The sequence below is a fragment of the Rhipicephalus microplus genome, chromosome 2, assembly GCF_043290135.1.
Source record: "Rhipicephalus microplus isolate Deutch F79 chromosome 2, USDA_Rmic, whole genome shotgun sequence".
Classification (NCBI taxonomy): domain Eukaryota; kingdom Metazoa; phylum Arthropoda; class Arachnida; order Ixodida; family Ixodidae; genus Rhipicephalus; species Rhipicephalus microplus.
Window position 1 is genome coordinate 22,695,936 of NC_134701.1, and position 576,716 is coordinate 23,272,651.

At 46.8% G+C, this 576,716-nt stretch overlaps 4 protein-coding genes across 6 annotated transcripts; 2 read left to right on the forward strand and 2 right to left on the reverse strand.

Moving 5' to 3' along the window:
* Positions 1 to 6,401: 6,401 nt before the first annotated feature.
* On the reverse strand, positions 6,402 to 205,971 carry LOC119169175 (spliceosome-associated protein CWC27 homolog). 2 transcript variants are annotated; one of them, XM_075886293.1, is made up of 12 exons: positions 205,306 to 205,971; positions 199,502 to 199,711; positions 159,847 to 159,990; positions 152,270 to 152,368; positions 147,182 to 147,285; positions 111,092 to 111,164; positions 63,530 to 63,786; positions 62,808 to 62,896; positions 44,008 to 44,135; positions 39,600 to 39,709; positions 35,449 to 35,511; positions 6,402 to 7,016 (listed from the first exon to the last, which is right to left on the reverse strand). In XM_075886293.1, the coding sequence occupies exons 1-12, from the start codon at positions 205,345 to 205,347 to the stop codon at positions 6,839 to 6,841; spliced, it is 1,497 nt and encodes a 498-aa protein (XP_075742408.1). In that variant the 5' UTR covers positions 205,348 to 205,971; the 3' UTR covers positions 6,402 to 6,838. The 2 variants fall into 2 exon arrangements, with proteins under 2 accessions (XP_075742408.1, XP_037276181.2); XM_037420284.2 differs by lacking the exon at positions 35,449 to 35,511 and having other exon boundaries at positions 205,306 to 205,752.
* Positions 205,972 to 208,741: 2,770 nt separating this feature from the next.
* LOC142796179 (uncharacterized) lies at positions 208,742 to 212,498 on the reverse strand. The gene is made up of 9 exons (XM_075886287.1): positions 212,309 to 212,498; positions 211,480 to 211,625; positions 211,287 to 211,403; positions 211,050 to 211,215; positions 209,715 to 209,858; positions 209,414 to 209,557; positions 209,276 to 209,325; positions 208,994 to 209,216; positions 208,742 to 208,911 (listed from the first exon to the last, which is right to left on the reverse strand). Exons 1-9 carry the CDS (start codon positions 212,496 to 212,498, stop codon positions 208,790 to 208,792), a joined length of 1,302 nt encoding a protein of 433 aa, XP_075742402.1. The 3' UTR covers positions 208,742 to 208,789.
* Positions 212,499 to 213,097: 599 nt separating this feature from the next.
* LOC142796178 (uncharacterized) lies at positions 213,098 to 216,991 on the forward strand. Of its 2 annotated transcripts, XM_075886285.1 has the most exons (3): positions 213,098 to 214,210; positions 214,320 to 214,437; positions 214,540 to 216,991. In XM_075886285.1, the coding sequence occupies exons 1-3, from the start codon at positions 213,098 to 213,100 to the stop codon at positions 215,787 to 215,789; spliced, it is 2,481 nt and encodes an 826-aa protein (XP_075742400.1). In that variant the 3' UTR covers positions 215,790 to 216,991. The 2 variants fall into 2 exon arrangements, with proteins under 2 accessions (XP_075742400.1, XP_075742401.1); XM_075886286.1 differs by having other exon boundaries at positions 213,098 to 214,437; positions 214,540 to 214,879.
* Positions 216,992 to 226,879: 9,888 nt separating this feature from the next.
* Positions 226,880 to 310,652, forward strand: ZnT63C (solute carrier family 30 member 1). Its single transcript, XM_037420283.2, has 7 exons — positions 226,880 to 227,148; positions 258,975 to 259,186; positions 278,124 to 278,346; positions 280,812 to 281,097; positions 299,066 to 299,109; positions 301,452 to 301,738; positions 310,170 to 310,652. The coding sequence occupies exons 2-7, from the start codon at positions 258,992 to 258,994 to the stop codon at positions 310,341 to 310,343; spliced, it is 1,209 nt and encodes a 402-aa protein (XP_037276180.1). The 5' UTR covers positions 226,880 to 227,148; positions 258,975 to 258,991; the 3' UTR covers positions 310,344 to 310,652.
* The last annotated feature ends 266,064 nt before the right edge of the window (positions 310,653 to 576,716 follow it).

Genomic DNA, 576,716 nt, shown 5'->3' on the forward strand with positions numbered 1-576,716 from the left:
CAATACTGATGTAAAAGTCAAAACTGCCATGTTGGTTCAGGTAGGAAGTGATCAGTCTGACATTTTGGCGGGGCAGCACAGCCACAGGTTACTGACCCCTGCTTTATTGCATTTCCGCCTGCATTGTATAGCAAAGAGCAGCTGTGACCACACATGATACGTCGCATTATTCACTGTGATGCAAAGAAAGATATGGCAGGCACATCGACACTTAAGTCATCTTAGTGGTGTACTTAAAATGGGCTGCATACCTTGCGAGTTCACACGAGTCCTATTGATTGCACATTCATGAAGACGAACTTTGCAGCTACATTTTTCCTAATGTGGCAACCAAATGGTTGAGAAAAGCTTTGCTGTGTTTTAATGCAGTAACGGACGGCCCCATTGCAATTCCTAGATTCACATCTACTGAATAGGAACTTTTCTGGCGAAATGTTTTTTTTTCTTTGGTGCTAAGCATAACTAAAAAGGTTTGGCATTCTGCTGTACCAATTTCTAATTCATTTAATTATGAATGGTGAAATAGTAAATAACCTACTGAATATTGCAGATTCACTCCATGAATATTTTCACCCTGTCATGCAAGCCCATGTATAAATATCCAATTTTTAATGATTCAGAGTATTGCATTCCCACTGTCACAGTTAGTGCTTATGGTCCCGTTAATACGATTCTTAAGTTCGACATTAAAAAAATTCACTAGCTGAGGTGATATTCTATACTACCTTTTACTGCTTTATTAGCAATGGGCCTCTCATTACCTTACTGCATTATTCAACAAATCTCTTAACAGAAACCTTTATTTCGTCCTGGAAGATGGCTAAAGTAAAAATAAACACTCATCTCCGCGGAAGGAATCATGATGAGTGGGTGAAGCTCTGTGGGGTATCCTGAAGATGAAGAGACTGAAGAAAACTGCTGGAGTGGAGCATATGTCTCAAAAGTGAATCCACGCCATTTCGGTAATTTCTTAGGACCTATAGTTCTGGATGTCTGCCTTTATATTACAGGCTTTCTTGAGAAGCTTCGTCAACTAGGCATATTCTCATCAATACTCTTCTCAATAGGTTATTGTTGCCAGGAACTGTTACCTGATAATAAGACTATCCACGTTGAAGTCTATTTTAAAACCTGCTTTTGTGTCTCGCATGTTTGGACTACTGCAATGTCTACCATGATCACAACGGAAGACGAGGCTAGGGCTTGAGGAGTTTCACCCTTTAAAAAAAGAATGAGTGTACTTCGGACTAGAGGCACAACGCTAAAGAGAGAGCGGAGCTCATGGGCACTTAGGTCGTGCTAGCTGTTGCCGCTTTGCACATTTCTTTTTTTCTTTCTCTTAGAGCTTTACTGGCCTGCATGTGCACACTTGATGATGATGATATGTGAGGTTTAACGCCCCAAAGCTACCATATGATTATGAGAGACATCGTAGTAGAGGGCTTTGGAAATTTCGACCACATGGGGTTCTTTAACGTATACCCAAATCAGAGCACGCAGGCCTACAGCATTTCCGCCTCTATCGAAAATGCAGCCGTCGTAGCCGGGATTCGATCCCACGACCTGTGGGTCAGCAGCTGAGTACCTTAGCCACTAGACCACCACGGCGGGGGCGTCTCTCTTAATTATATGGTGGTTTTGGGACGTTAAACCCTTCATATCAATCAATCAATCAATACCTGCATGCACGTGGCATGCTTTGTGTGCGTAACCGTCGGAGAATAGAAAAAGCGTGTCCTTCCCAACCACATGCAGCGGCAGGTCATTCTTGAGACAGGTGCAATTTGCGGATAGACACAGATGCGAATCCTTCAGAGAACCAGCATTCACAAGCGCAACAAAGTGGCACGTGTGATACCGACAAAGCACCTTCAAATGAATGACTGGCGTGAACATGCGCTGCAGCTGGGCACACACGAATAGAAACAGCAGCAACTACTTGGGCCAGTTTAAAAATTTTAAAGATAATAAAATTCAGGATCCCATGCCCTTCTGTATGTCCACATATATTTATCGCTTGAGTCATTGTCGAGGCCCTCTCCCAGCCTTGTACACAGTGTTTAATACTCCCCAAACTGCACCGTAACCAGCGAAACCGCAGGGACGCGCTTCACACACACAGCAAGAGAAGTTTACAGGAGAAACGGATGGCAGCGACCCTGGCGGGCGCCCAATCTGTCGACGTGGGGAGGGCCATGGAGGTGCAGCGCAGAGATAGGGCAGTGAGCCCACTGCCTTAGTGCACTGAAATATTAACTCTATGAATGGAAAGTAGCAATGGCCAATGTGGCCACATTTCTCGCTGAAGTTAGCGCGACTGAGAAAATTTTGAGGCTGGTCGGGTACATTGGCGCAGTAATTTCATGGTTTTTTGCACAGCTCGGCGCAAAAATGGGGAACTGTATTAAATTGGCGCAGCTGTTGCATCCCTGTAAGTTTAGCGGATAAGTAACAAAGTAGCTGACAGTGGGCCTTCAGATTCCTGGGCCATCAAAAATGTTCCCGCTTGTTACAACTGTGCATACTAAATTAAATGTGGCAGACCTTACCAAACGAGAAATTTTTACTGATTCGCTAGCATTTTAAAAAAGCTAGAAAGAACTTCTGCATTCACAAGCTCAGACAGCTTTTAAAATAGATATTTAGCGTAGGCACGGACACTGCAAGCAGGAGACACCTGCAGATATGCCTGTACAAGGAAGGGAAAAACAGTGCTTGAGGATGACCAATTACAAAAAAGGAGAAAGGATACGTAAGGATCATTATAATGAGCATGTTCCCACTGTCAACATGCTCTTATACTGGTGCAACACAATATGTTTGATGTCATGTATTTATTACTTTTTAGAGATATTTTTTGGCTATGTCCATAAGCAAAAGTGAAAGACATTCTAGCATCCCAGAAGTATTAGTGCATATTGAATTAATTACATAACCGTGCTGCACTTGAAACAAGCTACCAGCAGCGTTTACAGAAATTATGTCAGCCCATGAATCGCCACCACTCTAATGACACAAGGTGCCCTTGACGTGCATTTTTGCAAAGGGTGCATTTTTTGTAAAGCCAACTTGTACAAGAGAAGTTGTATTGACGATGTGCATGGTACTGTGACTTAATCCGGGTGCATGCATGAGAACCATTTAGTTTCCTGAATTATTAGTCAATGCTTGTAATCCGGTAAACAAAATTTTTTGCCGCTGACATCTTCAGCCAAAGTGATCAATTAGGTGCCGAGATTGGTAGATGTAACTTTCATTTTGGACAGAAACTAGCAGAAAATAATGAATTTAGTATGCTTTTCACAAACTGCCACATCCGATGGACATGCCATGAACAGAGAAGGCGACATTAACACCACTGGAAACGGGTGCGTCAACAATGCCAACCGCGTGTCTCAGCTCGCCCCACCCTCACTACAGTTCCTGGAGCCAGTGTAAATCGCACTGGCAGTGAACAGTGCTCGCAGGTACTGTAAAGCCACTAAAGAGTGGGGAAGCCTTTGTGAAAAGGGTGGTGGGGTGTAAAGGAGAGGTGGAGAAAAGGACAGGAACACGCCTGCATGACGGTTCACACAGGCGTGCAGTCTGCTGGCTACATTCAAACAATATATCCAATGTGACAATACTGATAGTTGGCCTAGTTGGTGCTTGCTTACTGACATGCTTTGGCCGCAAAATAACACACACAAAGTAAAGAAACACTAGACGACAAGCACAAGCGGCACTTCCTACTAAAGTAGACTGGGTGCAAATCCAGACTTATGTAACAACATACAGACATGCGCAGTCTTCACACAGCCTTACGCTGTCCAGCTATCGAACAATCTTCTACGATAAGTACAACGTCACTGACGGTTCGCTGATACAACTTTCTTTTTAATGTAATATGCTTCCATTAACTCGCGCAGTTTTATGCCTACTTCTACGTAGAATCTTAACCTCGTTAAAACGTGGTGCACACCCGCAGGCTTTACAATGCATAGGCAAATGCGCCAACCATCTTTCATTAAATTTAATTCATGCTTCCTAACCCGTTCATTAATGCAGCGTCCGGTAGTCCCGATGTACGAGTTGCCACAAGAAAAGGGAATCTCATAAACAACGCCTTTGGCACATTTTCCGTACATCGTGCCATGTTTCTTGCTGCATCCCTGACGGCTCGCCTCCACCCCCCCGAGCATTTCTTGGGCACAGCTGAGCCAGTGTTCCTGTCACCTTTTCCACGCCCGTAAAACTGGGTCAGTTGTGCCCGAAAACTGCCCGGGGGTTGGAGGCGAGCCGTCTGGGATGCGGCAAGAAACATGGTACGATGTACGGAAAATGTGCCAAGGGCGTTGTTTATGAGATTCCCTTTTCTTGTGGCAACTCGTACATTGGGACTACCAGGGGCTGCATCAATGAATGGGTTAGGGAGCATGAATTAAATTTAATGAAAGATGGCTTGGCGCATTTGCCTATGCATTGTAAAGACTGCAAGTGTGCACCACGTTTTAACGAGGTTAAGATTCCACGTAGAAGTAGGCATAAAACTGCACGTGAGTTAATGGAAGCAGATTACATTAAGAAGAAAGGTGAAAGTTGTATCAGCGAATCGTCGGTGACGCTGCACTTATCGGAGAAGAGATTGTGCGATAGCTGGATAGCGTAAGGCTGTGTGAAGACTGTGCATGTCTCTATGTTGTTACTTAAGTCTGGATTTGCACCCAGTCTACTTTAGTAAGTGCTGATTGTGCTTGTCGTTTAGTGTTTCTTTACTTTGTGTGTGTTATTTTGCGCCCAAAGCATGTCAGTAAATATATCCAATCATGTAGAATTTCGTTTTTTTTGTCATTTTTTTACAATTTCAGTTCAGCATCTAATTAAGATAAGATGTGGTTATACTTGTTTTGATGCACTACAGGTGTAGTAGTTGGTATAACTGCATCAGGGACTGTTTGAAGCAGTTTGGCTGATTTTATGCCGCTTTTATCATGATGACACAGTAAATACCATGCGGTGCAATTTGGTGCAGGAGTGGAAACACTGCGTAGTACCTGGCTGTGGTCATTCATTCGAGCCCGTTGAGTGACTCCGACAGTGCACCAGGCCCATAGCCAGAAATGTCCTTAAGAGGGGGGGGGGGGGGGGGGATTTTCTTTCTAAAGACTGACTATTTTAGAAAAACACAAGTTTACTTATTTTTGGTAAAACACCACTACATTAGCATTTCATGGGGATGGGGGTGAGGCAGAGCCCCTAGGGCACCACCACCCCCTCGTTATGGGCCTGCAGTGCGCTTGTTCAAAGCAAGTGTGTAATTAAAATTCAATATTGTTAATATTGTAAGGGCTTTTGTGTTTCATTTACCGTACTTTCATTTTTGTTGTTTTTGTTACATTCAACATTGTATACAGTGGAATCCCCTTATAATGATCTATCGGTTATAATGATTATATTTAGGTGCATTTACAATTTTCCTATCGAAACTGCGTTCACATATACTGTAAATTCTTTAAAGCCTTCTACTTTTTCAACGAACACTTTTGCCACGGTCGCGGTAAAAAAATGGCAGGTACAAAGTGACAAAGTTAAAACAGGCATTCTAAAGCATGTGAGAGGCACGCACTTGCGCACGTCCTGCTGCAGTTCACTCATAATGAAGATATATGGTAGACCGTGGCGAATACCGCATGCGCAAACCTTTCTGTTTTCCGTTCTCTGCATCTATCGTCGACACTGGCCCGAACAATGCCTTCAAACACAAGACGCCATGAATGGCAGAACAAACAACTTTTTGTCGCATAAAACTTCACTGCGATGTTCAACTCACCGATGCCACAATATGCCACAAAAGATCTCCCACATGTGCTTTTCGATAACGGCAGAGACTGGTCAATCTATGATAATGGCTTCCCTGTGATTGTGATGGTGCCTTAATGGTTAAGCATGAAAAAAGAGCGAAGGCGAGGTCGTGATGAATGTATCACTAGGCTCTTCTCCGACAACCTTACCACAGTTATCTGCAGACATCTACTTGGCTGCACATGTTTAAACTGTGTGGAGCGACAGCGATACGAGCGCGTCATGTTCGTAAGTTCATCGCCACCATGTCGTGCAAGGCCACTTGCGTGCTGCTTGCAAAATGCATGTCTTGTTCCTTTTGAATGAACTGACTACTTGCTGCATTCGAACACAATCCAAAGTGAAGAATGCATAAAGAACGTGCTTATGTGTTAGACTGCATACGGCCTGGTATGCGAGGGCGAGAGCCATGCTACAGGCAAGTAGCCAGGGATGATTGGCTCCACGCGGCGGTTCCGCACTACAATTGGACGGTGTGAGCTCACCGCAGACGTCAGTAGCGAGTACACCGCAAGCATCACTTAACACACAATTTTAAGGGTGAATCTATAACCAACAACTACTGATGTAACTACCATTTATTGCTGCACTTTGTTATACAAGGGTCCCACAATAATCCTACTTCTTTAAGGCTAAAGTATGCACAAACAAACAAAAGATACGATTCACTTCAGTGCCTGTCAACACAAAAGCAGAATTTAAAACTAGTTGGTGATCACAGGACAATGTAAGGTGACACAGATGGGACAAGCATGTCCTATCAGCACCATCTGAAAAGGAGTGTGGCTCACCAGCTAAGCATACAAAAATGCTCCTCAAGGTTCTACAACATGGCAAAGCATCACTACAAGTGGCATGAAGTCACAGAACCGCCTTCACAGAAGATGCTGCAGTAAGCTGTATTTTCGTCACGCTGGTATCATGATTATCAACCAGTTAACGGTGGTCATTGGAGGAGATGACCACTGCATAGGAGGATGAGTACTAAACAAAGAGTCTATCTGTGTCGTTTGTGGTGTCTACTGCCACTGTGTTCGTGATGTGGCCGCTTTCGGCGCCTCTCATTCATGGCATTACGAGGGTCGTCAAGGCTGTACGCTTCCTCGGCATCCACCACGTTGGCATCTCTTGCCAGCACTGGCCCTTGCTCAGCGAAACAAAGCTGGTGTGACAACCTGCATTGTGAACACGACACACAGCGTTTGTTGGCATGCTAGTGCAAAACAAAATACTGTGTCCATACTAATATGAAGCAAGACCAACAATACCCACACACAGCATGCGCCATGACACAAGTTTTTGGTTTCACTACCCAGAAAAGCTATAACCTATCTTATTCTAGGATTCTTAACAGACAAATGCCGAGAGAGACAAAGTCAACTTGAAGGATTCAATTGACTTGGCAAAGTGTGCTATGAGGACATATTTCTGAAGACCTTTAAGATTGCCTGCTAGACCTGCAGTGTTGTTACTTTTAGCTTGCTTGGTGCTACAGTCAAAGCCGATTATTTAAAACTCTGACAAATCAAATAATCTTATATACCAGCCATTTTCAAACATCATGATGCTTTTGTTGCAATGCAGAGGAAAACTTACAGCTGTATTGAACAGAAATGCCCCAATAAGTTGTTGTCTTTTCGTCTTCTACCCCGCATGTGTTTGTGTGACTCACAGCTTCGACTTAGTTTGTGCAGGCTACATGCATTTCCACATCATTCCTCGCAGTCGCCATTTACTTCTCTGAAATTTTCAATTCTCCAATGTTAATGTGACAATTAACACAAAATGCAACAAGAACCTGTTGCTCTCCGTAAAGCTGGTGATAAACAAACGCAGTCAAATAAGACGAACAAAATCATGATGTCACCATTGTGTACAGCAGTGAAACATGCTAAGTAGTATGGTATTTTTACTGTTTTCTCTCTTCTCTTAACGCATCCGCTAGAGAAATGGGTCACTGAATGGAAATGTCTGTTGATTTAACACCCCGCTGACCATGCGGGGCACCAGGCTCTTGTGTTGCTCGAAAATGTGCATATTTAATACTCGAACCATCACCACTGCCTCTGAGATTATTTTTTTAATGATTTATATTTATTCAATACAGTAATACAATACAACACAAAAGAAAAAATCCGAATAATACAGAAGGAGGTCCCAAAGTGGAAACTGTCAGGGGGACCTCCTGTTGAAACAAGCACAAATAACGTAAACAAGCATTGACAACTAAAGAAAAAAAGAAATTATTTCAAAATAACAAACTAGCACTTCTTTAAATATTTATCAAGGAATATACATACATAGTGAGCATATACACATACATAAATATAAATATATATAAACCAATACACATATAAATGCACAAATACTATCAGGTGATGAGTGTGGTTAGTAAAAATTGTTTGAGTTGACGCCGGAAATAATGCGATGAAGGGCTTTATTTAATAGTTGATGGAAGTGAATTCCAAAATGAAGTTACAGTAAACAATGTTGTCATTTTACCGTAGCTTGTGTTTACTTTTGGAAACAGGAGGTTAATATTTTCAGAAAAGCGTGTGTTATTTTATGAAGATGTGTTAGGGAAAGTATGTCAATTAGAATGTCACCTGTTCTACTCCTGAATTATACAACACCAAGTTTGAGCTGAAAAGTGTATGTGATAAGTAAAATTTCAAGAGCGCTAAAGATGGGTGCTGCTGATGCAGTGTATGAACTATGAGTGATGATACGGACTGCTCTTTTCTGAAAGTGAATGATGGATGCCAGATGAGTGGTGTACGCGTTGGCCCAGGATGAAATGCAGTAATCAAGGCGACTGTGAATAAATGCATAGTACAGTGATTTGAGAATGTGTTGCTGATAAGAATGTCTAGAGCAAATGAGTATGCGAATGCCAAAGCAGTCTTCTTGATGACAGAGTTTATATGAAAGTTAAATTTAACGTGAGGATCTAATGTTACACCTAGAAAAGTAATGAACTTTGATGGTGTAATGATGCAGTTACCTACGTATATTTCCGGATTTATTGTCACGCTTTTTTTTATGAGAGTGAAATAACACTAAAGCTGTTTTAATAGCGTTGATTTTCAATAAGTTGTTATTGCACCAGTTATTGCACCATGAAACAAGATTACCAACATCTGTGTTTAATATTGATAGGAGATTGGGGAGATCTTTGTCACTGGAAAATATTGTAGTATCGTCAGCATAAAGGATGCAGTCAGAAAAGGTGAGCAATAATTGTAAGTCATTAATGTAGATGAGAAACAAAAGAGGTCCCAAAATTGAGCCTTGTGGCGCTCCCTGGTTAGTTGTTATTGGAGAGGATAAAACGCCGCAGCAGTTCACAACATGGGTCCTGTTAGCGAGGTAGTTTTGTAGAAGAGCTAAAGTAGGCCCATAAATTCCCATGGATTCAAGTTCGGCGAGCAAGATTGAGTGGTTAATGGTATCAAACGCCCTAGTAAAGTCAATAAATACTGCTCCTGCCCATACACCTTTATCGATAAACTGTACTATGCTTTCAGTTAGTTTTATCAGTGATAATTCGGTAGACAGCTTAGCACGAACACCAAACTGCTTACGTGACAGAAGATTTAATTTTGTTAGGTAGTCCATACGGCGATCAACAATGAGCTTCTCAATAACCTTGCTAAAAATGGGAGGATTGTTATTGGGCGATAATTATAGAAAACTTTTCGGTCTCCCTTTTTAAATACAAAGGTTACCTTTCCTTGTTTTAAGGATAGTAGGAAAAACGCCAGAGCGAAATGCTGTGTTAATAAGCTCTGAAAGCACAGATTATAAATCGGGGGAAATAAGTTTGATTTTGGAAAGGTAATACTGGCACGATGACCGCCATAGCTGTTTGGTGGTGCCACCCTCCCAGGAGCAGGAAAATTTCCTCGATGTCCACTGCATCGGGTCAAAATCACCTGTGATTACCTTGGTGTTGACAACCCACAAATCTAGCCGCTATTGGTGAACACTGTTTGAGTTTGTTTCTGTTTCTTAGCCTGGCCTTTGTCAGGCCAATTGCTAGCGTTAGGGTGGAATCTATCAGGAGCACTTCTTACAGTTGTGTGTCTTCAAGCTCGACAACAAATTTGTTGCAAATAGATGCTCCCGGTATTCTGCAAATTCATAGCAGCTGCCAGCAAGCTCATGCAGGGCTGTCATAATGTTCTCCACACTTTGTATGGGTTTTTGCTTCGAGCAATGGAAATTTGCGCTTCCACATACTATAGTTTTTGCGGCCACAAAATGGGCATCAGACCTTTTCTTCCCTATCTCATAGCCTTGAGTCTGCTCTTCAGAGAGGCCGAACAACTAACAAATTTTTCTGGCCTGCGATACAGCAGAGTTTTCGTTTGTTGAGTTCCAATATCATAAAATGACAGGTAAGGATTAAGTTGAATACCGTCAGTGGCTGCTGCTGGAGGGGCCACCATTGTGCAGAGCGAAGGCTAAGAGGAAGAGGAGGCCTATCCCACTTCTGAACCACTCCTGGTCAAGGAGTGAATGCGAGCAAAAGACTGGCACCATTCTGACATAGCCATGTTAACCAAACGTGTTTATGATTGCCATGACATACAGGTGTTAGGAAAGCCGTTTAACTGATAGTCCATTGATTTATATGTGACTTTTAACATCCCGAAACCTCCATATGATTATAACAGATGTCGTAGTGGGGGACACCGGAAATTTCGACCACCTGGGGTTCTTTAACAGGCACACTGAGAGTCCATTGACTCAAAGGTCAAACCTGAAGCACATCGCAATATTTTATTTATTTCAAGCAAACATGTGTTGAGTTGCTGTGACCATCAACAGTATCGAGCGTGGCAGCACTGCGTGCTATCATAGAGTAAAAACACATGCTTCTCTCCAGCTATTTCAGTATCCTGAGCATGACATAACAGGTAAACCTGGCTATGCCAGCGGCAGAAAGAACCTACTTGATTTGCCTGCACTCCCCGCTTATCTTGCTCGCGAGAAGAAACACTCGGCCAGAAAGAGGGACGAACAATAAGACACGATGAAAGCTAGTGTGAAAGAATAGTGGCACAATACCACACCCTTTGGTGCTTAGCACCATCTCATGGGCAAGTAAACGAGCTTTTGCGACACTTCAGCAGCCCAGCGATGCGCTTGCTGCCAGAGGTAACGGTCCGCCTGGCCGAAGTATGTCACTCACCAAGCCGTTCTGCTTTTTGCAGGTTTGTTCTAGCTCTTCTACGTTTACTAGCGACTGTCGTTTCTTGCTAGTTCTGCCGTGCCCACGACAGTGTTGTGAAATTTGTTAAGTGTTTTTGTGCACTAAAACTGTTACTTAGTAGTGATGTTGAAGAAAATCCGGGACCCACTAACGCTGAATTATTGCACAAAATTCTTGATAATCAGAATCTGCTACAAAATGAATTAGTCCACTTGAAAACTAAAACAGAAAATATGATAGCTGAGACGAGAGAGTTGTTTAAGCAGCTTCAGGTTTACGTCTCGGACCTGAAATCTAATATAGCTGGCTTAGGTTGTCTTGAAAACTCAGTAAAAACGTTTCAGGAGTCTGTGAAAAATCACGCTAGCCAACTCATCAATATCGAAGACAGAAGTAGGCGCTCAAACGTAGTTATTCATGGTATCCTTGAAGAGCCAAACAAGACAGAAACTGATCTGAAGCGTAAAATTATTACTGAAACACTCAAAAATAGGCTAGGTGTTAAGTGCATCTCTATTGGCCGTATTCACAGACTTGGAAGGACTGGATCTAAACGACCAGTAATCATGTTTCTACAGGATTATAATGAGAAAGTAGCGATTTTTAAGAATGTTTCAAAGCTGAAGGGATCAAACATTTTTGTTCAGAATGACTATTCCCAAATCACTCGGAAAGAAAGTTTCAGTTCAGCACGATAAGCTACAGATTGATAATGATGTATTCATCTGGAGTGAAACAACAAACCAACGTGAGATAACTTCTGGTTTTCGTGCCAATGTACATTCTACTTGACAAGTCAAGGAAAGGCTTGTCAGATTACTGAACATTAACGCACGTAGTATAGTGAATAAAACTAATCAATTAGAATCGGTTCTTTTGACGCACTCCCCACATGTTATTGTTTTAACGGAAACCTGGCTACACGATGAAGTTAGTGACAAAGACAATCCCACCTGGTTACAAAATAATTCGAAGAGATAGAACCTCTAGGGGTGGTGGTGTGACCATTGTTGCGAAGTCGTCTGTTCAGGTAATTTCGTTGATCGAATCGAAGGACACCGAAATCCTCTGCGTTAAACTAAACATTTATGCTCATGTCTTCGTTTTATGTGCCGTTTACAGGCCACCTGACTCAGCCCCTGATTACTTATTAAAAATTAGTGACCACATTTCACAATTCAATAAAAGTAAACTGCTGATGGTTGGTGGTTTTAACCTACCAGGCATTGACTGGGATCGTATCAAATCGGGTGCCGGTTCTGTGCGTGACGCAAACGTTCTTTTTGATTTGATGCTTGTACACAATCTTGTACAACTAGTTCGCGAGCCTACTAGACATGCAACCGGTATCGACTCGCTCTTTGATCTCGCCTTTCTTGATCGTTCCTTTTCTAGTTACCATGTATCTGTCGAGCCTGGCCTATCTGACCATGATATTGTTGCTGTATACTTTTCGTTGAATGTTAAACATACGCCTGACACGCGTGCACCTGTGATTGTGAAAGATTTTGCACGGGCTGACGATATCAGTGTAATGAAATATCTTGCTTTTGTGAATTTCGCGCAAGTGACATCCTTGAGCTTTGGACCAAGTTTAAAGCCATGTGCTTACTCTGCATAGATCAGTTCATACCGAACAAACGTGTAAAATTAACTAAGCACACACCTTGGATGAACAGGCGTACCATTCAGTTAAAACGTATGGTGACCCCGCTCGTAACTGCAGCGGGCGATCACTGCGGGTTCAGGCTTAGCGAGCCACAGGGCCGATACTCCGTTCACTCGCGTGTAGCGCACCGCTCCGCGGGCGCTCAACTGATAAGGCGTTTAGCGCGGTGCAGCAAACAGACAGTGTTCTAATGCAAAACCCAACACTTTATTGCCACTGGCGGCACCCCGAACAACAGTACAACGTCCGCTCCCGGGACGCGGGTAGCAAAGGCACCCGCACGCGGACGTTCACAATAAGGGGAAAACCGCGAGCACGTCGCAGCTGGCAATGGCGAGCTTTGACACGCCGGTCGGGAAAAGGTCCCTCGCGGCTATGCTGCGCACTCTCAGGATGGCCACGGCCTGGTCGCGAGTGTTAGGGCAAACCTCGTACGCGTAGGCCTACGGCAAGTGCGGCTCGTTGTGGTACGACCACTTCAAGCACTAGGCACCGCTGTGGGCTTAGCGTACGCTATCGAAGCTAGCACTCAAGTAAACACGCCTGCCGAGGTGCCCAAGGCCACCCCAGGCAGGCTACAGTCCGGCGATTCCCAAAGGGGACGCGGACGAGGGAAAACACGTGCTTACCCGGCGCCGACCAACGGAGAAGAGACCGCTCCATCGGCGCGCGCAGTGGCACGCGCCGTGCCCGCACGTGGCGCCATCTATCGCCACGTGGTGTTAACAGAGCAGGAAAGCGAAACGGTGTGGCCGTGTGGCGGAATGCCCGCGAAAAGGTCGCAGGCGCGCCTCAGATCCCCACATCCTTCTCTCCTTAATTCGCCCTATATACCGGTCTGCAAAGGCAGCCGGTCGTCGCCCATGCATGCAAAAGCGTCATGTAAATGGGCAACAGCTAGCCTCAGCCTCGCTCTGCAACTGCTGCTGAAGGGGAAAAAAAGTAAAACAACACAGAATACACATGAGAAAGACAAAAAACATATATTTTGCCTGCTGCAGCGTTCCTAGGGGGGGGGGGAAAGCTTCACTGTGCCTTACAGTTCCAAAAGACGGTCGACGTCCATAATGGCGACGCCGTCCATGGTGGCGACGCCGTCCATAGGTGGTCCGTCGGTGGCTACGAGTGGTGGCAGCCCTGACAGTAGTGCCGCGAAATGGGGGTCCTCCCCCATTCGCTGTCGGCACAGGGCCGCCAGGTCCGCGTCCGAGCGCTGGCTCAGCGGTGCTGGATCCAGCGTCTTCCTGTCGGTGGCCCTCCCCTCGGCGGCCGCCTTTGTCCGCGCCACGTGCATGGCACCCTTGTAATGGCACTTGAAGTGCACGGTTACGCGGCACGTGGCGCAGAACCCCACCGCTGCATCGGTGGGTAGCTGGGCGCCTCCGGCTGCTTTCTCGCTCTCCGCCAGCGTGCAGCCACGGAATGGCCACGGGACACGGTCCAGCGGCAGGTCGCGCCGAACACGCCGCTGTGTTTTCCACGGCGCGTCGCTGATGAAGTAGCGCGGGACCTCCTGCCCCTCCTGCCGCGCCCACGTGGCCACGCTCCGCCCTGGTGTTTTGGAGACCGGTGGCGGTGGCGATGTTGTTGGTCCCCGCCGCCAAGACGCCCGCCTGGTAGACTTGGGTCGCGCCGAGGTGCCCGGGGCGGAAGGTTCTGGCCGCCGAGGCGCCCGCCGTGTGGGTTTCTGGCTGGAGGGCATGTCGCTGAAGGCTTGCGACCACGACGACCGGCACCCGAACAAGAACGCGATTGTGATGCTCAAGGGGGGCACTGGCCTTGTTCTCGAGCAATGCAGTATCTGCTAAAAGCGTCAGCGGACAGAACTCGCGCGGAGCAGACATAACGCAGGCAAACGCGGCGAGCCTGATTCGCAAAGGCGGGCCGACTCGGCTAAGACTAATCAAAGGCTTAATGAGCCTTTGATACCACGTTGGGCGCCAGTATGGTGACCCCGCTCGTAACTGCAGCGGGCGATCACCGCGGGTTCAGGCTTAGCGAGCCACAGGGCCGATACTCCGTTCACTCGCGTGTAGCGCACCGCTCCGCGGCCGCTCAACTGATAAGGCGTTTAGCGCGGCGCGGCAAACAGACAGTGTTCTAATGCAAAACCCAACACTTTATTGCCACTGGCGGCACCCCGAACAACAGTACAACGTCCGCTCACGGGACGCGGGTAGCAAAGGCACCCGCACGCGGACGTTCACAATAAGGGGAAAACCGCGAGCGCGTCGCAGCTGGCAATGGCGAGCTTTGACACGCCGGTCGGGAAAAGGTCCCTCGCGGCTATGCTGCGCACTCTCACAATGGCCACTGGGCCTGGTCGCGAGTGTTAGGGCAAACCTCGTACGCGTAGGCCTACGGCAAGTGCGGCTCGTGGTACGACCACTTCAAGCACTAGGCACCGCTGTGGGCTTAGCGTACGCTATCGAAGCTAGCACTCAAGTAAACACGCCTGCCGAGGTGCCCAAGGCCACCCCAGGCAGGCTACAGTCCGGCGATTCCCAAAGGGGACGCGGACGAGGGAAAACACGTGCTTACCCGGCGCCGACCAACGAAGAAGAGACCGCTCCATCGGCACGCGCAGTGGCACGCGCCGTGCCCGCACGTGGCGCCATCTATCGCCACGTGGTGTTAACAGAGCAGGAAAGCGAAAGGGTGTGGCCGTGTGGCGGAATGCCCGTGAAAGGGTCGCAGGCGCGCCTCAGATCCCCACAAACGTAAAGCCAAACAATTACGAAAAAAAGGAGCTGCTGCCGTTAATTTAACCACTGTTCGTACAGCTCTGTCAGAATCTATTACAGAAGCAAAGAAGTTTTATTTCAGCAACACTTTACCTAACTTTATAAGGGAAGATCCGCAGAAGTTCTGGAACTTTATTAAGGAGCAAAAAAAAATTGATAATGAGCATTACCCACGTCGGTACTGCAATAACTGACCCCAAAAGCATTGTTAACCTTTTAAATGCCCACTTTCACAGTGTCTTCTCCCGTCTACTCACTCTTGTTTTCAAATTTCACAGTCCTCCGATGGCATTCCCAACTCCTTCCTCCGGCGTTACGCTGAACCACTAAGCAAATTTCTCGTCGCAATCTTTCAGGTCTCTCTAGAATCCGCGATACTTCCACCCGACTGGAAAATTGCGCGCATTGTACCAATTTTAAAAAAGGGCGACCCATCTTCAGTCTTAAATTATCGTCCGATTTACATTTTATCATCTTCTTGCAAAATGATTGAGCATATCGTTTCAGATTATGTTAATAACTTCTTAAATGAGCATGACATTCTAACTCCTTTTGAACATGGCTTTAGGAGCGGTCTTTCGACAATCACCCAATTAAGTACGGTCATACATTATTTTGCTTCTGTCCTTGACAGAGGTGGACAAACGAACGTATCTTTCTAGATTTTCAAAAGGCTTTTGATGTAGTTCCTCATGACAAATTAATCTGCAAATTACAGTTCTTTGGTTTTCCTGGCTTCAACCTATATGGTTATCTGCTTATTTAATGCATTGGAAACAGTGTGTTATCATTTACGGACAACAATCTGACTCTTTCCCGGTAACCTCAGGGGCCCCTCAGGAAAGTGTACTTGGCCCACTATTATTCCTTATTTATTGCAAGGACATAACAGATGTCATACAAGCCCCAGTAAATATTCGTCTTTTCGCAGATGACTGCATTATTTTTAACGAAATCAATACAGTTGACGACCAATTCTTGCTTAGTGCAGCTTTAAACAGTTCTTTTTAAAGTGGAGCAATAAATGGGGCATGAAACTAAATTCTTCTAAGTCTGTGCTCCTGCGTATAACTAAAGAAACAGTACCCCTGAGGTTTTCATACTCCATTGGCCAAAACCCATTGATTGAAGTTAAGGAGTACAAATATCTTGGAGTTACCATTACTAACAACCTCAACTGGAGCTCCCACATTTCTAACACCACCTCTTACGCTTTCAGAAAATTATGTCTACTTCGACACAAGCTTAAACATACATCCCATGACGTGAAAACTTTAGCCTAACAACTTTTCTCAGACCCAAGTTAGAATACGCCTCCATTATTTGGGATCCTTTTACCAATACCAATATTAATTGTCTTGAAAGAATACAGAGAAAAGCCATGCGATTCATTTTTTTCTAAATACAGCCGTGAGGATTCTGTAACGGATCTTATACGTTTCACACACTTCAAATGAGGCGAAAAATATCCCGACTGAAGTTCCTCCATTCTTTGTTAAATCGTACATTTTTTATTGATCCCAGTCCTTACATAACCCTTTCTGGGACTAGGAAAACCCGTCATTCCCATCCCCTCACACTCTCCCCTTATGTTGCCAGATCTAAACTGTTTAAATATTCTTTTTTTCCCCGCACCATAGAAGAATGCAACCTAATACCTATTTGGTGCAGAAGACTGAGGCGCAAAAAACGTATCGTGAAGCAGGAAGAGCAGAAGAGAAGAAAGAACAGCGCCAACTACCAACTGTTTAATGACCGTCTGGGAAACGCACAGGAAAAAAGACGAAACCGCGCATGCGTGCACAGCCAAACAAACATCGCACAGCGTCATGATCAAGGCACAAAGTTATCCAAAAACTGCATTTCTGTTGAGTACAACACAATAGATGTATCACTGGTACAATCGGGCCCTTTCTTTTTGATAAAATAGGCTTCCAAGAGCTCTCTAGCTGTTTGTTTTTTGCTCCTACCAAGAGTAGGAGCTGTTTGTTTTTGCTCCTACCAAAAAAGACCGCACTGAGAGGCTAAGAATTATAGGGGATACTAAAGTTGATGATAATATAGTATATCTCCTCAATAAGGGTCCTAAATATGGCCTAGAGCCTAAAGTTGCGGCACAGGACCTTCTTGCGTGGAATCGGCAATTAGCAAGGAAGGCACCACAAGAACGTGAACGCTGCCTGCTGGAAGGCGTTGACAGTCTGCACAAGGCTGCCCCAAAAGCTGATTCTGGGCGACAAGTGTGTGTGTTGCAACGTGTAGTGACATATTTTAGAGACAATGAACTCTGTCTAATGCTTTCAGATAAGGAAGGTGGGTTTGTGGCTTTATCCAGGAACTCCTATAATGAAAAAGCAAGAGAAGCTATCAACAAGAACTAGATTGTTTCCTAGATGGTCATTAAACAGTTGGTAGTTGGCACTGTTCTTTCTCCTCTTCTGCTCTTCCTGCTTCACGATATGTTTTCTGCACCTCAGTCTTCTGCAACAAGTATGCACCAAATAACCCGAAAACAAGTCCTTTTCTAATACCTATTGATCATCTGGACTCGACTGAATCAATACAGAATTACTTCTTCACTATTTCGTAATTATATTTTATTTAGAGTTGTTTTTTATTGTTACCTGACTTGTTTATGATATTCAACTGTGCTTTGTAGATGTATTTATGTTGTACCCTGCCCATCCTGCATGGGCCACATGGCCTGCAGTATTTTGTAAAATAAAAAAAAAATTTATATCAATGACTATTGCTCACTCCTTCAAGATGCTACTCGAAACAGGTTTTTTTTTTTTATTTCTTGACCCAGCTTTTTGAAGTTTAAAATGTTGGTAAAGCTTGCAGTGCTGATTTCATGAATGTATTATTTTCTGATCGTAATAGTAGTTCCAGAGTTACTATTACTTTGATAACAATATATAGGGTTTTTAGAGCACATTTTAAAGTTAACTAAAAATGTTCACACAGAATCGCAGGCTGGCTCATTTTGCTACAATTGAGCGGTACAATACAAAAAAGTACTTCAAAAAGGATTAACTAGCTACATCTAAAAAAAATCAAGGGTACTAAATGTACATTTTACATCTCCTTATCAGCATATCAATTTGTGGAATAAAAGTCTGTGATGTATGTTACAATATTAGGTAGATACTTGTATTCTAAAGTGGCTGCCGAAGATCTGTGCAAAATTTCATCAAGATAGGACTATTTTATGTGTAAGAGAGGTTGTGCACAAGATGCCAGAATTACCTCAAATGGAAATTGAAAAAAAAAAATGCATTTGAAAGTTACATGTTTCTCATGAGTACACATTGCGATTTGCATGAAACTTTGTGAGAGCATAGAAGTGACACAGCTAGAGCACTTAAAATCATCCTGCTTCATATGTCTTTCCTTCTCACTGCTGGAGAAGGGAGCCATCGAGGCGTGCTTTTTTTTTTGCATTGGGTGACAATGAGTTCTTGCCTCGGCTGTTTTAGACGGGGACATTTTTTGGATTCTTCTCTGGTCGCGGTATTGGCCCATGTTGATCAGTTGATCTGGTGGCACTACATCAAGCTCTTGTAGCACGTGTTCGAAGCTTAAATGTCTTTTATTAAACCACAGGATGGATATAGAAAGCCAAAGCAACGCATGGTAGCGCTGCGACTCTGGACAGGTAGCATTATATTTGGTAGAAAAGTAGAAATCGGGAATGTATATCGTGCGTTTTCTTTTCTCTTCGATGCGCTGCCGCTTGCTTACATGCTTGTGCAGAGGGCGCGTGCTGCGTTTGAGTCGCCTCACAATGTACCGCCTGCAGTGCTGCTTCATAAAGATGTCTGAGCTGGACAAAGAATTCCGAGAAGCGAATCGAACAGATGGAGGAAAGCTCGTTAGTCAAGTGTATGATGTGGAGCAGACGACGGAAAACGAGGACGCCCAAGTCACTGCGAAATGCATTTTTCGGGTCCTCCGTGATAATACCGTGTATGACGTATGCCTCGAGGTAAGTCTTATTCTGCCGACATGAAGCAGCTTACGCTATCGATGTGCTGTGTTGATGTTTATGGAAACCATATAATAGTTGTTTTGATGTGATATCTAGCAGTAGCAGCCGTATACTGTCATGTGCAAACGTTTGCGGCGTGCTAAAAAAAAATAAAAACTGAAATGATATGGTCATGGCATTAAACTGTCCGAGAAGTTTCAGAGTCATGTCCTCCGTGCTGTGGGCGCATGACCCGCTGACGTCACCGCAAAGCAGAAAGCTGAAGTTAACCACAGCGAGTCAAATTGAAGTGCTCGCCTCGTTTTTTTTGTTTTTTTTTTTTTTGTTTTGGCTTTCGTGTTATGCTTGCTCCATCTTTCACGAACGTGGCTGTGTTCGCCAGCTGTGACTTGCTGACAAACTGACACAGCTACACGTGGAGAGCATCTCTTGATGTTGTTTGCATTGTTGTGGCAGCCCAACACAACAATACTTGGCCGACGCTTTCATGGGGCCGCTTCTTCCATTGAGGAAAGGCAACTTTGCACAGCGAGCATCTCGTTTTAGCACGCGAAGCTGACGGCACAGCGCCCAAGTTCGTCGCGCCGACTGCAGAATGCACTGCGCGCGTGTAGCACGCGCTCCAACTTCGGCATAACACACTGACTTGCCTGCGACGTTTCTCGCGTCTCTCCTCAAATTTTCCGGAGCTCGCCGCCAGGAAAAAGTGCGGCGTTGTTGTCGCTCCCCACACTAGAGCTTTGGTTCTTTATTGCGGCTGCAGTTTCCACTGTTGTCCGCAAGGCAAACTTAGTTTTCTGACACAAGAGTAAGATTTTGTTGTTCAAGGATTCTGCAATGTTTTGGGTCTTTCGTTCAAGGTCGTTCGAGCTACTTTTCATCTGTGAGGCTCTTGTCAATGGGAAGCACAGCCAATCCCTGAGTCTTGGTCGTATGCTACAGTTCACAGAAATAAAGACCTGGAACACACTCCCAACGGTAGTCATTAATTTGGCGAGCTTCCCTAATGCCCTATTTATTTATTTATTTATGATACCTTACAAGCTCAATGAGAGCATTGAGTAAGGGGGGTACAAACTTCAAAGAGTAATAGGGCGGTCATCAATAACATGTAATACACAGAAAATAACACAACATCGTGACAAAGCGTGTCTAGTCACTGACACTCAAACAAATGTAATACGCGAATGTTTCCCGATATGCAGAAAGCTTGAATAACAAGAAATTCAAGGTACATGAACGAAACACAATAAAGAAATTCGGAGGGCGTCGGTATAGAATTCAAGTGAGCAGCAACGGCGGTGCAACTGAGCAACAAAAACTGGGAGAATAACAAGAACTGGGAGAACAATGGCAATAAAACAACATACACACGCATTTTCCAAACACATATACTGCCAGCCGTACAAAGGCGTTCACCAATATAAATTGCAAGACAACGGTGGGTACAGCAAAAATTAAAGAGAACCAAAGAGAAGTGTGAAACTAGGTGAGTGGTACAGCTGCAGCTACAAACATCAGTGAAGTTAGAGCGATTAGTGTGATGAAAAATGATTACACACATGTTCGCGAAAAGAATCTGGATCGGTGATGGAGGCGATGCAGTCGGGAAGGACATTCCATAATGATATGGCCTTAGGAAGCGCTGATAAGTTGAATGCCTTCGTTTTGCCGTAAACGCGAGTGAAACTAAGGTGATTGTGCAGGCGTCTGGACATGCACAATGGTGCTGCTAAGGTTAGCGTAGAACGTCTTGTGCTGTGAATATATTTATGCAGCAAACATAACAGTGCAACCGAGCGACGAACGTGCAATGGCGAAATAGAATGCTCTTGTTTTAATGTTGTTACGCTGCAATGAGTGCTATAATTGCGAGATATAAACCGGGCTGCTCTGTTTTGTATGGACTCTAGCAATGTGGTTAGGTAATCTTGGAAAGGGGACCAAGACTGAAGATGCAAATTCCAGCTGGGGGCGTACATAAGTGAAATAGGCCAGTTTACGGATGCTTGTTGGAGACTTTCGCAGATTACGACGGAGATAACCTAATGTTTTTGAGGCTTTCGCGCAAATAACACTAATGTGTGCCGACCATGAAAGATTGGGTCAATATTTCATGGCCTGAAACAATATTTTCTTTTTTTTTGTTACAGACAGAGTCAATTATAGCACCTTTGTTAGTACTGTACAAGGTTGTGAATTATATACATATATGGTTAGTGCTCTTTCTGTGCACTTACTGACACAGGATATAGGGTTGAGTTATTGGGTAACATATCGTCATATTTCTGTAGTTCTCATATAGTACATATTTTTCAGGTCACCTACAGTCATTTAATTGCCTACTAACTGAAATATATTAGATTTTTGTATTTAATAGCTTCTTGATCAATGGCACCCTATCTTTTCATTGCATCTATATGTAGCCCGTATACTTTACTCTATTGTATGATGCTTGTTGGTTGATATGATTATTTACTATTGATTTGATCAAATCTTGAATTTTTTGTGTATTTGAAATATTACCATATTATTTTTTTATTTTTTTTCACTGATGTGCTAGGATATCCCTATAGGTATTCTTTTTTCAGACCTTCAACTAGCCTTTGGCTATAGGTCCGACAAGTGTTGGTTATCTGCAAATATGTAGAGTATGAAATAAAGGCTCATTCAAACAAAGATTGGTGTGTGGTCGGGTGGGGCCTCATCAAGGGCTTCGGCTCGCCTATGCTTGCACCAGGAAGTCAACCCCTCTGAACAGTATCGGTGGCTGCCTGCAGCGTTGCTTGATGACGAGTGGAAATACGAGGCCCAGATGACGGAGCGGTACATTTTCAGAATATCACCCCTGTTGTTTGTGATTGCAATACGGTAATAGTTCCACAGCTCCTGTATTGTGCCATTTGTCAGCTTTTCTCCTCGTGGAAGTCGTGTTGGCAGTTTCCCAAGAGCAGTGCTAAGATGCTTGAAGACATGGTTAGTGCACTCCTCTTTGTCCACGACAACTTCACCGTATGCCTCAGCAACAGCGGTGTAACCTTTGCTGTCCTGATCACTGAGGAACTTGGTAAAGCGCAATGATGTTGTGTATGAGGGTTTCCTGCCCCATATGCGGAAAACTGCCTCAGTTTCCATGGCATGAAAGGGGCACTTCATATTTTTTTTTGCAGACAGGTCTATGGAATGCTTGCCATATTTCTTCCTCAGCCAGCAAGTGCTGCTGCCGGCTTCAGGCCAGGCTGTAATTCGACAGCACCTCAAAATCTAGGCACAAACCAGGGTCCACAGACACAGCAGTGTCTATGCCATTGTGGCTCTTGTGCCCTCTCTTTTGCCATGTGCCATTATACATGATAGCAACATCAGCACCATCCACTTTCTCTTTAGTTATCATCTTCGCCTTTGCCAGGTTTTCTTGCACAGTTTTGGTAGCTGCAGCATGGACTGTTTTGCCGATTACAATAAAAGTCTTGTGATGCATGGGCGTTGGTTGTGCAAGAATAGTGCAAAAACGTGACAGCTGTTCATGCCCGATGTCTATTGCATGCACAGTCACAACTAGCTTCACATTGATGGCAAATCTGTCGCGCGAGCTACTGCGTTGGTAGCTCCAGTTTTTACCGGCATCGATGGGCTCTCCTTCCGGCACAACACGTCGCGAACTATGCGTGGCAGAAGCCACCGACTCAGGACATTCACTGTTATCGCAGTACAGCTTGAGGAACGAAGAGAGGTGCTTGGGTTTACTTGCGGTGTTGCGGACGCGGGTACCATAAGGAAGCGGGCACGAGCAAAAGGCCAAAGTACTTCTCGCTCAGTTTCACCCACCCGCGAGTGCCAGTGGGGACCTGAACAGATTGAAGATGGCGGTCCCTAACCAGAAGACAACAAACACGCTCTCAGCTCTACGCATTTGGCAGTGGAACTGTTGTTCCTACCGTCCACGTTTTGCTACTTCGCAAAAATTTGTCAAGCAAGACCCACCGGACCTCATAGCACTGCAAGAAACAAATACACATAATGTGCGGCTACAAAGGGTACAACGCCCATGTCCGAACAAAGCGTTCAGCAATCCTCACAAGGAAGAATCTCATGGTACAGGAATTAGAACCAGTCAACACGCTTATCGAGCACACCGTAATAGAAGCAATACCGGAAAGGAAATCTTAAAAGAGACTCGTTGCAAGTGTGTACAGCCCGCCAGAAGACCAACTACCAGAATTCGACCTTATGGTTCGAGAACTGAAGAAACGCGCCGATGTCCATCAAGTTGTTATAATGGGAGAATTTAATGCCCTTCACACGGCTTGGGGCTACCATACCACAACAAAGAAAGGTGCTCAAGAACACGACACTGTTCAGCAGCACAGACTGTCTTTGTGGAACGATCCACTCCAGAAAAGAGTAGGGAATAGTGTTGCCAGAGACACAAACCCCAATCTCACGTTCACGTTAAATGTGTCTTGAGCAGAGTAAAGCTGTCTCCCAGAAACCTTGGGAAGCGACCACCACATCATCCAATTAACCGTAGCCCACACTCAGAAGCACAGGAGGATCGGCACGGCCCAAATAACAGAGTGGGGTTCATTTCGAGATGCTCTAAATGTTGAGACCACCATCGATGACGTAGATAATTGGGTGAGGAAGGTCCTCGACATTGCGGACCAACGCCAAAAGAATACAGCTGAATGAGGACACACCAGCCGTTGACACGCACCTCCTTCATCTCTGGGAAGAAAGATCTCTTCTCAAAAGATGGAAGGGGCAGAAGCTAAATAAGAAACTCAAGAAGAGAATTGAACACTCACTCACTGCATATTTCTGTGCTCACTGAAGAAGCACAGAAATATGCAGAGAGGTTAGGAAGACAAAACTGGTCTGAATTTTGCGACGCACTACAGGGAACTCTAAGCATTAAGAAAACGTGGCACATTCTTTACGATCTTCTCGACAACAGCTCTACAAGGACGGACCTTTGTAGGCTTATACACAACTACGCCGGATCAAAGAGGACCGGTACGATTGAATGTCGGCACGAAAATCTACACATACCCTGTATCATTGTAGTCATAAATATTGTAGAAACAAGGTTCAAAGTGTTACATTAAACATTTTTACTCCTTTATCTTTTTTTTTTTCTCATGTGACACGCTGGTATGATTTCGTGATAGTATTTGTGTTAGTATTTTTTTCTTCATGTATGTAACACGTTAGTTGTTTTTTGATAGCATTATCACATCCTTGAGTGTCTCTACTGTATGCCTTGTATATGGGGGCTTGGGCTTTCCTCAAGCTAATTGTTTCGCTTTTTGCTCAAGCTTACCCACACCTTCAGGATGTAAATCAAACTGATTTGATATGATTTGTTTTGACACCCTTTTGAGAGCTCTAGAAGAAGCTGTGTGGAGACGCAGCCATAATTATGACGGCACACGACAAAGCCTACAATAAAAAACCAAACCCCGAACTTGATAAACCATTTACGCTGGCTGAACTAGGTGCAGCGCTAGCTACACTCACTGAAAACACCAGGCCAGGGAAGGATCGCATAATGGACAAGCCTCTTCGCAACCTTCCGCAGCAGACCACCGAAGCCCTACTCCAGTATCTCAATGGTTGCTGGGAGAGTGGGGAAATACCGGCTACCTGGAAACATTCAGAGATTACTATGATCCCGAAGTCCAACAAGCCCCTCAGCATCAAGAACCTGCGCCCCATTTCTCTTAACTTGTGTGTAGGGAAACTATTTGAGCGCATGGTACACAACCGGCTAACCCTGTACCTCGAAGAGAAGGGATATTTTCCGAACACAATGTTCAGATTCAGGCAACACATATCAACGCAAGGCATCTTCCTTTTGCTTAAGGAAGACCTCATTGATCACCTGAGCACCAGAAGCAAATATTCAGTCGTAGCCATTGATATAAAGGGAGCTCTCGACCACGTCAGCCCCGACACTATCCTCTGCAACCTTGAACAACTAGACTGCAGGCCTCGGTTATAAGATTACGTGAAAAATTTCCTCATGCACCGCGTGGCCACAGTGGGAATTCACAACCTTCGCAACGACACTTGCCGACTACCGAGCAGAGGTACTCTGCAGGGTTCGGTCATTTCGCCGTTGTTTTTCAACACTGCATTGATCAAGTTACCCAGCCTCCTCGACGTTATACAAGACCTGTGACATGCCTTTTATGAAGACGACATTACGTTATGGACAAGAACCTCAAGTACTGGAACGCAAGAAATGTGCTTACAAGAAGCAATAGATATCATCGGGAGGTGCTTGAAAAAATGTGGTCTCGAATGTGCTCCCGAAAAGTCGAAACACCTCATCCTGAAGTGTAAAACGAGAGGGCGTTCAGCCACCTATATTGAACCTGATCCCAGCGTCACCCTCAACGGAAAGCCCATCAAGAAAGTGGTAACATTAGGAGTACTGGGGCTCCACATCCACAAAAATGGGTCAGGTGCGACCGCACTCCCTCAACTACAGCGCACGCCATCTCAACTCACGCATCTCGTCAGGCGAATCACGAACCATAGAAGTGGCCTTAAAAAGCAAGACAAGCTGCGCGTGAGGCAAGCTCTCCTCAGCAGTCGAATAACCTATGGCACTCCCTACTTCGCTCTGAAGAATGCAGAGGTAAAGAAGCTGAACATTATAATTCATAAAGCCACAAAAATCGCTTTAGTGCTCCCATTCGCGGCTGCCACTGTGAAACTACTGAAGATGGGCGTGCACAATACTTGGCAGGAACTAGCCGAAGAACACAGGGCTAGCCAGCTAGAATGGCTAATGCTCTCGCCCACTGGAAGATCAGTGCTACAATGGCTGAACTATAGGGAAACCTTTATAGGCCACACAGACACGGACCGAAAAGAACGGATTCCGCCAAACATGCGGGAATCTTTCTGTATTGCACGAATCCTGCGTAATATGCACCCCAAACATCACAAGGGAAAAAGGCAGGCACGAGTGAATGCTCTACGACGAAATCACAGCCAAGATCCGGACGCCAGATATACAGACGCAGCCAAGTATTCTGGTAGAGATGCCTACGCTTTGAGCCTCATTTATTCTCGGGGCATAGAGTTCGCATCTGCCACAGTCATCATCATCATGAGCCCAGAAATTGCAGAGGAGGCGGCGATTGCCGTAGCTACCACAACGTTCCTGGATGTAGCTGGGGTAGTTACAGATTCTCAAGCAGCCATGCAAAACTACAGCAAAGGTCATTTGTCTATCCAAGCTATCCAGATATTGAAGCGCCTAAGCACTCCAATGTTGTTCACCTTTGTGACATGGGAACGAAGCGGCTCACGCCGCGGCACGCGATTACGCCTACCAGGCTACCCCTTCTCGCTTCCTAGACGCCAGGACTGCGTCCGCGAACGCCTAGTCTGTACCTAGCACTTACTCTGCAATACTGCAACACCATAGGATGGCACGCAGATAGTATCCACCACCAAACTCGAAGCTCAACAAAGAGCACAGCCCCATACTGAGAAGACTGCAGAGCAGCACATACACACACGGCATACTAATGCACCGATTGTACCCAACGTTACATGAATATGTTTGCCCGATTTGCACCGTACCTGACACATTGGCCCACCTGATCCTCGAGTGTCCATGCAATATACATACAGACCTCTCGCCTCCGCCGAATACTTGCGATGCTGTTCAAGAAAACGAACACCTTCACAAAACGAGGAAGGCCAAGCTCGCCTTGGAGAATCTGGACCAACAACGACATCTCATCGCCAGGGCTAAGGAGACAGCGAAAGCCAGAGGGCTCCTGGAATGAGGAGACCTCCCATCTATGGTGGACGCAGAACCTACACCGCTACACCGTTTTGAAAAATAAACGTTTATTCCTCCTCCTCCCTCTTCTTGACAATGCTGGGAGAAACCAGGTCGCACGATATGGCAATACCAAATGACCCAAGCTTATGCACACTATTGAAGAGATCTTCTAAGCAGGGAACTTGTATTAGCAAGAAAGCACTCTTTTCTTCAGCTTCTTCTTGTGACGAGTGTAGTGCAACAGTGCGGCGGTGTTGGTGTGGTGTTCTCGGTGCAGTGTTGTGATAGTGTTGCTAGTGGTGCTAACTCGGTGATGTGATGCGACAATGGCACCACACAACGGACACGTGCACCACGAAAAGGACAATATTGGTGGGGCACAGCACATGGTGAGCGGACTAGGAAAATCGGACGAAAACTGTGAAGCTGGCACAGAGACACGGGAAAAGAAAGATTACGACGGGCTGGAAGCTGAGAAAGGGAGACCCAGAGAAGGCATAGGGTCACAACGCTGGTGTCAGGGTCCGTGCTCCCTGCTTTCATAGTCGAGCCCTGACGGCGTCGGAGGGTCTTCGGAGCCAGCCATTTGTGGTTCCTGTTGCCGCTTGCTTCACCCGTCCTGACCAAGAGCCTGCTGCCAGCCTCTGTGTGACATATGTGGGCAAGGAGGCCGCCAGGCGTCCGTGCCTAAAGACACCTTAGTCAGCAATGCCTTCCTGCCTCCTCGTCTGCTCCACGAGTGGCTGTGCCTCTGACTCGATGTGTAAGCAACGACTGCGCCATCTTAGCCAACATAACAACCGGTGGTGACTGTTTTTTTTTTTTTTTTTTAAATAAGTCTTGTGGTGCCAGTTGCAGCAGCATCGTTGTAGACTTAGCTTGTGGTGCATTCGATTGGGCATTTTCGAGCGCTCTGACAAGTGGCTGCACCTTTGGATGGTAGAATTCGAGCGCTCAGGCTACCTTCGGTAGGTTCTTTCAGAGCGTCGGCCTCTGACTAGGAGTGCTTCTGACCACTCTGACTTCGAAGTAAGAGCGCAGCGTGATCTGACCAGGAGGACCGATCATGTGACCCAAGCCGGCCAATCCCGTAGCTGCAGGCAGGTGAACCAGGTAAGGAGCGCGAGCGTGCATTTCGAAAGGGGGCATCGCCAGGTGCGTAATACTTAGTGCACGTGCATTAACAGTGACGTTTTTGAGTGTGTGTGGGAAAAATTCACATCTATGAAGCCACAAATGCACCATGTCAATAACGAGCTGGCTAGCAATGGCTGAGGAAATGTCAATGCTGCTGTTACAGCAGCTCGCAAACAGCCTTGCGATTTGCCTTGAAGATAGCAGCTCAAATGACGATGAATGCAAGATTTATGTACTGAGCTCAGAAGGCTGTTGCTACATCTAGACATGTCAGAGAGAGCGGGAAAGAATATAAATAAGGTCAGACATGTGAGAGATGTTTACTGAACTGATCGGCACCATTTCTTGACACGGCGCAGCAATGTTTACCTGGCAGCTTCCAGCGCTGGCTGCACGGTGGCGCAAGTGTCCTGCTCCGAGCGCTCCGAGATCGGCGATATATTCGATTGGTGCGCTGCCTCTCGCACTAATGTTGTGAGCTGCCTTGGCATTTGGCAACTCCGAGCCAGAGGACCGGAGTAGCCAATCAAATATGCCGTTATTTACTACATTTTCTGGTTGCTTGTATTTTTTCTATCTCTTTTTCCTGTGTGTGACAAAGTTATATTTTTTGTGCGTTGTTTGAAAATGGCTAAGTTTTTTTCGTCCAAAGCCTTAACTCTATTAAAATGATCTACAGAACATTAAATCTGCATAACACTCCTGTATAGAATGTCACACCTCGAGGAACTTCGTGCTGGAGTGCTTGGTGGTGGCACGGTTGCCGTTTTGTTTGGCAAACTTTGCAACAGTGAGCTTAAATTTCGTGGCTCATCACAAGGGAACAATAAAAGCGCAACTATAGATGTATGGCAAAGCCTACACTTATGAAATCAACCAAGAGTGCATTGCAGCCATTCGAGCGTGGACGCAGACAAACAGGAGATAAGTCAAGGAGCTTTTTTTTTTAAATAGGTCAGATACAATACCGATACTAGCTCAAATAGCGCTCTGTTGGTACATATATACTTTAATATTTCTTGTGAAAACATTACTAATAAATAATTATTATTAAGTCTTACGAGTACTTGACACCCTGCCGGCCTAGATTCATTATGTCGCCAAGTTTGGCAGGCAACCTTGGATGTGCTTAGATTATAAACACTCACGAGCGCTGCTCAGCAGTCAGTAGTGGTTACTCTGCCAAGCGTGTGGTGTCGTCCTTGCTAGAGAACGGCGCCTCGGCCCTCCCTCTCGTCCACGGTCTTCAGGGCAGATCGTGACACTGGCGACGAGTTCAGTCGACGAGTTGACCCACACCATCGAGAGCGGCAAAACATCACTCCCCGCAACCGATACCGTGCCGCTGTATGGAAGGCTTGAGCTGTTCGAGGGGGACAGGTCTGTCTGGCCCATCAATGAGGAGCAAGTTCACTCGTTTTTCCACACTAATGACACGCCCGAGGAGAAACAATGGGACATTTTCCTGGCAAGTTGCGGAACCCAAGTCATTAGTCTTCTGCTCTACCTTTTAAAATTGGCTACACCATATACCAAGACGCTCAGCGAGTCGATTACTACACTGCGCTCGCACTTCAGCCAGCATCGTCCTTGCTAATGGGGCATTTCCGCTTCAACAACCGGAGCCCCCGGGAAGAAGAGAGCCTCGGGCAGTTCGTCACTGCGCTACGAGGTTTGGCGAGTACCTGCAATTTCGGGGACCAGCTGGGCTCACTTCAACGAGACTGTTTCGTCAGCGGTATAAACAACTATAAAGACTCATCTCCTGGAACTTCCCGACCCCTTGCTGGACGACGTGGTGAAAGCAGCACTGGCAATGGACGTGGCGACAAAAGACGCTGGCGAGTCAACAGGAGCAGCAGTCGACTTTGCGCGTGGAACGTCATCAGAAGCAGCGGTCAACAAGATGGTGGCAAGGGGCAGTAGATGCAGTCGCTGCGGTGACGCCCATTCCCCCTCACAGTGCCAGTTCGTACATTAGCAGCGCTTCATGTGCGGAGGTGCCTCTTGACGGGAAGAGTACCAGAGTCTTGGAAGAATGCTAACATCATCTTAATTCATGAGAAAGGAGATGACAAGGACTTGAAGAATTACAGGCCGATGAGCTTGCTCTCCGTAGTATACAAGCTGTTTACAAAGATAATTGCTAATAGAGTAAAGAAAACATTAGAATTTGATCAACCAAAGGAACAAGCAGGATTTCGAACAGGCTATTCAACAATCGACCACATTCATACTATCAAACAGGTAATAGAGAAATGGTCACAATATAGCCAACCACTATACATAGCCTTCATAGATTACGAGAAGGCGTTTGATTCAGTAGAAAAATCAGCAGTCATGCAGACACTGCGGAATCAGGGCATTGATGAAGTATATATAAACATCCTGCAAGAAATATACAGAGGATCAACTGCTACCATATTGCTTCATAAAGAAAGCAACAGGATACCAATCAAAAAGGGTGTAAGACAGGGGGATACAATCTCCCCAATGCTAATTACCACTTGCTTACAGGAGGTTTTCAGAGGCCTAGAATGGGAACAGTTAAGCATAAGTGTTAATGGAGAGTACCTTAGTAACTTGCGCTTCGCCGAAGACATTGCATTGCTGAGTAATTCAGGGGACGAATTGCAACTCATGATTACGGAGTTAGACAAAGAGAGCAGAAAGGTGGGTTTTAAAATTAATCTGCAGAAAATGAAAGTAATGTACAACAACCTCGGAAGAGAGCAGCACTTCGAGATAGGTAATAGTGCACTTCAAGATGTAAAAGACTATGTCTACTTAGAGCAGGTAATAACCGTAGAGCCGAGCCACGAGATTAAAGTAACTAGAAGAATAAGAATGGAGTGGAGCACATTTGGCAAGCACTCTCAAATCATGACAGGTAGATTGCCATTACCCCTCAAGAGGAAGGTATATAACAGCTGCATCTTGCCGGTACTTTGCTATGGAGCAGAAACCTGGAGACTTACAAAGAGGGTTCAGCTTAGATTGAGAACGACGCAGTGAGCAATGGAAAAAAAAATGGTAGGTGTAAACTTAAAAGACAAGAAGAGAGCTGAGTGGATTAGGGAACAAACAGGGGTTAAGGATATCATAGTTGAAATCAAGAAGAGGAAAAGGACATGGGCCGAGCATGTAGCGCGTAGACAGGGCAACCGCTGGTCATTAAGGGTAACTGACTGGATTCCCGTAGAAGGCAAGCGGGTTAGGGGGAGACAGAAGGTTAGGTGGGCAGATGAGATTAAGAAGTTTGCGGGTATGAATTGGCAGCAGCAAGTACAGGATCGAATTGACTGGCGGAACATGGGAGAGGCCTTTGTCCTACAGTGGACGTAGTCAGGCTGATGATGATGATGATGATGATGATGTGCAGAGAAACTGGGCACCTTGCACGAGTATGCCGAATGGGGAAGCAGAACAGCGGACTACAGCAGCAGCCTGGATCAAGCCCAGGTTCCACACCAGCCCGCGGTCAGGGTAGGCACCGCAACTGGCGGCGGGGAAAGTCTGGCAGCAGGCTCGGGTTCCTCCGCAGCCAGGCTCAACGTCGCAACAGAGGACCTGCCTATTTTCGACATGTGGCACCCAAGCCTTGACCCGTCGTCTGTGCCGCCATACGTACTAACCGTAGAAATTTGCGGGCGCCCCATTTCTATGGAACTGGACACGTGGGCCAGTGTGTCGGTCATGGCTGGCAAACTTTTCAGAAGGAAGCTCCTCAGAGTGGCCGTCGAGGCTTCAGGCGTCATGCTGAGGAGTTACTCGGGAGAGCTTTCGCAGGTCCAAGGCCAGGCCCAGATCAGCGTTCATTTTGGCAACAGGGACGCAACCCTTCCTCTGTATTTGATCACGGGTTCGTCACCGATGCTGCTCGACAGGAATTAAATTTGCACACTGTGTCTTCGGCTGCCAGAAGGCCAGGATGCAGCCCTACATGGTGTACAAGAAAACCCGAGCCTTCTAACAGTTCGAATCACTCTTCAAGCCAGGGATGGGCACATCCGCCAGTATGACTGCTGGAATCCATGCACCCGAGGGATTGCGGCCTCAGTTTTTCAAGCCTCGCCCGCTGCCGTTCGCATTTAAGGACGGGGTCACCCAGGAGCTGCAACTGTTAGAACGAGAAGGCATCCTGGTACCAGTCAAGACTGTGGAGTGAGCCACTACCATCGTTCCAGTTCCCAAGCAAGACGGCAATGTCAGAATCTGTGGGGATTTCAAGGTTACAATCAACCCTGTCGCTACCGTGGAGAAGTACCCCCTGCCTCGGATTGAAGATTTCTGGTAGGCTATGTCTGGTGGCCAGAATTTCATTAAGCTCAACCTCAGAGACGCGTACCAGTAGTTGGTGCTCCAGGAGGCCTCACAGAAGTACGTCACGATATCAACAACTATGAAGCTTTTTCAATATATGCGTTTACCATTAGGCCTGGCCTTGGCACCAGCCATCTTTTAGAGAGAGATGGACAACATCTTCAGGGGCCAGTGTACTTGGACGATATCCTCGTCACCGGTATTGACGATGGAGACCACATGCAGAATCTGCACAACGTTCTGGCCCGACTTCAGGATGCAGGTCTCAAGCTCAAGCGGGAAAAGTGCATGTTCATGGTTCCCAGTGTAGAATACCTGGGACACCTCATCTCCCAGGCCGGCCTGACTCCGCCCCCCTCCCCCCCAAAAGTTGGGGCTGTTCTGAAGGTGCCGAAGCCCCGAAACAAGAAATAGCTGCAAAGCTACCTTGGCCTCATCAATTTCTACAGGAGGTTCCTGTCCAACCTATCTGTGCATCTGTAGTCACTGCACATTCTGCTTCGAGATGGCCAGCATTGGGCGTGAAAGGAGCAGGATGTGGCCTTTGAGCACAGTAAACAGCTAATCACCAAGGCACTGGTGCTAGTGCACTTCGATCCAGCCAAGCCTATTGCCCTTACTGTAGATGCATCTCCATACAGTGTAGGAGCCGTCCTAGCGCACAAAGATAAGGATGGCCAAGAACGCCCGGTGTCGTTTGCTTCTCGTCATCTTCACATGGCAGAGCAACATTACAGCGAGCTTTTTTCACCAGTACCTGTGGGGCCGAAAGTTCGAGGCAGTCACGGACCACCACTTCTGGGGCTATTGGGGCCAGACAAGGCGGTCTCAGTGCAGGCATCACCTTGAGTAGTATGATGGGCCTTGAAGCTGGCGACCTACAGCTACCAGTTGGTGTATCGTTCAGGAAAAGACCTGGGGCCTGCTGATGCCCTAAGCCAGTTGCTGCTGCCAGAGATGCCTGCTGCTGTTACAGAGCCAGCTGAAGTGCAGTAGTTGGTGCAGCAACCCTACAGCCACTAGGCCGCTGAGCTGAGCCTGGAGCAGGGCTGCCTACCTTTGGGTTCCAGGGTGGTGATCCCACAAAGTCTCCAGTCCAGGGTCCTGCAGTTGCTGAACGCGGGGCATTCTGGCGTGGAAAAGACAATGATGGTGGCCAGGTCCCTCATTTGGTGGCCTGGACTGGACCAGGACATCGCTCACCTGATGCAGAGCTGCCAAGTCTGCCAGGAACATCAACGGGCTTCGCATCATGTGGAGATCACCGCATGGCCATTCCCACAAAGGTCCTGATCCCACCTTCACGTGAATTTTGGGGTCCCCTTCAAGGGCCACTACTTCCTGGTGATGGTCGACGCATTTTTAAAGTGGGTGGAGGTTATACCTGTCACCACTTTATCAGCAGGTGCGACCATTGCATCACTGCGGCAGATCTTTACAGCCCAGGGGCTGCCGGGCATCATAGTCTTCGATAACGAGCCCGATCTCACCAGCGCAGTATATCTGGCCTGGCTGACAAAGAACAGAATCTGCCGAATGATGGTTCCTCCTAACCACCTTGCTTCAAACGGTGCCGCTGAGCGGGTGGTGCAGACTACACTCAAACCTCGTTATAACTAAGTTGAAGGGGAGCCACAATTATTTTGTTATATCTATCTATTATTTCAGTATATCGATTATCAGTTTCATGTCAATGTATGCTCAGATGGGCGCACACCTATAAGCACGCAAAGAAGGAAACGGCCTCGCAGCCCGATCTACCGCTACACGACCATGCGTGCGACGGAAAATAAACAGTCGAATCTCATTAATTCGAACATGCTTAATTCGAACTCACGCTGTGGTCTGTCAAAGCTATGTGTATTGCAATGGGCGAAAACGCCCTGTAATTCGAACGCGCAAGCACTTACGACGGTTAATTCGAACATACCGTGCTCCGAAAATGTTCTCAGCACCACGCTCAATCCCGTCGTGGCACCTCTCAATGCTGCGCCCAAAGAAGAAAAAGAATAAAAGGAAAGCAAAGACTGTGGTGGATTGTTTGCTCTCTCAAATGTCGGTCTGCAACACGCCTGTGTCACACTTCTCGCTTTTCCGTCTTTGCATGCAGAGATCCTTCTTATTTCAAGGCCGCGCCCGGAGAGAGGGGAAAAAATAATAAATCTGATGCAGAGAGTTGGCTCTCTCTCTCATGCCGATCTGCTTCTCTCCGCATGGAGACGCTCCTCTTTTCTCGGTGCAGAGGGTAGCAGTGGAGACGTAGTCGTTGCCGTTATCTTTAGAAAGCATTGGTGCTGGACTTAACCACGCGCTACTATGCTTTACAAACTGCGTGCAAAATTGATTGACTCGCTGCAAGGCAAACGTGTGCAGACATGCATCACCGATTACTTTAATTAATGATGGATGTCCTTTGATTTGTGAATAAATGTAAGTCTTTTGAAGCTTCCCCGTCATGTTTTCTCAAGTGGTAGAGAAATCGCTTTGCATCATGGCGCCACTTCTCGGTCATGTGACCTGCTGAGTGCTTCCTCGAAAATATTAAAAAATAAAAACAAGACTGTTATCGTAAAATAATATTGTCGCCGAGCTAGCAAATAGGTGCTACAACACACAGGAATGAAGATACAAAACTCCGTGCAAAATGGCTAACACCACAGCAAACAACTTCATTGTCTTTATTCAAGAGGCTGGCCACTATAGTTGCTAGCATACCTCGCCTCATTTCCACCGGCAGGAGCGACCATCCCGGTCGATTGACTCAGGTGCCAGAGATGGCTATGGAAAAAGACGGCAGTGTGAAGTAAGAAAAATAACAACCGTAACATTGCACATAATGAAGAGGAGTTTAAAGTATCTATTATCACACGTATGCATGATATGGTTTCATCCGTACTACCGTATTTACTCGCATAATCCTCGCACTTTTTTTGCCGGAAAACTGATGCAAAGTGGGGGAGTGCGAGAATTACGCGGGAAAAACTTTCGCCGGAAACATAGAGAGCGAGAAAGAAATCGAAGTGGCCGCAAATCGGGTTTCTCACACTAGCAACTTACAGCAAGCTTTAAGAAGTACTAATTAGAACTTACCTCAACAATAAAAACAGAGGTTCAACACAAAACAAGATTTATTTGAGACACAAAAAGTGGAAGCAAACAGTCGAGAATTAGAATACTACACACAAAGCTTGCTGGCGTTGCGGGCGTAGCGGTAGCATTCGTCGCTCAACAGAAGCCCTCAAAAGGTAAGCGTAGGACGTCAGTATTGGGCTGATGGCTATTTAACAGAATCGTCCGCAGTTTCCTTCTGAAGAAATAAAGTTTACCATCAATCTCTGTTTTAGGCACATGGCAGGCCCAACGCGTCTTGGTGGCTTTCAGCTGCCGTCACCAGTAGCGAACACAAAACTCGTAGACCCCGAAGGGCCTACCGGCGGCCCTGTTGCTGTTGTTTAGTGCATGATCTATCACTTGCAACTTGAAGCAGCCGTGTAGCTTCAGTATCGCCCCATAACCTGCCAAGATTACTCACACAACAAACAAAACACGCCGCAACGCACACTGACCACTTCGGCTTGGCTTGGATTGGATCGAATCTCCGTGCAATAGTACGCTTGATGTTGAAGAGATGGCGCCAGATGGCGTGCGCTATCATCATCAGTGGCTGGAACGAGCAGACGACATTATTGCGGCAGTTTTCGGGGGTGCGATAATTACTCGAGGAAAAAAAATTGTATTTTTCTTGGGCGATGTGGGGGGAGCGAGAATTATGAGAGTGCGAGGATTACGCAAGTAAATACGGTATATGGACAAACGTGGCATGGGCATGTCATGTAGTTGGCTCAAACAGATATCCGAGCTTTGGGGCACCACCTTGTAATTCACGTCACTGAGGCAGTGCACAGCTTTGTAAGGGCCAAAGTAGCCCAAGATGCCACAAATTGGGAAAAGGTGAAATGTTGATGCTTGAGTTGAGTTAATTTGTAGAGTGTTCCCATGCAGAGATATTCTTTCTCAATGCAGGTAGTTGTATTTTTCAACATCTGCATCACGAGTTTTAAGGAAGGCCCAAAACGTCTCGGACTGTCCGATTCACACGCACCGTCACTGATTGGCCACATCTCTGTGCGGCTGCCACACCGCATCACCAGAAAGGGTCCCACATCGAACGAAAAATCAAGCTTTACGTGTGCAAACAAAACTGTTCGCAAACAGCCGTTCATGAACAGCGAACTATTACCGTAGCTGCACCATCATTCAAACGACACTGCATCTGCACTCTAATGTGGCTATGCACACTTAAGGAAAAATGAGACAAAGTAGGCAACATGGTGGCAAAGACAATATCTACTGCTTTTGGCACACATAGATAGTGGGACTTGTGCAAGAACAATGTAGTGGTATGTAATGCAGCTTAGATTAGAACTTTTGAGCACATTTTGCAGCATGCCGACCTCGCACCAGCAGAAAACATGTGGAGCAATGCCCTCTCAATTTTCGTTGTTGCAGGATTGCTAATTAGCAGCATTTACAAGTCAAGAAAGGTGAAACACATTATAGGCATTTGACGGGCCAGAGTTTGCTTTGTTCTTGCGATAATTGTGTTACTGCAAGATTTTGTTATTGCCGGTTTTCAATGTGCACAGTTCTCGTCTGGCTGTCCTTCTTTCTTCCTTGAAATAAAATAGCTTCAATAAATGTTCTACTTCCGAAGCAATTTGAAATGCTCAAACGTCTGTCCTTCATTTATGTCGAGAATGGGACCTTCAGCAGTGAAACATCTGAGTTTTTACAAACAACAATGGTGACGCATTTCTATTCAGAGGACAATGAAATGTAGCAACAAGGAATAAACTTGATTTAAGATCTGTGCCAGAAATGGCTGATTGTCGACACATCCACGATAGAGAGAGCATTCGTTATTGGAAAATTATGTCAGTGACCAGCATACCTATATGGGCCACATTTTTGTACGCTGTTGCGAAGCTGCCACCACTGTTGCGACGCGCACCTCCGACGACGTTACGAAGGGCGCTACGAATCTCACCGCTGCAAGCTGCAACCACTGTTTCGAAGCGCGCCTCCGACGACGTTACGAAGGGCGCCTCGAATCTCCCCGCTGCAACCAGGTTACGAAAGACGGCGACGCCAACACGGTCCCGAAGGTGCCACTGCTTCGAACTCCGCCGGGAAGGTCACCAGCCGTTTGGTAGCGTAGGTATCTCAGCTCGCGACTGCTTCTGCGCAGAGCTGATAGACGAGCGGACGAGACGACGGTGAGTTTAAACAAGGTTTATGTACAGCATATATACAGAGGCGTTACAAATTCGGCACTGGGGCCGACAGAGACTCGAAGAGCCGAGCTCTCCTCTCTAACACATAGGTCTGCTCTTAAATGGGTCCGCTATAAAAAGGGGTCTCTCTCGACGCGCCGCAGGGCTTCTTTTATATGCCCCGGGTCCAACCCAAATGTCCAACCCGAAGCGCCACTGGTCGCGAGGTCAGAATCCTCCAATGAGGGCGCCGCTGGGCCGCGTCCTTCTTTCTCATCGAACCTGGAGAGGCTGCGCTGCAGGTGGCTGCACCCAAGGACGAGTGACGTCGCCGCGCATTGCGTCACCCCCCCAGACAGGAAGACGCCGGTTGTTTACTCGACGGACTCGCTGGCTGCACTGACTCACTGCACGTGGGCGACAGAAAGGCGCCGCGCGTGTTTACGCCGTTGAGTTGTTCGCGTCAGGCAGGCTGGCCTTGACACAGATTGCCTTTTTCAGAGGCACGGACGTCCGCTGTGGACTCGCAGGCATAACAAAAACTCATTGGCACTGGGTTTTTCGTGCATGACAACTCTGTGAGTCATAACAAGCTTTGCTTGAAAGCTGACAGCCTATGCCAGCAAAAAAAAAGAAAGCTGATCCCTCTTTTTGGGAATCGGTATAACATGAAAGTGAAATGTGTCTTCACTGAGGTAGTTCAGCATTTCTTTTCATTGTTTCACCACAACAGCGAAAAAATGAATGCTACAGCAACAAATTGCATTTTTACGCAAAAATTGGCAAGCAACTTGAAACTTACAGTGCACACCTCATGCAGAAAGCACACACAAAATGAGCATGTGCAGGAAAAGCACGAAGAAACAACTGTCTCAGCTCGACACCTAAAGCACGCTGCTCAAACAAAAAGCAGGGCACTCGAAACAAACCCACCACTATACACAGGACGAGCATGAACAACATTCTTACTTCATCGTATGTGAGCACCGTGATCCTTTCATAGATGAGGCCACGGCAGCAAGCGAAGTCACTTTCATGCTCTCCTGAATCACGAGTCTGATCTGATAAGCGCACACGCAATCCAAGAGTTCATAACCCATTAAGGCGTGCGTCCAAAGAAACACAAGAGACGCCCAACGCAAGCCTATTGTGAAATTTTGCTACTGATGACGAAAACGCGATGAAGCTGAGGAGCTCTGAAGACTGCCAACTGTATATGGTGTATATAAGTGACTTTATGTTAGCCAACTTGACAGCGTACACTTCGTGGCTTAGTGGCCTGTGTCACGTGCTGCCAAGTGAGAAGTTGCTGGTTCAATGCCCCGCTACGGAACTTTTTCTTCTAATTTTTTTCTCTTTGCAATCTCTTACTATATATTTTACTACGTCATATCCGCGATGAAAATTTGTCAGTACAGCCATGGCGGACTCTAGCATGACACTTTTTTGCCTTAAAACATGGGAAAACCACAACGAGGAGAAAAGGTAGACTTAACCGCACACAACTTTTTGCACTGCTTCTTTTGATACACAATGGGTGCCAAGCAACACATGCTCTACTTTGAACCTGCAGTGAGCAGATGAGAGACTCACCACCGATCTGACTTGTCATCGTCTGGACTGTCTTCCCCTTGGTCATCCTCATCTTCCATTGACAAGCGCTCAGTCATTTTAGCTTGGAAACGGGCAAGGGCTTCCAGTGTCTGCAAAAACAGGAGCATCCACAATGCCTCACTCCATGACTATTGTTCATTGATACTGCTGTTATTTTAATTCTTTTTCGCAGCTCAGGCAGATGGATACTAGTGGAGCAACACTGCATACTGTCAATAGAGGAACGGCCACTTGACCTTCAGCCCTCGGTATTGGCAAAAGCAACAAGTAGATTAGGTGCTGAGGTAAGCACTTTCAGTGCAGTGTTGAACACCGATTGGCTCTAATCTGTGCATTATCATTAAATAAAAACGTGCACAATTATAGTAGAAGCTGGGACTGCTAGCTAATTATTGACAGAGTGTGCATGATGCATATAAAGCCATGCACATTCACTGTGCTATGAGCAAAGAAAAATAAGTAAAAGATGGCAGAACGTGTGAGAATGCACTTTAGAGCATGACACTGGAGATATCCAAATGATTCTATATTTCTATTTTGCAATTATCTCCCCACACAACAGTACTTAGGTCATATAAAAGTTGTTAAGGTATCTTGGCATTGGATTTGGACCTAAAACTGTTTGCCTTGTGTCTGCCTTAGCAAGAACAGTTAAAAAAAACACTTCAAGTGAACTGAGCAAAAGAAAAACTGAAATTATTAACAATAATCAAAATTACCCAAAATATACATTCGCACCGGCAGTCGTAATTATCAATTCTACAGCATGAAAAGAAAATAGCTTGGCAGCACTACAGTTGTGCATGCAGACAATAATAGCTCAAAAACTGAAAATATCTAATTTGGTGAAGCTGCATTTCAATTTGAACACAAAAGCTTATTCATAATTTTCAATTATCCTTTTGTAGGGGTCTCAAACATGCGGCCCGCGAGCCTCTAGGTTGCCGCCTGATCATAGCTGCCTTCGCCCCACATTTTTTTTATTCTCTGAAGAATATTTGTGAGCTACACAGGCATGACTGGTTCAAGGCATTGTCTTCATGAAGCATCCCACGTGTTCACCTTGTTTGGAAACCAGATTGTACAACGAAATTGTGTTTCAGAACCGGCATCCAGATTTGAGTAGTTTTGGGAGGCTGGTAACAACATAATTCTAGAATCCTGGCACCAAGCCTTCTTCAGAAATTGCCTACATACGAGATATGGGACAGTTTCCTTTCAAATGGCAAAGTGTGCTGGCAAATTGTTCAAACTCCTCCTCCCCTCCTACCTCCTCCACTGCCCTAGCACTTGCAGCAAAACTAAATTGCGTAAGTGCGGCACACTGGCTGAGGTTAGTTTTAGGAACAGGCTAATGTCTAATCAAGAAGATGAAAAATTTTGCTGGAAAATGTTGATTAATTTAAAAGATGCAACCTTTTGCGCGGTGAACAACTTAAAATCAAGTTTTGAGAAAAACAGGAAATAAAATTTCCACATCTGTCATTCCTGATCTAAAGGAGGTCACAAAAAACATTATGCAAGTACAGTACACCGAGGTCCAAAAATTTTATTGAAGAGAAATATGCACACTTTTGGTAGGTGAACATGCTGCCACAAGAATTTCATGAACATGCGCTATAATAAGGAAGTTGCAGGGGTTAGAGCATCCGTTTCAGCAGGTTTTAAATTGTCTTGTGGCCGCTCTCCACCCTCCTGCGCGAAGAAGTATCCCGTCGTCGTGACTGCCCATTTCGACAACGCGACACAACGTCCGTGATACATCACCGGTGCGCAACCAATGACCAAGCCCTGCGCGGGCCGGAAACCCCACACAGTATGGTAGTGAGACGCCTCCTCATCTTAGAGGCTTTTGTTCTGGCAGTACTGCTTCTCCCAGAGTCTCAGGATCTACAAAACAGCAGAGGGCAGCACAGAAAAATGATGATGGGGACTGCGCGGTTGAAGCTGCATTGCCACAAGGCCAAGGCGATGTTTTGTAGTGCACAGAACCGATCGACGAGCTCAGTAGTGCACAACGTTGCGCAAGCTTTCGTCCCACTGCGTGGGTGTACAAAGGGTATCGGTCAGCCAAAACAATAAGCGTAAGATTTTTTTTTTTTTTTTTTTAAGGATCTGCACGGCACGCAGTGCTGAAATATTCGGCAAATGTGATCACCGCAGTCTAGAGTACGAATTGAAAATCTTGTATAGGGGGTGTAAAAAAAACGTCGGAGCCTATTTACTCAAAACACATATATGCGTAATGTTTTCTGCATAGAAGTTCTGAGTGCCTGCACATTCTTAAAATGTCAAAAATAAAGATCTCCAATCAAAGCAAAACTTTCTTGTATTTACTTTGCTTGAGTCCAACAGATAAAAAAAAAGTAGCCAGACGAAGTAAGTAAGCACGGTTCTTCCTATCCCTTTTTCCTATATCACGTCATGTATGCATCGAAGTTGAGTATTTTAACTAGTCCAGCAGGCTGCTGAAAATACACAGCAGCTTTTCAAACTAAGTAATCCCTGTACCTTATTGATCAAAGCAAGCGAGGAAGGTGCAGAGCAGCAGAACATTAAATCCCCTTGCCCAAAGCCGTAGCCACCCCCTGTCTACACTCCAATTTTGATGCTCCCGCTTTAGTTGGGAAACCCTACCCTCACGTGTTTGGCCACTACGAGCCGCAACGACAACCTTTCAGCTTCCGGGGATGCTGTGACACCCCCCCCCCCCCCCCCCCCCCGTTTTTTGCGATGGTTTTTTTGTTTCCTTTTGGTTTAAAAAAATGAGGACAAATAAATTGGCATGACCCCCCCCCCCATCTTCTGTTGCGGCAATCTCCCGGATTCAGAATCCTTGAACGTGGCAGGTATGCCAAAAGCAGGATTTCAGGTCTTTGATCATTACCTGATCACACTTTTAAAAGTTCAAGTGCTGACCGACCATTTCAACTTCTCTTATTCATACTGCACAAGATGAAATTAAAATGAAATAGCCTCTCTTGGTCAATTTTTCTAGTAACGTGGGTTAATATGCATTCAAGGACTACACCTACAACAACACAGACGTTCAGGGGAATACGGAGGAGGCTTGAAGTAAAGTTGAGAGTGAACACTGACATGCAGCAGCCCGCTCAAATAGTGCAGGGCTAGTTACCTCAGTGTGGCCCATTCAATGTGGCGGTCACATGATCTGTGGCCGGGAGGCTAAGGCATTTGAAGGGCACATCTCTCGACAGGGTAGATTTTTGAGGTAACGTGAACCACAGCTCACGTGATCGAGCATAAGAAAGTCCTTGTGGCCACACACCGTGATTAAGATTGTATGCACACTTTGTAAAAGAAGAGAAAATGGTGGTCTTTCCCATAAATAATTTTCTTCACAGCGAAAACTGTTATGAGAGCACAACAACAGCATTTTGGAGGCGTAGTTGTCCGCCACTACTGTTGCCAGTATTTGTGACAGCTATTGCACACAGTAAAGCAACTCTCCCTCACTAACACGGAGTGTTTGGAACGAGGACAAACACAAAGGCTGTGTTAGAAGACCGGACAACTTGCGCAGCTTTCTTCGATGCATTTGAGTAGATAAATGATGATTCACTATAATGAATGAAAGTCTTCACCGACAAAGCAAGTAATGCCCCCCCCCCCCCCCCCCCATGAAAAGATGAGTGCTGCTTTTTTTAGCCTGACTAAGTTTCCACTGTGTACATCGATTTTGAGAGCTTTTCTGCCTTCACCTAGGAAGCATGCAAGAGACCCACTGTGGCGACAAGACTTGGCAGCTACAGTGATGTTGCTGCGAGCAACTACACAGGGATCAGCTAATAAAAATGTGCAATGAAAAATGCCTTCACTTCTGGGGATCCTAATCCTTCTCAAAAGCACTGCACCTTCCCACATTGTGAAAAATGAAAAATGCAAGAAGAAAAAACAGGACATATAAACATATGACCCGCACTCACTGTTGATAAATAAAGTGTTTCCGGTTTGTGTGTGTTGTTGGCTCCATAGAGTTTTCTGAAATTTTCTAGAGGGAACTCTAGTACTGCGACCATGGGAATGATGGGTAGTATGCAGTCTTCATGCTTGTGGGCTTCGAACTCACTTGTGCCTTTGTTTATTGCTGTGTTTTGGTTTTGTTTCACAAAAAACAACAAATCCTGAAACTTTGTGAGTCGATTTATATTAGCCTAAAAAGGCCAAGGTGATCAAGTGCAACTGCTGCTGAATCTTTGCTGAACTTCGTCTCGCAACAAAGTGAATTCAGGCCCCAGGAAGCCAAACGGAGCGAGAAGAGCAAAAACTAGGCAAATCCGTGTACTATCCATCGTTCCCATGCTGCATCGAGCGCTCTGTGGGTGCTGGCTCTACCAAGATGCTGCACGATGAGTGGAAAGAGTACCTTCTGCTCCCTCTGCGACCCTTTGGGCAGCATCTGCTGCTTCTTCTTGGTGTAGGCACGCTGCTCCTGTCTGTAGGCACGCATCAGCTTGTTTGGCTCATCCCCTTCCTCCTCCTTCTCGTCATTCTCTAGAAACGGACAACAAGATGCTAAAAGAAACTTTATCAACATATTTAGTTCTTATCTTGCTTTTTTCGATGTAATAAGGACGAGTGATCCGGAATGTATTTTTGTGAGTCACAGGAAAGCCGCGCTTGTGTTTTCAGGGCTCCTCTGTCTGTATCCCGACATGCAGGAGGCGGGCACACGAGAGCCCTTACAAATGAAAACTGGTGGTGTAGAGCAGATAGTTTTCTACACGTCAACCATTTTGGCTCACATCATATGACATATCTAGTGCAAATGAGATTAAATTAGTATTTAAGTGAAAATATGGGAAAACTGTAGCGTTTTGCTAGTGCTCCTAGACCTAATTATTGGATTGTGGGGGTAGAAGAAAGAGCAAAAGAGTGGCTACTCGGGCTGGTTGGTATTGCATTTTTTAAAGAAATATACTTTCTCAGTGAGCAGGGACCGTTTCAGAAGGAAGATAGAGCATAGAGATGAGACAAAGCGCACACTTACAACCAAGTTTATTGCACAGATGGCGGGAATATACATTCCCGCCATTGCACAGGAATATATATTCCCACCATTGCACAGATTATATTATATGTATATATTGCACATATATATATTCCCGCCATCTGTGCAATAAAATTGGTTGTAAGTGTGCACTCTGTCCTATCTCTCTGCTCTATATTCTTTCTGAAACGATCCCTGTGCACCACGGAAGTATATTTCTTTCAAAAAAGAAAAAAGAGGGTGCAAAAACTCGGGTTGGCATTTGTGTCTTCATAGAAAACTAATATTTAGTTGCTGTAGGACTACTTGGACATGATCCTTCATCATCATCATCATCATCATTTATTATACCCTTAAGGGCCTCTCTCGGGGCATTACATAAGGGGGGGAAACAATCCAAGTACAAATTTCAATGAAAATGCAGTTCATGGTTACAGTTTTTGAATTACTAAAACATACAGGTAGCAACAAAAAACAAAAAAGAAAACAGAGCATGTCAAACGAAATATTCAACAGTCAATTCGCGGTCCAAAATATACAGGCGGCAGAGAACAAACAACAAAGAAAGACAAACAGCGATTAAGAGTCAAGGGTAGCTAGTAATAAACCTCTAAATTTAACAGCAACTTGTTCGCTGACAATAGCATCCGTCAAACCGTTCCACTCATCAATAGCTGTAGGAAGAAATGATTTATTAAAAGCATTAGTAGAGCCAAACAGACGTTGGATACTCAGGGAATTAAATAGGCGACGGGATGTTCGGACAGGCGGAAGTAAAAGTGAGCCATGTAGGTGAGGAAAGCTGTAGTAAAGTTTGTGAAAAAGACAGAGGCGTGAAATTTTGCGTCGAGCTGACAAAACAGGGAGACCGAGGGATGATTTGATTTGACTGATGCTTGCTCGTTTGTCGTAATTTGCGGAGATGAATCTTCGAATAAAATTCTACAGAAAAATCTTCCTATACCTTATTAATCATGAAAGCCTTCGCATTGTCATGTTCAATGGCATACTAACCCCGATTTCCTTCTGTAAAACAACAAATGGTTTAGCGACAAAAGTTGGTTCCAATAGTGAACAGAGGCCTTCAACATTACCGTTGCATGGGATTACAAGGAATGCCACTGTGGCACTAGTAACTATTAACCAAATCAGTTCTTAAATGGGCAGCTGCTCTATCGCTCGCAAAAGTTAGTTTCAAGTAAATTGGAGCATAATCTTCAATGTAATCCTTGATTGTTCTCACAGCCAAGCAAGCATGTGCAGAATCATGGCAAATGTTATTGACCTGGTCACGTCTGTGCAGCATTAAAAAAGACTGAAACGTTTATCTGCGGCATTGCTCTTGGACGTGAAAGGCGCATATGATAATGTATCGCATGAAGCCATTCTAGATGTCAGGGAAAATGTTGGATTAGGGGGTCGAGTTTACCAATGAATCGACAGCTATTTGAAGGGCAGAACTTTCTTTGTACAGACGGAGAATGGCACAACAATGCATCATTGCATCCATCGTGGCGTGCCTCAAGGTGCTGTTCTTAGCCCCACACTTTTCAATCTAGCACTCCTCAACCTGGTTGATGCACTTCCAGAATCAGTCTATCTATCAATATATTCAGACGACATCTGCATCTGAGCGTCAACCCTAACACATTTTCATTTGCATGCCCGGCTTCAGAGAGCTGCTACACTACCGACAAAGTACCTTGAATAACGGACACTAGAGCTGTCATCAGAGAAGTGGTTGCTTACAGCATTCACACATAAGATGATGGGTCCATATGTTATTAAAATCAACGAACAGATGATCAACTTCGTGAAGGCCCACCGATTCCTCGGAGCCATAGTTGATCGCGACCTCTTCTAGAGCCCTCACATCGCCCACATGAAAACGAAACTCACCATGATCACCTACGTGCTCAGGTATCTTGCTGAAAAAACGTGGGGTGCATTGGTACTAGCAATGCTTCAACTCTACACTGTTCTGTTCCTCGGTTATATGCGCTACAGTTTACCCGTGCTTTGCGGGATTCGAAAGACAAACTCGCGCGTCCTCCAGTTGATCCAAGCCCAAGCACTGCGAATATTGGTCTTCTGAGATGCCCATCTACAGCAGCGACAGTCATTGCACGTGATTGTCCAGTCAGCACATACATTCGCGTAGACGCTTCTAGAATGCACCTAAGACATTTCGCACGAATTCCATCACATCACCTCGCCTCACTTTGAACTTCTACGCCCCACTCAGCATTCAGCACAAGTGTAGCTCAGAATTGTGCAGTTCTTCCATTGCACTCCATGCATGCAGCAGGGTTGCCGTTACCATTGTGGTGCCTACACCCACTCAAAGCCCTTCTTACGATTCCTGGCATCCAAAGTAAGAAAACGTCGCATTTAGCCCTCAAGCAGGCCACATTACTCTTCCTGCAAGAGAAGCACAACGGACGCATTTACATTTACACGGATGACTCTGCATCTTCAGTAAGCTCAGCAGGGGCTGTGGTTATTCCCACGAGGCACATCACAATTAAATTCATGACATCGCATTTGACTTCGTCGACAACTGCAGAACTCGCCACCATATGTGCAGCTCTGGAGTTTATAGTTGAAGAACCTTTGGGAACTTGGTCTATCTTCTCGGACTCGAAGGCAGCTCTTCAATGTCTCATGTCAACCTTTCGCCATGGACCTAATGAGCAGTTAGTAGCTGAAATAAGGCTTCTTGATCACCAAGCAACCGAGAAACAACACAGCATAGTGTATCAGTGGATACCAGGTCATTGCGGTATATATGGCAATGACCGTGCAGATGAGGCCGACGAGACGGTACTCAGTACAAAGCCATCCCGTTCTCAAGTACCGACGCAGCTACAATACATCGTTCGCTTGCAATTGATCTCACACTAGTAAGGCAAAACTCGACAGAATTAAAAAAACGCGTGCCTGCATAACTTGGATCCCGATCTCGTGCTTCGTATTTCCTCAAGAATATCTAGAGCTGAGGAGGCTCTTTTATATCGCCTGTGGCTTGGAGTGGGCTTCACGAACGCATACTCCTGTGTTATTGGAATGGCCAGGTCTTCTACATGCACTTACTGCAGCTGCGAAAAAGCCATCTCGCACATTCTATGTGAGTGCACCTATTTCAACAGGCCAAGACAAGAACTTACTAGGTTCTTGTCTTGGTTAATAGACTAGGTGATCGGCCTTTGTCGCAACAAAGAATTCTGGGTCATTGGCCGAGCCCATCCTCATCCCAGAAGGCACTTCGAGACAGACAACCCTTGCGCCTTATTAGTCCTTGTTCATCTTTAAAAACTTCCCTACCACAACGAAACATTCTTGTTGTCTTAGTCGTATTGCTCTTGCGCATAATATGTTCCAGTACCTTCCGTTGCTCCAATTTTATTATCACCGTCACTGCATTCTTTAGTTCTTCAAAACTCAGATCACCGATTATCCGCTTCTTTCTTTAATCTGTATGTATCCGAGAGCCCAAGCTGTTACTCTGAGCAATCTTATCATGGTTCCATACTTCTCTGGATCGATCACGACCGCAATTGACGTGTATGTGTTAGTTGCATAACATTCACTACTCTCAGTGTCTTCTTCCGTTTCTGTCTGAGCTGTGGTCTTGTTTTCTGTAACAAACCACTTTGGACCATGCCACCATAGGTCCGACTGTATCAAAGCCTTTGGGCGTAGACCACTGGTCATTAGATCAGCTGGGTTCTCTTCACTTGCAATGTATGTCCACTCTGATAGCTTTGTTTTCTCTTTTATCTCCTTTACCTTATTCTCTACAAAGATGTTTCATTTTTTCTTTCCCCGTAGCCAACTATAAGAACAATAGTCGAGTTCGTTCAGTATCTTGTAGCATTTATATTCCTTACAAATCCGCTTCTGATGTATTTAGAAATGCGAGCAGACAGCAACGCAGCCATCAACTCAAGCCTTGGCAATGAGATTTGCTTCATTGACACTATTCTTCGTTTTGCAATTAGTATTTCAGCCTCCTTTTCCTTCTCATAGCGATTTATCAAATAGGCCGCCGTTCCATATGCATATGAACTTGAATGTAAACATTCAACAGAAGTCTGTATGAAACTGGGAGATGATTTAGACTCTAACCAAAAGTTTTGAGCAAACTTGGCATTTCGAAACTGACTTCGCTCTTTCCTCAGGGGTGACAGCGGGGCTACGTAGCAGCGGCGTCTTCAAAGCACTCGCGGGGCGGATAATGACCCTCACTCTCTCTCTCGTTTTGCCATGGAGTGCAGTCCATGTGTATAGTTTCAGTTTTTTATTGAGCATTTTCTTCACAGAGTTGCAAAAAAGAAAACGCAACGATAAGAGCAAAAAGCTGTTATGTTAGCAGCTTGACGAGACTCCTACCCCTTTTCACTTAGCCGACACTGGGGGAAGGGTTCCGAGAGAACGGCTGATAATATGGGCTGTCCTCTGTATGTGCCACGACTCGAGTAATAACCTTCCCCTCCAGTTCGGCTCGCTTTCAAGGATGGCCGTCGCTTCGAAATTTATCCGGTGATCCAACGTCTCAGCATGTTCGGCGACTGCGCTGCGCTCTTCGTAGAACTTCCGCACATCGTTGACGTGTTGCTTCAGTCGTTCCGGTAGGTGTTTCGTCTCGCCAATATACGACGAGGGGGACTCGGCGCAAGGAATTTCGTAAACGACACCGGCGCTCCTGTCCATTGTTGGCCGGTCTTTCTGGCGGGCGAGGAGGCGGCCCAGCGTACACGAAGGCACGTGCGCGATGCGAACCCCTTCCTCCTTGAAGATCTGCGCCAACATCTCGCTGGTTCCCTGAACGTATGGGACCTGTAGGTGTTTCGGGCGGCTGCCAATTAGTGTTGATTGGGGTTTTTCTATCCTCTCTTGCTCTGCGCGGCGGGCGGCAGTTCGAATGAAGCTTTTGGGCATCCGTTTTTTCTGAGGTCTGCAATCACGCGGGCCTCTTCTTTCTTTCGCTCCGTGTCATTGGAGCATAAGTTCTTAGCTCTCTGGAGTAGCCTGGTCACAACCGAGGCCTTGTGGCAGGCGGGGTGGGAAGAATCAAATTGAAGGCAGTGGCCATTGTGCGTTGGCTTCCTGTGAACGAAGAACTCCAGGCCGTTGCGCTATCTTGCCACCCGGACGTCGAGAAAGGGCAGGCAGTGGTCGTTTTCGCACTCAGTCGTGAATTGTACAGCTGGGTGCACGGAATTTAGAAGCTGTCTGAAGTTTTCGATTTCAGACGTCTTCATGGCACAAAAGCAATCGTCCATATAACGGAAGAAAAGCTTGGGTCATGGCGAGAAGGAGCTGAGTGCTTTTTCTTCTATGTACTCCTTGGTCAGGTTTGTGTTCTGAGATTCGGGTAATGCTTGAATATTTCCGCAAGCAGCTTGTTTAGCTGTGTCTGGGTTTGCTTCGTCGGAACCCTTCCCGCAGTGTATACACATGGACTGCGCTCCACGGCAAAACAAGAGAGAGAGAGAGAGAGGGGGGTCAATTATCCACCCTGCGAGTGCTTTGAAGACCCCGCTGCTACGTAGCTCCGCAGTCACCCCTGAGGAAGGAACCAAGTCGGTTTCGAAACGTCAAGTTTCTCAAAACTTTTGGTTGTAGTCTAAATCATCTCCCAGTTTCATACCCAACCAGACAGACTTCTGTCGAATGTTTACATTCAAGTCAATCAGCCAAGACATCGGACATGATACCATGTAGCTCGTCAAGCGCTACATGCGCATTATGGAAAGGATCTCAGTCTTCAAGACTGATCTCGACTTCAGCCGCACCTGCAAAGAAAGGAAAGTCGTTCCTCAAAGCCTGCACCTAAAATGACCTGTCTCGACCTCAGAAGGCTTGGAGGTCGTCACGAGAGCCGAACACCGACTGATCAACGCCCGCCTTCACGAAATTAATGCCTCTCTACAGCAAAAAGAATTGGACCTGTTCTTCGTCAAGCCTCAACTTGAGCACCGCATCCCTGAGTTGAGGTCTGCGGTCCACGCGTTCGCGAACTCTGTTGCGGCATCGACGGCAAAAAAGCATCGGACCACTCAGGATAAGAAACTCTCCAACCTGTTGGATTGGAGTTCCACCCAAAGCATCAAAAATTCCAGGTTTGTCACCAATATTTCATCTCGTCCACTCACTGATCGGGAAACCTCTGTTCTGGCAAAGGGACAGAGCTATAACATGTCAACGACGCCACGTTTACCGAAACTTGTCGCGGCTGTAGAAGAAGCCGTCCAGAGCGTGAGGCCAGGTGCCAGAGAAGAAATTAGGCTGAATTGGGATCCCTTCAAAATTACCGTTACAAAGGAAAAAGAACTTGACCACAGAGGAGAACCAGGCACTTAGGGAACTTGGACGGGATCGGAGCATTGTCATCTTGCCAACCGACAAGGGCAATTCAACGGTGGGATTAAATAGCGGGGACTACAATACAGAATGTTTCAGCTCTTTTAGAAGGGGACGCATACACACAGCTAGTATAGCACCTAGCGAAGCAAGCCCATACGCAGCTAAACAAGCCACTCGCGGAAATTTTCAAGCATTACCCGGATCTCAGAACACTTTACTTGCGACTAATCCGCCGTAACGGATCCGCATAGAGTTTCTATGGTCTACCAAAAATTCACAAGCCTGACATCCACCTCCGACCGATTGTGACCGATATGGACGATTGCTTTTGCATCATGAAGACGTTTGAAATTGAAAACTTCAGACAGAACCTTGATTCCGTGCACCCAGCCATACAATTCACGACCGAGTGCGAAAATGACCACTGCCTGCCCTTTCTCGACGTCCGGGTGGCAAGAAAGCGCAAAGGCCTAGAGTTCTCCGTTGACAGGAAGCCAACGCACACTGGCCTTTACCTTCAATTTGATTTTTCACTCATCCAGCACTAGTTTTGCACAGCAGTCAGCCTACTACTAGGATGTCTATGTGGCAGCACAACCTGTCACTTCATTGCATTTGTTTCCTTCTGCTGCAGTACTAGAACATTGTTTTGTGGAAATCACGGATAAATGCACTTCGCTATATATTCAGGTTGAAAATACATGGTGCTTTATGAATGGAAAGTTGTGAGAAGTAAACCTCCCAGTAAACTCTCAGTAAATGAAAAAACTCTTAAATGGAACAACTGCTTCTAATGTGATTCATTTCAGGCTTGTATTCTGCACCCCTGTTGCCCTCTTAATAAGCAGAACTCCCATTGAATGGAACACATTGTCCTGCTCCCTTGAGGTTCCGTTTAATGAGAGTCTACTGTACTTAATTAAAGAAAAAATTTCATTATACTAATGTCCACTATACAAGGTCAAACTGTAAATCGTTCCTTGCAATACTTAGATATTGCCACGTTCCATTTCCCAAGTTCTGTTATCGTCCCAAAGCACTACACAATTCTCAGCGCAAACCACGTCTGCAGTTTTCGAGAAGCTTCCGGACTGTAGTAGATCATTTCGATAAGATTACGCCTACTCTGCGAACTGTACAGATTATTCTAGAACCTACGCCACCACCAGCGATAACACTAGAACATTCGACCGCAAGAGTATAAATTCCGACGCGCTTCGCAGCTTGTCAGTAGTTAATCGACAGCCGACGCTCCGTTCACTGCTATCTGTGCAAGACTGTTACTGTAATCAGACTTTCCGTTTGCGGGGCACAGGTTCGCCCAAATAAACTGTTAAATCCCAACACAAAGTATCCTGTCTTCGGCCGCGTCACGACCCCGTGACATCTGGTGGAGGTGCTGCTTCGTTCATGTATCGGACGCCCCCGTCAAGCCGTCAACCCTGCCCACATCGCGGAGAAGACACCGACGCCAACCAAGAGCAGCGAACAAGCCGCTGACAGCAAAGTCTCCCACCGGAGTACGGGCTTCTACAAGACAAGGCGCGGAAGGCCAAGGCCATGACCTCGATTGCAGCGACAATGACAACCGCAGCGTCCCAGCCCGCGATGTCATTCATCAACCCAGGGAACCACCAACGTTCCATGGGTCATCGTGTGAAGACCCGAAAACCTGGCTAGAAACATACGACCATGTGGCCGCCCTCAACCACTGGGACAACAAAGAAAAGCTCCGTCGTGTGTACTTCTACCTGGAAGACACCGCAAAGACCTGGCTCGAGAATCGGGAGTCCACGCTCCGAACATGGTATGTCTTCTGCGGGGCATTCCTGGAAACGTTCGCGAGCGTCGCTCGCAAACAGAGGGCCGCTGCTCTACTAGAGACCCGGGTTCAGCTACCAAATGAAAAGGTTGCAATTTTCACAGAGGAGATGACCCGCCTATTCCGTCACGCTGACTCAGACATGCCTGAGGAGAATAAAGTTCGTATCCTCATGCGAGGGGTCAAACAGGAGCTCTTCGCGGGACTAATGAGGAATCTACCGAACACTGTCTAAGAATTTGTATTCGAGGCGACCACTATCGAAAAAACCCTGGACATGCGCACCAGGCAGTATAATCGTCGCCTTACTCCAGAATGCGCTGCTGCTCAAGCCAGTGACTCCGATGACTTGCGTGAAACGATCCGAGCGATCGTGCGGGAAGAGCTGCGCAAGCTGTTGCCTTCGGCGCAGCCTCCAGTGGATTCGATCTCCGACATTATGAGAGAAGAAGTTCGGCAATCGCTTCGAATTCCTCAAACACCGCTGCCCGAGCCAGAAACTATGAGCTATGCCGCTGCAGTGCGCCACAACACTCCTCCCCGTCTACGCCAAAACACCGCCCCGTAGCACTTTCGTCGCCAAACGCCACCCCCGCAACCACCCCCACCGACGTCCTACCGTTCGCCAGCGGGCCAGCGCAGTGCGCCGAGGAAAACGGACGTTTGGCGTGCACCTGACAACCGCCCGCTCTGCTACCACTGCGGCGAGGCCGGGCACAGATACCGCCGTTGCCAATACCGACAGATGGGACTGCGTGGCTTCACCGTCAATGCACCGCGTCCGCAGCCAGGATAACGGCCACGTGACATCGCCGACTACCTGACAGGAACTCAATGGACAACACGAAGTCCTTCCCGTTCGCCGTCGCCCAGCCGCCGCACGTCCCCGCACCCCCGGCAGTACTCTGGCCCAACGCGGGGCCGGTCTCCTAGCCCGTACCCGGGAAACTAAGGGCAGCAACCGATGGAGGTGCGGTTGCTGTGCGACGAACTACCGAAGATCCTCCTCCGACGCCGACGCCGCGACATAGCTTTCCGCACACAACGCCAACCAGGCAAAGCCCTGACGGCGAAACCTCACTTACCGAAGGTGACCTGACGACGCAACATGGAAGCAGCGGAACAAGCCGACGCAGCCGTGACCCGACGCCACGCCCTAACTGTAATGCGAGACGGCGAACTAGCGACCTCGACGTTCTTATCGACGGCCACAGTGTGACCACTCTCGTTGATACTGGAGCCGACTACTCCGTCATCAGTGGGTCGTCCACCGCGAAGTTAAAAGAAAGTTAGGACAGCTTGAGAAGGCCCTGAAATCAGCACAGCCAGAGGTCATCTTATAACGCCTGCAGGAATCTGCACAGCGAGAGTCACCATTAACGGCCGTATTTATCCTACAGACTTCGTAGTCCTACAACGTCGCTCGAGAGACGTCATCCTTGGCATGGACTTCTTATGCCTCCATGGTGCTGTCATCAACCTAAAAACAAAGTTGATAACGTTATCCACAGAAGAAGCACTACCGCCGCGCACACCATCAAGAAACCATGCCTTGAATGAACTGGAAGAACAAGTCACCATTCCGCCTCGCTCAAGCGTCATTATTTCAGTCGGCACTCCTAAATCCCCTGACTTGGAAGGCGTTGTTGAAGGCAGTCGGCCTCTGTTGGTCACCCGAAATATTTGCGTCGCAAAAGGAATTGCAGAGCTGCAGGGAGGCAAAGCAACGGTTATGCTTACGAATTTCAGCAATGAGTACAAACATGTGAACAAAGGAACAACGGTCGCATACATCGAAGAAATTGTCGAAGCCACCAGTGCTTTCGCCCTTGCCGATTCTGCGGAACCTGCACAGAGGAACCAAGCCCCTCCCATAGCTTTCGATGTAAATCCCAGACTTCCGAACCATAAGCAAGAACAGCTCAAGGCCCTGCTCCTGCAATACGAAGATTGCTTTTCGTCGTCATCGAAAATTCGGCAGACCCCAATCACGAAACATCGCATCATAACCGAAGAAAATGCCAGACCACTCCGTCAGAGTCCGTACAGGGTTCCGACGCGAGAACGTGAGGCCATGAAGAGACAAGTTGATGAAATGCTGCGGGATGACATTATCCAGCCGTCCAAGAGTCCATGGGCATCCCCCGTAGTGTTAGTGAAGAAAAAGGATGGGACCCTACGTTTCTGCGTCGATTATCGCCGCCTAAACAAAATCACAAGAAAGGACGTGTATCCTATCCCACGAATAGACGACGCACTTATCGGCTCCATAACGCCAAGTACTTTTCGTCAATGGACCTCAAGACTGGCTATTGGAAAATCGAAGTCGACGAAAGAGACCGAGAGAAGACGGCGTTTATAACACCGGACGGCCTCTTCGAGTTTAAGGTGATGCCCTTCGGTCTTTGCTCAGCGCCTGCAACTTTTCAACGCGTTATGGATACAGTACTGGCAGGATTGAAGTGGCAGACTTGACTTGTGTACTTGGACGACGTCGTCGTGTTTTCCTCGAGATTCGACGAGCATTTTCGGCACCTTGAACTGTACTTCAAGCCATCAAGACGTCCGGACTCACACTGAAGCCAGAAAAGTGCAGATTTGCGGACGAGGAGCTCTTGTTTCTGGGGCACGTTATTAGCAAGTCTGGAGTTCGTCTCGATTCACGGAAAACAGCCGCCATCGCCGACTTCCCGCCGCCCACTGACAAGAAGGCGGTGCGCCGATTTCTGGGCCTGTGCGCCTATTATAGGCGGTTCGTGAAAAACTTCGTCCGCATCGCTGATCCTCTCACTAACCTTACCAAGGCCGACGTGGAGTTCAAGTGGGAAACACCGCAGGAACACGCTTTCCAGGAGCTTAAACATCGCCTACAGACGCCTCCGTTACTTGCCCATTTCGACGAATTCGCCAAGACAGAAATACACACTGACGCAAGCAGCGTAGGCCTTGGCGCTGTTCTTGTGCAGAGAGCTCATGGACTTGAAAGGGTAATTAGTTATGCCCGCCGACCGCTGTTCAAAGCAGAAGCCAATTATTCCACAACAGAAAAGGAGTGCCTCGCCATCATCTGGGCTACGTCGAGAGCATGCTATAGCTGTGCCTTACCTTTCTCGACGTATTTTCGTATTGTAGCGCTTGAACAAGAAAACAGGGCCCTCAAGAAGGAGCTTGAAGAGCTCCGGGCCTCAATAGCTAGAATAGAGAGCTGCCACGGAATTAATCTGTCGAGCTCACCGGCACCACCGACAACGCGCTCACAACAAACGATCCACAACACACACAAATGCAAAGCCGTAGACAGTGACAGCGACACGACGGAGGAAATCGAGATGGTCTCGATAGAAAAGGAAGCCCCACTAACAAATATCAAGTCCACGACAACTAAGCTCAACGACAAAATTGATACGTTGGCAAACACGCCTGCAGTTTGTGGAAACCTTTAAGACTTACACTGACAAAGCTGACCAGAGGCTCGTGAGCCTGGAGAAGATGGTAGCCAACCCACCTGTGGCAGGTGCTCCTCAGAACCTAAGCGCGGACAAAACAGCGGTTACGGCAAGCGTGCCGAGCATAACTTCTAGAGCTAAAGTCCGACCAGTCAAAGCACGCACTCTCGCGGAAATAACGAGCCGCGACGCACACAAGCTACCAAGCCAAAATGACTGCTGACCGTAACGAGATTAAGATCTCGCAGTGGAACTGTAACTCGCTTCAGAAACGCAAAGCAGCACTAACACAACTATTGCTAGCCTGTAAAAAAAAGCCGCATATAATATTGCTACAGGAATGTGGAGAAAGCAAAACTGCTAAAAGCATTGGCATACAGGGGTACAGGGTAGCCAGGCCGACCCTGCACCCCGAGCAGAAATTGACGCGAGGAGTGGCTACCTTCACCCGGAAGGACATAATGTTCGCCGAAAGGGACGCCCCCGTATACAAAAAAAGGCCTAGAAACGGTCCTGGTGGAAATCTTACCACACAGGACTGTTAAAAGAAGCATCTTTGTGCTCAATGTTTACAGTCCTCCATCAGATATGAAAAGAGATTTCAACAGACTGCTTACCTCGGCGGTAAAAATGGCGGGTGACAATCCGCTCATAGTAGCAGGCGATTTTAACGCCAGGAGTACCGAATGGGGATACATAAAAAGCGAAGGCAAAGGCACCAATTTAGCAGAAAGCGCGAATGCGCTGGACCTGCAGCTGATAAACAACCTTGCCCTCCCTTTAAGAAGAGGTAATTCGATACAGCGGGACACAATGCCGGACTTAACCTTCACCAAGAACGTCAGAGCTACCTGGGATAACCTCGCCGAAGACCTAGGTAGCGACCACTGCATCCAGGAAATTACCATTGAGAACGAGGCGAAAGCGCCAAGAAAATTCAAAATCACAGACTGGGACCAGTTCCGTAAAATACGGGAGCAGAAGGGCAAGACATAACTATCATATGAAGCCCTCTTAAATGAATTAAAAATGGCAGCGAACGAGGCCACCAAAGAAGTCGAGACTGATGAATCCATCCAGGTAATGGACTCTCACCTGGCCAGTTTGCTGCAGAAAAAGCATGATCTAAAAGAAGCGTGGCGTAAAAACAAGCTCAACAGACACTTACGCACAAAAATCGCGGACCTTGGCCACGAAATCGAATCTCACGCCAAAACGCTCTGCGCCCAGCAGTGGAACAACACATGTGACGAAGCAGGTGGCAAAATGAGGAGGGGAAGCAAATGGGGGCTGCTCAAACACCTTATGGCGGACAGCGACAAACCCACTAGAGGCGGCACCCAGCTGCAAATTGAACGATTGGTGCACAAGCGCGCCCAGAATATTGGTGGATCCCAAGCTCTCCTCAAAACGCTAGGCCAAAAATATCTCCCACTGGAAAGCAAAGCAGTAGCCTGGGAAAACAAAAATCCCTCATATGGAGGTCGACCGCAAGAAAAGCTAGACGAATCATTCAGCAAAGCTGAAATACGGTACGCTCTACAACAACTCAATGGCACATCGGCGCCAAGGCCAGATGAAATCGACAATAAACTGCTACGGAGTCTAGACGATAAAGCAATTGTAATCATTACTAAGAAGATAAATGAGGCATAGTAAACGGGTACCGTGCCTAAAGAATGGCGTAGTGCCAAGGTTTTGCTCATCCCGAAACCTGGAAAACCGCTGAGCATCAATAACTTAAGGCTCATATCACTCACATCTTGCGTTGGAAAAATAGCTGAGTACGCAATACTCAACCATATCACGGACCACATTGAGAGCAATGGGCTCTTTCGACACAACATTATTGGCTTCCGCAGGGCACTGTCCACACAGGACGTCATGTTGATGTTAAGAGAACACATATGTTACGGCCTTCTCCACACGCCCAAAGCCATATTAGCCCTGGACCTCGCCAAGGCCTTTGACACCGTAAAACATGAACAAATACTGGGTGAAATATCGCACATAAACCTAGGCGAGAAATTATACAACTACATTAAAGGCTTTCTGGCGAATCGAACCGCCACCATACGCATAGGAGAGCAATGCGGCAAACCCGAACGACTCGGAAATATCGGCACCCCACAAGGGTCAGTGCTCTCGCCATTGATCTTTAATGTGGCGATGCACAGGTTGTCGGAGAAGCTCGCTCAAATCCCATCCGTGCCCCACGCCATATACGCGGATGATATTACCATATGGGTCCCATGTGCCCACTCATATGGTGCCTTGGAAGGAATCCTTCAACAAGCACTGACTACAACTGAAGAATTTCTTAAGCCAACTGGACTCGCACTGTCCCCCACTAAATCTACTCTAACGCTATTGCACCCTCGACGGAATTCGGGCGAAGACGAGCCGCAAGTAGTGCTCAAAGCTCAGAATAACCAAACGATACCGCAAGTATATACGGTCAAAGTACTAGGGCTAACGTTAAGCGCCAAGGAGGGCCACAACAAAGAAGCACTCAAGCGCCTTGAAAAAAGCACGAACAATTTTTCAAGAGGCATTGCTAGAATAGCCCACAAGAGAGCAGGCCTCCTAGAAGACAACATCATGAAGGCGTATCACGCCTTTCTTGTAAGTCACGTAGCATACGCGTTCCCGTTTCTGAAACTTACGAAGGCTGAAATCAAAAAGGTCGACTCCATGCTCCGCAAGGGACTGAAAACGGCACTCGGCTTGCCCAATAGCACGAGCAACGAGAAACTCGAGCAACTTGGTCTGCACAACACAGCCGAAGAATTTTTCGAGGCTCAGAGAGTGGCACAGATCACACGCCTGTCGTTGACGCAGGCAGGCCATCTCATCCTACGAGACGCAGGCATTTGCCCAATTTTTCAACCAGAGAAAAAAACACAACTTGGTAATGACGTGAGGAAACACATTAGGGTTGAGCCAATCCCCGGCAACGTTCACCCAACGTTCAACAAAGGGCGAAGGAAAGACAGAGCGAGGGCGCTCATAAACAAGGCAAAAAAAAAACACAACAGCACGCACAATGCACCAACAAGCCCAAATGCACCAACAATGCCCAAATGCACCAACAAGCCCAAATTTCGACAGTGTTGAACGCACGCGCTATTCGTAGATGCCGCCCGCTACTATGGCAGGGAGGCGTTTGCCATAGCGGTCGTTGATATAGACGGAAACCTCATAAACGCGGCAACCGTCCAAACAAGCCATGTCCACGAAGCAGGGGAAATGGCGATCACGCTAGCCTTGCAAAGCTGCCAAGCCTACTCCACAATATACACAGACTCTAAGACGGCGGCACGAACGTTCGCGGCTGGCCTAGTAGCTAGAAGCACGAGAAAACTTACCGTTAACGCAATAAGAGAGTACGAGAGCGAAAAAACCCTTGTTAAAGAAGAGAACGCTCAAATCTACGTATCCTGGTTCCCAGCCCACATGGGACAGTTACCGGGACTCGACCACTGCAATCCCAACGAAGAGGTCAACCGCCTGGCGCATGAGCTCACACGCCGCGCCGCAGACAACGACTCCTCGATGGGTGAGCGGTACGAAATTCTCTACAACCAGGACAAAGCACTCACATACCACGAGATCACTTCACATTAACGTGCATTCCCAGCACTGCACCCAAAACTTAACAAAGCACAAGCTCTAACTCTAAGAAGATTGCAATCACGTACGTACATAACACCATACACCTTACACAGAGTCGACCCCGACACACCATCCACATGCTCGCTTTGCAACCATCCCTATTGCAATTTCGAACATATGCTCTGGCTGTGCCCTACCCACAGCGCAGCACAACTGAATACCCAAGAGGCTTGGCAGGAAGCCCTCAAGAGCAATGAATACAAGCAGCAACTACAGGCGGTCCAGAGGGCCCGGGACATCGCTACAAGCCTTCGGCTGCCAGTGCCATCCTGGGCGGAGCCTCCAGGTTGATTTAAGGGTCGGAATGGCCCTTTCTCAGCCTCCTCAGGATATGTTTTAAATAAAGTCAATCTCTCTCTCTCTCTCTGGGCTACGTCGAAATTTCGCCCCTACCTCTACGGCCGGCCCTTCAAAGTTGTGAACGACCACTTCGCCTTGTGTTGGCTAGCCACCTTGAAAGACCCTTCAGGTCGCCTCGCACGATGGAGCCTGAGGCTTCAAGAATATGACATTACTGTCATTTACAAGTCCGGCAAGAAACACTCCGACGCGGACTGTCTCTCTCGTGCGCCTGTCGACCAACCACCACCCGACAACCCGGATGACGACTACTTCTTGGGAACGATAACTACCGACGACTTCGCTGAACGACAGCGGGCCGACCCGGAACTTAAGGCCCTAATAGAATACCTCGAACCCCGAACCGCCGAAGGTATTCAAGCACGCACTTGCGTCGTTCTTCCTGCGAAACGGTTTTCTCCAAAAGAAAAACTTTTCACCGCTCCGAGCCAAGTACCTCCTTGTGGTGCCTTCTGCTCTGCGACCAGAACTCCTGCAGGCCCTGCACGACGATCCGACGGCAGGGTGCCTCGGTGCTTCTCGCACGCTCGCAAGGATACAAGAAAGGTACTACTGGCCACCTCTTACCAGCGACGTCACTCGTTATGTGAGGACATGTCGAGACTGTCAGCGACGCAAGACACTGTTGACAAGGCCAGCGGGACTTCTGCAGCCAATTGAACCACCTTGCTGACCTTCCCAGCAGATTGGTATGGACCTACTGGGGCCGTTCCCGACGTCGTCTTTCGGAAACAAGTGGATCGTGGTAGCTACCGACTACCTCACCCGCTACGCCGAGACAAAAGCCCTGCCAAAAGGCAGTGCATCCGAGGTAGCTAAGTTCTTCGTCGAAAATATCGTACTACGTCACGGCGCCCCGGAGGTCCTTATCACCGACAGAGGAACTGCATTTACTGCCGACCTAACTCAAGCGATCTTGGCATACAGCCAGACAAACCACCGCCAGACGACAGCGTACCACCCACAGACCAACGGCCTCACCGAGAGGCTAAACAAGACCATCGCCGACATGCTGACAATTTACGTGGATGTCAAACACAAGACGTGGGACGCCATTCTTCCGTACGTGATCTTCGCATACAACACAGCAGCGCAGCAGACGACGCAGATACCTCCATACAAATCGGTCTATAAAAGGAGCCCGGCAACGACGCTCGATGCCATGTTACCCAACGTCACCAATGAAGAAAACCTCGATGTGAGTGAGTACCTTCAACGCGCCGAAGAAGCCCGACAACTCGCGCATCTCCGTATCAAGAATCAACAGACGACCGACAGCCGCCGTTACAATCTTCGACGACGCTTCGTGGAATACCAGCCCGGTGAACGTGTTTGGGTGTGGACACCGATACGCCGACGTGGACTAAGTGAAAAGCTTCTGCGACGGTACTTCGGACCGTACAGGGTGGTTCGACGTCTCGGCCCCCGTGATTACGAGGTTGTCCCCGACAGCGTCACGAACTCTCAACGACGCCGATCGCGACCTGAAGTCATCTATGTCGCGCGCCTCAAGCCGTTGCATGCGCGTTGACAAACTGAAACAGTGTTTTTTTTTATTATTATTGTATCGTAACTTATTCATTGTACTTTCTTGCATTATTGTTGTACCTTCATCTTTAGTTAAAGCATCGGGACGATGCCTTTTTCAGAAGGGGGCAATGCCATGTTCCATTTCCCAAGTTTTGTTATCATCTCAAAATACTACACAATTCTCAGCGCAAACCGCGCCTGCAGTTTTCGAGAAGCTTCCGGACTGTAGTAGATCATTTCGATAAGATCCCGCCTACTCTGCGTACTGTACAGATTATTCTGGAACCTACGCCACCGCCAGCGATAACGCTAGAACATTCGACGGCAAGAGTATAAATGCCGACGCGCTTCGCCGCTTGTCAGTAGTTGATCGACGGCCGACGCTCCGTTCACTGCTATCTGTGCAAGACTGCTACTGTAATCGGACTTTCCGTTTGCCGGGCACAGGTTCGCCCAAATAAACTGTTAAGTCTCAACAAAAAGTATCCTGTCTTCAGCCACGTCACGACCCCGTGACAATATGGTGATAAGTTCGCTCAATTGTTCTTCCTTTTTTTGTGTGAGCTTGTGTGCCTTGCGGCTCCATTTGCACATGTATTTTTGCAACTGCATAGTTTCCAACCTGCATTGTCTGCTGTGACCACAGTGCATGATAAATAGAATAATAATTGTATCACCACTTTGAAGAGAAGCAGTTTTAAAAGCCTTTAAATGAAAAAATTAAGATATTTATTAGGTATGAAAGAATATATGTCTATGTGTATTTCCTGCCAAGTTTTCAGATGCAAGGCCATGGCGATAAAAAGAATTGCTTGCTATGTCCCACTCGTTGTCGACCTTTATTGACATTATCGAAGCAGCCAATCTTCTATTGCAGCGAATTTACTGCATATTAAGCTTTGCACTTTTTTAATTGCTTCTCAAAGATTTTAATGTTGCTCCTCACGCATAACTTTGTGGAAAGGTCACGGTACCTGATGGTCGCTTGTCTGACTGCAGCTTGGCTTGTTCCTCGGCTCGCATTTGACGCCTCAACTCTTTGAATTCTTTGCGGATTTCACCACTGCGAGAGAGAAGAAAACTCCAAGTCATAACGTTTATTGCAATTAAAACATGTATCTGTTGCATTTTGTGTCAGTATCCTTTTACCACTGTGTGAATACAGCATTTATAGTGTAGAGCCTGAAGCAGTAGATGCAGCTGCATAACAGCACATGGATGCTTCTTTATAGATGTTGATACGCAGCAGAACTGCTGAGATGATGACCATAAGAAGAAAGATGCCCAAGGTGCTGCTTGTGAGCACCTAGTTCATCTTCTATCAAACATGCAGCTGATAAACAGAGCCTTGTTCGGAAGTAACATCGTGGCTCGCCATGTGTCACCAGCTTGCCAAAGTTTTCATGTTACTTCATTATGCATTATTACAATGCCACATCAACAGCGATGGCTTTCAATTACCAAGGACAACAAAATTGATGTAGCGGCCATGCTTTCTGGGTTAATGGGAGCTCCTCTTCCTCTTCTTCGATCAATCTCAATATGTTTTAATGAGGGAATGTACAAAAGCAAAGCAGCACAAAAGGGGCAAAGGCAGTACAGAAGAGCTGCTCCCCAAGGCAAGCTTGAGAGTCTGCAAGCCACGGCAAATCTGCAGAGGGTGTCACATACTGAGCGAAAGTGAAATGATGCTCACATGCGCTGTGCAGAGGCCTTTTGGCGCTCTTCCTCAAAGTAGTTCCTCTCGTCTGATGACACTGATGATGATGATGGTTGTGGTGATGATGATGATGATGCAGCCGGGGCTGCCTGGCGTGTGCGCTTCTTCTCTGCTACGTGGTCAGCTGCATCGTCACGTCCAGCCGGGTGTTTGAACTCGCTCACTGCAGGCACCGAGCTCAAGCTGGCATCGTCGGTCAGGTCATGGCTGCTCTTGCTGCGGCTTTTGCTGTCCTGCACAGGAGGGCCTCTTTCAGAAAGGTCTTTTATGCACACACCGAATGCTTATTCTCACAATCGTTGTCACACGGCTAGCCTGTATGAGGCCACTTACGAGTCACCAAATATAGGTAAAAGCTCGTTAATTCAAACCGCAAGAGGAAGCTGCCTCAGTTCGAATTAACGAAAGTTCGTACTAACGAAAGTGAAAAACAACAATAGTACACTGCGAGTAGAGCATAATAATTTATTTTTAAAAAAAAAATCTGTGATCACGGTCTGCATTCTTTTCTTGAAGGCGATAGCCAGCACTTTTTGCTCCAACGAGGGAATTTGGTGGAAGGCCTCTTCTGCGCCTTCTTCAAAACTTAAGAAAAGATGGGCGGCATTCAATCCGGCCATGACTTTCGCAGCAGAGGGCCGCACTGGTGCTTTGTCCTCCTTCTCATCATCCTCACTGGCAGCGACAGGTTCTGCACTTCTCACCTGACATATTATGTCGCCATCCGTGAGTGCACCACACACCACTGCACCTGAGTCTACATCGACGTAATCCGCAAAGCAGACGTCTTCCAAAGCGTCCGCCATGGGGGCGGTGACGCCGTGTTCGAGCACTGGTGGCTCCTCAGCTTGCAGAGCTTCGGTGCTGAAGCCACAGTGGCGAAAGCAATTTGCTATCGTAAGCGCTGTCACTTGCTCCCAAGCACGCACAAGCATGTGTAGTGCACTTAGGAGCGTCACTTGGTAGTTATTACACAAAATAATTGGTTCCAACATATGACGCCGATAAAATGATTTTAAATTTCTCATTGTACCCTGGTCCATGGGCTGCAGTACCGCTGTAGTGTTTGCCGGAAGGAAGGCCAGCTCAATGGGGTTCGTCTCAACGTTGACTTTATGAGCCGAACAGTTGTCCTCAAGAAGCAAGACTTTGTAGCCACAGCGTTCGAACTTCTTGTCAAGCTTCCCCAGCCACTGTGCGAACAAGTCCTCCGTCATCCAGGCCTTTTTGTTGGCAGCGTAGTCTGATGGGAAGGACTGGATGTTCTTGAAGCAACGAGGACTTCTCGATTTGCCTATCACAAACAGAGGCAACTTTTTGGTCCCGGTCATGTTCGCAGCAACCATCACAGTTATCCGTTCCTTAGTTTTCTTCTCTCCCGTGCACTTGTCGCCATTATACGTGATAGTTTTGATGGGCAGCAATTTGAAAAATAAGGCAGTTTCAATCGCATTAAATATGTCCTGCAGAGAATACTTCTTCATGTAGCCTTCAAGCACTTGGGAGCGCCAACCTTCACACGTTTCGATGTTGCAGCGTTCATTTCACCCGACACAGCACGGAAAATGAGGTCGTAGCGCTCGCGAAAACGGTGCAACCACCTATCTGAAGCAGCGAAGTCGTCGTAGTCTAGCTGCAGGGCGAAGTCCGCTGCTTTTGCCAGTATGACTGGGCCACTCAGTGGTATGTCCTGCGAACGCATTTCTTTTATCCAAATGAGACGCGCTTTCTCGAGGTCAGGATACTTTGCGGGCCGTAACATCCTCCTTTTGCTCGCAACTTCTGCCTCTAAGGCGTCTTCAATAGTGCCTCCCATTTTTTATATACGTAGATAGCGTCGTTTTCGGTATCCCATGCTTTTTCGGGATATCTTGCTTAGGCAAGAGCCGGGCGTCCACTTCCCGCAGGATATTAGCTTTCTCCTGAAGTGTTTTGGCACGGTATTTGCCGCGGGCACACGGCATCAAGTCAGAGCAGCAGAATCGCAACAGACGGGAAGCTACTACCGACGCTACCATAACAAACATTAACCGAGGCCTAACACCAGCACAAAGAATCACGACAGTCGGAAGCTACTCCCAGCACCATCAACCGAGGTGTATGACGCACCCCCGAGACAGAGACTGCAGAGAAGGCTGGGCGAAGCTACAACACATGGATGGATCAATTGACGTGGCTGTACCCTTTAGATCGGGCGGCGGCTAACGCCACCTAGCAGTAATACTTAGTGAACCCCCAAATAGACTTTTTTTTTTCCTTTAAATAGTGAAGTATAAGACTGGTACTTTGCAGTGAATGGTTTAATTTTCACTCGTGCCTTGACTTTAGCCACCAATCAGATAACCTCCTTCTAGTTAATTCTACCCGCTTAAAGTCAATTTTGCCTTCCTGTCTCTAAACCCCAGTGCTTTGAAAAACTCTGCACCATCATCCTGAACTATAGGGTGAAGCCTTTTACAGAGCATTATCAAGTGTTCGGCAGTTTCCTCCTCCTCTCTGCATACACTGCATACCGTGTCTACCCCTTCCTATTTGGCCAGATATGTATTGAAAATGAAAATAAAAATGAACAAATTTTATTTCTGGAGAGATACAGAAAAACGAAGCGAAGCTAAAGGCCATTCCGCCTGACGTGGCTTCGCTACGCGAAATGATAAAAGTTCAGCAAACAGTGCTACATTGAACAATAATTATCACAATACAAGAAGCAGCAAAATAACAGAACACAGAAATAGCATAAGAGCAAAAATAGGTGACATATAAATACAAAAAACAGGCTGCATAGACAAACACAATCAGACATCGAGGCTCTTTTCATTACATATCCAAAAAGAACATACATACTGATATATTCATATAATACACTCATATATTCATACTGTTAAGCGGTTTATTGACGGACACTCAGCGATGATTCACGACAGCGACAGTCAATGCGGGGATCAACTCTCTGCACGATCTGCTCTTCTTCTTAAGAAAAAGGGCGACCCACTAGAAGGCGCTGAAGAGGATGACCCACTGTTCAAAGGCTTTACCACAACTACCCCGGGTACGAAAAGGGAGCCGCCTGGCGACCTAACAGCTGGTTACAATGAGCGGGTCATGGTAGGCCTTGAGGCGCTCCACGTTAACAATGTCGCGTCCTCGACGACGCATGTCCGAAGATTGTTCGATGGGTTCAATCAAGTAGTTGACTGGGGAAGTGCATTTGACGACACGGTAGGGGCCTTCGTATTTAGGCAATAGTTTTGAAGATAGGCCAGTTGCAGTAGTAGGGATCGAGAGCCAGACGAGCGCTCCAGGGAGGAATGTGGGTGCAGTAGTACTGGCGTCAGCGCGAATGCTTTTTTGCCGCTCTTGATCATGCGCAGTAAAGGTCTTTGCAAGCTCTCGACATTCTTCAGCAAGCTTGGCTGTAGCAGAAATAGGTGCCCACTCAGACGGATCTGGCCTGTACGGAAGTATCGTGTCGATGGTGTGTGACGGGTGCCTTCCATATAATAAAAAGAAAGGTGAAAAGCCAGTAGTGCTCTGAGGGGCGGTATTATATGCGTAGGTGACGAAGGGTAGAATGGAATCCCAATTTGTGTGATCGGCGGTGACGTATTTGGAGAGCATGTCGCCCAGCGTACGGTTGAAGCGTTCTGTGAGGCCATTCGTCTGCGGGTGGTAAGCAGCAGTTTTGCGGTGAACAACGTTGCACTCTTTGAGAATGGCTTGAACGACTTCAGACAGGAAGACACGGCCTCGGTCACTGAGCAGTTCCTGGGGTGGGCCGTGTCGCAGGATGAATCGTTGGAGCAGAAAGGAAGCCACATCGCTCGCTGTAGCCGCGGAAAGAGCGGCCGTTTCGGCGTATCGCGTGAGGTGGTCCACAGCAACAATGGCCCAGCGGTTACCAGCCGACGTTAGTGGAAGTGGCCCATACAAATCGATGCCAACGCGCCCAAACGGCCTGGCAGAGCAAGGTAGAGGTTGCAGACCTACCGGCGACAGGTGCGTTGAAGTTTTGCGGCGCTGACATTCTATGCAGGAGCGAACGAATTTCTGCACGTAGCGGTACATGCCGCGCCAAAAGTACCGTTGGCGAATGCGGTGGTAAGTCTTCGATACCCCGGAGTGCGCACACTGCGGATCAGAATGAAATAATTCGCATATGTCAGAGCGCAGACTGCGAGGTATGACTAGTAGCCACTGGCGGCCGTCACCGTTGTAATTGCGTCGATGGAGGAGGTCGTCGCGAACGGCGAAATGGTGGGCTTGACGACGCAACGCGCGAGTGGATGGAGTGGATGGATCAGTCATCAAGTCTATCAGTGAGGCAATCCATTGATCCTTGCGCTGTTCAGTAGCAATAGCATGAATGCTAATCGAAGAAATGGCAAGGTGAGACACTGAGTTGTTGGCATTGTCGTCAGGCAAGGGAGAGCGCGACAGGGCGTCGGCGTCAGCATGTTGCCTTCCATTGCGGTACAGCACGCGGATGTCATAGTCTTGCAGGCGAAGTGCCCACCGGGCGAGACGGCCTGAGGGATCTTTCAATGACGACAACCAGCATAGTGCGTGGTGGTCGGTGACGACATCAAATGGGCGACCATACAAATAAGGTCGGAACTTTGCAAGGGCCCAGACGATTGCCAAACATTCTTTCTCGGTGACTGTGTAATTAGTCTCGGCTTTAGTAAGCGTACGGCTCGCGTACGCCACGACATATTCCGGGAACCCTGGTTTGCGCTGCGCAAGGACAGCGCCGAGGCCGACACCACTGGCATCCGTGTGTACCTCTGTAGGGGCCGTAGGGTCGTAGTGGCGGAGTATGGGAGGCGACGTCAACAAACGACGAAGTGTTCTGAAAGCGTCGTCGCACTGTGATGACCACGAATGGAGAGGCCCGTTACTTCCGAGAAGCTTCGTCAGCGGCGATATGATAGTCGCGAAGTTTCGAATGAAGCGCCGAAAGTAGGAACACAGTCCTACGAAACTGCGCAGTTCCTTCACGGATGTCGGCTTGGGGAACTCGGTCACGGCCCGAAGCTTGGTTGGATCAGGGAGAATTCCGTCCTTGGACACGACGTAGCCGAGTATTGTCAGCTGCCGAGCTGCAAATTGGCACTTCTTTAGGTTCAGTTGCAGACTGGCGTTTCTCAGACGCGTTAAAACATGCCAAAGGCGTTGAAGGTGCGTCGAGAAGTCAGGAGCGAAAACGACGACGTCATCGAGGTAGCACAGGCACGTGTGCCATTTCAGGTCACGCAGAACTGTATCCATCATGCGCTCAAAGGTGGCGGGCGCATTGCACAGCCCAAACGGCATAACGTTAAACTCGTACAAGCCGTCGGGGGTGACAAAAGCGGTCTTTGGTCGAGCGTCCTCAGCCATAGGTACTTGCCAGTACCCTGAGCGCAAATCGAGGGATGAAAAGAATTCTGCTCCTTGCAGGCTGTCGATCGCGTCATCTACCCGCGGTAGTGGATACACGTCCTTACGAGTGATCTTGTTGAGGCGTCGGTAGTCCACACAGAACCGCACAGAACCGTCCTTCTTCGTGACGAGAACGACAGGAGATGCCCAGGGGCTGCTAGAGGGGCGAATAACATCGCGGCGAAGCATGTCGTCGACTTGCTCGTTGATTACACGGCGTTCTGTGGGAGATACGCGATATGGACGTTGCCGCAGCGGTGGCTGTGTGCCTGTGTCGATGCGATGCGTAACGGTGGATGTGCGGCCGAGAGAAGGTTGAGCGACATCGAAAGAAGAGCGGAATTCTTCCAACAGGCCCAAAAGCAGGGAACGCTGGCCCTGCGTAAGGTCGTCGGGTATGCAGGGACCGAATATATCATCGGATGATGAAGCAGATGTCGAAACAGCACCAAGCGTATAGGAACTTGGGTAGTGCATGTCATCGGGTTGATCCATAACTTGCGCGTCTTCGATGGGTTCCACGCTGCCGAGACATTCTCCTCGCACCAACGTAACGCTGTACGGAGATGGGTTCACAACAAAAATAGTGGTGCTGCCGTGAGTGAGTTGGACGGTCGCGAAAGGAACCAGCAAGCTTTTTCTAATGAAAACTCGATGAGATGGCGAGAGGAGTGCAGCGGTGTCAGAAAGGCTTGCGCAGTAGAGCGACACCGCAACGGACGAGTTTGCAGGCACTTGAGTGTCGTCTCTGACGAGTAACTTGCTTGCAGCGGATGGACTGTCAGCCGGCGTCAAAGAAGAGAATGGCGCGAGTTCTATTTCTGCTGGTGCGCAATGAATGACGGCGTCGTGGCGGGAGAGAAAATCCCATCCTAGGATGACGTCGTGAGAGCATGAAAAAATTATGATGAATTCGACCGCATACATCACGTCCTGAATCATAAGGCGGGCCGTGCACATCGCTGTAGGGAGAATTCTTTGGGCGCTGGCTGTACGGAGGGAGAGCCCGCAAAGCGGCGTGGTCACTTTGCGCAGTAATCGGCAAAGTTTTTCGTCCATCACGGATATGGCGGCTCCAGTATCTACATGGGCAGATGCACGAACGCCATCCACAAGCACGTCTATCACGTTCGACGGGCTTTCCTGAGGGCTTCCGCAGTTCGACAGCGTCGCAGCCCTTGCCTCGTGGACTGCGACGACTAGTTTTCCTGGTCGCCCTCGAGTGGACGTGGCCGCATCGGTGACAGTGAGCGACGTCGTGGAGATGGTGAACGGCGGGTAGACGGAACGGGGCGGGACGACGGTGACATAGGCGGCGGTTGGTCATAAGAGCGTCTTGACTGGCTGGGAAAGTTGGAGGCGACCTGCGGTTGCTGCACACGATTGCAATATCGTGCCACATGACCGACGCAACCGCAAGCAAAACAGATGGGGCGATTATCAGCAGTGCGCCATTGGTTTGCTGGTCGCATCCATGTCGCAGAACGCGATTGGCGAGCCGGCTGCTGATATGAGTGCATGGTAGGCGGCACTCGGGGCACGTGGGTGACGCCGGCGTATGTAGGCGAGACAGGTTCTCCAAAGGCCTGGGGCCTCGCGACGGTTTCGGTGTAATTTAGCGGAACAGTGACAGAAATCGGTGGGGGCGGCCTGGCAACAACTTGCGCGTAGCTGAGTGGCACAGATGCAGGAGGTGGCTGGTGGTATTCAGGGACGACCTCCGCGATTTCCTGCTGAATGGCTCGGCGGAGCGGAGGTAGAAGTGTACTTGATGGCTGTTGAGCTTGTTGTGGGGAAGCAAAAGCCAGTAGAGAGACCTGGCGGGCAACTTCCTCACGCACGAACGACTTGATTTCAGTGAGCAAGGTTGCGTGGTCTGGAACTGCTGACAAGGCCGAGAGATCAGCATCACGTGGTGGCGGACGACGGGTCATCAAGCGCTGCCGCCGCAGCTCGTCGTAACTTTGGCATAACATGATGACTTCTGCCACAGTGCGGGGGTTCTTTGCCAGGAGCATGGTGAAGGCATCGTCGGCGATGCCTTTTAGAACATGCGTGATTTTGTCAGCCTCTGACATGTTCGGGTCGACTTTCTTGCACAAGTCAAGGATGTCCTCGATGTAACTTGTGAAGGACTCACCGGTCTGCTGGGCTCGTTCACGTAAACGCTGTTCAGCTTGCAGCTTACGAACAGCAGGGCGGCCGAACACGTCGACGACAGCGGTTTTAAAAGCGGACCAAGTCGGGAAATCAGATGCGTGGTTATTGTACCACATTCCGGCCACACCCGCAAGGTAGAAGAACAGGTTACCTAGTTTAGCTGCCTCATCCCAATGATTGGGGACGCTCACACGTTCGTACATGGAAAGCCAGTCCTCGACGTCGGTGCCATCCGCGCCGGTGAAGACAGGAGGGTCGCGGATGCGGGGGACACCGGGACATGGCGGCGACGTAGGAGGAAGGGTTTGCTGGGCGGCGTCTTGGTACATGGTTGGAGGCACGGTACGGGATCGAAGCTCCAAGGGCATCGAATGCTGACCGAAGGTGTTTGAAGGGCACAGCACTCTCAGCACTCTCCACCAAATTGTTAAGCGGTTTATTGACGGACACTCAGCGATGATTCACGACAGCGACAGTCAATGCGGGGATCAACTCTCTGCACGAGCTGCTCTTCTTCTTAAGAAAAAGGGCGACCCACTAGAAGGCGCTGAAGAGGATGACCCACTGTTCAAAGGCTTTACCACAATACATACATCTGCCCATACGTACGTACATACTACTGTATATACACGCGTTTTGTACCTAAAGGTGAGAGTATATGTGGAACCTAGCCAGAAGTTTATTGGAAACATGATGTTTACCTTACTCAATTAATGAGGAGATATTTTATGTGATATTTGAATTGCGTTAATGAGAGGTTAAAATTTAATTGTTCACCTAAATGATTTATAAGCTGTGGGGCGCGGTATGCAATTACGGCTCTACCATATCCAGTCCTAGTAGCAGGAACGCGAGTTTGTTGCCTACAGGCGAGTATTTGAGTGCACCTTCCTCAGCCGTAATAGTGTGGAGTTTGTTTTTATAAATGTAAAGTAATAGCTTATATTCATACACCTGTCTTGCTTTGAGCATACTATGTTTTATAAATAATGGACTGCTAGGCATCTCCCTTGGGTTGCCATAATAATCATCGAATAGGCGGAGAACTTTTTTCTGTAAAATTTCTAGTTTATTTAAATTCTTCTTACTTTTAGTACCCCATACTAGCATACTATAATTCAAACGCGAATAAAGAAGAGCGTAGTATATCTTTTTTTTTTTTTTTTAGCCAAATTGGTATGAGTGGATTTATTTTAAAAATATACCCAACAGTCTTACTTAGTTTGGATGCGAGACTATCAACATGGGTATTCCAAGACAAATTTTCTAGGAACCACACCCCAAGGAATTTTTGTAATTCAACCTGCCCCTGCCTTTGCTTTTTGAAAAAGATGTTAATGTCGTCCTCGTCGGGCTTGTTGATAGGCTGGAATACTATGTACTTACTTTTAGATATATTAAGCATGAGCTTATTTTGATGAAGCCGTTTTTCTAATTTGAGTAAGTAATCATTTACTTCAGTTTCAAGGTACATGAGTATTCTAGCTGTAAAAAATACGTTGGTGTCGTCAGCGTAAATAATTAATTTTGGGGATCTTGGAATGTCATACATTAATATATGTTATAAATAGTAACGGTCCAAGGATTGAACCCTGCGGTACACCATTTTTTACAGTTTTCATTGGGGAAACAAGGTTACACCTCTTAACATATTGTTTTCTTTCGGTAAGATATCTCTTTATTAGTTTAGCTGCCACGCCCCTTACACCACAATCATGCAACTTAGATACCAGAATATCATGTTTGACTGTGTCAAAGACCTTCTTCAAGTCAATGAAAAGACCTATGGTGTAGGTTCTGTTTTCCATGTTTTTTAATATCTCCTCTTTCGTGGGCTTCGCGGCTGTGCCAATTCACAGACCGCTAATCCGTTCATTCCGATCATGCAGGTTTTTGCCCGCATCATCACCAACCTGCTCGTGTCTGCCTTTCTGACAGCCTCGTCTGCCACTCCGGGAAACTTCGGGCCTGCTGGCAACGGAAGTGAACCTTGCGTTTTCCTCCTGCCTGTCACCCATGCTGCAGGACCTTCAGCTGCGCCCCCAATCTTGCTGTAGATCATTGAAAGGAATCTAGCTGCCCTATCGCCGTCGACAACATCTTATGCGCAGACTATAAAGCAGCAACCACCGTCCACGGCGCACTGTGGGCTTCGCGGCTGTGCCAATTCACAGACCGCTAATCCGTTCATCCTGATCATGCAGGTTTTTGCTCGCATCATCACCGACCTGCTCGTGTCTGCCTTTCTGACAGCCTCGTCTGCCACTCCGGGAAACTTCGGGCCTGCTGGCAACGGAAGTGAACCTTGCGTTTTCCTCCTGCCTGTCATCCATGCTGCAGGACCTTCAGCAGCGCCCCCAATCCGGCTGTGGATCATCGAAAGGAATCTAGCTACCCTACCGTTGTCGACAACATCTTATGTGCAGACTATAAAGCAGCAACCACCGTCCACCGCGCACTGTGGGCTTCGCGGCTGTGCCGATTCACAGACCGCTAATCCATTCATCCTGATCATGCAGGTTAGTAGCTCGTATCAAGCACTTACTAAAAATCAAGTGATTACTTTTTGGTGCAGTTGCCAAGCCCACAGTGCTGCCTTTTACTTGTTTCTGAATGTATTGATGTCATACGTGCCTTGCTACTGCTGTTGGGGGATGTAGAGACAAACCCCGATCCTGACAAAATCGTCCTCGAAGAACTGAGAAAGTTGTTTGCCGGCCAGGCCACTTTAATAACCGAGATGCAAAGCCTCGAAACCCAGCTAACAAGTACAAACAACTCTATCACTAATCTAAGCACCCGTCTCGCAGACTTAGAAAAGCATCACCAAAGTCTTCTAGCTCTCCGAACAGAAGTCGACGCCCTTAATTCTAAGACCGGTCAACTAACCCATCGTATGTGTGACATTGAAGAGCGCGTTGACGACCTTGAGAACCGTTCCCGACGCAACAACTTAATATTTTACGGGTTTCCCGACACCAACCCGAAGGAAACATACACTCAATCGGAACAAATAATCATTAACCACTGCCTCGAAAGCTTTGGCATTACAGTCGAGACTAAAGATATAGAGCGTTCACATCGTCTAGGGCGTTACAACACTAACCGGAAATGACCCATTATTGTTAATCTTTCATCCTTCAAAACTTAAAGAATCTATTCTTTCGAGCGGCCCAAAACTAAAAGGCACTAATTTCAGCATTGGCGAAGATTTCACGCGTCCAGTTCGAACTGCACGAAAACAGCTTGTAACCTTTGCTAGAAGCAAGTCCGTACCATTTTCATTACGCTTCAAAACCATGCACATCGGAGCGCAGCGATATATCTTTGACAATGCAGCAGGAATTGTCAGAGACGTATCGTAGGGATCATGTCGGCGTCAGCAAGCACGCCATCAGCCCCGTACAAACGCAAGAGCAAACCTGTCATTTTCTGTACTTTATACTAACATACGTAGTCTTCTTCCCAAGCGCGTGCCCCTGTCTAATCTAGTACAATCATCCGGCAGTAGTGCACTGATACTAACAGACACATGGCTCAGTGACGACATTTCAGATACAGAGGTACTGGCCGACTTGCCAAACTTTAACGTCTTTCGTCACGATCGTAAAAATGCACGTGGCGGAGGCGTACTCATCGCCACTAAAAAAGAACTATCATGCTATCTAATCAACACATCTTCACAACTAGAATCATTATGGGTAAATAGGCCGTGCCCCTGCCGAAGCAATAATACTTGGCGTATGCTATAGGCCCCCTCGAACTGACCCAGACTTCCCCCGCAAGCTTAATAAAATCTTATCCCAGCTAACTAATGAACACCCTAACGCACGTATTCTGCTTTGTGGGGATTTCAACTTTCCCTCCATTAATTGGCTCAATCAGGTTTCACCAACCTCGGGAAATACTGAAGCAAGAGAAATTGCCGATGTTTGCCTCAGCTTTAACCTCATCCAACAGGTAACGGAACCAACGCGCGTCACTAGTGAATCCTCAAGCATTTTAGACCTGGTACTAACAAATAGCCCCGAAAGCTTCAAATCTATTGAATATTACATGAAATCAGCGATCACAAAGTCATTCATACCATATTTAACTTCATACCAAAAATACGCCCCATTTTCCGCAAAACGATTCACTTGTATGATAAGGGTAATTATGAATTAATTAATTGTGAACTACGAGATTTCCTACCATACTTCAAACTCAATCTCGGTTCCTGTTCTCTAAATGACAGCTGGCTAATGCTTAAGGACAAGATAACTGACTTGACTAATAAACTCATCTCCACAGTGAGCTTTACTGCCAATAAAAATAAACCATGGTTTTCCAAAAGTTTGAAAACACTTGAAAATAAAAAAAAAGCGCCTCTTCCGAGCTGCGAAGCTTAATGGTAATGCGTGCGCATGGGGCAAGTACTATGCTGCGGAAGATGCTTATTATGCTGAAATTAGAAAAGCGAAACAGACATTCTATCACAATGATGTATCTAAAATTCTGAAATCTAACCCTGGAAAATTCTGGGAAATCATAAACCCGCAACTAACACGAGACATCACGCTTACAAACGATAAAAATGAAGACGTAAGCGACACTGTATGTGCCAATATATTTAACACCGCGTTCTCATCAGTGTTCACTAAAGAAGCCAACGTACCGTTTCCTATGCCACCTACTACAACATTACCAGTGATGGCCCCTGTTGTGTTATCCGTTAGTGGCATTTCATCACTCATTGACAAATTAAAGCTTTCATCATCGGCTGGCGTAGACAATATTAACTCTCAATTGTTAAAAAATACTAAGGAAAATATTGCAGTGTACTTTTCGATGATGTTCTCATTGTCACTTGAAACAGGAATTTTACCAGACGACTGGAAGGAGGGAAACGTCATTCCAGTCCACAAATCAGGTAACAGACAGTCCCCCCTAAATTATCGACCCATCTCTCTAACTAGCGTCCCCTGCAAAATCATGGAACAGGTCATATATTCACACATCATGCACTTTCTTGACACCAACAATTTTTTTCATTCTTCCCAGCACGGATTTTGTAAATCATTATCCTGTGAAACCCAACTTGCTATATTTATTCATGATAAACACTCTTCTCTCGACCGTCACTTTCAGACCGATGCAATCTTTCTCGACTTCGCAAATGCCTTTGATAAGGTACCGCACAAACGCCTACTGTTAAAACTTTCCCAGCTGAACCTGCACCCCAACATTCTTGCATGGATCACACAATTTCTTACTAACTGCTCTCAGTTCATCTCCATTAAAAATACCCGTTCTAGCTCCCTCCCAGTAACATCCAGCGTCCCCCAAGGATCTGTACTCGCACCCCTCTTGTTCCTAATATATATCAATGATCTTTCTGTTCATGTATCTTCCCATACCCGTTTATTTGCTGACGACTGTGTCATCTATCGCACAATTACTAACATTTCTGATCAAACTACACTCCAGCAGGATCTTGATCTCGTGCAACAGTGGTGTGATCTTTGTTAATGAAGCTTAACCCCACTAAATGCAAACTCGTCTCATTTCAACGCCAGCGTAATCCTTTATCATTCTCATACCTAATCTCTAATTCCGCTATCGAACACGTTCAGTCATATAAATACCTAGACGTCACCTTAACATCTGAGCTTCCCTGGAACACACACATCAACAACATCATATCATCCGCGAACAGATCCCTCGGTTTCCTAAAGCGTCATTTGTGTCACGCACCACTAGACATAAAACTTCTGGCTTACAAATCGCTCATCAGACCTAAACTAGAATATGCAGCGCCCATCTTGAGCCTGCACCAGATACACTTGATAAACGAAATAGAATCTGTACAAAATCGTGCCACTAGGTTCATTCACTCTTCATATTCATACGACATAAGCATATCAACCCTAAAACGTGACATTGATATTGCCACGTTCCATTTCCTAAGTTTTTGTTATCGTTCCGAAACACCACACGATTCTCGGCGCAAACCACGCCTGCAGGTTTCTAGAATGTTCCGGACTGTAGTAGATCATTTCGATAAGATCACGCCCACTGTGCGAATGGTACAGATTGTTCTGGAACGTACGCCGCCACCAGCGATAGCGCTAGAACATTCGACGGCGGGAGTATAAATGCCGACGCGCTTCGCCGCTTGTCAGTAGTTGATCGAAGGCCGACGCTCTGTTCGCCGCTATCAGTCTGAGACTGCTATCTGTGCGAGACTGCTGCTGTAATTGGACTTTCTGTTTACCGGGCACAGATTCGCCCAAATAAACAGTTAAATCCCAACAAGAAGTCTTCTGTTTTCGGCCACGTCACGACCCCGTGACATTTGGTGGAAGTGCTGCTTCGTTCATGTACCGGACGCCCCCGTCAAGCCGTGAACCCAGCCCACGTCGCGGAGAAGACACCGACGCCAACCAGGAGCAGCGAACAAGCCGCCGACAGCAAGGGCTACCACCGGAGTACGGGCTTCTACACGACAAGCCGCGGAAGACCAAGGCCATGACCGCGACTGCAGCGACAATGACAACCGCAGCGTCCCAGCCCACGATGGTCATGCATCAACCCAGGGAACCACCAATTTTCCATGGGTCATCGTTCGAAGACCCGGAGTCCTGGCTAGAGACATACGACCGTGTGGCCGCCCTCAACCACTGGGACCATGACGAAAAGCTGCGTCGTGTGTTCTTCTATTTAGAAGACACCGCAAGGACCTGGCTCGAAAATCGGGAGTCCACGCTCCGAACGTGGGATGTTTTCTGCGGCGCATTCCTGCAAACGTTCGCGAGCGTCGCTCGAAAAGAGAGGGCCGTTGCTTTATTAGAGACCCGGGTTCAGCTACCAAATGAAAATGTCGCCATTTTCACAGAAGAAATGACCCGACTATTCCGTCACGCTGACCCAGACATGCCTGAGGAGAAAAAAGTTCGTTTCCTCATGCGAGGGGTCAAACAAGAGCTCTTCGCGGGGCTGATGAGAAACCCACCGAAAACCGTCCAAGAATTTGTAACCGAAGCGACCACTATTGAAAAGACCCTGGACATGCGCACCAGACAGTATAATCGTCGCCTGACTGCAGACTGCGCTGCTGCTCAAGCCAGTAACTCCGGAGATCTGCGTGAAACGATCCGAGCCATCGTGCGGGAAGAGCTGCGCAAGCTGTTGCCTTCGGCGCAGCCTCAAGTGGATTCAATCGCCGACATTGTGCGAGAAGAAGTTCGGCAATCGCTTCAAATTCCCCACGCACCGCTGCCCGAGCCGGAAGCTATGAGCTACGCCGCTGCACTGCGCCACAACGCTCCTCCCCGTCCACGCCAAAACGCCGCCCCACCGCACTTCCGTCGACAGACGCCACCACCGCCACCACCCCCACCGACGTCATACCGTTCGCCAGCGGCCCAGCGCAGTGCACCGAGGAAGACTGATGTCTGGCGCACCCCTGATCATCGCCCGCTCTGCTACCACTGCGGCGAGGCCGGACACACATACCGCCGTTGCAAGTACCGACAGATGGGACTGCGTGGCTTCGCCGTCAATGCACCGCGCCCACAGCCAGGAGAACGACCACGTGACATCGCCGACTACCTGACAGGAACTCGGTGGACACCACGAAGCCCTTCGCGTTCACCGTTGCCCAGCAGCCGCACGTCACCGCACCACCGACAGTACTCTGGCCCAACGCGGGGCCGGTCTCCTAGCCCGTATCCGGGAAACTAAGGGCAGCAACCGGTGGAGGTGCGGTTGCTGTGCGACGAACTACCGAAGATCCTCCGACGACGACGACGCCGCGACCGAGCTTTCCGAACACAACGCCAACCAGGCAAAGCCCTGACGGCGAAAGCTCACTTACCGAAGGTGGCCTGACGACGCAACATGGAAACAGCGGAACAAGACGACGCAGCCGTGACCCGACGCCACCCCCTAACTGTAATGCGAGACGGCGAACTAGCGACCTCGACGTTCTTATCGACGGCCACAGTGTGACCGCTCTCGTCGATACTGGAGCCGACTACTCTGTCATCAGTGGGTCGTTCGCCGCGAAGTTAAAGAAAGTTAAGACAGCTTGGAAAGGCCCTGAAATCCGCACAGCCGGAGGTCATCTCGTAACGCCTGCAGGAATCTGCACAGCGAGAGTCACCATTAACGGCAGTATTTATCCTACAGACTTCGTAGTCCTACAGCGTTGCTCGAGAGATGTCATCCTTGGCATGGACTTCTTATGCCTCCATGGTGCTGTCATCAACCTAAAAACAAAGTCGATAACGTTATCCACAGAAGAAGCACTACCGCCGCGCACGCCGTCTGGACACCATGCCTTGAATGTGCTGGAAGAACAAGTCACCATTCCGCATCGCTCAAGCGTCATTATTTCAGTCGGCGCTCCTGAATCACCTGACTTCGAAGGTGTCGTTGAAGGCAGTCAGCATCTGTTGGTCACCCGAAATATTTGCGTCGCAAGAGGAATTGCAGAGTTGCGGGGAGGCAAAGCAACGGTTATGCTCACAAATTTCAGCAATGAGTACAAACATGTGAACAAAGGAACAACGGTCGCATACATCGAAGAAATTGTCGAAGCCACCAGTGCTTTCACCCTCGCCGATTCTGCGGAACCTGCTCAGAGGAACCAAGCCCCTCCCATAGCTTTCGACGTCAATCCCAGACTTCCGAACGATAAGCAAGAACAGCTCAAGGCCCTGCTCCTGCAATACGAAGATTGCTTTTCGTCGTCATCGAAAATTCGGCAGACCCCAATCACGAAACATCGCATCATAACCGAAGAAAATGCCAGACCACTCCGTCAGAGTCCGTACAGGGTTTCGACGCGAGAACGTGAGGCCATCAAGAGACAAGTTGATGAAATGCTGCGGGACGATATTATCCAGCCGTCCAAGAGCCCATGGGCATCCCCCGTGGTGTTAGTGAAGAAAAAGGATGGGACCCTACGTTTCTGCGTCGATTATCGCCGCCTGAACAAAATCACAAGAAAGGACGTGTATCCTCTCCCACGAATAGACGACGCACTTGATCGGCTCCATAACGCCAAGTATTTTTCGTCAATGGACCTCAAGACTGGCTATTGGCAAATCGAAGTCGACGAAAGAGACCGAGAGAAGACGACGTTTATAACACCGGACGGCCTCTTCGAGTTTAAGGTCATGCCCTTCGGCCTTTGCTCAGCGCCTGCAACTTTTCAACGCGTTATGGATACAGTACTGGCAGGATTGAAGTGGCAGACTTGCCTTGTGTACTTGGACGACGTCGTCGTGTTTTCCTCGAGTTTTGACGAGCATCTTCGGCGCCTTGAAGCTGTACTTCAAGCCATCAAGACTTCCGGACTCACACTGAAGCCAGAAAAGTGCAGATTTGCATATGAAGAGCTCTTGTTTCTGGGGCACGTTATCAGCAAGTCTGGAGTTCGTCCTGATCCACGGAAAACAGCCGCCATCGCCGAATTCCCGCCGCCCACTGACAAGAAAGCCGTGCGCCGATTTCTGGGCCTGTGCGCCTATTATAGGCGGTTCGTGAAAAACTTCGCCCGCATCGCCGATCCTCTCACTAACCTTACCAAGGCCGACGTGGAGTTCAAGTGGGAAACGCCACAGGAACACGCTTTCCAGGAGCTTAAACATCGCCTCCAGATGCCTCCGTTACTTGCCCATTTCGACGAATTCGCCGAGACAGAAATACATACTGACGCAAGCAGCGTAGGTCTTGGCGCCGTCCTTGTGCAGAGGGCTGACGGACTTGAAAGGGTTATTAGTTACGCCAGCCGATCGCTATCCAAAGCAGAAGCAAATTATTCCACAACAGAAAAGGAGTGCCTCGCCATCATCTGGGCTACGTCGAAATTTCGCCCATACCTCTACGGCAGGCCCTTCAAAGTTGTGAGCGACCACCACGCCTTGTGTTGGCTAGCCACTTTGAAGGACCCTTCAGGTCGCCTCGCACGATGGAGCCTGAGACTACAAGAATATGACATTACTGTTATTTACAAGTCCGGCAAAAAACACTCCGACGCCGACTGTCTCTCTCGTGCGCCTGTCGACCAACCGCTACCCGACGACCCGGATGACGACTACTTCTTGGGAACGATAACTACCGACGACTTCGCTGAACGACAGCGGGCCGACCCGGAACTTAAGGCCCTAATAGAATACCTCGAAGGCAGGACCGCCGAAGTCCCGAAGGTATTCAAGCGCGCACTTGCGTCGTTTTTTCTACGAAACGGTCTTCTACAAAAGAAAAACTTTTCACCGCTTCGGGCTAAGTATCTCCTTGTGGTGCCTTCAGCTCTGCGACCAGAACTCCTGCAAGCCCAGCACGACGATCCGACGGCAGGGCACCTCGGTGTTTCTCGCACGCTCGCGAGGATACAAGAAAGGTACTACTGGCCGCGTCTTACAACCGACGTCACTCGTTATGTGAGGACATGCCGGGACTGTCAGCGACGCAAGACCCCGCCAACAAGGCCAGCGGGACTTCTGCAGCCAATTGATCCACCTTGCCGACCTTTCCAGCAGATTGGTATGGACCTACTGGGGCCGTTCCCGACGTCGGCTTTCGGAAACAAGTGGATCGTGGTAGCTACCGACTACCTCACCCGCTACGCCGAGACAAAAGCCCTGCCAAAAGGCAGTGCATCCGAGGTAGCTAAGTTCTTCGTCGAAAATATCGTCCTACGTCACGGCGCCCCGGAGGTCCTTATCACCGACAGAGGAACGGCATTCACTGCCGACTTAACTCAAGCGATCTTGGCATACAGCCAAACAAACCACCGCCGGACGACAGCGTACCACCCACAGACCAACGGCCTCACCGAGCGGCTTAACAAGACGATCGCCGACATGCTGTCAATGTACGTCGATGTCGAACACAAGACGTGGGATGCCATTCTTCCGTATGTGACCTTCGCATACAACACGGCGGTGCAGGAGACGACGCAGATATCTCCATACAAATTGGTCTACGGAAGGAGCCCGGCAACGACGCTCGATGCCATGTTACCCAACGTCACCGACGAAGAAAACCTCGATGTGAGCGAGTACCTTCATCGCGCCGAAGAAGCCCGACAACTTGCGCGGCTCCGTATCAAGAATCAACAGACGACCGATAGCCACCGTTACAACCTTCGACGACGCTTCGTGGAATACCAGCCCGGTGAACGTGTTTGGGTGTGGACGCCGATACGCCGACGTGGACTAAGTGAAAAGCTTCTGCGACGGTACTTCGGACCGTACAGGGTGGTTCGACGTCTCGGCCCACTTGATTACGAGGTTGTCCCCGACGGCATCACGAACTCTCAACGACGCCGATCGCGACCTGAAGTCGTCCATGTCGCGCGCCTCAAGCCGTTTCATGCACGTTAACAAACTGAAACAGTGTTTTTTTTTGTATTATTGTTGTATTGTAATTTATTCATTGTACTTTCTTGCATTATTATTGTACCTTCATCTTTAGTTAAAGCATCGGGACGATGCCTTTTTTCAGAGGGGGGCAATGCCACGTTCCATTTCCTAAGTTTTTGTTATCGTTCCGAAACACCACACGATTCTCGGCGCAAACCACGCCTGCAGGTTTCTAGAATGTTCCGGGCTGTAGTAGATCATTTCGATAAGATCACGCCCACTGTGCGAATGGTACAGATTGTTCTGGAACGTACGCCGCCACCAGCGATAGCGCTAGAACATTCGACGGCGGGAGTATAAATGCCGACGCGCTTCGCCGCTTGTCAGTAGTTGATCGAAGGCCGACGCTCTGTTCGCCGCTATCAGTCTGAGACTGCTATCTGTGCGAGACTGCTGCTGTAATTGGACTTTCTGTTTACCGGGCACAGATTCGCCCAAATAAACAGTTAAATCCCAACAAGAAGTCTTCTGTTTTCGGCCACGTCACGACCCCGTGACAATATTGCTAATCTTTCTGTGCGCTGCCGCATCGCCAGCCTCTGTTTGATTCACAAGTTTTTTTTACAGTTCCCTCAATCAAGCACCTTACATCATCCCACCAACGCGCATATCTCGCCGCACAACCCTTCATTATTAAATCACACGTGCACGCACTCGCACTACTACTTTTGCTGCCTCATTTTTTCTTCGCACAGCAGTGGACTGGAATGGCCTTCCCCGTGACATTGCAGCCATCACGTGTTCATCAACGTTTGAGCAGAACATAAATACATATTGTTTGTCAGAAGATCACTCTCTGTAACCTCCATTTGTTAACCCACCCCTTATGTAATACCCCTCACCGGAGTCTTTAAGGTAATAAAGTGAAGTGAAGTGAAGCATCTAATAGCGCCGACTCCGTAGACTTACCCTTTTGAAACGCATACTGTGCTTTATTGATTATCAGATGCTTAGTGAAAAAGCATTCAAGTCTGGAGTGTATTATTCCTTCAAAAACTTTGGCGAGTATTAGTAGAACGGATATCGGGCGGTAGTTCGATAATACATTTTTGGCACCCCCTTTATGAATAGGACAAACACAGGCTATTTTTAGTTCTGAAGGAAAAATGCCGGTTTCTAACATAGTGTTCATGATGTATGAAAGAGGGTGTGAAATTAGTGATGCTATATATTTGATTCGGCTGGCTACTATTTCGTCAATACCTGCAGCAACATTGTCACGTATTTTACATATTAATTTTTCAACTTCACAAGGTATCACTGGAGTAAGAAAGAGTGAGTGTGATAGACGCTTTCTATCTGCTACAGGCGGATCTGTTGCCCCACAAGATGAGTCTGTGTAGTCGCCAACGTTAACAAAATACTCATTCAATACAAAATACATTGGTTTGCAATACTCCTACCATGGCCTCAAACAGTAACGAACTACCCGTAGTATTATCGTAGATCCTTTCCTTGGTCATTTCCTGCTTAAAAGTTCCGATACGTCCCTGGTGCGGACTTCTTAATCATGCCAATTCTCCACATGTCAGTCTCTTTTTCCTTCACCTTCTTCTTAACTGATAGTTCTTTTTCGTTTGGCCCCCTGCTGTTTTCTAAATATTTACACGTCAATTTTCTGGTTCGCTTCCTCCATTTTGTATCGACAATCTTCATGTACGAGTAGCTCAAAAACCTTCATAGCCCAATGCTCCTCCCCCATTTCTCTCAATCGCTTCTCAAATTTTATCTTGCTGCTAGCTTCCCTGCCCTCAAATTATGTCCATCCCATATCACCTTGTACTTCCTGATTTGGTGTATTCCCGTGAGCTCCTAAAGCAAGCCTACCTATTCCACATTGCTTAATTTCTAATCTTGCTTGAACTTCTGATCTCATGCACAAGACCGCATTGCCGAATGTCAGACCCGGAACCATGACCCCTTTCCATATTCCTCTCACAACATCATACCTATTGTAATTCCACAGTGCCCTATTTTTCATCACTGCTGCATTCTTGTAACCTTTAGTCGTTACATATATTTCGTGTTCCCTTAGATACTCGGTCCCATTGCTTATCTATACGCACAGATATTTGTATTTATCTGTTATCTCTAGCATGAACTCCTGTATCCTAAGCTCACTACCTTCATTATTATTAAAAATCATGTGATGATTTTTCCTTACTAAATCTGAAATCTAACCTATCTCCCCCTTACTGCAGATGTCCATCAATCTTTGCAAATCTTCCTTGTTGTCGGCCATTAGCACTATATCATCTGCGTACATCAATGCTGGTAATGCCTGTTCAATGAGTTTTTCGTGTTTGACGAAAGAGAGGTTGAAGCCAAGTCCACTCCCCTTTAATTTGGCCTCTAATCCTTGTAGGTACATCATGAATAACAAGGGTTACAGAGGACACCCCTGCCTAAGCCCCCGTTTTACCTCTGTGAGCTTGGATACCTGTTTTTCCCACTTCATAACTAACTTGTTACCTTTATAGACATCCTTTAAAAGATTAGCAACTACATCTTCCACGCCTAGTGTGTCCAGTATTCCCCATAAGTCCTCTTGAACCACGCTATCGAACGCTCCCTTGATATCCAAAAATGCTAGCCACAGGGGCCTGTGTTCCTTTTCTGCTATTTCGATGCACTGGGTCAGTGAGAACAGATTGTCTTCCAACCTCCTGTGTTTTCGAAATCCATTCTGCAGTTCCCCCAGCACCCCCTCATCCTCTATCCATGCCTGCAGTCTTTCCTTCATAATCTGCATCGTCAGCCTGTAGACCACTGATGTCACTGTTATAGGACAGTAGTTGCTTATGTCAGCTTTGTCTCCCTTTCCTTTTTAGATCATGCTCATCCTGCTAAGTTTCCATCCATCGGCTACTTCACCATCAATTATTGTTTCGCTCACGGCCTCTCTCAAGGTCTGCTTAGACTTCGGACCCAATGTCTTTATCAGCATAATTGGAATGCCATCTGAGCCTGTTGATGTACTACTAGAAACCCTCTTCTCAGCCCTTTCCCACTCTCGTTGTGAAAATGGGGCCATTGCGCCACTTGATTCATCCTTGTCTATTGTGGTGCGTAAGGCACTTATTTGTTGAATTTTTTCTGTCAACCTTGTTCTTATATATTCAATAGCTTCATCCCCTTTTAGCCTAGCACCTTGAGCTGTAGTTATAAATCTCTGCTCTAGGCTCGTCTCATTTCTTAGGGAGTTTAGATAGTTCCAAAATTTCGCAGCTGCCTTTCTATCTTTTTTATGTACTGCCAGCCACTGAGCACCCTTTCTTCTAATCCTTTCATTGATCAGAAGGGATGCATCCCTTCGACAGCTTAGAAAGATTTCCCATTTTCTTTCAACATCATCTGTCAGTTCACACTGCTGCTTAGCATATCTGTGTTCCCTAGAGGTTTCCTGACGTTTTGCTATGGCTCTCTTAACTTTCTCATCCCACCAACTTTTGGGTTTGTGTCTTCTTTACCGGGGTAAATTGTCCCGTGCCTTAGCAAGCTCTAGCTTAAACAGTCTAATTAGATTCGTGTATGTCCACACTATTTTATTATCCTCAGTGATTACTTTCTCAATTTGTTTAGTGGCTATTTCAATTTGCCTTTCTGAATAAAAATTTTCCTATAGTTGCTCATCTTGTCTCCTTCCCACTTTCACTGCTCTTCCAAAACTTAGCTTGATACGTTTGTGGTCACTACCCAGACTTCTGGAGCCACATTCATCTATGTGCATTCTCCTGAGGCTATCATACATCCTATGTGACATCAGTGCGTAATGTATCGTTGACTGCCGCCTTCCTACCTCCCATGTTATGTGCCCTTCACACTTCTCGGTACTGTTGCAAATAATCAAATCATGCCTTTCACACATATCCATGATCATTTTGCTTGTCGGGTCGGTATACCCATCTATATCTTCTATGTGTGCAATCAACTAGTATAATTATCTCCTAGTATAATTATCTCGCACTCTCCTCCTAATTCCTCAATGTCCTTTGATATACACTCCACCATTGCCTAGTTTTTCTCTCTGGCCTTGCTGCCGGCCACAAGTACACCAAACCAAGGAGTGTCATCTGCCCGGCTACTTTCCCTCTTAACCATAAATGTTCAATGCATCCCTGCTTGACTCTTTGCCAACCCATACTTTTATGTATGAATGCACCAGTTCCACCCCTCTTTTTGCTGCCTTCTGTTCTATTGCAATATTTCCATACGTAGTCCGCATTGCAAGGTGGTTGCTCCATGCCTCGAAGATGTGTCTCCACAACCCCATATACCATCAGCTCCTCCTGCCTCAACTGCTCTTCTGTCTCTTCCAACTTTAACCTATTCCTGCCACCCTGCATGTTAATATAGCCTACGTCTGACTTAGCTCGGCCCTAGTGCTTACGTCCATTTATTCTCTCTCGGACTCCGTGTGACTTGAATATTTGTGCCCTTTTAGAACCGTCTTTGGCTACACTGTTGGCCTCAGGGCTCTGGGTGCCCTAAAAAAGCTGTGGCTTGACGACCCATCATATTACCAACCCTCCTGCCCGTTGCACCACTGTAGTGAATGCCATCCTGTGCAAAGGGGCAAGCGCCGGGCTCGTACACGTCTTGGTTCACTTTCGCACCCTCACTTCCGCACCCGTGTGCTGATTATGCCATCTGTCATCTAACAGCGACAACTACGCAGGATTTTCAAAGGCTCCGAGATTGGCGACATCTAACAGCGACAACTACGCAGGATTTTCAAAGGCTCCGAGATTGGCAATTAAAAAAAAAAGCAAATCTTGGAGGTTACGTAGGACGGAGAGCAGACAGCCGCCAAGAGAGAGAGATTGTGGGGAGAGGGGGGTGAAGAGTAAGTGGCGCTATTTTCTGCACCCTGGCCTCCTTGCAGGGCACCCACTAGGTCCTAAATCATCAGAATTTTTGTGTTGCGGGGAGGCATTCACTATCTCCTCCTTTGTCATTCTTCGGAGAAGCGTGATACACCGTGCCAGTTTCTCCGTTTTTCTCTCTGCTCCCTGTCCACGCCGCCTCGTAACTCGGCAGCAGTCCTATTGAGCGACTAGCCAAGCCGCCGGCGCGGTGGCGTGTAGTTCGAATTATCCGTGGCGGAACCTACAAGCGTTCGAATCAACAGGCTTTTTTATTCATAGGCTTGTATGGAGCTTGGCCAGACCATAACTTACAGTTCGATTTATCCATAAATTCGAATTATTAAAGTTCGAATTAACGAGCTTTCATCGTATAGAATATAAAAATAATGCAAATACAAAAACCCACTGACATAGCAAAAATTGGCCTAACCTGGCCCCTCTTTCATGTTAATCTCCTTGCTATGATCTAGTAATAAAACTTTTGAATATGTAGTGGTTTAACAAGTGACTAGCTGTTAGAAAGAAATGACACAATTAGAGCCCCAACATGTAGCGTTCTCAAAAAATAATCAATGATAACCCAGCTCATCGAGACGCTACAGGCCCTTGCAGCACCAATCGATACACGAATTCCAAGTATACGATACCATCACAACCCAAAGAAGCCTTCGCCAGTGCAAGCCACCAGGTATTACTGCTTCAATTCCCTCAAATTCTGCGTAATAATGCATTACTTGTTGAGATATCTTTCCATGAGAAGCCAGTGTGTAACCCAAGCTCTGTCCACATGCAACACCACAAGGTACTTTTTGTTGTTTTTCCCTTTATTTATCAACATCAACATGCTAAATTGATCCGTAAAAATAACTGTCAGCCAACAATCCTGCATTTATGAAATGCATATACAGCGGTCTCCTTACATGCTTCATTAGCCACCTCGAAAATGCATTGATGGCCAACCGCTTTCATAGGCTCCAGAAATATGACATATATTTAGGGATTACACACATCCTACCTAACATGGTATGAGCATGCCAAATACACTGAAACGTTCATATAACGAACTTGGATACAACAAAATATTCATTGTAACAAAGTAAATAAAAAATTGCCTTTCCATAGATAGTCTTAAGAATTTACCTTTAGAACGAATTTTCGGAAATAACTTATTTTCATCTAAGATGCAATTTCATTACAATGAGGTTTGAGTGTACTTCAGAAAATAAAAAGGCAACAAAAAAGTTTGGTTACCCAAGGTGGAGGATTGAAAATGCCGTATGCAGGGGTGCGACAGCCAAAATAGAATTTGGAGCAATTTTTGGAGCACCAGAATCTTACTTTTGGAACACTAAAATGCAAATTTAGAGCAGGTTATAAGAAATGAAACATCTATATCTTATCATGAAAGACCATATTTGGAGCAAAGAAGGTTTACATTCAGAAAAAAAAAAGGGATGTGCAAGCCATTCAACATCACTTAAATCATGCAGACTAAACATGAGCACTGATGTTGCAATAGAACTGGTACTTTGATCTACCCCATTGAGCAAACAATGATAAAATTCACATTAGCACTTGCCCCGTCTGTCAAATCCTTTGACAGAATTCGTGAATTAAAATGTAGATCTGCCAAGCTGGCGACCAAGAAATTCAAGTGATTCGTGAAACTAAGTAAGGGTGGCGACAAATTAAAAAAAAAAAGGTTGTGCAGTTTTCTTGTTTTTTGTTGTTTCTTTAGGGCGGCAGAAGTGTCATACACTGCTCCAACTGATTGCCGGTTACTTTTTCAGACGTCAACTAAATTCGCTCTCCGATGAGTAGTGCTAGCAACTCCTGCCAAATCATAATACGCTTTTTCGCAGTGCACCGGTGTATTGCGGCAAAGGTGATTTAAGCGGCGTTTTGCACAGGTTAGAACACAGCTAAGTTTTCTAACACCGCCGCACCCCCTCTTCTCCTTCTTCTTTCTTTTACGATGTGGGTTAGGTTTAGGACATAACATCTCGGCTTTCTTACAAGGTGCATTCTAGCAGATAAAGTAACAGCGGTGCACGCCCGTTGGTTCAGCGACAGCACCGGAGATCTATCGGCGGGAAGACGCAGCTAATATAACTTTAAGACAGAAAAATGTTTTATGTGCCATTGCTATGGTGACCAACGTGGTCGCTGGCAACGCCGGCGTAAGCAGCATGTTTACTCTGTATGCGCGCGGAAAACGTGGTATGCACTCCCAGCTCTAGTTGCTAACATGCCATAGCTGCTTTTGATGACTGGGAAGTTCGTATTTCTTGCGAAGCGCTCGTGGCTACGGCAATGCATTTTTGTCTTCAAGTTGGGTCGCCCCACTGAGAGGCATCTGTTGTGGTCAGCGCACAGGTCGATCGCGTCTCCCACGTGCCCTGACCTAATGGGATTATAGTTAGTGTAGTTAGGTTACCGTGGTTTAAGGTTAGATTCTGTGTGCTTGGGTTGATTGATGACTCAAACTGCAGGTGGGCATTGTAGCCTCTATTTCTCACTGATATTAGCACAACTGATAAAATTTTGAAGCTGGTCGGGCATTTTGGCACAGCAGCATAATTTCAGCAAATTTCATGGTTTTGGCGCAACTTGGCACAAAAGTGGCGAATTGTATCAAATTAGCACAATTGGCGCAGCTGTTGCACCCCTGCGTAGGAAACACTTAACTTTCACCAAACAAGATATTGTCAACTGGGCTTGTGGCTGCGATGGTTGGTTCATACCTAAGGAAAAAAAAAACATCAGGCCTGCGCCCAACGTGCAGCACAGTCACAGCGAAAGCTGGAACAGTGACCTTTCAGAGCTTTTTTAAACACTGTTTCGTTAACTGCTTCAAGCACACTTGCAGGGCAGCCACTACGTCATAAATCATCATAATTTTTGTGTAGCGGGGAGGCATTCACTATCTCCTCCTTTGTCATTCTTCGGAGAAGCGTGATACCCGCTACACTATTGCAAAAAATTTTGTCCAATTTTTTGATGCTGTCGCCAAAGACGATGAATAATTATGCCTGAAGCTTTAGTAATGGGTTGGAGCATTGGGCAACCCACTCGTTATGCAATTCACATTGTGTGATGCCCGATTGTCCCTTGGCTGTTATAAAACCCTTTATTACTCTTACTAACGCAATTTGTTTTCCAACATAAAGCCGAACTAGGGTCAGTTAGCGACGGTGTTTTAAGTGTCGGCGTGGCTCAGTGTAGAACGCTGGGCTGGCAAGCAGGGGACCAGGGTCCAAATCCCATCATATGCTTGGTGGTTTTATTCACTTAGTTTTTTGGGTGATAGCGTTTGAGTGATATTGGGTGATAGCGTTTACGAACACAAACACGGTGTACAAGATCCTTGTTGTGATCTCGTAACAACTTTTACTGTAAAGAAAGAAGGGCACGACACGGCTCAAGCAGCTAGGATGGCTAAACCGCTGCTGCTACCTGTGCAAGCATTTTCTTGAATTTTCGCCATGATCACGACTTGCAACGTGCGCGAGCAGCCACGAATCCTGCTGCATGACTACGTAAACGATACATCGGAAATCCTATCGGACAATCTTCGATGGACAACGGTGACACCAGCGGCCACAGGCGTACTTAAGTACGGACGCGGCGATGGCCACATCAGAGGGCACAGCACGGCTCAAGCAGCTAGGATGGCTAAACGGCTGCTGCTACCTTTGCAGGTTCGTGTTCAACCTTATGCAGCTTGTTATAAAAGTGACAATAGATTCTTAATTGTTGTGCCGTCCCTTTGGCAATGTTGGTGTACTATTGTGGACTGTTGGTTGTTGACTACTTTTGTTGACTTCAGAGGATGGTGAAGAAAATCCAGGTCCCAAGACTGTTGAATTGTTGCAACAAATTTTAGATAACCAGAAAGAATGTGATGAGAAGATAAACACTATTAGAGAAGAAGTTGCCGAACTTAATAAAAAGTCAGAAAGAATAAACCATCTTATTGCCATGCAGGGTATGCAAAAAAATTGAAAGGTTAGAAAAAATAGTTCAGCAATAAAGCTGAACGACTAGTGGATTATGAAAACAGAAGCTCAAGAAATAATCTACTGATTTTTGAGGTTCCTGAAGCCGGGAACGAGGCTGAGGATGATTTGCGATATGCAGTTGTCAATAAAATTGGCAGAAGTAAGTTAGGAGTAGAAATTAATTCGGTAGAAAGATTTCATCGTGTCGGTAAACAAAGACAAGGATAAGTAAGACCAGTAATCATGAAATTCATAGATTACCGTGCAAAAGAGAATGTATTGCGCAATTGCAAGAAACTAAAGGCCACTTCTTTTAGTGTCAGTAACGACTACTCGAACGAGACAGTCGAACTAAGAAGGAAATTGCAAAATAACAAAAACGCCAACCAAGGTGAAATACACAAAACTTAAAAAGACGTTTTGGCTCCCCACACGGGAGTCTTGTCCACAGACTGTGAACAAGGCTCCTGTGTGGGGAGCCAAAACGTCTTTTTAAGTTTTGTGTATTTCACCTTGGTCGGCGTTTTTGTTATTTTGCATTATGTTCGTCTTCGACCAGACGGGATTCTGTCGGACTCTTGACTACAAGAAAGAAATTATGGGAAAGTTTGGTGCCAGACCGAGCTATAGGGGCGAGAGTCTCAATAGTGCACGATAAATTGAAGGTAAACGGACGCATGTTTGTCTGGGACTATCAAAAAAATGAGTGCCGTCTTTTTAAATACCGGAGTGACAAAAAGAATAACAAAGTTAAAGCGACGCCAGTGGCAAGTGCGCATGACCAACATGACTTCTTTGACTCGGACAGCTCTGCTGGTAGTTCAAAAAATCAATCGCACTCATAGCTAAGAATTCGTGTCCAAAATGCTCGTAGCATCGTTAATAAAGTTACGGAATAAGAATATCCGTTAATGGCACATAGTCCCCATGCAGTATTACTGACAGAAACGTGGTTGCATGATGAAATACGTAGTGATTGCACTGTTCCTCCAGGGTATAAGCTTTTCAGATGGGACAGAGATACCTGAGGTGGTGGTGCTGCTATCATTGTTAAAAGTTTCATACCAGCTGCCACGATTTAATGTCATGTTTGTGAAACTGGGTGGTGTAAGATTACTTTCAACGGTATAGTGTGCACTATTGGCTCAGTATATAGACCACCCGCGTTTATGCCTCAGTTTCTAGATCAGCTGCCACGATTTAATGTCATGTTTGTGAAACTGGGTGGTGTAAGATTACTTTCAACGGTATAGTGTGCACTATTGGCTCAGTATATAGACCACCCGCGTTTATGCCTCAGTTTCTAGATTCGCTAAGTCATTTTTCGAGTAACCACGTTAACGGGAACACGAGTTTGATAATGGCCAGAGACTTTAACTTGCCACACACTGACTAGCAAAATTTTATGCCTGGCGAGACTGAAACAATCAATTCTGAAAAACTTCTGGAAATTAATTTCTGCCATGGCATGGAACAAATTGTGCGTGAGCCAACTAGGGTTACAGGTTCGTCAACGTCATTATTAGACCTCGTTTTCTTGTCGCAGATTATAACAGACTACGTTCTAGACACTTTATATGGCATATCCCATCACAAACTGTTGTCTTTGGTCATAAAGACTAGTGCATGCCGTTTAAAAAGACCGTTCCTTCCAGTAAAAGTCTTTAATAAGGTCAATGACACTTCCATCTTGAATTTTTTTAGAACAGCAGCTTTATGACTTCGAGCGAGCATCTGACTTTGAATCTGTAGAACAATTGGGGCAGAGATTTAAGGGGAGACACTGATCTTTAAAACATTTTTTTGAGTATTTAGAGCTGAAAATTTTATGTGATATGCATTTCTCACAGCTAAATACAAATATGCAATCCGTTTTCAGCTGTCACTTCCAGATTCTAAAATATTGACTGTTCCATAAACTTACATTCTGCCCACTGTTTAGATAGCTTTCTCATAAAAGATTGCTGCAAATTAGATATGGCAGTGTTCTGTAAAGAACAGAGTGTGCAAGGAAACCATAGTTTTATTTTTAGCTTCATTGGTTCAAGAGTTATGGCCTTAACAAGTAGACTCGTCAGAAATCTGAAACTGTTGCTTAATTATTATCATCATCATCATCATCAGCCTGACTACGCCCACTGCAGGACAAAGGCCTCTCCCATATTCTGCCAGTCCACTCAGTCCTTTGCTTGCTGCTGCCAATCTATACCTGCAAACTTCTTAATCTCATCTGCCCACCTAACCTGCTTGCTCTCTCTGCGAATCCAGTTAGTTACCCTTAATGACCAGCGGTTATTCTGTCTACGCGCTACATGCCCGACCCATGTCCACTTCCTCTTCTGATTCCAACTATGATATCCTTAACTCCCGTTTGTACCCATTTAATCCACTCTGCTCTCTTCTTGTCTCTTAAGGTTACACCTACCATTTTTATTTCCATTGCTCGCTGCATCGTCCTCAATTTAAGCTGAACCCTCTTTGTAAGTCTCCAGGCTTCTGCTCCGTAGCTAAGTACCGGCAAGCTACAGCTGCTGTATACCTTACTCTTGAGGGATAGTGGCAATCTACCTGTCATAATTTGAGAGTGCTTGCCTAATGTGCTCCACCCCATTCTTATTCTTCCAGTTACTTCAATCTCGTGGTTCGGCTCTGCGGTTATTACGTGCCCTAAGTACACATACTCTTTTACAACTTGAAGGGCATTATTACCTATCTCGAAGCGCTGCTCTCTTCCAATGTTGTACATTACTTTCGTTTTCTGTAGATTGATTAATTATAGACAAGGCAACGCCCACATTTGCGAGGACTGCCTGAAGTGCCGACGGCTTAAAAGGGCCAGTGCAACAAGAATTCGACACAGTTCGGCAGCGGTGCGCGCCTGAGCAGCACCTAAATATTGCGCTTGCCTTTAAAGGTAGGTGGCGTTCTTGAAAAATCCTGTTATGCTTTAGAAGTGTGCCCTGCTGCCGAACAATTTGTCACTTGTTTTGTTTGCATAGTAGTTGCTGTTGGCTTCCTGTTTGTTTTACTGTTGGTTTGCTGTTGCAATGGCTAAAGAAATGACAAAGGCCTTCGAAGATTTCAAGCGTGAGCTTAGGCTAGAAATCAGAGGCTTAAAAGAAAAATTTGAGGGCATTGGAGAAATCACGAAGCAGTTACAGGAAGTATTGAAAGAAAACAGAGAGCTTCGTGCCCAAAATATGAAACTGACAAACAAACTAGAAGAGCTGGAACAATATCAGCGTTCCAACAATGTCCAGATTAGGGGCATTCCGCTTGAAGGTGAACCAGTCACTATAATTAAACAAATTGGTGTAGTCATACAGGAGCAAGTAACGGAAGCTGACATTGATGTTTGTCGTGTGCCTACTCCTCGGCACGACGAATCAAACATAATAGTCCGGTTCATCCGTAGAACAAAGAAAAATGCTTTCCTCACCAAAGCGAAGAAATCAAAATTAGATGCAAAGCAACTTGGATTCCAATCCCCTTCCAGAGTTTATATGAATGAACGCCTGACCCGCTATGGCAAGCAACATCTCGGTGCCACAGTACAAAGAAAGAAGGAACTATGATGGAAATTCGTGTGGACTGCAGGAGGCAAAGTGTTTGCAAGGAAAGATGAAAACTCACCAGTGTTGAGGATTGCATGCATTGGCAACAATGAAAAGATGAACGAAAGAACGTAGTGCGCGGTCTTCTGGGTGTACTTGTAGAGTGCCACATACATAATGGACAGTTCTGAAGCACGTAGCTATTACGATGTTGTTACTTTTAACGAAACTTTCTCATGTGATTCTAAACCGTTTAAAATCCTACACCTAAACACGCGTAGTATTAGAAATAAAGAGCAACAACTTAGTGACTTGTATGCCTCGATCACCCACAGCTTTGATATTCTGATGAACACTGAAACCTGGCTAACAGAAACGGAAAAACCGCCAGATTTCCTTGGTAACTCATATAATGGTTTCGTGCAGTCAAGTGGTAGAGGTGGTGGCATAGCAATTTATGTTAAAACGTCTTTAAGACATGCAATTATTTCTGAGTGTTCAGTAATAAACGGCAGCATTGAATGTATGTCGGTTCGTTTATAGAAATTAATAGTTGTAATAATATATCGACCACCAATGGGCAACAAAATAGACTTTTTTGAGTATTTGGAGTGTATGCTTTCTTTCTATGTCAATTTTCGATGCCTTTTGTAATAATCGGGGACGTCAACATAGATATGTTATCGTGTAACACTGCAGCTAGAAAGTTTATTGAAATCATACACTCCTTTGCATGCACCAATCTTATTATGGAAGCCACAAGATTAACAGAAAAAAGTGCAACTTCACTCGATATATGTGTAACAAACATTCATTCCCGAGACTGTTTTTCTGGACTGTTAACAGCTGATGTAAGTGACCATTTACCAATTTTTTGCTTACTGCCAATTTTTTGCTTACTGCCAAATATGCAAGTCAAACGCGAAACCACAGTGAAAGCCTTACAAACGCGAAACCACAGTGAAAGCCTTATCTCGCAGAATTAGTGCTGCAGGCTTGGAAGTGTTTCGCTCACATATTCAATAAGTCGATTGGACATGCGTGTTTGAGAAAAGAAACCCAAATGCAGCAAACAAGGCAATTTTTGAAAAACTTAGACTATGTTATAATCAAGCATTTCCAATGACCTTGCAAAAACCAAAACCCAAACGTGCAAGGAAGCCATAGATTGATGAAAAGGTATTGAAAATGATTAAAACGAAAAATAAAATGTACGACACATTTGTTCGGTCATGGAACATGGAGGCGTTGTCAGAGTTTAAAAAATACCGAAATAGGTTGAACACCGACTTAAAGCGTGCGAGGGAAACATATTATGAAAAGTTATTTACGAAAATAAAAAATGACTCTAGGAAGGTGTGGGACGAGGTTAAGAATCTAATGTCAGAGAAAAAAGAGCCACCACCGCTATGTTTTCATACTAATGCAGGTACCTTATCTGATAGTGACGCAGCGAATAAGATGAATGATTACTTTGTCACCAGTGCAGAATACAAAAACGATAGCAATATAGCTCCGCATGTTACATTAAAAGAGTGTGGGCTTATAAACTCCGTGTCACTATCCCCAGTGACATCAGAGAAAGCAATACAATTAATAAACCAGATTAAAAATAACGTAGCCGCTGGCTTTGATGAGATCAAGGCAACTCCGCTAAAATACGTAGCTGATATTATAGCTCCATAGATTGTTTATATAAAAAATAGAATGTTCGAAACTGGCATTTTCCCAGACAGCCTAAAAATAGCAAGAGTATGCCCAGTCTTCAAGGGTGGTGATAAACGGCTATTCACAAACTACAGGCCAAGAACCGTTCTTCCTGTTTTATCTAAGGTATTTGAGAATGCAAGAAATGTACGCGTGTACAAATTTTTTGACAAGTATAATGTGATCAGTGAGGCTCAGTATGGTTTTCAAAAAAATAAATCTTATGAAGCAGCTTTGCTTAATATTAAACATGAACTGATCACAAACATCGAACATAGACTGTACTCACTAGGTTTGTTCATAGACTTTAGAAAGGCATTTGATTCGGTATGTCATGAAGTACTAACGGCTAAACTTAGCAAGTATGGTGTACGTGGTGTGGTTCTTGAGGTAATGAAAGACTATCTAACAAACCGCCATCAATATGTTTGCATAAACAAAAGTGCATCCACTTACTTAAACATAACAAGAGAAGTACCACGAGGGTCAATTCTTGGTCCTCTATTGTTCATAATTTATATAAACAACCTGTGCGATATCCAATGTTCTCCCAAATTAATAATGTATGCAGATGACACTAACATATTCTTTAGCGGCAAATCCATTATAGAGCTTGAACACCAGGTTAATAACTACCTACGAAAGTTGTCCGCGTATCTTAGTTTGAAGAAACTGCAACTAAATGTTAGTAAAACGAAATACATTGTCTTTGCCCCACCTAATAAGCCGCGTAACTATAGTTCAACTGTTTTATTTGAGGGCAAAGAGATAGAGCAAGTCACCAGCCAGAAGTTTCTAGGTGTACGGTTTTCTGAAGGCTTGACATGGAACACAGATATAGAGAACTAGCGGTAGAACTCAGTAAAACCGTTGGATGTTTATATAAGCTCAGCTCAGTCTTACCAAAATGGTTGCAAATAGAATTATATTATGCCCATTTCTACTCTAAAATGACATACGGTATCTTGGTATGGGGTACTACTGCACAAACAATCAAATATTACTAGTTCTTCAAAAAAGAGTTTAGCGAGCATTCGAGCAATACCATGGTATTATCAGGGACTTGAAAACCAAACCACTCTTTGAAAAATACGCATTACTAACGGTAACAAAACTGTATCATTTCAAACTTCTGCAGTGGATTAAACAAAACAAGCCACAGTGTCTTCAGAACCCGCCTGACAACACTCATTATACCCTGCGTCAGCAACGCCGGAAAATCCCAGCAATAAGGACGAGTTAAGGCAAGTAACAGGTTCAGTATCAAATATCCACAATGCTAAATCGTTTACGCGGTCTCATAGATTTCAATTCCATACCTTCTAACACCATTATCAAGTCCATCCTAATGAACCATGATATTGAGTATGCTTATTAAAGTTTCTGTACTTGATTTGTTACATCCTATCTATCAATTTGAGTTATGTGTTGTAGTTTCTTTTTTTATGCTTTATTTTACATTCTGTATAGATGAAGTTTTTTTTCAGATGACGCTTTAGTGATGAAGTGATTTTCTAATGTTTTCCCTGAAATTGTGTAACAAGACCATGCTAAATTTTGTTGTGTTATGGTTTATTTGTTGTGTTATTTATTGTGTTTTATATTTATTTCTGAAAACATATGCGACATATTGAGCGGCCTGCGTGCCAAACTGTATTTAGGAGCAGAGGCCCCATGTCAGGCTATATAGCCTTTAGCCTCTGCTTCCGATCCTGTAAGAATTTCAGGACAAATAACCTTCAATTCAATTCAATATCACCAATCAAATCACTCTTCTTAATAGAATTATCATAATGTTTCGGTCTTGTTACATTCATCGATGTATAAGCTTTCAAATGCTGCAAAAATTATCAAAATTCAACCACTAGATCAAAAGATATTGTGGGCAATGGCCTCGGACTTGATAAAAAATGTTGTTTTGAGAAAACGAAAAAAGCTTAGGGACATGGTGAGCATGTATATTCAACACGTAATGGTGTAAATCAGTGCAGTAATGATGCTTTAAGACACCAGAAGTGTAGTCATCATTCTTTGAGGGCTTTCTTTTCATTGCATGCCAAATGTTTCCATAGTTCAGACCGGCATACAGCGTTTTGACGGTGCTTGCGCAGTCGTCAGTAACGTGTGTGGCAGCCTTCTATGAAACAGGAATCATTCCCTCTTTCACATAATCTTTATATGTCTTTGCATCTCTGTGAATCATTCAGGGTGAAAAAAAAATGCATATCATCGCAGTTTGTCCATTTACTGTGCCGCGCGAACCGCGAGCACGTTGATCTCGAACGAGCCGCGCACCGCATCTCCCCCCTGCTCTCGGCCAGCTCTGTACAAATTTCAGTTCCCCCCACTCATCACACATCAGCGCAAGTTTCATGGCGATGCCATATTCCCGATCTTTCTTGCAAATGATCTTTCTCACACACCGCACTTCTTACACTGAAGCAGCTTACGACAGTGAATGGCGTTCCAGTAGTTGCGGTCGCTTCCGAGTCTCAAAAAACAGACCGCTCGCGTTGTGAGGCTGGCGTCAACGAAAGGTCCCTTTGAATGTCAATCGCACGACACGCAAGGGCCACTTTTTCAGCTTCGGAAACAAGGGGAGTGCCAACGCGCAGATCTCGCATGTGATCGTAGGCCCCGGCTATTGCGTCTGTGATCGCGGGAGCCACGTTCCTGATAGCATTGGCACAGCCAGCTCTTTCCATGGTCTCGGCGGCAGAGGGTTTTGCTGATAAGACGCTGCATGCTCTCGGACACCGTTTTCGCTTCTTTTCGAACGTATAAGCATATGAAACTTTCGATGACCGCCTGCCATCGCACTGATCGCACAGCTGTCGATCAGGCCTCGTCATAAAATGGCGGATTGCGTACCGCTGTCTAGCAGACGAATCCCTTGACATCTAATAGGAAACAAAAACTACCCCACGTGACAGAAACGCACCAATGATGTACGAGTATTTGGTTTTTTTTTTATTTGCAAAAGCTGCGTTGTTGCAAGACGAAAAGCATTCTTCTGCTAGGAATAGACAAGAGAAGAATAAGCTTTCAAATGAGACCAAAATGGCCGCGCTACTTGGTGTGGTTCTCAGACACCGCTGCGTCGAATATGATAGTTTTTGAGGTGGTTTCGCGAGGGGAAATGGTCACTAAACCGACTTTGGAACCGAATTACCTGACAAATACGCAATAGCATGGCAATAGCATTTTAGGAACACCTTCTGCAGGTCCTATATATTATTAAAAAATACTTCAAACAATCAATTTTTCAGAAATTTTTCGGTCTTCAAGACCCGTGTTTCCCCTTAAAAGCCATGTGGTGACTTGCGTTGTTCGCTATGTTCCTACTCGCATTAAAAAAATGCGTAAACGAAATCCTTGGGTAACACGCAGTATTATTCATATGAAACGGCAAATTAAACTCAGAAAAAGGAAAGATAGAGCAACGGAAGTGGCTATAAAAGTCAAGTTGAAAGAAGCCCTGGGGAATTCAAAACAGAAGTTTTTTGCTGAAATGCTTGTTCTGGCGTTACTTCAGTGAAAGAAAGGAAGGAATTGAGCAGATTGATCATGAGGGGCATATTCTGACAAAAGTTGAAGACTTAGGCGATACTTTTAATCGTTTTTTTCAGTCGGTTTTCACAATAGACCAGGAAGAAAAGATTCAGGTATCCGTCAGCACTGACGTAACAACCGCAATAGAGCCCTTTATTATGAATCGTGAAGGTGTTTCAGTCACTGCTTGAGCTAGACGTGAAGAAAGGAAGCAGTCCGGATAATCTACCAACAGAATTTCCCAAGAGATATGCTGAATGGGTGTCATTTTATTTAGAAATATTATTTGTAAAATCGGTCAAGACGCGATCACTTCCACAAGGCTGGCGCAATACAATTGTAATACCGATTTTTAAAAGTGGTAACCGTGCATTAGTAAACAATTACCGGCCCGTTTCCTTGACGTCGGTTTGCTGTAAAGTTCTAGAACATGTAACTGCAAAACACATTTTTAGTTTTCTTGAGTTTAACCAGTTGCTTTGTTCTGACCAACATGGGTTTCGCCACGGTCTTTAAACGGTCACACAATTAGCAGAAACGCTCCACAATTTCTATAAAAACGTCGATGCTCACATGCAGACTGATGTAATTTGTGTGGATTTCAGGAAAGCCTTCGATAAGGTTTCCTACCCTAAGTTAGTTTTTAAGCTTGAAATATTAGGTATAAGCAAAGAAGTTTTAAAATGTATAGGAGCTTATTTATCAATGCGTCAACAGGCTGTGACTATTGAAAACTATACTTCAATACAGCTACGCGTGTACTCAGGCGTTTGCCAAAGGGCTGTTTTAAAACCAATTCTCTTTCTGACTTTTGTTAATTATACGTGTTCAATAGTTAAGGCACCTATTAAAATGAAACAGTTTGCAGATGGCTGCTTAATTTATTCCCAAGTGACTTGTGAAAGCAAGCAAATTAATCTGAACAGACACTTGCAGAAATTAGATGAGTGGTGCAAAAAGTGGGACAAAGAAATGATTGATTGATTTGTGGGGTTTAACGTCCCAAAACCACCATATGGTGGGACAAAGAAATAAACTATGGCAAGACAACATTCTCGCATATTCACTCAGGTGGGCAGGAACTGTCTTTCATGTACCGCATCGGAAATCAACTTTAAATAATGCCGCTTGTTTCAAATACCTAGGAGTTAGTATCATGTGCACATTACAGTGGCACACTCATATAGATAACATCTGTTCTAAGGCGAGTAAAAAACTTTATTTCCTCAAGAAAAAGCTGGAACATTGCACACCGAATGTGAAACTAAGTGCTTACAAAACATTCATAAGACCAGTCTTAGAGTGCGCTAGTATTGTCTGGTCACCTCCCCAGAAGGTTTTGAAGACTGAAATTGAGAGAATACAAAAATTAGCAGTCCGTTTCGCATGTGGTAAATACCGATGCACACACTCCAACACGGCCTTGTTAAAGTCCTGTGAGCTTGAGTCTTTAGGATATCCTAGATGCAACCAAAGCCTCCAACTTCTTTTTAAGATTATAAGCGGGCAAATAAAAATAAACAAGAATTTATATCTACAGCCACCTTGAAGGCGATGTGATGTCTTAATAATAGCAGAGCTATTCAACACTATTTCGCACGCACAAATGCTTTCCGCCACTCCTTTTTTCCAGACGCAATAGAAATGTGGAATAGTTTACCTGATTTGGTTGTGCAACAAACGACGCCAGTCAACTTTAAAGATGCGTTAGACAATTTTCTCTGCAGTGATAATCGTTACCTTTTGTTGCCAGCATTCGTTTCGCAATTTTCAATCGGCATAGTCACTGCTGTTTGTTTATTTTTTCCTGGTGATGATTATTCATCTGTTATTTCTATGTACTATTGAATACTGCTTTATTGTGTGAATACTATGTATTATGTGCCACCCTCCCGGTAATGACTCCAAGCACGGGGTCGGCAGTATCAAATAAACAAATAAAGAGCAAACACGGCGCCAAGAGTACAGGATGAAGTGAAGAAACGAACTGATAGACATGGGCACCAACCACGCCGATTAGTAAATGCTCTCAAACAAGGTAATCTCATATCACAGGTTTACCCAATAAAATTTCATTCTAAACAGCCTGACCGTTGCCTTCTTCACCATCATGAACATGTGACTGCTGGAGGAGGTGCTAGTTCATTCGCCTTCTGAACACGGACGGCATTGTCTGCACCTGCCCCCAAGGATGCCTGTACCTGTGTGTGCCTGGACAAGCCACCCTGTGCAATGGGTGGCTTATCAACGCCACCATTACTTTTTCAATACACGAGCCGAGCCAAGTCACCAAAAATGTCACTCTACCTATGCACAGTTGAGCTGAGTACCAGCGTGTGTAATTTCTGAGACTAAGCATGGGTAGAAAAACTTCGTCACTCCAAAATCTTGGTGACCTGAGAACTGTATGCACGGTTCCATGAGCGCCCTGAAAAGTTGCTCAAAACGTGCTGACAAGCATGGAATCATTGCGTCACACGAAGGCAGCGCCACTCTAATGCATATACAAATGCAGGCTTATGAGCCTCCCAACCTCGGCCAGGGAGCTCTGCGCCGCGCGCGTTTCACCGCCTTTCTAGCAAAAGCCGGTCGCTCGGTACCCCGTTCCCGCCTTCTGCCTGCGCTATCTCAGCACATTCACGCACTCTGAACACGCCCTTATCTGGTTGCCCTTTACGTGCAGCATCACCTGTGACTTGCTCCGAAAGTTTAAAAAAATCATAAAAATGTTTTCATGGTGTGAATCTTATCAGAACCTAGAGCAATTCATTGACAACCTTTGCGGGACCAAGCAAGTCAAACACGATGTCGTTGAGCGAGTGCTATGTACATGTCGATAGTGAACAACCGCCTTTCGATGACATTAAAAGTGAGCTGACGGTGCGAATTCTACATGTATGTTAACGGTGAACTTGCTGTGCATTTGCTGCGACATTCGCGTCTTCTCGGAGCTGTCGGCAAACTACCAGCACGCTTTCGCGTGCATTTGTATATAGTGTTCGGATTTCTATTGCTTGAATGCCAAGTTTGCCACACGGTTTTCAATTTATTAGAAGGTCAGCGTGAAGAGACTGAACTTACGTCTACCCTGTTCAGTCCCTGGCACCATTTCAATGCGGTGTGTTTCGTTTCATAAGAGTTTCACTTTAGCCGAGGTTTTCATGGGATGTTAACAAGGGAGTATCGTAAGTTGAATGACACCTTTGATTTTTTGCAGCTGCTTTCAAAGTATAATGATGAGCATAAAGAAAGTATTTTATGCCCACTTCAACCATGTGTGTTTCTTGCAGCGCATGTTTCATTTCGGATAATATCTGCGTCTTATCGCGCAGCATGTTCACTGATTCGAATGTTGATTAGGTTGTTTTGACAGTTCGCTTGGTCGTTGTCATATCACACAATACCTACTAAGATCGAGCACGTTTTTAGTTACGCCGACATTTACCCCTGATAACACCAGCACGCCGTCTGTCATTCTTGCAACAAAATTTGAGTGCACTGTCACTGCGTTTCGCTCCCGTGGAAATGCAACTGGCGCATGTGGCAATCAAAATCAGGACTTTGATTCTAGCATCACAACACCTCACCAAGCTACCTCATTGGTGGGTGTTGCTTGCAAGGCATGTACATTTAAACGCTCAGCGCGAACCCGCAGCACAAATCTGTTTACACTGAGCGGCGACGAGAAGTCTACAGCCATCAGCTGAAAAAAAAAAAAACACTTGCAGGGCTCACAGTACGGTATTTTAAGTATACTAAGTTAGCGAGCTCCACCGCTTTCGCACTACATAGGATTGTCTGAGAAAGCTAGTGCCCAATTGCGAAATGTACAGCGGTTGTCTGTTTGCTGTTTTTTCAGTTTACAAACACGCTTTCTTTTATTATGAGTCCGGTCATCGCGTTTCTTTCAATCAATTAATAGTTTGTAGTATTGTGCCTGACAAAAAATTTTTAAAGTAACGAGACCGCGGAGCATTGACGAACTCCTGACTCCTTCGCTTCTCGCACTGCTTGCATTGGAAACGATAGATCTTGACGGGCAGTTTTCGGGTCTTCGTCATGTTTAAACTTTTCTAGCAGTTCACGATGCAGCAGTAGTATGTGCCTGCTTTCCACAATGACGAAAGAGCACTGCCAATATCGTGCAAAAGTGACATAAGCGCTCCAAAGAACACGTTTTTAGTGCGCACAATGGGAAAACCCAGCAAGTACGGCACGTTCGAGCGACCGGAGCTTTGCCCTCTATCCGCTAGGGCGGTAAATGGCGTTGCACAAACTTGAGCCTGTCTTCCCTATATGTACAGGGGGGTTCCCAGGCCACAATCTCATGTATTCCCATAAGGGAGCGTGGCCAGGGAACTTTTGACTCCCCTAAACATTCTCATAGAGTAATATATTTTATTATAAAGGAACCTACAATATTTTAGTACTAACAAGAAAATCGACGACCACGTACAGCAATCAATGGTCAGCTACATCATATTGTTCATGTTTTTTCCACCAGAGGTAGCACAGATAATTTTTCGCGACTTTCATTGAAGAAATAAAAATATGAATCTACCTCTCATGAAAGAAGCAGGGTTTGTTTGAGTCGATGCGACGGACAATCGTTCCATCAATCAAGTCATCTCATTTCATTTTCAGGGCAGTTGTTGGTCCCTTTAATAGTTTGTGTTTCTTGCATCCCATATGGCAATCCCGTTTTCATGCAACTTTTGTTCCGTGATCTGTGCAGCACACTTCAATTAGTACAATGTCACGTGGTCATGAAGGCAGCGTGTGCAAGACGGAACTCTTCGTTGGCCCAAACTTGTGGCCAAGAAAAGATTGCAGCAAAACACACTGTACGATGAACAGAGCATCAGCCATCAATAATCTGGTCATCTTTGGGTCACATCATCTTTTATACATTACGCATAGAACTTTTCTGTCTCGTCACTGGTGATCGCACAAGCTCTGGAATAATCTTAACTGTTCGTGTCCTGCACGCAACATTAACGAAAATGATTTACCACAAACGCGAAGCGTCTCGAATACTGAGGCGTAATCTGCGATGAGCATTGCTCACAGTCTTTATAGATTTAAACAGATTACGGCAAAAGTTAGATAAGAAACACGCCTGGCAATAACGTTGAGAACGAATTTCCCTGTACCTTAGCAACCAAGTTCTCCAGCAGATCCATCAAGGTAACACAAGTACAGCCACAACTTTCCCAGAAAGAAAACGTCTGGTCTGGGCTTGTACCCTGCCACGGTTTGGTTTCTGAAAAACTCGCTTTGCCATCATGCTATCTGGTAATGCCACTGCCATGGGGGCAACGACACCTCACAATTACTTTGGAAAGAGTGGGGGCACACTAATTGCATTAACTATCATGGCATATCAAGCAATCTTCTTGAAAATGACATGTGCACAGCAGAGGTCTGACAGTGCAGCCAACTAACTGCATTCTGGCATAACATGCCAAAATGCAGTTACTTGACACTTAGTGAATACGACCCACACACTCACTTTTCTGAATGTTTTTCTTTTATGCTCAGCTGTATGAGGCACAGGTCGGTCGGTCGGTCGGTCGGTCGGTCGGTCGGTCGGTCGGTCGGTCGGTCGGTCGGTCGGTCGGTCGGTCGGTCGGTCGGTCGGTCGGTCGGTCGGTCGGTCGGTCGGTCGGTCGGTCGGTCGGTCGGTCGGTCGGTCGGTCGGTCGGTCGGTCGGTCGGTCGGTCGGTCGGTCGGTCGGTCGGTCGGTCGGTCGGTCGGTCGGTCGGTCGGTCGGTCGGTCGGTCGGTCGGTCGGTCGGTCGGTCGGTCGGTCGGTCGGTCGGTCGGTCGGTCGGTCGGTCGGTCGGTCGGTCGGTCGGTCGGTCGGTCGGTCGGTCGGTCGGTCGGTCGGTCGGTCGGTCGGTCGGTCGGTCGGTCGGTCGGTCGGTCGGTCGGTCGGTCGGTCGGTCGGTCGGTCGGTCGGTCGGTCGGTCGGTCGGTCGGTCGGTCGGTCGGTCGGTCGGTCGGTCGGTCGGTCGGTCGGTCGGTCGGTCGGTCGGTCGGTCGGTCGGTCGGTCGGTCGGTCGGTCGGTCGGTCGGTCGGTCGGTCGGTCGGTCGGTCGGTCGGTCGGTCGGTCGGTCGGTCGGTCGGTCGGTCGGTCGGTCGGTCGGTCGGTCGGTCGGTCGGTCGGTCGGTCGGTCGGTCGGTCGGTCGGTCGGTCGGTCGGTCGGTCGGTCGGTCGGTCGGTCGGTCGGTCGGTCGGTCGGTCGGTCGGTCGGTCGGTCGGTCGGTCGGTCGGTCGGTCGGTCGGTCGGTCGGTCGGTCGGTCGGTCGGTCGGTCGGTCGGTCGGTCGGTCGGTCGGTCGGTCGGTCGGTCGGTCGGTCGGTCGGTCGGTCGGTCGGTCGGTCGGTCGGTCGGTCGGTCGGTCGGTCGGTCGGTCGGTCGGTCGGTCGGTCGGTCGGTCGGTCGGTCGGTCGGTCGGTCGGTCGGTCGGTCGGTCGGTCGGTCGGTCGGTCGGTCGGTCGGTCGGTCGGTCGGTCGGTCGGTCGGTCGGTCGGTCGGTCGGTCGGTCGGTCGGTCGGTCGGTCGGTCGGTCGGTCGGTCGGTCGGTCGGTCGGTCGGTCGGTCGGTCGGTACCCCGTTCCCGCCTTCTGCCTGCGCTATCTCAGCACATTCACGCACTCTGAACACGCCCTTATCTGGTTGCCCTTTACGTGCAGCATCACCTGTGACTTGCTCCGAAAGTTTAAAAAAATCATAAAAATGTTTTCATGGTGTGAATCTTATCAGAACCTAGAGCAATTCATTGACAACCTTTGCGGGACCAAGCAAGTCAAACACGATGTCGTTGAGCGAGTGCTATGTACATGTCGATAGTGAACAACCGCCTTTCGATGACATTAAAAGTGAGCTGACGGTGCGAATTCTACATGTATGTTAACGGTGAACTTGCTGTGCATTTGCTGCGACATTCGCGTCTTCTCGGAGCTGTCGGCAAACTACCAGCACGCTTTCGCGTGCATTTGTATATAGTGTTCGGATTTCTATTGCTTGAATGCCAAGTTTGCCACACGGTTTTCAATTTATTAGAAGGTCAGCGTGAAGAGACTGAACTTACGTCTACCCTGTTCAGTCCCTGGCACCATTTCAATGCGGTGTGTTTCGTTTCATAAGAGTTTCACTTTAGCCGAGGTTTTCATGGGATGTTAACAAGGGAGTATCGTAAGTTGAATGACACCTTTGATTTTTTGCAGCTGCTTTCAAAGTATAATGATGAGCATAAAGAAAGTATTTTATGCCCACTTCAACCATGTGTGTTTCTTGCAGCGCATGTTTCATTTCGGATAATATCTGCGTCTTATCGCGCAGCATGTTCACTGATTCGAATGTTGATTAGGTTGTTTTGACAGTTCGCTTGGTCGTTGTCATATCACACAATACCTACTAAGATCGAGCACGTTTTTAGTTACGCCGACATTTACCCCTGATAACACCAGCACGCCGTCTGTCATTCTTGCAACAAAATTTGAGTGCACTGTCACTGCGTTTCGCTCCCGTGGAAATGCAACTGGCGCATGTGGCAATCAAAATCAGGACTTTGATTCTAGCATCACAACACCTCACCAAGCTACCTCATTGGTGGGTGTTGCTTGCAAGGCATGTACATTTAAACGCTCAGCGCGAACCCGCAGCACAAATCTGTTTACACTGAGCGGCGACGAGAAGTCTACAGCCATCAGCTGAAAAAAAAAAAAACACTTGCAGGGCTCACAGTACGGTATTTTAAGTATACTAAGTTAGCGAGCTCCACCGCTTTCGCACTACATAGGATTGTCTGAGAAAGCTAGTGCCCAATTGCGAAATGTACAGCGGTTGTCTGTTTGCTGTTTTTTCAGTTTACAAACACGCTTTCTTTTATTATGAGTCCGGTCATCGCGTTTCTTTCAATCAATTAATAGTTTGTAGTATTGTGCCTGACAAAAAATTTTTAAAGTAACGAGACCGCGGAGCATTGACGAACTCCTGACTCCTTCGCTTCTCGCACTGCTTGCATTGGAAACGATAGATCTTGACGGGCAGTTTTCGGGTCTTCGTCATGTTTAAACTTTTCTAGCAGTTCACGATGCAGCAGTAGTATGTGCCTGCTTTCCACAATGACGAAAGAGCACTGCCAATATCGTGCAAAAGTGACATAAGCGCTCCAAAGAACACGTTTTTAGTGCGCACAATGGGAAAACCCAGCAAGTACGGCACGTTCGAGCGACCGGAGCTTTGCCCTCTATCCGCTAGGGCGGTAAATGGCGTTGCACAAACTTGAGCCTGTCTTCCCTATATGTACAGGGGGGTTCCCAGGCCACAATCTCATGTATTCCCATAAGGGAGCGTGGCCAGGGAACTTTTGACTCCCCTAAACATTCTCATAGAGTAATATATTTTATTATAAAGGAACCTACAATATTTTAGTACTAACAAGAAAATCGACGACCACGTACAGCAATCAATGGTCAGCTACATCATATTGTTCATGTTTTTTCCACCAGAGGTAGCACAGATAATTTTTCGCGACTTTCATTGAAGAAATAAAAATATGAATCTACCTCTCATGAAAGAAGCAGGGTTTGTTTGAGTCGATGCGACGGACAATCGTTCCATCAATCAAGTCATCTCATTTCATTTTCAGGGCAGTTGTTGGTCCCTTTAATAGTTTGCCGTGATCTGTGCAGCACACTTCAATTAGTACAATGTCACGTGGTCATGAAGGCAGCGTGTGCAAGACGGAACTCTTCGTTGGCCCAAACTTGTGGCCAAGAAAAGATTACAGCAAAACACACTGTACGATGAACAGAGCATCAGCCATCAATAATCTGGTCATCTTTGGGTCACATCATCTTTTATACATTACGCATAGAACTTTTCTGTCTCGTCACTGGTGATCGCACAAGCTCTGGAATAATCTTAACTGTTCGTGTCCTGCACGCAACATTAACGAAAATGATTTACCACAAACGCGAAGCGTCTCGAATACTGAGGCGTAATCTGCGATGAGCATTGCTCACAGTCTTTATAGATTTAAACAGATTACGGCAAAAGTTAGATAAGAAACACGCCTGGCAATAACGTTGAGAACGAATTTCCCTGTACCTTAGCAACCAAGTTCTCCAGCAGATCCATCAAGGTAACACAAGTACAGCCACAACTTTCCCAGAAAGAAAACGTCTGGTCTGGGCTTGTACCCTGCCACGGTTTGGTTTCTGAAAAACTCGCTTTGCCATCATGCTATCTGGTAATGCCACTGCCATGGGGGCAACGACACCTCACAATTACTTTGGAAAGAGTGGGGGCACACTAATTGCATTAACTATCATGGCATATCAAGCAATCTTCTTGAAAATGACATGTGCACAGCAGAGGTCTGACAGTGCAGCCAACTAACTGCATTCTGGCATAACATGCCAAAATGCAGTTACTTGACACTTAGTGAATACGACCCACACACTCACTTTTCTGAATGTTTTTCTTTTATGCTCAGCTGTATGAGGCACAGGTCGGTCGGTCGGTCGGTCGGTCGGTCGGTCGGTCGGTCGGTCGGTCGGTCGGTCGGTCGGTCGGTCGGTCGGTCGGTCGGTCGGTCGGTCGGTCGGTCGGTCGGTCGGTCGGTCGGTCGGTCGGTCGGTCGGTCGGTCGGTCGGTCGGTCGGTCGGTCGGTCGGTCGGTCGGTCGGTCGGTCGGTCGGTCGGTCGGTCGGTCGGTCGGTCGGTCGGTCGGTCGGTCGGTCGGTCGGTCGGTCGGTCGGTCGGTCGGTCGGTCGGTCGGTCGGTCGGTCGGTCGGTCGGTCGGTCGGTCGGTCGGTCGGTCGGTCGGTCGGTCGGTCGGTCGGTCGGTCGGTCGGTCGGTCGGTCGGTCGGTCGGTCGGTCGGTCGGTCGGTCGGTCGGTCGGTCGGTCGGTCGGTCGGTCGGTCGGTCGGTCGGTCGGTCGGTCGGTCGGTCGGTCGGTCGGTCGGTCGGTCGGTCGGTCGGTCGGTCGGTCGGTCGGTCGGTCGGTCGGTCGGTCGGTCGGTCGGTCGGTCGGTCGGTCGGTCGGTCGGTCGGTCGGTCGGTCGGTCGGTCGGTCGGTCGGTCGGTCGGTCGGTCGGTCGGTCGGTCGGTCGGTCGGTCGGTCGGTCGGTCGGTCGGTCGGTCGGTCGGTCGGTCGGTCGGTCGGTCGGTCGGTCGGTCGGTCGGTCGGTCGGTCGGTCGGTCGGTCGGTCGGTCGGTCGGTCGGTCGGTCGGTCGGTCGGTCGGTCGGTCGGTCGGTCGGTCGGTCGGTCGGTCGGTCGGTCGGTCGGTCGGTCGGTCGGTCGGTCGGTCGGTCGGTCGGTCGGTCGGTCGGTCGGTCGGTCGGTCGGTCGGTCGGTCGGTCGGTCGGTCGGTCGGTCGGTCGGTCGGTCGGTCGGTCGGTCGGTCGGTCGGTCGGTCGGTCGGTCGGTCGGTCGGTCGGTCGGTCGGTCGGTCGGTCGGTCGGTCGGTCGGTCGGTCGGTCGGTCGGTCGGTCGGTCGGTCGGTCGGTCGGTCGGTCGGTCGGTCGGTCGGTCGGTCGGTTGATTGAGCCTTATTAACCTGGTCCAATATACTCTGGGGAATTGACCATGAAACGATCAGTGCCTTGGTATATAAATGAATTTCTTTATAATCTCAAGATGTTTAGAAATAGACTTTTGAAATTAATCGTTAGTTTAATTAGCAAGTTGTTGAAGAATAAGCTTAATTTCTATAACCTTCGCATTCCATGCATTTTGTCTCGCGTAGGAGATCCCATACAGCCTTGCTAACAATCCTGTGGCGAAAACTCAGTACCGTATCCCCCCAAAAAAAGAAACACCAGAAGTAATAAAGAGGGCTCACCTTAGACACAACAGCCATAAGCTCTTCCTCCTCTTCTTCAGCTTGATCCCCAAAGGAAAGAAGCTTGTAGTTCCTGCACATTGTCACCAACCTCTCATCTCCTACGTCACCACAGAACAGACTCCAATCAACTATCTCTGCGTCAACTTATTCTGTTTTCTGCCTGCAACTTTCATCATTTTATCACCACATGTCCCTGCCCTAGACTCCCATGCTATCGATTGCATGCCATCAATCTTTCTGAAGATCAGTCACCTGTCCTGGGCGTTACTTTGTTGGAACACAAATACCCATCGAGTACATATACTGCTTGGATCTCAGCATCCTGAACATCTGATTCAGCGTATGCGTACAGAAAACAACCATGTGGCATCATGCCCATGAAGGTCCATTTTGCATCTCTTAGAGGATTTTTTTTCTTGACTGCCTGCCATCATGTTGTGGCGACAGCCTCTACAACTAGTGTGAAAGCTTAAAAGGCCGCTCACCAGGTTTGACAATTTTGAGCTGAGAAGCGCAATGTGTAGACGAGGCGCTTGATCACGTCTGCCAAAATTTGCAATGCTACGTGCCGCAGAAATGGGACAAATTTCAAGATGAACGCTGCTCCTTCTCCCTTCTGCCCGCACGCGCCCAAACAATTAGGGCATGACGGGTGCGTATAAATGGCCCTACGTACATGGCAATGCAGTAACGTTGGTCTTCTATGTAGATGACTCTGCTCTGAACGTTGCAAACAGTGGCACGTGAGATGACGAAAATTAATTAGCATGGCATGCGGACGCAACAAAAAAATGTGAGTGTCTTCTTTCCATTTTTCTCCCGTGAATTGCAGAGATGTGGGGCTAATGTGTCGGTGTTTCGCATGCGTTCGCGTCCCCGCGGTCACCGCATCGAGCAGACGACCGCCGTGGAACCCTCCTACATGTTCACGCACCGATTGTGTTCATCTATTCTACCGCGCCTAAGCCAGCGTTTCCAAACCATCCCACAAAAACAGGCAGAAGACCACAAAATAATGCTGGTCAACAAAACAACGCCACTCGCGTGCTCGGGGGTTTGGCTTGTTTGGGCACGTCATGCGCACGTGACCTCTTGGTCAGATGCCGGAGGGGGTGGGGAAAACATCTGGCTTGCGAATGCTATGCGGAGCAGTGGCAAGGGTTTCAAGCTCGCCTCCTCTCATCCTTGTTTCACGCCGCTTCAAAAAACCTGTTTTCTCCGCTCGTGATGAACAGATTAAAAAAATTGTTGAGGCAAAATGTTCCTCATCGGACACCCAACAACTTCCACAGTCTAACTAAAATTTGGTATGGGGCCTGGTGAGTGGCCCTTTAACAAACGGTGGCTATATCTGAAGCATGCTTGTAGAAGTAAGCTAAAAACTACTCAAAGAAACAAAAAATTCTCTGTGCTACCAACAGAAAAAACAGGTTGACTTCAGCAAAGCAGTGGTTATACTATACTCACACAGCATCTCGCAACACATCAAAAAGATAGGTGAAAGACATAATGTCACAGGTTTCCTGCCCACACTGTACATGCTCAAGGAACTATCCATAGCAGTTTAGCATGTGCGAACAGTAAACTTAATGCTTGAAACTAATTTGAAGTAAATAGTTATTTGTTCAAATAGTTTAAAAGCACACCCAAGGTGGTGTGAAGTGGGCGGTGTGAAGCAATCCTTCACACCGCCCTCTGTAGTGAAAGATAATATGAGCGGTATTGGAGGGAGAGGGTGCTTGCTCAGCGCCAGACCAGTCATTTCAGATCTCCTGAAAAAAAAAGTGGGGGGAAGGGAGGGAGGGCTGTTCGGAATTTCACATGAGCATATTTGTGATAATTCAACTAACCTGTGTGGCATTTCTTTGTAATTGAAACAAAGCATGTGCAAACATCATCCTTTTTGCTTCGAAGGAAGTGGAAGCAACATTGAATGGCGCAGGATTGAATAGAGCAGGATTTCTCCATCTCGTTTTTGCGCTGTTTCCCTCAGTATCAGAGGATAATATGTTCACTTAACTTTCAAATAGGGCTTTGCAGCAAAACGGATTTCTCATAGATGGGTGTATTCACAGTAGAGCACCACTCCACTGCAGTGAAACCACCTTTACACCTGTGCCACATGGGCACAAAAAAATGACAATAACTTCCTAATGCCTTACAGGACCCCTAAACCACCCAGAGATCGAAATTCAGTATTAAAGAAAAAGTTGTGCACAAGCATACAACGAAAATGGAGTCAGGAGAATTTTTCGAAACGGTGTTGTAATAGCGGAGTTTGATTATCGAAATGCGGCCATCACTTTTTTCGCTACACTTCGTTGGTATCCCCTGCCAAAGCCGCCTTGCCCTCTCGTCGAGCGCCTCTCCGAGTCTTGCACGGCGTACATCATCGCCAACGCACTGCACGAAACACCATCTACTACCAGTTGCCGCGATTCTGTCCCTCTGTCAACTCAGTCAACTATGGACTTGTTGGCAAACTGCTGCTGCAGTGCTGGCCTGTACTTATAAGAATCGTGCTGGTATGAACCGTGTGTTGCACACACACCTTCAAAGCATCATGAACATGATGGATTCGTGCAGTGACACGCCATGCCAGAGCGCCTCTGCACGAGATGAGGAGCCACTGCCTTCTTCAGTTTGCAGCAACAATATAGGTTGGTAAGTACGTTCTGCAAAGTTTGCCCACTCGCTGTTACCTGTATCGCGCAAATAGCAATATTAAAGCAGGTAGAACATGACAAACAATAACACAGCAGCGAGAACTGTTGTTTGCAGACTAACCGGAAGTCATAGGATCTTGCTTGACCAACCACAGCATCAATGTGCTCCCTGTAACGTCTCGTGGAAGCAGGAAAGTCTCGGAGAGGAGGAGAAACTGTTTCTTGGAATTTGTGGAGTGCCGGCGACTCATAGCACTGCCATGTGTAGTATCGCTGATTGTGACAGCATTTGGCACATGCTGCACGTTTTATCTAAAATGCTTGAAAAATGTCAAAGGTGGTTTAGAGGCCAATGTCAAAGGTGGTTTAGAGGCCCTTTAATATTTCATGCCACTTGCACGGTGGCACCAGGGTTATCAAATGGTATTCAACTAGATAACATTCGTCATGTAATGCCTTCACTAGAAATCGTTCGACTGAGAAGTGCCAACTCTCGGTGCCAAAGCTAGTTCAGTGTAGTAAATATAAAACATTTACACTATCATTTATCGTGTAAAAAGTAAATGACAGTACATGGCTTGAGCAAATATTTGAGCACTTCGAGTATTCAAACGGGAATTACAGCATTCGAACTCACTTCGATCATTGGGAACTTCGAAAGGTTCAAAATGAACAAATGGGTGTATATTACCACGCCCACTGTGGCATGATTTTTGTTGGTTTGGTTTTAGGTACAAAGTGACCTACGCTATTTCACACGCTATTTCTGATTTCTTGTGGGTGGACCGCAACCACGAATGGCGACTCGCGTTACGACCAGGTGCATGCAGTGCGCTATTCTAAAACTCCCTAAAGATATAAATTATCCTAAAACCGCTTTGGTGTTTCTGTCCAAAGATTCTAGTAATGTTCCTGTCGATCTGGGTACCTCGGCTATACTTTGGCGTAGAAGTGTGGCAGCTTGGGCTAGTTGGTATGGCATGACGATAGTTATAGTGCGAGAACAAAACAACGACACAGAGACAAGAAGGAAGGTCCTTTCGTGTCCTTCTTGTCTCTGTGTCGTCGTTTTGTTCTCGCGCTATTACTATCGTTATACTTTGGCATTAAGTTTTCAGCTGTCCTTGAGCGAAGCTTCGACCCACGCTTTCTCGGCAGTGGCTACACCGTCACATCCGTTCACGTGTTCCCAGGAAGACATATATGCGAGCTCTTTTGACAGAAACAGATTTTGCTAGTTGTTTTGATGATGCGAAATTTTGAGAGATACAAGTATGTTCGCCCCCCTTCGAGACTCACACCTTTTACTATATTTAAGCAACCATACCCTCGGGTGTTCGGTCACTCCGAGTCGGTATGAGGCCGCACAATGCCTAGTTTACTGTCGTTTGGTGAGAAAAAGCGGGGCAAATTAATAAGCGCCACATCCCTGCCCCCCTTTTCATTGTGGAAAATTCCCAGATTCAGAATCCTTGAACTCGGCAGGTATGGATCGGCATCGATCTGACAAACTCCCCATTTCAGAAACAGCAATTTGGCGCGAGTTGATATAGTTCCGTTTTTCCAAACTGCATGGGGAATAGTTTTACTGCATCAACAAGCAAACGAAGTGCGAGACTCGTAATTCTCTTCCGTGCTGGCTCATTCCCTATTATGAAAATAGTGAAGCTAAAGTGCAGATTAGACATGCTTGTTATAATTGCAATATGCATGTACTATAAATGTGCAATAAAAATTAGTCAATTTAATTTAGAGAGTAAAAAATTTTCAACATTGCATCGCACTTTTAGTCCTTGAAAAACCTGTGACAGGTCCTAGAAAGTCCTTGAATATCCTTGAATTCTTGCTTTGAAACACTGTACGAACACTGAGAGTCGTTAAAATGCATATTTATATTACATTATTACCCTACATCTGCTCATTTCAAACTCAACTGTTATTCACACCACAAGTTCAAATGCCATTAAATTTACCCGTGCGGCAGCTCGGTCGCAAACAATGTTACTTAGGAACTTAATTCCCTTGCTACTGATTATAATTCCTTGTGGCCGTAAAGCAAGAGTGCTAATTCTATCGCGAGTGCTGACAAATCACCAGATGAAGAAGGTGAAGTACGAACAAGCACGAGAGAAGAAACAGGGACATCATAGTAGTAGCAGGGTCTGGATGGCCTCATACATACGTGCAAATAAAAGTCTTTTTTAACTACCTTGACAGAATAGAGTCCTTCCAAGGCTGCTTCACGCCATATCCCACACAAGAGTATTAAAGGAGGTCTCATATGATTCATATATGACTACTCGTTCATTTTGAATACTTGAAGTAATTTAAATTCATGTCGAAGTGAATTTGACTACTGTAATACTCGAATATTTGCACATGCCTAATAGCAGTAAACATAAACCAGACAGGGAAGAAACAGTGTACACAGCAAAGCGCAAGGATAGTGCTGTGCGATTTTTCTGAGCGGGTTGCATGCAGTATCCTTTCGATATGTGGCAAACAATACATAGAGCAGACCAAATGCTACACCAATGAACATCTTTTCAAACACTGCTACGGCAGACAATAACTGCATGGAGCAGGTCATCTTGCACTCTTTAAACAATTCTCTCTCTCTCTCTCTAACACACACGCACACTAATGTACTGTGACATGACGTTGCCTGCATGCCACGGTAAAGAAGATGTCAGGGAGCCCCATTCATCCCAAAGGAAAAGAAATAGAGGGGGGGGGGGGGGGGGAACAGATGCATTTGCACATTTTAGGGGCAAAGCTCCTTAAGGCGTGGGTCGTGCATCTCCTGTATGTAGTAGCCACGTTTTAGTCCTTGGAATGTCCGCTGGATGGCAGTACTTGTATATGATAAATATATGATGATTCAATGATGAAAAAATGCGAGATGGCGGTACTTGGAGTGTTCACTAAATGGACAGATGGACTGATGAACGAACAGACATACAGACAGACGGGCATGCGAACAGACGGACAGTAGACAGACGGACACAGCCAGCAGATGATTTATGGTTTGCCGATAAAACCCTTCAAAGCTTCGCCCCACTCATCATCATTCACTTCGTGAATATGTTGTGACTTTTTTTACTACAGCTAGCCAGGTGCACATGAATATTCAAAAACTTGAAATGACAAACTCAGTGGCGTTCTATTCAATTTGCTGCTGGAATCAAATAGCACATGTCTGAAAAAACAAAAATGTTTAGAGTACTATTCAAATAATCAGCGCCGACAGAAGAGCGTCGAAGGAATAAAATGTTGGAAGAACAACGGGCCATTTTCCTTGCTTTAATAATTCAAACAACAAGACGCATAAGGCTTTCACAAGACTATCGACAAAATGCAAATCAACAAATAAAGGTATTATTAAAAATGCACTTGTAGGGGCCCTGCAACACTTTTCCCAAGTAACCATAACAGACAGACAGACACAAAGCTTTATTGGGTCCTGAGAAACGCTACTCTTTTAGAGCAATGTTGCGGGCCGCTCCCACGTAGGAACGGGGAGGCCTAGCCTCACCGCATCATCATGGGCTTTCTGGGCAGCCCATAGGTGTGATAGTAACTCTGCACTTCATAAGGCAGAGTCCCAATTCTCGTCTGTGAGCCAACTTTGGTCACGTAACGAGGGGCGCCACCAGAGCATATGTTCGAAGCCACTAACCTCACCAGAATCAGGGCAAGTAGAGTCAATAGCCTCCGAGGAGACCATGCTGAGGAAAGATGGACTTGTATAGGACCTGATCTGGAGCATTCTAAATGTGGCCTGAGGTCTAGACAACTTGCCGTGTGGAGAAAATGACCGCCTACTCAACTGGTAGTGTTTAGCTACTTCACTGAATGTAAGTAAAGGGTCCCTAGACACCCCACTGCCAACCTGCAGACGTACGTCCTCCCCAGAGCGGAGGGTTAGCGCGCACCCTTGGGAGTGAACAGTGTCATTCAGGTTTACAAGAGAGTCCAGCAGGGGTTCAAGATGGGCAGGAAATCAGGTAATGGTATGTAGAGAAAGTGTCCTATTTTCATCTGTGCTGAAGTAACCATGAAATGGATTCAGTAAAGGAGCTTTTGGCCTCATCATTAGACATGTTTAGAATTCATCCAGAAAGAGAAGAGTTGCCAAGATTTGTCGCATGCTGCAATTGCTTTCTCTCTTCTCTCACCTCGACAGAAGTGCTGGAAGCTAAGCAGAGACCTGTCCTAATAACACCTAGGCTTGAGCGAGTTGGTTCATACTCCAATCAATGCAGGGTGATTTAGACAAACACACACAGACGAGCGCCGACTTACAACTCGGTCGTAAGTCGGCACTCATCTGAGTTGTATGTGTTGTCAGACTAAGCAGGGAGAGATGGCACGAGGAAAGAAAACATGTCCCGCACACCTCTTGACATTGACCACCTTTTCTCCTTTTTTTTCTCTTTGAACACAAGGCCTTTAAGTGCAAACGCACACACATGCGGACAGGTTGCGACTTTCTGCGGCGGTCTCTGTAACTCTCAAGTGTCATGCTCAAATCAGCCAATGGTGTTATACCTGGGTCGTTAACATAATTATATTTGAGCATATAATATAGCATCATTTTCGAGAGAAGAGAAAGCAATTTTTAGCTGACTAAGAATTTATTCTGAATTCCAAGCCATGTGCTGCGTTATAGTATTTGGCTCGCGTGTTCTTGTGAGCCTCGTCTACTGATTGGCAGCGTTTTCTGACCATGCTCAAAAAGCACTCTACGTGTGTGTACTCTCTCTTCGTCCATGTCATAGTTGCACTTTACACTTCAATTATGTAAAACCAACAACCCAATTCTGCCATTCTTACATGCTAAAAAAGCGTTGCAGGGCCCTTTAATTCAGTAGTACCATCGTCATCATAGGATTGATGATAACACTGATTCATGAAAGGTTGTTTAGTTTTTAGATCTAGGTTTCACTTGAAAAGTGATGACAAATTATTACTTTGCCGTACTAAACCAACTTCTGTATTTCACACAGCAGTCAGAAATTATTTCAGAAGCTCTAGTTGCTGCTGTATGTGATCCTACCTCAGTTCACATAAGAGTGGCACTTTCAGTCAGTTAAAAACATAGTTCAAGCTCATTACAGCGAAAGAGCATAGGGAAGTTTGTTATATGCAATATTCTTTGTGACAGCAGAGATAAAAATTAGTTATAACAAATCTGCCATATAGCTCACGCACAAATACTAGGTACAAAAACGTGTGCGTGACATAAAAAGTAGTTTTCCAACGTGTCTCTGCACAAAAAGGCCTTTTCTACTTCAGCAGTTTACTCGTCAAGTTCCTAGGGAAAAGAGGCTTCTCATCTCCTCGCCATGTTCACATCTTTTTAAACCACATTACAAATGACTTTTGTTTTCACATAGACAGTCTACACAAAACTGGCACCAGGAATTTTCCCAATCCTCGTTTTGATTTTTACGCAACCTTACGAGTGTTGTAGCCTTGTGAAAACCAAATGCGTAATCCTTTGTGGAGGTCAATAATCGTGGCATCTCTCACATTTTCCATTTTGTTATAAAAAGAATAAATAACACAGGGATCAAGCATGACCAACCCATTTTCATATTTAGTTTGCTATAACCAATAATACGGAATAACATGGTTTCACAGTAGTCATGATGTTCTTTTGTCTTTGAACACAGCAGAATCCAGATTATGCAGCTCTGAGGGGACACTTAAAACCATTGCATAATCTGGCATCGTTTAATCAGACTAATAATATGGGAAGTGACGCTCTGCCTTGCGCAAAAAACAGGTACCGACTGCCTGAAAGAGCCCACAGAACGACCCTGCACTTTTGCAAGAAAGGTAGATTACATTACTTTTAAAAATGACAGCTAAGAATTTAATTAGGGAACATGTGAATGAATATTTTCAGCTTTAATAAAAAAAATGTAATGTGATGCGCATCTTCTTTTCGTTAAAATGTGCCTGAATATTGCCTATGTGAAAATGAAACCGAAGCAATCTAAGCAACAGTCTCCCATCAGAATAGTCAGGTACAGACAGTGTCATTGTCCCTGTGTAATGGTGATAAAGCACGTTTTGTCGCAAGTGCGAGTAGGACAATTTTGTGTGCAGCCGAGCTGTGCACGTCCCATTTCTTCCCATGCGAATAATGACGTGCCATTGTGGTATTATAAGCACCCTCATCAAGGGAAAGTTATTTTGCATGCTGAAGATCACTGCGTCGCATCTTTTTGTGTGCTCGGGGCTAGTGACTCATGACCTCTACTATAAATTGACAATCTGCCTGCACTGAACTTGTCTCGCCTGCCAAAGCCTTGGTTTTGTCAGCTTGGACTGCTATTGGTGGCGCCACCATCGCATCGCATGTGAAGCTGTTCGGTTGTTGTCATGCGCTGTGTCTGCCAGTCTTCATATTTTCAACAGCAAAGCTGTTGTAGCTTGGCGTAATGTCGTGAGCCAAAAACTATCATTGCCATGAACTAGAGCTGTGCAAATAGAAAAATTTTGGGTGGGAAACAAATTCAAACAATAACGTGTAAATGCAAATCGAGTCGAATATACCGTATTTACTCGCATAATAGGCGCACTTTTTTTTTCAGAAAATCCGGCTCGAAGTTAGGGGTGCGCCAATTACGCGGGGTAAAATTTTTGAAAATTTTTTCAACTCGGTTCTCGCGCTTTAAATCTGCACACTTGTCAAGTAAAAGGCGACTTTATCGTTTACCAATTAATTCAGCATAAAACAAACATACCTACGTACCTTTTAATGAACAAGCGAGAGCCGTCAACTGCACACACACACGTAAAATTTATTTACACAAAAGTCGTAGCTGTTCCTCCTTTTCCCTATTCGGAGTCCGAGTCGGAGATCACACATTCATCCTCGCCGAGCGGGGATTCATTTTCGGTGTCCGAATCATCCGCACCCCACAACATGTCATCCTCACTCGCATCCAGTGCGTTCGAGATACCCGTCTTTTTGAAGCTTTTCCTGACGACTTCGTCGGAGATCGCCTGCCACGCTTCCACGATCCAAGTGCACAGCATTCCCGCAGGCGGCCTCTTAATCTTACCACCTGTAGTCAGCTGATGTTGTCCTCCAGCCATCCAGGTGGTGTACAGCCTTCGAACATTGTCCTTGAAAGGTTTATTCAGCAAGGTTCCTTTTGGCGTTGCATAAATTTGTTGCCAGACTGGGGTGGTTGTTGCCAGACTGCCGCTAAATTTGGCTGCTGAAAATTTTTTTTTTGTAGTTGTGGCTTCTCCGTAAGAGTTTGGTGCTATCCGCGGTGCATTTCGCGAGTCCAGGCGTACATAGCTGTAGCATATCCGACATACCCCAATTAACCAGCGCTCCGACCAGTCCAGGCGGTCGTAGCGCGCGGTCCACGATCAGCTGAGAGGAAAAAAAAGAAAAGTAAGGGGGAGGGGGGCAGCGCATCACCTCCTGCGACTCTATTCAGTTTTCCCGTCATCCCTAATACTGAGACGCGATATCTTAATCGCACAGCTGCGCACACAGCAAAGAGAACGCGCCTCGACTTCTGTAATGGACGGTTCATTCCGTTAATTAAAACGGCCTCTTAATTGCGCAGCAGCGCCGCGCTCAACTTCTGCTAGGCGCGGTTCATTCCGTTAATTAAAACTGCCTCTTAATTACATGGCAGCGCCACGCTCGACTTCTGCTAGGCTCGGTTCATTCCGTTAATTAAAAGGGCCAGCGTCGCTCATGCACTCGCAAAATGCACCGCGGATAGCACCTAACTCTTACGGAGAAGCCACAACTACAAAAAATTTTTTCAGCCAAATTCAGCGACAGTTTGGCAACAACCACCCTTCCAGTCTGGCAACCACTTATGCAAGGCCAAAAGGAACCTTGCCGTTTATTCAAGGACACGTCCAAAGGCTGCAGTATCGATGTGAGGCCGCCCGGAATCACTGCCAGATCTGTGCGCAGCTCCTTTAGCTCATCTCGTACGCGGTCTACTAGGTGCCCACGAAAACTGTCCAGGACAAGCATGGACGGCAACAACAGACCACCCGGCCGCTGACCCCAGACTGTTTTCGCCCAATCCACCATGAGTTCCGCGCTCATCCAGCCTTTTTCCTGGACTCTGACGTAGATGCCTTGAGGGAATTTTGCCTTTGGGAGCGTCTTACGTTTAAAAATAACGTAAGGCGGTAGCTTACGCCCATCCGCTGTCACCGCCAGCATTACGGTGCATCGTTGTTTATCAGCGCCAGACGTTCTGACGATGACGCTCCGTGCACCTTTCTCCTCCACTGTCGTGTTCCACGGCATATCAAAGCAAAGGGGGGTCTGATCAGCGTTGCCGATCTGGGACAAAATGAAGTCTTTCTGCTGTCGGAGCTTTATAATAAAACTGTGGAAGTCCACCACTTTGTCCTCATATGCTGCGGGCAAGCGCTGGCACAAGGTGGTCCGCCTTCGCAGTGCGAGGCCATGGCGCCGCATGAAACGAGTTGTCCATCTGGAGCTGGCTTTGAACTCTTTTGCTTCGATGCCCTGCGCTCGGGCTATTCTGCGCGCCTCAGTCTGCACAATATCCAACGACACAGCCCAGCCGTCTTGTGGTAGCTCCCGTATATGCCGGACCAGTTGCTCTTCGACGTTCGGATACCTGCCGGTCTTGGCACCGCGAAAAAGCCTGTCGTGTCTTTTTCGTCGCCTTAAGTTTTTCTTCTTGGTCCCTCCAGTACCGAATACTGGTTTCTCCAACGCCGAAATGCCTGCTTGCAGCCCGGTTGCCGTGCTCCAGCGCGTACTGCACTGCCTTCAGTTTAAACCCAGCCGTGTAGCTTGCGTACTTCCCCATGGTGGAACCAAAGTTCAATACACGACCACAACATACGCACACCGCTTGCAAAATGGCGTTTCTTTCTTTTTCTTTGATGGTGGTGATGGCGATCGAGCCCCCGGCGTTGTACACGTGACCTCCAAAAAGCGCGGCGATTTGGGGGGTATTAGTAATTGATGGAACATCCGTTTTTTTTTTGTTTTTTTTTTCGCTCATGGACACTTCTTTTTTTTTTTTTTTCAAGTTTTACTTCGACAAACACGTTGGTTAGGTCGTTGCACTTCGAATTTTTTTTATTTGCTCGTCGATTTGCCTTCTTTTTTTCTTCAGGGTACGGGGACCGCGTTCCAACTGTACCGCTGGGGGGTAGAATCGTTTCTGATCACGGCCAAGTTCGGGGTGCGCCTATTATGCGCGAAATTAAAAAAAATCGAATTTTCCGCGACCAAACTAGGGGTGCGCCGATTATGCGAGTAAATACGGTATTTTGAATACAGTCGACTCTCGTTAATTCAAACTCGAAGGGACCTCCGATTTTCGTTTGAATTATCAGGAGTTCTCGGATAGATGACTCCGGGTGAAGTGATATCACACATCACGATTAGGCATTCATTTTGTCGCATTTAAAAATTTTTTAAGTGTTTTTAAGCCCTAACTGCACGCAGAGAACAGAAAGTAGAAGTGTAAAGTCCACAAGTTTATTGGCCACTTACTGCTGATCAGACATTTTAAAGAATAGTGAATAGCCAACTGTTTCTTTGTTATAGCTATGTGCCTTCAGCACAAAGCTCTCTATAACAGTTGAGAAGCATCACGATTTATCATCGGTGTGCTTCGTTTCAAACATTTGCTTACTTGCAAAGCCTTTTTTCTTGGAAGCCGCAAGTGCTTATTTATTTTTCGACTATTAGGATTGCATAAACACAAATTTTTAAATAGTAGTGGGAAAGCAGCTAATATTTTTCATATGGACCTGGAAAAAGTATAAACAAACCAAATGATCGAGTTTGAATTAAGAAGCTTTTAAACACATAGAAGGAATAGAGGGCCAGCCAAAAAATTGAATTTTGTTTGATTTAACCAAAAGTATGAATTATGAGAGTTAGAATTTTGGCAGCAGAGGGTCATTTTGGCAGCAGAGGCAGCCACGGGAACAGAGAATTTACCCCACGTTGTTTATTCTGCAGATACCGACGCTCAGAGACTTTCAAGAAAGCGGTGGGCCATTGCATCACGAGTGCAACTGTACCGACGCACTAAGGGGCGTCATTCCCTGCATCGGAGCTGCATCGCTGCACTCCCTGCCTGAGTTGTCTGCGACTGATTGTGGGACCCACGTGGATCCACGTCACATCGGCTGTTCTGCAGGCCCTTTATAAGGAGCACCGTCTGTCCTTCGCCATCATTTTGGCAGCAGAGGCAGCCACGGGAACAGAGAATTTACCCCACGTTTATTCTGCAGGTTGGATATTACTTTTCATTATTTCTTGTTACATAAACCTGATTTGCTGCCCTGCTGCCAATTGTTGATTAAGGTGTATCTCTTTTGAGGTGTTTGCTGTGTGGTGTGTGTTTTTTTCCTGCTGTTCAGAATGGGAAATGATGTGGCTGAACTTAAGCGGGAAATAGCGGATTTGAAACGTGAATTTCGTAAAGAACTGCGAGAACTCAAGCAAAGTGTGGAATTTACTGGTGAGCAGTATGAGGCACTGAAAAAAGAATGTGAAGCACTTAAGCAGCAAAATGCCGAGATAAAAGTAGCCCAAGAGCCTCTTTTGCAAGAACTCGAAAAATTAAAGAAACAAGTGTCTCAGAACTCACTAAAGATAGTGACACAAGATCAATATTCCAGAAACAAGAATATTGAGGTGAAGGGTGTTCCTTGCTCGCAAAATGAGAGCCTTGGGAATATTCTGGAAAAAGTAGGTGAAGTGCTTGGTGTGCCGATAACGAAACACGATATCGATGTTTGCCATCGCGTCCCCGTACGGAACTCTGGTACTGATAAGAACATTGTCGTGTCTTTCAACCGTCGCTCTAAGCGCGACACTGTAATTCAAAAAGCACGAAAGGCTAGAATCATGGCAGAAGACATTGGATTTCCTTCAAAGCAGTCAGTGTTTGTGAATGAACACTTATGCCCTCTACTGAAGCAACTACTTGGTATGACAGTTGCAGAGAAGAAAGAAATGAAATGGCGATTTGTATGGGTGAGGGACGGGAAAGTGTTTGCACAGAAAAATGAAGAATCTGACGTTGATTGATTGATTTGATTGATTGATTTGTGGGGTTTAACATCCCAAAACCACTATATAATTATGAGAGACCCCGTAATGGAGGGCTCCAGAAATTTCGACCACCTGGGGTTCTTTAACGTGCACCCAAATCTGAGTACATGGGCCTACAACATTTCCGCCTCCATCGGAAATGCAGCCGCCACAGCCGGGATTTGATCCCGCAACCTGCGTGTCAGCAGCCGAGTACCTTAGCCACTAGACCACCGTGGCGGGGCAACCTGACGTTAAGATCACGTGCGAAGCAGATCTATCTAAAATATGCTAGTGATTATTACCAACAGCAAATATTATTGCTTCTTAAATGATGGTTCGACCACGTAAACTTGTTCATCCTGGCTATGCGGACTCTCTTACGTTGTTGCATTTCAATGCTCAGTCGGCCCGTAATAAACACGACCAGATAGAAGCATTTCTTAGTGACTTTCCATTCCAGTTTGATATCGTAATGATAACTGAGACATGGTACTCTGCGGAAGATGATAATCTTCGTTTGCCAAGTGATCAAAACTTCGTTTTAAGTAGACCAAGCCGTCGTGATGGAGGAGTCATGCAGATAGTGTCAGAAAAACTTTCATGTAACTTGGTTGCAAATCTTTCCAAAACGACACCCGACTATGAAGTGCTAACTATACAATGTGGATGCAATGTTTTCACTTTTTTGTATTGACTGCCTGATGGAAATTGCGAAAGTTTTTTCACCTTCCTAGAGGAGCTACTATGTTATGCATATCAAAATAAACTGTGCATAAACATAGGTGGTGATTTCAATATTAATCTGCTGCAACCGAATTCAGTTACTCAAGCTTTAACCTTACTCCTTGACTCTTTAGGTTGTGCGAACGTAATAAAAGCACCCACTCGCGTCACATGCCTTACTGAATCTCTTATCGACTTATTTATTACAAATAGCCCAGAGCCAAGTATCAGTGCTGGTAACACTGTTGCTGATTTAGGTGATCATTTGCCGATATACATGTTTTCTAAACGAAACAACATTCTTGCAGCAAGACGACGTGAATGTAAATCTTTCATAATTCAGGAGATAAGTTCAAGAACAATGAATGATTTTCGAGATCAGCTTGAAGCCGTTGACTGGGCACCGGTATTCAACTGTAGCGAAGCTAACACAGCTTATGATACACTAATGCGCATGATAAAAAACACCTACACTAGTTGTTGTAAGTTAACAATGATAAAGACATCAAAAAAGCTACGTAAACCTTGGTTAACAAATGAATGTCAAGCTAATTCGTAAGAAAAAGGACTCGTATAGCCACTTCGTGCGCTCGAGAAGCCCGGATGATCTTTCTGCTTTTAAAAAATACCATAATTTTGTAACTAAGTTTCTTTGAGATGCAAAAAGGTATACATGGAAAAACTGTTTAGTGATACATACTCCAAGGGTGATTTAGTTTGGCGGGCACGTAATAAACTTCTAAATCAAAGCAAAAGCAATGAAGAGCTCGAAGCTAGCGAGGATGGGAAGCAGCTAAAGGGTGTTGAATGAGCAAACCGCTTCAATCAACACTTTACAAGTTTAGAATTTAGCGCTGACAGTACAGACGCTCTCAATTACATGGGAGCGCCCAATCTACACACGGCATTTTTTGAGCCCACAACACCTGAAGAAGTTTACTCTGCTTTCATATCTTTAAAGAACAGTAAGGCAAGGGACATTGATGATCTGCAGATTAAACCAATTAAATTTGCACTATATTTTCTAGTAGATGCACTTGAGCACGTATTCAATATTTGCATGTCTACTAGTGTGTTCCCGAAAAAAATGGAACAAGCAAAGGTAACTGCTTTGTTCAAATCAGGTGACCGAAATGATATGTCGAATTATCGGCCGGTGTCAGTGCTCCCTGTCATTTAAAAAGGTTTGGAAAAGATTATTTGTAAAAGAGTTGTGTCATTTCGTGAAAAATATCGGCTATTAACTCCATACCAATTTGGGTTCCGTAAGGGCCTATCGCCGGAATCGGCTCTATTAACACAGAAGGATTTAATTTTGAATGGCTTTGAAGAGAAAACATTAACATTAGGTGTATTTGTTAATTTTTCCAAAGCCTTTGACAGGATTAACCATGTTACTTTACTAGAAAAGTTAGAACATTATGGATTCCGTGGATTACCACTGGATCTTCTCAGGTCTTACCTGATGGACAGAAAACAATGCGTTTGCATTTCGGGTGAATACTCAGACCCGCTGAAGCTGGTGTTCCTCAAGGAAGCATATTAAGACCTGTACTGTTTAACATCTATATAAATGATTTAGTGAACATTACTTACCACATTATATAATGTACGCAGATGACACCAGCTTTTTCTTCCAGTCGCGTAGTACTGATTATTTATCCCAACAAGCTAACTCTGTTCTCGAAACGCTGTATTTGTGGAGCAAAGCAAATTCTCTGCAGGTTAATTCTAAAAAAACAAAAGCTCTTCTTTTTGCACCAACCCAAAAACACGTAAATCGTAATCTAAACATATTCTATCTATCAGAACGAATTGAAGTCACGGCTGACGTTAAAACGCTAGGTGTAATCTTTGATCAGCACTTATTGTGGGACAAACACATCGAACCCGTTGCAATACGTATGGCGAAAGCATGCGGGGCACTGTGTAGGCTTGGGGATGTTCTTCCATCAAAAATACGGCTACTGTTGTATAATACAATATTTATCTCTCATGCTAATTATTGTAATTTAGTATGGGGAACTACGTCAAAGAAGAATTGCAGGACATTATTTATGCTACAAAAAAAAAACATTACGGCATGTTGCATGTGTTCCTTATGACAGCCATACAAGTTCATTATTTGCTCAGTTTAATGTTCTCCCCTTTCGTTACCATTATGAGTTTAACCTTGCCATGAAGTATAAAGAAAGCGTTAAACGAGACCATGGTGCATTTATTCATCTTTGTAAGTTAAACCATATCAACTCAATTATGACATCAAGGAGCGTGAAACTTGGGCTGTCCCCTTTTCAAGAACCAATCATGGAAGAGACCGGCTACCGTATCGTATATCATTACTTCTTAACGATCTTGAGGGGGGAAAACATTAATTTAAATACTACTTCACGTCGAATGTTAAAGCAGTATTTTCTTAGCTGTGCGGCTTTATGCGAGTAATTTTATGCCACATATGTGCTTGCTTTGCCTTTCTTGTTTCTTAGGTATGGTATATCTTTTATTTTTGTGGTGTGTGTGAAAGCCTTCCTACATGCTCTTATGTACTTGAAAATCTGTGTGGTTTCACCATGATGCATATTTTCTACGACTGTGTTTGTAAACGTTGTGAACTGTTCTTTAAAAAAAAAGTGTCTTCTGCGTAAGGAAAAAAGGAAACTTTTTGTTGTGCTGTCAATTTGCAACACACATTTCAGTGTTTTATTAGTTTGATTTTTTTTTTTTTTCTTGAAAGATAATCTGTATATCGATGCATTTCAGTTTTTGAGTACGTGTGTTGTCTCCTGCCAAATTTTGTAGGGGCAGGGGCCTTCGTCAAGCCGCTATGATAGTGGCTTCTTGCTCCTGTCCTAGCATTTGTTGTAAATGAATGCTGAAATAAAGAATCAGAATTATCGCGAATCTGCTGTACTTCTAAAATATTTTTCAAATACTTCAAAGTGAAACTGCAGAAAGAAAGTTGGAGAGGACTCTAAAGCATATTATCATGACATAGCAACACAAAAGTGCTTTTTTTTTTTGCTTGGATGATAAATCACTGGCGAGGAGGTGTTTTACAGTTGTCTTATCAAGGACAAAGGCTGAATTATACATAATTTGGGGCAATCAAAGTGTTGCCAACAACACTTTACATGTGGAAAAATGCTAGTATTTCTTTAACCTCTCCCCCTCTTTCCAACTGACGTAAAAAACGAGGGTAGGCTCCCTTCAAATCCAGAGTTCCATATCTGCCTAGCAGACATCAATATGTAAAGACATCTGAAATTTGGGATGCTAAAATATTTAACGTATAATTTTTCAGAAAGCAATTGGAAAGACTTGTGAAATTTGGGATGCTAAAATATTTGACGTACAATTTTTCAGAAAGCAAGCTAAAAGACTGGGCGAGGTTGTGTAGATTCATAATGGCTAACGGCGTAAAAAACACCGACGCAAACGAGAAGTGGACACGACACAGCACTGTGCCATGTCTCGTTCGAACTTTCTGCTTTCTGAATGCTTGCCCAAACTTCATGTCCAAAACAGCAATAATTGAGCCCCCATTTCTGCCACATTTATCATTTCCATGTTGCAACTACCGCTTTTTTGAGTCAATACATTCGAGACCATAACAGAGCCTGAAAAGCAGCTTTGCCGCAGTACAGAAATGTAAAGAGGTGAAGCAGACTAAAATGAAGGTCGTTTTGATTGAACGTTGACTTAAAAAAGGTCAGTGTATTTGCACGTTTTCTGTACTTGTTTTCGAAAAATTCAACCAAGGCAGAGCTTTAAAGGCAGCTTTGCTGCAATACGAAAGTGTAATAGGGTGAAGCACATTAAAAATCTGAAGGGGTTGCTTGTCTTTGTACATTGACTGTATTTGTCTTTAGTGAAATTCCAGTGTGAATCGAATCAAACTGCATTCACTATCTGAAAAACATTCAAAATCGTGAACATTCTCACATCCCTATCATGAACAAGTATGTGCTGCAAAAATTGAGAGCTGACAGATAGAGAGAAAAAAAAGAGAGACAAAAAGAGAGAAAAATCAAAAATCTTGGTGGAAGAAAACTCTCACTTGGTGGTGAGATTCAAACTTGCGTAGCCCACAATCCGAATGTGGGCGTCATAACCCTTCGGCTACCCGAGCACACTGACAAAACATGGTATTGACAGACAGCCCTGCATAGTATTGACAGCAAGGATAAGAATGGGAAGCAAGGGTGAGGAAAAAAGAAAAGCATATAAAGAATTAGACAGAATCAGAAGAAGCAAAGAAACAAACAGATAAAAAAGAATCACAGCCAAGGTGGTCAATCTTCAAGCAAAACCTAGTACAACATATCAAAGCCAGGCACAACATAGCAGTAAACTACAAAAGCCACAAAACACCGAAATAGGGAAAAGCAGAGCAGTAAAAAGAGAGATAGAGAGTAGTGACGTTGCACCAACAACTGACGTTTATTTTGGGAAGAACTTTCCTCCTTGAATTGTTCACGAGCCTACTGTCTGATAAACTTGGTCTTGAATGTACCGACATCAAACGATGGCACAGACTTGGAGTGTGTAGAAGGGAAAAGCTCCGCCCTGCTATATTTAAATTTTTGGATTACAGATCTAAACTTGCTGTTTTAAAGAATGCCAGAAAGTTGAAAGGAAAACAAATATATGTAAACGAGGACTTCTCAGAGCGCGTTAGAAAGGTACGCAGCGCCCTTTGGAAACTTTCAGCAAACCAAAGAAAAAATGCCACCTCCTCTCGTCTGCAGTACGATTCCTTGCTGATAGATAATGCACGTTATGTGTTAAGCGAAGCGGGTGACTCTATCATTCAAGCCAAGAAGCAATCTTCTCAGCCTCCTGGAACCTGACTCTGCTCTGATAACTTTTCTTTAGCCAATCTTAATGCCCGTAGCATTCTTAACAAGATTCACGACTTTCATCACTTCGTTGCATGCTACCATCCTTCTGTAATATGCGTAACAGAAACTTGGCTTAATGAACATATCATGGACTCAGAAATTTTACCACCAGGCTACAATGTTCTGAGAAAAGATAGATGTGGCCGTCGTGGTGGTGGCGTTGCGCTCTTTTTGAAAAAAGACATTGAATTCACTGTGCTCCCCGATGTAACCAACTGTGAACCCTATTTGGTGTAAAATTAGGATTTGTGGTCTCACGCTGGCTATTGGAGCTGTCTATCGTCCACCTGATGCGGATTTTGGTATCTTTTCTGATCTCATGGATTATATAGTCAAACAAAAATTAAATGGTTGTAAAATGTTAATCAGTGGGGACTTCAATACCCCCGCCATAGACTGGAAAACTCTATCAGCACATGGCCAACACAAGCTCACCTGTGACTATTTTATTGACTTAACTATTTCTTTAGGCCTGACGCAAATTGTTTCTTCTGCAACCCATAAAAATGCAATTCTTGATTTTGTTTTCATTAATGAGCATATTAAAGAATATGGCTATCATTGTGAGATTGTCGAAGGCCTGTCGGATCACAAGGGTGTCGTAGTTGATTTTAACTTAACGACTGTACCTAACCTTCCTTTACACCAGACTGTTGTGAACTACGAGCATGCTGATGATAACTCCATAATAGGGATACTTGCATCCTCTTTTGATGAGTTTTTAAATAGCGCCAGCCATTAACATGTCGATGTACTAGTGAACCGCTTTAATGAAATTGTTGGCCAACGTATTGCTAATTACATTCCAACAAAGTGTATAAAATGCAATCCCAAGCATCCTTGGTACACTCGTGACATTATACATCTGATTCGCCGTATCAGGCGTCTTCGTAAACATTCCAAATCTGGCAATCCAATGAAATCATCTGTGTTACCTAAACTGAAAAGTGATTTAAAATCTGCTATGTCAAGTACGAAAAGCTTCTATTTTGATAATACTTTGTCGTCGTTCATGAAAGACAAGCCGTCAAAGTTTTGGAAAGCCATCAATCCCCCAAGTCAGAGCTGTCCTTCCTCATTTATTATTTCTGATAAACCATGCTCTGACAATCTTAGCATTTCTGAAGCATTTAATGACTATTTTAAATCAGTGTTCACACGTAATGATGGGCGTAGTCCCACATTTTTTTACTAACTCATCTCCACAACCTTTCCCAAGCATGCTAATTACTACTGCGGGCGTTCGTAACCTTGTACTCAAAATTGATACAACGAAAAGCGCCAGGCCAGATGGTATACCTAATATGTTTTTGAAACGTTATTCTGAATGGACCTCTCAGTATTTATCAGTCATTTTTTCAAAGTCTGTTGAGTCATCTATTGTCCCATTACTCTGGAAGTGCGCCAAGGTCGTTCCCACACATAAGGATGGCAATGAACAGGTGGTGTGCAACTATAGGCCAATTTCATTAATATCAACGTCCTATAAATTACTGGAACACATCATCTATAAATTTATCATCGAGTACTTGTCTGAACAGAATATTCTCTCACATGCTCAACATAGCTTTCGTTCTGACTTTTCGACGGTGACACAATTATTAGAATTCTCCCACGATATTGCATCCACACTTAATGCCAGAGAACAGCTTGATGCCATCTTCATTGACTATAGGAAAGCCTTTGATACAGTATGCCATAATAAGCTTCTCATTAAAATCAAGGAACGAATTCATGACACTAAACTTACAGACTGGATACAGGACAATCTGAGCTCAAGAACACAATTTGTTGCATTTAATCGTGCTCACTCATCTCAGGTCAGTGTCACATCCGGTGTACCACAAGGATCGGTACTGGGTCCATTACTCTTCAACATCTATATAAACGACGTCGTTAAAGTAACTACTGGGACTTCTGTGAAATTGAGACTTTATGTCGATGACTGTGTCATATATTCTGATGTGACTGGTACTCAAGATCAGTTCGGTGTACCACAAGGATCGGTACTGGGTCCATTACTCTTCATCATCTATATAAACAACGTCGTTAAAGTAACTACTGGGACTTCTGTGAAATTGAGACTTTATGCCGATGACTGTGTCATATATTCTGATGTGACTGGCACTCAAGATCAGTTGCAGTTAAATAAAGTTTTTGACAGTTTTTGCGAGTGGAGTAAGACATGGCAGATGTCACTGAACTTCAAAAAAACAGTCTCAATGACTTCTCAATAAAAAACATCCGTTAAATTTTTCATATTTTAGTTGTAACCACAAGCTCGAAAGTGTAGACACTTTCAAATACCTCGGTGTTACTTTCACCCAGGACTTGAAATGGCATGCCCACATTCTGAATATATCAAATAAGGCCTCAAGAAAGCTGGGTTACCTAAAGAGAAACCTTCGAGATGCAACTAGGGAATGTAAACTAGTAGTATACAGATCTTTAATAAGGCCTCTCCTAGAGTATGCGTCTGACGTATGGGCACCGCATCATGCCAATGACATATATGTGCTTGATTCAATTCAGACAAAAATGCATCAGATTTATATGCAAGCGTTATGATCGTTATTTTTCACCTACAATATATGCTAATGAATTACAGCTAAAAAGTTTGGCTCTCCAACGCACTTGTGACCGTCTTGTCCTGTTGCATAAGATCGCTCATGGGGAAACATTTATTGAGGCACCCATTACCTTCACTAACCCTTCTTCTCAAATCACAAGGAGAAGTCACCACCTTAACATAGCTCCTTTGAAGTCATCCATTGATTGCTTCAAGTTTTCTTTTTTTCCTCACACTATTGATACCTGGAATGGTCTCCCGGGCTCCCTGCGCGAGCTGTCAAACGATGAATTCGTTGAACAATTGCCAAACTTCCTTCACTGATCAGCTGTGTATACTTTCCTGATGTTCTGCCCATTCAGTGTTAATACTTCAGTGTGTATACTCAATGTGTATACTTTATTTGTGTTATATTTAATGCAACTAAATGTGATTTAGTGTGACTTAATGTATTCTATTTTATCTTGTGTTGTACTCACTCCTGCAATATCTTGCTGTGCAAGATGCAGTATTTGTAAATAAAAAAGAAAGTCCGTACAACACATGCACAGATACCAAACAAAGAAAATCAAAACACCAAGCAAGCTAATCTAAGCAAATCACCTCTGTGCTAAAAACAAACATTCTTTCTTGGTGAGATGAACTGAAGCTGCACTAACACATTTGTCAGGACCCAGTTCCCAGTTATGAAATGCCTCAATATTCTCCCGTTCACGTTCCGTGTAGCCTTACCTAAAATTGTCACCTTATCAAAGAGAGGGGTACAACCACACGACTTGCAGTGCAACGGCAAGTTAACACGAGTGCCCGAGGGTTGAAGATTTTTATGCTCTCTCAGCCGAACATTGACACGACCGGATTGCCCAACGTAAAACCTGCCACAACTTAGCGGGATGCCATACACCATACATGTGTTACAAGCGCAGCATTTCATCACACCGCTTTATGTCACACATACTGCTTATCGTGTCAAGCTGCAAAACCTTCTTGCATAGACCCGCAAGTTTGCTAGGTGCACCACACACTAGTTGGACATCAATACTGGCCACAACCTTCTTCAATTTGTGTGAAATACCATGGACATATGGCATAACCACAAAGTTCTTTATTCTACTGCCCTGCTCTTTCTGATTTTGGCATTTTGTGGCTTTTGTAGTTTTTAAGTATGTACCAACTTGCCCAACAAGCAACTCTCCTGAACAACATAGCAGCAAGTGGCATTGGTCCTGAGAATCACACAGCTTCACTGTGCCAAGAGTTGTGTGACTTGATGCAAACTTCCTCTGTCTGTCCTTGATCGCTTTATGCTTTCTGACGTATTGAGATTGTTTGCTAACACCAGTACATAAAAAGATAGCACAACTGCTCCATCAGTATCACAACAATGAGCTATTTAGCGATGGTTTACTGCTGCGTTCCGTTATGCAAATCAAGTGGGTAGACATCAATCAATCGGCATATCTAATTTCACAAATTTACTGCTACTTATGTGCACCTACCGTATAAACCCGACTATAGGTCGAGTGGGAATATAGGTCGACCCCCCAAGTTCAGATTACCGAAAAAGAAAAAAAAGGAAAACAACCCAAAACGGCCGAACCACATTTATTTGCGAATTGGGCGCACCCCATCCCGATCGTCGGAGCTCCCCTCTACCACCATCGCAACTGTAAAGATGATGATATATGGTGTTTTTTGCGCAAGGGCCATTTGATGGCCAAAGAGCGCCAGTCCATGAGACAAGAGATGTGGACAATGATTGTGATTAGCGGCTGTATAAGGGCCATAAAATTCCTCGCGGTAAGGCGGGTAAAAACATACAAGTAATAAAATCATGACCATGCCGTGAAAGGTGTGTGTGGTGTGAATAGGTGAACAAAGTTGGTGATAACAAAAGACGATGGTGGATATGTATGGCATTAGCACAAGTGCCTCACTCGTTCATACCCTTGCGTCCAAGGGCTGTGAAGCAAGTGCTTTCTTGTGTAGCCACCGCAGCGAAAACCTCTCAGGAGAGGTCGTGCTACGGAATGCCCGAGTATATGATATGAAAACTATGAATTTCTTTTCAAAACGCTAGCAATGATTTATAACTAAAAAGCGGTTCCCTACCGACGAACATTGCAGGGGGTAAAGATATATGTTGTCGGTAGGGTAATGAAAAGTGTTGTTTTCTTATAGTGTCCAATTGTTTGCACTGAATTAAAATGTGAAGAACTGTTAGTGCTTCACCACATCTGTCACACAATGGTGGGTCGCCACCGGACAAAAGATATGAGTGTGTCGTGTATGTGTGTCCTATCCTGAGTCTCGTTAGTATTACCTCTGTATGACGCGATTTTGATACTGGCAGCCAATGACCAATGTGTGGCTTAATAATGTGTAGTTTGTTTTGTGTGTGTGTATCCCACTTGCTCTGCCAGTAATCCCCGAGATTTCGTTTGAGAGAGGGCTCAAGATCAAGGGCCGGGATTAATATGGGTGTAGGGGCAGTGCTTTGGTAGACGGATGCAGCGAGCTGATCCGCCCTCACATTGCCTTCAATCTCACGGTGCCCTGGCACCCAGCACACAACAACATGTCTGTTGAGTGTGTAGAGGGTGCATAAAATGGAGTAAAGTGAAACGAGGACAGGGTTTTTTTGTTTTTTAAGACTGTGCAGAGCCGTTACCACATTGAGGGAGTCTGTATAAATTACTGCTTTTTGTATTTGTAATTGTTTGATGTGTTTAGCTGCCACAAGTATCGCGTAAGCTTCTGCTGTGAAGATACTTGTGCCTGGATGTAGAGGGCCAGCATCCGAAAAGGATGGGCCGACAGCAGCATAGGACACAGAGGAGTTGGACTTGGAGGCATCTCTAAAGAAATCAGGACGTGTGTATTTGTGTTGAAGTTCCAGGAAGTATGTTTGGATATGGGCAATAGGCGCATGTTTTGTAACTTCAAGAAAGGACACATCACAGTCTATAATCTGCCATTGCCACGGTGGCGGATATGCTACAGGAGCCATTAAACTGTGTTCAAGTGAGACTCCAGTTTCCTCAGCTAGACTTTTCAGGCGAACTGAGAAGGGCTGCCTCATCGAAGGCCTGTTTTGAAACAGAATTGAGCTCGACAAATCATTAAAAGTAGAGTATGAGGGGTGCTTCTTATCCGCTTTCACCTTAAGGAAATAAACAAAGGACATGTAAGTTCTCTGCAGATGAAGCGACCACTCATTTGACTCAACATAAAGGCTTTCTATGGGGATGGTGCGAAAAGCACCCGTAGAAAGGCGGATGCCCAAATGGTGCACGGGGTCCAGCATCTTCAAAGCACTTTGAGTCGCTGACTGATAAATAATGGCCCCATAATCTAAGCGGGTGTGAACGAGGCTTCGATACAGATTCATGAGGCATTGCCTGTCACTACCCCAAGTAGTATGTGACAACACTTTTATAACATTCATGGCTTTTAAACATTTTGTTTTTATATACTTTATGTGTGGTACGAAGGTCAACTTGTTGTCCAAGATTAAGCCTAAGAATTTATGCTCGGCTTTGACGGACAGACGTTGCCCGTTCAGTCGAATGTCAGGTTCCGAGTGCATGCCTCTCTTTCGAGAGAACAAGACACACGTGCTTTTTTGTGGGTTAAGTCGAAATCCGTTTTCATCTGCCCATTTGGTGACCTTGTTTAAGCCTAACTGAACCTGCCGCTCACACATTGCCAGATTGCAAGATCTAAAGCCAAGCTGGACGTCATCGACATATGTACAATAAAACATATTGCGAGGAATGGACAAGCGCAAGGAATTCATTTTGATGAGAAAAAGTGTGCAGCTAAGTACACCACCTTGTGGCACGCCTGTTTCCTGGACAAATGTTTGGGAAAGAACCGTGCCCACTCTGACACGGAATGTCCGATTTGACAGGTAACTTTCGATTATGTGAAACATTCTTCCGCACACGCCAAGGTGGGACAGGTATCTTAGAATTCCAAAACGCCATGTTGTTTCATAAGCCTCTTCAATATCGAGGAATACAGAGAGAAAATATTGTTTATGGACGAAGGCGTCTCTGATCTGTGCCTCGATACGAACAAGGTGGTCTGTGGTGGATCTACTTTCTCGAAACCCGCAATGAAATGGGTCGAGCAAATTGTTTGTTTCAAGGATATGTACAAGTCGGCAGTTTATCATTTTTTCGAAGACTTTGCACAAGCAGCTTGTAAGTGCAATAGGCCTATAACTTGAAGCTAAAGAAGGGTCCTTGCCCTCTTTCAAAATGGGAATAATAATAGCCTCTTTCCAGGAAGTAGGGATAGTGCCAGAAAACCAGATAGCATTGTACAAACAAAGTAAGGTTTTTCGTGTTTCGGCTGGTAGGTTTTTTAACATTTCATACACCACACGGTCAGAACCTGGGGCAGAAGTACTGCAGGAGTTTAGAGATGTTCGGAGCTCAGCTAGACTGAAAGCTTGGTTATATGCCTCGTATCTAGTGGATTTGTGTTCTAGTTTCTGCTTTTCTATTCTTGTTCTGTATTTTTGGAAAGTGTCAGTATAGTGGGACGAGCTGGATACCCGTTCAAAGTGTGCACCGAGGAAGTTTGCCTGGTCTTCCAAGGTATCACCCTGAGTGTTTACGAGTGGAAGTGTGTGTACTTGTTTTCCTGCTATCCTACCGACCATGTTCCAGACTTTAGCCTCCTGTGTGTATGAATTGATCCCTGACAAAAACTTCTGCCAGCTTTCTCTTCTGGCCTGCCGACGGGTTCTCCTGCCTTGAGACTTTATTTTCTTGAAGGTGTCAAGATTTTCGGCTGTTGGAGAGTTCCGAAGCAACCTCCATGCCCTGTTCTGTTCCTTTCGCGCATTACGACACTCTGTGTTCCACCACGGGACGTGACGTTTGCCGGGCATTCCAGATGTTTGCGGTATGCACTTGGCTGCTGCGTCAGTTAGAAAAGCTGTGAAATACTGCACAGCTTCATCTATGTTTAACCTACATAAGTCTGTGCAACTCAAACGTGTAGTGTTATGGAACTGTTCCCAGTCTGCTTTGTTTATCAGCCATTTGGGAACGTGTAGAGAACATTCATATGTAGTTTGTGAACTCAACACTACAGGAAAATGGTCACTACCATATAGATTATTTATGATTTTCCATTTGAGTAGGGGTAGGAGTGAAGGTGATACGATGCTGAGGTCGATAGACGAGTAAGTTTTGTTGGCAACGTTATAGTATGTTGGCTCTTTCCTATTCAACAAACAGGCACCGGAAGAGAAGAGAAATCGTTCAATGAGACGACCTCGTGCATCACAGCGAGAATCGCCCCACAGTCCACTATGTGCATTTAGGTCCCCAAGAAGCAAATAAGGTTCTGGCAGTTCGTCTATTAAAGACTGAAATTCACGTCTTTCAAGACGGTGGTGGGGAGGTACATACAAAGAGCAGATGGTGACGAGTTTGTTTATAAGTAACGCTCGAACAGCCACCGCCTCAAGAGATGTCTGGAGTGGTAAATGTGTGCACGCTACTCCTTGGTTAATAATAATGGCTACGCCACCGGATGACGCCACAGCATCATCTCGGTCCTTTCGGTATATGACGTAAGCACGTAAAAAATTTGTATTGGAGGATTTTAGGTGTGTTTTCTGTACACACAGCACTTGAGGTGAGTGTTTGTATAAAAGCTCTTGTACCTCGTCGAGGTTCTTAAGCAGTCCTCTGACGTTCCAATGTATAATTTGTGTGTCTATATTGGAAGTAAAGTAGTGCTGTGTGTACGTTAAGGGAGTGACTTGTTTAAGCTGAAAAGTCGATCTCAAGTAACAGGGCCATTATCAGGCCCTGTTATGAGCTTTTTAGTTCTCTTGGCGCGCTCCAGGGCGCATTCTTTTGGCACCAGGGGTGCCGCCGTATCCATTGCCTCCTCGGAGGCACTGGATGCCCGCTCATGCGAGCTGGTTTTTTAAAGCTTGGGCCTCTCCTGGCGAGGTGAGGCCTTGAGACCCGAGGACTCTGGAGTCTCTGGTCTCTGTTCAATAGTAGGCGGAGTAGACTCAGCTACTGCCGCCTTGGGGGTAGACGCCACAGCCAATGGCTCGCTCTGCGCAGGCCGAAGGAGTGGCAAGGGCTGGTGCGACACTGCCCCCTGGCGCGCCGCATCAGCATATGTGGGGCCATAAAATGGCGAGACTCTTTTTCTTGCTTCTTTAAATGTAATGTTTTCTTTTATCTTTAAAGTAATGATCTCTTTTTCTTTTTTCCAGAAAGAACAGGAACGTGAGTACGCGGCATGATTATTACCACAGTTCACAGTGTGAAGGTGCTTCGCAGTTGTCGGACGCATGGCCCACGACTCCACACAGACCACAAGTTTTCCGGCCACGACAGCTTTGCGAGCCGTGGCCATATCTCTGACATTGGAAGCAACGGCGGGGGTTGGGAATATATGGCCTCACGGATGTCTTTGTATACCCAGTCTGAATGGTTTCCGGCAAATCGCTCGAAGCAAAGGTCAGTACTAAGTGTTTGGTTGGTATTTCTTTTTGATCTCTTCTTATCTTAATACGCTGTACGTTTGTCACGTTCTGGCTTTTCCATCCTTCCAGAAGTTCAGCTTCGGTCAGGTCAAGCAAATCTGCGTCCGATACGACCCTTTGTCACGTATCTCAAGGAGTAGATCTCCGCTGGCCATTTTGGTAACCTTGTACCCGGCACCGAGAGTTTCGGTTAAGCATCTAGCCACTACGAAGGGGGATACAGTTCTGGCTTGCTTGTTAGTTTTTTCGCAGTGTATAACGTGGAAATGAGGAAACATTTGTCTTGGCCGGAAGAAAAAACTGATATCTTCGGTGCGTACCCGCTTTGAGGAGGCACGATCACTGAGTAAAGGGAATGCTTTCTGCATGATAATTGTATGTTGTTCAGCAGCGTTGGCGGCCACCCACCCCGGAGCCCAACGAGGGGACGCTGCAAGTTTGCGGATGCTGAAAGCATGCAGACGTCAGCCGTACAACCCTGCTATAACAAAATGTGCCTAGGCCAAGGTAGGCTATTTGCACAGGGTTAACCCTTGCCGCCGAGAACATTGGAAGTAAGCAGAAGAGAGAAGTAGACAGGAAAGCTAAAAAAAGTAAGAAAGACGAAGATGTAGGGAGAGAGAGAGATAGAAAAGGCGACTGCCGATTTCCCCTGAGTGGGTCAGCCCAGGGGTGCCGTCTACGTGAAGCCGGGGCCAAAGGGGTGTGTTGCCTCTGCCGGGGGGCCTTAAAGGTCCAATCACCCAGCGTCGGCTCAACCCCCAGGATCCCCTTTTCCCCGGACACGGCAAGGCCACGCACGGCTAGGCGTGGGAGGGAGTCAAAACTCCCCCGTTAGCTCGGGTCCGTGGTGTCGCTACACACCAAACGCCTACTTGCGCAGGCGCCCCTGCGGAGACCATCGCATTGTCGCACCATCGCATTGTCTTGCGTTTGAAAATGACGAAGGGCGGAAGCTTTCTACCATCTGCCAGCATGACGGTGAAGCGCGAGTGCTCGTTGCCAGTGGACAGCAGCTTCACATCCTTGGCGCCCCGCTGCGTGATCGTGGTCGACGAAGGCATGTCAAACCACACGGGGGTCTCATTCGGCGTTGCCAATCTGCCCTATCATGTAGTTGTTCTGCTCCCGAAGCCGGTTTACGAAGCGCTGAAAGTTTATGAGCTTGTCCTCGAACTCCTGATTGATTGATATGTGGGATTTAACGTCCCAAAACCACCATTTGATTATGAGAGACGCCGTAGTGGAGGGCTCCGGAAATTTCGACCACCTGGGGTTCTTTAACGTGCACCCAAATCTGAGCACTCGGGCCTACAACATTTCTGCCTCCATCGGAAATGCAGCCGGGATTCGAACCCGCGACCTGCGGGTCAGCAGCCGAGTACCTTAGCCACTAGACCACCGCGGCGGGGCGTCCTCGAACTTCTCCGACAACTTTTGACAGATGGATGTGCGCCGCCGGAGAGAAAATCCTTTGTGTCGCATAAATCGACGCATCCAAGAGTTCGGTTACAGTGTACTAGAATAGAGGCAGTGTGCTCACAGGCGGCGGTGGGTGACCCACTTCGTGTCGACGCCGAGAGGCGGCGTGGTTCGCAGTGTCACCTGAAACTCCTTTGCGCGCCGAAGTAGAGAGCCACAGCGCAATTGTTGAAATGCCAGAAATTATGCAACGTTCGCGACATGCAATGCACGACACTTCTTTTGGGGCATCTTATCAGTGTGCAGGGCGTGAAGCAACTGACACTGTATTATTTTCCGGCCGTTTAAATGTTCAAAGTGGTTTCGCTAATGCAGCGGTCATGTCGACTGCGGTTCCGAGGTGCGAAAAACACTACGCACTTTTTTTCTCGCAATGTCAGAATTGAAATTTCGGAGTTTAACGGGCCGAAGCCACACTTTCGCTATGAGGTGCGCCATAGCGGAGGGCTGCAGGTTAATTTAGATCCCTTTAGAATTTTTAACGTCAGCCGAAATGCCGACACACGGCTTGTTTCGTTTTTCTCCTCCGTCAGGAGAACAGCCACCGCAGCTAGGATCGAACACACGTTCTTGGGTTGAACAGTACAACGCCTTAGACAGCCTCCACGCCGGGTTTTTCTTGATTACGTGCCTGCTGCAGGAATGCGCGCCCTAAACCCAAACTTTAACCACCATGACAACCACGCACGACGTTTAACATTCTAGCATCGCTGCTTCGAGACTTTAGGTGATGATTGGTGTGTGGCGTGATTCTTGCTGAAAACAAGACGTAGCATCATTATTATCAACAGCCTGTTAGGTCCTGCAGGACGGAGACCTGTTTCATTGATTTACACCCGCTCCTGTCCTTCACTGCCAGAGTCCATTTCATTCATTGCCTCTGAATTTTCATATTTCGTGTATCCATCAAGTTAATGATGTAGCAAATTAAAAAGAAATGATAAAAATCCATGTAAATTGATGAAATAATGTTTATTTACAAATAAGTGATGAAAGAATTTGCACAAGAAATATTAGGGTAAAACAAAAGGCTGAATAATGGCAAATCGAGACATTTACACATTGATATGCACCATTACTTGGAAGGAGTCTTTAAACAATAACAAAACGACAAGCAATGCTCGGGCTCCGCTGGAACGTCATCCTGTGTGAAGTCGCAGTCCTCCCCTGAATCACCAATAGCATCCCGTGGAAATTCAGTACAGTCAGTCTCGAGAGCACTTCGGCTCTTTTTCTTTGCGGCTGCATGGTCATTTTCGCACATCTTCCTTTTAGCTCTTGGTTTTGGCATCTTCTTCGTGAGGTACTGCGGCAAATTTGGAAGAATCGTGGGGACGGAGTTTTCCGACAGCATCGGTTTATCACGAGGAATGCGTACCTCTTTGCCATCTATATGGTGCACGAACTCCTTGATAATGAACCTCGGTTAGAAATGCAGTTCACAGACCGCAGAAAACTCATCCAGCTTCTTATCTGCACGGTGGAGATTTCTTTCCCACTCCTTCCGCCGTTCTTCATCACGCGGGACGCTGAACAAAGACGCCTGTGGTGCATCCTGCACACGACTGTACCCGGTTCGACAACCGGGCGCAAAACAGTAATTTCGACGGCGGTTAGGCATCTTCACGAACACATACTACACAATGATCCAAGCATAAAGCACAGAACACGCACACGGGGTACCCACGTTGATCCAATCGAACCGATCGAACTGAACTGAGCGAACCAGCCCCGTCCGCCAACACGGCCAACACGAACCAAGAGAAGTTTTTCAGGTGCGTCAAGCGTCAGCGCCCTTGGTGGGCATCGTGGAAGTCGACACAGAGTGCGCTACGGCGGAGCGCCGCAAGGACAGGGCAGTGAGCACACTGCCTCTATTCTAGTACACTGTAAGTTCGGTGCACGAAGCTCTTCTCTCGTGAGCCCAGCTTCCCGAGCGAGTTCCACGGCTTTCTTGCGAATGGTATCTACGGTCACTGGCAGCGAGCGCGCACGAACTTCCCGCACAAAGTCCGCTAGCTTATCCTCCAGCTGCGGATGAACGGCACTTCGTCCACGAAACGACATTTTTTGAGGATTGCACATCTGCAGCTTCCCTTTCTGCGCCCTCCAATAGCGCACGCTTTTTTCTGATACACCAAAGCGGCGCTGAGCAGCGATATTCCCGTTCGCTTCTGTGAACTTAACGCAGCTGAGTACTGCCTCCTCGCACCGCTAGACATATTCAGTGAACAAAAAAAAAAAAAAAAGGCCACTAAAAATGCAGCGCAATGTCAAGCGGAGCGAAAACTCGGAACAGATCAGAAGCAAATCACGAACACAAAAAAAAACTGCTATTGGATTTGGATGCGGATATGGCCGCGTCTGGCTTCACAAGCACATGTAAGCCATATGTTGCCAGACAGCGTTGCACTGTCGGCTAGACACCGCTATATAAGACGAGGGGCGACTTAGCTTATTATTTTATTGAAAAAATCTCGACTTATATTCCGGTTTATACGGTACCTTGGCTGAAAAAGATGCCACCAAATTGAAGCTGACCTGTAGTAAGATAAGCTCTGGGTGTGGTTAAAAAAGACAAAGTCAGAAAAGAGACATTTTCAAACATTAGACTCGCTTGCCGAAGAGATTCATTTGCTCAGTGCTGTGATGTTCGTGGTTAGCAAGCATGCATATTTCAAATGCTAATGATTACTTTGGAAAATAGTATCTTCTAATCCAAGACACTAATGGAATTTGTAGCCGCAGAAAACGGAAGACAGCTTGTTTGCAAATGCTAGATTTGCATTACCTCTTCCTTGTGGTTAACAACAATTTGGTGAAATCTTTATGCAGGAACACACACTGCATTGATGTTGAGATTAGCTCCAGCTCGCTACAAAAAGCAGTGCACATATGAAATAACTGCAACAGCGGTAAAGCTAGTCACCCCGAAAAAATCATTTCAGCTTCATTTGCATGGTGACCATCTTTTAGGTTGTTTATTATAACTTAATTAGCACCCTCTAATCAATCTGTTCACGAGTTATAAAATCCCATTAAACTTAGGCATTGCTAAAAAATTACTACGAAGTATTAGTGACATACCAGTTTTAATTAGCAATTCCTTTAAAAAGTTTAAACTTTACTGCTAATATTCATGCAGGTCCGGCAAAGCAGTGTCATGGGTGCAGAGTGAAAAAAGTTTGCAGCCTGATTAAAGGGGGCTAAAATCAAGAAGGCTAAATAAAACGAGTTTGCGTAGCCAGGGGGAGAGGAGGGTGGCTTGTGGTTTAAAAGCTTTGTAATGTCCATTTACACGTACACAAGCACACTCGCGATGCTATAACCAATATACAAATCAACAGACGCAGCGGCCAATGCCGGAGTAAAGAAAGTAAAGCATCATTGTGCATATCTCTCCTGCTAGCAAGGGAAGCATATTTACACACAGTGACAGCAGAAGCTGTTCTTGAGGTACCTGAATATACAAAACAGCCGTGCTTGGGAACCTGACCAGCACAAGCTGTGGTATTCACGTGCCATGTATGTATACGCCTTGCCTCATCTGGGTGCTTTAGTTGATTGAAGAGCACTTTTTAATAACACCATGCAAGTACTTAAAGAACCGGAACACCAACTGCCACATAACGTACTCGCTCAAAACGCAGTCGCCGTTCCTGGGTGTTTCAAGCATGATTTCAAGTTGTTGCGTTGGCTAGTGGGGGGTGTGAGTCGCAGCATCCTCTTGCAACATTTTCATTAATCACCTGAACACATAGTCACACAGAGTGCGCTCACGTGCTGCCATAGACAGAATCAATATGAGCAACTCACACATTTGACACAGCACAACATTGTGCTGTGCATGCACATGCCACAAACAAAGCTCCTCGGCTACATGTCAACCAGGAGAAGTTTCCACAAACCGAAAAAGTGAAACTGGATATCAAAGATGAGCATGCCTAGGTAGCAATCTTGGTGCGATCGAGGCGTATCTACAAAATCCATCTGAAAGCCAGAAAAGCTGCATCACAGAAGGAAATTAACTGCGACAACAATAAATTTCCTGTTTCAAGAAGGCGTACAGTAGCTGTCTCACTTTCTTTTATCTATTTTTTTTAATCATTAACTTAGGGGCATATAGGTAAGTTTTTCTTTTGCTCCCATAAATATCTGGTGGGAGTTATATTGGAGTAAAGGTTCTTTTTATATTCTCGGAAAATATTTGAATGGATGTCATATAATGTGCGATTAATGTAAAATTTTGACATATAATCAAGATTTTAAATACCATGTCATTTCTGTGAGGGTTTTGCCCGGATCAAAGTGAGCCATCATAAAAATGTAAGTAAAGGTTCTTTTTATATTCTTGGAAAATATTTGAATGGATGTCATATAATGTGCGATTAATGTAAAATTTTGACATATAATCAAGATTTTAAATACCATGTCATTTCTGTGAGGGTTTTGCCCGGATCAAAGTGAGCCATCATAAAAATGCGGGTTATTAGAGGACGTATAATGAAGGTTCCACTCCATTTTGTTTCAGATTACATGTTACAAGAAAATGTAAAAGAGAGCATAATGTTTCGATCAAGGGTAATCTCTTGGCACATTTACCTGTGCACTGTGGTACGTGTGGATGTGAGGCAATATTTACTGATACGACCATTCTAAATAGAAGCCAGGAGGTGAGTGAGTGAGAGATGCTAGAAGCGTACCTCATCAGAAAAAAAAGAAAAAATATCTGTATTAGTGATCTGTCAGTTGTACCACTACCTTCACCTGAATTTGATTTTTTCGACAGCTTTTTGAACTAGCACGTGCTTTAAGTGTGCCATTCTGCGATATGGCATATTGTGTGTTAGTGTGCATGTGTGCAATGGTGCATATATTGCGGTGGTTTTGCAAGATTAAAGTTATTGCTCTATCCTTTTGCCTATTCTTTCGCAGTGCGTTGTGTCATCTGATTTACTTGTAACATGCACCAACTAGCCCAACAGTAAGCTATACCAATGCTACAGGATAGAACGGTGGGCTAGTTGGTAGTTTATAACCATTCAGTGAACTGAGAGCGCAGGGCAACACACAAACGAAGCAAAGATGGATACATCGCTCGTGCCGTATATCTCTTTGTTTCTTGTGTGTGCTCCCCCGCGCTCCCAGTTCACTGCATTTACTAATGCTTCAAATAAATTGTTTTAGAAATCTACGGCTGTTTTGTAAATGCTTTCCTTGCTGTTCGACAACTCTTTGAATGGTATTTGATTTGTGTTCAATTTGTTCAACTATGTGTACTCCTACAGCTAACTCAAGGAGAAATGGAATGCCTGAACACAATAGTATTTCATCTCAAGTCTCACGAAGGCATCAGCTATTGCTTATCTTTTTTGCAATAAAGGCCTTTTGTCCATGCTAACGAACATGGGCAAAAGAAGAGGGAAGAAGAATGGACGTCGAATCAGCTTACCACTCATTCTCCTGGCACCACAAAGAGAGAACACATGGGGCGAAGCTAGCTTTACATCATCAGATGCGTTAGCTCAGAGAATAAAACTGCAACATCTCAACTAAATTTTTACCTCTGAATTGCTTAGGAGCCTCCCAAGTGGAGATGTATGCAAGTGAAATGATAAATCACAGACTGTATATCAGAAACAGCTACATCAGCACTGTCATGATGTGGTCTCTTACGGGTAAGAGACTGCCATGCTGCCATGCCATGCTTCCCAATCTTACCTAGTAAGATTGGGAAGCATGGCATGGCCACATGCTGAAGCATTTCATTACACTGGGCAACTATGCCGTCCCACTGCAAGCGTGCCACAAAGTTTATTATGAATCGTTGATGCCTAGTGCGTCCCATTTGTAGTTGTCTGCCAAGAGCCATAACTACCACTTGTACATACCAATCGTGAAAACCCTGCTGTTATATCTCTGCACTTTTGCTTACTATATGGCACTTTGAAGTTGAACTGTTTTGCTGCTGCAGTAGGATGCTTGGTATTGCAGTGGTGACTCATACTTGTACAGCAAGTGAACTTAAACTGTAATGGGAACAATGAAACGCAAACACACTTTCAAGCTTACAATCGATCGCATGGGAGGAAAGTCCTAAAACCAAAGAGGCAGGCACTTGCCTGGTTGCTACAGACGTGGACAAAGTCGGTGCAGGTTGCTGCTCTGCAGCCGAGTTCTTCGACACCTTGCGGGGAATGATGTCATCAAAAGGGTTTACCAGAACCTGTACACAATATTCACAACTAAGAGCAACTGCAAAAGACAAACAGTATGAATGGTCAGAAAGTAACAGCAGCTAAAGAAGAAAATATTTTTGCTGGTGGAGTCCTTGAGCAACCACTTGGGCTTTGCAAATCACAATCGGCCCAAATGAGGGCAGAATTCATGAGGCAGTTCAAGAAATAAGGTCCCACTTTTGCTCTATGCTTGAATTCAGTTGCACAGTGGAAGACACAACATGGACAACATAGAAGCACACACGAGCAGTGTCGTAACTTGAGTCGTAAGGGTCGACTCGAGAGCGACTGGTTTGGCTGGAAGTTCTGCCAACATCATCAATGATACCTGCCCACTTAGTCCACTCTGCAAATGTATATTTTACTTTGCCTTCACTAACTCATAAACAGTGGTACCTCTGAAATCACATGCTTCATCAAGCATTGTGTCAATGGCACCTACATGAAACGTGCACTGCACGTTTCATGTAGGTGCTGCTGCAGTGGGGGAGTGAACGAAAGCTTCTGGCATGCTCTGTGCAGCAGCCCACCTACAAGCAGGGAGCCATCTAGGGTTGTTAGCAATGCTCTGCAATGTCACATATGAATTGCTGTACCATAAACTATGCCAAAAATTATACAAACCATGCTCGTGGAACAATGTTTTTCAGTTTTCCATCATGACCATGCTTCAGAAACAGGCAAGATTTCTGGGTTAGTGTATGCAACGTAGAGCAGGTGACCCTACGGACACAACTATGAAGTATGTGCTGTTGTAGCTAGAGTTTGCTGTGTGTCGAAACAGAGACGAGACTGACACACGTGTTGCCCTGGATGAACACTTCATTTTTTAAAGACAATAGTCTTTCTTGGGGACCTTCAACGCCAAAATTTTGGTCTGTCTTTCTGTCTGTCTGTGTATTTGTCTGTTTGTCTGCCGTAACGATACTCTGCCACTAATATTGCTCAAGTTTCAGTGTTCATACTTGTGCGACTGTCAATTAAAAAGCAATTATTCCGCATATCTGAGGCACGATAACAACACGTTATTTTTTTTTTTTATATGTGTTCTAATACTAGAGAAGGCACAGATAAGTATTTCTAAGGACCGTGGCGTTTATCACGCTGCGCTGACAGGGCAACGCGATGCCCAAAAAGGCAAGTGTTTCCAATGCTTTGCTAAGACGGCACGGTGGTGGCACGTGCCCGTCGCTTTGCATTCTACACCTTATCGCCTCCGAGACAGGCACGCATCTTTCTCCGGGGGGGCGCACGCCTTCCCTTGTTTTCGAAGATAACTGCCAGATAGCGCTCGTGTTTAACGTGCCTCGATGCGCTCGTTCACCTTCGCAGCATGGATCGAGACTCCAACGCAGAGCTTCCAGAATACAATTCACCGATGTTTTTCGAGCAGAGCATCAAATAAATGTTTTATTCACTCTCTCTACACGCAAGACCATCGTATTTCGACGACATTTACAGTGAAACATTCAGATACGGGGCTAACTTATTTTTGTTTGCATGCTCACTCATAGTCCTGCCCTGCTGTCACTTCTTTGGGCGTCTTGTGTGCAGCATGGCGTTTTCCACCAATTTATTATCACAACAGACTAAACATCCTCCTGGAGCAACAGCATAGTTGCCTGCCTCAAACGTATGCAACTGTTGAGTGGCGCGACAAACATGCTGGCCATTCGGGAACGTGATCTTGAAGTACCTCTCAAGGCTGTCTCTAACCAGAAATGACTTCACCACTCTGTCGAGCTTCCACTGTAGCGCTAGAACGCTGTCGTCCTTAACAATCACCAAGTCACCGACGCGCAGCTGTGACGAAAACGGCGGCTGCTAGAGATGGGCACAGTGCAGGGGAAGTAAATAGTACTTCTGCCACTGTGTCCACCGTCAGTGCAGAAGCTCATCTCTGTATTTAACCCTCTTTTGCATGATATGCGTGGTGAAACTACACAAATTTCCGCTTGTCTTTGCTGGTAGTCCCACAACACGCTAGCTGATTAAAAAACGAGATGGCATTAGTCCTTCTGCATCCTCGATGTTCTCAACGAGTTGGGTCAGAGGGTGGCAGCTGACGATTACTACCACCTCAACCAGCACAGTGAGCAGCTCTTCGTAACCGAGGCTGCTTTGACCAAGGCGGTGCTTGAGTGTACCCTTAACTGTACAGATGACTTGCTGCCAGAAACCTTCCCACCACAAAGCTAGTTTAGTGATGAACTTCCAATTGATTTGGTGGGCACTTGCATGGGTTTGTATGGTCTCACTAGACAGCAATCACAGTTGTTTGAAACGGCTGCGAAAGGTGCTGGCGTTGTCCAAATAAATGGTGCATAGAACGCTCCGCCTAGACGTAAATCAGCGAAAGGCATGAATGTGAACTGTCATGTCCGAGATTAATTCTAGGTGCACCATCCGTGTCCCTGCCAGAAGAAAATTGTAGTATGAAGTTTCGTCGACGGTTGAGTAAAACAGTACTACAGTGGAGTGGGTCGCGGAAGTATACTCCCGTAACGTCGAACAATAATAATACCAAAGTTATGCAGTCTTTCAGCAAGCGCACAGATGGGACCATTGCTGGAAGGAAATGGCGGCGATGGCATGGCAGGCACGACTGAAGCACCCTTTTAACGGTTCGTTTGTCCTTCGAAATCCAAAACCTTAATCAGAATTCCAGAAGTGTATCTTCAACCCCAGCATGTAGAAGACAGACAAATGTCACAGATTTAAAGAGCCTCGTAAACACGAGGTCATTTGGTAATAAGTTTGGGATTTAAGCTCCTTTGTTCCATCACGTTCCTGTAAGCGGCCTGCAACTCTGAGCAACCAATCCTAATCAATACGCAGGGTCAGAACACGGGAACCTCATGGCAAAGGCTGGCCCGTGGAACATGTAGCAACCTTTGCTGGGAACGTGGTTTTCTGTACAAACTTGAGCCAGTATTGCTCAGTGTTGTCTATTTCCAAAAATGTCAGCGGCACAGACAAGAATGGCTGGTTTCGGGAGACATTGAAAACAAACCTCGATGATGATGATTTGTAGTATTTTAAGGCACAAGGGCCATTTGATGGCCAAAGAGCACCAGGCCATTGGTGAGGTGACGTGAACAATGATAGTGGTAGGTGGCTGTATAAAGGCCTTAAAATTACTAGCACTGAGCACTTAGCGTCGACTTGCCCCCCCCCCCCCCCCCCCCCTCACGAGTTGGTTCGAATCCATGGTGACGCCACTTACCAAACGCATGCTTGTGCAGGTTCCCTTGCGGAAACAAACCTTGAAATCCAGGCAGTTACCTAGAGGAACCTGGAGAGGGAGCTGCACTTTTGTAGGTCTAGTAGTGAATCGTTGGATGTAAGGCACACGGTGAGACTGCGGTTGGGCAGACAACTGCTAGTTCACTGTTCAGGTCAACGCAGGGCAAGGATTCAAAGGCCAGATGCCTTCTCGTTCGGCCAACCAAAAAGGTCTAGTCTAGCACTTGGTTTCTCGTATTATAACTGCTGCTGACACATGAAAAGATGTGCTTGATTGTCTGCGTTCATGCAATGCCGCCAAGTGTAGCCTTGAGTAAATGCTGAATCTCTTGCACAGACTTCCTTACCAAAGTCTCCAATCGTCGAGCATCACCAGCAACTGATTGTAGTGCGGTCGTTGAACCCATCCAGAAGGAGGCAACACAGGATGAGAACATTTTGTGGAATGTAATTCCATAACCTCACCACTAGAAGACACACAAGAAGCTCTAAACATGAGAGAGAGATTGCATTGAGTGGTGCAAATCGAGATTTGCTTGTGAGGCTTCGCACTAACAAGCACGTGTGAGGCTTCGCAATCATTTGCCACATTATAGACACTAAAGTGAAACAATAGGTCGGCTCATTGACAAATTCTGCTCTTAAAACTCTAATGACATTAATTTTACCATCATATGTTTACTAATAAATCAGAAAACCAAGGTAAAGCTTTGAATAACAGGGCCAAGCTAGTTGGTAAGTATATTCATGTTTAATTACGAGAGGCTTGGCTGCTCTCTTGTGTCTGTGTTTGCACCCCCTATCTCTTAAACATCAAACTAAAAGTCCTATTCTTTAAATTTTATGCCAAATTATCTGCACGTCATGTCACGGGTTTCATAGAGTATTTTTGTATTTTGGTGACATTAGCTGAACAAAATTTCTAGAAAATTGATATGCACGTCTACGGCCCCCTAAGTGGACAATGCACTTAATTTTGACTAATTAGAGACTACGTGTAGCCTAGTAGATGCTATCAGAATCTGTGACTTCATGGCATTTGGTGTCGTATTTTGAAGGTAGTTCCGCTACACATATTGTCTCTTTGTGTGCTTTCTTGCTTGCAAAGTAGCTTCTTGTGGTAAAAGCGGTGTTTTCAGTTTTGTGAAATATTAGTTTAGTGATACACAAAAAATCCCATTTTTGATTTGTGTCCCTTCCAAGCAAACATGCTTTTGTTAGTTGGGTAGCCACAGTAGGACTGCCCCAAAAGTTTGTCGTTTGCTTCCGTTTTCATCTTCACTGCTTTGACCGCACAATAGACCTTAGCTTCACCCGACTACTACTGGGGAAAGTGAACAAAGTGCTCTCACGGTGTCTTATAGAAAAATTTCCAAAGGGTGAAAATTTTTCTCTGAACAACCACAGAATCTCTATTCGCGAACTTCACAAAAGTTTGGCCCCGCAGAAATGTATGGACTTCAACAGGCATCTTTGGTCAATATCGCATCATCGTAACCAAAAACCTAATTACAATAGAGTTGCAGTAATAGTAAGTGCACCACATGAGAAGTGCTCTCTTCAAGTCTGCCGTGGACAAGCACATGCAATCCAGTGCAAGGCAACCATTGGAAATCATTGACAATCAAAGAGAAGAGATATTTATACAGAACACTCCCATCCCTGCTGTAAAAACCGGGTCTTATTCTTATGCTGTCTGAATCAAAATGTCAGCTTACAACAAACCTGTGTGGAGACAATTCGGTGTGGATGCAGTGGCCGGTCTTCCGAGTCTACCAGGCCTTCCTCAAGACGCAGCATGTTGTACAGCGTTTCGCCAACCACCTGGGAATAGCAGGGATCAGGGATCCCAGCAGATGAACCTCTTTAACAAAAAGAAATGATGCTAAACCACCTGAAATTATTTTCCCTACAGGTACATACGTCTCTGCAAGCTTCTTTCAATTGTTTCTACTTGGTCCAGCCAGTGTTGCCAGATTTTGTAAAGTCGTTACTGTAGCAGCTTACGTTGACAGTGAGAGGCTGATAGGCGTGTGACTTTTAAACACTTTGGATGACAGCCAGAACATGTAAAAGTGACTGATATGAGTGTCTACATTCTACTTAAATTTTTTATGCCATACATAGCCAGAAGAAAAATGTCTGGATTGTAATCAGTGTTGAAGCTTCTTAGGTATAGTGACACCAGAAAATGTCCAAACACAAATGATGTGTGCAACATATTCATTAACTAAATGTGGCAATGCCCTAACATAGAGCCATGCAATGAGCAAGAAAAGTCCCATGGTAGCAAAAAGCAGAAGAAAACGAAATGGACACAGAAGCGGAAGAGATAAAAATGAACACCAACTTTCCACCGAGATTTTTTTATTGAGAAGAGAAACGTATATACATGCAGCAGCCTACGTTCGGTGCATGTGCAAAGGAAAGATTTTTTCATGCCTTTTCTTGCTCAAGAGCCCAGGCACCCTACCACAGCAAATGCTTCTTGTTATAGCAAGATACCAAATTCCTTATTCACGTAGCCTCATCAATGCTCTGCTCTGACTCTGCTTGCGACAGTTTAGACATGTGTGCAGCTTCTGCGAGTTCTCGTCCTTTCTCGTTTCTGTGTTTTAACAAAATGGAAGTGGCAATAAAAATGAGCATGTGCCCACACTGGCGGCAACGCGGTGACAAGTGTGAACTTGCCGGACCTTTTAAGGAATTGTGGTGCTCCCTTCACTGCACATTAAGGCACCACCCACATATACATGGCTCCACGACAAAAGTTTTTAATAAACAACGTTGAAGCAGCAAGATACGTAGCTATAGGCATGATTTACATTGCAACCAAACCTTGAAACGATCCTCTTATTTTTTATGTGGTGATGTTTTCTCAGCGCCATGGTTAACCAAGGTTCATAACATCACACCATTTTGATCGCAGCACCATAAAGCCATCACAAGCATTGCTTCTACTTTATAAGTTGTGCGGCATTGTCTGACGACATGCACAGTAGGCATAGTGAGGACTAAGTCACCCAAAGCACCCCATCAAACATAACCTGGCGCGACCAGTAAGAAAAACAATGGGACGCTGTGCTAAGCGAGCAGCGGCAACACGTGACAAAGCTCAGATGTACTTGAACTGAGCAGATCACTCGCTCTACTTCCACAGCATACACAGCTCGTAGTGCAATAATCGCTGTGTTGTGTTTTCCTTTCTAGACTTTTTTTAAATCTGTCATTGCGAAGCAAAACAAAGCTAATGCTCTGTTTATAACCTCTCTGACCATGACGTTTCAGTGGTATCACACGTTAGTGCCTATGGCAGCCATTACTGCCGCTTGGTCGCTTAAAGAGAGACCAAAGGCAACTATTCAGTCGACGTTGATTGTTGAAATAATGGTCCAGAAACCTCTAAATGTTACTTTTGTGCCAAAGAAGTGCTTATTTTGAAAATTAAATCACCTTTTAGTGGTCTGCATTGGATTATAGCACTTCAAATTACCCGCCAGACAGTCTCACGTCACTGTTTCTGTGTACAATGTTGCCCAGCTTTACTGCGCAGCCGCCGACACTAGTAGCAGCAGAACAAAAGCAGTGCGAGCCACAGCAGAAACAACAGCTGCCATTGGCTCCGAGATGGCAGACGTGTTTTGGTTCAACTGGGCCCCGCCGCGGTGGTCTAGTGGCTAAGGTACTCAGCTGCTGACCCGCAGGGCGCGGGTTCGAATTCCGGCAGCGGCGGCTGCATTTCCGATGGAGGCAGAAATGTTGTAGGCCCGTGTGCTCAGATTTGGGTGCACGTTAAAGAACCCTAAATGGTCTAAATTTCCAGAGCCCTCCACTACGGCGTCTCTCATAATCATATAGTGGTTTTGGGACGTTAAACCCCACATATCAATCAATCATTGGTTCAACTGGGCCCCGCTAGATGGCACGACCTGTCCAGTGTAACCAGGCGAAAAATGAATTTAACTAGTCGCGCCTCTTCCCATAGTTACGGCCGGCTGTTCTTTTTTCCAATAATTAAACCGAAACAAACAAGCAGCATTTTATTACGTCTCTGATGCACGGAAAATTATTTATTTAGTATGGCTAGGTAAATTACTAGTGATTAATTGTAGGCAGTTCATCTGATGTCGTCGAGATCATTTTGAGAATGTCCTCTCGTAGCGCATGTGTTGATGAGCATTTAATCTAATTTTTCGGTAAGTAGCGCACTGCTGTTGACAATATTGTCACTTCAGAGGTTGTCGTACATTGAGCTTTCACTCTCACGTAAATTGTTATTTGACTTTATTGTCCCTTTAAGAGCCTAAAAAAACTGTGATTTCAAACGGTGTCATTAATTATATGCTGGATATTGCGCCAAAATATTTAGGGAACGGCATTCCCAATTCTTATTGAAGCGGGAAAAACTGCTATTGGGCAGCTTAAATTAAGACACTTAGAAAAGACAAATATTGAGAAAAGGCCGCTGAAATGAACCTGAGCTTCTTCAAGAAATATGCAGAAAATTTGCTGCAATTTTATACATACACTGTCTCACTCACAAACTTTAAAATGTGGCTTCCCACTATGATGTATGCATTTTGATCTTGCTTCAAAACAAGTTTAGCAGATTGTACACCAAAATAGACTGCCACATAAAAAATAAGGGAATGGCTTCAAGGTTTGGTTGCAATGTAAAGTATGCCTATAGCTACGTATCCTGCTGCTTCAACTTTGTTTATTCAATACTTTTGTCGTGGCACTGTGCATACGTGGGTAGTGCCTTAATGTGCAGTGAAGGAAGCACCGCAATTCCTTGAAAGGTCCGGCAAGTTCACACTTGTCACCGCGTTGCCTCCAGTGTGGGCAAATGCTCATATTTAGCGCCACTTCCATTTTGTTCAAACACAGAAACGAGAAAGGACAAGAACTTGCAGAGGCTGCACACATATCTAAACTGTTGCAAGCAGAGTCAGAGCAGAGCATTAGTGAGGCTACGTGATTAAGGAATTTGGTATTTTGCTATAACAAGAAGCCTTCGCTATGGTAGTGTGACTGGGCTGTTCAGCAACAAAGGGCATGAAAAAATCTTTCGCTTGTGCATGCACCGTACGTAGGGCTGCTGTATGTATATATGTTTCTCTTCTTGTTTTGAAGCAAGATCAAAACGCATACATCATATTGGGAAGCCACATTTTAAAGTTTGTGAGCGAGACAGTGTATGTATAAAATTGCAGCAAATTTTCTGCATTTTCTTGAAGAAGCTCAGGTTCATTTCAGCGGCCTTTTCTCAATATTTGTCTTTTCTAAGTGTCTTAATTTAAGCTGCCCAATAGCAGTTTTTCCCGCTTCAATAAGAATTGGGAATGCCGTTCCCTAAATATTTTGGCGCAATATCCAGCATATAATTAATGACACCGTTTGAAATCACAGTTTTTTTTAGGCTCTTAAAGGGACAATAAAGTCAAATAACAATTTACGTGAGAGTGAAAGCTCAATGTACGACAACCTCTGAAGTGACAATATTGTCAACAGCAGTGCGCTACTTACCGAAAAATTAGATTAAATGCTCATCAACACATGCGCTACGAGAGGACATTCTCAAAATGATCTCGACGACATCAAATGAACTGCCTACAATTAATCACTAGTAATTTAACTAGCCATACTAAATAAATAATTTTTCGTGCATCAGAGACGTAATAAAATGCTGCTTGTTTGTTTCCGTTTGATTCATGAAAAAAAGAACAGCCGAACGTAACTATGGGAAGTGGCGCGACTAGTTAAATTCATCTTTCGTTTGGTTACACTGGACAGGTCATGCCATCTAGCGGGGCCCAGTTGAACCAAAACACGTCTGCCATCTCGGAGCCAATGGCAGCTGTTGTTTCTGCTGTGGCTCGCACTGCTTTTGTTCTGCTGCTACTAGTGCCAACGGCTGCGCAGTAAAGCTGGGCAACATTGTACACAGAAACAGTGACGTGAGACTGTCTGGCGAGTAATTTGAAGTGCTATAATCCAATGCATACCACTAAAAGGTGATTTAATTTCAAAATAAGCACTTCCTTGGCACAAAAGTAACATTTAGAAGTTTCTGAACCATTATTTCAACAATCAACGTCGACTGAATAGTTGCCTTTAGTCTCTCTTTAAGCGACCAAGTGGCAGTAATGGCTGCCATAGGCACTAACGTGTGATATCACTGAAACGTCATGTTCAGAGAAGTTATAAACAGAGCTTTAGCTTTGTTTTGCTTCGCAATGACAGATTTAAAAAAAGCCTAGAAAGGAAAAACACGACACAGCGATTCTTGCACTACGAGCTGTGTATGCTGTGGAAGTAGAGCGAGTGATCTGCTCAGTTCAAGTACATCTGAGCTTTGTCACGTGTTGCCGCTGCTCGCTTAGCACAGCGTACCATTGTTTTTCTTACTGGTCGCGCCAGGTTATGTTTGATGGGGGTGCTTTGGGTGACTTAGTCCTCACTATGCCTACCGTGCATGTCGTCAGACAATGCCGCACAACTTATAAAGTGGAAGCAATGCTTGTGATGGCTTTATGGTGCTGCGATCAAAATGTTGTGATGTTATGAACCTTGGTTAACCATGGCGCTGAGAAAACATCACCACATAAAAAATAAGAGGATCGCTTCAAGGTTTGGTTGCAATGTAAATCATGCCTATAGCTACGTATCTTGCTGATTCAACGTTGTTTATTCAATACTTTTGTCGTGGCACTGTGCATACGTGGGTGGTGCCTTAATGTGCAGTGAAGGGAGCACCACAATTCCTTAAAAGGTCCGGCAAGTTCACACTTGTCACCGCATTGCCGCCAGTGTGGGCACATGCTCACTTTTATTGTCACTTCCATTTTGTTCAAACACAGAAACGAGAAAGGACGAGAACTTGCAGAGGCTGCACACATATCTAAACTGTCGCAAGCAGAGTCAGAGCAGAGCATTGATGAGGCTACGTGATTAAGGAATTTGGTATTTTGCTATAACAAGAAGCATTCGCTATGTTAGTGTGCCTGGGCTGTTCAGCAAGAAAGGGCATGAAAAAATCTTTCGCTTGTGCATGCACCGTACATAGGGCTGCTGTATGTATATATTTTTCTCTTCTCAATAAAAAAATCTCGGTGGAAAGTTGGCGTTCATTTTTATCTCTTCCGCTTCTGTGTCCATTTCGTTTTCTTCTGCTTTTTGCTACAATGAATCCATAATAACTGGCGCAGCTATCCACACTTTAGCAAAAAAAGGCCATGGGTCATATTGTTGGACAGGATAAAGAATAAAAGATTTTGCAAAGCTACAGTGTTGAAAAATATTCACGAATTCACCAAAAGCTTCAAAAGTTTGCAAGAACAGTGTTTTCTTTTTGAGACTTTCTTACAGCACATAAATGGAATGCTGTGCCAAAAGAATTGAAAATTGATGTCTGGAAGAGAAATGCAACAGTTACATTTCATCTTCTGTGCATTACAAGATAATCAGAAAAGTATATGAGAAAGCAACAATGACTGGAAAGACATCGGCTGTAATTTTTAATCATTAACAGGGCAAGCAAAAGCATGCACTGATATACATCTGTCCTTCTCCCATGTTGAAATAGTAGACAATTATAGTTTAGCGTTAGCGTGATAGTGGGCATTATTAAGGGAATAATGTTACTGTGCCGCAAACATGTGCTGCCGAGATCTCACTACATTTTGGTGGGGTAGTGATTACGTACCCAAGCTGGGTCGGTGGTGTCACCTATCAGTGGGTAAGTAAACTAAAAAGACTGAAAAGAAAAAAACTAAAAATTTTTGCTTGTATCCCCACACGCAGCAATACTACTCCTTTTTTTAAGCAATAATAAAATAAAATAAATATGAACCCCAGACCAGAAGCGCAAACCTTTATGTTGAAGTTTTGTTTACATCGGTCTCCTAGTTAGGCTTAGGAATGTTCGAAATAGAAAGCGGTCTAAAAAAAATAAAATCTAGGCTAAGTTATCTGTAATACTCACTCGTCGAAGCTACCTAAAGGCAAGTGAAGCTATTTTTCACAGTTGCTAGCTATGAAGGAAGTGGATCGATCCCTACCAATGCTGAATTCCGTTCGAAGTGGGCATCCAAAACTATCGCCATGTTTTACATACACTGCGTAGACCACGCAAATACAGTAGCACTAAATCTGGAAAATTGTGTATGGACAGTACATGTTTGGGTCTCTTAGCATACTGCATGAATGCATTTTGATCCTGCTATTCCGGTAAGCCTGCTATCCCGTTAAGCCCGCTAAGCTATAACTGTATATCATGAGGCTTTCCAAAAGAAGTGCCTGCAATAGCACAAGAGATTATCAATAGCAGAGCCATTATGCTATTAAAATGTTTAACACACAACACCAATATGGTTTCAGGAGGCACTGCTCTACTAAAAATTCAAAAAAATGAACACTATTTTGCGAAGCTAGATTTACTCTGCCATAAAAAATTTCTTGTATCTAAACTAGTATGAGGCTCAGCGAACGCTGAACTGAAAAGATATTTTATTTTGATATTGAAGTAATTTTTCCCAGCGGAGCAACTGCTGACATCAACAATAGCTTGATGTCAAGCTACAGTATGAATTCTGGTGACTTTACAAGGCAGTATGCCAACAGTTGTAATGACGTCCAGTGCCAGACAGAACTTCCACAATGGCCACCTTTGGATCACCAATGGAGCCATGGTGCAAAGTGACCGTGAGAATTACACAATATCACGTGTGACCATGTGAGGAGCATCTCATAACGTGTTGTGATGTCAGAGTACAGCAGGAACTAAAAATAGGTTAACAAAGTGCAAGTTAAATACTTTTTCAGGGTGCACACACACACTTAGCGATACTTTTTCCGAAGTCTTGAGGGCTTCACCTTTCATTTGGCACCAGAGAATGATAAATGAAAATATTCATCTCCGTACCCCTGACACCTGGCGCGATGCAATTGGTGAGAAGCAATCGTCCTTGGATGAGAGCTTCCATGGTTTAGATGAGTGAGATAGCTCAAAAAAATAAAGTTTTGTGCTTGATTTTTCTTTTTCATTTTTCGGCTTCAAGGTTAGGGAGCTCACCAATATTGTGTTTATATGGCAGTTCCTGGAATTCTGTTTTGTGGAGTACTAACATTTCTTGACATTTAACTTGCTCTATCTATAGAAATGTTTTTATCCATTTTCTTTTGGGCAATGTTATCTACTGCTTTTGCAGTAATGCAGGCAGTGCATTTTTCTCACTGAAATTCCGCTTTATTTAATACAACAGGTTTTCTCTCGCTGCAGCAATTGCTACACTATGTACCTTCCCAAAAATGGTGTGCTTGTTCTGCAAGTCAGGACAGGCGCCCAAGGTGAAAAAGAACTGGCTGCCATTGTCGTCGGCCCCGCCCGATGCCATGGCCACCAGTCCACGACGAACAAAGCGCAGGCGGGAGTGGAACTCGTCCTGGGCAGACATTTGACAATCGTCTCTTGTGGCACGCACAAAGGGTAGAAAATTTGACTCAGAAAGAGGCGAGCCCTTGGAAAGAGACAAGGCAAGACGATGTGTTGACAAGTAGTTTGATCAGATGAAATCATTCTAGTAATGAAAAACCTCCTAGCTCATGCATGCAGGTGGAGACACCAAAAAACGTACAACCATGCCGATATACAATCGAGAGCTGCGCTCTGCTACATTGATGCCTGTGGCAATGCAGGCATCAAGGTAGCAAACCTTTCATGTACAAAACCTTTCCTGAGTGCACTACATGAGCTTTTCCCAAAGCGACATGTATTGACACCGGAAAGAAGTGCAACAACCTGTTTTCTTTGTTGGACACAATATTACTGGAACTAACAAACAATGATGCCAAGTAAAGTATAGGGCATTGTTAGTATTAAGTATAATGTAAACGTCAAGAAAGCAAAAAAAGTGCACGAAGATATCACTTGCCACTGGCGGAGACCACTATTTGAAGTGATCAAAGCGAACGGCGGAATGACTGCTGTTGTAGCTCAATGGTCGAGCATTATTCGAAGCGATGTGCTGCTTCGAATAATGCTTGACTACTGAGCTAAAACAGCAGTCATTCCTTTGTCCGCTTTATAGGGTATATATGTGCATATAAATGGTCCCTGGCAAACTCGATGTCTTCAGGTAGTATGCAAGGGATTACTGGTTAATAGCCAGCTCGTCATAAGTTCGTGTGCTACGTGGCCCCAAACAGTCCGATAAAGAGTGCTCCACACTCGCCATAAGGACAACAGGTGGCACTGATTGGCACTCCCCCGTTTAAATGCACATATATACCATATAAAGTAAACAGAGGGACTACCACCACCATGGAGAGACGCTGCTGGGATGCCGATGAGTGCAGACGCGTGCACATCGAGCTCCGTATGTTCTTGTCTTTTCTGTACGGTTCAACCCTTGAATCGTCCAGAAATTGCCACAGGCGTGTAGGGGAGATGCTCCGGTATCGGTGGACTCCAGTTTCACTGAAATTGGACCATTTTTCTTGTTTTTACGGCCACTTCTTCGTTCGCCCATGTGGAGCCTTCGCTACCTCTAGCGTCCAGTAGAGGAGCGGCGGCGACGACGCCGGGAGACGCTCGCCCGAAGACGACAACCACGGCGTTGCCGCGGTTGCTGACGGCTATGGACTCGACTGGGGAGTCGCAAACAGCGTCCGTACGACAATCCGAACCAGGTTTGGGTGAAGAAGTCATGGACTTTGCCGCGCAAAACCGGGATGAAGCAGCACTGCCTGGGAACTGCAACGCGGCGTCCACGCACGCCGCCGCAGATTTTTCCGCCCCAACGGAGACCGACCGCACAGAGGAGGGATGGCAAATATCCCAATCGCTCAGAGCGAAGAAGAAACAGGCGAAGGAGCGCAAATTTCAACAAGAAGGGGACTTCTCCGCAGGCAGCAGACCTACGACGGACAACCAGCCAAAGCGCCGGGGTCGACCTACAAGACGGAGGCCCCCAGCACTACCCAAGGACGATCTGAAAGTAGTCTTCCGACCTCACCAGGGACTGCCTCTGAAGAATGTGACCACCCAAGCGATCTCCGACGCTATAGTGGAGGCTTGCCAAGGAAAAGTCAGGTGGGATCAGTTTATTCTCCGCATCCGACCGGGGTCCAACATTGCGCTAGCGTTGACTCCAGACACGACCGTCGCGATGGCGATGAGAGGCATCACGTCTTTGAATATCAACGGAAGACCACACCCGGTCAACGTCTACGTTACGGCAGGTGAAGGAACCAAAAAAGGTGTTATTCACGGTATAGAGCCGCACACCCCGTCTGAGACCATCAAAGTGAGCATCCGTTTTCGCACCCAGAGCGTGACGCTGGTCGACGCTCGGATGTTGGGAGACTCTCAGAGTGCCGTCTTGACTTTCTTCGGGGACATTCTACCAAGATATGTTTACTACAGAGGAGGTGAGAAGGAGTGTATTCCTTTTCGTAACACCGTCCAATTCTGCCGAGCGTGTGGGGCGGTTGGCCACCGCACCGACGTGTGTCCGCAGCCAGACTCACCCGTGTGCCATACCTGTGGAATGCGCAACCCCGAAGTAAACCATAATTGCACTCCGACATGCGCAATTTGCACGGGAAACCATATCACTGGAGACCGCAGTTGTCTGAAACGCCTCAAGCCTATTCGCAAGCAAGTAGCGAAACCACCCAAAAAACCACACAAGCCAGCCCCTCGCTGGTTTCAGTCGGAGGAAGAGGAATCAGAATGGGAGTACGGACGAGGCGGGACCCGAAAGAGCCGTTCCAGAACCCGCACGCCGTCGAAAAACCGTGCCGTGGAGACAGGACAACCAGGACAGCGGCATCCAAAGTCGACTTCGACGCCGAGAGCAATCTCCCAGGACAATCCGAACGCGCAAGCCCTTCCGAGAAGCAAGCCACCGGGGGCGTGTCCTGCACATAGCAACCCACAGGCGGACGCGGTAAGCTATGCGCAAGCCATATCTCCCACTACCAAACATAAACCCGTTACACCAACGATCACAGAACACTCAGAATACAAGCGGGTAATAGCTGAAAACAGACAACTTAGAACAGAACTACAGGAGGTTAAGTCTCGAATGGCGCGCCTGGAGTCACTACTAAACCAGTCGAGCAACACACAAAGCCCGGCGAGCACACCTGTTGTCTCGCAGCCCGTTGCGCAGCCCGTGGAAACGCAACCACCACAAACACCGCCGATAGCGTTCCTAGTTCAACAAATTCAACTTGTTTTTGCCAAACTAGGCCAGATGGAACGCACCATAAGCGACTTGAGTCAGGCGCAGAATCCTCGCAAGAGATCTTGTCAGAGCCCGGGTGCCCCCACCAGACAACCTAAAGAAAGTGGAATAACAGATTCCGAGAATACCAATCATGGCTAGACACCGTAACAATAAAAAGACCGAGCAAACGGAAATATGGCAGTGGAACTGCTGCTCATTGAGAACAAAACTTGAAAATTTCAAACAATTTATTGGAGCATCTCCAATCCCTCCTGATATAATCTGCCTTCAGGAAGTAGGCAAATTTCAGATAAATCTGAGAGGGTACATAAGACATGTTAACCCAAAGTACCCACAAGTGGCGACATTTACCAAAAAAGATATCGCATTGAGTGTCAGCTACGTGAGTAATGAGGCAGTGCAACACCAGATAATAACAGTGTGGCCCAAAAAACGTGGAGGACCAAAAACAGTGGGGGTCAATATATATAGCCCACCTAAGGAGAGACGAGCTGACTTTGAGAACATTATAGCACATGCGATGGGTTTATTGAAAGAGAAAGACAGGTTAGTTATCATGGGGGATTTTAATGCGCCACACAGAAATTGGGGATATAAGCAGGACAGCCCTAAGGGCAAACTCCTTGTAGACCTTGTTGAACGGTATGATCTCTGCCAACTTACACAACCAGACCTACCGACACGGGTCGGGAATAGCTTAACGAAAGACACGTCACCGGACTTAACGTTTACAAATTCTGAAGGAAACGTCTCATGGGCGCACCTCGGAGAAAACTTGGGAAGCGACCACTACATTCTCGGAATAACTATTAATGCCGCCACGACAAGAAGAATGGGGAAAGCGACAATATCTGATTGGAACAAATTTAGGGAGAACGTAGGAGACCAAGGGGAAATAATAGATCTAGGTAACTGGGTGACACAGATAAAGGAGGCACACAGGAAAGTGACAAAGGAAATAGAAACAAGCGTGGAAATCCCAGCAGTCGACAAGCACCTGCTACATTTGTGGGACGCGCGGAGAAGCCTCACAAAGCGATGGCGGAAGCAAAAGCTTAATCGCAAATTGAAGATAAGGATAGCTCAGTTGTCACAGGAAGCCAATGACTACGCACGTCAACTAAATAACAGTAACTGGAGGCAATTTAGTAACTCACTTAGAGGGACGTTAGGAACCAAAAAGACCTGGCACATCCTGAGGAGTATGCTCGATCCAGGGGCAACAAAAACAATGACGAACAGGGCTTTAAGAATTCTGGAGAATGAATTTAAAGGTAACGATGACGCACTTATCTACGAAGTCAAAAAATTATATGTCGGACAAGACGCATGTGAAGTGGTACATGGCAAATATGCAGGAAAAGAACAACCAGAGTTAGACGCTCCCATAACATTTGAAGAGGTTTATGCAGCGGCCCAGTCTTTCAAAAAGAATACCGCCCCAGGGCGAGACAAAATAACAAACTCTATGCTTAGAAATTTGAGTGATGCGGCCCTTCGACGAATCACGGATTTCTTTAATGAAAAGGTATGGGTAAATGGAGGAAACCTTCCAGTAGAATGGAAGGACTCAAACATCATGTTAATACCAAAACCAGGGAAACCAAGAGATATTAAGAACCTCCGACCAATCTCCCTTACCTCATGCTTGGGTAAGCTTTTTGAAAAAACAATATTGACTAGATTGACAGACTATGTAGAGAGAGAGGGTCTGCTACCGGTGAATATGTTCGGTTTCCGACCACATGTATCGGCCCAGGATGTTTTCCTGCTGTTGCAAAATGACGTCATGAACCCAAACAGAGGTTCAAGCGACGAATTCGTACTAGCACTAGATATCAAGAAAGCATTCGATACAATATCACACAAGGTGATAATGGAAGGCCTCGAATCGATTAACTGCGGCCAACGAATATATGAGTATGTCCAGTCATTTCTGACAAGCAGGAAAGCTACCATTTCTTTAGGCTCGGTTACATCTGAAACCTTCGATTACCCAAATAGAGGCACCCCCCAGGGAGCCATGCTATCCCCGATACTATTTAATATCGGCCTGAGAAAGCTCGCATGTGAGCTGGAAAATATAAAAGGTCTAGGAGCAGCTCTTTACGCAGACGATGTCACCTTATGGACAAAGGGTGGCTCTTATGCGGACAAAGAAAACGCCCTCCAGGAGGCAGTAGATAAAATGCAAGCTTCCGTGACAGCTGCAGGAATGCAATGCTCGCCGGAAAAAACTGAAATGGTTAGAATTAGGGCAAGATACGCAAAGAAAAAGGACTTAATACCGGTAGCAGTACTGCTGGATGGGAGACAAATCAGGGAGGCAGATGTAATACGCGTGCTTGGCATGTGGATACAAGGAAATTCGGGAACGTCATACACACTACAAAGGCTACGGGGAACCACGGCGAATGTGGCCCGGATGATCAGGCGGATAGCAAACAGCGAAATGGGACTAGAGGAGAAAGAAACCATTGCACTCGTTCATGCATTTGTGATCAGCCGAGTTACGTACGCGCTACCGTACCAGACAATGACAAACCAGGAGACAAAGCAAATAAACACAATAATAAGGAAAGCATTCAAAGCAGCATTGGGGATTCCGGAAAATGCCAAAACCGAGAGGGTAGAGAAATTGGGCATATACAATACCTTTGAGGAGTATGCGAATGCGGTGCTTTTATCTCAAAAGGAAAGGCTCAATTCAAGCTATCATGGGAGAAGAATTCTGGAAAAGATGGGATATACATTGCGACCATTATATTGTGACGAGGAAACGGTGCTAATAGATGCGGAAAAACGCACACATTTAACTGTAGCGCCTATTCCCAGAAATATGCATCCGACGTATCACGCAGGAAGGAGGAAAGCGAGAGCAGACTCCTTACGCAAAGCATTTCAGAATAGCTCAGAAGCCGTCTTTACAGACGTAAGTAAAGCGAGCAGGGGGTCACATGTAGTGGCAATTGTAGCACAAAATCACACCACAATGGCGTCGGTTAAAACTTGTTTCACACGAGTGGCAGAGGCGGCAGCAATAGCCATAGCCATATCCAACGCAGAAATCAGGGGAGAATCAGTGGTTGTGCTCTCCGATTCACAGGCGGCATGCCGAATGTTTCTCCGAGGAATGCTACCTAAAATAGCGTATAAATTTTTAAATAAACCCATAACAGGAGACCATCACATTATATGGTGTCCTGCTCACGAAGGTTTGGAGGGGAACGTCGTGGCAGACCGTATAGCTCGAGGCATCACCAACCGAGTGACGGCAGGCCACGACGTTGAACCTCTTTCCAATTCGCGTGACATCCTCCTCCAACAAAGGAAGCAACGAAAGGAATATGGGCTTCCACATAAGGACTTGGATAGCCAGCAAAGCAGGGATTGGAGACGCATACAAACCAATAGCTTTCCCAATTTGTACCATCTAAGTAGAATATATCCCGCAAGATATAAAGACACCTGTCCGTGGTGTTCACAAGTACCAACACTCAGCCACATAACATGGGAGTGCACCCAGAGGCCCACACACATCGACAGCCCACACATCACGAAGCAACCACACATGTTTCACAGGCAGTGGGAGGCATGGCTTGCGGACGAGGACAAGCAGAGCCAAATAGCTTTGCTTGACCAGGTCCAGCGAGCCGCTCGTGCCAGCGGAGCCCTGGACTGAGGGCCCGACCAAACTGCCTGCATTTCAATTTTTTTTTATTTTTTTTCTCTCTGAATAAAGTTTCTTCCTCCTCCTCCACCACCACCATAGCTCAGTGTTAGAACATTGGGCACCTTATTCAAACGTCGTTGATTGAGTGCCTGCCCATGGCAAGTTATTTTTTGGTCAACTTTTATTTCTTCACATTTACATTACAAGTACAGTAAACTCCCTTTATGGCGAACTCTGTTGAGACAAATTCTTACTTAAGATGAACAACACAGGAATGTTTGTTTGGTTTCTCGTAGACTCAACGCAAAAAAAATCTGCTTAAGACGAACCACTTAACTGGCCTCTTCTGTCATGATGAACTCTCGCAGCGACCAACAACCACAGGAAGTCTGGGCAACAAACTTTATGGGCATATTCAGGCAAACTAGAGAAAGCAAAAAAAAAAAAAAAACTTCTTAGCACAAAGACTCAAAGCAAACCGAAATCGAATTGCTACATGGAGGGAGAAAGCGAGATGACTGCAAAAGGTCCACACATAAAGCTGGTAACTCCCTAAGCCTAACCAGTAGGTGAAGAAAGAGTCAGCTTTAGCAGCAAGGAAAGCAACAAAATAAGTTCGTCCATTCGTATTCTAGTTGTGCAGTTCTCCAACAGGAGTACAGTAGAGAACAAAAGAGCACAAGAGCTTGCCTAGAGGAGGGAATGCAAGGGAAGGGGGCCGTAAAAAAGCCAAATGAAAGTGAAAACAGGAACAAAGATTGTCTGTACGTTGTAATCACATGAAATGGAAACCACATATGCAGCACTAGCACTGCCATCAGAGGAGTCAGATGCATTGTCATCGCTGCTACACAATGGCGCCTGAGCACTTGTGGTCAGTTTGCATAGGTTTTCATAGGGCCTGTGTGCGTTGTATGTGTTCCCAGAGAAACTGGGCACGGCGGTACCGTCAACATGCGGTTCCCAAATTGTCCCTTTGCCTACATTTTGCAGTTCGTCTTCGGCCTGCTGATCGGCTCAGGCGATGTGCGCCTCGGCACTGCCGGGGCTGCTGCGACTGCGCTGGACCAGCAAGCACGGAACAACCATGCATCGACGATGCCAACACCGATCTTGGACTATCAGCTGCATCAGCCCACCGGCACATGCACCTACTTACCTGCTGTAGAGTGCCACCCTGCGTCTGCACCGCCTGCCATATATCTGCTCCACGGGGGACCATCTGTCACTGGGCACGGCGGTACTGTCGACATGCGGGGTTCAAGTTTTCCCTTCACCTACATTTTGTAGGTGAGAAAGCAGTTTGGAAAATGCATCCGCTCAAGTGACCGTTTCTTGTTGGTATTGCTGTGCCAATGGCAGTGTAGTGCTGTGTATGAATTGTGCATGACATCTCTTAGGCAGCTACTGCTGATGGGTGGAGATATTGAAAACAACCATGGTCCTGACTTGAAGGAAATCGCCACACAACTTACCGAAATAGCTTCGGACATTAAAGATATCAAAGAAAAGCGTCTAGCAGATATAGATTGCAAGCTTGATGTCACTGCGAAACTTGAAGCTGAAGTCCTTGCATGCCAAGAACAAATAGATGGCATGAATAAAGTAATTAAAAGCCTCAAAGCGAGAATAGATGACCTAGAAAACCGCAGCAGGTCAAACCTAATCTACAGTTTATAGTATACCAGAAGCGGAAGGTGAAACTAGCGAAGCGCTTGCAGAGGTCGTAAACGAGGGAATCACAGAAACCCTTGAACTCGAACCTGTGGCCATCGAGCGCATACATCGCTTAAGAAGAAGAGGACCAAACAAGACGAGGCCAGTCATACCTAATTTACTTGACGAAAGAAGTAAAAATGCTATACTCAAAAACGGTTTCAAGCTGAAAAATACGGATTATTCGATAGAAGAAGACTTCTCACGATAACTTAGAGAAACCCGCAAGAAACTCTGGGACAGTGCTAAGCAAAACCATGAAAACAAAGACAAGGTGTCGTTAGTGTACAACAAGCTGTTCATTAATAACCGTGTTTACATCTGGGATGTCGAAAAGAATGACAAAGTTGAAATACGAAAGCATGAAAAAATAGCTCAAAAAAGTACGAGAGCGTAGAAGAAAGAAAAAAGGATGCGTACCATCCAGGAACTTGGCAAAACCAGCTCAAGAAAAAATAACTCTGCTATACATAAACGCTCGAAGTATCTTAAATAAGGTACAGCCATTTGAAAACTTATTGCTCGATCGTGAACCAGATATAGTAGCAATGACTGAAACATGGTTATCCCCGCCCGTCTCGAGTGATGAAATTACTCCCCCAAACTATGTACTCTTTCGGAAAGACAGGCAATCACGTGGTGGAGGCGTAGCCTTAGCTATAAAGAAATCAATCCCACTGGTCATTCTGCCAGAGGTAACTGATGCCGAGGCAGTTTTTTGTAAGATTAATGCAAATGGCACAAGCATGGTCGTTGGCGGTATCTAAGTCCCGCATGTGGCCATGAATGCATTATTGTGATACAAAAGTATTTGCAGCAGCATGCTCGAAACAGCCGCGTCATTCTCATGGGTGACTTTAACCTTCCAGACTTTAATTGGTCTACTATGCAGTACAAATCAAAGGCTTCAGAAACCCTTCTCGACATGATGTTAAACTTTAACCTTTGCCAAATCATGGAAAGCCCCACAAGAGAGCAAAGCGAGTGTCAGAGTATACTCGACCTCATTTTACTAAGTAGCAATTTTCTCTTAGAACAGGTGAAGATTGAGGTAATAAAAGGAATATCTGACCATAATATTCCGATGTGTATTTTACCTCTAGAATATAAAATATCAGTACAAACTGCTGCCCAAACTATAATGAATTTCGACAAAGCTGACGACGACCGCATACAAACCTATCTAGCTAATGAATACCAAGAGTTTTTGGCAGTGGCCTCAGATTCTTTCACTGATGTAAATGCTGTCTGGTTGCGCTTTAAAGACATAGTGTCACACTGTACAACAAATTTTGTTCTCATCAAACTGAAAAAGACATTAAAAGATAACCCGTGGGTTTCTCGTGAAGTAATACACGCAAAGCGCCAACGCAAAAGATTACGGAAAGTTAACAAGGCTGCCGGAAATGACTTAGTTAGCACCGCCAGACTTGCGCTTGCCACAAAAAACTTTATACAAAAATCCAAGGAAGTCAAACAACACTATTTCAATACTGTACTCCCTAGCTTTCTCAAAAGTAATCCAGAAAGATTTTGGAACCACTTTCGCCAAAAGAACATGCTCACCACTCAACTATCGTCACTTGAAAAATTAGATAAAGCCAACAGATATAACCAGTTCTTTCATTCAGTTTTTACAAGAGATAGTGGCGTCATGCCGGAATCGGTTCCACGCGTGGTGTCTGTGATGGACCCTCTTGTTATCACAGACACTGGTATTCGTAATCTTTGGCTTGCTCTAAATACTAAGAAAGTGTGTGGTCCGGATAATATACTTAACCAATTTCTGAAAAATACGCAGAATGGTGTAGCAGATATCTCGGCAGTATTGTCCGTAAATCACTTTCAACATCAAGACTACCAGAAGATTAGAAAATAGCTAAAATTATTCCAATTTATAAATTGGGAGATAAATCCATTGAATCCAATTTCAGACCGATATCTTTAATGAGCATAGTACGCAAACTATTCGAGCAATAGTCTTAAAACATTGAGCAATTTTTTTCGAAAACGAGGGCATCCTGTCCCCCAACCAGCATGGATTTCGTAGGGGTTTATCAACCACGGCGCAGCTGACTGAGGTTATATACGATCTTGCGCTAGGTATTGACAATCACAGCCAAACGGACATAATCTTACTTGACTTTTCAAAAGCATTTGATTGCGTTTGCCACACCAAGCTAATCGTTAAACTACAAAACATTATCGGGGACGGAGAAATTGTTGCTTGGGTTCGTGAGTTTTTATCTAATAGGTCTCAGCTTGTTGTCGAAAACATTGCATCAAATATTGTACCAGTCATGTCAGGAGTGCCCCAGGGTTCCGTGCTTGGGCCCTTGTTATTTCTCATGTATATCAATGACATATCTACTAATATAGACTGTAAAATAAAGTTATTCGCAGATGACGGTATCATTTATAGAGAAATTAGAAATGACCAAGATCACTATTCGCTCAACAAATCACTCTCTGCTATTTCTGAATGGTGTTCAAACTGGCAGATGACAATCAATGTAAAAAAAAGTCAGCTTGCATGACAACAACGAGGAGAGCCATCAAACTTTTGCTACACTATAAATGGCACTGCTCTGAGCAGAGTACACAAACAAAAATACCTAGGCTTAACAATTACGTCCGACTTAAGGTGGGACGAGCACATTAGAAACATTACTTCATCTGCCATGCAAAAATTATTTTTTCTTCGCAGATCACTTCAAATGGCAACATTGCCAACAAAGCTCCTAGCCTACAAAACATTCGTCAGGCCTATCCTCGAATACGAAAGTACAGTGTGGTTTCCTCACACCCGCACAAGCATAAAGAAAATTGAAGCAGTACAGAGGAAAGCCATAAGATTCATCCACAGCAAATATAAACGTGAACAGTCACCCACTAGTCTGCTAACTCTTTCTGAACTTCCTATGATAGAAGTACGAGCAAAACAGGCACGTCTAAAATTTCTTTACCAACTCCCGCACAATTATTTTAAAATAGACAAAACAGACATTTCAAATTACGTGTCTTATTGACAAACACGAGCCACAAGACACAAACATACACACACATTAGTACAATACAAATGCAACACTGATGTGTTTAAAATTCTTTTTTTCCAGTAGCTATTCGCGAATGGAACATGTTGGCCCCTCACATAACCAACACTGAGTCACTGTCTCAGTTTGAATTAGAAATTGAAAACAATTCTTAGCTTCTTTAAATACCCAGTGACAATGGTAATGAAAGCAGTATGTACTACTTGTATGTTCTGTAAACAGCCATGTAAGCGGCCTTATTGTTAAACTTGCCATTTTTGTATGCACTTGTATTTTGTTTATGTTGTGTAAATATTGCTAATGTACAAAGTGCCAGGTTTATGTTGCTTTTACGTTCTGTATTACAGTTTTTTTTTTTTTTACTATTATGAACAATCATAGCATCTGTACAGAGTGCCCACCTTCTATGGTCTCAGTAGAGACTGGCAGTATTGCAAATAAATAATAAATAAAATGCAGCAAATTCTAATGGGCCATTTTCATTATGAAAGTGCACAACAAAGGAAGGTCATTTTCCACACTGAATATAGCTGCGTCGTGTTTTTTTTTTGTGTGCCTGAGACATGATCGTGAGAAGCGTAAATGGAGACCAGAAAAAGTTACTGCGGCCTGAAAATAAAATATCTGAACCTCAAAGAAAAGCTTCAGACTTTTTTTTTTAATTATAACTTTCACATCCATGTAACAAAAAACTTCGCAAACACTTGTTTGGTCCCATAGCCCAACTGGCTAGTAGAGGGACCAATTGTGTGACATACCTACATACCTGCGCAAGCGGTTACACAGCGACAAAGGACATCAAACTGGATACAATGTTTAAAACTAGAAAGAAAAAACCAAAAAAACATAATTGAAATATACAAAGAAACAAAGCGCAGAACATAGCAACTTATAGCACAGAATAATAATAGCACTAGAATAATAATAATCATAATAATATTAATAACACTAAATAACTATACAATCGTATTACTTATAAAGTTCGCATGAAGTGGCAAAAAGTTCGCAAAAATTCGCAAAAAACTCTTCATGGCCAATGAAAAATTTCTGGCCTCTTTCACATCAGTCCGTATTGCATTCCATATGAGAGCGCCGTGAAATTCTATGAGCCTTCGACCGTAGGCATTTCTGGCTACCGGTAAATTAAAATAGTGATTAGCTGCAGCTCTAGTACAGCGCGCGGGTAACGTAAAGGTGCTTAATGGGAATGGGTCATCACGTTTTATTATTACATGCACTATATCAGCAACACTGGACACGTGAACAGAGTCCAGTGGAAGTACACGCATCATTTGAAACAGTTGTTTTGCCGTATCCGTCGTGTTTGAGTATGTGATAATCCGGACTGCCCTTTTTTACAGGCGGCTAATACATTTCAAATGAGTTTTATATGTACTGCCCCACGATGCTATACAGTAGCTAAAGTGACTGTGCACGAATGCAAAATATAGGATGCGTAAAATCGATGCGCCATAACATTCACGGGCTTTTAGTAGCATGTGACACCAATATGCTAGCTTGGAGCATGTCTTTTCTATATGCGATTTCCAGTTCATGTCCAAGTCAAACATGACACCTAAGTACTTAAACGAGGCTACTGGCCGTAGCAGTGCCGCATCTAAAACCAAGTTCAAACCTGCAAAGTCGAGTTCTTTTTTCCTAGAGTGAAAGACAATGTATTTAGTTTTCTCTCTGTTGATATTTAGGTGGTTTCGTTTAAACCATATTTGTACTCTCTATAACTCTTCGTTAATTTTACCTTCGATGTCCCTTAAGCTGTCACCAACAAAGATTAGTGCCGTATCGTCTGCATACATTAAAGCTTCTGAATATAGTAGGATGGAGGGAAAATCGTTAACGTACAGGGAAAAAAGAGTGGGTTCAATAACTGAGCCTTGTGGTACCCCAGAGACTATTGATTGAGTAGAGGACTCGACACCATTCGTCACTACTCGTTGCTGGCGGTAGGATAGGTATGATTTAAGTAGCTGGTGAATTTTGCCTCGAAAACCGTAGTCATGAAGCTTACTTAACATGATGTTGTGGTAGACGGAATCGAAAGCTTTTCTTATGTCTAAGAAAACTATGACGGCTATCTTATTGTTGTTCAAGGCTTTGTTAACTTGTTGGGTTAATACCAAAACTGCAGTAGATGTAGGTCTGTGTACTCAGAAACCATGTTGGTTTGAGCAAATTATATTATGTTTGGATGCAAATGATGTTACCTGCGCTGATAGAATATTTTCAAACATTGTATTTTACACTTAACACAGATATCGGTCTGTAATGTGAGGCACTTGATCGGTCTCTATCTTTGTATACATAGACGACTTTGCCCAACTTAAGCTCATTTGGGTATATACCACAGTCCTGCCAGTGTTGAAACATGTGTAGCAAATGGTCTGCCAGAATGTCTATGTCATTTTTTTATTAATTTAACTGTAATAGCATCGAGCCCAGCCGCTTTATTGGCATCCAGTTTTTTTACTATTGACATGATATGGGACATTTCTATCTCAAATATGGCAAAACTATCAGAAACTGGTCTTATGGGACGCGGGTGATCTGTAGTGTCAGAAAACTGAGCGGCCAAAGCACGCCCGACGTCTGCAAAATACTTGTTAAAGCAATCCACCGTGTCTTGAGTTATACCGTCAGACAGTACACGTTGATCTGAGTCAAGGCCAACTGTGGATTTTGCTATTTCCCAAATTCTCTTGGTGTTGCCTCCAGCCTCTTCGATAAGCTTAGCATAGTATTCTTTTTTTCGTTTCCTCATTAGGGTGACTGACTTATTCCTATAGCATTTGAATTGATTTAAGTAATGAGCATTGGTTCTCTGCTGCTTCGACTTGTGATACCAGTGGTCTTTTTGTTTCAATATTTCTAGAATACTAGGAGTCATCCAAGGGCAGAGTGGCTTAGCGTACTTACTACTAGTTGTGGTGGTGCTTAGTGACACAGCATTTTTGAGAGAGCATATAAAATTACTGTTTTCTATATTTACATCCTCGTCATACATAGCGCAATAATCGATTTGACTTATTTTGTCTCGTAGTAATTTATAGTCAATCTTTGTAGTTAATTTTCCCCTAGAAGGTTTCGTATTGAGAGGCTCATTTGTAAGGGTAACAAAAATAGGCAAGTGATCGGTAATCGGAACAGGAAGCACACCAGCATGCACATCATTGGCAACGTTGCAGAGGGCGTGATCAATAAGAGTACATGACGTGTCAGTGATACGCATTGGCTCATTAATGACATTATGCAAGTTAAAGGATTTTAAGAGGAGCGTGTACTCATTCGAGGTATCGGATGGCAGGTCGACATTAAAGTCTCCAACAACTACAATATTATTGTAGTGCATGCAGGAAACTCTCATAAGCACAGACTCAAATTCTTTCAGGAACGCTTTGGTCGAAGACCCGGGCGGGCGGTATACAACGCCAATAACTGGCCCTCTTTCAATTTTGATAAACAGAGTTTCTATACTTGCGTTGGTAACAGATGCATCAAGCAAGACATTGCACGCATTATTGTCCCGTATAAACAAAGCAACACCACCTCCTCGCGCACGCGAGTTGCGTGGCTGCGATAGTAGCCTGAATCCCTGCATACTCATTGTTTCATCAGCCTTCAACCATGTTTCACTCAAAGCAATAATATTGTTACGGGGAGAAGGCGTCTGAAAAATGCCTTTACTTTTGGTAAACAGGCAGGCATACAATATGGAGCCCGGTCTGCACGAGGTCGCGCTAAACATCGTCCTCTTTTCTAGAATGTTCATTTGTGGCGCCCTGTAGCATCACCCCCGGCGGTGAAGGCACAGTCTCGGTGCTTGGTTGGTCTGAGTAAAATCATTTCAGCCGAGTGACGAGAACATCGTCAGAACACGATCGCGCGCTGGTGGCGTTAAGAAGTTCAATTTCATATGTCACGTCGGTGACTTGGCGCACCACACGGTACGGACCCGAGTACGGTGAAGTCAGCTTTTCCCACAGGCCAACTCGCCGCGACGACGTCCAGAGAAGAACTGTGTCACCTTGACTGAAGTGGACATCACGATGGCACGCGTTGTAGACCTGTCGTTGTCGTTCCTGCGAATCGCTCAGACGCCGGCGAGCAATCTCACCTGCCTCTAGAGCTCTAGAAATCACATCGCGGGCATATTCTGACGTGTGGCCTACGGCAGGAAGGAGCGTGTCGAAAGGCAACGTAGGTTCTCGTTCGTACAGGAGGAAAAATGGCGAGAAACCTGCAGTGTCATGCCGAGACGTATTATAGGCAAATGTTACAAATGGAAGGACGGAGTCCCAGTCACGATGGTCGGAAGAAACGTACATGGCGAGCATGTCCGTGATGGTTCTATTTAGCCGCTCCGTGAGCCCGATGGTTTGAGGATGATACGCCGTTGTGAACTTGTGCTTTGTAGCGCAAGAGTGCAATATGTCTTGGATAACTTGTGATAAGAAGTAGCAACCCTTATCGGTAAGCAGTTGCCGAGGAGCGCTGTGGTGTAATATGACGTCTTCTAGAAGAAAGTCAGCGACGTTGGTCGCACAACTGGTAGGAAGGGCCCGTGTGATGGCATACCGAGTGGTGTAATCCGTGGCGACTGCTATCCACTTGTTTCCGCTGGCCGATAAAGGAAACGGTCCTAGTAAGTCAACACCTACCCTATAAAATGGTTCGGATGGGATTTGAATGGGTTGAAGGCGTCCCGCTTTAAGGGTTGCTGGTTTTTTGCGGTGTTGACAAGATTTGCAAGAGGCGACGTAACGGCAGACGGATCGGTAAATACCGGGCCAAAAGAAGCGACGTCGAACGCGGTCATAAGTTCTTGAAACTCCCAAGTGACCAGCTGTCGGAATATCATGCAACTGAGCAAGGACAGTCTGACGCATATGTTGTGGTATGACCAACAGCAGCTCAGGTCTGTCAGGACAGCTCAGGTCTGTCAGGATGCATGCTGTAGCAATATAAGACGCCATCTTGGAGCAGGAACATACGGAGAGATGGAGGAGTTGTGGGACCACTAAGCCAAAGGATTATATCTCTGAGGTGAGGATCACGGCGTTGCTGATCTCCGATGTTGCTAAACGCGGAAAGTGCCAAAACGCAAGTAGACTCATCGCTCTATGACATATGGTGTTTTTTGGCGCAAGGGCCATTTGATGGCCAAAGAGCGCCAGTTCATGAGACAGGAATGTGGACAATGGTTGTGATTAGCGGCTGTATAAGGGCCATAAAATTCCTCGCAGTAAAGCGGGTAAAAACATACAAGTAATAAAATCATGACCATGCCGTGAAAGGTGTGTGTGGTGTGAATAGGTGACAAAAGTTGGTGATAATGAAAAGCGATGGTGGACATGTATGGCATTAGCACAAGTACCTCACACGTTAGTACCCTTGCGTGCAAGGGCCGTGAGGCAAGTGCTTTCCTGTGTAGCCACCGCAGCAAAAACCTCTCTAGAGAGGTCGTGCTACGGTATGCCCGGGTATGTGATATGAAAATTATGAATTTTCTTTAAAAACGCTAATAATGATTTGTGACTAAAAAGCGGTTCCCTACCGACGAACATTGCAGGGTGTAAAGGTATATGTTGTCGGTAGGATAGTGGGAAGTGTTGTCTTCTTAGATTGTCTAAATGTTTACATTGAATTAAAACGTGAAGAACTGTTAATGCCTCACCACATTTATCACACAATGGTGGATCACCACCGGACAAAAGATGTGTGTGTGTCGTGTATATGTGTCCTATCCTGAGTTTTGTTAGTGTTACCTCTGTTAGACGTGATTTTGATACTGGTGGCCAATGGCCAAGCTGTGGCTTGATAACGTGTAGTTTGTTTTGTGTGTGTGTATCCCACTTGCTCTGCCAGTAGTCCCTGAGTTTTCGTTTGAGAGACGGCTTAAGATCAAGGGCCGGGATTGATGTCAGTGTAATGGCGGTGCTTTCGTGGGCGGATGCAGCAAGCTGATCCGCCATCACGTTGCCTTGAATCTCACGGTGCCCTGGCACCCAGCACACAACGACATGTCTGTTTAGTGTGTAGAGGGTGCATAAAATGGAGTAAAGTGAAACGAGGACAGGGTTTTTTTTGTTCCTTAAGACTGTGCAGAGCCGTTACCACACTGAGGGAGTCTGTATAAATTACTGCTTTTTGTATTTGTGATTGTTTGATGTGTTTAGCTGCCACAAGTATCGCGTAAGCTTCCGCTGTGAAGATACTTGTGCCTGGATGTAGAGGGCCAGCATCCGAAAAGGAAGGCCCAACAGCAGCGTAGGACACAGAGGAGTTAGACTTAGAGGCATCTGTAAAAAACTCAGGACGTGTGTATTTGTGTTGAAGTTCCAAGAAGTATGTTCGAATATGGGCAATAGGCGCATGTTTAGTAACTTCTAAAAAAGACACATCGCAATCTATAGTCTGCCACTGCCACGGTGGCGGGTATGCTACAGGAGCCATTAAACTGTGTTCGAGTGACACTCCAGTGTCCTCAGCTAGACCCTTCAGGCGAACTGAGAAGGGCTGCCTCATTGAAGGCCTGTTTTGAAAAAGAATGCAGCTCGACAAGTCATTAATAGTAGAGTATGAGGGGTGCCTCTTGTCTGCTTTCACCTTAAGAAAATATACAAAGGACATGTAGGTTCTTTGCAGATGAAGCGACCACTCATTTGACTCAACGTAAAGGCTTTCTACGGGGCTGGTGCGAAAAGCACCCGTAGAAAGGCGGATGCCCGAATGGTGCACGGGATCCAGCATCTTCAAAGCACTTTGAGTCGCTGACTGATAAATAATGGCCCCATAATCTAAGCGGGTGCGGATAAGGCTTCTATACAGGTTCATGAGGCATTTCCTGTCACTACCCCACGTAGTACGTGACAACACTTTTATAACATTCATGGCTTGTAAACATTTTGTTTTTAAATACTTTATGTGGGGTACGAAGGTCAACATGTTGTCCAAGATTAAGCGTAAGAATTTATGCTCAGCTTTGACAGACAGTTGTTGCCCGTTCAGTTGAATGTCGGGTTCCGAGTGCATGCCTCTCCTTCGAGAGAACAAGAGACACGTGCTTTTTTGTGGGTTAAGTCGAAATCCGTTTTCATCTGCCCATTTGGAGACCTTATTTAAACCCAGCTGAACCTGCCGCTCACACATGGCCAAGTTGCATGACTTGAAGCCAAGCTGGACGTCGTCAACATATGTACAATAGAACATATTGCAGGGAATGGACAAGTGCAAAGAATTCATTTTAATAATAAAAAGTGTGCAACTAAGCACACCACCTTGTGGCACGCCTGTTTCCTGGACAAATGTTTGGGAGAGCACACTGCCCAGACGGACACGGAATGTCCGGTTTGAAAGGTAACTTTCGATTATATGAAACATTCTTCCGCGCACACCAAGGTGGGACAGGTCTCTTAGAATTCCGAAACGCCATGTTGTATCATAAGCCTTTTCGATATCGAGGAACACAGAGAGAAAATATTGTTTATGGACGAACGCGTCTCTGATCTGTGCCTCGATACGAACAAGGTGGTCTGTGGTGGATCTACTTTCTCGAAACCCGCACTGAAATGGGTCGAGCAAATTTTTTGTTTCAAGAAAATGTACAAGTCGGCAGTTTATCATTTTTTCGAAGACTTTGCACAAGCAGCTTGTAAGTGCTATAGGCCTATAACTCGAGGGTAAAGAAGGGTCCTTGCCCTCTTTCAAAATGGGAATAACAATAGCCTCTTTCCAGGAGATAGGGATAGTGCCAGAAAACCAGATAGCATTGTATAAACAAAGTAAGGTTTTTCGTGTTTCGGCTGGTAGGTTTTTTAACATTTCATACACCACACGGTCAGAACCTGGGGCAGAAGTACTGCAGGAGTTTAGAGATGTTCGGAGCTCAGCTAGACTGAAAGCTTGGTTATATGCCTCGTATCTGGTGGATTTGTGTTCGAGTTTCTGCTTTTCAATTCTTGTTCTGTATTTTTGGAAGGTGTCAGTATAGTGGGACGAGCTGGATACCTGTTCGAAGTGTGCACCGAGGAAGTTTGCCTGATCTTCCAAGGTATCACCCTGAGTATTTACGAGTGGAAGTGTGTGTACTTGTTTCCCTGCTATCCTACCGACCATGCTCCAGACTTTAGCCTCCTGTGTGTATGAATCAACCCCTGATAAAAACTTCTGCCAGCTTTCTCTTCTGGCTTGCCGACGCGTTCTCCTGCCTTGAGACTTTATTTTCTTGAAGTTTTCAAGATTTTCGGCTGTCGGTGAGTTCCGAAGCAGCCTCCAAGCTCTGTTTTGCTGTTTGCGCGCGTTTCGGCATTCAGAGTTCCACCATGGCACACTTCGTTTTCCAGGGTGTCCATTTGTTTGTGGGATGCATTTTGTTGCAGCATCAATCAAAAACACTGTGAAGTAGTTCACAGCGCCATCAATGTTCAGAGTACAGATGTCATTCCAACCTAGACAAGCGATAGTATGAAACTGTTCCCAGTCGGCTCTGTTTATGAGCCACTTGGGAACACGTGGTGGACACTCAGTTACTGTCGTTGTGCTCAAAACTACGGGGAAGTGGTCACTTCCGTACAGATTACTGACGACTTTCCACTGGAGTAGAGGCACAAGAGATGGAGATACTATGCTCAGGTCTATGGAGGAGTAGGTGTTATTAGCGAGGTTATAATAGGTTGGTTCTTTTCGATTTAGGAGACACGCGCTCGACGAGATAAGGAACTGTTCGATCAGTCGACCTCGCGCGTCATACCGAGAGTCACCCCATAGCCTGCTATGCGCATTAAAGTCTCCAAGGAGAACTTAAGGCTCCGGAAGTTCATCAATTAGAGAGTGTAAATCGCGTTTTTGCAGCTGATAGCTAGGAGGAATGTAAATAGTGCAGATTGTGATCAGTTTATCAAAAAGAACAGCTCGAACAGCCACTGCCTCAAGGGGTGTTTGGAGTTGTAAGTGTTTGCATGCTATTCCTTGTTTCACTATGATGGCAACACCTCCGGATGATGTCATAGCATCAACACGGTCTTTTCGGAAAATATTGTATTTACGAAGAAAATTTGTGTGTTTTAAATTAAGGTGTGTTTCTTGTACACACAGCACTTTTGGCGAGTGTTCATGTAAGAGTTCTTCGATGTCGTCAAGGTTTCTGAGAAGGCCCCTGACGTTCCATTGTATAATTTGAGTATTCATGGTGAATGTGAAATAGTGCTGTGTGTACGAAAAGCGAGTGGCTGTTTAGACGGGGAGTTTGAGTTCACTTAACAGGGCCATCACCAGGCCCTGTTATTTGCTTTTTTGTTTTCTTGGCGCGCTCCAAGGAGCCACGCCGCTCTTTCGGCACCAAGGGTGCCGACGTATCCATTGCCTCCTCGGAGGCACTGGATGCCCGCACATGCGGGCTGTTAGTTCGGACTTTGGGCCTCGCCTGGTGAGGGGAGGCCTTGAGACCCGAAGACTCTGGAGTCTCCGGTCTCTGTTTGAGAGTAGGCGGTGTAGCCTGGGCTACAGCCGCCTTGGGGGCAGGTGCCACAACCGCCGGCTGGGTATGCACGAGCCGGAGGGGTGGCGAAGGCTGGTGCGGCGGTGCCGCCTGACGCGCCGCATCAGCGTATGTAGGTCCATAGAATGGAGCGACTCTTCGCCGTGCTGCCTTAAATGTAATGTTCTCCTTCACCTTCAACGTAATTATTTCTTTTTCTTTTTTCCAGTATGTGCAGGAGCGTGAATATGCGGCATGGTTTCCTTCGCAGTTTACACAGTGTGGCGGTTGTTTGCAGTTCTCAGACACGTGGCCTAGGACTCCACATTGTGCACAAGTCTGGCGACCACGACAGGTTTTAGAGCCATGGCCATACCTCTGGCATTGGAAGCAACGACGAGGGTTTGGTATATACGGCCTGATAGATGTCTTTGTGTACCCTGTTTGAATTGATTCCGGTAGTTTACTGGAGGCAAATGTAAGTATTAAGTGTTTTGTCGGTGTTTCCTTATTATCTCTTCTGATGATGATTCTCTGTGCATTAGTGACGTTTTGGCTCTTCCACCCCTCCAAAAGTTCAGTCTCAGTCAAGTCAAGTAAGTCCATGTCAGATACCACTCCGCGAGTTGTGTTCATTGATCTATGTGGTGTTACGGTTATTGGTATGCCACCGAAATCTGAGAGACGGTCTATCTTTTTAAATTGTTCTTTGTCACGGATTTCGAGGAGAAGGTCTCCACTAGCCATTTTGGTTACCTTGTATCCTGTGCCAAGAGTTTCGGTAAGACATCTAGAAACTAGGAAAGGAGAGACGGTCCTGGCTTGCTTTTCAGTTTTTTCACAGTGAATTACGTGGAAATGGGGAAAAGTTTCTGTTGGTTGGTTGAAGAGATTTATGTCGTCGGTGCGTACCCGCTTTAGGCCGGTACGATCAGATAGTAGAGGGAATGCGCCATGCATGCCGGTCTTATTTTTGTTCAGCAGCGTTGGCAGCCACCCACCATGGAGCCCAACAAGGGGACGCTGCAAGTTTACAGGTGCTGAAAGCTTGCAGACGTCAGCCGTACAACACTGCCATAACCCAATGCGCCTAGACCAAGGTAGGCTATTTGCACAGGGTTAACCCCCTCCGCCAGGAAAATTGGAAGTAAACAGAAGAGAGTAGAAGACAGGACAGATAGATAGTGAGAGATAAAGACGAAGATGTAGGGAGAGAGAGATAGGAAAAGGCGACTGCCGATTTCCCCTGGGTGGGTCAGCCCAGGGGTGCCGTCTACGTGAAGCCGGGGCCAAAGGGGTGTGTTGCCTCTGCCGGGGGGCCTTAAAGGTCCAATCACCCAGCGTCGGCTCAACCCCCAGGATCCCCTTTTCCCCGGACACGGCAAAGCCACGCACGGCTAGGCGTGGGAGGGAGTAGAAACTCCCCCGTTAGCTCGGGTCCGTGGTGTCGCTACACACCAAACGCCTACTTGCGCAGGCGCCCCTGCGGGGACTCATTGCTCTCAGAAAGGTCTGCTGGGTCTACTGGATGACGCGACAAGCAATCGGCATCCTCATGGTGGCGACCTGATTTGTAGACAACCTTGTAGGAATATTCCTGTAGCCATAGAGCCCACCGGCCGAGACGTCCACTAGGATCTTTTAAGGACGACAACCAGCATAAGGCGTGGTGATCAGTGACAACCGTGAACGGGCGTCCATACAAATACGGCTGAAATTTAGCCACTGCCCAGACGAGTGCGAGGCATTCGCGTTCTGTGATGGAGTAATTTCGCTCTGCTGGCGATAAAAGACGGCTAGCGTATGCAATAACGCGCTCGCAGCCATGCTGTCGTTGTGCCAAAACGGCTCCGATTCCGTGGCCACTGGCGTCGGCACGCACTTCCGTTGGTGCGCATATATCAAAGTGGCCGAGAATCGGTGGCGTCGTAAGTCTACTCGTCAGTTCAACGAATGCTCTGGTTTGTTCAGGTCCCCACACAAAAGTCACATTTTTTTTTAGTAGTTCCGTGAGTGGTCGTGCGATGTCAGCAAAATTCCGCACAAATCTACGAAAGTAAGAACAAAGGCCCACGAAGCTTCGAACATCATTCGCAGAGGTTGGCATAGGGAAATCTTTGACGGCACGGATTTTTTCAGGATCGGGACGGACACCAGAAGAATCGATAAGGTGTCCAAGGACAGTGAGCTGCCGGCGGTCGAAGTGACATTTCGACGAGTTTAGTTGGAGCCCTCCTTTGCGGAAAACCGAAAGAATTGTTAAGAGACGCTCGAGGTGAGTTTCGAAAGTTGGCGAAAAAACACTGACGTCATCAAGGTAGCATAAGCAGATTGACCACTTGAAACCGTGAAGAACAGCGTCCATCATTCGTTCGAATGTAGCCGGGGCATGGCATAACCCGAACGGCATTACTTTGAACTGACAGAGCCCATCGCGAGTTATAAATGCCGTCTTTTCACGGTCCAGATCATCAACTGATATCTGCCAGTACCCGGAACGAAGGTCGATGGAAGAGAAATAATTTGCTCCACTAAGGCAGTCAAGAGCGTCGTCTATCCCCGGCAGAGGATACACGTCTTTTTTTGTAACCTTGTTAAGATTTCTGTAGTCGACACAGAAGCGCCAGCTGTTATCCTTCTTTCTCACAAGCACAACGGGCGAAGCCCAAGAACTTGAAGAAGGTTCAATGATGTCTCGGGCAAGCATCTTGTCGACTTCTTGCTGGATCACGTGGCGCTCGGTGGAGGAAACTTGATAGGGTCGCCGGTGTACTGGATTTGCATCACCGGTGTTGATCCAATGCTTTACGACGGTCGTTTGACCTAGGGGTCGGTCGCAGAGATCAAAGACGTCTTGATACGACGCAAGAAGGCCACGAAGCGCAGACACATGCTCGGCCGGGAGATCAGAGGCAATCATTCCAGTTATGCAGTCTAGTGTACTGCGCGACTGAATACTTGCAGATGACGGTGTATCCTCTGTTAAGGCCGATATGTGGTAGTCGCCGGCCGGGGCAAGGGTTGCAAGGAATATTCCTCGTGGCAGCACTTCAGAGCAAAGTCCAAAGTTCAAAATAGGGAGACATGCCACGTTGTTCTTCATTGTGATGATGGTGTGGGGGAACGCAACATTGAGCGAACAGAGTACTGTAGGATTAGGTGAAATGACATAATCGCCGTCAGCCACAGGTGGATCAGAAGAGACGTCGATATACGTCACAGCTCGACAAGATAGGCGAACAAAGTCGGCGGAGCATAGCTTTGGCGGCGCAGGATCAGGAGGGTCAACGGCGTGTGGTAGGACGAGCTGAACAACACCAGCAGAACAGTCAATTAGGGCGGAATGCTCCGACAGAAAATCGAGTCCCAATATGATGTCATGTGGGCGGTGGTCTAGTACGTAAAACAGAACAGTGGTATGACGTCCAGCAACAGTGACACGGGCGGCACACATCCCGGTGACCGCTCTTGTTGCACCATCAGCTACTCGGACAAGAGTGATCGGAGCAGGAGTGAGCACTTTCTTGAGTCGAGCACAAAGGCTGGAGTTCATGACTGATATGTGAGCGCCGGTGTCAATGAGTGCTGCCACAGAAGTACCGTCAACATTTACTTTAATCAAGTTGTTGTGTCCGGGTATCGTGTGTAGAGGAATTTTGGGTCGGGTCGTCGAAGCAGGCTCACCTCCAGGAGCTGCGCCCGTCAGTTTTCCGAGGACTGGTGGTGGGAGGGCAAGGGGGAGCGACGTCGGTTAGTTGAGCGGGACATGCGTCCAGAGTGTGACGGGGAGCGGCTTGGTTGGGCGGGCCTGGATGGCGAAGCATCATCTTGTGCCGTGTAGATCGGCATCCGAGAGCCAGCAAGTGGGCGTCGGGTGTTGGCATAATGCGACCATGGCTGCCAACCCCAGGAAGTGCGGCAATGACGTGAAATATGGCCCACTCGTCCACAGTTGAAGCAGATCGGCCTGTCATCGGAAGTTCGCCATTCTGCCGGGTTCCGGTAACGAGGGCGGTTGTTCGGTCCGCGGGACATATTAGGCGTACTGGGCAGTCGGTAGCCAGGTCGGTTAACGGGGCATACCGTCTGAAGTCCGGCGTTGGCCAGTTCCTGGCGTACGACACTCTTGATTAAAGAAATCGTGGCGCGAGAGTCGTCAGGGGCCTGGACTTGGTCAGACAGGGGAGATGCTGCCTCGATTTCGTGGCGCACGATGCGCACGATATTGTCGGAAGCAGCAGGGGCTGGTGCCAAACAGGTGTCCTCGCAGGTTGATGTTGCAGCCGTGTTGGGAAGACGCGAAAAGTGTGGAGTGATATGGCGACCTTTCGCGTCTTCGAAGCGTCGGCATTCATTAATAACGTCGTCTACGGTCGATGAGTTTCGAAATACGAGGAGATTGAAGGCGTCATCGGCGATTCCTTTGAGGATGTGCGCGACCTTTTCAGATTCCGGCATTTTGTCATCAACCTTCCGGCAGAGGGCGAGCACATGTTGTATGTATGTGACGTATGACTCGGTGCCGGACTGGAGTCGGGACGCTAGTTCTTTCTGTGCAGCACGACGACGCCCGATGGGCTTGCCGAAGAGATCGATGAGTTTCTGCTTACATATGTCCCAACTCGTGATATCTTCCTCGTGGTTGGAAAACCAAACTTTAGCTGTACCATCAAGGTAGAAAATAATATTGGCCAACATGAGCGTCGGGTCCCAATTGTAAAGAGCGCTCACCCTTTCGTACAGCTGAAGCCATTCCTCCACGTCAGTACTGTCACTGCCCGAAAATGTGCCAGGGTCACGCGGTTGAGTCAGGACGACAGTGCGGTTAGTAGCAGCTGGATGCGGTGCTGTTGGTTGCTGCGTAGTTGGACGAAGCACGGTTGGGGTAGTCTCCGAGGAATCCTCGTGTTCGTCTTGATCAGGCATCGCACAGGCAGCCAAGGAACGTCCGCTGCGTAGAATCGTCGTGGTGTTGACTGTGGGAAGACCCGCACTCTCCACGAAAATGTTACGGGGAGAAGGCGTCTGAAAAATGCCTTTACTTTTGATAAACAGGCAGGCATACAATATGGAGCCCGGTCTGCACGAGCTCGGGCTAAACATCGTCCTCTTTTCTAGAATGTTCATTTGTGACGCCCCGTAGCAATATCGAAACCAAAGTCTAACCGTGCTATATAGGTGACCAGATTATTTAAATTTCTACATAAACTTCGAACAATGCAGTGGAAAGCCGAGAACTTACTACATTTGTTTTTTCATATATGAAAGATTAAGCATATTTATAAATACAGAACTTAACTGAACACGAGCACCGACGCAATCTTGGCAAGGTCAGCTTGAGATTGAATATGTTCAACCGCCGAGTTCTCAGCTTTTCTCATTAGAATCCGGCCCTGAGATACCCATGCAAACTTCCAATTTTTTTCTGCTTTCACCTCTCGAGCTTTCCTCAACAGAATCTTAATTTCTAGGCAGAGATGCTCATTGACATAGATGGGATCATTATGCTCTAATAAAAGGTGACTCGTATTTAGCCTCGTTTTCCTAGCTGCAGTCAAAAATTTGTCTCGGGATGTCCTGGTTGCAAATCTTACTACAACATTTGGTTTATTTTTATCTCTGGATGGGACACGATGCGCGACATCAATGTCTCCATCGGACATTTCGATTCCCAAACAGGTGGCCATTTTACCCACTGTCGCCTTTAAATTTTCATCTGCGGTATGTGGAAGCCCTATGATTTCCACGTTCATGTTCCTTCCGTGCTGCTTAAGCTCAATAATCTCCTCTTTGGCATCAGTCAGTTGTCTAGCCATCTCTTGGTTTTGTTTCACAATATCTTTGTTTTGAGACCTCACCTCTGTTAATACCTTTCGAAAGTTCGCAACATCTTTCTTAAACTCTTCAAAGGCCGTATTCATGCATTCGACAGGTTCACACATTTTCCCGACCTCGACTTTATTTCTGAGTTTGAGTCTTCAATCTTACCAACCTGAGCTATGATATGAACTGCGAAGGCATCAAGCTTAGTGGCCAATTCACTGATGACTTTGACGACCTCTTTGATACTAGTAGGAGCCTTCTCAGAAAGCGCCTTCACTACGTCATTGATACGACCAATAGGTGCGCCTGCCATATAGCTAAGAGAGCCGAGCTACAGCTCTGGAGCAAGTTACCCCAAAACAATGCAACACTTCACAAAAGACACACCACACAATCACCTATGGCAGCGGCAGCATCGGCACTGAACGGTAGGCAACAAAACATGCACACCAACCTGAAAAACAGACGAGCGCTGTTAGCCTGCGTCCGTGAGCCGCCGCTGCCAAAGTGAGCAGCTCCACGCCCACCAACCACCGAAGATACGATTTGGGAACTGCGTCCGCTGCTCACAGATGGCGGGAGCAGCACTGACGTCCGTGCGCGCGAAGGACTATGCTTTGACTTCCAGAAATTGGCTGTGTCGCGCCAAAGGACGTCGTCAGACCGTCGATGCATGCCAGCCGGTAATTGCAGTCGGGCCTGAATCCAAGGCAGCACGACAAGTCTTCCCTTGGAACGTCGAAATGCTGGTCGCCAACTGAAAAATAGGCGAGCGCTGTTAGCCTGCGTCCGTGAGCCGCCGCCGCCGCTGCCAAAGTGAGCAGCTCCACGCCCACCAACCACCGAAGATAAGATTTGGGAACTGCGTCCGCTGTTCACAGATGGCGGGAGCAGCACTGACGTCCGTGCGCGGGAAGGACTATGCTTTGACTTCTAGAAATGAGCTGCGTCACGCCAAAGGACGTCGTCAGACCGTCGATGCACGCCAGCCGGTAATTGCAGTCGGGCCCGAATCCAAGGCAACACAACAAGTTTTCCCTTGGGAACGTCGAAATGCTGGTCACCAACTGAAAGACAGGCGAGCGCTGTTAGCCTGCGCCCGTGAGTTGCCGCCGCTGCTGCCAAAGTGCATTGGCTACTTGGCATATATTTGCTATGGAGGCACATCTAAAAGTGGCAGCAAAGCCAGTAAAACAGCCTCTCAGACGGTGAACAGCCAGAAGAATAAATTTTCTATTCTTTCAAGAGAAATTGTGCTTGTCTCTGCCTTTTTATCTTTTTCTTATTGTCAAAATAAGGCCGTGCTACAGTTCTATAGTTAAAATTTGGTAGCAATTTATTTATGAGCATGTTTATTATGAACTCACAAAATCTAGCACTTGTTAGATTAGTTTAAATACTCTACTTGTAAGCATAATTGTTATCAAGCTAAGCTAAATAAATGCTTTTTCTTGTTCCTTTCCTTCCCATTATAAGCATACTTCATTCAGTGTCTTCAAGCAACATATCTGGACGTACTTGGCATGTTAGCATTTGGTTCTTGAGGCACTTCTGACAAAAAGAACTCTTGATAAGGCGAACAAATGATTGTGGTCCCTTGGAGTTCGTCTTAAAGGAAGTCTACTGTACTTCTATTAACAACCCCTATTATACTTCTCTTGGCATCATTGTCTGTCAGTTCTTATTTACATTGTGTCTAAGAAAGAAAACCAGCCCTTAAATTTGCACTTGTTTCTTTGTGCTGTAGGAAATACTTTCCAACTATTATTTTTCTTTCTTCTTAACTCTTCAACATACATACCATGTGCACAATTATGTGCACCACTTATATTTGCTATTTGTATCCAACTAGGGACTAAGGTAGAGCAAGATACATTAGGCTTTCGATAGGGTGCCTCATGGAAAATTAATCTACAAGCTCGAGTGCATTGGTCTCCTTTCAAACATTATATCACGGATCTAGGCATACCTACGGCACAGGCAGCAGTTCGTAGAAATCAAGCAATGCTCGTCCGTCATACATCATAACCTCATAAGTAAAGGCCGCGTGGCTATCGATTGTGTTAAACGTATGTCCAAAAGTTAATCTGAAGGATGCGAATTGAAAAGCGTGCAACATGCTGGAAAAGCTCAATCTGGGTGGTCTTGCAAGATCGGTTAACAAACAAGAAAGATTGGTGCTGAATTCGTTTTTTTCTGTGAAGACGCATAAGATTGATATGCCCTTTTGTGTAATAATCTCTGAACAGGACACATGGTAGAAGTGTGTTGCCTCTTGGCTTCAGAGTTACTTAAAGCTGTTGCCGATCAAGATCCTTTTTAGTGAACAATTCTTCGCACATTGTCGGTTATCTCCGTACACGTGTCCACTCGTCATATGGACGATTCCATCGACATAAAGGATCTCTATTATTCTCTTCCTCAAAAGCCACTTGTTCATGTTACTGAAAAGGCAATTTTAGAATTTGGTGCTGTTGCCTTCCAAAACAAGTGTGGTGTTTCTGTTTCTCGCTTCCTGGATGTGCTGAGGCTTTACCTTGCCTCTACCTTAGCGGAGTAGAATGGTGAAGTTTTTTGCAAAAATAGGCGCATGTATTGACTCGTGCATCGCTCCAGTGTTAAGTTATTTGTATTTAGCTCCTTTGGATAGAAAGATTCATGAACAGTTGGCACAAATGAATGTTAGTAAGTGCTTTCCGTTTGTCGATTATTTCTTGCTTTTCTTTGATTGCGATTTTGATGTCTTCGGTAAGTGCTTTCAGCAAGTCTTGCAAGTGTTCCAGGAAAGCCTTGAACCACTATCTCTCACGCATGAGCTGCCGGAAAATGGTTCCCTGAGGTTTTTAAACTTAGTACTAACATTTTCAGCTGGGAACGTTTGTTGGACATATAAGCCATGGGGGAAGAAACCTCTTTTGCCACACGCGTCTTCTCACAGCAAACTGGTAAAGCGCAGAATTGCAAAGGCATGTATACATAACGCTTTAAGAAAACCTTGCTTCCACTCAGTGCCGCGAAGTTTCAACAAGCAGATTTTCCGTCTAGAGGCAACGGGCTATCCCGGTTCGATGCTAGTTTCTGTTTATGAAAAGCTGTGCAGACAGTCAAGAGTAGGTAACGATGGGGATGCTTTACAAAAAGCAACTCCCAAGAGGGCCGTGGTGATACCGTATCTATATGGTATCTCGCATAAACTCAAGGAAACAGGCCAAAGAGCAGGCATAACGGTGGTTTTTTCCACATCGAATAAATTGCCTCAGTTATCTGTCCGAACTAGTCTTGTAGGAACCACTGCGAGCAGCTGCAAGATTAAGCACTGTGAAAAGTTTGTTGAGTGTGCAACAGGAGTTTTTTATGGTTTACCTCTGTCTTGTGGACTGGAGTACACAGGTCAGTCAGGCAGGTGCCTTAATCTAAGACTACAAGAACATTGCCAAAAAGTAAGAAGTGTAGAAAGGGACGGTTTTTTGGCCTCTCATTGTTCCCAAGGTGGGTGCCAGCCATTGTTCGAAAAGGCAAAGGTCTCGTGTCCCATCCTAACGCAAGCACAAGACTTGTAATCAAAGCTGCAGCAATCGCTCGAGGTAGCTGCATCAGCAAACCATCAATAGCTTTATCTGAAAAATAATTGCCGTATTTTGATTCGGCACGAGAGGGTCCGGAATGAGCACGTGGTTTCTTACAGTCTCTTTTGACTTTATGGTTTTGTGTGTTTTTTGTTTTCTGCTCAAGCAAGTGATCTTATCTTCTTTTTTTTTTTGTAACATATATATGTGTATCTTAGTAGTGATGAATCAGCTGAGAGTGTGCGCTCATCCTCGTCTTTTGTGTTTGTTGTCGGAAGTTTTTCGTGCTGAGAAGTTTAATACTGGGACCACTCCTATTCTTGATCTATATGAATGATATCCCGGAAAAACTCCCTAGTGACGTGCATCTAAGCTTATTTGCGGATGACTGTGTCATATTTAAAGAAGTTACCTCGCAGAATGATCACGAAAGCTTGCAGCAGTCAGTCACAGCTACTTCACAGTGGTGTAGACTTTGGGGAATAGAAATGAATGTACAAAAGACAGTTTTTCTTCTAGTAACACGAAAGAGAAAACCAGGCATATTTTCTTACGTTCTTAACGACACCATAAAACGGAAGTTGACCAGTATAAATACTTAGGCATCACGTTTAATAACAGACTCACTTGGTCTGTTTAGAAAGTTTAGAAAAGCTCCACCGAATGCAAAACTTTTAGCATATAACACAATTGTGCGTTCAAAACTTGAATATGGGGCTGTTGTATTAGATCCTTAGACCAGAAAAGACATTATGAATTAGGAGCGTGTGCAAAGAAAGCCTGTTAGATTTATTTTTGGAAAATACAAAAGAGAACATTCCCCATCACTTCCAATGCTTACCAATAAAATAAGTTCACTTGAACACCGCCGTAAACTTAGCCACCTACAGTTTCTACACAACATCATAAAAGGGAATATTGGTCTTCAGTTGCCTTGTTTTTTAGTACCCCTACACACACGGTCGACTATACACAAACACAGCTTTTCTTTTACGCCAATATTTACCAAAACCAAATCTCACATGAACAGTTTTTTTCTGCGCACCATAACGGAATAGAACTCTACCTATTCACGTCGTATAATCGAAGAAGTTTACAAAAGAATTAGAAAACCATTTCTCTTAATATTGAGTATAAATATGAGCAGTGTTTAAACATTTCTTCCAATTCTGACGTGAATCCCATGCTGAGTGCAGTGCCCTGTTATTGTCTTCAGATTTTTTTTTTTCTCGTAGTTATCACCTGTGTAAATTGTTTTGCGAAGCAAGTGTCTTGCACTATGCGTTTTTCTTCTTGGATTGTTAGACTTTTGTGAATGCTTGTCATTGTATTATTGTATTTGCTCCTCCTGCATGGGCCAGCATATTGGCCTGCAGTATTGATAAATAAATAAATAAATTTAAAAAAAGCTTACGATAAGTCTAACTTTGTTCCTAGTAAATTTGTCTTCACTCAGCTTCATACTGCAACGTACTGTTGCACATGACTGAAGGCACTACCATATTCAGTGAGTCGTGCGACGTGCTGCTTCTCACGACTTATTTAAAAGCACAATTTGCTCAGCATGGACATAATCAATAACGAATTCATACTGCATTTATAATCAGAGATTTTCTTTGATTTATGCAAGCACATGACTTCAGAATAGATATTTAATTACAACAAAATAAGGAACAGTTACTATAATACACATATATTAATGTATAGTAACAATATTTCTGTTGCAATTTAATAAATATAAAATGGCTTTATTGAAATAAGCATGTGATCACAATAAAGCTCTATCAAGCTTGAAAAGGCTTCAGAGCGAGCTATCAGAACGAAATGCTTTTCATTTTGATCTTAGTTTTGCTCCACCGCTAAAAGTTCCATTCTATTGCTGTTCCAGGATCGAAAAAAAAATGTGTTGTAACAGTTTGTTTCGTTATTTATTTATGTGTGAAAATTTGCAGCAGCATCAAAAATAAAAATATTAGAGTCCTTTTAAGAAGACGGGACAGGGGGAGAACAGGTTTGCCTGTACCACGAATGAACTTCACAAAAACAGCGATACAATGGGACAAAAAAGGAAGGGACAGGTCTTGTCCCTTCCTTCCTTGCCCCGTTGCTTATCTGAAGTTCAGTATATACCCAAGCCCACATTAACACATTATGTTACTCTGTACCACGAATTCTTACAAATCAGCGAAAACCAGTGCCCTTCCAAGGTATCAGGGAAGTGAGCATGATCTCAAAAGAAGCCCATCATCGAGCATATACCTTTCATATGTGAGACGACTACTTATATAAAAACAAACTTCTGCACCGAGAATAGCTTCCACACTAACATGTGCCACAGGCACGCAATAGTTGACTTGACTTAATACAGAGCTCTTGTCGCTATTGTTTTCTTTTTGGCACAATTTCAACATGTCTTTACTTAGACATTCCTGCTTGAGATACGCACTGGTACTGTTTCCCGAGATACTCACTAACGCTCGCATTGCATGACCTCGCTTGTTCCAGATTGCCAAGTTTCCGGATGAACCAAAAAATGATTTAAAGCAGCGGTTCTCAGACATGGATGTGTTGGGGACCCTTTGTGGACTGGTGGAAGTGATGGGAGGGGGGGGGGGGGGGGGTACATAGGTAATTTTACACAACTGGAGCGTGAGACAGGTGCCTTTCATTGCTACCAAAAACATCAAGCAAACCTGCCACATCACTCCATTTTGTAAAAAAAAAAATGTAAGAAAAAAAAGCGGGTGAGTTTTCCACGGATCATAAAAATGGCTTTGCGAACCCCCATTTCAACCACTTTAAAGAATTTCATTTTCACTCTGGAACGAAATGATACTAGATAACATTTCGGATACGTTTTCGTTATGGTCAAAAATACTGTTTTCTTTTTTCTTTTTCATTTTCAGTTTTTGTTCTGTTCTCATACACTGCTTCAGAGTGTAGGCGGTAATAGCTCATTAATTTGACTCCCATTAGTTTGGAGAATAGGATACTTCGTACATATGTTTTTGTCCCGGCAAGTGTATAAAGCTGTCCACTTCTACCATGAACACCACGCTATGCGGCCGGCGCTTCGGGGAGCGCCTTTGTCGGGTGCTTCGAAAACTAACGCACAAGCACAATGACAGCTGTAGGCGGGGCCTTCACCGTGTCGTCTGCTAAAGCGCGGCCGCTGAACCAAATCGTGCCGGCTTTGCCGTGAAGCAACAAGCATCACTCTTGTTATGTGTGCATGCAAATTGAGAAGTCTGCACAGTTCTCGAGAAGCGAAGCGACTGTGCCTTTTCTGCAAGCGATTGTACAAGTAATAAACCTCGCCCCATACATAATCAAAACTTTCAAGCCGCGCTGCCACTGCTAAAGCTAGGTAGCGATTGTACAAGTAATAAACCTCGCCCCATACATAATCAAAACTTTCAAGCCGCGCTGCCACTGCTAAAGCTAGGTGATTCACTGGAACAGAAAGAATATTCCCACACCTCGCATGACTTTTATGATCAGCCCGAAGTTGGGCGCGGCAAAAAGCACAATAAAAATATAACTAGGTGTATTACACCGGGTATTAAGTGTGAATACTGTAGCATTGCATCTGCTGCAATGCACTGTTATTGAAAAGAACTCATAGAAGAGCGCATAACCATGATTCAGTCTCATCTGGCCAAGAAATGAAAAAAGAAAAGTTCTGTTCAAGCTTATCTGAAAGTAAACATAAAGTGTTGGGACATTTACAAATGCCCTTCAGCTAGCTCAACTGTTGTACTTAGATAATTAGATTATTTAGAAGCGGGTGGCATCACCATGAGCCTTGATCACCACCCTCATCCTCTCCAGAAGCGAGGCATAGAAGGCGTCATATATCTGAATGTTCGCCCTGGCTTCCTTCCAGCAGTTTTGTATACTGCTGACCACAGGTTGTTCGAAGACAAGCTATGTAGGCTGCGGGAGCACAACGCTGCCTTCATGTTTCCTCATATGTTCTCAATGATCTTCATATCTGGGGATGGCGGTGGCCATTTCAGGATGGCAACTCCATGCTCTTGCAGGAAAGGAGAAATCAACTTGGACGTGTGTACTTGGGAGCGGTCTTGTTGAAGGATAATGTCTCCATCTAGAAACATTCCTACCAAAAGGAATGGCAACGCCACATCGCGTAGAATTGAGAAGTAGCTCTCGGCTGTGAAACAGCCACGCACCCTGACGAGAGGGCCAAGGCTATCCTTTGTGATTGCCCCCCAGACAGTCACTGAACTTCAGCCACTGGCAGCTAGTCGCTGTATGTATTGTGGCATATATCTGCAGAAAATGACCAAATATAGTTCATTAACGGACAAAGCTTTTTGATGCTGCAAAATTTAAACACGGAAAATATAGCACGACAAGGTCCTGACCGAGCCAATGATAGGCGATCTTTTTGTGGTGTCCTTGTTGACATTAGGCGCTGGGGCCAAACACTCGTGGTAGCCACTCATATTTTTATTGAGTGATGGGTATGATGAAAGAAACTCTGAGGGCAAAATAAGGTTCCCATAAAAATAGACAGCAAGCTTTAGCAGACTGGGCCTGAGATGCCATAGCCGCCGACCAGTTGGCCTGCAGGTCGTCTAGGGAGGTTTTCGGGCGCGCTTCCCGAAATCTGCAAGTCACACGTGCATCGACTTTAAATTGAAAGTTACCTTCATGGGTTACCTCATGAGTTTAAATAGAGTTACAAAGAATTTTCAATATAACCTTGGTTTTATACATATACTTTTCATCAAGCATACTAATAAAGGGCAATTAGTTAAGTGTTTTAGATAACATTGTTTAGTGTTCTAGATAACAACGAAAGGTTAGAGGTGCTGTTCTCAGTGTCTAATGAATTCCAATGAATTACCTTTCTATTAGATATCACTCGCACCTTGCACTAAATAACCAAAAGAAGATTTTTGACAATATTTAGCTGCTAACTTGGAATCAATGAAGTGTTACCACGAACTGCACAGTCACATCACAGGTAACTAGCATTGATAAAAGCAGCGGCTGAAACGACTGCTCCTTGAAAGCTTAAGAGCATTGCTTTACATATCGCGTGTTCATAGGATGCCAAACTCGTGTTCTCTGATACCACCGAGCCCTGAACGTAGACTGGTCTGTGAATACCACGCGTTTCCAGCCGGATGCAGACCAGCGAGCCTGATCTTATACTGGAGCCGCTTCGCCTTGTTCTCAGCTCGCATGAGCGCTTCTGTTCGGTCTTGCTTCGAAGAGGCGGCGCTTCACGGTTGTAGCCAAAAGGTGGTTGAGTCCGAGCTCAGTCTACATTTCTCGGGCTGTAGTTTTCGGCTGTTCCACCACGGCTGCCACAATTCGCAGGTCTTCGTCCTTGGCAGTCACCCGGCGACGAGGTTGCTAAGGGGCATATCCAATGCGTCCTTCATTCCTGTACACTTGAACAATCCGGTTGACAGTTGCAAGAGAACGGTTTTTCATTGCAGATATAGCACATTGAGAATATTAATGCAGAGATATATCTACCTTACGTTGTCTTTCGTCTTCAGGCATGGTCCTTTAATCGGGAGGCAATCCTGGAATGAATTACTACCAAACATACGTGGCCCTTTTATCACGCAGCGATAAAAAGAAAGTTTGACAGCGCTACGAATCGAAAGGCCACAAGAAATTACTGTGGTTGGCTAACGTTTCGAGCCAAGAAAGATATGAAGCGATAAGCGGGCCTTATGTCACCCAGAGACAAAAAAGTATGCAGCTTTATTCTGCACCTGCTAACAGCAGTCGAAATTTGTCATCGGCGCTTGTTTGGTGCACTGATAGCCCCATACAAGTTTAGCTAAATTGGAACGTTTTTATATTGTCTGCATGAATGGCACGAAGAAACACGGCAGCTGGTAAACAGGGAATAAAGGTGGAATATTAGTGAGTTAAACTCGGCAGCACATGAAAGCAGCGCTATTGGCAACAGCCATATGTTATATCAGTTCTCTAAGGTTAATGAACTAGTCAGATTCTTTTGTTCACAGGTTAGTAAGCAATCAAAACTTTCAAACATTGCAAGATGTTATGTCAGGCCTTACATGATATATTCATCACCAATTTCGTAGCACTCAAGTTTGTGCTTATCAAAAGCAGTCGTGTGAGCTGCGGCATATTGTTTCTGTTGCACTGAATAGCTTAGTTGTGGCAGTGACACCGCGGCGTCAAAGTTGTTCTCATGTATGGTTCCAATGTTTATTACTTGTACAATTGCTTGCAAAAAGCCATAGTCTCTGCGTTTCTCAAGAACCGCACCTATTACTCAATTTGCGTGCGCACTTAAAGGGGACGTGCGACACTTTTGAGATAGCCTTATTTAGCAGCGGAATGCGTGTATCGATGATTACTGAGACGAATGCAACAAGAATAATAGAAATTGGTGCACGGAAAGTGAAGTTAGAGTCCTCAAAGTTCAAAACTTGAGCAGACGATGATGAGAAACGTTCTCTTTTGCATTTCACTCGCCTGCTGACGATAAAAATCGCTTCCAACCACAGCGCGTGTCTCGTAAAGACACTTCGGAAATGTCACCTCATGGTGGCCTTTACACAATACCCCGCTACCGGTCCTTTCGGCGGCGTTAGTGTAGTTACTACGAATTACGTGCGTCGGGTAGTCTTTTCGGCGGCGGCTTTAGTGTGGTTACTACAAACCACGTGCGTCGGGTAGCAGACGCACCCACAGTCACACTGTGTAAGATACATACATAAGCTTTGGGCGGGGTCACTTCTCCGCTTGCATGCAAAACGCATTTTATGGCAACACCAGCACCCACTGCCTATCGTATTACTGGCTCGCTAAAACGCGGCATGCGTTTCCACTTTTAGTTGCTGGCATATGATAGCCTCATTTGCAGGCTAAGTGCTGAGTTCGTTGTTCCGAAACTACATAATTTTGAAACAGGAATGATTTCTTTCTGAGAAAGTATAAATAAGGTTCTTACTGTTTTTAGCATTCATTCGTATGGCCTAGCTACCACCATATGTATATTGCACGCTGTTTCCCGCATCAAGCCAATCAAAAGCGAACGGTGTTTGTCATCACGTCACATGACACGACTTGACTTCCCATAACAAAAATAGCCGATGTGTGTCGCTGTTGTCTGAAATCAAGGTAGTTTGTCCCGTGAACTACAATTATAACAGCGTAAATTTCGGCGTTGCTATGTGTGCAACGATATCGGCGTGTTCCACAGCACCGGAAAAACCAATAAAGAATACATGCTCAAATAGTGTCGCAGGGCCCATTTAACATGAGTGATGCTTGCTTCACCGCAAAGCGAGCGCAGTTCGGTCGAGCGGCCGCGCTCTAGCAGACGATGTGGTGAAGGCTTCGCCAACAGCTGTCATTGCGCTTGCGCGCCAGTTTCTGAAGCACCCGGCAGAGTCGCTCCGCAGAGCACCGGCCACATGGCGCGGTGTTCAGGGTAGAAGTGCATGGTTCTGTACACATACTTTAATGACGTCATACTCTAGTCAAGTCAATCATATTTTGTTCCATTCTTTGAGCACACCGAGCACAAAGCGCTGAAAATGTATGATGCAAAGAAATGAAAAAGGTGTTTGCGAACAATCAAAACGTCTACAGAAAGGTGCGGTTGCCATTGTTGTGGATCCCGGTGCTGAGTCATATCCCACTGCTGCCAACCAGTTGTTGCGGCTCTCGGCGCTGTTCACCAGTAGTCGCTCCGAATCCCAGCGCTGAGCACCCTTGTTGCGGACCGGGGTCTACCCAGTCTTTTGTGGTAGCGTGGTGTAACTTTGGGTTAAGGAAACGAACGCTGACAAGATGAGGATACGAAAAACAAACAGGTTTATGGCACTATTTACACTTATTTGCAGCATAGAAAGGTTAGGGGTCACACAAACCACGAGCGTGGTGCTTGAACCGTTACATGGTTCAGAGCGACGTCCAGCACTCTGCGGCGTCGTTTTAAACCCTGTCGGGCTCCTCCTCCTTCATTGGAACGTCAATCACACACACACAAGACACCGCCCACAGGGCATAATTCAGTAGCACATGGTCCGCCGAATAGTTATTGCCCCTCTTGACGCAAGGCTCTGAGGATAGGGGAAATGGGGTTCCTTCCCGGAACAATTTGGCGGTTAGGTTGCTTTCGTCTTTCCTTGGAAGGGCAGCCAAGGAGTAGACACTTGAATCGCGGAGACACGACCTGTGCGGTCAGTCTGCTTTGCCGTCTTGCTAAACAAGCTGGCCCGAGGAATTGCTTGTAGGGACATGGCTCTTGGACCATCTTCTAATCCCTTTGTAGCTCCCTGCCGCTGAATCCGAGAAACTGGAGTTCCGGGCGTGGGAGCGCTGTTGGGCTACGTTTCTCAACGACAGCATGGCGCCTACGGACGACGGTCATAACACCATCCACAACCTTATCACAATCGCTCTGGCAATAACGCGTCAGTGGCTGTGGAAAACCTTTCCATTTTACTTGGTGCATGCAAACTGGGTGAGCCCTCTCCATAATCCTGTTGGCAGTGACTGGTGTCAAAGCTGTGACAATGGGCAGGTAGCCCTCCTCCTAGTCCAGGAAAACCCAGGAACGACCAAGAAGTGAGCACACAACTCACACGCCTAAAGCCACGGGGCATGCAGTTTGTCGTGCAAGTTTTTGTACCACATACCGGCTTTCACTCAAGGTCAAGTTTGCATGAAATTCACAAGGATTAGAAATTTCTTTCGCGAGACTTTAAACCTCTTAAAAATGCACGTGGTGACTTAGAAGGCTGCTTTAGTGTCATGACACTCTCCCTCCAAGTAGAAGAAAGATGGCTTCATTTGCCAGCATCAAGCCTCTCTCTCCCTTTTTTGCTTTGCAGGTGTTTCCAGGCATTTGGGAGCCACTGCTTCAAGTTTTTTTTTTCTTTATCACCTTACTTTGGTACCAAACACATAATACAAGCGATACTGGTAAGAAAGTATGAAATGTACAATATTTACATGATAACTTATCAGTCAACCGGGATGGTGCTAGTTTCGTTGAGGCAAAAATTACGCAAGCTCACCAGAGGCTTCAGTCGTAGAAGCCATACTGGTGGCTACGGTGCCACTTTATAATTCTCAAGAAACCAGTGAATGCTTTATCTGAAACAGGCCCATGCCGGCCGTGCATCCTTATCAAAATGGCAACCTACCATTCTCGCTCTCCATATGCAATGGAGGCCCATGAGCATAATTGCATCAAAAGGTCTACATTGAGAATACAAAATGTGACTTTGTGCTCATTCAGCCCGGTTCTGTACGAGAAGCAGCCAGCTTGTACCAATGAATCAGGTGTGCAAACTGTGGCCAGCTGATTTCTAATTTCTACACACTGCAGTGCAAAACTGACCTTGAAAGGTGCGCCGTAAATGGACTCCCCACCGTCGCCGGTGCCCGTCGGGTCCCCTCCCTGAGCGATGAAGCCCTTGACCACACGGTGGAAAATAGTGCCATCGTAGTAGCCTTCCAAGCAGAGCTGCACAAAGTTGCGACAGGCACGTGGTGCCTCCTTGGACCACAGCTCCACTTCGATGTCGCCAACAGACGTTACCAGCAACACCTGCATGTACCCACTCTTGGGTTGAGTCTTCTTTCAATCCTTACTATGCATTTAAAAATACAGCTTGGAATTCATAACAGCAGTGTATCTACCACCTTTATATTACCCATGCTTTACCAATTGAGTCACAACGGAAGGGCTGACACTCCCAGGGATTACACGCTCAGAAATATCTAACAAAGTAGATGACAAAGTGCCTTCCATTGTAGCCCCAACTGGCAGGGCATTGGTCCCATAATTCAAAAGTTGTGGGTTTGGATCCCAGTAATATAAAGGGTGTTTCTTGTCTGCTTTTATTTCTTTCAATTTCTTGTCATGCCTTCCAAAGCTTAACCGACAATCTGATTCACTTGCTACATCAAAGAGGCACGTTTTTCCGTAGTAGTGTGTTTTATCAACAGAGCTGTTTAAGCGAACTTTCAGTGCATGCAAAGCGAGCAGACTTGAGCACCTTTATGAACTGGCATGTGATCTCTTTGTCGTAGTCTTCATTTCTGCTTCACTCCCAGAACAAATTTCGTTGAAATGTTTTAAAAAGTTAGTATGACTTCTCAAAATGTTCTTTCCAATTGGGCACCTTGCCCGGGCCACAGCAAAAGAAGCATCTGCTTATCCATACGCGAATTTCTTGGTGATGCAAGAATTCCATGTTAACTTATTCTAAATAAAATATTAGCACTTTGGTATTTCTCTCACTAGCTTATTGTTATTATATTATTGTACTATTCTTATCTTCACTGCTGCATGAACCATGGAGATCTTTGGACACCCTGCTGTACGCCGGCTTCGAGCTGAACAGCGCTTGCATGGCAGTCCAAAGACCTTCGTGAACGTTGCCGTGAAATTCGATCAGGTGGTACAATTGCTTTGGTGATTCTTCTACCAGAGTTTGGCAATGATGGTAAAGTAGAGGTTTAGGTTTGTGAGCTTGTTGAAAGCGGCCACCAGCTCATACTGTTGAAAGCGGCCACCAGCTCAGCCGTGCTCGACAAGCCGCATGGCGAAGAACTTTTTGGGCCCAACAAACAATCTCTGAAACTTCTTGGTGCCTTCTACACAGCTGTGCCTTGGCGGGGCAGGCAAATTAATGAATGGCTATACATTGTCCAAGGACAAGAGCAACCTCTTCTCGAATATCCCGCAATCGTTGTCCTTGGTGTCGTCAAGTTCGTCAGCACTGTCACGTCAACTCGGCTGGAAATACTACCTCAAGAAGTCCCTCCAGCCCTTTTCACCGGTGCTATCCCTCCCATTTTCACGGTCTTACTCTATGACTTTTGAGCTCCCCAGGCTACAGATTGGAAGTGCGCTCAGCTTAAGACTTACTGCATGCAAGGATGGCCTCTCGGAAGGAGAATCTGCCTCTCAATAAGAGCCAGTTTTGGGCTCGTTGTGCTGAAATCACTATCAACGATCACTATCAAGCACACTCGTGCCCTCTTCTTTGCGCAAGCACATCCTGCCCCTGATTCGCGATGGGCATTTCGGAGCGAACCGCTGCCGCACCATCGCCAAGGGGGCTGTTTGATGGCCAACCATGGGAAATCAAATCAAGACCATGGTGGAAAACTCCCAACCGCACCACCACGCAGGCCCAGCGAGCAGAGCCACTGTTTCCTACAGTGATGCCTATACTCGGCGACAACTTTTCTTGGCACTGAAGGGAAAGCTACGAGGGTGGAGCTTTTGCACATGTAGCACTATGCGAAGTAGTCCGATTTGGTGTGCATCTCGTAATGCTGTTGAAGGTGATGGGGGCGCACCATCAGCATTTCTTATAGATGCAGACGCCGCTTAGCGTTAGAGGTACACGTAAAAAAGTGGGACTTTCTCGCGTGTTCAAAATTACAGGAAATATGAATATCTTAATGGTCTGAGCTGCGTCCTGTCCCAAATAGTTTCATGTAGAAAACACAGACAAGATTGTGGAACTACATTCACTGGCAGTACGATGAATGCGATTTGGCTCTGTAGCCTCTGCTCCAATGCCAAGAAAAGTTGTCGCCGCGTATAGCTGCCCTTAGGAGCAGGTCGCGGTTGGACATTTTTTATCCCAACGGAGCAGATTACCTTCTCGTTGACTACTATTTGAGGTACCCCAATCGACAATGTCCGTGGTGGTGATCTCGTGATCAAAAGTGTCTGTAAGACATGGGATTGCCGAGACACTCGTCAGCGACAATGGACTACAATTTTTGTCAGTAAAGTTCCGCGCCTTCTATCATAGTTACAACTTTTCACACATCAACAGCAGTCGCAGGTACCCTCAAGTCAATGATAAGTCGAGTGCATGGTGCAGATCCCCCCCCCTGTCAAGGACCTTTTCAAGAAGTCTCCAGACTGGCCCTTGGCTTTCCTGTCGTACCGCAACGCACCTGGCATCACTGGCTACAGCCCTTTTCAGCTGCTGATTGGACGCACCCTCTAGACTGGCCTTCCTGTGCCAACAGCAACACTTATTCTCAAGTTTCCTTGCACTTCCGACTTCAACATGCGTGACACGACCCAACGTTGCTGCCATTGTCAAGATTTTGACTGTCGATAGGCTGTGAACGACTTACATCCTCTGGAGGAGGGGGAGACAGTGTGGATTCGGGACGCAGAGTGTGCGGGCACAGTGCTTTGCAGCGTCCATGACGCTCTTATGTGGTACAGGCGGATGCAGGAGCACTTGTTCGCAACCAGAGACATCTGGTACCTTAGCTGTTTGAGGCGTTGGGCGATGGTGAACATTTGCATTGACAGCAAAGTCGGCTGTCGTTTGGTGGCGACTTCAGTAGAACCAGTCGTCTATTCATTTATTCGTACCTCAAGTGTCCTGAGGGACATTACAGGAGGGGTGGGCAAAAAAACATGATAGATGAAACAAAAAGAAAGCAAAGCAGCACTAACAATAGCAACAAAATAGAAAAACAGTAATAGATCATAATTACTAAGATAAAATATGGCTTTCCACGGCAGTCTTAAATTGGGAAAACTGAGATGACATGGCAATGACGGCGGGAAGGTCGTTCCAGTCTTGCGCTATCTGAAGGAAAAATGATTTCTGGAACGTCTTTGTTTTTGAGCATACGAGATACTATACGGCATTGGGATGAGAATGGCGCAATGCCCGATGTGCACACTTGATCAATGCATTGCCTGATGGCAAGGAATGAAGGAACTTACGATACAGGCACAAACATGAAACTTTACGGCAAGAGGCAAGATGAGGGAAATTAAGTTGAGATTTGACTGCTGACACAATTATGTTAGTCGAGTAATTCAAGATGATGAATCTGGAAGCATGGTTCTGGACGGATTAGAAAGGTTAGCTTAATGAAGATCACAAATGGCATTAGCATACTCCAGTTTAGGCATGACAAGTGTTTTATAAGCTATTAGTTTAGTAGCAGCAGGTGCCGAGGCAGGCTTGCGACGAAGGTATCCAAGAACTCGATTAGCTGAGTTAGTGATTCTAATGATGTGTAATATCCACGTTAGATCAGATGAGATATGAACACCCAAGTATATGGTAGTGTTGGTAGCAGCTATGGGGTAGTTGTTTAGAAAGTAAGTGTTAGCGATGTAGTTATTACAACGATAAAAAGTCATTAGGAAAGTTTTGTTAATATTTAAGGACATCAACCAATCCTCAGACTATTCCTGTGTAGTGTCAAGATATGACTGTAAGACGGAAGAATGTGAGACATTATTTACAGGGTGGTACAACATGCAGTCATCGGCTAATAGTCTAATAATATTAGAGGGTCCCTATAGGGTCCCCAGGCCCGATGCAGACTCCGACTCGCCCTGTGTCCGAGTGTAACAGTCTTCCGCCATTAGCTAACATCGGTACCCTGCCAACAGCTGCATCGCCACAGGTTGTCCCAGCTACCCCTTCAAGACCACCAGCATCGGGGGTGTGCACGCGGTCTGGACGTTTCGTTACGCTACCTGTGCGGCTGAACTTGTAGTGTGCAGCGAGTCGACCCATCATAACACTTCATTCTTGGTAGAGGTATAGCATGCATTGCTATTGTTTATCCCCAAAAAATGTATGTAGAGGGCGCGTGACATACATCACTACAGCTTTGCAGGCTCTGGTCACTTTTGTTGGGAACGCGTCTCATTACTGCGGCCCTCGGGCTTCAGCCTGCGTCCATAGCCACCTCGACTTGAACGCGCCCACTACCAGACCAGATATACCCCACAATTCCGAAAATTCAAACGAGGGTGTTTTAAATACAGGAGTCGCAACAACTGGACACAGGTTTTACAACCACAAGGGTAGAGTTGAGTAGAACCTTGGACAGTGGCACACACCCACGCTGGGAGATTGGCCAAGAAACGTGTAGTTTTCAGTAGAAGTTCTTAATTATTTGATTAAATGTCGCCCAGTTAAACATGAAAGAAGGAGTAATATGACAGAATTGCAAATACTACCAATAGATGAGTACCGACATATGTAGTTACTCTGAACTGCATAATTTAGGAAATAATAAGTCTTCGTCGTTGTTGCTGTTGTTTTCCTTTGTACATGTCTACTGTCTTGGTCAACCAGCATGTCCACAACCTTCATTACACATTATTCAATTTTTTCTTTATGATCGAATAATTTCTTGTCCTTAGTCTCGATTCTAAATTGTATTCCTTATATTAAACGTCAGTTTCATGCTCAATCAGGCTCAAACGTTATAGTTTTTTTTTTTCTGTACCCCACTCCCCTCTGTAAAGCTATGTGCGATTGAGGGTAAAATAAATGAAATGAAATGAAATGAAGCAAGTAACTGCACCAGTTTTTCCAGTGCAGGATGCAATATTGTTGATGGGCGAGAGAATGAGTGCGAAGAGAGGAGGAGAATGATGAAGAATCGATGAAATCTGAAGGTAAGTACGTGTCTCAATCGCTCAGCTATCCAGGCATGCTAGCAGGTCATAGGATATCCTTGCGTAGTAATTGTACAGAAGGGAGGAAAATAAAAGGAGAACAAAGAGAGAAAAACGCACAAGGCCAGAGAGAGAGAGAGAGAGAGAGAAAGACAGAAATGATGGAAAAAAAGAGATAGAAAGACACCGTCTAATAAAAAAGTTGAAAACTACAACATAGAGATGCAACAGGTGGGAAAGAGAGGCGGTCTCGCCAAGCCCAGTTAGGTGCATGCCCGCCAGCTTTGCTGCGACTCAACCTTGTGCGGCTTTGAGCTAACACTGTGACATCTTTACAAGAATAGTAAGGTGCACTTGCCGCACTCGTCCAACACTTGCATTTCAATGGAGGTACGAGAAGTGCTCGAGTCGTATGTAATTAGGCGCACGTCCCCAAGTGGTTGAACTTCCGGAGCCACCCACTGCAAAGTGCCTCATCGCAACTTAGAGAAGTGTGGCAGCTTGGGCTAGTCGGTATAGAGAACAGAACGACGACAACGCGAGAACAGAACGACGTCCTTCTTGTCTCTTTGTCGTCGTTCTGTTCTCGCGCTGTAACTATCGTCTTGCCTCATCGTAGTTTCGGCACGTAAAATCTCATGAGATCGCTTGGAATAGTGCATATGCTTCTCATTAGCAAGTACTCAAGGAGACAAGACCAAAAGAAAAATCCAGCCACGACTTACCTTTCCACTGGTTGGTGGTTCTTGTATGTATATATTACTCATGTTATGTGCAATCGCGGTGCTTAGTCTATTCGACCATTAATGAGTGCAACCGGCGACTTTCTGCCTTCTGCTTCTAGCGCAACATATCTGCCAGTGTATGGTGCAATGTAAAGTTCAATGTTCGGCCATATGATCCCGGCGCCGCTTGTTTACGTTTACCAAGTCACAAGTCAACGGCCCAAGCTACGGTCCCTAGCCTACTCCAGCCCATGACCTACTGTACTTCTGACCTGCCCAGCTGGCGGCGGTCTACGGAGCTGCCTGCACCGGCTTGGATTCCGAACTTCACTGCCTAGGGGGCGATCGAGTTACCCCAGATTCAAAAATTTCAACAAAGAAGTGCTTTTTGCACCACAACAGACAGAGATGGATCAAGTGGCACAATGGCTCCATTTTCACAACGAGAGTGGGACAGGGCTGAGAAGAGGGTTCCAAGTAGTACATCAACAGGCCCAGATGGCATTCCAATTATGCTGATAAAGACATTGGGTCCGAAGTCTAAACAGACTTTAAGAGAGGCAGTGAGCAGAACTATAATCGATGGTGAAGTCCCTGATGGATGGAAACTTAGCAGGATGAGCATGATTTATAAAGAAAAGGGAGACGAAGATGACATAAACAACTACCGTCCCATAACAGTGACATCAGTGGTCTACAGGCTGGTGATGCAGATCATAAAGGAAAGATTGCAGGCATGGATAGAGGATGAGGGGGTGCTAGGGTAACTGCAGAATGGGTTTCGAAAACACAGGAGGTTGGAAGACAATCTGTTCTCATTGACGCAATGCATCGCAATAGCAGAAAAAGAACTCAGGCCCCTGTCGCTAGCATTTTTTGGATATCAAGGGAGCGTACAATGGCGTGGTTCAAGAGGACTTGTAGAGAATACTAGACACACTAGGTGTGGAAGATGGAGTAACTAATCTTTTAAAGGAAATCTATAAAAGTAACAAGGTAGTTATAAAGTGAGAAAAACAGGTATCCAAGCCCACAGAGGTGAAACGGGGACTTAGGCAGGGGTGTCCACTGTCACCCTTGATATTCATAATGTACCTACAAGGATTAGAGGCCAAATTAGAGGGAAGTGGACTTGGCTTCAACCTCTCTTTAGTCAAACAAAGAAAAATCATTCATCAGGCACTACCAGCATTAATGTACGCAGATGATATAGTGCTAATGGCCGACAGCAAGGAAGATTTGCAGAGATTGATGGACATGTGCGGTAATGAGAGAGATAGGTTAGATTTTAGATTCAGTAAGGAAAAATCAGCCGTCAAGATTTTTAATGACAATGAAGGTAGTGAGATTAGAACACAGGAGGTCACGCTAGAGATAACAGATAAATACAAATATCTGGGCGTATGGATAAGCAATGGGGCAGAGTACCTAAGGGAACACGAAACATACGTGACGACTGAAGGTAACAGGAATGCAGCGGTAATGAAAAACATGGCACTGTGGAATTACAATAGCTGTGATGTACGAGGAATATAGAAAGGGGTCATGGTTCTTGGGCTGACGTTCGGCAATGCGGTCTTGTGCATGAGATCAGAAGTTCAAGCAAGATTATAAATTAAGCAACGTGAAATAGGTATACTTGCTTTAGGAGCTCACGGGAATACACCAAATCAGGGAGTATAAGGTGATATGAGATGGACATCATTTGAGGGCCGGGAAGCTAGCAGCAAGATAAAATTTGAGAAGCGATTGAGAGAAGTGGGGGAGGAGCGTTGGGCTAGGAAGGTTTTCAGCTACTTGTAAGTGAAGAATGTCGATACAAAATGGAGGAAGAGAACCAGGAAATTGACTGGTAAATACTTAGAAAACAGCAGGTGCCCAAACCAAAAAGAACTATCAGTTAAGAAGAAAGTGAAGAAAACGGAGACTGACATGTGGAGAATTGGCATGATTAAAAAGTCCGCACTAGAGTTCTATCGAACTTTTAAGCAGGAAATTGCATAGGAAAGGATCTATCATAATACTCAGGGTAGTTCTCTACTGTTTGAGGCCAGGACGGGAGTATTGCGATCCAAGGCATATCGGGCCAAATACAAAGGGGTAGACAGTATGCAGTGCGTGGGGAGAGGAAGAAGAAACTGCCGAATACTTGATAATGTTCTGTGAATGGCTTCACCCTGTAGTTCAGGATGATGGCGCAGAGTTTTTCAAACCACTGGGGTTTAGGGACAGGGCAAAGTAGACTTATAAGCGGGTAGACTTATCTAGAAGGAGGTTATCTGATTGGTGGCTAAAGTCAAGGCACGAAGTAAAATTAAGCCCTTCACTGCAAAGTACCCATCCAACTTTACTCCTTAAAGGAAAAAAAAAGATAAATCAAGTGATTAGTTCACAAAGTATTACGGCTAGGTGGCGTTAGCCACCGCCCAATCTAAAGGGTACAGCCACATACATATATCCATCCATCCACCCATCACACTTAAATGAACATACAGCAGGACCACAGAAGCAGGACTAGCGGACTAGCAATCACACTGGCGAAAGGCGTCGTTGACATGCGCACCACTTCTCCTCAGGTACAGGTAGTGATATGCACGATACCGGAGGTACCGGTGCGTGATGTCAACCTGCAAAGAACGGTTGTCAACGCAAACCAAGAGATATGGCGGAAGAGTCAAGAGAAAGGCTTTGAGGTGGTGGAAATAAACAGAGAGGTGCATAGGTGGGGTGGTTTTCAACGAGACAGAATTCACTTCGATGGGCGGCTAGGTCATGAGGTGGGTTGGCGACTTGCAGGACGCGCAGTAGCTTTTTTGGGGGGTAAGCGGTCCCTTCGGGGTGCAGGATAGCTAGTAACGAGGAAAACAACCAGGGAGACAATTTGACAGGTGGTATGGACAGATACGATTCCAAATTGGCGCCAGTATCTAAAATAGGTAGAGTGCGGGCAGAAATAGACGTAGCCACGAGTGCCGAGCAATTTCAGACATAGGGTATATTAACATGCAGGGTGGTAGGAACAGGCTGAAGTGGGAAGAGATAGAAGAACAGGTAAGGGAGGAGAGGGCGATGGTATACGGTTTTGCAGAAACACATCTCAGGGACATGGAACAACCTCCTAACAATGCAGACTACGCACCCAGGCAAAAATCTTTTCCAAGTGGAACCACTTGAAGTGGATTATTGAACCTGGATTTGAAGTGGAACCACTTGACAAGTGGAACCACTTCAAATGGTTCCACTTGTCAAGTGGTTCCACTTCAAATCCAGGTTCCACTTCAAGTGGTTCCACTTGGCAAGTGGTTCCACTTCAAATCCCGGTTAAATAATCCACTTCAAGCGGTCCCACTTGGCAAGTGGGACCACCTGTCTATATCTACTTGTCAAGTGGTCACAGGAACCGCTTGAGCACTTCAGTGAAAACTGTAAACAGATATTAGTTTTAATAATTTATTACTTTACATGAGTGGTATACTTCAAGCATTTAGTTTTCTTTCTTCTTGTTGCGCCGGATGTCCTGTATTTTCTGCGACAAAATTGTCGACAAGTTATCCACTGTTTCTTTAACAGGAACACCCTTGCACGAGCCCCAATGTGTCACAGTGTCTGCAAAAAAAAAAAAGACAGAAATTAAAACAGGCATGGGAGTCGCATAATTATTTACAGCACAAATCTACCACACCCTTACCAATAATCAAAGCAACCTTGTCTGGGCTCAGCTGTTTCCGCACTACCGCAGTAGGATTTTTGTAATCCTTGGGGGCTAGCTTCCCCCCATAGCTGCGTTCTGCCAATCCTTCACGGCCCCATATGGCTTGGGCCATGTCCTTTACCACAAGGGAAGGTTTCTTGTGGCCCAATATTTTCTCGGCTTGCTGGCTCCCGATGACTAGACCATTTTTCACATGATACTGCAAGTCAAAGCAAGCTGATTAGAAAAGAAATGAAGAGAGCACAGCGATCCACTTACCTTGCCACCACCAATTTCTGTGAATGGAACATCGGTGGCCTTTGAGTCAGCTGCCGATGAAAAATAATAAGTGAAGTTGAGAATTACATCAAAATGATAGCCTTGACACAATGATATTCAAAGCTTTTGAGCTTCTACCTGTGGGCAGTGGCTCTCCAGAAGGCTTGCATTGGCTCTGCAGGCTTCCTGTAGATGTGTCGACACATGATGCCAGCGACGTTGCTGTGGGAGCTGGGTGTGATTTCTCAGCTTGAACTTCTCTGCGCTCAGTCTCCGGAAAATCTGTACACAGTAGAGAAAAAGTAGAAGCAAAACAATTTACTGAGGCTGTTATCAAGATACAACTCTTTATTATCTAGTGAAAAGGCTGAAGGTTTAGCTTTTTGACCAGCAAGAAAGTTTCATAACATTAACATTCATGCAGGTGAGCATACTTCACCTGCAGGGGACTGCTGTGTCTGCTGTGCTTTCTTAGGAGGCGGGGCACTTTCGCTTGCCAGTGTTCCTCGAAGCTGCGAGGCACTTTTGCTAGTAAGTGTCTCTCGAGGCTGCCAGACATTTCCCCCTTGTAGCATTTCTACAACTGAAAAGATAAAAAAAAATTATAAAGATTTGCCAGTAATACTATGAATCAATATAAAAGCCTATAAAGTAAGGTGTTGCACTATCAGCTTCAAATTAAAAGTGAACAGTGGAAAGCATTAGAAATGATAGTCATCCAGTCAGCACCGTTGACAGATGCGCAATGCTCCAGTTTGGTAGCACTGTGCATTTCCATAGTGATGACAGGGCAGCACGCACTGTGCCACTGCTCATGCTTTGCACAGTTTGCATTTCATTCGATGCTGATAGTACATGCCACAACAATCTGAGAAAAGTGTGCATTTGGATAAATTAGTGTTAATGACCCATTCGACATAATCATTTCATCAGATGTACAGGGCTAGAAGAAAGCCTGAAATAATTAGTTGTTGGGGTCTAACATCCCCAAACCACTATATGATTATGAGGACCGCCGTAGTGGAGGGCTCAGGTAATTTAGACCACCTGGGGTTCTTTAATGTGCACCTATCTAAGCAAACATGCTTCAATCATTTTCGCCTCCATGAAAAATGCGGCCCCCAAGGCTGAGATTCAATCCCGTGACCTGCGGGTGAGCGGCAGAGTGCCTTATCCACTAGACCACTGTGACAGGTTGCATTCTACACTGAACAAAACCATGACAATGCAGTTTGTCGCAAATGATACCTACACTACTTAAACACATAATTGCGGACGTGCAAAGAAAATTGGTACTTATCTTTCAAATCATCAATACATCGCTGCACATGGCAAAATAAATATTATGTAACTCGGCCTAAACTTTACCGTGCAAGCAAGGGCTGTTTCATAACTGAATTTAAATGGCTATACTCAAGGCGAGTTGTATCACTGTGTAGATTTAATTACAAACCGTTCATGTTTATGGGTGTGCGGTGTCAAAAAAAAAGTTATATAAATCAAAGTAAACAAAAGCTAGGAAGACACTGATTTGTTTGACAAATTATTCAGTTAATATTGCGTTATCTGCTCCTGACATATATTTATACAGCAACATACATTATCTTGCACTTTGACATCAGCTAAACCTGTCCGGTAATGACCTTTTTGACGTCACATTTCACGATACTCTGTGGAAATTCAGGTAACACACACCACTGAAACCTTTTAGATTCTACCAAAGCCACATTTGACAACAAAGATATAGCAATCTAACAAACTGCGGTACACTTACTCATTGAAAGCTTGCAATCCATACTGTCCAATCTTTCATTCATGGCAGCAACTGTCTGTCTCAGTTCATTCCGCTCCCTCAGCGCTTTTTCGTAAGGCTCCTGCCAAGTATATTTCTTCAATTTTTTCTGGTTATGGCCGGTGATCTCGTGCCTTTTTGAAGATGACTGAGTACAACGAATAGTAAGGAGTTGAAAAAGATTGAATAAATTCGAGAAGTGTACATTTTAATGCTTACTTGAGACTCTCGGGCAGCTTTATTTTTTTCTAGCGCACTTGAGGCATGCTGACTCAGTATGCTCTCATAAGCAGCGCTTTTGGATGCTGCCTGACTTTGTTTGAGTTTTTTGTGTGCCTGCAGAAAGAAATGAAAACAAATAAGCAATGTTCGACTGAAACATGGCAAACGTTTAGAGCACTTAGTGTAGTACCTCTTTTGCAGTCAGTGTGCTGTTTGCTGCTGGCTGCTGTAAGTCGAGGTCGATAAGCTCTTCTTCATGCTCAATGTCTGAAGCATTTATTACAGGCCGCGGAAGACGCTTGTTGCTTCTTTGCTTATGCAACTCTTCTTCCGAGTCTGTTATGCACAAATATAAAGTCAAAATGCGTCAATATTAGATTGGAAAAGCTGCAGGCGATGTTTAACATGGGCACACACACATACACTCAAAGAAAGGTAAGAGTAAAGTGGGCTCCTTTTTGTCCCACAACAATAATTGTCGTCTTGCGTCATTCTTGTTGCATTATCGCCGCGCGCCCAGCACTCTACGGTCACGAACGGCGCGCGTTGTCAGCGTGACGTATATCGTTACTGGCAGGAAAGAGGGCAGTGCCGCGTTTTCAAGAAAGGCAGCGCAAGCAGGCCAGATGAAGATTATTTCTACTTCTTTAGTGTGTGCTTAACATCAGTTCTGCACCACTGAGAAAAGCAAATTTGTTCAGCATAGGTATTACATTTAACACAAAGGCAACAAGCTAGAGCATCGAAATTTCTGCATGGTATATATGTGTTGGTTAATACCGTGCGGCCGGCAAAAGCTGTTTAGCAAATATGATGACTCCCAACAGTAATCCCTCAAGCAGAGAAGCATAACAATTACGAATAGCATTATTTGTAGACCACACGACTATAAGCAAGTGGGAGCATATGCTCCTCGATTGCTCATGTGATATATCAAACAATGTGATATGTGCGATGCGTTTGGCATGACGCTACTTATGGTGTCAAACCGCAATAAATTGCTAGCTTCATTTACTTACCTGCCAGCAGCAGGATTCTACAGGTGTACGATCCTGTAATATCCGGGTCTTCGTCGATCCAGAGTGTGGTATACACTTTGGTTTTGTTAAAATCGTCCTTGTTTACCGGGTGGAAGCCCTTGATATTGTGGACGGGTACTACGTACTCTTTCTGATCAAAGCTATTTAAAAACCGCACTAATGCGTACATATTGCTCACACGTACGCCGTGTTATGGCTGTGCACCACGAGAAAAACGTGCCTGAGTCGTTAGCACTACACTGACTACACACAACGACAGTAACAACGGACGAAGGCATGCACGGTCACAGGGCACGGGCAGGTGTATAGTGTACCAGATTAGTACACTATAGGCAGGTGTACAGTGGTTCTATGCTTCGGCCATGGCTTGGCTAAAAACGAAGCCAATAACTCGGCCGCTAAATAAACGTTTTGTACGTCAAAACAACAGGCGTTGGTCAAAATATCAATTGCCATTATTTTACTCAAATAAACAAAACACATAAAACAGTATCTTGTAAGCATTTATAATAACTACTTTGATATTTGAAGAAGTCAGTAAGCCAGGATTGAATAACTCTGATGGTAAGCCAGTCTCAACTGTTTGTACAGTCAAGCCGCGCCAAGCCATGCCATGAAGCATGTGAATGTCAGACGTCTTTTGTCACATGTGCGTCGACGTCGTAAACAACGTTTGATTGCCTATTAACTGTCTTATTATTCGTTCTTCATTTGAACCTCTTTGGACCACTTTAGCGTGCCCATCAGAAGCAAGCTGTGACAGGCGTGATGAGCACGAGTAAAAATAACCGCAAGCGATATCTAGAACCCGATGCGTGGAATGATCGTTTGCCGAAATCTACGCATTATGAAGTAAGAAAGAATGCTACCGCGCGTTCAACACCGCCTGCTATGGACGTCGGTTCAGAACATGTGGTCACAAGTGCGTCTGAATCCTCGGACGATGATGAAGCATCCGTGTCAGTCGAGGACATTGGACGAGAAAACAACATCGTAGGAGAAGAGTCGGCTGGCGACTGCGACACCGACGATGAATTGTCAGATCAACTCTCAAATGCGACGGAGCCGTCTGATGCTCTGCCAAGCTCCAACTTCTTTCGGTTGGAGTTTGCGCGCCCGCTTGGCAACGCAAACACCTTGTCTGTAGGGGATGCCCTCGTGCTTGTAATGGACTTCGCAATTAAGCATGGTTTGTCGTGGACTGCCATTGAAGACCTGTTAAAATTATGTAATAATATTTTAGGAACGAATCTGCTTCCAAACAGCAAGTACCTGTTCAGAAAGTTCACTGCAACTTCACCACAAGATATGAAGTTCTACTTTTACTGCCCGTTTTGCAATCGGCTGCTGGCCAAGACAGGTGGTAGCTTAAGTGAACGCAATAGTCTGACTGGTATGTGCTGTGGAAAGGGCTACACCGGCCGGAAGTTGACAGCAGATGGCTCCTTTTTTGTTGGCTTGCCATTAAAAAAGCAAATTTCATCCGTGCTCGCTGATGATGGTTTGAGAGAAGACCTTTACAAATCATTAAATGAAAAAAAAGACACAGAAAATGCTAGTGTGTCAGATGTGACTGATGGTGCCTTCTATCTGACCCAGCGAAAAAAGCTTGGTTGCCAGAAAGATGACATCACATTAACTGTCAGTGCAGATGGAAGCCCTGTATTTAAATCAACTAACTACTCCATTTGGCCTGTACATCTGACTGTGAATGAGCTTCCACCACACAGACGGTGGAGCAACATCATTTGTGCGCTCTTGTGGTATGGTACCAAACATCCAGACATGACATTAGTTCTCGAGGCATTCGCCGAACAAATGAACGAACTCTCTACTGAAGGAATCTGCTGGAATGTGAATGGTCGACAAGTGCATTCAAAGGTATCCTGTGTCTCCTTAAAATATTGCACCTATTCAGTTTTGTTTTACTCACGCAGTTACATAGATGTAGTGCTAGGAATGCAAATGACAGCCTTCTCGAACTTTCTAGGTGTACTGCATAACTGCTGTTGCTGATGCACCAGCCCGGGCTTCCATGCAGAACGTCCTACAGTTCAATGGCTATTATGGCTGTTCCTGGTGCCTACATCCTGGAGAATTCATTGAAGGTATAATAATATCTACCTTTTTGCTGGTTATATGTGTTTATGAGTGTCACCTGTTATTTGTGTTCTGCCAAAGCTACATAAGTCTCGTCTTAACTTCTGCAGGATGTGTGAAGTACCCTGTTGGTTCAACTTTTGAAGACAGGACTGCAGCTAGCATGTTGACTGACATGCAAATGGCAGCGAAAATGAAGCGCTCTATCAAAGGGGTGAAGGGGCCATCACCTCTCCTCAACGTTCCTGGATTTGACATTGTCTGGAGCTTTCGCCCTGATTACATGCATGCTGTGTTGCTTGGAGTTGTACGCCAAGTCACAGAACTGTGGTTTTCAGACACAGGAAGGGCATGTTATATTGGGTCTCCTCGGACATTAAGGGAAGCAGATGAGCGTCTCCTAAGCCAGAGACCTCCAGTGTGCTTTAATAGAACACCGAGATCTCTTAAGCTTCGAAAGTATTGGAAGGCATCTGAGTGGGAGTCTTGGCTCCTCTTCTACAGCCTTCCATGTCTGAAAGGCATCCTGCCAGCTCAGTTTCTGGAGCACTTTGCTCTCCTGGTGTCTTCAGTGTATACCCTGTTAAAGAGTCATGTGACATCACAAGAAATTGACGACTGTACATTAGAAATAACAAAGTTTGTTGTCATGACCGAATGTAATTATGAGAAAGCACAGATGACTTCTAATATGCACACACTGCTGCATTTGCCAAAGAGTGTGCTACTGCATGGACCACTTTGGGCTATCTCATGCTTCGAATTCGAAAGCAACATGGGTAACCTAGTAAGACTTGTGTCTTCATCAAACGGTATCCCTTTTCAAATCTTGTCACGAATTCTTCTAATGAGCAATTTTAATCAGCTTCTATCTATGGCATCAGAAGAAGTTAAGGAACTTTGTTTGCACACAAAAAAAAAGTGCATGGGAGTAAAACTGCTTGGAAAACCACAGGTGCCTTCACATGACCTAATGGAATTCGTAAATGGCAAAATCACTGGTGTGCAAAGGATTGAAGAGCATAGTCGCATCTGTGTGAATGGATGCATCATGCATACTGATAATTACAATCCAGGGTCAAGAAAAAGAGACTCAACTGCAGGGAAATTAGGAGATGACTATGTGAAAATAGAGAATATATTCAATGTCTGTAAAGTCGATGGAAGCTCTGAGATTTTCATTGTCTCTCACAATTACCAAGTGAAGAGTTTTGAAGGAGTAAGCCACCTAAAAGTAGCACGCAAATGTGCTTCAAAAGCTATTCATTCAATTTCAAGGTCTCTTCGTCCATGCATATACCTTAATTTGAATGGGACAATGTTTTTTGCGGAGTTGTGCAATCGCTATGGATCATTTTAGTGAAACAGTGATGATTCTCATTCTATCTTATGTTCACTCCCAATCATCTAAATTTTATCCATGTTACTTTTGCTGCTTATTCTGTAGAGTCCACATTTTCTCACTGTTCACTGTTAGCTCACTGTTAGTCTTTCCTAAACCTCTTTTTTTAGCTGTTTCGATGCTGTGAACTTCTTTTACAGCTGTCTCTACGACATTCAAGTTGTAGTTCCTCACACATCTGTCTGACTTCCTTTTTATCGATCAACCTCGTCAGCTCAACCAGTGTTTTTTTTTTTTTTTCAGATCTTGAGTTGGTCATGTCACGTGCTTCTCTTTGCTTTTTCAATCATTTGTGGTTTTTGAGCTTTCAGTTCTTGCCTTAGTGCTTTACCTCCAACTTCAAGTGCTGCTTCAGAAACCATTATTGTTACAATTTTATTCATTCCCTCAATGTTGATATTTTCTTGTCTTAAAGCACTGTATTTCTATCGAAGCATTGTATTTTACCTAATCTCTATTTTTACTCTGACTTTATTAGGGTTGGCCGTTCTGGCAACTTGCTTAGCTGAAAGTGGTACATTTGCTTAAAGTGACAGTCTGAATTTCTGAGAAACCTCATTTTGGCAATTTTTTCAGAATGTGTAGCACAATGCTCTGTTAAATCCACTTTTCTTTCTTCACATTTACACTACAGCTACTTTTAATAACATCCCCTAACTTTCCTTTTCCTAATAACATCCCCTAAATTTCTGACCGCATACACTAATCAACTTTCATGTGACAGGGCACATCGAATAATTTTAAGTTTTTGCTACCGGATGTGCTACAGGTCATTTTTTGCAATCTTTATTAACGAAATAAAGGCATAAATTCACTTCTCATGAGAAAAACAGGGTTGGTTTGAGTCACTATGAGGATCATTCTTTCCATTCGTGCAGTAACCTCATTTCATGTTCTGGGCAGTTGTTGGTCCCTATGAAGGTTGTCACTTATGTGTAGACATAAGTTCAACTGTTTATTATTTTGCTTAATGGAGTACTAGGCTTAAAGCCTCATAAGTACCAATTTCACATATATTTATGCTATTACTTGGGTAAATTGTGTATGTATTTATTTACGTCTGTCCCTTTTTACGTTTGTTCCTTTTCCTTAATTATAGAAGCATAACTGAACCAAATATTAAACTGCTTGGCACAAAGTGGAACCTGTTATGGTACAAACTAGTAGTACTGTCTTAATATTCACTTGAAAACTTGTGAGACATATCACTTATTAGAAGCTGTTTCATAGCAAGTGAAACTTGAATGCATGAAGAATCAATTCAGCACATTACACTATAAGTAGCAAGGAAGCAGGACTACTTGTGAGACAACTTTGAATGTTTGAATGTTTATTTTCATATTCTATGTACATATTCTATGTACAGATAACAAACACTTGTTGGACCTATAGCCAAAGGCTAGTGGAAGGTCCAAATAAAGAATACATATAAAGATTTCCTAGCAAAGCAGCGAGAAGAGAAAAGAAAAAACTGTGGTAATTTTCCAGTATACAAAATATTCAAGATTATTTGAAAATCCATAGTAAATCAATTCAACCAACAAGGAATATACATTACAGTACCAAAGAACAAAGTATACGGGCTACATACAGATGCAATGAGAAGATACAGTGCCATTGATCAAGAAACTATGTCGTACAAAAATCTATACATTTGAATCAGTAAGCAATAAGATGACTATAGGTGACCTGTAAAATACGTACCCTATGAGAACATAGAGATATGGCCATATGTTACCTAATAATACACACTATCGCGTGTCAGTAATTGCATAGAAAGAGCAGTAACCAAATAAGTATAAAATTCACTACCTTGAACCATACTAACAACATTTCCATAATTTACTGTGTCTGTAACAAAGAAAGAAAATATTGTTTCAAGGCTTTAGGGAACTTTATGGCAATGGAACCTGTTGTGTCTCCGCTCAAAGCAAGAGGGACCATTTGACAGCAAGTGGTCTCTCTTGTGGTCTGTCAATGGAATCCACTTGCTCTGAAGTGGCACCACTTGGCAGCAAGTGGGACCTCTTGAGAGACCACTTGACAGCAAGTGGGGCCATTTAAGGGACCACTTGGCAGCAAGTGGTACCACTTGAGAGACCACTTGACAGCAAGTGGGACCACTTGAGAGACCACTTGGCAGCAAGTGGGGCCACTTAAAGGACCACTTGGCAGCAAGTGGGACCACTTGAGAGACCACTTGACAGCAAGTGGGACCACTTGAGAGACCACTTGACAGCAAGTGGGACCACTTGAGAGACCACTTGACAGCAAGTGGAACCACTTTAAAGACCACTTGGCAGCAAGTGGAACCACTTGAAATCCCACTTCAAATTTTCGCCTGGGCATGGGAATATTGTAATAGAACAGAAGGCACCAGAAAGGGAGGTAGTATTGGGGCATTCATTCATAAAAGTACAGACTGGCGAAGGGTCAAGCAGGAGTGCAAGGGACATTTATGGCTGCAAGAGAAAGTGGCAGGGCAAATGACACTCTTTGGTTTCGTGTACTTGTGGACGGGAGCAAAGGCCAGAGAGGAAAACCAGGCAATGGTAGTGTGTATATCAAATGACATTCAGGAGTTAGGAGGAGAGTGCGAGATAATTATACTAAGAGATATGAATGCGCACATAGAAGATATAGATGGGTATACCGACCCGACAGGCAAAATTATCATGGATATGTGTGAAAGGCTTGATTTGATCATTTGCAACAGTACCGAGAAGTGTGAAGGACACATAACATGGGAGGTAGGAAGGCTGCAGTCGACGATAGATTATGCACTGATGTCACATAGGATGTATGATAAGCTCAGGGGAATGCACATAGATGAAGGTGGCTCCAGAAGTCTGGGTAGTGATCCCAAACGTATCAAGCTAAGTTGCGGAAGAACAGTGAAAGTGGGAAGGGGACAAGATGAGCAACTACAGGAAAATTTTTATTCAGAAAGGCAAATTGAAATAGCCACTAAACAAATTGAGAAAGTAATCACTGAGGATAATAAAACAGTGTGGACCTACACAAATCTAATTAGACTGTTTGAGCTAGAGCTTGCTAAGCATGGGACAATTCACCCCGGTAAAGAAGACACAAACCCAAAAGTTGGTGGAATGAGGAAGTCAAGAGAGCCATAGCAAAACGTCAGGAAGCCTCTAGGGAACACAGACATGCTAAGCAGCGTTGTGAACCGACAGATGATGTTGAAAGAAAATGGGAAATCTTTCTAAGCTGTCGAAGAGATGCATCCCTTCTGATCAATGAAAAGATTAGAAGAAAGGGAGCTCAGTGGCTGGCAGTACATAAAAAATATAGAAAGGCAGCTGCAAAATTTTGGAACCATCTAAACTCCCTAAGAAATCAGACGAGCCTAGAGCAGAGATTTATAACTACAGCTCAAGGTGCTAGGCTAAAAGGGCACGAAGCTATTGAATCTATAAGAACAAGGTTGACAGAAAAATTTCAACAAAAAGTGCTTTATGCACCACAATAGACAAGGATGAATAAAGTGGCGCAATGGCTCCATTTTCACAACGAGAGTGGGAAAGGGCTGAGAAAAAGCTTCCTAGTAGTACATCAACAGGCCCAGCTGGCATTCCAATTATGCTGATAAAGACATTAGGTACGAAGTCTAAGCAGGCTTTGAGAGAGTCAGGTAGTGAACAAAATAATAATCGACGGAGAAGTTCCCGATGGATGGAAACTTAGCAGGATGAGCATAATCTATAAAGGAAAGGGGGACAAAGCTGACATAAACAACTACCGTCCTACATCGGTGGCCTACAGGCTGGCGATGCAGATTATAAGGGAAAGACTGCAGCCATAGATAGAGGATGAGGGGGTGCTGGGGGAACTGCAGAATGGGTTTCGGAAACACAGGAGGTAGGAAGACAATCTGTTCTCACTGACCCAGTGCATCGAAATAGCAGAAAAGGAACACAGGCCCCTGTGGCTAGCATTTTTGGATATCAAGGGAGCGTACGATAGCGTGGTTCAAGAGGAATTGTGGGGAGTACTGGACATACTAGACGTGGAAGATGTAGTCACTAATTTTTTAAAGGATATCTATAAAGGTAACAAGGTAATTATAAAGTGGGAAAAACAGGTATCCAAGCCCACAGAGGTGAAACGGGGACTTAGGCAGGGGTGTCCACTGTCACCCTTGATATTCATGATGTACCTACAAGGATTAGAGGCCAAATTAGAGGGAAGTGGACTTGGCTTCAACCTCTCTTTAGTCAAACAAAGAAAAATCATTCATCAGGCACTACCAGCATTAATGTACGCAGATGATATAGTGCTAATGGCCGACAGCAAGGAAGATTTGCAGAGATTGATGGACATCTGCGGTAATGAGAGAGATAGGTTAGATTTTAGATTCAGTAAGGAAAAATCAGCCGTCAAGATTTTTAATGACAATGAAGGTAGTGAGATTAGAACACAGGAGGTCACGCTAGAGATAACAGATAAATACAAATATCTGGGCGTATGGATAAGCAATGGGGCAGAGTACCTAAGGGAACACGAAAGATACGTGACGACTGAAGGTAACAGGAATGCAGCGGTAATGAAAGACATGGCACTGTGGAATTACAATAGCTGTGATGTACGAGGAATATAGAAAGGGGTCATGGTTCCTGGGCTGACGTTCGGCAATGCGGTCTTGTGCATGAGATCAGAAGTTCAAGCAAGATTATAAATTAAAGCAACGTGAAATAGGTATACTTGCTTTAGGAGCTCACGGGAATACACCAAATCAGGGAGTATAAGGTGATATGAGATGGACATCATTTGAGGGCCGGGAAGCTAGCAGCAAGATAAAATTTGAGAAGCGATTGAGAGAAGTGGGGGAGGAGCGTTGGGCTAGGAAGGTTTTCAGCTACTTGTAAGTGAAGAATGTCGATACAAAATGGAGGAAGCGAACCAGGAAATTGACTGGTAAATACTTAGAAAACAGCAGGTGCCCAAACCAAAAAGAACTATCAGTTAAGAAGAAAGTGAAGGAAACGGAGACCGACATGTGGAGAATTGGCATGATTATAAAGTCCGCACTAGAGTTCTATCGAACTTTTAAGCAGGAAATTGTATAGGAAAGGATCTATGATAATACTCGGGGTAGTTCTCTACTGTTTGAGGCCAGGACGGGAGTATTGTGATCCAAGGCATATCGGGCCAAATACAAAGGGGTAGACACAGTATGCAGTGCGTGGGGAGAGGAAGAAGAAACTGCCGAACACTTGATAATGTTCTGTGAACGGCTTCACCCTGTAGTTCAGGATGATAGCGCAGAGTTTTTCAAACCACTGGAGTTTAGGGACAGGGCAAAGTAGACTTATAAGCGGGTAGATTTATCTAGAAGGAGGTTATGTGATTGGTGGATAAAGTCAAGGTACGAGTGAAAATTAAACCTTTCACTGCAAAGTACGAATCCTCAACCTCACTATTTAAAGGGGAAAATATATAAATCTAGTTTTTGATTCATTAAGTATTACGGCTTGGTAGCGCTAGCCACTGCCCAATCTAAAAGGCACAGCTGTATCCATCCATCCACTCATCCAGACTTTAAGCGGGTAGATTTAACTTGAAGGAGGTTATCTGATTGGTGGCTAAAGTCAAGGCACGAGTGAAACTTAAACCCTTCACTGCAAAGTACCCGTCCAACTTTACTATTTAAAGAGAGAAAAAAAAAGATAAATCTAGTGAATAGTTCACTAAATATAATGACTAGGTGACGGTAGCCGCCAGCCGATCTAAAGCGTACAGCCACATACATCCAACCATTCATCTATCAATCCATCTATCCACGGAGGAAAAATCCTCCGTGCATCCATCCATTCAAGGGCGTCGCTTTTTACAAACTGCACCTACCTGCACGCTTCTATCGCAGCTCGGCACGAGGAGACGGTAGCAAAAGATCTTCATTATACTTTTAAGTTTATTCAAAAAGAGGTTTTTATTCTTTTTTTTTCCAATCGTCCAAAGTGTATGCATGCGTAAATATTGCTGTTTTTGTCCCAGTGTCGCGCAAGCAGACGACAAAAAAAAAAAAAAAGCGCGGCGGCTTATTTTTTGGTCGTGAGCAACCGGTGCGGATGGGGTAAGTTGTAGCGCCACAAAGCGCATAGCGGCAGGCGCCAGTACCGGAAAGGGTGTGCTGGCGCTTCACTCACTGGGCAGGTCAGTAAAACACAGTAGGTCGTGCTCAAGCGATAGCAACGCCTACTCTATAGGAAGATGCCTGCCGAATGAAAAAAAAAAAAAAAAAAAACAGCATGCCCGCAGGCCTCTATGAGAGGCGAATTTCCAGACGGGAGTGGATAAAATGCCGCGCTCCTCAGCTCTGACTCTCAATTACAAGCCGGCTTAATACGGCAGGCCGAAGACGCCGCCAGGGCCCATGGGATCATGGCCGTCGTCTAGGTTTGGTCACGGAGGAAGGAGAAGGTTTGGTCCTCCCTTCTCCTCTCGCACCTGAAAGAAGAAGAGGACCTTTCTGCTAATTAAATAAAGTTTATTCATCATCATCATCATCAACAGCCGCATCCTTTCTCTCTTTCATTTTGAAAATGTTCTCGGTCGCTAGCGCCACTTGTGGCGGACGGTGCAACAACGCAACACTTTGCATAGCCTCCAAAATAGTAATGCACAGTTGCAGGTCTCGAACAACTCTCGACTGACGCGCCCCTATGGGCCGCAGATGAAAAACGCTAAGTTGGTACCGCCCGTCACCGTAATGATAGTGTTTTCGTTTTTTTTTATTTTCACCAAAACAAATACAATGGCGAAAAATGGGGAGACGGTAGAAAAGCTGCAAATATAACAGCTTGACTAAGCACCGTCAACCCTACGTCAGCAATGACAGGGTGAAAACAAAATACAACAAAAATGAAAAAAGGAAAACAAATATTATAGAGTAGGAAAGAATTCAAGCAGAAGACAAAGTAAATGACAGGCCAAGGTATACAAACAAAAAGGAATATTTCATAAACACATGAGCACAGTAATTCGCAAAGTATGTATCATCGCTTTCGTACATAAGAAAGGTACACAATGAGGTTACACAAAAGAAATAACAAGGAAAAAATATATAAAGGTACACAATAAATAATGCAAAGCAATACAGAGTGACCTATGTAAACAGTACAAATCTACAAGAATAGTGTTTGCACATCGATGTTGTTTAATGTGTCAATTTTTATCTCTTGCTGCTCGTACGAGTTCAATATAGTAGGTAGCATGTGGCTAAGTCTTTGGGTGCCGTAATTGGTGCGAGATAACGGAATTTTCCACAAGGGTTTATATCGATGGAAGTAAATGGTTTGTGTATGTTCAAAATTTGCAAGTGTCAGGAATGCGCCGAGTTTCCCTCTGTATGCGCTAATATAGGATTATAACAACCTGAATTTGTATATGTCATTTGCCTTACCAATTTTATGTTTAACAAAGAGTTGTCCTGTGTGTTCAAGGTATGATATGATTTCTATTGCCCTGATCGCCCTTTTTTGAAGTATTTTTAGCCTATTTAAATTTGTTGACGTAGTGTTTGCCCATACCAAAGTGCCGTAGTTCAAGTGGGCATGGAAAAGAGCCTGATATAAGAATCGCTTTACAGTTACGGGAAAAAGACGTCGACAACGACTTAGAGTGCCAACCACGCATCTCAACTTTAAACTAATGTGGTCTGTAAGATCATTCCAGGACATATGTTCATTAAAAACTACTCCAAGCGTCTTAATGGATTTGGTCACTGCAATTGTGTAGGGGCCTAGGGTAACATAATCTGGTACATGCAGGGATATGCCGAGAGCTTGGAAAAGGACACATTTTGTTTTTGATTCATTTAACATTAAATTGTTCTTGGTAGACCATTCACGAAGCTTACAATATGTGTTATGTGTTGGCCGCTAAAGCCTCGAGAGTACTGAAATCTTTTCCAGTAAAAATAATGTGCGGTCATCAGCATATATTATGAAGTTACAATTTTCACAAATTCTGACAATATCATTTATGTAGAATAAGAACAATACAGGTCCAGGATACTACCTTGTGGTACTCCGGTTTTAATTGGTTGTGTGCGCGATTTGAAGCCATTTATTTCAACATACTGAGACCGCGCGCACAGATATGACTGCATAAGTTTGAGTGGTATTCCCCTAAATTCATAGCATTGTAATTTTTGTAGTAACAGTTCATGAGATACACGATCAAAGGCTTTACTAAACACCAAGTGCAATGCCAGTGTCAGAAGTCTCTTTTTGACATTGCAAAGTATGATTTCTTTTTGTGCTAGTAAGGCACTTTCAGTTGAAAGTTTCTTTTTGAAACCATATTGGCATTCGGTTATTAAATTTTGCTTCCTCGAGAAACTGTCAATTCTATCATTTATTATTTTTTCAAGGCATTTCGAGAAAACTGGTAGTATAGATATTGGGCGATAATTGCTTGTTGTTTTTATCTCCAGACTTATATATTGCAGTAACTTTCGCTAGTTGCATGTTGGTTGGGAAAATACCTGTTGATAACACTAAGTTGTACATATGTGCTAGCACTTCCGCTATGAGGTCTAATACATACTTTATTGGTCGCATTTGTATGCCGTCAGGATCACAGCTCCGAGTATTTTTTATTTTACCAAAAAACGTAATGTGGAAGTCGGTTTAAGAAAAAGTGTGTTTGATAAGTGAGTAATGTCAGTTGCTGTTTGCACGCTCTGGCTGACATTTCCGATTTTCACAAAGAAGTCATTAAACGTTTCAGCAAGGTTGATGCTATTTAATATCCTTCCACCGATGTCAAGATTATCGATGGATGGATGGATGGATGGATGCTATGAGCGTCCCCCTTATAACGGGGTGGTGACAAGTATGCCACCAGGCTCGACAAAAAAAAAAAAAACCTTTTTTCCTTTTTTTTATGTTGGCCTAATGCCTCTACTTCGATAAATTCTATCTTAATGGAAAAAAGGTAAATTTTCAGCTTAAGTTCTCTGCCATTTACGGCACACTGCCCATATTTTATTTTTCCAATATTTATTTTTGTCCTTTCTCTCTAATTTTCTGCCACCAATACTCTAACCGTCTCTTACTTATTTCAATCGCGGGTGTGTTCAGCTTTCCATTGTTGTCCCTAAAACCCAAGGCTTCCTGTAGGCTCGTGCCCAAACGTACACCTGGGTGGATATCTCCACATTCAATCAGAACATGCTCCGCCGTTTCCTTATCTTTCCCGCAGCATGTGCATTGTTCTTCTTCTTTACTGAATCTTGCTTTATAACTACGCGTTCTAAGGCAACCCGATCTCGCTTCAAACAGTAAAGCGCTTCCCCTTGAATTATCGTAAAATGCCTCCCTCCTTATTTCATTTTTGCCCTTTCGGTAGTTACTCAAAGCCGGTTTTTTCTCCATAGCTGCCATCCAGTAAATCCTCTCCGCCTCCCTGACTTTTCCCTTAACGCTCTTTGTTGACATATGGCTCACAATACCAGCCGTATATTTACTAGTGAGTCTTCTAGTTCTTTTTCTCCACTGTGTGTCCACGCTCTTCCTATACAAATAACGGAACACCTTCTCTGCCCATCTACTCTCCTTCATATTTCTTAGCCTTTCTTCGAACCTTATTTTGCTCTGCGCTTCCCTCGCCTCAAAACCTGCCCACCCCATATCGCCCTTTACAGCCTCGTTTGTCGTCTTCCCGTGAGCACCCAACGCGAGGCGTCCCACAGTCCTTTGATTTACATCCATTCCCGATTGCACCTCTGCCCTCATGCACACCACTGAGTTCCCAAAAGTAAGCCCTGGAACCATTACACCCTTCCACAGACCTCGAAGCACCTCATACCTATTGTATCCCCACAACGCTCTGTGCTTCATTATTGCCGCATTCCTCTTTCCTTTTGCTGCCGAGGCTTTTTCCTGTACCTCCATGTATCTATCACTCTCATTTACCCATACTCCAAGGTACTTGTATTCACTTACCCTCGGTATTTCTTGGCCTTGTATGGACACCTGATCACAGGGATCATTGAATACCATCAAACCACACTTCGTTACACTGAATCCTAGTCCAAGAGCTTCACCTTCCCTTCCGCATATATTCGCCAGCTGCTGTATATCATCTCGACTGTCCGCAAATAAGACGATATCGTCCGCATAAAATAAACCTGGAAGCTTCTGCTCAATCATCATGCCGCCCTGTTTGTGTGACAGATTAAAACCAATGTTGCTACCTTCTAGCGCTTTTTCCATACTCACCATGTACAGCATGAATAACAGTGGGGACAAAGGACATCCCTGTCTCAGACCCCTGCTAACCTCAACGTTCTCTTTGCTACGCATTCCTTCCCACTCTATGCAAACTGTATTTTCTCGGTATATCTCCCTCAAAAGCTGTATACAGTCGTCGCCCATGCCCATCCCTTTCAATATATCCCACAAAAGTTCCTGATTAACGTTGTCGTATGCCCCAGTGATGTCTAGAAAAGCCACGTACAAGGGCCTATTCTCTATTTTAGATATTTCTATACACTGAGTGAGAACAAACAGGTTATCGTCTAACCGCCTGTCGACTCGAAATCCGTTCTGAAGTTCTCCCAAAATATCGTTATGTTCGGCCCATGTTTCTATTTTCATTTTTACTGCTTGCATCGCCAACCTGTATAGTACCGATGTAATGGTTAGTGGTCTATACGAGCGAATCTTGTCACTTGTCGATAGTGTTGGTTGCGAGCGCCACCGCGTAGCTTGTTCAAAACTGAAGGCAGGCCAACTTCGCTGGGAGCGCGAGCCATTCCTCAGGCATCTTTCTAGAGGAGGCGTTGGCCATAGCACGGAGTGGTGGCCATAGACAATTTTCGGTCGGAAACGGAACCAGTCGCCCTCTGACGGCTCTGGGTTGACAGCGGGTTGCAGACACCGCTGCTAAAATCCTCAGTTTGCGCTCTATGGATAGAACGGACATTCTATGATCGCACTTCGAGTGAGCGCTTCGTCCAATATGCATTCACGTCTCACCGCGATACCTGGCATAGCTGGGTGAAGCCAAGCGATGCAAGGTGCATTGACCAAGAGTGTGCTCTGATCGCGGCGCCCTTGGCGGCATTCCCGCTTTTGCGCCCGTGCCAGCGAAGACGACACATTTTTGGAGCCGCCGGCGTAATCCAAGCGGAAACTTGGTGCTTGTGGTGGTGGCGAAATCATCCAAGTGGTGCTGTGTGCACCCGCGGTGGTGATGTGTGCAAAGGAGCAGTGATGCGTTCGATTGAAGTGGTGGTGGTGGTGATAAGAAGGCGATAGGTGACTCCACGTTGCTCTTCCAAGACGAGGTGAGTCCAGGACGGCCAATAAATGAGCCGGTGCTGCCTGTTTCTCCTGTGCCCTTTTTTCTCTCACTGCAAACAGAGTATGGTCTTGTGGGTGAACGCTTATCCGAGAGCACTCTTCAAGTATCAGTGAAGGCGGACAGCCCAGGGATTTTCTCTAGCGTGCAGTAACGTACGGCCTTCCAAGCTATTGCAAGTAGGTAGAATGTGTGCGACCACAAGACTAGCCTCGCATTTCTGTCGCGTCCGTTTTCCTGATGACTGTCGCCACAAAGCTGTCTCTCAGCATTGCGTCGACAGTGGTGACAGATTACAAACCAGCAACTATTGATGATTGGTGTTGTTGTTGTTATCTTTATTTCAGACAAATGAAGGTGCCGTTAAGGATGTCATACAAACGCTTGGACGCAGGCGCAGCCATTCAACGGATGCATATAACAAAACGATGAGAATCACGTATATTTAGTCATCTCTGCGGATGCAAACTGTTAGGTGGCCTTTACTGACGTTTGTTCTAGTTTTGAGACTTGGCAGGATGAGATCATTTCATTCGTTGCGGCCAAGGGTGACTGATCATAAACAGAAGAGGATTCTCCGCAAGAATGACAACGGTATAGTCCAGAACTTGCGCGAACTGCAGCAATTCTGGGAATTCCAGCCGACCTGTCACGTGAATTCTGTCGTGAAGAGCTCATTAGAAGCTTTTAAGAAATGCTCTTGACAATAGTATTAACATCAAGTGCTCAAAATTTATTGCGTGTTGCAGAAGCATGAGGGAAAAAGTGAGAAAAAGATGTGATTTTGTTTTTTATTGCTTTCTCAGATCTATCCTATGCATTTTGTACTTGCCATGTTTTTCGGTGCAGTGGAACTGTATTAGTTTTGCAAGTTGATCTAGAGGATAAGAATTTCTCACTGGTATGCAAACTGCATATAAGTGCAACTTTGCATTATTTGCACAAAACACTAATGAAAGCATTTGTGGATCATTGGCTGGAGTAAAGTAAGCAAAGAAATCACCAAAACAGAACGTTAAATTTTCTACCCTTGATTGCTTATAAGTTGCTTCTAAAATGGCTTTTTGCAGCACAACTTAACGAATGTACGAAAGGCGACTCGCAACTAGCACATTTTTTGCAAGAGATATCCTTCACTTGCATTGGCACTTCTGCCGTCCCTGGGCACTTTGCCTTTAAAGAGCTAGAAATACTCAACATATCACTTCGAAGATAGCCTTGTTTCAATGTAGGATTGCAAAACCTCATTTTTAAATTTTGTACGCTTATCGACATTGCCAATAAGATGGCAATAAATGAAGTAGCTAACACTGAAAGGCTGAATATTAGCAATATTTATTTTTGTTTGTGAAAACGAAATTGCATGTCTGCCCCTACATCAAGCTTTTTTCTTCTGTAATGAAATCAATTCCTTTGCATTCAGTTTGTACTTTGATAAAATAGCACTTTCAAACAATGCATTGACTCCTTGAAATCACTGCTGTTCTTAGCCAACTTGTCATTCTGTTTGCTCGGCATGAAATTTCACTCATCTGGTTTGGTTATTCGTGTTTCCTGGATGATAGAAAAAATCCTTTCAAGCTTGCTTTTTGCTACAAATGTAAAGTGCCCTTCTTTAATGCATGTGAGAGCATGGGTATTTCCTTATTGCAATTGAATTTCACACTTAAGGGCAAGTAATGGCCAGAGTAGCTGACACAGTGTTCTGTTATTCTCTGAAGATTGTGTAGGCTGCTTAGGCTTCTATCTATTTTGTGAATTATGGAACCTAGTAGGTTCTGGGCTGCTGTGGAAATGAGAATTAATCAGAGCATCTGAAATTAATAGTAGTTGTGAAATTAAAAGCAGCTGTCGGTTTGCCTTGTCTATTTAGCCTGATGCGTGACAGTGTGCGGTTTTAAAACTCCATTCAATAAATGTTGTCGACAACACATGCACTCTGAAGGACTGCACTATGTTTCCTTTGTTATGCAAGTGCCGTGGGGTAATTTGGGATTTGCTCATCTAACCAAAGCATTTGTGCAGATAGAACATGTTCTACATTGAATAGAGCAAGTTATAGAAGGACAAGTGAAGGCTTACACGTCAGGTATGCTATTATGCAAATTACCTATAACTCAAGAAATAAAGGTAGAAAGCATTGTTGAACAGTTGGTGAATTTGAGCATAGTGGGGATAGGTGTGTCAAACAGAAATGAGAAAAAATCGCCCATTACCACTTGTAATTGATCCAAGTCTTTAGGCTGCATGTGGCTTCAATTCAGTGGGAACTCAATCATGAAACATGCACAAATGCGTAAGAATGATATTCTTTGGGAATTGTGGGAAGCGTGCCAAGCACCTAATTCTATGTCCACTTCAGTATGTGATTCTATTTTATGTCTGAACATTTCTGAATTGCATAACCCGCTTGACCATCTGATGAGCTCGTCTGTGTTTCCCATATTTGTCCTATGTCTTACATGATCTGCCCAGATTCATTTTACGTGTCATCTAGGATGCCAGCTGTCCCCGTGATCCACCTTGCCGTCTTACTGTCTCTTAATCTTACATTCCTCATTTTTCCATTCCATCACACACTGCATTGTCCTTAGTGTCTCCAGTTGCTTTGTTAAAACTCGGGAGTTTATGCCCCACATGAGGGGACTGTCTGACGGCAGTGATGCTGCATTGTCCACTCGAACAACAGTGGTAGGTTTCCACGCAGGAATCAGCAATGCTAGGGGTATGTGCTCCATCTAGCCAAGCCTTCTTTGCATGAGAAGACTTTCCTGTCGGTAGTATAAATATTGAGAGGAATGCACTGAAGAGAAAACAAGCTGCCAACACAAATGCCAGCAACATTGTGTTCTCCCGAGTCCTCTGCATTCGCACTTCTTGCCTTCTTTTGGGATGGATTCCTGCCAACATGCCAGAATTTCTGCCATTCTAGATATACTTGTATAAATTCTGTGGTATGGTTGCCAAGCGTAAACTGGGGCCACTGAATAATATTTTTTGTATTCTGCATAATTACCTTTAAGCATACTTAAACACCTTCCTGGTTTGGATCGCTTTGTGAAAATCATTGCTGTTATTCCCATAGAGCAAGATGACGGCTGCAAACCATCTGTTGCCGAGATATTCTCCATTAATCTCTGCTCTTGTTTCTTTTCACTCTTCTTACTTGAGCAGTTACCTTTGAAACATTGTACATAATGTACCTTTTCACCTGAGCTATTTCCTAATAGCATTTTTTTTTTAAGTGCGAAGCTCTGAAAGCTTAAGGTAGAATGGCGGTGTCTCTAAATAATAGTCCGCGTTGGTTGCACGTCGTTGCCTCTTAGTTGTGCCCACCAAAGGATTGGTTTGTGCAGCTGCTAGGCCGAGTTTGCTCATGACGTTAGTAGAGCATGAGCGATTAAAGGCCCACGCTTCTACTGGGAGTGCCACAGCCAGCTTTGCACACTAGTTCTGGTGCTGTACATTCGTGCGTGCTCTTTGGCAGACCCTGATTCAACTCTTTTCTCTTACTGTGGCACAAAGCTTGGTAAGCGAGAATAAGTGCATGAAGAAAAAGCTGGTAGAGAGACCACCTTGAGATTGTTGCACCAAACGATATGACCACATATTTTTGATGTTGTGTACTATGTCCTGCGTGCCTTCTAATAAAAAAAAAAGAAGTACATTGTCATCTCTGGACATACGGTGGCGAACTCGCTCATGAGTAGACTTACTCGGACTCACTCAGACTCTGATCTAGCCTTGAGCCTGAGTGTGTCCGGGTGAGTAATGTCTTGGTGAGTTTGAGTCCGAGTGAGTCCGGTTGCAGAAAATTTGCGTGAGATAAGTCTGAGTGTGTTCGGCTCAGGAAAATTTTGGCGAGTCTGAGTTAGTCCAAAGCTCAAAATATATTTCTTGAGTAGTCTGAGTGAGCTCCACAAGTTTTGCTGACCTATGTCTGTTGGTGCCATAGACCTAGCATATTGCCACATTCCTTTCCTCAAGTTTTGTTATCACCCCGTTACACTACGTTCAGTGCAAACCGCACCTACAATGTTCGAGAAGCTTCGAGGCTTTAGTAGATCGTTTTTTTTTTTAAGATTACGCCCATTTAGGGAACGTCACAGATTATTCGGGAACTTACGTGGCCGCTAGCGAAGATGCTAGAATATTCTATGGCAAGGGTATAAATGCTGACACGCTTCGCCGCTTGTCAGTTGATCAACGGCCGACGCTCTGCCCGCCGCTATCAGTGCCAGTGCCTCGCTGCAATCTCACTTTTCATTTGTTGGCCATAAGTTCGGCCTGAATAAACATCTGTAGTGTACTCCCTTTGGCCATGTCACGACTCCGGGACATCTGGTAGAGGTGCTGCTTCGTTCATGTACCGGACGTAAGCTGTGAACCAAGCCCAAGCAGGAAAGAACACGCCAACGCCAAACATCAAGCAAGTTGCAGGCAGAAGAAACTGCAGCAAGAGTACGAGCCCCTTCCCAAAAACACCAGGCAGCCCCGGATCATGCCTACGACAATAGCAACAATGACAAATCCTAGCCTACAACAATCGTTCTCTGACAGCCCAAGGAGCCACCAACTTTCCGCGGATCGCCAATCGAGGACTCGGAAAGCTGGCTCAAAGCATTCGATCAAACGCTGCTTTCAACAGCTGGACCAGTGAAGATAAGCTTCGTCATGTTTACTTCGCTTTACAAGATGCTACTTGTACATGGTTCGATAACCAGGAGCGAACCCTGCCAACCTGGGAAACATTTTGCACCAGGTTCCTGGCTATATTCACGAGCATCATTCAAAAGGAGAGGGTCAAGTGCTGCTCGAAGCTCGTTCACAGTTTCCAAACGGGAACGTCACGGTTTTCGCCGAAGAGATGACCAAGCTATTCCGCCACGCGGACTCCGAAATGCCTGAAGATAAGAAAGTTCTAAAAGCACTTTGACTTGGGCGAGTTGGTACATAATTGGATAGGCTTCAGCGCAATTTAGACAAAGACAAATGGAGACACACAGAACACAGATGAGCGCTGACTTACTACTGAGTTTATTTGCACTTAAGCCTTTTTATGCGCCAAAACCTGCCTGTATTACCTATACACAGAGAGCAAGATAAAAACGATATAAACGGTACCCAAGATATATAAGCAAAAAGAAAATGCAAATGCTTACAGTGGGATCAAGTATCAAAGATAATGCACACTTATATCACACAAGGCAAACTGAACTTTGAAATCAAGACGGTACATGATTTATACTATAAAAACGGCACCTTCAAAATAAAAGCTGACGAAGAGCAGGGCGTGAAAAGTTTAACTTGTGCTGGTGATAGTTAAAGAGAGTGTCTAAAAGAAGATAAAAACACTGAAAGCACGTGGGGATACATAACAACCTAAAGATGAAAAGTCAGCAACACATACTAAAAACAACTCTTTCTTGCGCTCCCGGCTGAGCCGCACTATACATTTATTTATTTATTTATTTGAATATACTGCAGCCCTAATGCGGGGCTATAGCAAAAGTGAATGAGTTATACAAAACTAATACAAACAGAGCAACAACAATAAAACAACAAAACTGAAATACATAAGAAAACATCACTATGGTATTGTAAACACGATCTTTACCTATTTTTTTAATGGGCAATAGCAGCATCAATGAAATTATGTAAAGATAGTGAACGAATACTGCCTGGTAGGGAATTCCAGAAGTCTATAGTACGTGGGAAAAACTAAATTTGAATGTGTTAGTACGAGAAAATAAAGGCTTTATGTTCAAGATGTGGGAGCTGCGGGTGCAAGATTCTTCCATAAATGCGATGTAGTTACCACCAAAGATGCCAGGAGAAGAGTTGATGACTGTATATTGTCACGGGGTCGTGACGTGGCCGAAGACAGGAGACTTCGTGTTGGGATTTAACTGTTTATTTGGGCAAACCTGTGCCCGGTAAACGGAAAGTCCAATTACAGCAGTAGTCTTGCACAGATAGCAGTCTGGGACTGATAGCGGCGAACGGAGCGTCGGCCTTCAATCAACAACTGACAAGTGGCGAAGCGCGTCGGCATTTATACTCTTGCTGTCGAATGTTTTAGCGTTATCGCTGGCGGTGGCGTAGGTTCCAGAACAATCTGTACCGTTCGCACAGTGGGCGTGATCTTATCGAAATGATGTACTACAGTCCGGAACCTTCTCGAAAACTGCAGGCGCGGTTTGCGCTGGGAATCGTGTGGTGTTTTGGGACGATAACAAAAACTTGGGAAATGGAACGTGGCATTGCCCCCCTCTGAAAAAAGGCATCGTCCTGATGCTTTAACTAAAGATGAAGGTACAATAATAATGCAAGAAAGTACAATGAATAAATTACGATACAACAATAATACAAAAAAAACCACTGTTTCAGTTTGTTAACGCGCATGAAACGGCTTGAGGCGCGCGACATGTACGACTTCATGTCGCGATCGGCGTCGTTGAGAGTTCGTGATGCCGTTGGGGACAACCTCGTAATCAAGTGGGCCGAGACGCCGAACCACCCTGTACGGTCCGAAGTACCGTCGCAGAAGCTTTTCACTTAGTCCACGTCGGCGTATCGGCGTCCACACCCAAACACGTTCACCGGGCTAGTATTCCACGAAGCGTCGTCGAAGGTTGTAACGGTGGCTGTCGGTTGTCTGTTGATTCTTGATACGGAGACGCGCAAGTTGTCGGGCTTCTTCGGTGGTTGAAGGTACTCGCTCACATCGAGGTTTTCTTCGTCGGTGACGTTGGGTAACATGGCATCTAGCGTCGTTGCCGGGCTCCTTCCGTAGACCAATTTGTACGGAGATATCTGCGTCGTCTCCTGCACCGCCGTGTCGTATGCGAAGGTCACATAGGGAAGAATGGCGTCCCACGTCTTGTGTTCGACATCGACGTACATTGACAGCATGTCGGCGATCGTCTTGTTAAGCCGCTCGGTGAGGCCGTTGGTCTGTTGGTGGTACGCTGTCGTCCGGCGGTGGTTTGTTTGGCTGTATGCCAAGATCGCTTGAGTCAAGTCGGCAGTGAATGCCGTTCCTCTGTCGGTGATAAGGACCTCCGGGGCGCCGTGACGTAGGACGATATTTTCGACGAAGAACTTAGCTACCTCGGATGCACTACCTTTGGGAAGGGCTTTTGTCTCGGCGTAGCGGGTGAGGTAGTCGGTGGCTACCACGATCCACTTGTTTCCAAAAGCTGACGTCGGGAACAGCCTCAGTAGGTCCATACCAATCTGCTGGAAAGGTCGGTAAAGTGGTTCAATTGACTGCAGAAGTCCCGCTGGCCTTGTGGGCGGTGCCTTGCGGCGCTGACAGTCCCGGCATGTCCTCACATAACGAGTGACGTCGGTGGGAAAACGTGGCCAGTAGTACCTTTCTTGTATCCTCGCGAGCGTGCGAGAAACACCGAGGTGCCCTGCCGTCGGACCGTCGTGCAGGGCCTGCAGGAGTTCTGGTCGCAGAGCTGAAGGCACCACAAGGAGGTACTTAGCTCGAAGCGGTGAAAAGTTTTTCTTTTGTAGAAGACCGTTTCGTAGAAAGAACGACGCAAGTGCGCGCTTGAATACCTTCGGGACTTCGGCGGTTCTGCCTTCGAGGTATTCTATTAGGGCCTTAAGTTCCGGGTCGGCCCGCTGTCGTTCAGCGAAGTCGTCGGTAGTTATCGTTCCCAAGAAGTACTCGTCATCCGGGTCGTCGGGTAGCGGTTGGTCGACAGGCGCACGAGAGAGACAGTCGGCGTCGGAGTGTTTTTTGCCGGACTTGTTAATGGCATTAATGTCATACTCTTGAAGTCTCAGGCTCCATCGTGCGAGCGACCTGAAGGGTCCTTCAAGGTGGCTAGCCAACACAAGGCGTGGTGGTCGCTCACAACTTTGAAAGGCCTGCCGTAGAGGTAGGGGCGAAATTTCGACGTAGCCCAGATGATGGCGAGGCACTCCTTTTCTGTTGTGGAATAATTTGCTTCTGCTTTGGATAGCGATCGGCTGGCGTAACTACTAACCCTTTCAAGTCCGTCAGCCCTCTGCACAAGAACGGCGCCAAGACCTACGCTGCTTGCGTCAGTATGTATTTTTGTCTCGGCGAATTCGTCGAAATGGGCAAGTAACGGAGGCGTCTGGAGGCAATGTTTAAGCTCCTGGAAAGCGCGTTCCTGTGGCGTTTCCCACTTGAACTCCACGTCGGCCTTGGTAAGGTTAGTCAGAGGATCGGCGATGCGGGCGAAGTTTTCACGAACCGCCTATAATAGGCGCGCTGGCCCAGAAATCGGCGCACGGCCTTCTTGTCAGTGGTCGGCGGGAAGTCGGCGATGGGGGCTGTTTTTTGTGGATCGGGACGAACTCCAGACTTGCTGATAATGTGTCCCAGAAACAAGAGCTCCTCATACGCAAATCTGCACTTTTCTGGCTTCAGTGTGAGTCCGGACGTCTTGATGGCTTGAAGGCGCCGAAGATGCTCGTCGAAACTCGAGGAAACATGACGACGTCGTCTAAGTACACAAGGCAAGTCTGCCACTTCAATCCTGCCAGTACTGTATCCATAACGCGTTGAAAAGTTGCAGGCGCTGAGCAAAGGCCGAAGGGCATCACCTTAAACTCGAAGAGGCCGTCCGGTGTTATAAACGCCGTCTTCTCTCGGTCTCTTTCGTCGACTTCGATTTGCCAATAGCCAGTCTTGAGGTCCATTGACGAAAAGTACTTGGCGTTATGGAGCCGATCAAGTGCGTCGTCTATTCGTGGGAGAGGATACACGTCCTTTCTTGTGATTTTGTTCAGGCGGCGATAATCGACGCAGAAACGTAGGGTCCCATCCTTTTTCTTCACTAACACCACGGGGGATGCCCATGGACTCTTGGACGGCTGGATAATGTCATCCCGCAGCATTTCATCAACTTGTCTCTTCATGGCCTCACGTTCTCGCGTCGAAACCCTGTACGGACTCTGACGGAGTGGTCTGGCATTTTCTTCGGTTATGATGCGATGTTTCGTGATTGGGGTCTGCCGAATTTTCGATGACGACGAAAAGCAATCTTCGTATTGCAGGAGCAGGGCCTTGAGCTGTTCTTGCTTATCGTTCGGAAGTCTGCGATTGACGTCGAAAGCTATGGGAGGGGCTTGGTTCCTCTGAGCAGGTTCCGCAGAATCGGCGAGGGCGAAAGCACTGGTGGCTTCGACAATTTCTTCGATATATGCGACCGTTGTTCCTTTGTTCACATGTTTGTACTCATTGCTGAAATTCGTGAGCATAACCGTTGCTTTGCCTCGCCGCAGCTCTGCAATTCCTCTTGCGACGCAAATATTTCGGGTGACCAACAGATGCTGACTGCCTTCAACGACGCCTTCCAAGTCAGGTGATTTAGGAGCGCCGACTGAAATAATGACGCTTGAGCGAGGCGGAATGGTGACTTGTTCTTCCAGCACATTCAAGGCATGGTGTCCTGACGGCGTGCGCGGTGGTAGTGCTTCTTCTGTGGATAACGTTATCGACTTTGTTTTTAGGTTGATGACAGCACCATGGAGGCATAAGAAGTCCATGCCAAGGATGACATCTCTCGAGCAACGCTGTAGGGCTACGAAGTCTGTAGGATAAATACGGCTGTTAATGGTGACTCTCGCTGTGCAGATTCCTGCAGGCGTTATGAGATGACCTCCGACTGTGCGGATTTCAGGGCCTTTCCAAGCTGTCCTAACTTTCTTTAACTTCGCGGCGAACGACCCACTGATGACGGAATAGTCGGCTCCAGTATCGACGAGAGCGGTCACACTGTGGCCGTCGATATGAACGTCGATGTCGCTAGTTCGCCGTCTCGCATTACAGTTAGGGCGTGGCGTCGGGTCACGGCTGCGTCGGCTTGTTCCGCTGCTTCCATGTTGCGTCGTCAGGCCACCTCCGGTAAGTGAGCTTTCGCCGTCAGGGCTTTGCCTGGTTGGCATTGTGTTCTGAAAGCTCCGTCGCGTCGTCGGAGGATCTTCGGTAGTTCGTCGCACAGCAACCGCACCTCCACCGGTTGCTGCCCTTAGTTTCCCGGATACGGGCTAGGAGACCGGCCCCCGTTGGGCTGGAGTACTGCCGGAAGTGCGGTGACATGCGGCGGCTGGGCGACGGCGAACGGGAAGGACTTCGGGGTGTCCATTGAGTTCCTGTCAGGTAGTCGGCGATGTCACGTGGCCGTTCCCCTGGCTGTGGACGTGGTGCATCGACGGCGAAGCCACGCAGTCTCATCTGTCGGTACTGGCTCATAGTTTCTGGCTCGGGCAGCGGTGTTTGGGGAATTCGAAGTGATTGCCGAACTTCTTCTCGCACAATGTCGGCGATCGAATCCACTTGAGGGTGCGCCGAAGGCAACAGTTTGCGCAGCTCTTCCCGCACGATCGCTCGGATCGTTTCACGTAGGTTTTCGGAGTCACTGGTTTGAGCAGCAGCGCATTCTGGAGTCAGGCGACGATTATACTGTCTGGTGCGCATGTCAAGGGTTTTTTCGATGGTGGTCGCCTCGGATACAAATTCTTGGACGGTGTTCGGTGGATTTCTCATTAGTCCCGCGAAGAGCTCCTGTTTGACCCCTCGCATCAGGAAACGAACTTTCTTCTCCTCAGGCATGTCTGGGTCAGCGTGATGAAATAGGCGGATCATCTCCTCTGCGAAAATTCCAACCTTCTCATTTGGTACCTGAACCCGGGTCTCTAGTAGAGCAGCGGCCCTCTCTTTGCGAGCGACGCTCACGAACGTTTGCAGAAATGCGCCGCAGAAGACATCCCACGTTCGGAGCGTGGACTCACGATTCTCTAGCCAGGTCCTTGCGGTGTCTTCCAGGTAGAAGTACACATGACGCAGCTTTTCTTCGTTGTCCCAGTGGTTGAGGGCGGCCACACGGTCGTATGTTTCTAGCCAGGTTTCCGGGTCTTCAAACGATGACCCATGAAACGTTGGTGGTTCCCTGGGTTGATGAATGACGATCGCGGGCTGGGACGCTCCGGTTGTCATTGTCGCTGCAGTAGAGGTCATGGCCTTGGCCTTCCGCGCCTTGTCTTGTAGAAGCCCGTACTCCGGTGGGAGACCTTGCTGTCGGCGGCTTGTTCGCTGCTCTTGGTTGGCGTCGGTGTCTTCTCCGCGACGTGGGTTGGGTTCACGGCTTGACGGGGGCGTCCGGTACATGAACGAAGCAGCACCTCCACCAGATGTCACGGGGTCGTGACGTGGCCGAAGACAGGAGACTTCGTGTTGGGATTTAACTGTTTATTTGGGCGAACCTGTGCCCGGTAAACGGAAAGTCCAATTACAGCAGTAGTCTTGCACAGATAGCAGTCTCGGACAGATAGCGGCGAACGGAGCGTCGGCCTTCGATCAACAACTGACAAGCGGCGGAGCGCGTCGGCATTTATACTCTTGCTGTCGAATGCTCTAGCGTTATCGCTGGCGGTGGCGTAGGTTCCAGAACAATCTGTACCGTTTCACAGTGGGCGTGATCTTATCGAAATGATCTACTACAGTCCGGAACCTTCTCGAAAACTGTAGGCGCGGTTTGCGCTGAGAATCGTGTGGTTTTTTTGGGACGATAACAAAAACTTGGGAAATGGAACGTGGCATTATAATAGTTTTAAAGATTCGATGCAATAACGAGAATGTAATGGTACAATGTTCAGTGATTGTAGAGCCTGTGTTGGTGAGAAGTTGTGGCTGTAGTTACAACATACGAAGCGGATGGCCTTACGTTGAACGCTATCGAGGATTTTTAGGTCAACTTTTTTGTGAGGGTACCAAACGACAGATGCATATTCTAGAATAGGGCGAATCAACGTTTTATACCGAAGTAATCTGGTGTCACGGTGGGATTTAGCCAAAGTACGGCGGAAATAACCTATCTTTTTTAGAGATTTCGCGCTGATATATTCAATTTGGTCCAGGAAAGATTTTTCGTCAGAATCACATTTAAATATTTATATTGTAAGACCCTTTTAAGTTGTATACCATCCAAGTAATAATAAACAAAAACGGATTCTGTGCATTGGTAAATGACATGACGACTGTTTTAATGCAATTGACGTTCATCTGCTATGTTTCACACCAAGAGCTTAAAGAAGTTAGCGATTGTAAAAGACGATGATGATCTTCTGCAGAATTAATTGGTTCGCATAATATGCAATCATTAGCATAAAGTCTCATTTTAGATGATGTGCAGTGAAGTAAATCATTAATGTATATGAGGAATAATAATGGACCTAGTACAGATCCCTGAGGAACACCTGACGTGACGTCAACAAGGGATGAACCCATTGAGTTGAAGGAAACAAATTGTGAGCGATAATGAAGGAAACTGGTGATCCAAGAAACAAGACGGGAGTTATTGAGTATGGTATCTAATTTCACTAGCAACTTAGAATGAAGAACAAAGTCAAAAGCTTTAGAGAACTGAATGAAAATGGCATCTATTTGATTTTCTATGTCTACGTTAAAGCTGACGTCATGAACAAGATCGACTAATTGTGTAACCGTGCTGTAGCCTTGACGGAAACCTGTGCTGAGCAGACGTTAGAATTTCATAGGAGTCGAGGAATTCAATGATATGCTTATGAATAATGTGTTCCAACATCTTGCATGACTGTGGTGTAAGAGATATTGGCCTGTAATTAGATAAGAGTTGTTTATCACCAGATTTATACAAAGGCAGAACTTTCGCTGTTTTCCATGATGATGGTACTTCACAACAGTCTAGGGATTTTCGGAAAATTACAGTGAGGTAACAGGCTGTCCATGCGGAGTATCTCACAAGAAAGGAATTCAGTATACTGTCAGAACCAGAACATTTCTTGGTGTTGTGATTCAAGATTAAGTTCAATACAACTTCAGTGCTTATTACAATATCACCTATTTTATTGGTTTGTAAGTCATGATTAAAAATTGGAACAACATGATTGTCGAGGGTGAAAACTGATTGAAAATAAAAGTTAAATGCATTAGAAACTACGACGGGGTCGTTTGTAATGGTGTCATTAATCTTGAAAGAGGAACTGGTTGTTGTACTAGGCAAGACTGAAGTCCAGAACCTGCGAGGATTGGATTTAAGTAATAAAGGAAGTTGTACAGAAAAGTAGAAGCCTTTAGCGTTTTATGTGCAAGCGCGAAGTTCCACCTTGGCTTTCTCAAAGGAAGCTCAGGGTTAGCATGTCTGGTTTTACGCAGTCTGGCAACACGGCGAGATAAATGCAATATATCCCTGTTAGTCCAAGGCAGATTGTTATTCACCTTTTTTGTTTTTAATGGAATGTAATTATTGATGCAGAATTTCACTAATGTCTCAAAATAACCAACAACACTGTTGACAGGAGACACAGTGCTAAGGGACAAAAAATGGTCAAAGTTATCCGCCAGAGTATCAGAGATAGACATATCATCAGCCTTGTTGAAATCCCGAAATAAAGAGTAGCTGTAATGTTCATGCAAGATAGGACAAATAATGTGTACAAGGACGGCAGCATGGTCCGAAAGTCCTTCTAATATATCATATTTAAAGCCTAAGTTAGCAATACTGTCACTGATAAAGACTAGGTCGAGTATAGAGTTCTGCCGCGTGTTCAACTAATTGTATCAGGTTATGGGACGAGGAAAATGAAATTAATGCCCTACAGATAGATGAATTAGTGGTTGAATATGTGAGGGAAAGCCAATGAATGCCCGGAACATTGAAGTCGCCAAGAATGATTAAGTTTGTGCTGTCGAGGCTATGGTCACGGATGAACTGAGAAATGTTATCGAAGAAGTCACTGGAGCTATCAGGAGGGTGGTAAAGGCCACAAATTGTTAAATTCTGCTTATGCGCTAGTAACCTGCACCAAACTGATTCTACATTAGGAGGGCCTGAAAAAATTTTAAAGTTAAAATCAGCGCGCAAGAGTAAAGCAACGCCTCCTCCTTTCTTATACTGGCGGTAGCACTGGATGGCGATGTAACCAGGAGGAGTGAATTTCGTATCATGGATATCCTCATGAAGCCATGTTTTAGTGATGCATATAATATCAGGGGAAGATGAATAAACTAGCGAAAGAAACTGTGGAAATTGGTTAGTTATGCTTCTAGCATTAACATTCAAAAGTGCCGGCTGTGTAATAGTTGAATGGGATTGTTGACCTAATGAAGATGGTGCGTTTGGCGGTTTGGTGCTTATAGATTGAAAACCAGAAGCTCGAACCAAGCTATTCGTGACGTTGTCCCAGATATAACGGATATTATCAATAAGTGATCAAATCTTATTTTAATGTTAGAGCCATTGTTACGTTGCTCAACCGAAGCATCCCAATGTTTCTTGCATACTGAGCGCACTCTAGATGAAAAATCTTCAGAGAGCTTTAGACCGGTCTGTTTTAGCTTATGCGCATTTTTCGGCATTGCCAACTTATCACTGAAATCAAGCAACTTTATAATAGGACGAGACTGCCCAGGGCGCATTCTGCCTAACCTGTGGAAGCGTTCCATCCGCGGGCATTGCAGAGAAAGCTTGTTGAATACGTTTGAGACCTTGGACCGCAGTGTGTCATGAGACTCGTTCGTATTTTCAGGTATAACATGAAGAATAATGTTATTTCTTCGTGAACGATTTTCTAGATCGTCACATTTCGTGGTTAGTTAGGCAACACTGCGCCTTAAGTGAACCATCTCAGGGCGAAGCTGATCTGAGTCATGATCCGCCAGCGCCTTAGAAAGCGAATTCTCGAGAGAAGCCATACGTGATTCCCAGGTATCGAAACGAGTATTCACAGCAATTTTTATGTCTGATATGTCTTGACACATGCTTTTCTGGCAGGCAACTAAATCAGCGATCATCTTCACAAGAGAAGGGTTGTCACAACTAGACGTTACCAGTTCAGCTGACATCTCAAGGGAGTTAAGAGGGCTTGCCAGGGATTCATAAGATTTGCTCGTTTTAGAGGGCACAGGTTTCCTGGGACCATGATTAAGTTCAATGTCACCGCACATGAGAAGACGACCAAGGCAATTCATAATGTAAGAACAATTGCAAATAAAACTACTACTCAAACAATCGTGAGGGCAACACAGCAGCAGCAGGAATCGATCATCAGAACGATTACAGTACGAATTGTTGAGAGAACGTACCTGTATAAACAAGAAGAAGTTTTTAGGCAACATCCTGAAGCTGCTGCTGCTGCATTGCCCATTGCCGGGACACTTGAAAATCGGAGCATTTATACTGCCGATGCTTGACGTCACCGATCTGATGTCATCACTTGTCGGAGTTTTGACGGTAGGGGCGTCCATAGGAATGTGCAGCAACACCAGAGACGAAGGGGCTTGCGCAGGAAACACATGCCTATCATGCACTTGGATGACAGGGCAGTAACACAGTGAGCTACCGGTGATCGCCACGTGCTCGACCATTGCCGGATGCATTGTGCTCTTGAACCAAGCATCAGGGCCGGCGAAAACCAGGAGCTGTATAAACAAGAAGAAGCTTTCAGCAATATGCTGAAGCTGCTGCTGCTGCATTGCCCACATAACCAAAAGCATGCAGAAGCAATAAAAAGGCGCACAAGAATGGACTAAAGTAAAATTAAAACAGCCCGTACCGGGATTTCAAAAACACGCTCTGTGAATGCGAACTAATTTGTGTCAAGCAAAATCAGCGTCAGGTGGAATAAAAGACCAAAACACGGAAAACCTTGCATAAGCGAGACGACACTTCAAATAAAACCATCTAAAAAGTCAATCTCGGCGTCCGTTAGGGTCACAGAAGGCATGCTTACACACTGATCACCAGGTTTCCTAATGAAAAACGCTTCAACAATTTCGCGTTCAGTTCTATCTTTCCCTCTTTTTAAAAATTTGGTGCCGTCAAAACTTGGTGTGCAGCCACAATGCTTACAGTGCTCAGCTAGGTGGCTACCAGCTTTGTTGTGTACATTAAGGTTGTGCTCCTTTGCACGTTCACCAAAACATCGGCCTTCTGCCCTATGCAACAGCGTCCACAGCTTAGGGGAATGTCATACACCACATTCGACACACACTCAGTGAACCTTTTTTTGTGTCGTGGAGCATTGGGGTAACGCTTGCTGATTAGTCATGCCGCACAATTTCGACAACTTACACGGGGCTGAGAAGACAACCTGAACATCGTGCTTCCACCCTACCTTCTTAATGTTGTGCATGTAGAGAATCACTTGTACCTTCCGCTTTTGATTCTCTCGTTCGTTTTCTCTTTGAGACCGCTTAGACTTTTGAATCAACGACTTGGAAACCTCAGAGACCAGAAATGATGGGTACCCTGCACTGCTCAAACCTGTAACCTGATCTTTGAAACCTTCATTCATGCAATGTTCACAGGACTTTTATAGGGCGAATTGGAGACAATTCATTACTATTCTTCTCTTGAAGAGTTATGAATGAGCGCTTTCAAAGGGAAGTAGCCCTTTCTTTGACCTCGGACTGAACTTCCAGCAGATTTTCCCTGAAGGGAACTGCAGCCTCAAGTCTATAAATTGCAGCCTGTTCTGTTCTGGCAGCTCCCCTGTGAAATTAAGACCCGTGCCATATTTGGTGAATGAAAACATCAACTATGTTCTTCACAGCCCCTTCAATCCCTTCGCTGCATACATCTTTTAGAATCATGAGGAAGTCGTCAATGTATCTATAGACTTTGACTACGTGCGAGTCCTGAATGTGGGATTGAATGCGCTTTCCTACAATTGACAGGAAAATGTCTCCGATTCTCTGCAACATTTTTCTGTCAATGACAATGCTGGCCACAGTGGTGCCCCGCGGAAGTGAAACCTCATCTGATGTTGGGTTCGTAGCGGCCACGGCAGCTGCTTTATTGTGAAAGAGAACGACATCGGAAGCTAGAGCTATCTATGTCTTTACCAAGGCAAAGGGGTGAAGGGGCGATCAATATGTCACTCAAGTTGATATCGTTCGACACAACTCTTAAAAACTTTTGTTTATGTGTTGATACCCAGCACCTCTACCACGTATGAGGTCTTAGATTGGATGACCTTTTATTAGGCCCGAGGACCCAGCAGCCGACAGCTATGATGAACCATGAATGAGGATGCTCGTACACAAGAACAATGAGGATACATGATCAATACATGATGATGATAATGTACAGATTTAGAAGTATAATAAATGCCCTCACTAAGCTTACCAATTATTGAAATAATGTCATTTTGAATGTGCAGGCTGGAGTAGAGAGCATTGCTGTCTGCTGTCCATATGTGATTCACCAAAATGGTGTCTCCTCCATTCTCTCTATAACGTAGCAGTGCCCTGAGGTTGCCGTCGTTCTGTAAGGGTTCCTCAAAAGAAAGACGCCCTGAATCCTTATTGCCTCTCAGCGCGAGGTCTTGACGACTGCACAGTACAATTGTCTCGACAATCCCGCTCAGCTTTGCCTTGTTGTCTTCGAGCTCGCCCTTTGCTTGCTGATTAAGCTGTACGTGTACACCACTTGATTTTTCTCTGATAACTCTGAGAAAAAATTTTGCGGCAACCGTTGCTGTCTTGTGGTATTGAGTTCGTGCTTGTTTCTCGAATGTCTAAATGGCATCATTCCACTTCGTAAACAGAACTGTTACAAGGTTCCTAAATGACTGGTGAGAGCCTTTACCCGCTCCGCTCTTACTACAGAAAAGTACACAGGCCTTGCAAAAAGCTCCCTTCTGACGTGAGAAAATGTAAGCCATCCATATCGCTGTAGCCAGTGAGAACAAAACATGTGCATTTTACCGTTCTTGGCTATTGAGACTTCAAACTTGTAGTGTGGTGGCACCATTCATACGTTAGAGTATACCCGTTCTGTGATGTCATCGCCTATATTATTTATTTATTTATTTATTTATTACAGCACTGGCGGTCTGATCTTCAGACCTTAGGCAGGAGGGGGTACAATGAGTACAAAAAAAAAAGGGTTACAATAAACACATATGAAGCATTGAGGCAATAATAACAGCAAAAGGAGAAGAGTACAACGAGTTCATACAAGCACAGCAGCAAGATATTTAAATAACTAGTGAAAACATGAATACGGAAACATATGGAAAAAAAAGAATGCGTCGGGGTTCATGTAAAACTATGCCAGAGCTATGTCCCATGGACTGAAGGGCCTGTAGATAGGATGATAGCGGCGGGCATTCCGCCACAGCTGAAGGGAGGGAATTCCAATTGATTGCAGTTCTCGGGAAGAAAAGAATACTGGAAAATGTTGGTGTGACTAGAGAGCTCACTTACTTTTTTATTATGAAGGGACCAAGTAGGCCGCCAGTGGGAGTCCTTTAGATATGTATCCTTTTTTATATCTAAGTGTCCATGATAAAGAAGGTAAAATAGTTTCATTCGTTCGCGGTATCGGCGATTTGCTAATTTTTCTAGCTCAGCCGTTTCTAGAAGAGATATTACTGATGCTTCCCAGCTGTATTGATTAAAGATAAACCTAACTAATTTCTGCTGTATTTTTTCCAATATTAAAATGTTTCTTTTTGTGTATGGATCCCAAACAGCGGCACAATATTCCAGGAGGGGCCGAATAAATGTTTTATAGGCTAATATTTTAACTTCTGGAGAGGGCTTACTCAAGCGCCTCATTTAGTATCCGAGTTTTTTCATTGCCTTTCTATGTATGTTGTCAATGTGGTCATTCCATTTTAGATCGTGAGAAATGATAACTCCCAGATACTTATAGTTGGTTACTACTTCCAGAGGTTCATTATCAAAACAGTAAGAAAACATTATAGGTGCGTTTCGCGACTAATTGTCATTGCAACAGTTTTCTTTTTGTTGATGGTCATTTGCCACTCTGTGCACCATGTTTGAATTTGCTCCAAAGATTTATTTAATGTTATCTGGTCGGGGGGTGTGGTAATTTCATGGCATATAATACAATCATCAGCAAATAGCCTTATTTTAACGGGTATGTTCTGAACGATGTCATTGATGTATACAAGAACAGAGCCCTGCGGGATACCCGAAAGGACTATTAGTGTTATTAGCAGACATACTGATATTACGACAAAGAGGGCTGACAGTTTCCATGCTGTCTGCGAAGTCATGCATTCTCTCGGCATTCAAGTCTGCAGGTGCCGTGACAGTCCCAGAGGTGAGCCACCTTCTGTTAATACTAGACTTCCTCCCTGGAAGCACGATATGAATGAAAAGAAAAAATGCACATGTTTTTTGACAATCGTTTTTCACTTAATGTTTTCTTACTTCAAGCACACTAAATAAAAATGCGTTCCTCGACCATGTAAACAACATTCATTGTTTAAAGAGTCATCTCCGTAATAGATATTTATGACGAAAAAGGTATTGCTACGTGCCAGTGCCGCCGGTTCCAACAAGCTAAAAGCAGACGCATCTCCCATCAGTTCCAGCGCCTCCCGAACACCACTGCGACGTCCTCGTGTCTCGACACATATCATCCATCAGACACCTGTGGCAACTTGACGCGAATCGTCAGGCGGGAGCTTGAAGCGGCTGCTCCAGCTAAGGTGGGACCAACGTCCCCCGACCCCTCTCCGCCAATTACGTTGCCTCTCATTCAAGCAGTCGTCCGGCAGGAAATCGCCAGCTTGGGAATCTCACCGCCTCCCCGCACCGACTACCAGCCCCGATACACGCCTGCACGTCCCTTCCCGACCGGCTCTCCTTCAACGTTCCGTAATCCGTCCGCATGGCGAACACACGATGACAAGCCGATATGCTTCTCGTGTCACAGAATCGGGCACATTTCTCGCCATTGCAGAAGTCGCTGGGGTCCTCCTGCACAACCGTCCTCTCGCCCCTTCTATGCGCGTCCTGCCTATCGCTATGAGACCAGCCGCGACCATTTTGCCCAGGAACCTGCTTCTGAACACCGCTACTCCCACTCTCCATCCCCCCAACGTCGCCAGTCTCGTTCTTCACAGCCCCGCCGACCATCTTCCCCCGCCTTCCCACGAGGTTCCCCGACGGAAAACTAAGCGTTGCAGCCCCCGTAGGTGGCGCTGCATCGCTTGGACTGACCGAAAATCCTCTTTTGACGATACCGACAAAACGAAACCTCATAGACGTACAAGTAGACGGCGTGCATGTCACTGCTCTTGTCGACACCGGCGCCCAACTTTCCGTGATGACGAGTGATTTTCGCCGCAAGCTCAAGAAGGTTCTCACACCTGCGACCACTCAGTTCGTCCGTGTTGCGGATGGTGGAATAGCATCTATTGTTGGAATGTGCTCCGCTCGTGTGAGCATTGCAGATCGACACACAGTTGTTCTCTCACCGTCCTTGATAAATGCTCCCACGACGTAATCTTAGGCCTCGACTTCCTGTCCGCGCATTCTGCCCTCATAGACTGTTCGGCCAGTACGCTCCGTCTACACTTGCCCGCAACAGAACCTCTTACACAACGGCCAAGTCGCCTCTGCACAACGGGACACGCGCGCCTTCCTCCACAGACACTGACCTACATAGAGCTCGTCTCAATACCACCAGTTCCCGACGGTGACTATGTTCTGACCCCCTATCACCGATGTCCTCATAAACCGTGGCATTACATTACCGTACACCATTCTGTCCGTCGCAGGAAATTCTACGTGCCTCCCAGTTGTCAACTTTAGCTTGACACCTGAAGTTTTGCCACAAGGGATCTCTTTGGCGTTGCTCTGCACCTTAGAAGACAATGCGGTAGATGTTTTCGCGATGGCCGCCCCTTCTGGCCCCCACGCTCAACATCAATCTGCCACTTGCTCCGACAGCGCTATTACTTCAATGATCGCTTCCAACTTAACGCCGCAGCAGACTGATGAGCTCCACCGGGTTCTGCTGTCCTACATCGGCGTTTTTGACATCGGCGGCCGTCCGTTGGGGAAAGCTACTGGTATGAGCCACTGCATAAACACTGGTAATGAGCACCCTATTCATAGGCGTCCATATCGGGTGTCGGCGGCCGAGCGTCACATCATCCAAAGTGAGGTCGACAAAATGCTCGCCAAGGACATCATTGAGCCATCCTGCAGTCCTTGGGCTTCTCCTGTAGTGCACAGAAAGCCATGCACAGAAAGACTGTGCATGGCGTTTCTGCGTGGATTATCGACACCTAAACAAAATTAACCAAAAAGACGTCCACCCTCTGCCTCGAATAGATGATGCACTTGATTGCCTCTGTGGGTCCCACTATTTTTCCTCCATAGACCTTCGTTCCGGCTACTGGCAGATAGAGGTAGATGAAATGGACCGTGAAAAGACGCATTCATCACCCCCGATGGCCTATATCAGTTCAAGGTCATGCCCTTCGGCCTTTGTAACGCTCCAGCCACCTTCGAACGAATGATGGACTCCCTGCTCAGAGGATTCAAATGGTCCACCTGTTTGTGCTACTTGGACGACGTCATCGTCTTATCACCAACATTTGAAACTCGCATAGGGCGCCTCTCAGCCATCCTGAAAATCTTCCGTCGCGCTGGCCTGCAGCTCAACTCGTCCAAATGTCACTTTTGGATGCCATCAAATCACAGTGCTTGGCCATTTAGTAGACGCCAACGATGTACAACCAGACCCGGCAAAAATCAGCGCCGTCAAAAACTTTCCTGTACCACGATCTGCGAAAGATGTACGCAGCTTTGTCGGACTATGCTCCTACTTCCGACACTTCGTGAAAAATTTTGCGCACATAGCGAGGCCGCTTACGCAGCTCCTCAAGAAAGAAGTCCCGTTTTCATGGGGCTCCGAAGAGGCTTCTGCGTTCTCGACTCTCGTCGCTCTTCTCACTACCCCTCCGATTCTGGCACACTTCAACTCTGCTGCCCCTACAGAAATCCGTACAGATGCAAGTGGGCATGGCATTGGTGCAGTGCTGGCTCAGAAACAACATGGCCATGATTGCGTTATTGCATATGCCAGCCGTCTCCTATCCGCCCCTGAACGTAACTATTCGATAACAGAGCGTGAGTGCTTGGCTCTTGTATGGACGGTGGCAAAATTTCGACCTTATCAATACGGACGCCCATTTTCGGTAGTTACCGACCACCATGCACTCTGCTGGCTCAACTCTCTGAAAGATCCATCAGGCCGCCTTGGTCGCTGAGGTTTGCGCCCGCAAGAGTTTTCCTATATGGTGGTCTACAAATCTGGCCACCTACACCGTGATGCCGATTGCCTCTCCTGGTACCCTGTCGACGATCCTGAGGACACTGACGAGCCCACGGAGAACTCTATCTTGTCAGTGTCCGACTTCCTTAATATTGGGGAAGGACAGAAGCGTGATCCAGAGCTGCTTGACATCATCAGCTGTATGGAATCCTCCACAAATGATGCTTCCGTCCGCTACTTTGTCATTCAAAAGGGTGTGCTATACCGTCGCAATTTCCGACTAGACGGACCCGACCTTCTCATTGTTGTGCCTAAGCATTTGTGCCGCTGTGTTCTCACCGAACTTCACGACGCTCCCACGGCTGGACACCTTGGCGTATCCCACACGTACGAGCGCGTCCGGCGCCGTTTTTTCTGGCCAGGCCTTGCTCGTTCGGTATGCCGATACGTTGCCACGTGTGACCTATGCCAACGTCGTAAAACACCGTCGCTACTACCCGCTGGCCATCTTCGACCAATTGACATACCCGCGGAACCATTTTACCATGTTGGGTTAGACCTGCTTGGTCCTTTTCCCACATCAACATTGGGAAACAAATGGATAGCCGTTATTACAGACTATGCTACGCTATTACGCGAGCTCTACCGACCAGCTGTGCAACCGACGTCGCTGACTTCTTATTACGGGACGTTATATTGATTCACGGTGCTCTGAGACAGCTTCTCACAGACCGTGGCCGTACATTTCTATCCCAAGTCATCGCCGACATTCTGCGTTCTTGTTCCACGCAACACACACCGACAACCACTTACCACCATCAAACAAACGGCCCCACAGAACGATTTAACCGCACTTTAACAAATATGCTCGCTATGTATGTGTCGCCCGACCACCGAGACTGGGACCTTGCCTTACCCTACGCAACTTTCGCGTATAATTCATCCCGTCACGACCCAGCGGGCTTTTCGCCGTTCTACTTATTGTACGGAAGAGAGCTGACTTTACCACTGGACACAGTCATCTCAGCTCACATCTCTCGTCCACCAGCGAGTATGCCCGCGATGCGATTGCGCGAGCCAATCATGCCCGTCAGCTCGCTCGCACTCGGCTGATGGCGTCGCAAACCAACCAATGTCGTCGGTACGATGCGGAACATAGAGACGTTCATTTCGCTCCCGGTACCCTCGTTTTACTCTGGTCTCCTCATCGTCGGCTGGGCCTATCCGAAAAACTTCTGTCTCATTACACGGGACCCTACCGTATATTGCGTCAAGTAACACCTGTCACCTACGAGATCAGCTCCATCTGTCCATCATCATCTACAAGGCGGCCCAGTGATATCGTACACGTCTTGCAGATCAAGCCCTACAATAATGCATCAGATAACGACCTTTAAAGCACCGGGACGGTGCCTCCGCCGCCGGGGGTCATGCTACGTGCCAGTGCATGGAGCTGAAAAAGACAAAGCAGATAGACTGGCGCGAGCTAATCTGTGTGGCTGGCGCTGCTCGCCTAACCGGCTGAAAATACATCGGTGACTACCCCTCTGAGTCAGTCTCCTTCCCGTAACAGTATCATAGCATTGCTGAAAGCTCACAAGTAGGATATTATGAAGTGCCCTCTTCAAAGCAAACGTAAAAAACAAAGACAATAAGAAACAGGAGACTCACCTTTGGAGCTTAGCGAAAAAGCTTGTCAATTTCATCGTTGACCCTGGTCGCTTCCCGGCCGTTTAAGTTGAAACCTGGCTGGCATCATTTTTCTTCATGGTGTTGCGACTGGAGGAATTTGACCGGACTGGAGCCATCCAAGTCTTAGGGTGAAGTTGAGTAGAGTAGTCAATGCTGATATCAGGAACGCAGATTTACATAATTTTAACGTGTTGAAGGTAGCGTAATACTACATGAATAATAGAAGCATCCTTTCAGCATCTCGGCGCTCGCGTTTTAAAGCCTAGGTCTTCCCAAGATCCCCTGCAGGGGAAAACAGCAGAGTTCAAGGCAGTTTAATGAAAGTAGTAGTCTTCATCTCCGCCCTCAAATGGAAAAGTCAGACACCTCCTCCTTCCCAGTGCAAAAAAGAAGGAAGAGGCACGCCTAGTTCGTCCCACGGTTGAGAAGCGCAACACTAGACACAAAGCAATTGTACAGCATAACACAGCACAATGAAATGATGTAGTGTCCCATGTGCAGCGTTGACTCATCGATGTGGCTGTGGTGTCGGGCAAGCTGCGGTGTGCAGGAATTGAAGCCGAGAAGGCTCCTCGGAACGTTGTGGTTCGTGAAGAGATGTCTCAGATGCTCGGCCTGGTGCACCTCGATGAACAAAGTAACGCAGAGTTGACCACCCCTCCTAAGCAGCTCTGACTGCAAATAGCCCTTCCTAGGTTGGTCGGGCGTGTCCAAAGAGGTTTTAACGAAGGGAGCCGCCGGGCCTAAAGAATTCGCAGTACGACTGTCGTGTTGTTGACGCTTCAAGACATCTCGGAGAGCTTTGCAAAGCCGGAACAAATCAGGGTAGATTTAGCCGAAACAATTTCACGCGTCCAAGTGGCGTCAAAACATGGAGGCTGGTCACAACAATGACTACGTGCTCTTGTGATTAAGCAACCCTTGACATTATCTTGCTTAACCTGATGGAACAGAACGTTGGGGCTGAATCATGCCTCATCGTTCGGAACAGCCATGTCTAGTACACCATCTATACAGGCACCATTGATTTTCCCTTCGTTCCGGTGCTCGACAATTCTGCGCTGGCAGCTGCAGAAAAGATGTGGGGCTCTGCGCAAGTGGACTTGAGCATGAGGTTTATCATAAACGAGAGGTTAAATAAGCACGCGTCCCCGTTTTCAAATGACAGCACAATAACCAGGCATCGGAGCACTCACCATTCCCGCGCGACAGAGTGCGCGCTTCGAAAAAACAAACAGAAGTATCAAAAAGCCATTTACCCTTTTCGCAGAACATGCCACCGCAACAACATCGCGCAAGTTCGGGAGAATTCAAAGTGGCACCGTTTCATTCCACAGAATCTGTGAGAATGATGTAGCCCTTTCCCCACAGATTTCGCTGTGCTACGCATATACAAATCATGCAGAAGCTTCCCCGACTTCCAGCCTGGTCCCAAGCGCGCGGCGTCGGAGGCACGGAAGGTCAGTCAGTTAGGCATCAGTTGGGAAAGCCTGTTCAAGAGATAACGTGGTTCGCTAGACCAGAAGAGACGTCGTAGATGATGTAGTGTAGTCAGTAGCATTGCTGAAAAGTATCAATAGATGACGCCATGGGAGCAATCACAAGTTTTGAAGAGGGTCGCCGAGGAGACGTGATTACCTCCTACTGTGAAGGAAAATGAACCATCAGTGCTGTGGCCTAGGTGGAGTTATTTGTCAAGCCGGTGAATATGATAGGATTGTCACGCAGACCAGCGTAACAAGGCTCAGATATGAGGTGGAGCACATGGTGAACAAACAATTTGTTCTGATTGCAAATGCGACATCTAAATCACTGCTTCTTCTTTCGGAAACCAATGATTGACCCATTGCTGTTTCTGTAAATAATAAATACAGGACGTTCAAGCTAAGCGCCCTTGCACGTCGGTCGAACCGAACCAATACATGCTTGGGCTACGATAACTTTTGTCATTTACCAGTGTCAATTAATATAATCAAGTGCGTCTGACGAGCGCCAATTTGGCAGAATGAGAGCTTGAGAACATGAAGCAAAGCATTAATTCGCTCAGTGTCGGAGTGGCTCGTCTGTCCCAATGCACGGCGGCGATCCATTGCTTCTGTAGCTCTTTCTCATAAGGCCTTGCGGTAAATAAGTAAAGCCGTGTTGTGGACGAGCTTGTGTATGCCCTGAGCACCCCACCCCAGAGCAATTATTTGACATCTGTAGAAGTTTAAGCCTCCACAAATACAAGAAACGTTTCTATTTTCTTATGGAAATGGGAACAACGTGGTACCATACGTACAATGACGTAAATAACAATGGTGGTCGTCTGCTTACTCTCCCGAGAGTGATGAGCAAGTTCGCCAACTATGACGCAAAAGTCGAATAACTGTAGAGCCGCATAAAACTCATTCAGTAGGTGGATGTCCCTACAGTAACTAATTGTTTACTCTTTCCGCACGCGGGCGCCTGCCCGAAGACAGAGTCATGGGGTCCACATAGGCGTGAGTGGAGTGGAACGGGTTAATGAATCATCGAATCTACTGCATTCTGTGCTAAAGTTCCCTTTGCCAAGCTCTTTGTGTATACAGTGCTTTGGCTGTCCCCCCTCAAAGGACGATCTTTGACAATATGTAGACAGCATGTGGTTGTAGGCTTGCGAGTCACTTTGATGTCTTCTTTCCTGTACGGGCAATAATTTCGCTGACGCCTGAGATTATATGAGTGAGCCGTGTTTCTGTTATGGTGTTGATTCACGGGCCGGACACTGAATTTTTCGGCCAGCGTTGCCGTGCTTTCAGAATAAAGTTGTTTTGGCAGCTGTTCTTGGAGAGTTCCATGAATAGTGTTTGCTTTTTATTTGTTTAAATGCACACGCCGCTACTTGTACTTGTGCCTTTATACTCTGTCGACCGACTGGGTGAAGACAAGGGCCTGTGGCACGCCATACCTGCCTGGCACATTCTTATGGTTGAGGGCAACCTTGTGAATATATGGCATCATTGCAGGTATTGCGGTCATCGTTTGAGTAGTAAGTGCCACTGCTTTCTTCTTGCCTTTTATTTTCAGCAAGGGAGTCTCTGCCGCTGACGTGCCACGGAAACTTGCCCTGTTCAGGCAGTGCACCTGCTTATCGAAAGCAATCTGCATCATGTGAACTCACACTTTATTTAGGGCCGATTGCAGGCAGCACATTGCAACGCTTTGCTTTAATGGTCTTGAGGTGGCTGGATCAAAGAGCCCTACCCCCTCTTTCACACTGGCAAATCAGCTCTTTCAGGAAGCCAATCTTGGATCTAAAAACTGCAAAGTGTTCCCAAGCGAAAGTTTATGCTGCATGAAATAAAGCCCCTTGCCCTGCTGTCTGAAACATGTTTGTCATGGAACCATTTCGATAAGGAACAACTTTTAAGATCGTCTTTGTATCTAAAAACTTCTGAAATGTGCAAGCTGTCATGCTGTTCAACTCTTTCGTTACTGCAAGAAAATGGTCATTTGTCAGATGTCTAAGGAAGAAAGTTCTTGCCGTTCGGAAAATTACTCTAGCATGTATTGCAGCATACCAAATTATGCATAAAGAAGTGCTCTTCTTAAAAGGTATATGTTGTAGAGATACAAAAACAATGTGGAATGTATAAAATGTTGAAAATGTTGAAACAGAGCGATGGAAATCACTATAATGCAAGAACATTCAAAAGAAAGGAAAGTTGGAAGGTACATTTTGAGGATAAATATACCCTATACCCTAAAGCAGTAGTATGAAAAATAATAAATGCTCTACTCAATGTTTTTTCTAACACGGAGAGAAAAACTTGAGCCAAGGTACTGATTCATTGCTCATGTTATATAGTGACGCACTTCCTAATTTTGTTGAGACACAGTTGCACGTTTGGCATAATTCTTTTTTTGGAAGAGCCTGCCGGTGTTTCAATTTAGGTGGATGCCTGGATGTGAACAATGCCTATATAAACTACAAGTCCAGTGAATTTCACCAGTTACTCTGGCATCGCCTCTTTCGATGAACCGCATCTGTCTGCATAGGTTGGCTTCCCGAAATATGCATCTGAGCATATTTACTTGTTTAGAAAGTGTCTCCTTACAGCAAGGGCAGCAGAATCTTGGAAAAATGCTAACATCATCTTAATCCATAACAAAAGGTACAACAAAGAATTGAAGAATTACAGACCAGTCAGCTTGCTCTCCGTCATATCCAAGCTATTTACAAAGGTAATTGGTAGTAGAATTAAGACATTGGAATTCAATCAAGCAAAGGAACAAGCAGGATTTCAAACTCAACTATTGACCACATTCATACCATCAAGAATCAGGTGATACAGAAATGCCCAGAATGCACCTGACCACTATACATAGCCTTCATAGATTGCAAGAAGGCATTTAATTTCGTAGAGATATCAGCAATCATGCAGACATTGTGGAGTCCGGGTGTCGACAAAACATATATAAACATCCTGGAAGAAATCTACAGAAAATCAGCTGCCACCATAGTGCTCTATAAAGAAAGCGACAGACTACCAATAAAGAAGCGTGTAAGACAAGGGGATGCGATCTCCCCAATGCTATTTACCGCGTGCGCGCAGGAAGTTTTCAGAGGCCTAGAATGGGAAAAGTCGGGGATAAGAGTTAATGGAGAGTATCTTAGTAACCTGTGCTTCGTCAATGACTTTGCATGGTTAAGTAACTCGGGGGACGAACTGCAATTCATGATTACCGAATTAGACATGGAGAGCAGAAAGGTAGGTCTTGAAATTAATCTGCAGTAAAGTAATGTACAACCACCTCTGATGAGAGCAGTGCTTCAAGATAGGCAACAGTGCACTTTAAGTTGTAAAAGAGTACATCTACTTAGGACAGAAAGTAACCGTAAGAACGCTACAATTGTACAGATAATCATCTAAGGTCTGTTCAAATTTCGACAAATCGTTCTGGTCAACAAACTCACCGCAATTCATTCCACATTTAAATTGTATTAGGGAAAAAGGAGTATTTGAATCTATCCGTACGAGTCCTGTACGTTTGAATGGCCCTGTTGTGGTTGCTTCTTGAGCCCTTTTTACCTGTTGGCAGTAAGTATACTTCCTTGCTAACATTTATTTGGCCATTAAGAATTTGAAATAATAGTTTCAGACGATTTTTCTGTCTGCACGTTTCTAACAAATGGAGGCCAGAATAATGGAGCATTTCTGTAACCGATTCCGTCCTTCGATACCGGGAGCATATAAATCGCACCGCGTACCTTTGAATTTTTTTCTATTTGTTTCTTTAAATGATATTGATGAGGGCTCCATACCATTGACGCGTACTCAAGAACAGGCGTTATAAAGGTTTTATAAGCAGCAAGTTTCACATCGGCTATTGCACCTGCTAGTTTTTTTTCGTAGAAAACATAGCCTCCCATATGCCTTTGAACAAACATTGTTAATGTGTATGTTTCAAGATAAATTTTTCATGATCGTTAATCCTAGATATTTAAATTGAACAGTATTTATCAAAGACTTGCCTCCGATGGTGTATGAAAATAAAAGACGGCTCTTCTTTGTTGTAATATTTGTGTACGCCGATTTAGAATAATTAATATTTATATTCCATTTTTCACACCATTTGCTCAAGGCCTGTAAAAATATGTAAATTTTAACTTGATTCTCTTTGTTTTGTACAGTGGAATAAAGTAAACAGTCATCTGCAGATAGTTTAAGGTGCACACCTAGCTCCATAAAGCAGAGATGTCATTAATATACACCAAAAACAAGAGTGGTCCCAGAACAGATCACTGCGGAACTCCCGAAAGCACTGACAGTGAGTCAGAGACATGCCCATCCAATTTTACCTGCTGCTTGCGATCAGTTAGCTATGCCTTAATCCACTTTATAACAGTGACATCAAGTCCGACTGTTTCCAGCTTGTAAATTAGCTTATTGTGTGGCACCTTATCAAAGGCTTTGGCAAAATTTATGGCTATTACATTAATCTGCTCCCTAGTATCAATTGCCTTAGCGAAATCGTGAATCATCTGTATGAGTTATGTGATAGTGGAAAAGCTTGATCTGAAGTTAGGTGGGCAGATGAGATTAGGAAGTTTGCAGGTATAAAGTGGCAGCAGCAAGCACAGGACCGAGTTGACTGGCAGAATATGCGAAAGGTCTTTGTCCTGCAGTGGGCGTAGTCAGGCTTATGATGATGATATCTACTCGTGTATTTCTTGTAAGTAGAACTGAAAAAAAAAAAAGAATGATAACACGTGTTGTCCTAAAACACCTCCCGCCGCTCTGTATTGTGGGGTTAAAGTGTGATATGGGTGGTCTTGTTGTGAGTAGAAGCCTTGCAGCTGGCGCTCGTATATCGTGCCTCAGCGACATATGAACCTTGCACGAAGGCAGAGTAGCTCTAAAATGATGCGCAAAGGTCAGCAGCTATGCACACATGGCAGAAGAAACCACTTGAGTCTGTAACTGAAACCAACTCTGGAATGGCTGCAGATGTCCCAGGCTGACAGGAAACATCTTAGCCGTCGGAGCATTAAGCTGAAGTGCTGTCATCTTCGGACTCAAAGCCCGGTTGAACGATAGATAAGAGAGGCGCACGTTTTTTTACGACCCATGCCCTTCTGATGACTAGACCATGGTAGCGACTAGCAACACTTGATGTAGTCCTGTGTTTGATATAACAACGTAATTGAAACCAAAGCTGCTGGAAACTGGTTCTGTTGGAACATATGTGCCTATCGTACGTTTTTCTTTGTACCACATCCACTGTCCTGCTGCATGCCTTGTAAGAGGGGCCCGAATCTCCGTCAAGTGAACGATGTTTTGCTTTTTGTTTGGGCCTGCTTCGTTTTTTTGTGTATGGCAAGAAAAATCTAATAAAATAAAAATTGAATTGAATTGAAAAGGCTACCTCCACATGTTGCAGACCTTCGGAATTTGTTTTTGGTTGAATAAATCTTTCCCGACTTCAAATAACAGCTCTCTAGAGAACTGACATAAATTTTAGGCAGTTATTACCACTCAACATTGTGAGATTGCAGAGCTGACACCTTTATTAGATATTTGACTTGCAAGGGCTTTTTGGACTGCAGAACTTTGATGTTACTGAAGTGTAACCACGAGCGGCATGCATATCTCTCGAATTGATCAGTCGAGTGCATATTTCCTACAAAATGTGCACATTGGTTCGTGGAATTGTCTGTAAAAAATTACTATGTTGCCCAAACGAGCAAATTCAAGGAGAAAAATGAAAGGACAGGGAGGTGAGCCAGTTGGACAAATTCCAACGGATTTCTAAAGTGTAGCAGCTGGACCAACAACGAGGAGGTGCTGTGTGCATGAGAACCAAATTCATCACGGCGAAATTCACGATTCAACGCATTCATCACCGGCGATTGAAATGAATAGAAAGAGTTAAAAAGCATCTGTGAGTTTGCTGTCAATACTGGCTACAGGCTTATGACACAAAACTGGAGCTAGGCATGAGATTTATGTATATACTGTGAATATTTGTAACAAGAGCTGTGTCATGCAAAAGCTGGATGAAGCGTGCATTAGCAAAATATCATTACAGCTGTACTTTTCGCAGATTAGATTTCTTGAGCGTTAGTTGCCATGTTAAATATGTTTGTGGTTCTAGGTACGTGCGTTGTGTTTCAGTATGGTATATTCTTAACAACTCGACATAAATCCAGTTGGAAGTGCGGCCTGTGTAGTTGTCCTCAACTTTTATTGTATGGGTTTTTTTAGCGGCAAATATGCCTTCAAATGCACTCCAACCAGGCCATGAACAAGTTCTCCTTGAGGGTGACTTTCTACTCTTTGCACCTTCTTTTAAAAATACAGGCATTGTTTTACCATGTTTTTTTATCTTGTACGTGTGTCATTTACACCACTGGGGTCGTCACTGTCGCCGTCTTAATTTTTATATATTTCAAACTATTTTCATCGCAGTGTTTTAGGACAGCCCTGCCGCTGTGTTGACCATTATTTCACTGAATACTCGTGACCGTTGTGGTGCAGCTGTTTGACCCTTTGTATCAGATACCACCGTTGTCCCTGTGCAGGTGCCCTCTTGGAAGTGATGGGGGGCTGCTGCTGTCACCGGGCTGAGCTTGGGCGTCGGGGCCGGCTGCTGCTCATGTTCGGCATGACGACGGCATTCTTTCTTGTCGAGATCATCGTCGGCTACGTCACCAACTCCATGGCCCTGGTGGCAGACTCCTTCCACATGCTCTCTGACGTCATCTCACTTGTCATCGCTTTTCTCTCCATCAAGGTGAGCCATGCCTGATGACAGTGGAATGAGAAATCCCAAGACATCTTTCTGCCTTCATTGTCTGGGATGAGTTAAAGGTAGTGTGAGTTGGGCTCACCTAAAAGGGAACACAGGTGCATTTTTGACCATGTTGAGGTAATGCTGCTTCTAAATAGTATTAACTGTCTTGTAACAGCTAGGACGGTTCATTTTGCTGAGAGACTTGTCAGTAATTTTAAGTAAGCAATAAACAATGCATCACAACAGAAATCGAAACAGGGACTCGCTCTGTGCTGGGTATGCAATGACGTCATGAGAGACTCTACATGCCACCATGGCTGGCTAGGGCAGGCTTCTTCATCGTGCAGAAAGCAAGCTAGTGGTGTCGTCCGGCACAGAATCAAGCCGTGCCCGCTCGCTGAACTTACCAGTGACAAATTCAAAAGTTCGGCGATCAGTGGATTGTAGCTACTATCTGAGCGCGGAAGCATCGGCTTTTGATTTTGAGCTTATGCGCCCTGGATCGATCTCCTTGCTGCTCATTGTTGCGCGTGCTTACTGCAAGAGATGATGTCAGTGACGACTAACACGCTATGCTGTTGAGAAAACCGAATAACCGTGCTCACATTCTTGTTGTCTCGAAAAAGGCACATGCTGCAGTCATCTGCTGAGCGAGGCAAGGTTGGAACAGAGCTGGCACGTTATGCCACATACTGAGAGTGGCCTGTGTTTACAAGCCTGATTCTGTAATTGGCTACTAATGTCCAATATACTTTTTCTAAGAAACCAAAATACTTGCGGTTGTAAAATTTAGCACATATCAAGGTATCGAAAAGAGTATATGTTGAAAGCTTATTCAAATAAGTATCTAAAAATCGCTGGAGTTCTCCTTTAAATCTGTACTGACACAATTCTGAGACATCCAAAGGGGACATTATTTTTGTTTGTTTTCCAGGTAACGCTCTTCACATTCTAGACTCAGACAAGACGTATAAAATATTTTACTTTGATTTCGAAGTTTTCGTCGCTGAGCATCGGCAAGTGAGCCTCACCACAATGGGCATTATCCCGATGAGCCAACACTGCTCCACTGAGTTTGCCAACTCTGCATCTCACATGAAGCCTAAATTACAGAAATCACTGTCGTGTTCGCTGGAAACAGTCCGCTGATTGTTGTTTACGTGTACCATAAACCAATGGCAGATCTGGCACTAATATGTGGCAAATCGCTGTCTTTCCTCGACGTCACACTGTCATGATACGTCACGGAAAAGCTACCTCCTCGTTATCGAAACTGTAAGTGTCTTTTTGAGGTAGCGGTATGAAAATATATTCGATGCATTATAAGGTACCACAGTAATCTTTTTAGGGTTCTCGAAACTCATGTCTATGTATACAGCAACAATCCCAAAGTATTTTAAATTCGTGTCAGTAGCCCTTTAGGCAGTTGCTCCTGTGTTGTTCTTGTGTTAGATACAGTTGAATCCGAGTATAAGAAACACTGATGTAAGAGACGCTTGGTTTATAAGACACACTAGTGTGCTACATTAGAGTAGAGGTTGATAAGCAAATGCATAATCCAGTACCCTACTTATCCAGCTTATGCATAATCCAGTACCTCGCAAGAAACTACTAGAATGGAAATAATGGAGGGAATCTCAGATTATAACCTAATTTATTGCACTGTAGATGTGAATGACTATAAATCTCATCAACAGGCGTCGCTTTATTATTCTGACTTTACTCATGCTGACGACACAAGCATAATCGATTGTCTTGCTTTCGAATATGATTCATTCGTATCACTTACAGATAAGCTATCCATTGACATCGAAACACTGGAGTAGATTTACAGGCATCATGACGTCATGCATAAAACGCTACGTACCGATCAAAAAGAAAAAAACTGGGCGACTGAACCCCTGGATAACACGGGACGTCATACACGGGAAACGAAAGGTAAAACGTCTAAGAAAAAAAAAAAACTGAACACGACACTAACTATTCTTAGTAGACACTATCTGACTTTAGCTGTTAGCGACATGAGAAGTAAACTAAAAGATTCTAAAAATAACTACTTTGCAAAGATACTTCCCACATTTTTGATAAGGGTTCCAAATAAATTTTGGAAATATATAAATTCAAAGAAAGAAGATGAGCTCATGCGTTCTTCTGACGACAACAACGATCTTGCCAACTCCTTCAATGATAACATTCAGTCAGTTTTTACTGTAGATGACGGAATCGTACCACTCATACAATCTTCAGACCATTCACCAATAGAACACTTAACAATTACCGAGCAAGGCGTGCTCGATCTACTAATAAATATCGATACCAAGAAGGGCCCGGGACCTGACAACATATCAAACATCTTCCTTAAAAGGTATGCAGAATGGGTAGCTAAATATTTATGTGTAATCTTTAATAAATCACTGCAATCATGCACTATCCCCGTAGTATGGAAAACCGCAAAAATTATACCAATACACAGAGCAGGCAGCAAAACCATAGTTTCAAATTACAGGCCAATATCACTAACTTGTTCTCTGTGTATATTGTTAGAACATATGATATTGAAACACATAAGTATTTACCTAGAAAAAAATCATATCCTGTCTCCTGTACAACACGGTTTCCGGAAAGGCTTTTCAACGGTTACTCAACTTTTAGAATTAACACACGATGCAGCCCAGTCCATTAATAACCATAAACAAATTGACCTCATCTTTTAGACTTCTTAGACTGAGCATAGACCAAATGGCATGACCTTGAACTCGAAGAGGCCGTCTGGTGTTACAAACGCAGTCTTTTCTCGGTCTCTCTTGTCTACTTCGATCTTCGAATAGCCTGTCTTGAGGTCCATTTATGAAAAGTATTTATTTGGCATTGTGGAGTCTATCAGTGGTGTCGTCTATCTGGGGGAGAGGATACATGTCGTTCTTTGTGATTTTGTTCAGGCGGCGATAGTCGGTGCATAGTGTTTCATCCTTTTTCTTCACAAACACCACCCTGGGCTCTTTGAAGGCTGCATGATGCCGTCGCATAGCATTTAGTCGCTTAGTTTTTTTATGGCCTCTCATTCTCGCGTCAAAACTCTGTACAGGCTCTGACAGAGTGGCCTGGCATTTTCTTCTGTTACGATTCGATGTTTCGCGACAGGGGTCTGTTGAATTCTCGATGACAGCGAAATGCAGTTCTTGTATTTTGAGAGCAGGTTTTTGAGTGGTTCTTGTTATGCGTAGAAAGGTTCGCTCAGTAACCGGCCATTTTTAGGCGCCGATACCTATGCGGTACCAACAGCTGCTCATACTTGCGAGGTTACACAGGGGAACAACAATACGGCTTGCTAGGAATTGGCTCCTCACAAGTTAGCTCGATATCGTTTTTCATCTAACCTAACCTGGAAACTTCAGATTGAACACGTGTCCTTTTCTGCTTCCCGCATGCTCAACTTTCTAAAACGCAACTTCAGTGATGCTCCTCCAAAAGTTAAAGAACTTTTATATTTCACCAACGTAAGATCCATTACGGAGTACGCCTGCGCCGTGTGGGACCCAGAATTTGAAAATTTATGTACACTGCTAGAACGCGTCCAGAACCGCGCCGCCCGATTTGTAACTAAAAATTATAGTTTTTGCACTAGCATTACATTACTTAAATCAGAGTTGGGCTGGGAAACACTAAGTAAACGTCGGTTGCATCACAAACTTGAACTACTATATCGTATTTATTTCAATAAGACTGGTCTTGATCCTAAAATTTTCTTAATAACCCCGCACTTTGTATCTAAGCGACGCGACCATGAATAGAAAATTCGTGGAATTGATTGCCGTACTGATGTGTACAAGGGTTCTTTCTTTCCCCATTCCATTGAGGCCTGGAATAAACTACCAGGTAGTATTGTTAATTGTACATCTGATGCTCTGTTTCACACGTTTTTGTCGCACATGTAAATTTTTCATTGTGGCACTGCTTGTACATTTGACACGCTATTGTGCAGATTTGTACCACTTATTCTCATGTCAGTTCTCTTTTTCCTTTTCTTTTTTTTTTCCCATATGATGAATCGTATTCATGTATTTGCATATACCCCCCTGCTGTAATGCTTTGTTGGCGCTGCAGGTAAAATGAATGAATGAATAAATAAATAAATAAATAAATAAATAAATAAATAAATAAATAAATAAATTGTGTTCGATCACCGTCGTGTTTCCGGGACGGTTCGAAAACACGTCTCTAAACTCGGAAACAATCATTCTCAGGTCCTCCTTCTGGACTTCACTTAACCTAGGCTCTAGGTTCAACTGCTCCAAGATTACCTCCGATCCCCTTTCGATTACTTCACTAGCACTCAAAATTTCTGCTCCCTCTTCCTCTGAAGCATACAACAGCAGATTACGACCGCTTGACGTTGAACGTATGGTTTCATCAAGTTACTGTGGTAAATTTTCTTCGGCCGCCTTCCTAATTTCACTTCATAATTGGCATCGAAACCTTCATGGGTGCCTCCCACTTGTCCGCGGATTTCCCCGCTCTCTGACAAGTGTCGCATGAGCGTACAAAGTCTTCAATATTCTTCCAGCATTTCGGCCAATAAAACTCAAGGGGAACTCTAGCCTTGGTCTTTTTTATGCCGAGATGCCCGGCCCACGCGTTTTCATGTGCCAGTTCCAATAGTTGGCGACGATACTTTTGTAGCACCAAGAGCTGTTCATATTTGCAACCTTGCACATTTGTGTAGCTCCGAAACAGGAGCCCTGCTTTCTCAAAAAAAGAAACATACTTTTTTCGTTTTTCCCAAGTTTACGCTTCCCATTAGTGCTTTAATCGAGACGTCCTCACCCTGCTCTCGAATGAGCGTTTCTCGATCAACCCTCGACAGCTTATTCCAACTTTCCGCTACAGGCGAGGGCGTTGCACCCCTCTCGCTCTGACTCAATGGCGCCATGTCGTCTCCCCCTGCTACGGAAACCGCGCCAGTCGCTTCGGCGACGGGCCGCTCAAGTGACTGCTCACATGACTCGCACGGAGAATTTCCTCTCTGAGGTTCCGTCGACTCGCCGCCATGGTCACTTGATGGTTTACCACATTGAATAAGATCAAGCTCCTGCGAAAGCTTACGAGCTTGCGAGCGCTTGAGGGCCATCTACGCTAAGTTGGGGAAGAACGATTTACCCTGCTCTTTGAGAAGCTGCTCTGAGTTGTTAGAGAAAAGATAAGGAAAACGACTGGGAAGCGCGGCAGACACAGCCGCTTCGGTGCGAAGCTTACCGAATGTGCCTTCAATGACAACCGTAGCGATTGGTAAGCTTGCACTCTGCTCCTCGGCAACTTGCCTGATCCACGCGTATTCTCCTGTAAGGTCATCCAGAGACACCAATGACGGATGGACAATGTCCATGGTTGCCGCTGAGTCTCGAAGTGCTCAACACGTTTTCTCATTCACACTTGGAGATATGGCTCTAACAACTGCATGTTCTTTTCAGATTCTCGGATTGTTGCAAAAGCAAACTTTTGCTTACAGTTTATCGCGATGTGCCCTTTCTTTTTGCAGTTGTAGCAGATTAGCGGCTTCCGTGATTCACACGCCCGTGTGGTATCAGTGCATTGTTTAGGAACCTCACTCGATTTCTCCGCTTCCGTTTGCCCTTCTCCTACACTGTCCTTCGTAAGAGACAGGTCTTTCTTGAAATAACGATGCGGAGCGGGTTTCCGTTGATCAGGTTTCTTTGAAAAGCCCTCTTTTCTTTCATCCTTTTCCACGCGCACTGCCTTGCTATGAAACTTTCGGCGAGTATAATACTCCTCAGCTAACTCTGCTGCCTTGTTTAGCTGTACTTCCCCAAGTTTGTCCTGCAGCCAAAGTTTGACATCCTCCTCAATGCAGCGGTAGAATTGCTCCAATGCAACGCATTCCACCACTTCATCGTGGTCGTCATAAACACCTTCGCCCTTGAGCCATTCAATTAAATCGGCTTTAAGACGAAACGCGAAGTCAACGTGTGACTCATTCCCCTTTTTAGCATACCGGAACCTTTGCCTGAAAGCCTCAGGTGACAACTTATAACGTCTCAAAAGCACTTTTTTAACCTCGTCATAGCTCTCAAACGCTTCCCCCGACAAGCAAGTTATCGCGTCGGACACTTCGCCGGGAAGAAGAGATAACAGATTCTGCGCCCAAAGAGACCGCTCTAAAACATTTCGCTCACAGACGTGTTCAAACTTGACGAGATACTTCGCCATGTCCTGGCCTACTACGAACGGTGGCTGTTGGTCCCGAATTCTACAACCGCTGACCTGAACTGTCGGAGAAGCTACGCTAGGCGTCTGCGAAAACTGTAGGATTGCCAATTCTATTCCTTTCAACTCGAGGCGCTCCTGTCTCTCGGCCTCCTCAGGCTCGCGATGTTCGCGCCTTTCAGCTTCTTCACATTCGCGAACTTCTCGCCTTTCGGCCTCCTTGCAGCGTGCTTTGATATCCGCCCAGGTTTCATCGACTTCCTCAGCCGACACTCCTTCATCCTTCATGAGCTCAAGGATCGCTTGCTTTGGTTTCGCAGGGCCCAAAGTAATGCCGAGTTCCTCACGAATTTCGATGAGTTCCTTCACTTTAAGGCTCTCCATTGTTCACACTAGCCTCTTGCTGTTTGCCCCTGTTAAGAATCTACTTGCCGTACCCACTATAAGTCTACTAGCAAGACGCACAAGCAATTTTAACACTGCCGTGTTTACACCCTTCGCATTAACTTTGGTTTCAAAGCGCTCTGGCTTTGCTTGAAACGATCAACGCTCACTCTAATGCTTCACACAGCCCTTCTCTAAACTACTACAACCTGAGCTAGAGTAGTCTGGTGAATTGAGGGGAAAACATCAGGCACTCACCGCATCGATGTCGCTGACGCCGGCTGATCCCGCAGCTGCCAACCACTGTTACGAAAGACGGCGACGCCAACACGGTCCCGAAGGCGCCACTGCTCCAATCTCTGCCGACACGGTCACCAGCCGTTTGGTAGCGTAGGTTTCTCAGCTCGCGACTGCTTCTGCGCAGAGCTGATAGACGAGCGGACGAGACGACGGACGAGACGACGGTGAGTTAAACAAAGTTTATGTACAGCATAGATACAGAGGCGTTACAAATTCGACACTGGGGCCGACAGTTTAGAGACACGAAGAGCCGAGCTCTCTTCTCTGACACATAGATCTGCTGCTCGTGACGTGCCGCAGGGCTTTTTTTATATGCACCGAGGGGATTCTTTGAGTAACCACATGTCCAACCAGAAGCGCCGCTGGCCGTGAGGTCAGAATCCTCCAATGGGGTCGCGGCTGGGCCGCATCATTCTCATCGAATCCGGAGCCACTGTGCGTGGTTGCAGCCAAGGACGAGTGACGTCGCCACGCATTGCGTAGGACTCGCCAGACAGGAAGGCGCCTATTGCTGCAACGGGCTCATAGGCTGTGGCGGTGGCTCGCTGTGGGTGCGCGACAGAAAGGCACCTCCGCGTGATGACGCCGTTGAGTTGTTCGCGTCAGGCGGACTCGCGTGCTGGCCTTGACACAGATTGCCTTTTTCAGAGGCATGGACGTTCGGTGTAGACTCTCAGGCATAACAGTGGCGTCCACAAAAGAGTACGTAAATCAAGGTAACGTGCCGACATCTGTGATTCATTTGCGGAATCCAGGTAGCTGTGGCACCTTGACAGATTCTTTCTTGCCAGCACATATTCAAACATAGGCATTTTAAACACCATCCCCAGCTTTCATTGCAGTCGTCCGAGGACTTCAGTTGCATTTCAAGCGTCAGAGCCCAGAAACAGAAAATAGAAACATTTATGTGCTCGTCGGAAAAAGAAGGAAGAAAAATTTGCTGTGTGGCTCTGTTCTTTATTCATTTATTTATTTGTTTATTTATTTACTTACAGTATACTCCAGTCACAAAGTATCATGCAGGTGGGAAATTATATAAATGCAACGTTGTTGTTACTCCTTGTTAAGGCAAGGTACTCAGAATGTGCGAGCAATAGTTATTAATTTTTTTTGCAGAGAAGTACAGTCGAATCTCGATAATGCGAACTCGAAGGGGCTTGAAATTTTGTTTGAATTAAAAAAGTTCGTATTAGTGAAAGCTAAATGAACGGGGGGTTCACAATGCTGTGGCGCATAGGCATTGAGCTAACACACGAGGGGGAAGTTTCAGAAGACTTATATTTATTCACAAATCACAGGACATCTGTCATTAATTGAAGTAATCGGTGACGCGCGTCTGCACCCGTTTGCCTTGCAGCGAGTCAATCGATTTCTCACGCTGTTTGCGAAGCATTTCTACTTCGGCTTCAGCATTCTCCTGGCAAGAGAAGTTGTGCACCGCAATGTCCAGTGCCAACACTCTCTAAAGACTACTGCAACAACTGCTTCTACCCTGCTACCCTCTGCGCCGCAGCTGCAGCGTGGCCAGTACTTGATGAGAAAGGAGAAGCGCTTCCTCGCGGGGAGAAGCAGATCGGCATTTGAAAGAGAACCAACACTTTGCGGCAACTTCTTTTTTTTTTTCTCCGCGCGCGGCATTTAAAGGACAAGGGTCTCAACGTGGCAGAGACTGGGAAAGGGGCAAGCGTGCCACCGGCGCGTCGCAGATTGGCATTAGAGAGGGAGCCAACACTCCGCGACAGCTTTTTTTTTTAAAAAACGATAGTCTTTCTTGGGGTACTTCGACGCAAAAGTTTTGATCTGTCTGTCTGTAGGTTTGTCTGTTTGTCTGCCGAAACGAATTTTCAAATGGTCAAAATTCAATCCCATCCCCAGCGCCCATCAATATTAATATTGATCAAGTTTCAGCGTTCATACTTGTGCGCCTGTCAATTAAAAAGCAATTATTGCGCATATCTGAGGCACAATAACAACACATAAATATTCTGTATGTGTGTTGTCTATATACTAGAGAAGGCATACATAAGTAATTATAAGGATTGTAGTGTTTATCATGCTGCGCTGACAATGCAACACTATGCACAAAACGGCCAACGCTTTGCTAAGATGACAAGGTGGTGGCACCTGCCCGTCGCTTGGCGTTCTACAACTTATCGCCTCCGAGACAGGAGCGCACCTTCCTTCGTTTTCAAAGATAACTACCAGATAGCGCTCATGTCTCACGTGCCTAGATGCGCTCGTTTGCCTTCGCTGCACAGATCGAGGCACTCTGACGCAGGGCCTTCAGAAAACAAATCACTCATTCTCTCGCTCAGGACATGAAATAAACATTTTGTTTACTCTCGACAGATGCGAGACTATCGTCTTTCGACGACATTTGCAGTGAAACATGCAGATACGGGGCAAATTTTTTTTCTTTCCTTTCTTCGCACATGACGTTGAAAGGAAAAGAGTTTCTACGTGGCAAAGACAGAAAAGGGAGAAGCGTGGCACAGGGGCGTCGCAGATCAGCATTTGAGAGAGCAAACATTTCGCCACAGCTTTTCTTCTTTTGCTCTTTTGCGCACAGCGTTGAGGTGGCAGAGGTGCCGCTGCGGGATCGGGCATGGTGCTGAGAGCATTTTCGGAGCCCGGTATGTTCAAATTACCTGTCGCAAGTGCTTGCGCATTCGAATTATAGGGCGTTTTCGCCCATCGGAATACACATAGCTTTGACAGGACCACAGCGTGAGTTCGAATTAACCGTAAGTTCGAACTAAGCGTGTTCGAATGAATGAGATTCGACTGTATATTTTAGAGGTGCGCAAGTTAGGCGTTGCTGCAAATCAATAGTAAATAAAGCAATCCAGGTTGAGTCAGATCTAATCCAATCCACACCCTAAATATAAATTGTTGAGTCAGTAAATACAGCAGTTCAGGTCGATATAATTTAATTCAATCTAATCCAGATCCTAAGCGGCGTGGGCTATGGCTATTACAGAAAACTACATTATACTTTAGTGGTAGAACCAGTCAGGCTCCTGTGTCCTCATTTTGCACGGATGCTGCGAGACGGCACAACTTTTATGTTTCTTAGCAGCTTTGACTGCGATGTTGGACTGTCGCAGGTTTCTTCAAACTTTCATCTGTGGTTACTTTTAAGGGGTGTGTTTGCTTCGTGGTTCTTCCGAACATCAAATAGCTGACATGCTCACTGTCTGGCTCAGGCGTTTCATTTTGACCAGATATACATTTTTTTTTTCACATCTATCACACACACTCAGGAAGTTCTGACTGCACGTGGTAAATATGTTTACTTATTTTACATGGAGCGCCTGATTTTTTTTTACTACTCGAGGGTGTGTTTCTAATGCACAGAGTTTTCTAAGCAAATGTGGGGGTCATTGAATTTGCTTGTAATTATCATGGAAAACCTGGGAAAGTCAGGGAATTTAGAAATATCAAATTGGTAGACACCCTGGACAAAGCTTGCAGGATACATCTTACGGCTAAGGGTGGTTCTGGCCGTGCAGGTACCTGCCGGCATAACTAGGTGACCTCCAGCAGAACGGATTTCGGAGCCTTCCCAGGCGGTCCTAACTTTCTTAAATTTTGCGGCGAACCTCCCACTGATCACAGAACAGTTGGCTTCAGTGTCGATGAGATCTGTGACGCTGTGGTCCTCAATGAGGATGTCGAGGTCGCTAGTTCGCCTCCTCGCGTTGCAGTTAGGTCGTGGCGTTGGATCTTGGTTACAACGGTTTGTACCGCTGCTTCGATGTTGCGTCATCAAGTTGTCTTCTGGCCACGAAGTTTCGACGTCAAGACAACGTTCATTATGCAGTGGGTTTTTGAGGTTTTGTTATGGCGGCGAAGGATCTTCGGCAGTTCGCCGTACAGCAACTGCGCCTCCATTGGTTGCTGTGTTTAGTATTCTGAGTACGGGCGAGGAGCCCGGCGCCGGTTCGGACCATTTTACTGCCGACTGTGCGGTGACACTCAGCAGCCGAGTGAGGGCAAACGAGAAGATTTTCGGGGTTTCTTCTGCATTCTGGCGAGGTAGTCGACAATATCACGTGGTCTTTCACCAGCCTGTGGATGCGATGTGTTGATGGCGAAACCACGTACTCCCATCTGGTGGTACTGGCAGCGGCGGTACATGTGCCCGGCTTCACCTCAGTGGTAGTACATTGGGCGGTGGTCAGGGGTGTGCCGCACACCAGTCTTCCTAGAAGCGTAGCGCTGGCTGGCCGGCAGGTGAGCGGTATGGCGTCAGTGGTGGTGGCGGCGGTGTCTGGCGTTAGAACTGCAGCGGGGCAGTGTCCTGACGCGGACGTGGGGGAGCGTTGCGGTGCACTGCAGCGGCTTAGCTCATAGCTTCCGGTTCAGGCTGCGGTGCTTCGGGGATTTCAAGCGACTAGCAAACTTCTTCACGGATAATGCCGGCGATATAACTAGCTCGAGGTTACAGCAAACGTAGCATCTTGCGCAGCTCCTCCCACACGATCCCTCGAATGGCCTCATGCAGGTCGTCAGTGCTGAAGGCTTCGGTGCAGCTGAATGATGTGCGGTGGTTGTACTGCGTTGTTGTCACACCTGTCCCGTTAATTAGGGAGGCGATCGCCGGGCTAATTCCAAGGGCCGAAGTATCGGCCCCCCGAACCGCACCACGAAAGCGTGGACAATTTAGAAGTGGTCCTTTTTGGCGCGCCAGCGGACGCCGGCTGTGGCCCAAAGAACAAGTCAGAGCCGAGAGTTGATAAACAAACAAATATTATATTCTCAAAAATGGCAGATCGAAAACCATACACAAGAATGCACACTCCACAATAGTTACATACAATACGTCACCAAACAAACAACGTACTACACAGTACAATCAACCACACTTGAAACAACGGACACAGACAACAATACGCACTACAATGCAGTCGCATGCATTGAACAACCAAGACACTTAAAGACTAAAGCGATAGAAAACCTATTCAGTCCAAAGTTCTTGGAACCAAAGTCTAGATGATACTCTTCCGAGAATCACTCACTCAAAGTTCAGCGTTGTTGTCGTTCCGCAGCCCTCGAAGTTTCTCTTTTAGGAAACCTCCCGTCTTCAATTGGCCACTCTTCCAACTTCAACTTCTTCGCCGGAACACGTCGGCTTCACACACTCAGCTGTTGCCCCGCGTCTCCGCTCGATAGCGGTAAACACACACTCTTGCCGGTAGCTCGAGTCGTCACCCCTCAGGTGGAAATCCTCTTCACCTCCGGCCTCGTCCCTTCGGACCAAAAACTTCGCCGACTACACGGCGGAATCCCTACGCGCTCTGGCGCTCACTTCCGTCTCCTCCTGATTTCTCGTCTCGGCCGCTCGATTAAATACCTTCCGCGCCACCTTCCAGAAATTTCTCGTCATTTCGTCGGCGCGATACGCGGCGAAGGCTGAGGGGAGAGTGAGACGGTTCGACAGCCCTCCCCGGAGGATGATTCAACTCGGTATGACCCCGCCCTGTTCGTTCTAGAAAAATCGCGGGCTTGCTGGGCCGCCGATGCGGGGTGAGGAGGTTCGTCTGCGACGCCACGCTTCCGCGGGGAGAGCGCGCGCCCGGGGGGCCTTGGACGTTTGCTTTCTTTTTTTTTTCTTTTGACCTCGCGGCGTTTGTCCCGCCCGTTGTCGCAAGAATTTGGCGGCGCGCTCTTTTTAGCGCTCGTTTTGTGACACTGCCCCCCACTTTAAGAATATTATCTCATAATATTCAAAACCACACAAACGAGCGCGAAAAGTCACCACACCCTCTCACAGACTGTAACCTAGCCCGTCGCTCATGACACGTCACATTCACAATAGATCACTTAATACAATTGTACATAGTAATTCAATTACACAACACGTGAAAACACAACCACAAGCACATGAGTACAACACTCCACCACACATTCCCAACAATACAAATGTACAAAGTTCTCTCATTACAACAATGATACAATACTATACATCACATCACAGCACAACACTTCGACACTTGTGACACAGGATACCACAACATTAACACAACATATGGCACTCAACACTGCCAAACACATTCTGCTTTGACCTCAGCACTTATCCTACGTACTTCGAGCAGCGCTTGCGCCCCATTTTGCGGTGCTCGCTCGATCTCTTCTTGTGCTTCCACGTTCTTTTTCGGCGAGCCCTTTCCAACGACGATATCTGAGGCGTCGTCTCAGCCATCGCTGTCTCTTCCGACACCGTTAACGCGTCATTACATTCGACGGGTCCTGTCTGTTTATTTACCCGCTTGATCATGCCTCTACATTTTGCCCGGCTGGCCAACTCCGTCTCCTTTACACTGTCAGTCGGTTGAGGTCGTGCCGACGTAAGTCCGGTTGCTCGGCCCGTGAACTTATTCGACACGATCGTCTTCTCATTCGCTGTCTCTTGCGCCGCAGCTTCCCCTTGGGCTCTAGTGAGATCCGTCACGGGATGCTCCTCCATTGTATCTCGCGGCCGCTGTGTTGGCGAAGGCTCTATCTTCGGGTCTTCTCCCAAACATTCTGGATCACTTGGCCCTCGCGCCCCGTCGATGTTTCCGATGACAAGGTCATACAGGGGGGTCGTCATGCATAAAGCAGTAACCTTCCCGCTGAAGTACGGGGTTTCAACCTCAATTTCTGCTTCGGGAAGCAGACGAACTGTACGGTCAATTAGGCAAACCGGTTTCGTTCTGCCTGTCAACTCACTTTCCCGTACCAAATTTCTCCGCACGATAACAGTGGAACTGCCGGTATCTCTTAACACCGTAATCTTTTTGCCCGCAACTTTTCCAGGCAGCGTTGGCATTCCTTTCGTAACACCGGTTGGCTGTTTTGACATTACAGCACCCACAATAGGAATTTTCTCCCCATTCTTCAACTCTACGAATCCATCAGTGACGGCATTATTATCAGATTTCGGTGCCGCTTGCACACAGGATACCTGGTGAGTTTGACTCGCTCCGTTTTGACAAGCGTCTGCTTTGTGCCCAGTCTGACCACACTTGAAACATTTTACAACCGTAGGGCTCGTAAAGTTAGTACGACAGTTGCTCGCGCGATGTCCCACTCGGTTACACAGAAAACATCGCGGAACACTCTCCGGTGCACGCTTCTTTTGTTCGGGTGCCGAATTTTTTGAATCTTCGGGACACTCCTTCTTGACCTTGGCCAAATTAGTTCCACCTTTCACTTCCAGGAATTGATCAGCCAATTCAAGCATGTCTTCAAGTGACTTAGCTTTCCTCTCTTTCAAGTACAGAGACAGGCTTGGGTGGCAACTAGTAAGAAATTGTTCTCTAATTAGGAGCTCTCTAAGCTCATCGTACTGCTGCGCTGTCCCTGAAAGTTCAGTCTATCTGTCGAAATAATGGCAAAGTCAGGCGGCATACTGCGTAGCCGTCTCCCCATCAGCTGGCTTTCCTGTCCGAAATCTGTCCCGGAAACCTTCTACAGTAAATCTAAATCGCTTTAGCAAAGCAGCTTTCACCTTTGCATAGTTGGCTGCATCGGTCGGCGTCAGCCTACCGTACACACTGAGCGCTTCACCACTCAAGCAAGTACTCAAAGCAGTTGCCCATTGATGTTCCGGCCAATTCTGGCTCTTCGCAATCGTCTCAAATCGGTGAAGGTACGCGTCAAGGTCGTCCTTCCTTTCATCAAACGCTATGAGCAGCTTGCTTGGGTTCAGCGGAAGCCGTGATCTTCCCGTTCGCTGCTTTCAACTCTAGCTTGGACGGGAGTTTCGCTTCGCTGTTGCAAACGGAGCCGCTCGAGTTCCATCTCGTGCTGCCGCTGCCGCTCCCTTTCCTCTCTTTCTTCTTTCAGCTGTCGCTCCTTTGCCTCTCTTTCTTCCTTCAGCTGTCGCTCCCTCGCTTCTCTTTCTTCTCTCGCCCTTTCGGCTGCCAACTTCTCTCTCTCCACCTCAGCTTCTTTTTCCGCCTTGGCTCTTTCGACCGCCAACCTCTCTTTTTCCAGCTCGGCTGCTTTTTCTTCTTTGGCTCTCTTTTTCTTCTTTTTCCTTCTGGGTGACCCACTTCCGTAGTTCGGCGCCAGAAAGACCCATCTTTTCACCAAGAGCAACTAACTTTTCGAGATCCATTGTGTCTCGCAACTCGCAACTAAAACCTTGCCGCGTGCAAAAAGTATCTGCCTAAATCAGTCTATCGGAACACTCCCCTGCACTCGTTAACGAGAACACTGAACAACACACAAAATCGTTCCGATAGCACTATCAACAACTCGAGGCTCTTTCTCACTACTTTGGACACACTGTGCACCAAAAGGTCCTGTTTCGCGGATGCCAGATTAATTGTCACACCTGTCCCGTTAATTAGGGAGGCGATCGCCGGGCTAATTCCAAGGGCCGAAGTATCGGCCCCCCTAACCGCACCACGAAAGCGTGGACAATTTAGAAGTGGTCCTTTTTGGCGCGCCAGCGGACGCCGGCTGTGGCCCAAAGAACAAGTCAGAGCCGAGAGTTGATAAACAAACAAATACTATATTCTCAAAAATGGCAGATCGAAAACCATACACAAGAATGCACACTCCACAATAGTTACATACAATACGTCACCAAACAAACAACGTACTACACAGTACAATCAACCACACTTGAAACAACGGACACAGACAACAATACGCACTACAATGCAGTCGCATGCATTGAACAACCAAGACACTTAAAGACTAAAGCGATAGAAAACCTATTCAGTCCAAAGTTCTTGGAACCAAAGTCTAGATGATACTCTTCCGAGAATCACTCACTCAAAGTTCAGCGTTGTTGTCGTTCCGCAGCCCTCGAAGTTTCTCTTTTAGGAAACCTCCCGTCTTCAATTGGCCACTCTTCCAACTTCAACTTCTTCGCCGGAACACGTCGGCTTCACACACTCAGCTGTTGCCCCGCGTCTCCGCTCGATAGCGGTAAACACACACTCTTGCCGGTAGCTCGAGTCGTCACCCCTCAGGTGGAAATCCTCTTCACCTCCGGCCTCGTCCCTTCGGACCAAAAACTTCGCCGACTACACGGCGGAATCCCTACGCGCTCTGGCGCTCACTTCCGTCTCCTCCTGATTTCTCGTCTCGGCCGCTCGATTAAATACCTTCCGCGCCACCTTCCAGAAATTTCTCGTCATTTCGTCGGCGCGATACGCGGCGAAGGCTGAGGGGAGAGTGAGACGGTTCGACAGCCCTCCCCGGAGGATGATTCAACTCGGTATGACCCCGCCCTGTTCGTTCTAGAAAAATCGCGGGCTTGCTGGGCCGCCGATGCGGGGTGAGGAGGTTCGTCTGCGACGCCACGCTTCCGCGGGGAGAGCGTGCGCCCGGGGGGCCTTGGACGTTTGCTTTCTTTTTTTTTTCTTTTGACCTCGCGGCGTTTGTCCCGCCCGTTGTCGCAAGAATTTGGCGGCGCGCTCTTTTTAGCGCTCGTTTTGTGACAGTTGTCCACATCTCAAGTGTGTTTTCTATAGTAGTGGCCTCAATAACGAATTCATTGACAGTTTTGGTAGGGTTTTGGACAAGTTGCGCAACCAGCTCTTTTGATCCCACGCATTAAGAACCGGAGCTTTTTCTCCTCAGCCATGGTGGGGTCGGCGTGAAAAAACAGCCAGGTCATCTCTTCGACAGAGATGGTGACGTTTTCGTTATGGAATTGCACCTGTGTTTCCAGTAAGGCGGTGGCCCTTTTCTTGCGAACGACACTTGTGAAGGTGCTCAGGAACGTCGTTTGAAAGAGATCTCAGGTTCGTAGCGTGAATTCCTGGTTCTCAAACCACGTATTGGCCACGTCTTCTTGGTAGAAGTAGACGCGACCTAGTTTTTTTCGGGGTCCCAGCTGTTCAGGGCGGCGACTCAGTCGTATATCTTGATCTAGCTTTCTGGGTCCTCAAGTGCCGATCCACGGAAGGTTGGCAGTTCCTTGGGCTGTCGAAGTGCCGATCCACGGAAGGTTGGCAGTTCCTTGGGCTGTCGGAGATTGATTGGGGGAGACTGCGCAGGGGCGATTATTGTTGCTTGAGTTTATGTCCGGATCCAGGGCGGCCTGGATGTTGAAGGAAGGGGCCTGTACTCTGGTTGCAGTCTGCTCTGCTAGCAGCTTGTTCAGTGTTCAGGATTGGCGTAGGTGTCTTTTTTGCCGCTTAGGCTGGGATCGTGGCTTGATGTGGGCATCCGAAACATGAAAACAGCAGCATCTCTACCAAATGTCACGAGGTCGTGACGTTAAAGAAGGGAGCCGACTTCAGTTATAAAATGAAATGGTTTATTTGGGCCGAACTCGTGGCCACGCAAAAAGGAAATCAGCTTACAGTAAGACACTGGCACTGATAGCGGCGAACAGAACGTCAGCTGTCGATCAACTGACAAGCGGCGAAGCGTGTCAGCATTTATACATTTGCCATCGAATATTCTAGCGTTATCGCTAGCAGCAACATAGGTTCGAGAATAATTTGCAATGTTCACAAAGTGAGCCTAATATTAAAAAAATTATCTGAAATAACCGTGAACCTTGTAGAACAGTGAGGCACAGTTTGCACTGAGCATTCGACAAGCTTTGTTGGTGAAAGCCGAATGAAACATAAGTGTAAATAAGAAACGTGCGTGGCAATATAACATGTAATATCACAGTAATATTGCATGATACAAGTTTACATTGCCATTGGGTGTCAGAACATGTGATTATCATTATGACATTGTGGTTTGAATGTGGCCACCCACTACAAAAAACACACTTGTTGCTGCGCATGTTCTCTTATTAAGACCGTCTAGTGAATGCATAGCAAGTCCGGAGACATTTCACGCTCGTAATTGGTTCTGGTTTTAAAGCATTCTAGTCATTACGCAGAATGCAGACGTATGAAAAAGCTTGAAGGACTCAAGCCACTTTTAACTTTATTTATTATGGTATAGTAAGGCACAATTTAGACTTCTCGATTAGCATCATACAATAGAAAGTACACACTAATTGGTTGAAGTATGCATTTGGGACAGGATATTGCTATTGCGTTAAACTCTTGATGGCAAAGCTCAAGGGTTCCCTGAAATTAGTTGATAGTTGACTACTGCTTTGTCTCTTTCGTAACACTCCTCAAACAAAGACATTGGACTGCCTCCTCTTATGGCTCTCTCCTGGTGAAAACAAGGGACATATTCCTGCTGATAGCGGTCGTTGGCTGGTACCTCACAGGAGTATAGAAGGCAGGCTCAGTGCACTCCATCCTTCCATGCACAGTGACTGCATTTTGTGCCCGCCAAGTATGAATGAGATGCCCTGCTCTCTTGAGGACATTGAGCTCATAACATCTCCGCTTGTACAAGAGGTTTTCAGTAACATATGTCTGGAAAGTATTTTATACGATGGTTCTAAAGTATAAGGTGCTACCACATCTCTTGGGGGAATATGCTTACCTCAAGAAGCATGAAAAATTAATACCCGCAGCGGCTCACTTTTTGGCTTTCCATTTTTTTTCACTCCCTAATACTTGAACTTGGCCAGCCCCAGCAAAGATTCTGCCGATGCAAGTGCATCAAACACTTGCTTCACTAAAATCACGGGGCTTCATTTTCAGCTGCCATATTTTTAGATGCAGAATCCCTGGCTATGGCTCACTCAGGCTGAGAGGAAATTCCAACTGTAGTGCACAAACGAGCCACTGACTTGGTCGCTTTCAGTGATATCCTTGCCAATCTGTCATTTATGTGTAAGACACCTTTGCATCTGTCTGAGTGCCTCAAAGACCATGTCTTCAGAACACAACCTACCTCCCCCTGTTTAGGATTTCACATCTTGTCTTAATATTTAGCACTGAAGTGGATCTGGCTGAGGCTGCACACCAGTTTAACACAACGTCCCTTACGACTGCTTGTCACTTAGTAAGGTATTCCTCGAAGTATGTGTTTTCAAGTGTGGGCATCAATGAATAAGTGTTGTAAAAACTGTAATACTAAGTTCAGCATGTTTTGAGTGCACAGCCTAAGTCTTTATGCACGAGTGAACAGTGCATGAAACGCCTGCATCCCCTTGCAGATGTCTCCCAAGAAATGGTCGAAGAACACATTTGGCTGGGCCCGTGCTGAAGTTCTCGGGGCGTTGGTGAACGCTGTTTTCCTTGTGGCCCTGTGCTTCTCTATTCTTGTGGAGAGCCTCAAGCGCTTCTACAAGCCTGAGGTCATTGATGAGCCAAAGCTCATCCTTTATGTCGGTGTTGCTGGCCTCATCGTCAACATGATTGGCTTGTGCCTATTTCGTGGTGAGTATCATTTGGTGCATGAAGGTGGGCTAGTCCTGGCTGTTTTCGTCTTGGTCCTCGGTGGTCATTCAACAATGTGCTGCTAGAACTTTTTCTAGTTTGTTGTCTCACAGGAGTGCAGATAGGGTTTTCTGCTCAGGAGAGCAAACCTCAGAACTGCATAATCAATTGCTGTATTGCATAATCAATTGTGCTAGAGTCAAAGGGAATGTTTGTTTTGGGAAAGGGCCTGCTTCCCCCCCGACACTTAGCTGACTGAGACTTGGGCCAGCGCATAAGGCCCAGAGTTTGTTTTGTGCCAAAGCCAGAAAGGGCATTGCTGGCACGCGGCTGTGGGAGGAAGTTGTGCCCTTGCATCCATGCTGTGTAACCTTGCCTCGACCAGTGGGTCTGCTTGTGAGGGCAGTCTGAACTTTGAACTTAATTTCCAAAACAAAAATGTTGGAGGTTCTTCCAAGCAAATAATCTCTCTAAAGAGCAGCTTGAAGGGACCTGAGGCACGTTACAAGAAGCAGCAAATAAAATGTCACATCTAAAAGAGTGATATTATTTAATACTTTGATAGCATAGCTGAGAATACATAGTAGGACAAATATAAAAAGATACAACAAAACTGCACAAATCCATCAAGGCGCACATTATAAAAGATACACAATCAATGTAAAGTAAAACCATATAAGAACAAGTGCACATTCAGATAATGCAAGTGTATGTCACTCAGTTTATGTAAAAAATGGAACAATGCAAAAACACTGGTGTATTGACATAAATGAGCTTATCTTGTTATGTCTCTACACTAGTTTACAAAGAAAGGTCTTATGTATTTTTTTTAATTTAGAGAGTAGGACATCTAAGTTGATTTGGGAAGGCACAAAATTTATTAAGACGAGGATCTGATAAGTTAGGGTTGACCTGTAATTTGTGCGTGTTTGTGGTATATTATCCACTCATTACATAGGGGATATCGCCCTAATGTTTCATGTGTCTCGTTTGAGAGATTATGTTTATGTATGTGTAGGAGAAGTTCATAGTCATATAATTTACTTGCTTTAAAAATTATGCTTAATAAATAAAGGATTTGTTGGTAAGTCTTTTAGTTGACCAAAATAGTTCTCAAATAGCCTGAGCACTTTCTTTTGCATTATCATTGTAATTCATAGTCACTATGTATTTTTATTCAAAAGTGCGAACAACCTGTCAACTGACAAGTTAGGTCTTTTCGCGTGTTAATTGACAACCGTTTGCTCACGAGTGAATTCAACCACGTTCGCGATAAACTCACGCCATTCCATTGTAGTTCTACTGTGGTTCCACTGAAGTGCGGTACTGCCACGTCGAAAATCATCCCGGGTTAGTTGCGTGCAGCACGTTGCTTACTCAGCTCTCGCCGTTGCATGTCAGTTCACGTGGAGTCCAATTTATGCGCGCGTTCGTCCTTTATTCACGCATGCTTCACTCGATATCGTGCTCGGGTGCGGCGAGTAGCCAGTTCTTTAACACAAAGAAGAATCTTGCGAGCAATGCGCGCAAGCGGCCTTGCATGACGTCATGCACTTGTACCGCAGTTACTTTGCCAAGCAGCTTCCTGCATATTACTGGGATAAGGTTATCGGCGATGATTCAATGGCACGTCCATCGCTTCCAGCCTGCTCGCCGTCGCTCTTTTCTGATGCTTATCCGTTAAGGCACCGCCGCAACCGCGCAAGAGCGGGCAGGACGAGCGCTCGTCCTGTTCACTCTTTCTTTCTGCTCCTTGTTTTTTGGCGCTTTTATGTTGTTTCTTAATGTATTTCTTTATGACAATGATCGTCTTTTATGACGGGTGGATGCACACTTGCCTCATTGAGCCGGCATAGAAACCCCGCTTGACTCGGTCGACCTTGTAATTTCCAGCTTGCCAATGCTCCTCACTTTGTCTGCAGATCATGCCAACACCTTGCATGCTGTAGTTTGGCTGACTGAGATGTCACAATTATGGGCAAACTTTGCGAAGAATGCGACGTCTCTGATAATCTCATGTTGTACGGATTCGAACCTATGGCACTCAACTTTGAAGTGTGGCAGAGTTGGCCCGGTGACTGTGTCTCAGAAGTCGTATCTGTGCCATGAACATACTTCATTACATCCAAAAACTTGTTACAGACATATATTTGTAAAACTGTATTCATGACAGAGCCATTCTTTGTGTACTTCATTACAAACAATAAATCATTATATTTGTATCCATTATATTCAGGTCTGAGTTTATAATCATGTATCGTGACGCATATGAAACGTCCATGCACAAAAATATGCCTCGGCCAAAATGCACTCTACTCAAGCTGCTAACGGCAGCTTTTAGCCGAGGGGTTATATGTGTATTCCAATTGTTCACTAGAAAAATAATGAAATTGTTGAAAATAGATACCCAGAGAGAGCGTTTTGCTATGGTCAGCTATAAATGCTTTTCCGCCACATGGGCACAGAGCATGGCCACAGCCACAGCCGAGGCCACCACCACAGCCTGCCCACAGTGGAGGAGGTGGTGCTACAAGGCCTAGAGGAAGACATCAACGACAACCGATTCCGCATCGGGGCTGACGCTGCGGGCCAGGACACAGTGCCATCGTCGACGGGTGGCCAGCTCAACATTCGCGGAGTATACCTCCACATCCTGGCCGATGCCCTTGGCTCGGTGGTGGTCATAATCAGCTCGCTCGTCATCTGGCTCACTACCTGGGAGCAACGCTACTACGTGGATCCTGCCCTCAGGTCTTTCTTTTTTTCATGCTTGCATTGCTTCTCTGAAAAGAAAGCTGTGTTCCTGCTGCTGTCGCTTGCTTTTAGGGGCGACGCTCTTTAGGGTTGTCTGCCGTTGTCCATCCTAGCCACCCCTAGTATTCAAAGTGCTCACTAAATGGCGCTCATTCACGTGGCAGCAACTCGAGAGTGGCGGTCGTGACTTCATAGACAAAGTGCTCAACCGAGACCTGGCCTTTGTACCGGGCGTACCCAACACTGTGCAATACTGACAAGAACAACACAAGAAACTCTGCCATGATTCGCTAGCTAGCCAAACCACGCTTGTTCTTCAGGTTTTCTCCGGTGGATGTACACTGGGACAGGCTCCTCAAAACTGGAACAGCTGGGAATGGGAATTACGGTTACCCGAATGATCCCCTGGAGCTTCGCCGAGTCATAATCATTCACTCCATAGATATGCTGTGATCATTTCTTTCTCACAGCCTCTTGTCACTATCCGGTGCGTTAGAAGTACCACTGCACTTTCATATTGCATGCACAGTGGGGTCCTGTTGTACACTTTGTCACTTGGCTGTGCAGTGCTTGACCCATTATATCCCAGCAGCCACATGTGCAGACAAAACATATCAGTGTAGTGGGATCAGGCTAGCCACCTCATTGCCTTCAAAATTTATTTGAACTATTGGTGCTTCATTATGAAACAAGCGCCAGAAAGTACGAACACTCTGAAAGGACACAGGACAAGTGCTTTCTGAGTGTTAGTACTTTTTGGCATTTGTTTCATAATGAACTTATACCAACATTCCCAACTGGTAGTCATGTTATATTGGTACTGTCGCGAGTAAACCACAGCAGGGGTTCAATAATTACACCACCAACAAAGTTCAATTAGCAAGGAGTGGCACACATCTCCACCAAGAGGGCGGGGTATGGCCGCTTCTGCGGCGTAAGGCGAGAGAGCCATGGGAGTACGCGATTAGGATTGCATCAGGCTGCTGCTCCTGTAGGTGTACATTGAGTATGCTCGGCGGTCCGGGCATGGCACATCAGTCGGGAATGGTCGGAGATAGTCTGAGGCACCGTCCCCGACTCGTGCCGGCCTGTATTTGCGAGAGGAAAGGTCAGGGGCAAGCCAAGACATTCAACCCACGCAGTAGACCACCAGACACTTTGTTGACTCCCAGCTCTCCTTTTAAAGTTGTTAAGGTGCCTGAAATGACATCACAACGTGTTCCAAAAATGTCTCAGGAGTAGCCCCCTTATCGGGTAGACATATAACTATTCTTTATTTTTCTTTTTAGAACCTAGGCGGCACAAGCTGCGTCATTTAGTTTCTTGTATAAACGTTGGATGGTGCTGGCTGGGCTACAGTAGTATTACTTTAGCGTTTCATAAAAAAGATTTGCAACAGAATCTCCATGATACGATTACGATTAATGCGAATTTTGTGATATGAATTTCAAGATTGCTTTGGATGGACTACATTATATAAAATAAGCCGTGATTTGGTGTTATATGATTGGTTTCTCCAGCCGCTGTGGATGGTACGAATGCATGATTGATCGCTGCACACGAACGGCGCTACGCAGCTTGTCCCTGGGAGGAAGGCCTGTTCATACTTCGTCTCCAAGGGAGTGAACGCTGCAAAACTCGTGCGAATTTCTCTCGCTTCGTTGCGTAAGTGGCTGAAAACCATGCAGCAAGGTTCGCGCAAAAAAATCGGTCCGAGACCAATTTCCCCCCACACGTTAGCAGATCGTATTTTTGCTTCATGGATTTGGCTACATCACAGAACGCTACACCGGCTGCACTAGCTCTCAAACCACGGGATTTAAACGAGCCACGAATTCAAGATGGCAACAAAGGCGTTGCCAGTGGCCCGCGTCGGCGCAATCGCGAACTACCCGCGCAGCACGACAAAGCTCACAGCCTTGACAAGGACACGTTCATCAAGAGCCCAGTTTGGATAAACACCAGAAGTAGAAGGTGCAGCAGCAGTGAGTCTGCATACCCTAATGTGCCTTGCTTTCGCACTGCCGACTCATTCCGTCGCCGCCGCTGCCGGTGCGTACGCTCGTGTTGTTTCTGCTGGTGTATCTCCTTAAACAATGTTTGTACAGCTGCGAGCTTGCATGCATAACCAGGACTCAATACAAATTTTAATGCTCAGGAAACGGGCCAAAATGAATTCTAAAGTGGTGAAGGCGGCGGTGGTGGCATGTATACGAAGAGCAGAACGATTATGAACATTTTTGATGGGCATGGTTTCGTGACCGCTTTGGCGTTTTCACTTTAATTCTCCCGTGTGAATTCTCCAGGACTTAATTTTTTCTGTGTCGATATCAGGGAACATTTTTTGGCCGCTTAAGCGGTGAAGGGAGTGTATATTCAATAAGTTTTGCCCCTTTCCCTCCTTTTGATGCCAAGTGTGAACGCGCTTCAAGTGTCAGCAGCATAAATGAGCAAACTGTGGCACTTCATTGAAAGGCGGTGAGAGTAGGAAAGTTTCAAAAAACATCATGGACTTTTTTTCAGCTAGTTGACCACAATAAAGTTCTTGTTCATATTCATGATCAGCTTCAACTTGTTTTTGGTTCATATGAATTCGGGATGATACAAATATTTTGCGTGCCCACTTCGAATTAGTATCATCGAGATTCTACTGCTTGAACATAACAAATGTGAAACAGAATAGTTTTGTCACTTCTCATTCACAGGCTTTCAGTGGTCAATTTATATGTGCCCACTTCTGTGAAGAAACAGCACCACGTGCGCACAGGACCATGGCATTCATCTAATATTACAATATTACCTATGCCCTCAAAAATTTTAAATTATTCAGCTTTACTACAGAAAAAAGAAGGTTTTTGTGTAAGTTTTGTTCTACGTTTAATCACCAAACTTCTGTAACTTGAGTTTTTGCTGCTGCTTTCATGTTTGTGGACGCTAGGCATACCGAGTTTGTGTAAAAAGCTAATAGAGCACAAATATAATTTGGACTCATTGTGTTGCCATGTGCCTCTACTGAAAACATTATTTAGCTAAATACACTTTTTAGATGTTATGTTTAAAATCTACTTCATTTGAGACATAGATTAAGTAATCACACGAATGTGGCCCCGCCGCGGTGGTCTAGTGGTTAAGGTACTCTGCTGCTGACCTGCAGGTCGCGGGATCGAATCGTGGCTGCATTTCTGATGGAGGCGAAAATGTTGTAGGCCCGTGTGCTCAGATTTGGGTGGACGAACACGTTGAAGTACAGATGTTGGCAGGCTAATGGGCCTGGAATGATGATAATGATGGTGATCGAAAAAGCGTTGAACATTTTGATTAAAGTGTTGATGATAGCAGTGTCAAACGGTGATAATGAAAGGGTTGAATTGGAGTCGTGAGTAAGTGGCGACATTAACACTTATGGTGATAATATTATTGATGAATGCGTTGAGGTGATGCTGACGGCATTGATTATGGGAAGTAGTGAAGATGGTAATGATTAATGCATTGAAACAGAATTGTCAGCGGGCAAAGGTTTTATGTGCAATGAAGAAGAATGATGAATCTCGCGTGACGGGTGTGCCCACATACGTGGACACTTGTTCTCTTGCAGAGCTAAAACTAAGCTTCTTGGTGTCAAACCTCATTATAACAGTCACACCTGCCATGGAAATTTTTAGTTTCCAATAATTCCTTTTAAATGCATGTTTCCAACACTGTATCTGTGATAAAACTTTCTGTTATAACCAATAATGCTTTATATCTGTGTTTGCTCTATTGAAGTGTGTATGTATCCCCACTTTCATGTGCATTGTTATTATGTATGTAAAAAATATTTACTTCCACAGCTCGTTGGCTATGGGATAGAGTTAAAGCAGCTTGGTGGGCTGGCTACACCAGAATACACTTGATTTTCCGACTGATCAATTGTGCGGGAGTGTTCAGCTTGTAGCATAGAAAGGAACAGATACTATTGCAGAAACGAGGCTTTTCTTGTTAATGAAGCTCTTGTTCCGGTCTTGGAGTCAAACTTGGAGGTAGAGTAGACTCACGCTAGACCAAAATATATAAAAAGAAATTGCTAATTAAATGATACGACTGACTCTAATATAATTTGCTTCCTATTTGAACCCTGCATCACGGTTCACCTCTAAGTAAACGAAACACCTGTGTAACAGAAGGTATTCTCCTGGTCCTTTCAGGTGTCACCTAGTGTAGTGCATTTCCAGGTTGATTCCCACTAAGGGCCCCGCCGTGGTGGTCTAGTGGCTAAGGTACTCGGCTGCTGACCCGCAGGTCGCGGGATCGAATCCCGGCTGCGGCGGCTGCATTTCCGGTGGAGGCAGAAATGTTGTAGGCCTGTGTGCTCAGATTTGGGTGCACGTTAAAGAACCCCAGGTGGTCGAAATTTCCGGAGCCCTCCACTACGGCGTCTCTCATATTCATATGGTGGTTTTGGGATGTTAAACCCCACATATCATTGATTCCTGCTAAAGAAATCTGTTACGAACACAGGACCTTCCCTATAGTGTGGCATCATTCAGCTAATAAAACACTCGCAGTCATTCCATGTGTGTTTTATTGTACCACAGTAGTCATCAATAAACACCACTGGCTTGTGTGTCCCTGTGTTCTCATTACTGAGGACAAACAAACAAACAAGGACACTAAGGTATCAGTAGTTGTGTAAACATGAAGAAATGACATCCCCTATACATTCCTTCTTGTCATTGTTTTTTCATTAATATTGTCAAAGAAAAATGAGACCTTAAGTATATGCTTCTTTGGTGTGTTCTCTTGTGGTGCACAAAGGGCAGCAATAAAACAAAAAAACACTGTTTCATTTGTTTCTTTGTAAGTGTGCAGAATGAGCACCGTTGATGTAAGCAAGATGGCCATGCCTCAATGCTTGCATGATAGTGCAGTTATGAGTATGCTGTTGAAACAGCCGCGTGCCGTTGAAACAAGCTGTTCTTTGAGTCACATTATTGAGACAGCAATGCTATAACTACTACCTGTGCAAGAAGAGCCTTGCTTGCTAAGCACGCACAATTCAAGAACTGGCAGGTGACACCTGTTGCAGACAGTGGCATCATTGCTTGGTCCTAGCCAGACTAAAACAAGACATGCCAACAGGTCAGTTGGTGGTTGGTGCAGTAACGCTCGCAAGTAAACTGAGGCAGCCATCGGATGTGCCTGGCATGCTGTGCATTGCCAAAGCATAGCCTTCGATCTTTGTGCACCACTCGTTCTGCATGGAGCTATCGCAAAAGACCCGCTGTGATCACAGTGTCCGTCCCAGACACTTTGGAGAAGCCCTCTCATCATCATCATCATCAGCCTGACTATGTCCACTGCAGGACAAAGGCCTCTCCCATGTTCCGCTAGTTAACCTGGTCCTGTGCTTGCTGCTGTCAATTTCTACCTGCAAACTTCTTAATCTCATCTGCCCACCTAACCTTCTGTCTCCCACTAACCCACTTCCCTTCTCTTGGAATCCAGTTAGTTACCGTTAATGACCAGCGGTTATCCTGTCTACGCGCTACATGCCTGGCCCATGTCCATTTCCTCTTCTTGATTTCAACTATGATATCCTTAACCCCCGTTTGTCCCCTAATCCACTCTGCTCTCTTCTTGTCTCTTAAGGTTACACCTACCATTTTTCTTTCCATTGCTCGCTGCATCGTCCTCAATTTAAGCTGAACCCTCTTTGTAAGTCTCCAGGCTTCTGCTCCGTAGCTAAGTACCGGCAAGATACAGCTGTTGTATACCTTCCTCTTGAGGGATAGTGGCAATCTACCAGTCATAATTTGAGAGTGCTTGCCGAATGTGCTTTACCCCATTCTTATTCTTCTAGTTACTTCAATCTCGTGGTTAGGCTCTGAGGTTATTACCTGCCCTAAGTAGACATAGTCTTTTACAACTTCAAGTGCACTATTACCTATCTCGAAGCGCTGCTCCTTTCCGAGGTTGTTGTACATTACTTTCGTTTTCTGCAGATTCATTTTAAGACCCACCTTTCTGCTCTCCCTGTCTAACTCCGTAATCATGAGTTGCAATTCGTCCCCTGAGTTACTCAGCAATGCAATGTCATCGGCAAAGCGCAAGTTACTAAGGTATTCTCCATTAACTCTTATCCTTAACTGTTCCCGTTCTAGGCTTTTGAAGACCTCCTGTAAGCACGCGGTAAATAGCATTGGGGAGATTGTGTCCCCCTGCCTTACACCCTTCTTGATTGGTATTCTGTTGCTTTCTTTATGAAGCACTATGGTAGCAGTTGATCCCCTGTAGATTTCTTCCAGAATGTTTATACCGTATTTACACGATTGTAAGACGACCCTTTTTTTCAAATTTGACAATCCAATGTTGGGGGGTCGTCTTAGAATCGAAATCTAACCATGTACCTTAGAATCGAAATCGAACCATGTATTGTCATCTCGAATAGTTTCCCGCTCAACCCGAAGCGCATAGTTTTCCGCGTGCTTATACAAAGGCTTTTCTTTTTTTAGCATCTACTGCGCGCATTACGAGTGCCTTTATGACGAGCGCACGGCTCTTGAGGGAGCACCGGTAATCGATGGAAGAGCCGCCGTAGGGGGGTATTGGTAGTTTACGGAAGAGCTCCTCTTTGGGATACAATTTTCTAAGCGGGCGCGTCGCCGCGTGCTCCTGTCGCTTGTGTCCACGACCGGCTCTCTCGGGTCACTTCTGTCTGACATGAGTGCCGTAGGCTCGAAGAACACTCGGCGCTCGTTTACGGCAGCGTTTAAGCGGGCTGCTATTCTTCATGCGGAGGAAACCAACAACTGTGCAGCAGGACGGAAGTTCGGAATCGGTGAATGTGTGGTGCGGAAGTGGCGGCTTCAGCGCGAGGAAATTTTCTCGTGCGACTCCAAGCGCCGTAGCTTTCGCGGGCCGAAGTCTGGCCGCTTTTCGGAACTAGAGGCGAAGCTTGCGGCCTACGTGACTGACCTACGCGATCGATCGTTGTTGGTCACCTGCGAAATGGTCACGCAGCAAGCCCGTGTCTACGCTATGACGGCAGCAGCACCAGCGAGGACGACTCCAGCGACGATGAATAATCCTCCGCAACCACGTGAATAAATTTCCCTTGTGTAAAATGCGCGCGTTCTTTTTTTTTTTTTTGAGATGCGATTTTGGGGGGGTCGTCTTACATTCGAGTCGTCTTACAATCGTGTAAATACGGTATATACTTCATCTACGCCCTGATTCCGCAGTGTCTGCATGATGGCCGATATTTCTACTGAATCAAACGCCTTCTCGTAATCTATGAAGGCTATGTATAGTGGTTGGTTATACTCTGAGCATTTCCCTATTACCTGATTGATAGTATGAATGTGGTCAATTGTTGAGTAGCCTGTTCAAAATCCTGCTTGTTCCTTTGGTTGATTGAATTCTAATGTTTTCTTTACTCTGTTAGCAATTACCTTTGTAAATAGCTTGTATACTACAGAGAGCAAGCTGATCGGCCTTTAATTTTTCAAGTCCTTGTCATCTCCTTTCTTATGTATTAAGATGATGTTAGCGTTCTTCCAAGACTGTGGTACTTTTCCCGTCAGGAGACACCTCGTAAACAGGGTGGCTAGTTTTTGTAACACAATCTGTCCTCCATCTTTCAGCAGATCTGATGTTACCTTATCCTCACCAGCAGCTTTGCCTCTATGCATGCTCCCAAAGCTTTTCTGACTTCTTCTATCATTACTGGTGGGGTGTCATCTGGGTTACTGCTAGTTCTTATAGTATTAAGGTCGTGGTTGTCTCGGCTACTGTACAGATCTCTGTAAAACTCCTCCGCTATTTTAACTATCCTATTCATATTGGTAATTATTTTGCCTTTGTCCCTTAGTGCATACATCCGACTTTTGCCTATCCCAAGTTTCCTCTTCACTGCTTTGACGCTTCCTCCGTTTTTCAGAGCGTGTTCAATTCTCTCCTTGTTATACCTTCTTACATCGCATACCTTACGTCTATTAATCAACTTCGAAAGCTCCGCCAGTTCTATTTTGTCTGTCGTACTTGACACTTTCATGATTTGGTGCTTCTTAATTAGGTTCTTCGTTTCCTGGGAAAGCTTGCCAGTGTCCTGTCTAACTACCCTGCCTCCAACTTCCACTGCACACTCCGTAATGATACTCGTCAGATTATCATTCATTGTATCTGTGCTAAGGTTGGTTTCCTCACTAAGAGCCGAGTACCTGTTCTGCAGCGACACTCTGAATTCCTGTACTTTCCCTCTCAGTGCTAGCTCATTGATTGGCTTCTTGCGTATCAGTTTCTGTCGTTCCTTCTTCAAGTCTAGGCTAATTCGAGACCGTAGCATTCTATGGTCACTGCATCGTACCTTGCCAACCACTTCCACATCCTGCACGATTCCTGGGTGTTCACTCATTATAAAGTCTATTTCGTTCTTATTTTCGCCATTAGGGCTCCTCCATGTCCACTTGCGGTTTTCTCGTTTTCGGTAGAAGGTATTCAAAATCCGTAAATTATTGCGTTCTGCGAATTCTACTAGTAGCTCTCCTCTGGCGTTTCTGGTACCGATGCCATAATCTCCTACTGCCTGGTCTCCAGCCTGCTTCTTCCCTACCTTTGCAATAAAGTCGCCCATCACTATAGTATACTGTGTTTTTACCTTACTCATTGCCGATTCCACGTCTTCATAGAAGCTTTCAACTGAAGCGTCATCATGGCTGGATGTAGGCGCGTAAGCCTGTACTACCTTCATCTTGTATCTTTTATTCAGTTTAATTACGATACCTACCACCCTTTCATTAAGGCTATAGTATTCCTCGATGTTGCCAGCTATGTTTCTGTGAATTAGGAACCCCACTCCCAGTTCTCTTCTGTCTGCCAAGCCCCGATAGCAAAGGACGTGCCCATTCTGTAGCACCGTATAGGCCTCATCTGTCCTCCTAACCTCACTGAGCCCTATTATATCCCATTTAACACCCTCTAGCTCCTCGAATAGTACAGCTAGACTTCCCTCACTAGATAAGGTTCTAGCGTTAAACGTTGCCAAGTTCAGGTTCCAATGACGGCCTGTCCGGATCCAGAGATTCTTAGCACCCTCTGCTGCGTTGCAGATCTGATCGCCGCCGTGGTCAGTTGCTTCGCAGCTGCTGGGGACTGAGGGCCGTGAGTTATTTGACGTATGCATGTGAAAGGTAGTGGCCAGATACTGCACTAGGGTGGCCAATCCTTTTCTGGTGAGGGAGTGCGTTCCTGGCGGTGGTTACCGGTGAGGCCGCACCCCAGGCCTCTTAATGCAGTTCCATCAACACGTGGATTATTTTTTTTTAAGTCCGGTTGGGAACTGCGCGGCACCGGGATTTGAACCTCGGACCTCTTGCATGCGAGGCGGATGCTCTAACCACTACGCCATCGCCGCGTGAAGCCCTCTCAGCTGTCTGTTTATCACAATCGTATGTTGGAATAGATGTGTGCCCCCCACAATGCCTGTAAAATGTGCCCTAGTTCTGCAAACCTCCAATCTTGTTTTCTAACGATGTGTGTATTTTTCCATTTACTAGAATAACAGGTGGGCTGAGATAGTTGGTATGTATTAATTCTAAAAGAGACAGGCCGTGCAACAAGAAGGAAGTTGGGACACAACAAACGCCTATACGGTACTAATAACCACAGATTCACACAACAATGGAAAGAGAATAAAGACACAATAACGCATTGAAACATGCCCATGCAATATGCAAACCTATCTATCTGGCACACATGGGGGCCTACATCAAAGATAACTGCTAAGGTATTTTAGTTCATCTTTATGCAAGTCAATTGACAGTTGGCTCACGCGTGCGCTACTACTATTGTGCCCGTGTTTGCACATGCTGTCTTTTTAGAATTGAGTCTGAAGAATATGTGTATACTGCATTTTGCCACCTCTTCCTTTTTAGTGAGTATCAGTCTTGTGCAAACATTCGAGCACTTAAAATATTCCAATTAATAATCAAGTACAGCCGCAGATGGATTTTTCGGACTCCGAAAATTTGGACTTGTTGAATAATTCGGACTTCACAAATGCACTGTCAAGGTTCCCATTGCACTTATGCATTTTCGGGACTGATTTTTTGGACGAATTTATGTACCAAAGCTCGATTTTCCAAACTAAATTGGCCATTTCGAGCTATGCCGCTCGATTTTGAAAGATGTCATGTTGGATGATTTTTTTGTTGGATTGGTCGAGTTCGGCTTGTGTGGGCTCCAAGATTGGAAAGCACACACAATCTTATAGTTTCGAACGCCATGTCTTATCTTTCGTGGCTAGCAAAACTGCAATACTTTCCTTTTTAAGTGAGCCTTATTATTATCAATAATAACCTGGCAGGTTGTTTTTATTTTTGGGGCATTTGTATTTCTCGACATTGCGCATGGGGTCATTTTGTTGGTGTGCTGAATGTGTTTGAGGCGTCATGCGCGTAACATGCTCGCTGCTATTCGCGTTGCATAGTAGCACGTAGCACTCCATGGTCATGGTGCTTTTATACTCGGCGACAAGTTTTCTTGGCATTGGAGCGAGGCTACAGAGCGTAAGGTATCCGATGTGAGAAGGTATAACATGGAGAGAATTGAACACGCTCTGAAGAACGGAGGAAGCGTCAAAGCAGTGAAGAGAAAACTTGGGATAGACAAGGAAGGCAAAGTAACTACTAATATGGATAAGATAGTAAAATTAGCGGAGGAGTTTTACAGAGATCTGTACAGTACCCAGCGCAACCACAACCTTAATATAAGAACTAGCAGTAACCCAGATGACACCCAACTAGTAATGATAGAAGAACTCGGAAAAGCCTTGGAGAGCATGCAAAGAGGCACAGCTGCTGGCATGGATCAGGTAACATCAGATCTGCTGAAAGATGGAGGACAGATTGCGTTAGAAAAACTAGTGACCCTGTTTACGAGGTCTCTCCTGATGGGAAGAGTACCAGAATCTTGGAAGAATGCTAACATCATCCTAATACATTAGAAAGAAGATGACAAGGGCTTCAAGAATTACAGGCCAATCGGCTTGCTCTCTGTAGTATACAAGCTATTTACAAGGATAATTGCTAACAGAATTAAGACAACATTAGAATTCGATCAACCAAAGAAACAAGCAGGATTTCGAACAGGCTACTGAACAATCGACTACATTCATGGTATCAATCAGGTCATAGAAAAATGCCTAGAATGTAACCAACCATTATACATAGCCTTCATAGATTACGAGAAGGCGTTTGATTCAGTAGAAATATCAGCAGTCATGCAGACACTGCGAAATCAGGGCGTCGACGAAGCATATATATTTATTTATTTATGAATACTGCAACCCTAACATAGGGTTTTGGCAGGGTGGATATACATTTGATAAGTTTAAAACAAAATAAATATAAAACAGGTAAGGCATTTATACACTTTCAAAACGAAAAAAAAGAACAGTGGTTTGTAATAAACCGGCATAAGAACATACAGGGACATGAGCGCTAAATTCAAGATGATCACAAGTGGAGAATGGTTACAGTGATTGAAATAGACAACAGGAGCATGTCATAGAAATTAGACACTCACTGCTAGAGCTCCGCAGCTAAAAGGTTCAAGGATGACTGGGAAACAACTTCGTTACTAAGGTTATTCCATTCGGTAATTGTCCTAGGGAAGAACGAATACTTGAATGTGTTATTACGGGTGTAAAATGGGGTTATTGTAAAGGCATGCCTCTGCCTTGTGGTATATCTTGTGGACAAATGAAGTATATGTGATAAGTCTAACTTAAAATAACCTTTAACTAACTGAAAGAAAAATTTCAATCTCAATACCTTATTTGTTTGTGTAGGTGTTGGGAGGTTAGCTTTTGCTAATAAACATGTTATTGAAGTACGACCAAAACTGGTATAAATAAACCTAACAGCTCTCTTTTGAATTTTCTCCATTTCGCTGATATTTTTTCTGTGTAAGGGTACCAAATTATGGATGCATAATCTAAAGTAGGTTGAACAATTGAATTAAATGCAACAAGGCGAACGGCGGGAGTGGAGTGCTTAAGAGCTCGTTTAAGATAAAATAATTTGTAATTACACGAGTTTATTACAGTGTTAGGATGTCTAGTCCAGTTAAGGTCATTCGAAATCCAAAGACCAAGGTACTTGTAGTGTTGTACCTCCTGCAAAAAAACATTATTGGCTGAATATGCAAAATGAAGAGTGTTACGTTTGTGAGAAATTTTCATGAAAACGGTCTTTTTAAAACTAACTGACATCTGCCATTTATCGCACCAACGAATGACCTTTTGAAATGCATCGTTTAAATGAATTTGATCAGCATGGTTTTCTATTTCTGAGTACAGGATGCAATCATACGCATATAACTTACCCTATATCATTTATAAACAATAAAAAGAGGAGGGGTCCGAGCACAGAGCCTTGGGGAACACCCGAGTCAACCGGTACTGCACGAAAACAATGGTCATTGAAAAAGACGTACTGTTTTCGATTCGAAAGATAACCGGAAATCCAATTTAGAAGCTGAGTATTCTTAAGAATTAAATCCAATTTGAAGAGTAATTTATTGTGAGAGACCGTATCAAAAGCTTTAGCAAAATTCATAAAAATTGCATCTACCTGTTTTCCGGAATTTATAGATAGTGCGAAATCATGAACTGTAGTTACCAGCTGAGTATAAGTAGAAAATCCTTTCCTGAATCTGTGTTGTGAACCTGACAAATTATTGTGCTTATCTAGGAATTCTGAAATATGCTTATGTATTATATGCTCAAGTAGTTTACAGGAGGTTGAAATTAATGAGGTCGGTCGATAGTTAATAACAGAATGGGGATTTCCACTCTTATGTAGGGGCTTGACTTTAGCAGTAACCCAGCCATCCGGAACTTGACCATCTTTCAGAGATTTAGAAAAAAGAATTGTTAGGTACTTTGAAACCTATTGTGCAAAGCGTTTTAAGAACTCATTTGGTACTCCATCAGGACCTGAAGATTTTTTAACATCAAGCTTTAAAAGTAAATTAAAAACTCGCTCTTCACTTATGACAATATCCGATAGGGGTGGGCCTGCCATATTGAATGTTTCCAGGACTCTATTATCCTTTGTAAAAACAGACTTAAAATGATCATTGAAAGCATTAGAAATAACAGAGGAATCACTAGTTTCCACACCGTCAATTTCAAAAACATCAGTAGTCACAGGATTGGGCGAAATTAAACTTCAGAACCTCTCGGGAGACGAAGACATGAGACTCGGGAGTTGTTGGCCATAATAGCGTTCCTTGTCAGACAACACATTTGCTTTTAGTTGAGAAGCAAGTTCAGAAATTCCTTGCTGGAGGATACCTACGTCTTTAGAGTACCGTCTCTGATTTTTTATACGTTTGAGCCGTCTTCGCAACTGCAATGTTTCCGAGAAATCCAGGGGTTCTTCCCTTTCGATTTTTTTACAATGCGTGGAACAAATCTTTCAATATCACAAATTTATAAGGTCCTTGAAACGCTTCCACAAATAATGAATATCAGCAGTGCAACTCGAAAAAGAATCAAATTCAAATGATAGTAAGTCCAATATTGAAGTATCATCTGCACGTGAAAAGTTTGGGAACGAGACCCTCTTTCAATTTTTCTTTAAAACAACATCAGAAAGCGTAAGTATCACAGCCTGATGATCAGATATTCCAGGTAGAATAGAGCAGATAGCTTGAGCAGAGATTGAGCCCTTAATGAGAAAGAGCTCTAGAATTGAACAAGAGTTTGCCTGTATTCGAGTGAATTCATCAACGACTTGCATCAATTCAAAAGAAAATGCTATATCGATCATTCTTTCACCAATTTTATAGTTAGGTTGTTGGAAAGAGAAAGATGGCCAGTTAACATGCGGCAGATTAAAATCTCCAGCTAGAATTATCCGATCCTCAGGCTTCACATGCGCGACAAGGTAATTGTGTAATTCATCCAGAACATCCATGGGGGAATTGGGTGGACGATAAGTAGCCCCAATAACATACCTGGTCTTTCCGTAATACGCTTTGCAAAATATGCCCTCGACACTATGTATGTCACGCATTTTTGTAATTTGCAATGACTGTCTAAACAGGATCGCCACCCCACCGCCTCTACTCCCACGGTCATTCCGGTACACACGGTAGCCCCGAGGAACAAATTCACTATCAAGTATGTTATCGTGCAACTATGTTTCGGTTAGGATAGCAATATGGGGACTATAGGCCAGGAGGGTTCCTTCTAATTCTGTGGTTTTGCTAATAACACTTCTACAATTTAAATTTAGTATTTTCAGCGACTGAAGACTGCACATGCTCCGTCATTTTCCATTCTTCCTTAGCTTAACACGTGCATTTTTCGCTTCATCCCAACTAAACAAGTTCCCATCCACACTCAGTCGATTGTAGAGAAGCTTTACTTTAGCACCGTTCTCTCTCTCTTTTTCCGAACTTTTCCACAGATTTCTGCGTGCCTCACGAACCCTGTATGAAAAATCCTCAGAAAAGGACAGTACCGAGCCCTTTAACTTGTGCGTAACTTTCAAAACAGACATCTTCTCACGATAATCAATAAATTTTAGAATAACTGGTCTGTCTTTGTTTTCAATTTTGCGGCCAAGCCTGTGGCATGTTTCAACAGTAATTGCCCTTATACCTAGTTTCTTCTCGAGGATTTCATTGACGGTATTCTGGAGTGTCTGAGGTGTTTCCCTATGGGGTTCTTTTAGGCCATAAATGATTAAGTTATTTCTACGGCTCCAATTTTGAAAATTATCAACTTTGTCTTCAAGGGATGTTAGTTTTTGTTGCATTTGAGTCATAGAATCTTCAATTTCTTTCACTTGTTTAGGCAATGAAGAAAATTTATTCATGTGATGCTCAATGGCATCAACTCGTTCTGCTAGCGTGCCAAATTTTTCTGCTAAATATTTTTGGTTGGCCTGTTCTTTGTCAATAGCTGCTTTCATTGTTTTTTGGCCAGCGAGTAGCTCAGATAGCATTTCCTTTTCCGTAAGAGGACCAGGATTAGCCTCAACGTCACCGCAAACCAACAGATCAAGAGGTATAGGTGCAACACAAGCAAAAAGAATCTTTAGACACAGTGGGCAAGGCAGCAGCAGCAGGAAACGGTTATCATTACGATAACATTGAGCAGGAAAGTACCTACTAACCTGTATCGCAAGGCAAAGCGGATTACTGAGCATGCTGCCTTCTCTGCTGCTGACAAGCCCACTGCCGTGGAATGAGCCTGCCTGTAGATTTAAAGGCTCCGAAGTGATCACGGGAACTGACGTCACTCGACGATGATTCCACGTGGACGCTGTGATGAAAGGGGGCGTTGTTTCCTCAATCCAGCAGCGGTCGTCCACGGGTGATGAAAACCAGCCCTCGTTAGGCCAGCCAGACGAGGTGACGTCATCGTCCCGAGCCAGCCCCGGGAAGACGGTGCACACCGTAGGACATTCACCAAGAAGAAGCGCCAAGACCTGTATCGCAAGGCAAAGCGGATTACTGAGCATGCTGCCTTCTCTGCTGCTGACAAGCCCATATGTAAACGTCCTGCAAGAAATCTACAGGGGATCAACTGCTACCATAGTGCTTCATAAAGAAAGCAATAGGGTACCAATCAAGAAGGGTGTAAGGCAGGGGGATAGAATCTCCCCAATGCTCTTTACCACATGCTTACAGGAGGTTTTCAGAGACCTAGAATGGGAACAGTTCGGCATAAGAGTAAATAGAGAGTACCTTAGTAACCTGCGCTTCGCCGATGACATTGCATTGCTGAGTAACTCAGAGGACGAATTGCAACTCATGATTACGGAGTTAGACAAGGAGAGCAGAAAAGTAGGTCATGAAATTATTCTGCACAAAATGAAAGTAATGTACAACAACCTCGGAAGAGAACAGCACTTCGAGATAAGTAATAATGCTCTTGAAGTTGTAAAAGACTATGTCTATACTTGGGACAGGTAATAACCGCGGAGCCGAACTACGAGACTGAAGTAACTAGAAGAATAAGAATTGGGTGGAGCACATTTGGCAAGCACTCTCAAATCATGACAGGAAGATTGTCACTATCTCTCCAGAGGAAGGTATATAACAGCTGCATCTTGCTGGTACTTAGCTACGGAGCAGAAACTTGGAGACTTACACTGACGGTTCCGCTTAAATTGAGGATGACGCAGCAAGCAATGGAAAGGAAAATGGTAGGTGTAACCTTAAGAGACAAGAAGAGAGCACAGTGAATTAGGGAACAAACGGGAGTTAGGGATATCATAGTTGAAATCAAGAAGAGGAAATGGACATGGGCCAGGCATGTAGCGCGTAGACAGGATAATCGCTGGTCAATAAGGGTAGCTAACTGGATTCCTAGAATAGGCAAGTGGGTTAGGGGGAGACAGAAGGTTAGGTGGGCAGATGAGATTAAGAAGTTTGCGGGTATGAATTGGCAGCAGCAAGCACAAGACCGAGTTGACTGGCGGAACATGGGAGAAACCTTTGTCCTGCAGTGGACGTAGTCAGGCTGATGATGACGATGACAGAGCCAAATTGCGGGCATCCTACCGCCAGCAAATGTAGTTGCACAACAGCACCTGTATTTCCATCATGAAATGAAGAACTTCCCTGCCTATTTTCTACGTGTAGCTATTTGAGACAGGATGCAGCCCCTTACCATTGAGATTGTATTATTTACTTCAATTTATTCATTGTTCACGTTTTTGAATGCGCGAAAAAATCCCGCATTTTTACGTGCACCTCAAACGTAAACGGCGTCTGGGTCTAGATTAAACGCTGATGGTGCGCCCCCGTCACTTCCATAGCATTAGGAGACGCACCCCAAAACAAACTACTCCGCGTAGTGGTACATGTGCAGAAGCTCCCCCTTCATAGCTTTCCCTTCAGTGCCAAAAAAGTTGTCGCTGAGAATAGAACACACGGGTTCGATTGCAGACGCAGAGGTAGCATTCTGACAGTGACGAAATGCTAAAAGTTCACGTACTGTGTGATGTCGGGGCAGGTAAAAGAAGCACAGACTATGTTGTTAAGTTTCCCCAAACTGGCGAGAAGTTGTATGCTTCTTTTTGCCACCAGCATAAGGCTTTGTTTTGTGCGGTTCCATGGAGAGACCAACTTTGCCGCCCGCAATGGTCGGCAGTAGCGATTGCCAACGTTATTACCAGCAACATTACCGTAGCTCAAATAGAACCAAATTTGCTTGTCCCCAAGAACAGTGTGAAGCATGACATTATTGGGGATTTCGTGGTAGGCTTTTCTAATCTGAATAAACTTCATTTTCCTGACTGGACCATATTTTCCGCCTATTTCGCAGTCCCCGTCAGGTCTGAAAAATAGCTCGGCGACTGTATTCGAATTCGCTTTGATTTGGATTTCAGTTATTGGAAATTTCGAAGTATTCAATATGAGCAAACAGGTGTACTTTAGTTCATGTGTAACCCTCACAGTAAAGGTGATTTCACTGTACAGGACAGCTGCTCTACCATCAATACACGTTTCCAGAGAAAATCTGCATTGCCTTAAAGCCGCTCTTCAAGGCCAAATGATCATATTACCTTCACATAAATTCATCATTGTTTAGTTTAACTGCCTGTTATACTGGCTTACAATGCTCTAAGTACAGTAAATTTTGAAACCTAACATATTTTACAGGTTATCACTTGCATTCTACTTAACGTCAAATTCTGCTACCATTCAAAGTCACTTCCACTTTCCTTTGAACCAAGCACATGGCATTGTTTCAGTTAAAAAATATATATTGGGCAGGTTAGTTGGATCGTGACAGAAGTGCTCATTTTTCTTTATAATATATGTGATATCTACTGCCCAAATCAGATTGGAAATTAATTGAACAAAATCAATATTTGCTTCGAAGATGAAATATACTATTTGCACGAGCCTGGTAAATGCTTTATGCAGACAACTTTGCTCAAGTGATGCTTTCTTTGTGCAGCCTCGTCATGGTGTGCCTCATCATGAAGTCTACATCTCCTTTGTGTAAGTGTCACCAGAACTGTTCCATACTTCCTGTGCAACCTGTCTCCTATTGCATGCTGTGTGGTTGTCCGCTTTTCATTTTGCTGTTTAGGAACATGACACAGACGGTTTACACATTCAGTAAAAAGAAGACATACAAGCGAGAGAAGGGGACATTTTGTATTTCAGTTTGCACCCCTTCTTCTTTGTAACATGCAGGTTGCATGCTGGAAAGGTATTGTTTGCTTTTTGCATGTACTGTACTAGCCACATCAAAGAACAGACCACCAATTTTGGTGACGCCTGTTGGCTTTAAAGACCCTGCGGAGTGCCACAGTTGTTCAGTGGTGGTTATTGGGCTCGACTGCTGACTCGTAGGTGGCTGCAGCTTGAGGGCTGTCAACTTAGATTTATGCACACATTAAAAAAACCCAGCTGGTTTAAATTTCGAGAGCCCACCACTACGACATCTCCCATAATCATATTGTGGTGATTAGTTACCCATGTAACGCGTTCATGTTGATGCTCCTGCATTTTGTAGATAAGTTAGTAGGTGTGCAAGGTACAGGAAAATGTTTGGTATGGTCAGTTGGAATGATGCTCCCAATAGCGCATGCTCGCAAACAGCTCTCCAGAATGGCATAGTCAATCAGTCACGAAACAGAGGTGCTTGCATTATGCTAAAGTGCTTGTCAGCTACGTTGGGGTTGTGAATTATGCACTGCTTTAGGAGTACACAAAAGGGGAGTAGCCGACCATACTTTAAGTATGTTTGTGTGTGCATTTGTGTGTGTGCATGTATAAATGCGCTAGCAAAACTGAGGGGGAGACAAATATTTGACTCCCCCCCCAGCTATGCCCATGGCACAGGAGATGTAATTGAAGTGCATTTTTTAAAAAACAAACCATCAATGCAAGCGTAGAGATTTCTACATATACTCTAGAGGTAACTCTGGTGCTAGTTTTTATGAGAACTGAAATGCACGGCGCTTCTGCCATCATGGGAATGATGTACTCAGATTTGTATAAACTTTGTTCTTTCAGCTCTGTTTGGCTTCGTGCAGCTTGAAGGTGCTTAGTCACGAAATGACAATCGGCAAAGGTTTACCAATTATACTACACCACCTTTTAGGCTCACCAATTAGAATCGGGTCACAAAGTTCAATACAGTTCATTTTTTTTTTATTTTTTCAAAGCACACAAGCACAAAGATTAGGCAAATCAGTAAAACTTGTAGCAAGGTGGGTTTGTCTATAATTCTGGGTAAATTGGTGTGCTCAGATACAGACACTGTCTCTGTCTGATATTTTCTGTGGCGTTGTCTGTATTTGCGCACACCAGTTTACTGGGCAAATCCATGCATACTACCCATCGTTCTCGAGGTGGCTGAATGATTGCAGCGGCAGAGTTCCCTCTAGGCAATTTTCGGAAACTTTATCACCCGACACGAGTGATACTGTTGTGTGTCGCACTCTGTGGCGACGTAGCCAGGAATGCTGGCCATGGGTGTGCGCAGGGTTCCCCTTCAGAAGGTTTGTCGTGGCACCCCCCCCCCCCCCTTCCTATCATGTCAATGCATGTGGCTTTGAGGGGATTTTACAGCTGTTTGATATATTAATTCGTTACATCTTGGTTTCATAGGTGGGTCTTTGATTGTGCATAATAAAAATATTGCTGAAACGCAAATTCACAGTCAGTTCAAAGTGGGCAAAGTGAAACTTTCAGGCCATCTGCATTGTTGTCAGTAGCTATGCCGAAATGCATTTCCCCTACAAATAAACAATAATTGACTTGCTTTTCATGCTCAGGAGTAATGAAAGTCGGGTAATCTTATTTACGTTGACTGAAAATGCAAGAGACGAAGGCAAAGATGCCTTCAATTATGAGCCGTCAAATGCTAATTTCACCTGTGAAGGTGTGCTACAATGGGGGCAATATTACAATGGAGTCACTTGAAACACTAACCCTTATTTGTCAATTACTGATGTTAATAGTAGTGCCCTTTCATAGACAATACAATCTGAATGCGTATTTTGCGTGTATGTAAGTAAGAAGGTACGTGAGAAGAAAAGGGAAAACTTCACCTAGCCGTGTAAAGCACAAGAAACAGCAAGGTTGGTGAAACAGAGGGTGTCCTTCTTAGACGATTTCCTTGGCGCAGTGTAGAGTCTAACCACAGTCTGCCACAGAGCAGCGCCAAAACTGGCTGCGGCACCTTCAGTAGACAGCTGCGCAGACTGTTGTCTCCGTTGGTGTGTTGGCCGAGAGGCAACGGTACGAAGGCTTTTTTTTAGTTTTCTTTGCAGACATTCTTTCTTGAAGAGCGCTTTTTTCTGAAGAGAGATGTCATTTGTTGTTTGCAGTGGTGGACTCTGCGCTGATCCTGCTGCAGACTGTGCCCACACACATTCAAATCGATTCGCTCCAAAAGAAGCTCCTGCAGGAGGTGGAAGGCGTGCTGGCCGTGCACGAGTTCCACGTGTGGCAGCTGGCCGGCGAACGCATCATTGCCTCGGCCCACATTCGCTGCAAGAACCTGCAAGACTACATGCAGATCGCCGAGCGCGTCAAGGAGTTCTTCCACAACGAAGGCATCCACTCCACCACCATCCAGCCTGAGTTTGTCCAGCTCGAGGGCCAGCAGGTACCGGTAAGTCTCTCACCAAATCGTCCTAGCACCTTTTTCGGGCCTGCTTAGTCTTCCACTGTGTCAAATGGAAAATTTTCATCACAGAGCTCCTTCGCATGCAACGACATGGCAGACTTAAGATGAGTTCCTTCAATGAGTTTTGATCAGAGCTGTGTGAACAGGGAAAACTTTAGTTGCACAGCGAATCGAAGTTTGAGTGCAAATTGGATTGAATATCTTTCAAACATTCTTCGAATATTTTTCAAGCAATTTAAAGTGAAATTGACGAAAAAAAAGTTGGAGAGGATTCCTAAGCATAATTTTACGAGATACTATCAATGGGAAATCTTTTCCTTTTGATAGGTTGGTGAAGTCCTAGAGTGGTGGTGTTTTCTAGTTGTCTTATCAAAAATGTGGGAAACCAGCGGTCAAATTGTATTTATTTACATGATTTGATCCAATCAAAGCGTTGCCGACAACATTTTACACGTGAAAGGCAAAGGATGCTAGTATTTCCTTAGTCTCACCTACTTTTTCAGCTTCTGTGAAAGCTCAGCGAATAAGGGCGTGCTTCCTTTGAGCTTGCAGTTCCTAATCCACCCAGTAGACATCTATATTGGCCGCGAGGGCTTCCACTGGGCAAGCCGGCGCCGCGATTGTTTTGACTTCACAGATAGGATGCTTCTGCTTGCCTTACTGTGGACTTTTCAGTGTAATTGCAGTGTGCAGCATTCAGTTCTCAGTGGGAACTGTGTGGCCAGCTGGAGATATTATTGCCATATAAGCAGTGCTAGGTTGTGTGCAAGCTGCTTCTAGGCAGAGCCCGAAAGGCAACTGCGCTGCAATGTGAGAGTGTGATGCAGTGAAGCATATAAAAAAATAATATATCTGGGGCTTTTCATCTCAAAACTACAGTATGATTAAGGGACACCATAGTGGAGGGCTCCAGACGTTCTGGCCATCAGGTGTTCTTTAGCGTGCACTGGCATAGCGCAGTGGTATATTGACCTTCAACATTTTGGCTTTATCTAAACGTGAGTGCTGCGGCCGAGATCAAAACCGCGACCTTGCGTTAGCACCTGACTACTGTAACCGCTACATAACCGAGGTGGACTGCAAGAAGCTTCAGCTTGTTGTACTGTTCGATGCATCAGGGCCAGACGTATGCAACAGGTCCCGCTGTACATTTTCATAATAAGCCCATATGTGAAGAAATGAGCCACGCGTATGTTGCTGGTAAAGCCAAAGGTTCACAGAAAGCACTTTCGTGATGAGGATTTCGTGTTGGCCGCCGCAGCTACGATGCCTGTAACAGCTGATGTGCACGAGTGCTCCAGGCAGTTCATCGCGTGCGTTTGTTGATGAATCTACTGTTTATGGAGAACAACAGGCTTACTGCGTTATTAACAAAACAAGTATAAAGAAGAGCACCTGTGTCTCAGTGGAATCTCGATCATATGAATTAGAAGGGTGCATGCGAAATATTCGTATCATCCCAAATTCGTATGAACAAAAAACAAGTTAAAGATGAACAAGGATTTATTGGGGTCAACTACTTCTTGCTAAAAAAGTCCATGATGATCTTTTGAACTTTTCTGCTTCCATCACCTCTCAATGAAGTGCCGCAGCTTCCTCACTCATGCTGCTGGCTCTTAAAGTGCATTCACACTTGGTATCAAAGGGAGTAAAAGCGGCAAAACTTATTGGAAATTCACTCGCCTTGCCGCTATAGCGACCGGAAAAATGCTCCTTGAAGTCAACAAGAAAAAAATCAGTCCTGGAGAATTCACACCGGAGAATTTAACTGAAAATGCCAAAGCGGCCGCAAAACCACGCCTGCGCCCGTCGAAAAAATTCATATTACTTCTGCCCAAAAGACAGTAGGATTGGGCGTGTTGGCATAACATGATAAAGAGTGCTTACCAGAGCAAACGACAGGACAGGAGGGGACAGGAAAAGAGACGAGACAGGGCACTGAGCTGCCAACAATTTATTTCTTATGAAGGTCTTTGCTTTTATACAGTTACCAGTCGCAACAATCATGCGCGAAACACAATGATAATGCATAAGCACATCACCCCGACAAGCAAAAGAACAACTTTTCTTCATCTGTGAGCGCGGCAGAAGGGGTGCTAACACGAGCATCTTTCAATGAGCAAATCTTTTCTGCCTCTATGATCTCGCGTGTGGTGTGATCCCTGCATCTTGCAACAATGGTACACTCTGAAAATATTGGCCGGCAGCCACACGTGCTGCAGTGAACGGACAGCCATCCTTGTTTATAGTGATCCACATTGTACATATGTTCCCTCAGCCTCTCATTTATACAACGACCTGTTTGACCGACGAGATACTTTCCACACGATAACAGCAGCTGATACACCACGTTACAGATGTAATCTCTAAATTTATTTGCATGTTTTGTAGTGCAACCGTGAGTGGGTCTGGATGGAGGAACGGGCGACTCAGTTTTTGAGGGGCCGTAAAGACCACCTTCACATTAACTCGCTGTGCCACTTTCTTAAGATTGTGCGCTATCTTGTGCATATACGGAACCACGACGAAAGCCTGTCTAGCTGTGACAGGTTGGACTACGTTATCGTTCCCTTTGGCCTGAAGTTCATGCAGCAGGCCTTCGGCAACGGAAACTTGCACGTGGTTGGGGTAACCTGCCGCGACGTCAGCCTTGAAGGTTGCTCAACAAAGCTTTCTGTAATCTTGTGCACACAGGATTTTCACAAGGCATTCACAAAGCAAGATTTTGCGATACCTCCCTTAACTAACTTAGAATGCGCGGAATGAAATGGCAAAACAAGCTTATTTCCACGCGGTTGATACATCCAGCAAGTGCGTCCATTCAGCAAGTGCGTCCAGTTCTTCCCCTCGAATACAGCCACCGCCGCCTCCTTTGTCGCTTGAGAATTCATTCTATTTTGCCCGTTTCCTGAGCGAGTGTTGTTACTCATCGCATCAATACTGGTGATGCAAGTCCCGTTCACCGACGTCCATACCGTGTTTCCGCGTTTGAGCGTACAGTCATACAACAGGAAGTCGTAAAGTTGCTTGCAAAAGACATAATCGAGCCCTCTGTAGCCCCTGGGCTTCGCCTGTCATCCTGATCAGAAAGAAGGATGGAACATGGCGGTTTTTTGTAGATCACCGGCATCTCAACAAAATTACGAAGAAAGATGTTTACCCGTTGCCTAGAATCGACGATGCCTTAGACTGCCTTCACGGTGCTACATATTTTTTCACTATCGACCTTCGATCTGGCTATTGGCAGATCGCTGTAGACGAGATGGATCGTGAGAAGACCGCATTCGACACTCCTGACGGTCTTTATCACTTCAAAGTTATGCCCTTCGATCTCTGTAATGCGCCGGCTACATTCGAAAGAATGATGGACTCATTGCTCCAAGGGTTTGAATGGTCAATCTGCTTATGTTACTTAGACGATGTTATCGTTTTCTCGCCCACATTCGACTCCCATCTCGATCGTTAATCGGCGATTCTTGAAGTTTTTGCCACCTCGTCAATGCCGCAGGAGTCCGCCCAGATCCCGAGAAAATTCGCGCCGTCACGTACTTTCCTGTTCCGAAGTCAACAAAGGACGTTCGTAGTTTTGTAGGCTTGTGCTCCTACTTTCGACGGTCTGTTAAGGACTTCGCGATCATTGCACGCCCACTCACAAACCTCCTGAAGAAGGACACCCCGTTTTCTGGGGCGCTGATCAAGCCTCATACCGTAACCGTAACGTACAAAACAGGGCGGTCGCATCAAGATGCGGATTGTTTATCACGCTACCCTGTGGAAGAAGCTGCCCATACTGACACCTTTCCAGACCTTCTGTCTGTGATGCAGCTACTCAACCTTGGCAACGAACAATGCCGGGATGCTTCCCTGCGAACCATCATTGACAAGCTTGAGTCAATGCCTCGCGACGCATCTTTACAAATGTTCCTGGTCAAAGACGGGATCCTGTATCGTCGTAACCTTGATCCATATGGCCATGACTTGCTCCCCATCATACCAGCACATCTTCGTGCGACTGTCCTCAATCAACTTCATGACGCTCGCTCCTTTGGCGGGCCACTTAGGCGTATCTCGCACATACGACCGTGTACGTCGTCGTTTCTTTTGGTTTGGTCTTGCCCGATTCATTCGCCGCTACATCGCCGCTTGTGAGCCCTGCCAGCGCCGCAAAAAGCCATTTTCCCTACCAGCTTGATTCCTTCAGCCGATCGACATTCCCACTGAACCTTTTTTTCGAGTTGGCGTCGACCTGCTTGGCCCATTCCCGATCTCCAGCTCAGGCAACAAATGGATCGCTGTCGCCACTGACTATGCGACACGGTATGCTATTGCACGAGCACTTCCAACGAGTTGCGCAACCGATGTGGCGGACTTTCTGGTATATGATATTATTTTAGTACACGGAGCTCCACGCCAACTTCTCACTGACTGGGGCCGGACTTTCCTATCAGCTGTCGTTGACGAAATCCTGCGCTCTTGCTCTGCCAAGCACGAGTTTGTGACTTCGTACCATTCGCAAACGAACAGTCTTACGGAGTGCCTCAACCGCACCATAACCGACATGCTTTCTAAATGCATAGCGGCCGACCACCAGGACTGCGACATTTATTTGCCATTTGTGATGTTCGCATATAATTCGTCACATCACGACACTGCCGGCTATTCTCCATTCTATCTTCTATACGGCCAAGAACCCGCCCTGCCCTTTGACACCTTGCTGCCCTCAGTCACTGAGTATGCCGGCGAAGCCATCGCGCAAGCCGACCACGCATGCCAACTCGCCCGCAGCCGTCTGCAGGCCTCACAGAAGCACCAAAAACAGCTCTACGATTCCCATCATCGAAACGTGCACTTTTCACCGGGTTCCCTTGTCCTCCTCTGGTACCCCACTCGGTGTGTAGGTCTTTCTGAAAAACTGCTGTCACGCTACACTGGACCATACCTCGTCGTTCGCCAGGTGACTGATGTTACATACGAGATCATTCCAGCCGATCCAATGTCATCATCGTCACCTTCGAGTGACATCGTGCACATAGCTCGACTCAAGCCTTATCACCCTCCTTCTACCACATCTAAGTTGCTCAAGCACCGAGACGGTGCTTCTACCGCCGGGGGGTTATGATACACAACAGCCGGCACAGCCTTGCTGCAAAAAAGAGAAAGATGACGTCGGTTTCTGGTTGTTGATGAACTGTCGCCATCTTGTTCGCCGAGCACGGTCCATCGTATATAATTTATCAAAGTTACTCGTAAGAATATGAAGACACCACTATTTAATGTCGACTGTATCTGTTTTTGGGATGGGGGAATACTTCGAATAGTTAAATTCCAGTTGAAATCGAAATGCTGGCACTATTAAATAATATTTGAAAGTTTGAATATTCATGCACTCCTTGTTTTGATTGTCTGGAGGACAGAAAAATCTTTTGCTGTCCGTGGCAAAACAAGGTGCATGTCGGCAGCCTGACGCAGAATGTTGGTTTCTGCACTTTTATCACAGTGAGGTTGGCAAAGCCATTCTCCCAGTGCATCCAATTGATAGGCAAGTCCATCTCAACTCCATGATGCCTGTAGAAACAGCACATGCACAAAAAAAAAAAAAAACACCTAAATCTGAGTGGTCGTCAGGCCTGTCTCTGCCGTTTTTTGTTTAACAAGTAAGCCTCAATGTAACAAGTCTTAATGTAATGAAATTCTCGATACCAAAGTAGGGAAGTATTGATAATTTTGAATCTGTAGAAAACTGTGTTTTCAACCTCAGTATGAGGAAGCATTTTCGTCCACAATTTCACTGCTGCCACATGAGAAGTCTGAGACAATAAACGAAATCTTTGCAAATGCATTTCTGAAACGGCGTGCCATACTTACCTCACCTATGGAGTGGCAGAGAGCATGTGGGAATCGTATATTACACATCACTCTAGCCACAGCGGCCATCAGAGCATCTAGTATGTACAGTCGAACTCCACTACAACGAACACCGTTTAAACAAAATTTCCGCTACATTGCAAAATTCAAGATTTCCCGTCAGCAGTACACAGGAGTCAATGCATAAATAATGTCGCCACAACGAACACTTTTTCTTCTGTCGTCCTGCTTCAAAGAAATTTCACAATGCAATTCCAGGCTCAGATACTTATTGCTATGCACTAAACCCAATCTTTAACATTTTGATGAGTTTTCAGAGCGTGAAAGTGCGTCAACGAAGTTTAAAACATGCGTTGGCACCACCAGACACTGCCGCTGTTTAGCAAGCATGGGCGCCGCTATTGCTCGATAGCGATGGCTATGAGACTGCCCTGCTTTTGCCACTGGCTTGCTTTTTTGTCACTGGCTTGCTGTAAAAGCAAGCCACTTACGTTGCTTTTGGGCTGCAGGCGATCCGAAGCTGAAGCTCAGTCGCTCAGCTCATGGTTTCCTTCACTCAGCTGCTCGGTGCAACTGCGGAACGATGCCTTTTCCGATGCTTATCATTATGTTCGCGCTTGGCCAGTATGGTAACTAATCAGAGCGGCTGTTCGTCTGCATAATCAGCAAAATCAGCTAGCCGCGAGTGATAGATGATAAAAGGCATAGAAGTTGCCGCTCCACGATACCCTGTCTCCATCTCGGCGTTTACGGATACACATTGACGGCAGACAGCTTCTGGTGTTAGCGTGTTAATGCAACTGTTTGGTTTGTTCACGAAGGTGGTTTTAGGCGTTGTTTCTGTGTGCTTTTCACCATGGCCTCGCTATGCATGGGTGAGAATCAGGTCGTGACGCTGCTGGAAAAGAATAGGAAACAGTGGACACTTTTTGAATTCTGAGAATAAACGTTTGTTTGTTTTGCTAGCTCAGATCAGCTATATTTTTTCGATTTCACTACTACGAAATTTTTACAGTACCCCGTCAGATTTGTTGCAGCGGGGTTCAACCGTACTTACAACACGAAAGGCACTGGATTTGATTCCTCCCCAGTTGGTGAAAGAGGTGTCCAGACGACTTAATGGTTCCCTCTCCCCATAACTCTATGGCCTGTTACATGGTAATAAGGGTTGCAGCACAAGCACGGAGGTGCTAGAAGAAACGAGAAACGAAAGGCGAGGCAAGGAAAGCAAAGAGGACAACACGAGCACTGCTTTCCTTGCCTCGCCTTTTTTTTCTCGTTTCTTCTAGCACCTTCATGCTTGCGCTGCAACCCTTATCACCATTAAGTTTAACCAGCTAGCCCAAATAGCCGTTCTTCTTTATGGCCTGTTAGGTTGCAGAAATCTCTTCATTCCAATCATTCACTACTCTACAGTCTCTAAACAGTGTAATCTGCATCAGGCTCAACGCTTATTGTTGATGGAAGCAGTAAGTGCAACCAGCTCTCTTTGATTGATTCGGGCTATCTTGCAAGTGTTTTATGGGGCATAGTTCCTGTTGACGAAAGAAAGCTCTGTGATGAGCAAAGTGAAAATATGCAGTAGACTCTCGAAAATTCAAACTTGGTTAGCTGAAATAAATCTTAAATGTTGGTTTGCCTGCTGTGTTTTCAATGTATGTTAATGCCTGATTCAAACTGCCCCATTGCACAAATTCAGTTAATTCAAACTATTTGCTTGTCCATGCTGTTTTTGTTGTTTTAGTTGAACATTAGCATGTAGATGCGTGATTCAAACTGCCCCATTGCACAAATTCAGTTAATTCAATTTATTTGCTTGTCCACGCTGTTTTTGTTGTTTTAGTTGAACATTAGCATTTTTTCATCTCTTTGACAGTTCAAATAGAGCCGATTGCCTGCTTACAGAATGGCAAAACTTGTGAAACAGCTCACACCATCAGTCACATGCTGACTGACGAAGAAAAACAGAAAAAGAACCGAAGGGACAAGAAGAGAGCTGGGTGGGTCGGGGAACGCACAAGTGTTGAGGAGCCAAGAACCAGAAATTGGCAAGATAGCTGCTGGTTATTAAGAGTAACAGGCTGAATTTTGCGAGATTGCAAGGCAGAAAGTTTGGTGAGATGAAGAAGTTTGCTGAACAGCAAGCACAGGACTGGGTTGAATGTGGTCGCTGTAGTGGGTGCAGTCAGTTCGGTGATGATGGAACATTCTCCACACAACAAGCTGTGTCTGTAGCAGTGACAGACATTTTTCGGGTACTGTCTAAATATTGATGAGTAATAGTAGTTGAGACTGAATGCATGAATCAGAGCAGCACAGAGCACGAAGTGAGGTAGCGGTGTGAAGAAGCTACAGTAGACTCTCATTAAACAGAACCTGAAGGGACCACGAAAATGTGTTCCATTTAACAGAAGTTCCGTTTACTGAGAGGTGAGCTGGGTTGCAGCATCCAAGTATAAAACCAATGACATCAAAGGCAGTTGTTTCATTTAAGCAGCAGTTCTGTTTAACAGATTTCCTTTAGTCCATTGTACTGGTTTTCTGCTTTCAGAGTGACGACAAGGACTGTGTCTTGGACTGTCCCAGCCGTACCAACTGTGTGGCCCAGACCTGTTGTGGACCTCGAGGCAAGGAGGGCGTGAACACGCCTGATACACCGGCGGCGCCTACTGAAGGAACTGTGTTGCGTCAACGGCCTGCAGCTGAACTCAGTGCTCCCGCTTGAAGGCTCTTGAAAATTGTCTGTGCAGGACTTAAGTGCTCATTTTGACAAATGGGCCACACATGGAGCGACTCTTCCTGCCAACCCAAGCACAGGCCATCAGATGCGAGAAAGGCTGCTGATTCTGTGCGTTGGTTTTTGCTATGCAAGACTGGTTGCAAGCCAGAGTGGCACCACAGAGTACAGATGGCCAAGCCTTCAACTGTGATGAGTAGTGCAACTTTTATGAAAAGGTTGTGAACAAGGAACGATGCCTGCCACCAAAGAGTGTGTGTCAGTCTGAAGGCACAAAATAAAACGGAAGCCATGCTGCTTGCTGTGTCGGCACTTTTCTGCAAGTGCCACATGATGTGTGTCCTGTGGGTGATAGTAATCAATTGAACAGTGTGGGCTGCCTCGTTACGTGCTACGTGTAAAGTTCTACATACAAACAAGTAGTGACAGCGGGAAAGACTTGATGTTACAATGACTGTTCATTACAAACCTTAGATGAAAATGATCTGCTGCATTTTGATGAAGCCCCATCAACCAAACAGGCCAGTGATACTTCAAACATACGTACTTGTTCATTTGACGCACTGCAGTAAGTGTTCACATGCTAACCGGCAGATTGCCAAGTTCTGTTCTCCAAAGTGAACAATGTTGCTTATTGGGCAAGTTCGAACTAGTTGGTCAGTGGTACTTAGGACAAACACAAGACATGATTGTATTAAACGGGGCTAGTTGGTTCACAAAATGTAACAATGCAAAAAAAAAATAGCTCCAGGCCTGCACGAAATACGCAGCACAGAGCGAAAGCTGGAAAAATGGCCTTTCAGAGCATTTTTTAAACTTTTTTGGGTAACTGCTACAAGCAGAATTGCTGGGTACCCACTATGCCATAAATAATAATAATTTCTGGGCAGTAGGGCAGCATTCATTATGTTATCCTTCGTCATTCTTCAGAGAAGCGTGGTATCCCCTAAACTCTTGCAAGGGCCAATTGTTTATGCAGTGGCTGACAACGATGAGGAATTATGGCTGAAGTGGGTATGCGCCACAGTTAATAGCTGAACAAAAACAAGCTTTTGTAATGGGTTGGAGCATTCGACGACCAACTTGTTACACTATTCGCATTGTGTGACGCCTGGTTGTTTATTTGCTGTTTTAAAAAGCTTTATCACTCATATTAACGCCATTCATTCCTTTCCCGACATCAAGCCTGGCTATAACGCAACTTTGCGAAACAAGTGTCAAGCACCGGCGTGACTCAGTGGTAGAATACTGGGCTGGCCCGCAGCGGACTCGGGTTCAAACCCAACCGTGTCCTTAAGGTTTTTTATTTATCGAGTTTTTTTTTTCTCTTATTTCGTGTGATGGTAGTTACGAACAACGGGGGACTACGGCGCCGCGCATGACCCGTGTTGTGATCTAATACAGTTAAACCTGCTTGTAACGAACCTCCATATAAAGAATTCCTCCATATAACAAAGTTTTTCTATTCCCCGCCATTGCTCCATAAAAGCACATGTATTTTTAACCTCTATGTAACAAAGTAACAGTGGGAGACAACCTTGATATAATGAATTTTCCCCACGGATGATCTAGGAATTTCGCTCTGCATTTTGGCATTTTTGTGCGAGCGTGCATCTTCCGCGGCTGTCCTGCCCTCGACAAAGTGCGAAGCGGCGGCGGCGCACACGGCGCACCAGGTGAAAGAGAGCGCTTGCTCTCACCACCCTCCTCGCGTGAGTGTGGGCAAGTGGGCCTGCACCCCACAAGCCGGCATGGCCACCGTTCTCGCCACCGCGGACGCAAGCGCGGGTGTGCCCCCGCCCCCCAACTCCAAACCAAAATAAAAAGTACAAGAAAACTACTTTTTCGCATTGACAGTGCCACACTTTTAGTTAGCGTCACATATCCGAGGCCGCGTTGCCTATGGAGGGCGCCTTACCAAATAGTTTTCCGCGGTGTCTTTGTCCCTGTTGCTTGCTCTTCGTTTTCGACGCCGTGCGCACGTGCATACTGTATTTTTGCGCGTATAGCCCGCCCCTGCATATAATCCGCACCCCCACTTTCAGCTCACCGAGAAAGAAAAAAAAAATCCTCGCGTATTGCCCGCACATATGATATACAGGAAAGGCTGTACAAAAGCTACTGCTCAAGCAACATAGCACATATGTAGACAGAAAAAGCTTTATTTAGCAAGCAGAATACACTGCCTGCAAGGCCAGTCACAATTCATTCACTGTTGCTGCTCTCGCTAGAGCTATCACTTGAGTCGCAGTCCTCACTATTATGCTCAAGGTCATCTTCGGTTCCATCCATGTTGTTTGTCATGCAGCATTTTTTGAAACTTTTTCGCACCATCTCACCTGGAATGGCCTTCCATGCCTCGACAATCCACTTGCAGAATAGGGCAATATCAGGCCTTCGGAATCGTCCTGTCGGCGTCAAGTCGTAGCAGACTTCGGCAATCCACTCGGCGTAATAGCGCTTGACATGCGCTTTGAAGGGCTTGCTAAGCGACACATCGAGAGGCTGCAACATTGACGTCATTCCACCGGGTATAACAACTAAGTCGGTGCCATTGCGTGAAAGGCGGTCCTTCACTTCCTCAGTTGTGTGGCCGCGGAACGAGTCAAAAACCAGCATGGACCTCTTTGCGAGCATCGCACCGGGCCTCTTCTCCCATACCGTCTTGATCCAGTCTACGAACAAGTCACTGTTCATTCACGCGTTCTCGTGTGCGCGCACCACCACACCGGCAGGCAAATGAACCTTTGGTAGAGTTTTCCTTTTCAAGATGACGTACGGTCGCAGTTGCGTGCCGTCGGCGAGGGCACAAAGCAAGAATGTGCTGCGCAGTTTCGTGTTCCCGCCGGTCAGCACGCTCACCGAACTGCTGCCCGTCTTCTCAATCCTTGTGTCCAACGACATTTCAAAATAAACAGGAGTTTCATCCGCATTGACGATTTGCGAGAAAATGTAATTGTGCTGCTTTCGCAGGCCAATTACATCTCTCTGGTACTTGAGCAGCTTCCGAACACAGCGCCTTCCGAACACAGCGGCCACTTCTTCGTGTGACGACGCCTTCCACCAAGCCCCTCGATGTGACAACCTTACACGCATCATTCGTCGAGAGGTCGAGGCAGCACAACCGGTAGCCACGCCATTACCGACGCCTGCGCCTTCCCCGACCACGATCTCTTTAATACAAGTGGTCGTTCGTCAAGAGCTATCGAATGTCGGCCTACATCCTGTTCCTGCCGTATACTCTGCTGAGCCTTCTTATCGTACCCCTTCTGTTCCTCGCATACAATGCAATCCGTCCGAATGGCGTACTCTTGATGACAGGCCCATATGTTTTAACTGTCGACGCGTTGGTCATATCGCTCCTCACTGCCGCAGCCGCTGGGCTCCACCGTCCCATTACGCACCTCAGTATCATGCCACTTCTGTTCGCCAGTTGTCCCCATCACTTTCTCCATCAACGCCGACCAGATTTTCCGCCCCTGCAGCACCTCTGAGCAGACCTCGCTACAACCGGTCACCGTCCCCTGCTCGTCATCAGTCTCGGTCGCCCCCACAACGCCGTGCTGCCTCCCTGACCTATTCGCAGCACCTCCGACCGGAAAACTAGGCCGTGCAGCTTCTGGAGGTGGAGCTGCGTTGACGACCTTCGTAAGAAATCCTCGATTAAAGTTAACAACGAGCCGGAACCTTTTGGAGGTTACTGTCGACAATGTTCGTGTCTGTGCATTGATAGATACTGGCGCGCATGTGTCCATTATGAGTGCTAACCTTCGTCGCCGACTTACAAAAGTTGTCACGCCCGCCCTTAACCGAGGTGTACGAGTCGCCGATGGAGGAACTGCCGCAATTCTTGGCATGTGCTCTGCGCGAGTGTCTATTGGGGAGAAAAGCACTGTCGTTCTTTTCGCCGTTATTGAACATTGCCTTCATGAACTCATTCTCGGTATGGATTTTCTAGCCACGCACTCTGCCCTCATGGACTGTTCAGCTGGCTCTCTCCATCTCGATTTACCCCTCTTTTCCGACCCGACCAGCCCACTGCAAACCAGCCTCTGCTGCACTGATTTCACGCGCCTCCCGCCTAACTCTGTCACACATGTCGACTTATCCTCCACGCCGCCAGTACCTGATGGTGATTACATGGTGGCCCCGATTCCTGCTGTGATGCTTACGCATGGGGTTGCTGTGCCGCATATGATTCTGACGATTACGAGAAACCGCACCTTCCTTTCACTGGTCAACTTTTTACTCACCACCGAAGTTCTGCCACAGGGTATCTCCCTGGCCAAAATTACCGCTCTCCAAGATCACCATGTCGAGCCCTTCAGAGTTGACGATTGCTGCAGCTCAGTCAGTGGTTCCACTTCATCACGTTCTTGGGGCGTCGACATTGAGCGAATGGTGTCATCGGACCTCACGTCTGAGCAAGCTGCAGCACCTTGCCACGTTTTTGAGGGCTATCGTAGCATTTTCAACTTTGCCAGCAACTCTTTAGGCCAAACGACCACTGTCACCCATTGCATAAATACTGGCCATGCAACTCCCATTCACCGACGCCCCCCCCCCCCCCCCCCCCCCCCGCAGGGGCGCCTGCGCAAGTAGGCGTTTGGTGTGTAGCGACACCACAAACCCGAGCTAACGGGGGAGTTTCTACTCCCTCCCACGCCTACCTGTGCGTGGCTTTGCCGTGTCCGGGGAAAAGGGGATCCTGGGGGTTGAGCCGACGCTGGGTGATTGGACCGTTAAGGCCCCCCGGCAGAGGCAACACACCCCTTTGGCCCCGGCTTCACGTAGACGGCACCCCTGGGCTGACCCACCCAGGGGAAATCGGCAGTCGCCTTTTCCTATCTCTCTCTCCCTACATCTTCGTCTTTATCTCTTACTATTTATCTGTCCTGTCTTCTACTCTCTTCCGTTTACTTCCAAACTTCCTGGCGGCTAGGGTTAACCCTGTGCAAATAGCCTACCTTGGTCTAGGCGCATTGGGTTATAGTGGCGTTGTACAGCTGGCGTCTGCAGGTTTCAGCAACCGCAAACTTGTAGCGTCCCCTCATTGGGCTCCGTGGTGGGTGGCCGCCAACGCTGCTGAACAAAAATAGAACAGGCATGCATAGAGCATTCCCCCTACTGTCTGATCGTACCGGCTTAAAGCGGGTACTCACCGATGATATAAATTTTTTCAACCAACCAAAAGAAACATATCCTCACTTTCATGTTATCCACTGTGAGAAAACTGAAAAGCAAGCCAGGACCTTCTCTCCTTTCCTAATTTCTAGATGTCTTACCGAAACTCTTGGCACAGGATACAAGGTAACCAAAATGGCTAGTGGAGACCTCCTCGAAATCCGTGACAAAGAACAATTTGAAAAGCTAGACCGTCTTTCAGATTTCAGTGGCATACCAATAACCATAACACTACATAGATCAATGAACACAATTCGCGGAGTGGAATCTGACATGGACTTACTTGACTTGACTGAGACTGAACTTTTGGAGGGGTGGAAGAGCCAAAATGTCACTAATGTACAGAGAATCATCATCAGAAGAGATAATAAGGAAACACCGACAAAACACTTAATACTCACGTTTGCATCCAGTAAACTACCGGAATCTATTCAAACAGGGTACACGAAGACATCTGTCAGGCCGTACATACGAAACCCTCGTCGTTGCTTCCAATGCCAGAGATATGGCCATGGCTCTAAAACCTGTCGTGGTCGCCAGACTTGTGCACAATGTGGAGTCCTAGGCCACGTGTCTGAGAAATGCAAACAACCGCCACACTGTGTAAACTGCGAAGAAAACCATGCCGCATATTCACGCTCCTGCACATACTAGAAAAAAGAAAAAGAAATAATTACGTTGAAGGTGAAGGAGAACATTACATTTAAGGAAGCACGGCGAAGAGTCGCTCCATTCTATGGACCTACATATGCTGATGCGGCGCGTCAGGGGGCACCGCCGCACCAGCCCTCGCCACTCCTTCGGCCCGCGCATACCGAGCCGGTGGTTGTGGCACCTGCCCCCAAGGCAATTGCAGCCCAGGGTACACCGCCTACTCTCAAACAGAGACCGGAGACTCCAGAGTCCTCGGGTCTCAAGGCCTCACCTCACCAGGCGAGACCCGAAATTCGAACTAGCAGCCCGCACGTGCGGGCATCCAGTGCCTCCGAGGAGGCAATGGATACGTCGGTACCCTTGGTGCCAAAAGAGCGGCGTGGCTCCTTGGAGCGCGCCAAGAAAACAAAAAAGCAAATAACAGGGCCTGGTGACGGCCCTGTTAAGTGAACTCAAACTCCCCGTCTAAACAGCCACTCGCTTTTCGTACACACAGCACTATTTTACATTCACCATGAACACTCAAATTATACAATGGAACGTCAGGGGCCTTCTCAGAAACTTTGACGACATCTAAGAACTCTTACACAAACACTCACCAAAAGTGCTGTGTGTACAAGAAACACACCTTAATTCAAAACACACAAATTTTCTTCGTAAATACACTATTTTCTGAAAGGACCGTGTTGATGCCATTACATCATCCGGAGGTGTTGTCATCATAGTGAATCAAGGAATTGCATGCACACACTTACAACTCCAAACATCCCTTGAGGCAGTGGCTGTTCGAGCAGTTCTTTTTGATAAACTGATCACACTCTGCACTATTTACATTCCTCCTAGCTATCAGCTGCAAAAACGTGATTTACACTCTCTAATTGATGAACTTCCGGAGTCTTATGTTCTCCTTGGAGACTTTAATGCGCATAGCAGGCTATGGGGTGACTCTCAGTATGACGCGCGAGGTCGACTGATTGAACAGTTCCTTCTCTCGTCGAGCGCGTGTCTCCTAAATCGAAAAGAACCAACCTATTATAATCTCGCTAATAACACCTACTCCTCCATAGACCTAAGCATAGTATCTCCATCTCTTGTGCCTCTACTTCAGTGGAAAGTCGTCAGTAATCTGTACGGAAGTGACCACTTCCCCGTAGTTTTGAGCACAACTACAGTAACTGAGTGTCCACCGCGTGTTCTCAAGTGGCTCATAAACAGAGCCGACTGGGAACAGTTTTATACCGTCGCTCGTCTAGGTTGGAATGACATATGTACTTTGAACATTGATGTTGCTGTAAACTACTTCACAGCGTTTTTGATTGATGCTACAACAAAATGCATCCCACAAACAAATGGACACCCTGGAAAACGGCGTGTGCCATGGTGGAACTCTGAATGCCGAAACGCGCGCAAACAGCAAAACAGACTTTGGAGGCTGCTTCGGAACTCACCGACAGCCGAAAATCTTGACACTTTCAAGAAAATAAAGTCTCAAGGCAGGAGAACGCGTCGGCAGGCGAGAAGAGAAAGCTGGCAGAAGTTTTTGTCAGGGATCAATTCATACACACAGCAGGCTAAAGTCTGGAACATGGTCGGTAGGATAGCAGGAAAACAAGTACACACTCTTTCACTCGTAAACACTCAGGGTGATACCTTGGAAGATCAGGCAAACTTCCTCGGTGCACACTTCGAACAAGTGTCCAGCTCATCCCACTATACTGACACTTTCCAAAAATACAGAACAAGAATAGAAAAGCAGAAACTCAAACACAAGTGCACTAGATACGAGGCATATAACCAAGCTTTCAGTCTAGCTGAGCTGCGAACGTTTCTAAACTCCTGCAGTACTTCTGCCCCAGGTTCTGACCGTGTGGTGTATGAAATGTTAAAAAACCTAACAATCGAAACACAAAAACCTTACTTTGTACAATGCTATCTGGTTTTTGGCACTATCCCTATCTCCTGGAAAGAGGCTATTATTATTCCCATTTTGAAAGAGGGCAAGGACCCTTCTCTACCCTCGAGTTATAGGCCTATTGCACTTACAAGCTGCTTGTGCAATGTCTTCGAAAAAATGATAAACTGCAGACTTGTACATTTTCTTGAAACAAACAATTTGCTCGACCCAATTCAGTGCGGGTTCCGAGAAGGTAGATCCACCAAAGACCACCTTGTTCGTACTGAGGCACAGATCAGGCACGCCTTCGTCCATAAACAATATTTTCTCTCTGTATTCCTCGATATTGAAAAGGCTTATGATACAACATGGCGTTTTGGAATTCTAAGAGACCTGTCCCACCTTGGCGTGTGCGGAAGAATGTTTCACATAATCGAAAGTTACCTCTCAAATCGGACATTCCGTGTCAGAGTGGGCACGGTTCTTTCCCAAACATTTGTCCAGGAAACAGGCGTGCCACAAGGTGGTGTACTTAGCTGCACACTTTTTCTCATCAAAATGAATTCCTTGCGCTTGTCCATTCCTCGCAATATGTTTTATTGTACATATGTCGATGACGTCCAGCTTGGCTTTAGATCTTGCAATCTGGCAATGTGTGAGCGGCAGGTTCAGTTAGGCTTAAACAAGGTCACCAAATGGGCAGAGGAAAACGGATTCCGACTGAACCCACAAAAAAGCACGTGTGTCTTGTTCTCCCGAAAGAGAGGCATGCACTCGGAACCTCACATTGAACTGAACGATCAATGTCTGTCTGTTAATACGGAGCATAAATTCTTAGGATTAATCTTGGACAAGTTGACCTTCGTACCGCACATCAAGTATCTAAAAACAAAATGCTTAAAAGCCATGAGTGTTTTAAAAGTGTTGGCACGTACTATGTGGGGTAGTGACAGGCAATGTCTCATGAACCGGTATAGAAGCCTCATTCGCACCCATTTAGATTATGGGGCTGTTGTTTATCAGTCTGCGACTCAAAGTGCTCTGAAGATGCTGGACCTCGTGCATCATTTGGGCATCCGCCTTTCTAGGGGTGCTTTTCGCACCAGCCCCGTAGAAAGCCTTTATGTTGAGTCAAATGAGTGGTCGCTTCATCTGCAGAGAACTTACATGTTCTTTGTTTATTTCCTTAAGGTGAAAGCAGACAAGAAGCACCCCTCATACTCTACTATTAATGAGTTGTCGAGCTCAATTCTGTTTCAAAACAAGCCTTCAATGAGGCAGCCCTTCTCAGTTCGCCTAAAGAGTCTAGCTTAGGAAACTGGAGTCTCACTTGAACACAGTTTAATGGCTCCTGTAGCATACCCGCCACCGTGGCAATGGCAGACTTTAGACTGTGATGTGTCTTTTCTAGAAGTTACAAAACATGCGCCTATTGCCCATATCCGAACATACTTCCTGGAACTTCAACACAAATACACACGTCCTGAGTTCTTTACAGATGCCTCCGAGTCTTACTCCTCTGTGTCCTACGCCGCTGTCGGCCCATCCTTTTCGGATGCAGGCCCTCTACATCCAGGCCCAAGTATCTTCACAGCGGAAGCTTACGCGATACTTGTTGCAGCTAAACACATCAAGAAATTACAAATACAAAAGGCAGTAATTTATACGGACTCCCTCAGTGTGGTAACGGCTCTGCACAGTCTTAAAAAACACAAAAACCCAGTCCTTGTCTCACTTTACTTCATTTTGTGCACACTCTACACACTCAAACAACATGTTGTAGTGTGCTGGGTGCCAGGGCACCGTGAGATTCAAGGCAACGTGAGGGCGGATCAGCTCGTTGCATCCGTCCACAAAAGCACTGCCCCTACACCCATATCAATCCCGGCCCTTGATCTTAAGCCGTCTCTCAAACGAAACCTCAGGGACTACTGGCAGAGCAAGTGGGATACACACACACAAAACAAACTACACATTAATAAGCCACACCTTGGTCATTGGCTGCCAGTATCGAAATCGCGTCATACAGAGGTAATACTAACGAGACTCAGGATAGGACACACATACACGACACACACATATCTTTTGTCCGGTGGCGATCCACCATTGTGTGACAGATGTGGTGAAGCATTAACAGTCCTTCACATGTTAATTCAGTGCAAACACTTAGAAACTCTAATAAAACAACATTTTCCATTACCCTACCGACAACATATGCCTTTACACCCTGCAATGTTCGTTGGCAGGGAACCGCTTTTTAGTCATAAATCATTGTTAGCGTTCTTAAAAGAAATTCATAATTTTCGTATCATATACCCGGGCATGCCGTAGCACGACCTCTCCAGAGAGGTTTTCGCTGCGGTGGCTACACAACAAAGCACTTGCCTCACGGCCCTTGGACGCAAGGGTATGAACGAGTGAGGTACTTGTGCTAATGCCATACATGTCCACCATCGTTTTTCATTATCACCAACTTTTGTCACCTATTCGCGCCACACACTCCTTTCACAGCATGGTCATGATTTTATTACTTGTATGTTTTTACCCGCCTTAGCGCGAGGAATTTTATGGCCCTTATACAGCCGCTAATCACAATCATTGTCCACATTCCTTGTCCTATGAACTGGCGCTCTTTGGCCATCAAATGGCCCTTGCGCCAAAAAACACCATATATATATATCATCATCACCATCATCATCATCATCATCATCATCATCATCACCACCGACGCCCCTACCGCGTGTCTGTGTCGGAGCGTGCAATATTACAACATGAAGTCGGCAAAATGCTTGCGAAAAACATTATCGAGCCTTCATGCAGCCCCTGGGCTTCTCCAGTCGTCCTTGTTAAAAAGGAAGATGGAACATGGCGCTTTTGTGTCGATTATCGTCACCTTAACAAAATTACCAAAAAAGACGTTTATCCTTTACCTCGCATCGACAACGCCCTCGACTGCCTGTACGGTGCCACTTATTTTTCAACTATTGACCTTCGGTCAGGGTACTGGCAGATAGCCGTCGACGAGATGGACCGTGACAAGACCGCATTCATCACTCCTGATGGTCTTTATCAGTTTAAGGTGATGCCCTTTGGTCTCTGCAATGCACCAGCCACATTAGAAAGAATGATGGACTCATTGCTCCAAGGGTTGAAATGGTCCACCTGCTTGTGTTACCTTGACGATGTTATTGTCTTTTCGCCCACATTTGACTCGCATCTTGATCGTTTGTCAGCTATTCTGGACGTTTTTCGTCGAGCCGGGCTCCAGCTTAACGCCTCCAGGTGCCACTTCACTCGTCGTCAAATTTCCGTGCTCGGTCACCTTGTCGATGCCCAAGGCGTGCGTCCAGACCCAGAGAAAATTCGCGCAGTCATGAACTTTCCCGTTCCGAGGACCACAAAGGATGTCCGCAGTTTTGTGGGGTTGTGCTCATATTTCAGACGCTTTGTTAAGGACTTTGCGACCATTGCACGCCCCCTCACAGTTCTCTTGAAGAAAGACGCCTCGTTTATCTGGGGCCATGACCAAGTCATCGTTTTCGCAACTTACGACACTGCTTACAACGCCACCAATCTTGGCTCACTTTGATCCATTAGCTCCAACCGAGGTTCACACGGACGCCAGTGGAAAGGGCATAGGAGCTGTGCAAGCAACAATGGGGACACGACCGTGTTATAGCCTACGCAAGTCGACTGCCATCTCCAGCCGAGCGCAACTATTCCATCACGGAACGCGAGTGCCTCGCCCTTGTATGGGCAGTCGCCAAGTTTCGTCCATGTCTGTACGGGCGCTCATTCCGTGTTGTCACGGATCATCACGCGCTCTGCTGGCTAGCCTCCCTGAAGGACCCCACACACGTCTCGCTCGTTGGGCTCTACGCCTTCAAGAGTACACGTTTTCTGTAATGTACAAAACAGGACGATTACGTACATCGGGATGCGGATTGTTTATGCCGCTACCCTGTTGACAAAGCAACCGATACTGACGCTATCATGGACGTTTTTTCTGTGTCGCAGCTGTTGAACATTGGTGAAGAGCAACGTCGGGATGCTTCTTTACGAGCCATCATTGACAAACTGGAGTCAACGCCTCGCCACCCGTCCCTACGAATGTTTTTGGTGAAAGACGGGATTCTATATCGCTGTAACCTTGATTCCTTCGGATCAGACTTACTTCCTGTCATCCCAGCGCACCTGCGTTCTACTGTCCTGCATCAACTTCATGACGCTCCCATGACAGGCCATTTGGACGTTTCTCGCACATACGATCGGGTACGACGTCGGTTTTTTTGGGCTGGACTTGCCCGCTCTGTTCGACGCTATGTCGCCGCTAGTGAGCCCTGTCAGCGTCGCAAAACGCCGTCTGCCCTCCCAGCCGGCTACCTTCAGCCGATCGACGTTCCCAACGAGCGTCTTTTTCGAGTTGGTCTCGACCTGTTAAGCCCTTTTCCACTCTCCACATCCGGAAATAAATGAATGGCTGTTGCCACGGACTACGCGACGCGGTACGCAATCACACGAGCACTCCCGACCAGCTGCGCTACCGACGTTGCGGACTTTCTGCTGTACGACATAATATTAGTGCACGGTGCTTCCCGTCAACTTCTCACCGACCGTGGCCGCACGTTCTTATCAGCTGTCGTTCATGAAATCCTGAGGTCTTGTCATACCAAGCACAAATTTACTACTTCGTACCATCCTCAGTCAAATGGCCTCACGGAGCGCCTTAACAGGACCTTAACCGATATGCTTGCCAAATACATTGCGCCAGACCACCAGGATTGGGACATTCATTTGCCATATGTGACGTTCGCCTACAATTCATCCCGTCACAACACTGCCGGCTATTCGCCCTTCTATCTGCTATATGGCCGGGACCCAACTCTACCCTCACACTTTACTACCTGCGGCCACTGAATATGCTAGGGAAACCATTGCCCGTGCCGACCACGCGCGCCAAGTCGCCCGTAACCGTCTAAAGGCTTCACAGGTGCGCCAACAACAGCTCTACAATTCTCACCATAGGGACGTGGACTTTTCTCCGGGTTCTCTTGTGCTCCTCTGGTCACCTACTCGGCGTGTGGGACTGTCTGAAAAACTGTTGTCGCCCTACACTGGACCATTCCGTATCGTTCGCCAAGTGACAGACGTCACGTATGAGATTGTTCCAACCGATCCAACAAAGTCATCGTCAGCTCCGAGCGACACCGTTCACGTGGCTCGGCTAAAGCCCTATGATACATAACAAGAAGCTATGATACATAACAAGAAGCTATGATACATAACATTCCAAGTTGCGTCGAAGGAGAATTTTTAACAGTTTGCCGGACCGTGGCTTCACCCCCAGAAGTCGCCGTTCCTATCTTGATGACCGGTTTCTGAAAGAAGCGGAAGATGACGAGGGCGAACTGGGTGACGTAGACCAGTGAGGCGATGGTTATTTCGACTGGTGGTGCTGAGTAGTCGAAGGAGTTCGCTGGCCCATGAGACAGGCTACGATTTTGCGGGGGCGCTCACCGTAGCGTTGGCATCAAGCACCAGGTTGGAAGCAGAGGAGACCTAGTTGGTGGTATTGACAGTTCCGGTATAGGTGACCCGCTTCGCCGCAGCGATAGCAGAGTGCACGGTTATATGAGGTGCGCCACGTGCTTGCCTAGCTACCACTATGTCTTGAGGCAGACGGCAGATAGTAGGGTGTTCTCAGAAACCTTGTGCCGAGAGGCGGACTCGAAGCAGTGTCCTGGAATGGTAGCATTGCTCGGTACCTTGGCCGCGTAGCATGATCTGTAGCGGGTGGCGCAGGGGATCGCAATGCCGCTGCGTATGTCAGGACTGGGGCCTCATTAATTGGTGGTGCGATTGGCACCAGGGGTGTGACGGCCTGTCGGACTTTTTGCCTGAATACATCCGCGAAGTCTGGCAATGGTGACGGGATCCCACTGCCTGAATCTGTCGAAATTCATCTCGCACAATACTTCAAACGAAGTCTGCGAGGGCCTGTCTCTCGCTGTCAGAGCCGATAGAGCATGGGGTGGCCAGGATGTGGCATTCGTATTTTGACGACCACTGCTGCACAGTACGCTCCATCGTGATTGGCTCACTGATGAACTCGGCGACTGTTGGTGGTGGATTGCGCACGAGTCCAGTGAACAGCTGTTCTTTTACTACGCGCATCAAATGCCGCAGCTTCTTTTCCTCTGGCATGACAGCGTCCACGCGCTTGATGAGCCAAAGCAGGTCCTCGACAAACATGGATACTCGTTCGTTCGGCCACTGGTTTCTGCAGCATATGGCTTGTTCAGCCCTTTAATTTTCTCGGTGTTGCGATAGGCATTACGGAGCTATCGGCTAAACTCTTGTCAGGTTGCAAAGAAGCCCTCGTGGTTCTCGTACGTACTACGTCTTCGCAGAATCTTCCAAGTAGAAGTAAACTCGGCGCAGCTTGCGAGCAGCGTCCTATTAGTTGATACTGGCAACCCGATGAAAGTGATCGAGCTAGTCATCAATATACTCTAAAATGTTTCTTTGGAACGGCTGTGGTGTCTGTGGCGCACGAAAAACATGTGCGAGAAGAGAACCATGGGCATAGAACATTCCTTAAAAGGACGCGTACAATACACAACTGCCAACTCTCATGACTCGCAAATTTCTAGTGTTCCATCCGGTGTCCCCCAGGGAGCAGGCTTATCCCTCCTATTATTTTTAACCTACGTCAACGACCTGCCATTTAACACAAAAACCATGCTTCGGCTTTTCGCCAATGACTGCGTCATCTACAATGCTATTCGCAAGCCTAGCGATTCCACTGATCTTCAGGAAGACATTGACACTATCGCTGCATGGTGTGGAAAATGGCTCATGCCTCTTAACCTTAATAAGTGCCAATCAATGCCCTTTTCCCGTAAACACAGCATCACAAATTACGCATACCATACTAATTCAAATAAAATAACTCGAACAGACTGCTATAAGTATCTAGGCGTTCACTTGACATCGTCATTATCATGGGTCGCTCACATTGAAGCAATATGCGCACATGCTTCACGCACACTTCAATTTTTACGCTGAAATCTCAGATCTGCCTCGCCCGCTCTTAAAAAACTTGCGTATCATACATACGTTCGACCTAAATTGGCATACGCTTCATCTATCTGGCACCCATCACAAGCATACCTCGCCTACGAATTAGAGTCCATCCAGAATCGCGCTGCTCGCTTCATAACGTCAAACTACTCGCGTAAATCTAGCATCACTGAACTCGAACGCACACTTGACCTTCCATGTCTCCAATCACGTCGAATCATCTCGCGTCTCTGCTTGCTTAACACTTTCTATTATCACCCACTTGCCAGGCATCGTCCACTTCAACTGCCTCCCCGATTCTCGCCGCGCCTCAACCACAGCAAACCAATCGCAAACATTCAGTGCCGCACATCATCGATAAAATATCCTTTTGTCCCTCATGCAATGACCCTGTGGAATACCCTCCCCGACAGTATTGTTTCGTCCACCGACCGCACGGCTTTTCGCGAAAAAATAACAATGCATCTGACCTAAATGAAATGAATTCCTAATTGAACCATGTTAGTAAGTAACTTTTAGTGACCCATGCATTAGGATGCTGTGTATATTGCTTGTGAATATTGCTGTTTTGCTTGTGTATATTGCTACTTGTGTATCTTGCTGTTTTATTTCCAGTCTATGGTTTTTCTCTTCTGCTTGCTTGTTTCCTTTCTAAGAGATGTTTTTCCTCCCTTTCTTCGTCTTTTCTTCCTTTTTCGGCGTTTTTTGTGATTAAGAGTCCCTCATATATTGTTTGCCCCCGCCTTATGTAATGCCTCCGGGCCGTTAAGGCTTCAATAAATGAAATAGAATGAAATGAAATGAAATCGCTGGTTTGGACCGCCTGACTTGTCATCGGAGTTGCCATCTTTCTGAGTTTCGATGCCAAGGAACCAAACTCAGGGGGTAACCACGCAGGCGGCGGTTGCTTCTTGCTCTGGGAGACTTAGCTGTCTCCAAGATGGCCGACACAGCTGAAGTATACGTACCCAGCACCTCCACCAGTAATGTCATGAGCAAAACAAGACCGACAGCCAGGAATTGACTGCAACCAGAGCAATGAGACGTCCTCCGCTACGCCACCAATCGCCAAAGAGAGGGAAGAACACTCAACCCTTTTTCTATCCGGTTCCCTCTTGGCTACGTGTCTCAACCACTCTCCACATACAGGGATTCGTGCTGGGGCCGGGAAGTAAGAGACGCTACGACCTGTTCCTGTTTACTGATACATTTAAATTTATTGTTAACTTAAAACATTGTATACCGCATACACCAACCACTACACAAAATTATAACACATGATTTGGACATTTGCGACATTCGACACAGGGCAGGCACATAAAGAAAGTAACTGTAACAATACAAGGGTATGCATATAAAAAAAACACACGACGACACAAATGATGAAGTTATCAATTATTAAAACCGTGCAATGTCTCAATATGCCGCATCTTTTTCCGCAAAGCTCGTTTAAGTAAGGGAGGTGAAGTTCGTCTCACAGAATGTCCATGTAGTCGGGGCCTCGGAGTTGGCTGCTCGAATCGGGGCCGAAGGTTGGTTCTTGGCGTCGAGGTCTGATCTGTCCAATTCTTCAGCGTCTTCATCGTCTTCGTCATCGTCGCCTACGTCGTGCCTCTCAGTGATTTCCATCTTAGCTTCTCTACCATCTCGAGCTCATCGCATCGTCTCTCTGTCCCCCCTCGCATCGTCTCGTAGTCTCCTTTTGTAGGACCCGACTCCGCCCTACCGGGGCACCAAACCAATCACCATTATCCACGCGGCATATTTCTCTGTCAGTCGGTGTGTGTCATCTTCGACGGCCGCTCCCGCGGCCCGCACCAGTAGGTAGGTAGGTAGGTAATCAATTTTATTGATTCACGAAGGAATCATCTGAGAGGGGGGGGGGGTGTGGTTGGGGATGACGACGAGCCCTCGGGCCGCTCTAGGTGGCCGGACACTGCAGTGCTTCGGCGACCCTTCTGGCCCAGCTCACTGTTCGGAGCTGTAAACCCGGTTGCGATCTGCGCAGAGTAGCCTCCCATCGCTCCTGGTGTTCTGACCCTTGCCACGGAGGCTTGGGTTTGTTTGGACAATTCAGAAATATGTGCTGGAAGTCGGCTCTGGTGCTAGGACATAAGTTGCAATGAGGCGAGGTTTCGTCATGTGTAAAAGGGAGAGAAGAAAAGGAGTCGTTACTGTGGCCGTTTGAAGTCTGCGCCACAAAGCCTGGTCACTTCTGGAGAGAGATTTACGTGGCGGGGGATACGTTAGGCGGGAATTTCGGTAAAATAGCGTGATATCGTGATAGCTGAGGAGTCGATCCCTGGCACTTCGAAGCGAAGGCAGGTCGCTGTGAGCCCGGTTGGCAAGTGCTCGGGCTTGGGTGTGAGCAGCCGTGTTGCCTGGGTGTCCACAGTGCGCAGGGACCCAGAGGAGGGTGATGAGGCGATCAGGCGGAAGAGATGATTCAAGAATTTTAGCAGCCGGAGAATGAATTCGGAAAGTGGCGAAATTACGAATTGCAGTTTTTGAATCAGAAAAAAATATACTCAGCGGAGGAGTGAACAATGGCTAAAGCAATTGCCGCCTCCTCTGCTTCCAGGGATTTTGTTGAATTTGGACGGGACGCACTAGCGACCAGTTTTTGAAATCCATCTACGACGGCTACCGCGAAAGCTCGATGATCTACATATTCGGCCGCGTCTACATAGACTGCGGGAGAATCAGGAGGGAAGCGCTTCTGAAGGGACTTGACTTGAGCTTCCCGTCGTGCCCGATTATGTTCTGGGTAAGTATTTTTGGAGAGTGGCGGGATTAATAGGTTGCTGCTAACAGTGACGGGAACTGCGTGCGTGGCCGTGGTGTGACGAGGAACGTTGATTCCAAGTCGGCGCAGGAGTACCTGTCTTGTTTCTGTGAGTGATAGTCTTTGATATTGGCTGAAAAGGTGCGCCTTTACAAGCTCTCCCAGAGTGTTGTGCACCCCAAGTTGAAGAAGTTTATCCGTGGCTGTTGATTTAGGGAGATGGAGCGCAGTTTTATAGGCATTACGAATGAGTCTGTTAAGTTGCTCGATCTCCGTAAGTGAGAGATAGAGGTAGGCGATAGAATAGGTAATTCTGCATAGGCAAAGGCCTGTATGAGGCGGCGTGTGTCTGCTTCCCTCATGCCGCGATGACGATTGGATATGCGCTTAATGAGGGAAGCTGTATTTTGAACTGAGGTGCAGATTAACTTTATGGTGTCAGCGTTCGAGCCATTGTCGGAAATATTAAGGCCTAAGATATTGATTTTATTGACTCTGCGAATAGGGGTGTCATCAAGCATGACTTGATTGTGACATGTATCTTGCTTTTTAAAGTCAATTACTAGGAGTTCTGATTTAGCCGCCGAGCAAGTGAGCCCAATATTGTTGGCGTGTTTAACAACAATGTCAGCGGCCAACTGAAGCTTCGACTCGATTTCGCCATGGTTGCCAGTATTGACCCAGATGGTGATGTCATCCGCGTACAAAGAGTGATTGATGGAAGAAAGTTTGGCAAGTTCCCGCGCTAGCGGTATGAGAGTAACGTTAAAAAGGAACGGGGACAAAACCGATCCCTGGGGCGTTCCCTTGCTACCTAGCATGAAGGGATCGGTTTTGAAAGTGCCCAACTGTAGGCAGACGGACCTATTGCTGAGAAAGGCAGAGACATACCTGTACGTGCGAGAGCCTATGTTTAGTTCACTAAGAGATTGTAAAATCGAGGAGTGAGAAACATTATAAAAAGCCTTAGTCAGGTCCAATGCAAGGATGGCTCTGGTGATGTGTGGAAAAGTAGGATTTAGCACGTCCTCCTTAAGCTGCAGCATGACATCCTGAGTGGAGAGTCCCGCTCGGAAGCCGTACATGGTGGAGGGAAACAGTTTTTCTTGTTCCATGTAGCGATTAAGACGATTGAGAATGACATGCTCCATCAGTTTTCCTGTACATGAGGTAAGAGAGATCGGTCTCAAATTATTAAGGTCTAACGACTTATTATGTTTGGGTATGAAAGTCACCTTAGCTGACTTCCATTCCTGGGGCAGCGTGCCCTGCTCCCATTGTTGATTCATGTAATCGGTAAGAGCTGCCACTGACTTGGAGTCTAAATTTCGGAGTGTTTTGTTAGTAATTCCATCTAGTCCTGGAGCAGATGTGGTGCGAAGTTTGCTTAGGGCAGCCCAAATTTCCGCCTCTGCAATTGGTGCATCCAAGTCAGCATTGGGAGCTCCATTGTAGGTAGGTAACAATTCTCGCCTTAGGCCAGGGAAATACGTAGTTTTAAGAGCAGTTTCAACGTCTTGCCCTTGTTTTTCTACTTCAAACAAGAGTTTCGTAATTCGCTTATTACTTTCACATCGCGAGGAGCATGGATCTAACATATGGCGAAGCAGGGACCAAGAGTTCTTCATATGTAGAACACCGTCGAGCCGGTTACATATCTGGTTCCATTGCTGCGATGAAAGTTCGGCCGCGTGTTCAGTTACAAGCTGGAGTGTTTGTGACATTTTGCGTTTTAGTTTACAATTATATTTTTGCTTGAGCCATCGTTTATCCAAGCTATGATAGGCCTCCCATAGGTGGAGTAGCCTGCTCTCTACTGGATCACGGATATGTGCTGCCGGGGCTACTTTTTCGCTAAGAGCTACATCCTGTTTAACCTGAGACGCCCAGTCTTTGTAGTCTTGAATTTCTTTTTTCGGGTTTTGGTCTCCGATTTCGTGAAATTTATCCCAGTCAACAATATGTTTTAAATGAAACTGTGGACGAAAATTGGCATGGGGCAGCGTAATTGTTAGGATGTAATGATCACTGCCGAGGTTGACCCCACTGTGTGTCCAGTTAGCTTGTCGCACAATTTTAGTGAAAGTAAGGTCAGGCGTGGTATCTCTGCTCACACTGTTGCCAATTCGTGTTGGTAGCATGCAGTCAGTGACTAGAGTGCACCTGTTTCGCTGAATGTATTGAAGAAGGCTGGTGCCCTTCCGAGTGTTTCTCCTGTAACCCCAATCTACGTGCGGGGCATTAAAGTCACCCGTTACAACTATGGGAGCAGAGTTTGCTATTTGGATGGCCCTATCGATTGCTTCAAAAACAGCAGTGAGGCCATCTCTAGGATGAGAATAAATATTCAAAATAAAATATGTGCCTTGTCCTGTACGACGTAGGAGAAGTTCAAGAAGAAGGCAGTCACTGTAAAGATCGGGAAGGTAATGCGCTATAAACGAGATATTTCTCGGTATATATGTGGTAGCCCATGGGGAGCTAGGATGCGAATGTACAGCCTGATAGCCGAGGAGTTTGCAAGCTTTTAAAGGCTCCTTACGGAGATGACATCAGGGGCCCGTGTAGACTGCTGTATATAAAGTGAGAGGTTGTCTTTCTTGTTTCTTAATTCACGGCAATTCTATTGCCATATGCAGAGTGAAGAGGGTGAAGATGAGGCAAGGGTGCAGGAGGGGGTTATGGCTGCGAAGGCGCTGGAGAGGGTTGAGATTGTGGGAGAGATTCGAGTCGAGCAACTTACACGTCTAGAATACTCTCTATCTTATTGAAGCGTTCAGCAATTTGCGTAAAGCCCAAATCAACCTTTTGTTTGAGTTCCCGGTGTTCTTTCCGAATTTTTTGACTGGTGCTCTTAAAATCGTCCTCTGATGACTCGAGTTGCTCTGTCCTTTTTTTTGCTGGCTGTGGAGAGGAATCTATAATGTCGGTCCCTGACTCGGCTGTCATATCAGGCTCTATGACAGAGGGGGGGATGGATAGGGGTGGAGAAGACGCGGGTGGGGCAGCTGTAAGTGTACTTAAACGTTCCAGCACCAGAGCCAACTGTTGCTTTAACTCTTGATTCTCTCGCATTAGACGTTCGATAGTCTCCTGAGTTTTAGAATTTTCTTTAGCGTCAGAGAGCATACAACAGGAGCAGGAGGCTTGCTTTGCCCAGCTCACCTTTTCGGGTTTGCTGCTGAAGTCGCGGCTTTGTGATGCACTTCGTCCAGGGCTTTTGCCTTTGCTGCCACGGTTTTGTCCAGGACTCCTGCTTCTGCTGCTACGGTTTCGTCCAGGACTCTTGCTTCTGCTGCTACGATTTCTATCGTCGATGCTTGAAAAAAACTCTTTCTCGAGCTGGAACTCGGGCTGCTCCTGCTGGTGCTCTTGTTGCGGCCTTTGTCGTGGCCGAGAGAGACGGCTGACGCCACGCTGAAAGCGTTGCTTGCATGCCCTGTCACCCGTCTTGTGAGCGTCCCCACAGATGACGCACTGCGGGGTGCAGGGATAGTCCTCCGGGTGTTTCTGTCCGCAGCTTGAGCAAGTGAGGCGATTTGGCAAAGGACATACATCTCGTCGGTGGCCGACTTGTCTGCAGTTTAGGCACGCTTCCACCTTCGGTCGAAAGTTGAAAACGGCGTAGAGGATGCCAAACATTTTGACTAACGGAGGAAGCTCCTCAGCCATGAAGTGAATGAGCACTGAGCGTGAGGTACGCCCCATGTCCCTTGCTTGGACTATTGGTAGAAGGGGATTCGCCCGACGTAATTCTTGAAGCAAGTCCTGAGGTGACTCACCATTCCAAGCGCGGTAGATGATCCCTGCCCGTGCCCCGTCCGGGGGAGCTATGTACGCGTGAAATCCCAGTTTTTTACCGCGTAGCGTGAGTTCTCGTATTTTTGCATAGTTGGCAACTCGGTCGGCGCAAGATGTGGACACGGTTACAATATTCTTGGCCAAATTGGTGCACACAAGATCTTCGTCGGCAACCACAGAGTGCAGTCCGCTTTTGGCGACTACAGCCGCTCGTAACTCTACGTCGTTGTATTGGGCCAGATCTACGCCCGCACTCGGACGAAAGACAATCTTGAAGCCATCGACTGGCAACCGCGGCAGTCGTTTTAAGCGAGGACGTGCCACAGCTGTGTTGTCGAGCTTTGAGGAAACGCTGGGAGGTGATTCCGTTTTGCGTGCTGGCGTTTCGGCAGCTGACGCCGCTTTACTTGACTGCGTTCCTTCAGTTTCTTTGGCTGTTGTCGAGGTCAGCGTTGTCGGGCATTCAGGACTACACTCCATTCTTCTGGGTTGAATTATGTGGCAGGCAAATCCGTGCCACTCACCATGTATGCCATTGCGTTGCCGAATGAACTTGTGCACGCGCGTCGAAGCGCGAGCCCGACGCCGGTGCCGGTGGCGTTAGGGCTAACGAGGCGGCGTTCCCCCGCTCAGCAAAAGTTTATGTTTGCAAAGCTCCTCAAGAACAAAGAGGTTTGAGGCACTCACCAGCAGCGTCGGCAACTTGCTGAAGTTCAAGAGAGACAACTGTTGGCACCAAAAAAGCAGTCTTGGTTCGACAAAAAATTCGTAGAATATGGAGCCCATGCGAGGCACACCAGCCTTGCCTGGCCCCCTAGCGGACTCCCCGCACCAGTAGAAAACCCTCTTCCAAACAAAGCCGTGCAAGTAACAATGTACAAACTCAAGCCTCAGGGAGAGTGATGGGCGAGCCGTCCGAAGACACTTTAATTACGGGCGAACAATGGTCTCGATGCTTCCGGTAATTGGTGAGCCGATGTCCAGACCAAATCTCAACGTTTCCATGCAGCTCGGTGTCTCCCGCGAAATTCTCCGTAGCCGCCGCTTCTTCGTCATTCACCGCCGCGGGCGGCCCTCCGCGCAGAACGCAGTAATGAGCTCTGGAGCCACGGAGGCTGACGGAAAGTCATACTGGACCCGGCACAGGCGCTGCGGCGGCGTCGCATTCCCCGAACCAACAAAAGGTGCTCGGCTGCTCCCCCATGCCACAAATCTCAAGGGTGCGCGCGGATTATCTCCACCGTACACTGTCACATGGTCTGTAGACGACAAGGCGCCGCCTGGTCCTCGTGTTTGCGTGGGGGAGGCCGTGAGAATAGTAGAAACAATCCTTCCTGGTACTCCACTCCGGAATGCCCATTCGTTACACCGAAGGTTTTCTTTTCCTTTTTTTATGCGAGGGTTGAGAAACAAGCGAAAACATCTTGAAAGGCCCGGGAGAGTCCGTGTTTGCGGGGACGTCACAATCCCTTCACCTTGCAGATGAATTTTCCCAGCGGGGAAATTCAAACACGAGAAATGCGGGCGCATAGCGTCTTCGGGTTGTGCAGCGAAATTGAGACATTGCGGCAGTCTTAGGAATACGATATGCTAACACAGCACACTTGTGATTCAGCCCTGGCGGTAGCGCGTCGCTGAGAGGAACGAATCTGTGATTGTCGCTGAATCATCACCCACCACGAAACACTTTGATTCCGTATTTCTACCGCGCACAACGCACTTGAAACCCTCCGATTCACCGCAGAAACTCGTGGATGGCGCGTGGACAAAACGCACACTGGTCACAGCTGCTCGTCGGATGGTTTGGCACGCAGCGTTCAGTCATGAATGTGGAAGGTTCACTACCACGCGAGCACATCACACACTTCGCCTGCACTGTCCACTCTCGGCACAACCGAACAGCGGATACACACATTTCAACACGCTTTCATCCCACACATGTACGAAATTTTAAAATCTTATCGAACATCTCAAACCAAACGAAAAGCGGGATGGCGGGAGAACATAGGTCATACAGGCAGCAAGACTGAATTACCCTCGCCCACCATCTCCTGCCCGGCCTCTGCTGCACCTGTCGGTGAAGGAAAGGGACCTTCAACGCGAATTGCGTGTTCGGATTGGCTGAGAACGTAGCGTATATGCTGTCCAATGCGGATGTGATATCGGGCGTTGTACATCAATACCGATGACGACGTCCCCTGCCCCCTAACGAGGCGCGACACTTCCGTGCGGGGAGACGCCGTGAAACCATTTCAATTTGAACTTTCTAAACTTTCTCGTTTCTTAAAACAGTCCCTTTTTCACCTTCCTTTCCGACAAGTGGTGCGATCTTGGTAACCTCACATTCACAGGCTATATGTTCTTCCCCCATCATTAGGTGTTAATCGATCCCAAGTGGTACCACTCACTCAGTGATCAACATCAGATGCCGCAAACAACACAAAACCACAATAACCGAGCGAACTACCTGCCTCATTTCAAAACACAATCAACAAAATAAAACAAGTGTACAGGCCAAAGCAAAAAATAAAAGAAAACTTAAACTTCGACACAAGGTCTCCACTAAAATAAGAAGCACAATGACCGAACAAAAATTATAGAACATAAAATGGCGTACAACATTGCAGACTCTTATGACCCTAGCCGATCTTCGAGCGCTCAGCGTCTACCCGTATGTAGACCTTTTCCCCGAATCCGAATCCCGGACCCTCGTTAGATGGTCCGAACTTCAACCTACTCGACTCAGTCGCGGAGTGTGGCATGTGCGAAGCTATCTGACAAGACCACTGCTGCGCATGCCCGGGTTTGCTGCGGTGTACATCAAGTGTGCTGCAGTTATTCTTTGGCCCCACAAAAACTACCCCGTTGCGATCTGGGCATTCCTCCATCTCATTTACTCCCTCTAACGTACGGCCTACCATCGTGTCGGCCAAGACTCCGACAACTGCATCCTCAGAAAAACCATTCTCATCCAACTCCATATCTGCTACTCCTACTGGTAATGCCTCATCGTCTCGTGGGACCTTCGAGGTAGAAACCGCAGCTAAACCGTCTGTGTCCGCTCTAGCAACCTCGACAAATTTTGTTTCACCCAGTGGCACCGGCGTGCCAGCATTCCCCCCAAACGCACACTCACCCAATGGCGGGACATCCTCCTTGATCACGGAAGTTACATTAACCACTACACACGGTGAACCGCGACTCGTTTTTACGGAGCTTCTTTCCTCGCGAATATTTAGGTCGCGATTGACCTCTGTGCGTCACTGTCATGAGGAGGAGTTGCGTCTAGGTTTTCAGATTCGAATTTCGTCACCATCTCCTTGTCTTTGTGAATGCGGCTGTCACCCATCGGATTCTAATTTCGTCGCCGGTACCGGTGGCATTCTCGCCGAATGTGACCAAATCTGCCACAGTTATAGCACCCACCGGGATAAGGTAGCTGCTTCGGGAATTCCTGCCAATTTTACGGTACCTTTTTGCGTACTGCCAAGCTCTCCACAAGTTTTTCGAGGCGGTCAAGGCGGCTATGCATCTCATGAACATCTGTGTTCTCTTCTACGTATTGAACGGGTAACGAATGGCTCCTCGACAATTTCTCACTCTGTTCCTCCTTGACCGCTATGACAATGGCCTCGTCAAATGTTTTTGGATCCCGGGAGAGAACAAATCTGCGGACCGGATACCTCAAGCCTAATAAAAATTGTGAGAGTAATTGTTCGGGTAGAATTTCGCGGCGCAGTGAAGCTTTCACCGGATCCTGACTATCGGAGCTCGCCAGGGTGGCCATCCCGAGGATGCGCAAGCGACTTGAAAATGACCTCACCTCCTCATCTGCCTTCTGCCTCGCGTTTAAAAACCGTTCCGTTTTAAATATAAGTGGCTCCGTATCGAACCTCTTGAGCGCCAAATATTTGAACTCAGAAAAGGTTGAAGCCGCAGCTACGCCATCATCCCACCACGCAAAATCGTGCGCCGCGCCTACCATCTTACATCGTGCTATGCAGGACAGCTCACTATCCCGCCATCCACCCAAGTGACCAACCTGCTCCAAAATTTCAAAGAAGATCCCAACATCCGGACCCGTATCACCTCCCGTAAACGACGGAACCATGTCCGCTAACATTAACGCACTCATTTCTAGTGGGCCGTCTCTGTCGGTCATCTTGATAGCCTGCTCGTTCATTTTGCCGCCTCTCCTTCCCTAGTACGAGGGCGAAATCTCGCACCGTTGCCCCAGCAGTAATCCCATCGCTGCCACCACTTGAGACGTCCCCCGCTACGCCACCGATCGACAAAGAGAGGGAAGAACACTCAACCCTTTTTCTATCCGGTTCCCTCTTGGCTACGTGTCTCAACCACTTTCCACATACAGGGATTCGTGCTGGGGCCGGGAAGTAAGAGACGCTACGACCTGTTCCTGTTTACTGATTCATTTAAATTTATTATTAACTTAAAACATCGTTTACCGCGTACATCAACCACTACACAAAATTATAACACATGATTTGGACATTTGCGACATTCGACACAGGGCAGGCACATAAAGAAAGTAACTGTAACAATACAAGGGTATGCATATAAAAAAACACACGACGACACAAATGATGAAGTTATCAATTATTAAAACCGTGCAATGTCTCAATATGCCGCATCTTTTTCCGCAAAGCTCGTTTAAGTAAGGGAGGTGAAGTTCGTCTCACAGAATGTCCATGTAGTCGGGGCCTCGGAGTTGGCTGCTCGAATCGGGGCCGAAGGTTGGTTCTTGGCGTCGAGGTCTGATCTGTCCAATTCTTCAGCGTCTTCATCGTCTTCGTCATCGTCGCCTACGTCGTGCCTCTCAGTGATTTCCATTTTACCTTCTCTACCATCTCGAGCTAATGGCATCGTCTCTCTGCCCCCCCCCCCCCCTTCGCATCGTCTCGTAGTCCCTTTTTGTAGGACCCGACTCCGCCCTACCGGGGCACCAAACCGATCGCCACTATTCACGCGGCATATTTCTCTGTCAGTCGGCGTGTGTCATCTTCGACGGCCGCTCCCGCGGCCCGCACCAGTAGAAAATCCTCTCCCAAACAAAGCCGAGCAAGTAACAATGTACCAACTCAAGCCTCAGGGAGAGTGATGGGCGAGCCGTCCGAAGACACTTTAATTACGGGCGAACAATGGTCTCGATGCTTCCGGTACTTGGTGAGCCGATGTCCAGACCAAATCTCAACGTTTCCATGCAGCTCGGTGTCTCCCGCGAAATTCTCCGTAGCCGCCGCTTCTTCGTCATTCACCGCCACGGGCGGCCCTCCGCGCAGAACGCAGTAATGAGCCCTGGAGCCACGGAGGCTGACGGAAAGTCATGCTGGACCCGGCACAGGCGCTGCGGTGGCTTCGCATTCCCCGAACCAACAAAAGGTGCTCTGCTGCTCCCCCATGCCACAAATCTGAAGGGTGCGCGCGGATTATCTCCACCGTACACTGTCACATGGTCTGTAGACGACAAGGCGCCGCCTGGTCCTCGTGTTTGCGTGGGGGAGGCCGTGAGAATAGTAGAAATAATCCTTCCTGGTACTCCACTCCGGAATGCGCATTCGTTGCACAGAAGGTTTTCTTTTCCTTTTTTTATGCGAGGGTTGAGAAAAAGCGAAAACATCTTGAAAGGACCGGGAGAGTCCGTGTCTGCGGGGACGTCACAGCAAGATGATGATGATGATGACGCCTCAAATTTGGCTCATACCCACTCAGGGAGATCAGCCAAGAACTGATTACCTGAGCTAGGTGTTTTCAGTATTGCATATTTATGAAAAAGTGATGTATGTAAAGCGAAAACGGTCCTATAGGTGTTATCTCCTGTTCAGACCAGACAGAATAATCATTGTCTTGACTAACACCGAATGTGCTTGAGAATAATTCATACTACTAGTAATAATAAGCCATTGCTGCACTAATAATAAGCTATTTCTGCACTAATGAGACACAATCAGACAGTTCAAGTCTCATTCGTTTTGTTTGGCAAAGATAAGCACAAACGGCATCAAATACATTCCTGTGGCTGAAGCTCAAACTCGCAGCACCGAAGGTAAATATATTGTCACTTGACAAATTAAGCCCCAGCTCAAAGAACGGCATGTCAAGTAGTCTTTTTCTTAGTAGTCTGCACCGGTGACATAATAAAAAATAATGTTCTATTGTTTCGGGTTCTAAGCAAGAATTGCATAAAGGAGATATCACCAGATCAGCCCTGTATGAGTACAAATCCAACGGGGAAACACGACAATGTAATCTAGTTAATTCGACGTTAAGTTGCCTGGCAGGACACCACTAAATTTTCCACTGAAATCTTAAATGAGAAAACTCTGCCCACAACGTAATTAATTCTATGGCATCCACACGAACCGATAATATCCAGTACCTTATCGCAGTTGCTGTGGCCACTTCAGGAAGGACTGAAAGTACTGGACAATTCAATGCCGCTCGTGCTAGAGAGTCAGCCATTTCATTTAATTCTAATCCACAATGAGCAGGTACCCATACTAACTTTAGTAGCTTCAGCTGTGGGAGGACTAGAATAAGAAACGTCGTTAAGGCTGCTGATTTCGATGACGCTGTAAGCGACGTAGAGACAGAGAGTGAATCTGCAATAATTATTGCATTATGAACATTCACTGGTAATTTTTGCAGCGCTAGAATTGCCAAGAGTTGTGCTTGAAAAACGGGGATGTAGGCCGGTAGTCTTACTAAGACCATCCAAGCAAACGGGAGTATATACCTACACCTGTCTTTTCTTCCCTCACTGAAGCATCTGTGGCTATTATGTTAGTCGTTCCTACGTGTGCAAGATAATCTTGCAGTTGGCTGTTTATATCCTTGTTTGACCGTAATTTGGGCTTGGAGGGGAAAATATCATCGTATTCTATCTGAATATTGTGATTTAAATCATTTGCTGCTGGCACATCGCGAATTTTCACATTTATTCTATCCGGTTGCTTTTGCACAAAGATAATCTGAGGTGTTCTAAACCGGGGCCAATGGGCAAGAAAAAAATCTGGATCATTTATAAAAGCATATTCAGATCGTTCTGGGGGATAGCTATAAAATTTTAAGAATGTCTGAACTGTAAGAATATGAAAACTACAAGGCAATGTAGGCAATCGCGCTTCCTGATACGTAACGTTAATACTTTCGAATCTAGGGAGTTCTAAACACCACCCCAAGGCTTCTCGTTCAAGCATAACCAGAGTCTTGAGTTTGTAAGCAGGCCCCGCCGCGGTGGTCTAGTGGCTAAGGTACTCGGCTGCTGACCCGAACGTCGCGGGTTCGAATCCCGGCTGCGGCGTGTGCACTTCCGATGGAGGCGGAAATGTTGTAGGCCCGTGTACTCAGATTTGGGTGCACGTTAAAGAACCCCAGGTGGTCGAAATTTCCGGAGCCTTCCACTACAGCGTCTCTCATAATCATATGGTGGTTTTGGGACATTAAACCCCACATATCAATCAATCAGTTTGTAAGCAGGGCCACCCAAGAACATTACATACCCAAATTCTAATAATGGTCGCAAATACAGTCTGTATATCATCACCAGTGTGGTCCTGCGTACTCCATATCGACGGCTGCTCAATCCGCGAAGATTGCCTAAGGTACGTTGTGCTTTAGATGCACTGCTTTCTATGTGGGGAGTCCAGTTGAGTTTGTCATTTTAAGTTACTCCCAAATATTTTAGTGACTGAACCTGTGGAATGGGCTCTTGTTTAAAACAGAGTGAAATGAAGATGAGATCATGCAAATGGGAACATGAGCAATGCACTTTTATTGACGTTTAATGTCATGCAGATTGTACCTAGCCATATCTACTACTTATTCATATATGTTTGTGGTTTTTGATATAAAAATTATATGTCACTATCTGCCGCAAAACATGTCATATCATCTTCATATACAAACACCTTCACATGCAGGTAGTTTGTGATTGAGCTCATTAATATGTTAAAAAGTGTCGGTGACAAGACAGCACCCTGGCGAACCCAGCGGGTTTGCTTGAGCTTCGACGTTGCACAATCCCCTTAAAACAATAAAAGTCTCTTTCCTTCAGAATTTTTCTGACGCACGCAGTTTTATATTTTGGAAAATTGTGGCTTGGTAAAGTTTCCAACAAAACTGAGTGTTCCACTCTGTCATATGTTTTTTTTTCTATGTCTAACGTCAGTAGGGCAGCATGTTGTCTTCTTTTGCGAGCAAGTTGAATGCGGCTTTCTAAGTTTGCGTGTGCACACCATATTGAGCAATCCACTCTGAAGCCAATTTGGTTTGGATTTATTATGAAGTTTTCTCCCATCCAGAGTGTTATTCTCTTATGCAGCACCCTCTCAATGAGCTTCACCATATTTGAAGGAAACGAAATGGGTCGAATATTTTCAATGTTATAGCTGAATCCATGTCTTTTTGTATCGAAATTATTATAGCTAATTACCAATCGCTCGAAATACAGGTATATTTTAAGGAATAATTTATTGTGTTTAGAAGACCACATGGTGATAATTTAAATAATCCTATCATAGAAGCTGTGATTCTGTCCGTACCTGGAACTGACGTAGGTAACTCTTGAATCAACTTATGTAATTCTTCCATCGTAACCTTAGTAAATTCCATTATTACCACTGGTTTTAAAAATTGTATGTTTTGGTGGATTTAAATCGACCCTCTGGGCCTATAGCTATGTTATCTAAAGATTTGTTTGTTTATTCCAAAGACATAATCTCGCTATCAATATTAGTTAGACATGGCAAAACTTTACGTGTTTTCATAAACCGAAAGAGCGTCTTTTTGTTTTGAGGTCAATTTTGGGGGCACTGGTTATACCTAAGTTTTTTCCAGGCTGATTGCTGTCGTCGGAAATCTTGTGCACAGTCGGAATTCTACCTCGGACTACGGGATGTGCACTTTGCTGCTTAAACCACAAATTCTGCTTTTTTCTAGGTTCTTTTAATCAAAGCACTTAATATGATGACTTTCATTATCTTCTTGCTCTTCGGAATGATGGGTGTGGCAGAAACGAGACGAGACAAGCGTGGACTGCGTTCGATGCGAACGAACAGCAAGTATCTTCTTTTTTTCATTTTGCTTTTTTTTACGTACGTGCTCCTCCGTGCTCCTTGTCTTCTTCTTCTACTTGTTTTCGGCGTGTTTCATTAATGGGTCAAAGCAGACACTAAGTCTTTTCTTAAATTTGTTATAATTAATAAACACCCGAGTATAAGAGCATGACGGTGTGATTGGGCAAAGTATCTCGAATATAATGAGCAAGTGATCGCTGTTCGTAGCACAATTCACCACAGTCCATGATAAACTATAGTGAGTGATGACCTCACGAACCTCAAACCCAAGGCTGGACGAGACCTATCACAAATATAGGTAGGCGTTCTTGAGTTCAGGCAACACAGATTGTTATCCGCTGTCCATTCCCATAATCTTTTACCGCATTGATCAGTTCGGAAACATCAACACGTATGATGTGGATTAAAATCACCAACCAAAATTTTATCTTTATAACCACATGTCACTGCATTGTCCAAACATCGAGTATCCAATACGCCTCTGGGAAAATATGCATTAACTAAGAAAAAAAAGCAAGCAGCCAGGCAAAGTGATTTCTAAAGTGAGAATTCCACTTTCAGGTGTCATGTGCTTAAATGTAATTCTTGCCTTGTAACTTACTCTATTACTAATAAAGAATACCAAACCTCCACCCTTCGTTGGACGGTCTGGGCAGAAAGATCTGTAGCTATTTATTTGAAAAGACTGTTGCATTGAAAGCCAAGTTTCTTGTAATGCAATACGTTCTGGAGAGAATTGTGATGCCAAATATATCAAGTCTGTTACTTCTGTGTGAATAGATCGGCAATTTCAGTGAATAATTTAGGAGACCCTAAGGTTTCGTTATTATTACTTCGGTGGCTGCAGCCTTAGAACATTTTGTTTGAGAAAATCTGTTTTAGAGAGGCTGTCCTTTTGGTATTTTTTGGTTTTGGAATGAACAGGTGAAGTACCTCTTTTGGAAAAAGGGGATCGTAAGCACTTTAGCGTTCGGAGATATGTCTCCATCTTAACTGTGCTCTGATCTTCTTCCCTGATAAGCTCGCTTTGAGTCAGAGTGACGTAATCTTCTAAACCTGCATTGTGTGCACTCTGCGATGGCATCTCTGATTTAGGCTCCATTGAGTTCTCAGCAGCGTCACCAGTTTGAGGTGATAGGCAGATATTTTCCGCAGTTTTAAATACTTGGGCTATCTGAACATTGAGAATTCGGGCCAATGAATCACAAAGTTTCGCAGCCATAGAGTTTCTCAGAAATAACTAGAGGGAAGTGTGGCGCCACCGTCTATGCGAGTTGCTTAAGAGGCGATGTTGGAGCGCTGGGAATAACGGTATATGTGTCTGCGAGGCTTATGTTGGCTGGTGTTGAGCGAGGCTTCGGCTTAAAAGCGAATACAACTGTGTGAATAAATCTTCTCTAAAACAAAACGTTTATAAGCGGATCTCATTCACGCGTAATATATTCTAAAATTAAAGTCCTCTTACCTTGACGGCACGACCAAACAACAAAACAAAGAAACAGACGACATAAAAGTGGCGGAGGGAAAGCTCGTTTTGTCGTCTGCCTGCCAAGTTTAGCGGCCGTTGGTTACTTCTCACGCTTCGTAAAATTCCACATCAACGCAGAAGGTTTTAGTGTTTAATACAACACGTTTTTGTGCAATGACAAAAATAAATAGCTTATTACATGCTTTTTTAGTAAGAAATCAATCGTTTTAAGTGAAGCCAGACAAATCTTCAAGATATACGAATCCGAGTCAAGTTCGAAGCTCACGTATCCCGTCATTCCCTTGCATCCAGCAGCTCACTAGCACCAGATTTCCCTCTAGGTATGATTGTGAGAAACTCAATGTTCGCAGCAATACATTCTATTACCTTTTGCACTGCCTTCTCGATTGCCTCTGCAATGGGAACAGAGAGAGCCCCTTCCATTGATGTTATATTACGGGCTGAAACATTAGCATAGCCTTGTGTTCTTGCTTAAATTTCAATGACTGCTTCCTTCCGAGAACATCGTCTACGTTCAACAATCTCCAGAACTTGCAGTTCACGTGCCTTAGCAGGACAACTGGAAAAATCTGCTGCATGAGCTTCTCTGCAGAGGCAACACTTTTTTGTCATTACTTTGACACTCGCTAGCACTGCGACTTTCCCCACATTACACCTGCCAGCAGATCTACAACCTTTTATGTAACCTTTTATGTGTGCCCATATCACCAGCACTTCCCGCATTCGAAGTGGCGAGGGGAGAGAGGTTCGACCCTGTAAATGAGAGGCCAAGCCTAAATTTCTGATGGTCTGACTGATTCTGCAAATGTCACTACGACAGACTCAGTTGTAACTTTGATCTTGTCAACCACCCATCCACACTTATAAAGTGTAGTCACACCTGCTGGCGAAAATAATTCTAGTACTTCAAAGAGTGTCATATTGGTATCGACACCACTGACTAGGCCTCTGGGGCAGGCTAAATGAGGTGGTATGAACTCGCTCACCGGATGGGATGCAAACTGCGAGCACTTCACCAAATCTTCTACACACGACATGATCTGATGAAAAGCAGAGTATGCCCCCTCTGCCAAACTAGCGGACCTCGGTTATTGACTGTGCCATCGCTGACCACAATTCCGCCTGAATTGCTTTAGGGTTCTTCATTCGAATGACGCCGTCATTGGTCCGAACTAGAGCCACTGGAACGGAAGATATACCGTTGCGCTAGAAAACATCCACCGGCAACTTCTTCGGACCACTGGAAGCAGATTAGAGGAAGGCCCCGGGTCAAAATGAACAAAAGGGCATTCTGCCTGGTCCGAACTGCACAAACACTTATCAAACAACTATTGCACTATAAAAACAATAAAAGGCAATTCAAATCAAAACAGCTACTTAATTCTTGGTTACAACCCCAAGAGCAGGCGAGCAAGCAACAAAAATGTTCTCTTCGTCTTTACAGCCAAAACGAGTATGGATGAGCCACATTGGTTTATATATATATATATATATATATATATATATATATATATATATATATATATATATATATATATATATATATATGATGCTATGACGAATGGGAGACGTGGCCTGGCTCATACGCCATGTTTATTCTTCTCTGCACTTCTTCCTTCTCGACCTCTACTAACCATCACTTGATACGTCACATGATTCCCCCTCCCCCGGAAAGAAGGCATGGATTACAAACAAGAAAAAGTAAACAAGTAGAGGTTAAAAAGTCCCAAATGTCAAAAATTTACAAGTGTTTCTTTGCTCTAGGGGAGTTTCGTAAACATTCAAAGACTTCAGGGAAAACTGCAGCAGTCCGGTTTTACGCAGGAGTTCTGGTGGGCGAGGCTGGTGGTTGCGTTCTGGATAACACAAAAATGCTTTGGACGTGGAAACAGATGGAAATACAGCCGGTATTCTTGCAAAGAACGAACGAGGTTGGAACGCCTTGCAGGTTTGAATGTTTCGTAGGCGTCGCATTTTTCGTCGTGGGTCACACAAACGCCGTGCATGCAATTTGCGCGCCCGTTGATCGCGGCTGATTTGGCGCTGCTTGTGTTCCTGCAGAGCACAAACGGATGTTTTGTGGCTTTTGGGGAGTTTTCTATGGTGATGACGCAGATGTTCAGACCGAAGGCGCAATATTGAACGCTGGTGCGGAAAAGTTCCTTGGCTTTTCTTTTTGCGAAGACAGCTCAGATGCGGAATCAGTCTTTTCTTCAGTGTATGTTGATCACGACACTCTTCAGGCTGCAAGTATCCTTGCGATGTAGTTTTAGTTCTTCGTTGCCGATGTTGGTGTGGGCATTTTAGCTGTTGGGGTTCCTCTTGTTGCTTTTCTTGGTATTGCTGATGTTGCACTGTCTGACGAGGTGGACTTCCTCTGGATCCATGAGCCCGCTTTTCTTTTTCGGTTGACGTGACCAGCAAATAGTTGATACTTGTTAGGGTGTTTCGATTTGTGTCAGGCATTGAATATAGTGCGCTAGAATCGGCAGAAAGATCTGCTGAGGTTCTTGCAACGCCATTCTTGATGGATGCTTCTGGCACAGGGCAGTGCTTGAGAGTTGATCCATCCGAGCCTCTTGTGTGGGTTGGGCTCTCAGGTGGCTTGGAATTCGACGGCGACACCGCGAAAAGATCGGTTTTGTCACATATTAATTGGGAATGACTGTCTTTCTGCTGAACGAACGATGCGAGCTCTTCAGGTGCATGAAACTGAACGGTAGGTGACGGGCTTGGCTGAGTATGCTCGGAGCTTCTCCGCTCTATTCCGACCATAGTGAACGCGTGAGATGCAAAGTGGGCGTTGTGAGCGACCGAAGATCCACGCGACGGAAAAGCAGGAGGTTGGTCAATGCGTGAAGGCTGCTTATGACTGTGATGACTGAGTTCGAATGCACTGAGAGTGCGTGTTCTAATCGAACCTTCATTAGAGTCTTGAAACCAGACGATAATTTCTTCTTTTATTTTTTGCCAAGACTCATCGTTGTCGAATAAGTGGGTGAGGTAAAATTTAAATGCCTCACCGGTGACGTAGTCGCTGAAGTTCGTAACCATCTCCCGTTCCGACCAAGATGCAGCGGTGGCGTGGACCTCGAATAGGTTGAACCAGTCCTGTATGGGTCCGTCGTCCGCTGATCCGGTGTACTTGGGGATGTCGAGGTCAGCTGATGGTTCTGTCATGGTGCTGGTCGTTGTCCTTCTAGGCGATGATTCGGTAGTCAATGTATGGTCAGTGTGTCTTCTGAGGAACTGCGTCGATGATGAGTGACTGATGAAGGGGCAGGCAGGTCTCCATCCTGTCGACCTGTGTGACGCTATGACGAATGGGAGACGTGGCCTGGCTCATACGCCATGTTTATTCTTCTCTTCTGCACTTCTTCCTTCTCGACCTCTACTAACCATCACTTGATACGTCACACACACACACACACACACACACACACACACACACACACACACACACACACACACATATATATATATATATATATATATATATATATATATATATATATATATATATATATATATATATATATATATTTCACGAGTGTGAAAACACTCTTTTATGCGCTTGTTTGGCGTCACGTAGCACGTGAACTTATTATGAGCGGGCAGCTGATTAATAGTCCCTCGTATACAACCTAATGACACCAAGTCTGCCAGTACGAGACCCTCGTTTAATGAAATAAGGGAAAGAAGTGTATACCTAAGGGCTCGTTTTTCCGTGTTTTAACACTCGTCGCTTGGCTTATAGATGGCGCAAACTGTCACTCCTACTTCTAAATTCACATATAAAACCAAAAAAGTGAATGGAGGGCAGGCCGCTGTGGTAGCTCAGTGGTTAGAGCATCGAACGCGTTATTCGAAGGTCGTAGGTTCGATTCCTGCTCACGGCTGGCTAATTTTTCATCCACTTTTCTTTCTTCTTATTCACATTCCATTGGTTCTAATAAGTTCCCCTGTACATTCCTTGGCATTACTGTCTGTTAGATCTCATTAATATTGTGTTAAAACACGGAAAAACGAGCCCTTAGGTATACACACACACACACACACACACACACACACATATATATATATATATATATATATATATATATATATATATATATATATATATATATATATATATATATATATATTGTTGCAGTGCAACGCGAACAAAAGATGACAGCACCTTAAGGCAGCGAAAAGAGCGTATTCAGGATCAGCTGTACAGCAAGATGCCTGCTTCGTTGTCGTCCCGAAACACCGCCTGACCCACTAGCTGGAATCTACAAAACATTCCTATCATCGTTCTTTTTCATATAAACACGTGTCACTTGCCCCTCCTTATAAGAGCGTCGCCCCGATGCTGATTCAGACCCACAGTATTTTGTTTTAACGTGCAGTCAGTCACTCACATACGGCTTCATACGCACTACATAAAGAAGTTCAGGCTGGTGCTGGCGACGCCTCGGGCATTGGGGACTGTCGGAGACGACCTCGTAGGTGACGTCACTTAGTGGCGCGATACTCGGTATGGCCCGAAATATCGCCTTAGCAGCTTCTCGGACAGCCCACATTTTCGTACGGGTGTCCAAACCCACACTCTGTCACCGATTTTGTACGTTACAGTTCTATGGCGAGCATTGTAGCGGCCTGTGTCGTAGTCTTGTCGCTGGTGGATCCGTAAGCGGGCGAGCTGCCTAGCATCTTCCGCGCGTTCAGTGAACACGTCAGCGCCTGTGTCGGTAGCGTCCCATTCATGTGGCAACATCGCATCCAGCATAGTCCGTACCTCCCGCCCGTGAACCAAGCTGAATGGAGTCATGCGAGTCGTCTCTTGTTTAGCCGTGTTGCATGCGAACATGATATAGGGTAAAATTTCGTCCCAATTTTTATGTTGGACATCCACGTACATCGACAGCATGTCTTCAATCGTCTTGTTGAGGCGCTCCGTTAGTCCATTCGTTTGCGGGTGGTACGCAGTGGTCTTACGGTGAGTTGTTCCACTAAGCATCAGGACGTGGTCTAAAAGAGCTGCCGTAAATGCTGTTCCGTGGTCTGTGATCACGATAGTCGGGGCACCGTGGCGTAGCACAATATTTTCTATGAAAAATCTCGCCACTTCCACTGCGGTGCTCTTTTGGATAGATTTTGTTTCGGCATACCTGGTTAGGTAGTCTGTTGCGACTATAACCCAGCGATTCCCTGCAGTAGAAGTAGGAAGGGGTCCCAAAATATCCATTCCTATCTGTTCAAACGGTGTACGTGGAACCTGAACTGGTTGCAGCTGACCGGCGGGACTCTTTGGAGGTGACTAGCGTCGCAGGCAATCGATGCAAGTGTGAATGTGGTGCTTGGCGGCTGTTGTGAGTCGTGGCCAGTAGTATCCCTGCTGTACTCTTGCCAATGTGCGAGTGCAGCCTAAATGGCCAGACGTCGGCTCATTGTGACATGCTTGGAGCACTTCAGTTCGAAGGGGTGCAGGAATAACGAGCAAATAGGGAGCTCCGATGGATGAAAAGTTTCTTTTGTAGAGGACGCCATTGCGTAAGCAAAACGACGATAATGTCCTTGCAAAGACTCTAGGTGCCCTCGAAGAACATCCGTCCACGTAATTAATCAAATCAAGCAATTCAGGGTCACTTCGTTGTTGTTGGGCAATCGTGGACGCGTCGAGAACACCAAGGAAGGCCATATCGTCGTCGTCAGAAAGAGAAGCTGACTGTACTGGTGATCGAGACAGGCAGTCGGCGTCCGTATGGCGCTTCCCAGACTTGTGTATGACCGTCATATCAAACTCTTGTAACTTCAGACTCCACCGTGCTGATCGGCCGGTTGGATCTCTTAAATTAGTCAACCAACAGAGGGAATGATGGTCACTTATAACTTTGAAAGGGCGGCCATACAAATACGGGCAAAATTTCATAACTGCCCAGACCACGGCGAGGCATTCTTTCTCAGTTGTTGAATAAGTGGCCTCAGCGCGTGTTAGCGTCCTGCTTGCGTAGGCGATCACTCGTTCCATGTCTTCTTGTTACTGCACAAGCACAGCTCCGAGGCCTACATTGCTTGCGTCGGTGTGAAGCATTGTTGGCGCTTGCTCGTCGAAGTGAGCAAGCACTGGAGGTGTTTGAAGACGTTGGCGGAGGTCATTAAACGCTGCTTGCTGTTCGTGGTTCCACTCAAAGGTGGCGTCGTCTCTAGTGAGGCGAATTTGCAAGATGTTTCAGCGCGCGAACAAAGGAAAAAGGACAGGGTAGACAGAAAGAGCGCTGACTTCCAACTAACTTTATTTCAGAGAGTGGCAAGAATTTATACTGCTAAAAAGGATGATAACAGAGCATGAAGGTAAAATGCACGCCTAATCTGCACATCAGTAACAAAACACGTGTGACAGGTCCTCTATTGCCTCAAAGTCCAGCTAGGTAATCACGTTCAGCCTGTGATAACGCAATCGATGATGTGCTTACACATTTATCTCCTAGCAAGTGTATTTTTTCGGCTTCAATAATTTCTCGGGTAAGCTGGTCCCTGTGCCTTGCCAATATTGAGCACTGATCAAAGAGAGGGGTGCACCCACAATCTCGGCAATGAATGCCAAGATGCCCTTGTACCACATTGTGCACATTGTTTCGGTGTTCCCGGAGGCGGTCATTTATGCACCTGCCGGTTTTCCCGACATAGATGCACCCACACGTCAGTGGAATCAAGTAAACGACTCCCACTGCGCATGGGACGTAACGTGTCCTGTGCGCGACAGAGCACGAGGCAGAATTTGCATGAGGTGCATTGACCCGTTTGCAAAGCCTCTGAAATTTTTCCGGGGCAGAAAAAACCACAAAAACGTTGGCGTCTCGAGCAATCTTTTTTAGCCTGCGTGATACGTCGTGCACGTAAGGCAGTACGACAGGCCGGCTCTTTCTGACACTGTTTCGCTTATCTGGTTTGTCGCCTCGCTTCAAGACAGTGACCAGCTTTTCCGCCACCGAAACGAGAACATGCGCGGGGTAACCAGCTTTGGTAAGCCGCTCTACTTGTAGAGCAAAGCTGTGGTGTACCATGTGGGGGCATGACTTCTTTAAGGCATTGACAAGGCAGAGGTTAGCGATGCCCCGCTTGACCAATTTAGAGTGAGCTGAGCTGAAAGGCAGAAGAGGCTTGCCGCTTCTTGGTTCATACATCCAGCAAGCATGTCGGGAGTCGAACAAAAGCTTCAAATCTAGAAACTTCAGGTTGTTATCAGTGGGTGATTCATGGGTTAGAACTAGTGGTTTCAGGCACTCTCGGAAAACAGTCAACACGTCAGAGGAAACGGTCTGAAAATTTTGACTATCGCATTTCAACAACACTAAGTAATCATCAACAAAACGGCAAACTTTGAAAACTACAGAGTCGTCAAGCTTGTTTGACAAGACACGATCATGATGTGCTAGAAATATGTCACTAAGAATGGGTGCCAAGCATGAACCAATACATATTCCACTTTTTTGTAAGTAGTTTTTGTCCTCCCATGATGCAAAAGTGGCCTTCAAATAAAAACTGAGTAATTCTAATAAGCTGCTGTTGTGAATTCCAGTACGCGTTTGAAACGCTGCCTTCGTGCAAACGCCTTCATGAAACGCCTTCATGCTCTGTTATCATCCTTTTTAGCAGTATATATTCTTGCCACTCTGTGAAATAAAGTTAGTTGGAAGTCAGCGCTCTTTCTGTCTACCCTGTCCTTTTTCCTTTGTTCGCGCGCTGAAACATCTTGCAAATATGACTACGCACCAACTAGCCCAAGTTTCCACTCTAGTGAGGCGAGTTAACGGCGACGCAATCCGTGCGAAGTCGGCGATGAACCGGCGATAGTAGGCGCATAGGCCCAGAAAGCGCCTGATAGCTTTCTTATCGGACGGTACAGGGAACTATGCCACGGCCGCAAGTTTTTCGGGATCAGGCCGAACGCCGGTGCAGCTGACGACATGACCACGAAACAGCAGTTCTTCAAAACAAAAGTGGCATTTCTCTGGTTTCAATGTGAGGCCTGCGGAGCGTATGGCTCGTAAAACAACTTCTAGCCTCTTGAGATGCTCGTCAAAAGTTGGGGAAAACACTATGACGTCGTCTAGATAAACTAAACAGGTCCTCCATTTTAACCCTGAAAGTACAGTGTCCATGAGCCTTTGAAAAGTAGCGAGCGCTGAGCACAGAACGAAGGGTAGAACTTTAAATTCATATAAACCATCCGGCGTCACAAAAGCGGTTTTTTCCCGATCTCTTGGGTCTACCTCGATCTGCCAATATCCACTTCTGAGGTCCATTGAAGAAAAGTAGCGAACGTTTCGAAGCCTATCGAGGGAGTCATCAATACGTGGAAGCGGATACACATCTTTCTTAGTCACTTGATTCAGCTTCCTGTAATCCACGCAAAAACGCAGGGTACCGTCCTTTTTCTTAACTAATACTACAGGCAATGCCCACGGGCTCTGTGATGGCTGAATCACATCATCTTCAAGCATTCTAGTGACTTGTTGCTGTATCACTTCCCATTCTTTTGGAGCCACACGATAAGAATTCTGGTGTATAGGCCTTGCTGCGTCGTGGGTAATTATTCGATGCTTTGTTAGCGGCGTTCGACCGACCCGTGATGTCGATGAAAAGCAGTCCTGAATTCAGATAGCAGCTCAAGAAGTCTCGTACGTTCGTCCCTTGACAACGTAGTACCAACGTCAAGATTAGGTACTGATTCTTCTTGAGGCGCTTCGTCTAGGGCCGATAAACTGCCTTGGATTTCTGCAGTAGTGTCAAAGTAAGCGACGGCTGTACCCTTCGGGATATGTCGGCGCTCAGTACTGAAGTTAGTGAGCAGCAAGTTTGTGCGTCCAGAAGTAACAGTGACTAGACCTCGAGCAACTGAAATACCGTGGCTAAATATAAGCGAGCTTATATGGTCAGCGATACCGTCACCGTCAAACGGCTGATCCCCTGCCACCCAAAACAAGCGTACACGATAGTGGCGGGACGACCACATCGTCATCCGTCAGACGCAAAGGCCCTGAACAAGACGTATATCTCGCGTCTGAACAATCGACTAAAGTAGGGCTGTTGTTGCGAAACGTAATGACACTGTCAGGGATGTTGATGACGGCGCCATGTTCTCTCAAGAAATCCATTCTGATAATCAGGTCTTTACAGCATGAAGCGAAAACGACGAACGTCACCACAAAAGTAGAGCCACCGATGTCGAGCCTTGCTGTGCACATTCCGACAGGCATCAGTAATTGGGCCGCCTGCCGTCCTTAATTGAGGTCTCGTCCACGCTGTCTTTACTTTCTTGACGCGTACGGCAAGGTCATCACTGATAATAGAGAAGTCAGCCCCGGTGTCGACTAAAGCTTTGACTTGCTGTCCATCCACAAGAACGGTAAGGCCTGGCGTCACAGTTTCATCGGTATTGCGTGTTGTCAGCTTTACAGCGTCCTAAGGTGGGAGTAATGGGGGCTTTCTTTCTTCGCCTTGACAGCCTGCAACCTTACCCCCTGAGGTCGTCGCCTTCAATTCCCCGGTGTGGGCTGGGTGACCTCACTCCTCTGGTGTCGGCAAAAGTGCGGCGCTGCAACGAAGGTGACTGGGCAGAAGAAGGAGAGCGTGGTCGATGTCGGAAGACCGGCTCGTAATCAGTTATAGTCTCGTCATCATTGTTACGGCGGCCGTCGAATGGGGATCGAGGTACCGGAGGTCCTTGAGAACCGACATCACCACGGCGGGATACGTAGTCCTTGGCATGTAGAATGTCAAACCATGGCCTGAGAGGGCGAGACGGATTGGCGCGGTGCCAGCAATAGCGAGCTATGTGGCCTACACCTCCGCAGTTGAAACAGAGTGGACGCCTGTCGACAGTGCGCCAGGTGTCTGTTCGGCGAAGCTGTGGTTGCCGTGATGACTCCTCCCGCGACGAAGCCCACGGCAGGCCAGAAGACGACTGGTCGTATGGGGGCTAGATGGGTGGGCGCCACGATGTCTCCCCTGTGGTGGTGACCAAGGAACAGTTGCAGGTGGCGGGTAGTATGAAGGCGGAGCGGGTGTGGAGCTTCGAAGGGCGGCGGCGTACGTCATGGGACGTTGTTCGGGGGCAAGATCAGCTGTCGAGAATGCTTGGCGGATTTCATCACGGACGACTTGAGCGACAGATGCCATGGGTGTATCCACTACCGGAGTCCGCAGCCTTTGCAGTTCTTCACGAACAATCTCTCTAATCATGTCACGTAAGGAGCTATGACTCTCAAACGTCACAACGGCGGCCTGAATTTGGGGGCTGCTGCACAAGCGGTCATATTGTCGGCAGCGTTGGTGAAGGGCCCGCTCGATAGACGACGCTTCTTTGATGAAGTTCTCTACAGTGCTTGGCGGATTGCGCAGAAGTCCGGCGAACAGTTGCTCTTTCACGCCACGCATGAGGTAACGCAACTTCCTATCTTCGGTCATCTGCGGGTCAGCCCTCCGAAATAAACGTGTCATGTCTTCGGCGAACATGGCGACCGTTTCATTGGGTATTTGGACCCTTAGCTCTAGTAGTTGGTGGGCGCGGTCACGTCTGTCGACATTGGCAAAAGTTTCAACTATCTTCTGGTGAAAGTCGGTCCTTGTGGACCGACTTTCACCAGAAGATAGTATATATATATATATATATATATATATATATATATATATATATATATATATATATATATATATATATATATATATATATATATATAGTCACGAACAAAACAAGACCTGCAGCCAGGAGTTCACTTGAACCAGAGCAACGAAGATGTTCTCTTCTTCTTCGCGCCCAAAAACGCGTATGAGCCACAGTGGCTCGTTCATCAATGGTGGAATTACCCCCTCTCCCAAGAAGCATCGTCTCGATGCTGTACATGAAGGCAAAAAAAAAGAAAAGAAAATTAGATGAAAATTAGCATGCGCGCAAAATGAACGGCGTAAGGCGGAATAACGTAGTTGGTTGTGGGGACAAAAGTTAGAGAAATAAGAAAAATAGGAAAAATGTAAGGAAAAGACGAAACGAAAAGAAAGACGCGAAGTTACTAATAAAGTCAGTCACTCCCTGGCGATTCACAGCGCGAAAAGTATGGTTTGAGACGTGAAACGTGAATGACTTCAGTTCGCGGGGTGAAACGGGAACATCTCGAATTGCCTTGTGGGAGAACCTCGTAAGTGACGTCGCTGAGACGTCGCACAACTTTGTAAGGGCCGAAGTAGCGGCGAAGAAGCTTTTCGGAACGTCCACGCTGTCGGATAGGGGTCCACACCCAGACTTCATCACCTGGTTTAAAAATAACTTCACAGTGGCGAAGATTGTAGCGGCGCGCGTCTGCGGTTTGGTGACGTTGAATGCGGTGACGAGCAAGTTGACGGGCCTCTTCTGCGCACTGCGCGAATTTGGCGGCATCCGTGTGGTATATTCCTAATTTGTCGGGCAGGAGCATGGCGTCGAGCATCGTCGTGACGTCACGACCGTGGACTAAGCGAAAAAACGTGAAACCGGTACTTTCTTGAACAGCAGTGTTATACGCAAAAGTTACGTAGGGAAGTATGGTGTCCCATTTCTTGTGATCGATGTCCACATACATTGACAGCATGTCTGCAATTGTCTTATTGAGTCGTTCAGTCAGCCCATTTGTTTGCGGGTGGTAAGCCGTTGTTTTACGATGTTCCGTGCCACTTAATCGCAAGACTTCCTGCAGCATCTCTGCGGTGAAAGCTGTTCCACGATCAGTTATGACGACAGCTGGAGCACCGTGACGTAAGACGATGCTGTTAACAAAAAATTGGGCGACATCTGCTGCGGTGGCTTTTGGAAGTGCCTTGGTTTCACAGTAGCGTGTTAAGTAGTCTGTAGCGACGACAATCCACCGGTTTCCAGACGAAGACGTGGGGAATGACCCCAGCAAGTCCATGCCAATCTGATGAAAGGGCGCCTTTGGTGGGCCAATTGGGTACAGTAGTCCCGCTGGTCGTAAAGGTGGAATCTTACGTCGCTGACAGTCGCGACATGTGCGAACGTAGTGCTTCACAGTCTTCGCGAGACGTGGCCAGTAGTAGGAGCGTTGAATCCGTTGCAGCGTGCGCGTGTAGCCGAGGTGTCCGGATGATGGCTCATCGTGACACGCACGTAAAATGTCACCACGAAACGTAGTTGGCACAACAAGCAGATACATAGCTTGTGTAGGATGAAAGTTCTTTTTATAAAGCACTCTATCACGGAAACAAAAGGAAGATAGTGAGCGCGCAAAGCTTCGAGGAAGGTGAGAATTGCGTCCTTCCAGGTATTCAATGAGCGGGATGAGCTCCGAGTCGTGACGCTGTTGCTCCGCTAAGCTGGTCGCTGATACGGCAGAAAGAAAAGTGTCGTCGTCTTCAAGGTCAGTGTTGGCATTTTCGACCGGTGCACGTGAGAGACAGTCGGCGTCGGTGTGTTTCCGCCCAGATTTGTGGACGATGGTGACATCGAAATCTTGTAGCCGAAGGCTCCATCGTGCTAGACGACTTGAGGGATCTTTGAGATTCGCGAGCCAACAAAGGGAATGGTGGTCGCTAACTACCCTTAATGGGCGGCCATACAAGTATGGGCGAAACTTTGTTATGGCCCAGACAACAGCGAGGCATTCCTTTTCGGTTGCAGAATAGTTTTTCTCCGCTGGGGATAACGTTCTGCTCGCATAAGCGATCACGCCCTCGACGCCATTTTGCCACTGAACTAATACCGCTCCTAGTCCAACGTTGCTGGCGTCAGTGTGTAATTCCGTGTCAGCGCTTTCGTCAAAATGACCTAGTACAGGCGGAGCCTGGAGGAGGTTTCGGAGGGTGTCGAACGCATGGCACTGATCGGGACCCCAAAGAAACGAGACACCGTCTTTTGTAAGCTTGTTGAGGGGTTCAGCAATCTTCGAGAAGTTTTTGACAAAGCGCCTGTAATACGCACAGAGCCCCAGAAATCGGCGTAGGTCGCGCTTATTTGTGGGCACGGGAAAGGTGGCAACGGCGCGGGTTTTCTCGGGATCTGGGCGGATGCCAGCATGGCTCACAACGTGACCAAGGAACTTCAGTTCTTCATATCCAAAATGACATTTGTCGGGTTTGAGAGACAACCCCGCTGTTCTAATTGCCTGAAGAACTGCATAAAGGCGTTGGACGTGTTGTTCAAACGTGTCTGCAAAAACCACGACGTCATCAAGGTAAACAAGGCATGATTGTCATTTGAGCCCCGTGAGAACCGTATCCATCATTCTTTGAAAAGTAGCTGGCGCTGAGCATAGACCGAAAGGCAACACTTTATACTCGTACAGACCGTCGGGATTAATAAACGCCGTCTTTTCGCGGTCGCGCTCGTCCACTGCGATTTGCCAGTATCCGCTACGCAAATCCATGGAGGAAAAATATTTAGCGTTGTGTATACGGTCCAGCGAGTCATCTATCCGGGGTAGAGGATAAACGTCCTTTTTGGTGACCTTGTTCAGTTTACGGTAATCAACGCAAAAACGCAACGTACCATCCTTCTTCTTTACTAGCACAACTGGCGAAGCCCAGGGACTGGTCGATGGCTGAATGACGTCGTCCTGAAGCATCTGCTGGACTTGGTCACGTATAGCATCTTGCTCTTTTTGCGACACCCTATAGGCATGTTGTCGGATGGGTCTCTCAGTAGGTTCCGTGATGATACGATGTTGAGCAAGTGGTGTCTGTTTAACCTTTGACGTAGTGGCGAAGCAGTCTTGAAATGAGCCGAGTATACGCAAAAGGCTTTCTCGTTGAGCCGAAGGTAGTCTCTCGTTTACGTCGAGAGTGCTCACGAAGGCCTCGTCAGGGTGGCCATTCGATGAAAATGAAGCTAACGTAGATGGACCATCGGCATCGGCAAGTTCTTCACAATATGCAATGGCAGTGTGTCTCGTTAGGTGGCGATATTCGTCGCTGATGTTTGTGACCAGCAGGTGAGCATGCCTATTGCTAGGCTGAATGATTCCTCGGGCAACACAGATTTGTTGTGAAATAAGGAGAGACAAATTGGCCTCTGCAATTACCGCGTCAGACAAGTCCTGTCCCTATTCTACTTTGACAAAGAGGCTGCTTCAAGGTGGGAGAGTCAGAGAATCGTCGGTAACACGGAGCGCTTTTTTCCGGAATTGAATACTGTCAGTTGCAGCGCAAAAAGGATCCTCGAACGACACAAGTAATTCACGGAGGTCGATGACGGCGCCGTATTCACGAAGGAAGTCCATTCTTAGAAAGACTGGCCGAGAGCACACGCGCAATACCAGGAAAGAGCCCGCAAATGTTGACGTACGTATTCGAATGCGTGCCGTGCACATACCAGTAGGCGTCACCAGATGGCCACCTGCCGTGCGCAACTGAGGTCCTTGCCAAGGCGTCGTAACCTTCCTCAGTTCAGATGCCAGTGTTGCGCTCATTACGGAATAGTCGGCACCGGTGTCGACGAGGGCGTTAACAGCATGATTGTCGACGAAGACGGCAATTTCTGCAGAAACAATCTTTTTGCTGTCGGAGAACACTGCAAAACAGGAATCGCCCTCGTCTGGTCGTTGCGTCGAAGGAGGGTCTTTTACAGTTCGCCGGGCCGCGACTTCACCCCCAGAAGTCGCCGTTCCTAGTTTCCCCTGCGGGGACTTGGTGACCGGCTCCTGAAAGGAGCGGAAGACGATGAGGGCAAACTGGGTGACGTAGACCAGCGAGGCGATGGTGATCTCGACTGGTGGTGCCGAATAGTCGAAGGAGTACGTTGGCCCGTGAGATAGGCTTCAATTTCGCGGGGGCGCTCACCGTAGCGCGGGCATCGAGCATCAGGGTGGAAGCCGCGGAGACCTAGTTGCCGGTATTGACAGTTCCGGTATACGTGACCCGCTTCGCCACAGTGATAGCAGAGCGGACGGTTATCCGAGGTGCGCCACGTGCTTGCCTTGCTACCACTTTGTCTTGAGATGGACGGCGGATAGGTGGGTGGGCTCGAAAACCTTGAGCCGAGAGGTGGGCTTGAAGCAGTGTCGTGAAATGGCTGCATAGCCTGGTACCTTGGCCGCATAGCAGTATCTGTAGCCGGTGGCGCAGGGGATCGCAATGCCGCTGCGTATGTCAGGACTGGGGCCTCGGGAATCGGCGGTGCGATTGGGGCTAGGGGTGTGACGGTCTGCCGGACTTCTTGTCTGATTACATCCGCGAGGGCTGACACAGGTGGATGGGAACCCTCTGCCTGCAACTGTCGCAATTCGTCCCGAACGATACTTCGAATGAAGTCTGCGAGGGTCTGTCTCTCGCTGTCAGAGCCGATAGAGCATGTGGTGGCCGGGATCTGGCGTTCGTATTGTGACGACCGCTGCTGCAGCGTACGTTCCATCGTAGCTGCCTCACTGATGAACTGGGCGACTGTCGTCGGTGAATTGCGCACGAGCCCAGTGAAAAGCTGTTCTTTTACTCCGCGCATCAAATGGCGCACCTTCTGTTTCTCAGGCATGGCAGGGTCCGCGCGCTTGAAGAGTCGAAGCATGTCCTCGACAAACATGGATACACGTTCGTTCGGCCGTTGGTTTCTGCTGGATATGGCTTGTTCGGCCCTCTCCTTCCTTTCGGTGTTGCGATAGGCGTCACGGAGCTGTCGGCTAAACTCTTGCCATGTTGCAAAGGAGCCCTCGTGGTTCTCGTACCACGTCTTCGCAGAATCTTCCAAGTAGAAATAAACTCGGCGCAGCTTGCGAACATCGTCCCATTCGTTGATACTGGCAACCCGTTCAAAGTGGTCTAGCCAGTCATCAACATCCTCGAAGATGTCTCCATGGAACGGCTTTGGTGTCTGTGGCACGTGAAAAACACGGGCGAGAAGCGAATCATGGCCATCGCTGGTTTGGACCGCCTGGCTTGTCATCGCAGTTGCCATCTTTCTGGGTGTCAATGCCAAGGGACCAAATTCAGGGGGTAACCCACGCAGGCGGCGGCTGATTGTTGCTCTTGGAGATGTAGCTGTCTCCACGATGGCCGACACAGCCGAAGTACACGTACCCAGCACCTCCACCAGTAATGTCACGAACAAAACAAGACCTGCAGCCAGGAGTTCACTTGAGCCAGAGCAACGAAAATGTTCTCTTCTTCTTCGCGCCCAAAAACGCGTATGAGCCACAGTGGCTCGTTCATCAATGGTGGCAATATATATATATATATATATATATATATATATATATATATATATATATATATATATATATATATATATATATATATATATATATATTGTAATAAGCGAGACAGACACAACACCCGTTCGTCGTGCAAGCTGTTCTATTCTGCCTTTTCTTCCTCGCTTTCCAGCCCATGGCCCACAGCTGCCGTGCCGCTCTTCGTTACATTCGGCAAGACTGCGTACCTGACAACGAAAAAAAAAGAAATTACACTTCATTGCACCTGCAGTGGTCCGACTGCTTTTTTCAAGCGTGACACATGCACGTCAAAGTTGTTTCTTTTGCGTTTATCCAGAGTGAAGCTCGCATCTGAGGTGTTCACACGCCAGGTATTTTCTCCTACACGCTGAGTAATTATGAATAGCCCGTTGAACTTAGGGAGTAGCTTCTTGCCAGGCCCGCCGGTGCCACTTTGCACCCAGACCTCGTCACCGATGTTTTAAGCAGGAGCAGGGTCTACGGCGTCTGTCATTAGTGGCGCTTTTGATTTTCTTGTGCGTGGGTGGCTTTCTTGATCACCTCAATTCGGATCTTCTGACAGGCCGCTTTGCGATCGTTGGCACGTGGAATTATAATGGGAGCATCCAGACTGAGGACCGCTTCTGCTGTGGTAGTTTCCCATAAACACTTTCGTAGGGCGTTTCCCCGGTAGACGTCTGGAGTGCCGTGTTAATCGCAAAAGCGGCTGACGGAAGGTGGATGTCCCAGTCGGCCTCTCCTCTTCTCCCTGCCTTCGTATATGGAGCGAGTCGTGCCTGGATGCTCTGGTTGGTTCTCTCAGTAAGGCCGTTTGCTTGAGGATGAAACGCAGATGCAAAGTAGTGCAGCACGCCTGCCGTGAAAAGGTACTTTTTCAGTTCCCCACTACGAAACGTTGTAGCCCGATCAGATATTAACTTTTTTGGTAAGCCATGTCTCCATTCAAATTGGTGCTTGAGGAGGCGATTAGGTAAGTGGATGCAAGAGATGGCACGGCCTCCACGTGCACGTATTTTGACAGGTAGTCTACTGCTACAATGACGTAACGATTTCCCGATGTGGTGCGTAGAGGTCCCATGTAATCAATGCCAATCGTGTGGAAAAATGTTTCGGGTATCTGGATTGGTGTTAGTAATCCAGGTTGACACCCAGGCAGTCGCTTAAACTGCTGGCAAATTTTGCAACTGGCGACATAAGAACGGACGCTACTTTGCATCTTCGGCCACCAAAAACGTTCTTGTAGTTTCCGGAGTGTGGCTCGTTGGCCGGTGTGTCCGCCTTCTGGGGAGTCGTGAATGGCTCGTAATATTTCTGACCTGTGGGATTTCGGGATCACCAGGAGGTAACGTTCTTCGGATCGGTCCGCTCGCCAGTGACGCCGGTACAATGCGGCATTGCGCATCACAAAAGTACTGTGATTTCCCTTGTCAGTGATAGATGCAATAATGGATGCCAAATATTTATCCTCCTGTTGGGCTCGGGATATATCCATCTGGGCGAAAAAATGTGGGTTTGCCTGGTTTGTTGCGCGCAGTCAAGGGGGTTCCGTGAGAGTGCATCGGCGACGTTGTTTAGCCCTTTGAGAACTTTGAGATCAAGTGGACAAAGAAAGAGTTTGCCCCAAGGGATGTTGAGTGCGAGTACAATCCGGAAACAGCGTCAGCGCCTGAGCAGCCTCTGGTGTAATTCAGCAAGTATTTCACCGATGACCTTTTCCAAGATTTTGCTGAATTCACGAACAGGTATGTCCTGCAGAGAGACGGCACCGTGTTAGCCAAAACAAAAGAGGAGATCAAAGTGTTTTTCGGGATTCTCATGCTAATGGGTGTTCTGAAGTACCCCCACGTCAGAATGTACTGGCAGCTGCCACGAGAGTTCCCGCAATAGCGGATGCGATGGGTGTGAAGAGGTTCTTCAAAATCAGAGGCGCCCTTCACATAACTGACGCTAATGCAGAACGGGACCCTAACAGCCTCGACAAGTTTTGGAAAGTTAGGCCCTTGTTAGAAGCTGTGAGAGGCCGATGCTTACAGCTTGTTCCCTTGGAAAAAAATAGTATCGCTGAGCAGATGGTGCCATTTACGGGGCGTATTGATGCAAAGCAATTTGTAAAGGGAAAACCAAACCCTGAAGGGGTAAAGGTTTTCGTGCGCGGCAGCTTTGATGGGCTAGCACATGACTTTGAGCTTTAACAAGGGAAGGAAACAGGGGTGAGTAAAGAGCATTCTCACCTTGGACTTGGTGGTTCTGTCGTAATCCGCCTTGTTGAACACCTCCCGAATGCACAGAACATCAAGTGCTACATGGATAACTATTTCACATCAGTGAAACTGCTTCTGGAGTTAAAAGAGATCGGTATTTTGGCTAGTGGCACAATTAGAGGAAACCGTTTGGCAGGTTGCGTTCTGAAAACCGACAAAAAAATGAAGAAGGAAGGACGTGGAAGCTACGATGAAAGGGTTTCCGTGAACGGCGACGTTGCTCTTGTCCGTTGGCAAGACAATGGCGTGGTCAACATGGCCTCTACTCACCTAGGAGTCGGAAACGTTGGCGCGGTAAGAAGATGGAGCGAAGCTTCAAAGGCCCACGTCGACATTGAATGTCCTGAGGTAATTCTAGACTACAAAAAAATAGATGGGTGGAGTGGACAAACTAGACTTCATCATGTCCCTCTACCCAATGAGGACACGAACCAGCAAGTGGCCTGTGAGAGTGATATCCCATTTTGCTTCTTTTGCCCTCTGTAACAGTTGGCTAGAGTACATCAGAGATGCCAATGCAGAAGGGTTGCTAAAAAAAGACACAGTGGATATGATGGCATCCCAAAGAGATGTCGCAAGTTGTCTGCTGAGCGTCAACAAGCCCCAGAAAAAGCGTGGGCGACCAAGCAGTGAGAACCCCCAGGTGATGAAAAGGAAGGCACCCAATGCGTCACCCCTGCCAGTGAGCACTCTTCGCTATGACGGCATCCAGCACTGGCCACAGCAAATGAACATACCCAACGCACAACGCTGCAGGAGGGAGGGATGCTCATCCAAGAGCCGCGTCCGCTGCAGGAAGTGTGACATTTTTTTTTGCCTGACATCGCAGAATGACTGCTTCTACCTCTTCCACACTAAATAGACTTTTTCTGGTAACTTTTCCCAACATTACTATGAAAGAAGTTATTTTGAATTTAAATGGAAAGCGTGTTTTCTTCTTTGTCGCCTTTCACTAATATTACTGCTTTGAGGCGCAATGTCCACAAATGTGGACGCTGAGCAAAAATTGAACCAATAAACATATTTCGCAATTGTTTCGAGTTTCTTACTTTAAAAGGCTTAAATATTGAAATTATGAACAAAAAAATTGTCCACGTTGTCAGATTTAATTCGCGCCTGAAAAGGTTATAACCATCTGGGCCAAAAGAATGTGGGTTTGCCTGGTTTGTTGCGCACAGCCAAGGGGGATCCGTGAGAGTGCATCGGCGACGTTGTTTAGCCCACCGGCGCGGTGGCGCAGGTCAAAACCGCATTCTTGCAGTGTGATTATCCACCGGGCAAATTTGTGCGTAAGTTGCTGCTTGGAGAACATCCATGCTATGGCAGCATCATCAGTCACAACAGTGAATTTACGCCCGAAAAAATAATGCCGAAACTTATCATCGACGCTCCATACCACTGCAAGACATTCAAGCTCGTTGGAGTGATAGTGGTGCTCGGTGTCTGAAAGTTTTCGGCTGGTTTATATAAGCGACCACGTGTTCCACGCCATCTGGATCACGCCACACTAACACAGCTCCTAGGCCGACATGGCTGGCCTAGGAGCTGTGTTAGTGCTAGGAGCTGTGATGTGCACTTCAGTGGACCAGTCTTCATTGAAGTGACTTAGTATGGGGCAACAAGTGAGCTTTTGTTTTGTAGCTCGAAAAGCATTTTCTTGTGAGACGCCCATTCAAACCGCGCGTATTTTTTAAGAAGACCGCTCAAGGGAGCTGCCGTCGAAGCGAAGTGGGGAAGTGGGGAATAAACCGCCTCTTCTTCCGTGCTTTCCAGCCCATGGCCCACAGCTACCGCGCCGCTCTTCGTTACAATATATATATATATATATATATATATATATATATATATATATATATATATATATATATATATATATATATATATATATATATATATATATATATATATATATATATATATATATATATATATATATAATTCATGGCCCTCAGTCCCCAGCGGCTGCGAAACAACTGACCATGGCGGCGGTCACATCTGCAAAAGAGCAGAGGATGCTAAGAATCTCTGGATCCGAACAGGCCTCCATTGGAACCTGACCTTGGCAACGTTTAACGCTAGAAACTTATCTAGCGAAGCAAGTTTAGCTGTATTATTCGGGGAGCTAGAGGGCAATAAATGGGATGTAATAAGGCTCAGTGAGGTTAGGAAGACAGATGAGGCCTATACAGTGCTACATAATGGGTACCTCCTTTGCAATCGAGGATTCGCTGACAGAAGAGAACTGGGAGTGGGGTTCATTATTCACAGAAACGTAGCTGCTAGCAGTAATAAAAGTAGCAGTAATAAAAAAGCTTAAACGAAATGTAGCTGCGGGTATAGACGGAATTACTTCGAATGCAGTAATACATGCCGCGCATGAGATTAGCGAAGTGCTAGCATATTTACTAAATTTAACATTAACTGGTGGAATTTTCCCGGAAGAATTGAAAATAGCCCGAGTTACGCCAATACACAAAGGGGGGGGGGGTAATGGACGATTTAGTAATTACAGAACAACATCTATCCTAACTATGTTTTCAAAGATTTACGAAGATATAACTTACGTCCGATTAGTTGCATTTTTTTAACGCACGCAAGGTAATTACAAAGAGTCAGTATGGCTTCCAAAAGAATAAATTCACTGAACAAGCACTCTTGTACATCAAAGATAAAATAATAATTAATATTGAAGACGAAAACTATACGCTTGGTCTATTTTTAAATCTAATTAAGGCATTTCATTCTATAGATCACAAAATTTTATTACAGAAGTTACAGATGTACGGAATTAGGGGTGTTGCAAGTCGGTTGCTGGTAAGCTATTTAAATAATCGTCAACAGTTCGTACGTATGCAGAATGTTTCGTCTAGTTATCTAACACTTGAACGAGGCGTCCCTCAGGGCTCCAAGCTAGGTCCGTTATTATTCATAATTTTCGTAAACGATATAGTTGATATACCTGATTCCCCTGAATTAATAATATACACCGACGACACCAATCTATTTTTTAATTCACGGGACCTGAATGAATTAGAATACAGCGTGAATCACTACCTTGTATCACTAGCTTGCTGGATGAATCAAAATAAATTGCAAATAAAAGCTGAAAAAACAAAATACATTATATTCAGGTCGCGCAATACTCCCATCGATAAGGAAATGACCATTACTTATGCTGGAATGAAACTGCAGCAAGTGACAAACCAGAAGTTTCTTGGAGTGACGTTTAATGAAGAGTTAAGCTAGAACGCGCATATTAGCCAGCTATGTGTAGACTTATCAAAAAGCATTGGTATTATGTACAGAATTTCTAAACTGATTCCCTGATTCCTCTATGGCTGAAACAACAGCTATACAATTGCCTTTTTTATTCTAAGCTGTGCTATGGAGCTCTGGTGTGGGGAACAACTACCAAAACCAACTACAAGAAACTTGTACTTCTACGAAAAAGGGTTCTCCGCATATACTGCAAACACCAAGGAAATTACGCAAACTTGAGGACAGCACCTTCATTTCAAAGATATCATATGCTTCGTGCTGATCAAGTCTATTACATGAAAATATTGCAAATCATATACTGCAAAAAATTGTATGAGCCCAACGAAGGAGCTAGACAACACACTCATCCTATCCGCCAAATCTTACGCCGTCCACAACGAACACGAACACATTATGGTAAACAAACTTTTACCCATCACACAACTTGCATATTAAACAAATTAGAATACAAGCTTAATTTTGATTGTACACAAAAAGCATTAAAGGTACAAGTTAAAGAAGTGCTAATGCAGGAAAACATACTTTTTGATGGATCCTAAAAAGGCTGATGTTGGCAATGGTAGTAGTCGGGCGATGGAAATCTTGTACTGCATGTATTTTATTAACTATAAAAATTATGGTATGTATAATATAGAACGGAGACAGTCAAAACTGTTATCCGAGACCAGGTAGGAGCGTAGGCCTAGCTATCAAAATCAGCGACAGTCCGGGCCGAGCGTCTCGTGCTTAGCACTGACAATGTGTGTGCCGAGATTTGCATGACCCACTACAATCATCATTACATATTTCCCCCTCGCTGAAGATAATGCCAAGTAAGTGTTCTAAGGTGTCGTGAGGACAAGTGGTTCGTGATATGGTTTGAGGCGATTCACATGTACGATTTCGCGGCCTCGGCGACGCATGTCCACAGTGGCCGTGAGGGGTTCGATGAGGTAGTTAACAGCGGAAGTTTGTTCTATGACGCGATAAGGTCCATGGTACCTGCTGACAAACTTTGTAGAGGTACCAGGAGCAGCACTGGGGGGCACCCACAGCCAAACAAGAGAGTTGGGCGAAAATTGGTAGTTGGACCGTCCATCGTCGTGACGAAATTTCTGTAGCCCTTGTTCTTGGGTTGTAAGGGTGCGAGCTAATTGCCGACATTCTTCCGCATACCGCGCGGCTTCGGAAAGTGGTGTGCCTTCGGATGAGTCGGGTCGGTAGGGGAGAATGGTGTCAATTGGAGACGATGGTTCTCGACCATAAAGTAAAAAGAATGGAGAAAAGCCTGTCGTCGCTTGAGGTGCCGTGTTGTAAGCGTACGTTACGTAAGGAAGGATGAGATCCCAGTTGGTGTGGTCGGAGGCGACATACATAGAAAGCATGTCGCCAAGAGTACGGTTGAACCGCTCGGTCAAGCCATTTGTTTGTGGGCGATATGCGGTAGTACAGCGGTGAATTACATGGCATTCTGCAAGAAGTTCTTGAATAACATCCGCGAGAAAGACGCGGCCTCGGTCGCTCAAAAGTTCACTTGGAGCGCCATGACGCAGAACAAAACGTTGCAGCAGGAAAGACGCAACGTCACGTGCTGTCGCGGCTGGTAGAGCGGCCGTTTCTGCATATCTCGTGAGATGGTCGATCGCTACAATAATCCAGCGATTCCCAGCTGATGTATATGGTAGAGGACCATAAAGGTCTATTCCAACCCGGTCGAATGGTCGCACTGGGCACGGTAACGGCTGCATTGGTGCAGTAGGACGGCTAGGATCGTGCTTGCGGCGTTGGCACTCTGTGCAAGATCGAATGTACTTTTGAACGAATGTGTACATGCCGCGCCAATAAAACCGAAAACGTAGCCTGGCGTAGGTTTTAAACAAACCGGCGTGCGCACACTGCGGATCGGCATGGAAAGCAGCACATATGCTGGCGCGGAGATGCCTGGGTATGACGAGTAGCCATTTGCGACCGTCAGGGTGGTAGTTGCGGCGATAAAGTATTCCATCACGGATGGCGAAGTGAGAGGCTTGTCGGTGTAGCGCTCGAGATGGCGGGTGGGCGAGTGTTTCAGATAGGTAATCCATCAGAGACGCAATCCACGAATCTTTGCGCTGCTCCGCAGCCATGTTGATGGGTCCTGATAGTGGAAGGAAGTTGTCTTGGATGGAGACACTCGCAATATCAGTAGAAACAGGCGAACGCGAAAGAGCGTCGGCATCGGCGTGCTTCTGGCCTGAGCGATAAATGACGCGGATGTCGTACTCTTGGAGCCGTAAAGCCCATCGTGCCAAGCGTCCTGAGGGATCTTTGAGGGAGGATAACCAGCAGAGCGCGTGGTGGTCGGTAACAACATCGAAAGGGCGGCCGTACAGATAAGGCCGAAATTTTGTAATGGCCCAGATAATCGCTAGGCATTCTTTCTCAGTTACCGAATAATTTGCTTCTGTTCTTGTAAGAGTGCGGCTCGCGTACGCAACAACATACTCTTGGTAACCAGGCTTTCGTTGGGCGAGTACAGCGCCAAGACCGACACCGCTAGCATCTGTGTGGATTTCTGTGGGAGCGCTTGAATCGAAATGACGCAGTATGGGTGGTGTTGTAAGCAGTTCACGGAGCTTCGCAAAGGCACTGTCGCAAGCTGGAGACCACGCAGATAAATTGCGGTCTCCCTGAAGTAGGTCTGTCAGAGGCGCCATGATCGAGGCGAAATCTCGGACGAAGCGGCGGAAGTATGAGCAAAGGCCAATGAAACTACGCAGCTGCTTGAGAGACGCGGGCCTCGGGAACTCGCGAACAGCACGTAGCTTAGCGGGGTCAGGAAGAACGCCATTTTTCGACACGACGTGTCCGAGAATGGTCAGCTTGCGCGCTCCAAAGTGACACTTCTTCAAGTTGAGTTGGAGGCCGGCTGCAGAGAGGCAGCGTAGAACCTGTTCCAAGCGACGAAGGTGCGTGGGAAAATCGGGTGAGAATACCACTACATCGTCTAAGTAGCACAAACACGTGTTCCATTTGAGGCCTCGTAGGATAGTGTCCATCATGCGCTCAAATGTTGCCGGCGCATTGCATAGCCCGAATGGCATCACGTTAAATTCGTATAAGCCGTCTGGTGTAACAAATGCAGTTTTTGGCCTATCATCCGGATTCATGGGCACTTGCCAGTACCCAGAGCGTAGATCAAGGGAGGAAAAGAACTCTGCGCCTTGTAAAGAGTCGAGGGCGTCATCAATTCGAGGCAAAGGATAAACATCCTTTCGTGTTATTTTGTTTAGGCGACGATAATCTACGCAAAAGCGTATCTTGCCATCCTTCTTTTTAACTAAAACAACCGGCGACGCCCAAGGACTGTTTGACAGTTGAACGACGCCTCGCTTTAGCATGTCACCTACTTGTTCATCGATGATACGGCGTTCAGTTGGCGAAACACGGTATGGTCGCTGCCGTAGTGGTGGGTGATTACCTATGTCGATCTGGTGGCATACGGTAGATGTGCGACCTAAAGTAGCGCTGTGACTGTCAAAAGATTGTCGAAACTCGTCAAGGAGGCTCAAAAGCTCACACCTCTGTTGTGGGTTTAGGCCTTCGTCGATGACACGGTTGAAAATGTCGGTAGTGGGAGGGTCATTCACGGAACTACAGGAGAGGGCACTGACTTCCGATGATTCATCAGGAACGTCAAGTGTAGCGATGGTTTCGAATGATTCTATCGAACCAATACATTCGCCTCGAAGTAGCGTAATCGTGAATGGGAACGGATTCTTCACAGGCACGTTGGTCGCACCACCTTGAAGAGTAACGAGAGCGGTTGGGAGCGGTGATAGGTGGCGATGAACGAAAGCAGCGGAAGGCGTGAAGAATGCGGCAGCGTCGACGACGGTGGAACACGACACAGGTGCGAAGACAGTAGCGCGTGGAGGGATTTGGGTGTCGTCACTAATGACCAACTTCGCGTCGGAAGGGCGATCGTGCACTGGTAGCGCATCACCAAGGGGACAAAAGGCGACTTCGGCACGGGCGCAATCAATGACGGCTTGGTGATGGGAGAGAAAATCCCAACCTAAAATGATGTCATGAGAACAAGGCGTGAGTATTACGAACTGGACTGTGTAGGGCACTCCTTGAATTACAAGTCTGGCAGTACACGCGGCCACAGGCTGCACAGGCTGTGCAGTGGCAGTATGAAGACATGAACCCAAGTAAGGCGTTGTCACTTTTCGAATTGAACGGCAAACTTTTTCGGCGATGACAGAAATTGCGGCACCAGTATCAATAAGGGCAAGTACGGGTACACCTTCAAGAACGGCATTAATTACATTCGGCGGCGAACGAAGAGGGCTTGTGCTTTGCGACGAGGACGCAGTTCTTGCCTCGGGAACTGCGTCATTTAGTTTTCCGCGTCGATTGTAGGGGGGCGTCGGCGCATCGGGGAGGGCGAGCGTCGACGTGGAGAAGGAGATCGGCGATCAGGAGCTGGTCGGGGGCTTGGACGAGGAGCGTACAATTCGGGGTCTGGGGTGTATTGAGTGTACGTGTAATCGTTTTCGTATGGACGTAGGTTTTCACGTGAGTGGAGTGGACGGCGGCGGCACAGACGTGCGACGTGCCCAGGTAGACCACACGAAAAGCAGATCGGTCGGTTGTCGGCAGTGCGCCATGGATTAGGGACTCGGCGAAGTGGAGGTCGTGGCGGCAGGGCGGCATAAACAGGAGCAGGCTGTGGAGGCGGCGCTTGGAACGTCTGTGGTCGTGGTCGTGCTGCTGCTTCGGCGTACGTCAATGGTGCATTTACTGGTGGCACCAGCTGTGGAGGAAGGACCTCAGACACTTGATCTCGTATAATAGTCCGTAGAGTAGGGCTAAGCGGTGCACTGCGCTCCGGTAGGCCAGAGATGAGCGAGAGTTGGCGGGCAACTTCTTCGCGCACGAAATCTTTGATCTGCGAGAGGAGGACGGGGTCTTGCGAGAGAGTTAAGCCGGACATCGATTCCTGATGTGGGACAGCACGGCGGGTGACGAGACGTTGCCGGCGGAGCTCATCATAGCTTTGGCAGAGCTCGGTAACTTGGGCGACAGTAGCAGGGCTTTTCGAAATGAGCATCTGGAAAGCGTCCTCGTCAATACCCTTAAAAATATGCTTGATGCGGTCCACCTCTGTCATGTTCACATCGACGCGCTTGCACAAGTCAATGACGTCTTCTATATAACTTGTAAAGTTCTCACCAGGCAGTTGAGATCTCGACTGAAGGCGCTGCTCCGCACGAAGTTTGCGGACAGAAGGACGACCAAAGACTTCGCTGAACTTTGCTTTGAATGCTGTCCAGGTGGGAACGTCAGTCTCGTGGTTCCGAAGCCATAAGTGGGCAATGCCACTGAGGTAAATGCCGACAGTGGCCCGTCTCGTGGCTTCGTCCCATTTGTTCAAGACACTCACGAGTTCATAAGTAGCCAGCCAGTCGTCGACGTCGTGGTCGTCAGTGCCGCTGAATATGGGAGGATCCCGCTGACGGACCGCGCCGGAGCACACGATGGCCTGGGAAGCCATAGGAGGAGGGCTTGTGGCAGATGCAGTGGTCATGACAGCAGGTAGAGTCCGGCTTCGCAACTCCAGGATTGCAAGGAGACCCAGCACCTCCACCAATTATAATATAGAACGGAGACAGTCAAAACTGTTATCCGAGACCAGGTAGGAGCGTAGGCCTAGCTATCAAAATCAGCGACAGTCCGGGCCGAGCGTCTCGTGCTTAGCACTGACAATGTGTGTGCCGAGATTTGCATGACCCACTACAATCATCATTACAGTATGTATCACATGTCTCTAATGTTCTAGTTTGATTCTTTCCTGAGTGATTGTTATTTAAGTATGTTATGTAGTATGTATGTTACAAAATTTGTACAGTCAGTCAGATTCAATGTAACATGATTTTTTTGGCAGCTATCTTTTCTCTGTTGCTTCTTTTGTTCATGAAGGACTGATGGCGCGAAAGCTGTTTCTGTATTTTTATTTTTTTGATGTACGAACTGTGTATAAGGGTGTTGGGTCCTCTGTCAGGCTATATGCCTTTAGCCCCAACATCCTTTTGTTTCTTGTGTCTTGTACAAAAAAACAATAAAAGAAATTTTGAAATTGAATTGAATGGAACATAGAGGAATACTATAGCATTAATGAAAGGGTGTTAAATATTGTAAATAAACTCAATAAGAGATAAAAGATACAAGTGGTACAGGCTTATGCGTCCGCGTCCAGCCGTGATGGCGCGTCAGTTGAAAGCTTCCATGAAGACGTGGAATCGGCAATGAGTAAGGTAAAAACAGAGTATACTATACTGATGGGAGACTTCAATGCAAAAGTATGGAAGAAACAGGCTGGAGGCCAGGCAGTAGGAGATTATGGCATCGGCACTAAAAATGCCGGAGGGGAGCTACTAGTAGAATTTGCAGAACGCAATAATTTACGGATTTTGAATACTTTCTACCAAAAACGATGGAACCGTAAGTGGACATGGAAGAGCCCTAATGGCGAATATAAGAACGAAATAGACTTTATAATGAGTGCACACCCAGGCATCGTGCAGGATGCGGAAGTGCTTGGCAAGGTACGATGCAGTGACAATAGAATAGTACGGCCTAGAATTCTCCTAGACTTGAAGAAGGAACGACAGAAACTGATGCGCAAGAAGCCAATCAATGAACTAGCACTGAGAGGGAAAGTACACGAATTCAGTCTCGCTTCAGAACAGGTACTCGGCTCTTATCGTGGAAAACAGCCTTAGCATTGACGTAATGAATGATCATCTGACGAGTATCATTAAGGAGTTTGCAGCGGAAGTTGGTGGCACAGTAGTTAGACAGAACACTGGCAAGCTTTCCCAGTAAACGAAGAATGTCATTAAGAAGCATCAAAGCTCGAAAGCCTTAAGTACAAGAGACAAATAGAGTTGGTATAGCATTCAATGTTGATTTATTGCGCAAGGTATCCTATGTAAGAAGGTATAACATGGAGAGAATTGAGCACACTCTGAAGAATGGAGGAAGCGTCAAAGCAGTGAAGAGAAAACTTGGGATACGCAAAAACCAGATGTATGCACCAAGCGACAAGGAAGGCAAAGTTACTGCCAATATGGATTGGATAATAATATTAAAGGAGGAGTTTTACAGAGGTCTGTACAGTAGTCAGCACTACCACGACCTTAATATAAGAACTAGCAGTAACCCAGATGACACCCCACCAGTAATAAAAGAAGTCAGAAAAGCCTTGGAGAGCATGCAAAGAGGCAAAGCTGCTGGTGAGGATCAGGTAACATCAGATATAATGAAAGAGGGATGACATATTGTGTTAGAAACACTAGCGATACTGTTTACGAGGTGTCTCTTGACGGGAAAAGTACCACAGTCTTGGAAGAACGCTAACATCATCTTAATACATAAGAAAGGAGATGACAAGGACTTGAAAAATTAAAGGCCGATCAGCTTGCTCTCTGTAGTATACAAGCTATTTACAAAGGTAATTGCTAACAGAGTAAAGAAAACATTAGAATTCAATCAACCAAAGGAACAAGCAGGATTTCGAACAGGCTACTCAACAATTGACCACATTCATACTATCAATCGGGTAATAGGGAAATGCTCAGAGTATAAGCAACCACTATACATAGCCTTCATAGATTATGAGAAGGCGTTTGATTCAGTAGAAATATCAGCAGTCATGCATGTATCGTGTTCGATGTAACGAACCGAGGTGACACGTTGCTGAACAAGGAATGACAAACTGGTCGTTTATTCATAACGCTTATATAGCTGCGTGGGCAGCGAGGGGAAAGGACAGACAAGGAAGGATGTGGCAAGCGGTATCCGCGCACATGCGCGATAGCCCGTTCTGATACATCTTTTCTTCATCCAATTTGGACTCATAATACCAATCAAACAAACAGCAAACAAAAGAAACAAGCGAACTAGCACGTCTGACGAAAGTCTTCTTCGTAGCGCAGGCGCTGTGCCTCGGTCCGGGATCTCGTTGACCAGCGAAGTGTTGGCGATTCGGATGAGCCTCCCGTTGATTCTGTTTGCTTGGTTGCTTCTGAAACCCTGGTGCTTTGCGGGTTTGAACAGTGGTCAGCCACTGCTGCGTCACACGTGCCATGTGCCGGTTCCGAGCCTTCGGCGGGTGGTCCTACGCTATTGGGCGGCTCGAAGTCTTCCAGACCGCTCTCGTAGCCGTTATCGTTTTCGCAGCGTTCGTGTGTTGGCAGCAGATGTTGTCGATTTCGCCTCAGCTGCCCTTGACTTTCCGTTTTGACCAGATATGAACGTGGCGCCACCTTCTTAAGTACCGTTGCTTTGCGGGACCAGTTCCCATTCTTGATCCGAACAACGTTGCCTGCATCAATGGGCGAAAACGGCTTACCCTGTAGTGATTGCCGATGTTTCAATACAGGGCACTCTCAATCGGCGTTAAACTCAGGGACCATTGACCGAAGACGACGACCTTGCAGCAACTCTCCGGGCGACCGTCCGTATTCTAAGGGGGAAGATCGATAAGCCAAAATGCCCAGCCAGAAATCCTTACGGCCCTCCGTAGTTTTCTTGAGAATTCGTTTCACAATCTGTACTCCCTTTTCGGCTAAGCCGAAAAGCGGGGGAAATTCGGAAGAGCGGGGGAAATGCGGAAGAACGGGGGAAATTCGGGCTAGATGTTATATGTTCGAAGTCGAACCGTTTTGCGAATGCAGCAAATTCACTCGAAGAAAATTGGGGCCCGTTGTCGGTGCAGACTTGCGCAGGAATTCCATAGCGAGAGAATATGGCGGATATCTTAGAAATAGTTTCCGCTGCTGTTGTGCTCACCAGTCTTTCAACATCAGGGAAGTTCGACTGGTCGTCATACACCACGACGTAGGAGTCCCCTGCAAACTGAAACAAGTCAATTCTGACCCGATACCACGGTCGTTTCGATGTAGGCCGTTGTAGAAGGGGCTCGCTCGGCTGGCTGTAGGCGTATTTTTGACACACCTGGCATGTTCGTACTAGGTTCTCAATGTCACTGCCTAGTCCTGGCCGAAAAACTAGCCTACGTGCCTTGGCCTTGCATTTGATCTGTCCCATGTGGCCCTAGTGTATCCGCCCCAGAATTTCTGATCTCATACTTTTTGGCACGACGATCTTGCTCCCTTTTAGCAGTGTGCCGTCCACTGCCGATAAAACCGATGTGAATGGCTTTAGTTCCCCTTGAATCGTCGCACCTGCTTTTAGTTGCTCTAACACGCTGCTTAAATACGGGTTGGCACGGGTCTCTTCTTGAAGTCGTTGCTTTGTTCGTCTGCTTACCAGGCTTGAAACCACCTGAATTGCGTGGACCTCCATGTCTTCCGCTTCATCAGCGGCCCCAGGCAGCGTGGCAGTACGGGACAGCATGTCTGCGAGCACCAGGTCTTTCCCAGGGATGAACTGCAAGACATAGTCGTATTTGAAAAGACGGATGAAAAATCGTTGCAGTCTTGGTGGCATGTCCGCAACACTTTTTTGGGCGATGGCAATCAGAGGCCTGTGATCAGTTTCGACAAAAATCCTGCGGCCATAGACAAACGGGTAAAACTTTTCGCACGCAAATACTATAGCCAGTGCTTCCTTTTCAATTTGAGGATAGCGTGTTTCACTCTCGCTCAGAACCCGCTATGCGTACGTGACTGGGCGCTAGTCGTTTCCGTGTTTTTGCAGCAAGGTGGCACCAATCCCGCTTTTAGAGGCGTCTGCAGTTACCGTCACTTCTTTTTTGAAGCAAAGAGCGCTAGTATAGGTGGGTTCATCAATGCGTTGCATATCTGAGCCCACTCGTGCGCGCGTGCTGACATCCATTCGAACACTACGCTTTCCTTCAAAAGGCGCCGAAGAAGTGACGTCCTGTCACTGAGCGAGGGTACATACTTGCGGAAATAATTCACAATGCCCACCATTCTGCGAACTGCCTGTTTATCTTTCGGTTGCAATATAGCCTGTATGCTCTCGATTAAGTCTGGACTGGGACGGACACCGCTCTCGCTGATCACGTCACCAAAAAATGCTATCTGTGTCACACAAAACATACATTTTTGGGCGTTAAACGTTATCCCAGCTTGCTGCGCTCGCTTTAGTACGGCTTTCAGTCGTTCATCATGCTGCTCTGCCGAGTCCCCCCAGATTAGTATATCATTAATGTATACACGCACGCCTGTCAGGCCTTCAAAATTTCTGTTAAAGTCTTCTGGAAGACCTCACTTGCTGAAGAAATTCTAAATGGCATCCGTATGTGGGCGTGGGTTCATATCCCACTTCTGACACCATGTATCGCGTTCGATGTAACGAACCTAAGCGACACGTTGCTGAACAACGAATGACAAACTGGTCGTTTATTCATGACGCTTATATAGCTGCGTGGGCAGCGAGGGGAAGGGAGAGACAAGGAAGGAAGTGGCAAGCGGTATCGGCGCACATGCGCGATAGCCCGTTCTGATACAATGCAGACACTGCGGAATCAGGGCGTCGACGAAGCATATGTAAACATCCTGCAAGAAATCTACAGGGGATCAACTGCTACCATAGTGCTTCATAAAGAAAGCAACAGGATATCAATCAAGAAGGGTGTAAAGCAGGGGGATAGAATCTCCCCAGTGCTCTTTACCGCGTGCTTACAGGAGGTTTTCCGAGACCTAGAATGGGAACAGTTGGGCATAAGAGTAAATGGAGTAACCTTAGTAACCTGCGCTTCGCCGATGACATTGCATTGCTGAGTAACTCAGGGGACAAATTGCAACTCATGATTACGAAGTTAGACAAGGAGAGCAGAAAAGTAGGTCTTGCAGTAGGTAGAAATTAGGCAGAAATTATTCTGCACAAAACGAAATCAATGCACAACAACCTCGGAAGAGAACAGCGCTTCAAGATAGGTATTAATGCTCTTGAAGTTGTAAAAGACTATGTCTATACTTAGAACAGGTAAAAACCGTGGAGCCGAACCACGAGACTGAAGTAACTAGAAGAATTAGAATGGGGTGGAGCACATTTAGCAAGCACTCTCAAATCATGACAGGAAGATTGTCACTATCTCTCCAGAGGAAGGTATATAACAGCTGCATCTTGATGGTACTTAGCTACGGAGCAGAAACCTGAAGACTTACACATACGGTTCAGCTTAAATTGAGGACGACGTATCAAGCAGTGGAAAGGAAAATGGTAGGTGTAACCTTAGGAGACAAGAGAGAGCAGAGTGGATTAGTGAACAAACCAGGGTTAAGGATATCATAGTTGAAATCAAGAAGAGAAAATGGACATCGGCCGGGCATGTAGCACGTAGGCAGTATAACCGCTGGTAGTTAAGGTTGACTAACTGGATTCCTAAAGAAGGCAAGCGGGTTAGGGGGACACAGAAGGTTAGGTGGGCAGATGAGATTAAGCAGTCTGAGGGTATAAATTGGCAGCAGCAAGCACAGGACTGAGTTTACTGGCGGAACATGGGAGAGGCCTTTGTCCTGCAGTGGATGTAGTCAGGCTGATAATATATATATATATATATATATATATATATATATATATATATATATATATATATATATATTGTCGCTGTACAACGCGAACAAAGCACAATTGCACCTTGAGGCAGCGAAAGCAGCGTCTTCTCAACAGCTGAGCCACAAGATCTTCTTCGTTCTCGCGTCAAGCCAGAGGCCCACTACCTGGTGTCCGCTAAATCCCCCCATCATCGTTTTTGTCCACATGTAGACACGGGTCATTTGCCTCCCTCTCAAAGAGCATCGACCCGATGCGAAGTCAATGATGCAGTTTTTGTTAAAAGATAAGTCTCACGCAATCACTCGCTGACGTAAGGCTTCATGCGCACTACGTGAACGAGTTCAGGATGGTGCTGGCGACGATTGATACTACACGAATTGTCGGGAACAACTTCGTAAGTGACGTCACTCAGTTGTCGCAGCACTCGGTATGGCCCAAAGTATCTTCTTAAGAGCTTTTCTGATAGTTCTCGTTTCCGTACGGGTGTTCAAATCCATACTTTGTCGCCAGTTTGATAGACAACTGCTCTGCAGTGAGCATTGTAGCGGCCTGCATCGTACTCTTGCTGCTGGCGGATCCGTAAACGTGCCAGTTGTCTAGCTTCTTCCGCGCGTTCCGTAAACGTGTTGGCGTCTGGGTCGATGTCGTCACTTTCGTGCAGCAGCATCGCATCTAACATAGTTCGTACTTCTCGTCCATGAACGAGGCTGAACGGGGTCATGCGGGTCGTTTCTTGCTTGGCCGTGTTGTACGCAAACGTTATGTATGGCAAGATTTCATCCCAATTTTTGTGTTCAATGTCTACGTACATCGAAAGCATGTCTTCAATGGTTTTGTTCAGACGCTCCGTCAGCCCGTTTGTTTGTGGGTGGTAGGCAGTGGTCTTACGATGCGTTGTTCCACTCAGCATCAGGACGTGATCCAAGAGAGCTGCCGTAAATGCGGTTCCTCTGTCTGTGATCACGACGGTTGGTGCACCATGCCGCAGTACAATATTTTCGATGAAAAATCTTGCCACCTCCGCTGCTGTACCTCTCTGAATAGCTTTTGTCTCGGCATAACGGGTCAGATAATCAGTCGCGACGATAACCCAGCGGTTTCCTGCAGTGGAAATAGGAAGTGGGCCCAAAATGTCCATGCCTATCTGGTAGAATGGAGCTGTTGGGACCTGCACGGGTTGCAGTAGGCCAGCTGGTTTAGTCGGTGGTGACTTGCGTCGCTGGCAGTCGAGACAGGTACGAACGTGGTGCTTCACGGCTGTGGTTAGTCTCGGCCAGTAATACCTTTGCTGTACTCTGGCCAACGTTCTCATGTAACCCAAATGGCCAGAGGTCACCTCGTTGTGGCATGCTTTGAGTATTTCGGTACGAAGGGCTGCTGGTATGACGAGCAGATAGGCGGATCCTGTCGACGAAAAGTTTCTTTTGTAAAGTACTCCGCCCCGTAAAGAAAACGATGACAATACTCTTGCGAAAACTCTTGGCGCCTTCTGAGATCTGCCTTCCAAGTAGTTAATTAAGCCAAGCAACTCAGTGTCGTCACGTTGTTGCTGCGCAATGGCGGTCGTGTTGAGGACACCGAGAAATGCCGTTTCCTCCTCCTCGGGTAGGGTTGCCGACTCAATGGGTGAACGGGACAGATAGTCAGCGTCCATATGTCGCTTGCCTGACTTGTGCACGACCGTCATGTCAAACTCTTGCAGTTTTAGGCTCCAACGCGCTAATCGGCCGGTGGGATCTTTTAGATTAGTTAACCAGCAAAGGGAGTGATGGTCACTAATAACTTTGAAGTGTCGGCCATACAAGTACGGGCGAAATTTCATTACTGCCCATACTACGGCGAGGCATTCTTTCTCTGTTGTTGAATAGTTAGCCTCTGCGCGTGTTAGCGTTCGGCTTGCGTAGGCGATCACTCTTTCTGTGTCCTCTTGCCGTTGCACAAGCACAGCCCCAAGGCCTACATTGCTAGCGTCTGTGTGAAGCATCGTCGGGGCTTCTTCGTCGAAGTGGGCGAGCACAGGGGGCGTTTGGAGACGTTGACGCAGGTCATTAAAGCCAGCCTCCTGTTCTTCTTTCCACTCAAAGGCAACATCATCTCTTGTGAGACGAGTTAGTGGCGACGCGATGCGGGTGAAGTCTGCGATAAACCGGCGATAATAGGCACAAAGGCCTTGGAAGCGTCTGACAGCCTTCTTATTGGAGGGTACTGGGAACTGTGCGACGGCGGCAATTTTTCCAGGATCGGGCCGGACGCCTGCGTTGCTGACGACGTGACCGAGAAACTGAAGTTCGTGAAAACAGAAATGGCACTTTTCTGGTTTCAATGTTAGGCCCGCGAACCGTATAGCACGTAAAACAACTTCCAGTCTTTTGAGATGCTCGTCAAAAGTGGTCGAAAACACTATAACGTCGTCCAGATAGACTAGGCACGTCTTCCACTTCAATCCCGAAAGTACCGTGTCCATAAGCCTTTGAAAAGTTGCGGGCGCGGAGCACAAACCGAAAGGCAAGACTTTAAATTCGTATAAACCATCTGGGGTCACAAAAGCGGTTTTCTCTCGGTCTCTTGGGTCTACCTCGATCTGCCAGTAACCACTCCTCAGGTCCATGGAAGAAAAGTAGCGAGCGTGCCGAAGTCTGTCAAGGGAGTCATCAATACGTGGGAGCGGGTACACATCTTTCTTGGTCACCCGATTCAGCTTCCTGTAGTCCACGCAAAAACGCAGGGTGCCGTCCTTTTTCTTTACTAGCACTACAGGCGATGCCCAGGGGCTCTGCGACGGCTGAATGACGGCATCAGCAAGCATTTTCGCGACTTGTTGTTGTATGGCTTCGCGTTCTTTTGAAGCTACGCGATAAGGGTTCTGGTGGATAGGTCTTACCGTGTCCTCGGTGATTATTCGGTGCTTTGTCAAACGTGTTCGACCAACTCGTGATGTCGTTGAAAAGCAGTCGCGGAATTCGGCTAGCAGCTGAAGAAGTCTCTGTCGCTCGTCCTTTGACAGAGTGGTGCCAACATCGAGAATGGGTTCTGGTTCTTGATAAGGCTCTTCGTCCAATACCGACAAACATAAACTGCCTCGCATTTCTACAATATTGTCGTACGAAGCGATAGCTGTGCCCTTCGGAAGGTGCCGGCGCTCAGCACTAAACTTCGTCAGAAGTAAATTCGTGCGTCCACCAGTGAGACGGACGATACCTCGTGCGACCAAAATGCCATGACTAAATAGCAGCGAGCCAATTTGGTCAGCAATGCCTTCGCCATCAAACGCTTCGTCGCCTTCTACTGAAACAAGAGTACATGACCGGGGCGGGACGACCACATCATCATCAATTGTACGTAAAGTGTTGCTTATTGCGTCTGAACAGTCAACTAAACCAGGGCTGTTGCGGAATGTAATTGAACGGTCCGGGATGTTGATGACGGCACCATATTCTCTTAAGAAGTCCATCCCTATGATCAAGTCCTTGCAACACGAGGTGAGGATGACGAACGTCGCCACGAAAGAAGAGCCACCGATGTCGAGTCTTGCTGTACACCTTCCGACAGGCATCAACAGCTGGCCGCCTGCTGTCCTTAGGTGAGGTCCCGTCCACGTAGTCTTCACTTTTTTGAGGCGTACGGCAAGGTTTTCACTTATGATAGAAAAGTCGGCGCCGGTGTCAACTAAGGCTGTTACTTGCTGTCCGTCTACCGAAACGGTAAGATGTGTGGTCACAGTTTTGTCGGTGTTACAACTTCTCGGCTTTACGGCGTCCTGTGGTACAAGTAACGGGGGCTTTTTTAGATGCGGAGCATCTAATACTCGAGGCTTGTAGTGCAGCGCCGTCCGCAAGCTTCCTCCTCCTTCTTCCACCATCTGTGCATCCCTTCCTCCTCTACACACCGCGCGCTTCACTCCTCCACCATCTGTGCACCCTTCCTCCTCTACACACCGCGTGCCGGCAGCTGACGCGCGCGCATGCGCCGTCGCGCTTCGAGAACATCGGCAGCTGACGCGCGCGCATGCGCCGTTGCGCTTCTCCCCCTTCTCGAACATTCGACAGCTGACAGTGCATGCGCCGTCGCGCTGTATATATACTCAAGGTCGGTGCTCGCTCGCTCAGTTGCCGCTCGTCGGTTGGTTTGTACGGCGCGTTGACGTCCGAGGTCGCAATGATCGACGTCCCTTCGACCAGCGCCGGCCAAAGTGTTGGCGGAACCGCAGCCAAGTCGTCGTCCGAAGACAAGGCAGCGCGGAGAAGAGCTCGCGACGCCGAACGTAAACGTCGGCGTCGAGCGGAAGATGCTCAACTTAGAGAACGTGAAGCCGCTGAGAGACGTCAGCGTCGAGCAGCAGCACCGGATTCGGCCGCTTTGAAACGTAAGCGTCGACAAGAGGACCCGGACTTTCGAAAACGGGAAGCCGAGTGCAAGCGTCGGCGACGAGAGGCCGATCCCGATGCTGCCCGCGAGCGCAAGCGCGCCGAGGTAGCGGCGTGGCGCGCCAAGCAGTATGGCACGCCCAACGCTCGCTTCAAGCGCGACTTCCTCGACCGAAGCTTCGGCCACACCTGCAAGGTGTGTGATCGTCTTTGGTTCGATAACAACTTAACTCGGATCGGCAACTTTCAGAACAACTCCAAAGCGTTGTCGGTTCTTTGCGATACGTTTGGAAAGGGCACCGACTATGCCGACTACGTCGTGTGTGCTACGTGCAAGCAGTCGTTGATTGCCGGTCGAGTTCCCTCGGCTAGCGTGAGTTACGCTCCGCATCCTCCTCAGTGTTCCCCCGAGGGAAGCTGCGGGCAATTTTTTTTCGTCGCCTTGACGGCCTGCAACCTCACCCCCGGAGGTCGCCGCCTTCAGTTTCCCCGGCGTGGACTTGGTGACCTCCTTCCACTGACGTCGGCTGTAGTTCGGTGGCGCGACGAAGGCGAATATGCCGGAGACGGAGAGCGTGGTCGACGTCCCAAACCTGGCTGGTAATCATGCACACTGTCGTCATTATTGGTACGGCGGTTGTCAAAATGGGTCTGAGACAAGGGGAGTCCTTGAGAATGAGTGTCCCGGCGTGGTGCGTAGCCGTCGTTGGCTCGTCGATCGTCAGACCATTGCCGAAGAGGTCGAAACATATCTACGCGTTGCCAGCAATGGCGGGAAATGTGGCCCGCACCTCCGCAGGTAAAACAAAGCGGACGCCTATCTACAGTGCGCCAGGCGTCTGTTTTACGAAGCTGTTGACGCCGCAACGGCTCGTAATGTGGCAAATGCCGTGTCTCGTTGGGAAACGGCTCTTGGTACGGCAACATTTCGTACGGCGGCACGACGGCAGGGCGCCGCAGTGTCTGTTCTTGCGGTGGTGACCAAGGAACGGCTGCCGATGGCTGGCGGTACGACGGCGCAACGGGTGGTGAGCGGTGAAGCGCGGCTGCGTAGCTCATAGGTCGCTGATCATCAGTAGGATCAGCTGTTGAAAACGCTTGGCGTATTTCTTCGCGGACGACTTCAGCGACAGACGCCGTGGGTGGTTCCGTGACCAGATTCCGCCGCTTAAGCAGCTCTTCGCGAACAATCTCTCTTATCAAATCGCGCAACGAGCTTTGATGGTCAGATGCCGTAGCGGCGACTTGCAAGTGGGCGCTGCTGGACAAGCGATGGTATTGTCGGCATCGTAGGTGAAGCGCCCGTTCGATAGCCGTAGCTTCTTTGATGCAGTCTGTTACGGTGCTTGGCGGGTTCCGCAAAAGTCCGGCGAACAGTTGCTCTTTAACGCCGCGCATGAGGTAGCGCAACTTTTTGTCGTCGGTCATGTGCGGGTCAGCTTTACGGAAGAGACGGGCCATGTCTTCAGCGAACGTTGCGACCGTTTCATTGGGTTTCTGAACCCGTAGCTCGAGTAAATGCTGCGCACGTTCGCGCCGGTCGACATCGGCAAATGTGTCAATCATCCCTCTTTTAAAGTCGCTCCATGATGACAAACTGCCTTCTCTGTTCTCGTACCAAGTTTTAGCGCTGTCGTCGAGATAAAAATAGGCGCGGGAAAGCCTTTGTTCAAGGGACCACTGGTTGGTGTTAGCGACACGTTCATAGTGATCAAGCCATTCTTCGACGTCTTCATGTGCTCCACCACCAAAGCGATCAGGCACCAGCGGTGAAAAAAAGGTTACCTGAGATGGGGTTGGCAAACTACTGTCTCGTAGTAACTGTTGTGGACTGGCGGTGGCCATTGGTAGATCTGAGCGGTGCTTTGTAGAGTGTTCCTGTGAGAGAGTGAACTCTGGAAGGAGGCCTCGCAAGCGACGGCTGAAGCGATGCACGGGAGTGTTGACAAGTGCTTCTGGGCTGGATGAACGGCTCCCCGTGGGAGTGTGGAGCATCAGGCGGGGTCGCGGGCCAGCACCTCCACCAGTGTCGCAGTACAACGCGAACAAAGCACAAGTACGCCTTGAGGCAGCGAAAGCAGCGTGTTCTCAACAGCTGAGCCACAAGATCTTCTTCGTTCTCGCGTCAAGCCAGAGGCCCACTACCTGGTGTCCGCTTAATCCCCCATCATCGTTTTTGTCCACATGTAGACACGGGTATATATATATATATATATATATATATATATATATATATATATATATATATATATATATATATATATATATATATATATATATATATATATATATATATATATATATATTTATATATATAAGGGAAAGAAGTGTGTACTTAAGGGCTCGTTTTACCGCGTTTTGACACAATACTAATGAGATCTAACAGACAGTAATGCCAAGGTATGTACAGGAGAAGTTATTAGAACCAACGGAATGTAAATAAGAAGAAAGAAAAGTGGATGAAAAAATAACCAGCCGTGAGCAGGAATCGAATCTACGACCTTCGAATAACGCGTTCGATGCTCTAACCACTGAGCTACCACAGCAGCCTTCCCTCCATCCGCTTTTTTGGGTTTATATGTGAATTTAGAAGTAGGAGTGTCAGTCAACGCCATCTCTAAGCGAAGCGACGAGTGTGAAACACTCTTTTATGCGCATGTTTGGCGTCACGTAGCACGTGAACTTATTACGAGCGGGCAGCTGAATAATAGTCCCTCGTATACAACCTAATGACACCAAGTCTGCCAATACGAGACCCTCGTTAATGAATAAGGGAAAGAAGTGTGTACCTAAGGGCTCGTTTTTCCGTGTTTTGACACAATATTAATGAGATCTAACAGACAGTAATGCCAAGGAATGTACAGGGGAAGCTATTAGAATCACCCGCACCTCCACCACGTATGAAGTCTTGGTAGTCTTGGTTGCGACAGCGTTTAATTGAGGAATGACCTCGCAAAACGAACGGGCAGAGCCAGTACACAGACGATGACGATGACCCGGAGTGGCAATGAGGACAAAGAGACAAGCAGATGATGGTGATTGTGATCATGCAGAGATGAGGACGATGTAAGTAACAATTGCCCACAATATATATATATATATATATATATATATATATATATATATATATATATATATATATATATATATATATATATATATATATATATATATATATATATATATATATATATATATATATATATATATGTAGTTTTCGGCTTGAGCGGACAAACATACGAAAACTTTTATTACTCCTACGTTTCGGCCGGAGTCCGGCCTTCGTCAGGGAATACATTGCAAACGTCAACGGGCTGCTTATTTATATACATTGGGGGCCCCCAACACGTGTCTATTTAATATCAAATGTCACATATATGACAGTGGCCCACAAATCAGCACGCGAAACAGCACGATGTGATAACGACAGGACTGTATCACGGAATGACAATATACGGTGAAGTCTGCGCAGCAAAAAAGGGCGTTTTTCACAGTCACGGAAAGGATCAACATAACAAGGGTGGTCATGTACCGCAAATGCATTTAACAATATTGCGTTAAAACAACTCCGATGAACTAACAAGAAACATAGGTAAACAACCAGCAACAATGCGCTGAAAGAATTAACAAAAAACAGGTGTAAAGCAACGAGAACAGCAATATAAGGAAAACATAGGTGAATGGTGATTTGAAAAAAAAAGAAAAGAAAAACTTCGGTAAAAGTGAAATACATGGCATTCATGAGAATGAAATATAACATAATTGTATGTAGCAGGCTGAAGACTGATGAAAGCAGCAGACATGTGATAGGGAATATAGCCTTGTCCGTGACATAGTGATCCCGTTGCTGAACGTGCGCCCAGGAACGTGAGCTTTCCTGCGCTTTCGTTAATGCCGAATGAAAGTGCTTTAAATTTTTAGATGAGAAATGATTCGCGTGCTTCCCGTTCGTGGTGAGATTTAAAACCAGATTCTAATATAGTTGCTGTTAGGTTATCGAGTGAATGTCCTGTTGCATTCAGGTGCTTAGATAGAGGTAGGTTAGGGAAAGTTGTGACATGCGCCCTATGGTTATTAAACCGCAGTCTGAATGGTGTCGCTGTATGGCCTAAGTACTGAAGCTTACAAAATGAGCACTCAAGTAGGTACACACAGGTACTTGTATCGCAATCGTAATCACCGTTAATGTTCATTGTGAAATTTGACGCCGAACTGTGGGCGGAAATAGAGGTGGTCATGTGTACGCAAACCTTGCAACGTGGTTTGCCACAAGGGTGGCAACCTGAATAGGCAGGATGAGTTAGTACAGATGAAGTCATCATATTGTGCAAGTTTCTTGACCGGCGATAGACTACACGTGGTGGTTCCGAAAATATGTTTTTCAGACGGTCACTCTGCATAAGAATGTTGTGGTGCCTTCGTAGGATGTGGTTAACGTTTGGTGCTGATGCGGAATGCGTTAGTATGATGTTTGTAGATGGTCACTGTTGAGCAGGCTTGTTGGAGTGGAGGAGCACGCTCCTGTCCACTTCATTAGCACGTTTAATGGCATCGTCAATTATCTGAGGCGGGTACTTTTGTCTTCTTAGCGCATCACTGAGCTTGTCACAATAATCCCTAAAGTCAGATTGTGTGGAGCACAACCTTTTAAAACGGAGCGCCTGGCTGTACGGTATGCTTGTCTTGTGTCTTACGTGGCTACTTTCAAAATGAAGGTAGTGGTGTCTGTCAGTCGACTTTCTGTAAAGCTTTGTCGTTAGTTTATCATCTGATATGCATACCGTGACGTCCAGAACGTTTATGTTTGATGCCGAGTAGACGAGCGAGAAGGAGATTGATGGATAAAATTGTTAAAGCTTGCCACAAAAGACAAAAGTTCTGTTCCCCCGTGATGCCATATCAAAAAGATATCGTCAATAAAACGCTTATAGTATAACGGTTTTAGGGCGCACGTGGCAAAAAACCTGTCCTCTAATGTGCCCATGATTATATTGGCGTAATTCGGTCCTATCTTCGTGCCCATCGAGGTGCCATTCGTCTGTACATAGGTGGTTTGATTGAATTCGAAGTTATTTAGTTGCAGAATTAGTTTTAAAAGGGAGGCTAGAGTTGAGCTGTCAATAGGTTTGTCTAGCGAAGTTTCGTCATATGCACGTATTACGGACTGAATGCCGTCGTTATTCGGGATATTCGTGTATAGAGACGCTACGTCTACACTGACTAGTAGCGCTTTGTCGGGGACGTCAAGATCAGCAATGTCACTCAAGAAATGGTTAGTGTCTCGAAGATACGAGGAAAAGGAGGCGGGAATTTTTCTGATAAGAGCGTCAATGTAGCCGGAAAGAGGTTCAGTAACCGTACCAATAGCCGAAACTATTGGACGACTGGGGTTATTTGGTTTGTGCACCTTCGGTAATAAATACAACCTTCCTGCAACAGAACTAAGCGGTATAAGTAATTTATGGTCTTTTTACTGATGCACCCTTTTTTGTAAAAGTTCCCCGAGGGCCTCGGCCATTAATAGTTTAAAGTCTTCAGTTGGGTAGTGACCGAGCTGCCTATAGTATGCAGTGCCGCCTCTCAATGCTTCAGTGATATAGTCGGAGGTATTCATTACCACTACTGCACCGCCTTTGTCAGCGGGCTTGATAACAATGTCTGAACGGTTCTGCAATGTCCTAATGACTTTCCTTTTATTTGAGGTCGAGTTGTGTTTAAAAGAATTTTTCTGGTTATATGCTTAAGAATATCGTGTTGGACAGCTGAAATGTACATTATCAAGGCATTTGTCACGTTGTACCGGTGGTGTCCAAAGTTTACTGGATGACACGCTGTTGAATGAGGATCGTTCATGAAAAAATTCGCGTAGTCTCATGTTTCACGCGAAGTCGTCAAGGTCCTTTACGAGCTGAAATTCATTGTACCTGCCAGTTGCCGGACAAAAGTTGAGACCACGATAAAGAAGAGACATCTTAGGGTTTCTAAGTTTGATGTTAGAAATGTTGATAATGTTAATAAACTGGTTTTCATTATTAATAGCCTGACCGGATATATTTGAAGCGCTGGTGGATGGGAGTGCTGGTAGCGGTGAAGGTAGAACGTTATCGCGAACCATCTTTGCAGATTTCCTTGCTTGGATTTCTAATCGCTTCCTTTGTTCGTAATTTTGAAGCGAAATACGTTCGTCGGAACTAATTGAATGGACGCTTTGTAGCTGTCGTTCTTGGTTGCTTAAGTTCACATCGTGCTTTTTCACATCGTATGTATCACATCGTGCTGTTTCGCATGTTGATTTGTGTGCCACTGTCATATATGTGACATTTGATAATAAATAGACACGTGTTGGGGGCCCCAATGTATATAAGCAGCACGCTGACGTTTGCAATGTATTCCCTGACGAAGGCCGGACCCCGGCCGAAACATGGAAGTAATAAAAGTTTTCATAGGTTTGTCCACTCAAGCCGATTTCTATTTATCACTGGATTCACAGAAGACACTCGCTTGGTATTCAAAGACTATGAATTCCGCACGGACAACGTCGAGAACTACTTGCGTGGAGTTGCCAAGGACTGCCGTGAAAACTGCGGTCATAGGCGACTCACAAACGAAGTATCTTTTTCATCACTTTGACCCACAACAAGAAGGCACACCAGCCTTCATTAGCAAGCCCGGTGCAGGTATAGACGATGCCCGGGAACTCTTGAAGTTGAATCCACCCACGACGACACATCTGATCATCCACATTGGCACCAATGATTTGGTGAAAAGCAGCGGACGTGTGACCTTCTCAAGGTACAAACACCTTCCCGGTGTTGTTTTCAGCGAAAGAGCCAACATCCATCGTATATACGCCAGTCTGATCCTTCCTCGGAGCCTAAACCGCCGCCGTGGTGGGCACAACGAAGCTTTGGTCCGACACTGCAACCGTGAGGCGTGTGACTTTAACAGCCTCTTGCATATGTTTTGTCGACGCTCTAGACAAGAGTATTTCCTCGACCATGCCTTGGAATGGTTCCCGTCAAATCGTGTCTTTGCAGCCGACGGCCTTCACCCTAGTTTTGAAGGAGTTGCAGTGATGGCCAGTCACATCAAGCACTTGTCCTTTCGACATCTTTTTAATTCGTCGCCGTCTCCCTGGGGCTACCACGCAACCACCCAGCCGTTCAAGCGGGATTCGACTCGCTTGCTACCTCCGTCACATCAACGCGCTAGGCAGGCTTTCGCCAGCACACCGAGTCCACAAAGACCTTCTACCGACGCCAGTTTGCCACCTCAACCACAGAGGCACCCCCGCAACGCAAATAAAAGGTCTGAAATTGATTCTTTATGTTTCCATCCATATTCTTTGAGAAGTGCTAATCGCTCTACAACTGTGACTACTTCGCGTGATTGACTCGCAAATGCCCCCACCAGTGTAACTGTATACTCCAGTAATTTCCTACAGATTAGGAAAGTTGTTGAAGAATGTGTGCGATGTGAAATGCATGAGTTTGCATTGTCGTCATACGTAGCTTCACAAAAAGTACCAAAAGGTCTTCAGCTTTCCTTCAAACCAGCTAGATATGAAATGTCTAGTCATAATTTAGAACGTTGAAATGACACGCTGGGGAAAGCGTCTTTGGACCTTACCCCGCATTGTAATCAAACACTACAGCTCATTGGCAAAGAACTTAAGCAACCAAGAACGACAGCTACGAAGCGCCCGTTCAATTAGTTCCGACGAACGTGTTTTGCTCGAAGATTACGAACAAAGGAAGCGATTAGAAATCCAAGCAAGGAAATCTGCAAAGATGGTTCGCGATAACGTTCTGCCTTCACCGCTACCAGCACTCCCGTCCACCAGCGCTTCAAATATATCCGGTCAGGCTATTGATAATGAAAACCAGTTTACTAACATTATCATTATTTAGGACATCAAACTTACAAACTCTGAAATGTCTCTTCTTTCTCGTAGTCTCAACTTCTGTCCGGCAACTGGCAGATACAAAGAATTTCAGCTCGTAAAGGACCTTGATGACTGCGCGCGGAACATGAGACTACGCGAATTTTTTCATGAACGATCCTCGTCCAACAGCGTGTCATCCAGTAAACATTGGACACCACCGGTACAACGTGACAAGTGCCTTGATATGTACATTTCAGCTGCCCAACACGATATTCTTGAAGCATATAACCAGAAAAATTCTTTCAAACACAACTTGATCTCAAATGAAAGGAAAGCCACTAGAACATTGCAGAATCGTTCAGACATTGCTATCAAGCCCGCTGACAAAGGCGGTGCAGTAGTGGTAATGAATACCACCGACTATACCACTGAAGCATTGAGACAGTTAGGCGGAACTGCATACTGTCACGTCGCTCCAGGGGGTGTCGACAAGGTTTATTGACGTCTGAGCAACAGGCCTCCAACCAAGAGCGTCGGTTGGGCTTGTTTGCCAGAGCGGGAGCCCACGCGCACTTCTTTCTTCTTTGCGGTGTGAGCCTTCACCTTGGCATACGACCCACTACTAGAAGTAGGTGGCAATATTCCTCCTCAACAAAAAAAAGAAAGAGCATCGTCCTGAGGCTGTAAAGTTATTGCAAAAAACAAAACAAAAACAAAGTAGCCTAAACATTAAAAAGGGCACTAATAATAAAATGTTAGACGCGACAAGTTCACCAATGATGAGGCAATTTTCAGAGCACAAAAAAAAAACACAGGAAAAGTGGTCTTTTAGGAACGCGCAAAATAAGGCTTCATGCGCGCCACGTGAACTATGTCAGAGGTCGGTTGTCTTCATTGTACCCATGGTGATGACGTAGTGTCCGGAACCACTTCGTAGTTCACGTCACTCACGCAGCGTAATACTTTATACGGACCGAAGTATCGGTTGAGCAACTTTTCAGAGAGGCCACGGCGACGAACAGGGGTCCAAACCAAAACTTGGTCGCCCAGACTGTGAGATACGTCATTATGACGCATATTGTAACGTCGCGCATTGACCTGTTGCTGCTGACCAATGTGTAGCCGGGCGAGCTGGCGAGTTTCCTCGGCACGCTCTGCAAATTCTTCTGCGTCAGTTGTTAATTGATCGGCATCTTCATAAGGAAGCATCGCATCCAGCATCGTCTGAACTTCGCGGCCGTAGAGAAGGCGAAACGGTGTAAATCGGGTTGTTTCTTGAACGGTGGTGTTATAAGCGAACGTCACATAAGGCAAAATGCGATCCCATGTTTTGTGTTGGACGTCGATGTACAGGGAGATCATGTTTGTGACTGTCTTATTCAGTCGCTCGGTTAAGCCGTTGCTCTGCGGATGGTAAGCAGTCGTCCTTCGATGCCTAGTATTAATTTGTCGAAAAACTTCATCAATAAGCTGTGCAGTGAACGCTGTTCCTCTGTCGGTTATCACTATAGATGGAGCACCGTGGCGTAGAACAATGTGGCACATGAAGAACTGTGCTACCTCAGAAGCCGTGGCTCGTGGTGTCGCCTGTCTCGGCATAGCGGGTCAAATAGTCAGTTGCAACAATGACCCATCTGTTTCCGTCGGACGATAAAGAAAATGGGCCGAGAATGTCCATGCCGACTTGGTCAAATGGCTTGTGGGGTGGATCAATTGGCTGAAGTAATCCAGCCGGCTTGCTTGGTGGCGACTTTCGACGCTGGCATTCACAACAGCTTTTAACATACTGCTTCACGCTTGCCGAAAGTCCGGGTCAGTAGTACGCCTCACTTACTCTGGCGAGCGTTCGCGAGTAACCTAGATGACCAGATGTGGGTTCGTCATGACACGCGAAGAGGACTTCGTCCCGCATGTCTTTCGGAACGACGAGGAGGTAAGCGCGGCTCGTAGAACGGGCGTTTTTTTGTACAGGACATTATCTCGGAGGCAGAAAGACGTCACGACGTGAGATAGATGGCGAGGTATAAAAGTGCTATGATCCTCCAGATCGTCCATGAGCGGTCGAATCTCTTCATCCTCTCGCTGGCGTCTGCTCAAGTCAGATGAGCTAAGGGCGCCCAGGAAACCGGCATCGACCTCTTCTTCTTGATTGACTAAAGGTATGGGTGCACGCGACAGCGTATCAGCGTCTTCATGCTTCCGCCCAGACTTATGTACGATGCTCACATCAAATTCCTGTAGACGCAAGCTCCATCGGGCCAGTCGTCCCGAGGGATCACGTATGTTTACCAACCAGCAGAGTGCATGGTGGTCCGTCACCACTTTAAATTGACGACCACAGAGGTACGGGCGAAACTTGGTGATCGCCCACACTACTGCGAGACACTCTTTCTCTGTGGTCGTGTAATTCACCTCGGTACGGGACAGTGAGCGGCTGGCATAGGCTATGACTCGTTCTTTGCCGTGTTGATGCTGGACGAGCACTGCGCCGAGGCCGATGTTACTGGCGTCAGTGTGCACCTCTGTGTCAGCATCATCGTCAAAATGCGCAAGAACAGGGGCTGACTGCATCCGCTGTCGTAGCTCGGCAAAAGCAGCCTGTTCTCGGTAGCCCATACAAACGGTGTGTCGTCGCGTGTAAGGCGAGTCAAGGGCTCCGCTATCTTCGAAAACCCTCTAATAAATCGTCGATAGTAGGCGCACAAGCCCAGAAAGCACCGAATAGTCTTTTTGTCTGTAGGATGCGGAAACGCGGCTACAGCGGCAAGTTTGTCGGGGTCAGGTCGGACTCCTTTCGCGTTGACTATATGGCCAAGGAATTTGAGCTCTTCATAACCAAAGTGACACTTCTGTGGTTTGAGTGTAAGATCTGCTGATTGAATAGCCTGTAGCACACTCCTGAGGCGGTGAAGATGTTGCTGGAATGTTTCAGAAAAAACGACATCATCAGGATATACAAGACAAATTTGCCACTTCAGACCAGTAAGTATAGTGTCCGTCATTCGCTGGAAGGTTGCGGGCGCTGAGCACAAACCAAAAGGAAGGAATCGAAATTCATACAGGCCATCAGGGGTCACAAAGGCCGTTTTCTCGTGGTCTCGCTCGTCAACCTCAATCTGCCAGTACCCAAAGAGGAAAAATAGTGGGCGCGGCGTAATCTGTCTAACGAGTCATCGATGCGTGGCAGCGGGTACACGTTCTTTTTTGTCACGCTGTTCAGCTTCCGGTAATCGACGCAAAAACGTAGCGTTCCGTCTTTCTTCTGGACTAGGACGACCGTAGAGGACCACGCACTGTTGGAAGGCTCTATGATGCCGTCGTCAAGCATTTCTCAAACTTGCGTACGAATGGCTTCTCGTCCCTTCGCTGACACGCGGTAAGGCTGTTGGTGTACTGGGCGGGCGTCGTCGTAAGTGATGATTCTGTGCCTAGTGATCGAAGTCTGGCGCACCTTAGAGGAAGTAGCGAAGCAAGACTTGAATGCAAGCAAGAGTTCTCGCAGTACTGTCTGGTTTTCTGGTGTGAGGTTAGAATTAATATCGATATTGTTCAGAGACGTATCGGCGGCCTCCACTGCGTCCGACGAGAAGCAGATGGGAACGATCCCTAATTTATCTGCAAACGCTAACGAAGTGCCACGGAAAAGGTGTCGGTGTTCATTGCTGAAATTTGTAATGAGCAGTTGAGATCGGCCATCACGTAGGTGTATGATACTCCTAGCCACAAAAACACCTTGAGTCAGCAGGTGTTCAAAATTACTTTCTGCAATCGCTTCACCATTTCGCAATCCACAGCATGTGACGTCGACTATAACACTGGCCCTTGGAGGAAGCGTTACACTTTCAGCAGAAACACGAAGAACGTTGGTAGGTTGTTGGTCGTTCTGCTGGTCGATTGCTCGATCGGCTGAGAAGGTGATGAGATTCTCTTGAAGTGACCATAATCCTGCAGGAAGTCAACACCAATAATAACGTCACGTGAACATTCACGGAGCACAAGGAAACTTCCTACAAAAGTATAACCGCAGACCCGAACTCTACTCGTGCAGGTTCCAAGCGGATATACGGTGTGGCCACCAGCCGTTCGAATCACGGAGCCATGCCAGGGCGTGATTACTTTCTTTAGTAGTCTGGTCATTTTCCCGCTTAGTATCAAATAGTCAGCCCCGGTATCAACTAAAGCACCTACTGCATAGCCGTCCATCAGCACTGGTATATCCAGAGAAAGCCGCACATATCGCTCAGTCGAATCTACACCCTTTACTGTTAGCGTCGATCGGAGGTCTTCAGCACGTCGACTGCCAGCGACCTCGCCTCCAAGGGTCTCTTGCGCTAGTTTTCCCGGCGGGGACTGGGGGACCGTGCGCCAGCATGGCGCTGGGGTGAAGATGAAAAGCACCTCGGCGACGGTGAGCGCGACTGCCGTCCAGAAGGCGGTGGCATGCGCTGTTGAGCCAGGTAGTCCTCACTGTTCCGGGGTCGCTGGCCATACCGAGGAGGCGCTGAATATACTGAAAAGCCGCGCAGCCCGAGGCGCCGGCATGGACACTGGCGGTACAAATGGTCCGCTTCACCGCAGTGGAAGCACAGAGGTCGGCGATCAGGAGTGCGCCAAACATCAGATTTCCGTGGCGAAGCGCGTCTGTCGTCCAGGTAGTGTGCTGGTTGTTTCGCAAGATGCACAGGGCTGACGTAAATGATGGGTGGTGGCGTGCGTGTGTTCGCGTAGTACCGTAGAGGCTGCGCTGACTGAAGTGAAACCGTAGGGGGTGCCTGAACAAACAGCGGGGAAGAGGAAGCTGGGCGCTTCAAGGCTTCCGCATAGGTCGCACGGTGGTAGTCAGTCAAAGCGGGTGTGTCGTTATCCAGACTCACAGGGTCACGAAGGGCATGATGCAGCTCGTCCTTGACGATGCTTGCAATGGAACTCACCGTAGGTAGTGGTGGTGTGGCAGCCTTTTGCAGCTCCTCGAGTACTATAGAGCGGATAAGGTCGCGCAGATACTCGGTGTTGCTCCCAATAGTCGTGAGAACTTGAGCAGTGGGAGTGTTCACTTGCCGCTCATACAGGGTGGATCGATGCTGAAGCATCTTTTCCATCGTGATGGCTTCGGACAAAAACTCGGCGACCGTTTTTGGAGGGTCCGTACAAGGCCAGCGAAAAGCTGCTCCTTAACCCCCGCATCAGTTGACTCAACTTCTTTTCCTCTGTCATTCTCGGATCAGCCCATCGGAACAGGCGCGTCATATCTTCCACATAGGTCATGACAGTTTCATTGGGCATCTGGATGCGGGCCTGGATCGCTCGGTCCGCTCGTTCGTGGCGATCAGCACTTCTGTAAGTATCCAACAACCGGCGGCGGAATTCGGGCCACGATGTCATGATTCTTGTACCAGGTACGTGCTCCATCCTCCAAATAGAAGTACACTCGCCGTTGTTTGGCCGCGTCGTTCCAGTCGTTCAAAGCAGCCACGCGCTCGAAGTCAACCAACCAGTCCTCGACGTCTTCGAGCTCGATGCCATGAAACCGTGTCGGAACCGAACCTGTGGACTTTCAAGGGTATAGCAAGTCAACGGGGGGTTTTCCGTACCTGTTAAAGTGGTTTGAACGTACGTGCTCATCATACTGGTGTGAACTGTAGGGTCAGCTTCGGGTGGTAATCCCCGGATCCTGCGGCTTGTCCGATGAACGGGAGTGTTGACTTGCACTGGGCTTGTGGTGCCGCTTCCAGGAGGGGTCTCAAACATCCGTAAGGGGCTACCCAGCACCGCCACCAATTGTCACGTCGCTCCAGGGGGTGTCAACAAGGTTTATTAACGTCTGAGCAACAGAGCTCTAACCAAGCGCGTCGGTTGGGCTTGTTTGCCATAGCGGGGGCCCACGCGCACTTCTTTCTTCTTTGCGGTGTGAGCCTTCACCTTGGCATACGACCCACTACTAGAAGTAGGTGGAAATACTATATGCAGCTCGGTCACTACCCAACTGAGAACTTTAAACGATTTATGGCCGAGGCCCTCGGGGAACTTTTACAAAAAAGGGTGCATCAGTAAAAAGACTATAGAATCACTTATACCGCTTTGTCCCGTTGCAGGAAGGTTTTATTTATTACCGAAGGTGCACAAACCAAATAACCCCGGTCGTCCAATAGTTTCAGCTATTGGTACGGTTAATGAACCTCTTTCTGGCTACATTGACGCTCTTATCAGAGAAATTCCCGCCTCCTTTCCCTCGTATCTTCGAGACACTAACCATTTCTTGAGTGACATTGCTGATCTTGACGTCCCCGACAAAGCGCTACTAGTCACTCTAGACGTAGCTTCTCCATACACGAATATCCCGCATGACGACGGCATTCAGTCCGTAATACGTGGATATGACGAATCTTCGCTAGACAAACCTATTGACAGCTCAACTCTAGCCTGCCTTTTAAAACTAATTCTGCAACTAAATAACTCTGAATTGAATCAAACCCACTATGTACAGACGAGTGGCACCTCGATGGGCAAGAAGATAGGACCGAATTACGCCAATATATTGATGGGCACATTGGATGACAGGTTTCTTGCCACGTGCGCCCTAAAACCATTATACTATAAGTGCTTTATTGACGATATCTTTTTGATATGGCATCAAGGGGAAACTGAACTTTTGTCTTTTGTGGCAAGCTTTAACAATTTTCATCCATCCATCTCCTTCTCGCTTGTCTTCTCAGCATCAAACATAAACATTCTGGACGTCACGGTATGCATATCAGGTGATAAACTAACGACAAAGCTTTACAGAAAGTTGACTGATAGACACCGCTACCTTCATTTTGAAAGTAGCCTTGTAAGACACAACAAGACAAGCATAGCGTACAGCCAGGCGCTCCGTTTTAAAAGGTTGTGCTTCACGCAATCTGACTTCAGAGATAATTGTGGCAAGCTCATCAATGCGCTAAGAAGACAAAAGTACCCGCCTCAGATAATTGACGATGCCATTAAACGTGCTAATGAAGTGGACAGGAGCGTGCTCCTCCACTCCAACAAGCCTGCTCAACAGCGACCATCTACAAACCTCATACTAACGCATTCCCCATCAGCACCAAACGTTAACCACATCCTACGAAGGCACCACAACATTCTTATGCAGAGTGACCGTCTGAAAAACATATTTTCGGAACCACCACGTGTAGTCTATCGCCGGTCAAGAAACTTGCACAATATGATGACTTCATCTGTACTAACTCATCCTGCCTATTCAGGTTGCCACCCTTGTGGCAAACCACGTTGCAAGGTTTGTGTACACATGACCACCTCTATTTCCGCCCACAGTTCGGCGTCAAATTTCACAATGAACATTAACGGTGATTACGATTGCGATACAAGTAACTGTGTGTACCTACTTGAGGGCTCAGTCTGTAAGCTTCAGTACTTAGGCCAGACAGCGACACCATTCAGACTGCGGTTTATTAACCACAAGGCGCATGTCACAACTTTTCCTAACCTACCCCTATCTAAGCACCTGAATGCGACAGGATTTTCACTCGATAACCTAACAGCAACCATATTAGAATCTGGTTTTAAATCTCACCACGAACGGGAAGCACGCGAATCATTTCTCATCGACAAATTTAAAGCACTGTCATTCGGCATAAACGAAAGTGCAGGAAAGCTCACGTTCCGGGGCGCACGTTCAGCAACGGGATCACTATGTCACGGACAAGGCTAAATCTCCTATCACATGTCTGCCGCTTTCATCAGTTTTCAGCTTGTTACATAGAATTCTGATATATGCCATTCTCATGAATACCTTGTATCTGACTTTTACCTAAGTTTTTCTTTTTTTTTCAAATCACCATTGCCACATAATTCACCTATGTTTTCTTTATACTGCTGTTCTCGTTGCTTTACACCGGTTTTTTGTTAATTCTTTTAGCGCATTGTTGCTGGTTGTTTGCCTATGTTTATTGATAGTTCATAGAGTTGTTTTAGCGCAATATTATTAAATGCATTTGTGGTACATAACCACCCTTGTTATGTTGATCTTTGATCCTTTCCGTGACTGTGAAAAATGCCCTTTTTTGCTGCGCAGACTTCACCGTATATTATCATGTTGTGATATAGTCCTGTCATTATCACATCGTGCTGTTTCGCATGTTGATTTCTGTGCCACTGTCATATATGTGACATTTGATATTAAATAGACACGTGTTGGGGCCCCCAATGTATATAAGCAGCACGTTGACGTTTGCAATGTATTCCCTGACGAAGGCCAGACCACGGCCGAAACGTAGGAGTAATAAAAGTTTTCGTACGTTTGTCCGCTCAAGCCGATTTCTATTTATCACTGGATTCACAGAAGACACTCGCTTGATATACTGTCGCCACCTAGTGCCTGCATTCAAACAACGCGCCCATCACCGCACACACAGGGACATACATGCGTGCCGTCTAGTGTTGCGCAGAGACGATGATGATAGCACGAGAACCCAGCTGGCCCCGGCTGATGTGCGCCACGCGCTTGGGACTCCTCTTGAAAAAGTAGAAAAAGGTGACATCTTTGGTGTTCTGCTGTAACGTGCTACGACCATAGTCCCTTTGAGTTGTGGGCACAGGTTCGCCCTTTAATAAATACGTTTTATTACAGCCCGAGTCCTTCGACATCGTTACACTTCTGGTGGAGGTGCTGGGTAATGAATCAAAGCCCTACGAACGCAAGACAGCGTAGCCCCGACCACCTGCGAGTTGATCCTGGGGAGCTGACACCTGTGCATCAGAGGACCAGTCGCCGTCTTCGAGGTGATTCACCAGAATTTAGTCCACTCCACTTCACGCCAAGGGGAACTCAGTCAATGGACGCCACCATCATGACAAGTCATGTAACACCGGCCCAAGTGGTGATAAATCAGCCTCACCAGCCACCAGTATTTCATGGCGACTCGTATGAAGACGCAGAAGATTGGCTGAACCTCTTTGAGAGAGTGGCAAGTTTGAACGGTTGGGACGAGAGAGAGAAGCTCCGCCGCGTATACTTTGCTTTGAAGGACTTCGCAAAGACGTGGTATGAGAACCATGAAACCTCCTTTACGATCTGGGTTGAATTTCGGCGAGAAGCTCTGGCGACTTATGCCAGCGCGGATCGCAAAGAAAAGGCGCAGGCTGCACTCGAATCCCGAAGCCAACTCACCAACGAAAGTGTCGCAATGTATATCGAGGACATGATCCGCTTGTTCAAGCGCGCAGATTCCCATATGACTGAAGATAAGAAGCTACGACACCTCATGCGTGGGGGGAAGCAAGAGCTATTCGCTGTTCTCGTCCGCAACCCACCTCGAACAGTTGCGGAGTTTTATACGGAAGCGACAGCCACCGAGAAAACGCTAGAACAGCGGGCTCGACAGTACAATCGAAACATAAACTACGCACCTGCCAATGTCTTCTCTGAAGGCCAGCGAAGTGACATGGACGCCCTGCGAGAACTGATCAGGTCGGTGATCAGGGAAGAGCTCAGCAAGTTGCAAGCACCTCACACTACAGCAACACTGTCTGTCGTCGCCATAGGCAGATAATACGTGAGCCGGAGCGTGCGCCACAGCCGATCCAACGCATTCCAACGTACTCTGAAATACTCAGACAACACGCGGCGCACACCGATGCAGCAGTTGCGATGGCCTCTCCTTGCTCACAGACGGTACGCAGCGCACCTCGTCCACTGGAACCGATGGCTACCTACCTACCACGAGCCCATGGTGTAGCTCGCTACGTGGATCAAAGGCCCCAGAAAAATGATATCTGGCGGGACCATGAGCGCAGTCCTTTGTGTTTCCATTGCAGGGAAGGAGGTCACCTGTATAGGTTCTGCCCTTACCGACAGGCGACAGGCTTTGGATTAAGGGGCTTTCCGTTGCACGCACCATGCCCTCGAAACGGTGAACGGCCAACGGAGATCGAAGAGTAATTGTCCACGCGTAAGAGCCCACTCACTCCACGACAACATCAGCCAAGATCGCCATCGCCCAGGCGTTACTGATCACCTAGCCCACGTATTTATTCTGCAAGGTCTGGGCACCGTTCTACAAGCCCACACCCGGAAAACTGAAGCAAGCGACCTGTGGAGTGAGGCCGCTGATAACTACAGTTGCGAAGATCCTCCATTACGGTTTCAAGGTGACGATGCTATGTTTACAGATGATAAGCGCAGCAGTGCGAAGATTACTTCAGATTTGCGGTTGAAAATAGACGGATACGAGCTAAATGCTTTAGTTGACACCGGCGCTGATTATTCGGTAATGAGTCACAAATTGGCCAAGAAACTGAAAAAGGTTGTGACGAAATCGAGTGGGGCACAGATACGCACGGCAGGTGGCCACACTATTACAGCGCTTGGCAGATGCACCTCAAGGCTCGACATAAGAAGCTTTACTTACGTTGCTGACTTCATCGTACTGTCGGACTGTTCAAGGGAGGTTATACTAGGAATGGATTTTCTGCAAGCCAATGAAGCCATAATTAATGTGCGCAGATCCAGTGTAATGTTTTCGACCGAACAAGCTATGTCGGTGGAGGAATCGGAAAAGTGACGTCTTACTGCTCTGCGCGTTGTTGATGATGACGTCACAGGGCCACCAAGCTGTAGTGTAATGGCGCTTGTTGAAAATAAGGCATTTTGTGACCACGAAGGAATAGCGGATTGAAACGTAGAGCTCTTTTTTAAACAAATGAATTCGCGTGGCGAGGGGTGTTGTTCACTTAAGGAATGGCCGCTCAGTTGTCCTCCTAACAAATTTTGGAAATGAATGTCAACACATCGCGCAAGGTATGGCTATCGCATATTTCCACGAGTTGTGCATGGCGACTGAACTATGCAGTTTAGCGACAACGCCAACCACTCCACTAGAGACCTGAAACGTCGACGCATCAGTTAACGTCAACCATAGGCTCCCAGAATATCAAAAGAAACGATTGTTCGCCCTTATAAAAGAATTTTCGGACTGCTTTTCAACGTCCTCTAAGGGGCGACGCACGGCTATTGCAAAACACAGGATTATAACAGAAGAAGCCACGAGACCGATTTACCAACACCCATATCAAGTATCGCAAAAGGAAAGAGACGTCATCAAGAAGCGAGTGGAGGAGATGCTTTGAGATGACGTGATACAGCCTTCCAGCAGTCCATGGGCGTCTACCGTAGTGCTTGTTAAAAAGAAAGATAACAGCCCTCGATTCTGCGTCGACTATCGGTAACTGAGCAGCGTAACGAAACGGGATGTATACCCTCTGCTGCGTATCGATGATACACTCGATCGACTACGGAGTGCGAAATACTTCTCCTCCCTTGATCTCAAGAGCGGATATTGGCAGATGGAGGTGGATGAGCGTGACCGTGAAAAGACGGCATTCATAACCCTAGACGGCCTCTACGAATTTAAAGCGCTTCCATTCGGCCTGTGCACAGTGCCAGCGGCGTTTCAGAGAATGATGGGCGCTGTGCTCGCGGGACTGAAATGGCAGTCCTGCTTGGTGTACTTGGATGACGTTGTCGTATTTTCCGCTAGATTCGACCAACATCTAGAGCGACTCCGCACAGTATTAGAAACCATTCGTTCAGCAGACTTGACCATCAAGCCAGAAAAATGCCACTTCGCTTTTGAAGAGCTTCGATTCCTCGGACACGTCGTCAGCTCCAACGGCGTTCGGCCAGATCCCGAAAAGACAGCTGCCATCGCGAAGTTCCCGACACCCAAAGACAAGAAGTCAGTACTTCGCTTCCTGAGTTAATGCGCGTACTATCAGCAATTCGTGAAAAATGTTTCGAACATTGCTGAACCACTTACTAATCTAACAAAACACGAGGTGCCCTTTATGTGGGAAAGTGAACAGCAGGAAGCATTTGATGAGTTAAGAACACGCCTGCAAGCCTCTCCAATCCTCGCCCACTTCGATGAGACTGCCGAAACTGAAGTTCACACCGATGCGAGTAACGTCGGCCTCGGAGCCATTCTAGTCCAGCGGCAAAACGGCCAAGAAAAAGTGCTAGCGTATGCCAGCCGGAAGCTTTCGAAAGCTGAGACAAATTACTCTGCAACCGAAAAAGATTGTGTCGCGGTCATCTGGGCCATAAGTAAATTTCGGCCGTACCTCTACGGTAGACCATTCCAAGCAGTCAGTGACCACCATTGCCTGTGTTGGCTGGCGAATCTAAAGGATCCCTCTGGCCGACTAGCACGATGGAGCCTTAGGCTACAAGTGTACGATGTTGCTGTGGTATACAAATCTGGGAAAAAGCACAGCGATGCCGACTGCCTGTCACGCGCACCAGTGGAGACGAGTGAGCCGGAGAAAGAAGACTTCCCGTTTCTAGGCGTCGTCCAGGCATCAGAAATCGCTCAACAACAACAAAATGACCCCGATTTGCTGCCGCTTATACAGCGCCTCCAAGGACTCAACGTTAAAGTCCAACGCATTTCATCCAGAGGGCTCCCTTCATTCTGTCTTCGAGAAGGGGTCCTTTACAAGAGGAACTTCAAGCCTCATGGTGACAAGTTTTTACTCGTTGTACCTGCACCTTTACGAAACGAGATTCTGCACGCATGTCATGATGAGCGAACATCTGGACACATGGTTGTCAGCCGTACATTCGCCAGAATTCTCCTAAAATACTATTGGCCAAAACTGTTATCATCAGTTCAGCGCTATGTGAAAACTTGCCGTGAGTTTCAAAGACGCAAAACTCCATCCGTGAACCCTGCAGGCCTCCTCCAGCCAATAAAACCACCGCATGCCCCATTCCAACAAGTCGGTATGGATCTCCTAGGCCCGTTTCCGACATCGACTGCACGCAAGAAGTGGATAGTCGTAGCCACGGACTATCTCACTCGTTACGCTGGGACTGACTCGCTGTACAGTGCAACAGCTCTTGAAGTTGCCAAGTTCTTCATCAACAACATAGTCCTCAGACATGGTGCACCCAGCGTCGTAATTACAGATCGTGGCCCAGCTTTTACTGCAGACCTAATGAAATGTCTGATGCGAATGACCCATATTGACCAGAGAAGAACTACAGCATACCATCCTCAAACAATTGGCCTAACGGAGCGCCTGAACAGAACACTGACTGATATGCTTTCAATGTATGTCGACGTCGAACATAAACTGTGGGATGAAATATTGCCCTACATCACGTTCGCATATAATACAGCCATTCAAGAAACAACGCGAGTGACACCATTTGAACTTGTATTCGGCCGAACAGTCACCACTTCACTAGATGCCATGTTACCACTGAATGATGAAAGCAGCAATCCACCTGGCCTAGACGACTTCCTGCAAAGAGCCGAGGAAGCACGACAGATGGCGAGATACAGAATACGCCGCCAACAGCGTGTCGACTCCTATCGGTACAATCAGCGTCGTACAGAAGCGCATTTTCAACCAGGTGACAAAGTATGGATATGGACCCCAGTGCGTCGCCGTGGACTTTCTGAAAAACTTTTTAGCCACTACTTCGGGCCTTACGAAGTACTGCATCGTGTAAGCGATGTAACTTACCAAGTCAGATTCGCTATACACGGGAGCTCGAAACGCCGCAACCCTGCAGAGGTTGTACACGTAGTGCGGATGAAGCCTTAGTATGAAAGATCACCGGAAGGCCAGTGACGCCTACCACGAATCTATTCATTGCCTGACGCATCGAGACGATGCGTATGAGGAAGGGGATTATACCACGACATAGTGCCTGCATTCAAACAACGCGCCCATAACCGCGTGCACAGGGACATACATGCGCGCCGTCTAGTGTTGCGCAGAGACGATGATGATAGCACAAGAACCCAGCTGGCCCCGGCTGATGTGCGCCACGCGCTTGGGACTCCTTTTAAAGAAGTAGAAGGAGACATCTTTGGTGTTCTGCTGTAAAGTGCTACGACCATAGTCCCTTTGAGTTGTGGGCAGAGGTTTGCCCTTTAATAAATACGTTTTATTACACCCCGAGTCCTTCAACATCGTTACAATATACATACATCCAGCCTTCTTCGGAGGATGTAAGTGAAATGATACAAGTTCTCGTAGCAGAGGGTCACCCTCACAGTTTAAAGACCCTCCAAAAAAAAGAGAGAAAAAGACAAGCGGGCGAACGAGGTAGCAACAGACAACAAGAAGCAGAAGAAGGAGAGGAACTAGAAAGGACCGATGGAGAGCCGCCGGAAACGAGCGGGTAATTCTGGCATTGTTACTGCGTATAGGTAAGACGCGCCGCCAGCGGAGGCGACCAAGAAAAACGGAAAAATGTGGAACATGTTGCCGCTTACTCGCATCCCACACATGGATCGAGTTTAAGTTCACGTGGTTCGGCGGCTGGCCCGTGGCATCGGGCCACACACACACACACACACACACACACACAAGAAGCATACGACCCGCTCCAGCTTTCGGAATATAATGGCCACGTTGGAAAGCTAATGTGCTCTCTCCCCCTCCCTCCACCTGCCCTCTCTTGCAGAAAAATGTACAACCAGTCATACTGAAAATAAATGAATGGGTATTCTTGTAAAGGATAAAAATATATAAAAATAAATAATACTAAAAAGTACTCAGAAATGAAAATAAAGTCTAATAATACTAACACACGCCGTTTGGTTCACGTAGCATCGAATTCGTTTAGTTTCGCTATATTGACCAACTTGCGTGTGCGACTTCACGTATGTATAAATAAATTAATTGAGTAATTTCTGTGTTTCACGAAACGTCGTGGAGACACGTCAGTCGCCCAGGGCTCTCGTTGATTCCGTGGGTAAGTGATCTGAATTTCTTTATAAAGTATGACTCCCGCTGTTCGCGCTCCCGTGTGTTCTGGAAGCCGGATTGTAGGAGTATGACACTTACGCGTTCGAAAGAGTGACCAGGAAGATTGATATGTTTGGAGAACGGCAAATTGGGGAGGCCCTTTACGTGTGCCCTGTGGTTGTTGAAACGCAAACGGAACGCGGTTTCCGTGTGTCCAATATATTCCTGTTTGCACACCTCACAGCGAATTTTGTATACCACATTGGCTGAGTCACAGTTAAGGTCGTCTTTAATTTTGTACACATAGTCTGAACAGGAGGCTTCGGCCGTATCTGTGGTCACCATGTGTGTGCACACCCTGCAGCGAGGTTTCCCGCACGGTCTACAGCCCTGATGGTGGTCGGATTTGTGTGTTTTCGCCCTGACGAGTAAGTCTCTCAGGTTTTTATTTCTTCGGTAAACCACCTTGGGCGGAGTCTGAAAAATGGCAGAGAGGCGACTGCTCTGTTTAAGTATATTGAAGTGGCGGTTTAGTATAGAATTCACCCGAGGGGCGGCGGCGCAGTATGTGAGGATTAAATTTGCCACTGAAGTTATATCATCTTTATTCCCACCTTATTCTTTCATTGTTGATTCTCGGTCCAAAGTGCGAGCGCGCTCAATTGCATTGTCAATTATTTTTTCGGGGTACTTTTGACGCAAGAAGGCTGTTCTCAATTCCTGTGCGTGGGTGTCAAATTGCGTGATTTCCGAGCAAATTCTTCTGTATCTGTGGGCTTGAGAGTAAGGAACACCTGTTTTGCAGTGATGGGGGTGACTGCTATGGAAATGCATATACTGTTGGCGGTCTGTTGGTTTTTTATACAGGGAAGTAGATATGGTGGTGCCACTGAGTGATACAGTGACATCCAGAAAGTGAACACTCTTCTGCGAATACGTGTGCGTGAATGTTATCGAAGGATGCACGGAGTTGAAACCGGAAATGAATTTGGAAAGATTATGTTCACTATCGGCCCACACGAAGAATATATCATCAAGGAAGCGTCGGTAAAATATAGGTTTGAATGGAGAATTTTCGAGGAAAAGAATCTCCAAAGAGGCCATGAAAATATTTGCGTAATTTGGGGCCATTTTGGTTCCCATGGCAGTTCCGTTTACTTGCAGATAATGGTTTAGGTCGAATTCAACCTACCCTATGCTTAAAATGATGTCACCTGGCAAATCGTCTCCCGGGCGCTTCTATTTACTACCCAAAATTCACAAGACTAACAATCCGGCCGACCCATAGTTTCCAGCAACGGTACTGCTACTGAAAAAATTTCTAGTTTCATTGACTCTCTGATTAGACACATCCCACAATCAGTCACATCATACATCAAAGATACCAGCCACTTCCTTCGAGAAGTCTCAAAACTTGTGGTACCTCTAGATTGCTATTTGGTCACCATGGATGTCTCATCACTGTACACAAACATTCCCAACACCGAAGGAATCGCCGCCACAGTCGCCGCCTATGGAAAAAGTAAATTGACGAGTGAATTCGACGAAAGCGCTTTAGAGGTGCTCCTAAATCTGGTACTTAAACATAATAACTTTGAATTCGACCAAAACCATTATCTGCAAGTAAACGTAACTGCCATGGGAACCAAAATGGCCCCAAATTACGCAAATATTTTCATGGCCTCTTTGGAGGTTCCTTTCCTCGAAAATTCTCCATTCAAACCTATATTTTACCGACGCTTCCTCGATGATATATTCTTCGTGTGGGCCGATAGTGAACATAATCTTTCCAAATTCATTTCCGGTTTCAACTCCGTGCATCCTTCGATAACATTCACGCACACGTATTCGCAGAAGAGTGTTCACTTTCTGGATGTCACTGTATCACTCAGTGGCACCACCATATCTACTTCCCTGTATAAAAAACCAACAGACCACCAACAGTATATGCATTTCCATAGCAGTCACCCCCATCACTGCAAAACAGGTGTTCCTTACTCTCAAGCCCACAGATACAGAAGAATTTGCTCTGAAATCACGCAATTTGACACCCACGCACAGGAATTGAAAACAGCCTTCTTGCGTCAAAAGTACCCCGAAAAAATAATTGACAATGCAATTGAGCGCGCTCGCTCTTTGGACCGAGAATCAACAATGAAAGAAAAAGGTGGGAATAAAGATAATATAACTTCAGGGGCAAATTTAATCCTCACATACTGCGCCGCCGCCCTTCGGGTGAATTCTATACTAAACCGCCACTTCAACATACTTAAACAGAGTAGTCGCCTCTCTGCCATTTTTCAGACTCCGCCCAAGGTGGTTTACCGAAGAAATAAAAACCTGAGAGACTTACTCGTCAGGGCGAAAACACACAAATCCGACCACCATCAGGGCTGTAGACCGTGCGGGAAACCTCGCTGCAGGGTGTGCACACACATGGTGACCACAGATACGGCCGAAGCCTCCTGTTCAGACTATGTGTACAAAATTAAAGACGACCTTAACTGTGACTCAGCCAATGTGGTATACAAAATTCGCTGTGAGGTGTGCAAACAGGAATATATTGGACACACGGAAACCGCGTTCCGTTTGCGTTTCAACAACCACAGGGCACCCGTAAAGGGCCTCCCCAATTTGCCGTTCTCCAAACATATCAATCTTCCTGGTCACTCTTTCGAACGCGTAAGTGTCATACTCCTACAATCCGGTTTCCAGAACACACGGGAGCGTGAACAGCGGGAGTCATACTTTATAAAGAAATTCAGATCACTTACCCACGGAATCAACGAGAGCCCTGGGTGACTGACGTGTCTCCGCGACGTTTCGTGAAACACAGAAATCACTCGATTAATTTATTATACATACGTGAAGTCGCACACGCAAGTTGGTCATTATAGCTAAACTAAACGAATTCAATGCTACGTGAACCAAACGGCGTGTGTTAGTATTATTAGACTTTATTTTCATTTCTGAGTACTTTTTTAGTATTATTTATTTTTATATATTTTCATCCTTTACAAGAATACCCATTCATTTATTTTCAGTATGACTGGTTGTACATTTTTCTGCAAGAGAGGGCAGGTGGAGGGAGGGGGAGAGGGCACATTAGCTTTCCAACGTGGCCATTATATTCCGAAAGCTGGAGCGGGTCGCATGCTTCTTGTGTGTGTGTGTGTGTGTGTGTGTGTGTGTGTGTGTGTGTGTGTGTGTGTGTGTGTGTGTGTGTGTGTGTGTGTGTGTGTGTGTGTGTGTGTGTGTGTGTGTGTGTGTGTGTGTGTGTGTGTGTGTGGCCCGATGCACGGGCCAGCCGCCGAACTACATGAACTTAAACTCGATCCATGTGTGGGATGCGAGTAAGCGGCAACATGTTCCACATTTTTCCGTTTTTCTTGGTCGCCTCCGCTGGCGGCGCGTCTTACCTATACGCAGTAACAATGCCAGAATTACCCGCTCGTTTCCGGCGGCTCTCGGTCGCTCCTTTCTAGTTCCTCTCCTTCTTCTGCTTCTTGTTGTCTGTTGCTACCTCGTTCGCCCACTTGTCTTTTTCTCTCTTTTTTTTGGAGGGTCTTTAAACTGTGAGGGTGACCCTCTGCTACGGGAACTTGTATCATTTCACTTACATCGTCCGAAGAAGGCTGGTCCACCAGCCGAATGTTAGGATTAAATAAATATTTTATTGTTTTGTTTCCTATACTGCACTATTCTCGAAGTTTATAACTTTTATTACGGTAGCCGGAAGAAACTCTGATCATCTATTTCATATATATATATATATATATATATATATATATATATATATATATATATATATATATATATATATATATATATATATATATATATATATATATATATATATTGTCACGGGGTCGTGACGTGGCCGAAGACAGGAGACTTCGTGTTGGGATTTAACTGTTTATTTGGGCGAACCTGTGCCCGGTAAATGGAAAGTCCAATTACAGCAACAGTCTTGCACAGATAGCAGTCTCGGACTGACAGCGGCGAACGGAGCGTCGGCCTTCGATCAACAACTGACAAGCGGCGAAGCGCGTCGGCATTTATACTCTTGCCGTCGAATGTTCTAGCGTTATCGCTGGCGGTGGCGTAGGTTCCAGAACAATCTGTTCTGTTCGCACAGTGGGCGTGATCTTATCGAAATGATCTACTACAGTCCGGAACCTTCTCGAAAACTGCAGGCGCGGTTTGCGCTGAGAGTCGTGTGGTATTTTGGGACGATAACAAAAACCTGGAACGTGGCATTGCCCCCCTCTGAAAAAAGGCATCGTCTCGATGCTTTAACTAAATATGAAAGTACAATAATAATGCAAGAAAGTACAATGAATAAATTACGATACAACAATAATACAAAAAAACACTGGTTCAGTTTGTTAACGCGCATGAAACGGCTTGAGGCGCGCGACATGGACGACTTTAGGTCGCGATCGGCGTCGTTGAGAGTTCGTGATGCTGTCGGGGAGAACCTCGTAATCAAGTGGACCGAGATGTCGAACCACCCTGTACGGTCCGAAGTACCGTCGCAGAAGCTTTTCACTTAGTCCACGTCGGCGTATCGGCGTCCACACCCAAACACGTTCACCGGGCTGGTATTCCACGAAGCGTCGTCGAAGGTTGTAACGGTGGCTGTCGGTCGTCTGTTGATTCTTGATACGGAGACGCGCAAGTTGTCGGGCTTCTTCGGCGCGTTGAAGGTACTCGCTCACATCGAGGTTTTCTTCGTCGGTCACGTTGGGTAACATGGCATCGAGCGTCGTTGCCGGGCTCCTTCCGTAGACCAATTTGTATGGAGATATCTGCGTCGTCTCCTGCACCGCCGTGTTGTATGCGAAGGTCACATACGAAAGAATGGCGTCCCACGTCTTGTGTTCGACATCGACGTACATTGACAGCATGTCGGCGATCGTCTTGTTAAGCCGCTCGGTGAGGCCGTTGGTCTGTGGGTGGTACGCTGTCGTCCGGCGGTGGTTTGTTTGGCTGTATGCCAGGATCGCTTGAGTTAAGTCGGCAGTGAATGCCGTTCCTCTGTCGGTGATGAGGACCTCGGGGGCGCCGTGACGTAGGATGATATTTTCGACGAAGTACTTAGCTATCTCGGATGCACTGCCTTTTGGCAGGGCTTTTGTCTCGGCGTAGCGGGTGAGGTAGTCGGTAGCTACCACGATCCACTTGTTTCCGAAAACCGACGTCGGGAACGGCCCCCGTAGGTCCATACCAATCTGCTGGAAAGGTCGGCAAGGTGGATCAATTGGCTGCAGAAGTCCCGCTGGCCTTGTCGGCGGTGTTTTGCGTCGCTGACAGTCCCGGCATGTTCTCACATAACGAGTGACGTCGGTGGTAAGACGTGGCCAGAAGTACCTTTCTTGTATCCTCGCGAGCGTGCGAGAAACACCGAGGTGCCCTGCCGTCGGATCGTCGTGCAGGGCCTGTAGGAGTTCTGGTCGCAGAGCTGAAGGCACCACAAGGAGATACTTAGCTCGAAACGGTGAAAAGTTTTTCTTTTGTAGAAGACCGTTTCGTAGAAAGAACGACGCAAGTGCGCGCTTGAATACCTTCGGGACTTCGGTGGTCCTGCCTTCGAGGTATTCTATTAGGGCCTTAAGTTCCGGGTCGGCCCGCTGTCGTTCAGCGAAGTCGTCGGTAGTTATCGTTCCTAAGAAGTAGTCGTCATCCGGGTCGTCGGGTAGCGGTTTGTCGACAGGCGCACGAGAGAGACAGTCGGCGTCGGAGTGTCTTTTGCCGGACTTGTAAATGACAGTAATGTCATATTCTTGAAGTCTCAGGCTCCATCGTGCGAGGCGACCTGAAGGGTCCTTCAAGGTGGCTAGCCAACGCAATGCGTGGTGGTCGCTCACAACTTTGAAGGGCCTGCCGTAGAGGTAGGGGCGAAATTTCGACGTAGCCCAGATGATGGCGAGGCACTCCTTTTCTGTTGTGGAATAATTTGCTTCTGCTTTGGATAGCGATCGGCTGGCGTAACCCTTTCAAGTTCGTCAGCCTTCTGCACAAGAACGGCGCCAAGACCTACGCTGCTTGCGTCAGTATGTATTTCTGTCTCGGCGAATTCGTCGAAATGGGCAAGTAACGGAGGCGTCTGGAGGCGATGTTTAAGCTCCTGGAAAGCGTGTTCCTGCGGCGTTTCCCACTTAAACTCCACGTCGGCCTTGGTAAGGTTACTGAGAGGATCGGCGATGCTGGAGAAGTTTTTCATGAACCGCCTATAATAGGCACACAGGCCCAGAAATCGGCGCACGGCTTTCTTGTCAGTGGGCGGCGGGAAGTCGGCGATGGCGGCTGTTTTCCGTGGATTGTGACGAACTCCAGACTTGCTGATAACGTGTCCCAGAAACAAGAGCTCCTCATACGCAAATCTGCATTTTTCTCGCTTCAGTGTGAGTCCGGAAGTCTTGATGGCTTGAAGTACAGCTTCAAGGCGCCGAAGATGCTCGCCGAAACTCGAGGAAAACACGACGACGTCGTCCAAGTACACAAGGCAAGTCTGCCTCTTCAATCCTGCCAGTACTGTATTCATAACGCGTTGAAAAGTTGCAGGCGCTGAGCAAAGGCCGAAGGGCATCACCTTAAACTCGAAGAGGCCGTCCGGTGTTATAAACGCCGTCTTCTCTCGGTCTCTTTCGTCCACTTCGATTTGCCAATAGCCAGTCTTGAGGTCCATTGACGAAAAGTACTTGGCGTTAAGGAGCCGATCAAGTGCGTCGTCTATTCGTGGGAGAGGATACACGTCCTTTCTTGTGATTTTGTTCCGGTGGCGATAATCGACGCAGAAACGTAGGGTCCCATCCTTTTTCTTCACTAACACCACGGGGGATGCCCATGGACTCTTGGACGGCTGGATAATGTCATCCCGCAGCATCTTATCAACTTGTCTCTTCATGGCCTCACGTTCTCGCGTCGAAACCCTGTACGGACTCTGACGGAGTGGTCTGGCATTTTCTTCGGTTATGATGAGATGTTTCGTGATTGGGGTCTGCCGAATTTTCGATGACGACGAAAAGCAATCTTCGTATTGCAGGAGCAGGGCCTTGAGCTGTTCTTACTTATCGTTCGGAAGTCTGCGATTGACGTCGAAAGCTATGGGAGGGGCTTGGTTCCTCTGAGCAGGTTCCGCAGAATCGGCGAGGGCGAAAGCACTGGTGGCTTCGACAATTTCTTCGATGTATGCGACCGTTGTTCCTTTGTTCACATGTTTGTACTCATTGCTGAAATTCGTGAGCATAACCGTTGCTTTGCCTCCCCGCAGCTCTACAATTCCTCTTGCGACGCAAATATTTCTGGTGACCAACAGATGCTGACTGCCTTCAACGACGCCTTCCAAGTCAGGTGATTTAGGAGCGCCGACTGAAATAATGACGCTTGAGCGAGGCGGAATGGTGACTTGTTCTTCCAGCACATTCAAGGCATGGTGTTCTGACGGCGTGCGCGGCGGTAGTGCTTCTTCTGTGGATAACGTTATGGACTTTGTTTTTAGGTTGATGACAGCGCCATGGAGGCATAGGAAGTCCATGCCAACGATGACATCTCTCGAGCAACGCTGTAGGACTACGAAGTCTGTTGGATAAATACGGCCATTAATGGTGACTCTCGCTGTGCAGATTCCTGCAGGCGTTACGAGATGACCTCCGGCTGTGCGGATATCAGGGCCTTTCCAAGCTGTCCTAACTTTCTTTAACTTCGCGGCGAACGACCCACTGATAACAGAATAGTCGGCTCCAGTATCGATGAGAGCGGTCCCACTGTGGCCATCGATAACAACGTCGAGGTCGCTAGTTCGCCGTCTCGCATTACAATTAGGGCGTGGCGTCGGGTCACGGCTGCGTCGGCTTGTTCCGCTGCTTCCATGTTGCGTCGTCAGGCCACCTTCGGTAAGTGAGCTTTCGCCGTCAGGGCTTTTCCTGTTTGGCGTTGTGTTCGGAAAGCTCCGTCACGGCGTCGTCGTCGTCGGAGGATCTTCGGTAGTTCGTCGCACAGCAACCGCACCTCCACCGGTTGCTGCCCTTAGTTTCCCGGATACGGGCTAGGAGACCGGCCCCGCGTTGGGCCAGAGTACTGCCGGTGGTGCGGTGACGTGCGGCGGCTGGGCGCAGCGAACGCGAAGGGCTTCGTGGTGTCCACCGAGTTCCTGTCAGGTAGTCGGCGATGTCACGTGGTCGTTCTCCTGGCCGTGGACGCGGTGCATTGACGGCGAAGCCACGCAGTTCCATCTGTCGGTACTGGCAACGGCGGTATGTGTGTCCGGCCTCACCGCAGTGGTAGCAGAGCGGGTGATGGTCAGGGGTGCGCCAGACGTCAGTCTTCCTCGGTGCACTGCGCTGGGTCACTGGCGAGCGGTATGACGTCGGTTGGGGTGGTGGCGGCGGTGGCGTCTGTCGACGGAAGTGCGATGGGGCGGCGTTTTGGCGTGGACGGGGAGGAGCGTTGTGGCACAGTGCAGCGGCGTAGCTCATAGCTTCCAGCTCGGGCAGCGGTGCGTGGGGAATTTGAAGCGATTGCCGAACTTCTTCTCGCACACTGTCGGCGATTGAATCCACTTGAGGCTGCGCCGAAGGCAACAGCTTGCGCAGCTCTTCCCGCACGATCGCTCGGATCGTTTCACGCAGGTCTTCGGAGTTACTGGCTTGAGCAGCAGCGCAATCTGCAGTCAGTTGACGATTATACTGTCTGGTGCGCATGTCCAGAGTCTTTTCGATAGTGGTCGCTTCGGCTACAAATTCTTGGACGGTTTTTGGTGGGTTTCTCATCAGTCCCGCGAAGAGCTCCTGTTTGACCTCTCGCATGAGGAAACGAACTTTTTTCTCCTCGGGCATGTCTGGGTCAGCGTGGCGGAATAGTCGGGTCATTTCTTCTATGAAAATGGCGACATTTTCATTTGGTAGCTGAACCCGGGTCTCTAATAAAGCAGCGGCCCTCTCTTTGCGAGCGACGCTCTCGAACGTATGCAGGAATGCGCCGCAGAAAACATCCCATGTTCGGAGCGTGGACTCTCGATTTTCGAGCCAGGTCCTTGCAGTGTCTTCCAAATAGAAGAACACACGACGCAGCTTTTCCTCATGGTCCCAGTGGTTGAGGGCGGCCCCACGGTCGTATGTTTCTAGCCAGGACTCCGGGTCTTCGAACGATGACCCATGGAAAATTGGTGGTTCCCTGGGTTGATGCATTACCATCGTGGGCTGGGACGCTGTGGTTGTTATTGTCGCTGCAGTCACGGTCATGGCCTTGGTCTTCCGCGCCTTGTCTTGTAGAAGCCCGTACTCCGGTGGTAGCCCTTGCTGTCGGCGGCTTGTTCGCTGCTCCTGGTTGGCGTCGATGTCTTCTCCATGACCTGGACTAGGTTCACGGCTTGACGAGGGCGTCCGGTACATGAACGAAGCAGCACCTCCACCAGATGTCACGGGGTCGTGACGTGGCCGAAGACAGCAGACTTCGTTTTGGGATTTAACTGTTTATTTGGGCGAACCTGTGCCCGGTAAACGGAAAGTCTAATTACAGCAACAGTCTCGCACAGATAGCAGTCTCGGACTGATAGCGGCGAACGGAGCGTCGGCCTTCGATCAACAACTGACAAGTGGCGAAGCGCGTCGGCATTTATACTCTTGCCGTTGAATGTTCTAGCGTTATCGCTGGTGGTGGCGTAGGTTCCAGAACAATCTGTTCTGTTCGCACAGTGGGCGTGATCTTATCGAAATGATCTACTACAGTCCGGAACCTTCTCGAAAACTGCAGGCGTGGTTTGCGCTGAGAATCGTGTGGTATTTTGGGACGATAACAAAAACTTAGAACGTGGCAATATATATATATATATATATATATATATATATATATATATATATATATATATATATATATATATATATATATATATATATATATATATATATATATATATATATTGTCACGAACAAAACAAGACCTGCAGCCAGGAGTTCACTTGAACCAGAGCAACGAAGATGTTCTCTTCTTCTTCGTCCCCAAAAACGCGTATGAGCCACAGTGGCTCGTTCATCAATGGTGGCATTACCCCCTCTCCCAAGAAGCATCGTCTCGATGCTGTACATGAAGGCAAAAAAAAGAAAACAAAATTAGATGAAAATTAGCATGCGAGCAAAATGAATGGCGTAAGGCGGATAACGTAGTTGGCTGTGGGGACAAAAGTTAAATGAGAAATAAGAAAAATAGGAAAAATGTAAGGAAAAGACGAAACAAAAAGAAAGACGCGAAGTTACCAATAAAGTCAGTCACTCACTAGCGATTCACAGCGCGAAAAGTATGGCTTGAGACGTGAAACGTGAATGACTTCAGTTTGCGGGGTGAAACGGGAACGTTTCGAATTGCCTTGTGGTAGAACCTCGTAAGTGACGTCGCTGAGACGTCGCACAACCTTGTAAGGGCCGAAGTAGCGGCGAAGAAGCTTTTCGGAACGTCCACGCTGTCGGATAGGGGTCCACACCCAGACTTCATCACCTGGCTTAAAAATAACTTCACGGTGGCGAAGATTGTAGCGGCGCGCGTCTGCGGTTTGGTGACGTTGAATACGGTGACGAGCAAGTTGACGGGCCTCTTCTGCGCACTGCGCGAATTTGGCGGCATCCGTGTGGTATATTCCTAAGTTGTCGGGCAGGAGCATGGCGTCGAGCATCGTCGTGACGTCGCGACCGTGGACTAAGCGAAAAGGTGTGAAACCGGTACTTTCTTCAACAGCAGTGTTATAAGCAAAAGTTACGTAGGGAATTATGGTGTCCCAGTTCTTGTAATCGATGTCCACATACATTGACAGCATGTCTGCAATTGTCTTATTGAGTCGTTCAGTCAGCCCATTTGTTTGCGGGTGGTAAGCCGTTGTTTTACGATGTTCCGTGCCACTTAATCGCAAGACTTCCTGCAGCATCTCTGCGGTGAAAGCTGTCCCACGATCAGTTATGACGACAGCTGGAGCACCGTGACGTAAGACGATGCTGTTAACAAAAAATTGGGCGACATCTGCTGCGGTGGCTTTTGGAAGTGCCTTGGTTTCACAGTAGCGTGTTAAGTAGTCTGTAGCGACGACAATCCACCGGTTTCCAGACGAAGACGTGGGGAATGACCCCAGCAAGTCCATGCCAATCTGATGAAAGGGCGCCTTTGGTGGGCCAATTGGGTGCAGTAGTCCCGCTGGTCGTAAAGGTGGAATCTTACGTCGCTGACAGTCGCGACATGTGCGAACGTAGTGCTTCACAGTCTTCGCGAGACGTGGCCAGTAGTAGGAGCGTTGAATCCGTTGCAGCGTGCGCGTATAGCCGAGGTGTCTGGATGATGGCTCATCGTGACATGCACGTAAAATGTCACCACGAAGCGTAGTTGGCACAACAAGCAGATACATAGCTTGTGTAGAATGAAAGTTTTTTTTATAAAGCACTCTATCACGGAAACAAAAGGAAGATAGTGAGCGCGCAAAGCTTCGAGGAAGGTGAGAATTGCGTCCTTCCAGGTAGTCAATGAGCGGGATGAGCTCCGAGTCGTGACGCTGTTGCTCAGCTACGCTGGTCGCTGATATGGCAGAAAGAAAAGTGTCGTCGTCTTCAAGGTCAGTGTTGGCATTTTCGACCGGTGCACGTGAGAGACAGTCGGCGTCGGTGTGTTTCCGCCCAGATTTGTGGACGATGGTGACATCGAAATCTTGTAGCCGAAGGCTCCATCGTGCTAGACGACCTGAGGGATCTTTGAGATTCGCGAGCCAACAAAGGGAATGGTGGTCGCTAACTACCCTGAATGGGCGGCCATACAAGTATGGGCGAAACTTTGTTATGGCCCAGACAACAGCGAGGCATTCCTTTTCGGTTGCAGAATAGTTTTTCTCCGCTGGGGATAACGTTCTGCTCGCATAAGCGATCACGCCCTCGACGCCATTTTGCCACTGAACTAATACCGCTCCTAGTCCAACGTTGCTGGCGTCAGTGTGTAATTCCGTGTCAGCGCTTTCGTCAAAATGACCAAGTACAGGCGGAGCCTGGAGGAGGTTTCGGAGGGTGTCGAACGCATGGCACTGATCGGGACCCCAAACAAACGAGACACCGTCTTTTGTAAGCTTGTTGAGGGGTTCAGCAATCTTCGAGAAGTTTTTGACAAAGCGCCTGTAATACGCACAGAGCCCCAGAAATCGGCGTAGGTCGCGCTTATTTGTGGGCACGGGAAAGGTGGCAACGGCGCGGGTTTTCTCGGGATCTGGGCGGATGCCAGCATGGCTCACAACGTGACCAGGGAACTTCAGTTCTTCATATCCAAAATGACATTTGTCGGGTTTGAGAGACAACCCCGCTGTTCGAATTGCCTGAAGAACTGCACGAAGGCGTTGGACGTGTTGTTCAAACGTGTCTGCAAAGACCACGACGTCATCAAGGTAAACAAGACATGATTGCCATTTGAGCCCCGTGAGAACCGTATCCATCATTCTTTGAAAAGTAGCTGGCGCTGAGCATAGACCGAAAGGCAACACTTTAAACTCGTACAGACCGTCGGGAGTAATAAACGCCGTCTTTTCGTGGTCGCGCTCGTCCACTGCGATTTGCCAGTAGCCGCTACGCAAATCCATGGAGGAAAAATATTTAGCGTTGCGTATACGGTCCAACGAATCATCTATCCGGGGTAGAGGATAAACGTCCTTTTTGGTGACCTTGTTCAGTTTACGGTAATCAACGCAAAAACGCAACGTACCATCCTTCTTCTTTACTAGCACAACTGGCGAAGCCCAGGGACTGGTCGATGGCTGAATGACGTCGTCCTGAAGCATCTGCTGGACTTGGTCACGTATAGCATCTTGCTCTTTTTGCGACACCCTATAGGCATGTTGTCGGATGGGTCTCTCAGTAGGTTCCGTGATGATACGATGTTGAGCAAGTGGTGTCTGTTTAACCTTTGACGTAGTGGCAAAGCAGTCTTGAAATGGGCCGAGTATACGCAAAAGGCTTTCTCGTTGAGCCGAAGGTAGTCTCTCGTTTACGTCGAGAGTGCTCACGAAGGCCTCGTCAGGGTGCCCATTCGATGAAAATGAAGCTAACGTAGATGGACCATCGGCATCGGCAAGTGTGTCTCGTTAGGTGGCGATATTCGTCGCTGAAGTTTGTGACCAGCAGGTGAGCATGCCTATTGCTAGGCGGAATGATTCCTCGGGCAACACAGATTTGTTGTGAAATAAGGAGAGACAAATTGGCCTCTGCAATTACCGCGTCAGACAGGTCCTGTCCCAATTCTACTTCGACAAAGAGGCTGCTTCGAGGTGGGAGAGTCAGAGAATCGTCGGTAACACGGAGCGCTCTTTTCCGGAATTGCGTAGTGTCAGTTGCAGCGCAAAAAGGATCCTCGAACGACACAAGTAATTCACGGAGGTCGATAACGGCGCCGTATTCACGAAGGAAGTCCATTCCTAGAATGACTGGCCGGGAGCACACGCGCAATACGAGGAAAGAGCCCGCAAATGTTGACGTACGTATTCGAATGCGTGCCGTGCACATACCAGTAGGCGTCACCAGATGGCCACCTGCCGTGCGCAACTGAGGTCCTTCCCAAGGCGTGGTAACCTTCCTCAGTTCAGATGCCAGTGTTGCGCTCATTACGGAATAGTCGGCACCGGTGTCGATGAGGGCATTAACAGCATGATTGTCGACGAAGACGGCAATTTCGGCAGAAACAATCTTTTTGCTGTCGGAGAACACTGCAAAACCGGAATCGCCCTCGTCTGGTCGTTGCGTCGAAGGAGGGTCTTTTACAGTTCGCCGGGTCGCGACTTCACCCCCAGAAGTCGCCGTTCCTAGTTTCCCCTGCGGGGACTTGGTGACCGGTTCCTGAAAGGAGCGGAAGACGATGAGGGCAAACTGGGTGACGTAGACCGGCGAGGCGATGGTGATCTCGACTGGTTGTGCCGAATAGTCGAAGGAGTACGTTGGCCCGTGAGATAGGCTTCAATTTCGCGGGGGCGCTCACCGTAGCGCGGGCATCGAGCATCAGGGTGGAAGCCGCGGAGACCTAGTTGCCGGTATTGACAGTTCCGGTATACGTGACCCGCTTCGCCACAGTGATAGCAGAGCGGACGGTTATCCGAGGTGCGCCACATGCTTGCCTTGCTACCACTTTGTCTTGAGAGAGACGGCGAATAGGTGGGTGGGCTCGAAAACCTTGAGCCGAGAGGTGGGCTTGAAGCAGTGTCGTGAAGTGGCTGCATAGCCTGGTACCTTGGCCGCATAGCAGTATCTGTAGCCGGTGGCGCAGGGGATCGCAATGCCGCTGCGTATGTCAGGACTGGGGCCTCGGGAATCGGCGGTGCGATTGGGGCTAGGGGTGTGACGGCCTGCCGGACTTCTTGTCTGATTACATCCACGAGGGCTGACACAGGTGGATGGGATCCCACTGCCTGCAGCTGTCGCAATTCGTCCCGAACGATACTTCGAATGAAGCCTGCGAGGGTCTGTCTCTCGCTGTCAGAGCCGATAGCGCATGTGGCGGTCGGGATCTGGCGTTCGTATTGAGACGACCGCTGCTGCAGCGTACGTTCCATCGTAGCTGCCTCACTGATGAACTGGGCGACTGTCGTCGGTGGATTTCGCACGAGCCCAGCGAAAAGCTGTTCTTTTACTCCGCGCATCAAATGGCGCACCTTCTTTTCCTCAGGCATGGCAGGGTCCGCGCGCTTGAAGAGTCGAAGCATGTCCTCGACAAACATGGATACACGTTCGTTCGGCCGTTGGTTTCTGCTGGATATGGCTTGTTCGGCCCTCTCCTTCCTTTCGGTGTTGCGATAGGCGTCACGGAGCTGTCGGCTAAACTCTTGCCATGTTGCAAAGGAGCCCTCGTGGTTCTCGTACCACGTCTTTGCAGAATCCTCCAAGTAGAAATAAACTCAGCGCAGCTTGCGAACATCGTCCCATTCGTTGATACTGGCAACCCGATCAAAGTGGTCTAGCCAGTCATCAACGTCCTCGAAGATGTCTCCATGGAACGGCTTTGGTGTCTGTGGCACGTGAAAAACATGGGCGAGAAGAGAATCATGGCCATCGCTGGTTTGGACCGCCTGGCTTGTCATCGCAGTTGCCATCTTTCTGGGTGTCGAGGCCAAGGAACCAAATTCAGGGGGTAATCCACGCAGGCGGCGGCTGATTCTTGCTCTGGGAGATGTAGCTGTCTCCACGATGGCCGACACAGCCGAAGTACACGTACCCAGCACTTCCACCAGTAATGTCACGAACAAAACAAGACCTGCAGCCAGGAGTTCACTTGAACCAGAGCAACGAAAATGTTCTCTTCTTCTTCGTCCCCAAAAACGCGTATGAGCCACAGTGGCTCGTTCATCAATGGTGGCAATATATATATATATATATATATATATATATATATATATATATATATATATATATATATATATATATATATATATATATATATATATATATATATATATATTGTAGCGATGCTGACGCCGACAGGTTAAAAAAACAAGCGTCTTTATTAGGGCGAACTTGTGCCCACGATTCTAAAAACTATGGTCCTCAAGTTCGAGTAGCCGAGTGGCACAGATCTGACTAACTTCCTCTTCCTCGTTGTTGAACGTCCGAACGCGTGGCGCATGCCAGCCGAGCCGGGTCTTGCTGGTGCTGGTGACGATGATTGTGGCGGGCTACTTGAATGTGGCGAACCTGTCGCAGCATTGCCCCCCTCCTCAGACGCATCGTCCCGATGCTTAAGACAGTGAAAAGATACACGCGCACTCTCACTCGTTTTTCGACGATCTGTCATGATAGGGCTTCATGCGGACTACGTGGACCACTTCCGTGGGATTGCGGCGTCTTGAACTCACGTGTCCAGCGGATCTAACTTCATAAGTGACGTTGCTGATACGGTTGAGTACTTCATAAGGGCCGAAGTATCGACAAAGAAGCTTTTCAGAGAGTCCGCGGCGGCGCACTGGTATCCATATCCACACTTTGTCACCGGGATGATAAAGTGTGTCACTGCGTCGCTTGTTGTAGCGACTAGAATCGACGTGCTGTTGGTGGCGTATTCGGTATCTTGCCATTTGCCGTGCTTCTTCGGCTCTTTGCAAGAAGTCATCTAAGTCAGGTGGATAGCTGCTTTCGTCCTGTAGTGGTAACATGGCATCCAGCGGGGTGGTCACTCTTCGGCCGAATACTAGTTCGAAAGGGGCAACGTGGGTTGTTTCTTGAACGGCTGTATTATATGCGAATGTTACGTAGGGTAATATTTCGTCCCACTGTTTATGTTCAACATCAACATACATTGATAGCATGTTGGTCAGAGTTCTGTTGAGGCGTTCGGTTAAGCCATTTGACTGAGGGTGATACGCCGTTGTTCTTCTGTGATCGGTATTTGTCATGCGCATCAGGCATTGCATTAGGTCTGCAGTAAATGCGGTGCCCCGATCCGTAATAACGACGATTGGCGCACCATGTCTGAGCACTATGTTGTTCACAAAGAACTTGGCGACTTCGGTAGCTGTCGCACTGTATAGAGAGTCAGTTTCAGCATAACGGGTGAGATAGTCTGTGGCTACGACTATCCATTTCTTGCCTGCACGCGATGTCGGCAAAGGTCCTAGGAAGTCCATGCCGACTTGTTGGAATGGGGCATCTGGAGGGTCTATTGGCTGGAGAAGGCCGGCTGGTTTTACGGGTGGAGTTTTGCGCCGTTGACATTGACGACAAGTTTTCACGTAGCGCTGCACTGATGCGAGCAACTTAGGCCAATAGTATTTCAGGCGAATCCTGGCGAATGTTCGGCTCACACCCATGTGTCCAGATGTTGGCTCGTCGTGGCATGCGTGCAGAATTTCCTCTCGCATGGCTGTGGGCACGACTAGTAAAAACGTTTCACCATTAGGTTCGAAGTTCCTCCTGTAAAGGACACTTCCTCGAAGGCAGAACGCGGAGAGCCCTCTGGAGAATATGCGAGGGACTTGAACGTCGAGACCCTGCAGGTGTTGTATAAGTGCCAGCAAATCCGGCTCATCTCGTTGTAGTTGAGCGATTTTGGATGTGTCGACAACGCCTAGAAACGGGAAGTCTTCCTCTTCAGGTACACTTGGATCGACAGGAGAGCGTGACAGGCAGTCGGCATCGCTGTGTTTCCTTCCCGATTTGTACACGACCGTAATATCATACTCCTGCAGCCTAAAGCTCCATCTTGCTAGTCGACCTGACGGGTCCTTGAGATTTGCCAGCCAGCATAGAGCATGGTGGTCACTGACAGCTCTGAACGGTCTACCATAAAGGTAGGGTCGAAACTTGTTTATGGCCCAGATGACTGCGAGGCACTCTTTTTCAGTTGCAGAGTAGTTTGCCTCAGCTTTTGATAGTTTGCGGCTGGCATAGGCTAACACTTTCTCTTGACCATTTTGCCACTGGACAAGGATGGCGCCGAGGCCGACATTGCTGGCATTGGTATGGACTTCTGTGTCGGCTGTCTCGTCAAAATGGGCAAGTATTGGTGAACCCTGTAGTCGTTTCCTTAATTCGTCAAAAGCTTTCTGTTGTTCGCTTTCCCACGTGAAGGGCACGTCGTCTTTTGTCAGTTTTGTAAGAGGTTCCGCAATATTTGAGAAGTTTTCCACAAATCGTCTATAATAGGCACATAAACCCAAAAATCGACGCACTGACTTTTTGTCTCTGGGTGTAGGGAACCTCTGAACAGCGGCTGTCTTTTCGGGATCGGGACGAACACCCTCGGAACTAATGACATGTCCAAGGAATCGCAGCTCTTCGAAGCCGAAGTGGCATTTTTCGGGTTTGATCGTCAATTTCGCTGACCGGATGGCTTCCAATACTGTGCGTAGTCGCTCTAGATGTTTGTCGAACGTTGCAGAGAATACCACCACGTCATCCAAATACACTAGGCATGACTGCCATTTCAATCCGGCGAGGACAGTGTCCATCATTCGCTGGAACGTCGCTGGTGCGGAACAGAGGCCGAATGGAAGCGCTTTGAATTCATAGAGGCCATCTGGTGTTACGAATGCCGTTTTTTCACGGTCCCGCTCATCGACCATTATTTGCCAATATCCGCTTTTCAGATCTAAGAAGGAGAAAAACTTTGCGGATCGCAACCGATCTAGTGTATCGTCGATACGTGGCAAGGGGTAGACATCTCGTTTAGTTACACTGTTCAGTTTTCTGTAGTCGACGCAGAATCTAAGTGTGTTGTCTTTCTTCTTAACGAGCACTACGGGAGACGCCCATGGACTATTCGAAGGCTGGATGACATCATCAGAAAGCATCTCCTCCACTTGCTTCTTGATAATTTCCCGTTCTTTCTGTGACACCCGATATGGATGCTGGCATATAGGCCTCGTGTCGTCTTGCGTTATAATTCTGTGTTTCGTGATTGACGTGCGCTGGACCTTCGAGGTACTTGAAAAGCAATCAAAGAATTCTTTTACCAAGGCGTAAATCTGTTTCTTCTGACTGTCCGGAAGGCTCTGATTGACGGTCACGGATGTGTCGATGTTGCAGGCCACTGGTCGAGTGGTTGATGTCGTTAAGCTGCATAGTTCGGTCGCCATACAGAAGTCGTGTAAATAGGCGATAGCCGTGCCTTGAGCGATGTGTTGAAGCTCATTGGAGAAATTTGTGAGTAGGACATCTGCACGGCCATTCGTCAAGTGAACAAGACCCCTAGCTACGCAGACACCTTTGTTCAAAAACAGTCCTACATTTGTATCCGCTATGCCTTCGCGGTTGTACAATGCATCATTTTCTACGAGCACCATTATACTGCAGCGTGGCGGCACAGTTACGTCATCATGAACAACGCGTAGAGCAGTTAGGCGTCGTTCCTCAGATTCCTCCACAGGTATATCTCGTTCAGTCGAAAACGACACGCTGGGCCTACGCAGGTTAACTACGGCGCCATTAGCTCGCAAAAAATCCATTCCTATAATGAGTTCTCTTGAACATTCTGGCAGCACAATGAAATCGGCCACGTAAATAAAGCCCCGTATTTCAAGTCTTGCAGTGCATCTGCCAAGGGGCGTAATAATGTGACCGCCTGCCGTGCGTATCTGCGATCCACTCCACTGTGTCACAACTTTGTTTAGCGTTTTCACCATCTTGTGACTTATCACTGAATAATCAGCACCGGTGTCGACTAAGGCATTCAGCTCCCATCCTTCCATTCTCAACCGCAAATCTGAAGTAACGTTTTCGTTGCTGCACCCATCTACCGGAAATACACCGTCATCACCCTCAAACCAAATTGGAGGATCTTTGTAACTGACGTTATCAGCGGCCTCACCTCCACAGGTCGCTTGCTTCAGTTTTCCGGGTGTGGACTTGGAGAGCGATGACCAGGCAGCCTTGAAGGTGTACGTGGGCTGGATGACCGGTAGCGCATAGGCGATGGTGACCGTGACCGGTGTTGGCGTAGAGTTGGCGAGTTCTGGCGCGTCGACAAGTACTCCTCAATCTCCGCTGGTCGTTCGCCGTTTCGGGGGCACGGTGCATATGACGGGAAGCCTCTTAATCCAGCCTGTCGGTAAGGACAGAATCTGTACAGATGACCCGCTTCCCCACAATGAAAACACAGAGGCCTGCGCTCGTGATCACGCCAGACGTCACTTTTCCTGGGCCTACGCTCCACATAGTGATGTGTGCTACGTGCTCCTGGGGGCAGATAGGTAGCTGTCGGTTCCCATGGACGAGGTGCGCTGCGTGCCGCAGGTGGGAGAGGAGTCGTTGCCATCGCAACTGCTGCATTGCTGTGTACCGTGGGTTGTCTGACAACCTCAGAGTATGTTCGGATAGGTCGAACCGGCTGCAGCTCACGCTCTGGCTCTCGTATCACCTGCCTCAGTTCGTCACGAACAACGTCCGTAACAGATAGTGCAGTTGAAGTCTGGGGCATATGCAGTCTGCTCAGTTCTTCTCTGATAACTGATCTAATTAGCTCTCGCAGGGCTTCAACGTCGTTTCGCACGCCTCCGGGAAATACCTGTGCAGATGTGCAGTTAAGATTCCGGTTGTACTGCCGAGCCCGCTGTTCCAGTGTTTTTTCGATGGCCGTCGCTTCCGAGTAAAACTCAGCAACCGTGCTCGGAGGGTTGCGGACGAGAACGGCGAACAGCTCTTGCTTCACTCCGCGCATTAGATGGCGCACCTTCTTATCCTCAGCCATGTTGTAATCCACACGCTTGAACAGGCGGACCATGTCCTCAATGTACATAGCAGCACTCTCGTTTGTTAGCTGGTTTCTCGATTGAAGAGCTGCCTCCGCCTTTTCTTTCCTGTCTATGTTCGCGAACGTAGCCACCGCTTGTCGTCGAAATACCTCCCAGGTAGACAACGAGGTTTCATGGTTCTCAAACCATGTCTTCGCGAAGTCTTCCAGGGCGAAGTATACGCGACGGAGCTTCTCTCTTTCGTCCCATCCATTCAAGCTCGCTACTCTCTCGAACAGGTCCAACCAATCTTCAACATCCTCGTACGAGTCGCCGTGGAAAACTGGCGGCTGGTGCGGTTGGCTAATGAACACTTGTGCCGGTGTTACCTGGCTAGTCATAGTGGTGGCATCCATCGTTTGAATTCCCCTTGGTATGAAGTGAAGAGGACCGAACTCAGGTGAGTCACCTCGAAGACGGCGACTTGCCCTCTGGTGTACAGGAGTCACTTCCACGGGGTTGATACGCTGGTCGTCGGGGCTACGCTGTCTTGAGCTCGTGGGGCTTCGATTCATAACCCAGCACCTCCACCAGAAATGTAGCGATGCTGACGCCGACAGGTTAAAAAAACAAGCGTCTTTATTAGGGCGAACTTGTGCCCACGATTCTAAAAACTATGGTCGTCAAGTTCGAGTAGCCGAGTGGCACAGATCTGACTAACTTCCTCTTCCTCGTTGTTGAACGTCCGAACGCGTGGCGCATGCCAGCCGAGCCGGGTCTTGCTGGTGCTGGTGACGATGATTGTGGCGGGCTACTTGAATGTGGCGAACCTGTCGCAGCAATATATATATATATATATATATATATATATATATATATATATATATATATATATATATATATATATATATTGTAATGATAATAAATAGTGGGGCTCAGGCAAGGGCGCAGGCTAGGTTACGGAAGCCGAGGAAGACGAAGTCAGAATAAGAACAGCCGGCCTGCAGCAAAGGCGTTGTCTCTTATTTCTCGTCGTTACAATGGCGCAGTCGACGAAGAAAACGGCTTACGTCTCGGTTTCGTCATCCAGAACGCCCGCCGACGTGCAGCCGCGGTAAGCGTCGCTTGAGGACGGCGTCAAGCCCTCCTCGGCAGCTGTTTACTGACACCACCGTTCGGGGACGGCGTCAAGGCCTCCTCGGCGGCTCCAGCACCCGTTACCGGTACCAGTTCACGATAAGGAACGCCGTCACGCTTCTTCGCTGATGGAACCCGCAAGGCGTCCGTCGCGGCCAGCATCGATCCCAGCACCGACGGATGGCGTCCAGGCCTCCGTTGTGGCTCCGGGAAACTTGTCCTGGGACGCGACACGTCGCGGCAACCATGCGCACGGGCCTCTCTCACCTAGGGATGGCGTACATGCCTCCTCCATACCTGGCAACCTGTCGGCGCTTCAAGCACCCACCGTGTACGGCGTCGAGGCCTACCCGGCGGCGCAAGACCGCTTCATCTACGCCACAGTACCAGGTCACAACTCATCACACGGGTTCCGCTTGCCTGGGAACGTCGTTGACGCTTCCAGCGCCCTGGAACCCATGTCCACGATTCCTACCACAGCTGGATTTCCAAGGGACGCCGTCCACGCGTCCTTGGTCAGCAATTGTACCACCTCGAGTACCGCAGTCACTGTATCCTCCGCAGAGGCGGGCCTTGGCTCTTCGTGCGGATCACACGACAGCGCAGCGGAGCTGCAGCATACCATCGCGCAACTCCGCGTCACGACCAACGCCCTCATAGCGTCGAGCTCCCAGCTATGTCCTGCCATCTTGCCAACATTGTGCGCACTCAATGCCATGTTGGCTGCGGCCGCCTCACAAAACTTCGAGGTAAGCTCGCCCGAGAACCGTCGCAATCTCGGGCGTTCTCTCACGGAGGTATCAGAGCAAGTGAACTGCTTGGCGTGGGCACATCTCGGAGTTTTGCCCGCAGTCCCGCCATCGCCGATTTCCTTCGAGCTACCGGAGTTTCGCGGCTTCCAGGACGATGCCAAGGAATGGGTGGCAACCGTCAACGCTGTCGGAGATCACGCAGCGTGGACGGACCAAAAGAAGTGGGGCATGGCCATAGACCGCCTTCGGAATGCTGCCGCGGCTTGGCATCGATACGAAGGCGTGCGGCAGACGTCCTGGGTGGACTGGAGTGACAAGCTCATAGCTGCTTTTGGACGGAGTCACCATCACCTCTCCACGACCACCCAGTCTTACGCGACCGCTACCGAGAATAGATCCCAGAAGGAGACCACCCTCGCGGCTTCAGCTGTATTTTGCAGCTTCCCGACAGCCAATTTAACCACCTACCCTGGGACGAACAACCCTACAGTGTTGACCCTCACTTCGAAGCGACATCTCCTGATATCACGTCAGTCTGTGGCCGAGTGTGCGGACGTCTGCCACACGCTAAGCGCCGCCTCCTTCAAAGTCACTGTCAACAAAGACCTACCAGAGAAGGTAATACTTCCGGTTAGTGACAGGTCATCTGACAATGAAGGCTCTACTGCACGTGAAACTATAGGAATAAACAGCTTGAGCATGAGTCCGACAAAGGCAGTGCTGCAAGAGCACGCGTTGCCTCTCAAGCTGCAACCTGAACTCGGCTCTCAGATGACTACAAAGACACCCCGACGCCCCTTGCCACACCGCAAGCAACGCAGGCGTCGACGCTCAGTGCAGCAGGTGACGGTGCAGCGTGGACTATTTCCAGCATTTGTAACACGGCTGCGACAGGATGCTCAAACCGACGAGATTAAACCAACGCGGCCACTTTGCAGGAGTCTGTATCTCCTGCTAGCGGCATCTTGTCCAAGTCAACAGCGTTGGCCCCATCGTGGACGACGCCTGCACCGACCATCACGTCACAGCCAGTGTCGTCCTCCGGAATCTCCTTCAACAAACTTCCATGTGAAATATCAGCTTGGCCGAGCCCGGCCACCCCGGAATAGTCAATGCCGCCCACCGGAGACATTGTCGGTAGCCCACGAGGCTCGCAGTCGGGGCCGAGTGTAATGATAATAAATAGTGGGGCTCAGGCAAGGGCGCAGGCTAGGTTACGGAAGCCGAGGAAGACGAAGTCAGAATAAGAACAGCCGGCCTGCAGCAAAGGCGTTGTCTCTTATTTCTCGTCGTTACAATATATATATATATATATATATATATATATATATATATATAGTGGACATTTGCTACTTACATCTTCCTCATCCCTGCATGATCACAATCACCATCATTCGCTTGTCTCTTTGTCCTCATTGCCACTCTGGGTCATCATCATCGTCATCGTCTGTGTACTGGCTCTGCCCGTTCGTTTGCGAGGTTTTTCCTCAATTAAACGCTGTCGCAACCAAGACTACCAAGACTTCATACGTGGTGGAGGTGGAGTTTCGGTCCTCTTACCTCCCGCAGCCCACTCTACCCGCTGGAGCTTCGTTCAGGCCGCCGATTGCGCCCACTGTCAGGCAGCATGTCCCAGACCGAGCCTACCGGAGCTGATGTCATCAACCACGCACCGACACAAGCTGCCCCTCCTGTCTACATACACGGACATCAGCGGAACCCCCGCTCTTCGCTGGTCTTTGCGGAGAAGACGTAGAAAACTGGCTCGACGACTACGACCGCGTAAGTGTCGCTAATCAGTGGGACGAGGCCGCCAAACTGCGTTACGTCCCTTTTTATCTGACCGGAGTCGCAAAGACATGGTATTTTAACCACGTCATTGACCTTCCCGACTGGGCTACCTTCCAGCAGCAGCTGCGACACATTTTTGGCACCCCGGACATTCGATCCGCCGTCGTGAAGAGGACACTTGATACTCGCTGACAACATCCCGGTAAATCCTACACTTCATACATCGAGGATGTCCTCGCACTGTGCCGGCGTGTCAATCAATCCATGCTGGAATCGAACAAAGTGCGCCACATATTGAAAGGCATCGGGCCTGCTGGCTTTAAGGCGCTTGCTGTCCAAAACCCAGCTACCATCGCTGATGTCGTGACGACATGCCAGCGCCTTGATATGCTGGACTCTGTTCGCCTCCAACCGGACATTGACGACCACCACTCTACGTCTCATGGCCACCTGCGTGACCTCATCCGGGACATTACACGTGAAGAATTGCGGTCTATGGGCTTCAAACCTCCTACACCGTGTCCTACACAGTCTTCGGGAGTGCCCTTGCGTGACATCGTCAGGGAGGAACTTACATCGCTGACCGGCGTTGCGCCCGTACAGCCACCTGCTTCACGCCCCATACCCACGTACCCTGAGGTTGCTGCCGTGCTTCCCATCGACGCCCACGCGACATTGCTGCGTCCATCCTACGATTCAGTTGCTGCTGCTCCCCCGGTAAACTACCATTCCGTGCTCCCTGACCCTCCGGCCCACCTGACCGCACTATCTTCAGGTGCCCCGAATGCCTTCTATTCTCCACAGTGGCGCTCGGCTCGCCCTGTATGCTACTACTGGGGCTATCGCGGCCACATATCTTGTTTCTGCCGAAAGCGCCAGCAAGATGAGCGTCAGAACGACGTGCGCGAACGAGATTCGTACACTGGGGCGTCTTATCAAGGTCGGCGTAATTCTTCTCCCCCGCACCAGTCTCCATCTCCTCCGGCATCGACTACACCACGAAACAGCCGAAACACGAGACGCCGCTCGCCTTCGCCCTTCCGCCGTTCCCCTTCTCCACTTCGGCCCGCCTCATTCTCATCGGATATTCATTCGGGAAACTAAGTGATGCAGTTTGTGAAGGAAAAACTGCATTCGGAATCAGAACTGAAATTCTTCCATCAGGACCATGTAACACGCTTTCTGTGGAAGTGGAAGGAGTGCGAGTCGATGCTTTGGTGGACACAGGTGCGACATTGTCTGTGATGCGTGCTGATTTGTGTGAACATTTAAGAAAAGTGATAACGCCTTACGATGGCCCCACGTTAGTTGCTGCCGAGGGGAACGTCATTCGCCCTTCCGCGTTTTTTACTGTGCGTGTGTTCATCGACGGCATCCGCCATCATGTCCAGTTTGCTGTCCTGTCTTGCTGCTCTCACCAACTAATTTTAGGGTGGGATTTTCTATCATCTGCTTCTGCGGCGATTTGTTGTGGACAACGCGTCGTTCACCTCGCTGACACCGACTACATGCTTGACGACGACAATTGCAAGCCACTTCGTCTGGTCGCTGCGAAAGACATCGAACTGCCTCCACTACAAGAGCAAATTGTCAGCATTACGTCCAATGACACATATCACGGTGATGTATTGGTCTCATCGTCACCACTTTGCGTTCGCAAAGGTATAGTTCTTCCGTCCGGTGTCGCTCGTTTTTGCAATGGCTCCGCACTTGTCACCGCTATTAACTCTACGCCGGAGAAGATCTTACTGCCACAGGGCACTACTGTGGCCCGTGTTGCCGACTTTGAGCCTGTATTTGTCACGCCACTTCAGGCCATCGCATCCAAAGAACCTTCCCTCGGTGAGTATGTTTCTTCCTCCGCCGACCCCATCACGTGTCTCTAGCGGAAACGAAAATTATAGAAGAAAACGTTGCGGACATGCTTAAACGGAAAATCATTTGTCCCTCATCTAGTCTTTGGTCGTCTCCTATTGTTTTGGTCCGCAAAAAGGATGGCTCTGTGCGTTTTGGCGTGGACTACCGGGCGCTCAATAAGATCACACGCAAGGATGTGTACCGTATGCCACGCATTGATGACGCCCTTGATTCCCTACAAGGCCCGGAATTTTTTTCAAGCATCGACTTGCGTTCTGGGTACTGGCAGATCCCCATGCATGAAGACGATAAGGAGAAAACGGCGTTTGCAACCCCCGACGGGCTATATGAATTCAACGTGATGCCTTTCGGGCTCTGCAACGCACCCGCGACTTTTGAGCGCATGATAGATACCGTGCTGCGCGGCCTTCAATGAAAAAGTTGCCTTTGCTACCCGACCGACATTATTATCTTTTCGTCAACGTTTCTTGAGCACCTAGAACGACTGGATCAAGTTCTGACATGCATTGCCAGCGCCGGGCTTCAAATAAACACTAAGAAATGCTCTTTCTCTAGCAAATCTATCAAGGTCTTAGGACATGTCGTTAGCAAAGATGGCATCCGGCCCGACCCTGACAAGATTTTCGCAGTCCTTCACTTTCCGCGTCCCGAAAAACCAAAGGAGCTTCGCAGTTTCCTTGGCCTTGCCTCCTATTTTTGCTGGTTTATCCAGAACTTTGCTTCTATTGCTGCTCAGTTACACCAACTACTCGCTTCGAACGTCCCCTTTCTGTGGTTTCAAGAATGTCAAACGGCATTCGAGCTGTTGAAGCGGGCACTCACACCTGAACCTCTGCTCTGCCACTTGGACGAAGCCGCACCGACTATCCTTCATACCGACGCTAGCGGCCTTGGTATAGGAGCCGTTCTTGTACAACGCGACAAGTCTTCCCTAGAGAAAGTTGTTGCATATGCCAGTCGCGTACTCACCCCTGCTGAAAAGAACTACACTATAACTGAGCAAGAGTGTTTGGCTGTGGTTTGCTCGGTCCAGAAGTTCCGTCCCTATCTCCACGGCCGTCACTTCACAATTGTTACGGACCACCATGCTTTATGGTGGCTTTCTACACTGAAGAACTTGTCTGGACGCTTGGGTCGGTGGATACTACGCTTGCAGGAGTACGACTTTGACATAACTTACAAGTCAGGCAGAAAACTTCAAGACGCCGATGCTTTATCTCGTTGCCCGCTTGCCACATTCTTGCAGACATGATAGCCGTTTACGTCCAACCCAACCACAAAAACTGGGATACTCTTTTACCATTCCTGACATTCGCTTACAACACTGCCGTTCAGCGAACAACTTGCTACTCACCGTTTTACCTCGTGTACGGACGCACCCTGAGTACCTTTCTCGACGTCTCCTTCTTCAGCAGCCATGAGAATTGATGTCAGTCTTCTAGTGAAGAATACATTTCCCGCCTGGCTCAGTCTCGCCATCAGGCTCGCATCAATACTGAAGTGAGACAGCACGAGCGGAAGAATACCTATGACGAATCCCACCGCGTTGTGTCTTTCCAACTTGGTGACGAGGTGCTGCTTTTGACACCTATTCGCTCTCCTGGTCTCTGTGACAAATTCCAACCATGCTTTATCGGGCCATACATTGTTTTAGAACAGACTTCGCCGGTTAATTATCGTGTGACACCACTCGTCGCCCCAACAGACCGCTGCTACCGCAGCACAGAGATTGTCCACGTTTGTCGCATGAAACCTTTCACGCGACGTTCCCCGTCACTTTGACTTACGGTGGCCAGGATGTCCACTTCCAAGTGGGGGGAATTAGTGTGGGCATTTGTTGCTTACACCTTCCTCATTCCTGCATGATCACAATCACCATCATCCGCTTGTCTCTTTGTGCTCATTGCCACTCTGGGTCATCATCATCGTCATCGTCTGTGTACTGGCGTTTTTCCTCAATTAAACGCTGTCGCAACCAAGACTACCAAGACTTCATAATATATATATATATATATATATATATATATATATATATATATATATATTATGAAGTCTTGGCTTGGATTACCTTTTATTAGGTCCGAGGAACCGGCAGCCGACAGCTACGATGAATGAGCCAAGATGATGATGCTACGCGACAACGATGGGGATGCATGAGCCACACATGATAATGATGATAATGTACCGGTGAAGAGGATGCGTATACTAAATGCCCACATCAATTTCCTCCACGTGAAAGCGGCCAGCCTGGCCGCGGCAAGTCAAGGGGACAAAGAACGTCGCATGAAGGGCTTCATACGGGAGACATGGACGACCTCTGTAGTTCGATAACGGCGATCTGCTGGGGCTACAAGTGGCGTCACGCGATAATTCACTGGTGAAGTCTTTTCAAGAACTGCGTACGGCCCAATAAACCGAGGCTGAAATTTGTCGCACAAACCAGGTGTGCGAACAGGCGTCAAAAGCAGCACTTCGTCTCCAGGTTGGAAGGATACATCACGATGCGATTCATCATAAACTAGCTTTCTGTCTTCCTGGCGGGCTTCAGTGTTTATACGAGCTCGTTGGCGGCAGTGTGCGAGTCGTGAAACGTATTCCTCTGAAGAGGATGGAGACGAATTCGCTTGGCAGGTAAAGAAGGAGACGTCCAGGAAAGAAGTAGGGGAGCGTCCATAAACTAGGTAAAATGGCGAGTAGCCGGTTGTTCGCTGAATGGCCGTATTGTAGGCGAAAGTGACGAATGGTAGAACAACGTCCAGTTTTTGTGGTCTGGTTAAATATAGGCGGCGATCATGTCAGCAAGAGTGCGGTGGAATCGCTCAGTGAGGCCGTTAGTCTGGGGATGATAACTAGAGGCAGTCTTGTGAGTTGTGCCGGAGGCCTAAAGAAGTTCGTTCACTAGTTGTGAAAGAAAGGCCCTTCCACGGTCACTGAGCAACACACGTGGAGCACCATGACGCAGTATAATGGCTCGGAGAATGAAATCGGCAATCTCAGAAGCTGAACCTGTTGTAACGGATGCCGTCTCGGCGTAGCGCGTCAAATGGTCAATGGCTGTTACTATCCACCGGTTTCCAGCAGCACTGACTGGGAAGGGGCCATAAAGATCGACGCCTACAACTTCGAATGGTGTGGCTGGGCACGGAAGAGGCTGTAGTTTACCGGCGGGAGCAGATGTTGGTAGTTTTCTACATTGGCAGGTAGTGCAGGACCCGACGTACCGAGCTACGCTAGTGGTAATGCCTGGCCAATAAAACCGACTTCGAATGCGATCGTAGGTTTTATGGTAACCAAGGTGACCAGCAGTCGGATGGTCATGAAGTGCCCTGAGGACTTCGGACCGAAGCGATCGGGGTAGAACGGGAACCCAGCGCTGACCGTCAGGATGGTATATTTTGCGGTACAGCACCGAGTTGTCCAGCTTAAACTGCGAGTGTTGGCGACGGAGCCTCGCATTAGGTGGACGGGAACTGCCAGTGAGGTAGCCTATAATACGTCGACAGTATGGGTCAGCCAGCCAGCTGTCGAGAAGAAAAATCGTGCGGGTCGTCCGAAGGCAGCTGGTCCTTAGAGGCGAGAGAGGAAACCGCCGTAGACGTGGACTCCGAGGGCGTGTTGTGCGAATCGATTGCGGAAACCCCGAGTGGAGTCGCTGGTAGTGGGCAGCGAGAAAGAGCGTCGGCGTCACTATGTTTCCTGCCACACTTGTATACGATGGCAAAATCACACTCTTGTAGGCGTAGAATCCAGCGGCCGAGGCGTCCCGACAAGTTCTTGAGTGTCGAAAGCCAACATAGAGCGTGGTGGTCGGTCACAATTGTGAAATGGCGGCCGTGAAGATAGGGACAAAATTTCTGCACTGACCAAACGACGGCGAGGCACTCCTTCTCAATGATCGTGTAGTTCCTCTCGGCTGCGGAGAGGACGCGGCTGGCGTACGCAACGACTCGCTCTCGCGAAGAGTTGTCGCGCTGGAGGAGGACGGCTCCTAAACCGTGGCCGCTAGCGTCCGTATGGAGGAAAGTCGGTGCACCATCGTGAAAATGAGAAAGTACAGGATCATCCGTGAGGGCACTCTTCAACCTGTCGAAAGCCGATTCACATTCCTGAGACCACTGAAAGGGCGTACCAGAAGCAAGTAGCTTATGGAGTGGTGCGGGTATGGAGGCAAAGTTTTGTATGAATCGCCGAAAGTAAGAGGCGAGACCAAGGAAACTTCGCAAATCTTTCGGCTTCTCAGGGCGAGGGAAGCGAAGCACCGCAGCAGTTTTCTCAGGGTCTGGACGAATTCCGTCCTTGCTCACAACATGACCAAGGACCTTGATAAATCTGCTGGCGAAATGGCACTTCTTGGTGTTAATTTGAAGACCAGCGCCCGCAAGGCAAGTCAGGATCTCGTCCAAGCGTTGCAGATGTTGAGGAAACGTCGATGAAAAGACAACAATGTCATCGAGGTAACATAGGCAAGTCTTCCATTTCAGGCCACGCAGCACGGTGTCAATCATGCGCTCAAAAGTTGCGGGCGCATTGCATAGACCGAACGGCATAACATTGAATTCGTATAGGCCGTCCGGGGTTGCAAACGCAGTTTTTTCTTTATCATCTTCGTGCATGGAGATTTGCCAATAGCCTGAACGCAAGTCGAGGCTCGAAAAGTATTCAGCACCCTGTAAGGAATCTAGGGCGTCGTCGATGCGTGGCATGGGGTATACGTCCTTTCTAGTGATCTTATTGAGTGCTTGGTAATCGACACAAAATCGTACGGAACCGTCTTTTTTACGTACCAGAACGATGGGCGACGACCAAGGACTGGTTGAGGGTCGGATTATCTCCCGTTGGAGCATATCGTCTACGTTTTCTTCAATTATTTTTCGTTCAGCTAGAGAGACGCGGTACGGACGGCGGTGCACAATGGATGTTCCGTCGGTCTGAATACGATGTGCTGTAGCAGATGTCTGGCCCAGGGTGGATGAATGAACGTCAAAGGAGTTTGCATGCTTTTCCAACAAATCAAGCAGCTGATGCTTCTGTGAGTCATTCAAGTCTTTGTTGATGGCTGCTGTAAAGGCCGAGGAAGCAGCATAATCTGCAGGATGGCCTTTAGAGGAGACAGGGGTAAGAGGCACAACGCAAACAGGCTGCAGATCGGCAACGCAGGCGACAGTAGTGCCCCGTGGTAGTAAAATTTTATCTTGTGTGGTGTTGGTAGCAGCGAGGACAGTTGATCCATGGTTGAACCGAGCCACACCTGATGCCAGAACTATGCCTTTATTAAGGCAATACGGTGACGGAGTGATCAAAATGTCACCAGAGTCGACGTCGTTGGACAAAACTGTCACTAATTGATGTTCGTTTGGTGGTAACTCGATGTCTACTGCAGCGATGAGTCGAAGTGGCCTGTAGGTTTCGTCGTTGAGCAAGTGGTCCGTGTCAGTAAGATGGACGACACGTTGTGCACAGCAAATAGCCGCAGAAGCAGAGGAAAGAAAGTCCCAGCCTAAAATGAGTTCATGGGAGCACGGGGATAGCACAGCAAATTCTATATGATGAAGAATTTCGTCGATTAGTACACGGGCAGTACAAAGAGCGGAAGGGCGAATCATTGTTCCCTGGGCTGTAACTAGTGTTGGTCCATCATAAGGCGTCGTGACTTTTCGAAGACGGGCACACAAATCAGCACGAATAACAGAAAACGCAGCCCCAGTGTCCACCAAAGCATCAACGTCCACTCCCTCAACTGTGACCGCAATCATATTGTAGGGGCGCGCTGGAGGAATTGGAGTCTTGTGTTGGAATGCAGTTTGTCCTCCAAAAACTGCATCGCTTAGTTTTCCGGACGCCGATCAGAAGTAAGGGAAGCGGGCTGAAGAGGGGAAGAAGAGCGACGGTAAGGCGACGGTGAACGGCGTCGGGTTGATCGGTGACTACTGCGCAGTTCACCCGATGCTGGTGGAGATGGAGATCGACGCGGCGGTGGCGAATAACGGCGACCCTGGTACAAGGCTCCTGCGGTATAGTCCCGTTCGCGTATGTCGTACCCTCGGCGCTCGTCTTGCTGGCGCTTGCGGCAAAAGCGTGCAATGTGACCACAATAGCCGCAATAATAGCACGTAGGCCGAGTCGATCGAGGATGAGGGTAGTAGCTTGCGCTAACTGCACCAGGAGAGAGAGAAGTCAGAGGGACAGGTGACGGCTCACGCGGTGGTGATGAAAAGCTCGTGGGAAAGCTTGTGGGAGGTGCGGCAGCAACCGACGCGTACGTTCGTGGCGGGGACGTCGAGCTGACGGTGCCTGGTGGTGCGGCGGCGGTGTGCGGGAACGATGGTAGAGTACGAGAGACAATGGGCTGCAGGTTGGCCATGTGGGTCATAGACGTGAGCTCTTCCCTGATGACATCCCGCAATGACGTTGAAGAGGACTGAACGGGACACACTGAAGGTAGTGTGAATCCCATTGATTCCAATTCTTCACGTATAATCGCCCTTATCGTGTCCCGCAGGTTTGGATCAGTCGTAATACGGGCCGCGTCACTGTCTGATTGTAGGCGCATAGACTCAAGTTCTTCGAGGCGCTGACAGGTTGTCGCAACGTCAGCAACGGTAGCCGGATTCTGGATCGCTAGGGCATTGAATGCGACGGGTGCAATCCCCTTAAGAAGCTGGCGCACCTTGTCTGATTCTGTCATTGGTGTGTCAACCCGGCGGTAAAGTGAAAGAACATCCTCGATGTAGGATGTGTACGACTCCCCGATGTGCTGTTTCCGAGTCGCGAGAGCTTTTTTTGCGAGAGCCGAACGAACAGCCGGTGTGCCAAAGACATGACGAAGCTGATCTTTGAAGGCTGACCAGTCGGGGATGTCGATGAAGTGGTTGAGGAACCACGTCTTCGCGACACCCGTGAGGTAGAATGACACGTGAGCGAGTTTGTAGGCGTTATCCCACCGGTTAGCAGCGCCGACACGTTCGAAATCGTCCAGCCATTCTTCCGCATCTTCCCCGCGTATACCAGCGAAGGGATGGGGCTCACGCTTGAGGCTGTTGATGACGTGAGAAGGCGCGGCACGCGGTGGTTGAGTGGGAACGGCTGCAGCACCGGCCTCGTCTTGGTGCGACATATTTCCGGACACCTGGCCCAAGCGGCGACCTGAACGTAGCTCCAGGAGGTAGAGTGGTCGAGAGGATGACGAGGGATCTAACAGCACTCTCCACCACGTATGAAGTCTTGGTTTGGATTACCTTTTATTAGGCCCGAGGAACCGGCAGCCGACAGCTACGATGAATGAGCCAAGATGATGATGCTACGCGACAACGATGGGGATGCATGAGCCACACATGATAATGATGATAATGTACCGGTGAAGAGGATGCGTATACTAAATGCCCACAATATATATATGGCGCATTAAAAAGGTGATTCTAGGAGAAGCCGACGAAGAGGAAGTGCGCGTGCATTAGAATAAACGCATGGCATAAAATAAGATTATTGCTCTATTCTAAGAATAAATTCGTTTATGTAAATATTTGTATGCATTACATCATTCGCATCGTCATTCGCATGCGTTCAAGTGGTACCTGACAGAGATTTTCGGCAAAGGCGAGACAACTAGGGACGATATCAAGCGTGACATGCAAGCCCGTTTTGCTATGACTGACGGAGATGCCTTCCGTCTCTTCATTCATTACCGACTGGAAGGAGGGCAGACCATCAAGGACTACTACGACGAGAAAAAGCGACTGGATTCCTTGGCTGACCTGAAAGAGTGCCACATTATTTCTGGACTGACTGATGGTGTTCCTCCTGATGTGGAACTGGCGCTCGCCGGACTGTCTTTCAACTCGTCATTAGAGTGGCTCACCGCTGCTCAGCGGGTCGAGATATCTTTAAAACGGGTGAGAGGAGTTTCCTTTACTCGTAACGCTAGTATCGCATCAAGAGCTCCACGTCTCTTCAGCAGACCGCAGCAACCGACAATAACTCCTCAACCGCGTGCCCCGCAAAACGAATGTAGATATTGCTCAGCTGCTGGTTTCCCACGACAGCTTCACTGGCACAACGAGTGTCCGCGCCGCGGCAATGTGTCCGCTATTGATACCGAACGGGGAAACGAGGAGGGCGACCCAGTGTTTCGTTAATACACTTCAGTGCTCTGATCAACAGAAAACCAGTAAATGCAATTCTCGATACAGGAGCAACATTTACTTGTATCAGCGAGGATGTGTACAAACAGCTAAAACTTCAGTTGATGAGAGACTCCAGCATCATGGTCCAGCAAGTTGCATCAAGCATTCGAACTTTGGGTCACGTATACATTCAGTAACAAATTGGGAACGTCATAAAAAAGTTTATGCACATGTGCTGGGAGGCATGAGAACGCAATTACTTTTTGGCATAGACAGCGCTTTATACTTCAATCTTTCTGTAAATCTGGAAAGCAAGTCAGTGACACAAGAACGTGAGAATATGAACCTTCCGCATCACATAGAAAAAGAAACCATTCAAGCCCCGCTGATGTGAACCCTGACTCCAGAAAACTTATCTGAGCATGAGTCTGCGGCGCTTCACTCTCATTTAAGCAAGTATGATGAGATATTTTTGAAATCTCAGACAGATATTGGGTGCATCACTACTGAGAAACATAGGATCGCACTTACCAATGTTGTCCCTATTCGTCGAGCAATATACCGATGTTCACAGGCAGACAAAGTGGAGATCAACAAACAAGTTAACGCTCTCCTCAAGCAAGTTGTTGTGAGGTCTTCATTATCGCCCTACGCCGCACCTGTCATTTTAGCAGAAAAGAAAGGTGAAGGACGCACTCGTCTATGTATTGACTACCGGAAACTCAATGCCACAACGGTACCCGACTTTCAATCAATTCCACGTATAGATGATATTGTCGCAGTACAACGCGAACAAAGCACAAGTACGCCTTGAGGCAGCGAAAGCAGCGTGTTCTCAACAGCTGAGCCGCAAGATTTTCTTTTTCTTCTTCGTTCTTGAGTCAAGCCAGAGGCCCACTACCTGGTGTCCGCTAAATCCCCCCATCATCGTTTTTGTCCACATGTAGACACGGGTCATTTGCCTCCCTCTCAAAGAGCATCGACCCGATGCGAAGTAAATAATGCAATTTTTGTTAAAAGATTAGTCTTACCCAATCACTCGCTGACGTAAGGCTTCATGCGCACTACGTGAACGAGTTCAGGATGGTGCTGGCGACGCTTGGTATTACACGAATTGTCGGGAACGACTTCGTAAGTTACGTCACTCAGTTGTCGCAGCACTCGGTATGGCCCAAAGTATCTTCTTAAGAGCTTTTCTGATAGTCCTCGTTTCCGTAAGGGTGTCCAAACCCATACTTTGTCGCCAGTTTGTTAGACAACTGCTCTGCGGTGAGCATTGTAGCGGCCTGCATCGTACTCTTGCTGCTGGCGGATCCGTAAACGTGCCAGTTGTCTAGCTTCTTCCGCGCGTTCCGTAAACGTGTTGGCGTCTGGGTCGATGTTATCACTTTAGTGCGGTAGCATCGCATCGAACATAGTTCGCACTTCTCGTCCATGAACGAGGCTGAACTGGGTCATGCGGATCATTTCTTGCTGGGCCGTGTTGTACGCAAACGTTATGTATGACAAGATTTCATCTCAATTTTTGTGTTCAATGTCTACGTACATAGAAAGCATGTCTTCAAAGGTTTTGTTCAGACGTTCCGTCAGCCCGTTTGTTTGTGGGTGGTATGCAGTGGTCTTACGATGCGTTGTTCCACTCAGCATCAGGACGTGATCCTAAAGAGCTGCCGTAAATGCGGTTCCTCTGTCTGTGATCACGACGGTTGGTGCACCATGCCTCAGTACAATATTTTCGATGAAAAATCTTGCCACCTCCGCTGCTGTGCCTCTCTGGATAGCCTTTGTCTCGGCATAACCGGTCAGATAATTCGTCGCGACGATAACCCAGTGGTTTCCTGCAGTAGAAATAGGAAGTGGGCCCAAAATGTTCATGCCTATCTGGTAGAATGGAGCTGTTGGGACCTGCACGGGTTGCAGGAGGCCAGCTGGGTTAGTCGGTGGTGACTTGCGTCGCTTGCAGTCGAGACAGGTACGAACGTGGTGCTTCACGGCTGTGGTTAGTCTCGGCCAGTAATACCTTTGCTGTACTCTGGCCAACGTTCTCATGTAACCCAAATGGCCAGAGGTTACCTCGTTGTGGCATGCTTTGAGTACATCGGTATTAAGGGCTGCTGGTATGACGAGCAGATAGGCGGATCCTGTCGACGAAAAGTTTCTTTTGTAGAGTACTCTGCCCCGCAAACAAAATGATGACAACACTCTTGCGAAAACTCTTGGCGCCTTCTGAGATCTGCCTTCCAAGTAGTTATTAAGCCAAGCAACTCAGTGTCGTCCCGTTGTTGCTGCGCAATGACGGTTGTGTCGAGGACACCGAGAAATGCCGTTTCCTCCTCCTCAGGTAGGGTTGCCGACTCAATGGGTGAACGGGACAGACAGTCAGCGTCCATATGTCGCTAGCCTGACTTGTGCATGACAGTCATGTCAAACTCTTGCAGTTTTAGGCTCCAACGCGCTAATCAGCTGGCGGGATTTTTTAGATTAGTTAACCAGCAAAGGACGGTCACTAATAACTTTGAAGTGCCGGCCATACAAGTAGGGGCGAAATTTCATTACTGCCCATACTACGGCGAGGCATTCTTTCTCTGTTGTTCAATAGTTAGCCTCTGCGCGTGTTGCGTTTAGCGTTCGGTTTGCGTAGGCGACCACTTTTTCTGTGTCCTCTTGCCGTTGCACAAGCACAGCCCCAAGACCTACATTGCTAGCGTCTGTGTGAAGCATCGTTGGGGCTTCTTCGTCGAAGTGGGCAAACACCGGGGGCGTTTGAAGACGTTGACGCAGGTCATTAAAGGTAGCCTCCTGTTCTTCTTTCCACTCAAAGGCAACATCGTCTCTTGTGAGACGAGTTAGTGGCGACGCGATGCGAGCGAAGTCTGCGATAAACCGGCGATAATAGGCAGAAAGGCCCAGGAAGCATCTGACAGCCTTCTTATTGGAGGGTACTGGGAACTGTGCGACGGCGGCAATTTTTCCAGGATCGGGCCGGACGCCTGCGTTGCTGACGACGTGACCGAGAAACTAAAGTTAGTGAAAACAGAAATGGCACTTTTCTGGTTTCAATGTTAGGCCCGCGAACCGTATGGCACGTAAAACAACTTCCAGCCTTTTGAGATGCTCGTCAAAAGTGGTTGAACACACTATAACGTCGTCCAGATAGACTAGGCACGTCTTCCACTTCAAGTCCGAAAGTACCGTGTCCATAAGCCTTTGAAAACTCGCGGGCGCGGAGCACAAACCGAAAGTCAAGACTTTAAATTCGTATAAACCATCTGGCGTCACAAAAGCGGTTTTCTCTCGGTCTCTTGGGTCTACCTCGATCTGCCAGTATCCACTCCTCAAGTCCATGGAAGAAAAGTAGCGAGCGTGCCGAAGTCTGTCAAGGGAGTCATCAATACTTGGGAGCGGGTACACATCTTTCTTGGTCACCCGATTCAGCTTCCTGTAGTCCACGCAAAAACGCAGGGTGCCGTCCTTTTTCTTTACTAGCACTACAGGCGATGCCCAGGGGCTCTGTGACGGTTGAATGACGTCATCTGCAAGCATTTTCGCGACTTGTTGTTGTAAGGCTTCGCGTTCCTTTGAAGCTACACGATAAGGGTTCTGGTGAATAGGTCTCCTCGTGTACTCGGTGATTATTCGGTGCTTTGTCAAAGGTGTTCGACCAACTCGTGATGTCGTTGAAAAGCAGTCGCGGAATTCGGCTAGCAGCTGCAGAAGTCTCTGTCGCTCGTCCTTTGACAGAGTGGTGCCAACATCGAGAACGGGTTCTGGTTCTTGATTAGGCGCTTCGTTCAATACCGACAAACATAAACTGCCTCGCATTTCTACAATATTGTCGTACGAAGCGATAGCTGTGCCCTTCGGAAGGTGCCGGCGCTCAGCACTAAAGTTCGTCAGAAGTAAATTTGTGCGTCCACCAGTGAGACGGAAGATACCTCGTGCGACCGAAATACCATGACTAAATAGCAGCGAGCCAATTTTGTCAGCAATGGCTTCGCCATTAAACGCTTCGTGGCCTTCCACCGAAACAAGAGTGCATGACCGGGGCGGGACGACCACATCATCATCAATTATACGTAAAGTGTTACGTATTGCGTCTGAACAGTCACCTAAACCAGGGCTGTTGCGGAATGTAATTGAACGGTCCGGGATGTTGATGACGGCACCATATTCTCTTAAGAAGTCCATCCCTATCATCAAGTCCTTGCAACATGAGGTGAGGATGACGAACGTTGACACGAAAGAAGAGCCACCGATGTCGAGTCTTGCTGTACACCTGCCGACAGGCATCAACAGCTGGCCGCCTGCTGTCCTCAGGTGAGGTCCCGTTCACGTAGTCTTCACGTTTTTGAGGCGTACGGCAAGGTTTTCACTTATGATAGAAAAGTCGGCGCTGGTGTTAACTAAGGCTGTTACTTGCTGTTCGTCTACCGAAACGGTAAGATCCGTAGTCACAGTTTCGTCGGTGTTACAACTTCTCGGCTTTACGGCGTCCTGTGGTACAAGGAACGGGGGCTTTTTCCGTCGCCTTGAAAGCCTGCAACCTCACCCCCGGAGGTCACCACCTTCAGTTTCCCCAGCGTGGACTTGGTGACCTCCTTCCACTGACGTCGGCTGTAGTTTGGTGGCGCGACGAAGACGAATATGCCGGAGACGGAGAGCGTGGTGGACGTCCCAAACCTGGCTGATAATCAGGCACACTGTTGTCATTATTGGCACGGCGGTTGTCAAAATGGCACTGAGACAAGGGGGGTCCTTGAGGATGAGCGTCCCGGCGTGGTGCGTAGCCGTCGTTGGCGCGTCGATCGTCAGACCGTTGCTGAAGAGGTCGAAACATATCTACGCGTTGCCAGCAATGGCGGGAAATGTGGCCCGCACCTTCGCAGGTAAAACAAAGCGGACGCCTATCTGCAGTGCGCCAGGCGTCTGTTTTACGAAGCTGTTGACGCCGCAACGGCTCGTAATGTGGCAAATGCCGTGTCTCGTTGGGAAACGGCTCTTGGTACGGCAACATTTCGTACGGCGGCACGACGGCAGGGCGCCGCAGTGTCTGTTCTTGCGGTGGTGACCAAGGAACGGCTGCCGATGGCTGGCGGTACGACGGCGCAACGGGTGGTGAGCGGTGAAGCGCGGCTGCGTAGCTCATAGGTCGCTGATCATCAGTAGGATCAGCTGTTGAAAACGCTTGGCGTATTTCTTCGCGGACGACTTCAGCGACAGACGCCGTGGGTGGTTCCGTGACCAGATTCCGCCGCTTCAGCAGCTCTTCGCGAACAATCTCTCTTAATAAATCGCGCAACGAGCTTTGATTGTCAGATGTCGTAGCGGTGACTTGCATGTGGGCGCTGCTGGACAAGCGGTCGTATTGTCGCCATCGTAGGTGAAGCGCCCGTTCGATAGCCGTAGCTTCTTTGATCAGTCTGTCACGGTGCTTGGCGGGTTCCGCAAAAGTCCGGCGAACAATTGCTCTTTAACGCCGCGCATGAGGTAGCGCAACTTTTTGTCGTCGGTCATGTGCGGGTCAGATTTACGGAAGAAACGGGCCATGTCCTCAGCGAACATTGCCATCATTTCATTGGGTTACTGAACCCGTAGCTCGAGTAATTGCTGCGCACGTTCGCGCCGGTCGACATCGGCAAATGTGTCAATCATCCCTCTTTTAAAGTCACTCCATGTTGACAAACTACCTTCTCTGTTCTCGTACCAAGTTCTAGCGCTGTTGTCGAGATAAATATAGGCGCGGGAAAGCCTTTGTTCAAGGGACCACTGGTTGGTGTTAGCAACACGTTCATAGTGATCAAGCCATTCTTCGACGTCTTCATGTGCTCCACCACCAAAGCGATCAGGCACCAGCGGTGAAAAAAGGGTTACCTGAGGTGGGGTTGGTAAACTACTGTCTCGTAGTAACTGTTGTGGACTGGCGGTGGCCAATGGTAGTTGTGAGCGGTGCCTTGTAGAGTGTTCCTGTGAGAGGGTGAACTCCGGAAGGAGGCCTCGCAAGCGACGACTGAAGCGATGCATGGGAGTGTCGACAAGTGCTTCTGGGCTGGATGAACGGCTCCCCGTAGGAGTGTGGAGCATCAGGCGGGGTCGCGGGCCAGCACCTCCACCAGTGTCGCATTACAACGCGAACAAAGCACAAGTACGCCTTGAGGCTCAGTAGGGTCGAGGGCTGGGCTAGTTGGTGAGACATCGTTTAACCATATGGTGTAGTAGCGCAAATTCACGGGGACGAAGAGGACAAGAAAACACGACACTCGCTACGCTCACAACTAATTTTTATTTCAGAAGCAGCACTTCATATATAACCTATAACCCTAGCGACACAGAAAAGAACTACGAACACTGAATCATTGCCAACAGAAGCTTTCGCGCAGACTCAAGCGATAGTACACGGCAGTTACGCTTAGACACTTTAAGATGACATAACTAAAACAGCCCTGGGTAACATCAAATAAAAAAAACAAAAAAATTTGTGGGGATTCGCACGTGTTTGAAACAAAATTTTGAAACGACAAAAAGGAGAGTATGACACATGCAAACACTGATCTCAACTAAGTCCTTCGAGGTAGCTGGCTTCTCGATTACTTAACGAAACCGATGACTGACTAATGCATCCTTCTTTTTTTTTAATGTGAAAGGCTTCGACAATTTCTCTGGTTAGTTGGTTTCCATGACGGAAGTCGGGTGTTCTAAAAGTCGGGTGTTCAAACAACGACCCGTCTGGCCGATGTATACCTTTCCACACGTTAGCGGCAAGCAATACACGACTGATAGGCTACACTTAACAAACTTTGTTGTGTGATTTACCGTTCCACTACCAACATTAGTGTTTACTGCTATGGAAACTTTACGGTCTAGTTTGAAACATATTTTACTAAGCTTGTTTGGTGCCGAAAAAACTAATTCTAGGCCATAGCGATTACCAACGTTTTTTAAGTTATGGGCAATCTTGTGCGCATATAGAAAGGCATCGGTGGATGCCTTTCTTGAATTGTTAACCTTTTACCTTAGGTCGACGTTTGTTATGTAGAACAAGGCTATGTACCGACAAAAATCTGGTATCACAATAGGCTCGAAAGTAGCCCCGGTTTTAAGCACAATTTATTTAGCAAAAATGGACAAGGCAATAGATTTAAACCTTAAAGGGCTTGCACTCAAAGTGTTTCGGTTTGTAGATGGCTTCTTGGTTTTTATTGAATGGGATGGTCGGGATAAAATGGTCGCAGAAGGTTTCAAAGTCTTCAAGAAAAATAGTAGAGGGCTTGAATTTACTCATGAATTACCAGTCAATCACAAACTGCAGTTTTTGGATATTGAGTTAGATGCCACAGCAGAACATGTATGCTGGTCATACAATCCGCGAACGGAAAAACCCTTACTTAGCTACCGATCGGCACATTCTAAAGTTGTAAAGAGTGGCATAGCCTTTTCATGTTTGAGAGCAGCCTTAACAAAGTCATGTCCAGAAAAGATTAGCGAAAGCTTCAACCAACAAATTATCAGGCTAAAAAATGCTGGGTACGAAAAACACGTGTTGTGTAGATCGGCTAACAAGCTGATTAGTCACGTACGCAACAACTTTCATAAAAATGACAAGTAATGAAAACAGGAAGAAGATAGTGTCAGTTCCATATGCGCACAAGATTGCCCATAACTTAAAAAACGTAGGTAATCGCTATGGCCTAGAATTAGTTTCTTTCGGCACCAAACAAGCTTAGTAAAATATGTTCCAAACTAGACCGTAAAGTTTCTATAGCAGTAAACACTAATGTTGGTAGTTGTACGGTAAATCACACAACAAAGTTTGTTAAGTGTAGCGTATCAGTCGTGTATTGCTTGCCGCTAACGTGTGGAAAGGTATAGATCGGCCAGACGGGTCGTTGTTTGAACACCCGACTTTTAGAACACAAGTGATCATTAAGAACTGACATTCATTCTCACATAAAGAGACACTGTTCTCAGTGTGGCTGCTCACCACTGTACAGTGACACAACCATAGTCTTCCGTCATGGAAACCAACTAACCAGAGAAATTGTCGAAGCCTTTCACATTAAAAAAAGAAAAGAAGGATGCATTAGTCAGTCATCGGTTTCGTTAAGTAACCGAGAAGCCAGCTACCTCGAAGGACTTAATTGAGATCAGTGTTTGCATGTGTCATACTCTCCTTTTTGTCGTTTCAAAATTTTGTTTCAAACACGTGCGAATCCCCACAAATTTTTTTGTTTTTTTTATTTGATGTTACCCAGGGCTGTTTTAGGTATGTCATCTTAAAGTGTCTAAGCGTAACTGCCGTGTACTATCGCTTGAGTCTGCGCAAAAGCTTCTGTTGGCAATGATTCAGTGTTCGTAGTTCTTGTCTGTGTCGCTAGGGTTATGGGTTATATATGAAGTGCTGCTTCTGAAATAAAAATTAGTTGCGAGTGTAGCGAGTGTAGTGTTTTCTTGTCCTTTTCGTCCCCGTGAATTTGCGCTACTACACCATATGGTTAAATGACGCCTTGAGGTAGCGAAAGCAGCGTGTTCTCAACAGCTAAGCCGCAAGATTTTCTTCTTCGTTCTCAAGCCAGAGGCCCACTACCTGGTGTCCGCTAAATCCCCCCATCATCGTTTTTGTCCACATGTATACACAGGTCAGTATTCTTGACCTCTTGGGGAAGGCGGAGTTTTTCACTACGTTGGACGTAACGTCGGGATACTGGCATGTCCAAAAGCATCCTGACGATGTTCAGAAAACTGAATTTGTCACGCCTGATGGTCATTTTGAGTGGTTGGTGATGCCATTTGGGTTGAAGAATGCTCCAGCTATATTTGAAAGAGCCATGAAATGAATAATAGCGAAACATCAGCTCACCAATGTTATTAATTACTTTGACGATGTGGTCGTATACTCAGAGACATTTATTGATCATATACGACACCTTGAGGCGCTATTGAAAGCTCTCAAAACCGAGAACGTAAAACTCAAACGAAAAAAGTGCAAATTTTCACGCTGCAGCATTGAATACCTGGGCCACAAAATTTCACAAAGAACAGTGACACTTAAGCAAAGTAATGGGGCTGCCATACTCAAATTTCCGACACCAAAACGAGAAAAAGGTCTCCAGCGTTTTCTGGGCACTGTAAACACCTACCGTCAGTACATCCCCCACTTCAGCAATATCGCTCTTCCACTGACAAAACTACTCCACAAAGGCAGCAAGTGGGTGTGGACAGAAGCATGCGAGCAAGCCTTTCGTGAACTGAAGGAGCGGATAACTGAAGAACCGGTGCTTCGCATATACGACCCTTCGAAACCATGTACTGTGTACTGTGACACATCTGGCGAAGGCATCGGTGCAGTGCTGAAACAACCTGATGACAAAGGCAAAGAACATCCTGTTGCCTACTATTCCCGCAAACTACTTAAGCACGAGGTGAACTATGCTATTACAGAAAGAGAATGTCTTGCCCTTGTAGATGCCATTGATAAACGGCATTGCTACCTTCATGGAAAGTTATTCACTGTTGTAACAGATCACTCTGCCCTCCAGTGGCTGAAGAATGTTAAAAATCCTCAAGGTCGTCTCTTCCGGTGGTATTTGAAACTTTCAATGTATGATGTGAACATCAAACATCAAAAGGGCGCAAGTAATGTCGAAGCAGATGCGCTCTCCAGAGCCCCAGTAGTTAATCTTTTATCACACGACGACCTTTACCGATGCAACAATGAGCGTCCAAAAGGAACGGACTCATTGGAAAATAACATCAACATCGTTAAAAGAAAAGGACTACGGAAAATATACGTGCCCCATGAACTACGCCCAACCATTCTGAAGAATGCACATCGACCTTTCGGGCATGTCGGAGGAAGAAGACGCTATCACTCCTGTCTCCGCAATATTATTGGCCGCATATGATAACCGATGTTTCCACTTACATTCGGCATTGTGATGCATGTCAGAGATGCAAGAAGACGAAAACAAAAAAGTTTGGGACGCTTGAATTACTGCCTCCAGCTAAAGAGCCCTTCGACCTCTTTGGAATAGACACCATTGGAGGATTTTCTGGATATGGCTCGTCAAAAAGGTTTATACACTTGGTTATTGATCATGCGACTCGCTACATATGGGCGTTTGCTCATAAAAGTGAGAGCAGCGACGCCTACATTTCATGCTTAAAAACACTTTTTCTTTCTGGAAAACCACGGAAGCTCCTTTCAGATCGTGGAACAGGATTTACCACAGGAAAATTCAAGCAGTTTTTAAAACATAATCGTATACACCAACTCATCTGATCGCTCATCTGATCACCCACAATGCAACGGCGTGAACAAGCGGACAAACCAGACTATCGTAACGAGACTTAAATGTTAGATCAATGACGAACCACAGAAGTCTTGGACTAAGCTGCTTCCGGAGGTAATTGACGAATAGAACAGAACACCCCACGAAGTGACCGGCTACGCACCTTCCTTCCTGATGTATGGAATCCCATCTTATCCTACTGTACTGGAACAACGAGAAGAAACTGTCGAAGAAGCGCGAAAAACTGCAGTTACCAATTTTATCGCCTACCACAATAACAACAAAGTCATTTATGATGGAAAATTTTTCCCCATTGAGTTCCAAGTCGTTGAGTTTGTCCTTTACGAGACACCATGGCATCCCAACAACGGCAAACTGAGGTCCGTCATAGAAGGACCCTACAAGATTCTACGCAAGGTCTCAACAGTGAACTATGAGATCAACCGCTCCGTGCTACCCTTACGTAGAAACTCTGACACTGTGCATGTTAGCAAACTGGGGCGTTATTTTGTACCCTCTGAACTGAGACCTCCTCGAGGGGAGGGGGAAGTGTGACGCATTAACAAGGTGACTCTAGGAGAAGCCGACGAAGAGGAAGTGCGCGTGCATTAGAATAAACGCATGGCATCTGGACCACGACGTGTCTCCATTTTGTAGCGTCACACACACACACACACACACACACACACACACACACACACACACACACACACACACACACACACACACACACACACACACACACACACACACACACACACACACACACACACACACACACACACACACACACACACACACACACACACACACACACACACACACACACACACACACACACACACACACACACACACGCACGCACACACACACGCACACACACACACACACACACACGCACGCACACACACACACACACACACACACACACACACACACACACATATATATATATATATATATACATATATAGTGGGAGTAATAATTCAATGGGCCAGTTAGTCTTTGTGAAGGTATGGGATATGGCACAACGGGAGCATTGTCAACAAGGATAAATATATTTATTTCCCAACAGTTTCGGGAGGGGTCCTCCCTTCATCAGGGGATGAGTTATACTGACATGAATTTCCAAACTTCGTTGCTGCCGCGTCCCTCTCGCCTTGAAACATGTTTGCGAGAGGGAGAAAAAAAGGGGGGGGGGAGAAAAAAAGAAAAAAAGAAAAGAAAGAAAGTAAGAAAAAAAAAAGAGTAAGAACCACTGTCAACACTGAGAACGAAACCAAGTGTCCGTGTACGTCCACATACCTTTCTTATAACGTGCTGTTCAGTTCTCGACGTGTGTGGGGCCACCCAAGATTGTCGCCGCGGTGCCGGGAGGGTCCATGAAGGCGTGCGTACGCCGTCACGGACCCGTCACGGACCGTCACGCACGCCGTCACGGACCCTCCCGGCACCGCGGCGACAATCTTGGGTGGCCCGACACACGTCGAGAACTGAACAGCACGTTATAAGAAACGTATGTGGACGTACACGGACAGTTGGTGTCGTTCTCAGTGTTGACAGTGGTTCTTCCTCTTTTTTTTCTTACTTTCTTTCTTTTCTTTTTTTCTCCCTCTCGCAAACATGTTTCAAGGCGAGAGGGACGCGGCAGCAACGAAGTTTGGAAATTCATGTCAGTATAACTCATCCCCTGATGAAGGGAGGACCCCTACCGAAACTGTTGGGAAATAAATATATTTATCCTTGTTGACAACGCTCCCGTTGTGCCACATCCCATACGTACATACATATATATATATATATATATATATATATATATATATATATATATATATATATATATATATATATATATATATATATATATATATATATATATATATATATATATATATATATTGTGTGCAGGCTTTGGGATTTCACAAAACACAAAGCCGCATCAGGAAACGTTTCTTCTGGCCTGGCATCTCTACTTTTGTGGCCAAGCACGTTGCATCTTGCCATCTGTGTCAACAGCGGAAGCGACCAACTTCGTCTTCTGCTGGCCTTCTGCAACCCATCCCGTGTCGCGAGACACCTTTCGCCATCGTTGACATAGACCTACTAGGACCTCTCCCCATCACGCAAGCAGGTGATTGTTGGATTGTGACTGCTGTCGATCACCTGACACGGTACGCAGAGACTGCTGCACTAGGCACGTTCTGCTTCAGACGTCGCAGACTTATTTCTCAACGCCATTGTATTGCGTGACGGTGCACCTCGCGTCCTCCTGAGTGATCGCGGCAAGACGTTCCTGTCCACCATAATCGAAACCCTGCTCACAACCTGTGGTACAGTACATAAGACGACGTCAGCCTACCACCCCCAAACTAATGGGCTGACAGAGAGATTTCATCGGACACTAATAGACATGCTATCGATGTACATCGCACCAAACCATGACAACTGGGATACGATTTTGCCTTTTGTGACGTTTGCCCATAACATCGCTGTTCAAAGAACTACTGGCTACTGGCCTTTCTACCTCGTGTATGGCCGTACACCGACATTAACCATCGACGTCTCTTTTCTGAATGTTCCAACTGACTCCTCGGCAACCGTATCAGAGCAGTTCATCACAAGGCTCGAGGAATGTCGGCAACGGGCTCGCCTTAACACAGAAGCCAATCAGCAAGATCGCAAGCAACGCTACGACAGCTCTCATCGCGACGTCTCCTTCAGTCCGGGGGATGAAGTGTTGCTTTGGACGCCCATTCGTACTCCAGGATTGTGCGATAAATTTCAGTCACGTTTCATTGAACCCTATACAATCTACGAACAAACGTCACCAGTGAACTACCGTGTTACTCCCAGCGACCTTTCTTCGGGTCGTCGCTGTCGTGGTTCGGAGATTGTCCACGTATCACGTCTGAAGCCATTCGTTCGACGTTCCGTTTCCGTCTAAGACGCGTCCGGGCTGGCCGCTCAAGCGCGGGGGGGGGGGGGTGGAAAATAAGCGTGAGCATTATTCATGCGCGTCATCTTGTCATATGTACATACTCATCATCATCAGTCTGGCCTGTGTTGTGGGACAGAGGCTCGGCAAGTAAAAGAAGTGTTTTGCAGAGAGTCAAGTGCGTCGTCGACTCGTGGAATCGGGTACATGTCTTTGCTCGTGATCTTATTAAGTGCTCGATAATCGACGGAGAATCGCACCGAACCATCCTTCTTTCGGACTAGCACTACAGGTGATTGCCACGGGCTGGACGAAGGCCGGATAACATCTCGTTTGAGCATATCAGCAACGTTGTTTTCGATTATTTTCCACTCTGCGGATGACACTCGATATGGGCGGCGGCGAACCTTCCGTTTCAATTCGATGTACGGCGACGGAAGTGCGACCCAAATGCTTGGAATTGACATCAACTGAAGTACTGTGTTTTTGAAGGATACCCAAAAGTTCTTGCTTTTGCGCTGACGTGAGATCGGGATTTATTGTGGCTGTTAAAGCAGCCGTTGTAGCATCGTCATCATTACTCGTAGAGAAAGATGGCGCGTTTGCGTGAAGGGGAACCAAAGAAAGTGGTTCGGTATCTGTGAAGCAAACCACACTGGTGCCCTGGGGCAGTGCAACAGGCTAAGAAGTAGGGTTAACTGCCGTAACTAATGCTGTGCCATCATGAAAGCGCACCAGGCTAGGAGCAATGGTAAGCCCACCAGAGATGTAGCGTCCACACGGTGCCAGGAACACACCACCAGTACTGATCTTATCTGATGTTAGGGTCAGAATACACTCATTACCTGGAGGAATAAAACAGTCATCAGCGGTGACGAAGCGCTGGCTATGAGTATCTTCATCGGACGAAAACGCAGTATCTGACATGCGAAGGACCCTCTGACGGCAAGATATCGCGGCTGAAGCTGAGGACAGAAAGTCCCACCCTAAAATGAGCGCATTAGTACACGATGACAGAACGAGGAACTGTATATGGTGAAGGATGCCCTCAATAAAAACTTGTGCCTGTGCGAACACCAGAAGGCTGAACGAAAACTGCATTAGCACAGCGAAGGGAGGACCATCATACGGTGTCTTCACCTTGCGCAAGCGGGAACACAAGTCCACACTAATAACTGAGAGCGATGCACCTGTGTCCACCAAGGCTTCAGTCCATATATCCTCAACACACACTGAAAGTACATTTGAAGGGCGTTTCGGAGGAGTTCGATGCAGTCCGCCAAACGCAGCTTTCCCTCCTGAAGCTGCACTGTTTAGTTTTCCGGGCGATGATCAGACGTCGTGGTAGCCGGACGAAGTGGTGACGAGGAATGGCGCATAGGCGACGGGGAACGACGGCGCGAGGAGCGGAAGGTACTGGCTGCATCGAAGTGCTGTGGAGATGGTGAACAGCGTTGGTACAGTTGGTATGGGTGGCGATGTTGTGGAGCAGGGGCAAACTCATCCCTCTCGTAGTCACCATAGCCCCGCCTTTCGTCTTGTTGACGTCGACGACAGAACCGTGAGATGTGGCCACGTATTCCGCAATAATAGCCAATCGGTCGAGATGGACGCCAGGCATGGAAAGAAGGAGGCGGTGCCCTTGGGGCGAGGACATTTAGGGAGGGCTGCGTAGTTGACACATACTGCTGTGATTGCTGAGAAGGTGACGCTGCAACCACCTGAGCGTATGCCGGCTTTGGAGTGGTATGCGAGCTCGGGACTTGGTCACATGTCATGGATGCCAGTTCCTCCCTGACGATGTTGCGGAGGCTGCCTGCAGAAGGTGTTATGCGGAGCTCACAAGACGACGAGGTGACCGGGAGTTGCAGCTCCTCGCGAATCATGGACCGTATCAACGCACGGAGCTCATTGTCATGCGTTGGCCTGAGATCTCTTGTGTCAGGGTGTAGACGTATAAGTTGAAGGTTGTCGAGTCACTGACACGTACTGATGATATCTGCGACCGTGGAGGGGTTCTTTGCTGCCAAAGTGTTAAATGCGACGGTGCCTATGCCCTTGAGCAGGTGGCGAACGCGGTCATGCTCCGCCATCGAGCTGTCGACGCGACGGCTTAGGGCGAGTACATCTTCGATGTACGAAGTATAGGACTCGCCGGAGTGCTGGACACGTTCAGCAAGCTTCCGTTTGGCGATGTCTGCACGTACAGAATAGTTGGAAAATATCTGACGGAGCTGCTGCTTAAAGATGGGCCAGTCTGGGAAATTAAGCTGATGGTTGAGAAACCATGTATTAGCAACGCCCGTCAGATAGAACGGCACGCGGGACAGCTTCACAGAATCATGCCAATAGTTAAGCGCACTCACACGGTCGTACTCATCCAACCAGTCTTCAACATATTCACCGCGAAGGCCAGCGAACATCGGGGGATCTTTTTGAGGGGCGGTGATAGTCCATGAAGGCATGCCCAGGGGTGTAGGCGGGGTGGATGGAGCCGTGCTGTTGTTGTGCTCGTCTTGCGACATGACCGTGGGCTGACTGCGCAAACGGTGGCCCAACCGGAGCTCCAGGGATGATTGGTAGTCGAAGATAACGTAAATGCGCTGCAGGTAGAGGACCAGGGGACCGGAAAGCACTCTCCACCACTTGTAAGGCAACGTTTTTGCTGCAAGACACTTCTTTTAGTTGCCGAGCCTCTGCCCCACAACACAGGTGAGACTGATGATTATGAGTATGTACATATGACAAGATGACGCGCATGAATAATGCTCACAATATATGTATATTGTATGTATATATGTATACATACAATATGTATGTATATATATATATATATATATATATATATATATATATATATATATATATATATATATATATATATATATATATATATATATATATATATATATATATATATATATAGGCCGGGGACCGGCCTTCATCAGGGCATACCAGGGCATACCGTATGCCCTGACGAAGGCCGGTTCCCGGCCGTAACGTTGGCAATAAAGCATCGTTTTTCGTTTGCTCGTTCGCTTCTTCTGGTGACATATATATATATATACATATATATATATATATATATATATACCAGATTCTTTGAACGTCATTCACGCTGGACCCGACGTATTCTAGGCAAGAAAGAGACGACGAAGCTTTCGTGGAAGCGTCTTTACTAAACGTTTTCAGCTGGTGGACCAGCCTTCGTCAGAATAATGTGACAACAGTTCATACATGGCTTTAAAAGCTCCTTTCAATAACAGATCAGCGCCATCTGCTCTGGTTAGCATTACAATGCGCATCATAAATTGTCAAGTGCTTCAGAAAAAAAGAAAAAAATACAAAAAAATACGAAAACCAAAAGGCTACATACATACTAAAGACATAGTTAAGGATTCCCTTACATGTACTGTGACGTGATACCATGCTTATACGATGTTAAGAGATGTAGATGTGCAATGACATTGCTTGGCAGCATAAGAACAATCTTAGTGATATGTGAACGTATAATGGAAGCAACTGTGAAATGATTGAAGATAAATAAAAAATTAAAATAAAAATGGCAGACATAGATGGCGTGATTTAGGTGGTACAATTTGAAACCAGTGCATCATCGCTCTTAATCTAGTGAAAGACAGGTCAGTTTTCCTTTGTTTTCGTTGATTCCAGCTGAAACAGTGTTAAATTTATGAATGAGATATGATTCGCGCAGTTCACGATCATGGCTGGTGCGGAATCCCGATTCTAGTATCGTGACTTTGAGGTTACTAAATGAGTGGCCGGGCATGTTCACATGCTTTGATAATGGAAGGTTTGGTTGGGTTTTAGCATGCGATCTGTGATTGTTGAAACGTATTCTGAATGGGGTTTCAGTGTGGCCTATGTATTGCATATGGCAGGTGCCACACTCAAGTAAATACACTACATTAGATGAATCACAATTAAAGCTTCCCCTAATTGTGAAAATGAATTGGTTAGATGTGCTGGTGGCTGTTAATGATAGTTCTATATGAGGACAAACTTTACAACGGGGTTTGTTGCAGCGGAAACAACCAGTACGGTTAGTAGTAGCAATTTTAGATGACGTCAGGATGTCACCTATGTTTTTTGAGCGTCTATACACTAATCGAGGGGGCTCAGGAAAGACCGCTTTTAGTCTGTCGCTTTGGGTGAGGATGTTGTAATGGTTACGCAGTGTACTTTGAACTTTGGGGATGGATGCTGAGTGTGTTAGTACTAAATTGGCTGACTGAAGCCCGTTGCTTTTTATGCTACCTTTTAAACAGTCCATTCGATCGCGTCCTCTGGCTCAATGTATCGCGTCGTCAATAATTTTTTCTGCATATTTTCGCTTAAGAAGCTTCTTTTTCAGATCTTGGCAGCAAGAATTGAAATCTTGATTTTCAGAGCATATGCGCCTAAAGCGCTGTGCCTGGCTATATGGAATTCCAGTCTTCCAATGGCGCACGTGGCTACTTTCAAAATGAAGAAACTGGTGATTATCGGTTGGCTTTTTAAAAAGCTTCGTAATTAGGCGTCCATGGGGAATGGTAATCCTGACGTCGAGAAAGGCTACAGACAAGGGCGAGTAAGTATGGGAGAACGTTATAGCGGGATGTACCTGGTTGAATTTCGCTATAAAGTTTAGAAGTTCTGTTTCACCATGTGTCCAAATAAAAAATATGTCATCGATGTAGCGTTTGAAATACTCAGGCTTTAGTGGCACACTCTTAAGAAACAATTCTTCGAGCACTCCCATGAAGATGTTTGCGTATGTAGGGCCTATCTTTGTACCCATCGATGTTCCACTGATCTGTACGTAATGAGAGCCATTGAATTCGAAGTTATTCAACTCGAGAATGAGCTTCAGCAGCGTTTCGAGAGTTGACGTGTCAATTACCTTGTCAGATTTGGAGTGGTCATATGAATGTAAAACAGCCTGTATACCGTCCTTGTGGGGTATGTTAGTGTAGAGGGAGGTGACGTCCATCGTCACCAGAAGCGAACCATCAGGCACTGTTAGGTGGGATATTCCATTGAGAAAATCGTTTGTATCCTTAACAAAGGAAGCGAATGTGGGCGGAAGAAATTTTATCAAACTCTCAGTGTAACGAGATATGTTTTCTGTTACTGTTCGAATGCCCGAAACAATGGGACGGCCTGGATTTCCTGACTTGTGTATCTTTGGGAGCAGGTAAAATCTTCCGGCAACAGGGCTAAGCGGAATGAGGCTGCGTGCTGTCTTATCGTCAACCCTTTTCTTTTTTACTAATGCCTTAATGGTGTCTTTTATGATGACAAGAAAGTCAGTGGTAGGATCAGCGGGAAGTTGTTTGTAAAAAGCAGTGTCAGATAACTGTCGTACGGCTTCTTTTATGTGACTTTCTTTGCCCATTATCACAATCGAGCCACCCTTGTCTGCTGGTTTTATGATAATATCATCAGGTGCATTTAAACTTTTAAGAGCGTCAAATTCACTGGCAGAAAGGTTTTTTCTTAACGGGTTACGCGTTTTGTAAGCGTTGAGCACGTCACGCGAGACAGCTTTGATGTAAAGGTCTAGGCATTTATCCCTTTGCGAGGCTGGCGTCCATTGTGTCGTGGACGGTACAGCCGGGCGAGCTCCCTTGTTGCTAGCATGGTCGTGAAAATACTCTTTTAGCCTGAGATTACGAGCGAAATTATCTATATCCTTCATCAACTGAAATTCATCAAACCCGCCAGAAGTTGGACAGAAATTCAGGCCTTTCGAAAGAACTCTTTCCTCTGCAGGGAGGATTGTAACGTCAGAAAGGCTGACTATATTGGCGTCCTGTTGGCTTATCTCCGGCAATGTTTCCGGTGTTCTGATTAAAGCAATTGGCGAACTCCTGATTTTTTTTTTATGTAGGGTGCTGCTGGAACATCGTCCCGCAATAGTTTCCGAGCTTTTATTTTGCCTAAGGAGTTTAGCTTTCTTTCCTCATGAATACTCAGCAAATGTGCTTCGTGAGGAATGAGCTGCCTAGATAGGGTAGGTTCTTCTTTCAGAAGCTTACCAATTGACGTTTCATAGTGATTTATGATAATGCGAATAAGCTCAAGTGAAGCATTGGTCAGCACATCCCGCCACCTAAGCCTATTTGCATTTGACAGTTCAGAGGTAGCAGGGTTCACATAAAGCCTAAGACCTTTGGGAATTTTGGAAGCATTTACATATTACCTGAGGCACGCAACATGCAGTTCCGCGCAAATGCGTTTTTCAGTCACCTTCCGGCACTTAAGAAAACATGCAGAAGCAGTACCTAAATTTTGATTACCAGAGAAGTCCTGTAGTCACTGGCTACTTGTGGCTGGATTGTTCGGAGACTTGGAGTTCCGAACGTAGGTTGACACTCTGTCTCTTGATCCGGAATTCTGTTTCGGGGAGATTGGGGGCTGTTCTGTCGAGTGGTCACACCAGGGCGACGTGGCGTCAAGAATTCTCCTGGGGAAAAGCTGGCGGATGTGGCTTGCTAAGAGGCTTGAACCCTCGAACCTGGGGTGTAGTCCATCGGCAGCGAGAACTCGATAGGCAGGTATCCATTCAAAACCATGATAAATGAAGTAGACTGCACTGGATCGATTACAGAAGTTGCGCAGCATGCCGTTGAGCTTGCAGGCTTCCGAGTTACATCGTTGGACGAAAACTTGATTTCTGCCGCCATATGTTCGATTTGGGCTTCTTGGTAATATCAGGCTGACATAAATCCGGGATATCTTGGGTCGCTCTATCCGAATGTGGTCGATTAATGAGCGGTATTTGTGGAAAGCTGTTTCACCACTCGCGGAAGATAAGTCGTTGGTACCGACATGCAGTACGAGGGTCCTTGTGGTGTCAGGTACGCAGTCTAGCAGAAAGTGCACATCTCCAATTCGGGCACCAGGTTGAGTTATGAAAGCAGGCGTACCTTGTTGATGTGGATTAAAGTACTGATGCACGTACTTCATTTGCGAGTCACCGATGATGGTTGTGTTGGCGGGAGTCTTTGGGTACTTCCAGAAAGTCATCTTTGCAAGGTCCATTGCGGTATACATACCAGATTCTTTGAACGTCATTCACGCTGGACCCGACGTATTGTAGGCAAGAAAGAGACGACGAAGCTTCCGTGGAAGCGTCTTTACTAAACGTTTTCAGCTGGTGGACCAGCCTTCGTCAGAGTAATGTGACAACAGTTCATACATGGCTTTAAAAGCTCCTTTCAATAACAGATCAGCGCCATCTGCTCTGGTTAGCATTACAATGCGCATCATAAATTGTCAAGTGCTTCAGAAAAAAAGAAAAAAAATACAAAAAATACGAAAACCAGAAGGGTACATACATACTAAAGACATAGTTAAGGATTCCCTTACATGTACTGTGACGTGATACCATGCTTATACGAGGTTAAGAGATGTAGATGTGCAAATAACATTGCTTGGCAGCATATGAACAACATATATATATATATATATATATATATATATATATATATATATATATATATATATATATATATATATATATATATATATATATATATATATATATATATATATATATATATATATATATATATAGATTTCTGGGGTTTGACGTCCCAAAACCACCATATGATTATGAGAGACGCCGTAGTTGAGGGCTCCGGAAATTTTACTATATATATATATATATATATATATATATATATATATATATATATATATATATGGAAGTAGCGCGGTTTTTCGAAGGCAAAGTTTCACATGGGCTGACTTTCTCAGTGGATGTGCAAGATCTGTTTTATTCTGTTTCCCATGTTGAACTTTTTGAGTGTGTTATGGATTGCATTTTAGAGAATTCAGCTATTGGTTTTCAAAATTCCACGGGTCTGAGTGTTGATAATTTTATGTCGCTTTTGGAATTCTATCTGAAACACACTTTCATAGGTTTTGACAAGGGTTTGTACCTCCAAAGAAAAGGCATTTGTATTGGTTCCTGTGTTGCCCCTGTTTTGTGTAACATTTTCCTGGCCTACATTGACCGCGATCTGCTTGAGGTGTTTAGAAGTGACGGAGTTTGCGCTCGATCTGTTTAAGTGTTCCTTCTTTGTGGTGTCCTTTCTATTTCAGCGCAATTTTTTACCTGAATAGAATGAACCAACTAGCCCCTCAAGACGTCCTGATCGATTATATATACTCCCCCTGGTTTTGTTTTGTCCCTCCGCTGCATATATGGAATCACATTCCTGATGGCGGCTACTTTCATGACACCATCTTCTGTTATGTAGCCGATGGTCTTTAGTATTCCGTCTTGTGTAATTGTTTTGCTCACCTTAAATGGCCACTCACTAGGTTCGACAGTTTTGAGTTGACAAGCGCAATGCGTAGACGAGGCGTTCATGATCACGTCTGCCAAAATTGACAACGCTACGTGCCGCGGATATGGGTCAAATTTCAAGATGAAAGCTGCTCTCCCTCCCCTCTGCCGGCGCACGCGTAGAGACTGAGGGCATGACGTAGGCGTAGGAATGGCCCTACGTACACGGCAATGCAGTGACGTTGGTCCTGTACGTAGACGACTCTGCTCTGACGTTGTAAACAGTACAACACGTGACATGGCGAAAATCGCTTAACACAACTTGCGTAGTTGATGTTATTGTTGGTTTCAGAGATGAATAAAACTTGAAATAAATAATGAGACGCAATAAAAAATTGTGCGCGTTTTTCTTACAGTTTTTCCCATGAAATGCTACGAGATGCGGGGCTAATGTGCCAGCGTTTTGCATGCGTTCGGGTCGCCACTGTGAGCGCATTGAGCAGACGACCGCCGTGGAACGCTCCTGTGCGTTCGCTCACTATTTGTACTCATATACTCTACCACGTCTAAGCCAGCAATCCCACAGAAAAAGGCATAAGACGACAAAATGACGCTGGTCAACAAAGCAACGCCGCTCGCGTGCACGGGGGCTGGGCTTGTTCGGGCACGTCATGCGCACGTCACCTCTTGGTCGTATGCCGGAGAGTGTGGGGAAGAGATTTGGCTTGCGAAGGCTACGCGGAGCTTAAGTTCTTGCTTAAGTTCTTGCAAGCTCTACTACTCGCTGCAAGACTACTACTACTCGCTGCAACGGCGGCAGAGGAAGATATCGTTTGCACTAACGACACACAGAATATCTTTGTGATCAGCACGCCGAACCTACAAACAGCCGAAGCGTACGCCAAAGTACGAGGAATCGTTCTCATGGAGCGAGAACATCCAATATGCGCTTACTTAGCGGCATCTGGCACCACCAGCCGTGGCGTAGTCCGAGGGGTCGACGCTGACCTTCCAGACTCAGAGCTACAACGGCTGTTCGTCTCATCACATAACCCCACGCTAACGGGGGGATGACGAATCAAGAATACAACCACCATCATCCTTCTCTTCGATGGACTTAAAGTCCCCAACTATGTGCGCTGTGGCAAGCTCCTGCTGCGTTGCACGCTTTACAAGCGACAGATCGATACCTGTCGCAACTGCGGCCGCGTCGGTTATCGACAAGACGTCTGCCCTGCCTCATCTGAGAAAACCTGTGAACACTGCGGTATCAAACCCACCGGACTTGACCATGAGTGTGTGACACCCAAGTGCGCGTTGTGCGGCCAGGCCCACATTACGGGCGATCGCACATGCCCAAATCGCTATCAAGCCCCTTACGTTGTTCGATGTCGATGCCGCCGCAGACGCCGGCGTAACAACAACCAACAGACCAAAGGAGACTCTGCCACGCAACAGCCGACGCCCAAGCAACAAGCCCCAAGTCCACCGACGAAGCACCGGCCTACCATCACCAAGAACCCGACTGCAACGCCTACTTGGGCCGATCGAGTCACCGGTGGCCTAACACGGTTACACGGTACGGCCGGGCGGCCGGTTCCACTCCGTTTTTCAGGACCATTCCGGTTTTCAGCCGGTCTGCGCACGAGTGGAATGCTTGAGCACGCTGATTGGCCGACGCGATGTTCGCGAAGTGCTGGCAACCGTTCGGCGAAACAGGTGTTCGGTGGCGACTATCCTCAGCCAACGCCTCCTCAAGGAAGATGCCTGCCGCATGAGAAAAAAAAAACAGCTGCCACACCCTTTCCCTCCTTCATTTTGAAAATTGATGGATAAATGGGACTTTCCCCTTTAGGTCGGGCGGCGGCTAACGCCACCTAGAGGTAATACTTTGTGAACTAACCATTAGCTTTATCTTTTTTTTCCTCTAAATAGTGAGGTTGAGGATTCGTACTTTGCAGAGGAGGGTTTAATTTTCACTCGTGCCTTGACTTTAGCCACCAATCAGATAACCTCCTTCTAGTTAAGTCTACCCGCTTAAAGTCTGTTTTGCCCTCCCTGTCCCTAAACCCCCAGTGCTTTGAAAAACTGCGCCATCATCCTGAGCTATAGGGTGAAGCCCTTTACAGAACATTACCAAGTGTTCGGCAGTTTCTTTTTCCTCTCCACACGCACTGCATACTGTGTCTACCCCTTCGTATTTGGCCCGATATGTCTTGGTTCAAAATACTCCCGTCCTGGCCTAAAACAGTAGAGAATTACCCCTAGTATTATCATAGATCCTTTCCTTGGCAATTTCCTGCTTAAAAGTTCGATAGATCTCTAGTGCGGACATCTTAATCATGCATTTCTCCACATGTCAGTCTCCGTTTCCTTCACTTTCTTATTAACCGATAGTTCTTTTTGGTTTGGCCACCTGCTGTTTTCTAAGTATTTACCAGTCAATTCGCTGGTTCGCTTCCTCCATTTTGTATCGACATTCTTCAAGTACAAGTAGCTGAAAACCTTCCTAGCCCAACGCTCCTCCTTCATTTCTCTCAATCGCTTCCCAAATTTTATCTTGCTGCTAGCTTTCCTGCCCTCAAATGATGTCCATCCCATACCACCTTGCACTCCCTGATTTGGTGTATTCCCGTGAGCTCCTAAAGCAAGCCTACCTATTCCACGTTGCCTAATTTCTAACCTTGCTCGAACTTCTGATCTCATGCACAAGACCGCATTGCCGAACGTCAGCCCAGGAACCATGACCCCTTTGCATATTCCTCTTACAACATCACAGCTATTGTAATTCCACAGTGCCCTATTTTGCATCACTGCTGCATTCCTGTTACCTTTAGTCGTCACGTATATTTCGTGCTCCATTAGGTACTCGGTCCCATTGCTTATCCATACGCCCAGATATTTGTATTTATCTGTTATCTCTAGCGTGACCTCCTGTATTCTAAGCTCACTACCTTGGTTATTATTGAAAATAATCACTGATGATTTTTCCATGAATCTCAAATCTAACCTATCTTCCTCATTACTGCAGATGTCCATCAATATCTGCAAATCTTCGTTGTTGTCGGCCATTAGCACTATATGATCTGCTTACCTGTGTTCCTTTTCTGCTATATCGATGCACTGCGTGAGTGAGAACAGATTGTCTTCCAACCTCCTGTGTTTTCGAAACCCATTCCTCAGTTCCCCAGCACCTCTCATCCTCTATCCATGCCTGCAGTCTTTCCTTTATAATCTGCATCGCCAGCCTGTAGACCACTTATGTCGCTGTTATAGGACGGTAGTTGTTTATGTCAGCTTTGTCCCCCTTTCCTTCATCGATCATGCTCATCCTGCTAAGTTTCCATCCATTGGGAACTTCACCACTGATTGTTAGTTTGCTCATTGCCTCTCTCAAAGCCTCCTTAGACTTCGGACCTAATGTCTTTATTAGCATAATTGTAATGCCATCTGGGCCTGTTGATGTACTACTAGGAACCCTTTTCTCAGCCCTTTCCCACTCTTGTTGTGAAAATGGAGCCATTGAGCCAGTTGATTCATCCTTGTCTATTATGGTGCATAAAGCACTTTTGTGTTGAAATTTTTCTGTCACCCTTGTCCTTATATATTCAATAGCTTCGTCCCCTTCTAGCCTAGCACCTTGGGCTGTAGTTATAAACTTCTGCTCTAGGCTCCTCTCATTTCTTAGGGAGTTTAGATGGTAACAAAAATTCGCAGCTGCCTTTCTATCTTTTTTATGTACTTCTGCCAGGCACTGAGCTCCCTTTCTTCTAATCTTTTCATTGATCAGAAGGGATGCATCCCTTCTACAGCTTAGAAAGGTTTCCCATTTTCTTTCAACATCATCTGTCAGTTCACCCCGCTGCTTAGCATGTCTGTGTTCCCTAGAGGCTTCCTGACGTTTTGCTAGGGCTCTCTTACCTTCCTCATCCCACCAACTTTTGGGTTTGTGTCTTCTTTTTCGGGGTGACTTGTCACGCGTCTTAGCAAGCTGTAGCTCAAACAGCCTAATTAGATTCGCGTATGTGCACACTATTTTATTATCCTCCGTGATTACTTTCTCAATTCGTTTAGTGGCTATTTCAATTAGCCTTTCTGGATGAAAATTTTGCTGTAGTAGCTCATCTTGGCTCCTTCCCACTTTCACTGCTCTTCCAAAACTTAGGTTGATACGTTTGTGATCACTACCCAGACCTCTGGAGCCATCTTCATCTATGTGCGTTCCCCTGAGCTTATCATCCATCATATGTGACATCAGTGCATAATCCATCGTCGAGTGCAGCCTTCCTACCTCCCATGTTATTTGCCCTTCACACTCCTCGGTACTGTTGCAAATGATCAAATCAAGCCTTTCACACATATCCATGATCATTTTGCCTGTCTGGTCGGTATACCCATCTATATCTTCTATGTGCGCATTCATATCTCCTAGTATAATTATCTCGCACTCTCCTCCTAACTCCTGAATGTCATTTGATATGCACTTTACCATTGCCTGGCCTTTGCTCTCGTCCACAAGTACACAAAACTAAGGAGTGTCATTTGCCCTGGCACTTCCTCTTTTAGCCGTAACTGTTCCTTGCACTCCTGCTTGACCCTTTGCCACTCTGTACTTTTATGAATGAATGTCCCAATACCACCGCCCTTTCTGCTGCCTTCTGTTCTATTACAATATTCCCACTCGTAGTCCGGATTGTTAGGAGGTTGTTCCATGTCCCTGAGATGTGTTTCTACAAACCGTATACCATCGGCTTCTCCTTTCTTAGTTGTTATTCTATGTCTTCCCACTACAGCCTGTTTCTACCACTTTGCATGTTAATATACGCTATGTCTGAATTGGCTCGGTGCTCATGGCTTCGTCTATTTCTGCCCCGGACTCTACCTATCTTAGATACTGGTGCCACTTTGGAACCGTATCTGTCCAGATCAACTGTCAAAGAGTCTCCCTGGTTGTTTTCCTCGTTACTAGCTACCCTGAACCCTGAAGGGCCCGCTTGCCCCCCGAAAAAGCTACTGTGCGTCCTGCAAGACACCAACCCACCTCATGACCTAGCCGCCCATCGAAGTGAATTCTGTCTCGTTGAAAACCACCCCACCTATGCACCTCTCTGTGTTTATTTCCACCATCTCAAAGCCTTTCTCTCGACTCATCCGCCATATCTCTTGGTTTGCGTTGACAACCGCTCTTTGCAGGTTGCTATCACGCACCTTTACCTCAGGTATCGTACATATCACTACCTGTATCTGAGGAGAAGTGGCGTGCATGTCATCGACGCCTTTCACCAGTGTGGTTGCTTGTCCTGCTGTATCTTCATTTAGGACATCGTTTAAACTGCCTGAAATTATCACGAGGTTTCGTCTATCAGCTGTAGTTTTGAGTTTTGCGCTCGCTTGCGTCATGACTGCTTCCAGCTTGCGTCCTGGGAACGCCCCTACTGCAACCCTCTCGTCACCTCTTACCCTCCTTTTGATAGCTCCTGTGCATCGATTTAAATTCGAGTCCCCGGCGATTATCACATGCTGTGAATTTTCAGGTGGAGCGTCCTGAACCTGTGGGTTACTTGCACCTGTGACGCCGGCTGCTTTGTCCCCTCCCAGCGCCACCACTACTTCACTGAAGCTGGGCCTTTGCCCCGTGTACATGGACGCGACGTGGGCGGGCTGAGTTGAGTGGCGGGTTCAGCTTACCTCGACGCGCCCGAGTTTATATGAACTCGCATGGACGAGTTGAGGTGAGCGGTGATCGCAGCGACGCTTTGCGTCGAGGCGAGCCGAAAGCCCGTCTTCCGGTACCGGTTTCCGCTTCTCCAAGCCTGCGCTCTCGCCTCTCGCCGCTGTGGGCTGCGGTTGTTTACGCAGTTGTCGCTCCGCCACCACGATGGCTGTCTTGGTATTTTTTCTCAGTTTGCACCAGCTGTACTTTATGGTTGTGTTGGTGTCTTGGCTAACACTTCACAACGCGATGGCAGCCGTGGTTCTGTTGCGGCACAGCGCTCGCCGCAGGCGTATCCGCAGCCTGATGCACCATCCCCTGTTCACCCCTGGCTGGTCTCTCCAGGAATTCGCCGTGATTCATGGTTTGTAACGCCTTTCATTTGTGTACCTGATGCTGTGGAAAATCCTTTGAAGCCCTACACGCGAGTCATTTTTTGCAATAGTTGTGGCTTGTCGCTAATACGAATTAGGCGGTGCCGTGAACCTTGTTGAACATTTTAAATTGAAAACAATAAGAAGTTTTTAAATGAAAATGACTAAAGACCCTCATCAATTGTTGGAACAAAGTGTACAGTTCCACCCCAATTAAGTGCACCGTGTTCCTCTTGCCTCATACGCTCACGCTGTTTGGCTAATCGGATTTCTGTGGCTTTTGGACTGGACAGTGAGATCCTTACACAATGAATTTTTAATCTGAGGACTTCCAATTTCAATTGGAATGCAATATACATTTTTGAGTAAAATTTCTATCGGCCTACGTAAAAATTCATACGGCCGCATACCATTTTGCCGTAATTTTACACCTCTTATTTTATTGTGGCTTGTTTATGCTTAAAAATGAAAGTAATTTGATATTTGTTATATTTCCTTGCAGGATTGGAGTGTACAGCACCACCGACCAAGCGGGCCGTGTGGATGCGAGAACGGTGCCAAGATTGGTGGGACCGAATTGTGACTACCAACTTCAATGACAATGACTGGCGGGAGAATTTTAGAATGTCGAGGCACAATTTCTGTCACTTTTTTGCTGCCGTGGCGCCGTGATGCCGTAATCTCTTGCTTGCACCATCGGGCGGTCGCCAAGCAGAAGGCTCATTTTGTCAAACCACTTCCACTTTGACGGCTCCCCGCCAATTTTGCATAGAAGCAGGCGTTCCTGCGAATGCCAAAAAAGTCATTAGAAATTAAAGCGCCTGAAAACTTTTTGAATCAAAGCGAACAGGGAGGTACTTACAGCCGTGAAGCGTTTCTTCAAATTCTTCCAACAGGTCCTTATTTGCTACCACGTCCACGTCAGGCCCTGTTCCTTCAAACATCTTTCCAGGTCCATGAATATGTCCTTATTTTTTTTTGCGGCTTGCTATCAAGCAAATCACTCTGTTTTTTCTCGTTGACTAAAGCTAGCAACGTCGTTATTTCATCATCTGTCCACATGGTGCGTGGAGCCCGCGAAGATGTCATCGTGCCTAGTGCGCGCGTACCGGCCGACAGAGAAAGAGCAACGTCGGAGTGATGGGGACAGGGGAAGCGGAGACCACGACGGGCGGAAGAGGTCACGAGCCGTCAACTCAGCGCGACGGGTTAAACATGCCCTTTCTGAGCGCGGCGAGTTCGATGAACCTACCCCCTGTCTCCGGGTCGACGGGACTCGCGGCGACGACTCTCCGCCCCGACGCGTCCGCTTATACATGGGGAGGGCGAGTCCAGAAAAACCTGTTTATTTTGACTCAACGCGCCCTCGTCGGGTCTATGTAAACAGGCCTCTTGCTACAATTAAACCGGCTGAACCTGTTTTTTCCAAACTTGCTTGCCCTTTTTTCTCCGCCATTCTGGTTGCTGGTTCCCTACTGTTCTCTCCGTAGGGTGCTCCTCTGTTCGCCTTGGCTAGTGCTTCCTCAGCGGACTTTAGCCTTTCTCCCATTGCCATCGTTTTCTCTTGCTCTGTCGTCAACGCAGTCTCGAGCTCGGTGATTCTCATCAACGTTTCACTCTGAGCAACCATCGAATTCTCCATTTTGTCCGCGACCTCACATTGCCTACACTTCGCGTTAGCCTCTTCTCCTTCCGCTTCTACACTTGGGTCCACTTTCAAAACAATACCGCATCCAGAACACTTTACAGTCTTTTTGACTATGTCTTTCTGGCACCAATTGTCCCTATGACTTGCCTCACTCTATAATTACAAAACTCGAGCCCTGCCCTACGTAAAAAAAGAAAGCCTAAGCTCTACTACAAAAATTTGCGTGTTCAATGCACCTCCCCCACAGGGTGTCAAAAGAAAAAAAAAGAAAAAAAAACAAAAAATCACACACAAAAACTAGTAAATACCTTGTGAATGTACCCCGAAAAAGCCGTACTATAAAGAGTGCTACAAATATTTTAACTGCTGCCTTATAAGTATAAAGACAAGCTCAAAACATGCCAAACCACTTGTCTGCACAGTCGATCGGGAGCGCTAAAAAATACGTCCATCCAAAATGATGGATGGATGAATGGATGGATGGATATGGCTGTACCCTTTAGATCGGGCGGTGGCTAGCGCCACCAAGCCGTGACACTTAATGAACCAAAAACTAGACTTATTTTTTTTTTCCTTTAAAAAGTGAGTTTGAGGATTCGTACTTTGCAGTGAAGGGTTTAATTTTCACTCGTGCCTTGACTTTAGCCACCAATCAGATAACCTTCTTCTAGTTCAGTCTACCCAGTTAAAGTCTATTTTGCCCTCCCGGTCCCTAAACCCCAGTGCTTTGAAAAACTCAGCGCCATCATCCTGTACTATAGAGTGAAGCCCTTTACAGAACATTATCAAGTGTTCGGCAGTTTCTTCTTCCTCTTCATACGCACTGCATACTGTATCTACACCTTCGTATTTGGCCCGATATGTCTTGGTTCGCAGTACTCCCGTCCTGGCCTCAAACAGTAGAGAACTACCCGGAGTATTATCATAGATCCTTTCCTTGGCAATTTCCTGCTTAAAGGTTCGATAGGTCTTTAGTGCGGACTTCTTAATCATGCCCATTCTCCACATGTCAGTCTCAGTTTCCTTCACTTTCTTCTTAACCGACAGTTCTTTTTGGTTTGACCACCTGCTGTTTTCTAAGTATTTACCAGACAATTTCCTGGTTCGCTTCCTCCATTTTGTATCGGTATTCATGTACAACTAGATGAAAACCTTCCTAACCCAACGCTCCTCCCCCATTTCTCACAATCGCTCCTCAAATTTTATCTTGCTGCTAGCTTCCCTGCCCTCAAACGATGTCCATCCCATATCACCTTGTACTCCCTGATTTGGTGTATTCCCGTGAGCTCCTAAAGCAAGCCTACCTATTCCACGTTGCTTAATTTCTAATCTTCCTTGAAATTCTGATCTCGTGCACAAGACCGCATTACCGAACGTCAGCCCAGGAACCATGACCCCTTTCCATATTCCTCTCACAACATCATACCTATTGTGATTCCACAGTGCCCTATTTTTTATCACTGCTGCATTCCTGTTACCTTTAGTCGACACGTATATTTCGTGTTCCCTCAGGTACTTGGTCCCATTGCTTATCCATATGCCTAGATATTTGTATTTATCTGTTATCTCTAGCGTGACCTCCTGTATTCTAAGCTCATTACCTTCGTTATCATTGAAAATCATGACTGCTGATTTTTCCTTACTGAATCTGAAATCTAATCTATCTCCCTCATTACCGCAGATGTCATCAATCTCTGCAAATCTTCCTTGTTGTTGGCCATTAGCACTATATCATCTGCGTACATTAATGCTGGTAGTGCCTGATCAATAAGTTTTCCTTGTTTGACTAAAGAGAGGTTGAAGCCCAGTCCACTTCCCTCTAATTTGGCCTCTAATCCTTGTAGGTACATCAAGAATAATAAGGGTGAGAGGGGACACCCCTGCCTAAGCCCCCGTTTTACCTCTGCAGGCTTGGATACCTGTTTTTACCACTTTATAACTACCTTGTTACCTTTATAGATATCCTTTAAAAGATTAGTGACTACGTGTTCCACGCCTAGTGCGTCCAGTATTCCCCACAATTCCTTTTAAACCACGCTATCGTACGCTCCCTTGATATCCAAAAATGCTAGCCACAGGGGCCTGTGTTCCTTTTTTGCTATTTCGATGCACTGCGTCAGCGAAAACAAATTTTCTTCCAACCTCCTGTGTTTTCGAAACCCATTCTGCAGTTCCCCCAGCACCCCCTCATCCTCAATTCATGCCTGCAGTTTTTCCTTTATAATCTGCATCGCCAGCCTGTAGACCACTGATGTCACTGTTATAGGACGGTAGTTGTTTATGTCAGCTTTGTCCCGCTTTCCTTTATGAATCATGCTCATCCTGCTAAGTTTTCATCTATCGGGAACTTCCCAATCGATTAATAGTTTGCTCACTGCCTATCTGAAAGACTGCTTACACTTCGGACCTAATGTCTTTATCAGCCTAATTGGAATGCCATCTGGGCCTGTTGATGTACTACTAGGAACTCTTTACTCAGCCCTTTCCCACTCTTGTTGTGAAAATGGAGCCATTGCACCACTTGATTCGTCCTTGTCTATTGTGGTGCATAAAGTACTTCTTTATTAAATTTTTCTGTAACCTTTGTTCTTATATATTCAATAGCTTCGTCCCCTTCTAGCCTATCACCTTGGGATGTAGTTATAAAACTCCGCTCTAGGCTCGTCTCGTTTCTTAGGAAGTTTAGATGGTTCCAAAATTTCGCAGCTGCCTTTGTATCTTTTTTATGTACTTCTGCCAGCCACTGAGCTCCCTTTCTTCTAATCTTTTCATTGATCAGAAGGGATGCATCCCTTCTACAGCTTATAAAGGTTTCCCGTTTTCTTTCAACATCATCTGTCGGTTCACCTCGCTGCTTAGCATGTCTGTGTTCCCTAGAGGCTTCCTGACGTTTTGCCATGGCTCTCTTAACTTCCTCATCCCACCAACGTTTGGGTTTGTGTCTTCGTTTTCGGGGTGACCTGTCACGCGTCTTAGCAAGCTCTAGCTCAAAGAGTCTAATTAGATTCGTGTATGTCCACACTGTCTTATTATCCTCCATGATTACTTTCTCAATTTGTTTAGTGGCTATTTCAATTTGCCTTTCTGGATAACAATTTTCCTGTAGTTGCTCAACTTGTCTCCTTCCCACTTTCACTGCTCTTCCAAAACTTAGCTTGATACGTTTGTGATCCTTACCCAGACTTCTGGAGCCACCTTCATCTATGTGCATTTCCCTGAGCTTATCATACATCCTATGTGACATCAGTGCATAATCTATCGTCGACTGCAGCCTTCCTACCTCCCGTGTTATTTGCCCTTCACACTTCTCGGTACTGTTGAAAATGATCAAATCAAGCCTTTCACATATATCCATGATCATTTTGCCTGTCGGATCGGTATACCCATCTATATCTTCTATGTGCGCATTCATGTCTCCTAGTATAATTGTCTCGCACTCTCTTCCTAACTTCTCTGTGAATCTTGACCCCCCCCCTCCCAATATCGCTTGATTTTTTTTTGATGTTTCTCTTCTACTCGCTCTTCTCCTACACAGATGTATTTTAGTCAAGCTGTGTCACTCATGTACTGATATTGTGTTTGTGTTTGTGCCCCTCCTGCTTGGGCCTTTTTGGCCTGCAGTATTTCACAAATAAATAAATAAAGAAATAAATAAATAAACTACTGAATGTCCTTTTATATACACTCTACCATTTCCTGGTTTTCTTCTCTGGCCTTTGCTCCCGTCCACAAGTACACGAAACCAAGCAGTGTCATTTGACCTGCCACTTTCCCTTTTAGCCATAAATGTTCCTTGCACTCCTGCTTGACCCTTTGCCAGTCTGTACTTTTATGAATGAATGCCCCAATACCACCCCCCTTTCTACTGGCTTCTGTTCTATTACAATATTTCCACGCGTAATACGGATTGTTCGGAGGTTGTTCCATGTCCCTGAGATGTGCTTCTACAAAACCGTATACCATCGGCTTCTCTTCCCTTAGCTGTTCTTCGATCTCTTCCCACTTCAGCCTGTTCCTACAACCCTGCATGTTAATATACCATATGTCTGAATAGGCTCGGCGCTCGTGGCTACATCTAATTGTGCCCCGGACCCTACCTATCTTAGATATTGGTGCCACTTTGGAATCGTATCTGTCCATACCACCTGTCGAAGAGTCTCTCTGGTTGTTTTTCTCGTTACTAGCTATCCTGCACCCCGAAGGGCTCGCTTGCCCCCCAAAAAAGCTACTGCGCGTCCTGCAAGTCGCCAACCCACCTCATGACCTAGCCGCCCCCCGAAGTGCATTCTGTCTCGTTGAAAACCACCCCACCTATGCACCTCTCTGTTTATTTCCACCACCTCAAAGCCTTTCTCTCGACTCATCCGCCATATCTCTTGGTTTGCGTTGACAACCGCTCTTTGCAGGTTGCTATCACGCACCGGTACCTCCGGTATCGTGCATATCACACCTGTACCTTAGGAGAGGTGGCGCGCATGTCATCGACGCCTTTCGCCAGTGTGGCTGCTAGTCCTGCTATATCTTCATTTAAGACATCGTTTAAACCGCCAGAAATTATCACGAGGTTTCGTCTATGAGCTGTTGTTTTGAGTTTTGCACTCGCTTGCCTCATGACTGCTTCAAGCTTGCGTCCTGGGAACGCCCCTACTGCAACCATCTTGTCACCTCTTACCCTCTCTTTGATGGCTTCTGTGCGTCGATTTGAATTTGAGTCCCCGGCGATTATCACATGCTGTGACTTTTCAGCTGGAGCGTCCTGCATCTGGGGGCTACTTGCACCTGTGACGCCAGCTGCTTTGTTCCCTCCCAGCCCCACCACTACCTCGCTGAAGCTGGGCCTTGCGACAGTTGAACCGGCTAAACCTGTTTTTCCAAACTTGCTTGCTCTTCCTTCTCCACCGTTCTGGTTACCGGTTCCCTACTGTACTCTCCGTAGGCCGCTTCTTTGTTCAGCTTCGCTAGTGCTTCCTTGGCGGACTTCAGTCTTTCTCCCATTGCCCTCGTTTTCTCTTGCTCTGTCGCCAACGCAGTCTCGAGCTCGGCGATTCTCATCAGCAGTTCACTCTGGGCAACCATCATTTTCTCCATTTTTTCCTCGACCTCACATTGCCTACACTTTGCGTCAGCCTCTTCTCCATCCTCTTCTACGCTTGGGTCCACTTTCAACCCCACTCCACATCCTGAACACCTTACAGTCTTTTTAGCCATGTCTTTCTGACACGAATTGCCCCTATACTCGACAATTACTAAACTCGAGCTCTGCACTACGAAAAAAAGAAAGTCTAAGCTCTACTACAAAAATTTCCGTGTCCAATGTACGTGCACCTCCCCCACGGGGTGGCAAAAGAATAAAAAAACAAAAAAATTCAAACACACACACACCCACAATAACTAATAAATACCTGGTGACTCGCCCCCGAAAAAGCCGTACCATAAAATAAGTGCTACGAAGATTTCAACCGATGCCTTATGATTATAAAGACAAGCTCAAAACATGCAAAAACACTTATCTGCGCAGTCGATCCGGAGCGCTCAAAAAACACGTCCATCCACCGTGACAGCCCGAACTGATGGACCAGCAACAGTGGTCTAGCAGCGCCACCCCGAACTTGCGGCGGCAGGCAGCAAAACGCCCCAATGCCTGAGGATGGATGGATGGATGCTATGAGCGTCCCCTTTATAACGGGGTGGTGACAAGTATGCCACCAGGCTCGACCAAAAAAAAAAAAACCTTTTTTCCCCTTTTTTTATGTTGGCCTAATGCCTCTACTTCGATAAATGGAAAAAATCTTAATGGAAAAAAGGTAAATTTTCAGCTTAAGTTCTCTGCCATTTACGGCACACTGTCCATATTTTATTTTTCCAATATTTATTTTTGTCCTTTCTCTCTAATTTTCTGCCACCAATACTCTAACCTTCTCTTACTTATTTCAATCGCGGGTGTGTTCAGCTTTCCATTGTTGTCCCTAAAACCCAAGGCTTCCTGTAGGCTCGTGCCCAAACGTACACCTGGGTGGATATCTCCACATTCAATCAGAACATGCTCCGCCGTTTCCTTATCTTTCCCGCAGCATGTGCATTGTTCTTCTTCTTTACTGAATCTTGCTTTATAACTACGCGTTCTAAGGCAACCCGATCTCGCTTCAAACAGTAAAGCGCTTCCCCTTGAATTATCGTAAAATGCCTCCCTCCTTATTTCATTTTTGCCCTTTCGGTAGTTACTCAAAGCCGGTTTTTTCTCCATAGCTGCCATCCAGTAAATCCTCTCCGCCTCCCTGACTTTTCCCTTAACGCTCTTTGTTGACATATGGCTCACAATACCAGCCGTATATTTACTAGTGAGTCTTCTAGTTCTTTTTCTCCACTGTGTGTCCACGCTCTTCCTATACAAATAACGGAACACCCTCTCTGCCCATCTACTCTCCTTCATATTTCTTAGCCTTTCTTCGAACCTTATTTTGCTCTGCGCTTCCCTCGCCTCAAAACCTGCCCACCCCATATCGCCCTTTACAGCCTCGTTTGTCGTCTTCCCGTGAGCACCCAACGCGAGGCGTCCCACAGTCCTTTGATTTACATCCATTCCCGATTGCACCTCTGCCCTCATGCACACCACTGAGTTCCCAAAAGTAAGCCCTGGAACCATTACACCCTTCCACAGACCTCGAAGCACCTCATACCTATTGTATCCCCACAACGCTCTGTGCTTCATTATTGCCGCATTCCTCTTTCCTTTTGCTGCCGAGGCTTTTTCCTGTACCTCCATGTATCTATCACTCTCATTTACTCATACTCCAAGGTACTTGTATTCACTTACCCTCGGTATTTCTTGGCCTTGTATGGACACCGTCTGATCACAGGGATCATTGAATACCATCAAACCACACTTCGTTACACTGAATCCTAGTCCAAGAGCTTCACCTTCCCTTCCGCATATATTCGCCAGCTGCTGTATATCATCTCGACTGTCCGCAAATAAGACGATATCGTCCGCATAAAATAAACCTGGAAGCTTCTGCTCAATCATCATGCCGCCCTGTTTGTGTGACAGATTAAAACCAATGTTGCTACCTTCTAGCGCTTTCTCCATACTCACCATGTACAGCATGAATAACAGTGGGGACAAAGGACATCCCTGTCTCAGACCCCTGCTAACCTCAACGTTCTCTTTGCTACGCATTCCTTCCCACTCTATGCAAACTGTATTTTCTCGGTATATCTCCCTCAAAAGCTGTATACAGTCGTCGCCCATGCCCATTCCTTTCAATATATCCCACAAAATTTCCTGATTAACGTTGTCGTATGCCCCAGTGATGTCTAGAAAAGCCACGTACAAGGGCCTATTCTCTATTTTAGATATTTCTATACACTGAGTGAGAACAAACAGGTTATCGTCTAACCGCCTGTCGACTCGAAATCTGTTCTGAAGTTCTCCCAAAATATCGTTAAGTTCGGCCCATGTTTCTATTTTCATTTTTACTGCTTGCATCGCCAACCTGTATAGTACCGATGTAATGGTTAGTGGTCTATACGAGCGAATCTTGTCCTTTTCTCCCTTGCCTTTATAGATTGAGTTCATTCTACTTTGTCGCCAACTGTCCGGTATTTGTCCGTCCTTTAAGCTTTTTTCTACTGCTTTTAACAATGCTTCTTTAGTGTTATGTCCTAGTTCGTTAATGAGGCTAACGGGAATCCCATCTAAACCCGCAGCAGTGCGCTTTGGAATTTTTCCTTCGGCCTTTTTCCAGTTGAAATTATCTAGTACTAGCTCTTCCTCTGTTGCTTTTTCCGCCACACTTTTACTCACCGGGGAGATCCCCTGGACGCTCTTTTGAAACGAATCGGCTGTTACCTTTTGGATGTAACCTAGCGCTTCGTACCCTTCCAATTGATTTCCTCCTTCATCTAGAATATGTTGTTGCGTTGTGACAGACTTCCTACCTGAGAGTGTCGGTCGCGAGCGCCACCGCGCGGAGCTTGTTTAAAACTGAGGCAGGCCAACTCTGCTGGGAGCGCGAGCCATTCCTCAGGCATCTTTCTAAAGGAGGCGTTGGCTAAAGACGACTCTGATGACGCGCCGTGCTCGTAGTAACCTGATCGCGCATCCGCCTACTGCTCCTAACTAAAGCATAATTACATCTTAAGTGATCATCGAGTCGTGAACACGTCACTGCTCCTAATTAAAGCATAATTATATCCTAAGTGATCATCGAGTCGTGAACACGTCACGAAGTAGTAATTTTCGAGAGCCATGTCCTCGAGACGCACAGGGCGCAGACGACGATCTCCCGGAGCGAGCATCGGGCCGATGGGGAGGCGAGCTGAGGCAATATGGCGGCTATAGCCAATCAAAGGCCTCGAAACGACCTTCAAACGTTTGCTTTTTGCGCACTTGTTTTTAAAGGGAGGAGCCAGCTGAGGCGGGAAAGTTAAACACAGAGAAATGCTCTTTCCGATGAGCCCAACAATCGCTGTGTTCCCAAGAATCGCTGTTTTCTCGCGATTTCTAGAAAAAGTTCCGCTACCTAGGGGGGGGGGGGGGGGTGAAATGAATTTTCCGAAGCACTTCTGCGCGGTTTTCAGTGTAGATATTTTGGGATCAGATAGAAAAAGGGTTCCAGAAACTGAAAACTTGATATAAAAAAATCAATTTTTTTGCCATTTTTCGCGATCCCATAGCCGTGTCCCCCCTGAAGTAAACAACAATGGCGGTACCCAAGCTAGCGCGGCAAAAGCAGACGTTTATAAATTTTGAGTGCGCATAACACACACACGAGCATATATTCAACAGTTAATTTTTGGCGGGAGGGTAAAATAAGGCCCGCACCGTGGTAGAAAATTTGTTAATGCGGGATCGCTGTCCAAAAACACTTCGTTGCCGCGAGACACGTAATACATGGGCTTCTATGAACGTTCGCCGGAGATTCGGAAATATTTCGTTGCCGCGGGGATTTTGTGCTCGCGGGGTTTCGTTATTGCGGGTTTCGACCTGTATTGGGTCCACAAAAGCCAACGGCTCAAGTTCTTTCTCCACGGATGACCAGACGGTGCACCAAGTTATCGGCGTATGACTACAGCATCATATACAGGCATGGCAAGAACCATCAGAACACCGATGCTAAGCCGATCGCCATTACAATCACAGGTCTTTTTAAGAAATAAAACGCGAGCAAGTTGGATGACGATTATCGTTGCGCGACAAAAAGACCCTTTCTACTCTATATTTTTTAGATTTCAGTATATGCAAGTATAGTGATCAACTCAATATCGCGATTTTAGCACTAAAAAGCACATGCTTTTACTCTTACATAAGTTCATCTATTTAGCACTAAAATCATAATAAGTTCCCACCAACTCTTCAAAAAGAAGTTCTTACATAGTGGTCAAGTTTGTAGTGTTAGTTGAACATGTTAACGAGCTGCAGCTAATGTACACTCAAAGTTGTTCCCTTCAATGGCCTTTTTGAGCCTGATGAAGGGAAGGCAATCTATGTAATCTCAATTACATGGCAAAGCTTCTACAAAGGCCTTGTTGTCATAGAAATATGGAGCTCACGAACGAAACTTTCTCGAAGCCCACATGACAGCATCGAAGTAAAGTTCTTCAACTGGCACTTTCCCAAAAATAATAATGTGAAGGCAATTCTGGTAAAACGCAAGTTCAGTCTGCTTTTAGATGTCCACGAAATGCTTGAAAGCAAATACTTCTGATGCCCAGTTTGACCACCTTGTAAATATTAGGCTGCCACAGGTGGTGGGCTTTCACAGACAACCGGTGAAAGCTGCTTTGTGTATGTAACCCAAGAGCAGTGTGCCAAGTAAGTAAAAACGTGAGTAAAACCATCTGCACTAAACTTCCCAGCGCTTGATCCATGCTGCACTGTTAAATGGAACGTCTCAAACAAAGGTGAAGAACAGCTAACATGATGGATATTGCCAGCAGTCTTGAATCCGTTGCAGAAGACTTCTCTGCTGAGCCAATAATTATATGACTACTGACCTACCTTTGTTTTGGAGACTGAAGACATGAATTCACTTCAACAAAAGTTGTGCGATTCGCGCTAGAATGCTTTGGTTTCCCGTGCAACGCAAATAGCACAAACCGGCTCTCTCAACACCAGACGCGTATAGATGAGACTCTGGCTAAGAGCATGTCCAATGTTGTTACCATTATTGTTTTCAGGGTTTGACGTGCTTTGTACCAGTACCTTCATTTCGATATTTTACATTCTGCTTTATTCGGGTTTGTTAGCAGTGCCGGTCGTGATCCGCATGTCGGCATTTTAATCATAAAGACCTCTATAACATCATTTTACCGCAAATAATGAGCGACTAGCGGCTAAATAGTTTTTTAAAAAGCTGCGTGCCGACCAAGACGGTACGGTGTTTTCAAGCCGGCGCAAACTTACCTCGGCGTTCAAGATGCGAACACGTGGCCAGCGCTTTAGCGTAGCCGCCAGCTTGCGGTTCAGCAAGCGCGCTTAATTTTTGTTGTGCTCCGCATCGGCGTCTTCGGGGTTGAAGCGGCGTGGGAGCACCTTGATTGATATGTGGGGTTTAACGTCCCAAAACCACTCTATGATTATGAGAGACGCCGTAGTGGAGGGCTCCGGAAATTTAGACCACCTGGGGTTCTTTAACGTGCACCCAAATCTGAGCACACGGGCCTACAACATTTCCGCCTCCATCGGAAATGCAGCCGCCGCAGCCGGGATTCGAACCCGCGCCCTGCGGGTCAGCAGCCGAGTACCTTAGCCACTAGACCACCGCGGCGGGGCGCGTGGGAGCACCTTGAAGACAGACATTAGGAGCCACGTCGTGCTGCAGTTGTAAAACTAGCTTCTGAAACGTAAAGAAAATGCAACCTTGAGCAACTCACGCCAAGCATAAGATAATAATACGTACCCCAATATTGTTGCATATCTCCTGAGGCTCCGCGTTGAAGTTAACAAGGTCTCCTGAGGCTCCGCGTTGCCTTCAATGTATAAAATAACAAAATTGACACGCTGGAAGTGCATCGCACTGGCAGCCTCGGCCGTGCGCACAGCGTCATAGCCAGCGAAACTTAATGTGCTGGTCTTGACGGAGGCCTTCAAGGGAAGGCGACTCCTGCACATAAATTTCACTTGGCTGTCACCAATCACCACGACGCGCCAAGAAGGCATAGCTAGCTCAAATGCAAAGACAAGGCCGACGAGGCTTGTCTGTGACTGATGACTGGCATGCTGAGGACGAGGGCGAGGAATCCTCGGATCTTTCCCTAGCTACAACAGTACCTGTTTATAGGGGCAGGGAGTACCTCCCTACGGCAACGTCAGATCCGGTTTTGCGCCAAACCGGGTGAGTCCCGACTCCGGGCATACGCTTTCATGGGAATGATGGCAGTGACAGCTACGACCCGCTGAAAATAGCGCAAACGCTATTTTCACCCAACTTGGCCTGAATCCGTACAAAGTTATGGCTTTTGGAGAACGGTGGTCAGGCAACCTGAGGTTCTCTGCAGCGTTAAATCTGGTTGTCTGGGCATATTTTCCTTGCGTGTGGCGTTCTGTGGCTTTTGGGTAACAGGGGGTCAGGCAACCTTGGGTTCTCTCGGCGTGTGGCTTGTGTGTATTCGTGCGTGTGTGGGATGAGCTCTACGCGATCGCGAGCTGTACACATTTGTGTTGTGCTGGACGTGTGCTGATTGCGGTGTCTTTGTGGTGGACACAAGCACTGCGATTGTGCTTATCGTTGCTCATGTGCTTGACGAACGCGGATGGTGTTTGCAGCGCTTGAACTTGCACTATAGTCCCTTGCACTAGAGACCTTACTTGCACTGTCACTGCGTGCTTCAGCGTTATTTTTGTGATTGCTAATATTTGATTTTTGGGGGTGTGAGGTGGCAGCATTCGTTGTACAAATTTTACTGAGCGTGAAAGTATGTTTTTCACTGTGCTTGATCGGCAACTTGCTTTGACTGTTCTGCCGCTTGCTCATTGAATGTATCAATTAATGAGTGGCATTACTGCTGTTTTATCGGCCAGTGAGGCCAATTTCCTCTGCCGGTTTAGCCATGCAAGTGTTACACTATGTAATTTGCACGATCGTGCACAAATGCAGTTGTGAGTCTTTCATGGTTGAGAAACACGAATCAAATTGAAAGAGCCCGTATGGCACTACTGAAGCCCCATACAGCTGCACGATCGATAGTTGTACATAAACAAGTGTTCGACACCTGGGTATGTAGTACGTGTTGTTTGCAACCCGTAGGTTTTCCTGCCCAGGCGTGCCCAATTTTTTTGGCGTGAAATGGCACCCTTGTAAGCAAATAAAAAACTAGTATTAATCCTTTTTGAAGATTAAAAAAACTGTAGTGACAAAAATACGGGCTTGCTAGAGACGACAAAGAAGATGTTTGTTGTGGCAGAGGCTCGTGCTGCTGCAGCTGCTGCTGAAACCGCTGGCTGCTGTCTCGCTGCTGTTCGGCCCATTAAACTGTTGCATCACCCCGGCGTGGCATCTAACAGTATTCTTACATTTGGCGGAGAGTGCTGGTTGTCTCAAACTGGAACTACGTTCCCGGACTCTACCTCAACCCCCGCTTCGCCAATGCCTGACGACATGACCCAGCCACCTGCAGTCATAATCCCATCCGTCACCTGTTTCGGAATGCCACGGCAGCGAGATTCAGTAATTTTCAACGCGACCGACGACCAAGACGCCGAAGACTGGCTGTCCCAGTATGAAGCGGTAAGCGCCAACAATAAGTGGGAGGACACCGACAAGCTCGCTTACCTTTATTTATATCTGGCGGTTGTGGCAGAACTGTGGTTTAACAACCACAAAGCGGAAATACCCTCTTGGTCAACCTTCAAGACGCACTTTGCAGAAAGCTTTGGCCGACCCGCTGTTCACAAGCTCCGCGCCGAACAGCGCTTGCGCGGCCGGTCACAGCGCTCTGGCGAGACCTTTACCTCGTATATTGAGGATATTCTGAACCTTTGCCGTCGTATCGATTCCCACATGTCTGACACTGACAAAATACGGCACATGATGAAAGGTATCAAGGACGACGTCTTCCGCATGCTCGTTGCCAAAGACCCGCAAACCCCATCGCCCAGCTTATTCAACACTGTCAGAGTTTTGACGAGCTGCGGAGAGAGCGCATTTCTACTCGACGTCCAAACCTCGACACGAGCTCTACATCTGCGTTAACCATTGGTGCTGCTTCATCAGAGCAAAGCACCTTAATGCAGCAAATTCAGCAGTTTTTCCGAGAAGAAGTGGCGCGCCAATTGTCTTTTGTGCCACACGTTCGGGCCAGTGCGCACACACTGACCCCAACGCTCCGCAAGACAATCGAAGAGCCAGTTTCTGATGCCCTGTCTCCTACATACCACCCTTCGCCTATCTCCGCCCCTCTCACTTACGCTGAGGCCGCCAGACGATCGCCGCCGTCGCTACCAAACGCCACGGATCTTGCTAGACAGCCCCGTCCCATCTACGCTGCAAGTCCTCCTGTCCGTCCCCACCCACCTCCTGTTTGCCACGCCGCGCTACCATCAACTAATCCTTGGCGCACTCCGAACAACAGGCTGATTTGCTACTTTTGCCATCTTCCCGGTCATGTAGCACGCTACTGCCACCATCGGGATTATAACCCAACTGCGGGTGAGGCGACTTACGGCTATCGTCCAGAGCCACCGCAGTCGTCTTCGTTCCACCCCACGTCGGAACAGTCGCCACCACGTGGCCGCGGCTTCGACAGGGATCGGTCGCCCTCACCACGGCGCCGTTCGATTTCTCCTATGCTTCCGCGATCAGCCCCCACCCAAACGGAAAAATGACCATCGCAGTTCCTGAGGCAAGAGCTGCGCATATATCGAAACTTTCAAGCCCTCCGTTTTTACCTGCTAATGAAATAACTGTGCATATTGATGGTGTACCGGTGCAAGCGCTCGTTGATACTGGTGCTGCCGTGTCTGTGCTAAGTGGGGTGAACTGTGCCGCAAGTTGAAGAAGCTTACACTGCCACTTTCCAATGTCTCCCTCCGCACGGCCACTGCGCATCACATCCAACCTTCTGCGGCGTGCATAGCTCGACTGGTCATCCAAAATATTTTGTATGTAGTCGAATTCGTTGTGTTTTCTCCATGTTCGCATGATATCTTCTTAGGCTGGGACTTCCTCTGCGCTCATCATGCCGTCGTTCAGTGTGCGCGTGCCGAACTAGAGTTGCCGACGATGTCTGAGCTGCCCCTGTGGGAAGCGCCGACGCCTGAAAGACCTTTCAAGCTGCCATCTTCCCGAGTCACCGTGGCCGCGGACACTCACACCCCTCCTCTATCCTGTGTTCTTGTGCCACTCTTGTGCGACGACGCGCCCTCTGTCACCGCCCTCTTTTACCGCTCCGACGCCTTTGGCTCTCGCAAAAGCTTCCTTCTCCCGTTCGCAGTTGTCACCGTAGAAAACTCCCGTGGCTCCATTTCATAACAAACTCGCTTCCTTCCCCAGCCATACTATTCCGTGGTGAAGTCCTCGGTCACCTTGAGGAAATCGATTCTGTTTCGTCCAGTCACCTACCTGACGACTTGCCATTATCTCACTTAAACACCATTACCTGTGATTCCACTCCCACTTCATCTCCGGAGAATTTTTTCCCATTGATTGACCCTCAACTTCCCGCTGCTCAGCACACCCAACTCCTGGCTCTGCTAGATCGCTTCAATATGTCATTTGACCATAGCCAATCTTCATTGGGTCGCACATTTGCAATCGTTCACCAAATCAACACCGATAGCCATACACCTTTGCACCAGCACCCATATCGAGTTTCTCACGCTGAACGCCGTGCCATTGATGGGCAGGTGAACGATATGCTTCGACGTGGCGTAATACAACCTTCAAACAGCCCTTGGGCCTCTCCGGTTGTACTGGTAAAAAATAAGGATGGTAGCATCAGATTTTGCATTGATTACAGGCGTCTTAATAAGATCACAAAAAAGATGTTTATCCGCTGCCAAGAATTGATGACGCCCTCGATTGCCTACAAGGAGCAGAGTTCTTTTCTTCTTTAGACCTTCGATCGGGCTACTGGCAGGTTTCTATGAATGAAGCCGACCGCCCCAAGACTGCGTTTGTAATGACTGCACCTCTGTAATGCGCCTGCCACCTTCGAGCGTCTCATGGACAACATTCTTAGAGGCTTTAAATGGAACATATGCCTGTGCTATTTGGATGACGTCGTCGTTTTCTCGAAGGACTTCGACTCCCACCTCAGCCGCCTCTCAAGCGTCCTTACTTGTCTTTCGGACGCTGGACTGCAGCTGAATTTGAAGAAATGCCACTTCGCTGCCCGCCAGCTTACAATATTAGGGCGTGTTGTTAGCAAGCATGGTGTTCGTCCTGATCCAGTCAAGCTTAGCGCTGTCGCCGACTTTCCCAGGCCAGCTACACTAAAAGAACTCCGTAGCTTCATCGGCCTCTGCTCATACTTTCGCCGTTTCGTGCGCGATTTCACCACTCCAATCGCCCCCCTGACACAGCTACTCGCCGACAACCAAGACATCTCGGCGTGGTCTCCAGCATGCGATGAAGCATTCGCCTCGTTACGGCATTTTCTGACATCACCACCTATCTTACGCCACTTTGATCCAGGCGCTCCAACCGAAATCCATACGGACGCTAGTGGAGTAGGCCTCGGCGCTATTCTTGCTCAGGCTTCGATGAGTATGTTGTATCGTACGCTAGTCGCACCCTTACTAAAGCGGAGAAGAACTATTCAGTCACCGAGAAAGAATGCCTTGCCATTGTTTGGGCAATCACGAAATTCCGACCTTAAGTATATGACCACCCATTTGACGTCGTGACTGATCACCATGCATTGTGTTGGTTGTCTTCATTAAAAGACCCATCTGGTCGCCTAGCTCGCTGGGCACTACGTCTCCAAGATTATGACATTCGTGTAATTTATCGGTCAGGCTGCAAGCATTCGGACGCCGACGCTCTTTCTCGCTCGCCACTTCCCCACGATTATGTTACAGCGTCTGTTTCCCGCTACGAATGTTCTTCACTTGAACATGTCGACATGTCCTCTGAGCAACACCAGGATCCACGAATAGCGTCTCTCTTAAAGTACCTGTCTCAGACGTCTCCAAGTACCGACAACCGTTTACTTCAAGGAATTGCTCGCCATTTTACCATCCGTGACGGCCTTCTGTACCGGCGAAACTACCTATCTGATGGCCGCAAATGGTTGCTGGTGATAACTCGCCACTTACGTTCTGACGTCTGTGCCTCCTTCCACGCGGATCCGCAACGCGCCCACGCAGGTGTAGTAAAGACGTATGCTCGCCTACGAATTCGATATTACTGGTGCGGAATGTACCGCTTTGTTAGGCAGTACGTCCATTCATGTACCTCGTGTCAATGCCGGAAGAGCTCCCCTCGCACAACCACAGGACCACTCCAGCCACTGCCGTGTCCTTCTCGGCCTTTCGGCCGCATCGAAATTGACTTGTACGGTCCCCTACCATACACACCAAATGGAAACCGCTGGGTCATCGTAGCCGTGGACCACCTTACGCGTTACGCCGAAACTTCGGCGCTTCCCGAGGCCACTGCGCGTGAAGTCAGCTTGTTCATTCTGCACAACCTCGTCCTCCAGCATGGTGCGCCCAGTGAGCTTCTTAGTGACCGTGGGCGTTCCTTCTTAGTGACCGTGGGCATAGTGTGCCAGTACAGTATGACTGAGAAGCAATTGTCTTAAGCTTGTCAAATGCTCCCATCTCCACGTGACGTCCTTCTGAAGGAGCTAGTAGAGACAGCTGGCAACTGTTGCCCTGTTCTTCATGAATCTGTCGTAAAAAGCCAGCATCCCGAGAACTCGAAGAGACTGTCCTGACTATATGCGTAAGAGAATGTTGTCAGTCTGAAGCTGTGGTGGGTCATGTGTTCATGTGGCGTTGAACGTGGGCTCACTGATCAGTGTGCAGGCTGCACCCGAGTCGACTTAAAAATCCAAGAACTTTACAATCCAAGAACATGACAATTAAGAACTTTCTTGACTGTCAAATCCTTTTTTGCAAACAGCCGTTGCTGGACCTGCTCATTCTGAAGACCCCAAACGAAACGATCACGCAGCAATACGTTGTGTAATGTCTGCCGTAGTGTCTGTGCTTGTCCCAAAGTTGCATTCTGCCGCTAGCTGAGCGCCGTGTCGTAATCACTGACTCAGTGAAATCACTGAATCAACTACAGGAAAGAACAAGTTAACAGTCGTAGCTCAGACTTTCAAGTCACTGCCAGCTTACGTTCAATGCAAGGCCCACGCACGTGCCACAGCTGTAGGGCAGTTGCGCGCGCACTTTGTTGTTGTCGTCATCCAAGGCGACATGTCACTTGCATATACTGCAATCTGAAAGAATATCCAGTGAAAAAGGTGTCTTTTTGTCCCACAACAATAATCGTCATCTGGCTTGCTCGCGTTTCTTTTCTTGAAAAGACTGCGCTGGTCACTTTCCTATCAAGCATCCTATGTCGCGCTGACAGCGCGTATGCCATTAATGACCGGGTAGGGCCAGGATTGCGCCGATAAGGCAAGGAAAAGAACGCAAGATAGATGAGGATTATTGTTGCGGGGCAAAACTGCGACCTTATAACTCTATCTTTTTTAGAGTGTATACTTAAGCAGTCCATATATAATCCATCTTGGTCACTGAAGGGCAGCAACTAATTGCCTCTGGAATTGAAAAAACTGTCCCGCTCACGCACTCAGTGATCCTCCCCGAAGGCAGGGTCACCAGCTGCGCGGCTCTTGAGGTTAGTCTAGAGCAAACCGCAACCATTTTCAAGTGGAGGGCTGCAGTATGGCATGAAGCTGGTGAGGCTGGGACCACACGTCTGAGCGTATAGAGGGGGTGGTAGGAGAGGGGGAGGGAGTATGCGATGCACGTAAAGAGAAAAATATCTTGCAAATTGAAAATAATGTAATGATGTACAAAAGTGGAATAAGTTCATGTTTATTTTCAGCACTCACCTCACAGGTTCCAAGTTATAAACATAGGTTACAAAAAAAATAATTTATCGCAACTTTAGATTCAGAAAAATGTTAGCCAACTTGCGAATGCTATCTCTATCAAGGTCGTGTGAGCGACAGACTTTGAACATTGTGAAAGTGTTTCTAAGTTAGTGGAAGAGCAGAAAGGGGTGACGGTGGAGGGAAGGGGAGATCTGAGTTCGTGCCGGGGGCCGCATGTGGCCCGCTGGTTGCCGACCCCTAATCTAGAATATCCACCTTTAACGAAGTGCTGCATGCTTCTAAAATTGTATCCAACAATAGGGACCGAGCATCAGACTTTCACGGTCAACACTTGTGTGAATCGGATGTGCTGAATAGTTCACATCAGGATGTCCATTACTTCCAGTTTCCAGGTTTCTCTGCACGTTTTGTGCATGTCCGCTGAGTCTGGCTACAGCCATGTCTTTCACATCTTACAGTCCACGATCCTTGCTGATAGCACTGGCCATTGTGTATCTGTTCGAAGCATTTACTCTGTTATAATTGGCCAAAACAACCAGATTCTCCCTCTCTCTTTACTGTAGTAGCACTGGAGTGCGTCGATAGAAACTACGGCAATACCTAGAACTCGTGACACTCACGCACTATCAATGTGGATTTCCACCTTGTCCTTGTCAAAAGCACCTTTTAGGTATCACCCGAAGTCGTCCTCATGGTATGGTTTTCATGGCCTTATAGTATTTGTGTGTGAAGTCCCCTAGAGAGAGAGAGAAAGAAATAACATTTATTTATACATCCGGCGTGTAGGAAGTCCCTGGCCTCGAGGGCGCGATTGTTCTCTATCTTAAGATTACGGCTATTAAGTCCAATAATCTTAAAGCCTAGACCTTTAGGATGTTGTGCTCTGACTAGGTGACAGTTACTCGGAGGCCTCCGCGCCCGTTAGACGGCTCGTCGGCTCATTTTCTCCGTTGATTCGCCGAAGCCTCCCCAAGCCGCTGGAGGCTCATTCCTCTGTTGCATGCCAATGTACGCTAGAGCCAAGAACAAGGTTGCGGATTATGCCGTCTGCTTCAGCTTCATTCTCATGTGGCCTACAGGATGCAGTAAAGGAAGTCTTCTGAGACGTCTTTGCCTTCTCAGCCTCAAAAATTGACATCTTGGGCTTGACAGGATGACGCTAAATACTCACAAATTAGACCATAAAGCATCTTTGATCGGTGACCATACCAGTGTTGCAATTTTTGCGCAATAAGCTATGGCTGTGTTTCACTGTGGCCTGGAGACTGTCATTCTCATTCCACCAGTCCCCGGGTGTTTTTCGTTTTTTTATCTCCAATGCAGAATTCTTTTTGTGCTTCGTACTGAGCCCCAGTTTCAGATGTTTCAGATGAATGTTCGACACAGATAATACAAAGGGGGAGCCGGTATCAGACCTTAGGTATTCTTTCGCAAGTAACTGTCCGTCCAGCCATGCTGTGTTCAGCCAACCACTTTTTAGCTCTGTCAAGCACTGCCTTGCAAGCCTTACTCGCGGCCGGCAGCCACCTCATAAGCCCACTTAACTATTTCTGTACTGCATCCACAGGGCTTCGATAGCTCACTATCAAAAGTTTGAATTGCTGCATTTGAGACATCTCGTGTCTTTCGCGGATGTACTGCACCATCCATCATAAAGTAGAAAATCTGTCATTCAATTTATGTCGTTTTTCTCCCTGTATGGCGTTGGATTTTGAATGAGCTTCGAAGTTGCGCGATCATATAGTGGGAAGCGGATGTGGTCACAGTGAGGTTCGTGTGCCCTTTTGTCTGGTGGGAACCGAGAATGCTGGCCCTCGTATGTCGCTGATGAGGGGAGTTAGACTGGGTAAATTTACTTCGTTTATTCGTGATGCGCCCCCGGCGCATTTTGAAATCCGTCTCTCCCGGACCCTCCCCTCGCGTCTGTTAAAAACAATGCTGCACGGGGTCTTTTCCAGTTCCTTCACGAAGGTCTCGTGTGACGGTAACGTTCTCGTGGTCCCAGCACGGTGCCTCCTCTTGCGTCTGTTAAAAACACTGCTGCATGGGGGTCTTCTCAAGTTCATTCACAGAGGTCTCGTGCGAGGGTCACTCTTTCACTGTGCACGGTGCTTCCCCTTAGCATTATCCCACTGCTCACTTTTTTTATCCAAGTCGCAGGTACCGCGTCGTTCAACCCGACAACTTCGTTGCAGTCTTGGGCAGTAACTAGTTGCTTGTAAGGTGTTACCGATAACTAGTTACTGTTTCCAGTATTTTCCAATGCTAACTAGTTAATTTTAAGTTAGAGGAACATGTAACTGTAACACTGTTACTTTTTACGCAGTAACAGTAGCGGAATGTACGGTTAGTTACTTTTGTTAAGGCGTTTATTAGCCGGCCCACAGCGAGCAAGCACAATGGCGACAGAAACGGCCAAGCACGGGCTCTCAGCGCGAGCGGCGTCCTTGTTGGGTAGCCCCACTAGAAGGTACTCAAGAGTTCGACCCATTTCATAGTTCGGAGGCTTCGCTACAATTACCCCGGGGTCGAAGAGGGAGCCGCCTGGCGACCTAACAGCTTGTTATTATGAGCGGGTCATAATAAGCCTTCAGGCGCTCCACGTTGACGATGTCTCGCCCACGGCGGCGCATGTCCGAAGATTGTTCAACGGGTTCGATCAGATAGTTGACGGGTGAGGTGCGCTCGATGACACGGTAGGGGCCTTCGTATTTGGGACGTAGTTTGGAAGAGAGGCCAGCGGCAGAGGTCGGGATCGAGAGCCATACAAGCGCACCAGGAAAGAACGTGGGCTCAGAAGTGGTGGAGCCATCACGGATACTCTTCTGCCGCTCTTGCTCTTGCGTCGTAAAAGTCTTGGCAAGCTCGCGACACTCTTCAGCAAGCCTGGCTGTCTCGGAAATAGGTGTACACTCAGATGGATCCGGCGTGTACGGGAGTATCGTGTCCATGGTGTGCGACGGGTGCCTTCCGTACAGCAAGTAGAAAGGTGAAAAACCAGTCGTGCTCTGAGGGGCGGTGTTGTAGGCGTAGGTGACGAAGGGCAGTATATTATCCCAGTTAGTGTGGTTGGCAGCGACGTACATAGAAAGCATGTCGCCGAGGGTGCGGTTAAAGCGTTCGGTGAGGCCATTCGTCTGTGGGTGGTAAGCAGTAGTTTTGCGGTGGACAGAATGGCACTCCGTCAGAATGGCTTCGACGACTTCCGACAAGAAGACACGGCCTCGATCGCTGAGAAGCTCTTGGGGTGGTCCGTGGCGCAGTATAAATCGATGCAGCAGGAAGGACGCAACATCGCGCGCAGCAGCCGCAGGGAGAGCGGCGGTTTCGGCGTATCGCGTTAAATGGTCAACGGCAACGATGGCCCAGCGGTTACCAGCCGACGTCAGAGGAAGTGGTCCATACAAATCGATACCTACGCGCCCAAAGGGACGGTCAGGGCAAGGTAACGGTTGTAGACTGGCGTGCGACATGTGAGCTGACGGTTTACGGCGTTGGCAAGTGAGGCAAGAGCGAACGAACTGCTGCACATTGCGGTACATCCCGCGCCAGAAGTAGCGTTGTCGAATGCGATGGTAGGTTTTGAATACCCCAGAGTGCGCGCATTGCGGATCAGAATGGAAGGATTCCCATATCTCTGACCGCAGACTGCGGGGTATCACGAGTAACCACTGCCGGCCGTCGGCGTCGTAATTGCGTCGGTGTAGAAGGCCGTCACGAATGGTGAAATGGCGAGCTTGACGACGCCATGCACGCGTGGATGGCGTTGCGGATGGATCAGAGAGCAAGTCGATCAGCGGGCCGATCCAATTATCCTTTCGCTGTTCGGTAGCGATTATGTCAACGTCAATGGCAGAAACAGCAGCCGAGGATACTGAGCAGAGCACATCACCTTCAGGCAGAGGGGAGCGCGAGAGGGCGTCGGCGCCAGCATGCTGGCGTCCGTTGCGGTACAGCACGCGGATGTCGTAGTCTTGTAAACGAAGAGCCCAACGGGCGAGACGGCCTGAGGGATCCTTCAATGATGAAAGCCAGCATAATGCATGATGGTCGGTGACGACATCGAATGGGCGACCATACAAATACGGTCGAAACTTTGTAAGAGCCCAGACGATCGCCAGGCACTCTTTCTCCGTGACGGTGTAGTTTGTCTCAGCTCTCGTGAGCGTACGGCTTGCATATGCTACGACATATTCAGGGAATCCAGGTTTGCGCTGCGCCAGGACAGCGCCGAGGCCTACACCGCTGGCGTCTGTGTGCACCTCCGTCGGGGCCGTAGGGTCGTAGTGGCGTAGAATGGGAGGAGACGTCAACACATGGTGGAGCTTCGCGAACGCGTCGTCGCACTCAGACGACCACGAATTGAGGGACCCGTTACTTCCAAGGAGCTTCGTCAGCGGTGATATGATCGTGGCAAAGTTTCGTATGAAGTGTCGGAAGTATGAGCACAGGCCCACGAAACTACGCAGTTCTTTGACGGACGCAGGTTTGGGGAATTCGGCCACGGCCCGAAGCTTGGCTGGGTCAGGAAGAATGCCATCCTTGGACACGACGTACCCAAGGATGGTGAGTTGCCGTGCTGCAAAGCGGCACTTCTTCAGATTTAGTTGCAAGCCGGCATTGCTGACTCGTGAAAAAACTTCTTTCAGACGTTGGAGGTGCGTAGAGAAATCTGGAGCGAACACAACAACGTCATCGAGGTAACACAAGCACGTGTGCCATTTAAAGTTGCGAAGAACGGTGTCCATCATGCGCTCAAAGGTCGCAGGTGCATTACATAGACGAAACGGCATGACGTTGAATTCGTAGAAGCCGTCGGGTGTGATGAACGCAGTCTTCGGTCGAGCGTCATCAGCCATGGGTACTTGCCATTACCCCGAGCGCAGATCGAGAGAAGAAAAAAATTCGGCTCCGTGAAGGCTGTCAATTGCGTCATCGATGCGTGGCAGTAGGTAAACATCCTTACGAGTGATCTTATTGAGCCGTCTGTAGTCCACACAGAACCGCGCAGAACCATCTTTCTTCGCAACAAGAACAACAGGAGACGCCCATGGACTGTCCGAGGGCCGAATAACGTCGCGTCTGAGCATATCATCAACCTGCTCGTTAATTTCCCGACGTTCAGCAGGCGACACACGGTAGGGACGTTGCCGTAATGGTGGATGGGCACCAGTGTCGATACGATGCGTAACAGCGGACGCACGACCGAGAGAACTTCGCCCGACATCGAAAGAAGAACGATATTCTCGCAACAGGTTCAGAAGCTGGGAACGCTGTACCGTCGTGAGGTTGTCATCAATGTAAGGACCAAATACATCAGGAGATGATGAATCAGAAGTGAAAACAGCACTGATGGTACGCAAATTGGGACAACGCGAGTCATCAGGTACGTCCAGGACTTGTGCGTTATCCACTGGTTCCACTCTGCCGAGACATTCCCCTCGAACCAAGGTAACAGTGTACGGGGATGGGTTGGTCACGAAAATAGAGGCGTTGCCCTAGGTGATTTGCACGGTCGCGAAAGGTACTAGCAACCCTTTCCTTCGGCAAGCACAGTCGGATGGCGAAACGAGTGCAATTGTGTCGGAGAGTCCAGCGCAGTAGACTGATACACCCATCGTGGAGCTTGGAGGCACTATGGTATCATCTTTCACGAGAATCTTGCTCACTTTCGAAGAACAGTCTTCCGGCGTCAAATGCGAGAAGGGGGAGAGTTTGATTTCGGCGGCGGCACAATGGATGACGGCGTCGTTGCGGGAGAGAAAATCCCACCCCAGGATGACGTCATGAGAGCATGCGGGAATGATGATGAATTGGGCGACATACAGAACGTCCTGAACGACAACGCGAGCTGTGAACCCTGCTGTAGGATGGATACGATGCAAACCGGCGGTACGAAGGGACAATCCAGTAATTGGCGTCGTCACTTTACGAAGCAAGCGGCAAAATTTTTCGTCCATAACGGATACTGCAGCTCCTGTGTCAATAAGAGCAGATGCGTGAACACCGTCCACAAGCACGTCAATGACATTAGATGGGCGGCTCTAAGGGCTTTCACAATGCGATAGCATCGCAGTCCTTGCCTCGGGGACTGCGACGACTAGTTTTCCCGCTCGTGAGCAGCTGAACTTGGCCGCATGGGGGACGGGGAACGACGTCGTGGAGACGGTGACCTACGAGAAGATGAAGCTAGGCGAGTTGACGGTGGCATAGACGGCGTTTCCTCGTGATAGGTACGCCTGATCTGGCCAGCAACAGGCGACGAGATATGGGGCGTCTGTACGCGAGTGCAATAACGTGCTACGTGGCCGGCGTAACCGCAGGCAAAGCAAATGGGCCGGTTGTCGGATGTGCGCCATCGGTTCGCCGGGGTAGGTCTTGTCCATGACGCAAGAGCCGATGGACGGAACGGTGGCTGTAAAGGCTGCAGGGGGTGCTGGAGCTGAGTCTGAGAGGTCACGTGAACATACGTAGCCGGCATACCCGCTGCAAAGGATGGAGGTCGTGCGGCAGCTTCGGCGTAAGTCAGTGGGGTGGGCGCTTGAACGACTGGAGGCGGCCTGGCGACCACTTGGGCGTAACTTGGGGGTACAAGAGCCGGAAGCTGTTGTGGGTGGTACGCAGGCATGACCTCTGCTATTTCCTGCTCAATCGCTCGGTGGATGGGGGGGGGGAAATGGTAGTGGCCGATTGTTGAGCAGCCGGTGGGTGGGCAAAGGGCAGGAGAGAGAACTGCCGTGCGATTTCCTCATGTATGAAGGACTTGAGGTCTGCCAGCAGTGCCACCTGGTCACAGCTCGCCTCCAAGCCTGCAAGCCCTGCATCTCGTGGTGTGGAGCGACGGGTCATCGAACGCTGCCGGCGGAGCTCCTCGTAGCTCTGGCACAGCGTGATGACCTCAGCTACTGTGCCTGGGTTATTGGCAAGCAGCATCGTGAAGGCATCATCGGCAATGCCCTTCATGACGTTCCGGATCTTGTCTGATTCGGACATGCTGTCGTTGGATTTCTTGCATAGGTCCAGGACGTCTTCAATGTAACTGGTGAATGATTCACCGGCCTGCTGAGCGCGTTCGCGTAAGCGCTGCTCGGCTTGCAGCTTACGAACGGCAGGGCGGCCAAAAACGTTGGTGATAGCGGTCCTAAAATCGGACCAGGTTGCGAAATCAGACGCGTGGTTGTTATACCACATGCCGGCCACACCCGCGAGGTAGAAAACCAGGTTGCCGAGTTTACCTGCCTCGTCTCAATGATTGGGGACGCTGACGCGTTCGTACATGGCGAGCCAGTCCTCGACGTCTGTGCCATCCGCGCCGGTGAAGACAGGTGGGTCGCGGATGCGGGGGACACCGGAACATGGCGTCGGCGCAGGAGGAAGCGTTTGCTGGGCGGCGTCTTGTTGCATGGTTGAAGACACGGTACGGGATCTAAGCTCCAAGGGCATCGAATGTGAACCGAAGATGTTTGAAGGGCACAGCACTCTCCACCAAAATGTTAAGGCGTTTATTAGCCGGCCCACAGCGAGCAAGCACAATGGCGACAGAAACGGCCAAGCACGGGCTCTCAGCGCGAGCGGCGTCCTTGTTGGGTAGCCCCACTTGAAGGTACTCAAGAGTTCGACCCATTTCATAGTTCGGAGGCTTCGCTACACTTTTTTAATTTTGTAAAAAGTTATTTAGTAGCAACACTCGTTGGAGGCCAATGTTAAGTGCTTTTGACTTTTTCGAACTTTCTTCACCACATTTCTCCCCGTTTTAGCTTTCCGCATGAGGGCTGACTCATAGTTAAGAAGTCGCTGAGAGGAATATTCATTCTAAAAAAAAACAGGACGTGCGACAAGGACACAAAAAGGAAGAGTAGACGCCACAAACGCTGACTAGCTACTGAGGAAGTGCACAAAAGACGAAAAAGATAGAAGACATGAAAAACTTATCTGCGCATGCCCATGTGCAAGGCTACAAAATCCGGCACACATGGCAAACTACGTGAAAGATAATTGTTAGGACATTTGATTTCCTCTTTTTTGCAATTGACGGTTGGCTTACTCATGCGCTATCACTTATCTCTCATATGCTATCACAAATTTCTTGCAAGCATTTTGTGCGCTTCCTCAGTTGATAGTCGGCGTTTGTGTTGTCTACGCTTCCTTCTTGTGTCCTCGTCGTACACCCTGTTTTTTGTAGAACGAATACGTACCAACTAGCTCAGCTTTCTGTTATTGTAAGAGAGAAATATGTTCTCTGCAGAAGACCGTATTTCGAATTTACTTGTCAACTACATGTACATCAATAATGTTGAAACTGAACAGCTTGCCAAGTTCACGTTTCACTTTTTAGAGGGAAGGGAGGCATATATATTCTTCTTGACTCTTGAGCTGCTAGCTTTCTTGTTGTGCCAGGGGAGCCTCCTTCTGAGGCTCCGAGCTAATCGTGTTTGACAGACAGGTGGCTAGAAAATGGCAGCTTGAAACGGCTGAAAGTCTGATGTGCCATGAACTAGCGAATAATCAAATAAAGGAGAATTTTTAAGGCTCTTTTTTCTTTGTTAGAAAGATAAATAATTACAACAAACAGATAAACCAAGGAAAATATAGGGAATGCTATTTGTAGTCAATATATTGAAAATGCCAAGAAAGTAAAAATAAAACCGGACGAAGAGATAACTTGCCACTGGCAGGGACCAAACTTGCACTTTTCGAATAACGCGCCCAATCCTCTACCAACTGAGGTACTGTGGTTTTAACTTTTTTAAGCTTCTTTGTGGCTGACTGTAAAGGTCTACTCCAACTTAATACAATTCAGAAATTGGCAGATGTTCCGCCTCCTATGCAGGTGGCATCTTCAGTATACACTGGCAACAAAAACAAGAAAGAGGAAAAAAATAGTGGACTTCAATCAGCTCATAAGTCACTCATCTCCTTGCAGACATCCGGCAAGGGGCCGCGGTGGCTATTGCAAGCCGATTCGTCGTGGGAAATGAATGACTTTTTCAGAAGTTCCCCTCCCTCACTTTTGCTCATGAGCCAGCGTCATCGCATTGTTTAGGTCAAAGCTACGTACACCCTGTCCAGCAGTGTTCAACAAGTTCCATCTAAGAACGCGTTGTATGGTCGATTTTACCAACCTTTGCTTTCCTGGTACTTTTCCGGTCCTTCCCTTTGCTGCCCGTTTCATCGATGTAATTATGTCGCTTCGCAATCCCCGTATTGTACTTGCAGATGATTCCGTACTGATCATTTCCAGGTTTGCGGTCTTTGGGTTTCGCGAACACGTGTCCCAAGTTAGAGCGGGGCTTAAAAGCGGTTTGTATGCCCAGCGGACGCAAAGCTGTCTGAACAGCGTCTGACACACAATGAACAACATAGGAAATAAACTTGATTGATGTCGGCTCCACTCCTTACGCACTCCCCGTTCCTCTTCATACGTTTTTATTAAATATATTCTATAATTTCGAATGCAAGCAATTACTTATTTTATGTAGTAATGAAAAAGTAACAACGTTACTTTTTCACAGTAACTAACTGTAACATTGTTAGTTTTTACTGGTAACGTGTCCATGACTGCTCTGCCACCACTGTGTTGCATAACCGTCTCGTGATGCAACTGACCAATGCCCGACGTGCACATTTGTTGCTTCCTGTAGAGGCTGAATAATGCACTTGAATCAAAAAGGGAGTGTGAAGTAGGGATGTGCCACTCGCTAAAAGCGCTCTTTCCTATCTGCGTGCTAATAAAGTATATTTCTCTTAAAATGCAATACGAACCAGCCCAAGTAGCTACTCTTTTGCAGATAAAAAAACTAAAAGCCCACAGTACCATGACCAGTATAATTCCTATCCATGCATTCATATTCTACCCCAACAAGTGCGAGCTTGCCAGCCGAGACAAAGCGTCCACATTCACATTAAGTCTACCCCTTCTGTGCATTATTGGGACATTAAACTTCTGTGGTGCCAGTGCCCAGCACATCAGCCATGCGCTCTGAGAAGACGTCAAGGTGAGGAACTTTGGAGGATTATGGTCAGTCACCATTGTGACATTTGCACCAAAAAAGCCACGTCTAAAGACACTGTAATGCGCATATGACCGCATGAGCTTCTCTGTCTGTCGTGGCCCAGTGGGTATCTGTTGGTGTTAGCTTCTTGCTGAGAAAAGCCACCGCGAATTTCCTGCCATATCCATCAATTTGAGCAATAAATTCTCCTAAGGCTACGTCGGATGCATCTGTTGCCAGTATGTAACACTTGCTTATGCCGGCAGCATGAAGTGTCGGCAATAACTGTTCCTCAACGGCTTCAAACGCTTTTTGCGCGGCATTGCTCTACGGTATTTTGAGTGGGTCCCGGCGCCCTGTCAAATTGTTTAGCGGTAGCACTAACGTAGAGTAAATAGACACGTAGTCACGGTAATAATTACATAGCCCGAGAAAGCTCCGTTCACGTTTCTTCTGCGGCTGAGCATAGTAGCATCATGTTGCTAAAGTTCTCCCTTATATTGACTAACAGCACGAAAAAGCACGAGAAGGAAACACAGACAAGCGCTGTGCTAGTCCTTTCTTGCGCTGTTAGGCAATTTAATGGACCACCAACTTGCCAAAGTTTTGCATTCTTCCTTATCTTATGAAACTATGTGGTGGCCCCATGTTCACTACCTTTGTGTGTGTATGAGTGTGTGTGTGTGTGTGTGTGTGTGCGTGTAGAAATCATGGTTTACCTATGATTTCTATGTGTGTGCGCGCGCATAGAAATCATAGTTGAGTTATGATTTCTTTCTTGCCTTAATTAATCACATTTTTCCTAATCACAGCAATTTTTTGCCCCCACAGCATCGCTTTCTCGACTATTTAATATAGCCACAACGTGCGCTCTTCGCATTTGACAGCTACCATGTAGACAGAGCCCGAGGCATCAATAAGCTCGCCAAAATCATCGTGGCTTCTCTTGTTCGAGACTTTGGACTCAGAATCCAGTCGCACGGGCGCAGCGAGCCAGGTGCCCGCTACAGGGTGCTGAAGTGCAGATACTGCAACACTTAAGGCCACAAATCCTGGGAATGGTCCGAATTCCTTCGCCTGCCCACTCGTTTCGGACCAAGACAGCTTTAGACTATCTTAACGTGTGAAGCAGCGCACAGAAAGAGAAAATATGATTCGACAGGCCAACCCACTGTACTTGCAACTAGGTTATCTTGAAGGGGAAAAGGGAAGTGGTAACACTCACATGCACAAGTGCGCCACATGCAACAACTTTATGCATTGTTATGAGCAAAGCTCTTTGTTGAAAGTGGTGTACTTGTGCATATGTGTATTGCCTCCACTTTTTTCCCCCTTCAAAATAAGCTGGATGCAAGTGCAGTGGTTGGCCTGTCAAATCATATTCTTCCTTACATGTGTGGTTTCTGTGTGCATCTTCACACGTTAAGATGCTCTGTCACCAATTTGCCCAGCCCAACTTTCAACCTCACTGAACTTTGATCAAACGGCCCTTTTCAGGGCCACCCATGTGTTGTCCGGCGGGTCCGAATGCTTCCAACCGTTACCCTCTCTAGAGATTTCCTGGTCGGCTTGCCTGGCTAGGGATAGTTTTCTGTGAAGGTAAGGTTGTATATTGTGTATAATGTAAGCATTTCACATTCTCCCTCCATCCCTAGTTTCCTTGCAATAGGCTAATTATATGCCTCTTTTTTCCAGAAATTTCAGTAAGCGTTGTAGTGTTCCTACTTAAAAGAACGGAACAGCATTATAACTTCAGTATGGAACTGGCGTCCATCTTAATCTGCTTTATTTTTAACTTCATCCTTCTCTTCTTTCCTGCATCGGCTCTCGTGCTTCTTCTCCTCCTGTCCCAAGGCTCATACCGCTTCAAGCGTATAACTATCAACAGCTACTGCAGCTACAACAAGACGCAGGAAAGTTCGTATAGGCATACACATCAGTGGCTGCATAGATCAAAAACACCATTGCTGGAAAATGTATTCTTAGAAATATCTAATTTGTTTTGGTATAATCGTTGCACTGGCCAAAGCTTTTATTACGTTTCAACAAAAGTTTTTTTTATACAATAAAATTTTATGGACAATACTGATAGTTGGGCTAGTTGGTGATACATAGAATTTTAGTCATGAGTTTTCATAAATCCGTTAAAATTGTACGCTGGACGCGAATGGTCTATCTTCATTGAGTGATTACGCAGCCACCAGCGATAACGCTTGAAGCTCCGACGGCTCACGTATAAAAGCAGACGCGCGTTACCGCTTTATTGACGGAAGCTGCTCTGTTCGCTGCCATCAGAGTACAGCGAGCGTTGCTGTACATTTTGGGACGTTAAACCCCACATATAAATAAAAAACAGTTGCCTCACTACTCAAAAACTACTCAAATGGCATTTAATTCAAATTAGTAGTCCATTTGGTTTTAAAGTTTTTTTATTCATGCACCCCGTGCTTTGTGCACCACGTGCACAACTTTACTTGATGCCAGATGCATCGTATGAAGTGGGTAGATGCTAGGCATCCTTTTCACTGTCGTCGTTATTAGGTCACCAATAAAAAAATGCCTCTGTTTTTTAGAATTTACTGTACCAGCAAGGTCTATAAAAATATTAACATTTAATACTTTATCTAACGATATCAGGTTTGACAAAGTTCTTGATCTAACACAAAATTTTTTCTTCTCTGGCGCCAGTCCATAACATTCGATATTTCATTCACCCTCATTAAAGGACCCCTAAACTGCCTTCGATAATTTTTTAAATTTCAAGTAAGCGGGCATCACATTCAGGATGCCATTGCGGTCAACAACGTAAATTTTGACGACACTAAGAACGATGAGCACGCCGCAAATTTGAAGAAATAGTCCCTTCTCTTCTACAAGCCTTTTGGTGACCCTGAGCGTTTATTGTGACATAAACATTCTTGTCTGCTCATGTAATTCACCGAAAAAACTTCTTTGCTCACAGGTAAGTGTGCTCACTGCTCTTCGTCCTCGCATGGTAAGGAAGAAACAAGTTGATAAACAAATCATAGCGAAGGGAAAAGCGAAACTTGAAAGAGATTGTTGTAAATCATCAAATGCATGTAGCGCTATTGTCCCGGCACGCATTTGAAAAATTGTCATGGCTTCGTGTTCTTTGCAGACTCCTGTGCAACTAAATTCCAACCTCGAGATGATTTAGGTGTACTGACACTATTTTAGGGTGCCCCAGTAAGGACATTTTTTTTTGGTTTCCATAGTGAGCACAGTCAGCGTTCTCCACACACCGGAGCAAGACAACATGTGTAACATATTTAACTTTGACTTTAAAGTTAGCATTCCTCAGCATCTGCAAGCCAGCCTGATAGCATGAGCCATTATCACGACAAGCCAACACAGGTTGTGGTGCACCTCAAGGTTCGCCAGCGACCAGGCTGTCATGCAAGACAAAAGACAGCATGTCCGAATGAACGCTTCTTCTTTAATGGATTATCGAATGAATGAGAACATATTACTTCATGCCCTCGAGCGATCGGAGCTCGAGTAGCGCGATGATTGTGACAGACGTGTGCTAGACTCATGAAGTTCACAGGTCATTGTGTAGGCAAAATTTGTGTCTGGCGTGCAGCCGAAATTGCAGTAATCATTGTCTGAGCTCTGGACGACCAGTCACTCGGCATCGTTTACGTGAACACGTGGCATTGACAGCCGTTTCTGGTATTTGCGAGCTTGAGTTTTCTCGTGATGTCAGACTTGTTTTGATACATCACTGTGAAGCCACCTTCAATACAGAAAAAGTACTACGACAATCTTTTTAGGGTTCTCAACAGTTATTTTTATTTAAAGCAAGGGTCGGTGATCTGCGGCCGGCGAGGCAGTATTATGCGGCTTCAGACACGTCAGCGTCAGAACCCCCCCCCCCCGCCCCCCTCATATAATTAGACTATGCACTTACGAAGTAACCAATGAGTAAATATACAACTTTCTCCGTCTATTTGGTGAGCACTTTTGGCTCATATAGTTTCGACTTGATTTCCATTCAGGTTTTGTAGATCATTATTGTTTATTTGCCGATTTCCTATTTGACTGCAAATTCAACTCCCCTCCAGTTTGCCATTCAAGCTCCTGCAGTGTCTACTTCGTGCGATTTGGCCCTCCACTTCAAAAGGTTACTCACCCCTGATCTAGAGCAACAACCCAAACATAGTCGAAATAAGCGTCATTATTTTTTAAAGGAAAACTGACTTTATACCAAATGTCATTTGGGACGATGGCTCAACCCCACAAGTGCGATTTTTTGGTGAACAATGTCTAGCTGAGCTAACTATAATACAAGAAGGCATTTTGGATCTGCTCCTTAAAAGTGATGAGAAAAAAATGCCCACGACCGGATCAAATTACAAACGCCTTCCTAAGGCGATATGCCGAGTGGTGTTCATTTTTCTTTTGGACACATTTACAAAGCTACTTCACTCCGATGATGTTCCGACAGATTGGAGTTGTGCCAAGGTGATACCAATTCATAAACAAGTTCAGAATATAACGTTGCAAACTACAAGGTACATTTAAAACTCTGGAGCACACTTTGACTACTCACCTCATGTTCCTTATGTTCCTATAATTTTTTCTCATTTTTCGTATTTCATGCAATTGTGGTTACGCGCGGTGGCGGCGGCAAAAGCCCCACTGTCACTGCAGTTGTGATCTGTTAACAGCTTTTGCTGTGAAAAAAAAAAGTGCACTTCGTGAACCCGCCCTGAGGTAGTACTAGCACTGCCGTTCGAGTCTGTTGCACCACTTGTGTCCGACGCACCACCTGAGCCGCCACTCTCGGTGTCCCACAGGAGATCATCCTTGGTCACTTCTTAGATGACCCAATGGCAATGTCGAACTTAATCTGCTTCCGTGTGTCTGAAATACATGTTGTGGCATTGTTCCGATCACTGTCGCAAACACTGCACGGGTAATCTCTATTCTTCTCGTGATCTCCATTGCTTTCGTCTAGATGGCTTTGGCAAGGACAGTGAAGTATCTGTTTTATTTGCAGCAAAAAAACTCGCAGACTGCCTGCTCAAGATCGGGGTGCCGACCCTTGCGTGCCGGAGCGTAGCGAAAAAATATTTCGGGAGGGATTTCACCATACTTTTTGCACGTTCGTGCATCCTTTTGTGTGTGTGGGCGTATATACACATGCAAAACTAAAAAGAAATTTAGGGAAGGGGGGGAGGATGTTGAACCCCCCTCTCTGATTGATATGTGGGGTTTAACGTCCCAAAACCACCATATGAGTATGAGAGACGCCGTAGTGGAGGGCTCCGGAAATTTCGACCACCTGGGGTTCTTTAACGTGCACCCAAATCTCAGCACACGGGCCTACAACATTTCCGCCTCCATCGGAAATGCAGCCGCCGCAGCCGGGATTCGAACCCGCAACTTGCGGGTCAGTAGTCGGGTTCTTTAGCCACTAGACCACCGCGGCGCCCCCCCCCCTCTCTGGCTACGCCCCTGCTTCATTATTCAAAAATCTTCATTATTCAAAGGTATAACTGCACTAAGCAGACAGGGACATAGAAAAGCACAGGTATACCTTTGAAGAATGAATATCAACCAACTAGCCCAATTCGGTGCTGTCTTGCTATATAAAAATTGGCAAATTTGGAACAATTTTTCGTGATTTATTTGATACTTAAAAGGTTAAAGACATCACAGTTGCGCTCACATACATTATCTGCGTAGAGAGCAAATTATTTTGTATTGAAAATTGGCAATTTACCTGTTTTAGCACAAAGCTACCACGAAATACATACCGATTTCTCGGAAAGAAAGAAAAAAACATTGTGCTCCTAAGCTCAAGCCTGGAACCAGCACCTTTCGGGGGTTGTTACTCTACAGATATAACTGGGAGGCTAACAATGTGTTGTGCACGTGCCAATAAGCCAAAAAGTCTGAGCACGTACATTGAATTTGGCAAGAGACCTTGAAAACATGCTGCAGCTTTTAGCACGTGATTCTTCTTTACCATATATTTATGAAAATCAAACTTCAAAAGATTACTTGCAGCTGGTTATCAGTGTCCATGCACTTCGAGTTGAATTCACCCTCACACTGTGATTGCTGGCAGCCTATTGGTTAGCTTAAATGGTACAGAGATCATCCCGAAAACGCGTCGGTCACAGTTTGAAACTGCACACCATACCAAATTTTTTTACCAACTAAAATGCTGTTCTTCATGACAAATTCATATGGACTTGATTCCAGTTTGTGCAGCAAACAGTATTGGATGGTCATTTTCACATACATTACCCCTCCTCTGTTCTGCAAAAATGAGCTGTTATAAACGAGTTATTTTCTTGCAGCTGACAGCACATCACAGCGTTTGTAAAACTGGACAGTTTCCCAACAGTTTCCCAACACATCATACTGAGAACTGCGCTGCTGCATTGTGGGGCTAAAGCATATGGGCAGTTTGTGCCATCGAGCAAGCTTTTGTTATTGTTATGAGGCCCAGCAGCACATAGTGCTGGGATTGTTGACGTAGTTCTTAGCAGGCAGTGTGGGTTAACATAGGTACTGCTGAAGTTGAGGCATCTTCGTTATGGTGCAGACGAAAAATGGCTGAAGACATTTCATGTTACCGAGAGAAAGCAATGGAAGGCATGACACCAAGACACCATACCATTTACGAGTTTGCAAGGCATACAATCTTGGCAGGTCAACTGCACCAAGGCGGATGAACTGTAAACAAGAGAGCCACAAAGTGCTTTCAAGTGTCAGGCTGTACGTCACGAAAATTGAGCTCAAGAAAGTGAGCGCATAGTGTGCACTGTAGGTGACTGCATCTGTTTGTATATCACAGCAAGGTCGACAGCTGGGCTAGTTGGTAGAGTTCCATTTTGATTAGAGCAATGCAAACAACAGGACGAAGTGGACACACCTCGCAAACAAGCTAATTGTACAACATGAGCGAGAAGGGTTCAGTAAGAGTTTCAGGCCACGCCTTGAGTATCGGGTGCTACCGAACAATGTATTTCGCCTTTCTTATTTAGTTACACCTGTATATCCACAAGCTGTCCTCCCAGACAAATAGGTATTCAATGGGTGTCATACTGTTAATTTCGATCACGAAGGAGTCTTACCAGATAGAATTTCTTTGCCGTGATTACTGCAAGCCGGTTGCAGAAAGGAGTCGGCCACTATTGAGAAATTTGATCATGTTTGGGCTTAACTGCAATCAACAGGGCATTATGCACTACCGGTATCATCTGAGTGGGCGCTGGGCAACCATAGACGCCCATCAGCAAAGCAATATTTATTCGCCCCAATACTTAGTACACTTATATGTGGTGCGGAGCATATATATAGTGCGGTATGCACGCGTGCATGCACGTTGACGATCGTGTCCCAATCATTGGAAATAAATTTTCAGAGTTCGACACATCTAGCACAAGTGATTGATCAACCAGCTCGTACTTTTTGAAAGTAGAGCGCGTGACAATTGTACAAAGCAATAAGATCAATTGGAAGTTGCTTCATAGCACGTACCTTACTCACCTGTCGTAGTGGTCGAGTACGAATATCCACGAGTGAAGAAGTATCACACCTTCACATGTGACAAAAAATACGCCAAACTTCGTAACAAATGCAAAAATTAACGGGTACAACTCAAGAAAGTCGCGAAAGAACAATTTGTATCGCGCGAACTTTGCATGCATGTTGGATGGATGAATGAATCCATGGATGTGGCTGTACCCTGTAGATCGGGCGGCGGCTAGCGCAGCCTAGCCGTAATACTTAGTGAACTAACCATTAGATTTATTTTTTTTCTTTAAATAATGAGGTTGAAAATTCGTACTTTGCAGTGAAGGGTTTAATTTTCACTTGTGCCTTGACATTAGCCACCAATCAGATATCCTCTTTCTAGTTAAGTCTACCCGCTTAAAGTCTATTTTACCCTCCCTGTCCCTAGACCCCAGTGCTTTGAAAAACTCTGCGCCATCATCCTGAACTATAGGGTGAAGCCCTTTACTGAACATTATCAAGTGTTCGGCAGTTTCTTCTTCCTCTCCACACGCACTGCATACCGTGTCTACCCCTTCATATTTGGCCCGATATGTCGTGGTTCGCAATACTCCCGTCCTGGCCTCAAACAGCAGAGAACTACCCCGAGTATTATCATAGATCTTTTCTTTGGCAATTCCCTGCTGAAAAGTTCGATAGATCTCTAGTGCGGACTTCTTAATCATGCCGATTCTCCCCATGTAAGTCTCCGTTTCCTTCACTTTCTTCTTAACCGATAGCTCTTTTTGGTTTGGCCACCAGCTGTTTTTTAAGTATCTACTATTCCATTTCCTGGTTCGCTTCTTCCATTTTGTATTGACATTCTTCATGTACAAGTAGCTGAAAACCTTCCTAGCCTAACGCTCCTCCCCCATTTCTCTCAATCGTTTCTCAAATTTTATCTTGCTGCTGGCTTCCATGCGCTCAAATGATGTCCATCCCATATCACCTTGTACTCCCTGATTTGGTGTATTCCCGTGAGCTCCTAGAGCAAGCCTGCCTATCACACGTTGCTTAATTTCTAATCTTGCTTGAACTTCTGATCTCATGCACAAGACCACATTGCCAAACGTCAGCCCAGGAACCATGACCCCTTTCCATATTCCTCTCACAACATCATACCAATTTTAATTCCACAGTGCCCTATTTTTCATCACTGCTGCATTCCTGTTACCTTTAATCGTCACGTATGTTTCGTGTTCTCTCAGATACTCGGTCCCATTGCTTAACCATACGCCCAGATATTTGTATTTATCTGTTATCTCTAACGTGACCTCCTGTATTCTAAGCTCACTACCTTCGTTATCATTGAAAATCATGACTGCTGATTTTTCCTTACTGAATCTAAAATCTAACCTATCTCCCTCATTATGCGCGCTGCTTCTGCACCAACTGACCTTGCACAACCTTGCACGACCTTGAATTCGCCGAACAGGTGGAGCGCGCGAAAACACGTCCGCACTGCTCGGAAGTAGGGCGAGAAGTCGAGAAGTTAGCAAGGAAACAATCCACCGTTGCAGATGATGTCAATGTCGATCGAGCTTTTTGTAAATTTGGTACGAAACGCGAAGTGGCGTAAAAAACGTACAAATACCACAGCAATAATAATAGTAGTAATATAAGCAATCTAAAACTGATATTTTAAACTGATTTAGACTCCTCCGTAAACTTGAATTGACGCGCCATGCACCTAATCCACGCGGCTTGAAATGTAACTGCATTGCATCCCCGTTATGAAAGTAGTGCAGACAGCGCGTTCATGCATTATCTACACAGGAAGACAACCAGGTCACATTTTCTCCATAAGCTTTTATTATAATGCTGTTGGTTGTAAGTGCTAGGCCTTCACTCCGAAAGAACATAAAACATTCCTAAGGCTTTTGATATCTTGGTTTTTCCATAACTTTAGAAAATCTACAAAATCTGAAATGGTAAATAGTCGGTGAGTAATTCGAGGTCAGGAAACTAACTAACTAAACACTAGGCATTACGTTAAATAATTAAGCAGCTGTATCAGATAGAGCAGATGAGAGACTAAAATTTTATTATTAGGGGAAGCCTCAGTCAAGTGCCAATGTCAACACAATGTACTTATCAGTGTACCTGTTCAGGCAGTGGTCATTATTGGCAATTGTAATTTTCATGGTTTTACGTGCCGAAACAATGATATGATAAGGCACGCCGTAGTGGAGGGCTCCGTAAATTTTGACCAGCTGGTGTTGTGTAACGTGAACTGACATTGCACGTACTACAGTTTTTACCATTTCGCCTCCATCGAAATACGACCGCCGTGGATGGTATAGACCTTTGGATTTTGTGTCGTGAGCAGCCGAACACCCTAAGCACTGTATCTCCGCGGTGGATTCGTTTTAAGCAAGAATTTGTAAATTTGGCTAGCCGAATATGCAAAAGCGTTAACAGAGTGCTCACGACCACAGCACTGCATACATCACCACAGCAGGTACTGCCAAGTTTTGGAATCTGAAAAATAATTTATTTCAAGAGGCAGTAAAGATATAAATTGATAAGCACACATTTACATCCTAAATTGAAGCCATTATTTTGAACCTGCCTTCTGTCCACTGCAGATTGATGGCTCCTTCAATGATCTCTAACTCACCATGTCCGGCGTGAGCAGATTTAATTTTAATCCTCTACTTCTGAATTGCCTTTTGCAGTTTGCTGCCCTCCCCTCTCTTCGTATACATTTTTGTGGCTCCAATCAATAGTCTTTCCTCATGTCGTGAACTGCCCAGGTCCGCTTTGTACTCTCGTAAGATCTACTAGGATATTGGTTGCTCCTGTGTGTTCCCAGATACATTTTGCTGCCATCCCATCTTTTAGAATCACGGCTAAAACTTTTCATTTAATTGCACGCTCTACAGTTTTTAGCTTCTTCCAGAGTTTCTGCTCGTATGTAAGAACTGTTAGGAATTCCGATACACAAGCAGTTGTGCATTTGTTTCCCTTCAAAGTACACTTGTTAAGCCCGGAATTGAACCACAAATTGTAGCACATTGTCCAACCACACCACAGTCACTGTGGTGTGGTTGCACAGCAACTGTGCAACCACAGGGACTTTACTCACGTTTATAAGCAAAAAAAACACGTTAGAAGATATATAATACAACTACATACACCATCAACTTCACTTGCACTGTTTACAGGAATACTTACCAGCAGCACGTACAACGATTGGAGGCACCTCTCGCGCTCACACGTACGATCCAGCTGTTATGTATGGCTGCACACCAAAGCTATGAATTCTGAAATTGTATCTATTCCCTATACACTTACCAACAGCTTATACAACAAGCATGGAGGCACCTCTCGTGCTCTAGCACACGTACCATCCAGCTGTTATGTAAGGCTGCACACCACCGCAAAGGAGGGAAACCACTGGTCATAAGAGAATGGCTGTCATGATAAGCGTGCTAGTGGACAAGCACTCAACTTGCTTCATTATTTATAAGTTCTGGTAACCCAATATTGGTTGAGCACTTCACAATTTTGACAGCTTCTTTTGATAACTGTAGTCATGTCCTGCTGACGTGATTATCTGTGCAGACTCCACATTTCTATCCATGAGCTGTTGTTTCAGAACTTTGTTTTGAGCTTTGGTAGGCTTTGAAAGACTTTATGAAAGCTGGGATAATCTAGGCTTCTTTGTAGGATAGAATCTGACTTGACGCTTGACTTTTTTGTTTGCTGGTTCATTAGATTAGTCTGGCAATTTTCTTTTCTTGTTGCCTTCAACAAGCTGCAAGACTGGCTCAAACAACTTACTCGCCTTCTCAACCACTTCCTCCGACACTTTGGCATCCACTATTGCTTGTTTGACAGACTCCATCTTCGCTTTGAATAATGCTGCACTTGACACTTTTGTGGCTGCGTCCAGCTTCGTAATGCCTTCCATTATGTGCGATGCCTGGATCATTTCACTTGCTGTTTCAGGTGGGCTTTCATAGTCATTATTGTCACTACTTGATGGTGTATTAGCAATGACGACACAGTGAATGTGCTTGCACACTGTGAAATGTATCAGGTGCGCATAGCAAGTGCACCTGTAAGTATGCACACACACTGCACATTCCTTGCATCTCAAGGGACCGTAAGTGTCATCCATAACTTTCGTCATAGTATAAGAGTGCCCTTTAGTAGACTGAGAAGGCACAGTCCACATGCCATCTTCGTTTAATTTTGCATAGCCTACCATTTCAGTGCCAGACCTGTGGTACCTTTCGAATGAATCAACTCAACGTTTTGCCCTTTGCTCCTTTGATCATCTGCATTGCCCTCTTCATCAAAAATGATATGTCAAATCCAATAGGACAGAAATTAGTTTATCAACACGCTTATTCTTCCTCCCCTCAAACATGCTGTGCTTCAACGTCCTGTGCACACTGTCAAGGTGCATATTGGTGTTGATACCTGCCCTAGTCCTAAAGCAGTAGGCCCCCTCTGACACTATAGTAAGCAGGAGAGTGAAATGCGAGATGGACTGTATCTTGTCGTCGCATGCTCGAGTTTTGAGGACTAACTTCGCTTTTAGTGCAACAATCTGCATCATTCTTTTTGAGTTCATCTGGGCTTACATTACTACATGAATTCCAACCTTAAAAAGGCAGCTGAAAAAGTGTCGCAGGGCCTTTTTAAGCATTTTTTTCTCTTAGTTTCCATGAGCGAGTTAACTCCTGTAATTTTCGGCGAGTAAAAAAAAGCTTGAGGAACAAAAGAAAAGTTTCTTTCATGCTCATGTTCTGAAGCACTCGATGTTACCACGTGATGAGTGAAGGAACAATGTATATGGTGTCTTTTAGTTGCAATAAATGGTAGTTGAAGCAGCCCTTTGTGTGTCGTACTCGCTGTCCCGGTCTGGTGTGCTCACCTGTTTCAATACATCATAAGCCTATCGGATAGACTTGCTCTGCAGTTTTTTTAAGTAGTGGAGGCAGGTACATGATAAGTCCTTCGCAGAATTTTTTGCTTCTTTAAATATAATGCTAATATATCTGCAGTTAACATGCAGAAATTACAGCTGAACCCACAAAATGGTTAAAAAAATATTAAGTACACCATACTATAATTTGAACTGCGCTCGAGCTTACTAAATGTTTGACTCAAATGACCATATAATATTACACTGCGTTAAAGAGGAAAGCGCATTTTCCCTTAGCTTGGCTGCTTAAGCCTGTCTATTGTTCCCCGCACGAATACTTCATAAAAACGTAATTGTCTCGTTGCCTTGACTCAAAATCACCGGTGAAGTATGGCGCACCACAGCTGTTCAATCAAGCCTCAATCAATGCTTTGAAAAATTTGTCAGAATTACGCCATCAAATCGACGATACCATTCACACGACTACGTGCATCCTGTCCAATACCAAAAAGGCACGTGAGCTTAGAGAGAAGAACAATAAGTGACGGAAGCCGCAGTGCTTCAAGTGCGATCGCGAGCGGCAATTAGCCTTTCGGTGCATTGTATTATTTTCCACGCGACAAGCACACGAAAATTAACTAGCTGGCTCAGTTAACACACGTGCAAGCGATCATGTGCGGTACAGCCACACCACAAAAGATGTTAATAATGTACAGTGGAAACCCGCAGTAACGATATCGCTGGAGAAACCGCAAAATTTCGTTGCCGCGAGTATGAGACATAGAAACAGTGATACGGCCAGCGGAACGAAAATTTATTGCCAGAAGTCGGTCAACTTACTGTGCCGACCCTTGCCATGCAACAACTTCAAAGCTCTCCCTTCGCCCCGGAAAAAGTGCTCCATTGCTACGTCGTCGTCATGTGCGCCGAAGAAGGAGCGAAGGGTGTCCAGCGCATCCAAAACAACCCACGGGTTGTTTTGGATGCGCTAGTGCGTCGTTCCTGCCCGCAGTCTCGCTTTCAGTGGAGTTAGGGCTAAAGTCAACTCCGATGACGCGCCGCGCTCGTAGACCGCGCGCTCGCTCATCTTGTCGTCCATCCGGTGCGGCCACTCGTAGTAATCTGGCCGTGCCGCCGCTTATACAGTTCGTTGCTTGCGACGATGCACGTCGCCACGAGTGCGCTAGCGCGTCGTTCCTACCCGCAGTCTCGCTGTCGGTGGAGTGAGGGCTAAAGACGACTTCGATGACGCGCCGCGCTCGTAGTAACCTGATCGCGCATCTGCCTACTGCTCCTAATTAAGCGTAATTATATCTCAAGTGATCATCGAGCCATGAACGCAGCACGAAGTAGCAATTTTCGAGAGCCAAGTCCTCGCGACGCACAAGGAGCAGACGATGATCTCCCGGAGCGAGCATCAGGCCAATAGGGAAGCGAGCTGAGGCAACATGACGGCCACAGTCAACCAAAGGCCTCGAAACGACCTTTCAACATTTGCTTTTTGTGCACTTGTTTTTAAAGGGAGGAGCCAGCTGAGGCCGGAAAGTTAAACACGGAGAAATGCTCTTACCGATGTGCCCAAGAATCGCTTTTTTCTCGCGATTTCTAGAAAAAGTTCCGCTACCTAAGTGGGTAAAATGAATTTTCTGAAGCTCTTCTGCGCGGTTTTCAGTGTAGATATTTTGGAATCAGATAGAAAAAGGGTTCCAGAAACTGAAAACTTGATTTTTTTTTGCCATTTTTTGCGATCCCAATGCCGCGTCTCCTCTGAAGTAAACAAAAATGGCGGTACCCACGCTAGCGCGGCAAAAGCAGACGTTTATAAATTTTGAGTGCGCATAACACGCATACGAGCGTATTTTCGACACTTAACCTTTGGCGGGAGGGTAAAATAAGGCCCGCACTGTGGTAGAAAATTCGTTAATGCGGGATCGCTGTCCAAAAACACTTCGTTGCCACGAGATACGTAATACATGGTGTGAAGGAAAACTACCGATCGGCGAAGAAACCAGACCAAACGCCGTTTCTTGTTTTGAACTTCTTCTTATTTTGCAGTACTAGCCTGCACACGTTTATTCCTTTTCTTTTTCAACATACTCCCGCCCCCCAGTAGCATCGCTCAAATCCAGTCTGTACAATCTCTGCACTGGTTTTCTGAAAAACTTCCCGTCTTGAGCTTTGACTCAACAAGGATACACTGTTTGGGGAGAGAGTGTACAAGCTGCAGTTGTTTGACGTCCTTCGCGAATACTTCCAGCTGAACTTATCGGACCCAAAACATTTCAGACTTGCTTAGCTGCCGTGCCAAAATTGTTTCGCTGAGCAAAGTTTGAAGTCCATGGCATCGATTCACAAAGCGAAAAACCCAGGCGGTGACGCGCAGGAGCTTCTGCAGGTCTTTATGCTTCCTTATATCGATCACCGGGTATAAGTTTCTGGACGACACTTGAAGAAATAGATGTTGCGTCTCAATCTCTGCCTCTTCGTTTAGCGGTTTGTACTGGTTAGGTTCTGGAGGTCAGCCTGATTTTTGCTGGGACAACCATTCAGGTCCATACCACCAATAGCGACATGCACGTAGAGTCCTTATCGGTATGCTCTAGTCAGTACATCCAACGGGTTGTCTTCGCCAGGGCAGTAGCGCCATAACGCTGTTTCAGTAATTTGCGTTATTTCAGTCTCTCTGTGCTTTACAAGCTGACTCCACTTGCTATGGTTTCCGCGGATCCAGATCAGTGTGTTCATGGAGTCAGTCCAGATCACGCAATGGAAATGCTTGAAATCCCACGAGGAGCAAATGTATTTCAGCAATCTGGCTTCCGCTACCGTGGCCATAAGCTCGAGCTTTGAAAGCGTTAATGTCTTAATAGGTGCCACTCTTGACTTAGCTACTATCAGAGAGGTAGCGGAGTTTCCACCTTCATCAAATGCTCTCAAATAGGCACATGCTCCATAAGCATTCAGGCTGGCGTCAACGAATATAGGCAGTTCAGCATCTTTAAGTGCTCCATGCAGTCCGTCTTTCACGCAACACGGAATCTTTATGTGGCCGAGCTGTATTACATCTGCACACCAGGCTGCCCACTGCGTTTTGATCTCTGCGGGCAATTCTTTATCCCAGGAATGGCCTTGTAGTGCATGATCATCATCATCATTTTCTCAATCACCGCGCCGCGCCTCTCGCGCAGCAGATGCTAGCTCGAGCTGCGCGAGAATTAGAACGAGCTGACACGCCTGGCGTGGTGGACGCTGGTAGCCGACGTGGCTCCGCTTCAGGCCTAGAATAAAGTGGCGAGATCGGCACGGCCCCATCGGCCGCCTTCGACGTCATCTCACGTCTCTCTTCTCTCGCCGCTACATTGGTGACCCGGAGAACACGCCCTTCGCCGAGCGGCCCGCGGCCATGTTCCCGCAACTCTGCCCGCCAGTGCCACCGTTCCAATCGACCTACCCAAAGGTATGGTTTATGCAGCTCGACGCCGTTCTGGCGCTGAATGGCGTCACGGACCAGCTGCAGATGCACGCCATTCTTCTCGACGCCCTCCCGGTAGAGTTGCGTCATCTCTCTGGCACTTCAACCTCCAGCCAGCAGCCTTACGATGACCTCTGCTCGGCGGTGCTTGCCAGACATGGCCTCACCTACCACCCGCTGCCGTTCACCCGCGACTTACAGGTTTCGTCCGCGTCGCAGCGTGCGGTACCCTCCGGCCCAAAAGTCTTCACTGACCAGGACCTAGCTTCCCCGACAACGTCTCCCTCCGCCTTGGATCCGGCCGCTGGCGCGGTGAGTCTCGCACCCGGTCACAGATCCGACGAGGTTCTTGAGGTCGTTCCTGCTGCCGACGACCTCTCCACCACGGGGTGCGTTTTTTCGAGGTCCGCGGCCGATGGTACTTCAGGCATGCTTGCCGCCGGCTCGTCTCAGCCGACCTCCATGGCGCACGGCACGGCTGACACGTCGGGTTCTGCGACGGCGGCGTCATCGAGCGCCCTGGCGTCTACAACGACTGCGGACATCGTCACGCCTGCTGTTCACCCCCCGGTCGCGAGGGCTTCAGTGTCAACGATGTCCGGGGGTGCCTCTCCACTCACCTCGGTAATCTGCGTGTCTGGCCGGCAGCAACCATCCTCGCCCTCGCGGTCTCTCGCGGGCGAGGTTGAAGCCAAGGGCTGTCAACCACGGCCAGACTTCCGAGATGTTGCGACTCTGACCGACGCTCCTGAGGACGACGTGCCTGATCTGCCTATGTCACAGCAGACCGCACATCTCACGCCTGGCATGCGGGCACCCATCTTCCATACCGACCTGCGCACGAACCGACGTGCGCCGACTACTGAGGGTGATTCGCCAGGTCAGGGTACGCCCACTGAGCCTCCTCTGGAGTCCAGGTCTGCTGATTCCCGTGACACGCCTCCTGCTGAGTTCTTGACGGAAGCCGTGGGTGAGCTGGCGTGTGACTGGACTGTGGGCACACCCTTTTACGGGCCACATGCGTCATTCACCTCTGCCCGGCGTGTACAATCCTACTTGCTCACTGCCAGCGTGGGTGGTCAGATCCACTCTTATTCAGATGCCACTCACGTCACGACACCTGCGTACCGTCATGGGCACCAGTGCTGTGCACGCCCGCGAGGGCACCGTCAAGGCCATTGCTTGTCGATGGGTGGTCTGCAGGACTTCACTACGCCACTTCTAATTGATTCGCGCGCAGGGGCCAAATCGGCTTTTGTGCACCCGTCGTCACCTACCCTGAACGCATCTTTACTACATGCAATGCTAACTCGCGACACCCTGTGCGCTCCCAGCTAGCCCCAGCTGGTCATCCTGTCACCCACTTGTGTGCAAACACAATTTCGGAACGCTTACTTCTTCGTCCTCTGCGCAACTCCCAGTGTCGCCCACCAGAGACCCACTGGCTCCCTTTGGTCACTACACGTTGACAAACTGGACTTCCTAAACGGACACCTTGCGGATTGTCGTTCATGTACATAGTCTCTTTCTCTTTCTTTGTCATATACACTTCAAATCGCGCAAAGCGCTAGGGGGGAGCCCTGTAGTGCATGATCATCATCATCATTTTCTCAATCACCGCGCCGCGCCTCTCGCGCAGCAGATGCTAGCTCGAGCTGCGCGAGAATTAGAACGAGCTGACACGCCTGGCGTGGTGGACGCTGGTAGCCGACGTGGCTCCGCTTCAGGCCTAGAATAAAGTGGCGAGATCGGCACGGCCCCATCGGCCGCCTTCGACGTCATCTCACGTCTCTCTTCTCTCGCCGCTACAGCCTAAAACCTAAAGGCGTTGAATTAAAAGCTTCGGAGTGATGGTGAATGGTGATAGAATGCCAAGTGGGTCACAAATTTGAGAAGCAACCTTCAGTAGGGTACGTTTCGTGCCGAGCTGGCCAGCCACTAAATACTGGGCCACAGACTTGGAAGAAAACTTGAAGTAATCATTTTTTATATCGCATTGCATTCCCAAGACCGCAGCTGCTTCTCCGGATGCTCCTTCTACTTTCTCCTCCTGGTTGTCAAAAATGTTATGCAGCTGATGGTCATTGGCCTTCCACTTTCTGAGCTTTATGCCAGCATCTTTCATAATTGCTTTCGACTGCTCATAGATGCACCGACCTTCATGGAATGTCTCCGCACCCACCAATGAATTGTCTACATAAAATGCCTTCTTTGATGTAGAAGCGAGCTCTTTATCTTTACATGCGTTATGTGAATGGCAGTGAATAGTTGCCTTGAAAAAGGAAGGGCTTGACGTTGATCCAAACGGTACCCGTGTCATGCGCCATTCGACGAGCTTACGGTGTTGGCTTACGGAAATAAAGTCAAACCAGAAAAACCGGAATGCATCTCGGTCTGTCTTCTGTATCTTGATTTGTAAGAATGCCTTTTAGATATCGGAATTGACGGCGACAGGGTACCACCGAAAGCCGAGAAAGACATGCAGCGATTCTGGATTGAGGTTCACTCCTTTATCCAAGCAGTCGTTAAGGGATGGTACACATTGGGTGTGTGAAGATGCGTCAAACACTACACGCAGTTTGGTAGTTAACGATTCCTCTTCTATTACTTCCCGATGTGGCATATAATATATGGTGTGATCTAGATCCCGAGAAGTGTCCTTAGGCACCACTTTCGCATGACCCAACTCCAGATATTGCGAGATTACTCTGTAATATCGCTGCGACATTCCTTCCATTGTTGATAGCCTCCGTGTTAATTTTTGCAGACGCGATAGCGTGATTTCCCGGTTGTTCCCTAGAGGTGCTTTCTTATCTTCTTTCCAAGGCAACGCCACAGTGTATCTGTCACTTTTCTTGCTAATGGTTTCATGGAATCGTGCAACAGACTCGTGGGAGGAAGGTTGCGTTGAATCTGCGATGCCCATTGCTTCTGGTTGCGAAAAAGATTGCAAGATCTGCGGGGTTGATTCGTCATCAACAATTGGTTTCACTTTCAGAATGAAGACCTTTAGGCTAGAGCTGCATTCAAGAAAGGGTTTTTGGTGACTGGGTCTTTGTAGCGTCCATCCAAAAGCTGTATTGATTGCTACCAGTTCTGGAACATCTGCACTTTTCACGACACGTCCCGACATGATTTGCCAGAGGTGGTCAGCGCCGATCAACAAGCTGAGGCTATTTTCCGTTTCCGCATGAAACTTCTTTTCGTCCGAAATGACCTTGCTTTCAAGACGCAGGTTCTGAACTAAATGGCTGTCAGCTTTCGGGGAAGCAATATCGTGGCAGCTAAGTAGAACAACGATTGCGCGCAACGTGCAGGTGTCAGAACCGTGTTGGCTACGCAGAGGAACGTCTACCACTTGCCGTCTTTCCACAGTACTTGGTGATGAACAGCCAAACGTATTCAGCGCAATTTGTGTTTCTCCCAGCACCTGTAGGTGTAATGTCTTGGCGAGATCTTCCGTGACGAAGGATCGCTGGCTCCCTCCGTCGAGAATCCCTCGGACATACCTTGGGTTGCTGTTTTTGATGACAAAGGCGCGAAAAGTTTGTAGATATACTTCACTGTGAGTTGTTGTGCCCCCGCTCAGTGAATCCTTTTAACACAGCATAACTGATTGTGAGGACACCATTCTTACTGTACTGCCAGAGGAGTCAACTGGACGAGAAGGTGTCGCTGTTTGGTTCGATGTATAGTGCGGGTCGCACATACTTGATGCGTGCCTCCCGTGGCAACTCGAGCAGGTCAGTTTGACGCGGCACGAACGTGCCTGATGTCCTCGAGACGTGCATCGATAACAGCGGTTGTCTTTCGATGGCAAGGTTCGCGTCACAAGCGCGTGTGCCATGTTTCTTCGACTTGCGGAAAAAACACTCAACCCAGGTGCTCGATGTGCTGTGTAGTACGGAAGTCGTGCTGGTGCTGCCACTTCGATTCCTCAGTGCACGGTCATCCAGCAGTCGGTCATTAAAAGGCTTGCACTGCTCCCGACTTTCTAGCTCTATACGTGTATAGGTGAGCAGCTCCTTTAACTCCGCATCACATGTAGCAGCTGCCACGCTTAGCTCAAAGACATTGGCAGCAGACCCATTTTCTCTGAGTGCCTGACTGCGCTTTGCACGTGTGTAGGCCAAAATGATGTCGTACGGTAGACTTCCTTTAAAATGTCTATCAGCATAGCGGAAAAGCTAAGCGTAGGAACATTTAGTGCAGTTAGACAACGAATATTCAGCTGCACAGCATCGTAAAGTCGCCTAAAACCACGGACGTCGCTTCCCGACTTGATGTGAGGTAGATTGCAAAGCGCTGATAGGTGTTGTTGCTCGATTTGTTTTCGATCTCCGAAGCGTTCCTTCGATAACTCGATGGCGTCTGCATAACAGGCTTCGGAAGTCAGCAAATCACATATCGCAGCTGTCGCTTCACCCGCAAGATAATGACGTAGATAGAAGAACTTCATCGTTGTTGATAAAGCGTTGTTCAGGTGGACAGTTTGCTCAAACTGCTCCCAGAAAGCCGACCATTCATGTATATCACCTCGAAATGTTGGTATGCCAAGGTTTGGCAGCCTTGGGCCCATTGCGGTTGGCACGTCAGATGGTGATGTGTTTGCGTTCTGAGGAGCAGCCGCTGCTGTACTGCCTCCATGCCGCAAACCGTCCATCTTGCAGCGAATCTCAGCGAGCATGCTTATAGCTTCGTCGTTATACTCTGCTGCTGCGACATACTCAGCTTCGAGCTCCTCGATCGCTACGTGCTCCTCGAGCGCATCATTGATCTTCGAGAGCTCGTTGTTGCTCGCTGACAAACGGTCATAAATACCTGTGAGTTTGGGCTTGCCCGCGGTAGGGTCACTTAGCAGGGACCTTGCTTCTTGCAGGAGCTTGGTGTTCTGGGCTTGTCGAGCGGAACGCTTGGTCTTGAGGCGATTGATCGGATCCGGTGTTGGAGTCTAGTCCGGTCTACGCGAATCAGGAACGATTCGTTGCAGTCCTCGCCGCCCGCAAAACGACGCGGTCGAGTAGAAGGTCCCCTTGAGTCGTGCGATGAAGGAGACGTGTCCACACGAGAGGTTTCGGCACCACGATGTAAAGGAAAACTACCGATCGGCGAGGAAACCAGACCGAACGCCGTTTCTTGTTTTCAACTTCTTCTTTTGCAGTACTAGGCTGCACACGTTTATTCCTTTTCTTTTCCAACACATGGGCTTTTATGAACGTCCACCGGGGATTCGGAAATATTTCGTTTCCGTGGGGATTTCGTACTCGCGCGGTTTCGTTATTGCGGGTTTCGACTGTACTATAATTGCTTTTCCTAACTATCAACCGGTTAAAGCATGGGCCACTCACCTTTATTGTGAGGAACGCGCGCTGCACGTACTCGATGACGAATTAGTGCGTTGCGATGTGGTGCCTCATATAGTCTTCCGGTGAAGACAGGCCAACGCCACAAACGTCACATTTCACGCGCGTATCGACTTCTGCGGTTACATTATGGACGTCCCTGACATGCTGTCGTGGTCAGGTACATCACATAGCAAGGCGTGTGACGCGAGGAAGATGGAGACACCGAGGAAAACAAAATGAAGTTATATTGGACAAAAAAAGTATTGCACATACAGTACTAAAGTCTTACACGCACGCGGTTTACAAATACAAGAAAATAAACAGCCTCACAGTCTGAGCCATAACGCGGTGCCTTGAAGTGGGACCCGTTGCGTACTCGGATGCAGTCGTCTCTTGGGTGCCAAGTCAGCATACCACTGTAGAGGGCATCACCAGGTCTAGGCATAGCCGCACACGGTCAGCGACGTCGGCTCGGTGGACGTGGTCAGAGCTCCGGCCTTTCGAGGGCGCTCGCCGTACCGGAGATGTCCACAGGACCACTCACCAGAGCTCGCGCCTGGCCACGCCGACACGCCATGCCCCGAGGACGTCAATGACTCGAGGACAGGAACCCGGCCTTTCGAACCTCGCGCGTAGTTGCGGGTTCGCCCTAGGCTCTCTTGCGTCATCTTGCTGGCGTTCGAGCAGCTTCGTTCTCCACGAGCGTCTCCTCTTCTTTCTTCAGTGGGCGCGCTGCAATGCACCTTCATTCTTTTCATCTTCCAGGTGATGTAGCGCTGTCGTCTGCTATGTTCGCAATTTTTAAGCTACTACATCACACATGCCAAAGCATGTTTTTCATCTTGGTGAACAACATACTGCAAATCTCGCAACGACGGCTTTCGTCGTCAGTGACAGCTCGATCACAGTTGACCTGCGCCATTCCGAAGCGGAGTGAACAAGAACGGACTTAGTTGCGAGCACCTGTATTTGTAGATTTTCGTGCGGCTTTGTAGTCTAATTACCCACGGCATGACATCGTTGCCACGTGAGTAGTGAAGATGACACTAGGGAAGAAATTCATCAAGCACGTGACATACTAGGCCATCCGTGGCAATACGAGAGAAGTCAAAACTAACTAAGGGAAAAAAGTATTCAAGTGACGTGATATGTGAGTGACGTAGCAGTGACGTCATTTATTGTTCGCGACAGAGTCCAGACTCTGGCGATAAGCATGTTCCACGACGCTCGCCACGCTGGCTCGAATTAGTTTCATTTTCCGACTGGAAACGCGACAAGAGCTGTTCCACGCGTGTGCGCGTCTTGCTCGCTCTTGGTGTGCGTGTGCGGTCATGATGGCCGACGGGAGGACTAGAACGCTTTTTCGTGACGCTCAACAAAACGTCGAAAGTGTAATCCGCGTGTTAGGTGCCGCGTTGCGGAGCGCTTCCTCATAGCTGTTGACCATCTGGCTGCCAACTTGCCGCTTCGGACGTCCCGGTATTCAGCTGTGGAGATGGTGAATATTTCGTGGGCAGCGGTAACGGCTACATGTGTGCGAAACTACTGTCGCGAGGCCGACTTAGTCGGTCGTCGGGCCCGATGCCGAGCCGGAAGCTTCCAAACAGGACCACTAGGGCGGCAATTTGTGGACGTGCGTCGTCGACTCCAACCTGGGAGAGCGGGTAAGACATCTCTTGCGATGATTTAATTAAGGGCGATGATGATGCCGACACTGTGGAACCGTACACGGATTGGGGTATTGTGAATGAAGTACGTGGCGAGAGCGATTTGGAGGAATCGGATTGCGAGAATGACAAAGCTTTGGAGCCAGCGTCTCATGCAGCTTACGCCACGGGTCTCGGCGAACGAGACGCCTGCCGTTTGAAATGAACTAGATACCGCCCTTATCGTTTCTGCTCTTCTAAACACAGGCATCACGGACTTTTGGAGGCAAAAGAAGTTTGTGTTTTCCCTCGCAACATTTTTATAAGCTGTGTTTCATTTAATACGAACTTCGGGATACAGCGAACGGATGCCTCGTCACTATCAGGTTCGTTATAAGCGGGCTCGACTTTATAGTGTATTTAGGATTGATATTTATTATCACAAAAGTTCTGAAGTCCTCCGCAGTAGTCGCAGTGAGACTGAATAGCAGATAGCAGCACACCATCTCGTATTGTTCACTGGTCAGAGGAGGGCAAGAGCAAACATAGTGTATTAAGGGATGGTATCTTTCATCGCAGGAGAGAGAAAGTCCTCCGCACTAGTCGCAGTATGACTGAATAGCACATAGCAGCATACCATGTCGTATTGTTCAGTGGTCGGAGGAGGGCAAAAGCAAACATAGTGTAATTAGGGATGGTATCTTTCATCGCAGAGGAGAGGAAGCCCTCCACAGTAGTCGCAGTAAAACTGAATAGTAGATTTCAGCACACAATCTCGTATTGTTCACTGGTCAAAGGACGGCAAAAGCAAATATAGTGTAATTAGGGCAGGTATTTTTCATCGCAGGGGAGAGGAAGTCCTCCAACGTTACCGCACTGATACAGAATAGGAGATAGAGGCACACAATTTCGTAATGTTCACTGGTCTCAGGAGGGCAAGAGAAATATCGTGTATTTAGGAATGGTATCTTTTATCGCAGGAAAGAGGAAGTCCTCCGCAGTAGGCCCTGTGAGACCGAATAGCAGATAACAGAACACAATCTCGTATTGTTCATTGTTAAGAGGAGGGCAACAAAACATAGTGCGTTTAAGGATGGTATCTTTCATCGCAGTAGAGAGGAAGTCCTCCGCGAAAGTCGCAGGGCGACTGAATAGCATATAGCATCAAAAAATCTCGTATTGTTCAGTGGTCAGAGGAGGGCAAATGCAAACATAGTGTGATTAGGGATGGTATTTTTCATATCAGTGGAAAGGAATTCCTCCAACGTGATCGCACTGATACACAATAAGGGTTAACGGCACACAATCTCGTATTGTTCACTGGTCACAGGAGGGCAAGAGCAAATTTAGTGTATTTAGGAATGGTATTTTTCATTGCAGGAGAGAGGAAGTCCTATAATGTTGTCGCAGTGATACCGAATAGGAGATACCGGCACACCATCTCGTACTGTTCACTATTCAGAGAAGGACAAGAGGAAACATAGTATATTTAGGGATGGTATCTTTCATCATAGGAGAGAGGAAGTCCTCCGCGGTAGTCGCAATGAGACCAAATAGCAGTTAGCAGCACACCATCTCGTATTGTTCACTGGTCAGAGGAGGGCAAGAGCAAACATAGTGTAATAAGGGATGGTATCTTTCATCGCAGGAGAGCGGAAGTCCTCTTCAGTAGTCGCAGTGAGATTGAATAGTAGATAGCAGCACACCCTCTCGTATTGTTCACTGGTCAGAGGAGGAAAAGAGCCAAAATAGTGAATAAGAAATGATATCTTTCATCGCAAAAGAGAGAAAGTCCTCTGCAGTAGTCGTAGTAAGACTGAATAGCAGATTTTAGCACACCAACTCGTATTGTTAATTCGTCAAAGGAGGGCAAGGGCAAACGTAATGTATTTAGGGATGATATCTTTTATCGCAGGTGATAGGAAGTCGTCCGCAATAGTCGCGGTGAGACTAAATAGCTGATAGCAGCGCACCATCTCGTATTGTTCATTCGTCAGAGGAGGGGAAGAGCAAACATAGTGTATTTAGTGATGGTATCTTTCATTGCAGGAGACAGGAAGTCCTGTGCAGTAGTCGCAGTGAGACTGAATAGCAGTCATCAGCACACCATTTCATATTCTTCACTGGTCAGAGGAGGAGAAGAGCGAAGAAAGGGTTTTAGGGATGATATCTTTTATTGCAGGGCAGAAAAACTGCTGCGTAGTAGTCGCAGTGAGACTGAATAGCAGATAGCAGCACACCATCTCGTATTGTTCACTGGTCAGAGGAGGGCGAGAGCAATCAAAGTGCATTTAGGGATAGTATCTCTCATCGCAGGAGAGAGGAAGTTCTCGCGAAAGTCGCAGGGCGACTGAACAGCATATAGCAGCATACCATTTCGTATTTTTCAGTGGTCAGAGGATGGCGAATGCAAACATAGTGTAATTTTGCATGGTATTTTTCATTGCAGGAGAAAGGAAGTCCTCCAACGTGATCGCACTAATACACAATAAGGGTTAGCGGCACACAATCTCGTATTGTTCACGGGTCACAGGAGGGCAATAGCAAATATAGTGTATTTAGGAATGGTAGTTTTCATTGCAGGAGAGAGGAAGTCCTCCAATGTTGTCGCAGTGATACCGAGTAGGAGATGGCTGCACACCATCTCGTACTGTTCACTGGTCAGGGAAAAGCAAGATGAAACATAGTGCATTTAGGGATGGTATCTTTCATCACAGGAGAGAGGAAGTCCTCCGCGGTAGTCGATATGAGACCGAATAGCAGTCAGCAGCACACCATTTCGTATTGTGAACTGGTCAGAGGAGGGAAGAGCGAACATAGATATTTGGAGATGATATCTTTCATTGCAGGAGAGAGGAAGTGCTGCACAGTAGTCGCAGTGAGACTGAATAGCAGATAGCAGCACACCATCTCGTATTGTTCACTGGTCAGAGGAGGGCAAGAGCAAAGTGCATTTGGGGATGGTATCTTTAATCGCAGGAGAGAGGAAGTCCTCGCGAAAGTCGCAGGGCGACTTAATAGCAAATAGCAGCATACTATCTCGTATTGTTCAGTGGTCAAAGGAGGGCAAAAGAAAACATAATGTAATTATGGATGGCATTTTTCATCGCAGTGGAAAAGAAATCCTCTAACCTGATCGCACTGATATTGAATAGGAGATAACGGCACACAATGTCGTATTGTTCACTGGTCAAGTGAGAGAAGAGCAAACGTAGTGTATTTAGGGACGCTATCTTTTATCGCAAGAGAGAGGAAGTCCTGCGCAGTATTCGGAATGAGACTGAATAGCAGTCAGCAGCACACCATTTCGTATTGTTCACTGGTTATTGGAGGGGAAGAGCAAACATAGTGTAATTAGGGATGGTATCTTTCATCGCAGGAAAGAGGAAGTCTTTCCCAGTAGTCGCAGTGAAACTGAGTAGCAGATAGCAGCACACCATCTCGTATTGTTCACTGGTCAGAGGAGGGGAAGAGAAACATAGTATATTTAGGGATGGTATCTTTCATCATAGGAGAGAGGAAGTCCTCCGCGGTAGTCGCAATGAGACCAAATAGCAGTTAGCAGCACACCATCTCGTATTCTTCACTGGTCAGAGGAGGGCAAGAGCAAACATAGTGTAATAAGAATGCTATCTTTCATCGCAGGAGAGAGGAAGTCCTCTGCAGTAGTCGCAGTGAGATTGAATAGCAGATAGCAGCACACCCTCTCATAGTGTTCACTGGTCAGAGGAGGGAAAGAACCAACATAGGGAATAAGAATGATATCTTTCATCGCAAAAGAGAGAAAGTACTCTGGAGTAGTCGCAGTAAGACTGAATCGCAGATTTTAGCACACCATCTCGTATTGTTAATTCGTCAAATGAGGGCAAGGGCAAACGTAATGTATTTAGGGATAATATCTTTCATCGCAGGAGATAGGAAGTAGTCCGCAGTAGTCGCGGTGAGACTAAATAGCTGATAGCAGCGCACCATCTTGTATTGTTCATTCGTCAGAGGAGGAAAAGAGCAAACGTAGTGTATTTAGGGATGGTATCTTTCATTGCAAGGGACGGGATGTCCTGTGCAGTAGTCGCAGTGAGACTGAATAGCAGTCATCAGCACACCATTTCGTATTGTTCACTGGTCAGAGGAGGGGAAGAGCGAAGATAGTTATTTAGGGATTATATCTTTCATTGCAGGAGAGAGGAAGGGCTGCGCAGTAGTCGCAGTGAGACTAAATAGCAGATAGCAGCACACCATCTCGTATTGTTCACTAGTCAGAGGAGGGCGAGAGCAAACAAAGTGCATTTAGGGATGGCATCTTTCATCGCAGGAGAGAGGAACTTTTCGCGAAAGTCGCAGGGCGACTGAACAGCATATAGCAGCATACCATCTCGTATTTTTCAGTGGTCAGTGGAGGGCAAATGGTCAGAGAGGGCAGAGGAGGGCAAACATAGTGCAATTCGGGATGGTATTTTTTGTTGCAGTAGAAAGGAAGTCCTCCAACGTGATCGCCCTGATACACAATAAGGGTTTGCGGCACACAATCTCGTATTGTTCAGGGGTCACAGGAGGGCAAGAGCAAATATAGTGTGTTTAGGTATGGTATTTTTCATTGCAGTAGAGAGGAAGTCATCCAATGTTGTCGCAGTGATACCGAGTAGGAGAAGGCAGCACACCATCTCGTACTGTTCACTGGTCAGGGAAGGGCAAGATGAAACATAGTGTATTTAGGGATGGTATATTTCATTACCGGAGAGAGGAAGTCCTCCGCGGTAGTCGCAATGAGACCGAATAGCCGTGAGCAGCACACCATTTCGTATTGTGCACTGGTCTGAGGAGGGGAAGAGCGAACATAGATATTTAGGGATGATATCTTTCATTGCAGGAGAGAGGAAGTGCTGCCCAGTAGTCGCAGTGAGACTAAATAGCAGATAGCAGCACACCATCTCGTATTGTTCACTGGTCAGAGGAGGGGAAGAGAAACATAGTGTATTTAGGGATGGTATCTTTCATTGCAAGGAAAAGGAAGTCCTGTGCAGTATTTGCAGTGAGACTGAATAGCAGTCAGCAGCATACCATTTCGTATTGTTCACTGGTCAGGGGAGGGGAAGAGCAAAGATAGTATATTTAGAGATGATATCTTTCATCGCAGTAGAGAGGAAGCCCTTCGCAGTAATCGCAGTGTAACTGAATAGCAGATAGCAGCATACGATCTCGTATTGTTCAGTGGTCAGAGGAGGGAAAGAGCAAACATAGTGTATTTAGGGATGGTATCTTTCATCGCAGGAGAGAGGAAGTCTTTCCCAGTAGTCGCAGTGAAACTGAATAGCAGATAGCAGCACACCATCTCGTATTGTACACTGATCAGAGGAGGGGAAGAGATACATCGTGTATTTAGGGATAGTATCTTTCATTGCAAGGGAGAGGAGGTCCTAAGCAGTAGTCGCAGTGAGACTGAATAGCAGTCATCAGCCCACAATTTCGTAATGTTCACTGGTCAAAGGAGGGGAAGAGCGAACATAGATATTTAGGGATGATATCTTTCATTGCAGGAGAGAGGAAGTGCTGCGCAGTAGTCGCAGTGAGACTGAATAGCAGATAGCAGCACACCATCTCGTGTTGTTCGCTGGTCAGAGGAGGGCGAGGGCAAACAAAGAGCATTTAGGGATGGTATCCTTTATCGCAAGAAAAGGAAGTCCTGCGCAGTATTCGGAATGAGACTGAATAGCAGTCAGCAGCACATCATTTCGTATTGTTCACTGGTCAGTGGAGGGAAAGAGCAGACATAGTGTATTTTGGGATGGTATATTTCATTGCAGGAGAGAGATAGTCTTCCGCAGTAGTCACAGTGAAACTGAATAGAAGATAGCAGCACACCATCTTGTATTGTCAGTGGTCAGAGGAGGGCAAAAGCAAATATAGTGTAAATATGGATGGTATCTTTCATCGTAGAGGAGAGGAAATCCTCCGCTATAGTCGCAGTAAGACTAAATAAGAGATAGCAGCACACCATCTCGTATTGTTCACTGGTCAGAGGAGGAACAGAAACAGTGTATTTAGGGATGGTATCTTTTATCGCAGGAGAGAGGAAGTGCTGCTCAGTAGTCGCAGTTAGACTGAATAGCAGATAGCAGCACACCATCTCGTATTGTTCACTGGTCAGAGGAGGGCGAGAACAAACAAAGTGCTTTTAGGGATGGTATCTTTCATCGCAGGAGCGGGGAAGTCCTCCGCGAAGGCGCAGGGCGACTGATTAGCACATAGCAGCATACCATCACGTATTGTTCAGTGGTCAGAGGAGGGCAAACGCAAACAAATTGTAATTTGAGATGGTATTTTTCATTGCAGTGGAAAGGAAGTCCTCCAAAGTGATCGCACTGATACAAAATAAGAATTAGCGGCACACAATCTCGCATTGTTCACTGGTCACAGGAGGGCAAGGGCAAATATAGTGTATTTAGGAATGGTATTTTCTCATTGGAGGAGAGAGGAAGTCCTCCAATGTTATCGCACTGATACTGAATGGTAGGTACCGGCACACCAACTCGTATTGTTCACTGGTCAGAGGCGGGCAAGAGCAAACAAAGTGTATTAAGGGATGGTATCTTTCATCGCAGGAGAGAGGAAGTCCTCTGCAGTAATAGCAGTGAGATTGAATAGCAGATAGCAGCACACTTCTCATATTTTTCACTGGTCAGAGGAGGGAAAGAGAAACATAGTGCATTAAGGGATGGTATCTTTCGTCGCAGGAAAAAGGAAGTCCTTGCAGTAGTCGCAATAAGACTGTATAGCAGATTTTAGCACACCATCTCGTATTGTTCATTCGTCAGAGGAGAGAAAGAGCAAACAGTGTGTATTTAGGGATGGTATCTTTCATTGCACGGGACAGGAAGTCCTGTGCAGTAGTCTCAGTGAGACTGAAAAGCAATCAGCAGCGCACCATTTCGTATTGTTCACTGGCCAGAGGAGGGGAAGAGCAAACATAGATATAACGGGATGATATCTTCAATTGCAGCAGAGAGGAAGTCTTCCCAAGTAGTCAAAGTGAAACTGAATAGCAGATAGCAGCACACCTTCTCGTATTGTTCACTGTTCAGAGGAGTGCAAGAGCAAATTTAATGTATTTGACATGGTATCTTTCATCGCAGAAGAGAGGAAGTCACCACAGGAGAGAGGAAGTCCTCTGCAGTAGTTGCATTGAGACTGAATAGCAGATAGCAGCACACTATGTCATATTGTTCACCGGTCAAAGGAGGGCAAAAGCAAACATAGTGTATTAAGGAATGGTATGTCTCATCGCAGGAGATAGGAAGTCGTCCGCAGTAGTCACAGTGGGACTAAATAGCTGTTAGCAGCGCACGATCTCGTATTGTTCATTCGTATAAGGAGGGCAAGGGCAAACATAGTGTCTTTGGGGATGGTATCTTTCATCGAAGGAGAGAGGAAGTCCTTTCCAGTAGTCACAGTGAAACTGAATAGCAGATAGCAGCACACCATCGCGTATTGTTCAGTGTTCAGAGGAGGGCAAAAGCAAACGTAATGTAATAAGGATAGTATTTTTCATCGCAATGGAGAGGAAGTCCTCCAACGTGATCGAAATGATACGGAATAGGAGATAGCGGCACACAGTCTCGTATTGTTCACTGGTCACTGGAGGGCAAGAGCAAATATTGGGTATGTAGGAATGGTCTCTTTCATCGCAGGAGAGAGGACGTCCTCTGCAGTAGTCGCAGTTAGCCTAATTGCATATAACACCACACCATCTCGTATTGTTCACCGGTCAAAGGAGGACAAGAGCAAACATAGTGCATTTAGGGTTGGTATCTTTCACCGCAGGAGAGAGGAAGTCCTCTGCAGTAGTCGCAGTGAGACTGAATAGCAGATAGCAGCTTACTATCTCGTATTGTTCAGTGGTAAGGGGAGGGCAAAAGCAAACATAGTGTAATTAGGGATGGTATTTTTCATTGCAGTGGAGAGGAAGTGCTCCAATGTGATGGCACTGATACGGAATAAAAGTTGGCGGCACACAATCTCGTAGTTCATGGGTCACAGGAGGGAGAGCAGATATAGTGTAATTAGGAATGTTATCTTCCAACGCAGGAGAGAGGATGTCCCCCAATGTTGTCGCAGTGATACCGATTAGGAGATGGTAGCACACCATCTCGTACTGTTCACTGGTCAGAGAAGGGCAAGATGAAACACAGTGTATTTAGGGATGGTATCTTTTATCACAGGAGAGAGGAAGACCTTCGCGGTAGTCGCAACGAGACCGAATAGCAGTCAGCAGCACACCACAACATATTGTTCACTGGTCAGAGGAGGGGAAGATAAACTTCGTGTATTTGTCATGATGTCTTTCATCGCAAAAGAGAGGAAGTCCTCCGCAGTAGTCGCAGTGAAACTGAATAGCAGATAGAAGCACACCATCTCGTATTGTTCACTGGTCAGAGGAGGGCAAGAGCGAATTTCGTGTATTTGACATGGTATCTTTCATCGCAGAAGAGAGGAAGTCCTTCGCAGTAGTCGCAGTATACCTGAATAGCAGATAGCAGCATACCATATTGTATTGTTCAGTGGTCAGAGGAGGGCAAAAGCAAATATAGTGTAATTAGGAATGGTATATTTCATCGCAGAGGAGAGAAAGTCCTCCGCAGTAGTCGCAGTAAGACTAAAAAGGAGATAGCAGCATACTATCTCATATTCTTCATTCGTCAGAGGAGGGCAAGAGCAAACGTAGTGTATTTAGGGATGATATCTTTCATCGCAGGAGATAGGAAGTCGTCAGTAGTAGTCGCGGTGAGACAAAATAGCTGATAGCAGCGCACCATCTCGTATTGTTCGTTCGTCAGAGGAGAGAAAGGGCAAACATACTGTATTAAGGGATAGTATCTTTCATTACAAGGGAGAGGAAGTCCTGTGCAGTAGTCGCAGTGAGACTGAATAGCAGACAGCAGCACATCATCTCGTATTGTTCACTGGTCAGAGGAGGGCGAGAGCAAACAAAGTGCTTTAAAGGATGGTATCTTTCATCGCAGGAGAGAGGAAGTCCTCCGCGAAAGTCGCTGGGCGACTGAATAGCACATAGCAGCATACCATCTCGTGTTGTTCAGTGGTCAGAGGAGGGCATATGCAAATATAGTGTAATTAGGGATGGTATTTTTCATCGCAGAGGAAAGGAAGTCCTCCAACGTGATCGCACTGATACACAATAAGAGTTAGCGGCACACAATCTCGTATTGTTCACTAGTCACAGGAGGGCAAAAGCAAATATATTGTATTTAGGAATGGTATTTTTCACTGCAGGAGAGAGGAAGTACTTCGCATTAGTCGCAATGAGACCATATAGCAGTTAGCAGCACACCATCTCCTATTGTTCAAAGGTCAGAGGAAGGCAAGAACAAACATAGTGTATTAAGGGATGGTATCTTTCATCGCAGGAGAGAGGAAGTCCTCTGCAGTAGTAGCAGTGAGACTGAATAGCAGATTTTAACGCACCATATCATATGATTCATTCGTCAGAGGAGGGAAAGAGCAAACATAGTGTATTTAGGGATGGTATCTTTCATTGCAAAGGAGAGGAAGTCTGGTGCAGTAGTCGCAGTGAGAGTGAATAGCAATCAGTAGCACATCATTTCGTATTGTTCACTTGTCATAGGAGGGGAAGAGCAAACATAGATATATAAGGATGATATCTTTCATTGCAGGAGAGAGGAAGTCTTTCCAAGTGTCAGAGTGAAACTGAATAGCAGATAGCAGCACACCATCTCGTATTGTTCACTGTTCAGAGGAGGGAAAGAGCAAATTTAATGTATTTGATATGGTATCTTTCATCGCAGAAGAGAGGAAGTCACCGCTGGAGAGAGGAAGTCCTCTGCAGTAGTCGCAGTGAGACTTATAGCAGATAGCAGCAAACCATGTCGTATTGTTCACTGGTCAAAGGAGGGCAAAAGAAACACATTGTATTTAGGATCTGTGTTTCTACGCAGGAGATAGGCAGTCGTCCGCAGTAGTCACAGTGAGACTAAATAGCTGTTAGCAGCGGCATATCTCGTATTGTTCATTCGTCAGAGGAGGGCAAAGGCAAACATAGGGTATTTAGGGATCGTATCATTCATTGCATTGGAGAGGATGTCCTGTGCAGTATTTGCAGTGAGACTGAAAAGCAGTGAGCAGGACGCCATTTCGTATTGTTCACTGTTCAGAGGAGGGGAAGAGCGAACATAGTATATTAGGGATGGTGCCTTTCATCGAAGGAGAGAGGAAGTCCTTCCCAGTAGTCAGAGTGAAACTGAATAGCAAATAGCAGCACACCATCACGTATTGTTAAATGTTCAGAGGAGGGCAAAAGCAAACATAGTGTAATAGGGATAGTATTTTTAATCGCAGTGTAGAGGAAGTCCTCCAACGTGATCGCAACGATACGGAATAGGAGATAGCGGCACACAATCTCGTATTGTTCACTGGTCACAGGAGGGCAAGAGCAAATATTGTGTATTTAGGAATGGTCTCTTTCATCGCAGGAGAGAGAAAGTCCTCTGCAATAGTAGCAGTGAAACTGAATTGCAGATGACGGCACACCACCTCGTATTGTTCACCGGTCAAAGGAAGGCAAGAGAAACTTTCGTGTATTTGGCATGGTATCTTTCATCTAGGAAGAGAGGAAGTCCTCCGCAGTAGTCACAGTATAACTGAATAGCAGATAGCAGCATACCATCTCGTATTGTTCAGTGGTCAGACGAGGGCAAACGCCAATATAGTGTAATTAGAGATGGTATCTTTCATCGCAGAGGAGAGGAAGTCCTCCGCAGTTGTCGCAGTAGAACTGAATAGGGATTAGCAGCACACCATATCGTATTGTTCACTGGTCAGAGGAGGGGAAAAGAAACATAGTGTATTTAGGGATGGTATCTTTCATTGCAAGGGAGATTAAGTCCTGTGCAGTATTTGCAGTGAGGCTGAATTGCAGTCAGCAGCATACCATTTCGTATTGTTCACTAATCAGGGGAGAGGAAGAGCAAACATAGTGTATTTAGGGATCGTATCTTTCATCGCAGGAGAGAGGAAGTCTTCCCCAGTAGTCACAGTGAAACTGAATAGCAGATAGCAGCACACCATCTCGTATTGTTCACTGGTCAGAGGAGGGCAAGAGCAAATTTAGTGTATTTGACATGGTATCTTTCATCGCAGAAGAAAGGAAGTCACCGCTGGAGAGAGGAAATCCTCTGCTGTAGTCGCAGTGAGACTGAGTAGCAGATAGCAGCCCACCATCTCGTATTGTTCACCGGTCAAAGGAGGGCAAGGGCAAACATAGTGTAATTAGGGATGGTATCTTTCATCGCAGAGGAGAGGAAGTCCAGTGCAGTATTTGCAGAAAGACTGAATAGGAGATAGCAGCACACCATCTGGTATTTGATCACTGGTCAGAGGAAGGGAAGAGAAACATAGTGTATTTAGGAATGGTATCTTTCTTTGCACGGGAGAGGAAGTCCTGTGCAGTATTTTCAGTGAGGCGGAATAGCAGTCAGCAGCTTACTATTTCGTATTGTTCACTGGTCAGGGGAGGGGTAGAGCGAAGGTAGTATATTTAGCGATGATATCTTTCATCGCAAAAGAGAGGAAGTGCTGCGCAGTTGTCGCAGTGAGACTGAATAGCACATAACAGCATAACATCTCGTATTGGTCAGTGGTCAGAGGAGGTCAAAAGCAAACGCAGTGTAATAGGGATAGTATTTTTCACCGCAGTGGAGAGGAAGTCCTCCAACGTGATCGCAATGATATGGAATAGGAAATAGCGGCACACAATCTCCTATTGTTCACTGGTGACAGGAGGGCAAGAGCAAACATAGTGCATTTATGGATGGTGCTTTCACCGCAGAAAGGAGGAAGTTCTCTGCAGTAGTCGCAGTGAGACTGAATAGCAGATAGCAGCACACAATCTCGTATTGTTTACTGGTCAGAGGTGGGCAAGAGCAATTTTAGTGTATTTAGGGATGGTATTTTTCATTGCACGAAAGAGGAAGAACTCTGCAGTTGTCACAGTGAGACTGAATAGAAGATAGGAGCACACCATCTCGTATTGCTCACCGGTACGAGGAAGGCAAGAGCAAACATAGCGCATTTAGAGATGGTATCTTTCATCGCAGGAGGGAGGAAGTCCTCCGCAGTACTCGCAGTGCGACTGAATAGCAGATAGCAGCATACCATGTCGTATATTTCAATGTTCAGAGGAGGTCAGAAGCAAACATAGTGTAATTAGGGATGGTATTTTTCATTGCAGTGGAGAGGAAGTTTTTAAACGTGATCGCACTGATACGGAATAGGAGATAGCGGGACACAATCTCGTATTGTTCACTGTTCGCAGAAGGCAAGAGCAAATATAGTGTATTTAAGAATAGTATCTTTGATCGCAGGAGAGAAAAAGTCCTCCAACGTTGTCGCAGGGATACGGAAAAGAAAATAGCGGCACACCATCTCGTATTGTTCAATGGTCAGAGGAGGACAAGAGCAAATATAGTGTATTTAGGAATAGTATCCTTCATCACAGTAGAGAGGAAGTCCTCCGTAGTTGTCGCAGTGAGACTGAATAGCAGATAGTAGCACACTATCTCTTATTGTTCACCAGTACGAGGAGGGCAAGAGCAAACACAGTGTATTTAGGGATGGTATCTTTCACTGCTTTGGAGAGGAAGTCCTGTGCAGTAGTCGCAGTGAGACTGAATAGCAGTCAGTAGCACACCATTTGGTATTGTTCAGTAGTCAGCGGAGGGCAAAAGCAAAGAAGTGCATTTAGGGATGGTATTTTTCATTGCAGTGGAGAGGAAGTCCTCCAACGTGATTGAACTTATGCGGAATATGAGTCAGCGGCACACAATCTCGTATTGTTCACTGGTCACAGTGTCACAATGGAGAAACAGCAGCAGTCGAGTACAGGAAACTCACTTTAATTGTACCACAACACTGGCAAACTGATCGGAAGAGAACTTCGTCTTCTTCTCTCGCTGCGCGCGTTCTTCGTTGTTCTCTTGGTGCTGCATATTCAAAGTGGCATTTGCCCCCCTCCAGTGAGCAGCGTCTCGATGCTCTTCTACAAAAGACGGTGTAGTAGATGTATGGTGTAAATCTGTCCGAAAAGTAGGGCTTCATTCGCACAACGTGCACGATTTCTGGTTTTTGCTAGCGAGTTGTCGAGGGGCTGTCAGGAACGACCACGTAATTAATGTCGCTCAGGCGTTGTAAAACTGTGTAGGGGCCAAAATACTTCTTCAGCGATTTTTCAGACAGGTCCGGCGGCGGATAGGAGTCCATATCAGACTTTCTCGCCAGCCCGTTGGACGACATGTTGGTGTCGCAGATTATAACGTTGGGCGTCGTAATTTTGCTGCTGGGTGATTCGGACGCGCGCAAGCTGTCTCGCTTCTTCTGCTCACTGGGTAAAAGATACAGCGTCCATATCGATGTCATTGCAGTCGTGCAGTAACATGGCATCAAGCATCGTCGTCACTTCACGGCCATGAAGGAGACTGAACGGCGTTCTTCGTGTAGTTTCTTGCTGCGCTGTATTATAGGCGAACGTGATGTGCGGTAGAATGTCGTCCCAGTTCTTGTGATCCACGTCAATGTACATACTCAACATGTCGGCAATAGTCTTGTTGAGGCGTTCTGTTAGGCCGTTGGTTTGTGGATGATAGGAAGTGGATTTCCGATGGGCTGTTCCACTGAGCTCAAGCACTGTCTTCAGGAGCGCGGCCGTGATGGAGCACCTCGATCCGTTATGATGATTGTCAGAGCACCGTGCCTCAGGACGATATTATCTACGAAGAATCGTGCGGTTTCAACGGCGGTGCCACTTGACAAAGCCTTTGTTTCCGCGTAGCGCGTAAGATAATCAGTGGCGACTATTACCCACTTGTTGCCAGCATGGGAAGTCGGATGTGGTCCAAGTAGATCCATTCCTACTTGGGCTAAAGGTACCGTGGGCACTTGAATAGGTTGTAATAGTCCAGCTGGTTTTAACGGTGGCGATTTTCGTCGTTGGCAATCGAGGTACGTGCGTACGTAATGCTTCACAATAGCTGGAAGTCTTGGCCAGTAGTATTTCTTTTGGATTCTGGCCAATGTGCGTGTGTATCCGAGATGACCAGACGATGGCTCATCGTGGCAAGCACAAAGTATCTCCTCACGGAGTGACGTCGGAACGACAAGTAGGGGGGTGCTTTCTCTGGGGGAAAAGTTCTTATAGAGAACACCACTACGTAAGCAGAATGACAGCAGGCTCCCTGCAAATCTTTTAGGGACGATTGTTGTCCGGCCATTCAAAAATTAAATAAGGGGAAGCAACTCACTGTATTCTTTCTGCTTGCACAAAATAGTAGTGGTGTCGACGACTCCTACAAACGCCATGCTGTCATCTTCTGTGGCATCGTCGCGCTTTATCGGTGACCTTGATAAGCAATCGGCGTCGGCGTGCTGCCGTCCGGACTTACACACGACCGTGATGTCAAACTCTTGAAGGCGTAAGCTCCACCGTGCGAGCCGACCAGACAGGTCTTTCAAGTTGGTCAGCCAGCAGAGGGAATGATGGTCGCTGACTACGTGGAAGGAACGACCATAGAGGTACGGACGAAACTTCATAACCACCCATACGACAGTAAGACACTCTTTTTCCGTTGTGGAGTAGTTAGACTCGGCACGGGAAAGCGTCCTACTAGCATATACGATCACACGCTCGGCTGAGCCTTGCCACTGGACGAGTACACAACCTAAACCCACGTTGCTGGCATCTGCGTGGACCATGGTAGGAGCATCCTCATCAAAGTGAGCACGCACAGGCAGAGTCTGCAGGCGTTGTCGGAGATCATCGAATGCCACCTGTTGATCGTCACCCCATGTGAACGAAACGTCTCCTCTTGTGAGTCATGTTAACGGCGAGGCTATGTGGGAGAAATTGGCAATAAACCTTCGGTAGTATGCGCATAGGCCAAGGAAACGCCTGACTGCTTTCTTGTATTTCGGCACCGGAAATTTTCTGACGGCCGCAATCTTATCGGGATCAGGTCGGACACCTTCATTGTTCACCACATGGTCTGAAAATTGGAGCTCCTTGAAATCGAAATGACACTTCTCGGGTTTCAGTGTTAGGCCGGCAGACCTTATTGCCCTGAATACCGATAGCAGCCTGCTCAGGTGTTCCTCAAATGTTTTTGGAAAAACTATGACGTCGTCCAGATAGACCAGACATGTCTGCCACTTAAGGCCTGACAGAACGGTATCTATCAGTCTCTTAAATGTTGCGGGGGCTGAGCACAATCCGAATGGCAAGACTTTAAATTCATAAAGCCCGTCAGGCGTTACAAAAGCCGTTTTTTCTCTATCTCGCTCGTCGACCTCATTTTGCCAATACCCACTTTTGAGGTTCATTGACGAAAAGTAGCGTGCATATCTCGATGCACGCTACTTGACGAAAAGTAGCGTGAATTAGCGTGAATCATGTCCATTGACGAAAAGTAGCGTGAATCATCGATGCGTGGTACTGGGTATACGTATACGTTTTTCTTTGTCACACGGTTCAGCTTGCGGTAGTCGACACAAAATCGCAAGCTTTCGTCTTTCTTTTTAACCAGCACTACCAGCGATGCCCAAGGACTTCTTGACGGCTGGATGACGTCATCATCGAGCATTTTCTTCACTTGTTCCTGGATTGCTTCACGCTCTTTTGGTGCTACGTGGTATGGGTTCTGTCGTATTGGCCTTGCCGTCTCCTCTGTTATTATCCGATGCTTCGTCAGTGGCGTTTGACTAACCCTCGAGGTCGATGAAAAACAGTCTTTGAACTGGTGAAGAAGATCTACTAGACGCTGTCTCTGCGCTGGTGACAAAGCCGTGCTTACGTCAATAGGTGGTGGGGCTGACGTGGCATGCGGCTCGCCCTGTTGTACTACACAGCACTCGCGGATTTCGGTGATCTCGTCGAAGTAGGCAACTGTAGTGCCTTGTGTAATGTGTCGTCGCTCGTTGGTAAACTTCCTCAACAGAACCTCTGCTTTACCGCACACAACATTGACAATTTTTATGGCAATCGCAACACCGCGAGAGAATAGAAGCGTCAATACTTGTTCAGCGATTCCTTCTCCAGTATTCTGCTCACTGCACGTTACTGAAACAAGGCGGCACGATAATGGAGGTACGGTCACATCGTCAATGACTCGAAGGTATTTTCGGTGTAGCGCTGCGCTTTGATCCGCTGAAAAGGTCAGTACACGATCCGGAATATTGATGATGGCACCATATTCACGCAAGAAATCCATACCCAAGATTGCCTGTTTGCAACACTCAGAAAGAATAACAAAAGTTGCGACGAAGGATGCATCCCCTATCTTCATTTTTGCGGTGCACTTTCCGGGAGGTGTGAATAGCCACCCTCCAGCTCCTCTAAACTGCGGTCCCGTCCATTCCGTTCTAACCTTCCTGAGCGTGTCTGCCAGAATCTCACTCATTATTGAGAAGTCCGCGGCAGTGTCGACCAATGCCTTGACGTCATGTCCGTCAGTCATAATTGCAACTTCGGCAGTAACAACCCCATCTTTTGTCGATTCATTGAAAATGTGTCTCTCTTCGCTCGGCAGTATTGGGAGATTTTCAGCACTTCGACGATTCGCAACCTTCCCCGCTGAGGTCGCTGCTTTTAGTTTCCTTGGCGTGGACTAGGAGACCTTCCTCTTGGCATGTCAGTGGTGCTCCGTCTAGAGGATGGAGAATAACGCCCAGGAAAGGGTGAGCATGACCAAAACCCAGGAGGAACATCCCGCGGGGTCATGACACTAGTGTTGACGTCAGCTGTTCCGCTGAAATGGCGCCGAGGAACAGTGGAAGGAAACCCTTGGTACCCTGCGGCGCGATACGGGCAATACCGAACGATGTGGCCTGCTTCCCCACAGTGAAAGCATAGGGGCCTATGATCAGGGGTACGCCAGATATCAGTTTTGCGAAGTGGTGGCCGCCTCGGCGTCGAAGTTTCTCTGTAGTACCAAGGCGTTGTTTGTGGATGTTGCTGGTGGTACTGATGTGGTGTCGGCACGTTCGCTGGCTGTCGGCGGACTACGTCTGCATAGCTTGCCCTGAGAGTGCTCGTGTTCGGCTCAGGAAGCGAGAGCGCTTGCCTGATCTCCTGGCGTACAATTTCCGTTACTGAAGCGATCGCTCAGCCATTCGGTTTGGCGACGAGCTTCTTGACCTTTTCTTGTACGATTTCCCGTATTATTTGGCGCAAAGAACCTTCATCGGGTGTTGTTGCTGTGGTCGTGGCTGCCACGCTGATCGGTGAACTGTGGGTTGGGCGGTCATACTGGCAATAACGTAGATGCAGTGCGCGTTCGACAGATATCGCTTCATTGGAGAATTCATCCACACTTGTAGGAGGGTTTCATACGAGGCCAGCGAAGAGCTGCTCCTTAACGCCCCGCATGAGGTGGCTAACCTTTTTAGCTTCGGGCATATTAGAATCTGCTCGACAAAATAGCCGCGCCATGTCCTCAACAAACATCGTAACGGATTCATTTGGTTTCTGAATCCGCGACTCCAAGAGACGCTGTGCGATTTCTCGTCTTTCAGTGCTCGCGAACGTTTCGAGGAACTTCTGCCGGAGCTCGTCCCAAGACGACAACACGCGATTCGTGAACCATGTTCGGGCTCCGTCTTGAAGCGGAAAATAAACGTAGCCCAAATTCTGTGTGGTTTTCTACCCGTAAACATTCGCTTCGGGCTCGAATTCCTCACTCCAGTCATTTGCATCCTCATATGCGTTTCCGTGGAAGTCAACCGGAAGTCGAGGGTTCAAAACAGTCACCTGTGTCGTGCTTGGGCTGGACAGGTTGGGGCCAGTGTTTCCAGGCACCGTCATGCTTTCTGGCACAGTCACATTTTCCGGCAATGGACCAAACTCCGGGCTGAGGCCTAACAGGCGCCGGCTGCTGCGGTGAAGGCGGGTGTCGATGCACGGAAGTCTTTCTGGACTAGATGCGGGACTGTTGTCAGGCGTCCCGAACATGTACCCAGACCTCAACCAGTGTCACAATGCAGAAACAGCAGCAGTCGAATACAGAAAACTCACTTTAATTGTACCAAAACACTGGCAAACTGATCGGAAAAGAACCTCATCTTCTTCTCTCGCTGCGCGCGTTCTTCGTTGTTTTCTTGGTGCTGCATATTCAATGTGGCAACAGGAGGGCAAAAGCAAATATGGTGTATTTAGGAATGGTATCTTTCATCACAGAAGAGAGGAAGTCCTCCAAATGGTTCGCAGTGATACCAAATAGGAGATGACAGCACACCATCTCGTACTGTTCACTGGTCAGAGAAAAGAAACATGAAAGATAGTGTATTTAGGGATGGTATCTTTCATCACAGGTAAGGGAATTCCCCCACGGTAGTCGCAACGAGACCGAATAGCAGTCAGCAGCACATCATTTCGTACTGTTTACTGGTAAGAGAAGGGGAAGATCAAATTTCGTGTATTTGACATGATATCTTTCATCGCAGAAGAGAGGAAGTCCTCCGCATCAGTCGCAATAAGACTGAATAGCAGTCAGCAGCACACCATTCCGTATTTTTCACTGGTCAGAGGAGGGGAAGAGCAAACATATTGTATTTATGGATAGCATCTTTCATCGGAGGAGAGAGTAAGTCCTCCCCAGTTGTCGCAGCATAACTGAATAGCACATAGTAGCATACCATCTCGTATTGTTCACTGGTCAGTGGAGGGCAAGAGGAAATTTCGTGTATCTGACATGGTATCTTTCATCGCAGAAGAGAGGAAGTGCTCCGCAGTAGTCACAGTATAACTGAATAGCAGATAGCAGCATACCATCTCGTATTGTTCAGTGGTCAGAGGAGGGCAAAAGCAAATATAGCGTAATTAGGGATGGTATCTTTCATCGCAGAGGAGAGGAAGTCCTCCGCAGTAGTCGCAGTGAGACTGAATAGGAGATAGCAGCACACCATCTCGTATTGTTCACTGGTCAGAAGAAGGGAAGAGAAACATAGTGTATTAAGGGATGGTATCTTGCATTGCAAGGGAGAAGAAGTCCTGTGCAGTATTTTCAGTGAGGCTGAATAGCAGTCAGCAGCTTAAGATTTCGTATTGTTCACTGGTCAGTGGAGGAGATGAGCGAAGATAGTATATTTAGGGATGATATCTTTCATCGAAAGAGAGAGGAAGTGCTGCGCAGTAGTCGCAGTGAGACTGAATAGCAGATAGCAGCATACCATCTCGTATTGTTCAGTCATCAGAGGAGGGCAAAAGCAAACACAGTGTAATAAGGATAGTATTTTTCATCGCAGTGGAGAGGAAGTCCTCCAACGTGATCGCAATGATACAGAATAGGAGATAGCGGCACAGAATCTCGTATTGTTCACTGGTCACAGGAGGGCAAGAGCAAATATTGTGTATTTAGGGATGGTATCTTTCATCACAGGAGAGAGGAGTTCCTCCGCGGTAGTCGTAACGAGACCAAATAGCAGTCAGCAGCACACCATTTCGTATTGTTCAATGGTCAGAGGAGGGGAAGGTCGAATTTCGTGTATTTGACATGATATCTTTCATCGCAGAAGAGAGGAAGTCCTCCACAGTAGTCGTAGAAAGACTGAATAGCAGTCAGCAGCCCACCATTTCGTGTTGTTCACTGGTCAGAGAAGTGGAAGAGCAAACGTAGTGTATTTATGGATGGTATCTTTCACAAAAAGAGAGAGGAAGTCCTCCCCAGTAGTCACAGTGAAACTGAATAGCAGATAGCAGCACAGCATCTCGTATTGTTCATTGGTCAGAGGAGAGCAAAAGCAAATATAGTGTAATTAGGGATGGTATCTTTCATTGCAGATGAGAGGAAGTCATCCGCAGTAATCGCAGTAAGACTGAATAGGAGATAGCAGCACACCATCTCGTATTGTTCACTGGTCAGAGGAGGGGAAAACAAACATAATGTATTTAGGGACGGTATCTTTCACCGAAGGAGAGAGGAAGTCCTCTGCAGTAGTCGCAGTGAGACTGAATAGCAGATAGAAGCATATCATCTTATAAAGTTCAGATGTCAGAGGAAAGCAAAAGCAAACATAGTGTAGTTAGGATGGTATTTTTTATTGCAGTAGAGAGGAAGTCCTCCAACGTGATCGCACTGATACGGAATAAGAGTTAGCGGCACACAATCTCGTATTGTTCACTGGTCACAGGAGGGCGAATGCAAATATAGTGTATTTAGGAATGGTATCTCATCGCAGGAGGGAGGAAGTCCTCTAATGTTGTCACAGTGCTACCGAATAGGAGATGGCAGCAGACCATCTCGTATTGTTCACTGGTCAGAGAAGGGCAAGATGAAACATAGTGTATTTAGGGATGGTATTTTTCATCAAAGGAGAGAGCATGTCCTCCGCGGTAGTCACAATGAGACCGAATAGCAGTCATCAGCACACCATTTCGTATTGTTCACTGGTCAGACGAGGGGAAGAGCAAACATAGTGAATTTAAAAATGGTATCTTTCATCGAAGGAGAAAGGAAGCCCTCCCCAGTAGTCGCAGTGAAACTGAATAGCAGACAGCAGCACACCATCTCGTATTGTTCACTGGTCAGAGGAGGGCAAGAGCAAATTTCGTGTATTTGACATGGTATCTTTCTTCACCGAAAAAAGGAAGTCTTCCGCAGTAGTCGGAGAATAACTGAATAGCAGATAGCAGCATACCATCTCGTATTTTTCATTGGTCAGAAGAGGATAAAAGCAAATATAGTGCAATTAGAAAAGGTATCTTTCATCGCAAGAAAGAGGAAGTGCTGCGCAATAGTGGCAGTGAGACTGAATTGCTGATATCAGCAAACAGTCTCGTATTGTTCACTGGTCAGAGGAGGGCAAAAGCAAAGACAGTTTAATAGGGATAGTATTTTTCATCGCAGTGGAGAGGAAGTCCTATAACGTGATCGCACTAATACGGAATAGGAGATAGCGGCACACAATCTCGTATTGTTCACTGGTCACAGGAGGGCAAGAGCAAATATTGTGTATTTAGGACTGGTATCTTTCATCGCAGGAGAGAGGAAGTCCTCTGCAGTAGTCGCAGTGAGACTGAATAGCAGATAGCAGCACACCATCTCGTATTGTTCACCGGTCAGAGGAGGGCAAGAGCAAACATAGTGCATTTAGGGATGGTATCTTTCACCGGGGGAGAGAGGAAGTACTCTGTAGTAGTCGCAGTGCGACTGAATATCAGATAGCAGCATACCATTTCGTATATTTCAGTGGTCAGAGGAGGTCATCAGCAAACATGGTGTAATTAGGGATGGTATTTTTGATTGCAGTGTAGAGGAAGTGCTCCAACGTGACCGCACTGATACGGAATAGGAGATAGCGGGACACAATTTCGTATTGTTCAGTGGTAAGAGAAAGGCAAGAGAATCATAGTGTATTTAGGGACGGTATCTTTTATCGCAAGAGAGAGGAAGTCCTGCGCAGTATTCGCAATTAGGATGAATAGCAGTCAGCAGTACACCATTTCGTGTTGTTCACTGGTCAGAGGAGAGGAAGAGCGAACATAGTATATTTAGGGATGATACCTTTCATCGCAGGAGAGAGGAAGTGCTGCGCAGTAGTCGCAGTGAGACTGAATAGCAGATAGCAGAACACCAACTCGTATTGTTCACTGGTCAGAGAAGGGCAAGAGCAAACATAGTGTATTTAGGAATGGTATCTTTCATTGTGAGGGAGAGGAAGGCCTGTGTAGTAGTTGCAGTGAGACAGAATAGCCGTCAGCAGCACACCATTTCGTATTGTTCACTGGTCAGAGGAGGGGAAGAGGGAACTTAGTATATTTAGAGATGATAACTTTCATCGCAGGAGATAGGAAGTACTCTGCAGTTGTCGCAGTGAGACTGAATAGCAGATAGCAGTACACCATTTCGTATTGTTCACCGATCAGAGGAGGGCAACAGCAAACATAGTGCATTTATGGATGATATCTTTCATCGCAGGAGAGAGAAAGTCGTCCGCAGTAGTCGCAGTGCGACTTAATAGCAGGGTAGCAGCATACCATCTCGTATTGTTCAGTGGTTAGAGGAGGGCAAAAGCAAATATAGTGTAAGAAAAAAGGGCATTTTTCATTGCAGTAGAGAGGAAGTCCTCCAACGGGATCGCACTGATACGGAATAAGAGTTAGCGGCACACTATCTCGTATTGTTCACTGGTCACAGGAAGGCAAGAGCAAATATAGTGTATTTAGGAATGGTATCTTTCATCGCAGGAGAGAAGATGTACTCTATTGTTGTCGCAGTGATACCGAATAGTTTATAGCGGCACACAATCTCGTATTGTTCACTGGTCAGAGAAGAGCAAGAGGAAACATAGTGTTTTTAGGAATGGTATCTTTCATCACAGGCGAGAGAAAGTCCTCCGCAGTAGTCGCAGTGAGACTGAATAGCAGATAGCAGCATACCATCTCGTATTTTTCAGTGGTTAGAGGAGGGCAAAAGCAAACATAGTGTAATTAGGGATGGTATCTTTAATACCAGGAGAGAAGAAGTCCTCCGCAGTAGTCGCAGTGCGACTGAATAGCAGATAGCAGCATACCATGTCGTATATTTCAGTGGTCAGAGGAGGTCAAAAGCAAACTTAGTGTAATTAGGGATGGTATTTTTCATTGCAGTGGAGAGGAAGTCTTCCAACGTAATCGCATTCATACGGAATAGGAGATAGCGGAACATAATCTCGTATTGTTCACTGGTCACCGAAGGGCAAGAGCAAATATAGTGTACTTGGGAATGATATCTTTGATCGCAGGAGAGAGGAAGTCCTCCAACGTTGTCGCAGGGATTCGTAAGAAAAGATAGCAGCACGACGTCTTGTATTGTTCACCGATCAAAGGAGGTCAACAGCAATCATAGTGCACTTAGGGATGGTATCTTTCATCGCAGGAGAAAGGAAGTCCTCCGGAGCAGTCGCAGTGCGACTGAATAGCAGATAGCAGCATACTATGTCGTATATTTCAGTGTTTAGAGGAGGTCAAAAGCAAACATAGTGTAATTAGCGATTGTATTTTCATTGCAGGGGAGAGGAAGTCCTTTCATCACAGAAGAAAGGAAGTCCTCTGCAGTAGTCACAGTGAAACTGAATAGCAGATAGGAGCACACCATCTCGTATTGTTCACTGGTCAGAGGAGGGAGAGCAAACAGTGTAATAAGGGATAGTATCTTTTTCGCAGAAGATAGGAAGTCGTCCGCAGTTGTCGCAGTGAGATAAAATGGCTGATAGCAGCGCATAATCTCGTATTGTTCACTGGTCACAGAAGGGCAAGAGCAAATATATTGTATTTAGAAATAGTATCTTTGATCGCAGGAAGAAGAAGTCCTCCAACGTTGTCGCAGGGACACGAAAAAGAAGAGAGCGGCACACCATCTCGTATTGTTCACTGGTCAGAGGAGGGTAAGAGCAAACATAGTATATTAAGGGATAGTATCTTTCATCGCAGGAGAGGAAGTCCTCCGCCGTAGTCGCAGTGAGACAGAATAGCGGATAGCAGCATATCATCTCGTATTGTTCAGTGGTTAGATGAGGGCAAAAGCAAACTTGTTGTAATTAGGGATGGTATCTTTCATAGCAGGAGAGAGGAAGTCCTCTGCAGTAGTCGCAGTGAGACTGAAATGCAGATAGCAGCACACTATCTTGTATTGTTCACTGGTCAGAGGAGGGCAAGAGCAAACATAGTGTATTTTGGCATGGTATCTTTCATCGCAGGAAAGAGTAAGTCCTCCAGAGTAGTCGCACTGCGACTGATTAGCAGATAGCAGCATACCATTTAATATTGTTGAGTGGTCAGAGGAGGGCAAGAGCAAATTTAATGTATGTGACATGGTATCTTTCATCGCAGAAAAGAGGAAGTCCTCCGCAGTAGTCGCAGTAAGACGGAATAGCGGATAGCAGCAAACCATCTCGTATTGTTCACTGGTCAGAGGAGGGCAAGAGCAAATATTGTGTATTTAGGAATGGTATCTTTGATTGCAGGAGAGATGAAGTCCTCCGCAGTAGTCGCAGTGAGATTGAATAGCAGATTGCAGAACATCATGTCGTATTGTTCACCGGCATGAGGAAGGCAAGAGCAAATATAGCGAATTTAGGGATGGTATCTTTCATCGCATGAGAGAGATAGTCCTCCGCAGTATTCGCAGTGCGACTGAATAGCAGATAGTAGCATACCATGTCGTATATTTCAGTGCTCAGAGGAGGTCATAAGCAAACATGGTGTAATAGGGATGGTATTTTTGATTGCAGTGGAGAGGAATTCCTCCAACGTGAGCGCACTGATACGGAATAGGAGATAGCGGGACACAATCTCGTATTGTCACTGATCACAGAAGGGCAAGAGCAAATATAGTGTATTTGGGAATGGCATCTTTGATGGCAGGAGAGAAGAAGTCCTCCAATGTGTTCGCAGGGATACGAAAATGAGGACAGCAGCACACTATCTCGTATGTTTCACTGGTCAGAGGAGGGCAACCCCGCAGGGGCGCTTGTGAAAGCAGGCGTTTGGTGTGTAGCGACACCACGGACCCGAGCTAACGGAGGAGTTTCTACTCCCTCCTACGCCTAGCCGTGCGTGGATTTGCCGTGTCCGGGGAAAAGGGGATCCTGGGGGTTGAGCTGACGCTGGGTGATTGAACCTTTAAGGCCCCCCGGCAGAGGCAGCACACCCCTTTGGCCCCGGCTTCACGTAGACGGCACCCCTGGGCTGACCCACCCAGGGGAAATCGGCAGTCACCTTTTCCTATCCCTCTCTCCCAGCATCTTCCTCTTTATCTCTTACTATTTATCTGTCCTGTCTTCTACTTTCTTCCGTGTACTTCCAAACTTCCTGGCGGCTAGGGTTAACCCTGTGCAAATAGCCTACCTTGGTCTAGGCGCATTGGGTTATAGTGGCGTTGTACGGCTGGCGCCTGCAGTTTTCTTCATCTGTTAACTTGTAGCGTCTCCTCGATGGGCTCCGTGGTGGGCGGCCGCCAACGCTGCTGAACAAAAATAAGAAAGGCATGCATGGAGCATTCTCCCTAATGTCTGATCGTACCGGCCTAAAGCGGGTACGCACCGATGCAATTTTCGAATTTGTTCCCAACAAAAACGATAACTTCCCCAAGTACCACATTATCCACTGTGAAAGTACAGAAAAGAAAGCTAGAAGTATTTCACCTTTCCTTGTGTCAAATGTCTCATAGAAACGCTGGGCGCTGGCTACAAGGCCACAAAGACCGCCAGTGGTGACCGGTTACTTGAAATAAATGACAACGCACAATACCAAAGACTACATAAACTCACAGCATTTGGGGATCAGCCTATCACAATCGCACCGCATCAAACCATGAACACAGTGAAGGGTGTTGTATCAGATTGAGACCTGATGGACCTCTCTGATGATGAACTTCTAACAGGCTGGAAAGAGGAAAACGTCATTCAGGTGCAGCGTATCAAAATACGAAGAGAAAATAAGGAAATCCCAACGAAGCACATCATACTAACTTTCGCATCTAGCCCCATCCCCACTGAAATAGCAACAGGATATCTTAAACTGCCAGTTAGACCATACATACCCAACCCGCGGCGCTGCTTCAAGTGTCAGAGGTTCGGGCACGGCTCCCAGAGCTGCCGAGGACAGATTACTTGCGCGAAATGCGGCACCAAAGGTCATACCGCTGATGATGACTGTCAGCTACAAGTGCACTGCGCAAACTGTGAGGGTGACCATCCTGCATATTCCAGGTCATGCATGGCCTGGAAAATGGAAAAAGAAATTATTAATACAAAGTTTAAATTGAACATAAGCTTCCGTGAAGCGCGGCAGCGCGTCTCCCCGCATTTTGCTGGGAACACATCGTATGCCGAAGTGGTGCGAGGGGGGTCAGCATCAATTCGGTTTTCGGCAATGCCTTGGACCGCGCCCAGCGTGCCGAGGCGAACGCCACAAGCCCCCATGGGGGGAGCAGCCTCGGCTGCCCCACCCTCCTTGAATACAGCCCCACCGAAGGCCCCTGTGAACCTTGGCAGCAGCCAGGGCACCACACAAACTAAAGAGGTCCCCTCGACCTCCAGCCCGGTGGGGTTTAAGGCTCCGTCTGTCACGACGAAGCCTACAATGAAAACAACATTATCTGTCGTCTCTCCTCAGGCGATGGACACATCAACTGCACTGGCGCAGACTGCGCCAAAGGAGCGGCGGGGTTCCCTCGACCGCTCTAAAAAAGACAAAACGGTAATTACAGGGCCTTCTAAAGGCTCTGTAAGATAAGTCACTTCTCTCTCTAGACACCAGCCACACTCATTTCGTACACACAGCAGTTCTTCACTCCCATAATGGAGACACAAATTATACAATGGAACGTCAGAGGACTACTTCGAAACCTCGACGATATCCAAGAACTTCTACACAAACATTCTCCAAAAGTGCTGTGTGTACAGGAAACACACTTAAAATCCAAGAATACAAATTTTTTGCGTCAATATGTTGTCGTCCGAAAGAACAGAGATGATGCTATGGCGTCATCTGGTGGTGTAGCCATTATAGTTATTCGAGGAGTAGCATGCAGCCATCTACCACTACTAACATCCCTAGAGGCAGTGGCTTTTCCAGCAGTTCTATTGAATAAGCTCGTCACCATCTGCTCTCTATACATACCACCGCAACACCGCCTGAAAAAACACGATTTCCAGTCTTTAATACATGAGTTACCAGAACCTCATTTGGTTCTAGGGGACCTGAATGCGCACAGCGGTTAATGGGGTGACTGTCGATGTGATGCACGAGGTCGTCTCATTGCACAGTTCCTCTTTTCATCAGGTGCTTGTCTGTTGAATAGAAAAGAGGATATTATATGAATATATAACCTTGCAAACAATACTTACTCCTCCAGAGATCTCAGTATCGCATCTCCTTCACTTGTACCATTACTTCAGTGGAAAGTCATAAATAATCCATACGGAAGTGACCATTTTCCTTCAGTTCTGAGTACACCAAAAACATATGAATGTCCTCCACATGTCCCCAAATGGCTGGTGAACAAAGCCCACTGGGAACAATTTCAAAAGATTACACACCTAAGTTGGACCAACATAGGCGGATTAGGCATAGATGAAGCTGTGCAGTACTTCACGGCTTTTCTTACTGACGCAGCAGCCAAGTGCATTTTACAAACATCTGGACTGCCCGGCAAACGACACGCCCCGTGGTAGAACACCGAGTGTCAGAATGCGCGAAAGGAACAGAACAGGGCATGGAGGTTGCTGCGCAACTCGCTGACAGCGGAAAACCTTGAGAGCTTTAAGAAAATAAAATCTCGTGGCAGGAGAACGCGTCGGCAGGCCAGGAGAGACAGCTGGCACAAGTTTTTATCAGGGATAAATTCATATACACAAGAGGCTAAAGTCTGGGACATGGTTCGTAGGGTAGCAGGAAGACAAGTACACTCACTCCCACTCGTAAACACACAGGGTGACAGCCTGGAAGATCAGACGAACTTCCTCGGTGCACACTACGAGCAAGTGTCTAGCTCGGCACACTATACTGAAGTTTTCCAAAGATATTGCCGCATGAATTCGCGTGGTTTTCGTGTGGAAGAGGACGAAGAGGTTGGGATTGAGCCGCTTTTTAATGCCGCATGAATTCGCGTGGTTTTCGTGTGGAAGAGGACGAAGAGGTTGGGTTGGAGCAGTTTTTCTTTTTGTCCTAGCTTGACGAGCAGTTCTGCGGAAGGTTTCCTTGAGTGAGACAAGATTGGTGACAAGATTGGTGGAGGTGCTGGGTAAGACAACTGACGACGCACCCCATGCACAAGAGCCCATCCAGGAGCCGGAACACAAGCCCTGTGCCCGTGGACACGCCAGTTCACAGAACAAGCCGCCGCCAACGAGGCCTACCACCAGAGACACCGGCACAGCTTATCCATAGAGCGACTATGACTTCGCCTCAAGGCGTCATGGAAACTCCTACGTCGTCGGCACCAATTTATTGCACTGTCCAGAACCCGCTGATGCCTAGTCCCTTTCACGGAGAGCTGTTTGAGGATGTGGACGACTGGCTGAGCGAGTTCGAACACGTCGCAGCGATCAACTACTGGGACGAAGCCGCCAAACTCCGCAACGTCTACGCGTGTTTGAAAGACGGCGCCCGAACGTGGTTCATGAACAGAAGTGATGTCTTGACATCCTGGCGCGAGTTCCAGCATCGCCTCTTGGAGACCTACCGGAGCCCCGACCGCCGCGATCGTGCTGAACGTGCATTGCATTCACGCATCCAGATGCCTAATGAGACCGTCACCATGTACGTGGAGGACATGACGCAGCTTTTCAGGCGAGCGGATCCGGCAATGCCAGAAGAAAAAAAGCTACGCTATCTGATGCGAGGCGTGAAGGAGCAGCTTTTTGCTGGTCTAGTGCGGAGTCCTCCGAAGAGTGTAGCAGAATTCCTGACCGAAGCCACTACGATGGAGAGGGTACTTCATCAGCGGTCAGCCCTACTCAACCGGCAAGTCAATTCTGCATCACCTACTGAATTTTCCGCCAGCTTCGGGAGCAACAGCATTGAGTGGATTCGCGAAATCGTCCGCTCCGTCGTCCGCGAGGAAATCGCGAAACTACACGGGGCGAGACAGCCGGAGGTAAGCAGCATCACCAATATTATTCGGGACGAGGTCCAGCAGGTGCTTCACAGCCGTCGCCCTCAACCAATGGTTACAAATCTAGAACCACCTCCTGCGTCCACTGATGTTGGGAACCGCACATATGCCGAAGCTCTGCGCACTTCCATGCCGGTCTCAAGCCCTGCAGTCCCAATCCAGACGATGCCGCCAGTTTCAATTCAATCTGCGCATGCTGGTTTGGACATCGACGGTCGCCGTGCCCCTCCGCGGAAGTCCGATATTTGGCGTACGTCGGATAGAAGACCCCTCTGCTTCCATTGCGGTGAAGCCGGTCACATCTACCGGGAATGTCCATACCGACAACTTGGACTGCGCGGTTTCTCTATTCATTCGCCTCGTCCCCTAGTTGGTCAGAGGCCAAGAGAAATTGAGGACTACCTCGCGCAGCAACGTCTGCCTTTCCCACGGCGTCAATCGCGGTCTCCATCTCCACGACGACCCGCAGCTATTGGACCACGTCTCAGTACGATGGCACGGGGACGTTCCCCAAGCCCTCGTCGGGAAAACTGAAGGCAGCGACCTTCGGGGGCGAGGTCGCTGGGACTAAAAGTGCGGAAGACCTCCTATCGACGCTTCCACAAAACGCTGCAGACATTGAATTGACGTCTGAGTGCAGTGCGAGAGAAATGCCGGATTGTGCGTCTGAACCCAGTGGCCGAGTCTCACTCGACATTCCCGTGCTGATAGACGGTCTTCAGGTCAGCGCATTGGTGGACACAGGTGCAGATTATTCTATTATGAGCGGAAAATTGGCAACCAGTCTTAAGAAAGTGATGACACCTTGGAATGGGACGCGTATTCGCACTGCTGGAGGCCACGTTATTACTCCATTGGGTCGCTGTACCGCAAGAGTGGAAATACGCGAGTCAACGTTTGTGGTAACCTGCCTCGTACTACGCGACTGTTCTCGTCAGCTCATCCTTGGAATGGACTTCCTTCGAGAGAATGGCGCGATCATAAATCTCCGCGAGCGAATGGTGACTTTCTCGACGCAACTTGCAACCGATCGAGGCGCTGATAGCTGTCGTAGACCTGCGCTGCGTGTTGCCGACGAAAGCGTGACGTTGCCTCCCCGAGCGACTGCTTTCGTAGAAGTCACCTGTGAAGACCTCCAAGACGGTGACGTGGTCGCCGAGAGCAACGTATCCCTTTTACTGCTTCAAGGTGTGTGTGCAGTGCGAAGCATTCTGCGTGTGCGTGACGGACGGTCGCAGATACTTGTCACAAATTTTAACTTCGAGCACCGACATCTTTTCCGCGGCACCACCGTGGCCTTCGGAGACCGTGTAGCGGATGTCACCGAGTGCTTCGCATCCGAGGAAATGGTTGATGGAGATAAGTTTCTGGACCACATCGACGTCAGTTCGAAGCTTTCGGACGAGAAGAAGGCCGCACTGCATACCCTGCTGAAGGAATTTAAATCTTGCTTCGCCTCTTCATCTAGAGTCGGTCAAACACCCCTCATAAAGCACCGAATTATTACCGACGATGATGTTCGCCCAATCCGCCAGCAACCTTACCGTGTTTCGGCTAAAGAACGCGAGACTATACAGACGCAGGTAAAGGAGATGCTTGACGACGGGGTGATACAACCGTCGAGCAGCCCGTGGTCCTCGCCAGTCGTTCTAGTAAAGAAGAAAGACGGAACGCTGCGATTCTGTGTTGACTACAGGAAACTCAATAGCGTCACCAAAAAAGACGTCTACCCGCTTCCACGGGTTGATGATTCTCTCGACAGGCTACGACACGCGAAGTATTTTTCATCGATAGATTTGAAGAGCGGCTATTGGCAGATAGAGGTCGATGAGCGAGACAGAGAGAAGACAGCGTTTGTAACTCCCGATGGGCTTTATGAATTCAGAGTTCTTCCTTTCGGCCTCTGTTCGGCTCCCGCAACATTCCAGCGAATGATGGATACCGTCCTCGCTGGCTTGAAGTGGCAAAGCTGCCTTGTATACCTTGATGATGTGGTCATCTTTGCCGAGAGTTTCGAAGAACATCTGAAGCGTCTAAGAATGGTTCTGGAAGCTATTCGTTCGGCCGAACTCACGCTAAAACCCCAGAAGTGCCATTTCGGCTACGATGAGCTGAAATTTCTGGGACATGTTGTGAGTGCGGATGGAGTGCGGCCTGACCCAGAAAAAACTGCAGCAGTCGCCACCTTTCCTGTGCCGTCAGACAAAAAAGCGGTACGGCGTTTTCTCGGCTTGTGTGCTTATTATCGCCGATTCATTACCAACTTCTCGACGATAGCCGAACCGCTCACGCGACTCACCCGAGATGATGTACCGTTTGCCTGGACTACAGAGCAAGAAGCAGCTTTCACAGAGTTACGGCAGCGAATGCAAGAGGCACCTGTTCTTGCGCATTTTGATGAGGACGCTGATACCGAAGTTCACACGGATGCAAGCAACGTCGGACTTGGCGCTGTCCTTGTACAACGGCACAACGGCGTAGAACATGTCATAGCTTACGCCAGTCGCACTCTCTCTCGAGCCGAGGCCAACTACTCCACTTCAGAGAAGGAATGCCTCGCAGTCGTGTGGGCAACGGCAAAGTTTCGACCTTACCTCTACGGCCGTCCCTTCAAGGTGGTGACCGATCACCATTCGCTGTGTTGGCTGGCCAATCTCCGTGACCCGTCTGGTCGTCTCGCTCGGTGGAGTTTGCGCTTGCAAGAGTTTGACATCATGATTGTGTATAGGTCTGGGCGCAAGCACGAAGATGCCGACGCACTTTCTCGAGCACCCGTGGGACATCCTGATATGGACTCGGAATATGCTGATGGTTTTCTCGGAGCCCTCAGTGATTCTCACTTTATGTCTAGACAGAGAGCCGATCAGGAATTGCGCCCTATTATTGATTCCTTAGAAGGCCGAAATTCTCACACTCCTCGGCGCATCGCTCGCGAATTGTCATCCTTTTGTCTAAGGAGGGGCATTCTTTACAAGAAAAATGCTCGAGGTAGCAACAAAGCCTTCCTCCTCGTTGTACCAGCCGACATGCGGGATGACATCCTCCTCGCGTGCCATGACGAGCCCACGTCGGGACACTTGGGCTACTCGCGGACTCTCGCCAGAGTGCGCCAGCAGTACTATTGGCCACGACTTTCGACCAGTGTACACCGCTACGTGCAAGGCTGCCGCGAGTGCCAGCGTCGCAAGACGCCACCCGTGAAACCTGCGGGCCTTCTCCACCCTAATACACCACCACGGACACCTTTCGACCTCGTGGGAATGGACCTTCTAGGACCCTTCCCTTTGTCGGCCACTGGTAACAAATGGATTATAGTGGCAACCGATTACTTGACCCGGTATGCTGAGACAAAGGCATTACCCCGCGGCACGGCGTCTGAAGTGGCGAAGTTCTTCGTGCAGCACATCGTCCTCCGGCACGGCGCGCCGTCATGTGTGATTACGGATAGAGGAACATCATTTACGGCACAAATGCTAGAGGACATTTTCAGACTGAGCTGCACGAGTCACCGAAAAACAACGGCTTACCACCCACAAAGTAATGGACTGACGGAAAGGCTCAACAAGACCATAGCGGACATGCTGTCAATGTACGTGGACGTGCAGCACAAAACCTGGGACGATATCCTCCCATACGTCACGTTCGCATACAATACGGCAATGCAGGAAACAACCCGATTTTCACCTTTCCACCTTGTTTATGGACGCAACGTACAAACGATGCTTGACGCTATGCTGCCGTACGATAATAGCGATGCTCTTTCTCCAGAAGCCGAGCAATACACGCAGTACGCCGAAGAGGCTCGTCAACTGGCTCGCGTGAACATCGGTCACCAACAAGACGCAGATGCACGACGTTACAACCTTCGCCGTCGAAACGTCGCATACCACCCGGGTGAACGAGTGTGGGTGTGGACTCCTGTCCGACGACCAGGCTTGTCTGAAAAGCTTCTGAGCCGTTATTTCGGACCATACAAGGTTATCCGACGTGTGAGTGACCTTACATACGAAGTACTTCCGGACGGCACAGTGTCGTCACGTCGACAACATCGGCCCGAAACTGTGCATGTCGTACGACTCAAGCCGTACTACACACAATAGTCTCTGTGCTTGCGAGTTACTTCGCAAACGTGACAGTGATCTCATGTGGTGTTTTTTTTTTTTTTCTTGACTCTTCCACTGGTGCTGTTGTGTTCGCGCATGGTCCAAGTGCTTGTGCGCCCTCTTTGTTTTCCCTGGCACTCACTTTGTCATTCTCTACGTCAACGCGTGTTCTAATTATGGGTTTTTTTTTTCTTCTTCTTTTTATTTAGAAGCATCGAGTCGATGCTTTTTAAAAGGGGGGACTAATGCCGCATGAATTCGCGTGGTTTTCGTGTGGAAGAGGACGAAGAGGTTGGGATTGAGCCGCTTTTTAATGCCGCATGAATTCGCGTGGTTTTCGTGTGGAAGAGGACGAAGAGGTTGGGTTGGAGCAGTTTTTCTTTTTGTCCTAGCTTGACGAGCAGTTCTGCGGAAGGTTTCCTTGAGTGAGACAAGATTGGTGACAATATTTATACGTGTATGGAACTGTCGCACCGACACAGCTGAATTGGCACCCAAATGAAGAAGACGACAACGTGGTTGTCGTGGGTTGGACTCTGAAGCTTCTCCCGTTGGCCTGCTTGACTGGGCGCTCTCTAAGCCGTTAGCAAGACCTGCTCTCGGTGAATAAATCGTTCCCGTAACATCTTTTGGTGGAAGGTTCTGGGTCTTCACACAACCCGGCTCTGGAACTCCGCAGTGGACGCCAGCTTTGTCCAGCCGCGATGCCTGAAACTGGCACTCAGGCCTCGCCATCCGCGCCGTCTACATCACCTGTGATTCCCCCCCCCCATCTTCTCGACCCTGGCACGTTTTCCGGGACGGACAGCACGGACGTCGAAGAATGGCTCGCATTATTCGAGCGCGTCAGCAAGCACTACAGGTGGGACGAAACGCTTATGCTGGTAAATATTCTATTCTACCTACGTGGTACGGCACGCGCCTGGTATGAGACGCATGAAGAAGAATTAACCAGCTGCGACACATGCAAGCAAAAGCTTCGCGATTTGTTCGGTCGGTCACTTGCTCGTCAGATGGCAGCCAGGCAGGAACTCGCGTCGCGTGTTCAATCATCGACGGAGTCGTACGTCACGTACATCCAAGACGTACTGGCACTGTGCCGGAAGACGGACAAAAACATGTCCGAGACGGACAAGATCAGCAACGTGTTAAAATGCATTGCTGATGATGCTTTCAACATACTAATGTGCAAGAACTGCACCACTGTCGACTCCATCATATCTGAATGCCGGCGATTTGAGCAAGCTAAAAGCAGGCGAATCACCCACCAAATCACGAGACTACCAAACACTGCTGCGACTTCATCTTGCGAGGATTCTGCAGCACCCCGTTCACTTGCCCCTACTGCCAATATCGCAAGGATTGTTCGCCAGGAGCTGGAGGCCATGGCACCCACTTCCTATCAGCCCCCTGCGCAAGACAACTGGGCAACCGTCTCGCTTATTCAAGCCGTCCTACGTAGGAGTTTGCTAACCTGGACGTCCAGGTTCCCCAGCCCGCCAGACTTTTGCCGCAGCCCATGAGCACTCCCGTCTACAACGCTGACCACCACTCTGCTCCACTTGGCGCTGCGGCAGCTTCGACTCCTCGGTTTCCACCACGCTACCGAAATCCATCTGAGTGGCGCACGCATGATGGTCGACCAATCTGCTTTTCTTGCTCTCGAGTTGGGCACATCTCCCGCCATTGCCGCAACAGGTCGTATTTCCGGCCAAGCTTTCGTAATGTAGATCGCCGTCAGGACCGCGGACACTATTCGCAACCCGGTTTTCCGGATGACCATATTCTGGACCCTTCAGCTCGCCGTTCATTTCCATGCTCCGAACCATCCTACGCTGACGTCGTCGCCCAGAGAAACTGGTCCAGCCGCTCGCCGTCACCTCAGGGTCGGCCGTCACGCTCCCCTCAATGCCGCCGCTCTCCGTCACCGGCTTATTCTGCCCATTCCCCGGGAAACTGACAAGTGCAGCTCCTGGAGGTGGCGCTGCGTTGACGACTCGGAACGAAAACCCTCAACCGGCTACAAATTCAAGACACAATTTACTTCGGGTGTTCGTTGATGGCTACGCCGTTACTGCTCTAATTGACACTGGTGCCCAAGTATCTGTTATGAGTTCTACACTTCGATCTCGCCTGAAAAAGGTTCTCACACCAGCTGTGTTCTCTACTGTTCGAGTTGCCAACGGAAGTCGAACATCGGTGCTTGGTATGTGCACTGCCCGCGTTACATTTGCTGGCCAACACACTTCCGTTCTCTTCGCAGTCCTCGATGCTTGCCCACACGACGTCATCCTTGGAATTGACTTCTTAACCGCCCACTCCGCCCTCATCGATTGTTCTACCGGTATCTTACGGCTCGAATTGCCTTTGTGCTCCGATTTCACTCCTCCAAGTCGCACTCGGCTACGGTCCGTGGAGTCTCTACGGCTACCGCCCCAGGCTGCTATGTACATTCCTCTGTCGCCCTTCCCGTCCGTTCCTGATGGAGACTATCTGGTAGCTCCCCTCATTGATTTGACTCTTACGCACCACATCGCACTACCACATAATATAGTGGTTGTTGCTACCAACACGGTGCTACTTCCAGTTCTGAACTTCTCTACGTCGACCCAAGTGCTTCCCCAAGGCATCACTTTAGCCGATCTTTCCACCCTTGATGAATGTTTGATTTGTTCTTTTACACCTGACACTAAGACCATGACAAAACCTGTCATCACGTCGCAAAATAAGGCGTTCCTCGACAAAATGATATCCAGTGACCTCTTACCTTCCCAAGTTGCGGCGCTCCGGGGTGTTCTATTTTCTTACCTGGATATCTTTGACGTTGACGACCGTCTCCTGGGCCGCACAAGTGCCGTAACCCACCGCATCGACACCGGCGACGCCAGATCACTTCACAAACGCCCTTATCGCGTGTCACGTGCTGAGCGCCAAGTAATACAGACGGAGGTCGAGAAAATGCTCAGTAATGACGTAATTGAGCCGTCATCGAGTCCTTGGGCCTCCCCTGTGGTCTTAGTTAAAAAAAAGGACAACACCTGGCGTTTTTGCGTCGACTATCGCCACCTGAATCGGATCACCAAGAAGGACGTTTATCCTTTACCTCGAATCGATGATGCGCTCGACTGCCTCTACGGCGCCAACTATTTCTCGTCCCTTGACCTTCGATCCGGATACTGGCAAATTTTGGTCGTCGACCGCGACCACGAGAAGACGGCATTCATCACACCCGACGGCCTTTACCAATTCAAGGTCATGCCTTTTGGTTTGTGCAATGCCCCGGCTACTTCTGAACGTATGATGGACTCTCTTCTTCGCGGTTTCAAATGGTCGACCTGCCTCTGCTATCTGGATGATGTAATAGTTTTCTCGCCCACCTTAGAAAGCCACCTGTCTCGTCTCTCGGCAATTCTTGACGTTTTTCGTTGCGCTGGTCTCCAACTCAATTCATCGAAATGCTCATTTGGACGTCGGCAGATTAAACTACTCGGCCACCTTGTTGACGCCACTGGTGTTCAACCCGACCCTGACAAAGTCCGTGCAGTCCGAGAATTTCCGGTTCCGCGTTGCACACAAGAAGTTCGCAGTTTTATTGGGCTCTGCTCATACTTACGCCGCTTTGTCTTCAATTTCGCGGATATTGCTAGGCCCCTCACGGATCTCCTCAAAAAGAATGTGGCATTTTCTTGAGGAAGGGACCAAGAACATTCCTTCGCGTCGCAAATTGCCACCCTCACATCACCACCTGTGTTGGCTCATTTTGATCCAGCGGCTCGAACAGAGCTTCGCACCGATGCAAGCGGCCATGGCATTGGTGCTGTACTCGCTCAGATACAGAATGGCACCAACCGTGTGACAGCCTAGGCTAGCCGCCTTTTGTCGCAAGTGGAACAAAATTATTCCATCAGTGAGCGGGAATGCTTAGCCCTCGTTTGAGTTATTGCGAAATTCAGTACGTACTTATACGGACGTCCGTTCGCAGTCATCATGGACCATCATGCGCTTTGCTGGCTGTCGACGCTTAAGGACCCTACAGGAAGACTCGGCCGATGGGCACTTTGATTACAGGAGTACACGTTCTCGGTTAATTACAAATCTGGAGCGTTTTAGCCATCACTAAAGCGTTTTAGCCATCACTGACTTTCTGAACGTGGCTGACGAACAGCGCCAAGATCTATCGCTGCTCACCATCATTGACCGCCTTCAATCGCGTTACGCTGACCCTTCTCTTAGCAGATACCTGCTTCAAGACAACGTTTTGTACCACCGCAACTTACACCCCGACGGCGCCGAACTTTTACTCGTCGTACCGCATCACCTGCGAAAGGATGTTCTGCGACAATTCTACGACGCTCCAACTTCTGTACATCTAGGAGTCTCCAGAACTTACGACCGCATTCGACGACGAGTATTCTGGAAGGGTCTGTACCGCTCTGTTCGCCGTTACGTCACATCTTGTGACCTCTGCCAGCGCCGAAACAAGTCTACGACTCCCCCTGCCGGTCTACTTCAACCTATTGAAGTTCCAGCCGAGCCATTTTATCGAGTGGGGTTGAACTTGCTAGGCCCTTTTTCTACTTCTACAACGGCCACAGACTATGCCACTCGGTATGCAATCACTCGAGTGCTACCAACCAGCTGCGCAACCGACGTTGCCGACTTCCTGCTGTACGACATTATTCTCCAGCACGGCGCTCCGACTCACCTGCTCACAGACCGTGGTCGCTACTTTCTATCTCGTGTGGTTGATGATCTACTCCGATCTTGTGCTACCTGTCACAACTTCAACACATCTTACCACCCTCAGACTAACGGCCTTACGGAGCGACTAAACCACACATTGACGGACATGCTTTCCATGTACGTATCTACCGACCACACTGATTGGGACATAGCTCTTCCGTTCGTAACCTTCGCCTATAACTCGTCGCGTCATGAAACAGCGGGCTACACCCCTTTTTATCTACTCTACGGACGTCAGCCCTTACTGCCCTTCGACACACTGCTTTCATCAGACCACCCATCCTCCACATCGTACGCTCAGGATGCAATCACCCGTGCCCTCACGGCACGTGCGGTAGCGCGTGCTCGGCTATCGTCGTCGCAGACAGCACAGAAGTCTCTTTATGACCGTCGACATAGAGATGCCGTTTTTTCTGCGGGATTTCTTGTTCTCCTGTGGCTCCCATCACGACGTGTTGGCCTCTGCGAGAAACTACTATCGTGATACGCTGGGCCCTACCGAGTCATTCGTCAGGTCACACCTGTGACCTACGAGATTGCCGCTACCACAAACTCATCAGCTGCTGCTCCCAGAACGGAAGTGGTCCACGTTTCTCGTCTCAAGCCCTACAACGCCGACTCGCTTATTTACCAGGCACCGAGACGGTGCCTTACGGGCCGGGGTGATGATACGTGTATGGAACTGTCGCACCGACACAGCTGAATTGGCACCCAAATGAAGAAGACGACAACGTGGTTGTAGTGGGTTGGACTCTGAAGCTTCTCCCGTTGGCCTGCTTGACGGGGCGCTCTCTAAGCCGTTAGCAAGACCAGCTCTCGGTCAATAAATCTTTCCCGTAACAATATAAAGCAAGGATAGAAAAACAGAAACTAGAATATAAGTGCACAAAACACGAGGCGCACAACCAACCTTTCAACTTAGCTGAGCTACAAACATCACTAAACTCTAGCAGTAATTCTGCACCAGGCTACGACCGTGTCACGTATGAAATGTTGAAAAACCTGCCGCCTAAAGCGCGAAAAACTTTACTCTCTCTATACAATGCTATCTGGCTTTCTGGCACCATCCCTGCTTTCTGGAAAGAGGCTATTGTTATCCCTATTTTGAAACAGGGCAAGGACCCTTCCTCAGTTTCAAGTTATAGGCCCATTGCACTAACCAGCTGCCTTTGTAAACTTTTTGAAAAAATGATAAACCGCCGAATTTTACATTTACTTGAAACACACAATCTGCTCGACCAGTTCCAGTGTGGGTTTCGAGAGGGTAGATCCACCACCGACCATTTGGTGCGTATCGAGGCACAAATCCGAGACGCTTTTGTCCACAAACAATACTTAATCTCAGTGTTTCTCGATATCGAGAAGGCTTACGACACAACATGGCGTTTTGGGATATTAAAAGACTTGTCTCACCTTGGTGTGCGCGGAAGAATGTTTCACATAATCGAAAGTGACCTGTCAAACCGGACATTCCGTGTCCGTCTGGGCAGTGAGCTCTCCCAAACATTTGTCCAGGAAACATGCGTGCCACAAGGTGGTGTGCTTAGTTGCACACTTTTTATTATCAAAATGAATTCTTTGCACTTGTCAATTCCCCGCAATATGTTTTATTGTACATATGTCGACGACGTTCAGCTTGGCTTCAAGTCATGCAACTTGGCCATGTGGGAGCGGCAGGTTATGCTGGGTTTAAATAAGGTCTCCAAATGGGCAGATGAAAACGGATTTCGACTTAACCCACAAAAAAGCACGTGTGTCTTGTTCTCTCGAAAGAGAGGCATGCACTCAGAACCTGACATTCAACTGAATGGTCAACGTCTGTCTGTAAATGCGGAGCATAAATTCTTAGGCTTAATCCTAGACAACAAGTTGACAGTCGTACCACACATCAAGTATTTAAAAACAAAATGTTTAAAAGCCATGAGTGTTATGAAAGTGTTGTCACGTACTACGTGGGGTAGTGACAGGCAATGCCTCATGAACCTGTATAGAAGCCTTATTCGCACCCGCTTAGATTATGGGGCCGTTGTCTATCAGTCTGCTACTCAAAGTGCCTTGAAGATGCTGGACCCCGTGCACCATTTGGGCATCCGCCTTTCTACGGGTGCTTTTTGCACCAGCCCCGTAGAAAGCCTTTATGTTGAGTCAAATGAGTGGTCGCTTCACCTGCAGAGAACTTACATGTCCTTCGTTTATTTCCTTAAGGTAAAAGCAGACAAGAAACACCCCTCATACTCTACCAATAATGATTTGTCGAGCTAAATTCTGTTTCAAAACAGGCCTTCGATGAGGCAGCCCTTCTCAGGTCGCCTGAAGAGTCTAGCTGAGGAAACTGGAGTCTCACTTGAACACAGTTTAATGGCTCCTGTAGCATACCCGCCACCGTGGCAATGGCAGACTATAGACTGCGATGTGTCTTTTCAAGAAGTTACAAAACATGCGCCCATTGCCCATATCCGAACATATTTCCGGGAACTTCAACACAAATACACACGTCCTGAGTTCTTTACAGATGCCTCTGAAACCAACTCCTCTGTGTCCTACGCTGCTGTTGGCCCTTCCTTTTCGGATGGTGGCCCTCTACATCCAGGCACAAGTATCTTCACAGCGGAAGCTTACGCGATACTTGTGGCAGCTAAAGACATCAAACAATTACAAATACAAAAAGCAGTAATTTATACAGACTCCCTCAGTGTGGTAACGGCTCTGCACAGTCTTAAAAAACAAAAAAAAAACCCTGTCCTTGTCTCACTTTACTCCATTTTTTGCACACTCTACACACTCAACCAACATGTTGTAGTGTGCTGGGTGCCAGGGCACCGTGAGATCCAAGGCAACGTGAGGGCGGATCAGCTCGCTGCATCCGTCCAGAAAAACACTGCCCCTACACCCATATCAATCCCGGTCCTTGATCTGAAGCCGTCTCTCAAACGAAACCTCAGGGACTACTGGCAGAGAAAGTGGGATAAACACACACAAAACAAACTACACGTTATCAAGCCACACCTTGGCCATTGGCCACCAGTATCAAAATCTCGTCTAACAGAGGTAATACTAACAAGACTCAGCATAGGACACACATACACGACACACACACATCTTTTGTCCGGTGGTGATCCACCACTGTGTGACAATTGTGGTGAGGAATTGACAGTTCTTCACGTTTTAATCCAATGTAAACAGTGAGACACTCTAAGAAGACAACACTTTCCATTACCCTACCGACAACATATACCATTACACCCGGCAATGTTTGTCGGTAGGGAAAACTTTTCACCCATAAATCATTGTTAGATTTTTTAAGAGATGTCAATTTTTACTATGTAATATACCCAGGCATTGCGTATCGTGACCTCTCAAGAGAGGTTGCTGCTGCAGTGATTACATTTAAAAGCACTTGCCTCGCAGCCCTTAGACACAAGGGCGCTGATGAGGCACGTGTGCTAGTGCCAAAACTTTTTAGATGTTTTTATTATCAAAATCTTTGTCACCCCTTTTAATATGCATATTACGCCACTGTCATGATCTTAATACTTATGTTTTTACCCGCATTATCGCGAGGAATCATAAGGCCCCTATACGGCCACGCAACATATCATTGTCTCATCTCTACTCATCGAAATGGCGCTCTTTGGCCATCAATTGGCCCTTACGCCACAAAGCACCACACATCATCATCAGAGGAGGGCAAGAGCAAACATAGTGCATTTAGGGATGGTATCTTTCACCGGCGGATAGAGGAAGTACTCTGCAGTTGTCCCAGTGAGACTGAATAGCAGATAGCAGCATACCATCTCGTATTGTTCACCGATCAGAGGAGGGCAACAGCAAACATAGTGCATTTACCGATGGTATTTTTCATCGCACGAAAGTGGAATTCCTCCGCAGTAGCCGCAGTGTGACTGAATAGGAGATAGCAGCATACCCGTTCGTATTGTTCAGTGGTTAGAGAAGGGCAAAAGCAAACATAGTGTAATTAGGAATGGTATTCTTCATTGCAGTGGAGAGGAAAGCCTCCATCGTGATCGCACTCCTACGGAATAGGAGTTAGCGGCACACAATTTCGTATTGTTCAGTGGTCAGAGGAAGGCAAGAGCAAACATAGTGTATTTAGGGATGGTATCTTTTATCGCAAGAGAGAGGAAGTCCTGTGCAGTATTCGCAATGAGAATGAATAGCAGTCAGCAGTACACCATTTCGTATTGTTCACTGGTCAGAGGACAGGAAGAGCGAACATAGTATATTTAGGGATGATACCTTTCATCGCAGGAGAGAGGAATCGCTGCGCAGTAGTCGCAGTGAGACTGAATAGCAGATAGCAGCACACCATCTCGTATTGTTCACTGGTCAGAGAAGGGCAAGGGCAAGCATAGTGTATTCAGGGATGGTATCTTTCATCGCAGGAGAGAGGAAGTCCTCTGCAGTAGTCGCAGTGAGACTGAATAGAAGATTGCAGCACATCATCTCGTATTGTTGACCAGTACGAGGAGGGCAAGAGCAAACATAGCGCGCTTAGGGATGGTACCTTTCATCGCAGGAGAGAGAAAGTCCCCCGCAGTAGTCGCAGTGTGACTGAATAGCAGATAGCAGAACCATGTCGTATATTTCAGTGGTTATGAGAGACAGTGTAATTAGGGATGGTATTTTTCGTCGCAGTGGAGAGGAAGTCCTCCAACGTGATCGCGCTGATACGGAATAAGACATAGCGGGACACAATATCGTATTGTTCACTGGTCACAGAAGGGCAAGAGCATATATAGTGCATTTAGGAATGGTATCTCTGAATGCAGGAGAGAGGAAGTCCTCCAACGTTGTCGCTGGGATACGCAAAAGAAGATAGCGGCACACTTCTCGTATTCTTAACTGGTCAGAGGAGGGCAAGAGCAAATATAGAGTATTTAGGAATAGTATCTTTCATCACAGGAAAGAGTAAGTCCTTCCTATTAGTCACAGTGAAACGTAATAAGAGATAGTAGAACACCATCTCGTATTGTTCATTTTTCATAAGAGGGCAAGAGTAAACATAGTGTATTTAGGTATGGTATCTTTCAACGCAGGAAAGAGTAAGTCCTCCGCAGTAGTCGCACTGTGACTGAATGGCAGATACCAGCATACCATCTCGTATAGTTGAGTGGTTAGAGGAGGGGAAAAGCAAACATAGTGCAAATAGGGTTGGTATCTTTCATCGCAACAGAGAGGAAGTCCTCCAACGTTGTCGCACTAATACGAAATAGGAGATAGCGGCACACAATCTCGTATTGTTCACTGGTCATAGGAGGGCAAAAGCAAATATAATGTATTTAGAAATGATATCTTTCATGGCAGGAGATAGAAAGTCGTCTGCAGTAGTAGCAGTGAGACTAAATAGCTGATAGCAGCGCACCAACTCGCAATGTTTATTCGTCAGAGGAGGGCAAGAGCAAACAGTGTATTTAGGGATGGTATCTTTCATTGCAAGGGAGAAGGAGTCCTCCGCAGTAGTCGCAGTGAGACTGTATAGCAGATAGCAGCACACCATCTCGTATTGTTTACTGGTCAAAGAAGGGCAAGAGCAAACATAGTGCATTTAGGGATGGTATCTTTCATCGCAGAAGAGAGAAAGTCCTTCGCAGTATTCGCAGTGCGACTGAATAGCTAATAGCAGCGCACCATCTCGTATTGTTCATTTGTCAGAGAAGGGAAAGAGCAAACATAGTGTATTGCGGCGACAGGTTCGCCACATTCAAGTAGCCCGCCACAATCATCGTGGCACCAGCACCAGCAAGACTCGGCTCGGCTGGCATGCGCCACGCGTTCGTACGTTCAAACAACGAGGAAGAGGAAGATAGTCGGATCTGTGCCACTCGGCTACTCGAACTTGACGACCATAGTTTTTAGAATCGTGGGCACAAGTTCGCCCTAATAAAGACGCTTGTTTTTTTAACCTGTTGGCGTCAGCATCGCTACAGTACTTAGGGATGACATCGTTCATCACAGGAAAGAGGAAGTCCTCCGCAGTAGTCGCAGTGCGACTGAATAGCAGATACCAGCATACCATCTCGCATTGTTCAGTGGTTAGAGGAGGGCAAAAGCAAACATAGCGTAATTAGGGATTGCATTTTTCAATGAAGTGGAGAGGAAGTCCTCCAATGTGTTCGCACTGATACGGAATAGAAGTTAGCGGCACACAATCTCGTAGTTCACGGGTCACAGGAGGGCAAGAGCAAATATAGTGTATTTAGGACTGTTATCTTTCAACGCAGGAGAAAGGAAGTCCTCCAATGTTGTCGCAGTGATACCGAATAGGAGATGGTAGCACACCATCTCGTACTGTTCACTGGTCAGGGAAGGGCAAGATGAAACCAAGTGTATTTAGGGATGGTATCTTTCATCACAGGCGAGAGGAAGTCCTCAACGGTAGTCGGTGTGAGACTGAATAGCAGTCAGCAGCACACCATTTCGTATCATTCGCTGGTCATTGGAGGGGAAGAGCAAACATAATGTATTTAGGGATGGCATGTTTCATTGCAGGAGAAAGGAAGTGCTTCCCAGTAGTCACCGCGAAACTGAATAGCAGATAGCAGCAAACCATCTCGTATTGTTCACTGATCACAGAAAGGTAAGAGCAAATATAGTGTATTTAGGAATGTTATTTTTGATCGCTGGAAAGAGGAAGTCCTCCAACGTTGTCGCAGGGACACGAAAAAGAAGATAGCGGCACACTATCTCGTATTGTTCACTGATCAGAGGAGGGCGAGATCAAACATATTGTATTTAGGCTTGGTATCTTTCATCGCACGAAAGAGTAAGTCCTCCACAGTAGTCGCACTGCGACTGAATAGCAGATAGCGGCATACCATCTCGTATTGTTGCGTGGTCGGAAGAGAGCAAAAGCAAACATAGTGCTAATAGGGATGGTATCTTTCATCGCAGGAGAGAGGAAGTCGTCCGCAGTTGTCGCAGTGAGACAAAATGGCTGATAGCAGCGCATAATCTCGTATTGTTCACTGGTCACAGAAAGGAAAGAGCAAATATATTGTATTTAGAAACGGTATCTTTGATCGCAGGAAGAGGAAGTCCTCCAACGTTGTCGCAGGGATACGAAAAAGAAGAGAGCGGCACACCATCTCGTATTGTTCACTGGTCAGAGGAGGGTAAGAGCAAACATAGTGTATTAAGGGATAGTATCTTTCATCGCAGGAGAGGAAGTCCTCCGCCGTAGTCGCAGTGAGACAGAATAGCAGATAGAAGCATATCATCTCGTATTGTTCAGTGGTTATGAGGGCAAAAGCAAACATGTTGTAATTAGGGATGGTATCTTTCATAGCAGGAGAGAGGAAGCCCTCTGCAGTAGTCGTAGTGAGACTGAAATGCAGATAGCAGCACACTATCTTGTATTGTTCACTGGTCAGAGGAGAGCAAGAGCAAACATAGTGTATATTGGCATGGTATCTTTCATCGCAGGAAAGAGTAAGTCCTCCAGAGTAGTCGCACTGCGACTGATTAGCAGATAGCAGCATACCATTTAATATTGTTGAGTGGTCAGAGGAGGGCAAGAGCAAATTTAATGTATAGGACATGGTATCTTTCATCGCAGAAAAGACGAAGTGCTCCGCAGTAGTCGCAGTAAGACTGAATAGCGGATAGCAGCAAACCATCTCGTATTGTTAACTGGTCAGAGGAGGGCAAGAGCAAATATTGTGTATTTAGGAATGGTATCTTTGATCGCAGGAGAGATAAATTCCTCCGCAGTAGTCGCAGTGAGATTGAATAGCAGATTGCAGAACATCATGTCGTATTGTTCACCGGCACGAGGAAGGCAAGAGCAAATATAGCGAATTTAGGGATGGTATCTTTCATCGCATGAGAGAGAAAGTCCTCCGCAGTATTCGCAGTGCGACTGAATAGCAGATAGTAGCATACCATGTCGTATATTTCAGTGCTCAGAGGAGGTCATAAGCAAACATGGTGTAATAGGGATGGTATTTTTGATTGCAGTGGAGAGGAATTCCTCCAACGTGAGCGCACTGATACGGCGTAGGAGATAGCGGGACACAATCTCGTATTGTCACTGGTCACAGAAGGGCAAGAGCAAATATAGTGTATTTGGGAATGGTATCTTTGATGGCAGGAGAGAAGAAGTCCTCCAATGTGTTCGCAGAGATACGAAAAAGAGGATAGCAGCACACTATCTCGTATATTTCACTGGTCAGAGGAGGGCAACCCCGCAGGGGCGCCTGTGAAAGCAGGCGTTTGGTGTGTAGCGACACCACGGACCCGAGCTAACGGAGGAGTTTCTACTCCCTCCTACGCCTAGCCGTGCGTGGCTTTGCCGCGTCCGGGGAAAAGGGGATCCTGGGGGTTGAGCTGACGCTGGGTGATTGAACCTTTAAGGCCCCCCGGCAGAGGCAGCACACCCCTTTGGCCCCGGCTTCACGTAGACGGCACCCATGGGCTGACCCACCCAGGGGAAATCGGCAGTCACCTTTTCCTATCCCTCTCTCCCAGCATCTTCCTCTTTATCTCTTACTCTTTATCTGTCCTGTCTTCTACTTTCTTCCGTTTACTTCCAAACTTCTTGGCGGCTAGGGTTAACCCTGTGCAAATAGCCTACCTTGGTCTAGGCGCATTGGGTTATAGTGGCGTTGTACGGCTGGCGTCTGCAGTTTTCTTCATCTGTTAACTTGTAGCGTCCCCTCGTTGGGCTCCGTGGTGGGCGGCCGCCAACGCTGCTGAACAAAAATGAGAAAGGCATGCATGGAGCATTCTCCCTAATGTCTGATCGTACCGGCCTAAAGCGGGTACGCACCGATGCAATTTTCGAATTTGTTCCCAACAAAAAAGATAACTTCCCCAAGTACCACATTATCCACTGTGAAAGTACAGAAAGAAAGCTAGAAGTATTTCACCTTTCCTTGTGTCCAAATGTCTCATAGAAACGCTGGGCGCAGGCTACAAGGCCACAAAGACCGCCAGTGGTGACTTGTTACTTGAAATAAAAGACAACGCACAATACCAAAGACTACATAAACTCACAGCATTTGGGGATCAGCCTTTCACAATCACACCGCATCGAACTATGAACACAGTGAAGGGTGTTGTATCAGATTGAGACCTGATGGACCTCTCTGATGATGAACTTCTAACAGGCTGGAAAGAGGAAAACGTCATTCAGGTGCAGCGTATCAAAATACGAAGAGAAAATAAGGAAATCCCAACGAAGCACACATACTAACGTTCGCATCTAGCACCCTCCCCACTGAAATAGCAACAGGATATCTTAAACTGCCAGTTAGACCATACATACCCAACCCGCGGCGCTGCTTCAAGTGTCAGAGGTTCGGGCACGGCTCCCAGAGCTGCCGAGGACAGATTACTTGCGCGAAATGCGGCACCAAAGGTCATACCGCTGATGATGACTGTCAGCTACAAGTGCACTGCGCAAACTGTGAGGGTGACCATCCTGCATATTCCAGGTCATGCATGGCCTGGAAAATGGAAAAAGAAATTATTAATACAAAGTTTAAATTGAACATAAGCTTCCGTGAAGCGCGGCAGCGCGCCTCTCCGCATTTTGCTGGGAACACATCGTATGCCGAAGTGGTGCGAGGGGGGTCAGCACCAATTCGGTTTTCGGCAATGCCTTGGACCACGCCCAGCGTGCCGAGGCAAACGCCACAAGCCCCCATGGGGGGAGCAGCCTCGGCTGCCCCACCCTCCTTGAATACAGCCCCACCGAAGGCCCCTGTGAACCTTGGCAGCAGCCAGGGCACCACACAAACTAAAGAGGTCCCCTCGACCTCCAGCCCGGTGGGGTTTAAGGCTCCGTCTGTCACGACGAAGCCTACAACGAAAACAAGATTATCTGTCGTCTCTCCTGAGGCGATGGACACATCAACTGCACTGGCGCAGACTGCGCCAAAGGAGCGGCGGGGTTTCCTCGACCGCTCTAAAAAAGACAAAACGGTAATTACAGGGCCTTCTAAAGGCTCTGTAAGATAAGTCACTTCTCTCTCTAGACACCAGCCACACTCATTTCGTACACACAGCACTTCTTCGCTCCCATAATGGAGACACAAATTATACAATGGAACGTCAGAAAACTACTTCGAAACCTCGACGATGTCCAAGAACTTCTACACAAACATTCTCCAAAAGTGCTGTGTGTACAGGAAACACACTTAAAATCCAAGAATACAAATTTTTTGCGTCAATATGTTGTCTTCCGAAAGGACAGAGATGATGCTATGGCGTCATCTGGTGGTGTAGCCATTATAGTTAATCGAGGAGTAGCATGCAGCCATCTACCACTACTAACATCCCTAGAGGCAGTGGCTTTTCGAGCAGTTCTATTGAATAAGCTCGTCACCATCTGCTCTCTATACATACCCCCGCAACACCGCCTGAAAAAACACGATTTCCAGTCTGTAATAGATGAGTTACCAGAACCTCATTTGGTTCTAGGGGACCTGAATGCGCACAGCGGTTAATGGGGTGACTGTCGATGTGATGCACGAGGTCGTCTCATTGCACAGTTCCTCTTTTCATCAGGTGCTTGTCTGTTGAATAGAAAAGAGGATATTATATGAATATTATAACCTTGCAAATTATACTTACTCCTCCATAGATCTCAGTATCGCATCTCCTTCACTTGTACCATTACTTCAGTGGAAAGTCATAAATAATCCATACAGAAGTGACCATTTTCCTTTAGTTTTGAGTACACCAAAAACATATGAATGTCCTCCACATGTTCCCAAATGGCTGGTGAACAAAGCCCACTGGGAACAACTTGAAAAGATTGCACACCTAAGTTGGACCAACATATGCGGATTAGGCATAGATGAAGCTGTGCAGTACTTCACGGCTTTTCTTACTGACGCAGCAGCCAAGTGCATTTTACAAACATCTGGACTGCCCGGCAAACGACACGCCCCGTGGTAGAACACCGAGTGTCAGAATGCGCGAAAGGAACAGAACAGGGCATGGAGGTTGCTGCGCAACTCGCCGACAGCGGAAAACCTTGAGAGCTTTAAGAAAATAAAATCTCGTGGCAGGAGAACGCGTCGGCAGGCCAGGAGAGACAGCTGGCACAAGTTTTTATCAGAGATAAATTCATATACACAAGAGGCTAAAGTCTGGGACATGGTTCGTAGGGTAGCAGGAAGACAAGTACACTCACTCCCACTCGTAAACACACAGGATGACAGCCTGGAAGATCAGACGAACTTCCTCGGTGCACACTACGAGCAAGTGTCTAGCTCGGCACACTATACTGAAGTTTTCCAAAGATATTGATACGTGTATGGAACTGTCGCACCGACACAGCTGAATTGGCACCCAAATGAAGAAGACGACAACGTGGTTGTCGTGGGTTGGACTCTGAAGCTTCTCCCGTTGGCCTGCTTGACTAGGCGCTCTCTAAGCCGTTAGCAAGACCAGCTCTCGGTGAATAAATCTTTCCCGTAACATCTTTTGGTGGAAGGTGCTGGGTCTTCACACAACCCGGCTCTGGAACTCCGCAGTGGACGCCAGCTTTGTCCAGCCGCGATGCCTGAAACTGGCACTCAGGCCTCGCCATCCGCGCCGTCTCCATCACCTGTGATTCCCCCCCCCCCCATCTTCTCGATCCTGGCACGTTTTCCGGGACGGCCAGCACGGACGTCGAAGAATGGCTCGCATTATTCGAGCGCGTCAGCAAGCACTACAGGTGGGACGAAACGCTTATGCTGGTAAATATTCTATTCTACCTACGTGGTACGGCACGCGCCCGGTATGAGACACATGAAGAAGAATTAACCAGCTGCGACACACGCAAGCAAAAGCTTCGCGATTTGTTCGGTTGGTCACTTGCTCGTCAGATGGCAGCCAGGCAGGAACTCGCGTCGCGTGTTCAATCATCGACGGAGTCGTACGTCACGTGCATCCAAGACGTACTGGCACTGTGCCGGAAGACGGACAAAAACATGTCCGAGACGGACAAGATCAGCAACGTGTTAAAAGGCATTGCTGATGATGCTTTACATATACTAATGTGCAAGAACTGCACCACTGTCGACTCCATCATATCTGAATGCCGGCGATTTGAGCAAGCTACAAGCAGGCAAATCACCCACCAAATCGCGATACTACCAAACACTGCTGCGACTTCATCTTGCGAGGATTCTGCAGCACCCCGTTCACTTGCCCCTCCTGCCAATATCGCAAGGATTGTTCGCCAGGAGCTGGAAGCCATGGCACCCACTTCCTATCAGCCCCCTGCGCAAGACAACTGGGCAACAGTCTCGCTTATTCAAGCCGTCGTACGTCAGGAGTTTGCTAACCTGGGCGTCCAGGTTCACCAGCCCACCAGACTTTTGCCGCAGCCCATGAGCACTCCCGTCCACAACGCTGACCACCACTCTGCTCCACTTGGCGCTGCGGCAGCTTCGACTCCTCGGTTTCCACCACGCTACCGAAATCCATCTGAGTGGCGCACGCATGATGATCGACCAATCTGCTTTTCTTGCTCTTGAGTTGGGCACATCTCCCGCCATGGCCGCAACAGGTCGTATTTCCGGTCAAGATTTCGTAATGTAGATCGCCGTCAGGACCGCGGACACTATTCGCAACCCGGTTTTCCGGATGACCATATTCTGGACCCTTCAGCTCGCCGTTCATTTCCATGCTCCGAACCATCCTACGCTGACGTCGTCGCCCAGAGAAACTGGTCCAGCCGCTCGCCGTAACCTCAGGGTCGGCCGTCACGCTCCCCTCAACGCCGCCGCTCTCCGTCACCGGCTTATTCTGCCCATTCCCCGGGAAACTGACGAGTGCAGCTCCTGGAGGTCTCGCTGCGTTGACGACTCGGAACGAAAACCCTCAACCGGCTACAAATTCAAGACACAATTTACTTCGGGTGTTCGTTGATGGCCACGCCATTACTGCTCTAATTGACACTGGTGCCCAAGTATCTGTTATGAGTTCTACACTTCGATCTCGCCTGAAAAAGGTTCTCACACCAGCTATGTTCTCTACTGTTCGAGTTGCCAACGGAAGTCGAACATCGGTGCTTGGTATGTGCACTGCCCGCGTTACTGTTGCTGGCCACCACACTTCCGTTCTCTTCGCAGTCCTCGATGCTTGCCCACACGACGTCATCCTTGGAATTGACTTCTTAACCGCCCACTCCGCCCTCATCGATTGTTATACCGGTATCTTACGGCTCGAATTGCCTTTGTGCTCCGATTTCACTCCTCCAAGTCGCACTCGGCTACGGTCCGTGGAGTCTCTACGGCTACCGCCCCAGGCTGCTATGTACATTCCTCTGTCGATTTCCCGTCCGTTCCTGATGGAGACTATCTGGTAGCTCCCCTCATTGATTTGACTCTTACGCACCACATCGCACTACCACATAATATAGTGGTTGTTGCTACCAACACGGTGCTACTTCCAGTTCTGAACTTCTCTACGTCGACCCAAGTGCTTCCCCAAGGCATCACTTTAGCAGATCTTTCCACCCTTGATGAATGTTTGATTTGTTCTTTTACACCTGACACTAAGACCATGACAAAACCTGTCATCACGTCGCAAAATAAGGCGTTCCTCGACAAAATGATATCCAGTGACCTCTTACCTTCCCAAGTTGCGGCGCTCCGGGGTGTTCTATTTTCTTACCTGGATATCTTTGACGTTGACGACCGTCTCCTGGGCCGCACAAGTGCCGTAACCCACCGCATCGACACCGGCGATGCCAGCTCACTTCACAAACGCCCTTATCGTGTGTCACGTGCTGAGCGCCAAGTAATACAGACGGAGGTCGAGAAAATGCTCAGTAATGACGTCATTGAGCCGTCATCGAGTCCTTGGGCCTCCCGTGTGGTCATAGTTAAAAAAAGGACAACACCTGGCGTTTTTGCGTCGACTATCGCCACCTGAATCGGATCACCAAGAAGGACGTTTATCCTTTACCTCGAATCGATGATGCGCTCGACTGCCTCTACGGCACCAACTATTTGTCGTCCCTTGACCTTCGATCCGGATACTGGCAAATTTCGGTCGTCGACCGCGACCACAAGAAGACGGCATTCATCACACCCGACGGCCTTTACCAATTCAAGGTCATGCCTTTTGGTTTGTGCAATGCTTCGGCTACTTTTGAACGTATGATGGACTCTCTTCTTCGCGGTTTCAAAGGGTCGACCTGCCTCTGCTATCTGAATGATGTAATAGTTTTCTCGCCCACCTTCGAAAGCCACCTGTCTCGTCTCTCGGCAATTCTTGACGTTTTGCGTTGCGCTGGTCTCCAACTCAATTCATCGAAATGCTCATTTGGACGTCGGCAGATTAAACTACTCGGCCACCATGTTGACGCCACTGGTGTTCAACCCGACCCTGACAAAGTCCGTGCAGTCCGAGAATTTCCGGTTCCGCGTTCCACACAAGAAGTTCGCAGTTTTATTGGGCTCTGCTCATACTTCCGCCGCTTTGTCTTCAATTTCGCGGATATTGCTAGGCCCCTCACGGATCTCCTCAAAAAGAATGTGGCATTTTCTTGGGGAAGGGGCCAAGAACATTCCTTCGTGTCGCTAATTACCGCCCTCACATCACCACCTGTGTTGGCTCATTTTGATCCAGCGGCTCGAACAGAGCTTCGCACCGATGCAAGCGGCCATGGCATTGGTGCTGTACTCGCTCAGATACAAAATGGCACCAATCGTGTGACAGCCCAGGCAAGCCGCCTTTTGTCGCAAGCGGAACAAAATTATTCCATCAGTGAGCGGGAATGCTTAGCCCTCGTTTGAGTTATTGCGAAATTCAGTCCGTACTTATACGGACGTCTGTTCGCAGTCATCATGGACCATCATGCGCTTTGCTGGCTGTCGACGCTTAAGGACCCTACAGGAAGACTCGGCCGATGGGCACTTCAATTACAGGAGTACACGTTCTCGGTTGTTTACAAATCTGGAAAGCTGCACAGCGATGCTGACTGCTTATCCCGGCACCTTGTTGATCCACCTAGCTCCACTGATTTGGAATCCGATGCCTGCGTTTTAGCCATCACTGACTTTCTGAACGTGGCTGACGAACAGCGCCAAGATCTATCGCTGCTCACCATCATTGACCGCCTTCAATCGCGTTACGCTGACCCTTCTCTTAGCAGATACCTGCTTCAAGACAACGTTTTGTACCACCGCAACTTACACCCCGACGGCGCCGAACGTTTACTCGTCGTACCGCATCACCTGCGAAAGGATGTTCTGCGACAATTCTACGACGCTCCAACTTCTGTACATCTAGGAGTCTCCAGAACTTACGACCGCATTCGACGACGAGTATTCTGGAAGGGTCTGTATCGCTCTGTTCGCCGTTACGTCACATCTTGTGACCTCTGCCAGCGCCGAAAGAAGCCTACGACTCCCCCTGCCGGTCTACTTCAACCTATTGAAGTTCCAGCCGAGCCATTTTATCGAGTGGGGTTGAACTTGCTAGGCCCTTTTTCTACTTCTACAACGGCCACAGACTATGCCACTCGGTATGCAATCACTCGACCGCTACCAACCAGCTGCGCAACCGACGTTGCCGACTTCCTGCTGTACGACATTATTCTCCAGCACGGCGCTCCGACTCACCTGCTCACAGACCGTGGTCGCTACTTTCTATCTCGTGTGGTTGAGGATCTACTCCGATCTTGTGCTACCTGTCACAACTTCAACACATCTTACCACCCTCAGACTAACGGCCTTACGGAGCGACTAAACCGCACATTGACGGACATGCTTTCCATGTACGTATCTACCGACCACACTGATTGGGACATAGCTCTTCCGTTCGTAACCTTCGCCTATAACTCGTCGCGTCATGAAACAGCGGGCTACACCCCTTTTTATCTACTCTACGGACGTCAGCCCTTACTGCCCTTCGACACACTGCTTTCATCAGACCACCCATCCTCCACATCGTACGCTCAGGATGCAATCACCCGTGCCCTCACGGCACGTGCGGTAGCGCGTGCTCGGCTATCGTCGTCGCAGACAGCACAGAAGTCTCTTTATGACCGTCGACATAGAGATGCCGTTTTTTCTGCGGGATTTCTTGTTCTCCTGTGGCTCCCATCTCGACGTGTTGGCCTCTGCGAGAAACTACTATCGTGATACGCTGGGCCCTACCGAGTCATTCGTCAGGTCACACCTGTGACCTACGAGATTGCCGCTACCACAAACTCATCAGCTGCTGCTCCCAGAACAGAAGTGGTCCACGTTTCTCGTCTCAAGCCCTACAACGCCGACTCGCTTATTTATTAGGCACCGAGACGGTGCCTTACGGGCCGGGGTGATGATACGTGTATGGAACTGTCGCACCGACACAGCTGAATTGGCACCCAAATGAAGAAGACGACAACGTGGTTGTAGTGGGTTGGACTCTGAAGCTTCTCCCGTTGGCCTGCTTGACTGGGCGCTCTCTAAGCCGTTAGCAAGACCAGCTCTCGGTGAATAAATCTTTCCCGTAACAATAAAAAGCAAGGATAGAAAAACAGAAACTAGAATATAAGTGCACAAAACACGAGGCATACAATCAACCTTTCAACTTAGCTGAGCTACAAACATCTTTAAACTCTAGCAGTAATTCTGCACCAGGCTACGACCGTGTCACGTATGAAATGTTGAAAAACCTGCCGCCTAAAGCGCGAAAAACTTTACTCTCTCTATACAATGCTATCTGGCTTTCTGGCACCATCCCTGCTTTCTGGAAAGAGGCTATTGTTATCCCTATTTTGAAACAGGGCAAGGACCCTTCCTCAGTTTCAAGTTATAGGCCCATTGCACTAACCAGCTGCCTTTGAAAAAATGATAAACCGCCGAATTTTACATTTACTTGAAACACACAATCTGCTCGACCAGTTCCAGTGTGGGTTTCGAGAGGGTAGATCCACCACCGACCATTTGGTGCGTATCGAGGCAGAAATCCGAGACGCTTTTGTCCACAAACAATACTTCCTCTCAGTGTTTCTCAATATCGAGAAAGCTTACGACACAACATGGCGTTTTGGGATATTAAAAAACTTGTCTCACCTTGGTGTGCGCGGAAGAATGTTTCACATATTCGAAAGTGACCTGTCAAACCGGACATTCCGTGTCCGTCTGGGCAGTGAGCTCTCCCAAACATTTGTCCAGGAAACAGGCGTGCCACAAGGTGGTGTGCTTAGTTGCACACTTTTTATTATCAAAATGAATTCTTTGCACTTGTCAATTCCCCGCAATATGTTTTATTGTACATATGTCGACGACCTTCAGCTTGGCTTCAAGTCATGCAACTTGGCCATGTGGGAGCGACAGGTTATGCTGGGTTTAAATAAGGTCTCCAAATGGGCAGATGAAAACGAATTTCGACTTAACCCACAAAAAAGCACGTGTGTCTTGTTCTCTCGAAAGAGAGGCATGCACTCAGAACCCATCATTCAACTGAATGGTCAATGTCTGTCTGTAAATGCGGAGCATAAATTCTTAGGCTTAATCCTAGACAACAAGTTGACAGTCGTACCACACATCAAGTATTTAAAAACAAAATGTTTAAAAGCCATGAGTGGTATGAAAGTGTTGTCACGTACTACGTGGGGAGGACAGGCAGAGGAGGACAGGCAATGCCTCATGAGCCTGTATAGAAGCCTTATTCGCACCCGCTTAGATTATGGGGCCGTTTTCTATCAGTCTGCTACTCAAAGTGCCTTGAAGATGCTGGACCCCGTGCACCATTTGGGCATCCGCCTTTCTATGGGTGCTTTTTGCACCAGCCCCGTAGAAAGCCTTTATGTTGAGTCAAATGAGTGGTCGCTTCATCTGCAGAGAACTTACATGTCCTTCGTTTATTTCCTTAAGGTAAAAGCAGACAAGAAACACCCCTCATACTCTATCAATAATGATTTGTCGAGCTAAATTCTGTTTCAAAACAGGCCTTCGATGAGGCAGCCCTTCTCAGTTCACCTGAAGAGTCTAGCTGAGGAAACTGGAGTCTCACTTGAGCACAGTTTAATGGCTCCTGTAGCATACCCGCCACCGTGGCAATGGCAGACTATAGACTGCGATGTGTCTTTTCAAGAAGTTACAAAACATGCGCCCATTGCTCATATCCGAACATATTTCCTGGAACTTCAACACAAATACACACGTCCTGAGTTCTTTACAGATGCCTCTGAAACCAACTCCTCTGTGTCCTACGCTGCTGTTGGCCCTTCCTTTTCGGATGCTGGCCCTCTACATTCAGGCACAAGTATCTTCACAGCGGAAGCTTACGCGATACTTGTGGCAGCTAAAGACATCAAACAATTACAAATACAAAAATCAGTAATTTATACAGACTCCCTCAGTGTGCTAACGGCTCTGCACAGTCTTAAAAAACAAAAAAACCCTGTCCTTGTCTCACTTTACTCCATTTTTTGCACACTCTACACACTCAACCAACATGTTGTAGTGTGCTGGGTGCCAGGGCACCGTGAGATCCAAGGCAACGTGAGGGCGGATCAGCTCGCTGCATCCGTCCACAAAAACACTGCCCCTACACCCATATCAATCCCGGTCCTTGATCTGAAGCCGTCTCTCAAACGAAACCTCAGGGACTACTGGCAGAGCAAGTGGGTTAAATACACACAAAACAAACTACACGTTATCAAGCCACACCTTGGCCATTGGCCACCAGTATCAAAATCTCGTCTAACAGAGGTAATACTAACAAGACTCAGCATAGGACACACATACACGACACAGTCAGTCAGTCAAGAACTTTAATATATGGTCCTGAGGAGTTTAAGCCACCAGGGTGCCCACGTGGGACATCCTAGCAGCCGCTACCGTAGGCGACGCCCGAGTCGGGGCGGGAACGTGGTGGCGTTCCGCCAGTTCTTGGGCCCTCTGGACTGCCTTAAGTTGGTTTCGGAGATTGGGGCTCCTGAGTGCCTCCTCCCAGTCGGACTCACTGGTGAGAGGTCCCTGAGGTAACGCGGGACATTGCCAGAGCATGTGCGCGAGTGAACAGTACACTTCTGTGCAATCTGGGCACTGTGAATTTATGTCTGAGTTATAATGGCTGAGTCGGCCCCGTGATGGGTACACGACACACACACATCTTTTTTTGTCCGGTGGTGATCCACCACTGTGTGACCATTGTGGTGAGGGATTGACAGTTCTTCACGTTTTAATCCAATGTAAACAGTGAGACACTCTAAGAAGACAACACTTTCAATTACCCTACCGACAACATATACCATTACACCCCGCAATGTTTGTCGGTAGGGAACAACTTTTCACCCATAAATCATTGTTAGCTTTTTTAAGAGATGTCAATTTTTACTATGTAATATACCCAGGCATTGCGTAGCGTGACCTCTAAGAGAGGTTGCTGCTGCAGTGATTACATTTAAAAGCACTTGCCTCGCAGCCCTTAGAGACAAGGGCGCTGATGAGGCACGTGTGCTAGTGCCAAAACTTTTTACATGTTCTTATTATCAAAATCTTTGTCACCCCTTTAATAAGCATATTACGCCCTGTCATGATCTTAATACTTATGTTTTTACCCGCATTATCGCGAGGAATCATAAGGCCCCTATACGGCCACGCAACATACCATTGTCTCATCTCTACTCATCGAAATGGCGCTCTTTGGCCATAAATTGGCCCTTACGCCACAAAGCACCACACATCATCATCAGAGGAGGGCAAGAGCAAACATAGTGCATTTAGGGATGGTATCTTTCACCGGCGGATAGAGGAAGTACTCTGCAGTTGTCCCAGTGAGACTGAATAGCAGATAGCAGCACACCATCTCGTATTGTTCATTGGTCAGAGGAGGGATATAGTGAACATAGTATATTTGGGGTTGATATTTTCCATCGCAGGAGAGGAAGTCCTCCGCCGTAGTCGCAGTGAGACAGAATAGCGGATAGCAGCATATCATCTCGTATTGTTCAGTGGTTATATGAGGGCAAAAGCAAACATAGTGTAATTAGGCATGGTATTCTTCATTGCAGTGGAGAGGAAGTCCTCCATCGTGATCGCACTCATACGGAATAGGAGTTAGCGGCACACAATATCGTATTGTTCAGTGGTCAGAGGAAGGCAAGAGCAAACATAATGTATTTAGGGATGGTATGTTTTATCGCAAGAGAGAGGAAGTCCTGCGCAGTATTCGCAATGAGAATGAATAGCAGTCAGCAGTACACCATTTCGTATTGTTCACTGGTCAGAGGAGAGGAAGAGCGAACATAGTATATTTGGGGATGATACCTTTCATTGCAGGAGAGAGGAATTGCTGCGCAGTAGTCGCAGTGAGACTGAATAGCAGTTAGCAGCACACCATCTCGTATTGTTCACTGGTCAGAGAAGGGCAAGGGCAAACATAGTGCATTCAGGGATGGTATCTTTCATCGCAGGAGAGAGGAAGTCCTCATCAGTAGTCGCAGTGAGACTGAATAGAAGATTGCAGCACACCATCTCGTATTGTTGACCAGTACGAGGAGGGCAAGAGCAAACATAGCGCGCTTAGGGATGGTACCTTTCATCGCAGGAGAGAGAAAGTCCCCCGCAGTAGTCGCAGTGTGACTGAATAGCAGATAGCAGCATACCATGTCGTATATATCAGTGGTTATGGGAGACAGTGTAATTAGGGATGGTATTTTTCGTCGCAGTGGAGAGGAAGTCCTCCAACGTGATCGCACTGATACGGAATAAGACATAGCGGGACACAATATCGTATTGTTCACTGGTCACAGAAGGGCAAGAGCATATATAGTGCATTTAGGAATGGTATCTCTGAATGCAGGAGAGAGGAAGTCCTCCAACGTTGTCGCTGGGATACGCAAAAGAAGATAGCGGCACACTTCTCGTATTGTTAACTGGTCAGAGGAGGGCAAGAGAAAATATACAGTATTTAGGAATAGTATCTTTCATCACAGGACAGAATAAGTCCTTCCTATTAGTCACAGTGAAACGTAATAACAGATAGTAGAACGCCATCTCGTATTGTTCATTTTTCATAAGAGGGCAAGAGTAAACATAGTATATTTAGGTATGGTATCTTTCAACGCAGGAAAGAGTAAGTCCTCCGCAGTAGTCGCACTGTGACTGAATAGCAGATACCAGCATACCATCTCGTATAGTTGAGTGGTTAGAGGAGGGGAAAAGCAAACATAGTGCAAATAGGGTTGGTATCTTTCATCGCAACAGAGAGGAAGTCCTCCAACGTTGTCACACTAATACGAAATAGGAGATAGCGGCACACAATCTCGTATTGTTCACTGGTCATAGGAGGGCAAAGCAAATATAATGTATTTAGAAATTATATCTTTCATGGCAGGAGATAGAAAGTCGTCTGCAGTAGTAGCAGTAAGACTAAATAGCTGATAGCAGCGCACCAACTCGCAATGTTCATTCGTCAGAGGAGGACAAGAGCAAACAGTGTATTTAGGGATGGTATCTTTCATTGCAAGGGAGAAGGAGTCCTCCGCAGTAGTCGCCGTGAGACTGTGTAGCAGATAGCAGCACACCATCTCGTATTGTTTACTGGTCAAAGAAGGGCAAGAGCAAACATAGTGCATTTAGGGATGGTATCTTTCATCGCAGGAGATAGAAAGTCCTCCGCAGTAGTCACCGTGCGACTGAATAGCCGATACCAGCATACCATCCCGTATGGTTCAGTGGTCAGAGGAGGGCAAAAGCAAACATAGTGTAATAGGGATAGTATTTGTCATCGCAGAGGAGAGGAAGTCCTATAACGTGATCGCACTGATACGGAATAGGATATAGCGGCACACAATCTCGTATTTTTTCACTGGTCACAGGAGGGCAAGAGCAAATATTTTGTATTTAGGAATGATATCTTTCATCGCAGGAGAGAGGAAGTCCTCTGCAGTAGTCGCATTGAGACTGAATAGCAGATAGCAGCACACCATCTCGTATTGTTCACCGGTCAGAGGAGGGCAACAACAAACATAGTGCATTTAGGGATGGTATCTTTCATCGCAAGAGAGAGGAAGTTCTCCGCAGTAGTTGCAGTGCTACTGAATAGGAGATAGCCGCATACCATCTCGTATTGTTCAGTGGTTAGATGAGGGCGAGAGAAACATAGTGTAATTTGGGATGGTATTTTTCATTGCAGTGGAGAGGAAGTCCTCTAACGGGATCGCACTGATACGGAGTAGGAGATAGCGGCACTCAATCTCGTATTGTGTGCCGCTATCAGAGGAGGGCAAGAGCAAACATATAGTATTTAGGGACGGTATCTTTTATCGCAAGAGCGAGGATGTCCTGTGCAGTATTCTCAAGGAGGCTGAATAGCAGTCAGCAGTACACCATTTCGTATTGTTCACTGGTCAGTCAAGGGGAAGAGCAAACATAGTGTATTTAGAGATGGCATCTTTCATTGCAGGAGAAAGGAAGCCCTTCCCAGTAGTCACAGTGAAACTGAATAGCAGATAGCTGCACACCACCTCGTATTGTTCACTGGTCAGAGGAGGGCAAGAGGAGGGCAAGAGGAAATTTAGTGTATATGGCATGGTATCTTTTTTCGGAGAAGAGAGAAAGTCCTCCGCAGTAGTCGCAGTGCGACTGAATAGCAGATCGCAGCATACCATCCCATATTGTTCAGTGGTCACAGGAGGGCGA

Bases quoted from the DNA above. Each gene is read 5' to 3' on its own strand.
- LOC142796179 (XM_075886287.1), bottom strand. From the start codon at position 212,498: ATGTACGCATTAGTGCGGTTTTTAAATAGCTTTGATCAGAAAGAGTAC. The intron at 211,216-211,286 runs GTAAGCATTAAA...CGTTGTACTCAG, and splicing joins AAGCTGCCCGAGAGTCTCAA to TCATCTTCAAAAAGGCACGA. The intron at 209,326-209,413 runs GTAGAAGCTCAA...TTTCATCGGCAG, and splicing joins TGGAGAGCCACTGCCCACAG to CTGACTCAAAGGCCACCGAT.
- LOC119169175 (XM_075886293.1), bottom strand. From the start codon at position 205,347: ATGAGTAATATATACATACAAGAACCACCAACCAGTGGAAAG. The intron at 63,787-111,091 runs GTGAGCCCTCTT...CCTCCTGTGCAG, and splicing joins TTATGGCTGTTGTGTCTAAG to GACAGCAAAAGCCGCAGCAA. The intron at 44,136-62,807 runs GTACCGTGACCT...GTCCGTTTCTAG, and splicing joins GTCAGACAAGCGACCATCAG to AGAATGACGAGAAGGAGGAG.
- LOC142796178 (XM_075886285.1), top strand. From the start codon at position 213,098: ATGAGCACGAGTAAAAATAACCGCAAGCGATATCTAGAACCCGATGCG. The intron at 214,211-214,319 runs GTATCCTGTGTC...CGAACTTTCTAG, and splicing joins GTCGACAAGTGCATTCAAAG to GTGTACTGCATAACTGCTGT. The intron at 214,438-214,539 runs GTATAATAATAT...TAACTTCTGCAG, and splicing joins TCCTGGAGAATTCATTGAAG to GATGTGTGAAGTACCCTGTT.
- ZnT63C (XM_037420283.2), top strand. From the start codon at position 258,992: ATGGGGGGCTGCTGCTGTCACCGGGCTGAGCTTGGGCGTCGGGGCCGG. The intron at 278,347-280,811 runs GTGAGTATCATT...ACATGGGCACAG, and splicing joins TGGCTTGTGCCTATTTCGTG to AGCATGGCCACAGCCACAGC. The intron at 281,098-299,065 runs GTCTTTCTTTTT...TTCTTTGTGCAG, and splicing joins TACGTGGATCCTGCCCTCAG to CCTCGTCATGGTGTGCCTCA.